This window comes from Vulpes lagopus, chromosome 6, assembly GCF_018345385.1.
Source record: "Vulpes lagopus strain Blue_001 chromosome 6, ASM1834538v1, whole genome shotgun sequence".
Taxonomy (NCBI): domain Eukaryota; kingdom Metazoa; phylum Chordata; class Mammalia; order Carnivora; family Canidae; genus Vulpes; species Vulpes lagopus.
In genome coordinates this window covers 78,181,728-78,758,112 of record NC_054829.1, presented here as the reverse complement: position 1 = coordinate 78,758,112, position 576,385 = coordinate 78,181,728, and the positions used below count along the sequence as shown (strand labels likewise).

At 40.0% G+C, this 576,385-nt stretch overlaps 4 protein-coding genes and 2 pseudogenes across 6 annotated transcripts; 3 read left to right on the top strand and 3 right to left on the bottom strand.

The window, feature by feature from the left end:
• The first annotated feature begins 58,612 nt into the window (after positions 1-58,612).
• LOC121492660 lies at positions 58,613-59,620 on the top strand (annotated as a pseudogene).
• A 22,217-nt stretch (positions 59,621-81,837) lies between these two features.
• ANXA3 (annexin A3) lies at positions 81,838-129,671 on the bottom strand. Of its 2 annotated transcripts, none has more exons than XM_041759750.1 (13): positions 129,567-129,671; positions 127,431-127,482; positions 112,750-112,837; positions 109,615-109,709; positions 106,546-106,659; positions 103,461-103,551; positions 98,145-98,224; positions 95,054-95,110; positions 94,550-94,643; positions 92,645-92,740; positions 91,660-91,718; positions 90,214-90,336; positions 81,838-82,227 (listed from the first exon to the last, which is right to left on the bottom strand). In XM_041759750.1, exons 2-13 carry the CDS (start codon positions 127,443-127,445, stop codon positions 82,168-82,170), a joined length of 972 nt encoding a protein of 323 aa, XP_041615684.1. In that variant the 5' UTR covers positions 127,446-127,482; positions 129,567-129,671; the 3' UTR covers positions 81,838-82,167. The 2 variants fall into 2 exon arrangements, with proteins under 2 accessions (XP_041615684.1, XP_041615685.1); XM_041759751.1 differs by lacking the exon at positions 129,567-129,671 and adding an exon at positions 128,809-128,941.
• A 3,273-nt stretch (positions 129,672-132,944) lies between these two features.
• On the top strand, positions 132,945-133,499 carry LOC121492766 (annotated as a pseudogene).
• Positions 133,500-136,938: 3,439 nt separating this feature from the next.
• LOC121492659 (FXYD domain-containing ion transport regulator 4-like) lies at positions 136,939-137,285 on the bottom strand. The gene has a single exon (XM_041757856.1). It carries the CDS (start codon positions 137,283-137,285, stop codon positions 137,091-137,093), a length of 195 nt encoding a protein of 64 aa, XP_041613790.1. The 3' UTR covers positions 136,939-137,090.
• Positions 137,286-144,187: 6,902 nt separating this feature from the next.
• Positions 144,188-574,055, bottom strand: FRAS1 (Fraser extracellular matrix complex subunit 1). 2 transcript variants are annotated; one of them, XR_005988333.1, is made up of 75 exons: positions 573,924-574,055; positions 567,176-567,207; positions 425,850-425,957; positions 417,609-417,701; positions 409,128-409,287; positions 406,357-406,490; positions 398,837-398,920; positions 397,081-397,182; positions 396,374-396,565; positions 391,670-391,759; positions 389,636-389,671; positions 388,213-388,360; positions 386,649-386,792; positions 385,189-385,323; positions 370,102-370,245; positions 364,403-364,543; positions 362,670-362,810; positions 361,037-361,213; positions 346,534-346,674; positions 343,985-344,128; positions 325,644-325,796; positions 325,258-325,404; positions 319,800-319,946; positions 316,826-316,966; positions 315,634-315,774; positions 313,764-313,901; positions 310,509-310,779; positions 301,059-301,143; positions 297,633-297,959; positions 282,957-283,110; positions 276,521-276,699; positions 272,065-272,181; positions 263,908-264,022; positions 260,700-260,837; positions 258,530-258,562; positions 251,238-251,369; positions 250,011-250,136; positions 247,385-247,632; positions 241,112-241,260; positions 240,770-240,932; positions 239,030-239,165; positions 234,973-235,163; positions 233,824-233,977; positions 232,397-232,660; positions 230,183-230,371; positions 228,688-228,807; positions 228,234-228,413; positions 219,917-220,041; positions 219,502-219,642; positions 217,496-217,723; positions 215,351-215,464; positions 213,513-213,663; positions 212,069-212,228; positions 209,594-209,762; positions 207,150-207,396; positions 205,562-205,906; positions 203,613-203,773; positions 202,914-203,061; positions 196,116-196,321; positions 192,535-192,691; positions 190,187-190,387; positions 188,422-188,609; positions 186,777-187,052; positions 183,996-184,228; positions 181,654-181,814; positions 178,987-179,201; positions 175,944-176,094; positions 174,438-174,545; positions 173,155-173,314; positions 169,028-169,144; positions 154,379-154,545; positions 151,149-151,354; positions 149,906-150,052; positions 145,407-147,979; positions 144,188-144,567 (listed from the first exon to the last, which is right to left on the bottom strand). XR_005988333.1 is itself a non-coding variant. In XM_041758154.1 (74 exons), the coding sequence occupies exons 1-74, from the start codon at positions 573,997-573,999 to the stop codon at positions 147,386-147,388; spliced, it is 12,036 nt and encodes a 4,011-aa protein (XP_041614088.1). In that variant the 5' UTR covers positions 574,000-574,055; the 3' UTR covers positions 144,188-147,385. The 2 variants fall into 2 exon arrangements, 1 of the variants encoding a protein (XP_041614088.1); XM_041758154.1 differs by having other exon boundaries at positions 144,188-147,979.
• On the top strand, positions 529,695-530,534 carry LOC121492893 (TSSK6-activating co-chaperone protein-like). Its single transcript, XM_041758155.1, has one exon. The coding sequence runs from the start codon at positions 530,047-530,049 to the stop codon at positions 530,419-530,421; it is 375 nt and encodes a 124-aa protein (XP_041614089.1). The 5' UTR covers positions 529,695-530,046; the 3' UTR covers positions 530,422-530,534.
• Positions 574,056-576,385: the final 2,330 nt, after the last annotated feature.

The following is a 576,385-nucleotide window of genomic DNA, read 5'->3' as shown; positions in this document are numbered from 1 at the left end:
GGCCACAATCCACGGTTTTATGACATATCATATATGCTTGTGAAATGTGAATTTTTCCCACTCCCCTCCCTCCTGTAACTTGGGGAGTAAAAGAGATTTTTTAAAAAATGGTAGATAGGGTTGGGGTGAGAATGAGGCAAATCGAAGTTGAAAGTTTTATTTTTATTTTTTAAAGATTTTATTTATTCATGAGACACAGAGAAAGGCAGAGACATAGGCAGAGGGAGAAGCAGGCTCCTGCGGGAAGCCTGACAGGCAACTCGATCCTGGGACCCTGGGGTCATGCCCTGAGCCAAAGGCAGAAGCTCAACCACTGAGCCACCCAGGCATCCTGGAGCCAAAAGTTTTAAGTGGCAACACCAGGCCTAAAATGAAGACTTCGGATCCCTGGGTGGCGCAGCGGTTTAGCGCCTGCCTTTGGCCCAGGGCGCGATCCTGGAGACCCGGGATCGAATCCCACGTCGGGCTCCCGGTGCATGGAGCCTGCTTCTCCCTCTGCCTGTGTCTCTGCCTCTCTCTCTCTCTCTCTCTGTGACTATCATAAATAAATAAAAATTAAAAAAAAAATAAAATGAAGACTTCTAGGAGACCTTTCATTACCTTATGATAGAAATCTATACTGGCTTCACTTTTTTAAAGATTGTCCTCTTCTGCATTGCAAAAGGAGAAAAAAAAAACAACCCAGTGTACTGAATATTGAACTCTGCAATATTTATTTCCCCTCATTTTAATTTTAAAAAATTTCAAAGCCACAGCAAAATTGAAATAATAGTACAATGAAACATGTGTAGCCTTTAGCTAGATATAACAATTATTATGATTTTGCCATATTCTCGGTTTTCATTGAACCATATTTGCAACACTCTAATCCCTAAGTATAAGCATGTATCTCAAAGAAACAAAGACATTCTCTGTATAACTATAGTATCATCATATTCAAGAAATGTAACATTCACTTAATATCATCTAACTTGTAGCTCATATTCAAATTTACTCAATTGTCCCACATGTATTCTTTATAGCGGGGTTTTTTTTTTCCTGTTTTGATCCGAAGTCCAATCTTCATGCATTATATTTGATTGTAAAAACCTCTTAAATTCCTTTTAATCTAGACTAAAATAGTCTCCTTGTTTTCCCCCTCCTTTTCTCATCACATTTTTAGTTATCTATGGCATTTTCTTATAGAATCTATCATAATCTGGATTTCACTAATTTTTTTTCTTCACAGTTTGTTGCAGATTCATATTTATTTAGAACTACAATTGTCAAAAAAAAAACTACAATTGTCAAACATGATCTGGGGGGAGAAGACAGATCTCAAACTTCTTGAAATTAAACCTGGAGCTCTAAATCTTTAACCAGACTAAGTGAAATTATCTAGAATCAACGAGGGCAAGTTACTACTTCCCATGGGCCAATTCTGACCTGCCTGATTTTGTAAATAACATTCTTTTGGAATTCAGCCATGCTCATTCATTTATATATTTTCTATGGCTGCTTGGCTGCTTTCCTGCTAAGAAAGCAGAACTGAGTAGGTGTAAGAGAGACTGTACAGCCCACAAAGCCTAAAATGTTTACAATTTGGCCCTTTCCAGAATAAGTTTGCCAATCTCAGATCTAGAACAGGAAATGCAAATATTACTTTCTCTTTTGACTTTTGGTTAAGACATGGTTCAAATACTATCAAATAGATTGGGCAGATCCCCTTGATGATTTTAATACATCAGTTGGGAAGTAGAAAGTACTACATTCATTAAGACCAGTATTAGATTTTTAAAATTTCTCCCCTTTGAAAACTTTTAACAGTCTTACATTGCCCACTTGGATTTAACCCAAATTCTTTAGCATGAAATTCAGGGAAAGGGTCTTTATAACCTGACTCTACACATCATTTTCTATGTCATATTGGTTCCTCTATATCCTAGCTCAGTGGTTCTCAAATGTAAGGGTGTAAAAAAAAAAAACCATAACAACTCAAGGGGCAAGTTTAAAATTCAGATTCTCAAGTTCTACATCCAGAGAGTTGAATTAAGAAAACCTGGGATGAAAGGCAGTAATCTGCAATTTTCACAAGTACTCCAGGTCAAACTGGTACTGGTGGTCTGAAAAACCACATACAGGAAATCACTGGTTTAGGGACAGCAAAATATTTGCATTTGATCCCTCTATGCCTTCTGTGTCCCTTCCTGCAAGTTTGCTTGGTGAGCTCCTTCCTTTTCATTCAAGGGTCCGGGCAAATGTCCCTTGCTGAAACTACTTTAATATTCTTCCTTCCAAACTTCCTCATAGTCCATTCACTCTAGCCTGATCTCATGGAAACATACATGCCTACTATCATTTCTCTCTTTACATTATTTCAGTTTATCACCTGCCAGCCTCATGGAGTGCTTTGAGGACGAGAAGAGACTCTACCATGTTTGCACCCATGGCACAGTGCCTTGCACGTAGTTAACGTGGGGTGAATATTGAAATTAATCCTTGAGTAAATAAAATGGCTACTTGAGATAGATTTTATTTGAAGCCATTGACATAAATTTTATTACATGCTGTGCATGGATAACTTAATTAGATAAGCTCTCTCCTTTATATGTGTTATACAAAATATATTTATTACCTAATCCCTGGAAAGGATTTGGTGTTAAAAGACACTATTAAGAGAGCAAAATGAGAATCCAGACTGTAAGAATTTATTCCCAATTACATGTATTTGACAAAAGACGCCCAAAAAGAATGTGTTAAGAGCTGCTACAATTCAATAGGAAAAAGATAAACCACCTAATTAAAAACAGAAGCAAAAGATTTAAATAGACACTTCACAAGAGAGGATATCCAAATGGCTAACAAGGATATTAAAAAGCACTTGACATTCTTAGTTATCAGGGAAATGCAAATTAAACCCACAATGAGATACTACTACACTAGAATGACACGGAATTGGCAAAGATGTGAAGAAACTACAAGTCTCACACATTGCTCATGGGAGTGTAAATTGGCATAATCATTTTAGAAAGCCATTTGGCAATCTCTATGAACTTGAAATACACATCTACTTTATAATGTAACAATCCCACTCTTAAGTATACACCCAAGAGAAATAAGGGCCTTTGTTCTTTAAAAGACATGAGAAAGAAGATTCAGAGCAGCTTTATTCATAATAACCTCAAACTGGAAACACCCCAGAAGTTCATCAACAGGGGAATGGATAAATAATTGTGGAATAATCCTATAATAGAATACTATATAGCAACAAAAAGATAGATTTTATTGAATTATGAATATACAGAACCCCATGGTGACTTTCCATATTGAGCGAAAGAAGCCAGAAATGAGTACATACGTATGATTTCATATATGCAAAGTTCAAGAACAGATAAAACTAATCTATGATGATGAAAATCAGAAGGAAGGCTACCTTTTGGGAAGGTATGGACTAGCAATGATCAAAAGAAACCCTTTTTAAAAATATTTTGATCAGGTTATGATTTCCTGATGGATATATATGCAAAATTTCATCAAGCTGTACCCTTAACAAGTGTACCCTTGGTGCACTTAATGCACTTATATATATTTAATTTAAAATAAAAAGTTAAGAAAAGGACTTCTACTTCTAGGACAGTCTACATTACATTTCTATTACGAACTGCAAGAGCTACAGATGACACAGCCATAAAATTTTGTTCACTGCTTATATCTTCCACTCCTCTCAGTGGAAGGAGGGCCAGGACCAGTTCCTTATCTGTAAATAGTGATTAAATAGTACTTAAATAGTACTTTCTTCAGTGCATGGGACATAGTAAGCAATAAGAATTAGTTATTATTATGGGATACCTGTGCACTAAAATTTACACAGACTATAAAACATACCTGGCTGGTAGCTGTATTTTCAAACCACTTTTAATCTAATGGCTGCTAGCTTATTTTTTTTTTAAAAAAAAAACCTGATTGTCTCCTACAACCTGATTTAAATATATATAGAGTGTCAATAGGAAAAAAGTAAAGAACAACTATAATCTATTATTCTTTCATTAATAATATTGCAGTTTCAAAATAACAAGTGGAAACCATAAAAAAAAGCAAGCAAACAAAACAAATTTCACCACTGTGTTAAGACTTCATAAAAAACAGGGAAGTGTCCCTCACTGTTCCTCTTCACTCTTCAGAGGTAACCACCACTATCAGATCAAACTTTGTTTGGATTCTATATTCAGGAAAGAAATATTCTGCTCTGTGTATATTGGTCTGAGTATGATGAATAGTAAGCAGTCAGTACAGACAAGGCAAGGACCAATTAATGCCTGTCTCTGATTGAGAAGTTGCCTTGGAATGCATTCTCATCTTGGTAGAGTTCTAAGTTGTTCCTTTGTCCTTTGCCCAAAGCAGCTCCTTCAGCATCAATCCTGCCAGCACCAAGACATTTGGTAAAATAAGTACTAGGCATGCACAACCACAGACTCACAGCTGAGGCTTTGTCTTTTCTCAAATAAACATAATCCCAACAATGAGACACTGTCTGTGGGGAATGGGGGTGGTGGGAGGGGTAGTTAGTCAAATTCTCTTTTCTGACTCCTTACTAGATTTATAAAGCTTTTCGCCCTTACTAACTCTGTATTCCTCTTTTCGTGAACAGCTCCCAAGTGACATTTGATGTTCTCTCTAGCATGACTTTCTGTGGGGGTCCCATGAGCCTCTCAGGGCAATGTGACTTGCCCAAGGCCTTTTTCTGCAGCTGAGGGTGGGATGGGCTGAAGGCCTTCTGGAATCTTCAGGCCTTTTTACCCAGAATCAAGGTCCCAGTTTTTCACTTTGAGAATTATTTCATGCTTCTCTTTGAAAGCTCACAAATATTTTGGAATGTTTTTAGGCTATTTAGATCAGATTTGGGGTGGGTTCAGGACTCACATATCTTTTTAACATTTTTTTTATGTTTTAGATTTTATTTATTTACTCATGAGAGACACAGAGAGGCAGAGACACAGGCAGAGGGAGAAGGCAGGCTCCCTGCAGGGAGCCCAGTGTAGGACTTGATCCTCGGACCCCAGGATCACGCCCTGAGCTGAAGGCAGATGCTCAAACGCTGAGCCACCCAGGCATCCCTATCTTAAATATTAAGATGTGATAAAAGGTTTTACTTTTATTTGCTCTCTTCGCCCCCCGCCCCCATCTTTATTCATTACATCTCTGTTCTAAACACTTGTACTAGCATTCTGCCTTTCCACTTCTTAAATCCCTTTATTGGTTTCATTCATTAATTCATTCAACTCATACTTTGTCAAGGACTAAATTATAGTCAGGCAGTGCCCTAGGTTTAGGGTTATAGCAGTGAATAAGCCCAGGTAACGATAGAATATGGTATGTTGAGATCAGGGTATTTGTTGTAGGTACATTGGTAGGGTAAGGCCTGTCCAAGAAGGTGATAGTCCTTCTGGTGCCTTTACTTTTCTCTCAAGCTTTTCCAGGTGTTGGTGATGGTTTCTGTACCTCTCATTCTACCTCCGCCTTCTTCCCTAGACCTCATGTCAGCACACCCTTTGCTTCAGCCCCTTCCTTGGCCATCCTACCTTACTCTGCTTGCCCTCCCTTTGGACTCCTCCTTCCTGAATGTCTCATGTTTTCTCGCTAATCATTTCCAGGAGTTTCCTTAAGCAGCCATGGTTCTGTCACAAGGAATTTGCATGTGGGTGCTTAACACATACTTTTAAGTGATTTTAATATCATTCATATGCCTTGGAAATTGCTATTTGAGAAATAATTCTAGTATAAACCAGAGGTTTTGAAATTTCTGGTTTGATGAATCACTGGATATAGGGGATAAAAGCTTTAAAAGAAGTACCTTTCCCAGCTCCTTCTGCTCAGCCCTGCAAATGCTGTCCACCTTATAAAAATGTCAGTTCAACAGAGTTTTGCCTTCATCTACATCCATGGAAGTAGCTATTAAAAACCTACTTGATACTGAGTAGCATCCATTGAAATCTAGAGTGGAAATGACTCTTTAAAAAAAAAAACCCACACCTAGTTTTAGTGTGACTCACATTTTGAATGAAGCCCGGACCACCTGTTGTTTATTCTCTACTCTTTGGAACTCTACCTTCATTTTTTGGGTTTCCTCCAAGGGAGAGGGAGAAGGGATTTGCACCTAGCCTTCCATTTAATAAATAAATCAACAATGGAGTGGATCCTGTGAGTTTCATTAAACAATATACAGAGGCTGAATTTCTAACCTCTGTAACAAATGCCAGTGCTGAGCATAATATCTGGACCATGATTGCTTTTGAATGTATGGATGAATAGGAAGAGAAGGGCCATGTCTTGTAAGTAAATATTCCCAAGCTCTTCAGAATAATTTGATTCTGAAAACTGTCCATCATTTGAAAACTGTCTGTGTCAGCTTTTTAGGCACTTTTGTTCTTATAATGAGGAACAGTTTTTATGAGGACAGTAAACACGAAACTACTATCTACACAGACTCAATGGCCTACATGAAAAATACTTTGCACTCTAATTAAGAACAAAGCACCTTATTATATCAGATTGAACTTTGGAATTATGTTTTTGTTTTTGTTTCATCTTGTAATACTGAATAAGGAGTCAGAGGGAAAGGGCCTATTAGGAGAAAAGTAGCTGTTTGAGGATTTAATTAACGGATTTAGTCTCATAGCTCCTTTAGGGGCTGCTCAGGTTAAGCCAGGAAGGATGGCAGCATTGTGGTGGTTAAGAATCTGGTGGTCAGTCTTGCAGGCTCTGTGATTTCATTCTGTCAGTTTTCCAGGGAATGGGCTGTCAGGTTCTCCCTACTTCTCAGCTTCCCTCCTGGTCTGTTCCTTCTGTCTCTCAGCCTCAGGTTTAGCCCCACTCAGACTCTATGACCCATTTAGTGTGGAGGCCAGAGTGTTCCAGGGCTTTGCTACTCAAAATATGATCTGAGCAACAAGGACATCATCTGCCCACTTGTTGGAAATGCATATTCCCAGGCTCCACCCCAAACTTCTGAATCAGTATCTGCCCTTGAGTGAGATCATTTGACTGCATGTAAAAGTTTGATAAGCACTATTCAAGAGGGCTCAAGCCCAGCAATGAATGACATGGTTATCAAACTTGAGTGAGCCTCAGAATCACTGCTAGCATCATTCATACAAAAATGAACATTCCTGGTCTGCACCCCAGAGATTTGAATCAGGGAGTCTGGGATAGGGTTTAGAATCTCTCTTTGCTTGGGCATGTACTTCTCGTCTAGTTCTGAGCTCAGTGAAAGGCTTCTATACAGTCTGGTATCTTTATTCCATTTCTATTCACCAGTGTCCTGTGTCTCAGTCTCTCCACTTTAAACATTCTTTTCAGTGGTGGCTTCAGAATTTCTATGCAGAAATGTCTTAGAACAGCAATCCGGTTTGGAGAAGGAGGTTTGAAACTGTTTTTTGCTGAACACTTTAAATAAAATTGAGGAAACATCAGTTGCCCATATCAAGAAACCAGAGATGAATAATGGAGACTATTGAGGGGTATCATTACTACTTGCTTTATTCCTACCAGTCCCTCCCTCTGGGCCCAGAGACCTTCTCTTGAACTCCAGACCTATAGTTAGAGCCTTCTAACCACAAGCAGCAGAGCCAGTCTCTGCCCAACTTAGGGTAGGCATTTATTAGGGAGATATCAGATGACTCACAGAATAACAACAAGACTAGGGAGCAAGGCTCATAAGTAGGTAGGAGGTGGGCAGATTTGGGGGTTGGAGTAGCAGGAGCTCCTTGATAGTTTTTTTCTGGGAACACTCTTAGAATGAATGAATTCCAACTATTTTCAATCTTTCTGCTATTTTTTGAGGACTTAAATCTCTGGACAGGAATATCTGGCCTGGCTTGGTGAGGGGAGGGCTGCCCACCTTGAGTAAATGTCTTAATAGATTATATCCAAAAGGAAGAATAATTCCCCAGTGGAAATGAGGGTGCTAGAATAGATGCCTAGCAGCCAAAAAAGCAATCAGTGTCTTGTGACCTGATAGCATGCTTCTGTGGCTTCTCAGACTCCATTAGAAGTAAGTTCCATGAGACCAGAATTTTTGTCTGTTTTGGTTTCTGTTGGAACCTATGTGCGTAGAACAGTTCCAGCACATGGCAGATTCTCCATAAGTATTCATTAAGTGATGAATGCCCAGAGAGAGGCTGTGTGTCATGATGGTGAAGACATAGTCCCTGGAGTCAGGCTGCCTAAATTAAAGCTCAACTCTCTTACTTCCTCATTGTGTTAAGCGTGGTGGGTACTTAACTCCTTCGTGCTTATGTGCATAGGCTTTCTCATAGCTAAAGTGACATTGACAATAACACGTTCCACTTCATAAGGTTGTAGTTAGGATGGATTGAGAACAGTACTGTGTACAGTATTGTGTATTTATTTGTTCATAATTCTGTAATTTGGACAGGGCTCAGAAGGAACAACTCATTTCTGCTCCCTGTAGTATCTGCTGGTACTGGACCATCCCTGAGCATCTGGACTCACATATCTGATACCCCAGCAAAGATGGCTCAGATTGTTGGGGCCTAGCAGAAAAAAGTTTGCCTAGGACCATATCTGGGACATTGGTGCTTGCTGTGAACTGGGTTCTCAGTTCCCTTCCATGCAGCCATAGGACTGCTGCTTCTCATATGGTCTCTCCATGGAATCTCTGAGTTGGCCATGTAAGAAGTTTGGCTGACCTGCTTCCATGGGTGCAAAAATGGAAGCTTCTAGATTCTTAAGGCATAAGGTCTTAAGGCTTAGGTTGCTTTCTGTTGGTTTTTCTACCTTCGCACTTTGACATTTGGAGCTGGATAATTCCTTGTAGTGGGGGACTATACTCTACATTGTTGGATGTCTGACACCTTTCTGGACTCTACCCACTAGATGCCAGTAGCACTCCCCTTCCCCTTTTGACAACTGTCTCCAAACATTGTCAAAAGTCCCCTGAGAGGGCAAAGTCTCCCTTGATTAGGGACTATTTGGTTAAAGCAAGTCACGGGTCCAGTCAAGATTTAAGGAGGGAGATTGAAGAGGGCATGAGTACCAGGAAACTTGGTTTATTCAGGGCCATCTGTGTACAGACTCCCATCACTATTATCATCTCTAAACATTGCTCACTTCAGGAATCCCTGTTCCTAAATTCTGCCCATTATGTTGGGCCATATCTCCCTCTTGCTAATGGGCTCCTCATTCTGACTACTTGTCTGATGTCCTCTCTTGTCACCACAGATCCCTGCAATCTCTATATCTGGGCACTGATCTTGGCTTCCTCTCCTGCACCACCACTCCTGTGGCCATGAGTGGCTCCTTCCACTCTTTCTCATCCTTCTGCAGTTAACTGCAGTGCTCATGTTATAGCACATGACCAGACTCTTGGAGGGAAATGGCTCTGAATATGGTATGCACTTTCATACCCATACACAATCACTACACTGTCTTTCCCAAAGGCACTTGCCTTACCACCCCTTCCCCCTCTAACTAACTCCAATTTTTTTCTTCCAGATTCATCTTAGGAGCCACCTCCCCCAGGAAGCTTTATGAAAAGCCCAGTCTCTAGTCCAATTTAGCAGTTTTTGGAGGGTGGAGTACATGTCATAGTCGTCTTCATGTTCCCACAGTGTCTGTTGCATGGAAACTATTTCTTTTATCAATAAATGAGTGATTTAAAAGCTAAAAGAAAGAATTTAAAATTTGAGGAGAGACTGAGAAAGTGTAGAAGTAATCATGTCATGATCTAGGACAGAGCCTTCTGGGCAGAAGGATCTGAAAGTTCATAGCCAGAGGCTTAAGTGGCTATGTGTGTTTGAGGGGAGCAAGGAGGCCTTTGAGGCTGAGGCGGAATGAGGGAGGAAGAGAACAGTAGGAGATGAGGTCAGACAAGTAATGGGACAAGATTGGCTTTGTAGGTCAAGGTAAGTGCTTGGGATTTTATTCTGAATGAGACAAGAAGCCATTGGGGGAAGGTTTGACTTACATTGATCTATGATCTTAGAGGATTATTCTAATTCTTGTGTTGAGGACAGACTGGGCAGGCCAGTTTGGAAACAGTGAGGAAGCACTTGCAGTATCTGGCAAGAGAGGCTGGTGGCCTTTCCTGGTAGACTGAACGTGGGATATGAGAGAAGGAATGGTATCAGGGATGACTTCATGGTTTGAGGCCTAAGCAAGAATAATGGAGAACAATTTTCTGATGGGGGGGATTGCTTAGGGATGGAAATTAAATGTTTAGTTTTGACATGTTAAATATAAGATGCTTACTATATATTTAATTGGTTGCAGAGTAGACCATTGGATATATAAGCATGAAGTGCAGAGGAGGTAGTTGAACTGAATATGTAAATGTGGAAGTTCTTTGCTCTATTGCTTAAGCTAAGATAAACTTCTGTGATTTAAAAAATACCTGGGGGATCCCTGGGTGGCTCAGCAGTATGGCGCCTGCCTTAGACCCAGGGCATGATCCTAGAGTCCCAAGATCAAGTCCCATGTCAGACTCTGCGTGGGGCCTGCTTCTCTCTCTGCCTGTGTCTCTGCCTCTCTCTCTCTCTCTCTCAGTCTGTGTCTCTCATGAATAAATAAATAAAATATTTTTAAAAAATAAAAAATAAAAAAACACCTGAGTGAATACAATGGCTAAAAGCAATAAAATTTTATTTCTCATGATTTAACAGTCGGGGAAAGTTCTAGATCATTGGCAAACTGGGACAAGACCTACGTCTATAGAGAGTTGGGGACAGCCTGATTAAAGTGGTTCAACATGAATGGTGAAAGGGAGGAACTGGAATTGGAGATTGTATAAACCATTCATTTAAGAAGTTTTGTTATGAAGGGGAGCCAAGAATGGAGAGTAGCTTGAGGGAGATGTAGGTTCCAGGCTTTTTGTTGTTATTGCTATTGTTGGTTTTTTTGTTTTGTTTTGTTTTAATATTGTAAGTCTTTTTTTAATTAGGGGAAATGACAACATGTTTGTATGCTGATGGGAATGGTTCAGAGAGGAAAAGATGGATGATGTAGGAAGGAGAGAGATTTCAAGAGCCCCCAGTCCTTGAGTAAGCAGAGGAAATGCCAACAGAAAGAGGCTTTAGGCAGTTATATGAACCATCCGCCATCCATAAAAATCAATAGGCCACAGATGCAGGTGGGGGCGGGGGTCACCTATCTTGGTGTGTCTGGGACTGAAGGGTTTCAGGGATCATGAGAATTTCAGTACCCAAACATGTATAGCCAAGGGCAAACAGCAATACTTGGTCAGTTACCTTAGAGGTAGGAAAATTTGTGGTGTGAGTTTATGGAGATTCTCTTTTGATTATTTGGAGTGTGGCCAAATGAGGAAGGGCAAGTTGATTTGACCCATTACTAAGTACCTACATAGCCTGAGTCCCACCATTATACAATGTAAAGGGTCAATGTGAGATTGTTTCCCGTATTCTTGAGGAGTTTAGGCTAGTGGGAAAAATAAAAAAGAACATGACTATTATAAAGCAAGCCAATGCGGGATGTGTGTAATGGGGCATCTAAGTCATGTTCCATGTATTCTTCAGCAAACTATTATCTGCTAGAATAGATAATACTCAATAATAATAATAATAATAATAATAATAATAATAACAGTTAACATTTCCTGAGGTCTTACTGATTTCCAGTCACTGTGCATCCATTGTTTCATTTCAGCTTCACAACAAATTTTGGGGAGATCCTATTGTTATTATCTCCATTTTACAAGTAAGGAAACAAATGCAGAATGACTAAGCAACTTCTCAGGTCATTCACAGGTGGGCAGAGGCAGGTCTTTAACCCTGGTGACTCCCTGCCCCAACTTTTAAGTGCTACACTGCACTGCCTCTAGGAATTGCTATAATGCATGGTAGTATGTGATGAATAGTACTGACAAGTGCCGTACACATTTAGAAGGAGAGATAACTTTTGTTTAGGGCAATCCAGGAAGACTTTCCTGGAGGAAGTGTTATTAAATGGAACTTGAAGGAGATTAGGATTTCATTACGCAAAGGTGGGGAAAAGACATGTCAAGCAGAGAAACTTCAATGAGAACTCAGTTCTCTTTTTTGTCACCTACTTCCCTCATCGACTCCCAGTCTCTACGATCAGTGGGTTTTCCCTTGTTTCCAAGGAAGTTCTTTATGATTTTAAGAAAGATGCATATATATGTCAGACATACAGAAATTGCACCAGTCGTAAGTATGGTCCTTAAACACACCAGTGTAACAACTTACAATTAAGAAATAGAACTTTGCCAGCATCACAGGATTCTCCCTCATGCTATCTTTTAATCACAATCCCTGAACCCCCACTCCCAAACCGAACTTTGTGATTTTCATGACCGCTAAAATTATAAATTAGTTTTGGCTATTTTTGAGTTTGGTGTGAAGGGAATCCTACATTTTGTTCTTTTGGGTATCTGGCTTCTTTGGCTTCTTTTACTCAGTGTGTTTCATTCATTGATAATGTTGGATATAGTTGTAGGTTTTTTCATTCTCCTTGCTTCATGGTATTTTACTGCATGCATATTCCACAAAATTCCACTACTTATTAAATCTTTCTACTTTTGATGTGTGTTTGAATAACTGTTTTTGGTAATTAAGAATAGTGCTGCCATGAACACTTTTGCACATGCTTTTGAAAATGTGCTCATTTCTTTTGAGCGTAAACTTGCACATGGATTTAAAAGTATGCCAGCTTCCTTCCAGTGTTCCCATGTCCTAGCCCCTGACTGTGTTTCTAGCACCACCTGGCATGTACTGATGAGATTATGGGGTCAAAGTAGCCACTTACCAGTGCTCTTGGTTTGATGCAGAGCTTCTTACCAGATTACATACAAAATGCAGTGAAACCAGGTAACCAGATCTCCAGAGATGTAAATAAAGAATTACATGCAGGCAATAAAATATTGCAACAGAGATCAAGCACAAGCCAATCCTATCTCCTTCTTGAGTGGCTCTGGTCCAAAACTATTAACATGGCTAATTCTCATTCCTTCTGAGCCACTTCAGTTGCAAAGTCCTTGTAGTTAACTGTTTCTAGCTAAGAGCGTTTTGTTTCATCATCATGTTTACTACATGCAACACATGATAGATACTCAATATTTTTTTGTTCAGAGACTTTCTGGTTTAGTCCCTGATGGTATACAGAACCACCTCCTTGTACTTTTTCATAGGATAATTTTTTGTACTGTTCTATTGGGTACCTAGTAGCCACATGAAACTATCGAGCATTTGACATGTGGTTGGTGTGATTGAAGACTGAATATTTTTAATATCTAATATTAATTGATTTAAATGTAAAAAGATACCCCATTTTATTATGAAAACTTCTAAGCATGTTTGGACCAACTTGGCTATGGAAATCGACCCATTTTTCAACTGAGAATTTTATGAAATCTAAGCTCACATCAAGTACTTCCGATAAATATTTTACAACCACATCAAGTTGTGCTATAGTGTAAAATATACAAAAAGACTTTGTATGAAAAAGGAATGTGGAGATCTTGTTAAATTTCTGTATCGACTACATTTCAAAATAATATTTTGAATATACTGAGCTAAATAAAGTGTACTATTAAATTTAACTTCACTTGTTTCTTTTATTCTTTTGTTGTGGCTGTTGGCAAATTTTAAATTACGTATGTGGCTTGCACTCCATTTGTGTGGGGTAGTTGCTTTTCTTTTCTTTTTCAAAGTTTTATTTATTTATTTATTTATTTATTTATTTATTTATTTATTTGAGAGAGAGAGAGAGAGAGAGAGAGAGAGAGAGAGGGAGAGAACACAAGTGGGGTTAGGGGCAGAGGCAGAGGGAGAGGGAGCAGCAGGCTTGATATGGGGCTCGATCCCAGGGCCCTGAGATCATGACCCGAGCCAAAGGCAGATGCTTAACCAACTGAGCCCCCCGAGCGCCCCTGATAGTTGCTTTTCTAAAGATTTCTGAATATAGCTAGTGGTCTTCTGCCTCAGAAAGCTAGGTAAGACTATTTATATAAATGCGGAATATGTTTCAGTAAATGTGGCTGATGGTCGGGAAAGGGAGGCACATGTGATGCAGGAGAATGAACATGAACTGTGGAGTCAGGCTCCTCTGGATTTGTATCTGAGTTCCACCACTTAATAAGTAGGTGACCTTGAGCACAGTATTTAACCTCTCTAAGCGCATAAAGGCCCAGATTTCCTCTTTTATAAATCAGGGTTATAAATGCTATACAGGACACTGTCAGTGCTCTGCCTAGATCCTTTGGGTCCTGTTTATTATTTCTGTGTGTGTACACACACACACACCCCTCCCTCAAATTTGGGATACACCCCCAAATTCCAAAGGCCCCCAGCCCAAATAGAGGCTTCACCTAGAAGTCACATCCTTTCTACCTCTGTGCCATTTCCTTCATCTACGGTTCAGCTCTGGGAACCCAACCTAAGACAGCTACCTGCCTTATATATATTTTTGAAGATTAAATGAGAAGTGCCTGGCACTGGGAAGGTTCTTAACCCTACCCCACGATACATACCAGCCAATACATTGCAGTGATTTTACTACCACATCAGGAAGATGTGAATTGTCAGGGACTTTTTAGACTTTAGGAGTGGATCTGTGTCCACTACATCTGTAGTCTCCCTCTTGAGATCGGTACCCCAACCAGATGTAACAAACATGTAAAAACTCATAGGTTCTTGGGACCTTAGAGAACATCGTATCCACTTATGAACACCAATGTTACATATGTTTCTGTGATTTCTCTCTGAGTACATTGTTAGACATCGTGAGTAATGACATCATTCCTAGGGTATTAATTGTACTCCTTTGGAGGAACAGTAACTATTTCAGTAAAAAAAAGGAGATTCTTTCAGTCAGAAAAGAGCTTGCTGACTCAACACTATTTGAATACATATTGTATTATAGCATTTTACATATTAAATGCAATCTGTTTATACTTTCGTACTTTTAGTTCATTCTTTGACACGTGTTCAATAATACTGATAGTTATCATTTGTCAAAGTTCCTCATATGCTAGATATTATTTTAAAGTATTGGCAGACACTATCTCATTTAATCTACTCCAAAACTCACTTCAACTATCTCCTCAGAGAGGCCTTCCCTGGCTGCTCTGAATTAGCTACCTTCCATTGCTCTATTGTAGCCTTTATCATTACTTGAAATTTGTATTTACTTGGGTTAAGTGTTTACTGTGCCCCCTCTCTACCCACTCCTTCCCTATCCTAGTTAGAATCTGTGTGGCAGATAGTAAGCACTTTTCTGTATCCACAGGTACTAGATTAGTGTCTGGCACATGGCTGGCACTTGATAAATATTTACTGAATGACAGAATGAATGAAAATCTTACTGTAGAGGAGATCTCTGGAGCCCAAAGAGGCTAAAAGGTAAGATTGCAGAGCTGGTAATGGTAGCTCTTATTTGAATCCCTGTCTCTTATGTTAATACTATTGTCACTGATGTTATGAGTGCTATGGAGAAAGGCATATCTGACCCATGAGGAAATTACTCTCTGGTAAGGAGGAAACACGTTCATTACCAGTCAACAATTATTTGCTAACTCTTGCTAGGAACTTGATAGGAACTGTATTAAGCACTAGGAACACAGAAGTAAATATTAAAAATACAATCCAGACCAGCATGGAGCCTTTGGTCTGGAATCTTGAGTAGGCAAGACCCACATTACAAGCAACAACGAGTGAGGTAAGTATTTTGAAAATGAATATACAGGGATGGAAAAGAAAAGCAAGGTAACCCAGCAAAGTGAAGGGGGTCAGGGAAAGCTTCTCCATGGGAGAGGATGTGAGCTGTTCAAGAAACTGAGAGAAGTACAACATGAAGGTCATGGAGAGGTGAGAGCAAGAATGGCAGGAGGTAAATACAGAACAGCCTTGAAAATGACCTTTATAAATAAGGATCATGAGTGATGGGGAGTGGTTTGTCCTAACAGAAGTTGATTCCAATGCTGTTGCGATGGAAGCTAAGGGAAGGGGAAGGTTCTCACTCCAGGAGAAGCTTCGCAAAGTCATTGCAATCACACACTTAGAGGGCTAACAGGATATAGATACACTGAGTCAGGAGAAGAGTATCCAGGCAGTTTCTTGTTTCTTTCTGATTTTACTTTTTGAGAAATACATTCCAATGGTTTTGTCTACATAATGCATAAAATTGTGATATATCTTACTTCCCTTTCTGTTTTCTCACCCATTCAATTCCTGTACTCACATTACCATAGGTAATTATTTTATTAGTTTTTTATATGTCCTTTCAAAATTACTTTATGCAAATACAAGCCACTGTAAATATAAATTCTTATCCCCCACCCTTTTACTGCACTATATAGATACTATCTTCATCATTATATAATTTATAAACAATATATCTTGGAAACCCTTCCATATCAGCACATGGAGATCTTTCTCATTTTTTTATAGCTGCATAGTGTTTATATGGATGTACCATAATTTATTTAACTAGTCTTTTATTGGTGATTTTTAGGGTGTTTTCAATCTTTGGCTACTGAATGGTTTTGTAGATGTGGCATCTTATAACTGTGCAAATACATTGTACATTGTACATTTATAATTTTTAAAGCTATTGTTGAATTGCTGAATATATGAAAATGCCTCTAAATGGTTAAGTTTAACTATAAACACTAATCATTAAGCCAGAAATAAATAAAATGAGTTATCTTTTAAAATGATGCCACTAGTATACTTGCTTATTTCCAATGAAATACTGGATATAAATAAAAATTGGAAATGGAAAATTGCATCATATATTGGATAAGGTACAGATCCAGATTTTTTAAAGCCTGAAGCTTATGTAATTTAAGGGGTCTTCTTTAAGAAAAATCGTGTGACATTAGAAATGGACAGTACAGAACTTTGGAAAGGGCTCAGGTAAGAAAGGTCCATTTTTTTGGTGGCAGATCTGCTCTATAAAGGACATGTGTGCACACACGCAGAAGAGAACAAATTACCCCTCCTTCTCAAGCGGGGAGAAATCATGTTCAAAAAGTGTTGACCACTGTCTTTAGCTACATATCAGTGAAAATAAATCCTCAAGCCTCAGAGATTTTAGCTCCATAATGTAGGTAATATTTCCTGTATTCACATTCTATCTTCCCAAAGGGATTTGTCCCATTTATGTGACATATTTCATCTTAGAAACCCCAAACACCTTATAGGTACTTCTTGTTAATATTAACAATAGTTCCATGGTATGAAATGTCCCATTATAGAGATAATTCTGGGAAGGGTTCAAAGAGCCCCTATCAATTTCATCTATCCCGTTCGATGCATGAAAGTTCTAGCTGGCAAGTGGTTGCCACTGGGAAATGACTTTCTTATACTAAGTTTGAAAGAGATAAGCTGACAAATTGCACTTAATTATCTGAAGTTAATGATCTATTTCTGTAACAAGCAGCAGCTTGTTTGTTTGATCCCAGTTCTGCTGCCATTCCTTAGACTACTGCCATTATGCTACCTCTGAGGAGAGAAGACCCAGCCAGCTGATGAGGAGACAAGCGGTCTTTGAAAGAACAGTAGAAGAGAAAACACGAGCAGAGCAGAGAAGAAAGAAGAGAGGGATCCAGAACCAGGGTTAAGACACAATAGAATTAACTAGACTAATGCCAGTTAAAAACACATGGAAAGCAAATCTGAAAGAACATAGGGCACAGAACAGCAATTCAGAAATATGGGGCACCTGCCAGGCAAGATTAGGGTTTGGTGGAACTGACTACATTTAACAGAGAGAGACTCAGTTGCACCTGATATTTAGAAGATAGGCATTACCAGTTAGGTAAGATTTGGAGACAGCCCATATGCACTTCATAAACACAGTTGAATTCTCAGGTCCATGGTGAACATATTTGGTAACTGCTTGCTAGAAGGCTTTTACTACTACTGTTTCTTTCTTTCTTTTTTCCCTTTGTTTCAAGAGGACTCCTCAAAGGAGAAGAACTTTTTTTTTTTTTAAGATCATTGATGCCTGTGTAAAAGGTAATGCATTTACAACACAAAATCTGACCTGCAAGAAGCATCACCTTTTACCTCTTATTTTTGTTGTTGTTTTTTAAAAAGAATGTGTTTATTTTTATCTTGGTTTCTTTGAAATTCATCCTAATCCCATGGCATCTCACTGGGTGGTGGAAAATGGATTCTTAGTAATTTGGGGGGTTTCATCTCTTGCTGATCATATAGACTCGGGATGCTTATGTAGTGCCCCCAAATTTGGGTGTGGCAGTCACTGTGGTTATGGCAAACCCAACAGGTGTTCCCAGGTGCCTTTTGGTTTGCCACCTTCTTTGATGTGAAGGGTGGACAAGTGGTCAAATGATGGTCCTAGCCGATAAGAGGCAAGAGAACTTCTTTCTGCTGGGGGTTGTAGGAAATGATTTGCTTTTCCTGACAAGATGGATGCAAGGCCCTCATGCTCCCTCTTCCTCTCATTCTCTTGATGTAATAGGGGCATGGGAGCTGGAATTGCAGCAGCTATCTTGCAATCATGAAGGAGACTACACGCTTGGTGACCCCAACACCACTTAGCCACTGAACCAATTCCAGGAGACACTTCTTTCCAGAACTTCTTGTTGTGAGAGGAAAAAGAAACATCCTCTTTGTTTAAGCCACAGTATGTTGCGTTTCTCATTATTTGCAGCTTAAAGCACTTCTAAATGATTCACAGAGAAAACTTTATTCTCCAGTCCATCATGGTTGCTGCTGATATACTTAATGTGTCAATGATTCCTTGAAATACAGTGAGAAGTTGCTCCTGAGCTACTCACTGGACAAAGAAAACGACCAGGGCTTGGACCCTGGTTCCTAGTGTTCAAAAGCCATGTAGCCATCCCCTCTGAGGCCCAGGTAGGAAGCCAGGAGGAGGTCTTTGCTACTTTAAAAACCCATAGACTGCTATCTCTGCTCTGGATGGAAAAGTTATCCCTTTCCTCCTCTTGCCACTTTCAAAAGCACTCCCCTTTCTCTTTCTTCACTCAGGATATCTAGAACAATCTCTTTTGTGAGTTTTTTACAAATAAATGGAGAGCCTTTCCTCAGGAAGCTCCTGCTTTCTAGTCAACTACAAAGCACCTCTGAGACAAGGGAGCCAAAAGTGTGTTCTCTGCTTCAAATGTAGGGGAGAAAACTAAAGAGAGAACCAGTATAAGTTAATATTTTAATAAAAACCTTGCCACACCCACTAGTCTAGCAAAGTAGTTTCAGTGGCAGGAGACACTGAGAATGATGACAGCTGATTAATTAGGGCAACTTTGGAGCCCTGTGCTAACTTGCAGTGGATGAAATAATTTGACTTGTTTCTCATCTGCACTGAAGACTTTGGGATGCTTCTCATTCATAAGCAAGAGAGCTGGTGTACTTTGGATGGGTGGTATGGGAATGGGTGGGGGACGGAGAAAGGAGAGATGTTTAACTAGTCATCCTACGTTTGGCCACTTCCAAGACTTGCTGTTTTGAACTTCAGTATTTATATTTAAGAAGTCAGAGCTTTCATTTGAAAGTGTTTGATTGTTATTTCTGGAATTTTTTTTTTTGGTTGGAAGTTTTATTTATGGTTTAAAGTTTGGTTTTTCAAAAAGTTAATCATTTATATGATTAATTGTAAAATTGATTGTAATAGTGAATGACTAGAAACAATCTACATATCAGCAGGAGTCTGATTAAAACAAATTGCAGTTCAAACATAAAATGGAATGCTATCTAGCTATAAAATTGAATGAGGAGGTGCTCTCTAAAAGGTATGAAAAATCCTGTCTACCTTTCATGTCTCTTACCTGCTCAATTTCCATGTGCTCCATAGGAAATTTCTTAGGAATCTTTTCAGAGTTTCCCTATACACGAGTAAATAGAAGTGTGGATTCTTATTTTTCTTTTTTATGTGAAAAGTAAGATACTTCACATACTGTTCTGGTCCTTGTTTGTTTCATCTAATAATGTATCTTGGTTCTCTTTCCAAAATAGAAGTCTTTCGCACGTCCAAAATCTTCTTTCACATCATGTGGTGGCATTTTAAAGTTTTCTTCATATTGGTCTTATACATTTCTTGTTACATTTATTCCTAGGATTTTGTCTTTTTGTCTTTGTATTTTTGTTATTCTTCAGATTGCTTTTGCACTTGGTTCCATTCTTTCAATTGCTTGTTGTCTATTTATATATATTAATTTTTGTACATTAACTCTTTACCTTTCTACTTTGCTTTTAATTCTTAAACATTTTTTACAAACTCTGATTAAGTTAAGCAAATCCTACTCTTTTGGCAGAGGCTTCTCTTTACAATGCAAAGCTCTATGTTCTGAGGCTATTTGTACCATGATTGCTATATGTCACTGTGTGCTCAGGGCTCCTCACAATAAGATAATCTTCTGACATTCAGAGAGTAATTATTATTCAGGGGCTTTGTGTAAGGGTACTGCCAGAATGCAGTTCAATGAAAACTACAAAATAATTTTACAAAAACTGTTCAGCCGTATACCACAATACAGGTAGTGACTATCTTCACAGATGTTTGGTTTGTTAGTTGAGCAGACAGTTAACCACTGAGCCACCTAGGCGTCCCTGGGATATACAATTTAAATGCAATATAATTACAAAAAATGTTTTCTCTTTCTGTGTTACCTAAAGGCAGTCATAATTGGCCAGGAGGGACAAATGTTATCAGATCTATCACATAATCTCTACTGCAATGGAGGTTTTTTTTTTTTTTTTTTTTTTTGGTAACAAGGAAAGATTATTTATTTATTTATTTATTTATTATCTTTTTTTATTGAAGCTCGATTTGCCAACATATAGCATATCACCCAGTGCTCATCCCGTCAAGTGACCCCCTCAGTGCCCATCACACAGTCACCCCATTCCCCCACCCACCTCCCCTTCCACCACCTCGAGTTCATTTCCCCCATTTCAGTCCCAGAGACTCCCCAGGAGTCTCTCATGTTCTGTCTCCCTCTCTGATATCTCCCACTCATTTTCTTTCCTTTCCCCTTTATTCCCTTTTACTATTATTTATATTCCCCAAATGAATGAGACCATATAATGCTTGTCCTTCTCCAATTGACTTACTTCACTCAGCATAATACCCTCCAGTTCCATCCATATTCAGAAAATGGTGGGTAGTTGTCGTTTCTAATGGCTGAGGAATATTCCATTGTATACATATATCATAGGCAATGGAGCTTTAAGTAGGTGGCTTTTAAATGAGATAACCTTATATAGTTATTTTTTTTTAAGTTTAGGCTCTAAAGGCCAGTCAATAACCCAAATATTTGTGATCAAATATCATTCTCTTTCAATGAAAGGCCCCACAATTTCATAATAGTTTGCAATAACTGCTCCGAAAGCACAGCAAGAATATTTTTCAAAGTCAGCTTTCCATTATTTATGAGGAAATTCTCTCTTTTTAAAAAGAACTTATTTATTCATGAGAGAGAGAGAGAGAGGCAGAGGGAGAAGCAGGCTCCCCACGGAGCAGGAGGCTGATGCAAGACTCCATCCCTGGACCCCGGAACCATGACCGGAGCTGAAGGCAGACCCTTAGCCATCCAGGCACCCCATTTATGAGGAAATTCTAAACTTGGTGGCCCTTACTATGCCAAATTTCTTTTCATTTCCATCTTTCAGTTATTTCAAGTTTCACTGGCAGCTCCATCAGAGCCCATCAGAAGAAGTCATGAGATTTGGAGAACTGCTTGAAGAACCACAGAGTGCTCAAGCTCATCTAATCCAGCCCCCTCATTTCACAGATAAAGAAACCAAAGAAGGGAATGGTTAAATGAGTTGCTAAAGTCATGCAAGGAGCTTCTGAGAGAACCGGGATTGGGAGCCAAGTCTCCTGCTCCCCAGCCCAGCAACCCTTCCACCCCATCATGGGACACATTCTGAAGCATGAGGAGAAAACACACTCCAACAATTCTTATTGACAAAGGTGTCATGACTACTAATGATACTTCAGGCGCATACACCACAGTATTTCTTCAGAATGCTTTTTTCTTTTGGGCAATCTCACTCACTCCCATAGTTGTCATTGCTACCTGTGTAATCGAGGACTTCAGTTACTGTTGCAGTCCTGATCGCTTCTGTGTATACCATTGCCTGTAATGTCCTTCTACCTGCATAACTCAAACAACTCACACTCTTGTCGAAAGTAAGCTTATTTTTATTTCCACCAAATCTGTTATTTCTACATTCCCCCCCTTTTTTACTTGATAATCACCTATCTAAGTCCTCACCATTCTTTACACTTCACGTTCATTATCAATTTCTGTGGTCCCGTTACCTAGATATTTCCTGCATATTTTCTCATCTCTTCATCTCTATTTGCACATGTCTTTGTTACTTCTCACCTGGACTCTTTCCTTTGTCTCTTTCCACTTCAAGCTATTCCCCACGTTATCTTCAAAGTCATTTTTCCAAAAGGTAAATATTCTTTGGCTATACTCTTGCCTAAAACTCTTTTAAAAAAAAATTATTCATAAGATATACAGAGAGAGAGACAGAGACACAGGCAGAGAGAGAAGCAGGCTCCCCACCCGATGCGGGACTCGATCCCGGGACTCTGGGGTCACGCCCTGGGCAGAAGGCAGGTGCTCAACCACTGAGCCACCCAGGCGTCCCTTGCCTAAAACTCTTACTGTCTTTCTCACATGCATTAAGGCCCAGATAGCATGATTATCTAAGATCCTTCACGTGATCTGTCCCCTTCTATCCCACCATAGCTTTTCAATGTCAGGATCCATAAACTCAAAAATACTTGGCTATTCTTTGTTGTCTTTAAACTGTTGCCTGTCCCCATGTCCTTGTACATGCAGCTCCCCTCTGTCTAAAATGCTATCCCCCACATCAAACCACTGCCCCAAAGACATCGCTGCTGCCACCTGCGCCTCTCGATGCCTTACCTGCGGCCACCATCCCTGCTGGTCCTGAATCAGGGCTGTGGAGGATCACTGTTGCCACTACTTCTACTAGCACTACCAGAGTGAACTATTGTCTTCCTAAGTCCTAACTCTAGCTACAGGTGAGGCTAGACATCAGGCTTTTTGTCTTTTATGGTAGGAGAGTGGCTTATGATCCAATTCACAAGCCAATAGAATGGAAACTCTCTCCAATACAAGAGGGGAGTAAGATGCTAATCCACAACAGCTCTTTCCTATCACCACAGTCTCCTAACTGCTCTGCCTCCAGCCTGTTCCCCTCCAACCTCCTATCACTACTGGCACCAGAATTTTTTTTTTTCAAAGGAAAATCTGATATCTGCCACTGCTCTGTTTAAAGCCTCCAGTGATCCCCTCCCCACAATGCCTAGGTAATATAAATGCATTAGAATACCGTACAAACACTTCTAACCGGGTCTTCACCTGCCCCTATAGTCATTCTCCTCTGCATTTCCCAACCTCCTTCTGCCTGGCTGCAATACTAGCTTTCCCAGTGGGTCATGCTGCTTTTTTGCCTCTTTGCCTCCCGTTTTTATGAAAAAGGGAACCATGAAGGCATTAAAAAAAAAAAAACAAAAAAACAGCATACTAGCATCTTTCTTCAAAAAGGCCAGCATTGGGGATTTTCCCGACTGGGATTGAGTAAAGGCAGAGTCCTTCCTGTGTTCAGGCTGGGGCTGTGAGACCAAACAAAGAGAGCCCCAATGGCTTACTGCTATGGATGCAGGCACAGCCAGCCTGTGGTCAGTGGAGAGAACCACTGAGCCTGCCCAGAGCAAGTACCCAAGTGGTAGAGGGCAGGGACCAATGTTAATGAGCAGTAAGTAGGGACACCTGGGTGGCTCAGCAGTTGAACCTCTGCCTTTAACTTAGGGCTAAAGTCCTGGAGTCCTGGGATTAAGTCCCACATTGAGTTCCCTGGGTGGAACCTGCTTCTCCCTCTGCCTGTGTCTCTGTCTCTGTGTGTGTGTGTGTGTGTGTGTGTGTGTGTCTCATGAATAAATAACCTGTAAAAACAAACAAAAAAACAGGGCAGTAAGTAGCCAAAGAAACAAATTCACACCTCTACTCCACTTTTTCTGGCCTGACAAAATCCCAAAATGCTTGTTTTGATCCATGGGAAGGGAGTTCAGAAAGTCACCGAAGTGGAAATAATGGAATATTCTACTTGAATGCCAATGTAATTACAGGTCAATTTATATTTAAATTAGAAGTGGACAATATACATATGGACTGGACATCAGTCATACCCATGACAGTGCACGTGCATGTTTTTCCTCCACTTGAAGAAGTAACCTTCCTTTTTTCGACTGCCAGGAGACTACCACTCAAGCTTTCCAGACTCTGCTGACTATGCAGATAAATAAAGTTTGTGGAAGGAGTCTGAGTAAACTATTAAGATGGATTATTCTGGGCAAGGAGAGTAGGGTAGGAGAGGAACTTTTCATTTTATGCCTTCCTGTACTACTTGAATTTTTCACAATATTAGTGTATTATTTTAATAATTGGATTTTTTCTCTTAAAAAAAGATTTCATTTATTTACTCATGAGAGACACAGAGAGAGAGGCAGAGACATAGGTAGAGGGAGAAGCAGGCTCCCTGCAGGGAACCCTATGCGGAACTCGATCCCAGGACCCCGGGATCATGCCCTGAGCCGAAGGCAGATGTCCAACCGCTGAGCCACTCAGGCATCCCAATAATTGGATTTTTTTTTAAGCCAACTCAAGAATTAGAGAAATGGTAGCGCCTCCTTTTTTGCTACTTTGTTTTGCATTTCTTTTAAAAATGACCTAATGTGTCTTGTAAAGGGAGAACCCAGAAGCCACGTGGGAAATGAAAAATAAAAATACCTTAAGCAGTTTTGTAGAATATTATTATATTAAACATTATTGAGAAGGTGTCAGGGTGGCTCAGTTGGTTCAGCATCTGCCTTCGGCTCCGGTCATGATCTGGGGTCCTAGGATTGAGTCCCACATTGAGCTCCCTGCTCTGTGGGAAGTCTGCTTCTCCTTCTCCCTCTGCCTGCTGCTTCCCCTGCTTGTGCTCTCTCTCTCTCTCTGTGTCAAATAAACAAGTAAAATCTTAAAAAAAATTATTGAGAACTGTTTCCTCAGAATATTGTTGAATAAAGAAAGTCAGAAATTAACAGAAATGTACTTATCAATACATCAAAGTATAGAATCAATCAGTAAATAAAGACTGAGCAATATTCAAATGTACAACAGTCATACTCTCTCATTTGATTTTCATTATAGCCCTTGAAACATAAAGACAGTTATTACCTCTTTCTTGATGAGGAAAGCTCTTAATTCCTGATGGAGCTAGGCTGAGGCTCCTGGTCTACCTACTATGTATAAAGTTTTCTGTTTCCACCATGCTATCTTATCTGCACTCCCAAAGCACAATCCATGCACTTCTTTCTTTAAATATTATTCTAATGACTCTGTTGTCCTATGATTTTCTTCTTTTCTGCTATTTGTACCCTGTTCTTTTCCTTTATAAGATGAAAAATTAAATATACATATACATATTCAAATTGAATGTGCATATGCATGTGGGTTATGTTTATTTTCTCAACCAGGGTATAAGTTCTATGAGACCAAGAACCATGTGTCTACCAACTCTTTTCCCCTATACCCATTTAGGGCCTAGGATATAGTAGGCACACAGCAAACCTTTGTTGGTTGAATGAATGAACATCAGCTACTGCACTAGGTAGGATCCTCTCAGTTGCAGGCTCCTCATTTATTTTATTTTGAAAGAATTTATTTTTAAGTAATCTCTACACCTGACATGGGACTTGAGCTCACAACCCCAAGATCAAGAGTTGCATGCTCTAATGACTGAGCCAGCAGACCCCTCATTTAAACTAGCTTGAACAATAAAGGAGATTAGTGAACCTGAGCGTTAAAACAGTTCAGGAATCAGCTGACTTCAATCACAGCTCTGCTGGGGTTAGATTAAATTTCTTCCTCCCCTTCCCCTTTTCCACCTTCCTATTTTCTTGCTCCTCCTTCTCCTCCTCTCACTCCTCTGTCTCTGGACTGCTTTCCTTCTGAAGTTGGGCCTTCTCTACCTCCTCTGTGTATGGTGAAGATGGCTGCTGGCAGCTCTGGGATCCCTGCCCTAGTTTGGCATCCCAGGGGAAAGAAAGCACATCTCTCTCAACATCCATATCTTAATTTTAGGAAAAGCGAATTTTAGGATTGGCCAGACCTATGTCCTATGTGGGAGTGGGGCACAATGATTGGCCACCCCTCTAAAAGCATGTTTTCCCAGAGCAAGGGTTGCTGTGCAGATGAAAACACCATATGTCCTCCATATACTTTCATTGGGAATTTTATTAAGAAGTGAAGGAATAGGGATCCCTGGGTGGCGCAGCGGTTTGGCGCCTGCCTTTGGCCCAGGGCGCGATCCTGGAGACCCGGGATCGAATCCCACGTCGGGCTCCCGGTGCATAGAGCCTGCTTCTCCCTCTGCCTGTGTCTCTGCCTCTCTCTCTCTCTCTCTCTCTCTCTCTCTCTGTGACTATCATAAATAAATAAAAATTAAAAAAAAAAAAAGAAGTGAAGGAATAACTGCTTTTGATATCAAGCAACTTCCTGCCTCTCAAATATAAACTCTCTGGATGGACCTGAATTATGACTTTTGAACAGTTTGACTTAGATAATAAAATTTTAAGAGATGGACCACACTTTATTTTTTGAGTCCCTAAGTGTTAATAAGTCAAGCATAGCAATAAAGACAATCCCACCCATAACCTTTATATCTATCTGTCCAGCAATGCAGAGGGCTGCAAAATAACTTTTTTAGTTGTTTATTTTGGCTTTCGGCCAAATAGGAACTCTAGAAATTTGTTTGTAGAAAACTTGTGTTTCAATGTCTAAGACAAAATGTGCTGCTGCTCAGTAACGACCACAGGATGCAGATCTCCATTTCATGCACAACATTCCGTAGGCAACACGCTCATTTTCCTACGCATGTGCTTCAATACCAAATGCTCATCATTCATACGACTGCTGAGTACTGATTTTCCTGTAGCCTTGATTCTCAAAAGGAGAAGTGGATTTGCAGTTTTAAGCATTTGTTGATTTGCCCAGGCCCCTGTGTTTGAAAACAGTCTTCTGGGAAAGAAATAATGATCAAAATTTTTTTTAAAAAAATAAGGTTTTTCTCAGTTTCTACTACAAGGTACTTTGCTTTTATCCCCTTTCCATATTGGTATGTGCCAATATGCCATATTGGGTAGTGCCTCATAATGCAACAGATTTATAAATGAATGGGAATGTGACTACTCCTACTCAGATATCCAATAATGTAGGATCAAGGATGTAAATGCCATTTGTAAGACAGAAAGTATTAAACTAGTTCTTTCTTGGTCACATTTTCTTTTTTATTTATAATCTGGATCTTAAGGAGAAGAAATGGTGAAATGTTCTGCTTTTTAAAGTTATAAATATATATAATTAATAAGAAAAACAGTGAAGGAAATGAAAACAACCTCACATCCTGTACTTCCTGACATCCTCTTTTGATTTTGTGAAGTTTCCTGTCATTACTTTTCAGTATATTTATTTTTAAGGAAGTTCCTTTAGCAAGAAGAGAGAGACTAGCACCCTGTTCCTCCTAAAACACACACATGTGTGCCTCAAAGATTTAGAAATTTGTATCACAGTATTATTCCACAATTTAAACACCAAGGCCCATGACACACATCTCTAGGTGGTTTGGAAAGCAGTGGAGAAGACATTAAAAAAAAAGTAGATGTACCATATCCTATATTTCTGTGTTTTTGCACAGTGCAGGAGCTTGAAGATAAAACTTTCATGATTATCATTAGTTATTATTATTAATAGCAAACATTTATTGAACTTTTGCTAGATACCATCATTGTGCTAAGTGTTTTACACACACACACACAGAGAGAGAGAGAGAGAGAGAGAGAGAGAGAGAGAAAGAGAGAGAGCAAATGTCATGTGCCCATGATTCTGAATATCAGAATTTATGCTGTGGGTTAAGGTTGTGTTTTTGGTGATCATGATCCATTAGTGAATCATGAAATTAATTTAATAGGTAGAGATAAACTCAATCCTATAACATCTTTGTGAAGTTAATTGTCTTATCCCCATTTTATAGATGAGAAATGTCAGAATTTAGGAGGTTAAGTAACTCAGCCAAATTCACAGTTAGTAAGAAGTAAAACTGCATTTGGAGCCTTTCTATCACCAAAAGCATCTCTTAATCACTCTGAATGACTATATTACATAATTTAACAATTCTGGATATATCACTTTAGAAATAACTATATAGAGAAGAAAACCTAAATCTTGTAAGGGAGAGCTCAAGGCTTATGCACAAATAACCAACGTGCGGTGTATTGAATACAGGTGTGTGTGTGTACATGAGTTGCGGAAAAAAATTCATAGAAGAGAAGAGAAATATCAAAATTCATGAGCGACTTTAAGGCACAAAGAGTTTCTTATTTCAAAGATTCATAATTTTATATTTACACAGTACTTTACAGTTTATACAGGACTTTCTAGATATCATGTGATCCTCACACATTCTATGGACTTGATATATGCAGCCTTTGTATATTACAGGCTGTAAGAGTGGTTACAGCTGATAACAACTGGTTATCAACAGGAAAGCCAACACATTTGGCCATAATCCAATAGTATAAAAATGGTGCTTACAGATAATCTGCTATCATGAAATCCCCAGCTCTTAAAGAAGTAGCAAAGCCACCAAATTAATGAGCAAGCAGATGTGTCTAATAGGCTCTAAAAAGCTAAATAAAAAAAATGCAATCAATAAGTTGACTCTGGGACACCAATAGCTTTTGAAGGAAACATCTTTACCTTTTAGAAATAACTATGATGGTGTTTGTTAAATACACTTGTCATTTCAAAAAGATCTCCCAAGTCATGAGGACCACATCAGTTGTCAGTATTCATACACCAAGTCTCACTCACTCATTGCTCTTTTTAGAAGAAAGAAAATAGTACATATACTCACACAGAGAGAATCCCTTCCAATTTGTGTTGGCTATCATTTTACTGAAGTTTAAATAAGATCTAAACACCTTCAAAGACTTCCTTACAGAATTATCACAACACCCATCAGGGTTTCTGCTGTGGATTAAGGCAATATTTTTGGTGGTCACAACCCATCTATGAAATCAATGTAGTGAATAGAGACAAATAATTATATAAAACAAACAGATCAGGATAAAAAATATCAGAATGTCTCACAGGTAGTTAATGCAAGTATTATTTGGAGAAATTTTATTTCAGTGTTTTATGCCTATAGTAATTGTTGATACTTAAGGTAGGTTGTAGTCAAAAAAGGATTTAAATAAAATAAATAAGTCACAGGGATGCAGTTTACAGAATAGGGAATATAGCCAATAGTACTATGATAGTTTTGTATGGTGACAGATGATAACTAGACCCATCAAGGTGATCATTTTATAATGTATAAAAGTATTGAATCACTATACTATATAACTGAAACTAATATAATATGGTATGTCAATTACAATTCAATTTTTTTAAAAAGATTTGAAAGCCATTGGGTTAAGGCACTTTCTCCAAAAGGTATTTCACTGAAAATAGAGTTTTGGGGTGGATGTCTCCGAGCACACAGACTTTTTGTCTTATGTGGTGGACAGTGGAAGGGATTGCTGGGAGCAGAAGGGGTGTGGATAGCCAAAGTACATGAAGAACATAGGAGCGAAACTCCACCCAGTCCAGAGTTTATCAAGTGATGGAATCACTCTATGTTGAAAGGGTGCCTTCAGCTGTCAGTAACAGGAGCTTGACTTGAATGGCTTAAGCAACAATGACATTTATTTACTCATCCATTGGCTTGGTGATGTCACAAGGACCATCTACAGCTTTGGCCTCAATTTGTAGATATAGGATGACAGCAAGAGCAACTGGGACTATGTGCTTCCTTATTCCCATCAAAGTTGGAGGAAAAGTCTGTATTCCTGTGGTTCTCTGAATGGCAGGAATAACTTCCCCGAATCCCCCAGGAAACTTCAGTTTACATCTTACCGGCCAAAACGGAACCCCATGCCCCTTCCTGAGTGGTTGACTGACCCAGGACTGGCATTACCCAGACCAATCACATATCTCCCTGGAGCTGGGACTAACCTCCTCTAGGCACATGATAAATGAGAGAAAAACAAAATCTGAGTTTCCTTTGGGAGGAAGGGGAAGATATTTTGCTGAATAGGCAACAAAGTTTGCTACACATAAGAATTTTTTTTTAACTTTGGTAATGTTTCCTAGTAGTTATTGTACATTTGATATTGAACATTTCTGTCATTAAAACAGTTTCATCTTTAGAGGCTTATTATCAGTTTCCTTCTTATAGAAGAATGCTTTGGAGGCATTTAAATAAACCAAAGAAATCAAGCACAGAGGGATTCTATTTGCCATATACTTTACCACCAAGAGAAATCTCAATTTTTACCCAAAAATATTATGCCGTATTCACTCCCATGGGGACAATGCACAATGATTGACCTCTGTTGGGACAAACAGCATGAGAGAGAACCACTAGCCATTGTACAGAGCTTTACTTCTCTCTCTGGTTCCCTCCCCCACTCAGAAGTTATACTTCAGCATTATCCTCATGTGTACTTGCCAACTTTCTGCATCATGACACAAAGACATTGCTGGTTAGGATCATTCTAGCCTGAAGAAAGGCAAACACAAAGCCAGCGAGGCTTAGATGAAATGCACACTGTTTGCTGCATGGCTGCGGTGTTTTAAGGGCTCCCTTTATGAAAGACTAGCATAAGTCAACAGCCCACAGTTGGGCAAATCTGGGCTTTGGTTTCACTGCCACCACCCGCCACTTCCCCACCCAGGAGAATTACAGCTAAGTGGCATTTTTAACTATGTCCCCAGGGGAGTGTTGAGTAAGAAGACAAGCATGCTAGGTCACCAATAAATCATTTCTGGAGGAAAGGACATTTCAGGAAAATTAAACAAAGTGCAGAAAAGCCTTAGCTTGTAATCTGTTGTTGCAGAGTTTGAACGATGGCTTTCCTCCCTGCTTAGACAAACACCAAGCAGGAAGCCCTGAACAGGAGGGGGGAAAAAAAAGGTCTGTCCAAAGCCATAGAAGGGAATGGCTGATGATGACTTGTTGTTACTTCTTTGCTCGTTTAAACAAAACGAAGGTGGCTAGTTCTTTAACTCTTTCCAAGTGGATATCTGATTACTTTCAAAAGTTCTTCTTGGAGACCCGATAAGTCTAGAAATCCAATGGGCCTGGAATATGATTTTTCAAAGCTACTTCAAAGCTCAGCTAACTATCCAAATATTTTAACCGACTTCCCCTTGCGCCCTGCTTCTAGCATGCAGGGACATCACTCTCCTTGGGATACCTACTTGTGGTAGGGCATAGGGGACGGCACTGTGCATCTCTTGTTCACTGGTGTTTGTAAATGCCTTGTGAAGTTTGAAAAGTATACCTTCCTTGTGTGCACTTCGTGGTTTTCTATTTGGTAAACTTGGCTATTGTCTTCCTGCCTTATTTATCTCTACTGCATGATTCTGGCACTCAGGTGTCTATTAATTGCTACTGTAGTATCATCCCACAACACCATCAGCCTGACTTCATTAGCTGAGCTGGCTGCTGGCTGCCTCCATAGCAACTCGCTGAAAATATTATAGGACTTCCCCCACGAGACCATACTGAACAAAAGCACATCACCACTTCTTTCTGTTTAACATTTGTCTGTCTCAAGAGGAACTGGGCAAAATTCAAAAAAATATTTTTCAGCCGGGAAAAGAAATCATCAAGCAAGTCAAATGCTAGGCCTTATTTCTTTAGATGCCTGACTGTCCTCTCTCTCTAATGAATGATTCATGCCATTCACTGTGATTCAGTCACTTAAGTTATCTGAATTTCTAATCTGTGCTTCCTAAAATTGGCATGGCTACCATGAATAAATTCTTATAATAGGTGGGGATTCAGTGCACCAGTTGATACATTTGACTAAATAATTTCTTTTATAGAATGTTCTTAATAGTTTAAAATTTCAGAAGCTCCTTAGGACATTAACCAGGATTTTGAAAAAAAGCCTCAGGTGCCGATTTCCATTCTCTTTTAGAGTCCTTCCAGCTGGGGGATCCCTGGGTGGCTCAGCGGTTAAGCCGCCTGCCTTTGGCCCAGGGTGTGATCCTGGAGTCCCGGGATCGAGTCCCGTGTCGAGCTCCCTGCATGAAACCTGCTTCTCCCTCCTCCTGCATCTCTGCCTCTCTCTCTCTCTCTCTCTCTCTCTATCATAAATAAATCTTAAAAAAAAAAAAAAGAGTCCTTCCAGCTTTAAAATGCTATAAATTTAGGAATATGTGCTACTGTATTCCCAGTAGGAGAATTCTGGTTTATTATTTTTTACGAAGTTTGAAGAAATTAGTGAGACATTGATTATGCAACACAAACCTATGCATCAAGCAAAATAGCATGATTCTGTCATTATGTAATACTACCTTGCACAAAATAGATACTCAACAACTACTTCTTGAGTGTTAGCCACTGTACATTTTACAATTAAGAGTTTGGTAATTATGCAAACAACATGTAGTGAGATTTTCAAAGAGATGGCTCATTTTTGGCTTATATAATTGTAACATGTATAGAAGGGAATTTATTACCTTCTTGCTGGTAGGATGAGACCTATAATTCCTATCATCTTACACAGGATCTCCTTGCTTAAGTATGTGTCTGGCTTTATAGAGGATTATTAGAGTGCTTTTTTTCTTCCATTATACAGAAGTCAGGTATTAAAAGGATAAAAACCATAAAATTCCTTTTCAGGAATTTTCCAAGCCAGACAAACAAAGAGAAAACCAAGAGCTTTGACCTGTTTGACCTTAACCATGTTAGCTAGGTTCAACATCTTCTCTCCTGGGGTCTAGGCCCTTCTGCAGTTGGCTCCAGACTAGGTGATGTACTTTGTTCCACAGCAGGCAAAAGGGCACCTTTGCTTCTTTTGGTTTTATAGGCATTGCCCCATATCCTCTTTAACAACCCTGCAACTTAGCCCATCGGTTTTCTAACTACCTTCTGAAGCCTGTCAGCTGGGTCACGTTTCTGCCCCTGACTGAGCCATTCCAGGCATGTTCAGCCTGGTATCTCCCTGAACACCCATCATCATCATCATCATCATCATCATCATCGCCATCATTGCAATAATATTTCACATTTATTACTATATGCCTTCTAAGCAGTCTGCTTTCTTTTTTAAAATAATTCTTTATTTAAATTTAATTTAGTTAATATACAGTGTATTATTAGTTTCAGGGGTAGAATTTAGTGATTCATCAGTTGCATATAACACCCAGTGCTCATTACATCAAGTGCCCTCCTGAGTGCCCATCACCCAATTACCCCATCCCCTGACCACCTCCCATCCAGTGACCCTCAGTTTGTTTTTTGTTTTTGTTTCTTTTTTGTTTGTTTGGGTTTTTGTTTATTTATTTTAAAATTGTATTTAAATTCAATTAACATATAATGTATTAATGGCTTCATAGGTAGAGGTCAGTGATTCCTCAGTCTTATGTAAGTAACACGCAGTGCTCATCACATCATGTGCCCTCCTTAATGTCCATCACCCAGTTAAGTTACTCCGTCCCCTCACCCTTCTCCCCTTCAGCGACCCTCAGTTTGTTTCCTATGATTAACAGTGTCTTATGGTTCTTCTCCCTCTCTGATTTTGTCTGCTTTCTGTGGGTTATTTCTTTTCAATCTTAAAACCACCCCACAAAGCAAGTACCATTATTCAGTGCTCAGGTTATTAGGAAGTACACAACAAATAGGTGGCAGAGGCAGGTCTTAAACCCAGGCAGTTTCTTAACCTACCTATTCTCTACCTCTTCTCACGCTTTGCCAAAATAAAGAATTAAATATCAGCCACTGGGGTAAGATTCAGGCTTCCTAACCATACGGTGTGGCCACTGATTTGGGGGAAGTATAGATAGGTCCAGCTGCAGAGAATGATTCTGCCCTCCAATAGTCTTCCTTCAATTCTTAGCAAGGGAACTTATTCATTTCCTTTGTATTCAAAATTATCCTTTTACTTTTTATCCATACAATATGCTACAGATAACCCAGATTGCATTCCTTACGAGCTGTTACGTCCTTTGTCATTTGTTTACAATAAGGGCTCTGGCTTTTTTTATTTCCTTAATTTTTATTTTTTTTAATTGATATATAGTTGACATATAATATTATATTCATTTTTGGCCTTAGCTTTAACGTGAAGTCATCCTAGAAAAAGTCAAGAGCCACAGAAATAGAGTTTAAAAATGACAAACATTGCAAGCATTCATTTTATACTCCCACAATCTTTATTTTTCATTTCTGTTGGTTGAAAACAAGAACAGTAAGAGAACTTAGAAAACAGTGTATTTTAAGAAATACAACTACCTATTAGCAAAAGCCAAACACACGCCTACATCCTTACGCCACACAAACTAATAATATTAAAGACTTGGAAAGTGCTTTATTTCTATAGGTATGCTACAAAAGCAGTCACATAGATGAATGAAAGATGCAAAGAACCAATACCTTTCTTTTTTTCCCTTTACTATATAAATCCAAAGGATTAAAAACGCTAAAGTGGGGATTCAATTAAGATTTTTTAAAAATATTTATTTATTTATTTATGAGAAACACACGCAGAGAGGTAGAGACATAGGCAGAGGGAGAAGCAGGCTCCATGCAGGGAGCCTGATGTGGGACTTGATCCTGGGACTCCGGGATCACGCCCTGAGCCAAAGGCAAATGCCCAATGGTTGAGCCACCCAGGCGTTCCTCAATTAAGAATTTAGTGGTGACTTTTAGTAGATGGTATCTTCCAATAGGTATCTCAGTCAGTCTAAAGAGTGATACTACAGTGCAACAGAAGGTCTCTCTGATGAACTATCTTGACTCCCAGAGAAAATCAAGGCAAGGTAATAGTTCTATTTGGGGTTGTCAGGGCACAAGGCAAAATACTTAGGTAAGCAAATGGTCCTCTCACTTGATGAGGATGATAGCAAATACAGCCAAAGTCTTAGCTCGTAGGAAATAAAATATCTAACTCCTGAAATGTGGCTGTGAGTTCTGAGCAACAGAAATGGGAAGGAAGAGTGAGCAAGACCCCATTCTGTAATGTATTTGGCCTGTTAGGAAACCACATGATGGGGCATGTAATAACCTCCATCTCTGCTCTTGACTCGACATTCTCCTTTTTGTAATTTTAAACCACGTTGGGTTGTTGTTTAATGAACAAATTGTCTAATCCTGAAAGATGATCATCCACCCAAACACAAGGCTCTGGATAGCTGGGAGCTGGTCTGTTCTGTACATAGCTATATATTGTGAATATCTAGAGCATAGCAGGTGCTCACTGAATACTTGTTGAATGAATGAACCCAGAGCCCAGTAATTTGAGAGTAGCCTGAGAAACATTTTGGACTTTTTTGCTCTTCATCTAAACAACAGTGACCAAAAATAAGAGAAAAAGAAAAGAAGCAGAAGAGGTTATTTATTGGTCATTTGCCAAGGCAATGGAGTAATTTCATTCGTATTTAGTTTCTATTTGTGGCTTCCTTTGCAGACAAGATGCCATAAGATTACAAAGGAATAATTATGTGTTTTAGTGAATGTATGTGCACCAGTGTGTGTGTATTTGATCATTCATAGTGATGTAGGTATGCCAAATCATGTAAATATAGCCATATCTATGCTTGACTTTAGTTAACTCTTCATCAACCCTCCTGAAATGAAAGACATCCTTAATTCTGCTGATTTAGCAGGAGCTATTTAGAATTATGAGAAGCAAGGTTGAGTCATTAACAAAACAGCCCATCCCTGCTAATAATGTGGCTCAGTGATAATAAGAGAAAGGTAATCTGGGATGGTCGGCCACTCCTCCACTCCAGAAATCTCGTGACATCTAAACTGGGAGTTGGTGGCTGGGCAAACAAAATCAAATTACCTTCCAGCAAAAACCTCAAAATACTTGTTTGAGATGGTTTCAGCTAGAAGACGCAAATCCAGATCAAAATCTGAAGCCACAGAAATACTGAAATAGCAGGAACAGAGACATAGTCATTACAGGAAGTTTAGGAAGGTTCAAAGGAGGTTAAAAAAAGAAAAAGAAAGAAGAGGAAAAACTGCAGCAAGAGAGTCTGGTGGCATTGCCTATCCCTACTGGAAATGATGATATCCCCTGAAGAGGAAGGGGAAGGACTCAGAGGTGCAAAACAAGCAGCCAAGACAGGGACAAAACAGGAAACAGGAGTGCTGATGAAACCCAACTGTAAATCTGGAAGAGAACAAGGCCTCCAAGCCACAGAGCTGTTAAAGACACAGGAAGAGGGCAAAATAAAAGTAGCGAGGGACTTCAAGGGAACCGGAGGTTCCCTTGGTCACAAAACACCTTTACAAACAGATAATGAAGTCTCAATTTTCCTAGCAAAAAGACCTAGGATCAGGCTTAGTCCTATACTAGTCATTCGGGGATGTTCTATTGTATTCCATTTGCATCAGATCAAATATTGCTTGAAACAAATGGGCCTGCAGGGACACCTGGGTGGCTCAGTGGTTGAGTGTCTGCCTTTGGCTCAAGTTGTGATCCCGGGATCCTGGGATCGAGTCCCACATGGGGTTCCTCACAGGAAGCCTGCTTCTCCCCCTGCCTGTGTCTCTGCCTATCTCTGTGTCTCTCATGAATAAGTAAATAGAATCTTTAAGAAAAAGAAGAAAGAAAGAAATGGATCTGCAAATTTAGCGGAGCTTTTTTGTTGTAGGTATACAGAGACATCTCATATCGGTGTCGGTGAATAGTAACTATCACAGTGAGGATACTGCCACAATATGGGTAGTAGTATTATTCATAAATCTTAGAAAATATGCACTGCTACCACCCTCAATTTGTGCTATTTGTGCTATCACCACCTTCAGAGATGAAGTCTTTGACATTGTACAATTGCTAAGGGTCCAGTCCAGAAGAGTCTCAAGACATGAATTTCCCACTCCTGACTCCAGAGCCTATGTTCTAGCTACCATTCCATCTACTCTTCCCTCCCAAGTTACAGACCCTTTCATCAATACTTGATATTCAACTGGACCTGTATCTACTGAATATAACAAACTACTTCTGGCTCATTTCCATTTGTATTTGTTCTATTTACCAGAACTGCTACTACTTTCTTTTGCCAGTCTTTAGAGGGAGAGACAATGAGCAGTAAAATGCCTAGAATTAAGGGGCAAATGAAGGAAGAGAAAAGGAGTCTAAAGATAACAAGGTCTAGAACATTAGAATGCTAAAGCCAGCTAGGAAAATATAGATTATGGAGGTCAATTCTCTCATTAGCGTAACCTACTGACCTCTATCTCAGAATCTCACTGAAAATATCTTAGCAAGTCAGTGACAAAATTTTTTGATCAGACAAGGGATGATCAGTAGTTATGTTTCTTATATTTATTTAATAGTATTGTGGGGCACCTGGGTGGCTCAGTTGGTTGAGTATCTGCCTTTGGCTCAAGTCACAATCTTGGGGTACTGGTATTGAGCCCTGTGTCGTGTTGGGCTCCCTGTTCAGCTCTGCCCACCTCCTCCCACTCTGCTTATGCTCTCTTTCTCTCTTTCTCTCAAATAAATAAAGTAAAATCTTTTTAAAAAATGGTATCACAATATTTGGGGACAATTACTATGTTAGTGACCAAATGCAATTATTATTGTTATTTGTAAAATAACAAGTTTGGTGTGGTTAAGTGATTTGTCCAAGGTCACATAACATACTAGATTTTTCAACTTTCTCCAAACCTTATTTCATCCAGAAATTATACTATTGCCAGCAAGGCCCAAATAGGATTGAATTTAAGTTTATGTTACATAGTGATAGTTGCTTTTAAAGAAATGAAAACTTTGCTTCAGAATCCAGTACTTACATTTCTCGTTTGGCTGCCATCCCGGTATGTGGTATGCAGAGAACACTTCCTCAAGTGATAGGGATGGCTTTGGATGCTCCACTGCTCTTTCATAACCCAGTTGGTTTGCCATGCTCCTTAGGTTAGGAAATGAGCCCCTCAGGCATACTTGCTTAGCTATTTAAGGTCTTAGTAAGGCAAATTATAAATAAACAGAAAGGTCCATGACTATACATATGGATTGGGTCCACACAGAACACCAGGGGGATTTCACTCAGGGTACAATCGTGTTGCTGGGAATTTGAGGACGGATGTAGGAAGAAGATGCACATGCTGTGGCCACAGCAGGAGGACATTCTTCTGTGCTGAAAAAATTTCAGACGTTATTTTGTGTTATGCTGATGTTCAAGTCAATATGCTTTTTAGTAAGTGCTTCTGAGCTAAGGTGGTTAAAGGAATAGGCGCTGGCAGCTTACTTCCACACAGGGTGCATACCCAGTCTAGGCTTCTAAGATTTTCTCTGATTTGGATTAATGGGGCTCAAATATAATCATGTGATAAAACACCTGAAAATTATGTTGCTTTTTTTTAAAGATTTTTTCATGAGAGACACACAGAGAGAGGCAGAGACACAGGCAGAGGGAGAAGCAGGCTCCCTGCAGGGAGGCCGATACAGGACTCGATCCCAGGACCCCGAGATCATGCCCTGAGCCAAGGGCAGCTGCTCAACCACTGACCCACCCAGGGGTCCCTCATATTACCTTTTAACATGAAATACAAATACTTAATTTATGTAAGAAAAACAAATGTATAATTTTGTATTGAATCAGATATATTGTGTCCTGTTACAAGAGAAAGATAATATTATTAAAACCAAAGGAATAGGAAACATTTATGGAGGAAAGATAAAACTGAGGAAATTGTATCCATTCACTTATCTTTTTTCTTAATATTTTGCATGGAATGGACTGTTGGTTGCCAGTCTCACACCCATTTTCCCATCCTCTTTAACCCAGCTTTTAGCTGGGGACAGTCTCTCTGCAAGAAACTACATTTCCCTGCCTCCCTTGTGGCAAAGTCTGGCCAGATGACTATTTTCTATCAAAGGTATGAAAGCACAATTCCTAGCTGGAAAGTCCAGAAAGGTTGCTTAAAGGGATTCAGCTCAGCTGAAAGGGATTCTTTCTGTTTCTCCGTTTTCTTTTTGGCCTGCAATGCAGATGTGATAACTAAAGTTTTAACAGCCCTGAGATGGCCTAAATAATAAAAGCCTCACGTTAGGATGATGGAGAAAAAAAACTATGACAGCCTGCAAGTCCATAGCTAGACTGCCTTTCTCCTTTAGGCTTGCTTTAGGCACTGACAGTGCATATTTCTTTTTATATGCAACAAAACCCAATCCTAACTGATATATTAGCAATAAAAAATCCCACCCTGAGTTCTAATCTTAAAGTTTAGAGCTTAAACACCTAAAACTACTGAGTATAATAAAAAGTATAGTTTGAACCTCAGCTTTGGTTGTTATCTGTGTGCTTTCTTTGAAAAACCATATAGATAATTATTTAAACCAACTTCTATTTTTAGTTTTGGAAGTGTTGCTTTGGCAAAAAAAACAAAAAACAAAACAAAACAAAAAAACAAAAGAAAAATGGCACCAGATCTCAATAATTTCTAGATCTCTCTCACTAATATCCCACAGTGGTATAAAGTTTCATTTTAGTCAAATTATCTATTTTCTATGTAGTCATGCGATGCTTTAAGTTTGTAAAGTATACCCACGTAATTAACTCATATGATTCTCATAATAGATCCATGAAGTAAGCAAGACAAACATAATTAGATCCATTTTTACCACCAATTCTCTTCTTCATACATCCCTTTGAGGTAGACGAGACTATCATTATGCCTAATACACATAAAACAATACCATGAAATGCTTTCATCGTCTGACCCAATGCCTTGACAAGAAGTTGGCATTTAATAAGTACTTGCTGGATGCCTGGATGGGTGATCAGGTGAGTATGTGTAAAAGGACAATGAGGCTCAGAGAGGTTGCAGGAGGTGTCAGTGTCACAACACTGGAATGAAAATTAGGATTTCCTCACGCATATTCTAATTTATTTCCCATTACAGTGTGTTGCCTCTCCCTAGACATTCATCCTCCAATTTGCTGAGCTGTCCATTTGTGTGCACTGTCAGTGAAAGGCAGCGTTCAGATGGTCACCAATGGTGGACTTAAGCTGACGCCCCAGCACAACATTGCACATACCACAAAAGAGTTTGCTTTCACTGGCAGCTTTCCCAATCTTCACATATTAACGCTGTGCCAACAGCCATTGTCCTTGACAAGTGACTGTGCTGGCAACATAGGATTCCCTCAAACAAAGTCCTTCACATGGATAGCCAGCAAGGAGTTCCATTTCTAACTTTGCCTGACACCCTCACACAACTGGAGTATTTGTTTCACTTGGGAAAATGTTCCAGGAGGCTTTGTATAATGGCGGTTGTTATGGTTTAACTTAAGGGCTTAAAGATTTGAACTAGGAAGCACAGGAGCCATAGTGGACTTGAACATTTAGAACATTTTCTTTCTTCCTAAAGAGCTGAGCAATGCACAAGAGCCAGAAAGATCTGAAATCGTCACCCTGTTCATGCTGAGAAATATGTCTAAAGTGAATGGCATTGTTTTGTAGATAATCCAGATGGAAATATTAAGCAATTTCTCCAAAGTCATCAAAGTAGTCAAGATAATAGCTATAGATTCTAAGTCCTCAATTAGTCAGGGAGCTAGTAAGAAGAAATGCTCAGCCTGCCACTTACTACCTGTGTGACTCTGGTGAAATCATTCTCTCTGAACATCAACTTTAATGTATTTATCATGGGAGTGATACTCTTTGACTCTCAGTGCTGGTGAAGGCTTAAATGAGATACTGTAAAGTGTCTAGCAATTTGGAAACCACTCAGTTCTATTGTTTTCATTCCTTCCTGCTTTTGATACTGGGTCCATTTCAGAAACTTCTGCCACATTCTGTGACCAAGCAGAAATGCCGAGAAAGCCAATATAATCTTTGTTAAAACTTTCTGGTTTGCTTTAGTACACAGTTTAGAAACTCTCCTAATATATAGTGTGCAAAAATACCCAAGACTATCTAGGAGACACCTGGCCTAGTTTGCTTGGTCTGTAGTCCTTCTGATTCTTTTATGTACTTTTGGCCCAGATTCTATAATAGGAATCAGAATGTCCAGGGGAGACACATTGGTGCCTGCCATTTTCCATTTTCTCACACTTCTGACCCAGAAAACCTTACCTATGCTTCTTTGTAGTTTACTTTTACTTTTATTCAGCAAATAGTTTTTAAGCAGCAGCTATGCACTAGTCACTAATAGAGGTGCTGAGAAGGTAGAAATGAACAAAACAGACAAAAGTTTTCTCTGTTTGTGGGGGAAGACAGACAACAAACCAAGTAAACATGGTCTATTGGTGATGGAGAAAAATAAGGTAGGAAAGGAGATAGGGAATGTTGGGGCTGGAGTTGGAAATTAAAACATTATCATCAGGAAAGGTCATGTAGGAAGATGAACCAGTAAAGACCTGAAGGAGGGAGGGAGTGAGCCATGCAGAAATCTGGGAGGCATATAGGAGGCTTGGGAAGTATGTTGATCCTGAGGAAGGAAAAGTGCCTGACGTGTTCCGAGAACAGCAAGAGGGCCAGTGTGGCTGTGGCAGAGGGAACAAAGGAGAAAATTGTAGGATATAAAGTAAGATGAGTGAGGAGGCAGGAGGGGGCAGATCGTGTCCAGGCGTTATAAAGACTTTGTCTTTTATGCTAAGTGAAAAAGAAGCCTTTGCTGGTGTTGAATGGGTAGGTCACATGATATGACTTATGTTTTAATAGGACTATTCTGACTACTGTATTGAGAAATAGGCTGAACGGCAGTGAGACCAGTAAGGAGATTATTGCAGTAATCCAGTGAGAAAGGATGCAAATATTTGCCCATGGATTGGATGTGGGGTGTGAGAGACAGAGAAAAAGAACTCCAAGGGTTTTTGGCATGAGAAAGTAAAAGATGGTGTTGTCATTAACTTATGTGTAGAAGACTACAGGAAAAACAGGTTCAGGAAAGATCAGCAGTTTGGTATTAGATATACTATGTTTGAGATGATTATTAGACATCCAAATAGAGCTGTCATGTAGGCAGTTGGATTTGTAGTCAGAACATAGAGGAGAAATTTGAGCTAGAGATATTAATTTGGGTGTTGACAACCTATACATGGTATTTAAAGAAGAGAAGACAGATATGGATGTGTAGGAACAGGCAGGTGGTAAGATCAGTAAATAGAGACTTTAATCCCATGGCTCAGAGAACCCATTCTTTCAAATCATTTGGATGTAAGGTGCCTAGGAAGAAGAAGGAAACAGTGAGTTCAGTAGTTTTAAGATCCTTCAAGTGAAGAAGGTGATCAGCTGTGGGAGAACACTGGCTATACTGGGGTCTTCAGTAGGACATGAGGAAGTTCAAGGAACTGCAGGTAAAATGTACAAAATAAGACTACTGAGAATGAGCATGGAACCCCTGACTCACCCACAGAGTGATTCAGAGAGATTTGCTGGATATGCAGACTTCATAATATATTACTCATACAGCATGGTTCATCTGCTTGTAACTAAAAGCAAAAATTAGAGAGGTGCCTGGGTGGCTCAGTTGGTTGAGCATCCAACTTTTGGTTTTGACTCAGGTCGTGATCTCATGGGTCGTGAGATAGAGCCCCACATGGGACTCCATACTCAGTGGGGAGTCTGAAGACTCTTTCCCTCTGCCTCTCCCCCCACTCACATGCACTTTCTCTCTCTCTAAAATAAATAAATTATCTTAAAAAATTAAAGCCCACTCTTTGACCCAGTAATCCTACTTCTTGACTTGAATTCTAAGGAAATATGTTTTGATTATAGTAAAATATTTCTATGTACAGATATTTATCATAATGTTATTTATAGAAATAAAAATACCTGGAAGTAATATAAGTGTCCCAAGAAGTAGGATGTTTAAATAAATTGTCATATATACCTAGAGAATAAAACATTATACGGCCATTAAAAACAATGTTTATAATAATACTGAATAACATGGGAAATGACTATATACAATGTTACATAAAAATTAACATAAAATCATGTGATCCTAATTTTATACATTCATGTGTGCAGAGAACACAGAATGAAAATAAACACACTCTGGGACGCCTGGGTGGCTCAGCGGTTGAGCATCTGCCTTCGGCTCCGGGTGTGATCCTGGGTCTGGGGATCGAGTCCCACATCAGACCCCCCACAGGGAGCCTGCTATTTCCCTCTGCCTGTGTCTCTGCCTCTCTCTCTGTGTCTCTCATGAATAAATAAATAAAATCTTAAAAAAAAATAAATACACTTAATATTTGTCAGTGGTGGACTTGCAGTTGCCAAATATTGCTGATTTTCGAAATATACTATTTTTATAATTATATTCTTAAATTTTTAAAATTTTAATCAAAGATTAAAACAAATTCCTGAGTTGGCCCCAGTCCTCTGTGGGTTTGTCTGTCATTTCAGTTACAGACTCCATAAAGCCTCCCAAATATTTGGTACCCTATTCCCAGAACAAGTGGTCAAACATGAGTCATCAGACAAAAGGCCCCAGGACGTTGAATACTAGCTGAGCTGGTCAAAATTTGTGACACGGGAGTGATGGATCCAAGTGTGATCTCCTCTGGAGCGCTGGTACCCTTCATCAGACTGGGATTTCACCCCTGGAGCTGGCAGTGGGCCCTACTGTTTCTGGGACACCTAAAAATCATCATTTGTGCCAGATTGTTTGTTCACTTGTACTCGGAATTCTTTGTAGCAGAGTCATTTCCTGTTGAGATCTCTTCAACTTTTCCTCTTTGACCCAGGGCTGACTAAAAATTATCTCTGCTTTACAGGGGGTGAAAGATTCTTCACAAAAATAAGCCATTTAAGGATACGTTAGTCTGTCATGGAAGAAAGGCAAAATAATTGAGACGTACATGAGTCGCTCTGACCTGGGAATGAACAAGAGTAATCACAGGTGGGGCTGCTACCCTAAATCAATGAGTGTGTAGCGTTTTTTGGTTTGGTAAATCCACCCAGGTTTTTCCCTAGGAGTCTGGCTTTAATATTTTTCTGCCTCTTTAAGATTGGGAAACCACCCAGGCCTCCCAGCTCTTGGCAAGCAACAGATTGACTTCATGTTGTTACTCAGCACTTTGTTTCTTATTGAAATGCCAGGCTCTGCACAACCGGTTTGTAAAGTCTGAAGATCCTCTGGGTGTGCCCAGAAACATAGCAGCCTCAGGAACAGAGAACTAAAAAGGACAGAGTGAGAACAGGAAAAAAAAAAAAGGCTTTACAGCTCTGAGCAGCTTGAATCAAGCCCATGTCAACAGCCTAGACTCTTGTTAAATCCTTAGAGCCTCTTGTCTCTCTTCTGTTGGTTGCAAGCTCACCTGCTCTTGGGAGAGCAGCCACTGCTACCTTCTCCAGGCCAGTTTAGTCTGTTCTTCTGCGTTTCTTAGGACACCTCTGTTTACTTATTTTTTTGGTCTTACTTACTAGTCTTTCTTGTATCATACTTATTTTGGCATGCCTTAGCCGTGTATATTTCCTTCCTGGATTATAAGCTCCTGGACCATTAGAGTGACCCAGTTAGTTTCCCTCCCTCTTCCTTAGCATAATGCCTTGCACTTGATTAAACAAAGATCTGAGAATGCTGAGTCATGCACAACGACCTTCCTTGGGTGGACCTCAGTTACTCCTGGGTTTGTCATAGCTTCAGCAAAGGCAGTAATCTCCTAGGGTTGCCATGGCCTATAGGAATCTCCACGTAGGTGTACCCGATCATGAAAGAGTTTCCAAACGCATTGTGGGGTTTAAAAAAATGTCTAAAGTAGTATATTTATTGTGATCCTTTTCCTGGGTAAAAAAAAAAAACAAAACAAAAAATAACTTCTGTGTAAAATGTGTGTACATACACCTGGAAAAAATGTTTAGAAAAATAATTTGGGTAATTATGTCTCCCATAGCTAGTGTCCATAACAAGAATTGGATATAGCGCAATTTCCAAATTGTGAAACATTGTTTATATGAGCCATTCTTGGTAATAATTAGAACTAATCAGAACTAGCATCATCAGAATAGAGAAAAAGCTCCTACTTACCGTGGCTATTACAGATGGTGCTACAAATAAGTGCACAGCAGAAGTGGTAGGACATCAGAGGGTTCTGACTATGTGGGGTAAAGGGCAAGGAAGGAAGAGTCTGTGTTTGTTATTATAGTTCTTGATGCACCACTTCTTTTTAAAGCTGGCAATAACCAAATACACTTGTGGCTATAAAAACTCATTTATTATTGAAATTACTATAGAAAAAAAACCTGTTCTGTGAGTCTACAGCTTTCTGCTCTCATTAAAATATGTCTTAAATCTTGGTTTTGAGTTTAAATGTGATTTATTTTTGATAGGAGGTCCATTCATAAAGGACAAAACCTAAAGGTACCTAGTAGTATATCTGTAAGGAAAAATTTCTCTTCCACTCCTCCTCCCCAGCCAACCCTCTCCAGTCTCGCTGGTGTTACTTACCGTTTATGGTTTTTGATAATTTGAGATTTCTTAGAAAATACACCTATTTTGCCAATGGTGAATAACTATATGCTACATTATAAAATATAAAATGAGTGTACATGGGATTATAGGAAGTATTTATGTCTTTATAGCTTTCAGTATAAAGTTTTTCCCATTAAGTGAAAAATTTAAAGATAATTTCCAAAACCACTTTGTCAAACTGACAGACTTCCTGTCTGTATTGTCATTGTTTCTAAATAACACCATTTCTCTGCCCCAGGCCTTAGGCATGGTTAACAGTATAGCTAATACCTTGTGGACAGAAAAACCCAAAACATATCTAAGTCACATTCTGAAGCAAAACCTCTCAAATCTCCAATGGGACTTCGGCGTATTACTTGATGCATACTAATTAAATCAAAATAACTAATTAATATCTAATATGTTTGATCCACTGAAGATGTTTAAAGTAAAAGCAACAAAAACAATAATAAATTCTTAAGAGACATTGACCTTGCTGGGATGGGTAGGAAAAGGTCATATTTATTTTTTAAATGAGATTTTTTAAAAATCTTGATAACCGAAGGTAGGATACAAGGTAATGAACACATTTAAGTTATATAAATATGAATTTTAAGCTACTTTTACTCTGCCTGGAGTTAAGTGTTCTTCCAGGCCTGTTCCAGGGATGAGAATTTGGGCAACAGACCATTCATCCATAAATATAACTTATCTTCCTTGGAGCAGTCTATCTTAGACCCAGAAACTGTCAGCTCTGGTCTTGCTGTTATGCTGTCTATACATTCAACCCCCAGTTTTACTTATTGTGCTTTCTCTTCTATATTCTCTCCTCCTTCCCTTGTTCTTAATCTATCTTCCTTTTTTTTTTTTTTCCTTGTAGGAGGCTAACGTAAACCTAGGGTGGTAGAGTTGAGTGGGCACTGACCTAGGACCTAGGGAGCCAGGATTCTTGTCTAGTTCTCTTCTAAACTAGGTACCTTATACATGTCACTTTAATACTCTGCTCCTTCATTCCTCCATTCAACAAATATTTGTTGAGCTCCCATCATATGCTAGAGACTCTTCTAGGTCCTAGGAGGTGAACACAAAATAAGGTGCACTTTGGGACTATGCACCTGGCCCCCCTGCCTGTCCCTGAGGAAGTCGGATTTCAGGACAGCAGAGGAAGCAGTGAGTGGGCACAAGCCTGTGGCACTCCCCACGGAGGCAGCATGCTAAATGTGGGCACCGTGAAGACAGAGGAGCCCCAGAGCAGAAGGCAGGGTGTGCAGAAGTGAAATAATGCTGTTGGATGGTGTCAGGGAGTAAAGGTGGCAGCGGTGATTTGGCTCTATGTCCTGGATCATACAAGCAGTTGTGAGAGCTTCCAGGGTCAGAACACAAAACCAGTGTATACACGTGGGGTGGAGTATCAGGTGAAGCATGTAGCATGCTTTGTTATTATAAACTGCTGACTGTCAAAGTGTCACAAGAACGTAGGCTCGCTTTGGGCGTTGGGTAAGAGAGAGTAAGTTTGGAAGTCAAGGAGAGTCCAGTGAATCCGGAACATATCATTTTATAAAATTTACCCCTTAGTTCTATGGGGTAGGGGGCTCTTTCTCTCCTTAGGACCTGGCATTCCTTATGCTATGACACTTACTGGATGAATGTATGAATGAAATAGTTTATGGAATTTGGAAGTATTATAGGCAGCATATCCTTGGCAGACAATTGAGAGAGATTTGTAATGAGGAACTGAGCAGTTTACCTCATAAAATAATGACATCTAAAACATTGTGACATGTAGGGTGTTCTTAACAGTTTTACTCATCCAGAGGGTTCACTTTGAGCTGAAATGGTGTAAAACGTTGGAGGGGTGGAGGGCAGCCCTGTTCCAGCCTGTCTCCAGGACACAAGGAGGTGGCTCTCCCACAAGAGTGAAGGCCTGGGAATGCAGGTCAGTAGCTGATGAAAATGGGCACTGGGTGGGGGCAGAAAGAGGGTGAGGCTTGGAATCCATGATTAGAAGATAGAGTTTCATTTTCACATTTTGTGCTTTACTTTTGGCTAAGCCAACGATTTTCTGAGGCTCCACTTCCTTTTTTGTAAAACAAGGATAAGCTGTGCCACCTTTTACCTCTGTTCTAAATTTCTTCCTTTTAGAAAATTTTCTTGTGTTGGGGCACCTGAGTGGCTCAGTTGTTTGAGTATCCAACTCTTGGTTTTGGTTCAGCTCATGAACTCCCAATGGTGACATCAAGCCCTGTGTTGGGCTCTGTGAGTCTGCTTGGGATTCTCTCTCTCTCTTTTTCTCCCTCTGCTCCTCCCCCCGCTCATGTCCCCCCCCCCCTCAAAATACAAGTAAATAAATCTTTTTTTTTTTAAAAAAGAAAATTTTCTTGTATTAGAAATTTCCTTGGATAGATACACTGTCCTTTTAAAGCATAAATACACCCTGTAGGGCCAAGTCTTTCCATCACAGGAAGCACAAAGTATCTTGTCACTCGAACTTCAAATAGATTTGATGCAAGGCCTTACTGGAGACAGGGAGGCCTCTTAATTGGGCTGCTCTGGATTGAGAGTAAACATTCAGGAAATGACTAGTGGACAGCATACAAGTATCTGTGCAGATAACAATACAAGGAATCTGTTCACGGCTTTCTCAGGCATGATCAGAAGAGACAGCAAGTCACCTCATGGTGGTTGCAGTCCAGCCTCTAGCAGAGAACAAAGTTAGGGGTTTCTCCTGGCAAAGGAAGAGCTGGGGGGGGCGGGGGAAGATTCCAGATTGGAAGAAAGCCAGACAGATGTGACTTTAAATCCTGGCTGTGCTTTTCTTGATAACCCTTGTTTCTTTTCATCTGTAAAATAGTAATTATATTTAACTAAAAGTATTGTTAGGAGGATTAAAATAAAAGATATATGTCAATTCCTGGCATAATGTAAATACTCAGTAGATGATAGAAAATGTTATTTATTTTGAAGAGTCTCCTTTGAAGATCAGTAAACTAATGGCTGAAAGTGGAGAAGCCCGGAGACAAGTCAGAGAGGAGGAGCTGGGCTGGGGTCTGAGGTAATAATGAGATTTTTTTGCCAGGAGGCTGTGTTGCATCAGCAAGTAATGCAGATTTTAATAGGTCATCTTAAAGACTGGACACCCGACTGGCCGAAATGTGCAGTTTGGCTGGGATCTGGATGGGACAGGTAATCTTGCAGGTAAGCCTAGAAGTCTGACTTGTAGGCCCTTCTGTATACACAGGACAAAAAAGGGGAGAAGGGAAGCAAGATTTTCTGGGTCTTAATGACAAAGTCCAGACATAACTAATTCATACCAGAAACACAGTCAGAAAATCGAGTTTTTAAGATAAATTGAGTGAATGATAAATGGTATCTGAGAAATGTAGTTCTTTGACCCCAAACTCTTTAGCCTCTACCATTAGACTCCAGTGAGGTTTAGATTCTGATATTGCCTCACAAAGTGGGTGACGTATACTCTTGTTTTCCCAAGACAGAAATAACTTTCTTTAGGATAAAACTAACACATAGTCCTTGCAAAATAAATACATAAATAATATTGGAAAGCATAAAGCATAAAGAAAGTATAAAGTCTATGCTTTTATATTAATATATATGCTGATATATCCTTCTGTATAGGTGAAACAAACACCGGGACACCCCTGGAGCAGGACCCACACTCACTGGGACCAGACCAGACCCCAGTAACTTTACTACAAGATGACGGGGGCACTGAGTCCCAAAGCAAGGAAAGACATGACTTAGAGTGGGAATCCCTTTGTCTCCCCTCATGCCAGAGCAGTTCAGCCCCCATCACTGGGACCTACCCTCCCAACTGAGTCCCAACCACCTGAAGATGGGTTATATTCTTCTGGCTAGCCCACCTCTATTAAAAGTCAAAAATTATTTTAATTTTTATTTGATTACCAGTGAAGTAACACTTCTTGTGAATTAGTCATCTCCACTAGTGTGAATTGCTTACTTTACTCTTATCCTTCAAAATATTATTTAACTAATAGGCTACTTGCTTTTTTCCTTACAGATTTATAAAAGGGTTTTATGTAACAAGATATTAAGTCTTTGTCATCTATTCCACTCTTCCTCTGGTTTGTCATCTGTCTTTTCACTGTACGCTATTCTTTCTCACAGGAATTTTATGGTTTTGCTTTTATCTCCATTTCAGTCAGTATTTCCACTCTCTAAATGCCCTACAGAATCAGATAGGAGAGCCTAAAGATTCAAAATCATGATGCTGGAAATAAAAGGTTGGACAAGGATACAAGGCTCTAAATATAACCATCAGGTGAATGGAACACACAATAGGGGCTGAGGATCTTGTAGCTTCGTAAATTCAGGGAAGTCCTAAGACCACACACTGTAGGTTTAGATGAGCTGTTTGAATCCTGGTTCTGTCAGTTACTAACGGGAAGGAATTGGGAAATTTGCTTAACTGTATCTCCATCTCCTCACCTGTAAAGTTTGGGATTTTTGTGTAGGGTGTAGGAATATTGTCAAGTTTCTGGCTTCTGTAAGCTCTCAATAACTGTTAACTGTTCTTGAAACCTGAGGGTTTTTAGGCCCTGGCCTATTGAAGAAGTAGGACTAGAACTCATCCCAGGAAGGGCATGAAGGAGATGAGACTAGAAGGGGGAGAAAATTTGAAGCCAGCGGCCCTGAGGATCCACACAAGATTGAGATCCACATGGCTGCGAGCTCTGATGGATATTGCAGGAGTTACGTGGACGAGTGGCCCTGAAGGTGGCCATGGGGTATGTGTAAAAGAGAGGGAAAACAACAACCAGGGAAAGAAAACAAAGGAAAGATTGAGCTGGAAAAGAGAAGAAAGAACTCAGCAGAGTTTCCTGTAGGATGGGCAATTTCAAGCAAAAAAGAAGAAACTGGATGAAAATGTCTCAGCCACCGCGTGAAAGGAAAGCAAATTCAAGCTGCAGTCAAAAACAAACAAAAGCTGCCAACAATTGGTAGTGACATCAAAATGAAGGCAAAACTCGCCCCAGCACCCCTGCCCCAGAATGGCTAAAATGGGAATGACTGGTAGTAACAAGTATTGGAACCAAAGGACTTGCTGCTGGTAGGGGTATGAATGTGGACAGATCCTTTGGATGACTGTTTGACAGGGTCTGCTCCAGCTGAACATACTCACTACCTGGCACCCAGCAGCTCCGCTAGGAGGTGGTCACCAAACAGAAACATGTATATTCGGTTCACCAACAGACATGCACGTTACTAGCAGCACTAATCATAAAAATCCCCAGCTGGGAACTACCCAAATGCCCATCCACTGAGGATGGATAGACACACTGTGTCTGTCCTCCCGGTGGGAGACCGCACAGCTATGTGGATGCAGGAGTCACGGCAACATGAATGACTCTCACCAAACTGAACAAAAGCAATGGACACTAAAGAGTGCTCATGTGTGATTCCATGGGATTCCATTTATACGCGGTTCAAAAACAGGAAACACTAATTTTGCTGTTAGATGTTGTCTTGGTTGGTTCTGGCTGCTATAACAGAACGCCACTGACTGGGTGGATGAAACAACAAACATTTATTTCTTATGGTTCTGGAGGCTGGGGAGTTCAAGATTAGGGCACCGGCAGATGCAGTGTCCAGTGAGAACCTGCTTCCTGGTTTATAGACAGTGTCTTTTGGCTGTGTCCTCACATGGCAGAGGCAGCAAGGGAGCTCCCTGGGTTCTTCTTCATAAGGGCATTAATTCCAATCAATTTTAAAGGCCAACATCCAAATACCATTCCCGTGGGGACTAGATTTTTAACATATGAATTTGAGGACATTCAATCTATAGCAGAAGCCAAAATATGGTTATTTTTGGGGGGTTATTCTGTTGACTAAAAGGGGCATGAAGCTAAGAGAGAGTTTGCTCTTTGGATGTGTTGGCATTGTTCAGGCTCTTAATTTGGGTGATGACTACTTGTGGATATTCAACTTGTAAAAATTTATCAAAGTGCACACTTACTGCATTTTATGTATTTAATTCTTCAATAAAAATTTAAAAATATTTGCCTATATTAGACAATAAAAATTACTGGACACCCTTTGTTTACTTATAGAAGGCGTAGCTGCTTGTAGTCAGCTTTATGTTAGTATAGACACAGATTTTGATTCTCATTTTCCATATTTATAAAATGTGTATGATAGTACCTATTTCACACTAAATAATATAGGCAGACAAGCTTTGAAAGTGATGCAATTGCATACAAATTGCTAGTGGGGGGGGGACTGCCTTGTCTCCACTGCTGATGTTTTCTTGCTATTAGCACAACAGCCCCTCTTTCCCCTACCAACTGCTCACTCCTGCCAAGAGGGTGAAACTGATTTGTAAGTTTGGCAAGTATAGCACAGAGCCCTCTTCAGTCTTTCCCTCTTGGAAAATCCCCCTGTCTAGTACAAAAGGTTATTGAACCTTAGGGAGGTTGAGTGCATTGTCCAAATTTAGACAGATAATGAGTCATAGAATTTGCACTCAGGTCTCTGACTACAAAGATCATGCTTTTAACCATTTCATTATATTGGCTGCCTACTAAGTAATATATTAACATAAAATAAATTCTGATTTGTATGGTACTGCTAAGAATACATTAGGGATTCAGGGAAGGGACTCTTCTATAATGGTCTAAGAACCAGGAGGCAGGTTCTTATCAGGCACTGAATCTGCGGTTCGGGATGACTACACAGAAGACTTTAGGGGCAAATTCCAGGGTGCCTGGGTGGCTCAGTTGGTTAAGCATCTGCCTTTGGCCCAGGCCATGATCCTAGGGTCCTAGGATTGAGCCCTGCATCAGGCTCCCTGCTCAGCAGGGAGTCTGCTTCTCCCTCTTCTGCTGCCCTTGCTTGTGCTCTCTGTCAAACAAATAAAATCTTTTTTTGTTTTGTTTTGTTTTGTTTTGAAAAAGACTCCAGGGGTGAACTCCTGCTAAATTCTCTCTGTGTAAACTCCAGGGGCTGATACAGCTGACTTAGCACTGACCTCTTTCCAGGCACTAGAAGAGGTGTCTGTTGCTTGCCAAGCAGAGAGCAGACTTTAACCTCAATGCCACTTGGTGAAGCCCCAGCATCTACCTGGTTTCTCCCTTGATTTAAAGGTACCTGCATTTTTTCAGGTACCTTTGTTGGTGTTTGATATTGAATTCTGGGATTTATCTCATAAGCCATTCTAAGGGATGAGATGGGACAGAAAGCCTATTATCAAGCACCTGACACCTGAGAATATGTAAAGGCTATGTTAATAGCATTTCACAAAGGAAGATTATTTTTATTAAGGTATAATTTATGTTCAATAAACATTGATCTTAAATGTTCAGTTGGATAGTTTTTGACAACTTTACACTGCATTTTATGTATTTAATTGTAACCACTACCCAAAACAAGAGAGAGAACACTTTTGTCACCCCAGAAACATACTGTATGATTCTGTGTGTGTGTGTGTGTGTGTGTGTGTCTGGGCCTGGCTTTGTTCACTCAACATAATATTTTTGAGATTCATCTGTGTTGTTGCATTTATCAAGAGATTTCTTTTTATTGTCAAGTAGTAATCCATTGTATGGACGTACCACAACCTGCTTATCCATTCTCCTGTTGGTGGACATTTAGGCTATGTCTAGCTTTCTGCTTTTATGAGTAAGGCTGCTATGAAGATTCTTTGAAAGTCTGTGTTAGCATATGTTTTCATTGCCCTTTGGTAAAAACCGAGGAACAGAACACTTAGCTGACAGGGTAGAGGTAGGTTTATCGTTGTAAGAAACAGCCAAACAATTCTCCGAAGGGTTGAGCCATTTTGTATTCATACCACCAATATTGCCAAGCATCTCAAAGGAAAATTTTGTGCCAAGCCAAAAGATGATGACATCTTAGTAAAGAACATCACAGTGCCTAGGGTGGGAAAGATTCTGTGGGAATAATTTGGAGGGAGGAAAAAACAGCCAACAGAGGGGAGTGGATTGGCACTCACCAAATAGTATTCACCAGGAAGCCAGCCCGAGGGGACCACGTGGGCAGCAGGCTCCACCAGGCTCCACAGCTACCAATCAAGGCTGTGTTCTCAGCTGATGACATTCATGCCACATGCCAAGCCCTCTGCCTATGATCCAAGCAATCTGGGCAACTTATTGTTTTTCCTCAAGTTGTACCTCATTGAAATTCTTTTTGGAGTATCCCTTTCAGTCACAAGTTCTCTTTCTTGTCCGGAAGCCAAGACCGTGAAGCTTAGTATAGCAGAGCTTTTTGAATTTGTGCTGTGAGCTTCACCTCTAGCTGGAGTATCAAAGCTGGCTCACCTGCCCCCGCTCCTGATCGGCTTTCCCTTGGCTTCCATGAGGTTGAGAGCAAGTGATTGTTCATGTTTTGGCTTCCTCCCCCCATGTGACTTTTAGCAAGGTTTCCATTTGTTTTTTTATGCTATGATATTTAAGGGAGGGCAAAGCCTTGGCTCTGTTTTAAAATATTTCCATTTTAAGACAAAACTTCATTCTCTCCAAGTCTTTCTTTTAGGTTATCACGACAGAGATAAAAAATAGTGTGGCCTCGCCCCCAAAGGAATCAATCTTAACTTTCTTCAGGATCATCCACGCCTAATCATATATTCTGTGATATGAGTAAAAATTCATACTAAAGTAGCTGACCGGTGGTCCTCATTGTTTAGCCAAATTCTAGATGAGCGGGTGAGGACCTGGCACAACCAGGTTTCAACATCTATTACCCTTATTTTGTTCCTCTAGTTGGCACTCATTGCAAGTGCTCAAAACACAAGCCCTCATTTTTTTCCTTCACCCTTCCCTTACAATGAAGGATTTGTCCCTCCTTTCAAAGGCAAATTCATCCACATGTGTTTTGCATCCCACTCCATCCTGCCTTCTCAGAGGATGTGTTCAATTGGTTATTACCTGCAGCCAAAATGATTGTTCTTCTAAATTCAGGTTTCTCCTTCCACAGTATAGAGTTGATGCCAAGAAGTAGTTGCCCAGCCAGAGACCATGTTTCCCAACCTCCCTTGCCCTTTAGTTGAGGCCACACCATGAGTTTTTGTCAATATAGTGTGATCAGAAGTGATGTGGATTACTTCTTGGCCCCGCAGCTTAAAAAATTGGAGTGGTTCTTCCCCCTCTGTTCAATTGATAAGAGGGGCACAGCAAACATGGAACCCATATACTAAAGATGAGGGGACACAAGGCGGCTGGAGCTGGAGCAATTATATATTGCTGGATCCTTTTGTCACAGTGGTTATCAATTTTTTTTTAATTTTTTATGATAGTCACACACAGAGAGAGAGAGGGAGAGGCAGAGACACAGGCAGAGGGAGAAGCAGGCTCCATGCACCGGGAGCCCGACGTGGGATTCGATCCCGGATCTCCAGGATCGCGCCCTGGGCCAAAGGCAGGCGCCAAACCGCTGCGCCACCCAGGGATCCCGCACAGTGGTTATCATTAATCATTACCCCCAACTAGCATCTTATTTTTTTTTTTACATCTTCCACATTTCTCGCTAATGGAATCTATCTGCATTCAGACATAACCAAGCATCTCCCATCTGACAGACAACACCCCCCTCACCTTGCTAAACACCTTCCTTTGACTCCATGTTCCTGCTCAGTTTTCTCTTTACTTCCTTTCACAGACAATTGCATCAAGATAGCTGCCTATGCAAAGTCTTCATTGCTTGCTTCCTATTCATTCTTTAGCCCAACCTATAAGGCTTCTTTGCCATCCTCCATTAAAACTGCTCTTGCTGAAGTCCTTAATAACTGCTGTGTTTCTAAATCCAGCAGACACTTTAATGGTTCTTACTGTAATTCTCAGGATTTAACCTAGTTGATCACTTCTGCCTTCACTACATACTATCTTCTCCTAGTTCCTTAAAACTAATCCCTTATGGTAAAGACTCACAGGCTTTTTAAATTTATCATATCCAAGGCTGATCTCCAACCCCTGGCCCTCCCTTTTCATCTCAATAAATGGTACTTCCATCCACTCAGTGGCTCATGCCAGAAACCTGAGAGTAATTCTGGGCACATCCTTCTTTCTCACCACCCATAGCCAATCAATCATCATATCCTGCCAATTTTACCCCCTTATTTTTCTCAAATATAGATAACCTTCTTTATCTCCACTCTTCCCCCACAACCTCTTCCATTCTCCATATATATGATTACAAACATAAATCAGATAATGCTACTTTCCTCTTCAAATCCTTCAGAAATTCCCACTGCACTTAAGATAAATTCCCCAATCCTTAATATAGCATACAAATCCTCACATGATATAGCCCCTGCAATGTCTTTAGCCTTATCTAGCACTCGCTTCCCTTTGCTTATTGTATTCCAGCTTTTCTCCCAAATCTTTGGAATCAGCAATTCTTTGCTACCTCAGACCCGCTAACTACAAGAACAAAAGTTAACTCAAATGTAATCAAAAAAGAAATACAGTAGCTCATGCAAGTGAGAAGCCTAAAAAGCAGCCGACTTCAGACATGGCATATTCCAAGAACTCAAATTATGCCTTTAGTGCTCTGTTGCTTCATTTTTAAGCTCTGCTTATCTTCGATTCCATCTTAACATGGACTGTCATAATGGAGGCAAGATTAGCCACTGTCAGAGATGTCTATTTGTGCAGTGAAAAATCAATCTTACCCAAAGAGAGGTCTGGCCTTTCCCCTTGGCTTCTGGGGGGTAACCTCTAAGCCCTTGGTATGTCACGTTTGATAAGAGTTTCTGTTTGCCTGGGGGCCATAGGCCAACCAGAGCATAACATTATGAATTGGGGTAGGGGGGTTGAGCAAAATCAGCAATGTGATTTCAGGTGGAGACTTTGAGTCATGTGCCATTAGTTGGCCTCTGGAGACTGAGATTAGCCCAGAATTTAATCAATCATGCCCCAATAAAAACTCTGGACACCATGTGCGTATTGTTACACATAGATGTCAAGAGAGTAATGCTATCCTAACTCTACAGGGAGAGGGCAACTGGAAGCTCCAGGTTTGCTACCCTCCTAGCCAATGTGTCTTGTCCTTTGGCTGATTTTAATATGCACCCTTTCCCTGTAATAAACTGTAATCATGAATATAGCAGCTTTGAATGAGTTCTTTGAATCCTTATAGTGAATTATCAGAAGTGAGGGTAGTCTGGGGAGCTACCAAATTTGCAGTTGGTGTCAGAAGTGAGGGTAGTCTTGTAGACTATGCTCCCTCTGGCTATACAGTGGGTTCTCACATTATCACACATTCTTAGCTTAATAACCACAGCTAAATGGTTCTGGTTTTTTGATATTTTATAAGAAAAGTTCCAGGGAACATCTTAGCTAGCTAGCTTGAAGTGAACCAATCACCATTGCCTGGGAAGGAGAGTGCTGTGATCCGTCTCAGTTGGATATTTAGTAGAATCTATCTAAACAACAGGAAATGAGTTCCCCATAGGAGAGGTTTGGATTACCAAAAGAAAGGATAGGGATGCTGGGTGAACAGAAATAATGCATTTAATATGGGACTTTTATACCAGCATTTCCCTCAGTAACACTCCCGATTCTTATTCACCCCCACCCTGCTTTCTAATGACTAATCTACTCATCATTTGGGTTTCAGATTAAATGTCACTTCAACAGAGAAGCCTCCTTCTTTCATTCCTCTCTAACAGAATGTTTTATAGCTCTTATCAGTTTTTGATTATATATCCATTTGTGTGATTGTCTTAAACTATTAAGCTAGTTTAATATCTTAATGCTACCTTAACTCTAAGCTGTATTAAGAACCACATCTATAATGTTCATTGCCTAGTAGGTACTCAAAAATATCTGTGTGAGGAACGAATAAAAAATGAAATCTGTTAATGGATTGCCTACATCTCAGATCTTATGCTAACTCTTCAAATGTTCCTTTTTAGTAAGATGTCAGTAAATGAATATCTGCTTAAACTTTGGATTCAGTTGTTGGAACTGATAAAAGAAACTTGCCTCAATTTTGCAGTAAGGAATTCAAGAACTGCACAACCTTTAGAAGTAAAAATTATTGGGTGAATTAGACTCATTATCATCTACAAAAACAAAATAGGTTATATTTGTATGGATATAGGTCTCTTGATAAACTAATAAAACCATGTGCTTCATTGTACATAGTGTTTTTATCTGATTTTAGCCATACAACAACCCATTGAGATAAGTAATGCAGGCAGATGTTTCTTTCATCTAACAGATGAAAAAGAAGAAGAAGAAGAAGAAGAAGAAGAAGAAGAAGAAGAAGAAGAAGAAGAAGCCTGAGAACCAGAAAGGTAAGGTGAATAGATGAATTACTCATGATCACATGGGAAACTTAGTAGTCAAACAAAATGATTACTCAGCAATCCTGAAGCCTAGTCCTATACTCTTTCTACCAACTCAATGTTGCTCATCCTCTCAGTCTTACTGGAAGTACATGCTGCTGTCCCCTACAGTCACAAGTCATACCATATTCAATGTAGTAGGTCTGAATATGAATAAACTTCAGATTTTTACCTAGTTTGTGGGCACTTGTGATTATTGGGGCTTTTAGCATTCTTCATAACACTCCCTAAATTTTAGTTATGGACTTTACTCCCATTCTCAATCCCAGTGGTTCTAATCATTTCCCATCTCCAATCCAGAGGTACCTGGTCAACAAGAGCTTAATATTCTCTAGGCTGTAAGTGTGAATAAAAGGATGACATATGGCCTACAACAGCTTTAAAGAGCCAATGAAATCTTTGCTAAGACTTTGGACTAGGGGCAGGTACTCTTTCTCAATGGGCTTGAATCTGAGATAATACAAAGCTGGAACTTCTGCCTCATTTGCTTCCATATGGAACTTGAGGCTGAAGCCAATCATTGGAAGGCAGAGCTGAGAAATGAAGAAAAACCATTACCTAACAATACTTTTGAGCCTTGAATTAGTGTCTAAAGCCCACCTGACCGCTGGATTGTTAGCTACATAATCCAATAAATACCTTCTCTTGAGGAAGTCAGTCTGCATAGAATTTTCTGTCTTTACCATTCAGAAAGATCTTAACTAAAATGTCCTGTAATAATGAGGAGATCCAGGGTCCCAGCAGCAGAGCAACCCACAGGCCCAGGATGGGGATGCCTTGCTGTGGGGTGGGAACCGGCATCACTGCCAAGAAGCTTGCTGAGGCCAAGTATAAGGAGCAAGGAACTGTCTTGGCTGAGGACCAGCTAGCCCAGATGTCGAAGCAGCTGGACATGTTCAAGACCAGTCTGGAGGAGTTTGCCAGCAAGCACAAGCAGGCAATCCAGAAGAAGCTTGAGTTCTGGGTGCAGTTCCAGGGAATATCTTGTGTGACATGTGTGCCACCACTGGCATGGATCCTCTGCCTTCTGGAAAAGGATTTTGGTCTGAGATGATAGGTGTGGGAGCTGAGAGTCCAGGTTATTGAAGCGTGTGAGGCTCTGAAGCATAGGATGGAGGTCTGATACCTCTAGGTGAACTACAGCAACATGTGTTTAAGGGAAGGGGCCGGGGGCCTGAGTGGTTAAGTGGGTTAAGCGTCTGCCTTCGGCTCAGGTCATGATCCCGGGGTCCTGGACCCGAGTCCGGCGTTGGGCTCCCTGCTCAACAGAGAGCCTGCGTCTCCCTCTCCCTCTGCTGTTCCCGCTGCTTGTGCTCTCGCTCCCTCTCTCTGTCAAAAAATAAATAAAAACTTTAAATTTAAAAAAAAAAAAAAAAGGAAAGGGCAAATTTGTACAGGATGTCAGCCAAGACGACCTCATCAGGGCGATCAAGCTCAGTCACGAGGCACTGGCTTTGGCGTCGTCCCGGGGGCGCACCTCGTTCATGCTGCTCCTGCTGAGCTCAACCCCAGCCCCCGTGGGCCGCGGCGGAGGAGCGTGGCCGCGTGGCTGTCACTGATCTCCACCGGGCCTCGGGTGGGGGGCGCAGCGCGCAGGCTGCTCCGGGACACCTGCTGCAGGGAGGCTGGCCCAGCTGGACCCCAGGGCCCCGGGGGCCACCCCGGCGGCCCGCGCTTCCCTGACCGCGTTCTCGGAGCGGCAGCTGGGGAGGCCAGAGGAGCCGGCCCGACCCCGGGAGCAGAGGGGCGCGGCAGCAGGCCGGGAAGACCATGAAACCTCAACAGCTTTGTCTTGCGCTTTTTAAAGAAAGAAAATAATACAACATCCTGTCGTAACGAATTTTCATTCAATCGCATTCGCGTACTCTTCCTTGACAGGGAGAGGAAAAAGTGGATTCACAGCTATTTCCTGCAGAACTGCATTGCCTATAACAGATCTGGCTACAAAAGACTCCCAAGCAAGGCCCCCCACAACGAAAACAAACAAGATGTAACTTCACTAGGATTTTGTTGCAGATTCTTCATCTCAAGAGCTTTATTTGGTGACGAGAGGGCGCTTGCTCTCACCACCCCGTGGTCAGACTCAATCCCTTTCACGACCAGCTGGTAGGCCTTCCAGAACATCCCCCAATGTGGTTTGAGGCTCCAGACGGCCGGAACACAGCTGAAATTCCCTCTAGCTGTCTATGTCTACACCTTCCTCCTTTCTGCCAAATGTCACTGCAAAGCTGTTCCAAGAAAAACTTGCTACAAGTCTTTCTAATCTTAGAATAGAATCTCCAGGTATCATCTATTTGCAAAAAATATACCTGTCCAAAAGTAAAGCGTAATTAATGACTCACTTTTCTGATTGCCAGCCTCACAGAAACAAGAACAAGGGGAAATACTATAGGAATTATTTTAAGGTCAGAAGAATCTAGTATATATAGAACCATTTAGTTGGCAATAATAATTTCAGCAAAGATGTTTTTAGATTTTCTTTTAAAAATTCTAAGTGTCTGCTATCTCCCAGGACAAGACGAATTTAGCTGTGCCGTGGTTAGTGACTCTAGACACTATTTATTTGCCAAAATGATGAATGTTTCAGTCTTCAAGGGAGCTAACACTGCCTAATTGGATGTCATACTGCCAACAGATGATAGGAACATAATGAATGGAAATGATTTGTAAACTTTTTTGTAACAAGGAGTTTTTGGACTTTAAATAACACATTGTGAGATTGGACTAGTTCTTCTCAAGAGATCATATCTTTAAAAGGGTATAGGGCTGAAGAATAGATGTAAGCCAATCCCTTTTATATGTGCATAATTCATGATATTAATCCTTAAACCATATATGACCAAAAATATAGAGCCATATTATTTTCTAAGCTCAACAAAAAAATAAAAGAGAGGGTTGCCCATGTTATTTTTTTTTCCACACGATTCCTAGAATATACATGAAAATAGTCATGCTGAAAGAGTAGAAGTCACGATGGTAGGCACTTTGACCCTGTGCAGCTCTCAGCAAGTCCATTGTCTTTGGGTCTCTCTTCATGTATAAAATGGAGAATTGCGTAACTACCAAGAAACTACCTATAAATTTGGATTGCTAAAACAGAGCACTTTTTGACTGTAATTCCTCTCAGTTTCAGTTCTGATCTAAATACAAAATGTGTATCTCAAAGAACTTTGAAGATGATCACGATAGCTCAAATGAAGAAAAGGAGGGCCTTAATGTTAATATTCTTCATTCATTCATTCACTCACTCATTCACTCGCCTGCAAGTACTTTTGGGCACTTAATTAGCATTGGGCCCTAGAAGAGGTGCTAAAGTTCCAGTCATCATAGAGCTTGTTTTCTGAAGGTGAAGATGCATCATAATCAAATGAATATATAAAATGAAGTATGTCAGAAAGTGGTAAGTGCTGTATAGGAAAGTAGAGCAGAGAGGGAGTGCTCAAGATTGCCCTTTTTATATTTGGTCCATTTGAAGAGAGACCTAAAGAAGGTGAGACAGTAAGCCAGGTTATTTCCTACCTAGGAATAGCAGGTGCAAAGGCCCTGAGGTGGGAATGTTTGACATATTGTAGGAGCAGCAGGAATCCTGGGTTGCTGGAGCCCAGTGAGCAAAAAGAAGAGTGGTAGAAAATGGGATCTGGGCAGCCCCGGTGGCACAGCAGTTTAGCGCCGCCTGCAGCCTGGGGTGTGTGTGATCCTGGAGACCCTGGATCGAGTCCCACGTCAGGCTTCCTGCATGGAGCCTGCTTCTCCCTCTACCTGTGTCTCTGCCTCTCTCTCTCTGTGTGTGTGTGTGTGTGTGTCTATGAATAAATAAACAAAATCTTAAAAAAAAGAAAAGAAAAAATGGGATCCAAGGAAAGGAAAAATAACAAAAGAAGCTGAAGTTTTCTGTTTACTTGAATATGAATGGGCCTCATCCCCTTATTACTAACATTGAGTAGGGGAAGACCTACTGGTGCCTAATAGTAACATCTGCTCAGATTTGGGTGGGATCAGAACCTGAGACTTGCCTTCAGTACTGGCCAGAAAAAAGTTGTTCCTTGGTGTGCAGAACAGCATTTTTCTTTCATTTCCAGCAAAGTTGTTGTTGTTTTCAGCAAAGTTTGACTTTATACTCACTTACTTTATATCAGGGACTTTGCTTGTCCTCCCTTTGCTCTAGTAGGAAGCCCTGTTGTGCTCCTGCTAACTCAAGTGTGGTGGATGTGGCAGGACAGGCACTCAATGTCCATTCCCACCTCCCTCATATTTGTCTGCTGATACCACAGCTAGAAATCTAAAAACCACTTGTACTAGACTCCTCATCGGGGAGCTAGAATTTGGGATATGAAATTATTTCCACTGATTGGACACCCTCACACCAGTTAGGAAGGTCAAGGGGAGGCTTTCCATTTCTTTCCCCATCTCTACAACCCAACATACTATTTTTGCAGTACATTGTGTTTCTGGGCACCAGCTTCACCAGTGTCAGAAGGCAGCTACAGAGGTGGCAGCAGCAATGACCTTCAAGGCTACATCAGGACTTTCATTATCCCTGGCACTCTTGCCTCGATGTGGCACATCCTCCATTAAGAAAATAATAAAAACTGTCTTCTAGGACTTCCTGGGATAAATATGAATGTCTTATCATATATTGAAACATTTAATTCACCTTAAAAGTTCTTTTTTTCCCTGGTTTTGAAAAAAATTCAACTATTTTTGTGGACTCTTAAGTCTTGCAGGCCCTAAACACTGTGTACCGTACCTAAGGGGCATTTGGCCTCCTGGATTGCAGCTGAAGCAATGTGTTCACAAGGCCCCCATTTCTAGAGGTGGCGTCTTCCCAACTGTGGCTCCCTGGAAGGCCTGTTTGCTGCGTCGTTCTAGGAATCACTTCTCGGTAACGCAGCTATTCTTAAGGTTTTGTAAGCACCCGATTCCCTATGTTATACCCAAACTTTATTGAAATAATTCAGAATCATTTTTGTTTTCCATAATTAAACTTAATTGCTAGAACCCAGGTTTAGACCATTATTCTCATGAATCCTTCAAGTCTGCTCTTTATTCTCACTTTACCAAATCAGAATCTCATCCTCAGCCCCGTGTTCTCCCTCATTCATTTACCATTTGGCCTTTCATGGTAATCTTTGGGATCTGCACCCCGTTGTGGGGAAAGTCCCTAAGCTTCTGTATTCGTCAGCATTCTGGAGAGAAAAAGAACCAATGCGATGTACATGCGTGTGTGTGTGTGTGTGTGTGTGTGTGTGTGTGTGTGAAGATTGAGATCTAGATTTATAGATACAGATCAGTGTGCATATATAGTCTATCTATTCAGAGAAAGGAAGAGAGAGATATTGATGGATATTGATTAAGGAATTGGCTCACACCCTTGTGGAAGCAGGCCAGGCCACAACCTGCAGGGTGGCCCGGCAGCCTGCAGACCCGGGGAGGGGCTGATGCTGTGGGTCAAGTCTGTGGGCAGAACTCGCCCGGCTTCAGGGGAGGGTCATCTTCTGTTAAGGCTTTCAGCCTGCTGGATGTGGGTCACCCACATTCTGCAGGGCGATCTGCTTTCCTGAAGGTTTGCCAATGTCGACGTTCATCTCCTCTAAGAAATGCACTCACAGAAACACATGGAATAACGTTTGCCCAAATACCCAAGTGCCGTGACCTAGCCACGGCGCCACCGACAATGGGCCGTTACGGTCCCCATGAACATCAATCCATTTTTTTCCTCTTTCCTCCTTCTCCTGGCCTGAAGCAGGCTCTCCTCTGAAATCACTGTCCTCCCAGGTCTTCTAGCATGCAGGCCTCACCTCCTCCCACTCCCTCGGACCAGAGGGTGAGCTGGAGCACCAGCTTCCTGTCCTCTCTCCACTGTGATTTCTTACCCTCTCACTCCCCTCCTCTGTTCTCATCTGCTATTCACACGAAGCCTGCGCCCTTCTCAGCACTGTAACTTTCAGGACCTGTCCACACGTCCTCAGACTCAGCTGACTGTGTCCCTTCACTTCTGCCCTGTTCCTGGCCATCATCTTCAGTGACTTCAAAATCCATGTAAACCTTTCAGGTTCCTTGAACCCCTACATGCTTCCTGGACTCCAGACCTCCATCTCTGGCCCATCTGAGTCAGCAGAACTGCACTCAGGGCTTGAGAGGTCTGGTTCTGAGACTATTATCCCTTTCGCAGGCATAGCCTGTCACCTCCTGCCCCTGCCCTCCTAGCAAGTCTATCTCCAGCTTCCCTGGCCTCTGTCCTGCTTCACACAATCTACTCTCCTTCATCCATTGATTCTATTTGCCTTCACTGCTTTCTGTCTTGCTCGCTAGAAGAACTGACTGCTTGTGTGCCCCCATACCCTAGACTTGACCTTCAGAGACCCCATAGAAATCAATGTAAAGTAGTGGTATGTCATAGTAGTAACTTGAAGATGGTAATTAATTGGGCTTCTCTTGCTTTTCTTATTGCCTATGCCTGGTCCTCCGTCTCACTCATTTTCTTGTCTTTGTGTTTCCGGGTTATGCTGTGTTTTTGGAGGAAAACAAGTCTGGATATATAGCTTACTTCCTGCCCAGCGCTCTCAAGCCTTAGCTGTACCATGACTCGTACCTTTCCCTTAGCACTCTTGGTAACTCCCTAGCACAACAGCACAGAGACTTGTCATTCTGGATTATTTCTACCCACATCAGCCTCCATTTCCTTCCCTCAACTTCTCCACTCAGCAACCTCACAAAGTTACACGCACAGTTATACCTCCTACTGTGAATGATTTGATTATTTTAGGGTAGCTTCCCCAGAAACAGACACTGAGATAAGGATCCAGGGGTCCCCGGAGGCACTGGAAGATGAACTCAGATGTGAAACAGAGAAGGAAAGGAAGTCATTAGAGAATGTGTTATGGGCAGGCTATTACTGGGGGCCACTGGGGCTCAGTCTCACTGGAGGTCTCTGAGAGGCAGTGTAAATCATACCTCAGAGCTGGCCCATCTGAGAGGAGAGAGCACGCAGTTATTTATCCACTACCTCCCATCTCTCATTAGTTGGGGGCTTTCCCAGGGGCATTCAGCCACAGGGGCTTCCATTCATTCTGCCTTAGATGTGAGCCAAGGCAAACTCCTATAGCTGGATAAAGGCTGAATGCAGAGTGCCAAGGCACTTGTCATAGGCAACAGCATGAGTGGAATGCTGTCAAGGGGATATAGGTGAGGCACCAAAAACATTCTATATTTCTTATCCACCTAGCTTTATATCCACCTAGCTTTATAACATGTACCTATAACATGTACCTAGCTTTATATCCACCTAGCTTTATAACATGTACCTATCCCTGGTTCTAATTTCCCATTCTTCCATTCAGTGTACTAGATTCTCTCAGAGACACTATTTTGCTTATCCTCTTGACCAGGCCAATTGTCATCGTCTCAATTTTACATAAAGAGAAACTGAGAAGTTAAGATTAAATAACTTTGGGGGTGCCTGGCTGACTCAGTCAGTAGAACATGACGCTCTTGAACTCATGGTCATGAATTCAAGCACCACCATGCGGGGGGTAAAATTTACTTAGAAAAGAAAAAAGAGAGAAGAGAAAAGAAGAAAGAGAAGAAGAGAAGAGAAAGAAAGAGAGAAGAGAAGAGAAGAGAAGAGAAGAGAAAGAAGAGAAGAGAAGAAAGAGAAGAGAAGAGAAGAGAAGAGAAGAGAAGAGAAGAGTAGAGAAGAGAAGAGAAGAGAAGAGAAGAGAAGAGAAAGAGAAGAGAAGAGAAAGAAGAGAAGAGAAGAGAAGAGAAGAGAAGAGAAGAGAAGAGAAGAGAAGAGAAGAGAAGGAAGTTGAGTAACTTCACAAAATTACCCAGCTAGTAAGTTGTGGAACTGTGATTTAAAGACTCTAACATTCATACATTTACTAGTACAGCAGAAATCCAAGGGCAGAATCTTGGGAGAGTATCCATCATTAGAAGCAAGAAGAGATGGTTCAGAGCAGAAGTAGTGTTCAGAGTTATTTTGGAGATGTGGGGAACCCTCTTCATCTAAGACTGCCTTCCATCACTGTTCACTGCCTCCATTTCTATTCATGCAACTTTCTAAAGACTCCCAGGCCAGAATTTACTATTTTCATCCAGAGACCCTTATACAATTTCTAAGAACAAAAATCAGATACAATTCAATTTCCAGAATAAGTAATGCCTGATAAAAATATAGTAAGTACTCACTTTTATTCAACAATTATATATCAATCATTTAATAGATGCCATGCACTGCCCCAGATGCTAAGAATACTATGATGGGCCATAATGATTCATCAACAGAAGGTATGAATCAATCAAAGATATGGTCTATTTTTGAATATGAAACACACCACAAACTGACTTTAATTATATAGAAGCACCAGCTAATTGGGGCCATTTAATGTGTGTAATTAAGATGAGTCTAGTACTCAATAATTTTTTCCTTAGTTTGGATCAGCCTAGATGTATTTTCAACATTTAACAATGATATAATGCTGATATGAAAAGGGCATACTCTTTATGGGATTGCTGAGGGGATTAAATTGAAATAATAACTGCCAAATCCTAAGCATTTTATGTAATTTATCAGACTTGCCTATATTCATAGGCTGTGACTTCCACAAAAAACACAATGATTTATTTTATTTTTTAAAATTTTCTTCCAGCTTTATTGAGATATAATTGACATATAACATTGAATAAGTTGAAGGTGTACAGTACAACTATTTGATATGTATGGATATTGCAAAATGATTACCACAGTAAATTTAGTTAACCTCCATTATCATACATGGTTACACATTTTTTCCCTGTGATGCAATCTCTTAAAATTGACTCTCTTACCAACTTCCAAATATTTTTCATCATAGTCACCATGTTGTACATTATCGCATCCCTAGAACTTATTTATCTTGTAGGATACTGATTTGTTTTCATTTACTCATATGCATTTGGCTTTTCAAATAATGCTTAGCTCACAATATGTCTTCCGTTTAACGTTATGGGCTCAATGAATGATATAGATATTATTCCAATTTTACAGATGAAATAAACACTTGGAAAGATTGAATGATTTTCCCAATTTCTCAAAGCTAGTTGTTAGAAGAGTTAGGATAAATGAAGCCTTTCTAACTCCCCTGTGCCTAAGGGCCTCTACAGAACAAGCAACACAGTGCTGAGTACACAGTAGGTCATCAAGATGTGTCATTCGTACACCACTGCCTTATTAAAGATGTCCTGGCTGTTGGCTTTAAGGTACAAAGGGTGACAGCTGCTTCTCCTTCAGAGCTCTGCATGACCTTCTTGTTCTTTATTGGGCTTCCCCTCCTGACGCCTGCTCACTCCAGAAACTGTGGATTCCCCATGGCTCAGACCTGGGACCTGCTGACCCTCTGGATGTTTGCCTACATGTCTGCAATCACTTCAACTCAAACTGTGCTGGCCAGTGACATGACCTTTAGAGGAAGCTGCCAAGTCCTCCTTGCTGAATGGGATCGGTACTGCCATACCTGCGCTGTGGGGAATGAGACTGAACAGTCGTGTACTTCTCTCTCGGAAAGTATAGAAAACCCAAAGCTGGGAATACACTATTTCCTACGTGTGTGCCCTGCCTTAGCACATTCTAGAGTTTTTAAGCTCTATGCTAGATGACTTTCTATTATTGACCTGTAAACCTCGGAGGGGCTTATTTTGATTTCGGTATTCATGACTATTAAATGTATGTTGGAGTTGCTTGGGACATGAACTCAGAGGGTTCATGGGAAAGAAAGTTTCTAGACATTTTCCCCTTGGAAAATAGGCCTCTATAGTAAAGAGCTTTGCAACTGGTGCTACTCTTGCATCAGAGCACCACAGTGAAAGAGTCAAGAGCACAAATTTGGAAGCCATGTATATCTCAGTTTGTACTGTGGCTCCAGAACAATCTAGTTGTGTGATCTAGGGTGGCATTGAATCTTTCTGAGCCTCAGTTTCCTAACTAGTAGATGGAGGTAACGTTACCTGCCTCATGGAGTTGTTGTAAGGACAAAATGAAATAATAGGTACACATGGCTCATGGTGAGTACAAAGAAAATAGTGTCAATTACTACTGGGACAGGGGTTACCTGAAAAGGTTGGTGCAATCAACACCTACTGGATCTTCAGGTCTGGTTTTTGCTTTGTTTTGTTTTGTTTTGTTTTGAGGTTTTATTTATTGAGAGAGAGAGAAAGAACACAAGCAGTGAGAGAGGGGCAGAGGGGAGAGGAAGAGTGAGAAGCAGACTCTCCACTGATCAGGGAGCCCAGTGTGGGACTCAATCCCAGACTCCAGGATCATAACCTCAGATGAAGGCAGAAGCCACCCAGGCGCCCCCTCAGGTCTGTTTGTGGGAAGAGAACATGAAGTCTTAAAGCCAAAGTCTAAGGGAAGCTGAATTCTCTCTCCCTCTCTGTGAGGGAATCAAGAAGGTGGTATCATTTGTTAAGCTGTGTAAGCTCCCCGTGGTTCTTGTCAGAATACACAGTCCTTTGTCAGTTTCCCTACAATTATTGATAGTAAAGCCTTTGAAACAAAAAAGATCTTATGCATGTACTTGTTATAGCAAAAGAGAATGGGAAATCAGGAAAAGGTATAAATAGTATCTACTCACTACTGTATTTCAAATGTTATATTAGGTGATTTTTGTTAGGTCACTTTTGTTACCTCATTTAATTCTTTATATCTTCCACCACAAATCTAATCATTCCCTCCTTGGGCCGTTTTGACATCATTAGATAAATTATTACTCCCATCGTTTTAAAACTTAATATATAATAGAACATAACTTTTTATTAGTTTCAGGTATACAACATAATGATTGACACATGTGTATGTTGCAAAATGATCACCGCCATACATCTAGTTAATATCCGTTACTACACATAATTACATATTTTTCCTTGTGGTAAGAATTTTAAGAACTACTCTGTTAGCAACTTTCAAATATATGATACACTATTATTCACTAGTCACTATATTGTACATTATATTCTCAGGCCTTGTTTATCTTATAACTGGAAGTTTGTACCTTTTGATCACCCTCTCCCATTTCATCCATCCCCCAACCCTTACTGCTGATGAATACTAATCTGTTTGTTTTTTGTATCTGAGTTTGGGGTTTTTTAGATTCCATGTATAAGTGGGAATCTTGTCTTTCTCTAGCTGACTTATTTTACTACTCCTGTCTCATAAGCAGAAAGAAATTGTGGATCAGTGTAGCTAAGTAATCTACCCGAAGTCACACAGCAAGTAGGCAGTATTTCATTTTTTTTTATTTTTTTATTCATTTATGATAGTCACAGAGAGAGAGAGAGAGGCAGAGACACAGGCAGAGGGAGAAGCAGGCTCCGTGCACTGGGAGCCCGACGTGGGATTCGATCCCGGGTCTCCAGGATCGCGCCCTGGGCCAAAGGCAGGCGCCAAACCGCTGCGCCACCCAGGGATCCCAAGTAGGCAGTATTTCAACCCAGAAATACTTCGGAGCTAGTCTTTCTTTATACCTTAGGAAGGGGAAGGTCAGGGAAACTGCCTATCCTAAAGAAAGAAGACAGGATCATAACAATGAGGAGGTTAAGAGCAACCCAGGAGAAGCAGACAACTGCAGTGTCCTCAAAGACAGAACCAGAGAAAGATCTGTCGAGTTTCCCCACAGGTCTTTCTCTGGGTATATTCTAAATTCTGGGAATCTTTGGACCTCCCAAGAAGTTTCTGGCTGCACCTGGTCCAGCCAAACCACATATCCAAAATCCAGAAGAAAGAGTAAGGAGAAAATCAAGAGCGGATAGCTTGTTGCCTGGTGGCCAGGGATGATCTCCATATTGAAATAATTACAAATAGACTAAACAATGCAAATACTTCTCTTTGTTATGTCGACATTGTTGAAGTTAGCCAGAAAGTAAAGCAGAAGGCTTAGGGAGAGACATGAAGTAAAGAGAGGAATGAAGCTGCTTTTCTCCCTGTTACCAAGTCTTCTCTTCAGAAACGTCTGGGTAGATTGGAGACATTCAGTGTAGCCTTCCATGATGGAAGGCTAATGTGTGTGCTGGTACACAAGAGAACTGGAATAACTGTTAGAGGCCCTGGGTTGATTGGCCTTGCCTAAAGCACATTCTAGAACTTCATTACAGTACTGAGATCAGAGGGGAGGCACAGAAAGAGCCAGAAAAGTAGGACATTCCCCGCTATTCCTTACCACTCACTTCCTAAGAAAGACTCAGCTTTGAGTATACATAAGATGGGTCTTACATTGGATCTAATCCATGATAGGGAGCTCTACATGGTTCTCATATTGCCTGTCAGTATCCGGAAAGTACAAAATATATTGACATCTATCCTGTGGGATCCATCACAGAAAAAGACTTAACTGCCTACAGATATCTTCAAAAGGATTCTATGATAACATTTGAAATCAGAGAGAGAGAGAAAAGGAGAGATAGGTTAAAGTTTCTATCAGATATTTCAGAAACAGGAAAAGAAGTGAGAATTAAGGATGGACTCTCTGATATTCAGTGCCCAGAGATGATGTCTTTACTGAGACTTAATGGCCCACTTATTCCATGCATTATTTCTGCATGTTTTTCCAATATAATCAAATAATACACAATCACACCAGGTCTTGGGAGCTTGTTCTTATCTCTGTGCTGATCATCACATCTTCAAAGTCCTTACTAATTATGTCCTGTATTTTTTATTTTTTAGATTTTACTTATTTATTCATGAGAGTCAGAGAGAGAGAGAGAGGAGAGAGAGAGAGAGGCAGAGACACAGGCAGAAGGACAAGCAGGTTCTATGCAGGAGCCCAACGTGAGACTTGATCCCGGGACTCCGGGATCACGCCCTGAGCCAAAGGCAGACGCTCAACCGCTGAGCCACCCAGGCGTCCCCAATTATGTCCTTTAATGCCTAGTTCCAAGTTTCTGTCCCCCGGTAATTCTTCCCGACAGAACTCATCATTCCTTCATTTCAGTTTGAGGCAACTTTTAATAACCTGTCTTATACTCCATATAAACATGTTTTAAAATTATTAGACAAATAAACTGTTTAAAACTGACAAAACACAACTAAGAAAAAACAAGAAAGTGAGTTCCCTGTAATTTTACCACTCAGGGATAAACAGTTCATGTTGTCTTGTATGTTGGCTTCCAGTCTTTGTTTTCTTTCTCGCTGCTTTATCAACATGCTTTTTTCCCACTTAACAAAATATATGAGTGTCTTTTTTATATGTCTGTCTCTATATCTCTATATATCTACATATACATTTTAAGGGTGAGGAGTGGTCCATAGCATTTTTTAATAGCATTGTTACAAAGCATATGTGTGTTAATAATAAATTAATAATAAATCGCTAGCATGTACATGATGCTTACTATATGCTGGGCCAGTCTAGGTACTTACATACATTGATCCACTTAATCTGTGCAACTCTAGGGTACTGGCTTAAATACTGCTATTATTCATATTTCACAGATGAGGAAACTGGGGCATAAAGGGTTTAAAGAATCTGTCCATGATCAGCTAGTAAGTTTAGAGCTAGAATCTGAACCTGAGCTAGATTGGCTTCAGACTCAAAACCATTGCCCTGAAGGACATTAGTATTCTTCATCGAGCGCCCAGTAATAAGCATTTTCTTCAAATATCTTTTCTTTAACTCTAAAAGTTATAAACAACAGGTGTGAATCTTCTTTGAGGCCAAACAGCTGTGAAGCAGAGCAGTCAAGTCAGCCTGATACTCAAGCCCATCTATCACCACCACCACCACCACCATCATCACCAACATCAGCACCACCATAATGATGCCTTTGCTAACTAGCCAGGCATCTGTCTTTACTTTCCCTTCCTCATTCCCCTGATTATCAACTCTTTGAGTCAAGAAACATGTAGCTTTATTTATCCTTATACTCCATCACTTAGCACAGTTCCCAGACCATGGTTATCACATAATAAATACTTGAAGGAATAAAGGACTGTAGGAGTTGGCTTGACAACAACCAAAGAAGATATTTTATATGAGGAGATCAATTCATACATGTTTAAATAGAATTTTCAGTGCATGACCTGGGTTTTTCTTTGCAGACTTGGGTCTTGAACACAAAATAAAACAAAAACTCTAAATCTTCCACATTGGAAATCTCCAAACTCCATGTGAGAAATTTGACCAGGAGCACCAAGAGAGGCCAATTCTGCTCCAGCTTGCTGCAGTTCTCTGAAGGGAGATGTGAATTAGGCTCTTCCTCACTTCCAATCTGGATCCTTTGGCCTCCCCACTTCTTATCTCATGGTGGCATGATCCTTTGGGAGCTGCTTTGATTGCAATGTCATTTTTCAAAGGACTCTTTTGCCTTACAGTTGATCTTATACCAATTGTTACTTCGGGGTGAGCTAAGAGCTCTGCAAGTCACCCTAGGCCATTATTTATTGCCACGTCCGGTTCTACAAAGCTTGTGCTAAAAGAGGACTTATGTAGGTTTTGATGGCCCATTTTCTCTAACGCATGTGTTTTAGAGTGTATACAGCTGAATGCACTGCTGTTTTGGTTTCTTGGGTTTGGGGGTGTGGGATTTCTTTTTGCAGTTTACCGTGAGAGCTGTTCAATCACTCCTCACTTGTAACCCTCCTCCTCACTTGAGATTCTCCTCTCTCCCACTTTTGATTTTGTTAAATCCACGGAAACAGGCCAACTCTGGTCTCAGAGCAGGGCTGACCTTCTGGTAGATAAAACTGGCATAAAGCTGAGTTTGTTGGGGATCCCTGGGTGGCGCAGCGGTTTGGCGCCTGCCTTTGGCCCAGGGCGCGATCCTGGAGACCCGGGATCGAATCCCACGTCAGGCTCCCGGTGCATGGAGCCTGCTTCTCCCTCTGCCTGTGTCTCTGCCTCTCTCTCTCTCTCTGTGTGTGACTATCATAAATAAATAAAAATTAAAAAAAAAAGCTGAGTTTGTTGAAACTGGAAGAAATATAGTACTAGTAAAACAGTTTATATGCAAAGCAACTAATACTTGCTTTGCTTTAATCATCCCACAAGAGATGTACAGAGTGGGTGGGAAATAATCTAAGTTTGTCAGTTTGCCAAGATAGAGCTGAAAAGAAATCTGGGGTACTTTCCGTGGTTCATAAAACACAAGGTTATAGGGGCAAGAAATCGCCAAGAGGTCTGCTTTATCTTCTTTTCTAATTACAAACTAGAAGAGTTAGCTTTACAACACCCTTAAATCCCCCAAGTAGATCGACTATAAGCAATTGTTGGTCTTCCAAACCGAACCAGAGAATAACAGCTAACATTTACTGGGCTTGTAAGAGAGAGCAGGCCCTGTGCTAAGTGCTTTACCTAAATAGACTTGCTGAAACAGACACCTATCTGAATCTGAATAAGTGCTATTGCCATCCTGGCTCTATAGGTAAGGAAACTAAGGCACAAAAATGTTAAATAAGTGGCTCACCCATGTATCACACAGTTATCAACTGGGGGACAGGAAATAAGCCTAAGGAGGCTGTCTTCAGATCCTATATATCTAACCACTGAAGTGCACATATTTAACAAGACAACATTGATTTCAGGGAGCATTTTCCTCAAAAGCATCCAAGGCCAGTCTTAGAGTTACTCTCACTGTGCAGGACTGAAAAAGTATCGTTGCTTTATTCTGCAAGTGCTTGTTGAACACGTCCTCTCTGCCATTTGCTGGGCAAGTCCAGACCAGCACAATTAGTACTAACTACTTGATTAAGTTAAATTCTTTGCATGCTCCCCCTCACTCAACCCTCATAACAACTCTGTAAGGTAGATGCTGTCATTATTAAGCACCGAACTGAGCTGTAAAGGATTTAAGTATTTATCAAATATTTACCACTATAAACACTGCTTTAGCAGAGTATAGAGCAAGCACTTGGATCCCATTGGATCTGACTCTGAAACCACTGCTTCAAAGACAAATTGTGGAAATTAGGTTGTCAGTAGGGCACAAAATTAGGGAAATGGAAAAAGGAGAAGATACACGCAATAAAAGTCTGAATTACACTATTTTCACCTTTTTTTTCAGTATGCACTTATCAATAGGCTAGAGAACCTCCTATGCACTATCTTCATTTGTCATTTTGTAGCTCCTAAGGAACAGACCAAATATCCCATCACTAATAGAACGAAGTGTACCAGTCTCCTGCCTCCCGTAGTTCACCACTCACAGCGTGCAGGACGCGCTCCAGATTGCTAATTTTCTCCTCTTCATAATCCTTGGGGACTAAATTTAGCTTGTACTGAGATGACTTGAATGTACTCACTAGGCGGGTGATCCATGGAAGAGTCAATCTACATTTCAAGTCAGAGCAGAAAGATACCTAGGAATAAACCTAACCAAAGAGGTAAAAGATCTATACCCTAAAAACTATAGAACACTTCTGAAAGAAATTGAGGAAGACACAAAGAGATGGAAAAATATTCCATGCTCATGGATTGGCAGAATTAATATTGTGAAAATGTCAATGTTACCCAGGGCAATTTATACGTTTAATGCAATCCCTATCAAAATACCATGGACTTTCTTCAGAGAGTTAGAACAAATTATTTTAAGATTTGTGTGGAATCAGAAAAGACCCCGAATAGCCAGGGGAATTTTAAAAAAGAAAACCATAGCTGGGGGCATCACAATGCCAGATTTCAGGTTGTACTACAAAGCTGTGGTCATCAAGACAGTGTGGTACTGGCACAAAAACAGACACATAGATCAATGGAACAGAATAGAGAACCCAGAAGTGGACCCTGAAATGTACGGTCATCTAATATTTGATAAAGGAGGAAAGACTATCCATTGGAAGAAAGACAGTCTCTTCAATAAATGGTGCTGGGAAAATTGGACATCCACATGCAGAAGAATGAAACTGGACCACTCTCTTTCACCATACACAAAGATAAACTCAAAATGGATGAGAGATCTAAATGTGAGACAAGATTCCATCAAAATCCTAGAGGAGAACACAGGCAACACCCTTTTTGAACTTGGCCACAGTAACTTCTTGCAAGATACATCCACAAAGGCAAAAGAAACAAAAGCAAAAATGAACTATTGGGACTTCATCAAGATAAGAAGCTTTTGCACAGCAAAGGATACAGTCAACAAAACTAAAAGACAACCTACAGAATGGGAGAAGATATTTGCAAATGACATATCAGATAAAGGGCTAGTTTCCAAAATCTATAAAGAACTTATTAAACTCAACACCAAAGAAACAAACAATCCAATCATGAAATGGGCAAAAGACATGAAGAGAAATCTCACAGAGGAAGACATGGACATGGCCAACAAGCACATGAGAAAATGCTCTGCATCACTTGCCATCAGGGAAATACAAATCAAAACCACAATGAGATACCACCTCACACCAGTGAGAATGGGGAAAATTAACAAGGCAGGAAACAACAAATGTTGGAGAGGATGCAGAGAAAAGGGAACCCTCCTGCACTGTTGGTGGGAATGTGAACTGGTGCAGCCACTCTGGAAAACTGTGTGGAGGTTCCTCAAAGAGTTAAAAATAGACCTGCCCTACGACCCAGCAATTGCACTGTTGGGGATTTACCCCAAAGATTCAGATGCAATGAAACGTCGGGACATCTGCACCCCGATGTTTCTATCAGCAATGGCCACAATAGCCAAACTGTGGAAGGAGCCTCAGTGTCCATCGAAAGATGAATGGATAAAGAAGATGTGGTTTATGTATACAATGGAATATTCCTCAGCAATTAGAAACGACAAATACCCACCATTTGCTTCAACGTGGATGGAACTGGAGGGTATTATGCTGAGTGAAATAAGTCAATCGGAGAAGGACAAACAGTGTATGTTCTCATTCATTTGGGGAATATGAATAATAGTGAAAGGGAATATAAAGGAAGGGAAAAGAAATGTTGGGAAATATCAGGAAGGGAGACAGAACATAAAGACTCCTAACTCGGGGAAACGAACTAGGGGTGGTGGAAGGGGAGGAGGGCGGGTGTTGGAGGGGAATGGGTGACGGGCACTGAGGTGGACACTTGATGGGATGAGCACTGGGTGTTTTTCTGTATGTTGGTAAATTGAACACCAATAAAAATTAATTAAAAAAAAAAAAAGAATCAAGTCAGAGCAGATGGTCTTGGGAATTGCGAGAAACAAGAGGATTAAATTAAATGATCCATATGTTCCATTAAGAATTTTATAGTAACAATAAGATGCTCAGACCATAACAAATATTTTATAGGTAATATAATGAAGATATTTCCAAACTGTTGAGATTTGGCCCAGTTATTCTGAAACAATTAAAGTAGGTTTTGCTTTTGGGACCCGGAGCCATGGGGTCCACTTTGAACTCGACCTGCCACCTTGTGGAAATTGAAGGCAATAAAAAAACATGGCCTTTGAATAATACACTGTAATGATAAAATGATCTAGGGCTTTATTGAGGGCTTAACACAAGCTATGTACTATGCTGAACACATTTTAAATGCTTTCTCATTTATGTATCAAAATTACAAGGGTAGGGGCTATTACTATTCTCATTTTAAATGTGAGGAATATGTGATTTAGCAAAGTCAAGTAATTTCTCTAAAGTCACAGATCTGGGCAGCAAGACCCCAGGGGCCATGCACTTGCCCCTGGCACTGGCCTGTGCCTTAGACTGCCCTTCTCATTCTCATATAATATTAAAATATTTAAGTAAGCATTGTCATTCTTTGGCAGGATCACTAACAACAACCCTTCATCTTAAAAGGGCCGTGTTCCATCAGAATCATCAGAAATATGCATTTAGCAGCTACCAGCTGGTCCAATGCAATGTGAGGTGAGAAGAATGGGAGGAGAGGGATGGAGGAGAGCTTTCCTTGGAGTGTCTCATTATCTGTGTTCCTTTCTCTTTGCAGCATTCTGTCAAGGGATCATCACTCGCTCCAAGTTCTCACCTTCCTCCTACTCAAACACACACAGATACCAAAAGGCCTGGATCCTAAACATTGGCTTCCCTGCTATATAGCCTTGGGCTAGCAACCTAACCTTTCTGGGCCTCATTTTCCTCATCTGTAAAGTGGGAATGATACAGATATGTATAACCACGCTTTGCTGCACAAAGCACTTAAGACAGACAAGATAACTCTGAAAATAAATGAAATCTAAAATATTTAGCATAGTACTCAGCACAATGTAAGTCCTTAATTCATATATACAAAAAATTGATTATTCTAATATCAATTCCATAATTCCTCATCACATTTGAATAGTATTCAATACTTTAGAAGATAGCTGTAATCATTATTTCCTGTGCTCCTTAAAACAACCTGGTGCAACTGGTAGAAAAGGTCTACTACCACATGTTTACACATCAGTGACATGAAAATTTATCATGTACTCACTGTGAATAGGGAACTGGGCTAGGCATTTAGGGATACATAACACACACATAGGCATCCACAATAGTTCAGTGGGTGTCCTTTTTCTGACAGAGTACACAGTCAATTCTTCGGAAAGGAAAGTTATGAAATAATAGAAAATATATACCAGTCTCTAGCTCTGATTCCTGACACAGAGTTTTTTTTAAAAGATCCATATATTTATTCATGAGAGAGGAAGGCAGAGACACAGACAGAGACAGAAGCAGGCTCCCTCAGACTAGGACCTGGATTCCAGATCCCAGGATCATGCCTAGAGCCCAAGGCAGACATCCAACCGCTGAGCCACCCAGGTGTCCTCTGGCACCAAGCTCTTAAAACTCCTGTTATTTCCTAAGTGATAAGAGCCCTAGGAGCACCTTTAATATTTGATCTTTGCTAATGAGGAGGAAACTCTGGGTGGGTTCTGGGTGGCCCCTGGATGAGGGCTGGTCAGTCATCAGAGAGACCAAACCATGATTAGAATCTTAAAATTGTCATCCTTGCCTCCCATTCTCTTGAGAAGGGAGAGAGGCTAAAAACTGAGTTAATGATGATCATTCCCACATGATGAATAAATATTCCAATAGTATGGAGTTCAGAGAGCTTTCAGGTTGGCGAACACATGAAGACACTGGGAGAAAGACTTCCAGGAGATGACATAGAAGTTCCACACCCCTGCCCACATACCTTGCCCTAAGCATTTCTTCTATCTTGAAGTTCATCTGCATATTTTATTAAATGCTTTTATAATAAACTGGTAAATATAAATAAATGTTTCTTGAGAACTGGGAGCTAGTCTAGCATACCTCTGGAACCTCCGATCTATAGCCAGTCAGTTGGAAGCACAGGTGATAACCTGGACTTGTAATGGCATCTGAAGTTGGGGAGGGGGTGCATCTTGTGAGATTGAGCCCTTAGCTGTGGGACCTAATGCTAAATCCAGGTAGATGGTATCAGAATGAGTTGAATTGTAGGACATTCAGCTGGTTTTGGAGCATTGTTTATTAAAAGCTACTTGCTCCCCCAACATTAGAAATGGGTGATCAGCACCCATTAAAGAGAAAAATCCAGTTTCTTCCTAGTTTTGTGTTTTTCCTGCTACATTCTGCCTTTTAGTGACTGGAGACGAAGGCTACTTCTGTGGCCATAGTGAGGCACCATAACTTCAAAGAAGCACAAGGGGTAGAGAGCCAGATAAAATTAGGCTTCTCCTACTTCCATGAGGGCAACTTTCTGGACTCCTAGCAGTTGTATTTATGACTTACACAGTGGAATGATACATAGCTGTCAAAATAAATAAAATACGTGACATGCAATGATATGGATATCACTTAGCAAAATAATATTAAATGAAAAAGTAAGACTCAGAGATTACATAAGCACAAGACTTAGTAAAGAAAAAAATTAAATGAAAAACTATATAAAAAGAAAGCAAGGTGACAATCAATATGGAATTCAGAATGGTCAGGTAGGGAGATTCAGAGAGGATGGGAGGGGAAGGTCGCGTGGTTGGTAGCAGTTATTGTTAAAGTCTTAGGGTTCACATTGGAGAGTGGATGCCAAAGTGCTTATTGCATTATAGAAATCAATAGAGAGAAGAATGAATGGGCAGGAAGGACAAAGGAAACAGAGAAGGAAGGAAGAAAGGAACAAGGTTGGAAGGAAGGAAGGAGGAAAAATGTATACGGGAGAGCTCTAGTGAAGAAAACCATTTTTCCAGAGGAAAAGAGAAGAGTTAATATCAAAATCCAAAGACAGTAGAGAGGGTGGCCCCGGTGGCCCAGAGGTTTGGCGCCACCTGCAGCCCTGGGTGCAATCCTGGAGACCCGGGTCGGCCCCCCTGCATGGAGCCTGCTTCTCCCTCTGCCTGTGTCTCTGCCCCCCACCCCACCCCCGCCGCCGTGTGTGTGTGTGTGTGTGTGTGTGTGTGTGTGTGTGTGTGTGTGTGTGTGTCTGCCATGAATAAATAAATAAAATCTTTAAAAAAAACCAGACAGTAGAGATTACTTCTCCATAACTTTGGAGAATGTGGCCAAGATTAAAATCTAGTAATGCCATTTCAGGAGTTTAGCTTGATGCTAGGTAAAGGAGAGCCTATAGGCATTCAAACTCCTTGCTTCTCTGGAAGTCCCAATACCCTGGCCAACTTCACAAAGTATTTCTCCCCATGGTGATGAGTAGCTTGGAAAAAGTACTGTGTATAAGGGTAAAATTTCTGAACTTTTCTCCAAGGCTGCCTTATAGTGTAATGTATTAGTTTCCTTTCCCCCAGCCTGGGAAGCTGAGGCTCAGGTATACCTACGAATGTTTACCCCAAATTCACTTATGTAGCTCAGGTGCACAGAGGAAAAACTTCATTTATCCCATAAAGATTTATTATGTGCCAAGCACGTGCTAAGAATTAGGACACTGCAGTGAATGTAACAGACAAAACTTCCTTCCAACAGCTGACATTGCAGGTTTGAAAAGAACAGTGACCTTGGGACAGCAGGATAAATTTTAAAGCCAAATAGTGGAGTTGGCTGCTTGGTTGGGTTCAAGTCCTGGCTCTTCCAATGGGCAAGTTAATTAATTTCTCTCAGGTTCCATTCCTGTATCTGTGGATTAGTGTCTGCACTGTAAAGTTCTTTCAGGATTAATGATTTAATATATACTATACTGTTTAACATAGTGCCTGATAGACAGTAAGCACTCAATAAGCATAGGCAAGGATTTATTGCTTGGTGAGACACTCATTCACTACATCACTTCAGCCAAAATCATAAGGCAAATGACACCTGACTACCTTGATTACCATATTCTATCAGTTTTATTTCTTAAGTATGTGCATGGATTTTTGTTCTCCCTGGCCATTATCTTACCTCAGGCTGACACTTCTAGACTTGATTATAGAACCAACTTGCCAAGGGGGCTCCTGCCTCCAGCTTTCTTCTCCCAGACATTCTTCCCCCTTGAGCAAAAATTTGACATCATTTCCCTTAATGAAATCCTCCTGGAATGCTCCTTCCATTCACTAGTCTCCCTTGCTTATAAACTCTTAAGCATGAGACTTTTGTAATCTGGCCTCTGGTCACCATACCCCTGCCTTGTTCTCTGAGACCCCACCACATTAACCGTTGGGTAGAGCGGTGCACAGTGTGCTAGTTTATAACGCTGTGACTTTGCTAGTGTTCTTAGCTATCTGCAGAGCTTCTATTCTTCTTTTTACTGGTGCAGTTTGTGACCTCTGATAGGATGAATTACGGATCCGGCCTCCATAGCACTTTTCTCTTACACGATATCATTTCTCTCAATGTACATGGTACACACAGTGTTGTGATTATATGCACATCTCTCTCTCCCTAAACAGGTTTTAAGCTCTTTGGCAAAAGCAGATGGGTCTCAGTCCCCTTGGTGTATCCAATACATACTTAGCATGGAGTTTGGCATGTGGTAGATGATCCACATGTTCCTGTTGAAAATGTCTGCAATGCTGTCATGAGCATTTTGATGTTGTTTGGCAGTAATAATAACATGATAATTGAACACTTACCTTGTCCAACCACAGGGCTAAGTGCTTTGAAGGCATTATCTTATTTAATCTTTTAAAAACCCTAAAAGAGGGACCCCTGGGTGGCGCAGCGGTTTAGCGCCTGCCTTTGGCTCAGGGCGCGATCCTGGAGACCCGGGATCGAATCCCATGTCAGGCTTCCGGTGCATGGAGCCTGCTTCTCCCTCTGCCTCTGTTTCTGCCCCTCTCTCTGTGTGACTATCGTAAATAAATAAAAATTAAAAAAAAAAAAAAACCCTAAAAGAAAGGTAGGTGCTATAATTATCACCATTTAATACACGAGAAAACTTCAGTTGAGCAGGGTTTGGTAGTTCCCAGGGTCACAGAACCAGGAAATGGTAAGGCAGGAAGTCAAAACCAGATGTGTTGGACTCTAAATCCTGGTGCTTTCCTTCCTGTATGCATTTTGGAAACACTAGAACAAGAAACAATTTGTTGGTCCTTCTGAAAGGCCTCAGAATGTTTGCCAAAGGAATCATTAATTAAAAGCTCTGGGCTCCTACATCTCTGTTTCTATGGCTCACACATTTATCATTTCTATGCAAGTCCAGACTAATAACTCCAAATGCACAGTATTACCTTATATATTTCATATTAGTTAAGATATTTCATCTTAAGTTGCTGGCAAAAAGAACATGAGGAATTTTTTTTAATGCATAGTTTTACAAACTTATTTTAGAGGAAAAGCATCTTTAGAGAATTGGTTCTACATACCCATTCTGGGAAAATAGAATTTAGCATGAAATGACCACAATTCATGTTTGCCATTCTGACAGGAAGTGGTTAGATTTATAGTTCAGCAGATGAATTCTAAGGGCTGAATAACTTCTCCTGCACTGCCACTCCTATAGCTTGATCACAGCTAGAAAGAGCAGGCCAGGATTACACAGCTTCATTCTATTTCTTTCTTAAAGATAAATGTAATTAATAAGGTAATAGATAAATTAAGGCAGCAATACCTTTTATTAAAAAATGCATTTTAAAATACCATTAATTGTTGGCGATCATGTACAAAACAATGTTGGCATATGTTAAAAACAAAGACAAATTTCCTTTCATAAAAGCAAAACTTTTATTGACTCTGATTACAAATTTAATGTGTTAGAATTCTACAAAGATTCTCACTTCCTAAGCAGAAAAATAATTTGTATCATATTAGCAGATCCTTAATACATTTAAAAATTTCATTTATGAGTTACTACATGATGCTGAGATGCTCTACTATAATCACTTTTTGTTGTTATTATGGAATGATGAAAATGTCCATTAGGAAAACAGTTTGCTGTTTACACTTGCTTTTACTTTAAACTCTGAGAAAGGAGTAAGCAGACTGTTGGAAAGGCCCGTCGTGGAGCAGTGACCTTCGGAGATTATGTTCTTGACTCAGTCATCTCCCCCACAGATCTTTAAGAGCGTGAGTTCATAGTCTCCAGAAGTATCTGACTATAAGGAAAAGGAGAGAAGGACAGACATAGCATAAATAATGAAAGAACCGTAAATGAATGAAATCCCACAGCTCTAGGTGATTCTCTGGGGGGAGACTCATGACCTGGACCATTTAGTAAAATGCACCTGTAATTCCATTATTCATTCATACCTGAGTGTAATTATTCCAGCCTAGCATCTTCTTTACAATACATAATGTTTAAATTCTTCCTGATTCATTGCAATTAAATTTCAATTTAGGTTAAAAAAAAATAAGATTGCAGGATGCCTGGTGGCTCAGCCGTTGAGTGTCTGCCTTTGGTTCAGTGCATGATCCTGGAGTTTCAGGATTGAGTCCCACATCGGGCTCCCTGCATGGAGCCTGCTTCTCCCTCTACCTATGTCTCTGCCTCTCTCTCTGTGTCGCTCATGAATAAATAAGTAAAATCTTAAAAAAAATAAAAATAAAAAAAGATAATAAATAAGATTGCATCAATTGTGTGACATTATATAATACTACTTTTCTTTTTTTTTTAAGATTTTATTTATTTATTCATGAGAATACACAGAGAGGAGAGAGAGAAGCAGAGGCACAGGCAGAAGGAGAAGCAGGCTCCATGCAGGGAGCCTGATGTGGGACTCGATCCTGGGTCTCCAGGATCACACCCTGGGCTGAAGGCGGCACTAAACTGCTGAGCCACCGGGGCTGCCCTAATATTACTTTTCTAATAAAACTTTAAAAATGACAATTTTAATAATACTATATTAATATTCATCATATGCTTGCTCTTCTAAGGGTTAACTACTTTAATCTTTTTTTTAAAATTTTTTTATTTTTATTTTTTAATTATGATAGTCACAGAGAGAGAGAGAGAGAGAGAGAGGCAGAGACACAGGCAGAGGGAGAAGCAGGCTCCATGCACCGGGAGCCCGACGTGGGATTCGATCTTGGGTCTCCAGGATCGCGCCCTGGGCCAAAGGCAGGCGCCAAACCGCTGCGCCACCCAGGGATCCCTTAACTACTTTAATCTTATAATCCTTTTAACTCTATGCAGTAGGTGCCCTAAGTATGTCCATTTAATGAAAAATGAGAAAAACAGAGGTTAGGAAACTCTAAATCACAAAGAGAATAAGCAACAGAAGTAGGATTCAAGCCAGATAGCCTGGTGCCTTAACACCATACTATACTGCCTGATTTAAGAAACTGAAACAAACTACACTCCCAAAGAGTATACTTTCCAGTTCCTTTCCTCTAAGCTGCCAAAATACATCTTGGTTCAGAACAGATATCACGTGAGTTTGAGGCCTAATGTACAAAGATGCCTGTTTGCCATGCAAAACAGGTAAAACTTTTGCATAGCATTGGTGGTTAAACTTGGCTTTTAATCTAGACTGCCTAAAATCCTCACATTGTTCTTATTCTCTTCAAAGCAACTCAAACAGTGAGCACTTCTGATCGCTTAAGTTTCACATCAGGATAAATATGAGAGTTAGTAGTAATGCAAAGGAAGGCATAAAGAAGGATCATTTAGAGAAGAGATTATGCATTGCTTTCATAATGAGACACCACAGGCATTACTATACATTCTCCTGTTTTATACAGATTGCAGCTCTTTTTCTATTGGTTTTTCTAAGTCTTGCTCTACCATATGTAATAATCTCTGAAACTGCTGATAAGCCAACAATGCTCTACTTGTGTATTAAAACAGCTCCCGTTAGCCATCTCTGACCAAGCTGTAAACAATTTTTAGCAGTTCTATCAGTTAGGCAAGAAAATACATCCAAGTAGCTTAACAGAGCTATATGTAACTTCTGATCCACTATTGATGCTAAACAAACGTCCATCCCTTCTCCTACCTCTATACATCTTTTTTTTTTTTTTTTTCAAAATCAGCAAAAATAAAATTTAATTGTGCGCCGCAGGTGTGGGCAGTCCGTCCTTCCTTGGGAAGGCCCACCAGCCGTCTTGAGGGAAAGCACCCCTGTTCTTCCTGCAGACGGGCGCCTCAAGGACCCGGATGGCTGGCCCCTGGGGTGGGCCACCTCAGCCCGCGGTAGGGGGTTGGATCCGAAGAGGCAAGGTGCACAATGGAGGCCCCCGGCACTTTCCGTAGGCCCTTGGCTCCCTCCTCGCCGCTGCGGGCTCCAACCCTAGGCCAACCCTAATTAAGATTAGGCCATATTAATTGCTCTCAAGAAACTAATTGTCTCTATTGGTGTGTTTTTAACAGTGCCACCAACAATTCTCTCTTCTCCCGACTTTGATCCCATCTTTTCATCCTCTACATTTAATCCATCCTGCTGATTGTTTCTTTGCAGTGTTTTTTAACTTATTCTCTCCATTCTGACCATGGCAAATCTACTCTAGGCTCACATCTCTTGTCACTAGTTTCCTTGGCTCTAGATTCATCAACTGTATTCTCCAAGGTGTTAATTCTTATTGCTTTGTAAATCAAGTCCAATGGCCACCATGTCCACCAAGCCCTTACTTTTTCTGTAAGTAGTCCTGGCTTTTCCTTTTTCCTCTCTGGCATCCTTACATTTGTCTTCTGCAGGCTCACCCTCACCTATCCAGCCATTAATTGTGAGTAATGCTTAAATCTCAATTCTAAGCTTTCTTCTCTTCTTAATTTATATTTTCTCCTTAGAGGATATCATTCATGTCCAACTTTCAGTAACATAATTGACTCTGAAAATATATCTCATACCACTAGCTACTGACCTGACAATTCTACTTACATATTTCAAAGACATTTCTAACTCAACGAGTGCAAAACCAAACTCATGAACTTTCTCTCCCATTCCCCAAAAAGAAAAACAAGACACAAAAACAAAAACCTAAAGCCTAACCTTCTTGTAGGTCTTAGCACCACTATCTGATCCCAAGTTAAAAACCTGGGAGTCATCCTTGACACCTTTTTTTTTCTTGTTCCTTACACCAAGATATCACATCAAGTCCCCGAAGTTTTAATTTCTAAATATCTTTTGACTTTTTGTTCTTTGCTCTCTTTGCATTAGTACTTTGCATTACTCAGTCATAGCAGCTCCAGTATGACTAATAAAATAACTCAGTACCCCTAAATCTCTCCTTTCTTATGTCCAATTCATTCCCCATGGTCACAGGGATCTTTTCAAAATGTACTTCTGATCACGACACTATGCACTTAAAATTGAAAACTCTTCAATATTCTTGGGCTAAAGACAAGATCCTTAAATATTGCCAAAATGGTTTTGGGTGATCTGGTCCCCCCAGCCTTATTTTTCATCATGTCTCCTTACTATGAGGTCTTTCCACTTGTAATTCCATTTCCTTTTGTTAGAATGCTCTACTGACTCTCCGACCTGACAAACTTTGTCCACTCTTTTTCAGATCTGAATAATTTTCTCATAGAAGCTTTTCCTATAGGTTGTCCTCCTATCATATGGTCTTATAGCACAGTGTCTCTTTCCTTTATGTTTAACATAGTTGTAATTTTACATTTATTTGTAATTCCATAAGGACAGGAAACTTTTTTTTTTTTACTTTGCTTGTAATGATAACCCTCAGTAAGGCACACAATATGCATTCAGTAAATATTTTTAATTGAATGGATGAAATACAAATTCTGTGGTCTCAAAACTCTTTTTTAACTGAATTCATCTTGCCACTCAGATTTTATTTTTCAGTATTCCCCAGGGTGGACCCCCAAATCGATCTAGTGCCTTACTACTTCTTTCTGTCCTACTCCTTACCATATACACATTCCTAAAGCATTCACCTGATCCCTGTTGAGCACCATAGCACTTGCCCCACAGGAGGCACTCAACACAAGCTTATTAAACCTGAAAGGTAGGCTTAAGACTCATTTCCCCAGGAAACATTCCCTATCTAATCCCAAACTTCTTTACTTTCAGTTCCTTCATTACTATCCTCTGGATTGCATAAGCTAGTATTTAATTGTATGTTGTTTCATATTATCTTCTTCTAATTGTTTTTTTTTATGCTCATCTCATCTCTACATGGACTATGAATTGAGGATGGCTATTATGTTTTCCATTAAAAGACCCTGGAGGGATCCCTGGGTGGCGCAGCGGTTTGGCGCCTGCCTTTGGCCCAGGGCGCGATCCTGGAGACCCGGGATCAAATCCCACATCAGGCTCCCGGTGCATGGAGCCTGCTTCTCCCTCCGCCTGTGTCTCTGCCTCTCTCTCTCTCTCTGTGACTATCATAAAAAAAAATAATAATAAAAAAATAAAAGACCCTGGAATTGTGTTATTTATTAAATAGCTACTTAATTTGTTGCTCAATGAAATCTACCAAGAAAATGAAATTTTGTATTAATATCTTACTATTAAGTAATAAGACAGACACAGTTGTTTTTCACCTACTTTCTTTCTCTCCTCTTACCACCCACACCCAACTGTTATCACCCGAGAAAGGTGTTAATGAACAGAGAGAAATGTCTAAACTACAGGCAAAAGAGGAAGACAAAATGAAAGGTCAGGTAATATATGAAATGGTACTCTAGCTGCTGAATTATGGAAATTTAAGCATCAAAAAGATCCTATTTGGGACCCTAGGTGGCTCAGGGCATGGTCCTGGAGTCCTGGGATCGAGTTCCATACCTAGCTCCTTGTGGGGAGCCTGCTTCTCCCTCTGCCTGTGTCTCTGCCTCTCTCTCTGTCTCTCATGAATAAATAAATAAAATATTTCTTTTTATAAAAAGATCCTGTTCATCAGTATTGAAAATGTAACGAGATTACTTGATATATTTTAATAATGTACCTTTATTGTTTGTTGCTTCTTGCAATGTGATTTATGCTTTTGTTGTTCAAAAATTTGTTCCTTGCTTCTGGGTCACAAAGGTAATTCTTGTATTTTCTTGGACTAACTTTATAATTTTATCTTTTATATATTGTTTTTTAGTTCATCTCCAGTTTACTGGTGATATGGTGTTAAGTAGGATCCAGTCTGTTTTTGCTATAGAGTCAACCAGGTTTCCCAATATATTTTTACTAAATAATCTGTCCCTCCCTTACTGATTTATGGTGCCCGTTCTAGCCTATATGTTTCCACAAACAAATGGATTTGTCTCTGAGGTCTCCATTTTGTTCCATCGATTCATTTGTCTGTTCTTAATCCAAAACTACATCTAAAACAATTAATAATCACTTTGTACCATGTCAGTCTCTAGTAGGACTATCCCTTTCCCTATCTTTACTCTTTGTATTTAAGGTTGATTAGTCATGAATCTTCATTCTTTCATATAAATGTTAGAGTAAGTCAATCCAGGTCCTCAAACAAATCCAGCTGGAATGTTGATTGAAATTGCATTTGATTTATAGCTTACTTTGAGAAATAACTGACATCTTTATAATAACCTATCACATCACTCAAGTGAACTCTCTCTCCATTTATTGACATATGTTATGGTGTTCATAACAGTATTAAAGTTTTCTCCACCATTATGTAGTCTTGGTCAAGTGAATTCCTGAATAGTTTATGGTTTTTCATTTCTATTATGAATGGTATCTTAATTTTGTTGATATAGTATAAGAAATGCTGTTAATTTTGATAGGTTGATCTTTATCTGGCAACACTGCTGAATTTTTATTACTGATGATAATTTATAATTCCTGCTGATTTTTCTAGAAAGATGATTGTATTTACTGAAAATAATGAAAGCTTCAACTCTTCCATTTCATCTTTACACATTTTTTTCTTCCTATCCAGTACTCTCTAGGCCCCCTAGTCCTCTCTAAGACAGTACTAAGGTATATTAGTATAGTATTTATTAGTATGTAGGAAGTATTATTGTTCTGATCCCTATCTTAAAGGAACTATATCTAAAGTTTCTCCACTGAGTTTAAGTATGTACTTGCTATAATATGTTGGTATGTAAGCTTTATCAATTTAAGGAGGTTTGCTTCTATTTTTAATTTGGTTAAATGTTTTTTTCTTATAATAAATAGGTATTGCTCCCTTTCCAAAAACTTTTCCTACAAAGACTGAAATAATTATAAAATTATCTTTTATATGTATGGAATGTGGGCAATCACATTAATTTTCTGATGCTGAGTCATCCTTTTACTCCTGGGTTAAACCTCACTGGATTTTGATGTATTATTTTTTAATAAACTGATACATTCAGTCAATTGGCTCTTTGCTATCTATATTCATAAGTGAAATGAATTTGTCATTTTCTTTGTCCTCTGTCTTTGGAATCAAGATTATGCTAAATTCGGGGCACATGGGTGGCTCAGTCAGTTGAATATCTGCCTTCAGCTCAGGTCACAATCCAGGGATCTTGGGATCAAGACCCATGTTGGGCTCCCTGCTCCGTGATAGCCTGCTTCTCCCTCTCCCTCTGCCCCCCCTCCTGCTTGTGCGCTCTCTCTTTCTCTCTGTCAAATAAATAAAGTAAATACAATCTTAAAAGAGATTATACTAAATTCATAAAATGAACTAGGCAGCTCTCATTTTTCCTGCCTTCTGGTACAACTTGCATACGATAGGAATATCTGTTCCTTCAAAGTTTGGTGAAGCTCACCTGTGAGTCTAGCAAATCCTGGGGTTTTTAGGAAGGTAGTCTTTGACCTCCTTTTTAATTTGTTTCATACTTATTGATCTAGCTGAAGCTCTTTTTTTCCCTGATCCAACCTTAACATTTCATTTTTAAAAAATGTACATTAGGTGATAGAGATGAGGAAGCCTCATGCAATTTTATTTTTTTTTCCTCACACAATTTTAAATTACAAACTGAATTCTTCAGCAATGAATTTTCTTTCCTATCAAGGCACCACATAGCTGAGATGTATCCTAATATAATAAGCCTCAATTAGCCAGCCACCGAGGGAGGGAGAACTAATGGTTAATTTGATTTTCTAGTTTGCTGAGGGTGAATTGAAGACCTTCTTTGTGATTCAACCTTGTTACTGGCAATCTTTATAAAATATAAGAGTCTACTTTTCTGCCTTAGATATAGTACAATATGGTTAATGTTATTAAATTTTCCTGTGTTGATTGAAACTATTTTAATGTGTCAGAATTGATTTAAACTGCATTGAGTATGAGTGGATGAAATCTGCGCTAAGCCTCAGGCACAGTCTGAGAGCTGCCTTTTTTGAGTAAGTTCTCGATTTCAATTTAAGCATGTATCTCCTCCTGCAAAGATTTAGCGTAAAAACAAAAGTTCCAGTTGAAAGAAAAAAAGGATTTGTTTTGATGAATGAATCTAGTTGATTAATTGATGTGCAAAGGGAAGTCCATTGGTAATATTTACCAAGATTACACGTGTCCTTTACATCTGCCTCAGCAATCCTGCAAACTTACCAGAATTTATCCCTTAGATACACTTGTGCCTTACGGAAATGGGTATGCATATCACAGCCCTGCTTACAATAGCAAGAAACTGGAAACATTTATTGATATGGTGGGTGCAAATATATAAATAATGGAGTGATATGCAGCTGTTAAAAGAATGAGAAAGTTCCTATTAACTGAAATGAGATGAGCTCCAAAGTACAGAACCATGTTATCTATATTTTGAGTAAAACAAGAGGAAATTTAACTCTGAAACTAATGTGACATTGCCTGAAACTAATGTGACACTGTATGTCAACTAGACTTCAGGTAAAAGTAGGAAATTTAAAACATGTATTTTGTTTTCCTTCTATTGTCACAAATAAAAACTGAAATAAATAAAAAGACTAAAAAAAAACTGTAATATAAAAAACAGGTAGATGACTTACATACACAATTCACAAAAGAAGAACAATTAGTGGCCACTAAACCAAAAAAAAATGTTGAGTATCTATTATGTGCCTGGGATTTTAGAGTTAAAAATAATCACTATCTTTAGGAGACATTTTGTTACCACTATTTTAAACTCAGAAAACACATTTATACATTGACAGGGAGAAAGAAAACTCAGTCACGTATCTCTATGTTTTAAGGATTATACAGAAAAGTGGACGAATAGAGAAAGGCAAAATGTATTTCACTATTTTTAAGATAAAACTTACTTTAATTGCTGAATATAGGGAATAGCCATAATGCTTCTTAAACTCTGCTCGAATGTCCAAAAGGTCAATTTCTGATCTGGAAACCATTATTCGGTTCAAAGTAAACTCATCAGTTCCAGCACCCTGTTAAGAAATACAGGTGTCCACAGTACAAATCTCACTGGTCACAAAACAACATATAGATCTGTATTTATAGGAAACAGATAATGGTGCACAAAATATTTAACCACAGTGACTCTTCTTCACTCATTTGTCATCAAACTTCATCATTCATATAGTCAAGAAATATTTATTGAGTGCTTACTCTGTGCCATCACCATGCCAAATGCTGAAAACAGAAATGAGATATCCCTGCTAGGCTTCCAATTTTGTAAAGAATATGCCACATAATCCAACATACAGGAAATCTTGGGTACTATTGGGGTGTGTGTTAGGAGGGCCTAAAATAGATCAAGGATTGGGAAAGGTCTGCCTCAGCCTGAAGTAATCAACCAGATGAAGGAATCTACTACCTGCCAGACACACTTCCATGCACTGTGTATATGGTAGTGAAGGGCACAGATTTATCTCTATTTGCATGGAATTGACATTTTAATGGATAGAGATGGACAGTAAAGAAAGTTAACACATTATTAATAAGAAATATGAAATGGGATGTGACCAAAAGAAAGCCAATCAACCTGTTTAGTCAGGAAAGATCTTTCTCAGAAGAGATGAGCCACAGGTAGACCTGGAGGAGATACGTTCCAGGCAGAGAGGGCAACAAACACAAAGACAATGATGTGGGAAGACACTTGGCATGGTCAAGGACAGAAAGAAGGCCAAGGTGGCTGAGGCACAAAGGATAAGGATTAGCAGGAATAGTAGAACTTCAGAGAGTCGGGCAAGGCTAGCTCCTGTCAGGGCTCCCCACTGAAGTGAGTGAACACAGGACAGAAAGCAGCCTTGGTGGGTAGTGAGGTGAGGGACATGAAGCGTTCACTTTGGATGTCACTTTGAAGGCACATGTGGACCTCTATAGGAAATGTCCAGTCAAGAGACTGAAGAAAGCATTTTCTCATGTGCCAGGCTCTGGGCAAGGGCCTGAAAGCCAGAAAATCCCCTGTACTAACAGACCTCACCATCTAGCAGCAGTAACAGACATGAAAGTGCAGGATTTCTATAGAACAAAAGGCTACCAACTCCATTTGTTTTTTTTTTTTAAGAAAAGCAACTGGAGAGGCCACCAGACCTAATGAGTCAGGCTTGAGGTTTGGTGTTCTAGAACAAGTTTTACTGACTACTCTCTTTACTATCTCTAGAATGATTAGGATACTATCAACCTACGAGACAAACAAGTACTCCGAGGAGGAGGAAAAGGACATGAAATTCCATCAATATTATGCAACTTCTTTTCATATTCTCCTTGAGGGGGACTAGGAATGGATATGAAATTTCCAGACCTACCTTTAAAGCTTGATGCAGTCTTGCAGCCAAAAAGGCAGGCATGTTTCTGGCACAATGAACTGTTATAAAAAGCAAAGTAATGTTCAATTTCACTTAATAGAAATTGAGTTAATCTACGGTAGTATGTTTTTTAAAAAGATTCTTTGAGTAACCATCCCACTCCACCGCCCTCATCACTACTGGCTTTTATTTAGAATGGAGAGGTGAATGCTTCACCTGAATTTCAAAGGCTTATCACATCATTTTTGCACAGACCTTTAGCACATTATCTTAGCTCATTAGCTCATTATTAACTCATTATCTTTAGTCATGGGGAAAATATAATTACCTGCCAAAGAAGCTCCCACAGCAGCTCACTCATCTCCAGAACCCAGACACACCAACACCTACACTTACATCGATAACTCCCTAGGGTGTACCATTGCTCCATTTCTAGCGTCTTCTACTGCTGATAAATAGCTTGGGCCCAAAGACCTATCCGCTTATATAACGGTGTTTGTGCCTGCTTGTTAACCCATATGTCTCCTGGACCAGCTTGGGTCTGTGACTGGTTTTCTGTGCACTACACCCACTTAGCTTGGCCAAGAGGGAGGAGACCTATGGTTCTGACCTGGGCTTAGCTTTGGGAGCTACTGATATCTTCCAAAACTAACCAAATATGGTAAATTACTAAATTTAGTAAATTATGAGATTATTCAGTTTTCAACAAGCCTTAATAAAAATGCCAACAGAAATGTAATATTTTCATCTCTCAAGGAGTTTACACACCAAGCATGGTGATAAACCAATACAAAGTTAAAAGGCAAAGTAAAACCTAAAAAGATAACTTCTTCATGCATTCATTTAACATATTTGTTGAACATATTTTGTGCACTGTGGGAGCATAAAGATGGGTCAGTCAAGATTCTTATAGGAAGGACTAAACCTTCACATTGGTTGAAAATAAGTGCAAAGTAACTCGGTTTATAAGCACTTGAGGGCTTACCTATTGCCAGCAGTAGGTCTTCAAAATGCCCAGACAATTCTCCTTTGATGCTGTCCTCAATGTCCTTCTGGCTAATATTTCTGTATTCATCAAATGCTACAAAGCAGCACCACAAAAATATTTAAAGCATCCCTTCTGACCACAATTGAATATATTCCAGTTTTTTATTTGATATGCAAGTTGTTAAGTGTCAAACTCAAAAACTCCTTTTCAAACCATCAAAATTTGAGCATGGAAGTTTTGTTTCTTTTTTAAAAAATCATCTACAATAAAACCAAAATTCCATAGGCCATTTTCTTCAATGATTTCTTTCTCTCTTCTCTCCTCCCACTTCCCAGGCTGACAGAATTTAAAATAGCCTGAAAAGTTAAATGAAAAATAACTTATCTAATAAGGTGGGCTACTTTTTAAAAAAATATTTGATTTATTTATTCATGAGAGACACAGAGAGAGAGAGAGGCAGAGACACAGGCAGAGAGAGAAGCAGGCTCCATGCAGGGAGCCTGACGTGGGACTCGATCCCAGGTCTCCAGGATCATACCTTGGGTTGAATGCGGCGCTAAACCGCTGAGCTGCCTGGGCTGCCCAGGTGGGCTGCTTTTAAATTATAGCAGCGCACCTGGTGTGCTGCTATAATAATAGTGTGGTTGTTAGTCAAATATGCTTTATCTGCTGAAGAAATCTTAATTATGAAGATTTCTTTCTGCAGAGTAAATCATTTCCTAAAGCAGCATGGCCTACTCACACTCACCAGAAGGCATTTCAATGTCTTGATCAGTTTTTGCCAAAAAGCAAAACCTATATGTCACTAAGTACACAGACATACTTTGAAAGCCAAGTAAATTTTTCCTGAGAAAATTTTGAAAAAGACCTTGGAGAGAAATCTAGGATTGTTTGGTTTTTATTTTCAAATAAAGATGCTAATAAAGCAACTAAAATATACTATTACCATTATTTTATAAAATACGTGAAACTTTAAATTTTTTTTTATTATTATTTATTTACGATAGTCATACAGAGAGAGAGAGAGAGAGGCAGAGACACAGGCAGAGGGAGAAGCAAGCTCCATGCACCAGGAGCCCGACGTGGGATTCGATCCCGGGTCTCCAGGATCGTGCCCTGGGCCAAAGGCAGGCGCCAAACCGCTGCGCCACCCAGGGATCCCAATACGTGAAACTTTAATGCCAAAATTAAGGAAGGGCAATCTCAGAGCTAAAATGTCATAGTAATATCCTTATGTTTCCTCATTTTTCCATGAACTCAGCATAAGCCTAGTCATGCACTATGGTAGCTCTCTCAACCAGTACTTGGAAGCCAAGTCAGCTGTTCATAGCAAGCAGAGTTCTGGGCTTCTGGGTGCTGTTGTTTCCAGAAAGGTTCAGGGAGATACATGAGTGTCAGGAGGTGGGTGCTTGGCAGTTCCGTGTAATAGTTGGTCTGCCCAAAAGAACTATGCCACCTTTCCCCATTTATCATCACATCAGAAAGAGCTGAATGTTAATCCTTGTAAACACATTAACAGATACCTGTTTTTTCTGGAAAGCGACTAACTAGGGAAGAGGTGGATTGGAAGCATTGCCTTCAGGCTCCTCTGTATCACTGGAAATTATTCCTCTCTGCTTTTACCCCAGAGGGCTCCCCCATTTCTTCTCCCTGTTGTCCCTCTTCCATCTGTCACCTGTCACTCACTAGGTAATGCATTCAGCCTTCAGGAAAGACAAGAGGAGGGTCACTTCTGCCTTGAGTTGGAACACAGCTCCCCATGTATTCTCCTGAATTGTTTATACATACAAACGGAAGAGCCTTTGCAATTTTTAACTTCATTTTCCAGAATTTTGTATATTAAACCCCCAAACATTTGCAAATACAACATGAAGTAAAAAGGATTGTAATGTGAGCGCATACTCAGTTTCAGGTGAGGATAGCTCCTTAAACACAGGATCTCAGTAAACTTATCTTCATCTGTGCCCCATCTGTTCTCCCCAGCATTATAGAGAATCTATCAGACAAGAAGGAAGACTTAGAATGTTATTATGGACACAATCTCTCCCTCCCTCCTATTCTCTCAGTAGGAGGGTGTCGGACCAAGAAGAATGGGAAGTTTACTTGGTGGTAGAGGTTAGCGAGATAATCTCTCACCCAAGGCCTTCACTATTAGCAGACTAGGAATCTGAGAGTCAGGGAGGTGGAGCCAGAAGAAACACCACTGGGGGAGACAGAAAACTAGGGGTGGGTGATGCCCAGCCTTCAGGCTGCACCTCCAGAGGAGACATGGGAGGACAGCCTCTGTTGGTAGTGGAAGGGGAGGTGCATCCACGTAAAGCAAATGGTGGGTATTTGCCTCACCAATGAAAAGGCAGTCAAACGGGAGAATGGTTACAGGGTTGTTTTCTTTGCTCTATTACTGACCTGGGCATCCTTTTTGGCCAGATGCTCATCCACTTTCAGACTTTCATCTCTTCTGCCCTAAACAGGGAAGATGAAGACAAAGGCAATCCCTTTTATTTTATTTTAGTTATTTATTAATTTCTTTTGTTAGGCAATCCCTTTTAAAGACAGAAGTTTCTAACGCTCAGTATTTCAATCAGCAGGACATTTTAGACATTTTTCTCCAGTGGAGGCCAAGAAGCACAGAGGAATCAGGCACTCAGGGCTCCTGTTCTGGCTCTGAGTACACTAGCCATGAAGTTTGTAACAAATCACATGAATCTCTTCCTCTGAAAACTCAAAGACCTTAAGGGGATGAACAGACAAGCCACAGACTGGGAAAAAATATTTACAAACACACATCGGATGCAGGACTTATATCCAAAATATATTAGGAGCTCTTAACACTTACTTAAGCAATGAAAACCTAATTATAAAACAATCAAGAGATCTGCACAGGCATCAGATATACAGTTGGCAAGAAAGCACATGAAAAGATGCTCAATATTATATGTCATTACGGAACTGAAAATTAAATAAACAAACAAGAAAATACCACTACATACATACTTTAGACTGGTTAAAATCCAAAACCCTGACAATACCAAATGCCAGGAAGAATTTGGAACAACTGGAACTGTCACTCCTTTCGAGCAGGAATGCAAATTGATAAAGCCACTTTGGAAGACAGTTTGACTACTTCTTACAAAACCAACCATTCTTTAACTATAATCCAGCAACTGTGCTCCTTGATATTCACCCAAGTGAGCTGAAAACTTAAGTCCACACAAAAACTCGTACATGAATGTTAGCAGTTTTTACTCCTAATTGCTAAAGCTTGGAAAAGACCAAGATGCCTTCAACGGGTGAAACACACCATCGTATATCCATGCAATGGAATAGTATTCGGTGATAAAAAGAAAAAGAGCTATCAAGCCATGAAATACACTTAGCATATTAATAAATGTAAGAAGCCAATCTGAAGAGGCACCCTGCTCTGTGATTCCCACCATATGACATTCTGGAAAAGGTAAAAAAAAATAGAGATGGTAAAAAGATCAGTGATTGCCAGGGGTTTTAAAGAAAGAAAAGAATGAAGAGTTGGAAGCCAGGAATTTTAGGGCAGTAAAACTACTCTCTGTGATACTGTAACAGAGGATACATGACATTATTCATTTGTCCAAACCCATGAGTGAAACTTAAATGTACCTATGGACTCTAGTTAACAATAGTGTATCAGTTTTTGTTCACCAATGATAATATGCAATAATGTACTTTCTGCCCAACTTTTCTGGAAATCTAAAAATAAAAGATTTTTATGCTCTTAAAAATAAAGTTTATTAAAAAACAGAGCCCTCAAAGGTTGCCACCAACTCTAATGTGGAGGCCTCAGGAACAAAGTGTGCATCTGTGCTTGTGCACAGACCCTCAGCACATCATAGAAAGATGAGAGATAGGAAAAGGGGAATTGCCTGAATTTTTTTTGGAAATTTTTGGTGAACGAAATGTTTGGCTCTAATAAGTTTTAAATGCATTTATTCCCATTTTCAACATTAGATCCTTGTATGCCTGTCTGGTTTCCACAAGATTTCTTTTCCTTTTCAGAGCTGCCGCCATTCTGCTGTTAGATTGCCTTTTTCTTTCTGTATATATTTTTTATTGGAGTTCAATTTGCCAACATATAGCATAACACCCAGCGTTCATCCCGTCAAGTGCCCCCTTCAGTAAACATCACCCAGTCACCCCATCCCCCCACCCACCTCCCCTTCTACTACCTCTTGTTCGTTTCCCAGAGTTAGGAGTCTCTCATGTTCTGTCTCCCTCACTGATATTTCTCACTCATTTTTTCTCCTTTCCCCTTTATTCCCTTTCACTATTATTTATATTCCCCAAATGAATGAAAACATACACTGTTTGTCCTCCGATTGACTTACTTCACTCAGCATAATACCCTCCAGTTCCATCCACGTAAAGCAAATGGTGGGTATTTGTCATTTCTAATGGTAGACTGCCTCTTTGTTCTGTTCCATTGTGCACCCTGCTCCAGTAAGAAAAATGCCGACTCACTACTACTACTACTAATAATCACGTTTTATGTGCGAAGTACTGTTTGCACCCACACCCTCAATCTACACAAAACCCCCTGAGGTTGGTACTCTTATTTTAATTTTACAGATGTGAAAACAAAGGTTTTAAGGCTTAAAGTCGTTTGTTCAAACAAAGCTAGTAGGTAGCAGAGGAGGCTGAGAGTTCAGGTCCATTGGATTCTAACCACCTGCCCTGAAGCCCTACTCTCTGCTGCCTCCTATGGGTGTTGTGTGCTTGTGTGCACATGCAAATGGGTGTACACTTATGCACATAAACCTCTGAGAGTGTTTGCTTGCAGCAATGCCTCATAAATCTGAGTTTCTAGGCTCAATCTCTAAGGTTTTTACTATTTAAAATAATGAAAACCATATTATGATAAATTTTCTTGTGGCATAATGACTCACGTTGACAAGTACTATTTCTAGCTTCAGGCCGCGGCCATTGTTGGGATTTTCTCACACATTAAGAGTTGTGTAAATCAGCTGAAAGAAGACAGTGAAATATGGCTTAAATTACTGCCTCTCTTATACACATCTGTGGTTATACCTCAACCTTGACCTTATCACTTTTATTATAAAGTCATGAACCCCCTGAGAAGGGAGAGCTAGATGTGGCCTCATTTGGTCATATACTGACAATCGGTTTAGCAATTCTTCCAAAGGCAGCAAAGATAAAGTTGCAACAAGTCATTTTTTGTTTATTTTTATTTTTGCAGCTCTTGTTTGTTTTTTTTAGTCCAGAGACTGATACACTCATTTCTGAAGATATAATTTTTCTATATCAAGTTTCCTACCTAATATAAATGCTGACAAAAGAAATATATATTCTTTGGAGTCCATAAATGAAAATGTAAAATGAACAAATTATTTCACAAGGAAAATTGCAATCTCATTGTCTCTGTTTGGTTATTTTTAAACTCCTTAAAATTTTTTTATCAAGCACACAGCTTATCAGGCAGCTAGGTAATAAAAAAATTAAAACTTACATCTGCCAAAGTCAAAAGAGCTTTCCGGAAATCACCAGATGTTTCAGAACTAATATCATCTCCAAGACTCTTCTTATATACTGAAACCAAATAAGAATAAATTAAGCCTTGACAAACTGGAAAACATTATTACAAAACAGAGAAAAGCTTAAATGTCAACATTGGCAAAGAATGAGTACCTGATAAAATAAATCTTGCTTCTGTTTTTACCTTCCTGGTGCTTTTCTGATATGGATACATTCTTCTCATAACTTTTACTGTCGTGTGTGTTGTGGTAGATGCAGAAGAACAGAAAGAACTGCCATTTTGAATGAAATCATGGTCCACTTTATCTGACAATGGCACTAAAGTACGTGTCATGGAAAAGCCAGGTGGGCAAGCTGCTAGTTTGCCTTCTCATTACTATGTCCTTCCACAGTAACAGAACACTGTCCTTGAGCAAGACATAATGCCCACAACTTAAGACTGCATTCTCAGCTTTCCTCTTAGCTAGGTACAGCTCCACAATTATGTTCTTGGCAACGAGATGAAGGCAAACACACATGACATTGCTGGGAACTCTCCATAAGGGACAGCCATGTCCCTCCTCCATCCTACTGCCTGGTTGGTAGACTGACTCTTAGAGCTCAGGCAACCACCTTGGATTTGAAGAGAAGCACTATGTCTTAGCAGCAGCATGGAAGGAAGCAAGAAGGGGCATGGAGTCTGAAAGTGTTGAGGAGCTACTATGCCAGACCTAGAATTGCCTGTCTCTGACTTCTTCTACATCTGGGAGAAATACATTTTTATCTTATCTGAGCCACTGTTTGTTTTATGGAACCTAAATTTAATTGTGATGTATACAGCCAGATAGTATTATGTGATACCTCTCAAAAAATGAGAAAGGTACCCTAAAAATACTATTTCCCATAACAAATGCCAATTGTGTGTTCACACATTTTAGTACTAACTAGTTGTAGCCTCTCTTGCATAGACTGTATTGTGCAATGTCCATTGATTTTAAATCTCTTTTTGCTCCATCCATGAGGTAGTGATTCACTGACAGCCACTATATGCCTAGATGTAGCTGACACCAGGCAGCTCTTTGAACTCTGCCTGCAACATTCTCAAGAACTCTAATGGTCAGGGGCACCTGGGTGGTTCAGTCGATTGAGCTTCTGTCTTAGGCTCGGGTCATGATCCCAGAATCCTGGGAATGAGCCCTGAATCAGGCTCCCTACTCAGTAGGGAGTCTGCTTCTCCCTCTCCCTTGACCTCTCTCCCCTTCTCATGCTCTTTCTCTCTCAAATAAATAAATAAAATCTTAAAAAAAAACTATGTCATATAAATGTCCTTTTAAATCAACATAAGACAATTGTAGAAGGTATGAGATTATTTAATAGCAAGAATTGTGTTGAAATAGAAACCCTTCCAGCATGATTTTAGTCTTTTTTTTTTACAAAATCTGTAATTTTTTGAAGCCACTCAAATAAGCATAATCCATTTTTTATACAAATTATTTAAGTACTAACAACACTTAATAGGCATCATTTTATCTAACAGTTGTGATATTTTATCTATCCATTCTAATTAGAAAAATTTTTTTAAATACTAGAGACAGTTTAGAAATCAGCTATTTAGACTCTATAGTGTCATTGTACTAGACAAGCTACACAAGACACCTGGTCCTTTTATAAAAGCCAAGATGGTAGCCAATTTTGATGGCTTTTGTATGCATGGGCCACCATTTCACATTATATGACACCACCACCCTTGCTGTAGCTGACTCCCACTGCGCTGGCATCTGACTATAGGTAGCCAGCAGCCTAAGAGGTGACCTAGTAGGAGAATGTCACCCAAAGTAATATCTATTAGATGATGTCTTCCCGAGCTCATTGAATCTTCTCTTAGGGAGTGAACCATACAGAAAAGAGACAAAGACAGTATAGTAACAAAGAAGTAGAAAGAATCCAAGGAATAAGGCACAAAACAGAAGCCAAGAATAACCATAAACCATGGGGGCAAATAAAAGGCTAAGTAGACAAATACCTTGTAGGAGAAGTTACTTGGTGCTGTCAAGAACAGTAGAAGCAGAAAGGGAAAAGAAGGAGTCACTGTAACAGAAACATCAGCATTGGGGCGCCTGGATGGCTCAGTGGTTGAGTATCTGCCTTTAGCTCGGGTCCTGATCCTGGAGTCACGGGATCAAGTCCCCCAGGAGCCTGCTCCTCCCTCTGCCTCTCTCTGTGTCTCTCATGAATAAATAAAAGAAAGAAAGAAAGAAAGAAAGAAAGAAAGAAAGAAAGAAAGAAAGAAAGAAAAGAAAAGAAAAGAAAGAAAAGAAAAGAGAAGAGAAGAAAAGAAAGAAAAGAAAAGAAAAGAAAAGAAAAGAAAAGAAAAGAAAAGAAAAGAAAAGAAAAGAAAAGAAAAGAAAAATCAGCATAGTGAGCAATGGATGCCTGGTGCTGAGGGAGCGAAAGGACAACTGAATCCCTAGGGTAGTGCTGTGTCCTGAATTTCTGTAAAGCTTGGCTACACATGGCTGGGACTATTTCCTTCTTTTGCTTCTTAATTATCATTAATCCCTATTAATCAAAGTAACCTAGGTGCCAGTCCATTCCTATAGCCTTAGAGAGCTTACTTCACACAGATATCAAGGCTGCTGATAACTGAACTATTATCACAGGTCATATTTGCAAAACGACAGTGCTAAATGCTAGAACTTTCACTTGGCTCTTAAGATGACAATCTCAATCTTGAGGCTATTAATTCAATGCATACTTGAATTTATCCTCTACTATTCTGGGCACTGGAGCTACTGCAGCAGTGAACAAAGCCAGACAAAATTCCTGGCTTCATGGAGCTTACGTCTTAGGGTTGTTTGTATGTAGATGCTGGATCCCAGAAAGCCACCAAGGGGTGGGTCAACTCATGGAGCAGTAACTCTTCTAAGAAACACTAGGAAGTAACAAGGCATCTTGGGATACAGCCACTGGTTCTGATGATTTTTTTACGTGTAAATCTGATTGAACTGAGAAAACCAAATATTTTAAAAACCTACAATGTGCCCATCTGTGGCTATTATTAAGCAATTATCTCATCTACTCCAAAATCAGCCTGTATGCTTTATGGAGCTGGGATTAGGACACTGTAAATTATAATTCTCTTCTGTACCCCTCTCCCCTGCCCCAACTCCCTGCCTGGGGTCCACCACTTGGGGTAGAGGGCGATGGAAGGCAGGAGGAGAGAAGAGCAGGCTAGTTGTTTGCTATTCACAGCAGGTAAAGCGGTGAAGGCCTTTTATCCTGACAGCAGCGGTAGGTTCCGCTCCCAGAATGAGCCAATTAGCACTGGCAAAGAGGGCCCGCTCTAGCCAGATGCAGCCCTTTCGCACAGATCTGAACTCCTCAGAGCCCCTGAGGCAACAACACTGGCAGGGTGGTGCCCCTCCTATGAGCTTCTAGTTTCTGAAAACCCCATCTCCTCTGTTGTCCCAGCCCTGGGATTTGTTGAGACCTCCTGCTATCCCTGTGTTCCCTTTTCGCTTTTCAGTTCTCCAAAGGGTGTGTAAACAATTCTCTATATTATATTCTATTAAAATGCCTAGTGCTCTTTCTGGTTTTATGGTTCCCTGATGAGCACATGAATAAAATAGTCATTTACCTATCATTGAGGCAAGTGAAGGTATTTACCTTCCAATGAGAATTTCTCAGTCACCTACTGAACACCCATCCAGGAGGCAGTATATCCCTTTTCTCGACCTCTCCTACTGCAGGACTTCCCTGATACACAAACAGAAACTGTGGCTCCCTTGGGGTGCTTGGGGAATATTAGATAGAGGACGCTGTTGTATAATGCAGAATTCAGGCTGCTCTTTGTCCCGGTTCCTGGCAGGGAACTTCTAAATCCCTGGAATTTCCCAAATAATAGGAGTGTCTTTGTTATTTGTGGCAGGCCCCATGAACCACACCTGAGTTCATGCTAACAGGATGATTCAGGGTAGGGGTTGGTCCCAGAAAGATCAACATGTGTAATTAGAAGCCTTGGGGCCTTGAGCCACGTGATGTCAGCCTAACCTGTAGGGAACAGAGGGGCCTGGAGATGGAGTACAGTCACGTGGCCGGTGATTCAGCCATGCCTATGTAATGAAACCTCAAAAAAAACTGGATACCAAGGATCAAATGAGTTTCCCTGGTTGGTAATTATAGATCGATGTGCTGGGAGGGAGATGTCTCTTGAGAACACAGCAGCTTTGCATTTGGGACCCTCTGAGACTTCTCCAATGCAGGTCTTCATTTGACTGTTCCTGATTGCTATTCTTTAGAGTAAAACAATAATTGTAAGTACGGGTGGCCCTTGAGCAACCGGTGTGAGCTGCACAGTCCACCTAAATGTGGATTTTTAAATTTTTCTCTTCCTTTTGATTTTCTAAAAAACATTTTATCTCTCACTTCATTTTAAGAACACAGTGTATAATACATATAAGATACAAAGTGTGTGTTAGTCAACTGTTTATGTTACCAATAAAGCTTCCAGTCAACAGCAGGCTATTAGTAGTTAAGTTATTGAGGAGTCAAAAGTCATATGTGGATTTTGAACTATGCAGGGGGTCAGCACCCCTAACCCTTGTGTTGTTCAGGGGTCAACCGTACAGGGCTTTCTTGAATTCTGTGAGTTATGCTAGCAAGCTCTTGAACCCTAAGGAGTGGTGAGAACACCTGACCTTGCTATTTGGTCAGAAGGGTACATGGCCTGGGGACCCTGAGCTTGTGGCAGGTGTCTGAAGTGAGACTAGTTCTCCGGGGACTGTGCTGTAACTTGTGGAGTCATGCTAACCCTGGGCAGTCTGTGTCAGTGCTCCAGGGACTTTCTCATTTTCACACAGCTAACAAGCAGACTATTAGGACTTTAGCTAATTATCCTGAATCCACAGGCTTCACACATTCTCTGAATGGCTCGTCTCATTTTCCACATGAAAAATCAAGAGGCTAATCTAAGTGGTTTTTAACATATAGCAATATATAATGACTTGAATCTCTTAACATGGATGAAAATAGTTGATTGAATTAAGCAGTGATTGCCAAGAGCAAAATCCACTATAGTGGTAATGTTATAAGTGCAGAGTGTCAATGCTACTGTTAGGCAGCAGTTTCTAGCTTGGGTTATGTTCAACTTTTCTTGGAAAATCCATAGACCTTAGCCCATTTAAAAATGTATCTTTTATGTCTTGCCTTCCCAAAATGCCTTGTGAAAAAGAGCTTGGTGGATTTCTGGGAAAAGCAACACCAGCTCATCAGTGTGTGCACAGGGGTAAAAGTAAGCAGAAAAGAAAGCCACCTGTGTAGTAGGCTTGGGCAATCTCCTTCATCTGTCTGCTTGTTCTGGTGGTTAAGACTTCAATCAGTGCCTGTTCACTGGTTCCAACTCCCTAAAAAGGAAAAGGAGGTCTATTTTTAGAATACTTAAAAGGCTTAATTTCAGGCATTTCAGCCTTAATATCTTGTTTTATACAGATGAAGTTTTAGTAAATCAGCATAAGGTTGTATATTGCACTCAAGTAGTTTTCTCATTTTTTCATGTTTTCATATGCAAATAACACAAATCATCTAAGCTGACATAGAAATTTTCGAGATTTCCTACTTTAGTGCGAAAATCAATTCAATACTTGTGGGAAGAAATAGTGTAAAAGGAAAAGCCCATGTCATTCGAGAGCAGATGCAAGCATTCAAACATGCCATTATATTTAGAAAGGGCTCTGCATTTTTTTGAATGAGTCCATCGTTCCTCCAATGCACTAAGTTGGTCAGCAGGTAACATCTTCATACAAGGAGATTTTTAAAGCCTTAATAATGTATGTTATGGGCCTAGTTGGTTTGGGGACTAGTTACCTCAAGCCTTGGTTTATACTGAGATCACTGAATCACACTGCAACTTCAAGCCTTTTACAGTAGGACTTGATCAAAGAAAGTCAATGCAGCTTATGAACTGAGGCTGAATTCTGTCCCTCTGTGGCAGAGGTTCCTAGCTGCCCTCAACATCTCTCCTTTTTAATTAATTAATTAATTAATTTAAAAACAGACTATTTTTTAGGTTAGTTTTAGGTTCACAGCAAAATTGAATGGACCTCATCTCTTACTTTCCTTGTTTAGTAATAGAACCCTCAATTTTTAACTAGCACATAGCTACCCAAATAGATACTGTATTACTCAGCTTCCCTTAGAACTATGTTTATTCATATAACTAGGTGATAACCAATAGAATATATGTAAAGTACCACATACAATTTCTGAGAGTCCTCAAAGAGAGAAAATGAACTCTTCTTTGTCTCTTACTGTCTTTTTAGCTGACTGGGATGAAGATACAATGCCCAGATCTTGAGTTGCCATCTTTAGCCAACAAGTGCAATCTACAGGTTGAAGATGGTAAAACCTCAAGACTGAAGGAATCTGAGTCTCTGATAATGATAGTGCTATGACACCCAGTTCTGGACTGCTTCACTATGGATTTCTTTTGCATAAGAGAGAAATTTTTCTAATCCTTGTTGGTGAATCTAATCCTATGATTACATCTGCTAAACTGTCCCCCAATGGCAGCCATAGAAATGTGCTGCTCAGATTTCATTTTAAGAGAATCTGCTGCAAATAAGGTAGTTGGTCCATAGACTCCAATTGCCATAGCTTTGGATCTGCCCCACAGTTTGCCAAGAAGTCATGCTCCCTCCAAGTTGCTCTCAGCAAGTTACCGAACATGGAAGAAGTACCAGAGCTGGGTCATTTCTGCCCAACTTGGGACTTCTCCAAAGGGCAATCTTTGCTCAGAAGCTCCCCATTGGCCTGCCACAACTTTCTCAGAGCTCTATATGGAAGCTCTTCCTATCTGAGCCTACTTCCTTCCCTCCCTCTCTCCTTTTATGTGTGTCAGAGACCTGTATTGCCATCTGAAGCTTCACCCAACCTATTCTGCTCTGTCTCCTCTTTATCCTTCATAAGATTTCCCCCAGGTAGTCTCTTGTGTATTTCATTCCATCTTGCTAACTGCTTCTTGGGGGCCCATATCTCTTCCAAGGAAGAGAAAGTCCTATCTCTGATAAGGAGTTAGAATACAGCTTATTCCTTGGACCTAGACTCCTTCCTCCCTCTTGTTCTTATCAACACATTTGTTGAGTATCTACTTCATTGCAGGTTTTCCTCTTGGAACAGAAGATACAGACCAAGACTGATGAGGTTCCCAACTGTGATAGAGATTTGCCTTTTAATTGAATGGACAAAAAAATAAAAAAACAAATAAGTGGGGGGGGGGGACAAGCTAACTTTAGATGGTAATAGGTGCAATTAAGAAAATAAAACGGAGTGAATTGATAGAAAATATATGGAGGGAAAACATTCCAGATAGAAAGAACATCATATATAAAGACCTCAAGGTAGGAATAGACTTAGACTGTTCAAGCAGCAGAGAGAAGGCCAGTGTAGCTATAGAATTGAATTGAGGAGAGAGGGAGGAGAGGGTGTGGTGGGCAGTTTAATGGAACTTTATCAACTTGGCTAGGCTTCAATCCTCAGTTATGCAATCAAATACAATCTAGGTGCCGCTATGAAGGTATTTTGTAGATGTAACTAAAATCCATTATTGTCTTTAAGCAAGGGAAATTATATTAGACATTTTAGGTGGGCCCAATTTAGTTAGTTAAAAGGCCTTAAGAGCAGAGCTCAGGCTTCTCTGAAGAAAAAATTCTACTTGTGGGCAGCAGCTCCAGCTTTGCTAAGAGTTCCAGCCTGCCCTTCCTGACAACCTGCCCAACAGATTTTAGATGTGCATAGTAAGATCCATAATTAGGTAACAAATTTCTTGCAATAAATCTTGGTGAATGGATTCCAGCTGGGCAAAAATAGAGGCAAGGGACCAATTAGGAAGGCACTGATATTGTCCAGTCAAGAGATGGTCATGGTTGAACTAGAAAGGTAGTAATGGATTTTGAGAGACACACATACATTTCTGATAGATAGACTTGCAGACCTATTTGGGAGAAGAGGAAATAAACTTGCAGATAGATTTGGGGAGCTTTGAAGAGTGAGGGAAAGAAGGGATCAAAGGTAATCCTAGGTTTCTGACCTAAGCAATGGGGTGGATGATGGTGCCATTTACTCTCCGTGACAACAAAGTAATAAATTTGACTCTTTGAGTCCAAAACCAAGGAAATGAAATTAGGATAAAGATGATATCCTTTCAGCCCAGGAACACTTGGGCTCAAGGTTCCACAATCGTCCCCCATTTCAGGATTGTTCTAACACTTGGGTAGCACAGCATCAGAATGACATCCAAGTCTATCCTATTTACACCCATATCTCAAGTGTGCGCTGGAAGTAAATCATTATTCTTGACATAGTCGAATCTTAGGCAGAAATGGTTCATATTGGGCTCATACCTTCATGGATTTCTTCAGCTGTTTTGCATCAAACACAGCTGGAGGAGTCACAAGGGCCACCATAAGTTGCTTAAAGTGGCCAGAGAGATCACCCTTCAAATCATCTTTCAGTTCCTAAAATAAAAAACCCCAAAGAGGAAAGCATGAAGTACTTTTCCTTTTTCTTTCTTTAAAGTCACATCATAAAAGATAAACAAATGTATCAATTCAGACAAAAACATGCCAATTCACAAGAAATAGAGAAATGGTGAAATATTTCTAAGCATATCACTGCATTTTGTGATTGCTTCCAAAATGTTCTGTTTTATAGGTTTTTGGAAGGAAAGCCAGGGGAGGAGGTTACATAAGTGCCACAGATAGGAACTGTGTATCGAAATGCAATTCCCAGGCCCCAGATGCTCTCAATACTTGAGTTGGGGTGGAGGAAGAAGAAGAGGAAGAGGAGCCCTATAAATCACACCCAGCTTCATGAGTAGATGCTTCTCAATGACTGCCAAAGAGCCCTGGAGAGAAAAGGGAAGGAAGTACAGTGCCTGGTCACCTGCCTCTGCTAAGCGAGTGGGACCAGGAGTCATCAAAGCAGTTTTCTGGCAACAACAGCAGGGAAAACCGTAAATATAATGGGGCTGGCATTGCTTTTTATTGTCCTTTGTCCCTGTTTCACACATTATATATGTACAGTCCGTTTCCTCTGCTTGAAGGCAGGCAACATGGTTATTTTCAATATTCAAAGGAGCATTATTGAATTATTATTTTTCTTGCTCTTGATTATTTTCAGCTCTGAGACAGAGGCTGGCAGCCTCCCAGATTGCTATGACAATGTGCTACATCCCAACATCTACTATGCCATTGGGGGGCTTGGCGGGGTGCGGCAGGCAAAACAAATTAGATAGAGCCAAGTGTCAATAGTTCTGCTTTCATTACCAGAGGGAGTTTCCTCTCTAAATGCTAAACTCTACTGCCATCTTCCTCAATCCAGGACTTTCCAGCTGAATCTGACTTCACACATTCTCGTTCCATCCCACTGTGAGAAATGGTGTCACCGTTCACCTCATCCTTCTTCCGTATTTGGAAATCCTGAAAGGCCAACGTATCATTCGTGTCCTCTAGACACGAGTGTTGTGTGTTGTCAGGAAGCTTGGCAATTAATTTAATTTGACAGATGTGTATTGGGCATCTGCTCTGAGCTAAGCATTTAAAGGTGAGTGATGATGGGGGGACACAGGGCTAGCTGAGGACAAAGCACACTGACAAGTCCTTGAAACAAGGAGAGTGACATTCCTCTACAGACTCAACTGCCTCGATGTTCATACTTCGTTAAGGGCAGAAGGCAATCTTAGCCAGACCCCCAGGACCTGTAAGTCTACTTTAACATATAAAAATTCCTTTAGAAATTTCCCCTTAACTCTAAACGTCCAAGACATGTGTTGACAATCATCCTCCAAGCACATGGCCCACCGGTACACATCTGAAGGGTCTCATGACTCAGGTTTTATTAGATGGTAATAAGTAACCTTTCCCCAACAATGCTGGTCCCCTCAAGGCCCTGGAAACCGTGCTTCCAGAATTCCTTAGAGAGTAAGCTATCCCCAAACCCCTCCCACTCCCAGGTATATAATCAGCCACCCCTCACAGGCCCTGGGCAGCGGCACTTCCTGCCCACGGGTCCTGTCCCCAGGCTTTAATAAAACCACCATTTTGCACCAAAGACGTCTCAAGAATTCTTTCTTGGTCGTCAGCTCCAGACCTCACTCCACCAAACCTCACCTATATTCCAAAACTTTATCAAGTGAGACACAGTCTTTACTCCTAGGATATTATGCCCTAATAGAAAAACCTAAAACACTCTCTCGGTTCTTACCTGGTCTCAACAGCCTGACTGCTTTCTGTTACCACTCTTTCCCCTCCACAGTTTGTGAGCCACAGAAATTAAAATAATCTTTCAAAAATGTAAATTATTTTCTAGTACTCCCTTGCTTACAGACTTCCAATGATTCCCTATCATTCTTGGAATAAAACCTAAACTCTGTACGAAGACCCCATGGCCCAGCATATTCTAACCCTCTCCAACCCCATCTCTTCCATCTACTCCCCTTAGTCTCTGTACTTCTGCCATATTAGAAGTCTGTCTGTTTTTTACATATTCTCAGCTTGTTTTTGCCTCAGGGTTTTTGCATGTGCTGTGCCTTCTGTCTGAAATGCTCTTCCCCAGATCCAGAGTGATACTCGACTCCTGACACAGAAGAGTTTATTACTGAACAAATATACCATGTGGAAAAACCACAAACGTTCTTGCACAGTTCTTGTATAGTTTCTGCTACTTAGTAAATTTTCATTTGCTGAATAAATTAAATCTACAACTACAAAGGTATTTTAAAGTCAGAAGAGAGGGGATCCCTGGGTGGCGCAGCGGTTTGGCGCCTGCCTTTGGCCCAGGGCGCGATCCTGGAGACCCGGGATCGAATCCCATGTCGGGCTCCCGGTGCATAGAGCCTGCTTCTCCCTCTGCCTGTGCCTCTGCCTCTCTCTCTCTGTGTTTGACTATCATAAATAAATAAAAATTAAAAAAAGAAAAAGAAAAGAAACTTAAAAAAAAAAAGTAAGAAGAGAAATCAAAGATGATCTAAGACAGGGTCTATCAGATAATTGGCCAGATAATTCTTTTGCTGTGTGGTCCATCTTGTGCATCACAGGATCTTTAGCAGTATCCCTAACCTCCACCCACTGATTCCAAAAACATCCCCCCCCCCCCACTTGATAATCAAAGATATTGCCAAATATCCCTTGGGGAGCAGAATCATTCCAGTTTAAAGCCACTGGTCTAGGACAACCCTCCTTATTCAACAGGTGAAAAAATTAAGGCCTAGGCAGATCAAATAACATGAGCAAGCCCATTCAGCCTGTTAAGGGCCAAACCAGGACTCAAACTCCAGGCTATTGACTGGATACACAAGGTACTTTCTGTTATACTCGGCCTGAAACAAAAGATCCATGGGTGTAATCACACAGGAGCATCCCTGATCCATAGTGATTAGCTCTTTACTGGCTGTTATGTTAATCAAATTGTACCTTCCCATATGCTGCTTGATATTCCCGAACAATCAGCTGGCGCTGTGCATTCGTCCTTTCAGTCAGAATGCTGATGAGCGTTTTCTCTTCGGTTCCTAAATGAAACGAAAGTAATTTTACTCACCATCAACCCAAAGATGCTTAATATCTGTTGTGAACAAAAGAAAACATGATGAATCGTTTGAAACCAATGCATAGAGGAAGGGAAAAATTCGGGTTGAATTCATTCTCATTCTCTTTCCTCTGTCACTCGTCTCTCATTCTATGTTCCCTTATCAATGACATCACTACAGATACAGCCATCTAACCAAAAATCCTGGCTGTCATCCTGTACTCCTTTCTTTTCTTCCCTCCCTACATTGTAGCAATCATCTGCATTTCTTGAATCTGTCCTCGTCTCTGCCCCTGTGTACACATCATATTTCACCTAGAAACTTCAATAGCCTCCTGATTTGGCCACCTTACAATTCATATCATACATTACTGCCTCACTAATTCTTTAAAATGTGCCTGATCATGTCAATCCCTTGGCTGAAATCCTAATGGCTCTCTATAACCTTCAGGATGAAGCTCAAGCCCCTTAGCTCATACACCTGCTCATCAGGGTCTAGCTCCTGCCTGAAGTCTCTGTTCTAATTTTCTACCCGTTCTCTGCATCTGTATGCCCTTTGCCCCTAGACTTCAAAAGTAACTACTACTACTGGCAGCTGCATGAAGTTTGCATGCTAGGAGGTTTTTCACCTCTTAGTTTTATACATGCTCAAGACCAAAAATTAAAACAAGCTGCCTCATGGTTCAGAGACTGGATCTGACACATCCCTAATGCAAATACCATTATGACACCTGGCTCTGGACTGAGAACACATCAGTAATGGTCCTCATAAGCATCTCAAATCAGGTCTGCAACCCAAAATGCAAAAGTTTGTGAAGAAACATAGTATTAATAAAAGAAATGGAATGTAAGACTATTATTTCATTCAATTTGACATTAGCCTCATGGAACAGTCTACTCAACATTGAGCATAAGTAGGGAAGGCATAGAGATAAATGAAAAAATAACTGCCATTTAAAGACAGAAAAAATATAAACCCAAACAGACAGAAATAAGATAATATTATACTGATATAAAACCCCTAAGAGGTTTCATGGAATTGACAAACTGACCCTAAAATTCAGAGTGGAGGGCAAAGGGCCAAGAAAAGCTTTCCTCTTGCTAGACACTAATTATAAAATTAGAATAGTAATTATGACAATGTGGTATTGAGACAGGATAGGCAAACAGACCAATGGAGCATAACAGAGCAGAAACATAGAGAAACTTTCAAGATGAAAGCAGCATTACAGGGATCCCTGGGTGGCGCAACGGTTTGGCGCCTGCCTTTGGCCCAGGGCGTGATCCTGGAGACCCGGGATCGAATCCCACATCGGGCTCCCGGTGCATGGAGCCTGCTTCTTCCTCAGCCTGTGTCTCTGCCTCTCTCTCTCTCTCTCTCTCTCTGTGACTATCATAAATAAATTAAAAAAAAAAAAAAAAAGAAAGCAGCATTACAAATCAGTGTGCAAAAGATGTGTTATTTGATAAATTGTGCTGGGACAATCAACTGGCCACATGAGAGAAAATAAAATTAGATACCTTTAAATAACTTACACAAGCATTAATTCCAGGTAGACTGAAAATCTCAAAGCGAAAAATAAGATTGTAAAACTTTGGGGAGAAAATACAGGAGAATATCTTTATGAGCTCATTACAAAAAAAATACATAGGAAAAATACTGGCAAATCTGATTTCACTGAAATTTAAAATTTCTATGCAATATAAGTCATATAACCAATGTTAAAAGAAAAACACAGACTGGGAGAAGTTATTTTCATGGATTGTAATTTTTTTTTAAGTTTGTACCCAGAATTTGCAAAACAATCTTGCCAATCATGAAGAAGACAATCCAAGACATGAAGACATAATTCATTGAAGGAGCAAATGAACAAGAAAGGAGGAGACTGCCATATCAGTCATGGTGGATAGGGAGGAGAGAGGAAGCAAACACACATACAGGATGAGATACAACTGAAGACCTACTCAATTGGGAATCAGAATAGTGTGACCTTAGCAAGTACTGGTGAGAATAGGGAGCAAGGGTAAGTCTCATGTACTGTCAGGAGGAATGCTCACTTGCATATTCATTTCAGACAGCAGTTTGGCAAAATTTCTAGTTAATTTGAAGGTGAACACCTTCAACCTAGAAATTCCATTTGTTATATTCTAAAGAAATGCTAGCAAACAACAAGACACAAGCAGAAATGTTCAATGCAGCATTTTTATATTATAATAGAAAAAATTGTAGGCAATTTACATGTTCCACCAATATCCCATCTTATAATAATTCAATAGACTACTATGAAAGTAAAGTTAATGAAATATAGCTAAACAGAGCAACATGGATAAATTTCAAAAACAAAACGTTAAGGGATAAAAAGAAGTTGCAGAAGAATGTACTTACAACACACAGTATCATTCCAGTTTATACTGTTAGAGACCGTGCAAAACAATATGTACGTACACATGTAGTTAAGGAACTAAAAGCTTCATGGGAATAAACTCTACTTTAGGATGGTGTTTTATCCCTAGGAAATGGGGTGGGAAAGAGGTCCAGGAAGAATCAGCAGGAATGTTATCTATAATAATTTATTATGATGATCACTCCTGTTGGTACCAGTGATGGTGATATACTATTTCATAGGAAGTAAACGTGGCAAATATTAAGATTTAATAAAACTCGGTGCCTTATGCATTTTTCCTCCTTATTTCACAATTTTTATTTACTTATTTTTAGAGGGGGTCAAGGAGGGGCAGAGGGTGAGGAAGAGAGAATCTTAAGCAGGTTCCACATCCAGTGTGGAGCCTGACACAGGGCTTGATCTCAAGACCCCAAGCTCATGACCTGAGCTGAAATCAAGACTCAGATGCTTAATCCAATGAGCCACCCAGGCACCCCACTACTTCACAGTTTTTAAAAGTCCCTTATAATTTCTCTAGTCAAGTAAGCCAACTTGGGCAAACTGAACCAATGCACTTTTAAATTCTAACTTTCCTGATTTGCTTCAACATGAAGAGAGGAATTGCGAAGCAGTACTCACCAATTCCTCTGATTGCTTTGCGAATGGCTTCAGCATCCACTGATGGGCTGAAGCCCGGGTAATCGTGTATTGTCCCTCGGTGTCCACCCTGGAAGAAAATATTTGAAAGTGCCACTAGTTCGAATTTGCACATGCATGCTAGAAGCATAACCCATAATTTGCGACATTTTCTTTCCCTTAAGGAGTCAAGGTTCAAGAGACTCTCCTGTTCCCAGACATGCAGGCAATATGACATTTGCCACATACACAAAGAGGCCTCTCCTCCCCCCTCTTGTGTAACAAATTAGAAATAGAAAACATTTATTCTCTAAAGCAATAAATTGTGTTAATCCCAGTGACTCTGAAGAATATTTACTTTAAAGCGGCATCTGCATGAAAGCAATTAGAAAGTGAGAATTTCCTGTATCATTGTTTTCAAGTGATAACTCAAAGCTCTTCACTGCACCTCACACAGAAGCAACTGCGGTTTACAGACTTCAGGTTATTTTTTTTTTCTTTTAGGATGTTTTAATTAATGCTGACCATTGTCCTTAGGGAACCCTACACCAAAGGATCCACAATGAAAACCCCATTAGGACTGCCTGTTCTTGAGCTTTGTTTAACAGGTGTGCAGTTGCAGCTGATAAATTCCCTTTTGAAAGCTCCATTTGCATAGATCTTCAGGAACAGTATGGAAATGAAAAGTGCCATGATACTAATTTTAAACACACAAATTAGAAACATGTCAGTAAGCTGGGAAAACCATCTTATGAAGAATAAAATATCTTAAAACTAGTTAGGAAACTATAGAACAACCACAAAGGTGCTGAGACAAATACAAGTGAACATGAATTTATATGGAATTTCCTACTCTTGGAATAAGAACATGTTTCTACAGTAATATTGTTTTCTTTCTAAACTGATTTTCCTACCCTGCTACTGAACAATATTGGCTCTGCTGTCTTGTGCTTATATGGCTTCATTTAGGCTCTCTTGAAGTGCTTAATATTTTCATGACAGGACATTATCTTGTCACATTAAAGTGAATGGAAAACAAATGTTCTGGCACAGTAAAAAATGATAATCTGCTGATTCAATAGATTAAGTTGAACAATTTGCTCCAATACAACCAAAATAGCTTGAATTCTATAAGAATGATTTAACAGTTCAAAAACTAGTTGTAAATGTGTCTGATCTAAAGGCACCTGTAAGAAATCAGTCACTTTCCACATAATCTTCAGAGAATCCTCTTTCTCTGAGGCTTAATAAATATTTTACGGATTCACAGAGTCAATTGGCTTCATTTCAGTTCCATCCATCTCGGAACTTTTGTGTTGATTTATTTGTCCACCTTATGTGTCTGGCGTTTTAAAAGAACCACCACAGTATTAAAGCATTTAAGTACTTCATGCCTAGAACCACGCAAGACACTTCATATGGGTTAGTGTAACCTGCACAACAGCCCCGATGAGTAGAGCAACCCATTTCACATGTAAAACACCAAGGTTCAGGAAGATTGGAGAATTTGCTCAAGCCCACATAAGCTAGGTAGGCAGTAAAATCTGTATTTGAATGCAATCATGACCATTCCAGCCCACTCCTAGTCTTCCTTGAATTGTAGTGTCTGTACCCAGGGGAATTCTTTAAAATGCATATGAATCAAATCCTGCATTAGACATATTGAACACGTTCTTCAGAAATAAGGTGTTAAGGTGGTCTCTATCTGTTTAAGAAGTTCCCTGGTGATTTTGTGCTACCCAGGTATTTACATGGTTGCTGCTAAATCCAAGAAGACAAAATTGCAGTCAGATTCCAACTGCTCATGAAAAGGATTTCCATTCTAGCCATGACCTTCATTGCCCTCTACTACCTACACATCAAAATATGCTAAATTCCTACGCGCAAAATTAGAGAAGGTTGAAATTCCCAGTGTGTTATGTAATTTGCCACCTAGTAAGAATTAAATGGGCAGGAACTGTTTGTTTAATTAAAAGAAAAAAGCCACACATACACACACATACACACACCCCAGTTTGAAAAACGGCTTGGAAATTCTGAAGCAGAATCTTGATGAAAATTTTAAGACTGTTTCAGTCATTTAAATAAACAGTATTATTCATTTGATAGACTTGGTTACCCAGAATATTCAAAAATATCTACATGAACTATGAAAAAAAATCTTATAGTAAAGAAATGAATAGAATCTTTTATTTATTTATTTTTAAAGATTTTATTTATTTATTCATGAGAGACACACAGAGAAAGAGAGAGGCAGAGGGAGAAGCAGGCTCCATGCAGGGAGCCCAACGTGGGACTCAATCCCAGGTCTCCAGGATCACACCTTAGGCCAAAGGCAGGCGCTAAACTGCTGAGCCACCCGGGGCTGCCCATGAATAGAAGCTTTTAAACTAGCACACGCCAGGCTCTGAACAAAGGGCTTTATAGACAACCTATTTCAGTCTTACAATGACATTAACAAAGTAGATTTTATTATTCTCATTTAAAATGGAAAAAACTTGATTTCAGAGAAATTATTTGCTTAATATGGCTCTGCTACTAAGGATGGCCTGAGAATGCGAACCCACCTGCTTGTGTCTAAAATGCCCTGTGCTCTCTATCATATCACAATGCTTCACAGGATTCCACATTAGTGGTTCTTGAAGTATAGATACTGGGTCAGCCATGTCAGCATTACCTGGGAACTTGTCAGACATGCAAATTCTCAGGTCCCATCCAAGTCTTAATGAAACGACAGCTCTGGGGCCAAGACTCAGGATCTGTGTTTTAACAAGTCCTCCAGAGGATTCTAATGCATGCTCAAGTTTGAGAACTGCTGCTCTATTCCATTCTCAGCTGCCCAGAAAACCAAAGCAAAATGAGTAAATAAGTCATAGATTCTTTTATGGGAGGTGGAAGAAGAATTTGATGATGAGCTCATTGTTTCAGGAATGCTGGCATTTTTACAGACAAAACTATTTGCGCGGCCTGCTTCATTGCAGGCTTCCTTCTTTAACACTTAAATTACTAATCAATGCTTGACCTCCTCTTTTTGCACTAACCCTAACACCCTAACAAAGTGTCATGCTAGTGTAGGACACAAATACTTAGCAAAGTTTTATTTTTCCAAAAAAAATTACGTTTGATCGGATGTCCATCTGCATCCCTTAAACACTTGGTTGCTTTCCTTTTCTCAAACGTGACGTGACCTTCAGATGCCCCCAAAGGGACAATGATCCTGAAACCAGTTGGAAAATAAATTAAAGCAAGGAATGTCTAAATTAAAGGGGGAGGGGACTAACAGAAGCTCTTGACATTAATAATTGTTGTTATTTGCAGTGCCTGGGCGCCTCAGTCAGTTGAGTGTCTGACTATTGGTTTTAGCTCAGGGTCCCAAGCTGAGCCCTGCATCAGGCTTCCTTCTCAGCGAGAAGTCTGCTTGGGATTCCTTCCCTCTTCCTTTCCCTCCCCCTCTGCTCCTCCCTCTACCCTCTCTCTGAATAAATAAGTAAAATCTTTTTTAAAAAATTGTTGCTTCTTACTGTATGCCAAGTCCTGTGCTAAGCACATTTCCTGCATTGAGCTTATTCAATCCTCACAGTACACTTGTAAGGCAGATGTAATACACTCTACTTACAGACCATGATGCAACTGATGCTTAAGTAATTTGCCCAAGTTCACACAGCCAGCAAATGGTCATTCTCCTCAGCCTCTGCTCCTGATTACTAAGCTGGGCTGCATCTCATTTGAACCATCTTCATGTCAATAGAGTTCTGTCTGACCTTCTAAAACTATCCTTTGGAGATCACTCAGAGCACCTGATGCCTTGAAGCCATTGGTGTGACCCAGTGGGGGCCTGCTGAGCTGTCTGCTGCCACCCCCTGAAGAGAGATCTATCTGTCCTTGGCCATATGAAGGCTGGTTGCACTCATTTTTTCATGCAAAGTATATGGGGCTTGCAAGAAGTTAAAACACTTATATTCAGAAGAATGAATGAAAGAGAAAAACACAAGGTGCCAACCTTGTTGAAAAGAAATGTATTTAAAGCCAAATGCTTTACAGCAAGAACATCTGCTGCTGTAGGTACATCTTGAGGGTGAGGTAAAGCTAAATCAGTCATCACTTCATAAAGTCCTGTAAAGGCCCTATCCAAAAATTAAGCTTTCAAATCAATACTTCATATAAAGCTCCAGGACTTAGGAACTCTTAAAGAGCTGGGGAAAAATGATCACTCTCTGCTCAATGTCTAAATAGTCTGTTGGGTCGTGAAGGTTTATGATAGAAGGAAAAATGGAGTAGACTACAAAAAAAAAAGAATATATATATATATATATATATATATATACATATATATATATACACACACACACATATTTATTAACTTGGAAGTTGTGAGACTTCTCACTCAATTTTTCAGGTAAGAGGTGGTTTTCCAAAGCAAAGAAAGCATTTTGTAAAAAAAGGCCCTGCTATAGAATATGGCCAAGGGAGGCAAGTGTTAGGGGCTGAATTGTGACCCTCCAAAAAGATATATGGCAGGCATAGCCCACAATACTGTACAATGTGACCTTATTTGGATATAAGTTTATTGAAATGTAATTAGTTAGGCTGAGGAGTGACACAGGCCCCTACTCCAACACGACTGGTATCCTTAGAAGACAACCATGTGAAGACAGAGACACCCAGGAGTGGATGTGACCATAAAGGCAGAGATCAGGGCTGTGTAGCTGCAAGCCAAGGAACTCTGAAGATTGCCAGCAAATCACCAGAAGCTGGAGGAGGTGAGGAAGGACTTCCTCACAGGTTTCAGAGGAAGCATGGCCCTCCCAACACCTCGCTTTCAGACTGCCAGCCTCCAAGTGTGAGAGAATACATTTCTCTCGTTTGAAAACACCGTTTGTGAAACACTGTTATGGCAGCCCCAGGAAACAACAGGTAAGATGCCAGAGGCAAGGACTGCTCACCACTCTGGTCCTCCAGGGCGAACACGGGGGACCTCAGCTTCTCCCACAGGCTGGTGTGAATAGCTCACTGCAAACAGAAGGCTCCCCATCACCGCTGCAGGCATGCTTTCCACCCAGGGGCAGCGAAGAGAAGCAGGGGGTGAGAAAAGCAGGGATTGGCAGCCTCAGGTGCCTGATGGAAGCGAGAGAAGCTAGTGACATCATGGCCTCATGTGAAGCACTTCCAAGAGGTCCAGAGGAAATGTGTGCATTTCCTCTTGTTTCACTCAAATGAGGAAAGATCCATGCTCCCCTTCTGTTCTTTTTAAAATACAATTATTTCATCAGGGGAGCCTCAGAGCAAGAGCACTGGAATATGGTATCAGAGGAGGGTATTGGGCTGGACTAAGAGACCACTGTGATTCCGAAATTTGGGACAATAGGGACACACAAGCTATTTGGGTTGTGTTTTCCATGAAAGAGATTACAATCAGAAGAAACCCTGACCTCTTAGAAGCATGTGTCACTCACGGTCAACCCAGCCAGACTTGTGCCTTCTCAGTTTGGCTCCTGGGCCCCTACCTGGGGTTTCTTCTTGCCACCCCAGCTTGAATTTATTCTTTGTCAGCCCATCCCCTTTGCCTGACCTCAGAATAGATACTTCTAAAATGGAAAATCTCCTTGCTTTCCCTCTAATCCTGCTGGGGGTTATTTCTGCCTTCCCTTGGGCTATATGCAAACAACTCTCACATTTGTAAATCCAGCCCAGACTTCTATTTTGACTGGTGGTCTTATGCAGCAAACATCTACTTGATGCATCTGCTTTTATGCCTCACATATCCATTATTTCCTTCCAAGCTGACTTCCTCCCCCATGTAACAATTACATGGTATTTACCTATGTTTTACCCATATCCGCGTATTTAATCCTCAAAGACCACCCTACGAGGTCGGTACTATCAGGACCCCCACTTGGAGGAGGGAGAAGACACAGAAAGGTCAGAGGCTTGTCCAAGGTCACCTGGGCTCGTGACCTTGAAGATTTGAACATGGGCAGTCCCTTCAAACAACTGGGGATAAGTCTCTGAGCTTATCCTCAATTTGCCCTTCTGCCTCTAAAGGGCACCACCAACCTCCACAAACTGGGCATCTCCTCGGATGCATCTCTCTTTCCCTGCACATTCAATCCATCAGCAACCTCAGAAAGATATTCCATGCACTTGTCCCCATCTTCTTTTCCCTACTGCCACCCAAGTCATCATCACCATTCTCCTGGACATGACATCTTCAGTAGTCTCCCTACTTCCTTACCCACCCCACCACCTCTCACACCATAGCCGAGGGGTCTGTGGCATTGGTCCCCACGGTGCTGGCCCTGCGTGGCTGGGCCCAGGCTCCCTCTTTGCCCTAACCCAGAGCTACTCTCCCCTTTGGCACACTTCAGTTTTCTGAGAGCCCCGCTGAGGCATATTGCATTCTTCCTCATCTTAATGGCTTTGTTCATGCTGTTCTCTCTATCTGGAATGTTCCTGCCCTTCACTCCACTGCTTAAAGGCTATCTTCTCTGACAAGCCAGCCCTGGCCCCTGGACCCAAATGGGTCCTCTCCTCTTGGTCTCCATCCCAGCCATCCTTCCCCCTTAGGGAGCTCAGCACTCTCTGTTTCTATCTCTGTCTCCACCTCCTCTAATATTAAATTCCAGGGGGCAGAGACCTTTTATTTTACTCACTATGATATATCCAGATCCAGCCCAGTACTTAGTCTTCAGATAGTGGCTTAATAAATAACTGCAGAATGTGAATGAGTTTGCTGGAAGAAAATGGAAGGAAAACGATGACGTCCCAAGGTGTGGGATTTTTCCAAGGCCTACATAAGACAATTGGCTGTTTGATGAAATCGCTCCCTTCAGACATCAGTAGTCCAGAAAACAAAGTGACCACTGAATTCTGGAAGATGTGAAAGATGTTAGAAATATTTTGGTGGCCACATTCAGCACCACAGGCTACCCCAGTCTTTCAAAGTTGGTTCCAGAAGCCCAGATGGACGACTGGTAAACCTGAGATATTTTCAGTGATTTCGTTAGGTCTTTCTTCCTGTCTCTCCAAGTGTTTAGGGGTTCTCTGGCAAAGGCAGCAAACCTAACTATCTGGGTTGAGTCTGAAACACTGGGCCCCCAGAAAGTCTTTATCGATACAAACTTCTTTCTCAGAATAATTTTCATTATTTGTTTGAAGCAGATTATAAACAATTTATATTCATCTTGTTTTGAGTTATTTAGCACCAGTATCTGAGGATTACATATTCCCTCAATAATCCAAGTCAGGTTTAACTTAGCTAAGAGTTCTTGACCAAACTCTCTTCTTGGCCAAGAGCCACGAAGAGTTGAAGACTAGGGCGGCTATAGCGGCCACATCCTTAGTTAGATGAAGTACATATCTAACTTCATCTTCTAGAAGAGATACCTCTGTCGAAGGGATCTGCTCTCTAACTATGGAAGATATAGGGAACCTGGCTCACTGAACTGGGGAGTCTGGCATCGTCCATATCTTCTGAAATGGGTACCTGGCTAGAAAATGGTGCTGGTTTGGCAGGATGTTGGGATTACCATGGTGACACCCACTCTCCTCCCACATCACTTCTATGGGAATGGAATTCCACCCACGAGGGATCAAGAAGAGGGACATTTACTGTTTGCAATATTACAGAAAGAACATTTTTTGCATCTGTGGCCAAAGCCATTAATGCCCACGTAACATGATGGCAATAGGCCTTATTTTATGAGTTTCGTGTAAGTGTGTGTTTGGGAAGTGACAATCCTAACAGTAAGTTGCCACAAATCTAAGAATTCTTCCTAATGTAAAGTAAACCTACATAATGGAAACTCCTTGAAGAGTTTATACAAAGGCTATTGGAACTATTAAGATTCTTTGTGGCCCTAGAGGATTCCCCCCAAAATGTAATACCTATCTGAATCTCCTTGTCCCCCTCCTATCACCCTTTGGGAGTTTTCTTACTGCTCTTCAAATATACCTTGCCTCAGGCTACACCTGCTGTTCCCTCGCCTGTATGCTCTTCCCCAAGATACTCCCCCAGCTCACTCCCTCACTCCATGTTGACCTCTGCTCACATATCTCAGCAGAAAACCATATTCCCTGTCACTGTCATTATCTACCTTTGCTTTTCTCCAGAGTACTTAAAACTGACTTTATATCTTATATGTTTATTTCTTTGTTTATTAGCCATATTCCCTAACAAAATCAGAGGCATATAAGCTCCATGTTTTTAAAATTTCTCTTTCTTGGGAAGCCTGGGTGGTTCAACAGTTGAGCACCTGCCTTCAGCCCAGGGCGTGATCCCAGAGTCCCAGGATAGAGTCCCGCATCAGGCTTCCTATGGAGAGCATGCTTCTCTGCCTCTCTCTCTCTTTCTCTGTATCTCATGAATAAATAAATTAAATCTTTTTTAAAAATAATAAGAAAATAAAATTTCTCTTTCTCTGTATTTCCAGAGCCTAAAACAGTGTTTGGCACACAGTAGATCTTAATAAATATTTGTTGAATGAGTAAGTGAATAAAAAATGCTTCCTTGGGCAGCCCCAGTGGCATGGCGGTTTAGCGCTGCCTTTGGCCTGGGGTGTGATCCTGGAGACCTGGGATCGAGTCCCACATTGAGCTCCCTGCATGGAGCCTGCTTCTCCCTCTGCCTGTGTCTCTGCCTCTCTCTCTCTCTCTCTCTGTCTCTCACGAATAAAAAAAAAAATAAATGCTTTCTAATTCTGAGTCTTGCTTCCTTTGATAATTCTCAAATGCCACTACCAGACTTTTCAGAGCTCCATGACACATTTCAAAAACCTGATTAATGCATTCTTCTTTTGTAAATGCTGTTCAGATGGGGCTGTCACTACTTCTATTTAGACATGGCTCCAGAACCTAGGTGAAGTATTTAATCAAACACGAAAGGTTAAAAATGAAAGGAGCAAAGATCTGATGATGCAGGCAGGGGCAGACTTGAGAATTTTCTGTCCTTTTAACTACTCTCTTCTATTTTGTGTGAGACCTCTATGTCTGTATTAATCGTACTGCTCAGTGCTAAAATACTTGCATCTTCCAACTGCTCTGCATCCACCAAAACATAGGCATTCAAGAGAATCAAATTATATCTCCTCCCCTTCACATTCCTTGTTCTCAGTCTAAAACTTTTTCCCTTTGCCTCTGATTTACCAGGCTTTTTCAATAGCTACTCATTAGATTTGGCAAGTTATATTTTTTATTATCATTAAATGTGAAGGAGGGGCCCTATACTTTCATGAGTGAGTTGGGGCCAGGGAGTGGCAAAGGATAGCTCTTTAACAGCCCATTCAGTCCTAGGAAGTCTCTCTCTTCTGGATCAGATTGGACAGTTTCTTTCTAGACTCTGTCATGAAACAAAGCTCTACTGTTTTGATTTGAAATCCAGGTTTTACCTGTTTTTCATTAACTACCTGCAGAGGGCCATTTTTGCAGCTACCAATATTTATCTAAATAAGCTTTGGGGAACATGGTTTATTTATTTTTTTTTTTAATTTTTTTATTTATTTATGATAGTCACAGAGAGAGAGAGAGAGAGAGGCGCAGAGACACAGGCAGAGGGAGAAGCAGGCTCCATGCACCGGGAGCCTGATGTGGGATTCGATCCCGGGTCTCCAGGATCGCGCCCCGGGCCAAAGGCAGGCGCCAAACCGCTGCGCCACCCAGGGATCCCGGGGAACATGGTTTAAAACACATACTGGACTGGAAGTTGCAATCATGTTGAAGAGCACCTAATGAGGCCTGATGCCCATTCTCCTTGGGATGTGAAAAGTCTAGCTCAATAAAAATAGTTATAGAGCCAAATGTTCCAGCCCTGAGATGTGGTAGGCAGGGAGACCAGAGGAGAAAGTCAACACAACCACATGCATGTAACACAGGTGTCCTTCCCACACATGTTTTAGATTTGCATGGTTAGGAAAAGCAAACACATCAGGAAAGAAAGGTGTGATGGGATGTTTCCATCAAAACAAGACATTTGAACTTGACAGGATTCTAACCAACTTCTTGTACCCAAGACCAGTAGCATCATATGCCCAGGACTGATGCCATCCATAGAAGAGAAATGGAAAGGCATGACCTTCCCAAATTCTCTCTCACATTAGCACATTGCACCTTTCCTGGGAGTTCTGCTGATGTCATTATTTCACATTACACAGCAGAAATGGGACCATTGTGTCCTCGTGGGTCAAAGTGCACCAATCTTGTTCCCAGGAAAGAAAGGAAAGATCAGGTGGGGAAGGAAAGTTGTGCTCTCTTTCTCATCAAGAGCACATTTTCAGGGATTAGTCTTTCCTATTAGTAAGTTTCCACCCTAACTAAGTCTTCCCCAACTTTTCCACTATCAGCATCCCTTTAGGGCAGCCTTGGTGGCTTAGGATTTTAGCACTGCCTCAGCCCAGCATGGAATCCTGGGGACCAGGGATTGAGTCCCACATTGGGCTCCCTGCATGGAGCCTGCTTCTCCCTCTGCTTCTTCCTGTGCCTCTGTCTCTCTCTCTGTCTCTCATAAATAAATAAATAAAATCTTAAAAAAAAAAAAAGAATCCCTTTAATTATTTCTTCTTCATAGACCCCAAGTTTTGAGGGATTCTATCTGCTAATCTGTATTTATCACAAAACATTTACCCAATGTTACTTATTATTAAAGATAGTAAGTTCCAAAAAAAAAAAAAAAAGATAGTAAGTTCCAAGCAGAGGTTCTGATCAGCACAAGGTAACCAGTGCCTGAGTGTTAATATATCTTAGTAAAAAAAAATAAAGGACTATGATATTTTAAAATTCTGTGCAGCTTCAGTGTGAGTTATACATGTATGGTACAATAAAGAATATTTCTAGTCTTTGCCCTGGCTTCCTGGAACAGAGCCTCTAAACTATCGGTATTTTCTGATAGGAGTGTCTTTATTATGCTAACAAGGGACTCATGGCAGACCTCTAGATAGGTGTAGGATGGAGATGTTTGGTAGTTTGGGAGATGAAGGATACTGGAGATTAAGTTCAGTCCTGTGGCCAGTGATTTAATCAATCGCACAGATGTAATGAAATCCCAGTAAAAACTCTGGATTGAGGTTTGGAGGGATCCCTAGCTGGTGGACACATGATGTGCAGGGAGGGTGATGTGATCCATCCTGACTCCAGAGGGACAGGGCCTTTCCAGACCTTGTTCTATGTGTAGGTAGACTTTATTAAAAAAAAAAAAAAAAAGTAATCGTAAATACTGCGCTTTCAATGAATTCTGATTTGTTCTAGACAATTACTGGACACGAGAGGATCATGAAAATCCTCAAATGTATGGGTCAGAAGAGCAAGTGGCTCTGAGATTTGCAGCTGATGTCTGAAGTAAGGGCCAAACTCTTAAACCTGTGGAGTTTAACTCCACATGGTTAGTGTCTGAATTGTACTGCAGCATACCCACCTGAAGTGGGAACAGAGTATTCGGTCTTTATATATAAGTATCCAAACCCATAGAATGTACCACACCAAGAGTGAACTGTAGTGTAAAGTGTGGGCCCTTGAGATTATGATGAGTTAGTGTAGGTTCATCAGTTGCAAGAAATGTACCCCTCTGGAGGGGGATGCTGATAATGAGGAACCCTATGCGTGTGTCTAAGCATGGAGTTTATAGGAAATCTCCATACCCTTGCTAAAGGGTAAAGGGAACCTAAAACTGCTCTAAAAGATACTGCAAATAGGAATGGTCAGAAAGAATCTATTTGGGGAAAATCCATCTGTTTTCAGATGGCTCAGAGACAGCCTCCAATGGGGAGAAAGATGTTGATCTATAATAAAATCGGGCCCAGGAGTTAGGCAGAAACTCCTTTACTAAAACAGTTGCAGGGATATTAATTAGTATGGGATATGCTTTTAAATAACATATGGAAATCATAATGATTAAAACTCAGCATTCACTGAGAGCTCACTATGTGCCAGGCACTGTTAATGCATTTTACACGATCTGGGTTAATTGTTACAAGCACTAAATGATGTTGGTACTATAGTTATACCCACTTACAGGTGAAATAACAAGGGACAGCAAGAGACTAGGTAACTTGCTCCAGGTCATATCCAAGAGCCTGCCTTTTAACCAATTAGAGAGTTAAGAAAAGGAGACCTGAGATTGTGGCTGGACTGTCTTCCTTCTTCCAGGAGAGCCCAATGCAGCAGGTAACCTGCTGCTTTAAGTGTTTACCCTTTTTTTTTTTTTTTTTTTTTTAATTTTTTTATTTATTTATTATAGTCACAGAGAGAGAGAGAGGCAGAGACACAGGCAGAGGGAGAAGCAGGCTCCATGCACCGGGAGCCCGACGTGGGATTCGATCCCGGGTCTCCAGGATCGCGCCCCGGGCCAAAGGCAGGCGCCAAACTGCTGCGCCACCCAGGGATCCCAGTGTTTACCCTTTTGATGAACTCTTTTAAGACAAAGTTTGTAGGCATCACATTTGTGTAAAGTTACATTTTTGTAAAATGTCTTTTATCCCTTGGCTCCAGAGTGGCTCTCCATTCCCTCTCCTGATTTATAAAATAAAGTTTGGAGTGGGGAAGGGAAATATATAACAAGTTAAGATGTTATAACAGTTCATAATGATTACGGTGATTATGAGTTTGGAAAAATTTTAGTAGGGGGGCACGTGGGTGGTTCAGCGGTTGAGCGTCTGCCTTCAGCTCAGGTCATGATCCCAGGATGCTGGGAACAAGTCCTGAATCAGGCTCCCTGCGGAGAGCCTGCTTCTCCCTCTGCCTGTGTCTCTGCTTCTCTCTCCGTGTCTCTCATGGATAAATAAATAAAATCTTTAAAAAAAAAAAGAAAAATTTTAGTAGGATAATAAAAATACTTAATGAGGATTCAAACAAATGGTAAAAGGAAGTTAGGAAATGACCAAGGAGCAAAGAGCCTGGAACATTTGCTTGAGAAAGCCAGTACCATGGAAGGCACATATAGGGAAGACATTGCTATGCCACCTTAATAAAAAGTCACGCTCCAGCTGCGCTGGTGGGAGGGGCCCACCTGCAACGGAGGTTGTCAGAACCACTCCAGCTTCCAGATCCGATCCGGAGGAGTAAGCCGACACACAGCACCGAGCCCAGGAAGCCGAAGCCTCACAACCCAAACTCAACAACCGCTACAACAACCAGCTGGTTCGCCACAAGATCGTGGGCGTGGAGCCCAGGGCCGATGGCGAGGGTCTAATTGTGCTAAGTGGAGATCCGGCCAGTGAAAACTTGCCACCTCCCACCTGCAGAGCGCCACCAGCAGGCACGCCCGGCCACTCTCAGCGGCATCAGGTACCCAGTCCTGGAGACCGAGGACCGCCCAGATGTGCACAGGACTGCCCTTCGCAGGGCCAGCGTGGCCGCGCCACATCCAGGGCTCCTAAGCACCTGCCTGCCACTTCCAAGGCAATAGAGATAGCAACCCCTACACCTGTCATGTTCCTAAGACGTCCTAATTTGTAGGTTTCCCGAGTGCCTGCCATGGACCTAAGGGCAACCTACAGAGAGCACAAAGCGATAAGATATCAGGGTTTCTCATCAGCGGTTAAGTAAGAGAACAACATGCCTGACCAGAGATATATGCAACATTTCCAAACAAAGGAAATAGCTGTGCAACACAGATTGTTGACTCATCTGCAACAATGAGAGGGCTGCAACACCTAGCATACACAGACCTAGGAAACCAGCTATTCTTTATCTTCACCCGCAAAGTACTACAACAGCAACCAAAGGCTTCTCTCTTATATCACTCCAATAAACTCACCATCCACTGGGAACAACAAACTGATCTATGGTTTTGGTGAAAAGCACGGACTTACTTGATTGCTTATTTTTGTTTAGGTGTGTATGTGCTTTTGTGTATAAGAGGGGAAAAGAGAACAGAATATTTACAGAAATCTCAGGGTGCTTTTTAAATTATGGTAACAACAACAAAAACATGTGCATAAAAGGAAGTTGACCACATTAACCATTTTTAAGCCTAAGTTCAGCAGTGGTGAGAAAATTCACATTATTGTGAAACAGATCTCCAGAACTTTTTCATTGTGCAGGACTGAAATTCTTTACTCATTAAGCAAACAAATCCCTTTCAGTCTCTGGCAACCACAACCCTGTTCTTAGTCTCTAAGAATTTGACTTCTTTAGATGCCTCATATAATGGAATCATAGTATTTTGTCTTTTTATTACTGGTTTATATGCAGTTAAGTAGATCAATATTTTTCTTTTAGGCTTTTGGTTATGTCATGATTGTAACTGTCTTTCCTACTCCACGATACTTTTTAACATTCACCCATATTTCATCTCTTTCATTTCAGTATTTTATCCATCTGGAATGCATTTTAATGTATGAAGGGGGAAGGAAGACAGATTTATTTTTACCCAAATGGCTAGAAATTTCCCTAACATTATTTATTGAATAAGCCATCTTTTCCTAATATGAAATTAAATATTATCATATAAACTCCCAAATCCCCTACTGAATTTACTGTTATTAACCTCTGCTTCAGTGTCATCACAAATTATTTTAAACATGTACCTCTATAATACCTGTTTATATTTTATTATTTTTAGACATCCCCTAGCTTTTTTGGCATGTTATATTTTCAAATCAACCTTTTATCAACTTTCAAAAATGTTTTTAAGTTTTGACTTTCTGTATTTTGAGTTGACTAAATTACTGTATTATGAAGGCTTGAGTTTTACTTACCCAGATGGAAGCCATGATATCCCACCTTTGCTTGAGTTAAGATCACACTAACCTATTAAAAGAAGAAGATTACTAAACAGAATAGATATGGGATTCAGAATACAATAATCTCAGGATAGCCCTAATCTTTAGATTCTCCAGAAAACAGAAGTCAACATTCAAAGAGAAACCATCTCAGTAAGACAATGTGTCTCTAACATCTAACTAAGCAAACATTTACTGAGCACCTACTATATACAAGGGGCTGTGCTGGACATGGGAAGGGGTCAAGGCAAAACAGAAAAAAATCTGTGTGCTTAAGGGGTTTACATACATGTTTCCTGGAAAGCAAATTCTTGACTCGTTTGAAAATCCAACAGAACTATGTTGATTACTGAGTTCTTTTAACCAGGATAGATACCATCGTGGGGAACAACAGAAACAGAAATGGTCTCCCCTGATCCCATCCCCAAAGAAATTTTAGCTGGCTTCAATTCGATTCCGTGTGTTTGATTGTGTTTTCTTCATTTACATTTTACAAGGCTCGAAGCCTACGCCTGTTACAAACAGACATGCCTGCTCCTGGCAGGCCACAGCGGTAAAAAGGGCAATTTTTTGGTGGAGCCCTATTGGGAACCCAGGCGCTTTCCATATGTAGACATTATCCAAACATGCCGGCATATCTCCAGGGTTGATATATCTCTTTTTTTTTTAATAAATTAATGTTTTATTGGTGTTCAATTTACCAACATACAGAATAACACCCAGTGCTCATCCCGTCAAGTGCCCCCCTCAGTGCCCGTCACCCACTCACCCCCACCCCCCACCCTCCTCCCCTTCCACCACCCCTAGTTCGTTTCCCAGTTAGGAGTCTTTATGTTCTGTCTCCCTTTCTGATATTTCCCCCACATTTCTTCTCCCTTTCCGGGGTTGATTTAGAAGTGCAAGTTGCTCCCACCAATCCTGGGAACAAAATATTCTAAAAATTCAATGACAGCCCCCAGAACAAAGTTCTGTAGGAAATTACACTAGTTGTCCCTGTTAATGTTTAGCCTGATTTTCTCAGGTCCCAGGGCAGTGGGCTTTCTGGTTACCAGGTCTAACACCATATCCCTCTAGATACATAGTGGACAAAAGGTATCACTACTTCTGATTTTGCCTCTTAAAGCCCAATTTCTTTGAGCTTTGGTTTCCGCATCAGTAAAAAGGGTAGAGAGGGGACTGCTCCTGGCATAGATTGAAATCACATGTGTAATAATATCAGCTAGCATTTTGAGTTCTTCTATGTGCCAGGTAACATAAAAAGCACTGGAAAGCTAATTCCACAAGAGTTTGTGTCATATTCGTTCATTGGGGCATAAAAGGCACCAAAAAAATACTTATTGAATGAATGACTTACTGTAAGCTCACGGCGGGCTGGGGAGCTACGTGCCACTGAGAACATCTCCACTTTGCATACAAAGACGCTGGGCACAGCGAGGGTGGCAACGGGGTTCCAACAACCACCCGGCAGGTGAGGGTCCCCCGACTGGGTCTGGACACTCACAGGCCGCAGGTGTGCAATCAACCCCCTGCGTCTGCCTGAGCGCGTGCCCGTCCCACGCTGCCGCGGCTGAGGCCCAGACGTGTCCTGTCCGCGGCAGCCGACGGCCCCTGGGGACCCGGAGCTGCCCCCGCTCCGCCCCCGCCCCCGCCCCCGCCCGCCGCTCCGCCCGCGTCGGGGCCCAGGCCCGCGCCCGCTCAGGGGGGTCTTCGCGGGCTTCTCCGCCCCACGCTCTGCCCGCAGCCTCCCGCCTCCGAACAGGACGAGCGAACTGAAATCAGCGGTCGACGGGACGCGGAGAAAAGGCGCACCGGGGCGGGGCGGGGCGGGGCGGGTCCCAGGCGCCGGCTGGGGCTCGCTCGGGGCTCGCTCGGGGCTCGGGGCTCGGGGCTCGGGGCTCGGCAGCGGCCCCGCCCGGCCCGCGGGGACCCCGAGGCCGGTTCCGACCCCGCGCTCCGGCCGCTGACGACCCTCCCGGGCCCCGCCCTTCCGCTGCCCTGCGCCGGGGGCTCCGCGCCGGGGGCCCCGCCCTGCAGCCCCGCGGGCGTGGAGGGGAGCGCCCCCACCCCCACCCCACCCCCCCCCACCCCCACCGGCGGGGCCGCCGCACGTACCTGAGGCGCCGCAGTCCGCGGGGCGCTCGGCGGCCGCACCCCAGCCCCCGACCCCCGCCTCCGCCTCCGCCTCCGCCTCCGCCTCCGCCTCCGCCGGGCCGCCCGCGCCCGAGTCCCGCCCCGCCCCCCGCGGAGAGGCCGCCCCCGCCCCTCCACCCGCCTCCACCCGTCCCGCCCCGCCCCCCGCGGAGAGGCCGCCGCGCCCCTCCCCCCGCCTCGCCCCTCCCCCCGCCTCCACCCGTCCCGCCCGCGCCCGAGCCCCGCCCCGCCCCCCGCGGAGAGGCCGCCGCGCCCTTCCCCCCGCCGCGCCCCTCCCCCCCGCCTCCACCGTCCCGCCCCGCCCCCCGCGGAGAGGCCGCCCCGCCCCTCCCCCCGCCCCGCCCCTCCCCCCGCCTCCACCGTCCCGCCCGAGCCCCGCCCCTCCCCCCGCCCCGCCCCTCCCCCGCCTCCACCCGTCCCGCCCCGCGCCCCGCCCCGCCCCCCGCCCCGCCCCCCGCCTCCACCGTCCCGCCCCGCCCCCCGCGTGCCCCCGTCCGCCTCCTGAACCCGATTCCCTCGGTCTCGCTCCTTCACTCGCGCCAGGCCCCTCGCATCGACCGCGGCGCTCCCGTTGGTCCAAGGCTCCGTAGCTTCCAGGGCGGCCCGGCCCGCGCCAGCCCGAGCTCCGCCGAGCGCTTACTCCGTGTCGGGCGCAGGTCCGGATCCTCGGCGAGGGCACGCACGGGTGCAGGGTGCGGATCGTGCGACAGCCCCGGGAGGCACCTACGGTTCCCGGGTGTCCCAGACAGCACCGCGGACGCGGAGCCCCCACGAGAGCCTTCGGGAGCCGGAACGTCATGAACTGAAGAAACAATCGCCTTTGAGTCCTACGGGGAAACTTTTGGGCGTTCCAGACCCTCCCCCCACCCCCACCCCACCCCCACCCCCACCCCCATAACCTCTCTTACGCTTTTCTGACATTTCAGACGCATCTTGCCAACAGATGCAAAAATAAATCAAAATGCAGCACAGGCGCTCCGAGATCTAGTTCGAAGCCTTGGCGACTCGAGGCGGAGATGCTCAGAGCGCCCTGGGGCCAGGAGCACGGGCGCAGGCCCTCTGCGCCGCGCCTGCCCCGGCCCCTGCCCCTGCCCCTGCCCCTGCCCTGCCCTGCTCCTGCTCCCTCTATAACGGCTACTGCTAAAGCAATGCTCACGATTATCTTCGGGTTTGCCATATTTCCTTTCTTCTTTTGGTTAGCAAAAACATGTGCTGATAATCTCGGTATCTGGTGACGGCGAAGAGGCCGACCAGGCACTTTGGAAAGCCAGGGGATACCTGCACCGGCGTTGCCCACATTTTATAAACGAGGAAATGCAGACAGGGAGATTAAGTAACTTCAGCAAAGTCATACAGGGAGGAAATGAGAGAACTAGATTTCTGAACCCAGGTAGTTTTGTCCTTCCTCTGCTAAGCTTATTGGCTGTCTAGTACGAGGATTTGAACCACAGAGGTGGGGAGATAATAAGGGGAAAGGGCATTCTAGGCATCTGGAATAACAAATCAAATGCAGGAGGCTGAAAACTAAAGCCCTGGTTGTGTTGAGGGAATTGTGCGTCGTTGTGTGTTGGAGGAAGTAGTAGAGAACAGTAGAAGCTACCATTTATTGGGTATCAGGCATTGGGCTTAGTGCCCTATTGCATCCCCTCTTTTATCCTCAAGGGAACTCTAGGGGATGCAATTTTTATCCAAATTTGCAGCAGAGGGAACAAGCTTAGAAAAGTCAAGTGATTTACCCAAAGCCACTTGAGTAAAAAGTGTCATGACTGGGATTCAGCACTGGCCTCAGCCTTTGTGTACCTTTCCTCTGGGCAGGGCTGGATCTTGAATGACATACTTTAGGTATTTGGGCATATTTTAGCAGGAATAAGGAAGTACTGACAGTGTTTGAGGGAGACTGGCACAGAGATCTAATTCATCCTCTAAAAACATAGTTCTGCAGGTTCCATAAACAATGAATCCGAAGAGAGAAGTGAAATTAAAATCCTATAGGGAGGGGCACCTGGGTGGCTCAGTGGTTGAGCATCTATCTGCCTTTGGCTCAGGTCATGATCCCGGGATCCAGCGATCAAGTCCCACATCAGGCTTACCCTCACTGCAGGGAGCCTGCTTCTCCCTCTGCTTATGTCTCTGCTTCTCTCTCTGTATCTCATGAATAAATAAATAAAGTCTTTAAAAAATATATAAAATAAAATCCTATAGGGAGACTCTAGAGTCTCTGCCACTTGGGCTTCAAAAGTGAGGTGGAATTGGGACAACTGTGGGGTTTGGGTTGTTGCAAGTTGGATTTCACAGTCCAACAGCAGGCTCACCTGCTGCTGCACGTCGGCAGCCAGGTATTGTGGCCCAAATGGCAACCACTGCAGCTACCGGTGCTTTGCTTTTCACATTAGTGAAATGCAGTTAAAGGTGTAGTAGTCCACCAACAAACGTCTGAGGGCAAAAGCAAAGGATGGAGGTCAGGGTAGAATAGGTGCCCTTTTCCAGAGAGAAGCAGCTGCCACTCTAGGGTGGAGTAAATTCTAGGATTTGTTCAAGAGGCCGAGTTAAACAACAACCAAGAGGGCTGGCTGTAATCATCAAGACAGTATGATTCTGGCACAGAAAACAGACACATAGATCAATGGAACAGAACAGAGAACCCAGAATTGGACCCTCAACTCTATGGCCCACTCATCTTCAACAAAGCAGGAAAGACTATCCACTAGAAAATCGACAGTCTCTTCAACAAATGGTGCTGGGAAAATTGGACAGCCACATGTGGCAGAATAAAACTGGACCATTTCCTCACACCATAAACAACAATAGACTCAAAATGGATGAAAGATCTAAATGTGAGACAAGAATCCATCAAAATCCTAGAGAACACAGGTAGCAACGTCTTTGACCTCAGCCATAGCAACTTCTTGCTAGACACATCTATGAAGGCAAGGGAAACAAAAGCAAACATGAACTCTTGGGACTTCATCAAGATAAAAAGCTTCGGCACAGCAAAGGATACAGTCAACAAAACTAACAGACAACCTACGGAATGGGAGAAGATATTTGCAAATAACATATCAGAAAAAGGGCTAGTCTCCAAGATCTATAAAGAACTTATTAAATTCAACAGCAAAGAAACAAACCATCCAATCATGAAATGGGCAAAAGACATGAAGAGAAATCTCACAGAGGAAGACATAGACATGGCCAACACGCACATGAGAAAATGCTCCGCATCACTTGCCATCAGGGAAATACAAATCAAAACCACAATGAGATACCACCTCACACCAGTGAGAATGGGGAAAATTAACAAGGCAGGAAATGACAGATGTTGGTGACGATGTGGAGAAAGGGGACCCTCTTGCACTGTTGGTGGGAATGTGAACCGGTGCAACCACTCTGGAAAATATTACAAACTTTTAGATGCTGTGCTGCTCTGATTAGCCATGCTGCATGGGAGCCCACCCCACGGCAGCTCCCACACAGACCCTCCAGCCAGCCAGGCACCTCAGATGAGAGCTGCGCCTAGACCAGCACCAGCAGCTCACCCGCAGACAGGGGCTCCACCATCTGCTGTTGGCTCACCTGGTACTGCACCCCAGCAGCCAGGTCTGGTGGTCCAAATGGCAACCACTGCAGCCGACTTGACTGTGGGCTCTGCTGTCAGGCACATGATAGGTCCTGCCATCACCGGGGCTTCGGTGGAAGAAGGGACGCTGAGCCTTCAAGGCCTGACATCACTTACCAGGAGCCTCAGGGAACCCAGCCAGCATGCCAGCAGCGGCAGTTTGGCCCATGCCACTCTGAGATGAAACAGTTCCTGGAGTGTGCCCAGAACCAGGGTGACCTTAAGCTTTGTGAAGGTTTCAGCGACATGCTCAGTGCAGATTTGCAAATGGATTAGCCTAATCAAGAAACTCAAATTGAAGATATGGAAAATCATCTCTCATGACCAAGTTAATTTATCATAATAATTAATGGTGAAGATATAAAGTGTAAAACCACCAGTTAAACCTCTCTTTCATCATTAAATACAGATTTCTTCAGAATTGGAATGAAAAAGAGTGTTCTTAGTATAGAAGTTCATAATGGTTTGAATTTGGGGCTGGGCAGATGTTTGTGTGCCTCTTTAAGTCACCTTTTGTGATGTTATCATTTGTGAATTAATTAGAATAAAGTGATTCCCCCCCCCCAAAAAAGAAAGAAAAAAAAAAAAACCAGTATGGAAGTTCTTCAAAGAGTTAAAAACAGGGCTACATTACAACCCAGCAATTGCACTACTGGGTATTTACCCCAGAGATACAAATGTAGTGATTTGAAGGGGTACCTGCGCCCCAATGTTTATAGCAGCAACAGCCAAATTGTGGAAGGAGCCAAAATGCCCTTCAACAGATGAATAAAGAAGATGGGATATATATATATATATATATATACATACATATATATATATATGTATATATATATATATGCACAATGGAATATTATTCAGCCATCAAAATTTTGCCATTTGCAATGATGTGGATGAAACTATAGGATTTTTTTTGGAACTGTAGGATATTATGCTTAATGAAATTAGTCAATCAGAGAAAGACAATTATCATATGATTTCACTTATACGTGGAATTTAAGAAACAAAGCAGAGGATCATAGGGGAAGAGAGGAAAAAATAAAACAAGATGAAATCAGAGAGGGAGACAAACCATAAGAGACTGTTAATCTTAGGAAACAAACTGAGGGTTGCTGGAGGGGAGGGGGTGGGGGATGGAGTAACTAACTGGGTGATGGACATTAAACAGAGCACGTGATATAATGAGCCCTGGGCGATATATAAGACTGATGAACCACTGACCTCTACCTATGAAACCAATAATACATTATACGTTAATTAATTGCATTTAAATAAAATAAAAAAAAGGGGGGGGGCTGGGAACGACCTGACACAGAACGCCAAGAAGAGCACTTAGTCCGTTCGGTCTACTCTAACAGGCTATCACAGACTGAGTGGCTTTTTTGTTGTTGTTGTTCATGGTAGAGAGAGAGAGAGAGAGAGAGGCAGAGACACAGGCAGAGGGAGAAGCAGGCTCCATGCTGGGAGCCCGATGTGGGACTCGATCCCGGTACTCCAGGATTACGCCCTGGGCCAAAGGCAGGCACTAAACCACTGAGCCACCCAGGGATCCCCTAAGTGGCTTATTAAGTGACAAGACACATTTCTCACAGTCCTGGGGGCTGGGAAGTCCAAGGTGGAGGCTCCAGCAGGTTTCATGTCTGGTAAGGGCCCTCTTCCTGGTTTGAAGACAGCTGTCTTCTTGCTGTGCCTTCCATGGCCTAAAGGGCAAGAGAGCTCTTTGGGGCCTTTTTTATAAGGGCGCAAATCCCATTCATGACAGCTCTGCCCTCATGATCTAATCACCCCAAAGGCCCCACCTCCAAATGCCATTGCTTTGTTAGGGTAGGGTTGCAATGTATTAATTTGGGGGAGATACATTCAGACCATAGCTAGCTGCTTACAACAACTCCCACAATCTCTTCGTAAAAAGTTACTATATAAAATTTTTAATCATGAGATATTTTAAAGATACCAACAAGAATAAATGATAGAATAATATTGACTACCTGTGTACTCATCACCCAGCTTTATCAAAGCTTAAAATTATGTTGTTTTCGTTTAGAATGTTTTTGAGATATTTTAAAAGGTAAATAGATACAACCGATGTTCCTTTTGTGCTCTTTCTGATCTATTTGCTTCCCTCTTTCTCCAGAGATAACCCAACGATAAACTCAGTTACTATTTTTGTGCATGTGGTTATACTTGTGTCATAAATATTAAATTACACCCTTCAGTAGATTTTTAAACTTTAATGAATTATATCGTGATATATAGTCTTCCACTAGCTCTTTTAGTTCAATGCTAGCTACTCTAATAGCTACAGTCATTTTAACTGCTGCATTGTATTTCATTTTATGACTACATCATGGTTCATCCATCCTTCTTCTGATGGTGGACATTACATTGTTTCAGTATTTTTCTACTATGAATAGTTTTGCAGTGAACATTATTGTACATAGTTTCCTGTTCACAGGCATATGAGTTGGTGACATTATCACTTGAAAATAAAATAAGGAAAGAAAAAAGAGAAAACACTTGAATGCTTGGTACAGGAAGCGGGTGGTTACTAGGAGAAGGTATGAAAAGCTTCCAGATTAGGATACTTCAAAGACCAGGTTTTTTTAAAGATTTTATTTATTTATTCATGAGAGACACAGAGAGAGGGGCAGAGACAGGCAGATGGAGAAGCAGGCTCCATGCAAGGAGCCCAATGTGGGACTCGATCCCAGGACCCTGGGATCACACCCTGAGCTGAAGTTCAACCACTGAGCCACCGAGGTGTCCCAAAGATTAGTTTTCAAGTGGGACAATATTGTGAAAAATTTGAGAGGATGGACGGATGTATCAGCTACTGCCACCATAATGCTATATAACAAGGCATCCTGAAATTCAAGGGCCTGAAGTCAACTACTCTCTCAGATCTGCAGAATCTGGGGGCTGGGGTAGCTCTGTTCATGTGCTCATTCTAAGTTCAAGCTAAAAGGGCAACACTACCTGGTGGAAGCTCTTCTGGTGATGTCAGAGTACAAGAGGGCACACACAACTATACAAGTACTTCTCAAGCCCTTGCTTGCACCATGACTTCTAACATCTAACATCTAACAAATAGGATGGCCAGTCCTTTTTGAGTGGGATGGGTGGGTGGGCAGAGGATAATTCTGAAGAGTACCTTAACCCATCTTAGCCATATACTGAGTGGTGTTGAGGAGGGGTTGCGAGCTTCCAACATGGCCAAACTTTGTCAAATGGAACAAGGACAACTACAGAAGCTCGTACATCCAATATTCAGGTCTGGGGACAGGTAGGAGTTTTGAAGCTCTCAACATCCCAGGAGAGTGTTAGCCATGGATATATGACTTTCCTAAGAAAAAGAGCTCAACCAATAAACCATCAAATATTATTTTGGTCTTTGAAACAACAAAATATTCAACAATTTAGTTAATTTTTTTAAGCACCAGCTGTATACCAGGTACTGTTCCAAATGTGTTGTGCACATCATCTTATTTAACTAACACCCCAAACAAATGAGGTAGGTCCTATCATGTATTATTTCTAAGAGTTGCAGAAACTGTACAGTGTAAGATCCTGGGCCAAGGTCACATAGCCAGTAAATCATGTACTTAAAATTCAAACTCAGTCGACCTGCTCCAAAGCTTATCTTAATCAGTACAATAACAAATCTACACATAACGCCAAAAGGCTGACTCCCTTTTTTTCCTTTTTTTTTTTTTTGGGGGGGGGGGGAGATGAGACAGTTTAATAGAGAAATAAGCTTTGGACAGCCTCCTGATCAGAAGGGAGCCTTTCTTGGAGTGAAAGGCCATTATGGAGGCTAAGGGCGCCAAGTAGGGAGGGAACAGCATGGGAGATGGTACCAGGAGTGCCTGTGCTCAGCAGGTACTGGCAGAGCCTGGAGTGATGAGTGGAGTGGCTTTCTCAGGTAAGGGGCTGTGCTTCTGATTGTATTTGCATTTGCATTTTCCACTCAGGGCTATCAAGATTCCAGCGATGCACAGGAGCCCTCCAAAAATCATCCCGCCCAGCTGCAGGCTTTCCCAGTCATAGTAGAAGGGACTGTCTCCCATGGGAATGAGGGGGAGGAGGAAGGACTAGCAGTTAATCTAAGTGAAACTATTCTTTTATGTTCAAAAGCTCCACAGTTACAGTCACATTCTCTAATAAGAGAAACTTCCATTATTCACAATCCCTTGTTAGCTCAGTAGACAAGGGAAGAAATATGGGTCCCTCCCATTTCTGGAAGGAAATTATTCAACAAAAGTGACCCATGTGCAAAATGTTGGTTGACATGCAGCAGTAGGAGAGGGGCAGATGGTTTGGGTATTCTGACTTCTGTGGCTCAAAATTCTGTACCAAATTATGATGGACATGTATGGTAGGCAAAATAATGGCCGAAACAATCCCCAGAAACTTTCATATGTTATGTTACATGGCAAGGAAGAACTGGCTGCAGACGGAATTAAGGTTGCTATCAGCTGACCTTAATATAAATATAAAGAGATTATCCTGGAATATCTACATGGGCCAAGTATAATCACAAGGGTCCTTATATGGGAGAAAGGGGAGCAGACGCTGAGCAGAAACCTCTAGAAACTGGGTAAGACAAGGAAATGAATTCTCTCTTGAAGCCTCTAGATGGCATGCAGCCTGCTGACATTGTGATGTTAGCCTACTGAGACCCAATTTGGACTTCTGACCTCTAGAACTGTAAGATAACAAACTTTTGTCCTTTTGAACCACTAAATTTGTGGTAATCTGTTACAGAGGCAGTAGAAAATAAACACAGCACTCCTGTGGGCATGACCTCCACCTGGGTGCTTCTACCCTCCAAGCAGTGCAGTTTGAGCTTTCTATCAGAGCCAAACAGAAATTGAATAAATCTAGTTATAGCTAAGAAAATTTAAAAGAGAAAAAGAATAGTTCAACTTCCTCAGTTAATAAAACTTTAAGATGCTTGCATGGTTGGGGTTTTTTTAATTCTAAAAAGATATACATCTCGACGGGATGAGCACTGGGTGTTTTTCTGTATGTTGGTAAATTGAACACCAATAAAAATTAATTAAAAAATAAATAAATAAAAAGATATACATCAGTCTTGGCTCTGAAACACCCCGCAAACCCCTCCCCTGCCCCCACCCCCGGTCTCATCCCCTCTACTCACTGCTGCCCCCTTCAGGTAAGCACTTTCTTCCTTTAGCTTCTTGTCTAGCCTTTTCATGTTTTTTTTGTTTTGTTTTGTTTTTAAGTAAAATCAAGCAAAACAAATACACAAAAGCAGTACATTTTTACAGTTTTGGACCTTGTTTTCTCAACTTTTTGCTTTTTGACCAAAACAGAGGTGTGGATTTATTTTAGTTAAAATTCATTTGTAAATATTTGTTGACTGCACACTACCTGTAATACATAGCACTGTGGTAAATGCTATGGAAGATTAAAGGGAAATAACGAGACAGAGCTCAGGTATCAATGAATTTATAATCTAACTGAGGTCAAGACCAGCTCCTGGGAAGCTAAAGTCAGTAATTCATTTATGTTTTATGATTTGTTATATATAATGCTAAACTCTGGGGAAAGGACTTGTGGATGTAGAAGAAAAGGACACTAAAAGTTTGGGACAGTCCAGGAAGTATGCAATGCAATCGGAAGGATTTTAACATTATCGTTTGAAAGAATTCTTTCTTTCTCATTTGAAATTAGTGTGCCCCGTTTTTCTTAATCACAGACTAAGGTTACCTTACTGCCATTACTCTGAGAAAAGTTGTGAAAATATTCACTTTAAGAAAAGGATTAGAACTAATAAGTTGTCATTTAGATGCTTGTAAGCTTTTGGTTTGCTTTATCTACAGTAACTTGAATGGTCAGAGTGCATTTTTTTCTAGTCTTCCAGTGGATAATACATGATGCCCCTTTACCAATACAGAGGCTGCTGGGGTTCAGAAGGTTCTAGAGCAGTGGTTCTCTGGGCTGGGATATGGGAACCTGTTAGAAGTTCAAATTCTGTCAGACTTATCCCAGACCTCCTGTTTTAATAAGCCTTCCAGGTGACTCTGATGCAGCCTAGAGCTTGAGGACCACTGCTTTAAGATGATATCCTTACTTAAATGGAAGAGGAGCTGCATTGGGAAAAAGCAGAGAAACAGCCTTGCTTAAAAAGCCAGTGCATGGGAGCCCGCCAGATTCATAAGGCTAAAGTAATGATGGGCTTTCTTCCAAGAGAGAAGGTGTGACAATGTTCTGCCTTCCATTCTGCATTGTAACTCTTGACTCCCGTTTAGAGTTTGCCACAATAAACTATTAAGTACTGTCTCATCCTGGAAAATTCTGGAATTAGCATAGTGGCAGGAGGTGGATAGTTATTGAGAACCTATTATTTCCGCCACACATTAATGAATGCCTTTGCAGACATGGTGTTATTTCATGCTTATTAACCAGTTTAGATTTAGTGTGATTAGCTTTGTTTTGCAAATTTTTTTTTTTTAATTTTATTTATTCATGAGAGACAGAGCGAGAGAGGCAGAGACACAGGCAGAGGGAGAAGCAGGCTCCATGCAGGGAGCCTGACGTGGGCCTCGATTCCGATCCCGAGTCTCCAGGGTCATGCCCTGGGTCGAAGGCGGTGCTAAACTGCTGAGCCACCCGCACTGCCCTGTTTTGCAAATTTAGAGACAGGCTTGGAGGGCTTGGGTAACTTGCACAGCTTGTGTGCCACACAACCAGGAAGTCATAGGGCTGGATTTACATCCAGAAGGAAATGAGCTACAGGTGGTGTTAATGTAGGATTTATTTTAATTATTTCAGGTTCATGGTTTAACATCTGGTTTCAGGATGGCAACTTTGAAGATTTTATTTATTTTACAGAGAGAGCAAGCAGGGGGAGCTGCAGAGGGAGAGGGAGAAGCAGGTTCTCCTTTGAGCAGGTAGTCCAATGTGAGGCTTGATCCTGGGACCCTAGGATCATGACCCAAGTCGAAGGCAGTTGGTTAACCAGCTGAGCCACCCAGACACCCCAGACAAAGTATACTCTAACCATTTTTAAAATTATTCTTATTTTAACAACTGCCCAGTTACCATCTTTTGGACTAGAGTCATGCTATGGCATCATTAGAAAGCTAATATTTTTTTTCTCAAAGGATGAATTTTCCCAGAAGGAAATGTTGGATGATAGTAATGATAAAAGTTAGGATCTCAGAAACCAGGTTTGTAAGAAAAAGAACTCAGAAAAGATGATTTGATGAAATTTTCACCATTTTAAATACATAGAACTACTTTCTAGTTTTTCTAAAACTTCTTCTAGAAGCTAATTTTTCCTATATCACCTTTTCCCTCTCTAAATAGAATAATTTGCAAGACAAATATAAGATTTTGGACCAAAATTATTGAGGTATATTTAAAATATATGCTAGAATGGAGGTAAAAACTAATAAAGGCAGATTTAATTGACCAAGTAGTTGTAGATATTAAATATATTTGCTCTTACAGTGGTGAGGCTGGCTTGACATGCAAAAGCAAATTGCTAAATTTTTAGGAATTTTGCAAGCAAATCCAGCCATTATTAAACATTGTACTAAATAAGCACAATTGAATAAATTATGTTAAAAACAAAGGCACCCAAACTTCCTAAATATTTTACATTTTACTGTTCTTGATCTTTTTGAAGCTATTTATGTCTAGTATATCTGTGTAGTAGAAATTCTGTATGAAGTTGAGATCCTGTGCATCTCTCCCCAACTCCACGTTCAGGGAAATTGTGGTGGTAGGTTGACTGGCCATGGTGGGGCGTATACAACAGAAAACCAGCAAATGCTACAAATCAGGCCTCTCCTGACTCCAAACGCTGGTCTGAACTTCTATCCGCATGCTGCTGCTGATAGCAATGGGCAAACTTAAAATGAAGACATGATTTGAGTTCAAGTGTTTGTTTGTCTTTGAATTATATCTGAAAACTATGGCCAATGGCACCGAATTTAAGGACCATTTATTTTTTATTTATTTTTTTAAATTTTTTTTTATTATTTATTTATGATAGTTATACAGAGAGAGAGAGAGAGAGGCAGAGACACAGGCAGAGGGAGAAGCAGGCTCCATGCACCGGGAGCCCGACGTGGGATTCGATCCCGGGTCTCCAGGATCGCGCCCTGGGCCAAAGGCAGGCGCCAAACCGCTGCGCCACCCAGGGATCCCTAAGGACCATTTAATAAGAGTTCTGGCAGAACAGAAATAGCATACTCAGAGGGTTTGGAGAATTTTAAAAAGGGACTATTTACAGGGGCGCCTGAGTGGTTTGGCTCATGTCTGATCCCAGGGTCCTGGGATAGAGCCCCACATCGGGCTCCCTGCTAAGCGGGGAGTCTGCTTCTGCCTCTCCCTCTGCTCGCTCAACCTCGTTCATGCACGCTCTCTCATAATTTTTTTTAAAGGACAGAGTGTAGGCAGCATTAAGTTAAAGGAATCCAGACTGATGATGAAGGCCCTAGGACTAGAAAGAGGATGAAATCATTACTGCTTTTACACTTACAGGGCAAGGGAAGGATGCTGTTACCAGAACTTTTTGTGACTTGGACTGTGGAAGAGAGGCTGTGGCTCAGGAGGGAACCAACCAGAACCGCACATAGCAAGGCAGTGGGGAGTAGGGGGGGCAGGGATAGACACAGTGTAACTTCTCTCCCATCAGTTTGGTCAATTTTGACCAGAAGCCGAGGGGCAAGGGAGTGTTGGAGAAGCATTTCTGGCAAGTTGGTTTCCTGGAGCACAAACAAGGCAGAGAATCCCTGTGGAGACAGAATAAGCAGCAAAGGGACTTTTGTTGAGTCACTAGTATTGAGCATTGGTTCATTTTGTTTTTTTGGGTTTTTTTGTTTGTTTGAGCATTAGTTCATTTTGGACACATTCCTTAGTGAGGGATATTTAAGGGAGACATCTTGAAATGGTATTTTAAAATATACATATTTAATTTATTTATTCATAAGAGACACACAGAGAGAGGCAGACACACAGGCAGAGGAAGAGGGCAAGTTCCCTGCGGGGAGCCCAATACGGGACTCAATCCCCAGACCCCGGATCAGGCCCTGAGCCGAAGGCAGATGCTCAACTGCTGAGCCATCCAGACATCCCTTGAAACTGGTTTTTAACTATTAATCCCAGAGAGTGGGATTCTAGTAAACTTTTATAACTAACTAGTCTTGGAACTTGGTGGCCTTAAAGGAGCCAGGGAGAAAACTGATAGCTGTTCGTTTTAGAGAAAGTTGTAGGATGGGTCTATTTTATTGTACTAATCAAGGGACCACACTTTTCTTTTTTGTTTTTTAAAAGATTTGAGAGAGAAAGCCAGAGAGAAAGAGAGAGAGCGAGCGAGCACGTGCAGGAAGGAAGGGCAGAAGTAGAACCAGACTCCACGCTGACGAGTGAGCCAGACGCAGAACTCGATCCCAGGACCCCAGGATCATGACCCGAGCCAAAAGCAGACACTTAACCGAATGAGCCACCCAGGCACCCAAGTGACCACATTTTTCATGACAAGCATTAAATCCAAGTTATAGGAACTTTGGACCATTTTTAAAAATACCAATTTGTACTTGTGAAGAAGGCCTTTTGGTAAAGACTGGAAATCCTACTTTTCATATGGCACTTTCAAAGAAAATTATCCAGGACAATGACCTGCAACTATCTCACAGGGTTGTCATGAGGACTGAATGAGGTAGAAAGTGCTACAGAGTCACTGCTCCTGAGTGCCAGATGTGCCTGACGTATCACTTGAGCGTCCTGGGCTACTTGCTACTCTCAGGACACCAATCTAAAGGGCTCCTAGTTAGAGTTCTCTCGGGCTCTTTGGGGCTAGATATTACACAATTGTGGCGTTTTAGTATTAGGCTGAGAGATCTAAAACAACTGATACTAAACTATTTTTTAACCAACAAAACCAACAATTATATGAGGCTGAACCTGCTGAGTTATTCTCAGCATCTCAGTATCTCCCTCTCCTGTTCCCACGTTTCTTCAAAACCTTCATCTGTGAGGTATTGCAAGCTCTAAATGAGAACTCATTTTTTTGCCACTTACCCCCAAGTTTTCTAAGTTTTATGCCTGTGAAATTGCAGGTCTCAGGGAGCATTTTCATAGTCAATCTTAATGATTCAGAAATTGCTTCCTGATAGACCTTCTCTATGGGCCAGAGAGAAATGTGCACCAGGGCTTAGAGCTCTGCTGTTAGGCAAGGGACAATCACAGGAAACCTTCAGGAAGTGAAGTTTATACAAAGTCTCAGTAGTACCTAAGGAAATCCTAGGCAGGGTAGTGGCCTCCTTTCCGCAGATTTTATGAAAACATGCTTTCTCAGGTCTTGCTGAGTTTGCAAATGTGCCATGAAAAGGTGCCAACAGATCTCTGCTGCTCACTGTCTTTGGCAATATTTTTGTTTTTTCATATAAAGTAGCTCCCCTGAGGGGACAGAGACACAAATGCACAGACTCCCAGAATGCCAAGACGGCTCAGTTGCTTTCTGACTCTGCCATTGCCTCTTCACATGCCAATCAACTTATCTGAGCCTTGGTCATCTCTCCAGGGTGAGTTAGGGAGACAAACATTGACAAACGTTCATGGTGCATAAAAGGACCTAGCCATTTTCACACTACATCAAGGGTTCTAAGAGGGTTTGATGGTAATAAATACAGCATAAGTAATCATCTTATTGTATTGTGCGTGGAGATTTGTATTATTCCTCTTCATACTAGGGTTTCAACCGACTGCAGAAGCTGAGCTAGGATGATCTGGGGTTGTATAATTTCTTCTTCATCTGGCTTTTAGCATGGTCAGTGTGTGTCTCAGAGTCAATCCCTCAGGCAAGTTTTCACCAAAGAACTTAGCCTCAATTTTTGGAATGCTTTTGCCATCTCAAAGGTGAAGTCTTACGTTAATGAGATGAGTCATCTAAAAAGAGTATGGAAAAAAATGCAACCAGACCGTCATTTATTAATACAAATTTATATAGTGGCATATACTATTGGAGAATTCAGAAATTCATAACACACAAATTAGTATTAGAAATACAAAGATCATTTGAGTCAAGAAATCAGGTTGACAGCACCACAAATGTTTCACTCTGTCTGAGCATGTGTGTTGTATCCAAGAACAACAAACACCTACAGGACACTGAGACTGAATGTCCTAAGACTGTGCAAACACATTCTGACACGACTTCCACACCCAGCAGCAGGTATCTGCAGGTGGCCTCCTGGAGGCCTGGGGACCTTGAAAGCAAGGCAGACAAAAGGTATAATCTTCTCTCTTTCAACCTTTCACAGCCAGTGTGGGAGACCAAGTAGCAACCCCTGAGGGCTTTCTGTTCCTTCTCACCTAAGGGCATGATATAGAAAATTAGTAAAACACACACAAGCCATTAGTGAGCAAGCTAAGAGAAACTGAAAGGAGGGCTGTAACTGAAATATAATCCCGTATGGGTCACCAAGTTATTGGATTTCTACTCTGAAATAGAAAACATCAACAAACTGAAAACCTGTATCAAAGGAGTACATCCCAACTTCACGTCTCTTAGCACTTTCTATTTTATGTGTGCCTCCGCTAGAGATTACCCGCATTGGAAAACACGTCTGCAGTGAGGGGAAGTGCTGGAACCGAAGGGGCGGGGAGTACTTCCAGGCTTTCCTTTCACTCAGAGCTCACAGTCTCAGAGTCCTCCCAGGATGCTGTCCTTGTCACTCAACACCATGTACGTGGAGGCTGCTAAGAGCACTTGGAGGCCTCTTGGTCTCTGTGTCCTCCTCCTTTAGCCTCACTCTGCTCATGTCTGTACTCTTCCCATGCACGTGTCCTAATCAGGACTGGAGGGATGTCCAAGAATATCTGAGCAAACGAAATAGTGCTGCTCTATCGTCTAAGCCTTCTGGCAAGTAGGAACAGTTACACAGAACAGGCCAGATCAAAAGTTGCTCCACAAAGATGGGCTTCCATTCCTTTCTTGCAGAATTAGCATGAACCTTCTAGGTCGTTCTGGAGGAGACTTCACACTGGGCTGATGAGTTTCCCAGCTACGAGACACCAATTCTGGATGTTCCTGAGGCTCACACAGAAGCTCTGCCCCACACCGCCCAAGCTGACCTTAAGGAGCAAGTGACCAGTCAGAGGAGTTTCAGGTTCTGGGCTCACCCCTTTCTTTTTCTGAAAACCTCACTCACCTCAGAATGAGAAGCCAGACTTTCCTCTAAATGTCCTGCGCTGGAGCGGAGTCACAGTTTCAACTTCCTCTAATACATTCTGATGATTTTTCTGTTCATCCATCCTAAGACTGCTGCTAGACTCCCCCTACATCCAGCAGTGCTTCTTTGTTGCAATGAGGTTACTTCAGAATCCAAGCAGAAGAGGCAGTCTGGGGTGTTTTTTTTCCCTACCTGCCCTTGTGATCTTGCCACCGTCTTTCACCTCCCCTTTCACCCATGACACCATTCATCTATTTACTTAAATATTTCTGGAGTGCTCGTTCTGTGCAAGGCACTGCTAAAGAACCAAAGGCGCACCCCCAAGGCCTTTTCTTGAGAGCTTGGAGTCTGGTAGAGATGTCAAAGACCTCTCGTGGCTCATTCCTTCTAGCTTTGAGAACCAAAGCGCAGTGTGGAATGTTCTCCAAGAGCTTGGGTCATGCTGACACAAGTATTACACAATGTGAACGTTCTGCTATTTGCTCAGTGGTTATGGTGTGCCATGCGTCAGGAAGAGAACATGTCTTTTATTCCTCAGTAATGAAATTGTGCCTTTATTTCAAAGCAACAGAACACGCATGCTTGTGTTCTTGCCGTTTTGGTAAAAACAAAAAAGAAACACAAAGGCAAGCTGTGTGTGCATTTCATATACAATTCTGAAGCTGCTATTTGAACACTAAATCATTTTAAAGCCATGTGTTTACAGCCTCGTCATATGCTGATGTGGTAAAATAAATGCCTGAGCTACCTGAAAAGAACCCCCGAAAGGAGAAATCCCTGAAAACCTGTCCTGGGACCGGTGCCTTTAAACACTGTGAGCATCGGTACTTTATCTATTGTGAGTACTAGTTGGCATTTATTAACTCAGATTTCACTCTGAGTGGGGCTTTCTCCTAATTGGCTTTATTCAAATGAATCACTTATTTTTCTGAAATCCTAGCAAAATAAAAAACTCACAGCTAGCAAAGTACACAGGTTTGTCTTATTAGACTGGGCAAAGCCTGGGATAGCAGGAAACTGTGCTGGTTTTTTTTTTTTTTTTTTTTTTTTTTGTGCTGGGTTTTTAAGCACCCACAGCAACGTGGAATAAAATGGCCAGCTGCCCTGATCTTGTTCTGCATCATTCTTTGTCAGGGAGGATGTCCTGATGCTTCCCAGGTGTAGTGTAAACCAGTTGGGCATGAGAACATTCTCCTAGGCCTAGGGGGCAGTGCGTCACTAATATTCCAGGTGCTGGTCAGGCCCCTCCTCTCTCTGGGTTTCAGTCTGCCCTTCTGTAAAAGGGGGTTCTGCTGTGCTAGACATCTAGCAGGGGAGGTGTGTGCTTTTTCTTGCAAGTTGTAGGACAATGCTCTCATCCAGAGCACTTTGAAACCCCCAGGTGAAAAGGCTCTGGAAATGCAAAGGACAGTTGGAGGCCATGGAATGCAAGCTGTGAAGCAGATACAATAAGCAAATATATAGGTTGTGCAGAGTAGCAGAATTTTGAAAGGATTTGGAGTGTCAGCAATCTGAATTCTGTAGTCAGGAGGCCCAGGAAAAGCCCCAGTCGAAGAAAGCTGGAGGTGGGGGAGGAAACCAATGGCCCTGAACCACCCCCAACCCCAGCCCAGGAGATCTGCTGCTGTACATCCCTATGTCTGCTGAACTCCAACAGCTAGTTGGAAAGTCTAACCCCTGTCCAGTACTGAAATACATGCTTTCTAAGACCAGCCTTATAGAAGGAGCAGTCTGCAGCTGCTGGCACTACTGAAAGAACTCTGCTCCAGAACTCTGGGTCTCAGTGGTTCTTTGTTTAATGAGGTAGCTCAGTTGTGAGCTGATGCATGTGATGTGTGCCTTCTGTCACTCAAAGCTATAGTTTTCCCTTTTTAAACTGTAAGGTTATAAAAATACCAGTATTTTCCCCTTGTTTTATAAAAATGCTTTAAGAAAAAAATACATATGGGTCTCCTCCATTAAACTTCTGTTCCATCTTGCAAATTGTTGTGAACTCTGACCTCCAAATTCAATTTTTTTACATTAGTACCTTTAAGCCCATAAGCCCCCCCAGTTGCACTTAGTATGTTGACATTCTGCACGGTGCAGTAGTGTCTGTTGAAGTTCTTCTCCACCTTGTCCGTGCTCCTCTTGGGCACATCCACCTTGGTGTTCAGAGGGTATTCCTCCAAAATGTCCTCCGTGGGTGGTTTCTTCCTCTGCTTCTGGCATTTCCTGGTGATGAAACAAGCCACCAAAAACACCAGAAGCAGGAGCATGATAGCAGCTAGGGCACTGCCGATAGATGCCCCAGTTTGGGATAGAGAAGCAGCCACAACTGGCTCTTGCATCTCAAGATTCAGGGATTTCATGTTGGTGCCATTCTTGACTTGGTCTCCTTCATTGTCATAGATGAGGGAATCATCAAGGGTCAGCCAGCCACTGGGGTCCACCAGGTCCCTTCGGTTGCGCCTCAGAGACGCTGTGAGAGAACGTTGGACCCGGGGCCCTGAGATGGTGTCAGGGCCAATGATGTAGATCACCTGAAGATACCATTGGTGTCCTGCTTCCACCTGCCGGGGGAGGGAGACAGAGACACAAACCAGACATGTCATTGTTGCCCACAGACCACTTCTTAAGAAAGGAAATGGAAAGACAATTGCCTTCACAAACCTTGATAAATGGTTTCAACGAAAGCATTAGCAGTTACTGGTGTCTACTTGTCAAGAGTTGAACCAAATATTATAGGTTCTACTTTATTTCCAAATTAGGGTCATCTCGAGCCAGATATTCACATTCTTTTCTGTTTCCCTATCTGTGTATGGAATAGCCCTAAGAATTTATCTTTCATGGGCTCTTTAGCTAAGTAAATACTTATGATTGTCAGTCTTTATTGATTGCAGTGAAGTAACCAAATTAATAACTATATTTATTCTTAGTGACCTTCAACTGTTTGTTACACTAACTTAACATTTTTTTTAAGGTTTTATTTATTTATTCACAAGAGACACACAGAGAGAGGCAGAGACACAGGCAGAGGGAGAAGCAGGCTTCCCTCAAGGAGCCCGATACAGGACTTGATCCCAGACCCTGAAATCAAACCCTAAGCCGAAGGCAGATGTTCAACCGCTGAGCTACCCAGGTGTCCCTAACTTACTATTTATTGATAAGCTTCAGTTAAACTAGAGTCATTCAACACGTATCCACAAAATACCTACTCTGTGCATAATATGCAGATACATGACAAAAATTTCCTAAATCCGAACACTTCCTGGATCAGCCCCTGACCAATTAAATTATCAAGTATTTTACTGCCATTTCATGTGCCCCCAACTGAAACCTTCCATGGTTTTGAACTAACTTCTAAGGAATAGTGATGGTTCTGAAATCCAAAGTCATGGACTACTACTTGAAGACAGAGAAAAGTGGAATTTGATTTAGGAAGTTCATGTTTATTTTTTATTTATTTATTTTAAAAAAGATTTTATTTATTCATGAGAGACACACATACACACACACACACACACACACACACACACAGAGAGAGAGAGAGAGAGAGAGAGAGAGAGACAGGCAGAGACACCTGGGCTGCCCAGGAAGTTCATTTTTAATCCTGGATTTAGAGTATTTCTGTTCATCAAATACCAGTAATTCTTGTCATTCTAAATCGCTGTACTGTATTTATGATTTTGTGAAATGTTTTCTACATGGCTGTGAAAATCAGCTGGTATAGCAGAGAGCCAAAAAGGTAGGCAACATAAAAGAGTTTAGGAAAAACTAGAGTACCATATGATCCCTGATACACACAATGACAAATGACTGGAAGCAAATGAATTTTATTCTTGCTGTGATCTATTGGGATATATGGTGAAAATTTTGGGTAAACGAGGGTGCTTGGTGGTATATAGTCAGTTAAGCATCTGACTCTTGGTTTCATTTTACATCAGGATCTCAGAATTGTGAGACTGAGCTCCATGTCTGGCTCCACACTCAGCGGGGAGTCTGATGAGTCTGATTAAGATTCTCTCTCTTTGGGCAGCCCAGGTAGCTCAGCAGTTTAGTGCGGTCTTCAGTCCAGGGAGTGATTCTGGAGACCTGGGATCAAATCCCACATGGGCTCCTTGCATGGAGCCTGCTTCTCCCTCTGCCTGTGTCTCTGCCACTCTCCCTCTCTCTCTCTCTCTCTCTCTCTCTCTCTGTGTTTCTCATGAGTAAATAAATAAAATCTTAAAAAAAAAAATTCTCTCTCTTCCTCTCCCTTTGTCCCTCCCCACTGCTTGGGCTCTCTCTCTCTCTCTCTCTCTCTCTCTCAAATAAATAAATAAAATCTTTAAAAAATGGGGGGGGGGGTGAATGATAAGCTTAACACCAATGAAAAAAGACCCACCAGCAAGAATGCTATAAAAAGAGACTAAGAGTCCAGAGATAATTTCATCTTTTTTACTATAACTTTTAAAGTGGCTTTGGTCCTATGCTTCTCCTCTTCTCACCATACTCACCTTATAGAGTGCATCTACTTTCAGAGTAAATCCGTCTACACCTGGCATGCTACTGACCACATGGAAATCAGGCAACTCGGAAGCAAAGTGGGCCTCAAAGGGCACATCATGGAAGTACTTATCAGTTACTTCGGGCTGGCTGCGGTCCTAGAATTTCAGAAAAATGAAATGCAAGGTTTAGAAAGATGGAACCACTGCCCTGGCAGGTGGCAGTCACTGGGAAGAGAAAAGTACCTTGGGTTGGTTCAGGAGAGTACATGCTACAGAAGCCCTTCCCTTAAGTCAACCTCTGGGCACCCACTGCTCTCTTCAAGGAAAGACATTTGGTGGCTTCTGTGATCCAAAAGCTCAAAGAGTGGCATAATTCTTAAGCCATTTGGTCTCATGACCCCTTACACACTTAAAAATCAAGGACTCCAAAAGTCTTTTGTTTATATGGTTTCTATCTATCTATCAACATCTACAATATTTACTCTATTAGTACTAAAACTGAAAAATTAGGACACATATTCACTAATTCATTTTAAAGTGGCGATGAAAAACCCATTGCCTATTAACATAAGTAACTTTTTTTTTAGAGAAGATACCTGTATCTATCCACTCCTCCTCAAAGAGAGCTGGCATTGTTTTATATTTTTGCAAATCTCTGGAAAAGAACTAGATTCTCTTAACTTCTTTATTGAATCAGTTGTGTTATGTTAGTTTGGCTGAAGTATATGAATAAAATCTGGCCTCACACAGATATGTAGTTGAAAAAGGAAAAAGAAAAAGAAAAAGGGAAAAATGTTTTCATAGCTTTTTCAGATAATTGTGGATATTCTCTTCTGATACTAAATAAAACTCAGTAAGCGGTATTTTTGAAAGATTAGTTACAATGTGAAATTTGAAACCATATCTCATGAGGGAATTAGTATGAAAAAAAGCAAGATCTCATTATATTATTATGAAAGTAGTTTCGACATCAAAGAGATTCAGGGATATATTCAGGGGTCGCTGGTCCATACTCTGAGAAACACTGACCTCGACTTTCCTTTTCCTGAGATGTTAATGATAGCTTGTCTTGTTACTCACCATAACCATCACACTTGGTAGTATGTACTAACATTTAGCTGATCAGAGAGAAACAACAACAGCAATATGTAGAGAGAGAATATCATCAAGAGTAGGGTTCCGTCTGCTTTAGGCAGAATCCATAGCTAAGGAAATCAACTTAAGTGTCAGGTGTTTAACACTAACAGCATACCAGCAGCAGAAATCTGTGTTTCAGGTGTTTGTTTGGCTGAATGCATCCATACTGTGGCCCTTCATTGTAGATTGTCCCCGTGGGGTCAAAGAAAGGCACATAACCGTCCTTGCCGGTACAAAGATAGACTTTCTCCAGCTGGAGTTTGTAAGCAGTATTCAAGTTTTGCTCTGGATTCCAAAGTACTCGGCCATAAAGGATTTGACCTGGAAAGATTGAGAGGCATTAATTAGGTCAGACTTTAAGATTGAAAAGAAAGAAATGTCAAAGGTAGAAAAGATTTTACACATTCCCTTAGGGTCAAAACTACCTCTCTATGAAGAGCTCTATGACTCCACGTGCCCTTAAAATACTCCTTCATTCATTTATAGCTTCTTTTAGTCAATACACATTAATTAAGCATTTAAGGTGTGGCAGGGATCCTGTTGTACATAGGGGATACAGCTGAGAGGGCAGAAATAAAACGTAACCGATTGCTAATATTAATCAAACTCTTATTATTTGTTAGGTACTGTACTAAATTCTTTCCATATAAGAACTCGTGTAGTGATCACAGTTTTATAGATGAGGAAGTTGAAACACTGGTTAAATGACTCGTTGAAGGTCACAAAGCTAGTAAGTGGTGGTGGTGGAATTCAAAGTCAAGGGACTTGGGCTCTAAAACCCACCCTTATCACAGACTGTACTGTTATAAACTGCAATACAGGAAGGTACATAATGTCACGTGAGCATAGAGCTGAGCACAGAGATCTGCCTGTGGAAAGATTTAAAGAGAAGATCATGTTTGAGCAGTATCCTAAAACATGAGTAGGTATTTGAGGATTTGAGGTAGGAGACTGGGGAGAGAGTTCTAGGCAAAAGAAAGTCCATGTATGAAATACTGAATGCTGGAAGGGCATGAGTGTAGCTGCTGTCTCCTTAGTGCCTGCTATGGCACTTTCTTTACTTATAATATCTTGTTTATTCTTCCCAAGAGCCCAAGAGATAGGTTCAATTATTATCTTCATTTTAAGTAACGAGTCCACGGTTTCATATCTGTGACATGGGAGGATGAGAATTTGAGCACAAATCTTTCTGACTCCAAATGCTCATCCAGAGCATTTGCTATGTGGCACTGAATAGATCAGTGTGACTAAGAGAGGAGGATGTTGAGAGGCTCTGGCAGGAGAGACTCCTGGGAAGATAGGCTAAGCGTGCTGGGGAGCCTGGACTTCAGTGTGTAAGAAATGGGGAACACTGGAAGGTGTGTAATATCAACACATCGGGGCTTCAGAAACATGGAGAATTAAGGAAAGACAAAGAGACTGGAGTCACAGAGATTGGGAAGGGGGCTATGCTAACACTCTGTGAGAGACAGATATCTAAAATATAGCTGTGAAACAAGGGATGAAGTCAAGAAATGTCTGGGAGTCAGATTCCACTGATCTTAATGACAGACAGGAGGCACAGGAGAAGTGGAAGATAATCCTGACGTTTTTGCCTGTGGCACCTGGAGTTTGATGACGCAATGTGGCAGCAGATGTGGTAAGACGGAGATAAAGTCCTATTCTAGACTTCTAGGTGTCTGAAAGACATCCATTTTGAAGCAGTGTGGTAGTTCCAGATCCACATGTGGAAATGTAGAAATGAAGTTCAGAGAGATCAGGGATAAGAGCAACTGTTAAGGAATGTCTGTGTAGTAGTAGTAGAATAGGAAGCTGAGACAGGGGCACCTGGGTGGCTCAGTGATTGAGCATCTCCATTTGGCTTAGCTCGTGATCCTGGGATCTTGGGATCCTGGGATTGGGTCCCACATCAGGCTCCCTGCAGGGAGCCTCCTTCTCCCTCTGCCTGTGTCTCTGCCTCTCTCTCGGTATCTCTCATGAATAAATAAATAAAATCTTAAAAAAAAAGGAAGTTCAGAGCAAAGGGATGGGCCAAGCCACAGGGATGACCAGAGGTAGCACCAGAACAGGATCAGAAGGAACCAAGCATGGAACCTGGAGATAACAACATGGATGCAGCAGGGGACAAAGACCCAGGGTAGGAGAGTGAGAAGTGGCCAGAGAAGCAAAACGGTGTCAGGTGAGGCTGGTGCAAAGGAAACCCCACAGGAAGTTAAGTGTCAAATCCACAAATTTGGTGCCATTGACAAAAGAGAGTTCTGAGCTGTGCAAGGTAGGACAAACTCAGCCTATAACAGAGGGACAGAGAAGAAGGGCCATAGAGACAGTGTGTGCTCACCATTCGCTCCTTGAAGAAGTTTCCAAGAGAAAAGAAAAGGAGAAAACACTGAAGATTGATGGGGAGTTAAGGTTGAGGGATGCTTTGTTTTCTGTTATAGTCAGGACTTGAGTGTGTTTTTAGGATGCGAAAAAAAATTAAGATATGATGATATACGAAGGTTAAAAGGAAGAAAAAGGCAAAAGGGACCACTGAGAGATGAAAGGCAGATTACTGGCTAATTCATTTATTCAGTCAATAAATATTTATCACGCACTTAGGCACCGGTAATCTAGTGTGCAAATTTGATATCTGATCACAATCTCTACTCTCATGGAACTCATAGTCTAGCAGTAGAAATAGGCAACAAGTAAATAAATATGTAATATATATTATATAACATTAAAAATTCTGAGAAGTACTATAAAAAATGAATAATGTTCTGTGAAAGTGAAAAATATGGAGACCTAGGTTCAATTGTCTGGTGTGGTCAGGGGAAGCCTCTTTGAGGCAGTTAACAATTAAGTAGAGAATGAAGGAGAAGAAAGGGCTATTCCTTTGAAACATCGAGGAAACCATGTTTGGGGTGAGGAGGGGGCAGAGGAACTAGATTTCTAGTAGAGAAAGCGTGATGGACGACATGTAGACATTTGGCAACCTCGAGGTTGGTAGGTAGTGGAGGTCATGGTGCAATCTCTCTGAGTAACCGAGAGATAAAGCACCTCACCCAAAGTCAGAAGTGTGTTAGAATCTGGCTGGAAATCCTAGTCTTCTTACCACTCAGACCAGTGTTTTTCCACAGTACCACACTGCCAATCATTATAGTACCAAATGTGTGATCTTATTTTGATACAACATGAAGGAAGGATCCTTGACTAAACCTTGGCTGTCCTAGAACCAAGCCCAGGGGAATCTTCACTGGTGAGTAGCCTGAAAGCCAACGAGCAAAGATGCTAATCCAGAGACCTGTCCTAAAGCATCTCAAGCCCAGCCGGAGTCTCTTTCTGCAAGCAAAGGAAACAACTTACCTTTTGAGAAGGCCCCTTTGTAATCCATTTCTGCCAGTGACATATCAGATGTATTGGGATCCATCAGGAATACCTTCTCATTATTGCAGAGCTGAAATTCAGTATTGAGAGAATATACAACTGGTACAGGGCGGTTGGTCTGCTGGAACGCAATGGGGATCAGGAATCTAAATGCAGGAGAAACAAGAGCTCCTTGAGAGCAAAGTCAGCTTTGTAAACTTCAAGCTGTCTTCCCTTCCCACCCTACTAAGGATTGTGAACAGCACTTTGTTGCAGGTGCTAAATAATCACTGAATAAAGAGATGTGTGTAGGAGAGGAATTTTACTAATTTGGATCATTATGAGGTTAACTTGCTCTTTTGAGCAGAAATAATCTAATTCATCTTTAGATCTCTTTTGTGCTCTTTGCTTTTTCTAGCCATTTCATTCTGATGGCCCCCAAGACTGCTCTTTAATTGCTGAAGGGCTCACTGCCATGGTGCCCTGCCTAGACTTCTCCTTCCCAGATTTGCAGGCTCCCAGATCCAAACTTATTTATCCTATGTCCCAGTATTCAAGACATTGCTAAACAATACTCTTTTGCCTCACTCCTTTTTCAGCCTCACTGGCCTTCTTTCTAGGTCTTTTGAATCTGCTCTTTTCTTCCCAGACTCTGGCACATAAGAGCTCCTCCAGCTATGCTGGCCTTTTGTAAGTATCTTAACATGTTCTCTACTCCATGTTTCTACTGCGTTGGGACTCACTCTTCAACAAATATTCACTGTGCTTTTATTATGTGATAGGTATTAGTCTAGTAATGGGAATTCATCTGTGAACAAAGTAGAAACACATATGACCTCAGGGATATTATGTTCCAATAGGGAGTTGGTTAATATATAAGTTAAAAAATATATAGTACACTATAAGGAAACAAGTGATGAAGAGAAATATAAGGCAGAGAATTAGCAGGAATTAGCAGGAAGAGGCTCAACTTGGAAATTTTAAATATGGTGGTCACTGAAGGCCTCAGTGAGAGGAAAACTAGGAAGTTGGAGCCACCCTTACTTGAGATGGGAAAAATGCAAGAAGACTAGGTTTGGTGGAGGAAGATGAGGGATTCAGCAACAGGCATGCTCAACTTGGGAGGCCCATAGGAGAGCCAGGTGGAGAGAGGTGTGTCAATCTGATGCACAAGTCTAGATGTGAGAGGTTCAGCCCTGGGCTGAAGGTGCTCTTTTGTATTAAAATCTTGAGAACGAATGATGAATGAGAACACCATGTGAAAATAGAGATAGAAGAGACAGTTCCAGCATGGCACTCAGGGTGCTGTAAATTCAAAGGCAATGGAAAAGAAAAGGAACCTTCAGAGCAGAGTGAGGAAAAACCAGTGGGTAGAAGAAAAGCCTACAGAGCATAACACTGCAGCTGAGTAAAGAAAGTGTTTCAAGGAGGAGACTGAACAACTGTTAATTGTTGCAAAAATAAAGATGAGACTCAACCCCTGGTTCCAGTAAGACACAGTCATTGGTGACCTTGACAAGATCAAGCTGGGTTAAGGGATGAGAGCAGAAGTCTCACTGCAATGGAGGCTCAAGGGTCAATGGAAGGTGCTAAACTAGAAATTGTGAATCTAGGCAACTCTTGAGGGACTACTAAAAGTACAAGGAAGGAGAAAATGAGTGTGGAGGGGAAAGTGGAGTAAAGAAAGGTTATTTTTTTTTAAGAGGGAAGAAGTTACATGTTTTTTATGTGGATGGGGGTGATTCACAGAGAGAGAGAGAGAGGAGAATGGCTTATAAATTGCTCCATATAAAGTGGATGAAAGGATTTGGGTTCAAGGGCACAAGTAGAGTGGCTGGCTGGCTTGGAATAGGAGCTAGGACTATCTATTCCTTCATACTGACAGCTATGGTCATGCAGGTGCAGAGAGTGGATAGATAAGGTGGTAGGAACCTGGGTGAGTTCTCTTCTGATTTATTCCGTTTCCTCAGTGAAATAGGACACAAGATAATCACCTGAGGGTGAGGACAGGGGAGATACAGCAATTTGAATGGGAAGGAATAAAATAGTTGAGAAGTGCAAGAGAGTGAAGCCATTGGTTAGGGAACTGTTTTGTTTACTGCTGGGGAGCCATGAGGGTCAATTTGAAGTTAGTAATCATGAATTTAAAGTTTCCTGACCTTGACTTTGCTGGACATTCTGCAGGAACATTCCTCCTCTGTCTCTCCCTTTCTTTGCCTTAACTCTTATTTATCCTCCAGATCTCCACTTAAACACCACAGTGTCAAAAAACCAAACAAAACAAAACAAAACAAAAAAACACCACAGTGTCTAGGATGTTCACCCTCTTTCTCTGCCCTTCCAGGTTTGGTCAGATCCCTTATCATTTGTTCTCCTCTATTAAAAGAATTTAATTAACTAACTAATTAATTAATTAAAGGAGAGGGACCAAGGGGGAGAGAGAGTCTTAAGCAGGCTGCACTCTGAGCACGGAATCTAATGTGGGGCTTGATGTCACAGTCCTGAGATCATGACCTAAGCTGAAATAAACAGTGGGATGCTTAACCCACTGAGCCACCCAGGTGCCCCTTATCATTTGTTCTTATCACACTGTGCACTTTTCTTTCAAAGTACTCATCATGATTTGCTATTTTATTTTCATTTTTTAAAAAGATTTTATTTATTTATTCATGAGAGAGAAAGGGGGGCAGAGACATAGGCAGAGGGAGAAGCAGGCTCCCTGCAAGAAGCCGGATATGGGACTTGATCCCGGCCAAAGGCATACGCTCAACTGCTGTGCCACCTAGGTGTCTTTGCTATTTTATTTAAATAAAGTGACATTAAGGGATCCCTGGGTGGCGCAGTGGTTTGGAGCTTGCCTTTGGCCCAGGGCGCGATCCTGGAGACCGGGGATCGAATCCCACATCGGGCTCCCGGTGCATGGAGCCTGTTTCTCCCTCTGCCTATGTCTCTGCCTCTCTCTCTGTCTCTCTGTGACTATCATAAATAAATAAAAATTAAAAAAAAAATAAAGTGACATTAAATGTAAATTGGGTCGAAGTCTGCTTCACCCATTATGGGGTCCACAGAGTCACAGCCCATATGTATTTGCTCACTGCTGTATCTTCATTGCTAGCCAAGCTTCTGATACATACATTTGTTAAAGAATAATGGGAATGTGTGAGTGACAATTTCAATGCTTTACCCAAGAGAGTCCATCTGACCATTCCTTGCTTTTAACTGAAAGTACTCCATGGGGTAGATTTCAGAGGGTTGGGGTATTGGAAGAACGTGGCACGTAGGCACAAGCTAGGGCTAACCCTGCTTCAGCGACTTCAATGTCCCCATCAGTTCCTTTGTGAGCTCATTTAGTTGACTTGGGGAAACAGGTTTTTCTTGTTGATAAGTAGTATTTCCAGATTCCACAAAGTGCCTAACACTAAGATACTCAATAAATATTTACTGATTAAATAGAATAATGGACCAGAGATGATGATGATGATTTATAAGGTTAGAAGGTCTGATAGACCTGACAAAAACAATTCTTTTATATTAAGTCTGAATTCCCTGTGTCTTATTTTTTTGTGTTGCAGTTCTATTGCATCCGTATGAGGCCCTACAGATCATCAAAAGCAAGGTTAGGCCCCACAGAAGGTCACTCTGGGAATCACAGGGATTCCACAAGTAACAATCTCCCTGATGTACAGCAAAGGTTTCCAACACGGAAGCCTTGGTATGCTGACTCTACAACACTCTTCCCTCTGCAGCTTCCCACACACACAGCACCAGGGGTGGATATGGGTTGGTGTCTTCTTTGCTCTTTTTGGCCGTTTTCAAATCTGTCTCCTCTTAAAAAAAAGGTCTGGCACCAACCCCAGAGAAACTCTTCTTACAGGTGTAAGCATACGCTCAGAGACACATACAGTATTCTTCATAATAGAATGTGGAATTATATGCCAAGCAGAATGGTCAAATAAATTGTGGAATGTTCCCACTGTGAATACCTTAAGGCAGTGAAGCACAAACCATGGCTACATGAATCAACACAAATGTTGATACACTTATGAATCAGGAAGTGATTCAGTGAGCAAAAGAGAAAAGTTGCAGAGAGAATTGGTGCAGGATGACATTTTTATATTGCTCAAAAACATGCAAAACCATGCAGAAGTAAATATGAGGTAAACCATAAACCAAAACAAGGGATAATAAGTACAAATATCAGTCTTACAGTTACCCTGGGGGAGAGGTGGGAGACAGTGACTGGAGGGGCACGGAGGGTATGTAAAAGGTACTGGTGATGTTCTAGTTCTTTTTTTTTCCTTTGACTCCAACTTTCACTGGTTTTAAAATGTAAATAATAGTGCCAATTTTGTGGGGGGACCACTGCAGTGAGAAGTAAATGTGGGTTTTTAAAAAAGATTTTATTTATTTATTTGAGAGACAGAGAGAGAGAGCAAGTGCGAGAGAGAACATGGTGGAGGGAAGGGCAGAGGGAGAAGCAGTCTCCCCGCTGAGAAGGGAGCCAGATGCAGGACTCGGATGAAGGACTCGATCCTGGGACTCCACGATTATGATCTGAGCTGAAGGCAGATGCTTAATTGATTGAGCCACCCAGCTGCCCCTGGAGAAGTGAATGTGAAAAGCTTAGTACAGAGTCTACCACATCTGTACTCCATACATGATCATTAATATCACCGGTAGTTAGTATTACTCATTTTATCATCAGTAGCCCAGCCTAAGAGATACTCACTCATGCAGTTGCAATTCCTAATAGATAATGTTCCATTACTTGAGGTTTTACATATGCATTATATATGGTCTTCTATCTAAAATAATATTCAAAAAATTGAATACGTGAATACAAATCCCCCAGCATATTTCCCCTGATAATCTGCCCTCAGTTCCTCCTTATGGCAGCCAACTACCATTTTTCTGGTCACTTTCCCTCCCTCACTTAGCTGACTGCCATGGTACCATCAGTCTTGGTGATTTCAACATCTGCATGGATGAATCATCCAATACCCTTCAGCTCTCAATTCCTTGATATCTTCACCTCCAAAGACTTGTCCTCTCCCCGACTGTGGCCACCCACACTTTATACAGTCCTACTACGTACCACTTCCTAAAATCTCATTTCCCAGCACCTCACTCTCTCCACCCCCTAACCTCCCAGCTCACCCATTCTGTTATTTCCACTCATTAATTCCCTAATCCCACAGGACCTCCCCAGCCTTTTACCAGCAACTGGAACACTGAGGAACTCATGGTGGGAATGTACACACATTGTTACATATTACAAACACTTTGGAAAACAGTTTGGCAGTTTCTTAAAAAGTTAAGCATATATCCACCATATGAGCCAGACACTCTATTCCTAAGTACACAAGAAAACAGAATGTGTATGTCCATGTAAAGGCTTGTGTGTGTGTGTGTGTGTGTGTGTGTGTGCATACATAGCAGCTTTATTTATCACAGCCATACACTGGAAACAACCCAAATGTCTATCAATTGATGAGCTGATAAAGAAACTGTAGTATATCTGTACCATGGGCTACAATTCATCAATAACAAGGACAAACTACTGATATGCACAATAGGAGTGAATGAAAATAATCTTGCTGAGTGAAAGGAGTTACAGAAGAAGAACGCATACTGTATGATGCCATTTATTTTTTATTTTTATTTATTTTTAATAAATTTTTTATTGGTGTTCAATTTAACAACAGGGATCCCCAACATACAGAATAACACCCAGTGCTCATCCTGTCAGGTGCCCCCCTCAGTGCCCCTCACCCATTCACCCCCACCCCCCGCCCTCCTCCCCTTCGACCACCCCTAGTTCATTTCCCAGAGTTAGGAGTCTTTATGTTCTGTCTCCCTTTCTGATATTTCCCACACATTTCTTCTCCCTTCCCTTCTATTCCCTTTCACTATTATTTATATTCCCCAAATGAATGAGAACATACACTGTTTGTCCTTCTCTGATTGACTTACTTCACTCAGCATAATACCCTCCAGTTCCATCCATGTTGAAGCAAATGGTGGGTATTTGTTGTTTCTAATTGCTGAGTAATATTCCATTGTATACAGAGACCACATCTTTATCCATTCATCTTTCGATGGACACCGAGGCTCCTTCCACAGTTTGGCTATTGTGGACATTGCTGCTAGAAACATCGGGGTGTAGGTGTCCCGACGTTTCATTGCATCTGAATCTTTGGGGTAAATCCCCAACAGTGCAATTGCTGGGTCGTAGGGCAGGTCTATTTTTAACTCTTTGAGGAACCTCCACACAGTTTTCCAGAGTGGCTGCACCAGTTCACATTCCCACCAACAGTGTAAGAGGGTTCCCCTTTCTCCGCATCCTCTCCAACATTTGTGGTTTCCTTCCTTGATAATTTTCCCTATTCTCACTGGTGTGAGGTGGTATCTCATTGTGGATTTGATTTGTATTTCCCTGATGGCAAGTGATGCGGAGCATTTTCTCATGTGCGTGTTGGCCATGTCTGTGTCTTCCTCTGTGAGATTTCTCTTCATGTCTTTTGCCCATTTCATGATTGGATTGTTTGTTTCTTTGCTGTTGAGTTTAAAAAATTCTTTATAGATCTTGGAAACTAGCCCTTTATCTGATAGGTCATTTGCAAATATCTTCTCCCATTCTGCAGGTTGTCTTTTAGTTTTGTTGACTGTATCCTTTGCTGTGCAAAAGCTTCTTAAATTGGTGAAGTCCCAATAGTTCATTTTTGCTTTTGTTTCTTTTGCCTTCGTGGAAGTATCTTGCAAGAAGTTACTGTGGCTGAGTTCAAAAAGGGTGTTGCCTGTGTTCTCCTCTAGGATTTTGATGGAATCTTGTCTCACATTTAGATCTTTCATCCATTTTGAGTTTATCTTTGTGTATGGTGAAAGAGGGTGCTCTAGTTTCATTCTTCTGCATGTGGATGTCCAATTTTCCCAGCACCATTTATTGAAGAGACTGTCTTTCTTCCAGTGGATAGTCTTTCCTCCTTTACCCAATATTAGTTGACCATAAAGTTCAGGGTCCACTTCTGGGTTCTCTATTCTGTTCCATTGATCTATGTGTCTATTTTTGTGCCAGTACCACACTGTCTTGATGATCACAGCTTTGTAGTCCAACCTGAAATCTGGCATCGTGATGCCCCCAGATATGGTTTTCTTTTTTAAAATTCCCTGGCTATTCGGGGTCTTTTCTGATTCCACACAAATCTTAAAATAATTTGTTCTAACTCTCTGAAGAGAGTCCATGGTATTTTGATAGGGATTGCATTAAACGTGTAAATTGCCCTGGGTAACATTGACATTTTCACAATATTCTGCCAATCTATGAGCATGGAATATTTTTCCATTTCTTTGTGTCTTCCTCAATTTCTTTCAGAAGTGTTCTACAGTTTTTAGGGTATAGAACCTTTACCTCTTTGGTTAGGTTTATTCCTAGGTATCTTATGCTTTTGGGTGCAATTGTAAATGGGATTGACTCCTTAATTTCTCTTTCTTCAGTCTCATTGTTAGTGTATAGAAATGCCACTGATTTCTGGGCATTGATTTTGTATCCTGGCACACTGCCAAATTGCTGTATGAGTTCTAGCAATCTTGGGGTGGAGGCTTTTGGGTTTTCTATGTAGAGTATCATGTCATCGGCGAAGAGGGAGAGTTTGACTCCTTCTTTGCCAATTTGAATGCCTTTAAAGTCCTTTTGTTGTCTGATTGCTGAGGCGAGGACTTCCAGTACTATGTTGAATAGCAGTGGTGAGGGTGGACATCCCTGTCTTGTTCCTGATCTTAGGGGAAAGGCTCCCAGTGCTTCCCCATTGAGAATGATATTTGCTGTGGGCTTTTCATAGATGGCTTTTAAGATGTTGAGGAATGTTCCCTCTATTCCTACACTCTGAAGAGTTTTGATCAGGAATGGATGCTGTATTTTGTCAAATGCTTTCTCTGCATCTAATGAGAGGATCATATGGTTCTTGGTTTTTCTCTTGCTGATATGATGAATCACATTGATGGTTTTACAAGTGTTGAACCAGCCTTGTGTCCCGGGGATAAATCCTACTTGGTCATGGTGAATAATTTTCTTAATGTATTGTTGGATCCTACTGGCTAGTATCTTGTTGAGAATTTTTACATCCGTGTTCATCAGAGATATTAGTCTATAATTCTCCTTTTTGGTGGGGTGTTTGTCTGGTTTTGGAATTAAGGTGATGCTGGCCTCATAGAACGAGTTTGGAAGTACTCCATCTCTTTCTATCTTTCCGAACAGCTTTAGTAGAATAGGTATGGTTTCTTCTTTAAACATTTGATAGAATTCCCCTGGGAAGCCATCCGGCCCTGGACTTTTGTGTCTTGGGAGATTTTTGATGACTGCTTCAATTTCCTCTCTGGTTATTGGCCTGTTCAGGTTTTCTGTTTCATCCTGTTCCAGTTTTGGTAGTTTGTGGCTTTCCAGGAATGCGTCCATTTCTTCTAGATTGCGTAATTTATTGGCGTATAGTTGTTCATAATATGTTTTTAAAATCGTTTGTATTTCCTTGGTATTGGTGGTGATCTCTCCTTTCTCATTCATGATTTTATTAATTTGAGTCTTTTCTCTCTTCTTTTTAATAAGGCTGGCTAATGGTTTATCTATCTTATTAATTCTTTCAAAGAACCAACTCCTGGTTCTGTTGATCTGTTCCACAGTTCTTCTGGTCTCTATTTCGTTGAGTTCTGCTCAAATCTTAATTAACTCTCTTCTTCTGCTGGGTGTAGGATCTATCTGCTGTTTTTTCTCTAGCTCCTTTACATGTAAGTTTAGCTTTTGTATTTGAGTTCTTTCCAGTTTTTGAATGGATGCTTGTATTGCGATGTATTTCCCCCTTAGGACTGCTTTTGGTGCATCCCAAAGATTTTGAACGGTTGTATCTTCATTCTCATTAGTTTCCATGAATCTTTTTAATTCTTCCTTAATTTCCTGGTTGACCGTTTCATCTTTTAGCAGGATGGTCCTTAACCTCCACGTGTTTGAGGTCCTTCCAAACTTCTTGTTGTGATTTAGTTCTAATTTCAAGGCATTACGGTCTGAGAATATGCAGGGGACGATCCCAATCTTTTGGTATTGGTTCAGACCCGATTTGTGACCCAGTATGTGGTCTATTCTGGAGAAAGTTCCATGTGCACTTGAGAAGAATGTGTATTCAGTTGCATTTGGATGTAAAATTCTGTAGATATCTGTGAAATCCATCTGGTCCAGTGTATCATTTAAAGCTCTCGTTTCTTTGGAGATGTTGTGCTTAGAAGACCTATCAAGTGTAGAAAGCGCTAGATTGAAGTCACCAAGTATAAGTGTAGTATTATCTAAGTATTTCTTCTGTTTGGTTATTAATTGATTTATATATTTGGCAGCTCCCACATTCGGGGCATATATATTGAGGATTGTTAAGTCCTCTTGTTGGATAGATCCTTTAAGTATGATTTAGTGTCTCTCTTCATCTCTTACTACAGTCTTTGATATAAACTTTAATTTATCTGATATAAGGATGGCAACCCCTGCTTTCCTTTGAGGACCATTTGAATGGTAAATGGTTCTCCAACCTTTTATTTTCAGGCTGTAGGTGTCCTTCTGTCTAAAATGAGTCTCTTGTAGACAGCAAATAGATGGGTTCTGCTTTTTTATCCAGTCTGAAACCCTGCGCCTTTTGATGGGGTCATTAAGCTCATTCACGTTCAGAGTTACTACTGAAAGATATGAGTTTAGTGTCATCATGGTATCTATTCAGTCCTTGTTTTTGTGGATTGTTCCACTGAACTTCTTCTTAAAGGGGAATTTTAAGAGTCCCCCTTAAAATTTCTTGCAGAGCTGGTTTGGAGGTCACATATTCTTTCAGTTCCTGCCTGTCTTGGAAGCTCTTTATCTCTCCTTCCATTCTGAATGAGAGCCTTGCTGGATAAAATATTCTTTTTTGCATGTTCTTCTCATTTAGGACCCTGAATTTATCCTGCCAGCCCTTTCTGGCCTGCCAGGTCTCCGTGGAGAGGTCTGCTGTTACCCTAATACTCCTCCCCATAAAAGTCAGGGATTTCTTGTCTCTTGCTGCTTTAAGGATCTTCTCTTTATCTTTGGAATTTGCAAACTATTAAATGTCAGGTGTTGAATGGTTTTTATTGATTTTAGGGGGGATCTCTCTATTTCCTGGATCTGAATGCCTGTTTCCCTTCCCAGATTAGGAAAGTTTTCAGCTAGGATTTGTTCAAATACATATTTTGGCCCCCTGTCCCTATCGGCGCCCTCGGGAACCCCAATTAAATGTAGGTTTTTCTTCCTCAGGCTGTCGTTTATTTCCCTTAATCTATCCTCATGGTCTTTTAATTGTCTCTTTTTTCCTCAGTTTCCCTCTTTGCCATCAACTTGGCTTCTATGTCACTCACTTGTTCTTCCACCTCGTTAACCCTCGTCGTTAGGACTTCTAGTTTGGATTGCATCTCATTCAATTGATTTTTAATTTCTGCCTGATTGGATCTAAATTCTGCAGTCATGAAGTCTCTTCAGTCCTTTATGCTTTTTCCTAGAGCCACCAGTAGCTTTCTAATAGTGCTTCTGAATTGGCTTTCTGACATTGAATTGTAATCCAGATTTTGTAACTCTGTGGGAGAGAGGACTGTTTCTGATTCTTTTGAGGTGAGGTTTTCCTTCTAGTCATTTTGCTCAGTGCAGAGTGGCCAAAAACAAGTTGTATTGGGAAAAGGAGAAAAAGAGAGGAGAGAAAGAAGGAAAGAAATGAGAGAAAGAAAAAAGAAAAAAGGAAGAAAAAAAAGAAAAAAGAAAAAGAGAAAGAAAAAGAGAGAAAGAAAAAAAAAGGGTGGGGGAAGCAAACAGAAATCAAAAAGCAAAAAAAGAAAAAAAAAAAAAAACCACGGGGGAGTATCTTCTGATTCTGTATACTTTAAGTCCCTTGACTTCCCCTGGAACTTGTCCGTCCAGCTGGTCTTCTGGGCGAGGGGCTGTTGTGCTGATTTTCAGGTGTTAGCACTTGGGGGAGCTGCTCTGCCCCCTGCCTGGTGCAGGGCTCAGTGGGGGTTGTTCACCCTGTGAGGCCCCAGGAGGAACAACCGCAGTGGCGGGGCCAGCTCTGCAGCCCTAGAGTCAGCTCCCGCAGTAACTCCGGGGTTCTCACTCTGCAGGGCCTGGGGGCTCCGGGGCGGGGCTGCTGATCTGCTCCAGCTCGGGGCAGGAGCGTCCTTGCTGTCCTGGGCCCTCCCTGCCTCTGCCTGTCCCGGGGGGAGGCCGGATCCTGGGCTGTGTCCCGGCGCCCTGTGCTCTGGGGCCTGCGCTGTTGGATTCGCGCTCCCGCCCCGCAGCCCCCTCCGCCGAGCCGCCGCCCGAGCCCCTCCGAGCTGCTCCAGGTCCCGCCGAGCGCTGCAGCCCTTAGGGAGCTCGGCGCACTCTCCTGGGGCGCAGGTGCCTGTTAGGGTCCCAGGGAGCCCGAGGGCATTCCCGCCCTCCTGGGTCCTGCTCTAACTCCCTGCGGGCCCCTTTCTGCCTGGGAAGGTTGGTGCAGCTCCTGCTCCTCCGGGACGGGGCTCTCCTGTCCTGGGGACACTCGCCCCGGCCTCAGCCCGGCTCCTCGTGGGGCCCCTCCCCCTTGGAGGCCTTTTGTGTCTTTATTTCTTTTTCCCCCGTCTTCCTACCTTGATAGAAGCGCGAACTCTTCTCACTGTAGCATTCCAGCTGTTCTCTCTTTATTTATTTATTTTTTTTATAAAGGTTTGCATTTTTTTTATTTATTTATGATAGTCACACAGAGAGAGAGAGAGAGGCAGAGACACAGGCAGAGGGAGAAGCAGGCTCCATGCACCGGGAGCCCGACATGGGATTCGATCCCGGGTCTCCGGGATCGCGCCCTGGGCCAAAGGCAGGCGCCAAACCGCTGCGCCACCCAGGGATCCCTGTTCTCTCTTTAAATCTCAGGCCGAATTCGTAGATTTTCAGATGATTTGAAGGTTATCTAGGTAATTTGGTGGGGACAGGTGACTTGGGGACCCTACTCTTCCGCCGTCTTGCCCCTCCTTGAGGATTGTATGATGCTATTTATATAAATTTCTAGAAATTGCAAACTAATCTATAGTGACAGAAGGCATATTTGGTGGATCCTGGAGAAAGGGGTTGGTTAGGGTGGGATAGGATGGAGGGATTACCAAGGGGCAGAGGAAACTTTTGGAGGAAATGGATATAGTCACTATGTTAGTTGTGACAGTTTCATGGGTGTATACGCACATCAAAATTTATCAGATTGTACATACCTTAAATACGTACAGTTTATCTTATTGTCAATAATATGGCAATTTAAAAACAACTCGGCAGGCTCTCAGCACAGCCTGATCTGCTGTCTGCAACCATCTGGTACACCCCCCTTTCCTCCTCTCTGAGATGACTCCCTCACTTCCTCCTCTCTTCTTAAACCTCAGTGTTCTTTACTTCCCATTAGTGCTTAGCTTCTCATTTTATGGAGAAAATAGATTTAGTCAGGTTCTGCTTTGTCATCCCTGTCCTCTCAATCTCCCAATTCTCCCCTCACCTATATCCATACACCTGTGCATGCCTTCTTCTTTTGCTGGATGAACGCTCTAAGCTTCTAGTGAAGGCTGGCCCTTCCCCTCCTGTCTTGAATCTATCCCCACTGTACCCAATGGCTCAGCTCTGCAGACTTCCCCTGGTTCTGCTGCAACGTTAAATTTCACCTACTAGACCAAGAGGGTTACTCCCACCAGCACACACATATCCTGAAATATTTTCCAGTCTAAAATCCAAACAGATAAGACTTCCTTTAACTTTGTATCTCTTTCTAGCTACTGTCCCTTTCCTCTGACATCCTTTATAATAAAACACCTTAGGCATAGTTTATCCCTGTTGTCTCTACTTTATATCCTCTGTGTCTCATGGTCTGATCAGATTTTAACCCCTTAGTCCCTGAGCCTGCTCTTTGTCAAGATCATCAATTGCTAAATCCTATGGCCCATTCTCAGTTTCTTAATTTGAACATGAAATTCCAAATTCTCTTCCCTTTATGATAATGTTAGATTCTGTCCTCAGCATCCTCTCTTAAAAATGTTTTCTCTTCACTTTGCCCAGTTCCTAGATAGATGGTGCTACACTGTACACTGTCTGAGAGTAGAGGTTACTTTTATTTATTTATTTATTTTTTTTTAGTAGAGGTTACTTTTAATCCTCTGCTATAATCTCCATGCTAGACCAGAGCCAAGCACATGATAAGAGGTGAATTAATACTGCTTCAATAAGTGAACATATGGCACAACACAGACAATCTCAGGTCTGAGGTGGGTACAGGATGATATACAGTTGACTCTTGTTATTCTGGGTAAGTATGCTCTATAAAGTCACAGTGAACACCAAGTTAGTGAATACTGAATCACTGCTCCTAGGGGAAATACAGGATAAAGTTCCCACAGGCTCTAGTCATAACATTTTCATTGACTGACTAATACCTAGCCCTGTTTTATGCATGTTTCTGTTTAAAACATCTTATTTAGGGATCCCTGGGTGGTGCAGAGGTTTGGCGCCACCCTTTGGCCCAGGGCGCGATCCTGGAGACCAGGGATCGAATCCCACGTCGGGCTCCCGGTGCATGGAGCCTGTTTCTCCCTCTGCCTATGTCTCTGCCTCTCTCTCTCTCTGTGTGACTATCATAAATAAATGAAAAATTAAAAAAAATATTTAAAACATCTTATTTAGGGGAACCTGAGTGGCTCAGTCGGTTAGGGATCTGCTTTTGGTTCAGGTCATGATCTTGGAGTTCTGGATCAAGCCCCAGGTCAGGCTCCTTGCTGTGCAGGGAGTCTGCCTATCCCTCTCTATCTGCTTCTTCCCCAGCTTATGCTCTCTCTCTCTGTCTCTCAACTAAATAAACAAAATATTTAAAACAACAACAACAACAACAACAAAAAACACCTTACTTAGAAGGCATGTGGTGTAATGAGCACTGGGTCTGATATAAGTCTGAGGAATCACTGCCCTCTACCTCTGAAACCAATAATACATTATGTTAATTAATTGGATTTAAATAAAATATAAAAAATAAAATGATAAAATACCTTATTTAATATATTGTTAATTCATAGAACTCATGGCAACAGCACCCAAAACCTATGCCCAAGAAAGTCTATCTGACCTAAGGTACCCACCTCATGGGCTTCCTGTTCTTAGAAGCATTAGGCAGCCCCCTTGGCGCTATGCTTGGCAGCCATTATAAACTGCAAAATCACCAATGAAAAAGACATAAAAATAAAAAAACCATGGCACTACCCAGGCCATGAAAAGGATACTTGTTTATAGTATGAACGCTGGAATAAGAAGGCAGAGTGTTGCCTTGCTCGGCCTGAGCCAGGAATGCGTGTGTCAGATGACTCAACACTTGGCCACTCTGCCTGTTTGCAAATGACCACGAAGGCATCAAGAGAACTGATTTTGCAGCTACAAATAAATTACAGCGAGTAGGCGAATTTAGAAATAATGAGGGCTCAGAACTGGTGCCCACAAGAAATGACATAGATGCCACCCTCCCAAATGGCAGACTTTCCTTTCCTAGGGGTGAGTGGGAGGGAAGGGTCATCCCAGCCCCACCTTCCATGTACATCCTTGGTTCCCAGATGGTCTTTCCCTACCTTTCTGGGGCATGTGCAGTGCAGGCCAGAGGCTTCTCTCCGGGGTCAGCCCATGGCTGCGTGGGCTGCACGGTGCACGGGATCAGGTAGATGGTGTACTCCCCCGAATAGTCCTTCCTGGGAACATGCAGAGCAGACTGCGGTTACACGGGGCACTTGACAGATTATTTACTGACCCAGAAACATACTGACTTCATTAAACAGTTTTTAGATGGTATTTATGCTCAGCATCTATGAACTTTACGAGTCTGCAAAAACACAATTTTCAGGAATTCCTCACTGACTACTTCAACTGTCAGGGTGTCCAGAGGTGTTAAATAGAGCTACTTGCCTCTATCCCATTCCAGTCCTTTTCATGAGAAAAGCTGAGAAAGGCATATGATTTATAAAGACCTCAAAGGCTCTATGAAGATAAAACAAACCTGGCCCCTTGATGAAACTTGTTTGACGATTTCTGTTTAGTGTTTCTTGCTGATAGATACCCTGTTTAACACATTCTCAACTGCAAAATATTTTATTAAGATATGGACATGTCAAAAAAAAAAAAAAAGATATGGACATGTCAGCGGCTACTCTTATAGAAGTGGTGGCAAATGCCTCAGGGTTAAAGGACACCCCATTCCAGAGAGTGCCTGCACCCCCATTTCCTTAGTATTCAGTTTCTGGGATCCTCTTCCAAACTCTACAGGCTCAGCCCTTCACAGAGTTAAAGAACAATCTCTCTTCTCATAGGAGACTAAGCACTGTAGATTCTCTATTTGTGGTAGATCACAGAATTCTGTAGGTTATGACACCAAGAGCATGGAGCCTTTGTACTCTCACCTACATCATTTCCCACACTTTTCATGGAATAGCAGCCCCAGCCCTGGCAGGCTGCCTGGAAGATAGCCAGACAGCCAGAGACTTCAGGAAGATTCTTCAAGAGTCTTGGGAGGCTGCCATCCACTCAATGAGTACATGGTTATGAATCTTAATTATAACTGTTGTGGGCAATCTGTGACAGTTCTCACATTTGCTGTGTTTGTTTTTTGACCATTTCTTTTGTATTTATCTATGTATTCATAAAGCGATAGCAAGGATTTGGTTAAACAAATAAACAAATAAGAATTTTATGACACATCCTGGGGTCATTTTAGTGGAATGGCACAAGTTAGAAACTGTGAGATAGTCTAAATCTGGCTTTGCTCCATTGCTGCCACAAGTGAATGATTTTTGACAAACCATGCAAACTTTCATGGCTTAGTTTCTAAGCCCCTTCCTGTGTGAGTCGCTATGTCTGCAGTTTTCCTACATGATCCCTATCTTCCTCCAAACCTTGGACCAGCAGGAAATGAGACCTTATACCTCATATTTGAATTACACTAAAATTGACATGTATAATGTGAATGGTAACCCGTAATTAATAGAAATACTTAGGCAGAATTGTCCATGCCTAACCCTTTCAAACAGGCCAGATCATGTCACTCCTCTGCTCAAACCCCACTGTGGCTCTAGGGTAATGCACCAGGGTAGAAGTCAAAGTCCAAGCACAACAAGGCCCACATGGTGGCCCTATCCCGTCCCCTTACTTCTCTGACCTCACTGTCTATCATCCTCTTCCTTGCTCACTTCACCTCGGTCACACCAGCCTCCTGTCTATTCCTCAAGATGCGAGAAATGCTGCCAACTCAGAAATTCGGCCAGGAATTCCTCCGATCATCTGCATAGCAAACTCCCTCACCTTCTTCAAGTATTTGCTGAAATGTGCATTCTTGATGAGGCCTACTTTGAACATCCTAATTAAAATCACAACGTCCTTCTACTCCTGATTCCCCTTACAGTCTGCTCTAAATCCTTTATTTTTCCATAGCACTCCCCACCTTCTAAAACGTTCTGCTAGACTTGTTTATTATGCCCACCGTTTTGTGTCTTCTTACTTTGCTATAGATGCTGTGTGGATCTTTATTTTATTCACTGATGTAGTTAAGTACCCAGAACCTTTCCTAATACCAGTAAATGCTCAATAAATATTTGTTGAACAAATGAATGCAGGACAAAGTATACATGGCCTTTCAAGCTGACAGTCCTACTTTTCTCATCCCTAAATATGATTGAGGTCCATTTCCTCACTATCCCTGCAAATATGTCAAATAAAACCTTACATGCAGGTTTTTAATTATATAGGTCTTCTCTCTGAAAACTAGATATTTCTCATGTTGCAACAGGGAGCATGAGCTGCCCCACCTCCTCCAGGAAGCCTTCCTTGTACAGTTCCCCAACCCTCCGTGAACAGCTATGGTCTCAGTGTTCTGTATCTCTCACAGTGCACAGAACACAACATGTTGGATGTTGTTCACACTTTGCCGTTTATCTATATATTTTTATCTTCTTACCTGAAATGTAAGCTCCTAAAGGATGTTTATTCAACACCTACCATGTGCTAAAACTTGCAGCTCTGAGAATTCAAGATCAATCAGGCATGCCTTTACCCTTGGGGAGGTCACAAGCTAGTGGAAAATGGGACTCTACTTAGACCATTTAATATAACAAGCTGTGTTACAGTGGAAGCTGGAACAAAGTGGAAAAAGGAAGAGCTTCTAGCACCATTGCATGGGGAGTCAGGGAAGGTATCACAGAGGGGTCAGTATCTGAGTATTTGAGCTGTGGCTCAGAGGCGTTCCAGGTCTTCAAGAGGGAAAGAGCAGGAAGGGCAGAGGAAACTGCAAGGGCATGGAGGTGCAGATGGTCTGGTACGTTCATGGGCTGGTAAGACATTTAATGTAGTTCAGAAGGTTGGGTTTGAGATCAGGCTAGAGGGGAGGGTATGGGCTTTGAATAAAGAATTTTGACTTCATACAGGAGGCAGTGGGGAGTTAGCAGAGGATTTAAAGAGGACAGTTTCTGTGTCCATACATTAGGACAAAGTACATGTATAATCTCATGAGCTTCTAGGAAGCACAGCCTTTGACGATTATTACATATTGATTTCAAAGGAATCATTATTAAGAAAAATACCTGATATAAAACCAAAATCCACAATTAAAGAAATCTTTTTGAAAATAATTCTTAAGATAATCTGCTACTTCTTAACTATAAAGCTGGAACAAGAAACTCATGCTAAATATCAATTTTAATCTCATGATCTATAAAATGAGAATAATAATATTTATGACAGGAACACCTGTTCCTGTCAGGCATTCTCAGGATGGCTCAGCAGTTGAGCATCTATCTTTGGCTCAGGGTGTGATCCTGGGGTCCAGGGATCAAGACTCACATTGGGCTTCCTGCAGAGAGTCTGCCTGTGTCTCTGCCTCTCTATCTCTCATGAGTAAATAAGTAAAATCTTAAAAAAAAAAAACAAAAAGTATTTATGACAGACTCTTGGTTGCCCTATGGTGATAGTTTTAATTTTGTTTCTCCTATTCTTCCCTGTTACAAATGAGATATTTTACCATATTTAACCAATTCCTATTTTACCTCTATTTTGGGTGTGGGAAGGAAATAAATCTTATTATTTATTTTGCAGAAGATTGGACCATAAGGAGAGATATCTGGACCTAATAACCAGAGATCGTGGATTTTGAACTGGTTGTAGTGATTGGATTGAAATGTTTTTATTATACTAAGGGTCTTTTTTTTTTTTAATGATTGATTGATTGGTTGATTGATTTATGAGAGAGCATAAGGGAGTGGGGGCAGTGAGAGAAAGAGAGAATCTCAAGCAGACTCCCTCTGAGTGTGGAGCCTGACAGAGGGCTCAATCTCACCACCCTGAGATCATGACCTGAGCCAAAACCAAGGTGCTGAGCCACCCAAATGCCTCACTAAGGTTTTAATTAGACATATTTCCCAGCTTCCCTTGCAGGTAGATGCATCATATGACTAAATTCTAGCCAATAGGATGTGAGTAGAAGGGATATGCAGCCTTCTTGGTCTTATCCTTGTGATAAGGATAGCTACCTCCTGGTTTACACAGCACAAGCTGATCTGACTTTCTTTCTTTCTCTATTTGTCAGAGGGTTATTTCTATTCCCCACCCCCCCTTAAAATAGAAATACAACCTTTGAGAAAAAAGCCATATTTCCCAAGCTCTTGAAAGAGACTGAGACCATTTCAGATCCCCCCGAACACCCCTATCCTGTATTCACCTGTTATAAGAGCTCGTGGCTCTCCAGAGTTGATATGGAGAATCAAAAGTCTGAGCACTCCATAGTAGCTGCAGGTCAAATTCAATTCCTCCTAAGTGATCAGGAGTCAGTATGAATGATTTCACATCAGGGAGGGTGTGGTGCTCCATCACAAACTGTCCTATTTCAAGGGGAAATACACACACTTATTTGTGAGTTTTATTGTACTTGAGATGAATCCCCTACTAAAGCCTTAGCACCGAATTAATATTCTTCTACCAAACAACTAAGGTTATATCTATTCCCTCAGCCCTTAGAATATATTCCACCCTGGCTGACAGCATGGCATCTCACCTTAGTCTATCAGCCTACTCAGGATGGTCATTATGGTCATGTATATTTATAAACAACATGAATGTTCATTGTGAAAATGGTATGAGCGTATTCATAATAATAGGGATCCTTATGTGACAATGAATGTCAAATGCACTTAGCTTTGAATTAAAAAAACATGTTTCTTAGAAGCAGAAAGGTCTTGGTGTTTTATAGACAGGAATATCAGTTTCAGATTTAAAAAAGTGTTGTAAATAAATAAAAATAGAGAGAGTTTTAGACTGAGAGACTAAGAAAATGTAACAGCCAGAATGTAATATGTGAATATTGATTGGACCAACTTTCCTTTTATATAAACAGATATTAAATAAATGTAAAACAGTATAAAAACAATTGGAAAAGACATTTGTAGGGACAATAGAGGGACTATGAATAGTGACTAGATCTTATTGGATCAATCTTAAATATCTTGGATGTAGTGATACTATTGTGATGTGTAAGAGAATGCCTTTGTTCTCAGGAGATGCCTACTGAAGTATTTAGGGTAACTTGACATGAAGTCTGCAACTTGTTTTCTTTTTGTTAAGATTTTTATTTGAGAGAGAGAGAGAGAGAGCACATGAGCATGAGTGGGGTGGGGGAAGCAGAGGGAGAGGAGGGAGCAGAGGAAGAGGGAGAAGCAGGCCCCCTGCTGGGCAGGGAGCCTGATGTAGGGCTCCATCCCAGGCTCCTGGGATCATGACCCGAGCTGAAGGCAGATGCTCAACTGACTGAGACACCCAGGCGCCCTTGCAACTTGTTTTCAATGTGTTACAAAAAAATGGGTATGCATGTGTATATAGATACAAACATATACAGCAAAATGTTAACAAATGTCGACTTTATTTTTCATTGTTCTATTCTTTTGCCTTTTGTCTATGTTTGTGATGTTTTTAAACAAAACATTAGGGAAAAAACTGCATTGATATTACCTCTGAATTTGGCATGGGTCTTGAATTCAATGACGAGACGGCCGTCCTCTCTAATGTAGATTCTTATTATCTGAAGCCTTGCAGAAAGCACACTGTCTGTCTGGATTCCTGGGCAGGCAATCATACACAAACATCCAAGTCAGAGCAAGGAGAAGGTCTTCCACATAGTAACAACCTACATATGATGCCCCAGTGATACCTCGAAGTAGAGCCGCAGAGTAATTTGAATACAAGACAAATGTATACATTCATATGAACACAGAATCTATTTAGACCCATTTGCCAATTAAATCTGTACAACAGTTCATTCTCCTTGTTTTTGTTGTTACAGTTCCATTCTCATTGACATAGTTTATTCATACCTGAAAATGCCACTTAGCCCAGAGTCAGGGCCCTAACCTGCAGCCAAAAAAAAAAAAAAGTCCTTAAACTTCTTACTATCAACCTTATAGCAGGATGTGATTATAGTGCATCTGCTTCAGACACTATTTGCTTTTCCTCATGAGGACACCTTTCATGACGACTCAACAGAACCATAAGCAACATCCTAGTGGTTACATTTAATATTCAAACCAATGGAGGATTCAAGATCAGCTTGTAGAGAGCCAGCCATATATGGCAGGACATGAGTAAACCACAGCTTTAATGAGGGTGGTTACAATCATGATGCCCAATGAGTTCAGCATGACCCCGAAGTAAAGGGTAACCTAAGGAGGGGTGCAAATAATATTTAACAAGAACTTCAAAGCTCAAGAAATTATCCAATCCAGAGTATGAAGACTTCCTGAAATTGTTTTCCTATGAGTAATACAAAACACATGATTTGAGCTTAAAGCGCTCAACAGAAGAAAGGACTGTACTTTCTATTACTAGAGTTGAGGTCATATCTAAAAAAAAACCTTTTGTAGCTATTTAGTATCTCTGCCTCAGGTCAAAATAAATCACCTCCAGGGAGGCAAGGAGGAAGAATGGGAGCAAAAGAAGTAAGGGAAGATGAGTCTGGGGCATCACATGGTAGCAGTGGGAAAGGGTGGTTTACAGGAGACATGGGGAAGGTGTGAGCTCCTAGCTGAGAGGCTGTCACCAATACATAGATCTGTGGCTCCTGAAAAGAACCACATTCATATATGCTGATTGAACTAGAAGGCCTCCAGGGATGAAAAACTCACTCCAGATAGCTAGAGACCCAGAGTAGAGGACGGAGAGTGACAGATGGGTTCCTATTAGGGGTTCAAAGATAGCCTTTCAGAGTATCACCATGCTCATTTGCTCCTATTTTAAAATGGTATGATTTGTGGTATTTAAGGAGCAAAAGAGTCTTCAAATCAGGTGTATGGAATTGGAAAATATATCAAGAGCAACCTGGTTCACTTTATTCATTTGGCCTAGAGTGTATATAGAACAATGGCATGAAGAAGGAGCTCCTGCTAAAAGTCACCACTTATTACTTTGTTTTAATCTTGCTTAGACATAAGGCAGGAATAGTGAAGATGCCAGTGGGTATACCTGTTCTCCAGAGAACAGTATCATAGAAGAAGGAAAATTCCATTTCGGTGTGGTGCTCCAAAGAGGCCCAGCCCCTGGGGGCCGTCACGTAGATGTAGGACACATAGAGAGGCACATGTATGGTCAGGAATGACTGAGCAGAATCTCTCACCTGCCAAGCAAATGGTGTGCACACAGAGAGTTATTTCTTCCCTGGGATGAGAAGGTATATGGTTATGACATCTCGTTCAACTTTTACTCTCTCATTTGGTCACTTATTCATTCAATAATTATTAACCAAGTGCCCACGACTGTGCTAGGTGCCTAAGCATCAGACAGAGCTTCCTCCTCAGCAGTGGGAAGAACTAAAATCGCTGCCTTTATGGAACCTCCAATCTAGGAAGGAGATGCATCCATTTAAAAAATAAAGGGAGGGGAAGTGTCCAGGATTTTTCTTTATATAGGGTGATGTGGGAAGGCTTCTCTGAGGAGGTGACTTCTGAAGACTGAGAAGGAGCTTTGCCTCCACTATTCAATTGCTGAAGACTTGGCTAAGATTGTAAAGTAACACAGTTATTCCCAAAGGGTCAGTCAATAGTCCCTCACTGAGCATATTTTACAGTGACCTGTAGGAGAGTCTGAATCAACCCTAATTGGGAAGATGCCCAACTGGGATGTTTTAATGAGGAGTTATATTTCCTGCAACAGGAACTGAGGTCATGGGATTTGGATATCATATCTAGGAAACTTATCAGCACACAGTTTACAGCTGCATATGCTTGGATAATTTCCCATCCATACAATGCCTCACTAAAATAATTTTGAAAAGGCAGTACATCCTACTTCCAAGAGACTATTTCTTCTAAGGGGATTCCTGTTACTGCTATTAACTTGGCTCAAAAATTTTTATTTTACTATGCAATGAACAAAAACTGGATAGAAAGATAAAATATAAGTAGAAGTTTTCATGGGGAAGCTAATTGTATGAATGGGGGATTTGGGTTATTCATTTTATTTTTTCCTCTGTAAACATATTATTTCTTTTATAACAAAAAAGCTTAGTTTGAGAATATTTTATTTTTGTCATTGGTAAAATACTATAATAGTACTATGGAACTTATTTTTTTTTTTTTTTTAAAACACAATGTAAAGTGTTTCCATGGGTAATTTAGGAAAAGAGCCAACTGTTTAATCAATAGTTGGGACATCAAATTTTATTTTTCTAAAATATTTTTTTCATATTCAATGTTATCAGGGATTCAAAATTGGATTCCAAGCTTTTCGAAAGACTGCTAATTCCATATTCATCAAACAAAAAAATCTTTTGAAATGCCTTATTTTGATTTCTTTAGAAAATTTTATCTGGACCTCACACCATATTCTGCCATTTTAATATATAGGTTTTGTTAAAAACACATGGCTCAATCTCAAAATTGTTGCTATTAGAACCTCAATAATTCTTTAGTTGATTGGAGAAATTAATTTTCCCTCCTGTTTTTGTTTTATAACCTTTATCCCTCATGATACTACTTACTAATCCTTATAAACAAAAACAAAAGCTTGACAAATATCTATCACATACCTATACTGCACGAAGTAGCTTCCCATGTTGAGATGATTGGTTACAAGTTCAGAAGAGATTCAGAGAAGTTATGATAGGGAAAGATAAGAACTAGGGCTTGGCTGTAAGTTCTATATTCTTTCTACCATATGCCAGCTGTTTCAACTATTTTTAAAGAAACAGACTGCAATGAAGTACTTCTGTGTATATATTCTGTGTTGGTTTAAGAAGTGGAGCATATATAATGAAAAATCTTAGTCTTTGAGACTTTTAGGCATATTCTGAACAAAAATATCCAAAAATGTAATTAGAGTAAAAAAGCATGGAGAACACAGAATACTAATTTTTTAGAGGCCAGCAGAGGAACCAATCACTTCATTTTGCATTTTCCAGAGTAAATGTAGGTCATGCAACTGCAGAAACACAGAAAGCAAACCTAAGAATGCCTTAATTTTCCATTCAGTAGAGGGCAGCAGTGCATATGACATGAGAGCTAATCAAAATGAGAGCACATTACAAAGAACACTAATTTTAATCAGACTCGTTCCCAAAATGATTACTGTAAGTGCTTCCAGAAGTCCCTCTTTCAGTGTGGTTAAACCTGATTTGAGATGAAGAAGGGACGTAATTTTTAGTTCGTTGAGGTAACTGCATATAATTGGGTAGAATCTGCTTTACATTTAATTTTCCCATGAGGACACATTAGCTTAGTCCCTTTGATCTAACTGCCCTCCTAGGACCATGGCTTCTTATTAAAATTTTACTTTATCACTAATGTTTAATAACTATTAAGAAAGTGTTGGGGCACTTAGGTGGCTCAGTCGATAAGCATCTGCCGTGGGCTCAGGTCATGATCTCAGGATCCTGGGATGAAGGTCAGCATCAGGTTCCCTGCTCAGTGGGGAGTCTGCTTCTTCCTTTCCCTCTGCCCCTTCCCCTCACTTCTATTCTTGCTCTCAAATTAATAAATAAATAGTGTCTATTTTTTTTGCAAGGGTTTTAGTTTGGCACAGGTTTGGACTAGGTATGAAATCAAGTTGTTTTAAACAATTCTCTCTTCAAAATACTTAAAAATAAAGTGCTGTACTTGTCTTCAGAAAGGGTGCACCTTATTTTGACTTATTTCCCCAAACATCTACTTTGTAATACATCTACTTTGTAATAACCTTACCATCAAATGTAAATCCTTTTGGCTTTCCAAAATATACCTACAGAGAAAAGACATATAACTAGAGAAGTAAATATTAGATTCTTATATAAATGGCAGTGCCCAACAGTAAATTTTTTTCCACATTAATTTTCACATTTTCCACATTAAATTTTCCAATTCACTGATTTAGAGGACTTTGGGGGGCTCTTTCTCTAGCCACCATGCTGCTAAGGGACGTGGCTATCCTAGTTCTTGGGAGCCACTGGATGCAACAGAAGTGTTTCAGGAACAAACAAGGTTTTATACAGCACTCAGGTGCTCGAAGGCTTCAGATAAACCCCTGGTGCACACACCTGGAAGTCGGCAGTCACAGAACCCCCACAGACATCAATCAGCTCAGTCATGTCGTAGTAGGCATCAAAGGTCCAGACGCAGCTCTTCAGGTTCAGGTGTTTGTAGAGCTGGATGGTCTTGGGCTCCCGGACGCTAGGGTCAAATTGGAAGGGGCGGTCGTAGCCAGGCCCCAGGGCTGTGCTATCGTACACTTTGTTGTTCAGGAACCCTGCCTCTGTGCGGGAGGGAAGAACAAGGAATAGGGACTTACTTCACTCAGCAACATTATATGGTTTCATTCATTTGGGGAATATAAAAAATAGTGAAAGGGATTATAGGGGAAAGGAGAGAAAATGAGTGAGAAATATCAGTGAGGGAGACAGAACATGAGAGACTCCTAACTCTGGGAAACGAACAAAGGGTAGCAGAAGGGGAGGCGGGTGGGGGAATGGGGTGACTGGGTGACGGGCACTGAGGAGGGCACTTAATGGGATGAGCACTGGGTGTTATAGTTGATGTTGGCAAATTGAATCCAATAAAAAAATACACACACACACACACACACACACACACACACACACAAAAACCCCAAGGAAGAGAGACTTGGTCTGTGGACACGTCCCTCACTGGCTGCCCAGAAGATGAGTGGGGAAAAGTGATGTGTCCTTGTGAGACTGAGATAGTCTACCCTCCACCTGAGATTCTACTAAGAGACCAACTAGGGCTCCCAAAACACACTGGGCGAGAAGCTAAGGGGAGCTAGATTTGTGCCCACGGCCTAGTGTGACTGTGTTCACAGACTCCTCTAAGAGGCTGCAGGAACCTTAGAAGAAAAGGTGAGCAAAGGATACTATAAGTGGAGTCCCACGTGTCTTTAAATGAAAACATACTGAGGCTTGGCAATCAATCCTCGAAGAAACACATTTACTCTCTAGATAATTTGTTGATGAATTATTTTTTAAGACTGATTTTTTTTTTTAAAAGTAGCTTTTATGTAAAGCCAACAAACCAATATCTGACTACCTTCTCTGCTTCCATAGTTTCTGAACTATTGGAAAAAAAAAGTCTTACTTTCGTGTTAATGATAGCTCACTAATGATGCCTGACTAAACCTATCCACATTATTGGATCAAATGCTGCCAAGCAACTGAACTGTTCTAAATTAAGGAAGGCCTTTATGCAGCAGAGAGCTAAATACAGATACAATTTTAGAATATCAGATTAAAAATTTTTATAATACTAAAAGCAACTATAGTATTCTGAAAGAGTTGATGCATTTCTTAGACTGTTTGGCACCAGCACATGGTCCTCTGCCCTCAAAAGGACTAAGAACTCAATGAACATGTATTCAATTAAATTGTGTTTAGGTAGGAAGAGGTACAAACTTTCAGCCTATAAACATAGTATGTTTCTTCCAGTGGCGGATGTGGGCCACTTAAACTTTCATGTGTAGCTCAGTGACTTGCAAATAATTTACATTCAACTAATCTCTACTCTATAAAGAGCATCACTACCTAAAGTGATGCTTACTGAATACGAGAGAGCATATGAATGCTTTACTATCTTCCCAAACACTAGTAAATGATTTGTTGGTTGTCAAGGGAGGGAACACACATTTAATGCACACTTGCTAAGGTAAATGGAAATGGACAGGATTTTTTGCAGAGTAAAACGTCTGCTGTGGTTAACATAGGGATGCACTTCCTCAGCTGTCAGCAACTACAGGCCGGCATCAGTGGCACACTGGCTCCTTGGGCCACCCTTACTGGGGCCCTAGCACCTAGTGACTGACTGAGATGTGACAGAAAAGCCTGTCTGATGAGGCTGGAAGTAGGGTGAGTTGGATGGCTAGGCTCTCTCCAGAGCTCCCTGAAGAGTGGGTGGAGGCTTTGGTGGGGCTACATGGTAGTCTGACTCATCCCTCTGCCTGATTCTGCTTCTTTTCCTCCCCTTTGACAGATGCTGATCCCAATAAACATCTTGCACCCCATCCTCCTTCTCAGCTCCTGCTCCAGATAACCCACCCTACAACATGTGACAGCTGTGCATTAGCTTTCTGAAGATGCTGCAATAAGGGGATTTTAGGGATGCCTGGGTAGCTCAGTGGTTGAGCATCATCTGCCTTTGGCTCAGGGTGTGGTCCTGGAGACCCAGGATCTAGTCTCACATCGGGCTCCCTGCAGAGAGACTGCTTCTCCCTCTGCCTGTGTCTTTGCCTATGTCTCTCATGAATAAATAAATACATCCTTTAAAAAAAAATAAGGGGATTTTAGAGCACAGATCCAAACATGCTCACTATTGGGGAGGGAAAGAACCAGCATTTACCATAGCAGGTGCTTTAAAAATGTCAACAAATTAAATCCTCACCCTGACAGGTATCACTTGTTATCCTCACATCATAGATAAGAAAACAGTGGTTTGGGGAGGTCCAGCTGTCTCTGTTCAGTTGTACAGGTAGTGGATTAAGGATTTGAACCTAGGTCACTTTGATTCCAACATCCTTGTTTTTCCCTATTTTCACGTCACTGTCTAAGCTGCCTATGTCTGGTTGTCTGCTAGGAAGGAACTCCACTCATCATGCAGCTTTTGAAGACCAGGAGACATGACAGCAGAGTTCACTCAGCTGTGTCCCTAGGACCACTGTGCCAGGCTGGAATGGGAAAGCTAGCATGGAAGTTGTCCCTCACCCGAGATGCCTCTCAGGTCGCGGGTCGTGACGAGATTGGAGCAGACGTGCTGGTGTCTGTAGATGGACTCGGACAAAAGGAAATGCAAGTTGTGCAGTGGCATGGTGGAGATGAGGGGCAGCATTCCGTCCTGGTGTGGGATCTGCACAGAGATGTGGATTCTAAGGCAGAAATGGGCAGAGGTAGTGCTTAGGTACCTGCTAGAAAGAGTTAGTAGGGTACATTTCTTTCTCATAACTGATTCTGCCTTCACAAGTGAATTTACCTTTTTTTTTTTTTTTTGTCCTGAAGCTTCCCATGAAGGAACACAAGGTATGACGTACTCCTAGGGTTGTCCCCTCTGCCCCCCTCCCCCAAGAGATCCTCCAGCTCAGAACAGATAGCAATAAAAAAATCACAGTTGTTTCTTCTATACAAGAAAATATAACATCACAACCACAAATTACTTGAAAGCTTTCTTTTGCTTTAAATAGAAGCTTTGTTTCCTTGTGAGCTAGGGCCCAGTGACTCAGAGAGGCACCATTCCCCTAACCCATCACAGTGAGGGCCTGGGGAGACTGGGTAGGGCTGAAACCCAAATTTTTCAAGTATTTGTGCCAAACAACATCACTGAGCTCTTTCAACTCTAAGGAAGTAAGGTTGATACTTCCTACTCAGGAAAGCATCTTAGGAATAAGCATATCCCATTCCTCCTGCTGTATCTTCCTAACCAAAAGAGCTTTCTCCTTTCTCTCCCTTTAAGCTCCAGCCATGTGGGCAGCCCTTACCGGCTGGCCTGGCCGCATTTGCAGGGTGTTCTCGCTTCATCTGCATTTCTCAGAGCTTAGATGCCTTTACACCAAGACATCTGTAACTTATTCATATTGGCTGCTGTTTCTTATATGCTCGCAGACTCTGTTTATCTTGCCTCCCCACAATGAAGACAAGGATTATTTCCTTCACTTCTTTTGTTTTTCCAGAGGATATAGTATAAAATTTCTAAATAAAATACGAGCTTAAGTTAATAAATATTGGTTAAGACTGCGATACAACAGAACTCTAATCTGCATTATTTTCATTGTGCAAGTTTAAATTTTTAGCATGTTGATTGAGGGTGTCTTTTTGAGTTTTTACAGCTTGTCTCTTGGAACAAAAGCCCAATAGGCATTTTTAAGAGGAATCAGAACCTTGGAATATGAATAGTATGTTTCTTTTGCTAGGAAAGGGTCAGTAGTGGCCTGAACACTTCTGTTCCTGCTTTTTAAACAAACGTATGTCTTACTATGTTAGAAAAAAGAAAGGATTTGCATAGTCTTGCCTCTGTATTTAAATGTTTTTTTCTCCATGCAAATGAACCCCTTTCTCTGAACTCAGTTGCTCATAAAGACACATGCACAAATACCACAAGGTTTAATGACTATATATAATATACATGAATTCTTTCTTGCTAGGCAAACATGAAAGTATCTTCCATCAAAATCATGGTAACACAGGAAAAAATAAAAGCACATCTGTCCAGTGACTTTTGGTTTATACAGTACTATTACTCTGTTAATTAGATATTTAGTAAGTGTCTGTAAGGTGCCAAGAAGTACTGTCCCAGGCAGCGGGGTGCAAACATTTTTTTTTTTAAATCATGATCCCTGTCCTCACCATCTACTATGGGGATAGAAAGAGAATGAATGATGATAATGCTCTGAACGAGGCACACGTGAGTGCCAGGAGAGCTGGAAGGAGGAGCTTCCAAATTAAATTGGGAAAGATGATGGTGAAGTTCCTAGAAGGGATGTCATGAGCTAGGTATAGTAAGAAAACAGGATTTAGCTACAGGGTGTGGATGGGGGCTGGGAGAAGTGCAGTCAAGAGTGTCGGCATATGGGATCCCTGGGTGGCTCAGCAGTTTAGCACCTGCCTTCAACCCAGGGCGTGATCCGGGAGACCAGGGATCAAATCCCACATTGGGCTCCCTGCATGAAGCCTGCTTCTTTCTCCCTCTGCCTGTGTCTTTGCTTCTCTTTCTCTCTGTGTCTCTCATGAATAAATAAATAAAATCTTAAAAAAAAAAAAAAGAGTGTTGGCATGGAAGAGGTAATGCAGCATAAAAGACTTAGAAGCCCTGGGGATTTGATTTCAGTTTGATTCTCTGTGGTAGACTGGCAGGTGAAAATGCCCAGCTGAGGGACATGAGGTGAAGAAGACAGGCAAGGGCCCAGATTTTAGGGGGCCTTTGAAGGAGTTAAATTTTTCCTGAAGCATTTATCACTGTTATTCTTATTTTGCAGAAGCATCACTCATTATTCCGTCTCATCCAGAAAACCCACAAAGGAGAGCCCTCTCTGTGTGGAAGGCACCACCTGCCTGACCTGTTTGGATGTTCCTTGTGCTTGACGTCCAGGTACTTCAAGGTTGCGATGAAGGACTGAGCCTGGAAGCCTCTGGCTGTCCCAGCTACTACAGGCGTGTGGCAGATAGCACTGTCTGTTCCAATGGTAACAATGTTGCTCCTTAAGGGAGTCCCCACGTGGCCCACCTTGTCTACGGCCTTTGCCACACAACGCACATGGAACCTCCGGCTAAAGTAAATGCTATCCAGGACCTATGGGGGGAAAAATAAAGTACTTAAGACATGTGTATACTCCTTAAACAGTTCCTTAGACTGTATCTTCTGGATGATATGACACAGCCAGTTTCTGGTACAGGGTTATCTGTGCAGACCACCCAGCATCTGTCTCTCTACCCATCTATCCACTCTTCTGTTTATTCACTCACCACAAAACTATTGGCTTTCTCCCAGGAGCCAGGCACTAGGACAGAGTATTTACAGCCTCAGGCAGTATGTCAGACAAGGAACAAGTAGACAGATGTGAAGCAAGAGCCCAGAGATGACTGGTTACCAGTGATAGTATTGTTCTCTTCCTATATTAGGTTCAGCATAAGAACCACTCAACTGGTTTCCAGCCCTTCCATTAAGACTAGTTGGCCTCCAAGTCACTTTGGTTGAGGGTACAGTGTCAGGATATAGAAGAGATATGGTCCTTTCCCAGGAGTTCTGATTTTTCTTTCTTTCCTACCACTAGTCCCTCCCCCAGCCCCCACCTAGGGACCACACACACTGTAGAGGTTACAATAACATGGAGAGTTGAAGTTGAGAACTTGGCCTCTGACACCTACTGGCCTTTGAAGGTCTTTCGACAGAATCTTTTGTGTTCTCAGACATAGAGAAGCCGTAAGAATGCTTAATTCAATCTATGCAGAGGCAGCGTGGGTCACCACAACTCTTTAAGTAACATGTGCATACACATAGGGAAGTATATAACAAGAAAAATTAATTAGCAGTTCTGTGTGCCATAGACCTCCCACAAAGCGATTGTACAAACTTATAAATTCTACCCATGAAAGCAATTTTCATTGAAGTCCATTAAAAATTAAAGAGGATTTTTCCATTAAAATTTTTTTAATTAGCTGCCAACGTTTTATTTATTTATTTACACACGGACTTAGTTCAGAAGGGATTTGAGGCATCTTATAAAAAGGCACACAATACAATGATATTAAATAGATAATTAAAGAAACAAAGACAGAGCAAAGGAAACTGGGATAAAAGTATTAGTCACCAAGTCATTGCAAGAAGAAAAACTGAAACATAATGTAAAATCATAAACGTGGTACCTGTTAAAAAATGTATATTTAGGCCAAATCAGACCGAAAATTGCCTTCATGGGTTTTTGAAGAGAGAATTAGATACTTAGGAAACAATAAGCTGTTAAGTCTCGACATTTAAGTTTTTAAATTTTATCAGATAGTTTACATTTGAACTAGGTTATATTGCAAAAGAATGGATCTTTTGACCTTTCCAAATAAGCTGTGCAAAAAACAATGAATATGAGTGACTTTGCCAAACCCAGAGGCCCCTCCCCACCCTCCCACCCCCTGCCCGCCTATCCATCTGTACCTGCTCTCCACTATTATCCCTCTATGGGAAGCACTTATTAAAGTGAGAACAAACTGAGAGTTGACTAGGAGAAAATTGAGAAATCCAGTCTGAAAGAAATCTCTGTTCTCCAAAATTATTATGTGCACTAATTTCAATAAAAAACTGTTGAGGGCTTGCTATGTGCCAGCTACGGTGAGGAGTATCTCCACTGCTTTCAGTTCTCTCTGTGGAGAATGACGTCAACTGGTGTGATGAGCAGTCACCACAGTGCACTGTTTCTTAAGGTTGGGAAAACCCTCACTATTCATTGCTCTCTGATGGTGGCAGAAATATTGGTTTGGTGTCTTGACTATCTGAGGACAGCAATGGCATAGTGAACTTCTTTTCATGTCCTCCTACAATTCTGTATAATGTTGACCACTCAAGAAACATTTTATCCTTTGTTTAATAACTGTGCCATCCTGACTACCATCAATATGCTGAGCATGTTAGGCTATACAAATGTGGGAGAACACTTGGTCCACATCCTTAAGGAGTTTATATCCTACTACTTACTAGATGATTGAAGAGATGTGAAAAAAGTAATCATTGGGATCCCTGGGTGGCGCAGCGGTTTGGCGCCTGCCTTTGGCCCAGGGCGCGATCCTGGAGACCCGGGATCGAATCCCACATCGGGCTCCCGGTGCATGGAGCCTGCTTCTCCCTCTGCCTGTATCTCTGCCTCTCTCTCTCTCTCTGTGACTATCATAAAAAAGAAAAAAATAAAAACTCTTTAAAAAAAAAAAAAAAAAAGTAATCATTAATTGTACCTACATGGAATCTTTGACTTACTTTGCCGCTTACAGATGACTTTTATATCTGATTTTTCAATGACCTTGACAAGTGGCTATGTGGAAGAGGTATTATTTTGCAGAGCAGGAAACAGAGACTCAGGGGAGTTAAGTAACCTCTTAATATCACAAGTTAAAAGTAGGGAGAATCAAGATTAGTAAACAGGTTGTCTGATTACTAGCTTGGATCTTTTTCTACGACACCATATTACCTTTTCTTATAAATAAGCATAAAAACCTGTGTATATATTATATGTATCTGCTTATTTGTTTTATTCTAAATGCCACACAAGGGCCTTAAGGAATTTGATGGAGTTGGAGTGACAAAGAGAAATACCAGTTTTCTCCCCATGCAACCAGGCCCAGAACCCTAGACCTACCATGTGGTTGACACTGGTGAATGGTGTGTTGTCAGTGATGGTCTCAAAGGGAGACCGGGCTCCACTGCCATCAGTGGGGGTGGCTACTTCCCAGCTGAACTGCACAGATGTTTGGTTGATGCCAGCCTCGCTGCAACGCTCCTTCATGATGGCATACTTGGGGAAATGAGAGTCACAGGGCGTAACACAAACCAGTGGATAGCCTGGGGAGGGGGATTTCTTGACTCCTTCCTTGGTAACTTCTTCTACATGGTCATAGTCAGCAAGTGTAACAACCTGCAAAGGAGCAACAAAGCTTCAGCCTGGACTGGGTGCTGGGAGGCTCAGAGAACTAAGGCTCCCCTTTTGAGATATCTACAAGATCCCTTAACTGCTAGGGATTCTTTAATATATAACAAAAGAAAAAAAAGGAAAGAAAGAAAGAAAGAAAGAAAGAAAGAAAGAAAGAAAGAAAGAAAGAAAGAAAGAAAGGAAGGAAGGAAGAAAGAAAATGAAAGAAAGAAAGAGAAGAAAGAGAAGAAAGGAAGGAAGGAAGGAAGGAAGGAAGGAAAGAAAGAAAGAAAGAAAGAAAGAAAGAAAGAAAGAAAGAAGAAAGAAAAAAATACAACAGAGGTTTTCATAGTGCTTTGCCATGCATACCTAAAAGATACTACAGATCTTTAGTGGTGGTGAAGATCCTCCATCTGCCTGAGCTAAAAGCTTTAGTATCGTGTTAATCTTATTCCTAAACCATCATGTTAATCACTTATATGAAATATATTTTATTTTTATGCCTACTGTAACCAAAGCTATATCATGAACAGTTACTAGTTTGAAGCTGCATTAAGAAAAAATAAAATAAATGAAGTTGCATTAAATTATTAATAGTATGCAGTAGTGTACATGGCAAAACAAAAGTAAATAAAGATAGTGTATTTCTTTCATGGTCAGATAAGAGACAAATTTTGGAATGATCCTTCTACTATATGAGACTAGCCAGGGGAGGTTAGAAGACTTATTCTGACTGCTTCATTTTTATGAGTTAAATTTCCCTTGGTAACCTCTAGACATTTTCTTCCTAATTGTAAAGTCAGTGCATTCATTCTCCACATCCTCAGCTTGGGAAACTGGGTACTACACTTCTGCAAATACTTAACTCTATGCATGTGGCAAGTATGGAGGGTAATAGATATGGGATATCATTACTTTTTTTCCCCTTCTCCTAGATCCCACCAAAGAAGTGAGAAGATCAATTGTATTGTACTTCCTATGTTTATCAGACTAAGGTATGAACGTGATTTGGTCTTACTCTTATGCTAGGACAGGGTTTCTCATCCTAAGCACTACTGACATGTGTGCCAAATAATTCTTTGTTGTTGAGGCTGTCCTGTGCATCGTAGGATATTTACCAGCTCCCCTGCTTTCCACCCACTAGAAGCACCTAGTGTGACAGTTGTGACAACCAAAAATGTCACTAGACATTGCCAAATATCCCCTGGAGGTGGTGGCACAGGGAGGGGATTTGGGAAGGAAGGGACAAGGTGGCTCCTGTGTTAACCAGTGTTAGAAGAATGAAGAAGTACAGCATCAGAACTACTTATCTCAAGTTATCATCTATTAGTCACTAGGACATAAAAGCAGTGAACCTATTGGGTCAAGTACTCACGATGGGCGGTGCTGGCAATATGAGACTCCCTGCTGCCTCCTGGTCTAGAATCGTCACGGTGGCAGTGGTCACATCACCAAGAACTGCTTCCACTGGGTCATCTGGGCCAAGGACCAGGGAGAAGGATTCATGCCATTCCCGGTCTTCATTGGATAGGATCTCGACTTTAAAGAAGATATGATCCACACCTTCACCAAGGACAGAACAGAAAGACAGCAAAAGTTCTCATTAGGTGACCTACCTAAGACAGTGGAGGTTGGCACTGCTGACATTTTGTTAAAATCTGCCCTTTTCTTGTAGAGGTTTTCTATAAATACAGTGGCTGCTAATCACTTTAGTCCTATCTCAAGTGAGAAACCTATTTTATAGACCAAATTCCATCTGTGATAGAGGCTCAGTTTTGCAGATTCACTATTCAACACCATATGAGGATTAATGGCTCCTGTCTGACACTAGCTGGTAGTAATAAAAATCTATGATCCAAAATACACTCCACCCTGGTTATGAGTTTTTTTGCTTAATTTTTCTTTCTCCTTTACACTTAGGCATGAGCTCCTGTGTGGCTGTACTTGCACACATAGACACCCATCAAAGCTGTCCTGAGAACTGTATCTCAAAGGTTTCCTACCATACTGTCCCCACAAAGACCATAGCATAAAGGTTTGGCAGGCTGGGATGAAGAGGGTTAGAGCCTTAGGAACTGCTTTCCTTTTCTGTAAAATGATTCTCTGAAGGTGCAAATATCCCTGGTGGTATCCCCTTCTTCCTCTCCTACAAACACCCAGGCTGGGTTACTTCCACAACCTGTCTTTTCTCCAGATCCTTATGCAGAAAAGGAAAGGAAAAAGTAAAGACACGTGGAAGAAGAATCATTGTGTAGAGGCTGAGGAAGGGCATCTACCTTTCTGGCAAACACTAAACACATGTACATGGGATGGAGCCAAAAGCCCTTTTAAAATTCCAGTGTAATGAAAGACATCAGAGACCCCTCCCCCCTCATTCCTGAGGGAGTCACTTCCTCCCCCTACTTGCCAAGATGTCTCTGAAAAGGCTTCCTACCACTGTTGCCTACTTCTGGCTATATCACAAATGGTTCCAGGATCTACACCAGTCTTTTCCCCTTATATTGCTCCAGGAAGTTCTGTGAAAAAGATCTAGCATATAATTCAATTCCTTCTCTGTCTTATTTCTCCCATCAAATTAATACATAGGGGATAGTTCAATACTTAGTTGCGACCTGAATCCCATCTCTCTCTCTTGTCCTTTGACTCATCTCCATGGTTCTCTCTAAACCTTTTTTGGAAATCTAGCAGGGTATCCTGTCTCCTAGCAGACGTTAAACGACTGGAGCACAGAGATTGTACCTCCTGGGTTTTAGTAATTCCTGAAGGGCCCAGCACACAGTGTTCGTCCTATGTTTTACTGAATGACGGCAGTCATGTTTATTCTTTTAAAATCAAATGCATCTATTACTCAACCAAATCATAGGCTAACAACAACCAAAAAATTCTTTTAAATGAGTCCAGATGCCAAGGGTGAAGTTCTGAAGTAAGGGATCTACTTTTGTTCTTTCTCAATGCCAATTTTTACCAATTAAAAATTGTAAAGATTCCTGTAATAGCAAATGTGTGCCTAATAAGTACTTGATGCTTAATAAGTACTACTGTTTTCCTCTTTTATTTTTCTGCTCATTCCTTTCTTCAAATACAGGATATTTGCCTCTCTATTAAGTAAAATCCACAGATGAGAGTTGGCATTCGATTACCGGGGCTGAACTTCAAGACTCTACTCTTTGGGTAATAATCCACTCCGGACTGGGCAGACCCATCCCGAGTGCTGCAGCGAATCTTGGATGTCCTGTTCTGATCCCCTCTGCGGACCACTTTGATATTCAGGAGGGCTACAGCATCTGGCCCCGAGGGTTCCCGGACTTGGTATGCAGCTTCTTCAAACTCTATGGTAGGGGCTAAGGAAACAGGATTAGGAAAACAAGAGCAAATTAGGAAAGTACAAAGGATTCCCACTCCCCTGAAAACACCTTATCAAGACAAGAGGGACTTTTCCACATTAGTAAATGATACAAAGGTAAAATGGCTTGCGATCACAAAAATCAGTTTTTACCCTTCAGCAGAGCTTTGGAAAAGGAATTTATGATTCTCCAGGAGTTGTTTTTCATAGGCCTATTATTAAAAATCATAGTGGGGGATTATTTTTAAGCATTTTGAAATGCATAAGGTCCAAGTTTCCATCTGGGCATGACAGCTCACAAAATGTTTTTAAATTCACACGCTTTATCAAGGGACTGACTCAGAGTTAGCCCTTGATAAATACTTATCGACTGATTGCGTGAATAGACTCTTTTTCACTTATGAGATATAAATTTCTAAGCTTTGTAATTTATCTCATTTATACACTACCTAAACTTTCCAAGTCCATCTCCCGTCTCTGATCTTCTGGGTCCTTCTTTTCAGAGCCCTTAAATGTTCCTAACTTAAATGTTCCAAGCCCTTAAATGTTCCTAACTTCTCACAGCTTATTTAGTTAAGAATGAGTAGTTTTAATGAAGAACACAAGACTTCCTAACACAATCTGGTTTGAGGTACTATTCTCATTGCTACAAAGTGATTAATATGTTGGTTTTTACAAAAATTTCAAATTGTGCCTTCTTTTCCATTATATTCTCAGGGGGAAGGGTGAGTGGTAGTGGTGGAGTGAGATAAAAAAGGGAAAACTGAGAGTAATTACAAGTTTTAGATTATTTCTAACATACTATAATATTTTGCAGTAATTTCTAGAGTCTCTTCATTTTCCTCTTTCCCTCTGACAAAATCAATTCTTCCTAATTGTAGAAGATAAGATTCATTGGAGGTTTTGTAGTCTAATGAACGTTCTTTGAGGGGATCCCTGGGTGGATTAGTGGTTTGGTGCCTGCCTTTGGCCCGGGGCATGATCCTGGAGTCCCGGGATCAAGTCCCACATCGGGCTCCCTGCAAGGAGCCTGCATCTCCCTCTGCCCGTGTCTCTGCCTCTTCCTCTCTCTCTCGGTGTCTCTCATTAACAAAATAAATAAAATCTTAAAAAAAAAAAAAAAAGAATGTTCTTTGAAACTTAGGAGAGTCCCTTATTACCTCTCTGAGCCTCAATCATAGGGTTTCTGTGTGAGCAAGAGACATTCATTCACTTCAGGATCTGAACCTGAGTCCTTAGGCAAAGGACTAATTTAGCTTCAAGTCTGGCTCTTCTTATTTTACCCAGTGTCCAAGTTGCTCTTGATTTTATATCAGAAACTCTGGAGTCTCACTAACTCTCATGTAGATTCTAGAATCTGATAAAATAAGGGTTACAACCAGTTTTGCTGCTTACAGCTATGTAACTATGAGCATAAATTACATAAATTTGCTGAGGCCCAATTTCTTCACCTATAAAATGGGGATTATAACACCTACCTCAAGGGGTTACTGTCAGGATTACATGAAATAAGATAATGTAATATGCTTAGCGTGGTTCTTGGTATACGGTAAACTTTCAATAAAAACAGCTATTACTATCTGTAATACTATTATCCATTCAAAATATCTATTTGAATAAAAAAATTATGTGCCAATTTGAAACAGATTTGGTTTTATTTTCCCCAGTGCCTGGGTCATTCTTTGCTGACTCGCAACTAAAGAATTTAAGATTTTTTTGGTTAATAGGCCAAATCAATTAGAAGAAAACTGAGAAACTAGACTTTTCTGGGAAGGTGGCAGTGTTTAAATTAGTTCATTGGATTCAACTCATTCTGATCATATTTCTAATCTTGCTCCTGAACTGCAGTGACTTACACAGGTTTTATTCTTAGCATCTCTGTCCTGGCTTATAACCATACCCATTCCTTTTCTCTTGGCAATGTGATAGAGAATAATGAGATTAAGCACACCTATAAACTTATTGGAATTCTATAGAAGATGATCACTGGCTGCCAACAGTTTATATAAATACTCTGAGATTGTTATCGGTAGACACTTTTACAGTACTTTCATTTTTACAAAACACCTATAATTACATTATTAGTAAAACATCAGTTCATATTCTATCAACCAAAGAGTAACGAAAGATAGTATCTTCTGTTACCATCTTCATCATTGGATATGGTGATGGTGGCCATGTTATTTTTCCCAATTCTGGCTCCACTCCAGTGGTTTCCAAGAGGATGGCCAAGGTAGACCCTGAATTGTTCCTCAGGCTCAAACATGGAGTCATCATGGATAGAAACAGTACAGTTCTTCATCTAGAGCCAATGTTATAAGATAGATTAACATTTGCAGTGAAAAATCAGTAATTTTCTTGCTTTTCCTAGAAAATGATTTTTCTTTTTTGCAGCATCAGAGAGGCAGCACAAATTCAAAAGGATCCAAACGATTTCATTTGCAAAATAGAATATTTAAATCTAACAGTTCATGCCTGACTGGGGCATACCCATATGCAGAGTCCTGTATTAGAACATTCCAAACTGAATGATTCATCATGGGTTATGCAAAACAAAATTAATAAAGTAACCCACTCCAATGCACCTGTAGGAAATTTGTGCACTTTACCTAATCAAACCAATGTGTACATACACATTATGAAAGGTAAATTTCTGGGCAGCCCAGATGGCTCAGCGGTTTAGCGCCGCCTTTAGCCCAGGGCCTGATCCTGGAGACCTGGGATCGAGTCCCAGGTCAGGCTCCTTGCATGGAGCCTGCTTCTCCCGCTGCCTGTGTCTCTGCCTCTCTCTCTCTCTCTCTCTCTCTCTCTCTCTCTCTCTCTGTCTCTGTCTCTCATGAATAAATAAATAAAATCTTAAAAAAAAAAAGGCAAATTTCTGATGTTGGGGGTCTAACATATGGATTAGGATTCCTGGAAAGAGCTAACCAATGGTCCTTTCCCTCAGTAAAAACTGAAGAGTTTTAGAAGAAGTTCAGAAAGGCTTCTTGTTAGGCTTAAGACATCTTTCAATGCTGCACCTTTCAAATGTTCTGTCAAATGGTGTCTCATCTGAAAACTGCTGAGTCCTGAAAGTCTGAGAACATAATCTAAATCCCTGTTTGATGGAAAGAAATCAAGTGTTTCCCATACTGAGTATTCTTTACTGAGCACTCTATTCTTAAGAAAACATAAGGCCAAAACATTTTAGATAATGCAGTAACCTCAACAGTAGAGTCATGTGATGTGAAGTAGGATTATTTTTAGTTGAACCATTTTAAATCTACTCTGCTATTCTGTGGGTATAGAGAAGTTCTACTCTCATACTTCTGAAATCACACTAAATGGAAGGAGAACATCCTGTGAACATTTATAGGTAGCTTGCTAACCTGATTTTAAGCCCCTAAAGAATGTCTCTTTTTTTTCTTGATAGAAAGCATGAATTTAGTAGTGACTCTTCAGGATATCCTTTTAAAAAGGACATTCTAATGAATGACAAGTTTCAAAGACAAATTGCTGAGCATGCCAGAGAAAATGAAGATTCCAAAGTGCACTTCTGAAGAATGATAGGTTGTCATGTGGGTAACATATAGATGAATAGACTGTATTTTCTTTATAATTTTATTAAATTATAAACTGTCTCCTGGATAGGCAGAGAATCCTCTTTTGAACTTAAAACAAATATAGACATGTAGACTTGAAGCTGAAGATCATATCTGTAGTATTTGTGTATGTTTTTAAACACATGTTTTGACCTGCCACCAGTAAAATTCCCGTAATATATAACTAAGACAGGGCTTCTATGAGTCATGAATGTATAAAAGACCAAGGAAGCTATCACTTTTTTTTTGGTAGTAAAGATGAACAGGGAAGAATTTGCAGTAACTTTGGATGTGTAAGATATTCTAATGCTAAACTTCAAAAGGACTAATCATAGAGCAAACACCTGATATGTTTGACTATACCAGAATTGAAAACTATTCAACTAAGAACACCATGATCAAAAGTAATAGATAAGTGACAGGAAAAATATTTACAATGTCTAAAATGTCTACAACTGGCAAGAAATTAATACTTAGAATATACAAAAGATTGCAAATCAGTAGGAAAAGGCAACAATACAATAATAAGAAACAAAGGATAAAAACAATTAATTTACATAAGAAGAGACCCAATAAGCTAACAGGCATATATACTGGTAGTAACTGGAGAAATGCAAATTTCAAAATGATATAACTTTATATATAGTAGATTAGCAATAATTCAAAAGATGAGTAATGCTAAGTGTTGGAGAGGATATAGGATTATAACAACCTTCATGCCACTGCTAATGACTTTCTGGAAAGTATTCTGACACTATTTTTTCAAAGTAAGTACATACATGGCCTTTGGCCCAGCAATTTTGCTGCTGAGTGTATATCCAAAGAAATTCCCACTCAGGTTTGTAACTGGCTATGTATGGGGTTGTGCACTGCAGCATTATCTGTGGTGGCAGAGTGTTAGGAGATGACTGGGCACTATTTCTGGAGTTCCTCACTATCTATTGCTAAGAGTGGGTGGTTAAAATGTACTAAATACACATCACAAAATATTATGCACTATCTCAGCAATAGATTAGATGTACACATAAATGTGGACAGATATTAAAATATATTTCTGAGTAAACAGTAAAAGTTTGAAGAAGCTGTAACACAGTAGTTTTATAAGTTAAAATTTGCATACAAAACAACCAGCATTTTTATTTTTTATTTTATTTTTTTATAATAAATTTATTTTTTATTGGTGTTCAATTTGCCAACATACAGAATAACACCCAGTGCTCATCCCGTCAAGTGCCCACCTTAGTACCCGCCACCCAGTCACCCCCACGCCCCGCCCACCTCCCCTTCCACCACCCCTAGTTCGTTTCCCAGAGTTAGGAGTCTTCCATGTTCTACAACCAGCATTTTTAAAGAATAAATATAAATTAAGGGATACACATTAAACACGACAGATTGATGAGTTCTGAGAGGGGGAATGGAATGTGGCTAGAGATTAGGCATCAAATAAAACAAATAAAGTAAGAGAAAGGCCTTGAAATGACCAATGGGGATTGGGTATCTTGAATCAAGAGGGTGCAAGTGACTCAATTATCTGAAACTGAAATCCAAAAATGGGGAAATGTGATTCCTATTCCATATACATACACTTTTGACATACATTGAGGTTGCAGGCTTTGAGTCTAATGCAGCTATACTTACTGACTGGAGTTTCTCAGGAGTTCCTATGCCCATATACACCACTGTTCATGTGTATTGCTAAGAGAACATTCTATTGGCTTGAATCTGCTCAACTGTCTACCTATTTGGTACTATCCTATTGGTTCTATACTAGAACATATGCTGCCCTGAGACAGGGGCCCAGGTATTGGAGAATTGTCTTGTCCTCCTCTAGGTAACATTGGTGGAGTGTGTTCATCTCGAATGCAATTGCAAATTAAGAGAAGCCTCATTCATTTGATTCTGTTAAATTCCAGAAATGTTACATATCCTCTAAATTGCCAGCTAAACCAATGATATATTTATTTGGTTGTAAACAGGATACAAAGAAGAAAGCCATATAAGACTGATGATAATATTACAAATAATATCAATTAGTAAAAGAATTCCTAGGATGTTCAGAATTTGTCTAAATTACTTCATTATGGACAAGTAAAGGTATCAAGGAAAAACACAATCTGATCTTTCAGCCATCATGAATCCACTTACTTTCTCCCCTTTCAGAAATGTAATCCTCGAAAAGTCCTCATTTCTTCTCTCCTCAAAGTCCTCCATGACATGAGCTGAATGGCCCTGGGTATAGCATCTCACTGATGACTCATAGCTCAGATCTCCACTCCGAATGATGGGCACTTGCAGGACACCCTCCTTCTCCTTCACTAGGAGCAAATCCTTGGCAAACTGCATGCTGGGCACTAGGGGAGCATAAGGAAAGATGCAGGCATCATTAGTGGGAGACAGAGAAAAGGTGGCCATAGTTCTCAGAAGCCCTCAGTAGCCACTTGGTAGGAAAGGTCTACTAAGGGCCACCAGAGGCTGGCAAATCAGAGATGGTAAGCAGATTTCAAGACATGGTTGGTCCCAAGACAAGGGAACTGCTTCCACTGTTGAGTGTACTTCTAATTAAACAGAATAAATCAAATTTGCACCTGTTTTCTCCTACCTTCAGGGTGTAGTCCCCCATTTCAAATGCAGACAAGTAATGCAAGTAAAGAAATGGGCCAGGTGTAAGGAAAATTTTTATTAAGACTTGAGTATGCAAAAAAGTTCAAATTCCGTCTAAGGCTACAAAAAGGAAAAAAGCAGTGTAAGCCTGAAAATAAATGGCCACTCACATTGGTCCTGGGCCAGACAGACAGTAGGGAAGAATGGGGACATTGGTAAAGAGGAAAGTGCAGGCCTATTTTCAGATGAAATCAGAAGTCTGGATTTTTATGTCTTATCTGCTAAATTTCAAAAAAATAATCAGTTAAAATGGTAAAAAGAAATTCCATATAGGCCAGACCATTTGTGCCAAATAAAAGATACCCACATGTTGAATTTGGCCAGTGGGCTCCCAGTCTGTGTCTACTGTTATAAAATCACCTTTTCTTTTATAGCTCAAATGATCTCATTTGACTTTAAGAAGGGACTATAGCCACATTGTGTTAAAAAACATGGGCTTTTCAGTCAACAGTTCTCAATATGAAGAATCATTTTTTTTCTTACTTCCTACAATGCCTACATAATGCTCTACATTAAGACATGTCATCTTTTGAGACCAACATCTTGTTGATTGCTGGTTCTTTTTTTTTTTTTTTAAGATTTATTTATTTATTGGAGAGAGAGAGAGAGAGCTTGTGGAGGGAGGGAGAGAAAGTTAAGTGGACTCTGTGCTGAGCATAGAGCCTGATGTGAGGCTTGATCCCATGACCCCTGAGATCGGGATCTGAGTTGAAACCAAGAGTTAAAGGTTCAACTGCCTGAACCACTCAGGCACCCTACTGGTTCTTGATTTCTTAATGAACAATATGAAGAAGTAATCCCTCCAGTCAGTCACATGTCAAAGTATCCTATGGCAGAAGCTGACCCTAAAGCTGTAGTCCCCTATTTCTTCACTGTGTCTTGCATATGCCCTGCCAAACCTGAAAGGAAGGAACCAAAAGGCAAGGACCCAAGCATTCTGCAAGTCTATGTAAAAAGTTTTTTGACTCCAACCTACCCACTGCTCAGAACCACTGGTGTTAGCAAAAACAAAGCAAACTCATTATCTAAACTAAATCTAAGAGTTATCACTTATTACCAAAGAAAAACCCAAAAGATACTTCTTAAAAGAACATCACACCTAAAGGAAAATTAACAACTTTGGCATTAAGCCCCGAACATTTATCATTTAGGGTTCTGTCATCTAGGAAAATGGTCTGTACTGTCAAAAGGTGTGTGGCAATGACATGACCTAGCATAGAAGGACAAGAAGGAAACTTGTTGGCAGGTAAAAACAACAAGCAAGGAAGCTTTTCTGCTCATGAAAGATTATCTAAAGCTTTGGATTGATTTTTCTTCCTGGCCTGAGAGGCACCATGTCAGATGATAGTTATAAGTGAAAGGGGTAAGTTTGAGTTTTGTCGTGTATTAATCAACCCAAAGTTCTTCTTGAGCTGTAAAAGACTCCTTTTCTTCCTCTTTAACTAGATATTAAGCCTCATTCCTTTCCCTATCTGGAAAAAGAGGGAGAAAGAGAGAAATAGAAGTAAGGGCAGTGGGTAAACATGTCTCATGATTGCATGCCATGCAGGGAATGGTCCTTGCTTTGTGGAGCGACTAGTCTAGTGGAAGACTGAGGCAAGAGACAATGGAAAAACCATAAGGTGGGTTCAGTGTTAGATCTGTACATGGGGGTTTATGGCATACAAAGGAAGGCCCAGTCCAAGTCAGGCAGTATGTAAAGGGCTTCCATATATGTCATTTCATGTTCTCTTCTCAGTACCCTGATTATAATCCCCTCAGGAAGTAGGAGCACTTTTCTCAGTTCTGCATGACTATAGAACACCTTCTCCTTCCACACCGATGGGATGTGTGCCCATGAAATAGGGATGACTTGTGGAGGTTCACAGGTTTGCCCTGGGTATCATACACTTATTGTTACACTCTCAGCACATTCATCATGCACAGCCCAATTTGTAGTTATTTCCTTACTTGTGCTAGTCCTTTGTCCTGAAATAGATGCTGGGACTCTCTTCTCCACTCCATTGTAACCCACACAGTGCTAGGTGCCAGTTTTAGGCATGGAAAATGTTATCCACTAATATTCTCAGTAACTGATAAAGTAAGTGCAAATGCCACCCTCTGATTTTCACGGGCCTCTTTATGGGCCATAGTTAGGTTGGAGATTTAGGAGAAATCCTGTGCCCAGTTCTCCAAGAGTTAGAGTAGGTAGAATATAGTGCACATCCAGGTGTATGATGAGATCATGGCTACAAGGCTTTTCCTGTCTTGCTCAGCATTCCTCAAGTCCATACCAAAGTCTAACTCCAGGTACAGAGCAGCAGAAGAAAGTACAAATAGGAAAGTGTTTTGAGATTAACTACTTAGATGATTTAAGGGCCTGAGATCACTCTGTGGAAAGACAAAATACCTAAGGTCACTTGGAGGACTGAAAGTTGACTTTATAAGGAACTGAGTGACATTGAGCAACTAAAACTGCAATGTGAAGAGTAAGCACGCTAGGGTATAAAACCAGAAGGCTGGATGTGGATAGAACAGACCTAGGTTTTAAGTCTGGTCCCACCACTTCCTCTCTGTATGACTTTGGTCAAATTATTAACCTGTTTCACTAGTAGAAGAGCTTGTAAAGATTAGAGAGAAGGTAAGATCTTTCCACTTTACAATGTACACAAGGAAAAAACTCAACAAGAATTAGCAAGAACTAAGAAGAAGGATGACCGATAGACACAACCACTGAACACTACAATGGGTTACTGAAATCGGTTTGGGGATTTCTTTCTCTGGGATGAATTCCTGACTGAATACAGTTTGTTGTAACCTTCCTGAAACATGAGATATATCTAACATATTCATTTTCTAAGTTTGCAACCCTAACGTTCATCAATAAAACGTAGAAAAAAATCCAAATGGAATCTTTTCTGTTCATATGGGGCAATGAGTTTTGTTGCACATAACTGGAGTTCCACGGGCAAGTGTGATAAACTACTGATGTGTCAGGAAGAAAAGAAATTAACATGTAATAAAATCTACTATGTGCCATGGTAGATATGTTCACAAACCTTATCTAATTTAATCCTTACAATAACCTTGTACAGTAGGTACTTTAATTACCTACAGATTAAAAAAATGAGGCTCAGTAACCTTATGTTCCTAGTCTAAGGCCAGAAGGTAGGAAGTGGTGGGCTGGTATTTTATTTTAGGACTTCTGATTTTGCATTCCCTTTCCATCCCATTAGAAGGAAATTAACTACTTTTCATGGAAAAGAACTAGAAACCTTCTCAAGAATAAGAATAACTGAATTTCTTTCCTTCTTCTTTTTAGTGAATAAGGAAAAAAACACATCTCACAGATTCTACTGCTGCACCAAATAGGACTGTTTAGTGTGGTGCAAAAAATATGGACAAGCCAAAGTCTTAGAACACATGCTGGTCCTTCTCTGTATGAGATTTTGAGTGTACTCTCCTGATTCTAGTCTCCTTATCTACAGAAATACTAACAAATATACATGAGATTATCGGCAAATGAGATAATGTCTAGCATAACACTGTAAACTGAGGTAATGTATAATATAAAATAGTTTGTTATAATCTTGTTCACAGTTTAAAAGTTTCCATTTTATGGATTATAAACCAAAATCTAAAAATTAGAACTAAAACTTCCTCAAGAAAATTCAGGAAAAAAATCTTTGTAACTTTGGGTCAAAGAAAGATTTCTTAGAAACAACATAAAAAGTACAATCCATAATCAAATTATTGATAAATAGGACTATTTTAAAGTGAAAAACGATTGCCCTTTGAAAGACCTTGTTAAAAGAACAAAAACCAAGCAACAGGTTGGGAGAAAATATTTGCAAAACACAAATGTCTGTCCAGATTTTATAACAATGCAATAATAGAGGGAAAAATAACCCAATTAAAAATGAGGTAAATATTTGAATAATACTTTGCTAAAGAAGATATATAGATGGTAAGTAAGCACTTGGAAAGATCTCAGTGTCATTAGTCATTAGGGAAATTACTTTCAAACCATGGGACATCACTATACATCTACTAGAATAACTAAAGAAATCCCACTAGGATAACTAAAGAAATCCCACCAAAAGCGGACAGCCCCAAATGTTGGTGAGGATATGGAGCACCCAGAATTCTTATATACTGCTGGTGGTAATGCAAAATAGTTACAACCACTTTGGCAAACAGGCTGGCAGTTTCTTATAATGTTAAACACTTACCATACATTCCGGCAACCCGACTCCTAAGTGTTTACCCCAGAAAAATAAAAACCTATATTCACACAAAAACTATATGCAAATATTGATAGTCATTGCAGTCATAACTGCCAAAACCTGGAAACAACTCAAATGTCATTCAACAGCTGAATGGATGAACAAATTGTAGTACATCTATATAAAGGGAAACTACTCTGCAGTGAGGGAAATGAACTACTCATATATGTAACAACATGGATGGTTCTCAGGCACAATATTCTAATGAAAGAAGCTGGACCCAAGTTGCTATATTACAGGATTCCAATTATATGACATTCTGGAAGCAACAAAACTATATAGACATAAAACCAGCAGTGGTTGCCAGGGCTTGAGTCAGGCAAGAAATTGACTGCAAAGGGGCACAAGAGAATTCTGTAGGGTATTGAAACTGTTCCACATTTTGATTGTGGTGGTGGGTACGCCACTGCATGCATCTGTCAAAACTCAGAATTGTGGACTAAGAGGGTGAATTTTAATTTGTATATGTTAGATCTCAATAAACCTAGGTCTAAAATAAGATCTTATTTAGGACATTTGCATTACATATGCATTATATATATATATATATATATATATATATATATATATACACACACACACACACACACACATATATATATATATATATATATACATATACACACACACACATATTTTTTTTCCTTTTGAAGGGTACATATAACAATAAACTGTTTAAAATGGTTGTCTAAGAGAGCAACCAGAGTTAGGAGACAGGGGTAGAAGGTAGACTTAATTTTCATAGTATATTTTTTTTTTGTCATTTAAAAAATTATTTATTTATTCATGAGAGACACAGAGAAAGAGGCAGAGACACAGGCAGAGGAGAAGCAGGCTCCCCATGGGAAGCCCAATGTGGGACTCGATCCAGGACCCAAGGATCATGACCTGAGCCAAAGGCAGATGCTCAACCGCTGAGCCACCCACATGCCCCTTTTTCTGTAACTTAAAAAAAATCTAAATAAATAAATAATTTAAAAATAAATGAAAGCATTAAGGATCACCCTGCTTGGCTGCCTATTTCTTTTCTGGTGACTTTTCAGTCACTGAAAGAGTCTGGTCATGGGTGCTATTGTCAACCACTGGCAACGTTAATGAGGGTCCTCTTGCTTTAGGTGAAAAGTTTGACCTGATCTTACGAACTCCAGAATCTGACAATTCTAAATTTCATCAACTCTTCCCAAGAAGCAACTGTTCTTTCCTTGCCATCTTCCTATTAGTTAGGTTAAATCTTCAGTGGCGACTGCTAATTTGTTCATATACTTGCTGTCTATTCTTCCCTGTACATCATCTACAGGACTGCCAGTGTCAGTTTCCTCCCTCAGAAATCATACTACTCCTCTGCTTAGAAGCAGCTGTTGGTCCTCTGCTTACAGATCCCTTAGGCCAGCTACAACATAAGAAGACCTTTTAGAACTGGACTCCAAGCTGTCTTTACATTTCATTTCCTTCTATTCATCTCCTGCCAGGCTTAAAACAAAAGTATCTCATTGTTTTCCAAATATGTGTCTTTCAAAATTTTATAGCGCATATGTACTATATCTCTCCATTTGACAAAACTTTATTTCACTATCCATTAGACAAACTCATATCATACTCTAAAACCCGGTTTAAATATCACATCCTTTGTGAAATCTATGGTTCTTCCACATATAGTTGCTGTTCAGTCACCTCTGCTTCCCTACTACTGGATTTATAGCACTATTAGGTCATTTATCATAATATATTCTAATTTTTCTGTTTAAAGGTCTGATCTCCCCAACTAGACATTGAGATTCTTGAGGACAGGGCCCAAGGCTTATATATCTTTTTGTGCCTAGCACAGTAGCAGAAACATGAATTTTTATCTCTCTCCCATATTTCTAGGGGAAAGTAGGTACATACATGTGCTCACACCTTCATACACACATAATTTCTTGAGTGAAAATGTGAATGAGTTCTAATGTCATATATTTGGAAGGAAAGGAAGAAACAAAAATATAGTCTGAGCCACGAGCTGACATCTATAATATCTTACCATCCTGGAATGTGTCATTAATTGCAATCACAGCCTGGAAGGGTTTGGTCAGTTCGGCCCCTTGTGCTGAGCTGAGAAAAACCACAAATGTCTCTAGCCCTTCAATTACTGGATACTGAGTGTCATCCAAAATAGTCAAGGTGCAATACTAGAAAAAAAAAATCATGACTTTGATTAGGCTTATTATGGTGATCACTTCGCAATATATACAAATACTGAATCATTTTATGTTGTGCACCTGAAACTAATATGCTATACGTTGATTAATCTTTATCTAAAAAATAATATAAGAAGAAGAAAAATCAAAGTAAACCTTACAGACACACAACAGCCATTTGCCTTTAGCAGAGTACAAAGGTGGTAACTTGCTTTCTGCAGTGGTCTTACAGTAAGTTTTTTAGTCCATAAAATGATAATCTCTTACAAAACCTTTAGGGGTTCTGTCTCTAGATATTTACATTAAACAAGTACAGTTCATATACTAAATCTGTGGTGATGGATATTAGATGCTGACAATGTCACTTGGAGAGTTTGTAGAAGCTTTCTCTGGGTTTATTCTTTTGTTTGCATGTTTGTGTTTGTGAAGAAAGGGAAGACAGTAATAAGGCAAGGGTTTTTTAGAGTCCTCCATAGAGTTTGGAGAGCAGAATAGAGCCCATATTAACAGGCCCAGCTGGCCTTTGACTGCTCTATGCTCACCTGCTCAGTGACACCTGGCCCAAACTCCACCTTCCTAGAGCTGGGAACATAGTCAACTCCTGGAGTGGCAGAAGCTGGGTCTGAAGGTCGTGTTGCACACCATACAGATGTGAAGGTAGAAAGGTCAGTCCCATGGCGGATAACTGGAATCTTCACTGTACCTAAATGGATATCCACAGAGATGTCAATGGTTAGTCTTGGGCCAGCAGTCAGTGGGTTTTCAGAATAATGTTCTTCCTCACAGCAGCAGCAGCTTTACCCTGTGAGCTTGTCTAATACAATTTCAGTGATGCTCCTGTGTTCCCTCTGAGGAAGGCTGTGAGGTGCCACTCCCCACCCCCCACTTTTACTAACAATATGATGAAGAGCAGACCTGGAGGAGGGCCTCATGGAGCTAGTACTGGAGAGACAGCCCTTAGGAGAAAGTGGTTTTGTGGTTTTATGAAAGACACGGTTCATAGGAGAAAAACAAACTGGAGAGGGCCCATCAAAAAACATCTCAAGCCTATTTCAGGAGAAGAAACTCGAGACGAGAGCCTCAGGGATGATATAGGAAATAGTCAATTAAGAACGAACCAGCTAAGGAACTCTATGGGGCCTGAAGCTGCATGTTCCTAATTAAATGTTCCTAACTGGGTTGATTTCCCTATTTTATCTGAGTGGTGCACACATCATTATTTAAACCATGTGTGTTATTGCTTATCTTAGGAATGAAGCTCATCTTCTGGTCCACGGTGACATCATACTTTGTAGTGTCCTAATGATGTACCTGTAGATTTTTAGCTATTTTCCCAATCAAGGTCAAAGAAAAGCAAAAGAAAATCCCATCAATCATATTTTTTCAGCCAATAAGCTGCAAGATGACAAGTAGTCATGGCTGAGCATTTGGTGTATAAGAAGGAAACATGGTATAGGAAAGGTCTAGGTTCTAATCTCAGCTCTGCCATATTAGCTACTGATCTCTGAGGCTTTATTTCATCTCTCTGAGCCTCCCTTTGCTCTTCTATATAATGTTTTCTTTTCTATAGAAGACTAAATGAGAATGTATGGAATGCAGATGGCATGGTGCTGGGCATTGAGTAAGTGCTCAAAAATACTTGTTCCCATTATCTCTCAGACTATCACCTTCAAAGAGGTGAATGACCTTGACCAGGTGGCTCAGATCACTGGATGCTCAGCGCAGCTGCTGCCCCTTCTGGCAGTATGTCTGCTAGTAGCACTCAGAAGACTTTGAGACCTTTGTGGAGCCAAAAGAAGAAAGGAGCCTGGGTGGAATAAATCTGTCCACTGACTGCTTTGGGGCATGATATGAATGAAAAAGTTTCATTTGTTAGGACACTAAACTTTGGAATTTATTTGTTCTGGCAGCTAACAGTATGCTAAAGTAAGTTTACCCCCATCCTCAAAACAGATCATATTTCTCACCTTCAGAAGCTAAAATGCTTAGCACCATGTCCTTCCTCTGGACCACAGAGATCATTCAATGAAGCTCTAAGCCAGATCCCTCCCTGCCATCAGTAACCAGGGCAAGAAAAGTGGATGGAATTCCCTATTCTTCATTACCTTCCATTTTTGGTCTTAATGCTTGGTATTATATGTCTCAGACTGACAATGGAGTCACTGAGGCATTCCTCAGAATGCCACTGCATTCTCAGATGTCTTCAGGACATTCTTAAATTTAAGAGGAAACTGTTTAAGAAAGGGATCAGGATGTGGGCAATAGAATCCCAGGGATTCTCTATTACCTGCATCTTTTTTTTAAGGTTTTATTTATTTATTCATGAGAGGCAGAAAGAGAGAGAGAGGCAGGCAGAGACACAGGCAGAGGGAGAAGCAGGCTCCATGCAGGGAGCCCAATGTGGGACTTGATCCCGGGACTCCAGGATCATGCCCTGGGCCAAACAAAGGCAGGCGCTAAACCGCTGAGCCACCCAGGGATCCCCTATTACCTGCATCTTCACTGACAGTGAAAGCCGTGTTGCCTAGGGACACAGTGGAGGCATCATTGGGACCACTAATGAGCACCTTGGCTGATGCCACCCTTCCGATGCGGGCATTGTCAGAAGCATCTGCCAGGGCAATCTCAAACTCTTCTTCCTCTTCATACTCGCTGTCATCAATAAGCATGACATCACAGGTGGACATGGTGACACCAGGCCCAAATATCACACGACTGTCAGCAGACATCCCTCTAGATTTAAAATCAGAGCCAGATTCTAGAGCATAGAGGCTACTTCCCATAGCTGACTTAGGGACTGTGTAGCAAATTGCAGATACAATGCTGCTTGAATCTCCTGAAATACAAACGGTAAGAAAATCAAAGCATTTGAATGAGCACTTCTCAAATTTTAAAATCTCTGATAATTTGGTAAGCTTGGTTCCCTCTGACCCGTTCCATCACTACTTCTGTTCAAACTCTGACATGAAGCCTTCCTGCATTTGCAGCTTCTTAAGCCTGTGGTATAAACCACTTGAGGATTTAATATACTCCAGATACTTCACCAAACAACTTAAAATGGATTTCCTATTCTGTGAATTTTGTGCTCTGTTAATTCACAAGACTCATTGCTCAACATCTAAGACCACAGCGGGTATAAAGATAAGAGACATATTTGGTACTTTAAGTAGCAAAGTAATTGAGTCCCAAAGGTAGTACTCTGAGCACAGTTCACTGCCTTTCTGAATAAACTTCTGCACTTTAATTTCCAGGGAGAAATCAGCTTGTTTAAAAAAAGAAAAACAAAACAAAATAAAACCTGCATCTCTGTACAAATGACTTTACTTATTAGTGTTGCCATGTCCTCAGAAGATAGCCTGTTCTGGGCCTGGCTCGCTGGCCCAGAGCAATCAATGGGGCTTGCCTGTTTTCCAAGTGGCATCACCAAGGGTTTACCCTAACTACAGTGTATGTTACACTAACAGTCAGCAGATTCAATAAAAAACCTGACATCATCACTTATAGTCATGTTCAGGCTTTGAATGAGGATTTAATTTCCATGACTTTAAAAGTCTCAACATTTGCACAATCACAAATGCATACGATCTTTATTTTGTTTTCAATCCCTCAAGCATTGCCCTTTATTTAGCATACATGGTTTATTTCTCATCTGAGCTCTATACATGACAGTCACGTAGGGAAATCTTTAAAATATATTTTCTATCTTCCAAAACTAAGATGAGAAGCCAGTTCTTACAAACTTCCCTCCTTGACCAGGGCTACTAAGTATTTTATAGATTGGGTGATTGATTAGGAATTCTAAGTTCATGAATAATTTGCAAGGCAAAATATGACCAGTCTTCTGGTCACATTAAAGAATAAATGGGAGTGCTAACAACTTGAACTAAGAGAAGCTTTCCAATAGTGCTCACTACAGGTAGGATCATTATTAGAGTTGTTCTGGGAAGTTAAATGAGCTAATACATATAACGCACTTACACAAAGAAGTTAATATGGTACATGAGGACTTGGCACATAAAAAGAGCTAAAAAAAAGCTAGCTATTGTTATAGTTCCTTGTCACCTTTGGCACCAACAGACCTTTTCTTTCAATAGGTGCAAATAAGAAACCAGCGCTCTCGTTGACCCGGTAGGTCTTCTTATCAAATTCTAATGTGGGCTCGTCCTCGGTGTCATTGATAATGACCTTCGCCTGGGTGAATTCCCCTAATAGGGCATATGCCGGCATGCTGAGCTCCACGGTGAAACTCTCAACGTTTTCAAACACATCATCATCATTGATGACGATGGTGCAGGATTTGGTGTCCTCTCGCTCATCAAACTGCACCTGTCACAAAGGAAAAAACAAAGAGTTCTACTGTACCTCATTCCCCTGCTCATTCCCCTAGAACATCATGGGAAAATAGGAACCAAATCTAGTGGGTAGAGCACTGAATGAAACAGCTGGTTCTTCTACCCCAACTTCTTGTTCATCACCTGGAACACTTGGCTACCTCTCCCTAGCCTTCATCTACACACTGGAGCTCATTTACCGCATCAGGACATGGAGGGCAAAGACATCTTTCTACTATTTGGTGACTGTAGAAAAACATGTAGGTAACTATTCATATCTTGTTTTATTAATTCACTTGGGATAGCAAGAGTCATTTGGTTATTCAGGTCCCCTTATATTTGTGGCAAATTTACCTGGAAAGATCTTTGAACTTGGAATGTAATGTTCTGACTTTAAGCTGGGTTAGTGTATGAATCTTTACAAATGTCAGATTCCTCATCAGCTAAATATCAGTTCTTATCAGCTAAATAACAATTTCACATGCTTATCTTGCATATTTACTGGGAAGATTATATGACACGATATATTTTAAAGCACTGAACAAATGTGAGATGTTATCCTTATTACCATTACCATATTGCTAACACAATAAAAATTGATATAGAATCTTCAGTTTCCTGAATAATGGAGTTTGAATCCAGAGAAAGTCATAATATGAACAAGGCAGACTGAATTTTGACTTTGTATTTAACTAAATCCTTTGCCATTAAGATAGGCTAGATCTATAATGTAAATGAATTTAGCCTGGTACAAAAAAGAGAAATCATTTTATATTCACACAATTGTGAACTTACAGGGATTTATTCTGGTTTTACTTTGTCTTAAAAAAAAGGATAAAGATAAAACCTTGAAAAGGAACCAGGGTTATGGACTTATCCAAAACTAAAAGAGTAGAAAATAGGCCTGGACTACACTTTGTGTAAATTGAGATAGCTAAAATGTGTAAAATAGTCATAAACCTCAAGGGACACACAAATCTGAAAAACACATTATTTCCATCAGCAAAAAATTACTATTCCATATCTAATCAACTAATCAAATTAAAATTTACTAAACTCCACATTTCAAAACACTCCCAACTGAATGAAACATCTCTAGATCTCTGTTTAGTTCTAGAACCCACTACCTTTCATCTTTCCTTGACAAACACAAGTATGTACTCTTTATTATGATTTTGCTGAAAGATTCCTTGGCGTATCTGTTTTCTTCTAATTCCTCATTTAAATTTGACCTCAGTCCAGCTGAAATAACTCAAAGAGAGAGTCCGCTCCTCTTTACAGAGATTTATGATGTCATAAAAACAGTGAATTTACTTTGCAAAAACATTGAAGAAATACCTAGGAAGCACCAGGTATCATGCCAAACATAAAAGATGACAAATACGGGGTATCCTACCATAAAGGAGTTTACTGTTTAAGTCCTCTTCCTTTCTTTTTGTGTTTGCTGTCTGCTCTGTCTCATCCCCCCTGGCACTAGTTACCACCACTGTGGTAGAGACCTGCACATGTAGCGCCACCCTAACTGCTTTCTGCACTTCCTGCCAACCAACACAGCTGTCCTCTCAGTCTCAGGCTCGTCATACTTGGCTTGTCCAAAGCACAGTCAAGGTCACCCCATCTCCAAACCTGCTCCTCTGACCATGTCCCCTCCCAGCAAAGGGCATCACCATCCCTTTCCCGCTTCTGCCCACTCTCTAATCTGCTGTGAAATTCTATCAGTCCTTAGTCATCTTCAGTCTACCCACTTGTTTCCAACCTGGCTTCATAACTGAAACTCAAGCTCCCATCATCTCTTACCCATCTCTTCCAAGAGCTTCCCAACCATCCCCCACACCCTCCTCTGCCCTCCCCTTCAGTTAGAGAAGGGCAAGGACTGAGAAAGGGCTTGGATCCCAACAGCCCTGTGTAGAACAGGATGCCCTGGAGACCTTTTTTAGCCATGAAGCAAAATGTAAAGACTGAGAAGCTAGATAATCCAGACTTCAGCAGTTAAAACTTCCACAGAGAGTAGGACTGGGAAGAACTCAGCCCTGCGGGAAGGGAACACAGGAAAATCACTCGAGGAAGGGTGCCAATGGAAAAGGAGGTGTGGTGAAAATTAGGGGGAAGGTGCCACACTTGCCAACACCACAATGCAGCCCTGGCTGGTACCCGCTGGTGATCGGTATTCAGAGGCCCCCTTGCACACCTACCTGGCCAGCATACTCCACGTAGTCCTGCTGTCCAGGTTGGGAGCTGACCCTGGAGCTGGAGCTGGCAGTGCCTTCCTCAGTGCGACACAGGACGATGGCATACTGGTTCAGGTTCCCACTCCTCTGCACTGTGACGCTAACAGACCCCGCTTTCTCACTGACATTATAGCTAGAAACACACAAAAAGGCAGTCTCTGAAATTCTGAGTTGGAGCTGTGAGGAATCCATTTGTTTAATGCCTGTCTCTTCTGGTTGGCTACTGGTGTTGTCATATAGTTCAGAGAATAGGCAGTTTGGTCTCTTTAAGAAGCCAGGTTATAAATTGAGGAAACGTGTTCACCTGGGACAGTCACAGCACCAAGAGACCAAGGAGGCTGTGGATGCAGAATGGTATCTGCCCCTTTATCAGAGCAAGGTGGAAGTCATTCAGAAGATGGGCAGCATCAAGGAACTATGTACTTTGTACATCAAAACACAGAGAAATGACAATCTCTCCCTAGTGTGGTAGAATAACTAGAATAGTGAGTTCCTAGGAAAGAAAGCTGCTTGCAAGGCAATTAATGACTTAGGTCAGGTGGGAACAGACTTGACCAGATCTCCAGGAAGTGTGCAAAGGAGTCAGGGTGATGGCAGAAATAAGAAAATGAGAATTGGGCCTAGGTAACAAAACTGTTTAGACAAATGGAGTTTTGTGACATTGTGCTATAGACTTAATATGTCCCCTCAAACTCCTATGTTGAAATCCTAACCCCAATATGTTGATATTTGGGAGGTGACATGAGGGTGGAGCCCTCATGGATGGGTTTGGTACCCTTATAAAAGTGGTCCCACAGAGTTCCTTGGTCCTTCCACCATGTGAGGACACAGGGAAAAGACAACTACCTATGGACCAGGAAGAGGCTCCTCACTAAACACCGAATCTGTCAGCACCTTTTCCTAGGACTTCCCAGCCTCTAAACTGGGAGAAATAAATTTCTATTGTTTGTAAGCCATCTAGTCTACAGTATTGTTATAACAGCACAAACAGACGAAAACACAGGGGTAACTTAGCTTGCTGCTATGAATTTGTATTGCTTTGGCAAAGTAGAAGGCAAACTCTCCATGTGCTATTAATTCATAAGTATCTAAGTTTAGAAAAGACATGAGTGAGTAGGGTCTGAGCTGGGGATGAGTTTTTCATCACAGGGCTTATGTCTTGTTGCTGTGAGGGTTGCCAGCAAAGTACTTCTAACAGGTTAGTTTTCATTGCCAGCTTTGGGACACTCTACTATTCAGCCCATTAAATGCTTGAGGGTTGTCCAGAAAAAGTGATCAGTTTTAGTCCACTTATTTAATTTTTTCAAAAAAAGATTTTATTTATTTATTCATGAGAGACACAGAGAGAGAGACAGAGACACAGGAAGAGGGAGAAGCAGGCTTCCCGCCAGAAGCCTGATGTGGGACTCGATCCCTGACCCTGGGATCATGCCCTGAGCTGAAGGCAGATGCTCAACCACTGAGCAACCCAGATGTCCCCATTTATTTAATTTTTAAGGAGATATAAACAAGAGGGAAATAACAGCAAAGCTTACATATATAAAAGCTGATTATAATATCTTACTAAGTTCTCCAAGTCTATGTGACTAAGAGTGGAACGGCCCAGCACATGAAATCAAGTTTTTATGTTATCTCCCACCATCATTCCAATTTTCATCATAACCATCATGAAATTGCTTTCTTAGAATAGTAAGTCTCTGAAACGTAGACTTCAAGAATGATTTCCCCCACATAATCATAATCTTAGTTGTAATCTGACCTATAAATCAACCTTGTGCTTGCCTACCTTTACCAAAGCTGGTGCCTGTTTGCCTCTCAACCCCTCAGAAGACTACAAAAGCACCCTAAAGCATGTCTATATTAAGCTATGAAATTTTCCAAAAGGACATCAAATCCTATGAACATCAAAGGAATGAGGGGAGAATACAAGCCTGAGAACAGAGAGAATGTAGAGGGTAAGGCAAAGATGTTGTTATTATGCACCAGTGATTATTTTCAGCCAGTATCGGATGCATATTTTGTTTCTTATCAGTTCTCCTGGATTATCTTCTAAAACTTGAAGGCAGAAGCAAAAATACTTGTAGGCGATGCAATAAAGCACAACAGTTAAGATCACCGGTTTTCAATACCAGTTTTACTGCTTTTTTAGCTATGTGACTTTGGGTAGATTAGTTCACCTCTTTCTGTCTCCATTGCTTTGTTCTTGTGGGGAGAACAATAGCACTCATCTCACAATTGCAAGTATTAAACAAGATGATGCATGTCAAGTGCCCAGTACACACAGTATTAAAAAATACTTGGTGACATTATCATTTCTATTATTGTTATCCCCACCACCATCACCATCAGATGACTAGAGTGGACCCCCAGGTACTTCAATCTGATCTCCTCTGCTTGCCCGATTCCCTTCTCAAGAATGAACACCAATGACCCTTGTACCTGGTATATTTAAAGCTGATGAGGGACCACTGAACATGGAAGACATTGTCGTTGACCACATTGGGTTTACTGTCTTTCACCAGAAACTGAAAACTATCCATCATCTCATGGATCTTCTCCTCGTGTAACACATAACGAATCAATCCCAAGTTCACATCCTCTGTGAGAAAAAGCACATTGTGAATTAACCCAGGGATGTAGGCAGCCTCGGAGATTCCATGCCAACATACCTAGTTTATTCTTCTAATGGGCTGTAGACAGAACGTAATTTCCCAAGAACAAAAAAAAAGGGATAGTAGTCTTAAAAATAAATGTGTCTGCCAGATTTTAAAATAAAATCCTATAGCTCTGTGTGGCAAAAGAGCTGTCTATATGTCCGGGAAGTACCTTAATGCTGTTGTAAAATGAGAATCCCAGGGTCTTAGAGAGATTTAATGAATCTCTCTGGAATATTAAAGTCAAATCTGAGTGCTGACAAAGAGTCTTTGACTCCATCCTCTCTGTATACATGCTCACACTCACCCCGACTTCCTTGTAAATAAGGTTCTTTGGAAGGTATATGCTACTAAGAAAAGCTGGGGTTGAATTCAAACAACCACACAAGACATAAAATGTTCTCTTCTAGGAGAGAACATTAAGATTGAAAACAGGGAGAAAAGGGAAATACACTGTATGAATTACAAGGGACAGTTTTTGCAATGACTGTTCAAGGTAAGGGCCATCCTCAAAAGAAGTCTAGAAGAGTCTGACATGCTTATAAGACTACTAAAATACAAAATGGTCTGCTTTATGTGATTCAAAATAGGAAAATATTTCTATTGAGCAACATACCCTTGTTGATTTTACTTTCTTTGTTAAATACTTAAAAACAATCTATAACCCTTAGAGAAAAAATAAGCCATATAGGATCACAGATATTTCATAAAGTATGGTTGTTGGTTTTGTTTTTAAGGAAAACCAAGTATGTTGTATACCTGAAACTAATGTAATATTGTATACCAACTTTGCTTCAATTAGAAAAAGAAGAAAACCAATCAATATCATGTGATCCTTCCACTAAATCTCACCAAAACATAAAGCAACCTGGGAGCTGAGCAAGCATGGTAAAGACAAAGTGTTTGTTTCCTTCCTTCCTTCCCTCCTTCCTTCTTTCTTTTCCTTTTCTCTTTTCTTTTCTTTCTTTCTTTCCTTTTTTCTTTCTTCTTTCTTTCTCTTTCTTTCTTTCTTTCTTTTTTTTTTTTTTTTACCATAATTCAGAGTAATGGGAAGTGGAAACTGGGAGAAGTAAAATTCCAAAGTTGGACGGTTAGACACTAAACGATCTATTTTGTTTGCAATTAAGTGACTGGGGGGTAAGTAGCTAGAAGTGGTTGTGAGAAAGATCAGACAATTTCGAGAAAGTTAGAACAGACTTCTCCCATCTCTCGGTGCCCTGAGTCCCCACCCTGTGTGAAAGTAGCAGCAGCTTTGCCAGGCTGCAGCTTGCTCTCCACATAGCCATGCTTGGGGCCCTCTGTTATCTCATAGACAAGATGCAGGTCTTCTGTGTCTGGGTCCATGGTCAGCAGTTCCTTCTTGGTGATCAAGTTGGTTGTCTGGAATAGAAACCCATTAAATTTAATTTCTGAGGTGGGAATAAAGCCAGAACAAGACCCTCTGACTCAGAATTTAATTCTGTTCAACAATGATTTAGTGAGTGCATTGACTGCATGGAAAACTCTGTTAGGATTAAAGAGGCTATGAGGATTGCAACCATCCCAGCCTCCATCCCTGAGGTGTTCACATTTTACTGGGAAACAAAGGCTCGTGTGCAAGGTAATTGTGGCAAGAGCCATAAGGGGAGATATAAAAAGAGTACTGTCCATATATGGGAGTGGGAGAGATTAATTCTACCTGCATTGGAGGAGGAATTTCAGGTGGTGGGATTTGAGTCTGGAACATTGAAACAGTGATAAGATGCAGGGAAGACCGCCACTTTATACCCTACTGGAGTCAATCACAATTCTTGAAATTGTGTAAGATAAATATGTCATACCCCAATATTGCCCAAATATACTGGCTAAATTTTAATTCACTCATTCATTAATTCAACAAACATTTAGTAAGAGCAAAGGTTTGAGAGAAAAAAGGGGGTGGTCAACAGTATTAAATATTAGTAGACCTAGTAAAATAAGGATATGTAAGTAACTTTTGGATTTAGCAAAATAAAAGTCATTGTTGATTTGGATAAGAGTCATTGCAGTAGGAGAAAAGTAGGAAGTAGAAAACCAATTGGAAAATATCAAGAAGAGAGTGGGATGGTTCTGGATATGGGGACAGGAGTATCAAATAGGGGATAGCAGGAATATGTACTAATTTTAAAAATCACAGCCTGTTCTATAGAAAATCATAGCATAGCAGCTACATATACAGCCAACTGATCAGCTCCATGGAGATGAGAAAATCCATATCTTAGAGGGAATACCACACACAAAAGAAAAATCAGTTCCTGAACTGATTAGAGAAGAAGCATGTGTGTTTGGGTGAGGATGAGAATTTAATGCTTGATATGTTATGAGGTAAGAATCTGGCATATCTTAAAATTATCAAATTGGGATTTAGCAAGAGAAAGGAATTTCTAAAATAGAAGTCCTCTGAGGATACTTACCTACAAAATACTCACTTCCTTCCCATCTATGGCATATTCCAGATACTTCCCCAAAATCCATCCTCCCCTTCTTCTAGTTAACAAACTTTTACCTGAGCCAGCTAGAGACTCTATTCCCAGTCTCTCATGCAACAGATGGAGCCATATAGCCAATTTCTTGCCAAATATAAGCACAAATGATGTGTTTAATTTCTGTATCATATCACTTGCTTAAAATGAAGTTCCTTACCCTCTATTTCTCTGTTTTCCTCTTCCCATGGGCTAGAATATCGATGAGGAGCTGAGGAGTTTTGGCTCAGCAACAACCCAGTGCATCAGAAGAAGACAGAAGGAATCTGCATCTCTGAATGGTCACAGAGAGTCCTGGACTGCCCACATACTGCCACCCCATATGTGACAGAAAAACTAAACTTCTATCTTCTTTGAGTTTCTGTACGTTGGGGGTCATTTTGTAAGAAAATCTTAAACTATACACAATCTTAACCAAACTCACAGAGCTTGCCAATCTTAGGACAATCAGCTCCCTTCAGGAGAGGTAAACATGAGTCAAACTGTACTTCTATTCCCCAAGTGGTCACAGATAAGGACATAGCCGATGTTGGTTCATGTGAATGTGGCAGATGGAAAGGCCTTACCTTGCCATCCATGTACTCCAGCCACTGAAGCCCCAGGTTGGTAACGATTCTAGGAGTGCCATCATCTACCGGGAGGATATCTATTTGGAAATGCTGAGGTGCTGCTGTCATAACCTGGCAGGGAAGCCCAAAGAGAAAAGTCATCATTCCCAGACATCTGAACTAGGCCAGGTGCACGACCTACAAAGCTGGAACCCCTGAAACCTGTTGGCACTTCAGAATGGACAACTGTGCCCATTCCCATTGCTTATCACCCCTGGCATGAGGCACAGAGAATGCTTTGATTGATAACGTGGGGACCATATGAGAAGAAGAGCATGAAACAAGTGGCATTTTTCTGCAATTTCATCTGCTATGGAAGTTGACTTTCCCACACCCATGCATTCCTTAGTTGGGTTCAATATTGCCCTGAGGTCAAACAGGAAACAGTATTTTCCTTTCAATAACTCTTGTTAAAATTGTCATAAGAAGTGGACTACACTTATCATTAACATGTTACTGTCAAAGTCTCCAGGTGGGATTCTGGCAGGTGTGGGAAGATTCATGGCGGGATATTTTCGCCCCTTTTTCTGAGAAAGAACAGTCCTTATGGGGGAAAGGGGCACAGGACATCAAGAAAGAATAAAAGCATTTGGGGGAATAGTGAAAAGAAGCTGGTCTATGATTTCATTCTCACGCAGATGCATGTCCACATACGCACTCTGCATAGAAGGTGGGTCCAATCCAGAACCTGTCTCTGGGAGGATAAGGCACGCCAGCACGCAGGGCAGTAAGATGCCAGCTTTTCAATCTTCTGCAATCCTTCTAAATAATTCTCATTTCAAAAATAAATACAGTTCCTCTTGAAACCTACTATGACCTTTTATGTTTATCAGAGAGATAGCCCTCTTGCTGATTCATCCTGAATCTCTTTGCTCTTCTGAAAGTCAAATGAAGTGGGGGAGCAGCTATAGTTTGGAAGAGGAAAAGCAATGATCTGCTAGGTGGTAATGCAGCGCAGACACCAAATTGGCAGGAAACCTCAAGAGCCATCTCACTGACACCTGGGCCAAGGGAGAATGATCTTCGCACAGATTGTCTCTAAAGGATGCGGGTGGATCTTTCTTCCAGGAAAAGAATCATTCCCGTTCATCATCAGAGTAAGAAAGGATGCCACAGGACTGAGGAGCTGCCCCTTCTGTCCTCCTGAAATACAGTAGGGTGTGATCACGTTGCTCAGTAACACTGCTTCTGATGCGTGAGATGTAGGCGTGTCCTCCAGCCTACCTTTCACCACAGCTGCCATTATTCCCAGGGGAGGGTTATGTTCCTGCTGGAGCCCTGGCTGAAGAATGAACGACTGAGGAAAAGTGGCAGGGAGGGGAGTGGAGAGGACATCTGAGAGTTTCTTCCAGACACCTGAACATTAGAACGGAACAATTCTCTCTAGGGTAGTAAAGCTTAACAACTGCAGGACCTCAAGAGAACAACACCTTTACCTCTCTCATATACTGGTCTTAAAGCGATGACTGTGATGATGATATTATAGCCACAGTTTATTTGATATTTCCTATGTTCTCCGTGTAAGGTACTGGGCCAACTGCTTTATGTACATCATAAGGGCAGATATCCCCATTTTACAAACATTTCGGCTAGTAAGTGTCAGAGCCAGAATTTAAATCAGTGTTTTTTAGAGGCAAAAGCCATACTCTTAACCGAGCTATTCCTTATGAGATTGAGAAACTCTGGGTGGTTAAGGGGACATATAAAAGGGAAAGACAATCTAGAATTGTATGAGATCAGGTATTAGAATCAGATGGAAGAAAGATAAAAGGAGTCAGTGGTGGACAGAAAGGAAAAGAAAAATAATGACAGTAATAGTAACAATCACTATCATCACCCTTTATTGTGCTTGCTATTTGCCAACAATGTTACCCACTTTACGGGGATTACCTCCTTTGATCCTTAGACTAACTGAAGCTGGTAATTATTACTGTACCCACTTTACAGATGAAAAGCTGAGGCTTAGAGAAGTTAAGTAATTAGCCCAAGGCCAATCAGTGACAGAATAAGAACAATGCTATTCTTGGCTGGAAAATGCCATGTTCTGCCTTTGGACAAGCTCTGGTACACTTTGCCTCCCTCTCCACTGTCTTTACCCCTTACCTCTTTTCCTCCTTCCTCAATGATAAAGAAGGGATTTGTCCTGTCAGCCACGGTGAAGGTAAACCGGTCTCTGAGAGAGTTGCTGCCATCATGGCTGTAGCTGACCCGGTTCTGGTAAATGTCTTCCATGGTGAAGGTGGAAATGTGCCGGAAATGCTGCCCACTGCTGGTTCGCTCGATGGTACCATGGCGTGGGGGCTGCACTATGGTGAATGTGACAGACTTGGCCTGTTGAGGAGGTAAAACAGAAACGAGATTTGTTTTGCTTTTTCAGTAGATTATTTATTTGAAAGTAGGGGAGGGGCAGAGGGAGAGAATCTTCAAGCAGACTGCCTGCTGAGCGCAGAGCCCCACACTGGGCTCTATCCCATGACTCATGAGTTCGTGACCTGAGCCGAAACCAAGAATCAGAGGTTTTACCAACTTAGCACCAGATGACCCAAATCATATTTGTGAGTGATGGCCAACAGGTGGCCAAGGGTAGCCAAACCTAAAGATGTTTATAAAATAAGGATTGCATTTTCTTTATAGATACCAAAAATAAAACTAAGGAGAGAAACTATATTGGTTACTACAATTGAACTTATGTTCTGGTGCCTTTGGTGTCAGATTAAGATATTTAAATTTGTCTCTTAAGGGTCATAGGGGAAAACTTGAATTTTTAACCTCTACCAGGATGAGAGGAGCTAAACCTTTTAAAACTATTCATTTCTTTCCCAACGCTTCCCCGCAACTTTCCCAAAATTCTCATATAGAGATTACAAATGCCTCAGACCAGAAGCTAATTTCCCATTTCTAATTGTGGCTTCTAGGTGACACATAGAAGGAAAAATAAAATGCAGAAAACCCTATTCAAGACCTTCCAGTGATTTTCCACCAACTTAGAATAAAATGCAAAGGCCTGACTTGGGCCAACAAGGCCCTCTATGAACTGGTCCCAGGGTTCCTCTCTGGCTGTATTCTTTCTTCCTGTTTGCTCACTGGGTTCCAGCCTCTTCACTTCTTTGTTGTAACTCGAAGGTTCCAAGCACATTTTACCATAGGGCCTTTGCACTTCTGGTTCTTTTGCTCAAAGAGTGACTTTTATGGATAAATGCATAGCTTGTTCTTCCACTTCATGATATATCTGCTCAAATATCAGCTCCTCAGTGAAGACTTCCCTGACCACTCCATCTAAAATAACATACCCTTCAATCTCTATCTCCTTTATCTTGCTTTATTTTTTTAAATTCATAGCACTTATCATATCTAACATGATATTATACATCCTTTCTTCATTGTCTGTCCCCCTAACCAAAGGCTGAAAACTCCCTAAGCCTAGGACTTTGTTTTGTTTACAGCCTTGTCTTTAGCATCTAGAGCAGAGGGGGGCACTTATTAGGTAATCAATATTTTTGAGGATAAATGAAAGTAGAAATGCTGGCACAGGGAAGGGTATACATAGAACTAATTAACAAATCCTACGGTACCCTTTAATGAGAGCTAAATCATGCCCGAATGTTAGGTACTTTAATCTGAAAGCATCATGAGGATAAGAGTTTAGTCTCTACATGCCCTGTTTTACTGAATAAAGCCGAGTTCTTTGAGGATGCTCAAATTGCGATATTTAATTGTCATTCAGAGAAGTCTGAATGAAGGTGGTAAATGATAGGAAAAATGAATAGGTGCCCCAAATCCTTGTTCACCATAATAAGGAAGAGTAAAAAATTGGCTAAAATATCATCTATTTAATTTTCTATGAATTAGGATTAAAAAAATCAGCATTACAGTTACATGTAATCAGGGTAGAGAGAGGATATATTTAGGAGTTCAGAAAGGGTTTAAAAAGAATTTTATCTCAAATATATCAGTTTCTCTTTTCCAGAAGGCCACAGTATCTTCTGATTTTTAGTCCTTCAAGGATGCTTGCATTAAACTTACAACTCTGCCCTACCCTCAGGACACATAGTCACAAAGCAACAGATCAGCCTCTCATTCAGCCCGAGAACCCAGGGGAATGCTCTTACCTCTGTGTCTGCATCCACCGCCTTGAGCTCAAACTCTGTGATGGTCTTCCTCACACCCTCCTGTACCCGCATCCCCAAGCTCTGCACGACAGGCAGTGAATCATCCACAGGGCGAATGGTGATATGGAAAGTCTGAGTCACCTAAATGGCAGAAAGTGCAGGTGGGACACCAGTCCCCAGCACCCACCCAAGTAGATGCTACTTTTCCTTTCACCCATTCCTGGCATGACTGACTGACCAGGAATCCAAAGTGGTTTCCCTCTGGAAATAGCCCCAGGGGCTGTCAGAAGCCACCACTATCCTTGGTTAAGAGCAGGGCAAAATGAAGCTTGCATAACTGCTTTGCACACTCCATTCAAAGAAGACTGTATTGAATCAGTACCTGTTCACTGAGGGAATGGAGGGCCTTGCCTACCTCACTGATTCCATCTGAGAGTGTAAAGCTGAAGGCATCTGAATGTTTCTCAGTTTCACTGGAATGGATATACTGAATGTTTTGTGAAATCAGGTCAGCTTGAGTAAAGGAACGAATCTGGATACCTAGCAAAAGGGGAAGAGAGAACCAGAAAAAGGATGTCAAAATGCTAGCCATACTTCTAATGCTAAAGAAATGCCATACTGTCACCAGAGTCCTTTGTTTAATTAACTCTTACAGCATTTATGCCCTTCTCTTTGAGACCTTGTGTTAGAGTCGTTTGTGTATTTTTTTTTCCTACAACAGCATATGTTCTGTGAGAGCACATGTTAACTTAATTATCTGGCTTCTGCTTTGTGCCAAGCCAAAAGCAAGTGCTCAATAAATGTTCCTCTCCTATCTCTGAGGGTTTATGGATACAGGTCAAATCTGTGAAAGGTAGGGTCATAGCCTTGGTCTCCAAACTCCTCTCTCTTAAGTTTTATACTCCTCCATAGCCTCATAGTCCTTCCTGAAAACCTGCCTTATTTTTAAATATTGTGTGATGGTTTCGCTTTTGAACACTGGAGTCATAGGGCTTGGCTACACATAAGCTTTTTTTCTGTGATTGGTGAGCCTGGCATCCATGATTTCATTGGTATTCTTCAAGGTTCCTTTCCAACTCTCTGGTCCACGATTTTCTGGCTTCTCATATACCACTTTAGCCAGGCTGGCAGTGACAAAACTTACTGCATGACTTTGGGGTTGTGGCATCATTCTATCTCAACTCTTAAATGACCTAAAAAACCAGTATCCTTTAGTAACATGATATAAATGAAACACATTAATTTTTTTCAGACTTGTTTTAAAACTAAAAAAAAAAAAAAAACCCTAAAGTTATTTTAGATAGTCAACACATCCCACAAATAACATCTTATGTTTTAAACGTCTTACAATATTTAGTAGAACAGCCCAGATTTCTTGCTTCTATCTTAGAAGCTCATCCTCTGATGCCAGCCAAGACTGAAACAAAACCCTATCTTTTAGTCCCTCAGCACAAATACCCTCTTTCTGATTCTCAGTGTTGGGCTATTAATCCATCACATCTAGTCCTTCGGTTTGGTCCTGAAATTCAATTGCTGCTTCCTGGGATTTATTATCATTGTTAATCCTGGCAAAACCAGTTTGGCTTTTCAGTAAAAAACAAAAACAAGAAAAACAAAACAAAAAAACAAAGAGATTCTACTTTGACTTTTACATTTAACGGTGACATCCATATTACTGTTCTCTTTTTTTTAAAATAAATTAACCTACATGGTTTACATTTCCAACTCTCTTTAGCATTTGGGATTTGTTACCTAGATACAACAGCCTCCTGGCTACTGGGGCATTATTATTATTATTTTTTTTTGATGAGGCATTTTAGATTTCTGTGCTTGGTACATCAGCTATTGACAGGCAAAAAATGTAGCCTCCTGTCTTATCGCTTTGTCTTGTGGCTCTAGACAGAAATCCATACCATTCTTTAAAAATTTAATAACTTCAGAGCAACTGCACTGACAAATTTAACCATCTCTCTCTCTGCTGTGAATCCATCCTCACAGCTCATGGGGAAATACTTGTCCGGATACTCACAATCAACTGGTCACCTAATTCACTGGTCCCTTTATATGAGTCTTTAGTCTGAGAGTAATTAAGAAAGGTGATAGATTTTTCCTTCTTGGAAAAAAAGGTTTGGAATAGATTTTTTTTAACATTTCTTATTGAGAGGAAATTGACGTATAATAAATTGCACATATTTAAAGTATACAATTTTATAGGCTTTGGCACACCCATGAAATTATCACTTTAACCAAAATACTAAACATGTCCATCACTCTAAAAGTTTCCTGACACTCTATAATCCTTCCATTCTTCCCTTTTTTTTGTCCCCTACCCTATCCCAAAGAAACAAATCAATTAGTTTTTGTAACTATAGACTACCTGGATTTTTTTCTATTTTTTTTTCATAATTAGAATCATAGAATATAGACTATTTTATGCATGGTTTCTTTCACTTAGCATAATTATTTGGGACTCATCCATATTACAGATGTATCAATAATTTATTATTTTTTACTGCTGAGTAGTATTCTATTGCATGGATATATCATAGTTTCTCCATTCACCTGTTAATGGACATTTAGGTTATTTCTAGTTTTCTGCTATTGCAAATAATGCTGCTATGATCATTTGTACACAAGTCTTGGTATAGGCATAAATTTTTATTCTTCTTGGGTAAATCTCTTAGAGTGGAATGTTGGGAATATATGTTAGGTACCTGCTTAATTTTTTAGGATACTGCCAAACCAAGTGGATTTTTAATATATTTTATATGTTTATATTTTATATTTCCACTAGCAGCATATGAGAGCTCTAGGCTTGATCTTAAAAGCCACTCCAATCTAGCAAACATTGAACACCTACCATGTGCAGAACACTGTTTCAGGCTTGCTTATATATATTAAGTTTTATCCTTTAACAATTCTGGGAGGTGAAGGTTGGCATATTACTTCCATTTTTCTAGATTATGACACGAGTAAAATTAGAAAAGCAGTGTGACCCACCCAAGGTCTCAGACAGCCAATAAGATGGCAATAGTGGGGCTGGAACTCAAGGTTGTCTAACTTCAAAGTTTATGCTTGCTAGGAATACTTTTTGTACAACTCATCAATCTTTTCAGGGTAGGCAAGGAGCCTCTTGAATTTTACCATTATGCTTTAATTTTTTTTCAATATAAAAGTAATACATGTCCATTAAAGAAAATGTGAAAAACTATAGAAAAGTAGTAAGGAATCACAAAAGCCATTCATGGATCTACTCCTGAAATATCATCATTATATTTTTAATGTAATCATTTCTTCTAAAATACTTTTTTGGCTATAATATTTTTCCCATCAGAAATACTGATTTTGATGGGGTATTTAATATTACTTAAGTGATGTCCTCCTCACTTAGTGCCAGAGGGTAACAAGGTGCAGCTAGAACATAAGCTTCAAGAGGACAGGATTTTTGTTGTTTCTTCTCTACTGCACACCTAAAATAGTGCCTGGCACATAACAGATACTCAAAACATGCTTGGTGGGCAGCCCTGGTGGCTCAGCGGTTTAGCGCTGCCTTCAGCCCAGGGCCTGATCCTGGAGACCGGGGATTGGGTCCCCGCGTCGGGCTCCCTGCATGGAGCCTGCTTCTTCCTCTGCCTGCGTCTCTGTCTCTCTGTGGCTCTCATGAATAAATAATAAAATAAAATCTTTAACAACAACAACAACAACAACAACAAAACCACGGTTGGTGAATGAATTCAGTTCATCCACTATAATCACTACCTAAGAGGTCGTACTGAGTGCAGATTTTCCATCTCTATACACTTTAAAAAATTCTAGCTTTGCTAATTGGGTATTGGAAGGCTTAAGCTACTCACCATCAAGGTGGTGTTTCTAACAATATATTGTCCTTACTGACTGTCATAGCAGGTAGTTACTGTTTGAAATATCTTGAAGGAGTTTAATCCCATCAAAGGTGTTTTCAGTTACCAACCTGCAGGCTCAACTACATATCTGGCAGCATTACAGAGACCCACATTAACCCTGTCAGTTTTTCCAATTCCCCTGGAAGGCCAGCACATTAGATAAAGTTCAGTCTGGGTGAGGGAAGTGTGCAGGAATAAAGCATCTTTGAAGAAACTGCCTTCCTAACAGGATGTTGGGTGATTGCCTTGGCCTTCCTGCTTTCTGCAGAGCCGTAGATGGCACCATGCCTGCTGCCAGGCTGTGGGGGACTCTCAGCTTTTCCTCAAAGCCTCCTGATAGGGAATGAATTGTGCTCTGCTGCCACCCCATCCCTCGTCCCCAATTCATATGCTGAAGTATTAACCCTCAGTACCTCACAGTGTGACCTCACTTGGAAACAGGATCACTGCATATGAAAGTAGTTAAGATGTAGTCATTAGAGTAGGCCCTAATCCAATCTAATTAATGTCCTTATCAAAGGGGAAAGTTTGTCACAGATACACACATACATGGAGCACACCGTGCTATGACAGCCATCTCTATAAAGTCAAGGAGAGAGGCCAGGGACAGATTCTCCCTCACAGCCCTCAGAGGGAATCTCAACCCTGCTGACACCATGATCTTGGACTTCCAGCCCCAGATCTGTGAGAAAATCCATTTCCTTGGATAAGTTGCTCAGTCTCATATATCCCTGCTCTTGGGAGAACCCAAAGTAAAGCAGTGGGAGCATCCTATTTGGCTGGTGTCACAATCCTGAGAAAGGCAGACAGAAAGGAAACCAAGGAATACCTCTGCTAAAGCATCATCTCTGGGAAGTCTTTCCTGACTCACTCCCACACCTCTCTCAGGTAGACCTCACCGTGTTGTGCAGTGGTGACTCCCACCATCCTGTCATGTTGCTATCTCAGCTAAGGAAACACATTTGCACATGTTTGTTTACATGTGCCCCACTTCCAAAACAAATCTTCTGGAGCAGCTACTCAGGGAATGTTTGGTGAAGGTGAGAACCACTTCTGTGCTAGAGATTGCTATACTTCTTCCTGACTTAAAAAAACACAACCTCTGACTGGTAGCTAATTGGATGCCCAAGGAGGGTCTACAATTCTCAGCCACTTCACAGCTTTTTCTGACTACTCTCTTGCCACTGGGATGTGATCAAAATTGCTATGTGTTCTTCCAGTAATACTCCTACGATAGAAGTGGATGTAGGCTTCCCTGGCCTTTGTCCCTTATTGCTGGCTGGGGAATGACAGCAATTACAGAAGTCACCTTGGACCATAGATGGGAGCCTCATGCTGAGGATCACTGAGCTACTTTCGGCCATCTGGGGCCACCTGCCTCTGGATTTTTCTGTGAGAAAATGAACTTCTTGTTTAAGGCGCTGCAATTTGGGATCTCTTTGTTTCAGAAGCTTAGCTTCTATCTTAATAATATAACTCCTTACTCTGATTTCACAAGAAAAAAAGGGTCTTCAGGGCCCTGACATGAGGATGTGACCCCTTAACCATGAAAAGGGCACACCCAGGGCCCAGGCTCTCCTGCTACTTTCCCTACAGGCCGCAGGCTCCCAACTGTCTTCTGCACAGTTTGCATAGGCATATGGCTCCTTGTACCTCCTCAGGGGAAGAAAATAGATCTTCAAACCTTTTCTGTGTATCTAAAAACAACAATCAGTTACGATCCACTGACCAAGACAGACAATAAGAGAATGAATCCACTTCAGAGTTAACCAGGCAGAGGGTATGTGCAAGCGCTAGTGGAAACTGATCATTCAAGAGGCAAAATCAGTCCCATAATAGCTCTGTGCCTGCACAAGACACTGGCCTAGAAGTTTGCTTTGCTCTTTTTGGAGAGCACAGACCAGCCCACCCTGGCTCCTGGTAGCCCCATCCTCACTGAAGCAAAGGGATGACGTGTGGGTGCTTCTCTCTCAGCTGTGCCAGCTGCCTTAAGAGAGAAATGCAAGATATCAACCTGCATTTCCCCTGAAGGGACATTTTTCACATCTAAAAAGAATCAAGTTCATGAAAATATTCTCATTTAGGGCAGACAGGGAAGGCGAGAATTCTGGCAAAATGCAACAGAAAGGACACACAGAATAGAGTTGGAGGTAGAGCAGGGGCAGGGCATCCTTGCTCCATTAGCAGTGGGGGGGGCCCCAACAGTAAAGGGGAGAGGACTGGATCCTCAGATCTGGGTCATTGAGAGTTGCTAGAAACAGGTGGACCGAGAAAAACTGGTGCAGGTGTGAGTTAAGCGGGTAAGAGAAGTTAAGCCTAGTGGAGAAGGCAGGCGAAGGTAGTATCCCAGGGAAAGGGAGCCCTCCCTCTATTTTTGGAGGATGCCTTCCCAAGATAAGGGAGAAACGTGATCACCTATGAGTCTCTCTCCCTAAGCAGCACCGGCTCTGTCTTGGCAGCCAGAATTTAAGCCCAGTGAAGGCTGACACTGTAACAACAGAAAAGGAGTAACTGAAGCAGCCTCACACTGAACTCTAAACACAGCCCACGATCAAAGAAGAATGAAGGCTGGGATTTACCAGCAGCTAGGCAACTGACCGTGCTGTGCATGAGGCTCCACACTCTGAAAGTTCTGATAGCCTGGATGCAACTGTCCAACACAGCAGCCAAGAGTCTGCCCTTTCATCTTTGGAGAGACACAATGAGCAACCTAACCGAACTCTGGCAGAAGCAATTAGCTCATGAATTAGTTATCGAGTATCTCATGCAGCCAAGGTCTTAGGAGTGCTGATCTGCGTTCTTCCCCAGGAACATCAAGACAAAAGGGCAGGTCATTTGCTCCATTTGCATTAGGGATTTTGGTCAATCTCTCCATCTTTCCCCACATGCTTGCACCAAACACTCACAAGACTTTCCCAGGGATGCCTGGGTGGCTCAGTGGTTTAGTGCCTGCCTTTGGCCCAGGGCGTGATCCTGGAGTCCCGGGATCGAGTCCTGCGTCGGGATCCTGGCATGGAGCCTGCTTCTCCCTCTGCCTGTGTCTCTGCGCGTCTCTCTCTCTCTCTTTCTCTCTCTCTCTCTCTTATGAATACATAAATAAAAATCTTAAAAAAAAAAGACTTCCCCCTCTCTTCCATCACCATCACCTAGTCCGCCTCCCCCTCTGCCAGACTACCCTCCACCTCTCCAAGCTCACCTCCCCATAGATCTTCCCTCTTATTCACCCTGCCACAGACATACAGTCTTGCTGCCCCTGGAATGGAATGTTCCAGGCTGATCCCACCTCAGGATGTTTACACTCACTCATCCCTCTGTCTGGAATGCCCTTTCCTTATAACGTCAGTTGGCTCCCTCATTCTCCTCAGACCCATTGCTAAATGCCATCTTAAATTAGGGAGTTCTTCCCTTACCCCCTTGGTCCCTGCACCCTGGAATGCTCTTATTTCTCCCCTAAAAGACTCATAACCAATGACATATATTTGCTTCCTATGTGCTTATGGTCTGACTCCCTATATTAGAGAGTGAGCAGAATCAGGGTAAGCATGTTCCCTCTTTTGTTAACCCCCTGGTTGAATGAATGAAGGATCTGCAACTTGAAATCCAGAGGCTTTCAGTGACAGTCTGAATCTCCTAAATCTGCAAACCATCGCTCCCTCTGTGATGTACAAAACAAAGACAACTCTACCTTCAGACTGTTAATTCAGCAAATATCTTCAGTGCCTCAATCCATTCAGCTGCCAAGTTCTATAGGTTCTCCCCCTGAAATTCATTCCTCCCTCCCTCCGCCTCACTCTTCCACCAATTATTGTTTATGGAATACAGTTTACTAGATGCCAGGTATGATCTCTTACATGGTTCTCATCTTCCTCTTCCCACTTCACTCCTTGGATGAAGCCTCACTACCTATTACTGGGGCAAATGTGAGACTTCCGACCCATGGTCACTGCCTCCTCTCTCTTTCTTTCAATCCATGTGGTGGACACTAGATGCATGTCACTTTCCTTCCCTGCTCAGAATTCTGCAGTGCCTATCCATCACCTATTGAATTACATAGGGATTATGTATCTTGGCTTTGAAGACCCTCCATAAAATCTCAATCTACCCATGAGCCATATCAGCCCCTATTTTCAGAATATATGCTATAGCTCAACTGACCCACTCATTATTCTTTGAATATGCACACATGCTGAAAAAAATGTCCATCTCTGAAAAAAAAAAAAAAACCACCATTACTGTCTGCCCAAACTCTGCCTTCTAAGGGCACATTTAAATGCCACCTCTGTGAACCTTCCTGCCCACTGCAGCTTCTCCCATTTTTGAACTTTTATGACACCTGGTTTATACAGTTCTTAAAAAACCTGCCATATTCTTCTCTAATATATGATTATATGCAGAAGTTCCTTATCTCATCCAATAGAGCACACTAGGGGTGAGAATGGGATCTCCTTCATCTTTTCCCCGCCCCCCCACCAACAGCAGCTAAACTAAAATTTTGCCCAATACATATGCTCACTTGCGATTCCCTGAATTACATTTTTAAACACAGCACATCATACTGTGCCAGGTGGTCAGACTTTAGAAGAACGTGGTAGAGTGTTGGCCCTAAAGGAATTGACAATCCAATTATGGAAAAGCATTTTATGCTTACATAAAATTGTAATTGTTTAGTTTTCAGCAAGGAATTATTGAGCATCTACTGTTTGCCAAACACAAGGCAGTATATAATGGTCAAGGTAAGCAATGCAAAAAATAAATACTAATCAAGGCAGATTCCCAACACTTTCTAAATTCCAACTTTTGGTTTGATGAAGCGGGGGATGATAGGCTTACCTGGTGATGCTGCATGTTCCAGGTGGCCCAGCTCAGGCTGTCTAGTGATTCTATAGATTAATTCTGTAGGCTTGCTCTCCTGGTCAGTGGCAGAGAGCTCCAGAGTGGTGATTTTCTCCACTGAATTCTCATCCAAGATTAACCCTTTGTTGGTGGTGATGATTGGTGGGGAGGTGTCTTCTGAAAATATCAGAAATGTGATTTGAGAGAGGATCCTTTCTGCCTCCCTTCTTCAATTCTGGGCCTGGTGCCCAGGAGTAAAACCAGAATAATCCTTAGTCCTGTCATTCAGAGAGTGTACCAAGGAGCTAGAGCTTCACACAACAGAGGGGATAGGATTCCAGATTCCCATGTAGCTGAGTAAAGGAAAGACTCCAGCCTCAAGGTAAGCACAGGGTACACTATATAACTTCAGCCCTACTGTAATATTTTTAGAAACCCAATGACCCCTTACCTAAAACACTGATGGAAAATGACTGGCCAATCAGTGTGTTGCCTTCTCCATCGACCACATCAAATTTAAAAGCAAAGCTCCCACCAGATTCTCCTTTCCTGTGGCTGTATTCTACTTGGCCTGTAAAAAAAGGACAAGAAGATCAAGATTCACTACTAGTGCTTTCTGGCCTTATTTCTGAAGTGGCAGATGGGAATCTGATTGGTATTCACATCAATGAATCAATTAACACCTTCCTCACTTTGACATTGCTTTAAACATTTTTAATCTAGAGTTTTCAATTCCTCCCTTTCTCCTGCCCACTACTGACTTCCTCATAATCAAAAACACTCTCATGGTAAAATCATCCCAAATAGCACTGCATATGGTTGAGGCTCAGCTTTTGTGAAAGACTCTATGGAAGTCTTAGGAGTAACCACATGGAAAATGTGCAGCAATGGCACCCACATTATTGGCTATATACCCATGTCATAGGGCCAGGGGGACATGGAGCTGTGGTCCCATATTCTCCCAGAGCTCATCATTCCCATTTCTCAGCATAGCTTTCAGTCATTTTTGAGAGAACACTGAATATAACCAAGCAGCAAATTAAACAACTCTTCACAGAAGTCAAAAGGATCCAAAGGGAGAAGTGTAAAATCAACATCACTTCCAGGTACCTCGCAATGTAAATATAGCCAGACATCTGGGAAGAGGTACTTGGTCTCATCTTTACAAGAGACACTGAGGCAAGGAATAATTAATGAATTACTATCCCTTTGTCTATTCCACCCCCTTTGGAAAAGCACAGACAGGTTCAGGAGAATCTAGCTGCTACCCAGTTTGAGTGTTAGTGCATGGAAAAGACCCTTATTTCTGCTCCTCGGGGGCTTATTTCCACCCTAAATGGAATTGCACATCATCTCGTGACCTTGGGTTACTTTTTCTCCCCCATTATGTAACTTTTTTTCCCTTTCTTACCCCTGAAAGAACTGTAACTACGTAGCATTTAACATTTATGCTTTTACATTACATCAGCATTTCCTGGAGGAGGGATGAGCTATGTAATCTCCCCCAGGCAGCTCCGATTTATGCCCTTCCATTTTGCTTAGTTCATTAACTCGTGCTCTTTGGGGAGCTAAAAAGAGATATAAATTGTTCACCTCAGGCAGGCATAATTTTCACCTTAATCCATCCCAATTCATTTCTTTTTCCTTTTCTCTCTCACACACACTTTTTAGCATCATAGCAAGTCAAAATGATTTTTTTCCCTCTGTAATGGCCCCAAATTTCATCAATGCTATGCCAAAGCATGAACACTTTTTGGCCAAGAAGGATAGTTTTTAAACAAAAAAAAAAATGAGGAGACAAGAAAGAATAAATGAAACTATAACTCAGCTCTTTTTCAAAACAAAGAGTGCAGTTTACTGCCATAAGCTATGAGGCATTTAACTCCCATTTACTACTGTGGGTGGACTTTATAGAAGTCTGGGCATGCAGAAGAGAGCTAGCTGACCTTGGCTAACGTCAGCCTGGGTAAAACTCCGGACGGGGCCTTTAACGGAGATTTGCTCCAGGTTGTCATGCTTTACCATCTGCAGGCGCCCTGCTCCAGGATCTTCCCTCATGATGTACATCACCTGGTGGTCATCTGAATCAGTGTCTGTCACTCTCAAATGCTGTTCTGTGATGCGTGCTACAGACCCTGGAAGAGAGTGGGGGGGAGTAGGTCATTGCCCATCATTGTCTCTGAATAGGATGTCAAGTGATTTTAAGAGACTAGAGACTAAGTGATCACACATTACACATTGCCTGGGTTTCAGGGAATACTGGGTGCTTGTCCTTCTCGGTTTCCAGCTGCATAAATTTTAATTTCCCTAAATGAAACCATCCCAACTTTTCAATTTGTTAATCCTCTCTTGAATTTCTATCTGAGCCCTTTTCTCTGCTGATCCATTTTCACTTTCCCTATGCACACTCTACTCCTGTGGCCATTAGTTACCCCTCCCTAGATCTATGTAATAATTCCTAGATCTTTGGTGAGACCTGCTTAGACCTAACTTATTTACTGTCTTAAGGTTAACTAAGTCATAAGCAACAGCTCTACATAAACTTACAAATATATCTTGTTGTCTTCTCAAACCAAATAGTTAAAATCAGTGTTTATAGGATTACAAAACAGGGAGCTCTGAGTGCTGGACCCTGTAAGTTTATGCAGGTGTTGGGGATGGAGGCAAGCCACTGGCAACCAGCAAACACCTCTTCTCGGAGCCTTGCCCCTTGCTTTCCCATCCAGCTATTTTCTCACATTAAAAAATAGTACGTTCTGATAAAATGGATGCTAGTCATTCATGTGTAGTACATTCTGGTGTTCGGCTGGGCCTGGGCATACTGTGTGTTCTTGTTGGGTGATGCCAACAATGCAAGGCCTAATTATGCTTTCCCCAGGCCATTCTCAGCTAGGAGCACTGAGGGATAAGGTGATATCCTCCTCCGGAACAAAGACCAGTCTTGCTTACTGTTATTGTAACAGGGGAGTTTCCCAAACTCAGTGTTCCTCTTCTGTAATGCATCCCATTGCAAGGGAAGGCATCCATCAGGGCCTTCTGTGCCACCCCCACCAGACTTGGAGTGCAGAGGGAAACAATGCAAACTTACTGATGGCAATGCTGCCAGTTGTGCTGTAACAGAGTATTTTTGTTTCCGACCAAGGAGTCTCATGTCTTCTATCATAGGCTAATTTACTGGCTTGTAAATATGGTAAAGTTAAATCTCAGATTTAATTATTGGGACTTTTGGGAATCTCCAAATTTTCAAATACCATTATGGTATATATTTTTCATTACAAAATACATGTGACAGTAAGAGTAGATAAATAAATAGGACCAAGTGGGATGCAGATGTTTTGCTGGGCAAAAGGCCCACTCCCCAATTAAGTAATTCCCTACTGCAAATTGACTTTAAGATTGACACTTGTTGCAGGTCCTTCAGTGATGCTTACACGTAGGCAAACTTGCAAATGTTATACCCTAGGATACTGTATCTAGTGAATCATAATTATTTTTATAATCTCTTTTAGTGTATGATAGCTTCCCAATTGTCCCCCATGCCTCCTTCCCACTTTTTTCTTGTTTTTTAAAATAAATATCTTAAAAATTCTGTTGGATTTCTTTTGTTGTTATGGTTTTGTGTTTTTTGTTTTTCTATGGGGTTGGCTGGGCAATGACAACGTTCTAAGAATCCTGATCCTATGAGTAGCTGGATAAATTAAGGTTTTGAGGACCCTGGAAGTACTACACACTCTTCTCAAATTCACAGACATGGGCATCTGGTCCAAAGAATTTAAGAGATTTATATTAGTCACTCACAGTTCTTAGTGTCCTTAAAATAATAGCTCTTGGGGCACCTGGGAGGCTCAGTGGTTAAGTGTTTGCCTTTGGCTCAGGTTGTGATCCAGGGTCCTGGAATAGAGTCTTACATCGGGCTCCCCACAAGGAGCCTGCTTCTTCTCCCTCTGCCCATGTTTCTGCCTCTCTCTCTGGGTCTCTCATGAATAAATAAATAAAATCTTTGAAAACAAAAACAAAAACAACACAATAGCTCTCCCCACCTCCAGTCTAAGTTCTGAATGCCTATTTCAATATCCTCCCACAGAGCTAACATGTACACTGACCAAGAGGAAATAAGGACAGAGGGACCACAGCCACTCTCTTCTATTCCTGTGTGATACCTGCTGAGAGCCGTAGGCCTTGGTTTATAGCCAAGTGGGGGGTGCCACTTGTAGGCAGCTCTATGTATATCTCCATCCTCCCTGTGTCCATGTGGAGGCCATCCGTGAGGGAGAACCGGAACTCATCCACTGCCACTCCAGGACCACCAGGCATGTACCCGACCAGCCCAGCCAGGATGTCCTGGTAGGTGAAGGAGGAGCCCTGAGTCAAAACCCTCCCATTCTCCAGAGGCTCAGAAGCAGTTTGCCTCCAGAGCAGATGGCCTGAGGGAGAAAGTAAAGAAAAACAAAGAAACAATAGTAGAATAAATATGGCACCAAAACATTGCCTGATTTTTGTCAATTAGCATGAGCCTGGGTTAAATGTACACCACCTCGGAGGCTCTTGGTGACACACACATAAATGATCAACAACTCAGAATTTTCTATGGAAGCACACGGTGCTGCCCTGTAGGCTCATTCACAAATAAAGAAGATAAAATCTAACCTTTCCTATTCAAAAATCTCTTAAGGAGACATAATGAATGTGGTGATATAGTGGCTTAGAAATCAAATCTCCCACCTTGAATTCAACCTCACTGCATTATCTAAAGCTTATTTTCCCCTACTGCAAAGTGAAAATAGCACTCTTCTCTTGCTGCCTTTCTTCTAGGGCATCTAGGATGGGGGAAGGGATTGTGTTTTAAATTCCCCTTTAAATTCAGAAAGACACTAGACATCTTTGTGTTGAGGCATATTTTTCTGTTTTCAAGGGTTGTATCATGATGGGACAGGTAAAGTGTTTCATTAAAGAAAGTGAAAGTGAAGGAAGGGAAAATAAAATGCAATGACCAACAATTTTCCATTAACCTTCATCAACAGTAACAACTTCATCTTTAAAAGACCAAGGATGTTATGACACACTAAGATACTACCTGGGAGATGAAAGTTCCAGAGGAATGGTACTTAGAAATAGATAAAAGATTCCCAAGGTGGTTTTTACCTCTGGTTTAATCAGGAAAAGTGCTTTTTGCAAAAGGATCAAGCTCATAAAGATATCTAGCACACCTCTAACCTGAAGTGAACACCTTGTGCAATTAATAACAAGGCTTCCATGTTGTTCCTTGCATGAGATGGCCCAGGATTATCAAGCAATGAAGCTTACTCTGAGAACAGGACTCTAAACCTATTCTGCCTTAGTTACAGAGGAAAACAAGAAAACAGCTGAAATTCAATTTCAGCGACACCAATTACCTCAGATTCAGGCTTTAAGAGCAACTGGTGACCCCAAAGAATATTGGCTAGCTGTAAATTTGGTTCTACCTTGATGCAAAGAATGGACTACATTCAAGCAAAGTATAGGAATAATCAACAGAAATCTATGTGTTTATTCCAAAAACCCATCCAGCACCTCAATTAAGAAGCATGCCATAGCAGTTGTGTCCTACCGTGGTCAGGTTTTTTCGTCAATACAAAAACCAGCTCATTATCTGGAGTGTCCAGGTCTTGCAGGCTCAAAGAAGAATTGCTTATCACCACTCCTGAGCTTAGCTGTACACCGAGGGGCTGCAAGGTCATCCTGGGAGGCTCATCGTTCTTCCTCTGATTAAAGTTAAAATGTCAGGTCTCACACAGATGTGGGTTTAAGAAGAAAGAAAATGCACCTTATGCAGCAAAAGTAACATTATCACACCAACTTTCACTATCAAAATTGTACTTAATGGGTCACCATCTTTAATTCCCCAGCAAAATACTTCACTTGAAAGTAGAGCAAGTCACAGAAGCAAAATGTCCCCTTGAAAAGAAACTGATGTTCTACAGAAATCTTCAAGATATTTTCCACAGGTTACAATGATCATGTTTTTCAATAAAAAATATGGATATGTGGTTAGAGAAGTATGAGTATATTTTGGGGATAAAAGAGCATATTATTTGATATCACAACTGTCTTAGAAAACCCCAAGAATATCACAGTACTATAGAGGAGGACACAATATTTAAATGTATGGGTTTCTAAAGCTGTCTCCCTGACCCTGTGTCAGCACCCCATACCCTCTCTGAAGGGTGCTGAGGGTATTTTCCCAGGGCAGAAGGTATTCCATTCTGAGTTTTATCTTTTATCTCTCTCTCTCCCTGCATTGGTGGAGCAAGCTCTCTAGTTGCTCAAATGAGAATAAATACAGCATCAAGGAACATATTTTTTTGATGTTACAATTTAACAAATAAATGTATTAAAATGTAAGAAAAGGCAAGTATGCATGTAGAACTACATACAATAATTTCAGGGAAAAATAGGCATTTGTTAGTTTCCATCTAAATATGAGACTAACAGAGTTTCTCTGTCTGACCCACACAAACTGTTTTCCTACAGAATGAACACATTATACCCTGAAGTGGATATTCAGATTTCCACATCAGATCATCCCAAATGCCAGCCTTAATTCTACAAGTTTCCTAATTGTCCACATTATATTTTTAAATTGATCTCTAAAACTGAAGGTCAAATGCAATCGTCTTTGTTTTTGAGTTCATATAAAGTGATCTAATGGCGGGATATTGTTGTCAAAAGCCCACTTTTCCAACCTCAAAGTCTTTACCTCAATGGTGATATTGATGCTGTGGATTTCTGAGCGACTATTTCCATCACTTACATAAAAACTAAAAATGTCATGGGTGGGCTCAATGCTTTCATGAACACTCTGAAAGTAGTAAATGTAGTTTTCCAGGACATCTTGAATAGAGAATGATGCCTCTAGGTCACTTGTAGTTCCAGGGCCAAAATGATCACCTGCATCAACATCAAGAGAGAACTTTTACCTTCATCCATCAATTCCTTCTTACTAGGCTGAACTAGAAAACATGACAGCATTATCAGCAAAAGATAAAAGCACATGAGAGGGTAAAAATGGAGAATGGAAAGAACACAAGGCTAGAAATGGACGACTTGTGGTTAAATCTGTTTACTGTTTAAATCAGTTAAAACTGTTTCTCATCTACACTTGGTAATACCTGCCCTGCTGTTTCCATAGGGAATCAAATGAGATAATATACATGAAAGCACTCAGAATGTTATTTTATATAGCAAGAATAAAAAAAAAGAATCAGTGGTTGTTTTGTTAGAAATCTGTGATAAAGTAAGTCCTCACAAATGCAAGTATTCTCTACCTGAAGCTTTGGTCAATTTCAAAGCCACTCTGCCTAGCACATCCTGCAAGAGGAAGCCTCCTTCTCTATGTAAAAAAAGATTAACCATATACCTTTTTATCTAAGAAATATCTCATTAAGTATGTTTTCATTTGACCTCGGTTCCTTAAGGAAACCTCCCCATGGGTCAGTGCTCAGCACCTGGGATGGTACACCAGCGCTACTGTGATGCTTCAGGACCATTCGCAGCTCAGGTGCCATTCAAGTACTGAGATGTACCATTCAGGTACCATTCAAAGCTCCAGAGATAGAGCTAGTCTGGTTAACTCACCTTTTCATCCCAACCCAACCAAGCACTGGAGAAGGCCAAGGAGAAGAGTAAACATTGTCTAAAGGATGGATGGCTTATCTCTTCCTTGGTCTGAGTCTCTGATTGATTGATTTTAAATGGTTACCACATTTTCTTCTAAAGAAAGGAGAAAAAGCAACCCCTGTGTCTTCAAACATCCCCTGGATACATATCAACAAAGAAAAATGTATATAGGGTATGTGAAAGCAACAAGGCTTTCTCTTTTTCTCTTCCATGGCCCGTTGCAAAGATTAGGTCATAAATCAAAAGGCTATTGACTTCCTGAATTGTAGACAGTGTCATTTTTTATTAACCTTCCAACAGAAAGACTAGGACTGAGAAGTTTTTATTTATAATTTGAAGTAAGAATACAGGACAATTGTTTTTTCTTCAATAATGTGAATTTTTTAAATAAATTAATTTTTTATTGGTGTTCAATTTACCAACATACAGAATAACACCCAGTGCTCATCCCATCAAGTGCCCCCCCTCAGTGCCCATCACCCATTCACCCCCATCCCCCACCCCCTCCCCTTGCACCACCCGTAGTTCGTTTCCCCGAGTTAGGAGTCTTTTTCTTCTCCCTTCTCTTATATTCCCTTTCACTGTTATTTATATTCCCCAAATGAATGAGAACATACACTGTTTGTGCTTCTCCGATTGACTTACTTCATTCAGCATAATACCCTCATCCACATTGAAGCAAATGGTGGGTATTTGTCGTTTCTAATGGCTGAGTAATAACATGAATTTTCTTAGATTTTACCCATCAGATTTGGTTCCTCTTGATACCAGAAGCATGGAGGAATCTAAGTGACATGTGATCTGACAATCTCTAGCACACACAGTTCGGTGTTTCCAGAAGGAAGTGCTATAATTCCTTCAAATTTTTATTTTCCCTTTACATTGCTTACTATAAATATGAGAAATGTGGCTTTTTTATTTGGGTCAGAAAGAGCCCAAGTAAACTAAATGATGCCTAAAAATATACTGAAATAGAGAAATGACTTATTTTCTGTCATTGGGAAACAAGGCATTCAACAAGTCAATCTGTCACTGAAGCTTTAAGCACCAGCCTTCCAGGTTTTAAAATTGCACCTTCTATTTTTTCATGTAAATCATTCTCATTAATGTGCTTCCTTGCCTTCTTAAGCAGAATATACTGTGGGCAAATTAAATAGTTCTTGAAGCATGCAGGCTATCATTATGAACATCTATTACTGTGTAGGGCTGGAACACGGTGATACATGCCCTCAAGGTAATCAAGGTGGGTCTGTTCTGTTTGTGCTAGTACTAAATGAATGTAGAGTCCATGCTGTTAGATTTTATACCTAACAATATAATTATTCTGTTTCTTCCGGTTTTGCTGGTAAGATGTTAAAGCTGCTTCTTGTAATGTTTTTAGAAAGGCGTCATGCTGATCTGCTGGATTCTGAATCTAGCTAGTTTCATATACACGAAACAGACTTGGTGCTGAACACCCATGGAACAGAGGCTGGAGTTCTTAAATTGTCTTGGGATAATTACTTGCACCTCCCTGCCCCTAGTCCCCTGAACATCTCTTCTTTACTTCCAGGCTCAGACTAATATACAGCAGTGGTGGTTCTCCAAATGTGGTCCTCGGGCCAGCAGTGGTGGCACCGCCTATGAGCTGGGGGTGGGGGTGGGGGAATGCAAATGCACAGGCCTCACCTAGCCTCTGTATACAGGAACTCTGGAGTTGCTGCTCAAGGAATTGTTTTCCCAAGCCCTCCAGGTGAGTCTTACACATTAAAGTTTGAGCATCACTTTTAGAGAGCTAGAGCTTCCAGAAATTTGACTTCTAGACCAGGGAAATACTCCTCTGCATGCATTCCAGGTTAACATCAAATCACATCAGGAAGGCTTAAAAAGAAACCATCTGAAGAGAAGTGTAGGGTGGGGGCCAGCTACCCTTTCATGACTTCCCACTTTTGCCCATGCTCTTCTCTCTGCCCACAGTGAGACTCTCACTAACCCTTCAAACTGCAACACAAATGTCCCATCCTCAGCCTTTCCTGCCTTCTCAGGCAAAATTGTTTTGCCCTATGTAATTTTTTCAGGGTTTGCCCCTTCCCTGTCCTAGCATTTCTTATTTATCATGATTTATTAGTCTTCCAACCTGTCTCCCATTCTGGGCAGGAGCTGTGTTTCACTCATCTTGACATCCTTTGTCTCTAGCGCAAACATTTGTTGAGATAAATCTGATTCAGCAATAAAGAAATCTGAGTGCACTCAATGAAAGGCAAGATGAGGGAAAGGACTCGAGAGTTTCTGGAGGAAAACATGGCCCCTGCTAAATGAATTTCTGGTGACCAGGCTCAGATCCCAGGCACCAAGCTGGCCACAAACACCTTCAGTCAAGAGCCTCTCTGCGGGAGCTGCTAGCTGCACACCAATTAGAGCCCAGCGCTGGCACTCAGGGATTTCACTGAGGAGGCAGCATCACAGTAACCTGCCAAGAGCTGTCTCAACTGCCAGTCACCATGGTCTCAGGGGGCCAGTGGACAGGACAGGCCTTCTCATCTCTCCTTCCCTGTGATAACCAGCAAGGGAAGTGGGGGTCCAGGCAGATGGTGCAGGGGGAGGGATGTGGAGAGGGTCACAGACAGGAAGGCAAGCATTTCAATTCATGTCATATCCATCGAAGGAGCTGAGCCATTAGCTGTGGCTCAGCTCAACTGCAGCTGACTCACCATGAAAGGACAGGCATTTTTATTTCCTTGACACTCGTTTCTGAGTGCAATCCATAAGCCCTGCCTTCCCCATTGCTGGCACTCCCCATCCCCTACCCTGCTTTATTTTTTCTCATAGCACTGATTTATCTCCTAATACCTTACACAATCTTCTCGTTTATTAGGCTTCTTATCTGTCTACCATCACCAGGATCTAAGGCAACGTGAAGGCTGGGGTTTCTATTTGTTCTGTTGACTGATATATCCCCAGTGCCTAAAAAAATGCGTGGGACACAGACAATGTTCTGTAGATTTTTGAGTGAATGAAACCTTCCTTCTCATTTCTTTGAAATGGAATAATTTCTCTTTAGTCCTCCGCATCAAAGTTTCCCTGGAGGTAGTTTCTTCCCCCGACCCTCCCCTCTTGCCAGGTCTGGAACAATTCTATAGCAAAGCTACTGCTGGTACCTGTTCCCATGTTCTCAATGCAGCCATATTTGGGCAGAGCGCTTAGCTTAATGATGGCATCTCCCTGGAGGTTGTCCTGATCATCAGCAGCAAAGAAATGGTGAAATGAGAGTGGGGCTCTCCCTCCCTCGTCAACCTAAGAAAGAAAAGATTGTACAGTCCTTGGGCGGTTTTGCACAGAACTGCAGTAAAAGAAGTGAATTAAAAAGTGCTGCCTGGGGTGACCTTCCAGCACCAATTCTACTCCTCTGAGGAGACAGATCCTCTACAGAGGAGATGAAGGATGTGCATGCTGCTGCTCTGAGAGGCAATCTTTCAGTGCCTCTCAAAGCTACATTCAGACACTAAGACTTCTGTGTCTCCCTTCAAAGTTGTGCTTCCTTCAATGATGGATCTGGTTATAAAGTAGCTCTGGCCCATTCTAATCACCCACCTCAGCACAGATGCTGTAGATGGTTGCCTTTATTCACTATCAACATTCAAAAGCCTGCAGCTCTAGGACGATCCATCCAAGTCCTCCCTAGGATACGGTGAGGGTGACTGTCCTATAGATGCTCCCACCCGGATGAAAGTCCCACTTCTCCTCTTATAGTATATATTGATAGGTGTGCAGGAAGAAAGGGATCACCATACCTGAAAGCTAGTGCTTATTTTAATATTGAAGGAGGGAAATAAATCAGTCTAAGTAAAAGCAGTTGCTTGAGCTAACTTTTTCCTTTAGGGCTCTGCTGTGTATTGCTAACTCTGCAACCTGATCCCAGTGGTTTTTGCTGGCCTGGGGACATGACCAAGCCATTTCACTCTGAACAATTCTTGGCCAAATGGAGGAAGGTCAACAAGGTACAAAGTGGAAGGTCACTCTGACTCTGGGAATGGAGAAGGTCTAAATGGGTTCCCCAAGGTATGGAATACCAAAACCATTTGGAAACAACTCAGTTTTATGGATTTTCAGTTGCTTGACAAACCCAGAAAATCTCCTAAGTGTTTAGCATTGCGTATGTATGTAGAACAGGACAAGGAAATTGAATTAACTTGTAAGGAATCCCTATCATGTGTTGGTACATACTGGGGGCTTTTAAATGGTATTTTGTTAATATCAGAGCAATCCTTTGGGTAACAGGAGTAGTTATATTTTAAAGATGAGGAAATTGAGGCTAAGAAAGATTGTATCATTGGTCCAGGGTCACTCAGCTAGTAAGTAACAGAACCAGCACTTGAACTCAGGTCTGGTAACCTTATAATCAGGATATATCATATGCCCCCCACCCTCCCCACCCCCAAGGTACTGTAAATAACATTTAAATGGTAAGTATTGACTTAAGAAGTGATTTGGGGACATTGTCCATATCCCCATATTTTAGTTCTTGCAAACATTAGATTTTTAACTCCTAAAAGATATATTCCATTTATAATTTAACTCCCACTACTATACACACCTAGTGTAGTATAAAAATACTATACACATCTAGCATTTATGTCTAGCATATAAATATTTTTGACTAAATAATGTAAATATATTTATTTGACCTTCTGCATATATTTTTTCTCATACTTTTTGAAAAATTCATGATTGAAAACCATGCATATCTTAGACCCTATTGCCTAGAAACTTTAGAGGAAGAACCTGGCAGTCGATTTGGGTAGAAATCCTATATTTCTGTAGAAATATTTACTGTAGAAATCAGTACAGACTCCAGCTCTCCATAGTACTCGCTGTTCATTGATCTGAGGATTCTTTACCGTGATAAGGTCAGCAAAAGCAATGACTGGAGGTGGATTCTCAACAGGAGTGATCATGATGGTAAACGTCTGATTGTCTAGATGGTTGTGGTCCGTATCGGAGACAGAGAAATGGAAGCCATCAGTAACCAGATTACCATCAGTCTCATACACAGCTGAGTACCTACACAGGTGAGGACAAGAATCAAATGAATGAGCTACATGACAAGCCAGATAAAATGGCTGCATCTTTGTTTAGAAATGGGGCAGTATATTCTTTCAAGGGAGCTACTGGTTAGTTGCTTAAATATTTTAATATAATTTGTTTAAAATTCTGTCAAGTAATATAAAGCGGTTATATACCTAATTTTCTGGTTGTTGATGTCTTCCATTGTGAAATTGGAAACCTCTGAGAGTTCTTCTACCTCCGGTCCTGACATTCTTAAGAGAGCACCATACATGGGCAGAGAACTTAACTGAATCCAGATCTCTGGGTCGGGGGAAGAATCATCCTAATCAGGCAAATATGAGGTAAGACATTATACACATTTTAGGAATAGTTAAAGATCACGGTTGCTTCCTTCTCAGCCAGCTGAAAAAGTCTCTTTCCCTTTTTAATAAAGCAACACCATTTCAAAGTGCATGAAAATCCCATTCTTTATTCTTCATAAACTATCTCTTAAATTGGGCACCTGGGTGGCTCAGTGGTTGAGCATCTGCCTTTGGCTCACATCGTGATCCTGGGGTCCTGGGATCAAGTCCCACATTGGGCTCCCTGCATGGAGCCTACTTCTCCCTCTGGCTATGTCTCTGCCTCTCTCTGTGTGTCTCTCATAAATAAATAAATAATCTTTAGAAAATATCTCTTTAATAATGTCTTCCTTCAAGAGTATCTCAATGTCTTCCTTCAAGAGTATCTCAATAGTGAGGAAATTTACTTTAGGTATGGAGCATAAAACAAAGAGATACCCTATTGTTATCATCAGAGCCACACAGGGTTTCATTTTCTTTTTTTTGGGGGGGGGTTTCATTTTCATTCCTTCTAGCGAAGGACAAAACATGGTCAGAGATATAAGTCATCTTCCTACAAACACAGTTGTAGGCTTCTTTTTGAGTTTCAAAGGATGGTTTGCTTTGTAGAAACAAATAAGTTTCCATTACAACATATAATACAATGATAAAGAAAATTCTGTGAAACAGAAAGAAGGAAAGTGATTTAGCTTTAAGTAATACTCAACATGTTAAAATTTTTAGTTTAACAGAAGAACTTAGGAAATCTTACAGATTTCATTCCATCAGGATGGAACCTGCAGATGCTCAACCCCGAAGACAACAATCTTAACAAAGACAATTTCTTTTCCTTCCACATTGCTTATTAAAAAATAAATTGACTTTCTGTGCTTCTACATGGACAATACTTGTATGTCTTAATGAATCATTTCCTCTTTCTTTAAAGATGTTGTGGAAATATCTAGGAGGCCAGCAACATCTTCTTGAGAGTTTCTCCAAGTCATTCATCTTTTAGAGCAGTTGGCTGTAAACAGAGGGGCACTTTGCACTTTACCAGAGCAACAACAAAAATAAATATTGCATGGCCAAGTGTACTTTGAAATGAAAATTTTCATAGCTATGTTGTACAGCTGGTTTAAGCATGGATCGGGAATGTGCTCAGGATACCTGGTGATCTGGGGTGGAGGGTACTAGTCAGATCTTGTTTCTTACCCTTAGGAGCATTTTTAAATAGACAAGTCAGAGCCTTAATGCAAGGTCACAGAATTTTCCCTATTTCCTCATATCACCTGACACTAGTAAGGAAGGAAACTCAAATTCATCAAAGCTGCAAAATCTCTGAAAGTTTCCCCTAAATGTGTACTTTAAAAGTTTCTCTATTTTCCACATGGGTTATCAAATACAATATGCAGACTTGCAAAAGACTACTTCCTAACATTATTGTGAGTACCTTCTGAGACAGAATTTTTAAAAGACAGCTAAGAGTTCTAAGGTATTATCTTTTGAGATGGTGATAAGCTACAAGGACAGAGCTCCTGGCTCTTGATTAGAATGAATAGCTTCAAAATTCTACATTGGCAAATTTGGCAAAGAAATGCTTATCTCATGTCAGGTACATTTATTTTAATGTTTCAAGTCTCAAATGACTGCTGGGTTTGAAAAAGCATGGAATCAGCAAGGTTTTTTCTTCTGAAAATGCTCTCATAACTTAAGAAAATAATTAGTAATTAATTATTTTTATAATTAAGGAAAATTACTACTTTGGCATATCTAAGATATTGTGGATGCAAAAAAACTTATAAGAAGGTAGACTTTGTTCTCAAGTAATTCTCCTACTTTCTTACTCCTTTTGTATCAATTCATTATTCATTTTTTTTATTACTTATACATCTACTGATGCACCATTCAACACAAGGACTACAACACTGATAATTAATATTTATGTGTGTGTCCCTCCTTTGTCCTGTCCTTGGGCCTATCATTACCTTGGATCTTGTTTCTCATTTCCTTGAATTTCTTGATATTATTTGATATATTGCTACAAAGTGTTTTTAGTTGTTTATTTTTGCTTTTTTAAAAGCTTATGAAAAGAGAGTTGGACTTTACTCTTGTGGGACTTACTTTCCTTTATACTCAATAGTAGACTGCTAAGATCCATCAATATCATTGTACACAGCAACAGTTCATCTGTTTCGAATGTTTTCTAATATTCCATAGAGTAAGTCGATCACAGGTTATATTATCCCATTGATGGGCATTTGTCTTGTTTCAATATTTTTATTATTATAACTACAATTGCTATGAATTTTCTTGGGCATATCCTTTAGTGTACGTATGAAAGTTTCTTTTGGATAGGACTCTAGGAGTGGAATGGTTAGGGTATATGATCACTCATCCTCACAAGACAATGCCAAATTCTTTCCTAAAGTGGTTTATTCCTGTTGATTTTTGGTATTTTCAGACTTTATTTTCTGTCATTTGAATTGGTATGATATGGCATGTAGTCTTTTTTACTTGCCTTGATGTCTAAAGAAGTAATTATCTCTTTTTACATTTATTGGTTCCTCTGGGTTCCTCTTCTGAAATTCCTACTGTCTCTTGTTCATTCTTTTACTAGGTTATCTTTCTCTTTTTGATCTGCAGACTTTTAAAAATATCTTCTTATTTTTGGTTACATGTATTGTAAAGATCTGTTTCCAATCTGTAACTAGTCGGTTTTCTGTATTTCTGATGTTTAGGGAATATAAATTTAATTTTAATAAAGTTAAGTTTATCAATCTTTTCTTTATAGTTAGTACCTTTTATTTCTGGTTTAAAAAAATTCTTCCCTTTACCCATATCTAAAAATATTCATCTACATCATACAAAGAGTTACAAAATTTTAGTGCTTGATTTGCCTGAAGTTTTAATCTCTGTACAGTGTGAGGGAGCACTACAAGTTCTTTTTTTATCCATATGAATAATCATTTTGCATAGATCTATATTTTAAATATTTCCTACTGTTTCCACTGATCTGGCTCACTATATCTGTTTTATAATATAGTCCCATGTGTCAATCTGCTTCTGGACTCTGTAATATATTCCTGTGCTATACTGCTTTAAATAGTGCAGGTTTATAATAAATCCTGATATTTGATAGGGCAAGCCCCTGCCCTCATATCATTCTTTTTTTTTTTTTAATAACTTTTTTTTTTTTAATTTTTATTTATTTATGATAGTCACAGAGAGATAGAGAGAGGCAGAGACACAGGCAGAGGGAGAAGCAGGCTCCATGCACCGGGAGCCTGACGTGGGATTCGATCCCGGGTCTCCAGGATCGTGCCCTGGGCCAAAGGCAGGCGCCAAACCGCTGCGCCACCCAGGGATCCCCATATCATTCTTTTTTAGAATGTTGGCCCTTCATTCTTTTTTTGAAAAAAATTATTTATTTATTTATTTATTCATGAGAGACACAGAGAGAAGCAGAATCATAGGCAGAGGGAGAGGCAGGCTTGCCACAGGGAGGCCGATGTAGGACTTGATCCCAGGATCCAGGGATCATGACTTGAGCCAAAGGCTCAACCACTGAGCCACCCAGGTGCCCCAGCCCTTCATTTTTTATTGTAGAATCAGCTTAACAAGATCCATAATAAGTACACTGGGCTTTTGACTGAAACTCAATTTAATGGAAAGATCAGTTTGCAGGAATGTTGATATTTTTTTGACACTAAATCTTCCTATTCATGCATATGGCATGTCTCATCATTTACTGGATGTTTTAAAAAAATATTTGTCAATTAAGTGTTACAACTTTCCCTGTAGAAGTACAGTCTAGTTTTTGTTAGATTTAGTCCAACAGACATGATTTTTATAATGCGATTATAAGTGGTATCATCTTTTTAGTTACACTTATTAGGTATGTTTTGCTTATGTTTAGCAATGTTACTGATTTGTTGATCTATCTGACCCCTTGGTAAATTCTCCTTTTATTTCTAATACTTTGTCAAGAGGTTCTTTTGGCTTTTCTTTAGTTGGGCACTGTAACAATTTTCCCTAGAAATTACACATCTTTGTTACATTTATTCCTAGATACCTGTTATGTGATGTTGACAGAGATGGTATTATATTTTGAACTATTGTATTTTTGGCTAGTGCACAGAAATGCTGTTAGCTTTTAAAAATTAATCTTATGTAATCCTCCCCACATTACAGATGAGAAAACTGAGCCCTAGAGAGTTAAGTACTCTGCCAGGGGTTACTATGCTAATAAGTGGTGGGCCTGCCTTACGATGCATCCATTCTAACTACAAAACATTCCTCCACTACTTGTTTACCTGCAGTGCAAAGCAAACTGTACAGGAAACCACCATTCAGAAGCAAATCACAGAATCCTATTTTTGCCTTTTGTCTCTCTTGACATCATGTCACCCTCTTGGAGTTAATGATACTCTAATTAAAAACAGGCTCACCTGTTCCTATCCTTTGATATTCTGTTCCATTTATGATCAGCATTTCATAAAGCTTTTCCAACCTTTCAGGGTGTTCACTAACTAGGCATATCTGGAAAAATTATCCCCATGACACTAAGCACAGAATTCTTCTTCAACCCTCAGAGAAAGTTAGTATATAACTTAGCTAAGTCTTTAAAATATGCTAAGCTTTCAGAGGCTAGAATAGTCCTTTTGGAGTCTTTCTTCTCTGGTGGATAAATTCACATTCATCAATTTCTGAAAATACCTGTTCAGTTGCCAATGGGCTTGTGTTTTGATATGCAGCTTATAATATGCACTTAATGGGCAGGAACTGCTCCTAGAGAGCTATTTTGGCCTGTCAAATATTTTTCAGGCCTTGGTGATCTATTGATTAAATCTGTATTCATACATTTTTATGAATTCATGAGTTTCATAAGATTCAAAAGACCATAACCTATGGTAAAAATCACCTGTCAATTAAAAAAAAAAACAAAAAACAAAATCAAAACTGTTCTGAAACCATACTAGACCCATGAGAAGAATCAGGGTGGAATGCAGTTTCCCATAATTTAGGAAAAGATAATTTGAGGGGAAAATGTGTGCTAAAACAGTTGATGCAATTGTTCCCTGGCCAATGCCTTATGTTACAAGCTACTATCCAGGACGAGATTTTATAGCCAGACTCTTTAGCCCAGAAAAGGATTACTTAAAACCATATATATCAAAAAAAAAAAAAAAAAAAAAAAAAAAAAAAAAAAAAAGAAAGAAAGAAAGAAAGAAAAGAAAAGAAAAAAGAACAGAATAGAAAAGAAAAGAAAAAGGCCAGGTCATTGGTTGGAATTTTAACATTGGTAGGGAAAAATTCAATACTGAGAATCATTACCATTCAGATAATCATCCTTATTTTCAAGGTATTTGTCAAAACTATTCATTATGCTTACATAGAGAATTCACATATGCTTATGACACACATAACTGAAAAATAAAATTATCCTCATTATCCTTAGCTCCAGAGGTAAGAATCAAAGAAAGAAGAGTGTAATTAAGCAGGGTCACTTAGCAAGTTAGAGCCACATGGGAAAAAAACCTGAGTCCCCTACATCTACTCTTGGTCCCCTAAATACATTGCCTCTCTTGGGACATAGGATGGAGGGTGAGTCAGTAATATTGCCTAGGACATCTAGCAGAGAGGCACTGCCAAAGGAGTATGCCAGCATTCTGTCTAGAGCTGGCCCTGAGACAAAAAGCTGGTGTAAGAGGGCTTACTCTCAGTGGGCCATGAAATATTATTACTTATTAGTCATTAGTCACTTAAGTCCTCTAGAATGCTCTCTCTGGCAAATTCCCACTTGGAATATTACAGATGGAGCTTTAAAAATGGGGAATTGAGCTTTTCTGGCACTGGCACTCTTCCCTATTGACTATCACCCATCCCTACACAAGCTCATTGTGTTTTCATCAAAGTTTTGCTCATTCACTTGTCTGCTCCTAACACACTGGGAGCAGCCAGAAAAAAAACAATGTAACTCCTCAGAGTAGAGCTATTGGGAAGTTAAGAAGAAACTTCCTAATATGGCTATATACCTGATGCCCTGAAACTTCAGCCTTGACGTTTCTCTCTAGCCAAGCTCAGTGAGAGGATGCAGTGAACAAGAAAACACAGGTAAGAACTTACAACATAAGCAAGATGTGACCTGGTGATTACGGCTGTGCTTTTACTAGCAACAGTAATGCTCAGCGAGGCACCAGCTGCCAGCTGAGGCCCTTGGTCCTCTGACAGTGACACCTCTACTTTCACCTCCACGGTTGCTGCTGCCATGCCATCTGTGACTGTGATCTCCATGCTGTCTTCCTGGGCAGAGGAGCCATCATGTAGATACTGCAGAACATTTTTCTCAATATCTTCATATGTGAAAGCGTCACCTTTCGAGAATAAAACAAATCGCAAAACCAATGACTTCTGGGAATAACGCTTTTCATGTATATAACACCTTTGTTCTCAGGATTTCAAAGTACATATAGGATCATAAACTCTGGGAGCTGTAAGTTAATTAGTCCAATTGCCTATCCAATATAGGATTCCCTTTATACCACTCTTGAAAGGAGTTATTTAGCCTGTCCTTTAATGCATCTCAAGGTGCGAGATTCACTGTTTTACAAGGTAGCTAATTCCACTGAAGGGAGTTCTAATTTTGTTTAAGTTCTTAATCATACTGAGCTCAAATCAGCTTCTGTAAGAACCAGTCATCATTCTTAGTTCTAGGGAATAAAGGCTAAGCCTCTATGCTTTATGACAACCTAATCTTGAGTCTAATCTTGATACTGACATTTTTTAGAAAAAGTTAAGAAAATGAATCCTGGGACACCTGGGTGGCTCAGCAGTTGATTGTCTGCCTTTGGCTCAGGGCGTGATCCTGGGGTACTGGGATTGAGTCCCACATCGGGCTCCCTGCATGGAGCCTGCATCTCCCTCTGCCTATGTCTCTGCCCTTCTATGTATATCATGAATAAATAAATAAAATCTTTTTTAAAAAAAGAAAAGAAATCCTGCTTGATGAATCTGTAGAGGTCTTTGTTTTAGTTGGGAGTATGTTTCCCTAAATTCAAAAATATCTAAAAACTTAAAAACATACTTGAAGTTAGAAATCCAAACAATGTAGGTCTAGAGTACTAATTTGATAGATTTTATAGGTGCATGAAAAAAAGTTTCCAGGTCATAGAAGTTCAGGAAAAATAGGTTTAAACAAACTTCAAAACTAGAAATCTTTGACCTGCAGAATTTATTTGAATTTTAGAATTGTCGATATAGAAATATTGAAGCATTTCAGAATTGTTTGGTCAAGGAATCCTTTTTATAAGAAATGCCTCACAGTACCATGGGTCCAAGGATTCCAGAGAGTACAATTGAAGAATTGGTCATGTTGGATGTAATATTCAACTCTATTTCCTGGCAGATTCTTGGCTCTAATAATTGGTGTTATGAATGAGACTAAGGAATTTATTCATTTTCTGTATTTGTTTTCTAAGCCTTCTCTTTTGACATTGTGTCGTACATTGTGATGTACTGGTGCTAGTGGTATTGTGCTTTAAAAAAGAGTAATAAAACTAATACTTTATAAACATCTTTAGATCTTATTAGTCATGCAAATATAGGTTAAATATAATGTTAAGGAAACTGGGCTCTGACTGTTTTTTTTTTTTTTTAATTTTTTTTTTTCTGACTGTTAATGCTTCTAAAGTAATCCCCTTAGGATGTTAGAAATTTATTCTGATGACATTTCTTGTGTCGAGTAAATATTTTAAAATCTACCTTTGTGACTCCCAAATTCTATCTAACTTCAAGGTCAAAGACTTGCCCCCCTCTTTCTGCAGGGATATTTAAAAGAATACATGATTACATGCCTATTAGGAATTATACAAAGGTTTTGAGAAAGTACAGATTGTTGAAATAAGCATATAGTATCTTAAAGTGACTAATTTGAAAGAGATATTATTCACTTTGATATATATGGGCTATTTAAAAATTAGATTTAGCTATGTTCCTTTTGCTTTTCTACATACTTCTAAAAATCAACATTATTTTATAATTGGAGAAAATTCTAAGAAATATTATTTTGGAAAGTTGGTCACGTTATCTACCACAGTGTTACATCACAAAGATACTACTTAAAAAAATGTGTTTCTTTTTTTATGGATGAAGATACATGTACTTTACACTATCAGAGTTTCAGTGCAAAAAATACTGTGAAGATTAACATATGAAACTAAGGAAGACAAATTTATCTCCATGAACTAACCACAGGAGAGTGGCACCTAACATTTCATATGAGTTTGTTCTAAATGTATTTACTCTAGATAAATCAATCAATTTCACCTACAACCTGAGGAAACAGCCTCATAGTTTTAGTTTGTAAGTGGTGGCAGAGAGAAGTCACAAATATTACAGCCAATGGACTAAATGGACTGAAAGTTCAAAGGTTTTCCCTTGTCTTCTCATAGTCTCCCACACAGTTGCTTTACTTCTTGTTTGAGGCACATAACACTGACTGTAGAGCAAGAAATCCTCAGGGCACCTGGGTAGCTCAGTGGTTGAGCATCTGCCTTTGGCTCAAGTAGTGATCCCACGGTCCTGGAATGGACTCCTGCACTGGCCTCCCTGCGGGAAGCCTGCTTCTCCCTCTGCCTGCCTCTGCCTCTCTCTCTGTGTCTCTCATGAATAAATAAATAATAAAATAATAAAATATTAAAAGAAAGAAAGAAAGAAATCCTCCACGCAGGCCAGTGACAGAGTGAGCAGCTACCTGTGGCCATGGGAACTTGGAACTCAGTTGTGTACTTAAGGAGCACGCCATGCTTCGGAGGTTTCCGGAGCTCAAAGAAGAGTTCTTCAGGTGCTATCTCAGGATCTCTTACCACCAGCTGAAGTCCTGCAGTCAGGAGACAAATCATAGTGACAGGATGTGTACATTAAACACTGTATGCCCTGCCTACATGAAAGCTACAGGACAGGCTGGAAGCTATGTTTTGGGCAATCTGATAGTTATAAGAAGGCGCTGTTTAATCCCAATCAAGCACAAAGGGTGAAAACTGATAATACAGTCACTTGCTATATTATAAGTAGTTAACTTACTTCCAGAAGTTAACTTATAAGTATGTAGTTCTGAATTATGAATACCTTTTATCTTCCATACAAATGAAGACACAGAAGCCAACATATAGGTCAGTCCTGACCTCCTGGGATAGGTTTCTTTCCAGAAAATGCTCCCAGAATCTGTTTTTGCTTTTCATTATTTATTCCCTTCTTTTTCTGAATCTCCAGAAGAGCCAACTTGTTTTAATGATGGCTGCTACAGCCATCACAAGAGTGAGAAAGAATAGGGTGGAAGTGACAGTTGTCTTTGTATATATGGCTTGTTTAGAAAACTGGATGATAATTAATCTCAGGACAATACTCAGGGGTAGAACCTGGATAAGGATTTGTAGAGTACAACCAATAAAAACTACAATGTCTACCATTTGCTTTTAAAACATACTTGGTGAAAGAATAAAGAAACTCCTAAAGAGTAAGTAAACTAAGAGGTAACTAAAATCACGTACAGAATAACTGGGCCAACGCCTCACAACTTCTGAAGGTTATTGTGATCTGTCATATCTCGTGTTACTCTTTACCTTCTAAACAGCAAACAAGGGCAGTCACTGAAACTCCTCCCCTCCCTTTCCTCCCTGCTCTCCTGGGTTAACTTTACATTTTAATGACGGCAACAAATCAAACTGCCGGAGGCTGGAAAATACATTCTGTGTTGTATTCCATCACTGAACATTGGCCTCGGAAGGGTTTATTTCCTTCTCTCTGTGCTGCTTCTATTTGCATGGAAATGGGCAGAGGGAAGAACACAGGTAAGAATGCACATACCTTCTGGAAGAAGAAGTCACTTTTTTTTGGCAACCATCAAGAGGTTGAAACAGCGACTGATGCTGAAATATGGTTCCATTTCCAAAGGCATGTTTCTTTCAGGCTTAGTTCTTACCTAGAGAAGCGCTGCCTCCTGGGCTGACCTCAAGCCGTGGAGCTGTGACCCGGAATGCCGGCAGGTGCTGATCAGTGGGAAGCAAATGAATGGTGAGGACCATCTCCGGACTTGTGTGAGCTCCATCGGAAACTAGAAAGGATAAACACACGCATGCACATCAACTTGTAGTCTGGTCACCATCAGGCTGCTTCCATAAATATACAGCCAGAAGCTTTTATATATATTACCTTAATACTTCGAAGAGATGTTTACAAATGGAAAAAGTAGGCAAGCACGGAAGATCCTGTGAGCTATTCTAACAAAGCTTTTTCCACTGGGTGACAAAAAGGCTAAAGGACTATAATAACTAAACCATTCTACGAAGCAAGTTTCAGAAGAGGGTGATACTGATAAATGATAGTGTAAAGGAAAGTAATACAAAATCTGTATTCTTAGATGATTCTGGGAAAGTATTTATGGAATTATTTTTTTGTTCATTCTCCTAGTGTTTCAGAAAAATATTTTAAGAGATCTTGTTTAGAAATGACATGTGTATGTCTCATTAGAAAATAACTTTTTAAAAAGGACAGAAAATACTTGTATAAGTATCTCTGATGGCATTTGTTTGGAAGTAAGCAGATTCATTTGTTTTTTACCTGATCATCATACACATTGCAATAAATGGAAGATATCTTTGTGTCTAGAACAACGTCTTCAAGATTTTACTGTCCTGGATTATCTGACATCCAAGTGAACACTGACAACTTGAGGGAAGTGAAGGCAGAACTGTTCTCACACTTGACTCTTTTTTCCGCCTTACTATATCTACACCTATACCTCTCTACTCTAAAAGCCAGATTTGGAAGAATATCTGTACCACCAGTTCACTGATGTGCTTATCTGTAGTGGCTACCAAGAAAACTGTACTTTTGATTATTTGAAACGTGTAATATGCTTGCATACGGTTTGGTTTACTTTGCTTTCTTCCGGACTTAGTAGCAAGTCAGCAGGAATCTGACATCTATTTAAGCAAAGCAAAGCATTGCTCAGTGACTATTAGTAACGATCCCTTTTAAGTTTTAGATTTTTTTTCCTTGAGAAACAGATCTAAAAGATATGGCTAGATTTTATATGGTACACTCCATGTCCTAGAGCAGTGCAGAAGCAGTCCTATTGAAGGAGAGCAAAAATTACCTCTGTGAATGAAGATTTTATGGCTCTGGTCATTCAACTAAATGTCAGGATTACTGCCCCTACTTCTTTGTTTATGCTCAGTCTCCTCTCTGGATCCTCAAAGATAGAGACGGACAATTCCTAACTTTTGGGGGCTTGGGGACAAATATATGAACTTTTCCATAAATATCAGCAGATTCCAATTCTCTAGGACCCTTGGGATCTAGTTAAGAACACTTATGTTAAATAAAAATCACAATTGTAAGATATAATTTTACTTTTTAAAATGTTTTACATTGATTTCATTTTTAAGTTGGGTAGGACCTCCGGGAGCCTTCAACATCCTTACTTTTACAGGAGAGGGAAGGAAAGGCCCTGAAACTTAAGAGCTTTGATAATAGCACAGAGCTGTCAGGGTGACCAAAGTGTATCTTTGCCTCTGTGAGTAAATGGAAGAAAGCTATTTTCTGGTACATATTTTATAACTAGAAAATATATCAATGGGGTGTAAGGTTTTGTAAGGAAGCATAAGAACTTACAGTCAAAATGTTAGCAATTACACATCTACCTGTCCCTGTAAGCAAGGTTTCTGATTTCTCTGAGAAACAGTCTGACTGCCTCTCTGGGTCAGATGCCTCCAGTGGGCACCATTTGCCTCATGTATTTTCCTTGCTCAGGATGGCTTTGCAGAGCATCTGTGCTTATTTTGAAGCAGCCAGGTCAGGAATATCAGCTTTCCTTATCATCCTAGCTGATTAACCAAATGAGCTGTTCTTTCTCATTCTATGGGCTAATGTCAGGGCTTGGGCTTGTTTCCACCTTAGTTCATTATGTGCCCAATTTAAAATTTTCTCTCACAAAACCCTGCTTCCTTCCTACCAGTTTCCAAAAGTTTTTCTCCTTAAAAAAAGGGAACATCTTATACCCTTCATAACCAATTAACTAAAAATGGATCATGGACCTAAATATAAAATGCAAAACTACAAAACTCCTATAAGACAATACAGGAGAAAACTTAAATGACCTTGGGAATGGTGATGCCTCTTTAGATACAACACAAAAGACACAATCTGTGAAAGAAATCACTGATAAACTGGATTTCATTAAAATTAAAAACTTCTAAAAAAAAAATTAAAAACTTCTGCTCTGTGAAAGACAATGTCAAGAGTATGAAGGACAAGCCACGAACTGGAAGAAAGTATCTGCAAAAGACCCATTTGACAAAGGACTATTATTCAAAATATACAAGAACTCATAAAACTCAATAATAAAAACAACCCAATTAAAAAAATGGGCCAAAGATCTTAACAGATATCTCACCAAAGAAGATATACAGATGACAAATAAACACATGAGACAATGCTCCTCATCACATGTCAGCAGAGACATGGAAATTAAAACAATAATAAGATGCCAGTATGCACCAATTAAAATTGCCAAAATCTAGAACACTGACAACACCAAATGCTGGTGAGGATGTGGAACAAAAGGAACTCTCATATATTGCTGATGGAAATGCAAAATGGTACACTCCTTTTGGAAGACAGCTTGGCTTTTGTTTAAACATATGATATGATATAGCAATTGCACTCTTTGGTACATACCCAAGGAGTTGAAAACTTAGGTCCACACAAAACCTGTACATAGATGTTTACAACAGCTTTATTTACAATTGCTAATGCTTGGAAGCAACCAAGATGTCCTTTTGTAAATGAATGGATAAAATAAACTGTAGTACCTCTAAACAATTGAATGCTATTCAGCATTAAAAATAAATGAGCTACTAAGCCATGAAAAGACACAGAGGAATCTTTAATGCACATTGCTAAGTGAAATAAGCCAATCTGAAAAAATTCCATACTATATGACTCTCACCATATGACATTCTGGAAAAGTCAAAACCATTGAAGACAATATAAAGAATAGCCCTTGCCAAAGGTGGGAAGTGGGGATGGGAGATGAACAGGGAGGACAAAGAGGATTCTTATGGCAGAAAGACTACTCTATATGAAATTGTAATGATGGATAAATGTCATTATCCAATGGCCAAAACCGTAGAATGTACAAAACCAAGAATGAACCTTAGAGTAAACTATGGACTTCGGTGGATTATGACATGTCAGTGTAGGTTCATCCTTAGTAAAAAAAAAAGTACGATTCTGGTGAGGGCTATTGACAATGGGAGAAGCTATGCTATGCATGTATGCATGTGTGGGGGGGCAGGGTGAATAGGGGATATCTCTGTACCTTACTCTCAATTTTTTTGTAAACCTGAAATTGCTCTAAAAATATTAAATCTTTAAAACAAGTTTTTTAAGAAAATCACTCAAAAAAAAAAAAAGAAAGAAAGAAAGAAAAAGAAAAACCTCAGGCAGAAATAAGATAAACTAATTGGAGGTCTGCCCAACGTCTATTTCCTCTACACTTTATAATAGGTTCAAGGATCATTTAACTTAAAGTCCTGGAGAACTTAATAGTTAACCCCTTCATGTACTCAAGCTTTCAGGTAAAAGTTGAGGCTTGGAAAACAAACAAGCACACTATTATACTTGTTTTTCATGACCAACACACATACAAACCAGACTAAATTAAGTATCCCACGTTCAGTGTCAGAAACTTGTATTTAAATCTTGGTTCTACTCTTTACCAGGACTGTAAATCTGGGCAGATTACTTACTCAAATGAACCTTAATTTCTCCAGCTTTAAAATACTAAAAATAATACCTGTCCTTACAGTCTTGATACAAGGATTAAATAAGACAACTTGTATTGCAAATTGTTTTGTAAAACATAAAATACTATAAAATCTGTTGTATATCCTTACTGATTGCATGAATTATCTAGAAGTCTATCACTGGAAATGAGCTGATACTAGGTTCACATCAACAATAACACAACACTCGAAAAAGAAATAATAAGGCATCCAAATTGAAAAGGAAGAAGTAAAATTGTCACTATTTGCAAATTACATGATATTATACACAGAAAACCTTAGATGTCATCAAAAAGTATTAGTACTAATAAATAAATTTAGTAAAGTTGCAGGATACAAAATCAATATCCAAAGATCTGTTGCATTTTTATATCCTAATAATAAGCTATTAGAGATGTTAAGAAAATCCCATTTACAAGTGCATAAAAAAATGAAATACCTAGGAACAAATTTAACCAAAGAGGTGAAAGATCTGTGCTCTGAATCTCTGAATTAAGAGATACTGATAAAAAAAACTGAAGAAGACACAAATAAAGATATCCATGCTCATGGATTAGAAGAATTAATATTGTCAAAATGTCCATAATACCCAAAGCAATCTACAATCCCATCAAATTTCCAATTGCATTTTTCACAGAAATAGTACAAATAATTCTAATTTTGTATGAAACTATAAAAGACCCAGAAAAGATAAGGCCATCTTGAGAAAGAAGAACAAAGCTGGAGGCATCATGCTCTCTCATTCCAAACTGTATTACAAAACTACAGTAATCAAAATAGCATAATATTAGCCTAAAACAGATCAATAGAGATCGATAGAATAGAGAGCCCAGAAATAAACCTTTATATATATATGGTCAATTAATTTATAACAAAGGAGGTAAGAATATACAACCTCTTCAATACATGGTCTCTTCAATACATGTATCTTCAATACATGAGAAAACCGGACAGCCACATGCAAATGAAGGAAACTGTACTGTTACCTTATACTACACACAAAAAACAACTCAAACTGGATTAAATCCTTGCATGGAAGACCTGAAACCATAAAACTCCTAGAAGAAAACAAAGGTGGAAGCTCCTCGATATCAACCTTGGGGATGATTTTTTGGATTTGAAACCAAAAGCAAAGGCAACAAAAGCAAACATAAACAAATGGGACTACAGCACACCAAAAAGCTTTTGCACAGCAAAGAAAACCATCAACCAAATGAAAAGACAAATACCAAAAGGGAGAAAAATTTGCAAATTATATATCTGATAATATGCAAAGTATGTAAAGAACTCATACAACTCGACAGCAAAACACCCAAACAAATCCAATTTAAAAATGGGCAGAAGATCTGAACATTTTTCTAAAGACATACAGATCGCCAATAGGTACATGAAAATATGCTTAACATCACTAATCATCAGGGAAATGCAAACCAAAACCACAATGAGATATCACGTCACATCTGTTAGAATGACTATATCAAAAGGACAAGAAATAACAAGTGTTGGCTAGAATATGGAGAAAAGAGAATGTTTGTATATTTTTTGTGGGTATATAAACCAATATAGCCACTTAAAAAATAGTATTAGGTTCCACAAAAAAAATTTTTTTTACAGATTTTATTTATTTGAGAGAGAGAGAGAGAGGGATAGCAAGAGCAGGGTTAGGTGTAGAGGGAAAGGGAGAGAGAGAAGCAGATTCCCCGATGACCAGGGAGCTTGATGTGGAGCTCTACCCCAGGACCCTGAGATCATGACCTAAGCTGAAGGCAGATGCTTAATTGATTTGAGCCACCCAAGTGCCCCAATTCCACAAAAAATTAAAAACAGAAGAACTACATGATCCAGCAATTCTATTTCTGGGTTATCCAAAGAAAATGAAAACACTAACTTGAAAAGATACATGTACTCCCATGGTTATTGCAGCATTATTGACAACAGTCATAACATGGAACCAGCCTATGTGTCCACTGACAGATGAATGGATAAAGAAGAGGTAGCATATATATGCAATTAAATATTAGCCATAAAAAAGTAAATCTTGCCATCTGCAATGACACAGATGGGACTTGAGGGCCTTATTCTAAATGAATAAGTCAGACAGAGAAAGGCAAATACCATATAATCTCATTGATTTTGGGGTTCTAAAATAAATGAGCAAGGAAACAAATAAAAAACAAAAAATCCAAGCTGAGAGCTATAGAGAACAGATTGGTGATTGTCAGAGGTCGGGGTGGGGTTCTGAAATGGGTGAAGGGAACCAAAGGTATACATTTCTTTTCTTTTCTTTTTTTTTTTCAAAGGTATACATTTCTAGTTATACTTAAGTCATAGGGACTTAAGTATAGAATGGCAACTATAGTTAATAATACAGTATTGCATATTTGAAAGTTATAGATACAATAAAAGTTATAAGAAAAAATAATTTGTAACTATATATGGTGACTAATGTTGTGATCATTTTGCAATACACACAAATACTAAATCATTATGCTATATACCTGAAACTAATATGACAATTTGTTATGTCATATGTTAATTTAATCTCAATTTAAAAAAAAAAAACGACATGACAATGAAATTTACTGTTGTTTCAAGTGTGATTTTCAAACCTCAAAGAAGGAAAGATCAGGGAGTTTGAGGGAGATGACTTTCTCTCCAACCAATGTTTATCCTACATGAAACATAATAGGACACATGGGTGATTCCAATGGAATAGTCCATCTCAAATAAAAAACAGTTTAAGGATGCCGTTTACAGCCAAACATCCTCGTACCAGACCTCAACAAGATAGCTTGTCCCTGTGTTGTTCCACAGAGATGCCCGATGTGCTTCTTTCTGCTCCCTGGCACTCAGCTTCTACTGCACTATGAACCAAAGCAGGGATACTTGGGTCTTCCACACACAGGTTTCATTTCCCACCAGTAGCAAGGTACTCAATGAAAGGTTCAGTTCAAGACTACATACAACCACGATCCATTAGCTGAGTATCACATATGAACGACTGTGCCAATAATTGTTCTGGGAGCTTTACATAGTTACAATTATTAGTTATTATCACCACTGATGAATGAGACATTCAGGCATAGAGAAGTTAAGAGACTTTATCAAAGCAGGCTGACCCCCAGGCAGTCTGGGTCCAGAGGCTAAGATCTTAACCACTACTACTTCTTTTTAATAGATATTGGCAGCACTTGAAATGGGGCTTAAACAACACTAATCTTTGGAATACTTGGTGGATTATTTTTTTCTATGAATACAAAGTTAAGCTATTACTACTTAACTAGTCATGTGACTATTTCAGAAAAACTTGCATAACTTTTAAGCAGTTCTTAGAAAACAGTACAAGTAATGATGAAGGGAACAAAAAGGACTAATAAGGAAAGGAAAATTATATTTTCTAATAACATTTTATTAAAATCTTCACCTGTGAAGTGAAATTTCACCAATTCTGGGAGGCCTGAAAGAAAAGAGAAAAAGCACTATATAAATAAGCATTTTGGGATCAGAAATAGATGGAAAAGGTACAAACTATGAGGCAGAGGTCAGAAAAGTAAAGAATGTTTTCATCTAAATTATGGTTTAAGGAAAGATCACCAGGTTCTTTGTTAATGTTATGTTGAATTTAATGGTGTCAGCACTAATTTTAAGTACAAAAAGAACCACAGGGTAGAATAATTTTATATCCCAGTGGTTAGAGTGATTTATAATACATTCATTCAGATCCCATTAGATCAGTACATAAAATCCTACAAATCGGTGAATGTGGGTGATGTCATATATAACTGATAAGGCTTTCTGGTGGGTCAATTCTATTGAAGAATTGAGTGATGTCTGGGACACTGATTTACACACTGTAACGATGTGAAAGATTTATCTCATAGCATTTATCCCACAGATTATACAGGATAGGACTCTGCTCTCTCCATAAAGGCTCTAGGAACTTAGGTGAGTATAATAGATATGGAAATAACTTCAACCATGGCTGACATGTTTTCTTTCCCTCTAATCCCAGGATATCCTGAGTTTCTTTGTAAAATAGGTCTTTTTTAAAATAGGGGTTAGAGAACCATGAGCATTTTCATGGGCTCTTAGTTACCCAGTTACCAAACACCAGGGATACTCCTTAGAGAACAGGCCTATATACTCACTTAGACATTTTTAAAGAAGAGTTAATTATTTTCTGGATAATTGCACTTATATAAATAATTGAAAATATTACTTTAAATGTTTTCTATAATTTAAAATGTAACTCTCAAATCATTTAACCCATGTTCAACTTACCATAAGAAATCACCAGCTGTTCTGTATGAATAAAACTACTACATAAAAATAATATTCCATATTAATCATGTTTTATGGTACATACCTCTTAAAGATCATAAGGAAACAGGCCTCAAAATTTTTAGAATCATTCTAAGGCATAGAGGTGTTTAGGGGTAGGGACTCAAAACTCCTACATTACAGTCAGCAGCTTTGATTACTGGGTCAAAGAGAGAGATAAGGGGTAGCAAAGGTGAACTATCACGGGTTAGCGGAAGGGCACAAAATGGCTTGAATTAGAACTTTTGTTCAGTCTTGTTTTCCTTTAAAAAAGGTGGCTTCTGTCAAATCCTGGCCCAAAAGGTTGCCTGCATTCTTCGTTCCTACATGGGACTTTCTCACTAGAGGTAGTGTTGGGATGCTTATTGCTAGATTCCCCTCACCCACAGCCCAACCACTCTGGCCTCCTCCTCAAATCCACTCATATCACTGCAGTCAAAGAGCTTTTCTTATGAAAGGGCATCTCCCCAGATCTTAAAACCTCCACTGGGTTCCTATTATTCTTGAAATAAAGATCCAAGTCCCTACAGGTTTACAGGGCCTCTGAGGCCTAACCTCTATCTCTTCCTCCAGTCTCATCCCTGTTCTGCTCAACCTTCTACATTCCAAAGACATTTTTTTAATCCCCAGAATGCCATGTGCTCTCCCTCCCCAAGGCTTCTGCACATGGAATGTGTGCCCTTCCTTGGGAAACGTTCTCCCAAGTATCCCAACAGGCACATTTAGGCTGATTAGCATCTATCCATCCCTCCACTGTCAATACCCCCTGGGATGGCCTCCACTGAGCCCTCAGTCTAGGGCAGTCTTATTACTTCTAATTCCACCACTGAACATTTTTCTTCCTCTCCAGAGTTCTTCTCTTAGTCTGCAATTAAACACTCATTGCTGGGATTATTTCTCAAACTCTCTCTCCATATGTAGGTCCAAAAGTCCCCAAGAACAGGATTCATGCCTCTTTTTATTCACCACTATAATGTCTAAGACCTCACTGAGTGATGGCCACATAGGAGACATAAAATAAAATAATTATTTAATTAATAAAATAATTTATTGAAAGCATGCCGGCATGCCTGAATGTGTGAATAAATGAAAAAAAAATGATGAACTGAGCCCAAACTACATATTAATCTACAAGTCTCACCTCAAGTACTTTTGAACAGCTATAAAGCAATATTACTAAACTATCCAGAAGGACAATAGGAAGAATTAGGAAGACCCTGCCATGAAGATCCCAGGAGAGCAGTCCGGGTGCCCCAAAATAAAGAAGGCATTACCAGCGAAGGAGAAGGCCATGATCTCCTGGAGGTGAGGAGCTGCAGGGGGAGGACGGTACATGATTTTGCCCTGGTTAATATCTTCCTGTGTGAAATACCGGATGGGAGAGTGGGGCTGGTCCCTGTGTTCGATGATTCCTGGGGAGGAAAAGACTCAGCATAAGCATCAACAGTAATTCTGATGGTTGACTGAATGACCAGTGCTATAAACTGCCTTTCCCACCAGTGGGAGTCTTTTATCCTTCAAGAACAATTGCTCTCTGGTGTCTCTTACCATCCCATTCTCCAGTCATTCATGAAAAAGGCAAATCTGAAACCCAAACTGACTTTTATAGCATCTTTAAAAAAAATGTTTAATTGAATTATAGCTGACATACAATATATTAGTTTCAGGTGTACAACTTAGTGATATGACAATTGTACACATCATGAAATGCTCCCATTAAGTATAGTTACCATCTGTCACCATACAAACTTATCACAGTATTATTAGCTATATTCCTTATGTTGTTTTTTTCATCCCTGTGACTTATTTATTTTATAACTGAAAGTTTATACTTCTTAATCCCCTTCACTTATTTTGCCCATCCTCCTACCTACCTCCCCTCTGGCAACTACCAGTTAATTCTTTGTATTTAGAGTCTGTTTTTGTGTGTTTGTTCATTTGTTTTATTTTTTAGATTCACATATAAATGAAAGCTATGGTATTTGTCTTTCTCCATCCGACTTCTTTCACTTGGTATGATACCCTCTAGGTCCAATTCATGTTGTCTTGAATGGCAAGATTTCATTCTTTTATGGTTGAGTAACATCCCAGTGTATATATACACAACATCTTCTTTATTCATTCATCTACTGATGAACACTGAAGCTGCTTCCCTATCTTGGCTATTGTAAATAATGCTGCAATAATTACAAGGGTAAATAAGTCTTTTCAAATTAGTGTTTTTGTTTTCTTTGGGTAAATACCAGTTTCTGGATCATACAGTAGTTCTATTTTTTATTTTTTTGAGAAACTTCTATACTGTTTTTCACAGTGACTGCACCAATGCATATTCCTACCAACAGTGCACAAAGGTTTTCTTTTGCAACACTTGTTGATACTGGCCTTTCTGACTGGTGAGTGGTAGTATCCCATTCTGATTTTGATTTGCATTTCCCTGATGATTAGGGATGCTGAGCCTCTTTTCATGTGTGAAACCCAAATAGATTCTTGCCTAGAAGTCACTGACTATAAACAATAGTAAGGCACAAACTACTACCCCTACTAGGTAATTCTCCATATGTCACAGACACTGTACCATAATTATGAACTTCTCTCAATTGAGTTTAAGTTCAAAGGTCAAAGTTGCCAAGAAAATGATATAGACTGGTTTCCTGGAAAAGCTATAATGAGAGTTTTCTCAACTTACCCCTTTTCCTTCAGAAACTCCTCAGTCTGTGACAATCTTAGGCAACAGTAACATGGATCATGATTATTCTAAGAATTGGATTTGCAATTTTAACTCTCCTTGTGATAAATGCTTTAGAGGCTGCAAATTTATCATTTCTAAATTTTGTAGTTACAAAAATAATGCTCTGGGTGGGGGGATAGGGTAACTGGATGATGGGCATTAAGGAGGGCACATGAGTGAGATAAGCATTGGCTGCTATACTATATGTTGGCAAACTGAATTTAAATTAAAAAAATAATGCTCTGATCATCTTTCATGGCCTATCAATTCTTTCAAAGAAGGACACATGTGAGAGTTGGTTTTGAACTAATTCAAGTGCGGAAGGGCTGAGAGATCTATGGCCATTCTCCAGAAGATAGCCCAGGCTGCTGGATACCCTGGCCATATAAGAAGAATGGCTCTTGCTATAACTTAGCAGAGTTAGATAAAGGGAAGGTGACTTTTAGGTGTTTCATTTCTTTAGGCTTTATCAAAAGAGTGATATAATTTAATTTTTAGACATTTATTTCTCCTAGGGGATTTGATAAAGTGAAAGGCTCACATCCAGGGCAGTGGTTGGTCTTGGGAGAGCAGCTTCAGATTTGCGAGAACTGTCTTAATAGAAGCTAATCGCCTTTACATGATGGACAGCCACACCTCTGTTAGGAGCAGGCTTTTTAGTTAAGCCCAAAGTTAAGAGACCTAAATGATGAAGATTGATGGCAGGGACCCACCTCTTGGCTGACTGTAGTTTCACATTTTCATTTTTCCTCCATGCAGAAGGAGTGACTTATCCAAATGGGAAAGGAAAGAAGTATATGTGGCTCAGCCTGTTGCGCACTCTCTGGCAGAGCTCCTTGTCCAGAGCACGTGCTCATCTTGTGGAGGCCGAGAAAAATTAAGGCCATCCCACCTAAAGTTTAGCATTAGCACAAGTACAGCCATTTTAGGTCCCTGTGAAAAAGAGCTGAACTTTACGGGAAAAACTGCAGAATGTCCTCGGCAGGTAATCTCATATCAGAAAGACAACAGAGCTCAGAATTGCCCTCAGCAGAGAATCCTATATCAGAAAGACAACAGAGCCCACATCCGTGGTAGAAAGTCCCATCTTAGAATGAGAACAGAGCCCAAGCCAAGGGCAGGAAGCCCCTATTAGAATAAGAACAGAGCTCAATGCCCTTGAAAGCCCCATATCAGAATGTAAACAGAACTTGAGAAATTGCTCCACCCCTTCTGGAGATCCCCTAGACCAGCCCTTAAAACTAAGCTGAAACCCAGCTCGGGGTCCAAGTCCCTGCTCCGCTGTGTCGGGTGTACTTGGACCCCAAGCTCGAGCTTGTAAATAAACCCTTGTGTATTTGCATCGGTGTCAGCTCCTTGGTGGTTTCTCGGATTCGCAATCTTGGGCACAAAAATCTGGTCTGTTCATGTGGCATAACTTCACTGGGGCAGGGTCTGTCCCTACAGACAGTGCTTGTGTCTGTCCAGTTCTGCCTGTGCATGGGAGGGGCAGCTCAATCCAGCAACTCAGGTTATATGCATGCCATGTTCTCTAGCACAGCTCTGTCATACCAAAGCTGACACATTCAGTGCCATCTGTCTGACCAAAGTGTCTCAACTGGTCCTAAGTTCAGAACAGGGGAACAAAGGGTATGAATAAGTTACTCCTTAAATCCTTGACAAGTACCTGCAGACAAAACTCCAGAGCTTGGAAGATAGGTCTACAATTAGAAGACAACAGCATTACTCAAGAGATCATTTTCTGCACATCTTACCTTGATTTGGATGCAGAGGTAATGTGATATTGTATATTATCTTTCTGCTTGGCCTCTCAGAGTTTACAAAGGAGAGGGAATGAGGCTGAATCACAGTGAGGCCATCTTCCCGAGCCTAAACAACATTTAAGGAGGAAGAAGAAGAACAAATAGTGTGATGAAAACAAAAGCCAGACCAGAGCCAAAAATAAGCCTTATTAAAAAGACAAAAAGAAAAAAACAGCCCTCACTTTGGGCTTTTAAATTAGTCACACACAGCAAAATTTTCTCTGAAAGCTCAGGAGAGGGATCTGGTCTCTAGCGCTGCAGATTTGTCTTAGCCTTAAGAACTTTACAGGGTTACAGAATCTTCCAGTTTTCTTGTCTTCTCCCCTCCCCTGCCCTCTGCCCCCAGGTTTGTGTTGGTGCATACTGTGGGAGTCCGAATATGATCACTTTTCCTAGGTGTATCTCACGGTGGTACACATTTGAAAATGAGCCACCACGGCTGGCTATCCCCCCAGTTCTTTCACAGCTAGGTCACTACATCTCTACTCCTTGGATTTAATACGTTAAGGTTGGATTTGGTAAGAAGCCCTCTCTAACTGTACCCCCCCCCCCCACCGCCTCCTGCTTTGCTAATGGAAACTGCGATTTTTCAAAGGGCTGAAGATGAACTCACCTCAAATATCAAAAGAGGCTCATTATTTGAATTCAAAGGTTTAAGAATTATTTATTAAATCACATAAAAATAGTTTTGTCTCCATTGCACTACTCAAAAGAACTAGATACTGCTTTTCCTTTCTAGCACTCAGTATCCAATGAAAGTGTCAAGGAAAATTAATTAAAAGGCCAATGTGTACATATTTTTTACTGTTCATTCACTTATATATAGCCATAACCCACCCATAATGACAACACTCAAAAAAAAAAAAAAAAAAAAGAGAGAGAGAGAGAGAGAGATTTCAAACCTCATGACCAGACATCATAACAGTGAGTTGGGGACAGCAGCAAAACACAGAGTGGAGATGAGAAAAGGGAATAGTAGAAACACGGGCCCCTTGTCTGGGTCACATATGCTGTTAGCAAGACAGAACAAAAATATCTGGTTCACTGCAGGCTCTTCCTAACTGACCCCTGCAGGGTTAGAGTTTGACATGCTCTCCTGCTCTTTGAAACTCTGCTCCTTTCAGAAGGAATTTCCCCATTTAGGAAAGGATTAAGTAGGCCTCAGTAATTCTCATGGAGGAGGGCTATGGTGTTCTTCCTTTTAACCATGAAAAGATTGAAGGTTGCAGTTGCTTTGTAAATGTCCTGAAGGCACACTTGTCCTGGGGAGAGGCAGCATTTGCAGGTTAGGACAACCCCTCTATAGTAAAGAGTCATATTTCAGGCCACTGCTCAGCTCTGGAATGTAATGAGTAAGGAAAATAAGAATTACAAATAGCAGCTGGTCTCTCACCCTAAAATAAAACAAGTAAGGACAACAAATTAAAAATATATGCCCTGTATAAGATGTTTAGAGCCTATGCATGTGTGCACACACCTATAAGTAAATACATGTGTGAGCACAGCTATATGGAGAGAAAAGTATAGACTCACTACATACTGATACCTTTTAATCTCAAAACCATCAAAATATCTGAAAATTCTCAGGGTATCATGAGATATTTTTGAAAATCTATATGTCTCTAAAATAATAAAGTAATAAGAAGAGGAAATGGACATAGGAGCTTGGATAAAGGGAAATTCATGCTAGGCAAGATAATATATTTTATTATGGAATTTATTGACATTATTTCTCTATTAATAGATATAGACACGAGGTAAAAAAAGGACTTGATTCCCTGAAGAAAGGAATACTGATCCTGACATATATCAAAGTATAATCAATTTTAATATTGGCTATTTGGAATGTTCAATATTTATCAATTAAATATACTAAGAAATGAAAGATTAAATTTCATAGAAATCATTACAGAAGACACTTTTTTATTAAAATATCTATCAACAAAAGAAGATTACAGAATAATGTTTCTCATAATACCCATTTTACCTCTGAATATATCTGGACTCCAATTGCTTCTCCCCACTGCCACTACCACCACTCTGCTGGGAGCCACAATCTTACCTGGATCACCAGGAAAACCTTCCAATTGTTTTCCTGCCCCACCTATAGTCTATCTCAGCACAATACCCAGCCAGATAGGGAGGTTAGACTTATACTGCTCAATACCCAGTAATGGCCCTGCTGAGTGGTGCCCCACCCCAGGCACCTGGTGCCTGACCAGATTCCTCCCAGTGCTGCTGTTAACCCCATACCACCTAGGCCTCTGGCTCCCCACCCCCAGATCAGCCATTTCCTAGCCCTGGAAATACACCACATGTGAGAAGTCCCAGCCTGCTGGTAGGGGACAGGAGGGAGTGAGGAGATGGGAGCCTTACAAGAACTGAGGCACCTGTAGGTCCTGCTCATCCCCCAGGTTCCCAGGGCAGAACTGGAACTGGGGCCCAGGCAGAGCCACCGAGGCTGGGCCTGGGTTTCTCAGCCATTTGGCTTTGTTTCCCTGTCCCTCTGTTTGCTTGTCTGTCAGTCTATTCCTGGGAAGCTCATCACTATGGGCCCTGGTACCTTCCCGGTCTGTCCCATACCGTTAACCATAAACTGATCTCTTACTAAAAAAAAAAAAAAAAAAATTACACAGAAAAAAATGAAGTTCCTATGATGGCCCATGAGGACTTAGAAGATCTGCTCCAACTTCTCCCTCTCCCCTCTCCCAGCAGATACACTTGGCAATTTGAGTTTGCTCTCACTTTCACTGATTCTGCTCCAGTCATTCTGGATTCCTTGCTATTCCTTGAACATCTAAGCACACTCCCAACTGGATGTTTCTAAACACGTGGTTCCCTGGGCCTGGAATGGTTTTCTCTCACTTCTTTTCTACATGGCTCTCTCCCTTAATTCCTATAAGTCTTTCTTTAAACATCATTGTTTTAATAAAGCTCAGCTCATTTTAAACTGCAATCTGGGTCTCTCCTCTTCCCACCACATTTCTGACCTCCTTGACCTTGACCTACTTTTTGTTTTACCATAATACTTTTCACTAACATGCAATATATGAGTTATTTATTACTTATTGTCTCTTCTATCCTGCCCAGCCAAGAGAATGGAAACTCCATGAGAATATGGATTTTTGTTTGTCCAAGCACCCAGCACATGGCACATGAAAATGCTCAACAAAAATTTGTTGAGTGAATGAAAAATATCATTATAAAAAGATTAAGAAGTAAAGTAACTAAAATACTTTTATAACAACTTAATTAAAAAAATATTTCCCATTGTCTTTCAATGTCATCTAAAGAGGGGCAAACACTTCAACATGTAAGCCTTAGCAACATGTGTGTGTATAGCTTAAATCTTTTGAATTCCACAATCAAGATTTACAAACAACATTTTTTTTTTTACAAACATTATCATTTAAGCCTCTATTAAAAAAAAAGACTACTTTCATATGTCGACTGTCATATTACCAAAAGAGCAAAGTCCATGCCTGGCCTCAGAAATTAAACACCCACAAAAAATAAGAAGAGGAAATTAGTAAAGTGGGGGTTCTATACAAGAAATCATCTTCTTACATAGTTTAGCCAGGACAACAAAATTAGTTCACTTGCATATTCATGTAGCAAATATTTAGTAAGAACCTACTTTGGGCAAGGTACCACACAAAGAGCTATGGGAGATGCAAGATGAATCAGATGCAGACTTTGTCATTAAGGATTTTCAGTTTTAGTAAGGGAAGTTCATAAATAACTCTGATATAGAAACTGCTAAGTATTGTGAAAGGCTCAGATAAAGCACAGTAGGAATTCCAAGGATGAAGAAACATTTCCAGAAATTGCAGATAATAATTTTATTAGTGTTTGAAAGGCCTCAAACACAAAAAACCATGGAGAATAAGCTCGCAGCCATAAAAAAATACAGCATGCCCAGACTTGAGTCTATATGACAAAAGAGATAAGGTGTTCCAACCAAATCCCTGCTAAGCCCAATAAGAGAGGTTTTAAGAAAACTCTGTTACAGCAATCACTTTGGAAACAAATGGAACTAGGAAGGCTTATGCTAGGCCTTTCTCTCCAGTGGTGACCTTGGGCAATCCAACTCTGAGTACCACAACCATTTGAAAAAGGAAGTAGTAAATATACTGTCTTTCACATTAAGAGAAAATATAACTTATTTCCTCTTTAAGAGAGGAATTGGAAATATGATATTCAAAGTATGTGTATGTGTGTATATAGCCATATGATCAATTTATTTAAATTTGAAGGTGATACATTTTAGGGAGTTATTAGCTGTGTGAAAGTACATCTGAAATGATTCATCTAGTCAACAAATATTTACTGAGCAACTACTTTTATATAAGGCACTGTGCTAGATGTTGAGGAAGATACCAAGATTAATTAGTTAAAGATTTTATACTTAAGGATCTTCTAAGTCAAACGGTGGATGATTACTTGGAAAACTGAGTTGATATAAATCTATTAACATATTTGCCAAATCTCACATTATGTTATGCTATCTATTAGTAAATATGCATGTTTACAGATTTCCTTACCCAAATTTGATATTTATCCTAAATGTATACATCTCACATGTTTATATATAGGTACATATCTTATTATACATATATGTATACATCTTATATATGTTTGCATGCACATAATTCTTATGGAACACTGCAAACAAAATCATAAAATACCATTTAAAGAATCAGATTTGATGAAAAAGAGCAGTATAGAAAGGCCACAGAACAAATTTCCATTTAGGCAGGCATATGTTGCTTTTTACTCTGTGCAATCTTCCTGGGGAATCTCAGGCCTGAGGATTAAACCACTACTTGCCATTAATTATTCTCAGAGGTTTATCTCCCACAGAGAATATTTACTGACCGTCTGCCAGCCTTTAATAGGCACATCTTTTATAAGTGCAGTCCACTGAACTCATCATGTCTTCCATTTCTCCCCCTCCCTCGAATGTCCTCATACATCCCTGATCTCAATGAATGGCACCTTTACTTATTTAGAAACTGGGCTGTTTTACCCTCTTCCTATATCCAATTGACCACTATGTTTCTAAATATCTTTCAATCTCTCCCTATTTTTTTTTTTTTTTACCATCTTAACCACTTTTAAGTGCACAGTAGTGTTAACTATATACACATTGTTGTGGAACAGATGTCTAGAATGTTTTCATCTTACAAAACTGACTATATTATGGAACAAAAGGAACTCCCCATTTTCCCTCTCCCTACTTCTACCTCCACCCCTGCAGGAGCAACTACTATTCCACTTTCAGTTTCTAAAAGTTTTACTACTTTAGATAGCTTACATAAATGGAATCATGCAGTATTTGTCCTTTTGTGACTGGCTTATTTCACTTTTAGGGTAATGTCTTTAAGGTTCATACATACTGTAGCATGACAGGATTTCCTTCTTTAAGATTGAATAATATTCCATTGTTGTATATAACATACTTTCTTTCTTTATTGCCTGAAGGGCATTTAGGATGCTTCTGCCTCTTAGACACTATGCATAATGCTGCAATATACATGGGTGTGGCAGTTTCTTTTTGAGATTTTACTACCTCTTAATCCTTATTGCCACTGTATGGGGTTCATGCTACCAATCCTTCTTGTTCTAGATGACTGTAACAGCCTATTTCTCGGCTCCTTGTTCTCTGTCTGGAACCCATATGCAGTGTTCTTTACACTACAGCCAGAATGATCTTCCTAAATTGAAAATCTGATCATGTCCCCTCTCTGCTATGAATCTTTCAACATCCTACCTGCCCCAACAGCCTTTCAGGACAAAATAGAAACTCTTCATCTTATCTGTAAGGTCCTCTATGATCTGACTCTCATTTCTTGTTTCTTTTTCACCTAGGGATTTATGCTCTGGCCAACTGAACTCTGTAATTCCTCAAACATGTCACATTCTCCTGTGTCTCTAACTTTTTTTCACCTGCTGCTCTTTTGCCTGGAATGAATTTCCCCCTATTTGTAGGCCAGATAAATGGGGTTTCAAGTGTAGTTAGTGGACCAGAAGCAACAGTATCATATGGGAACTTGTTAGAAATGCAAATTCTCAGCCCTAGACCAGACCTACTAAATTAGACAATTCTGGAGCGGGCTTCGGCAATCTGTGATCTAACAAACCCTACAGGTGATCCTAATGTAGGCTGAAAGTTGAGACCATGCTCATAATTTACACTTCAACTAGCTCAGTTGACCTCCAAGAGGAAGCCTTCCATGACCTTTCCCATGCCCTATTGGACTAGGTATCTTCCTATTTGCTTCCATATTGGGACTCTGCTTGTGTATCATATCATGGCATTTATCACTGTACTGTCATTGCTTACGTATTTGCTTGTTTTAGACTCTATGTTCCTTGAGAACAGAGACTATGTTTTCTAGTCATTGAATTTCCAATGTGTTTCATAGCAGTAGGGATAGATTAGGGGCTCAGATGTATTGATTTGAATGACTGAATGACTGGAGAAGTGGAGTCCTATCCTTAAACACATATATGAATACACCATGTATGTATTTAGCATATATATTCATAATGTATTTATCAAATATGGGTAAAACCTGTGCTTGGAGGAATCCAAGCCACTGAATAGAAAATGTTTTTGTCACAGATGACAGGTATATCCTCTAGTAATGGCCCTAATTAATGTCAAAAGAAATATAAACTGTATATTTTAAGGAATAAAAGAGTGGGCTAATCACATTTTACAGTAAATTCACCTTTGTGATATCCTAAATTATACAGGACAGATCTAATTTACAAACATGCAGCCTGAGACCCTAAAGGTTAAATAACTTAAGGAGTCCCTGGAGGTCCACAACAACATAGTAGGAAGGGCACCATCTTCATTGGCTCCTGGCCCATTCTTTTCCTCTAAACTCAAAATAACACTGCATTAGCATTTGGCAAGAAGTGTGTATGCACATTTTTCTTTACAGTTTAGAGAAAATTCTGATCCGAGTTCCTCCAGTCAGAATGATGAATTATAGACTTTATAATGCTGCTGAATTATGATTTCTTTAAATTATGGTTTATGGCAGAAATGCCGATACCAGCTATTCATTAAAAACTTTGTTTCCCCCTTTATGTCTCTGTCATGCCCCAGACCCATAATTTCTAAAACTATAGCTGCTCTCTTTGTTGTGGCTCACAGCTGATACACTACTTTGGAGTGTAATTATGTGGGTGCTAACAAAAATGTGAATCTTAATGATCAATTTACAAGGTCTTATATCCTTGTGGCTCTGTCTAGAACAGGGGTTCTGACTTACATACCCCTTAGATATAGGGAACAGTGGGGTTGCTAATTGTCTGAACTAAGCATCATGTACTAATTTAGCTGTCACCTTGCTTCAAACCTTTCCATGTACCCACACTCCTTCCTCCACAGCACACAAGACCTGTGATCTAGCTTATGAACCTCCACCTCCTGACTACTCCTCCTCTGCCTCCTTAAGTCCTCCAGTCTTACTGAACTGTTTGCAATTGTCCCAACCATCACATTGTCTTTCACTTCTGTGTCTTTGTAGGCACTGTTCTTACATCTGGTGGTACCCTTCACCTTAATCCCTCCCTTCCTTCCAACCTGCCCCTCAAATTTTCACTTGGATGATTAGTACTTATGTCTTTGGATACAGCAAAGCATTACCTTCTCCAGGAGACTTTTGTAATAGAAAAACAAAAACAAAATTTTCTCATTGGGCTTCTAAGACATAGAGTAACAGTTTTTCCAGCTAGGTGGAGCCATAACTGACTGAACAATTATGCCAAAATGGTATTGATTAAATAGAAATGAGCTTGAAACCTCTTCCATCTATGCAAAGAGAGGCCCCGTGAACCATCTGGGATGCTATAAAAAGGACAGAAGCAATGGATGGGAGGTTGTGGTGGATTCCATGTAACCTTCCTTTCACTCTGGAATTTTAAGTTTCCTTTTCAAGTTAATGAGAAATATGTTCTCAAGGCTGGTTATTGTTGGCCCCCGAGTCTGCATCCTGAGCCAGGCATTCTCCAGATATAAAAGCAGGATATTCCATCAAGCCCCATCAGCAAGTCTCCTGCAAGCAGGAGGAGCCCTCCCACCCAACTCACAGTCATATGGAGAGATGCTCCCAGAGAGAGTTTAGGTGCTTCAGGTGTCTGTGGTAAGATCGCGATGTTGAACATGTGGTTCTCCAGATGTGTATGGGCATCTGAGGCACTGGACACCTGAAAAGAAATATCATACTGGTGAGTCTCTCATCCTTTGGGCACAGCATGTTTGTGCATGTTTCTTTATCCCCCTTTAAACCATCTGTCTTTGAATTCTCTGTGCTTTTGCATTATAATTTCCATTCTGCTCTTCATATTTTAATGCTAGTGTTTTATTGATTATAAAAAATATGTAATCATCTTAGGCAGTTCTAAAAATTCAGGGAAATACAAAAGAAATAAAAAATCTAGAATTTCACTAAGTAGACATAGTAGTTATTAACATATTGATGCATTCTAGTTTAGTCTATTTTCTATGCAAATGTGAAACTTTATATACAAGTATGAGTTTTACATTTCTAACAATTCTATGATGTTTTCTTATATCACTAAACATTCTTGAAAACATAATTTTTGATAGCTATATGTCTCATTATGAGCATATGTAACACGTTATATGTGTGACTTTTATTCTACTTCTTTAAACTTTACCCAGCACAGATACCTACACCTAGATTATAAGCGACAAATCTCAGCCTCATCACTGTAAAGTGAGATTAATATCATTTACAACTAGAAGAGTGGTCACCAAAATCAACCTTTTCTTGTTTCAGTAATGCTGAAAAATGATGCTTTGCCTATGTAGCTAGCTCCTCCCCTCCCTCAGTGCTTCTGAGTTGCTCCCCTTAAACCCCTCCTCCCTGTTATCTGCTCCACCTTAGGCTGGCTACAAGAGTTGCTATGCACAGTTGCAATAATTCCATGTGAGGGGGAAGGGTTCTGTCAATTCTGAGAAAAAGGCAGGAATAGCAGTCATTACTCTATGTCTTCTTAAGATATGCTCAACAGAAAAACTGTCTTCTCTCTTGATCACATCAGAGAACTGTAGATCAAGTTGTGGAATATCTACATGTTTTCAAGAAGATATCTTATTGTGTGTCATTATGAATAATTTGATAACAAGAGTTATAATTTACTGAACATCTCTTATGAGCTCAGCATGTACTACCTACTTTTCAAAAGTCATCTTACTGCTTACAAAGTAGATGTTATCTCCTATTTTAAAGACAAGAAGACCAAAAGTCAAAAAAGTTAAGCAAGGTATCAAAGTCATAAAGTCAATAAGAGTTGGTATTTAAACAGGCCAGCAGTTTCATGATGTTCCTACTGATGAAGATGGCCCAATTTGGAAGCTTTAGAAACTTAGGAAAGGGGAAAATATGCTCTATATTTTGAAGAAAAAGAATGGAACACTGTGTAGGTAGTGAAATGTGGACATATTACTAAGCAAGGGAATTACTTCTAGCTTCCTTAGTAAAGATACTGCTGTGAAATATGCTATTCTTTTCATACCACATTCCTAAGGCTATCTCAACATGATCCGAATATACCAAAACCAGAGTTCCTTCCCATGCCCCAAATGATGCAAATATGCATGTTTTCTTCTCACTATGCCATGCTCTATTTTTTTTAATGCCACTTGCAATACATAAGTCCCAAATTTTATGTGCAAAGTAACAGATGGGATGCATTGATGACTCACGACAGCACATCAATATTAAAATGGAATTAAATCCATGCAACTCATTGTATTACATTTTCTGCTTTAAAGAAAGAAAAGAGAAGAGAAGAGAGAAAAATCATTAGAACAACATCTTTCTTAGTTTAAAATTCTTTAGGGACACTAACATGATGAATGAGAGAAGTTGCAACCATTTATTTTAGCACAGAGCTACAGTGTCTTGTTGTCATTTCAAATCAAAATATGAAGTAAGCCTATAAAACAATGAGACTTTAAAAACACACCAAAACTTTTACATCCAGGAGAACATAATCTCAGAGAGTTGTTTCACATTTGCAATAAAGATGCTGTCAGTGTTCAAAATGTACTTCTTGGAATGCCTTCAGAGAGAGTTCACAAATCATGTAAGAAAACTGAGCTTATTACTTCATAATTGCTCCCTGTTTTAACCAAAAATAATTACTACTCTTTTTCTTACCAGACATGACTGGTAAGACTGGTTGACTTTTAGCTCTTTGATTATTTTTTTTAAATCAACTTCCACAGGTGATATAGTGTCACTACTGAGGATATTCTAAAGAAAATCCCATAGATTTTGAAGAAGATTTCAGGTAGGAGTTCTAAACACACCTTGAGTAAAATGTATGAAGACTCTCCAGAGGGAACCACTTTCTAAGTAATAATGTTCAATAATGTTAAAAATTCTAGAGTTTTTTAAAAAAAATCAATAACTTTTGCTTTTTTATAATTATCCATTTAGTAACCAACTTGCAAAAGCAATCAAATATCATTTTAAGCAAGTACTGAGCCTTGCTTTCCAAGGAAGTGCTTGATATTGAGAATGTTCTTCATCCTGACATCTATAAATGCAAAAGCAGATCTGAGGATTCTAGGTGTCTTCTTATGATTGAGGTCTTTGCCTCCATTCTGACTCATTCTTTAAGGACTGTGTAATCCCTAGGTGCTAAAAATGAAAATGTTAATTTGGCAAAGGGCATATGAAGGCTTACCCAGTCATTGGACATTCAGTATGCTCAGTATAAACTCATTTTAATGCTTTCCAAGTTTAGTTCAATCTGCTCCCTGGAAAAGTAAATCTTTTACACAATATAAATTAGTCAGGCAATGAAGATGTGCACACCAGGCATCAGAAACAGAATGCATGGTATGGATGGTAATTTTAACATGGTGAACTATCATGGCAGTTTATTCCCAGGTGGATTCCTGGACGAAAGAAAAGTCTCAGATTCAGAGACTCTGTGACCCTGCTTTGGCTGATCACTACCACCAATGCTTCTTTATAGTTTCTCTGACATCTTTCCAAATTCTTTCCTGTATGTATGTTTCAATCTGTTTCTCATTCAAAGTTCCTCATTCCTTTGTACTTCTATTCAATTCTTTATTTCCATATTGCCCTTGACAGAGGTTTGTCTAATTTTATTGGTTTTTCCAAAGATTCAGATTTTGTACTCATTATCAATTCTCACATTTTATACTGAATCAATTCATCTGCTTATCTCTATCAATTCCTTCCTTTTGCTTTCCTTAGGTTTTCCTTGTGGTTCTGTAGCTTCAGTTAGTCCATTTATTTTCATGTTTTTCTGCTCAACGATAAGAGCTTGAGGCCACCAATTTTCTTCTGAGTATTCTTTCATCCATGGCATTTAAGTTTTGATAAGTTATTTCTTCCTCATCAACATTTCTTAATAGTTTGCCATTTTGATTTCCTTTTAGAACTAGTAATTATTTAGGAGACTATTTTAAAAATTCTAAATGGCTTGAGCTTTGTGTTTACCGTTTTATTATTAATTTCTAATTATATTTGCTAAGTGCCAGAGAACGTGCCCAGTATAATTTCTTGTTCTTCAATTTATTCACAGCCTCCGTATGGTCCGTTTGTCTTCATTTGTCAGGCTATCATAACAAAAATACATTAATTGAGTAGCTCATAAACAACAACAACAATAAATTATTTCTTGCAGTTCTGGAGACTAGAAGTCTGGATCAGGGTGCCAGCATGGTCAGGTTCTGGTGAGGGCTCTTTTCAGGGCCGCAGACCACTGACTTCTGCATCCCCATGGCAGGGAGCAGGGAAGGGGAGCAAGCTCTCTCGGGACTCCTGTGCTTCATGAGAGCACAGCCCTTATGACCTCTTCTAATTCTAATCACCTACCAAGGGTCTTATGTCCTTATACCATTACATAGGAAGGGGGTAGGATTTCAACATATGCATCTGAGAGGGACACAGACATTCAGTCTACAGCACTGGTATTTAAGCAATCTTTATAAATGGTAGTAACAAACTTGTACATAGTGACAGGTAGTATTCTACATGTTCCATCAGTATTAACTCATTAAATCCTCATAGTAGTTTTACTTTACAGATGAGAAAAATGAAGCCCAAGCATTTCGCCAAAGTAATTTTCCCAAAGTTGTGCATGACAAAACTGAAATATGAACCCACTGGGTTTGGTTGCTAAGTCTGTGATCTTATCATGAGATGGTAAATGGTCCAAAAACATCTGAAAAAAGAAATCTTGTTTTCCTCCATTTGGCATCTTAATATTTTAAAACCTTTTTTTTTCTAAACACTTTACCATCCATTATCTATTATAAGCTCTGAGCTATGGAAATGACTCTGCTTGTAGAGATACTGTAAGACTGAATCAGCAGATTAAAAAAATCTCTCAATACTATTAATTGCATTTGTTCTTCCCCCAAATGTGATTTCCAGGCAACATAGAAAATGACATGAATTGTTGAAAATAACAGTAGGATGGTTTTCCTCAGAACACCCAGACATCAGAAAAGATGTCAGTCAGAAGCAGAGGGTACCTGAAAGCTGAAGGAGTCACTCTGGGCTGGGACTCCTGAGTGCCTGTACCACACAATGCCTTCATTGATGTCTTGCTGGGTAAAGGTGCTGGTAGGAGTTGCTGTCCTCCCATCAGGCAGGTGCTGCCCTTCTCCTGCGGGGCTGTCTGCAGGCATATCAACCAGAAGGACCACCTCTCCTAGGAAAGCCACAGAGTTAGTAAGGATCTCTGGGAAATGTAAAAGTAAGTCAGAGCTCTCAACTCCTTTTTTTTTTTAACAGAAATTATGAACTTCTTTATTTTTAATCTACGGTGAAGGAAAGTATGTTAACACAGAATTCAACAGACATCATCAAATTCACCTTCAGATACAGAATTCCCAGTCTGTCAGCTAAAAAACACTAAAAGTAATTCAAGGGCAGTTCACATATGAAGTTACTGACTACATCTATTAAATCACATTAAAATCATGAATACAGGGATGCCTGGGTAGCTCAGTGATTGAGCGTCTGCCTTTGGTTCAGGGTGTGATCCCGAGGTCCTGGAATCGAGTCCCATATCGGACTCCTTGCATGGAGCCTGCTTCTCCCTCTGCCTATGTTTCTGCCTCTCTCTCTGTGTCTCTCATGAATAAATTTCTTAAAAAAAATCATGAATACAGCAAACAAATACTCAAATATGGGGCACTAGGTAGATTCGTTTCTACTTACAACTTTCTATGTAGCAGAAAATGCTTTCTAACCAGGAAGTTTTTGGTAAACACAATGGGAAATTTGAAAAAACCCAGAGAGAGTTATTCTTGGGAGAATTCTATACAATGAGAATAATGATAGCTGGCCCTAAGATGCATATGGGAGGCCTGTGTGAAGCACATTATGTGATGGCTCAAACTCAGGTCCATGTCCAGCTGCGTGACAGTATGTAGGCTTTCTAAGCCTCTATTCCTATTGGTAAAATGAGAACAGTACATACTTCATGGGTACTTAAAAAGAATGTTGGTCATCCTTATCAATATGTTATTTGATCCTTCTGAAGATGTCTATCTACGTTTAAAGAAAGTTCTTCAGGCTCAGAGAAGTTCATTAACTTCTTCAAGTTCACAAATGGTATTTGAAGGAGTTGTGATTTGAATCCGAATCTCATATTCTGGGTCGTGAAACTGTTTCCAGTCACAATTATTCTGTGTTCATAGTCCAGTATCTCCCCCCCTAATTAACTGATTTTATTTTCTCCCCTGTCATTCCCTAGACTTTATTAGAATTGAAGCAAGGAAACCTAAATCTAAATGACAGCACCACCAATCTGTTTCCATCACTTGTTTTCACCTGAAGCCACTATCTTCTTAAAGTGAGATTGCAAAGAGGTGTTATAGAAACAATTAAAATTTCACTATGATAATATCCTCTCACATGTAGACCAAACAGGAGAATGGATGAGATGCTAAAAACAGAAGCCATGTTCTCATGAAAATGCATCTAATAATAAATCTGAAAAAAGCTCCCCCCCCCAAAAAAATGAAAAAAGCCTCCCTACCACTCAGATGGTAAAAGGAATAGAAGAGGAAGGGAGTGGGAGGCGAGGGAGAGGTTCTCTAGCATGATACCCAGATCTTAGTACACTAAGTACACAGGACATATTGGACAATTGAAAACACACTTTGATTACACTAGAGCAATTTTCTTACATGAAGAAAATACCCCTTCTAATATTTATATGCACCAAATTTATATTCAAAATGAGAATACCCTGGATGGCAATGAAATATTGAAGTAAGGAAAAAATATCAATAGTCTTCTTTATAAAATCATGTATAGCATCAACTCACTCTAGTTTCTTTTTGGTTTTGTTTCTCATTTATACCTAAGTCACAAATCCCATTAGCCATCTCTCCTGGCTCTACCTCTGTGCATAACAAACATGCTTTTCCAGGATGTAGATTGTTTAGGAATGTGAGTACACCTGCAAAATATTCTGAAAGTAGATTCCTAACAATGAAAATGTGGAGAGTAGCAAAATACAAATTATTCAAATGCTAATTTCCTAGGTATTTTTCTTTATAATAGAAAACTAAGCAGAATTTTTCTAACAAGGCCAATGAAATAAACCTGTTTTTCAGATTTAAAAAAAACTGCCATATTATGCAGATTAACAAGAACTATAGGATATTGACTAATTCTATCAATTTCAATTCAGTTAACAGTGACTGAATACCTGTTAGACCTTTCAGGGATGAGGATTCAAAGGTAAGCAAGATGCAGTTCCTATTCCTGAGATCAGCCCCCCACCCCCAGCTCAGATCAGCTGGCCATGTGGACTTAGAACACAAAACCTATGTGATCAGAATAGGGGAGACTAAGAAAGACCTGTTAAAGAGGCTTAACTTTATTTTATAAACATGGCAATAATAATATTTATGTAGGCAGTTTGATCAATTGTGAGACTACTGCAAAATCCAGATGACTGATGGGGGCCTGAGCTAAAGCAACAGAAGTTAAGATTGGAAAGAAAGAAACAGACATGAGAGTCACAAGTAAGGAGAAGCAACAACTGGACCTTGTGGTTCTGATGGGTGAGAAATGGGGAGGGATCTAAGAATCACCTATTGACAGGAAGGGTATCAATGTCACTGATGGACAAGCAGGATGGAGGGAAATTCAGCACAGGGTCGGCTGTGCCTTTGTGACAAGCCCATGATGCAACAGGGAGAAATGTCAGGACTTTGTGGGGTTCACCCCAGCAAGGTGAGAGCTTTTGTGCAGTACTTCACCTCCGCTTTTATTATGACAAATACAAGGAGCTGAACCTTTAAATATATGGAAATCCAGGTTTAAAAAACAATGTAGGTTAAGAAACTAAATAATATCTACTTGGGATTTCCTTAATACTGAAGTCTATATAGTTTAATCAAGACTTCAGAAGGGAAAATTTGGTAAATATGAAGAATTAGAATCTCCCTGGACTCTCCATGAGATTGGGATTGGGAAAATTTGTACTAAAGCTTCCTTACCTTATGCTAAATAATTTAGGGCTGGCAATGTACTGGATTAAGTCAGATTTTCCCTCAAATGACACTTAAGTTACTTCATTAAAACCATCTCATTAAATTTACTTTCAAATTTATGAAGTAGCTAAAAGTGTAAGTTTTAATCAACTGTTCTAAACTTTTATTTGAGAACAGTGATGAGTCTGCAAGTGGTGGAACATGGATCCTTTATGCATTTACTACACAAGCAATTTACATTTGGTTCAGCTCATGGTCAGGTCTTCACGAAAAATCTAAAGCCCAAATGGAACATTCTAAAATGATGAGGGAGGACATAATAACTGGGGTGGCAAGTCGGGAGGGGCTTCACAAATTGATACCACTACAACAGATGCAGCAGATTGGTGTTAAGTGGGCTTCCAGTTCCCACCACCTTTTTCACTCTTGAGTGATTCTAAAGGGTAATGTGATTTGATTAATACTAATAGGAGGCTGTGAACACACAGAAAGAGGATTATGTTCATAGGAAGAAGTTAATTAAGAGAGTCATAGTAGGAAAAGGTCACAGGCAAGCCTACATGGCATTTATCAAGCTCAAATGGCTTAAAAATGATTTAATTCAGCATTGTTCTGTTTAATACTTACACAGAATATTGGAATATTGGGCTATCTCTAGGAAATTAAATTTTTTTGGCTTTTAATGATCAAGATAAAGGTAAGCAATTTAATACACTAAATGATTCCAAGATTTTTAGAGCTGAAAAGGACTTAACATTATCGAGCTTAAAATCAGTGGATAAAATAAGGCAAAGTTGAATAAGGTCTGTGGCTAATTAATAGCATTGTATCCACGTTAGCTTCCTGGTTTTGAAAATTATTCTATTGTTCTGTAAGATGTTACCATTGAGGGAAGCTAGATTAAGGGTATTCAAGGGCTCTTGTTACTATTTTTGCAACTTTTCAGTAAGTCTAAAATTATTTTTAAAAGGTTTAATTTACCTACCCTAACCTTTCAAAGAAACCTAAGACTCAAAGGGATCCACTTACCTTCCTCAAAGTTGTACAACTATAATAAAAGACACCCCAACTAGACCAACTATTTTATAATCATATTAATTTTGATTAGATTATGCTTTTCAATATCTTTGTTGGCATTGGAATTACTTTTTTTTTTCCAGTTTTTTTTTTTTTTTTGAGAGAGAGAGAGAGAGAGAGAGAGAGCGGGAGGGGGGCATTATGGGAGGGGAAGATGTAGATGGAGAAAGAATCTTAAGCAGCACCCCCACACTCTTGGGGCAGAGCTCAGTGTGGGGCTCCATCTCAGGACCCTGAGATCAAGACCTGAGCTGAAATCAAGAATCAGATACTAAATGGGCTGAGCTGCCCAGGCACCCCACTGGAATTACTTTTAAACTGCACAAAAGTTAATTTAACTTTTTCTCCTCACTGCAGAAAATACATAATTTTTAAAATTTGGTAACCCAGAGGAAAAGCAGATTATTATTCCTCTGCTACTTAACATGCCAAGAAATTTTTTACTTGTAATGAATATAGTTTTCATTTTCAGGTGAGCTAGTAGTTCTTTAAAAAATTTACCTGCCAAAAAAAAAAAATTTACCTGCCTGGGTGCTTGCATGGCTCAGTTGGTTAAGCATCTGCCTTTGGCTCAGGTCATGATCCCAGGGTCCTGGGACTTAGTACCACATCAGGTTCCTCGCTCAGCAAGGAGTCTGCTTATTCCTCTACCCTTTGCTGCTGCTTGTGCTCTCTCTCTCTCTGTCATGTTCACTCTTCTCGTTCTCTCAAATAAATAAATAAAAACTTAAAAAAAAATCTACCTATTTTATTGTATGGTACTTGGTTATTGCCTTACCAGTTTCAATTCCTTCTTTTGTGTCTTTAAATTCATTTAATATGCTTGTTTCATAGTTTTAATGATTACTCATTTGTTTGAAATCCTTGGAATTTTATTTTATTTTTTAAAGATTTTATTTGTTTATTCACGAGAGACAGAGAGAGAAAGGAAGAGACATAGGCAGAGGGAGAATCGGCTCCATGCAGGAAGCCTGATGCGGGACTTGATCCCAGGACGCTGGGATCATGACCTGAGCCAAAGGCAGATGCTTAACCACTGAGCCACCTAGACTTCCTGAAATCTTTGGAATTTAAATCATTTTGTTCATTTTTTTTATGATACTATGGATTGTTTCCTCATCTGTTCCGTAATTTTGAATTGTAAGCTAATCTTCAGTGGTTTAGGCTGTGAGAATCTTGTGATCTGCTGTTAAGGGTAGACATACAACAATAGTTTTTACCAGTTTCTGCAAGGGACCCAAGAAGTATCATTAGCCTGAGATTAACATTCATATGAATGTCTCAGCTTTGAGTTTTTCAGAAAATGAGCACAGTGTAACTTAACCCTGGATCTGCAAGAGAAACAGGGGAGACTTTTTGCTTCACTCTGAGCCCTGGGAAACACAGGTAGATTTCTTTGCCATCTCTCTGAGAGGATGTGCTTCTTGTTTTCTATTCTGTCCCTCTAATTGAAAGTCTTTCCAAAGTCCCAGTTTTATACAGGATCTTAACTTTCTATCTCAGCATGACATTACATCTCAAGCCTCTGGGTTACTGGGACACATACAACCCCTTTGAGGGAAGCTATTACATCTGCTCATGCCCAGAGAAGTAAATCTCTCTGTTTACTACCTGTAGATTTCTTTCTATTCTTGGAAGGTCAGCCATGAGTTCCCTATAATTCTCATTATCTTTTATCTGGCATTTCTTGATGATGATAATGAAGGAAAAATTTCAAGTTCTCATACTCTACTTCCTGCTGGAAGTGGAAGTAATAATAATGGAGATCTTTAAAAATATTTTTGTGTAAAACTTTCTTTAAAAGTCTCCATAAGAAATCCGGTGATGTTCTAGAAGGGACATAATGTGGAGCTTGAGAGACTGAGCTTCAAAACTAAACTGATATTATTAGGTGTATATGCTAAAATGAACTATATTTTAGCAAGTTACTTTTTTTGTAAAATGAACTTATTTTAAAACTTAAATTTTGGATTTTGGGATGCCTGGATGGCTCAGTGGTTGAGTGTCTGCCTTCAGCTCAGGGCATGATCCTGGTCAGAGGATGGAGTCCAGCACTGGGCTCCCTGTGAGGAGCCTGCTTCTCTCTCTTCCTATGTCTCTGCCTATCTCTCATGAATAAATAAATAAAAATCTTTAAAAAAAATTTTTTGGATTTCATATATACTAAGGGGTCTACATTACTTAGCATACCATCTGATACAAACTATTTGTACAGTATGACAGTTATTTTGACTATTCTGTGTTTAAAGGAGATGTGTGAGGTGTTAGAAAGTCCATTTCATTGTAATCACAAGCTTACTGCATGGCATCATAGAAAAGCAAGTCCAAGACTGCTGTATACATTCATGAGATCATGACAAAGGGAAAAAAAAGTTACCGAATTGTGGGTGGTCCTGGGTAATTTTGTAGATGATTTCTGAGGCACTGACACCTGGAGCTTCAGCTTGTAAGATTCTATTTGTAATCTGCAGCATCCCGCCTTCTGGAACCCACACCATTGAATTAGCCCCAAGCTGAAGACTCCTGTCATTCTAGAATAAGGAAAGAGTACAGAATTAAGTCCAAGGAAAATAATAATAATAATAATAAGTAAATATATATATACATATATATCTCAGTACTTAAAAACATAACTCATCATAAGGTGGGGCAAGATGGCATAAGAGTAGGGTCCCCCGTCACTTGACCCCACCAACTTACCTAGATAACTTTCAAATCATTCTGAAAACCTACGAATTCGGCTTGAGATTTATTTACTTTTTTTTTTTTTAAGATTTCATTTATTTATTCATGAGAGACACAGATAGAGAGGGGCAGAGACACAGGCAGAGGGAGAAGCAGGCCATATGCAGGGAGCCCGATGTGGGACTCGATCCCAGGTGTCCAGGATCAGGCCCTGAGCTGAAGGTGGCGCTGAACCGCTGAGCCACCCAGGCTGCCCTGGCCTGAGATTTAAAGACAGAACAGCTGGAATGATATAGTGAGAAGAGTTCAGGCTTCTAACAAAGTAGGAAGAGGTTAAAAAATAAACAAATAAAAAAGCAAGCATCCAAGGGAGAGGGGCTCCCGTGAGGAGCTGGGCTAAGGGGGGCAGCGAGAGGCCCCAGGACAGTAAAGCCCAGTCCCGGAGAAGCAGGAACTTTACGAATCTTCCCGGACAGAACACGCTCCCAGGTAACTGGAGCAGGATCCCAGGAGGGGCAGTGATGCCCTCAGGCTCTCAAGGGCACTAACAGAGGAACTGTGCCCCGGGGGGGGGGGGAGCACACCACACCCCACGGCGAGCTCCCTAAAGGGCTGGAGCACGCTCCTGGTGGGCAGCTCGGGCGGCGGCTCTGTGCGGTGGGGGCTGTGCGGCCCCAGGAGCGCGATTCCAGCAGCGCAGGCCCTGGAGCACAAGGTGCCAGGGGACATAGCCCAAGATCCGGTGCTCCCCCTGGGACAGGTGGAGGCTGGGAGGACACAGTAGACCAGGGACACTCCGGCCACTGGGCGCCCACAAGCTGTGCAGATCAGCGCCCCCCGGCCCGGGAGCAACCAGGCCCCTGCGGACTGGGAGACTGCGGTAGTTACTGCGGGAGCTGACTCTAGGGCTGGAGAGCTGGCCGCTGCCACTGTTGTTATTCTTCCTGGTGTCATCTTGTACCTAGGATGGAGCGGAGCCACCAAGGAGCAGAGGCCTCACAGGATAAACAGCTCCCACTGAACAATGCACAGGGCAGGGGTTGGGGCAGCTCCCACAGGTGCACACACCTGAGAATCAGCACAGCAGGCTTCCCCCAGAAGACCAGCTGGAAGGACAGGGTTAGAGCAAGTTCTTTTTTTTTTTTTTTTTTTAGAGCAAGTTCTTGATGGAGCAGCAATGGATAGTTCCAGGGGAAGTCGAAGGACTTACAGTATATAGAATCAGAGGATATCCCTCCTTGTTTTTTGTTTTGTTTGCTCTCCCCGCCCTTTTTCTCTTTTTTCCATTACAACTTGTTTTTAACCACCCTGCACTGAGAAAATGAATAGAAGGACGAACTCACCACAAAAGAATCAGAAACAGTACCTCTCCCACAGAGTTACAGAATTTGGATTACAATTCAATGTCATAAAGCCAATTCAGAAGCACAATTATAAAGTTACTGGTGGCTCTGGAAAAAAAAATAAAGGATTCAAGAGACTTCATGACTGCAGAATTTAGATCTAATCAGGCCGAAATTAAAAATCAATTAAATGAGATGATATCCAAACTGGAGGTCAGGGTTAACAAGGTAGAAGAACGAGTGAGTGACATAGAAGACAAGTTGATGGCAAGAGAGGAAGCTGAGGAAAAAAGAGAAAAACCATTAAAGGATCATGAGGAAAGGTTAAGGGAAATAAATGACAGCGTCAGAAGGAAAAATCTATGTTTAATTGGGGTTCCAGAGGACGTCGAAAGGGACAGAGGTCCAGAAAGTGTATGTGAACAAATCATAGCTGAGAACTTCCCTAACTTGGGAAGGGAAACAGGCATTCAGATCCAGGAGATAGAGATATCACCCCCCTAAAATCAATAAAAACCGTTCAACACCCTGACATTTAATAGTGAAACTTGCAAATTCCAAAGATAAAGAGAAGATCCTTAAAGCAGCAAGAGACAAGAGATCCCTCACCTTTATGGGGAGAAGTATTAGGGTAACAGCAGACCTCTCCACAGAGACCTGGCAGGCCAGAAAGGGCTGGCAGGATATATTCAGGGTCCTAAATGAGAAGAACCTGCAGCCAAGAATACTTTATCCAGCAAGGCTCTCATTCAGAATAGAAGGAGAGATAAAGAGCTTCCAAGATAGGCAGAAACTGAAAGAATATGTGACAACCAATCAGCTCTGCAAGAAATATTAAGGGGGATGCTGTAAAAGAAAGAGGAAGCTCAAATAAATAATCCACAAAAACAGGGACTGAATAGGTATCATGATGACACTAAATTCATATCTTTCAATAGTTACTCTGAACGTGAATGGGCTTAATCATCCCATCAAAAGGCACAGGGTTTCAGACTGGATAAAAAAAGCAAGACCCATCTATTCACTGTCTATAAGAGACGCAGTTTAGACATAAGGACACCTACAGCCTGAAAATAAAAGGTTGGAGAACCATTTACCATTCAAATGGTCCTTAAAAGAAAGCAGGGGTAGCCATCCTCATATCAGATAAATTAAAGTTTATATCAAAGACTGTAGTAAGAGATGAAGAGGGACACTAAATCATACTTAAAGGATCTATCCAACAAGAGGACCTAACAATCATGAATATATTTATGCCCTGAATGCGGAAGCTGCCAAGTACATCAATCAATAACCAAAGTTAAGCCATACGTAGATAATAATACACTTATACTTGGAGACTTGAACATGGCACTTTCTACAATTGATAGATCTTCTAAGGACAACAACTCCAAAGAAACAAGAGCTTTAAATGAATCACTGGACCAGATGGATTTCCCAGATATTTACAGAACTTTACATCCAAATGCAACTGAATACACATTCTTCTCAAGTGCACATGGAACTTTCTCCAGAATAGATCACATACTGGGTCACAAATCAGGTCTTAACCAATACCAAAAGATTGGGATTGTCCCCTGCATATCTTCAGACCATAATGCTGTGAAACTAGAACTAAACCACAAGAAGTTTGGAAGTATTTCAAACAGGTGGAGGTTAAAGACCATCCTGCTAAAAGATGAAAGGATCAACCAGGAAATTAGAGAAGAATTAAAAAGATTCATGGAAACTAATGAGAATGAGGATACAACCATTCAAAATATTTGGGATACAGCAAAAGCAGTCCTGAGGGGGAATACATCGCAATACAAGCATCCATCCAAAAACTAGAAAGAACTCAAATACAAAAGCTAACCTTGCACCTAAAGGAGCTAGAGAAGGAACAGCATATAAATCCTTCCACCAGCAGAAGAAGAGAGTTAATAAAGATTAGAGCAGAACTCAATGAAATAGAGACCAGAAGAACTGTGGAACAGAAAAACAAAACCAGGAGTTGGTTCTTTGAAAGAATTAATAAGATAGATAAACCATTAGCCAGCCTTATTAAAAAGAAGAGAGAGAGACTCAAATTAATAAAATCATGAATGAGAAAGGAGAGATCACCACCAATACCAAGGAAATACAAATGATTTTAAAAACTTATTATGAGCAGCTTTACGCCAATAAATTAGGCAATCTAGAAAAAATGGATGCATTTCTGGAAAACTACAAACTACCAAAACTGGAACAGGAAGAAATAGAAAACCTGAACAGGGCAATAACCAGGGAGGAAATTGAAGCAGTCATCAAACACCTCACAAGACACAAAAGTCCAGGGCCAGATGGCTTCCCAGGGGAATTCTATCAAATGTTTAAAGAAGAAATCATACCTATTCTACTAAAGCTGTTCGGAAAGATAGAAAGAGATGGAGTACTTCCAAACTCGTTCTATGAGGCCAGCATCACCTTAATTCCAAAACCAGACAAACACCCCACCAAAAAGGAGAATTATAGACTAATATCTCTGATGAACACGGATGTAAAAATTCTCAACAAGATACTAGCCAATAGGATCCAACAGTAAATTAAGAAGATTATACACCGTGACCAAGTGGGATTTAACCCCAGGATGCAAGGCTGGTTCAACACTTGTAAAACAATCAACGTGATAGATCATATCAACAAGACAAGAAACAAGAACCATATGATCCTCTCAATAGATGCAGAGAAAGCATTTGACAAAATGGATACAGCATCCATTCCTGATCAAAACTCTTCAGAGTGTAGGGATAGAGGAAACATTCCTCAACATCTTAAAAGCCATCTATAAAGAGCCCACAACAAATATCATTCTCAATGGGGAAACACTGGGAGCCTTTCCCCTAAGATCAGGAACACAACAGGGATTCCACTCTCACCACTGCTATTCAACATAGTACTAGAAGTCCTAGCCTCAGCAATCAGACAACAAAAAGAAATAAAAGGCATTCAAATTGGCAAAGAAGAAGTCAAACTCTCCCTCTTCGTAGATGACAGGATGCTGTATATTGAAAACCCAAAAGTCTCTACCCCAAGATTGCAAGAACTCATACAGCAATTCAGCAATGTGGCAGGATACAAAATCAGTGCCCAAAAATCAATGGCATTTCTATACACTCAATGAGACTGAAGAAAGAGAAATTAAGGAGTCAATCCCATTTACAATTGCACCCAAAAGCATAAGATACTTAGGTATAAACCTAACCACAGAGGTAAAGGATCTATACCCTAAAAACTACAGAACAGTTCTGAAAGAAATTGAGGAAGACACAGAGAGATGGAAAAATATCCCATGCTCATGGATTGAAGAATTAATATTGTGAAAATGTCAATGTTACCCAGGGCAATTTACACATTTAATGCAATCTGTATCAAAATACCATGGACTTTCTTCAGAGAGTTGGAACAAAGCATCTTAAGATTTGTGTGGCATCAGAAAAGACCCAGAATAGCCAGGGGAATATTAAAAAAGAAAACCATAGCTGGGGGCATCACAATGCCAGATTTCAGGTTGTACTACAAAGCTGTGGTCATCAAGACAGTGTGGTACTGGCACAAAAACAGACAGATCAATGGAATAGAATAGAGAATCCAGAAGTGGACCCTCAACTTTATGTCAACTAATATTTGACAAAGCAGGAAAGACTATCCACTGGAAAAAAGACAGTCTCTTTAATAAATGGTGCTGGGAAAATTGGACAGCCACATGCAGAAGAATGAAACTGGATCATTCTCTTACACCGTACACAAAGATAAACTCAAAATGAATGAAAGATCTAAATGTGAGACAAGACTCCATCAAAATCCTAGAGGACAACACAGGCAACACCTTTTTTGAACTTGGCCACAGCAACTTCTTGCAAGATAAATCCATGAAGGCAAGAGAAACAAAAGCAAAAATGAATTATTGGGACTTCATCAAGATAAGAAGCTTCTGCACAGCAAAAGAAACAGTCAACAAAACTCAAAGACAACCTACAAAATGGGAAAAGATATTTGCAAATAACCTACCAGATAAAGGACTAGTATCCAAGATCTATAAAGAACTTATGAAACTCAACAGCAAAGAAACAAACAATCCAATCATGAAGTGGGCGAAAGACATGAAGAGAAATCTCACAGAGGAAGACATAGACATGGCCAACAAGCACATGAGAAAATGCTCCGCATCACTGGCCATCAGGGAAATACAAATCAAAACCACAATGAGATACCACCTCACACCAGTGAGAATGGGGAAAATTAACAAGGCAGGAAACAACAAATATTGGAGAGGATGCGGAGAAAGGGGAACCCTCTTTCACTGTTGGTGGGAATGTGAACTGGTACAGCCACTCTGGGAAACAGTTCCTCAAAGAGTTAAAAATAGATTTGCCCTACAACCCAGCAATTGCACTGCTGGGGATTTACCCCAAAGATACAGATGCAGTGAAACGCCAGGTCACCTGCACCCCAATGTTTATAGCAGCAATGTCCAAAATAGCCCAACTGTGGAAGGAGTCTAGTTGTCCACTGACAGATGAATGGATAAAGAAGATGTGGTTTATGTATACAATGGAATATTACTCAGCCATTAGAAATGACAAATATCCACCATTTGCTTCAACGTGGAGGGCCCTGGAGGGTATTATGCTGAGTGAAATAAGTCAATCAGAAAAGGACAAACATTATATGGTCTCATTCATTTGGGGAATATAAAAATTAGTGAAAGGGAATAAAGGGAAAGGAGAAGAAATGAGTGAAAATATCAGCGAGGGTGACAAAACATGAGAGACACCTAACTCTGGGAAACGAACAAGGGGTAGTGGAAGGGGAGGTGGGCGGGGGGTTGGGGTGACTGGGTGATGGGCACTGAGGGGGGCACTTGGCGGGATGAGTATTGGGTGTTATGCTATATGCTGGCAAATTGAACTCCAATAAAAAAAAAAGTCATCAGGTACTATTACTGCCAGCCATCATCTAATAAAGAGATATTCATAACTTTGGAGTCACATTATGAACTATGTATGTATACTATATGTAGATACTTGCATATGTATGTATATATGTAATGTCCTACTTTTTCTTTATCATAAGCAAATAACTTATTTCATTCAGGAAGACAAGTCTCTCCATTTCTGTCTTTCATTTGTTCATCTAACTGTGCTTCCATTCTTCCCATCCACCCTCATTCAAGCACTAAACATTAAGCACCTATATTATTGGCCAGCTCTTCTGCCAGAGGCCTGAGATATTTAAGAATGCCTAAACAAGACATGGGTTTCAGAATTTACAGTCTAGTGATCCCCTCACAGACAAATAATCAGGATGCATCACAAATGATGCTCTATGAGAAGCTTCAGCAGGGTGCTATAGGAGAATAAATGAAAAACGTTTCCTCTTTGAAGAAGGAATATTCAGAAAGGCTCTCCTACGGAAATAAAATTCAGTTCTTGAATGACAAAAATATGGGGCCTTCGAAGAGAGAAGTGGTAAAATGGATTCTGTGTAGGGGTCCTGCCGAGGTAAAGACATGAGATTACACTATGTGCTTCATAAAATATCCAGGTGTCTGGGCAAGAAGAGTTTATGGAGTCAGGAGAGGATGGGAATAAAAAGTTTGAATAAATAAATAATTTATTTATTCATGAGAGACACACAGAGAGAGGCAGAGAAATAGGCAGAAGGAGAAGCAGGCTCCCCACAGAGCAGGGATCCCCATGCGAGACTCGATCCCAGGCCCCCAGAATCATGCCCTGAGACAAAGACAGACACTCAACCACTGAGCCACCCAGGCACCCCTGTAAACCTGGTATTTTAAGAGAGGGCATTTCAAAGAGGATGTTTTTAAAAGTTATTGTTATTAGTTTCAAATATGCCAATAAAGATAGCAGAGTAAAACACCACTCCCAGGAGGCGAATATCCAGAGCAGAAGACAACAAATATGCTTTTGCAGTCACTTGACACGAGAGCATTTGCCCCCTACAAGAGGCGACCATAGTTAGTCACCAGGGAATTGACTGAGCAATTGCCAGGGAACTGAGTCAAATGGTGCCCAGGAGAACAGCAGCAAAGGCATCTTCTATTGTGATCTGTGCTCAGGGACAAACTCCCAAGAATTTTCTCCCTTCACAATTGATACAGCGTATTAGTTACAAAGACATCAAAATGTGCCAAGAATTCCACTCCTCCCCCAGAACTCTGGGCAGGGGGGTGGGGGGCCCTCTTTACTCCAGTAGTGTTTCATATAACATAATACACTTAGACCCAGGTGTCTTAATTGCTAAAAATATCTCTAATAGCAGCAGCTTCCTCAAGTTTGATCACGGTTACAGAAATCAGGCATACAAGAACAACATTCTGGGATTGGTGGAGCAATGTGGTTTTTCATATTCCAAGCAGTTAAGTACTGTGACCTCAATGCATGTGCCCCAGTGTCTCTCCCACTACACATCTAACTTGGCTATACTTTATCAATACAATTTTCTAATTCCTACGAGAGTATAAATCTTTAGGAGACAGTACTACTTGCAAGTCAGGGTTCAAATACCAATAACATTTGGAAGCTTATTACAAGTTCAGAATATCAGGCTCCACCCCAGATTCTGAATTAGAATGTGCATTTTATTTTTTTCACCAACTTTACTGAAGTATATTTGACAGATAAAAGTTGTACATAGTGAAATTATACAACATGACATTTTGATATATATGTTGTGAAATGATTACAATTATCAATTGTCAATCAAGCTAATTAAGAAGTCTCACCTCACATAATTACACTTTTGTATGTGTATATGGTAAAAACACTTAAGATCAACCCACTTAGCGGATTTCAGGCATATGATGTAGTATTAAGTATAGCTACCATGCTATACGTTGTATCTCCAGAACTTATTCATCCCTTGTAACTGAGCCTCTATACCCTTTGACTAACACCTCCCCATTTCTCCAACGCCTGCCCCTGGCAACCACCATTCTTACTCTGCCTTTATGAGTTGGACTTTTTGATATTCCAAATATAAATGAGATCATGCAGAATTTGTCTTATTGTGTCTGGTTTATTTTATTCAGCATAATGTTCTTCAAGCTCACCCATGTTGTCAGAAATGGCAGGATTTCCTTCTTTAAGGCTGAGTAAATATTTTATATATATAGACCACATTTTCTTTATCCAATTTTTTAAAAGATTTATTTATTTATTTTAGAGATAGAAAAAAATGAGTAAGGGGAGGGGCAGAGGGAGAAAGAATCCTGAAGCAGACTCCCTACTGAGCGTGGAGCCTGATGCAGGCTCCCTACTGACCCTGAGATCATGACCTGAACTGAAATCAAGAGTTGGCCACTCACCTGACTCGGCCACCCCAGTACGCCTTTCATTATCCATTTATCCATCAAGAGACATTATGCTGTTTTTGTACCTTGGCTGTGAATGTGAATAATGCTGCAATAAACATGTGAGTACATGGATCTCCTCGAGATACAGATTTCATTTCCTTTGGATATATACCCAGAAGTGAGACTGCTGGATCATATGATAAGTGTTTTTAATTTTCTGAGGAACCTCCTTATTGTTCCATAATGGCTACACCAATTAAATTCCCACCAAGACAAGAGTGTACACTGATTCCTTTTTCCCAATATGCTCACCAACTGTTGTTATCTTTTGTCTTTTTGATAATTGCCATCCTAACAGTTATGAGGTGGTATCCCATTGTGGTTTTGATTTACATTTCCCTGATGATGAGTGATGTTGAGCACTTTTTCATATGTACCTATTGGCTACTGTATGTCTTCTTTTGAGAAAGGTCTGTGCAGCTCCTTAAGCCACATTTTAATTGGATGATGATGATTATTATTTTACTATTGAGTTGTGTGAGTTCTTTCTATATTTTAGAAATTAATCCCTTATCAAATATATGGTTTCAAATATTTTCTCCCATTCAGTAGGCTGACTTTTCATTTTGTTGACCATTACTTTGCTGTGCAGCTTTGTAATTTTATGTATTTCCACTTGTATTTAAACAAGATCCCCAGGTGATATGGAGTCATGCTAAAGCAGGAGAAGCACAGACCAGGATAGAAATAGTGATGGGTCTAGAGTGGTTCTCCTGAAACCCCACAGACAGGTCTTTTAGAATATTTACATTTATAACCAGATAATTTACATGACTCTGTTTATGAGTTATTTGTTTACAATAATTAAGAAGAAACAGACAACTGTCTAAGTGAAAGAAGTATAATTCCTCCCACTGATTCTGATGAAGATAGTTTTTATCAGTTGCTTTCTTCTGGAAGAAATTCCAGGGAAGAGTCAAGAAGAGATGAATACACCATCTTTTCTACAGTTAAAGTGTCCAGAAAAGCCAAACAAATTTTAACCTCATTTCCCTAGTGATTCTGACCTTTTTCAATTTTTTTATCTCCTTCTAGTTTTTTTTTCTTCTGCACAATAGTGTATATATCCCTGTAAGCTCAAGAAACTAGCCATAACATGAGTTAAATAATCTCCTGTCTTTTGATGTTTTATATGTCCTTCAGGATACCACATTAGAAAGCAATGAAACCCCAAAAAGGGATTATGGGGGCATAATCAAAAGAGTGCTTTAAATTAAACAGTTCTTCTAATTCATTTCATAGAACAATGGGCATATGGAAATGTTGGCAATAAAGTTTAGCCATTATATATTGTGTTACAAATAAAAATATTAATGTTGTAAACCAGAAGTAAGGGCCTAAGCTTCTATCACTAGGAGGAAAAATCTCACAAAAAAAAGAATACTTCCTCCCCTAAAATAAATGTTGGGACATAAATGATGATCTCAAACGATAATGTACCCCAACCACAGGCCAAACTATTCAAGCTAAAAAACTATAAAACGTAATCAAATAGAAAATAACTATAATTGGATATAATAGCAATCCTAACATTTTATTTATTCTGTAAAAAAAAAAAAAAAAAAAAAGCCTTAATTTGCAAATGCTCATTTATACCATAGCTTTAAAATGCAATCTTATAGGACACTGTGGATTTTAGGGAAGGATCATGTGGGTGCAAAAAAGGTGAAACTTAGGTGCTATTTACCAGGATACAGGATGGAAAGATATTGGACTGTTTTTGTATTTGTCAGTGTGTGTGTGCGCTCCTCAGAAGCTCTCTTTCCTCAGGTCAAGAATATAGAACCTTCTTTCCATGTAGATTTCAACTACTTTATGAACAAACAAATAAAATTTTGTAATCAACAGCCATTTTGAACATATACTCTGAGCATTACATCTTATAAGATGTCAAATTGAACAAGCTAAACAAGTCCATAAAAGGTAAAACCCTGACATATAGTAAGGATTTATTTATGAGATAGACTCTTATTCAAAAAATTAACATTTTCGTGCCATATTTATAATTGTCGCAAGCACCCTTATTACCAAGCGACATCCCTGCCAGACAACCACTGGGAGGACAAGTTTTAAGAAACCTGAGGGAAAGCACAACAGGGCTTTTAGCTGTACATGGGCGTTACCAAGTTCAAGCAGCTAGAGAGGACTCTTAGCAACAGAATTTTCCATCCAGTTCATAGCATGATACTTGGGCACTTTTAACATCAAAGCATTGTCCAGTGGCAGAAAGTAACTATTCAAACAATGACAAGCAAGGTCACAAAGATCATCAGATTTATTACCAAAGTGGAAAAAGAGGCATGATTTCTAGAGATGTCTTAATCAATAAAAAAGAGGATAATCTCTTGAAAGCCCCACAATGGACAGAAACCCACCAATAAGCATGACTTTGCATTGCCCACATTTTAGCCCTGATTAGACACTGAATTGTTTTAAAATCATATCTCTAGCAGGCTCAGGGTTGGTAATCGACCCAATTAATGAAAGCCTGTTCAGCAGAGCATTCTTTATTACCTTTTAATCTTTTTAAAATTTCTTTTGCCTCCTCCCCCCAACAGAGCATGTTTCAACATCAGTCCTGAATCTATTTTCTCCTCAGCAACTCAGTATAAGCCTGGAGGGCAGCAGTCAGATTTCGTCATTGCCAGGCCAAGGATGAAAGTTTGTAGGATGTGATGGAGAACTTAAGAAACAAGGGTGGAGCTGACAGCTCCTACCCTTAGGCCCAGATAGGCCACCCCAACATCGGCAGAGGCGGCCTGAAGGCTTCTCATCTGACACAAGGGATGGATTCAAAGGTAGGAACATGGGAACCACCCTCACTCAGGCCGTTCCATCCCTCCACCTATCTCTCCATACAACAAAAATGTACTAAGTTCCTATGATATGCCTTGCTTAAGATAGGAAGACTAAAATAGTTGCTGCTCAAAGTTTTCTCTATCTCCCCCTCTCTTTCCATCTGTGTTACCAGGTTAAGTTTTCTACTGAACAACATTGGGGTTATTTTGAACATCCATTCCCCAGGAATTAGACCTCAATCCCTTAGCAACTCCATTTAAACCATGAGCTAGACATCAGCCAGTAATTGGCTGACTCCAAATTTAATACACTGGCAGCCTCAGGGTAAGGACTTGGATGCCCATCTTCAGAAATGCCTATCAGAATGAAATATATCACATCTGACTATACATCTACTGGAAGCCATTAACAGCTGAGGCAATTTTTCTTCTTGGGCTCCAGTAGACTTATGATTATAAACAGTTTCACTTGTAACAAAATGGGGTGAGTCCAGAGGGAAGATTCCAGAACGCTTAGGGCCCAGACTACTTGGATAGGACTTTGAGAAAATGACTAACTTGCTGTCTCCATTCTGTCCATTAGGGGGGTTAGAGTATATATGACCAAAACACTGAAATATGGGAGAGAATGAAAAAAGCCATGTGGGTTAAGTGTGATGAGACAGAACACATTTGAGTAGAAATCACAGCTCCAACATGAAAAACCTTTATAAGAAATAAATATTTTTAGACTTTAAAAAATGTTTTTAAACCTTTTCTTCAGTTTCCTTTTTGGAAAATTACAGATAATAATTGTACAAACATCCTAGGATGATCATGAACATCAAATGAAATAATTTATGTCAAGCATTAATGCCCAAAAAGGGTTAAAAACAAAACAAACCCAAACACCTCTCATCCATAGAATTTCCTTTAAAAGAAATTAAGCCTCTCTTATAACCTTCTCATTAAGATATTGCAAAGATCAGTAGGATAGGTATGAAGAAAAAGTACTTTGAATTCCTGAAGGTAAATATAGCATGCATATATAAAATATCAGTGTTACAGTGTCAAATTTATTAGTACATCCTGACGGATGCTGGCACTCTGGTCATTGGTTTCATTATCACAGTTCATTGGCTTGGAAGCCATTAGTTCACCTGATGGACAGGTAAACACAACACTCTAGGAGAGAGAGTGAGGGCAGGAAGAAGGAGGAGGGGCAGGCACTCGAAATACCAACATGAACCCCAAGTTATAAGCACTACAGGATTCTCAAGTTCTAAGCATATGCCTTATTTCTAAATTAAACTTTCATTTTTTCCTTGTTTTGTTTTGGTAGTCAAAGTAGTTAAAATCCGAGAAATACCCTTCAACCTTGGGCCATAGCATGTAAGATGATAGCGCCATACACTGAACTGAGCTCCAAATGTGGAGACTGAAATCAGGAATTAGACCTGGAAAAGGTCTAAGATAGGGAAAGGCAGCTGCTAGCGTTGCACTGAAATCCTATCTTTGGAAGGAAACCAAGCAGGAAGAAAAGAAACTTTCTGTGTCTGTCTAGACTTCATCACTTCAGAACTAAACCTCATCTCCCAGGGCAATTGCAAGAGGGTGATAATTAGGATTAGCTACAAGGTGGCTATCTGCCAACTCTATCTCATAATCAGTCTTCACTTACTCCCATCTATCTCATGCCACCATCACTGTTTTCATCAGCTGCAAATCATGAGACAACAGCCTGAGAAAGTAGCCAGCAGACTATGTCATATTCAGCTGTTTAACTTCACAAGGATCCATCACAGATTTTGAGTAATCATCTGTGAGAAAGTGACAAGTCACTTCTAAACTGTCCTCAGCAAATCAATCTCTCTAGCTACTCATTAATGACAGGTCAATGGCTACTGATATTTGGAATGAAAAAGTCAATAAAAATGAGAAGCCCAATCTATCCACTATGGGAAAGAGCCATTCTTGCTATAATGGAGAAAAGAGCTCTAGTGAAATATCACCAAGTAATAAATGGTTTTGAAAATGTTTTTCAATAGGTCTCTTGGATCTCGCATGTGGTTAGCCCAGTATTTCCCAAAATGTTATAGCCATCCTATTAATAGTCTCCAAGAACATTTTATGTACATGGATATTATTAAAAATGGTTATGTATTAATTTTAATATTTTAGAAGAAAGTAAATTGTACATTAAGCCCATGATTTCATATTTTTCACTTATTAGGATGAGGCCACAATAAAAAAGTAAGTTGATACAAAGAAAAATATTAAGTACTAGAAGAGGTGTTCATGGACATGACAAAAACATATGGAGATGGCACAGGAATGACTCATGCTAACAAGCCTTCCCATGATTACTAAAAGAGAGAGTTCCCTCACCTACTTCAGTTGGGCTAACAGAATGCCTGAACTCATCCTTTTTGATTCATTATAACCTATGAGCTTCACATTGCATGAGCTGTTGTAGAAGGGCAGGCAAAAACAGGGGTGAACTTGATTCTTGTGATCATGCTCAGGCAGGAGACAGAAGGGTCAGTGGGCAATGAGGCATTTTTATGGCAGCAAGTCAACATAAAGGTGCAAAAGTTTCCCATGTATAGAGAACATGAGGATAGGTCCTTCAGATCAAGGGTGCTCCTAACAAAATATATACTGCTCCCTGAGATTGAGTAATGTGTTCTATTTATCTCTGAACATCCTAAGTGTCTTCATAATAGATGCTTAATAAATGTTTGAATAATTACCTATCCATATCTTAACTTTATGAATATTGTAAAATAATATTATCAACAAAAATTCATACCTAGGTGCAAGGAAACTGCAGTTCTAGGAATGACACCTACCTTGGGCACAGTTTTCACGTGGAACAAGATATTTTGAAAAGAATGTCCATCATTGGCCTGCAGGACAGCAACATCAGATATGCTATCTGAGCCATCATGAGCGTAGTGGAGAAGGCCCCTGGAGAGTTCATCCAGCCGGAATTGATAGATTGGGGTTGCAGGGGACGGAAGTATTTGGAGCAATTGGCCATGAAGTGGAGGATCAAGCACTTCAACCACCACATCCTGTGGGTTGTCATCATCTCGGATGTCAAGCAGCTGGGTAGTAATGGTTCCTCTCTCCCCTCTGCTAATATGAAGGGCCTCATTTCTCAGCACATAGGGGGCCTGAGCAGTTGAAGGGAAGGAGGAAGAAATGTCATTTAGCAGGAAAAGAGAAGATAATCCAGGGGACTAGATACAGTTGTGTACAGTTTAATTGATAATTCTATGCTTTTGAAGGAACTCTCAGTGCTCCAGCAAAGTGCCAAACTGTTGCATAGTCAAAGTATTTGTCAGAGATATGGTCAGTCATAGCAATCGGAGCCAGTGAGATTACTTCACACTTCTGGTTCTGGAGGCTTCTCAAGCCATGTCAAAGCCATCATATTCACCAGAAGCAATTGAGATGAACTGCTTGTTTCCAAATCTCATAAGTCTCTGCTATCTTGATTTATACCATATCCCTGCATTGTAACTGAAATCAGCCCAGAGTCAGGGATCCCAACCAACTGTCTGCATTCAAGAGAAAATAGTAAGAGGCATAGAATTTTTGCACTGGTGTTTGGAGTTGATCACTTCAGTCCAGGCTACACTAAAGTATGTTGATCTGGAGTAAGATACTCCTGATTCATGCAATCAATATCTGGTCCCAGTCAATAATTTTCTTTAAGCCATCTCATCCATATCTTGAAGGGCTCACTCCAACTCAGGTTTGTTTTTATTTTGAAGATTTTATTTGTTTATTCATGAGAGACACACAAAGAGGGGCAGAGACATAGGCAGAGGGAGAAGCTGGCTTCCTCAGGGAGCCTGATGAGGGACATGATGCCAGAACCCGGGGATCACAACCTGAGCCAAAGGTAGATGCTCAACCACTGAGCCACCCAGGCACCCTCCAACTCAGGTTTTAAAGCCTGATAAGATCAGGGTCTGTTAAGATAACCATCTGGTTAGCTCACATGGCAAATTTTCATGTTTTTCTTAGGATTACCGAGTTTCTATTTACCAACTTGAGTAAGCAAGTAAAATATTCTTTCATAAAGATAAAAGTTAATGAAACACACAGAAAAAAATATTTTAAAAAAATGAGACCAGAAGCCAAAGAAAACGCTATCTTAATTTTTTATATTAAGGTTGAACTATCTAGGATTTTTCTCAGCACACAGCCTTCTTTAATCCAAATGGTTTTCTTTTACAACTAGCCCTCCTGGCCTCTTAGAAATTTCAATATCTATTAAAGTAGTGTCTAATATATCATTGTAGTGGTTGCATAGTAGAAAGCTAGATGACAGCTACTCCTCAGAATTCCCAAGTGAGAATGCTGAAGTTGTGATTCTATATACATGGGAATGAATGGCCCCTTGGATTCTGAAAGAGGAAAGGTCAAAAGGTGATGTCAACATCCATAAATGGAAAAGATCAAATTAACTTGCATGAGAAAATCTTGGGGAGGTCAAGGCCATATTGAAATATCACAGGAATGTAAAGGAACAAAAATAAGTCAAAATTAACTTCTAAAATAACTTTTCAAAAGTTACAATGAAAGAATTTTTCATATAACAAAATTTAAAAATGCTGCTACTATCTACTTACTTGCTTTGGGTAAGACAAGCAAATAAAACTCAGGGAACCATAGGAACTCACTGTCTCAGATGAGAAAGTCACTTGCCAATACCCACCTTAAGTTTCCAATTCACCTAATTAGAGTAACTGAATTAAAACACAAAGAACAAAACAAAACTTCTGAGTTTAAATACTGAGAAACTTCTAAACCAGACAGTCCAGTCCTGAGACCTGATGTGGCCCTCTGGCCCATATTTATAGAGGTCACATGTTTTAGTTTTTGGTTGGTGGTTTGGGTGTTTTTTTTTTTTTTGGTTTCATTTAAAACAAAATTCATATTCTTAGCCCAACAGTGAGGTCAAAGTAACTTCAGATCAATTTCTAATCATTCCTCAACTTCAGTCACCCCTGAAGTAAGAATGCCATCAAGAAGAGCAGAGCTGGCCTATGAACACCATTTGGGAGTCACATCTATATGGGGTTATGTCTATATCATCCTCAAGTCCATGGTCTTTCCATTTTTGAACCAAAACTTTGTTTTAATCAGTTTTATTTATTTTTAAAAGATTTTATTTATTTATTCATGAGAGACTCAGAGAGAGGCAGAAACATAGAGGGAGAAGCAGGCTCCCTGAAGGGAGCCTGATGCAGGACTTGATCCCAGGACCCCGAGATCATGACCTGAGCCAAAGGCAGATGCTCAAACACTGAGCTACCCAGGTGTCCCATTTTTAAATAAGTTTTAAAACAATAATCTCATGTCATTCCTTGAATCATGACTAAAACTCCACTGAGGTCTGGATATTTAGGTCACTTTGGTTCCCTATGCTGATATGCCACTCTCTTGCTGTTCACAACTTAAGGCCATATCTATCTTCCTACTCTCTTCACACATTTCAGCTGCTCAATCCTTCGAGCTCAGTTACTCAGACCATCTAGCACTACATGTATTCTGGACACTCTTAACAGAGATGAGTGATAGGAACACAAGAGCCATCACACTCAGTTTTATAGCATCTACCATGATTTCCTCAGACTTATGTTTGGCTGAGGACCACACTGACACCTCATTTAAGTAGATCCTTAATAAGATGCTCAACTTACCATAAAGTGACTAAAGTGTCATCCAGCTACACTAGAGATGGGCAAAAGTAGTTGAACATAATTTCATATCCCTGAGAGACAAATATTTAGGCAAAACAAACTCACCTAAGATTAGGAAAGTCTTAACAACTGGAACAGTTTCAAATTATTCTGAAGGGCTGATATCAGATTCAGCATAGCAAAGTAAGGTACCATAAACTGGTAGTCAAGAACACGGACTCTGCAGCCAGATCTTCTGAGCACAAATCTTAGCTCTTATTTATTAGCTATATCACCATAGACAAGTTACTTAACACCCCCGTGGCTTTAGTTTCCTCCTCTGTAAACTGGGGATAATACCATGTCCTAGGGCTATCATGGGGTTTAAAGGAAAAATGCAAAGAATAGTATAGGCATATTAGCAATTAGTTGTTGTTGCTACCCACAAGTACTAAAAGATATTCCAGTGGTATTTCATGGATAAACTGAGACAAGATTCATCTAGTTCATTTTTGCTATAACTACTAGAAACCTTGATTGATGCATATGAAATTATTAATTGGGTGGCACAGTTATTACCTGTGTTGAAAATGCTTCTACGTTGATCAGCTGTGGCTTAGAGTAGAACTGCTGGTCACTAATTTTCAGGGAAAAGTAACCTTTCCTAAAAGAAGTCCCAAAGAAAGGAATGAAAAAATGCAGTCATTAAGTCTCTAGAAAAACAAAGAATAAAAATACTTTCAGGTTATGTGCATGTAAGAATTTGGACCAAACCACTATAGTGATATAACATTCATGCTGTAAATAAAAACCAGATGAAGATGAACGTAGCCACATACGGGTAAAACTACTGCATATTCTCCAATCTTGATATAACATAGCAATTACATAAATGTTTTGGTTTTGATTTTTCTTAAATGACTATATAAATGGTTGAAAAATCAGTTTTTGGCCCAAGACAGGTTAGTAATATAGTGAAAGCTAATGGTTAAATTGGACAATGGAAAGGAACCTATCATAGTCTCTGCTTAGCCCTCAGTGATTCCCTCTTCCTGCAAACCCAAGCTATTCCAACTCACTCCAACCTATTCCTGAATCATGTGAGTCGGCCCCCATAAATAATTCTGCAATGTTTATATTACATGACTCTATCTACCTGCCCCCCATTCTAGACACACACATCCACATTTAACATAGACTGAACTAGAGAAAGATGGTGGATTATTCCCTGGAATTTGCAGCTGGCCTGAGAGTCCCCATTTGACTCTACAGGAGCCAAAGTCTACAATGATGAGATAGGTAGAACGCCTAGCTGTAGGAAAGAGGTAAATGTGGCCTTTGAAAAAAGAGACACAGAGACAAAAGGGATAATTAGTCCTGCTTCCCATTGCTGGTTCTAGCTTCTAGGCTTCTCTGGAAACCCAGTTGTCCTTGATCTGTTAAAGATCTGAGCTATAACTGCAATGTTAGAACAAGACTTTTACTATTACTTATAATCCCTGTATGAGTTATATTCCTTATATATCACATATGATGATTCCCCTTCGATTGACTTATTTCACTCAGCATAATACCCTCCAGTTCCATCCATGTTGAAGCAAATGGTGACTATTCGTCCTTCTGATGACTGAGTAATATTCCATTGTATATATAGACCACATCTTCTTTATCCATTCATCTCTCAATGGACACCGAGGCTCCTCCCACAGTTTGGCTATTGTGGACATTACTGCTATCAACATTGGGGTGCAGGTGTCCTGGCGTTTCACTACTTCTGTATCTTTGGGGTAAATCCCCAGTAAGGCAATTGCTGGGTCATAGGGTAGCTCTATTTTTAACTTCTTGAGGAACCCCCACAGTTTTCCAGAGTGGATGGACCACCTTGCATTTCTACCAAGAGTACAGGAGGGTTCGCCCTTCTCCGCATCTTCTCCAATATTTGCTGTTTCTTGTCTTATTAATTTTAGTCACTCTCACTGGGGTAGGTGGTTTCTCATTGTGGTTTTGATTTCTATTACCCTGATGGCAAGTGATGCAGAGCATTTTTCTCATGTGTTTTTTGGCCACTTGTATGTCTTCTTTGGTGAAATTTCTGTTCATCTCTTATGCCCATTTCAGGATTATCTTATCTGTTTCTTGGGTATTGGGTTTAAAAAGTTCTTTATAGGTCTTGGATACTAGCCCTTTATCTCCTATGTCATTTGCAAATATCTTCTCCCATTCTGTAGGTTGTCTTTGAGTTTTGTTGACTGTTTCCTTTGCTGTGCAGAAGCTTTTTATCCTGATTAAGTCCCAATAGTTCACTTTTGCTTTTGTTTCCTTTGTCTTCATAGATGGATCTTGCAAGAAGTTGCTTTGGCCAAGTTCAAAAAGGTAGTTGCATATGTTCTCCTCTAGGAGTTTGATGGATTCTTGTCTCACATTTAGATATTTCATCCATTTTGAGCTTATCTTTGTGTATGGTGTAAGAGAATGGTCCAATTTCATTCTTCTGCATGTGGCTGTCCAATTTTCCCAGCACCATTTATTGAAGAGACTCCCCTTTTTCCAGTGGATATTCTTTCCTGCTTTGTTGAATATTAATTGACCACAGAATTCAGGGTCCAATTCTGGGTTCTATATTCTATTTCACTGATCTAAGTGCCTGTTTCTGTGACAGTACCACACGGTCTTGATGATCACAGCTTTGTAGTACAGATTGAAATCCGGCATTGTGATGCCCCAGGCATTGGTTTTCTTTTTCAATATCCCCCTGGCTACTCGGGGTCTTTTATGATTCCATACAAATTTTAAGATTATTTGTTCCAACTCTCTGAAGAAAGTCCATGGTATTTTGATAAGGATTGCACTGAACGTGTACACTGCCTAGGGTAGCACAGACATTTTCACAATATTAATTCTTCCAATCCATGAGCGTGGAGTGTTTCTTCCATCTCTTTGTGTCTTCCTCAATTACTTTCAGAAGTTTTCCATAGTTTTTAGAGTATAGATCCTTTACCTCTTTGGTTAGGTTTATTCCTAGGTATCTTATGCTTTTGGGTGCAGTTGTAAATGGGATTGACTCCTTAATTTCTCTTTCTTCAGTCTCATTGTTAGTGTATAGAAATGCCATTGATTTTTGGGCATTGATTTTGTATCCTGCCACATTGCTGAATTGCTGTAGGAGTTCTAGCAATCTTGGGGTGGAGTCTTTTGGGTTTTCAATATACAGCATCCTGTCATCTGCGAAGAGGGAGAGTTTGACTTCTTCTTTGCCAATTTGAATGCCTTTTATTTTTCTTTTAAAATTTAAATTTTAAATTTTTAAAATTTTTAAAAATTTATTATTATTTTTTTATTTCTTTTTAAAGAAATAAAATTTATTATTATTTTTTTATTTCTTTTTCATTGTCTGATTGCTGAGGCTAGGATTTCTAGTACTATGGTGAATAACAGTGGTTGAGAGTGGACGTCCCTGTTTTGTTCCTGATCTTAGGGGATAAGGCTCTCAGTGTTTCCCCATTGAGAATGATATTCGCTGTGGGCCTTTGATAGATGGCTTTTATGATATTGAGGAATGTTCCCTCTATCCCTACACTCTGAAGAGTTTTGATCAAGAATGGATGTCGTCTTTTGTCAAATGCTTTCTCTGCATCTATTGAGAGGATCACATGGTTCTTGTTTTTTGTCTTGTTGATATGATTTATCACGTTGATTGTTTTACAAGTGTTGAGCCAGCCTTGCATCCCAGGGATAAATCCTACTTGGTCACAGTGAATAATCTTCTTAATGTACTGTTGGATCCTATTGGCTAGTATCTTGTTGAGAATTTTTGCATCTGTGTTCATCAGGGATATTGGTCTATAATTCTTCTTTTTGGTGGGGTCTTTGACTGGTTTTGGAATTAAGGTGATGCTGGCCTCATAAAACAAGTTTGGAAGTATTCCGTCCCTTTCTATCATTTGAAACAGCTTTAGTAGAATAGGTATGGTTTCTTCTTTAAACATTTGATAGAATTCCCCTGGGAAGCCATCTGGCCCTGGACTTTTGTGTCTTTTGAGGTGTTTGATGACTACTTCAATTTCCTTGCTGGTTATTGCCCTGTTCAGGTTTTCTATTTCTTCCTGTTTTGGTAATTTTGTGGTTTTCCAGAAATGCATCCATTTCTTCTAGCTTGCCTAATTTGTTGGCATATAGCTGCTCATAATATATTTTTAAAATCATTTGTATTTCCTTGGTATTGGTTGTGATCTCTCCTCTCTTTCATGATTTTATTAATTTGAGTCTTTTTTCTTTTTATAAGGATGGCTAGGAGTTTATCTAATTAACTCTTTCAAAGAACTAACTCCAGGTTTTGTTCATCAGTTCTATAATTCTAGTGTCTGTTTCACGGAGTTCTGCTCAAATATTCATTATCTCTCTTCTGCTTGGTGTAGGCTTTACTTGCTCTTCTTTCTCCAATTCCTTTAGGTGCAAGGTTAGCTTGTATATTTGAGTTTTTTCTAATTTTTTGAGGGAGGCTTATATTATGATGTACTTCCCTCTTAGGACTGCTTTTGCTGTGTCCCAAATATTTTGAATGGTTATATCTTCAGTTTCATAGCTTCCATGAATCTTTTTAATTCTTCTCTAATCTCATGGTTGACCCATTCATCTTTTAGTAGGATGCTCTTTAACCTCCACGTGTTTGAGTTTCTTCCAAATTTCTTCTTGTGATTGAGTTGTAGTTTCAAAGCATTGTGGTCTGATAATATGCAGGGGTTGATCCAATCTTTTGGTATTTGTTGAGACCTGATTTGTGACCCAATATGTGGTCTATTCTGGAGGAAGTTCCATGTGCACTTGAGAAGAATGTGTATTCAGTTGTGTTCAGACAGAAAGTTCTATATATATATATATATATATATATATATATATATGAAATCTATTTGTTCCAGTGTCTCATTCAAGGCCCTTGCTTCTTTGGTGATGTTCTGCTTAGAAGATCTGTCATTTGCAGAAAACGCCGTGTTGAAGTCTTCTATTATTAGTGTATTATTATCTAAGTATCTCTTTACTTTGGTTATTAATTGATTGATATACTTGGCAGCTCCCACATTAGGAGCATAAATATTCATAATTGTTAGGTCTTCTTTTTGGGTAGACCCTTTAAGTATGATATAGTGTCCCTCTTCATCTCTTACTACAGTCTTTGGTATAAACTCTAATTTATCTGATTTGAGGATCGGTACTCAGCTTTCTTTTGAGGACCATTTGAATGGTAAATGGTTCTCCAACCTTTCATTTTCAGGTTGGAGGTGTCCTTACATCTAAAATGAGTCTCTTGGGATCCCTGGGTGGCGCAGCGGTTTGGCGCCTGCCTTTGGCCCAGGGCGCGATCCTGGAGACCCGGGATCGAATCCCACGTCGGGCTCCCGGTGCATGGAGCCTGCTTCTCCCTCTGCCTGTGTCTCTGCCTCTCTCTCTCTCTCTCTCTATCATGAATAAATAAATAAAATCTTTAAAAAAAAAAAAAATGAGTCTCTTGTAGATAGCATATAGATGGGTCTTGCTTTTTTATCCAGTCTGATATCCTGTGTCTTTTGATGAGATCATTTAGCCCATTCATGTTCAGAGTAACTATTGAAAGATATGAATTTAGTGTCATCAGTCCCTGTTTTTGTGGATTGTTTCTTTGGGCTCCTTCTTTCTTTTACAGGGTCCCGCTCAATGTTTCTTGCAGAGCCAGTTAACATATTCTTTCAGTTTCTATTCTGGAAGCTCTTTATCTTTCCTTCTATTCTGAATGACAGCCTTGCTGGATAAAATATTCTTGGATGCATGTTCTTCTCATTTAGTATCCTGAATATATCCTGCCAGCGCTCTCTGGCCAGCCAGGTCTCTGTGGAGAGGTCTGCTGTTAATATAATTCTCCCCATATAAGTTAAGAATTTTCTCTTTACTTTTGAAATTTGCAAGTTTCACCATTAAATGTTAAGGTGTTGAATGGTTCTTACTGATTTTTTGGGGGTGGTGTCCTCTTTATCTCTTGGATCTGAATGCCTGTTTCCTTCCCCAGATTAGGGAAGTCCTCAGTTATGATTTGCTCAAATATACTCTGTGGTCCTCTCTCTCTCTCAGCCTCTTCTGGAACCCCAATTAGACATATATTCTTCCTTCTCAAGCTATCATTTATTTCCCTCAGCCTTTCTTCATGGGCTCTTTTCTTTTTTCCTCAGCTTCCTTCCTGACCATCAACTTGTCTTTTATGTCATTCACTCTCTCTTCCATCTCATTAGCCCTAGCAGTTAGAACATCCAGTTTGGATTGCATCTCATTTAATCTACTTTTAATTTTGGCCTGATTAGATCTCAATTCTGCAGTAATGAAGTCTCTAGAGCCATTTATGCTTTTTTCCAGAGCCACCAGTAGCTTTATAATTGTATTTCTGAATTGAATTTCTGACATCGTATTGAAATTCAAATTCTCTAACTCTTTGGCAGAGAGTATTATTTCCGTTTCTTTCTTTTGTGGTGAATTCTTCCTTCTGGTGATTTTGTCCAGTCCAGAGTGGCTATATCAGTGGGCTGAGTCAAAAATATCAACCACGACCTAATTAAAATACACCCTAGATGATTCTGAAGAGGTCGGAGACCAGAAAATAAAAGATAAAGAAGAACAGAACAACAAAAAAAGGACCACTAAAGTGAAAAACAAATTTAAAACAAAGTAGCAAAAATAAAAAGCCAAAAATGAAGAAGAGGAAAAAAGAAAAAGAAAAAAAAGAAGTAAAAGAAAAAGGAAAAAAGGGGGGGTGGGGATGGTGGTGGTGAGGAAGTGGTAGTGGAGAGAGAATGTAGTCTACCTGAGGTGTCCCAGAGGGTGATCCTCTTGGTTCTGAGTGTATTTTGTTCTGTACGGTAGAAGGTGCTCAATCCCAAATTTATATAAACCAGCAATACTTATCGAAAGCCCCAACATTGAGCACAAAAACAAATAATTTAAAAGAGGGCAGAATGGGAATGAAGAGAGAATATAAGCTCACAGAATGAACCAACACGATGTTCCATTTGGTTCTAGGTGTATGTTGGTCGTGTTTTAGAAAGTACTAACTTCCACCATTGTAAAACAAAAAAAGGGAGAAAAAACAAAAACCTGTGTATCTATCTACCAAAATTAAATTGAATACGTTGAAGGGAATGCAGAAGTGAAAAATATATCTTAGACATGTAATTGTAGAAATATGAAAGTCAAAAAGGAAAAAACTTAAAAATGAAGAGCTGATAAAATACTGTAGTTAAGGTGGGAAAAGAGAAAAAATACTGGAAATTTTTAGTCTCATATAAAGATGAGTCATAATGGAAAAAGGAAAAAAAAAAGGTCCCTCTATTTCTATATACTATTTTCCCTCAGTCCTGGAGCTTTCCAGCACTGCTTGGTCAATAAACTTGCTCTTCCCTTGTTCTTTCAGCTGATCTTCTGGAGAAGGGGCCTGCTGTGCTGATTCTCAGGTGTGTGTGCCTGGGCGGAGATGCCCCACCCCTTGTCAGGTGCCGGGCTTAGTGGGAGCTGTTGATCCCATGAGGCCTCTGTTCCCTGGCAGCCCTACCCCACCCAAGGTGAAACAAGAAGGAAAACCAACAATGGCAGTAGCCAGATCTCCACTCTGGAGCTGAGCTTCCTGCGAGTAACTAACAGCAGTCTCCCGGTCCACACTGGCCCAGATGCTCCCGGGGCAGGGTAGGTGCACTGATCTGCACAGTTAGGAGGATGCGCCCAGCAGCAGGAGAGTCCTCACTGTCCTGTGCCTTCCCTGCTTCCACCTGTTCCGGGAGAATGCAGGATCACTGGCTTTGTCCGCTTGGCTGCCCTGGGATCCAGGGTCCTGTGCCACTGGACCTGTACTCCCGGGGGGCCACCTCTCCCGAAGAGAACGGGGCACAGCCACCTCCATCCAGAGCTGACCTGCCTAAGCGACTGGCTTCTCCCAAATGCCCTGGATGGCTGCTCCACTCCAGGACTTTACCCATATTGGATCCCGGTTTGTGGTGCACTTTTCCCGCAGTGTCCCTCCTCTTATAGTGACTCCGGGAATCTTGAGGCTTCACTGTCCCTCCTGAGATTCTGCCCAATTTCTCTGCTAAGCACTTTTCCACCAGGGAAAAACTCTGGTGCGGATTTTCCCGTTTCTCTACGGCTGGGCTTTTCTGCCCTGGAGGCTTTCACCACTCAGCCCAGCTACTTGTAGTTCCCCTTCCCCACTTTATTCTTATTTTATTCTCTGTAGCATTCCAGCTATTCTTTTTTTAAATCTCAGGTCAAATTCATAGATCTTCAGAATGTTTACCTAGTTATCTAGGTAAGTTTGTGGGGCCAGGTGAGTTGAGGACCCCTACTCTTCCAACATCTTACCCTCCAGAATTTTCTATTTTCATGAATCATCACCAATCTTATTTTACTATTCTTTTTTTGTTTAAATTTCTAGATAAAGATTTTTTTGTTTACATTTCTATATAAAGAAATTCCGATTCTAAAATGGGTACCCCAAGATAAAAGGGAGTACTGAAAGAATTCCCTGCAAAAGAGTCACCATTCTTTGTCCTGTTTAGGGATACAAAGCTGACTGGAAGAGAACAGGTGATGAGAGATTAAAGAGGTAAAATAGACAAGAGGAATAGCTTTGGTTGTCTTAGAGCCTTTACAAACTTTATCTACTGTTCACAAGATTCCAAGGTAAAGGACTACAGGTATTGAGGCCTGTGGGGTGTGTGTGTGTGTGTGTGTGTGTGTGTGTGTGTGTGTGTGCATGCCTGTGATGCAAACAATTAAGAACTACACTTGAAGCAAAATGAATGCAGGATTTGGAGCATAAATCTGAAGCTTGAATCTATGGTATCAGATGCCAGAGTTTTAAGCTCCACCTCTGTAGCAACATGTCTCTATGACAAGATCTTTTGCCCCTTGCGGATGGAAGCATGCCCATTATTCTTAGTATTACTAAGGAGGCAGAAATATAGTAGCTAAAGGCATGGGTTGTGGAGTCAGGGAGCGAGGGATTGGAGACTAGGCTTTGCTTATACTCTGAAGGCTGTTTCCCTATCTATACCCCAGGAACATAAATATACATAGTTCACATGAAGTGTTTAATACAATGCCTGGGTCGCAGTCAGCACTCAGTAAATATCAGTTGTTCTTATTCCTATAGGATGATGTTTTGAGGTTCTGGCTCTCAACTGCAATAGGGAAAGTGCCATCTCTTTTCTCCTCACCTATCTCCTAGCCCAAACCTTAAAAAAAAAAATTCTCTAGTGGTGATGGTAGAAAATATTCACTGTAAATATTTCAACCCATTGCTAACACTAGAATCTACCCTGAATTATCTGCACCAATGAAGCAGAGCTGGGTAAAGGATAATCCACAAGGCTAATCTTTGGGGTACATTCTCTGATTTCAGTTTAGCAGATTTAGTCTGCTAATTATATGACTCTATTTGCTTGGGTTAGTGTTAACATTCAATTGCATTCCTGAAGCATATGTCAGCTGGGGTGAGGAAGACAGCCAAGAGTGTGCTAGGCATCAGAGGAAAACTGGAGCAGGCTTAAAAATCAACCACAATTAATCCTATAAAGTGGATAATAAAAAGTTGTGACTCTTAGCCTCCTTCCAACTCTGGAATTCTAGGAACCCTATAACACTTGGAAAAGTATGTGCTCCGTCTTATAGCCACTGCTCACTCCCAGTATATCACCCTGATGTGGAAGAAGCAGCTGTAGCAATCTACATAGATAAGCAGTTTTGTTTTTTTGCTGGGCCGAAAATACTGAGTAATTGTACGAGGAACTTTCCTGTCACATCAGAGAATTACCCATAATTACGTGATAAAATGAAAATGCCTCTAACAGAAGCATACTCTCGGAGCAATTACAGTGAAATGATGACAGGCAACTGAAAGTGGTGGCATTTGTGGAGTATTGATCTTCTCCAGAAGAGAAGGGATAGCTATTAAGAAGATGGGAAGGGGTGCAGAGCACTGAAAGGAGGCAGGAAGAGAACAACAGAACACTGACTCACCTGGGTTTTTCTTTGCTGTGCACAAAACGTACTTTTTTCTCATTCACATCCTTCCAGCTAAAATGGCCAGCCTTGTCAAGCTGAACTTCTCTTCCATTCCTCGAGAGCACTAGCTGACCATTGGTGGGAGTGCTCACAACATGGAACTGGAGGCCTTCCATCCTGCCATCCTGGTCTTGGACATTCAGAAGGAGAAAATCCAGTGGCTTCATTGAACCAATTGCAAGGGTGAGAGAACCATTCACATGAAGACTAGGAGTATATATTTTGCCTAGAAAACATACGAGTCCAAAGATCAGATTCGGTTCATTCACTAATAAGGGTATTTTTTTTAAATAAATAGACTCATAATGTTTGTTCAGAAATGAGACTCTAGGCTATTGTGCACCATAAGCCTCCTTCTAATCCAGTGATTCTCACCCTGAGTGCATATGAAAATAACAGATTCTCAAGGTTAAAATGTAAATTTCTATAAGAAAATATAGTATAAAATCTTTAAAAAATTTTTTTTTAAATTTTTTCATGAGAGACAGAGAGAGAGAGAGAGAGAGAGAGAGAGAGGCAGAGGCACAGGCAGAGAGAGAAGCAGGCTCCATGCAGGGAGCCCAATGTGGGACTCAATCCCCGGTCTCCAGGATCATGCTCTGGGCCGAAGGTGGCACTAAACCACTGAGCCAACCAGGGCTGCCCTGTGTAAAATCTAGGAGATCTTAAATTAGGCAATGCTTTCTTAGATATGACACAAAAGGCATGCATGACAAAAGAAAAAAATCGATAAATTGGACCAAGGCACTTCAAAGGACACTGGTAAGAAAGTGAAAAGGACAATCCATAGAGTGGGAGAAAATAGTTGCAAATTATATATCTGAAAAGAGACTTGTATCCAAAATATATTTAAAAAAATCTTACAATTCAATAAAAGACAAGTAACCTAATTCAAAGATAGGCAGAGTTTGAATAGGCATTTTTCCAAAGAAGATATACAAAGGCCAATAAGTACATGAAAAGGTGCTCAATGTCACTCCAAACCATAATGTAATACCACCTCACAGTCACTATGAAGGGCAATAAAACTTATTCCTGAGGATGTGGAGGAATTAGAAATCTTACACATTGCTGGTGGAATGTACAATGGTGCAGTTTGGCAGTTCCTCAAACAATTAAACATAGAGCTACCCTATGATCCAATAATTCTACTCATAGGCATATACCCAAGAGAACTAAACACATATGTCCACATAAAAACGTGTACGTAAATGTTCATAGCAGTTATATATAATAGCCTAAAAGTGAAAACAACCCAAATGTCCATTAATTGGGGAATGAATAAACAAAATACGGTATATTCATACAATGGAATATTATTCAACTGTAAAAAGAAATGATGTAGTTAGTGATAAGTGTTCCAATGTAGAGGAACCTTGAAAATATTATCGCCAAGTGAAAAAAGCCAGACATAAAAGGCCACATATTGTATGATTCCATTTATGTGAAATGTCTAGAAGAGCTAAACCCACAGAAACAGAACATTGATCAATGACTGCCACAGACTGGGGCAAGCATAGAAACTGTTAATGGTTACTGAATTTCTTTTTGGAAGAATAGAATGTCCTGGAATTAGAGAGTGGTGATGATTGCTTAACCCTGTGAATATGCTAAAAACCACAGAATTGTATATGTTAAAGAGTGAATTCTATGGCATGTGAATTATATCTCAATAATAATAATAAAGAATCATATAGGACCCTCTAAAAACAGTACTGACACTTAAACTCCACCATCAGAGATTCTGACTTAGATGTTCTGGAGTGGGAACCTTACTGATTTTACAAGCTCCTCAGGCAACCCTAATGGACTTCCAAGTTGGGAATCACAGTCCTAACCTAATACTTTGATCACATCTGACCATCAGACCCATTAAGGGCAAGAAAAAAAGCAAGGGTCTGATATCATTTGCTCGAACAGTATCATTATCAGTGACTTATATTCAGAATTCATATGAAGTGTACCCACATTGTTTTAAAATTTTACCATCTTTGTCCATAGGAAACATCTGATGGATGAATATCTGATCATGATGTGAAATTCATCCTATCTCCTGCAAGCTGTTTTGCCTAGATTTCATTGCTAGTGTTTCCTTCTACAAGTAGGTCAGTCAGGACAGTTTGGGAATGCCAAATTTCAAGGGGACTACTTTCACTCTAAGATACTCTAATGAAAATGAAATTCATTTTCACAAGTTGACTTGTAATATGTCCCAAGAGGAGTAGGCTGATTCTCATGTACTTGGGGTTTCCAGAAGGATCCCAATAAAATAAGCCAAATATATCTTTTTCCCATGGGAAGTCTTAATATCTTTAGAGGTCAGGAATTTAAAGACAGAAAATGTGATGGACTGTGGGTGTTAAAATATGCCTCACATTATTAAGAAGGACACTTAAAAGCTGAGGAATGTTCAACTATAGCATAACTCTCAAGGTTCATTCATCTATAAAACTTGGGGATTCAAAATTAAGAGTGAATTTAAATTTGCTTCGCTTTTGTTGTTTAAGGTGATATATTCATTAATGTGTTGGAGAAGGCTAGCTCCATTCCCTTAATACACCACCTTACTCTTAATGGGAGAGTGACTTGAAATCTATTTGCTTTATTTTTTATTTTTATTTTTATTTTTTGAAATCTATTTGCTTTAAATGTGTGGCCTTAATGGGGCAGGCTTCTCACACTACTCATTACTTATTTGCAATTTATCTCCAGTATGTCCACAAAATATGCACCATTGACACCTGGCATAATTAGCTCTACAAGTTTATATATATATATATATATATATATATATATATATATATATATATATGTAAATTATATATGTATATAACTATATACATATATAATGTAAATTATATATAATAAATTATATACATGTATAAATATATATTTATATGTAATAAATATATATTTATATAACAAATTATATCTATATGTATATATGTAATTTTCTACAACATATCTGTAGTTCAGAAACATAACTTCTGATAGTTGTTATTTTTAAAGGACAGATTGTTTCTTTTACCCAAAGATCTTAGAAGCTGAGTTTCTCCAATGTCCATATCCTATAAATAATCCCTTATTCGTTAACATTCTCAGAATGAGACTGAATTTTACATCACATGAGCTAATTGTATCTATAAACTCAGTCTCTGCATGGAGAAATTACAGGTTCCTACACCAGAACATCTGACAAGAAGCACTTACCAGTACATGTTTCATTAGAATGGGCAGAGAAGCCAGGAATGCAGTTGGAAATACAAAGGCCACTCTTCAAAAAGAACCCATGGTCACAGAGATGACATTGGTCCTGGTGGCTGCACTGCAAGCATGCTCGGGGGCAGGCTGTCAAAGAAAGGACACGGTAAGTGAGGCACACCAAAGGCATAGTCACCAGTGAGGTCCACCAATGACAGAGAAATAAAGAGTGACATGACAGCACAAGCAACATAGGACCCCCAACTACAGCAAAAGGAATTCCTCTAGAATTTCACAGGGAGCAGATCTATCCTCAGAAGGAAAGTGAATACAGCAGAGCATCTTTGTTTTATGCACTGTGATGTGAAAATGTTGCACATGAATGGATTATTTAAAAAGTTAAACATAATGACTTGTAAGAGAGGTGGTTTAAAATGATTAAGAGTACAGGCCCTTTCTCGGTACCATTCCTCCTCTACCACTTACCAGCTGTCCGCTTTGGGCAAGTTCCTTTAATGATCTATGGTGTGATTTTCTCTTATTAAAAATGGAGATAGTAACAGCACCTAATGCAAATAACTGTTGGGAGGATGTGTTATGATGTGGAGAGACTAGAACACTGCCTGGCATATAAAAGGCCTCAGCTACACTACTAATACCACTGCTACTCTATTATTATTATTATTATTATTATTATTATTATTATTATTATTATTATTATTATTTTTAAATGCATGAGGAGAGTAAGCTCATTAAAGGACCATAGGAGGGATGCCTGGATGGCTCAGCGGTTGAGCGTCTGCCTTTGGCTCAGGGCATGATCCTGGAGTCTGGGGATCGAGTCCCACATCGGGCTCCCTGCATGGAGCCTGCTTCTCCCTCTGCTTATGTCTCTGCCTTCTCTCTCTGTGTGTCTCTCATGAATAAATAAATAAAATCTTTAAAAAATAAAATATAAAAAAAGGACCATAGGTTTATTTCTTTGGGTCAAGTTAATAATAATCTTTTATAAATTGAGTGTTTACTGCCTAATTTTTCTGCTTCCTTAATCAAGATGTTATTATAGAGAATATTATAGAGAAGTGGTATATACTATAAAGGCCCTGAATTGGAATCAGAAAACTTGGGTTGAATATCTGATTTTATGTTGCCTTGATTAATATTCTCAAGCCACTGTCTTTCTTTTTTTTTTTTTTCACTTGTGAAACAGGATTCATAATGTCTGCTGTGTTTTTACCACCAAGTCATTGTGAATATTAAATGAGATAATGCAGATGGAGGAATTTTGTGAAATGTAAAATGCCATGCAGGGGTCATGGCTTTATTTAAGTGTCAGGTTTTCTTCAAAGTGGGGCATATGATATTAAGTTTTAATGGAAATGATGAGAACCAATTGAGGAAACTCTTGTGGATATCCCAACAAAGGAGACTAAAACTTTGGGTTGAACTTTAATAATAAAAGTTCAATGCATCTCACCAAATTGTCCTCAGAAATCCTGCTCTTCAAGGATATTAGGCCAATAATAGGGTCATCAGTAATTGAGTTTACACACTGAAAATTCTATGCCCATATCAATAAGAGTATCTACTCTTAGTTCAACATAAGCCTCACATTCCATAAAATACTGGCCTCATTTCCACAAAGACCTAAGGGACAACACTGATTTATGCAAGAGAATTATTGGCCTGCACTTTATATTCTATTTAACCAGCACTTGGCAGATGTGCATGGGAAGCCATCAATTTCTTAGGCCTAGCTCCCTGTGTTTCCATTCTACTTTTCATCTAGATTCTCCTTTGTTACCTGAGAATCAACACACTTGATTTACTTGTGGCCCTTATTTTTCTTCCAGAGGACTCAGAACAGTCTCCGAGTTACCTGTGCATTGGCGATTTACATGGTCTGCAAAGTACCCCTTCCCACATTCCTGGACACACTGGCCTTCCAACAGGAGAAATGGCCCTTCACAGCGAGCGCACTCATGGGGATCTTGGCACCGGAGACAGTGGTTGCCACAGCCTAATGGACAAAAATCAAATCAACAGAACAGTATAGCTTTCCAAGGGAAGGGGTTCCTGGCCCTTATGAGGAGTCAGGAGCCAGGCTTCTGGTTGCGACTACTCTACTTACCAACAGGGTGATTTAGGATCAGAGATTCAACTTCTCTGAGCCTTGATGCTCTCTCCTATAAAATGAGAGTGGACACATACTGTCCCTCCCAGCTTGCTGGACAAAGATCAAGGTAAATAGAAAATACTAGGCAAACCTAGAAGCTACAGTTACTAGCCATTATCATTATTATTAATTAGTCCATGGTTCTCTTGCTTCACTCAAGTGTCCATCTTTCCTGGCTCACCCAGTCAGTTATTAAAGTCTCCCCAACATGTTCCCAGGAGTGCCATCTGGGCACTTGCAGGGCATTTTGAGGTCCGAAGATTTTGTGATGTTAAATCAAGGCTAAAGGGAGTGGGACTTCTTAGAAGGATGGTGGTAAGACATCTGGTATATGCAGGGCTTCGGGAGACAGATGGTGGAATAATACGGTCCATCATGTATAATACCTCCCCATCCAGAGGACAGGACTGTTCAATGCTCCAGGAGATCCAAAAGTCATCAAAACATACCTGTTTGTGAGGCCATATACCCCCAAGATTACCCCACTGACCTCAAGTTTTAGAAAATATCATTTTTGGGCATGGGAGGAGCAGAGAGGGGGCATTTTTACTACAACGAAGAAAAGCTCTTAGGAAAGAAACCAGAAATTGGATAAAAAGCGAGAAAGAAGGGCAGCCCCGGTGGCCCAATGGTTTAGCACTGCCTTCAGCCTGGGGTGTGATCCTGGAGACCCAGGATCGAGTCCCATGTCAGGCTCACTGCATGGAGCCTGCTTCTCCCTCTGCCTGTGTCTCTGCCCACCCCCTCTCCCTGTGTCTGTCATGAAAAAATAAATAAAATCTTAACAACAAAATAAGCCAGAAAGGAAATTTGCCAGAGACTCCTTGTCAGAACAGTAAAAATTGGAGAAGGCTGAAGTGTGGATGAGAACAGAGCAGGGACTATAGACGCTTACTTTTGCAGAGACCCAAGTCCCTGTAGAAGGATGGTGAGCACTGCTCCACACAGGCTCCGTCCTGGAGAAGGTAGCCATCCATGCACTGCAGGCAGTCTGTCCTCAGGGGTCCGCTGCACGCATTGCAACTCCAATCACACTCTAGAAAGGAAGTCCATGTTAGATCACCTTCATCTGTCCACCCTCAGTCCCAGCAACTAAATTATGAGGACACCATCTGCAGTGACAAGGGGTAAAGTGAGGACAACATGAGATGTCAGATAAATGAGCTCTAACGAGGTTTCTGCTTGTAGGAGCCTGAACTCCTCTCTGAGGTTTAGTGTTTCCTAATTATGTTAGACATGGGCATGTACAAGGATCACTCCATGCCTGTGCAGAGCCTGCTTGTCAGCAGGGCTGCTGAGGAGCCAGATTAACTTAATATTATTCCATGTGCCTCAGAGTTCTTTATTCCTGTGCCATGGTGTCTTCATGCAAAGCCTGCTCTATTATAGGGAGGGGCCAATTTGCCTCCACAAACCTAATCTGGACCTCGTCCAAATGCTCCGTAGGTAAGGGGATGTCAGAGACTCAACGAGGAATGCATCTGCTGCCTCCACCATCACCGGCTGCTTGATTCTCTACTTCTCAAAAATCAGGTGCTGACCCACCCAACAGAAAGAACCAATGATGTTAGAATTAAATGGCACATGAAGCAACTGTCCAGGAAGAAAGGGCTTACAGAAATAACAGAAAATCTCCTTAAAGCAGTAGAATGGACTCATTTACATGTTATGTAATGTTATCAATAAGCACCTTTCAGCACAGTGCTGAAAGGTGGGTAGAAAGTGAGCAGACCCTGGCTTCAAGAGGCTTATGTGCCCATGGGTTCCAGCCTTGGATGTGCACCCATATAAGCCAGGAGGATTATTAGGTATACAGATTATTAGGATCAACATAAGAACTATTAATGTTGTCTTGAGGACTGGGGCACAAGGAAACATGCATATCAGGGCCACTACTGTTGTTTCTGTGCTTATGATTATTATAGTGATTGTTACTGTTGCTGTGGTTGCTGAAGGCCCAGGAAATTCCTGCAGCCAGGACATTCGTGTTTGAGACCCAAAGTTCCAGCTAGTAAACTAAGTCCTTCATGTATGTAAGGTGGGACAATACCACATGGTTAAGTGCTTGTGTTTTGAAGACAGCCAAGTCTCTACTGAAGCTATGGCTGAGCCACTATTTATCTATATCTCTTATATACCTTCCTTAAATTATCTGAGCATCAGTTTCCTTATCTGTAAGACAGATAAGAACAGTATCTATTTCATAAGGCTATTGTATAGATTAAACGAAGTGATGAATGTAAAGAAGTTAGCACAGTGCCTGGCACCTAGTAACAGATTAACAAATATTTTGCTGCCCAACTGTTTTTCTCAGAGAACATTCTGCACCCTCATTCCACCATCCATACCAGCTGAGAATAAGGAAACTTCTCATTAGTCACCTTTCTCTTTCTTGATGCAGTTATTTCTAAGTCCCAAAGAAGCAGGTAAATGTGCAAGACAGTACACAGGCTTCCAAGAAGATTTATAAAGTTAATCTCACTCATTTATTTGGTTGAATCAGTCCTGAGGGAGAATGACTAAAGTAGAGCCTTGAAAACTGCCAGCATAGTTGTGAAATCATTTACAACATGGAGGATTTGTGATAATCTTGTTTTTCACCGCAAATCGACAACCACTGTTTGGAAGGGGAAAAACTATAAAAGCTTCTGTGGTCTTGAGCACAGAGGCCACCTAAGTTGACAACAAGTAGGATCTCTTGGAATGGAGAATATGCAATTTTGCAAAGCCTTAAAACATCCCAAACTCACTTGACAGATGTTTGGCCTTCATATCTGAGCCCCAGCTTTTTGGGCAGAACTGGAGAGATGAGAGACAAGTGGAATAGAGGGATGGAGGAAGAAAATGGAAGAAAAGCAAGGAAAATTCTGTTCTCCTTGCTGAGCACTGCCATTTAACGAGCATAAGCCCCAAGAATTCCAACCACTAGAAAACAAGGTACTAGTTTTCTGACATTGCCTCCTTACAAACTCCTCAAGCACAGGACTGTGTCTTTACTCACCTAAGTCTGTTAAACAGAGATGAACAATCAGATACAACCCCTATCTTTTTTTAAAGATTTTATTTATTCATTTGAGAGAGAAAGAAAGCACACAAGCAAGGGGAGGGACAAAGGGAGAGGGAAAAGCAGACTCCCTGCTGAGTTGGGACTATGATACAGGGCTTGGTCCCAAGACCCTGAGATCATGACCTGAGCCAAAGGCAGATGTTTAACCAAGACACCCAAGCACCCCAATCTCTGTTTTCATTAAGCTTAGGTTCTAGCAATCTAGAGTTTTATATGCAAGTGCCTCTAGGTCCTAGGAAGGTAATGTAAATCTCTCAATAGGCCTGGTGTGATAAAAGCGGGAATGGTGGGGACTGTAGTGATCTGAACACACAACAGGGACAACCACTACTCATCTCCAACTGACTGCTGCATTGTGGAAATGCAAATCCAATATTGCCAGATCATCTGACTTTTTCAAAAGAAACAGAAAATATCAATTTTTGTATATGAAGTCTTCTACATTTTAAAATGCATTAATTAAAAATTTTAAAACACTGTAACATTAGAGGGGCCAAAAAAACCTCTAAGTCTTGGACCACATACAACCTGAATTTCTGGTTTGCCACATCTGGTCTAGCTACTAAAACCTTGCACAATATCTAGCACATAGTGGGTGCTCAAAAATATTTTCTTAATAAAGTACATACAAAAAAAGGAAATAAATTGCATACATGCATTCATAATACATGATGACTTCTTGCTATCATCAGAGAAAGTTGAAACATATGACAGTATTTTCCCAATGTGCAGGATTGGACACCTACAGTACAGGGAGATCACTGAGGAAAAGAATCATTGCACAGTTCTGGAAGAGCTTTACCTTTGCAGATCTTGGTGGAGAAGTCAAGAAAGTACTGTGGGGCACAGCTCTCATACTGACATTCCCCAAAGAGCAAGACCTTGTTTGGATCTCGGCAAGAGGTACAGCTGGCCTGTGAATCACAGCTTCTACAATCAGCATCACATGCTGAGGAGATAGGAAAAGAAAATGACCAGATAATTATAATTGCAAATACTGAAGTACTGATCAAACCTTGACAGATGCTACAAAGGAGCAAAGCCCTGCTCCAACCTATGCTCTAATTGTGACTCATAACCCTCCCCTGTGATAAACAGAAACAGAAAACGTTATTCTTATTTTCCAGAGAAGATAAATTAGAAATCCAAGAATGGAAATCCCACATCTAAGTTGCCCTGTGATTCAGCAACAGAATTTATACTTACTCCAAGATCTCTGGAATGACAGTCCAGAGATGTATTTGAACTTTACTTCTTAAGGAATCCCCCTATTGTTCATGTGGAGTCACATTTTTGAGTGATGCCAAGATTAAAATTAGACAACTACTTTATTGTGAAGCTCAGGAAATCCCATGTTTTAAGCCGCAAAAAACTTTAAGGAGGCCTGGCTTTCTGATTCACCCAGTTATAATTCTCAGTAGCCGCTTAATTCAGGCACTCACGGATGATTTCCAAATCTGGTCATGCTTCCATCTTTCCTATCTTAACAACTGGCATTTCTGCATCTGCTCAGTTGTCTATGCTAGAAATTTTCGGGGCTATCTTGACAACCCCCCTTACTCTCATTCCTAACCCAATCACTCATTGGATCCCATTTATTCAAATTTTCCTACCTAATTCCCAGAACTTTATGCTTCTCTCTACATCCATACATGCCAATATATCCAAGCCGTCATCATCTCCTACTAGACTACTGTCATAGCCTGCTAATTGACCCCTTTGCCTTCGATTTTCCATGTATCCACAAGAATGAATTTCTTAATTCATACTGCTCAGGTTTCAGAGGATACTTTCATCTATAAACTCATATCTTTCTTTAACCCTAGAAAATTTCCAGCCACCATTTCTGTAAATATTACTCCTCCATCACTCCCTCCATTCTTTCCACCCAGAAGCATTAATACACATATTTGAATCCTCTCAATATAATCTCCAAGTCTCTTGTCTTTAACTCTTATTCTTCAGTGACTTCTTTAAGGTCTCCCCTGACTCTCCAGTCTAGAGTAAGTCTCCCTGTCACTGCTCTTATAGCACCCCAGACATTTCATTCATGCCATACATAATAATTTTCATTAAAATGATTATTTAACTTCTGTATCCTTTAAACTATTAAGCGTCATGAAAGCAAAGGCCAGGTTTGTTTCATTCCTTATAATAGTATCCAGCACCTGACTAGTTATCTTTCATATTGTGGATGTTTAACAAACATTTGCACATAATAAAAGAAGCCAGATATTGTAGTTATATATTCAAGTACTAGCATCTCTGCCTCATTCTGAAATTTTCTCTAAGTACATATCAGAGGAAAAATCCAGAGAATGATCTAGAGTTTTAGAGTTTTAGATCTAGAGGATATCAAAATGTGTGGCACAGTGCAAGAAAATTACCACCTGGTTAAAAAAAAAAAAAAAAAAGGAAATCCTCTCATTTCACCAATAAGAAATGTCATTAATATGAAATATTCATTAGATATGTAGATTGGTAATTAAAGATCTTAGAAGAATTCTAGACTGGATTTTCAAACAGATGGTTTGAGAATAATTAGAAAAGAATATTTTAATTTTTGGAAACTTATATGAAATTAAACTTCCATCTTTTTGGCTAGAATTTTTACATATGCTATATCTTAATTTTAGCAAAGGGTTTGACAAAAATCTCAAAAATAAACCTGCAAATACAAAAATGAAGTGGTGTCTAGTGGTCGTAGGTGGATTTGAAAATGGTTGAAATGCATACTCAAAAAGTTATCAGTAAACCTTTGTAATTAGTAAAAGAAATGCCCTCAGTAGAATATTATGATGAAGTCTTAACTTTTTACTTGATGGACATTTTTATTAATAACTTTAATTAAAGCAAAGAAATCATGCTAATAATATCTACATATGCCACATACACCTAGTAAGATACACACATAGTCTAATTTCGCCAGCTAGAACAACTCACACTCAAATTTTGGCTAGTTGAACAATAAGCTAAAAGTAATACAATGAAATAAGCAAAACTCTAAAGTCCTGCATTTATTTCCTATAACTAATTGCATAAAGGATACAGGAGACCTATTCAGACGGTAGTTCCTATAAAAAATGATGCAAGAATTTTAGATGATTAAAAGCTTATTAAAGGTGTGATATGGTTACTAAAGAAACAAACACAATCTTAAGCTGAAGAGCCTTCATATAACCTAAATGTGAGCTGGACCTCTCTGTTTGATGTACAGCTGCAAATGAAGCCCAAATGCCAATTCCTTAGCTTAGAGTGACAGGACAATGCCCTGCCAGATAACTGAGATAACTGTCTCAGTTTAGACAGGAAGATAACTGTCGTTTACTTCCTCAAGTGTCTGAATACCTTATTCTTGAATCCTTCTATGCAATCTTTCATTGCATCTTAGAACCTCAAAGTATAATTCAACCTCTCTACTGGCTTCCAAAACAAATGGGTTCATGCCAAGCATTCTGAAATGTTAGAAGACTATATGGAGATTTGGAGGGATGCAGCAGTGTCACACCGAGGAGCAAGGAGCTTCCACCATGTCTATCTGAATCCTTCTTCCTCTTTCATTGAACCCCTCACCTCTCACCAAAACAATCCACAAACGACCTTGTCTTAGTCAAAGCAGTTCTGCACATACCAATGCCCTTGGGTTCTCAGCTTCCATCTCCAAAGGAATGTGGGTAAGGAGCATTTTCTCTGTCTTAGAATATTCAGACCACACATGATAGTAATCAGGTTGGTGTGATTACATCTGGAGTCCCAGGTGCAGTTCTCTGAGGTCCCGGACCCCAAAAAGTACCAAGAGGTCAGTGAAGATGGTGGTAAGTAGATCAGAAGCCAGTAAGGGAAGCAGAGATGAACTATCATTCATTAAGTGGTACGGGACCTGACAGCTTATGAAGTCCACCTTCCCTCTTAAATAGGCCTGTTTTCTACTGCAGCTCAGAGAGGGTCATTCATTTCTGCTCAAACACTCTGTTGGCTCTAGTTTTGCCTGGAGAAGCAAAGTGCAAGTGGGAAATGATAGTTAATTTCAAACTATGGAAGGCAATCAGGTGAATGAGGAAAGAGACTTACTCTATATTGCTCCAGAGGGGAGTTCTAGGACCTATGAGCAAGAACTAAACATCTAAACAACTACCACCTCCTCCAATGGACTTGGCTTCCTTCCTCATCTGTAGAAGCCTCTGAGGGAGAGTGAGAAAGAATCTCTGCATAGGGTACAAGGTCAGATCTGGCCATCCTGGAGTTCTCCTCCTCACCTCTAAAGCACCATGGATTCAAGTTCTGAGAACTTCATTTATCATCTCTTTTTTAAAGTTCCTGCTTCAACTGATTATTCTTGAATTTTAGAACGAGTATATAACTTCTAAACGTTTCTGTAACCAGAATCCAGACAGTTCTCCAGCTCTCACTTTCTTCTATAATATAGTTATTAATGCCTCCCCTTAATACTGGTTATATTTCCTTGAAAGCCCTTTACTGTACCATTTCTAAAATTGTCAGGCCTGTAATTGTCTATAATGATGAGCATTAGAAAGGAACATTGTTGATTTTTTTTTTTTTTTCACATACTAGAAACTCAAGTATCCCAACTTAAGGGCATGCTTTATTCATCTCTGAAAGAATGAAACTTAAGTTTTAGCAAAGGACTAAGTCTAGGAGATTCTTAATTTAACTGAAATAGCCTATGAAATCCTATTTACAAGATAGCATAACAAATGCATTTGTGTGGAGATCTCCTTGCACCAAGGCAAAAGCTTCTCAGAAAGAAGTATTTCAATGCAACATTTTTTTGTCAACTATACATCATACAAAAGATTCTACTTTTTCTTTTGAACTTTTATTTCTGTGATTCCACTGCTATGAAGAGCCTATTTATCACTAAGTCACTATTTCTCCACCAATACACTCTTGCTCTTGAACAGAACACGCAAGTATTTCATTCATGTCTCTTATGTTAGAGAATCTACAGATACTGGTAGACAGTCGATATATACTAAACAAAGTTTTTGTTATAAAAGCAAAGAAATTTTTCATGGGTCCAAAAAGGTTTTTGTTTCCTTTTTTTATCCCTGGTATCTCAATGGATGATGCAAAATGATGAATTCCACATAAATTCATTTCAAATGCAAATCTTTGCAAGCATCTCAGTAAACTAATAGTAGTATCTATCTTTCTATCTATAAAAAATAAATATCTTTAACTGCTTGATTTGCCTATCATTCTGGATCATGATGATGACAACAACAATAACTAATCTATACTGATACTTATTCTGTGCTAGGGTCCATGCTAAGTGCAAGAGCATTAGATGTAGGTACCATTATAATTACCCTTTGACAGAAAAAAAAAAAAAATACAAGGCCTCGCAGTTAATTCACTTGCTCAAGGTCACAAAGCTAGTAAGTGGCAGGTAGGATTTGAACTTCAGTCACACAGAGTCCAGAGCCCACCTTCCTAACCAGTCTACAATTCCTTCAATATGGTACTTCCTAGGACATAAAATTGAAATACCAGCACTGTATTTGTTAGCTGTCATTTTCAAAAGGAAAAAAGTACAACAAATTTTTTTGCAAATCACACTTCAGTGATTGAAATAAAGCCACCTCAGCACATCTCAAAAAACGTTCCTTCATCTGTGAAGGATTTTCTAATTTCTTTTCTACTCAGATTTGCACTTTCCTTAATTTATCCTAGCTCTTTATTTGTGCCTGACACAAGTAATTAATCATATTTTGACTTATTTGAGAAATAAGACATCTATGCAAGTAACTCTCCTGCAAGACAAAACAATGATTATTTGTACAGAAACCGAATGCTTTGTAGCATGTCAAGCCTTGCACACTGTTAATATTCAACAAATACATACAGAAATCAAATTAAATCCAGACAAGTGCTTAGGTCGCTGGTTGTGTACCAGAATGAGCTCCACTCCCTGCTCAGGATCTTGGAATTGAATTGCTAAGGATACAATAGGCCAATTTTTATCTTTTCAAGTGAGATAACCTGAGAACAGAGAAGCTAAATGACTGGCCTAAGATCATGCAGCTGGGACTTGCAGAGGAGATCCCTAGCTTAGCCTTCCCATTTAGACTGATGTGTGAGTTACGACCTGCTAATGGCATCCATATGCCTTTGTTGATTAACTTTATTTTATAAAGATAAAGGCTATCAAGTGAGATTATAGAAGCAAGAACTCTGTGTTTCCTTCAATGACTCCAGAAGAGCAGGAAAGGAGAGAAAGTTCATTTTTAAAAACCTACGCTGACAAGTATGGCTGTCATCGAGATAGTGCCCTGGGAAGCAGGCAGTGGTGCAGGTGCCCAGGTGGGACAGGACAAAGTTGGCATCACAGGAGGTGCAGGAGAAGGGTCCTGTGCTCTGGCACGTTCTGCAGGAGGGGTGACATTCTGCAGAGGGAAAAGAGACACAGAGAGAACCTATGTAGCCAAACTCCTTTCCAAAGCAGCCCAAGAAGCATTAGTAAAAGCCCGCCCTGAGACCATTAGCTGATCTGGTTTATTGTTCCATGGCGAGCTTCCTGCCTCCTCTCTCCCTCTCTCTCTGGAAGTTCAAATCTTCTCTCACTACTGCCCCCAAAGAGAAGCTCACAAGGCACGGCCAGGTCCTGCGACCAGCACTTACTCACTTTGACAAGCTCCTCTTTCAGCGTAGTATCCGGAAGGGCAATCAGGAACACAGTGGTCACCGAGCAGCAGGTACCGAGCGTTCTGGCAGCGGAGGCAGGTGCTGCCGGGATCGCGGAGATGAGCGGTGCAGTGCCGGCACAGACGATGGCAGTCTGCAAGGGGCGGGGGGCACACAGAAGGCACAGGCAGCATGAGTGTGCCAGGTCTCAGCACCATACCAAAGGGCAGAAGGGATTGCAACTACTCTTGTGGCAGCGCAGAAGGCAGGAGAGTAGCCCGAAGGCAGGACACCTCAGGAAACAGGTGTACGGATGTGGGACCTGTATAAGCGGGGCGTTTGAGGTTTTTAGCAAATGGCCAGGCCAGGCACGGCTTTTCATCTCTTTTCAATGGAACGACCTTCAAGTACTAGGGCAGCACCAGATAGACTCTTGCTAGCATAGAATTGTCAGACTAACAGCAATGGTACTGCCAATCCTACCAACATTTCCCCCAAGAGTTCGGGGAACTGGAGCCCAGCATGCCCCTATTCACAGTGCTCCTAAGGGGGATGCAGTGCCCTCCACAAGCTGCCTTGCCAGGACTTTGGCCTTCCAGAGTCAGCATACCAGCCTCAGGTGTCTATACGGAGTGGGCTGAGTTGGTGGAAAATGTTCGTCTTCAAATAGAGGTAAAGTTACAAAGAAGAGTTGTCAGCTGAGAAGTCATTTTCATGACCCAATACACAACTCACAGAAGCTCTATTGTATGAGTTGTGATTCAAGCTCTAAGACATCTGGTACTCCGTCTGGTCTCTCGTTCTCACCCATATAATAGTCATTCTTTCATTCAGGAACCTGACTGTGTGCACCCCCCATTATGGTGAAAACATCCTCTGCCTCATTTTAAGTGGTAATTGCCCTTCAAGTCTTGTTTATCATCCTCTACCCCAAAGATGGAAGAAAATCCACAAATCCTGAATTACCCACCAAAATGGAAAAGGAATAAAGGCCTAGGAAATGGAAAGTTAGAGCTCTAACCACAGGCCTTTCCGTCTTTCCCTGGAGGATTCAAAGCATTCTTTGCACTTGCTAATGCACCACTCAGGGACCAGAGATGTCTTGTTTGGTTCAGAGTCTTACAGAAAGAGATTGTGATCTTGAGCAATATTTAGGTTAAAAAATCCTTGTCAATAAAACAGAACAGCCTGTTCTCTGAAATCTGTTAAAATAGGTCTTTATACCTTCAGTGATAGTTTTTAATTGCTGACCACCTGAGACATGTTCCCTGCAGAAGTGGATCTCAGACCCACACCCGTGCCACTCATCCCCATGAGAAGCCATCTGGGGATCAGCACAGCAACTCCAGAAATTGAGCCAAAAGTATCCTCCCCAAAATGAAGAGGGCACATAAATGAACAGCCCCTGCCCCTTCTCTGAACTTTGGGAGTTTCACATTATGGGCAGCGTTTTGCTCGTATTAGGAGCAATTCTTGATCTCCTAAGAGGCAAATCAATCCTCATTATAGACCTTCAGGAAATAATAAAGGAAAACGATGACTGTACTGAGGGCTACTTCCCCCGACTTAGTGTAAGGTTTCCACACAGTGTTCTCTTTTTTCTGTGCCCTCCTCACAGTGCCAGGAGCAAAAGGGGGGATTCAAAAAGCTCCAAAAGTTTCTGGTTCAAATTGTGGTAATCATGTTTTATGATTACCTGAATAAGTGGGCACCTGCTAGGGGTGGAAACCTGAAAAACATTACTGATTTAAGGCTCCATTATTTGAAAAGTCGCAGCCTCTTCCTCTTTCAAGCCAGCACTTACAGAGAATTCTGGGCTCAGGCATGCATCAACAAGATCTGCAGGTGTTCAGTGGTATAAAAACTAGTTGCATCTAACTGCAGCTTTCTCTAGTGTGCAATTAGAGGAATGAAAAAGAATAATCACCAAGGGGATGCTCTGAAGAGAAAGTAAGATCTCTGGAGTACTTTGTAGGTACAATAATATTTATGAATCTATCTGATCTTGGGGATCTCTAGAAGCTGCTGAAATGAGTGTAATGTGCATTCATTACTTCTAAAGGAAGCTAGAGCTAGGCTATGGATGCCCCTTCCCACTCTCATGGCAGCTGCTTGTAAACCCTCACTCCTCATCTCCAGTCACCACCCTCCACCCCCTCCCAGGTTATTCTATCTTCTCCATTCAGCGCCTCAAGCACAAGCACCTTCAAGTCCTTCCTTCCTGTCAGCATCAAAACATCTTTCTTTACCCATTTTTATTTCATTTCTTCTCCTCTCACAGGATGAAATGGCTAATCCCTCCACCCACATTCCTGATCCAGTTTTCAACATTATTAGAACATTATTTCAGCATTATTGCATCTTTTATCCCATCTTTTTTTTTCACTTCCCTTGACTTCAACCAGAGCATTACAGGGCTCTGCATTACCAACGCCTCCAAAGCTTTTCTCTCTTGCCTTACCTTCACCACTGAGCTTCCCTGCCTCCCTAACTCCACAGCTTGCTGGGATCTTCTTTCAACTTCCAGGAGTCTGCTGTGGTATTGCCTTGAGAAGGTCTCTGACCAAATCTAATGGCTTCCTCTAATTCCTTTTTTTTTTTTTTTTCTAAGTCCTAACCTACTGGAGATCTCTGCAATACATGACACACTCCTGTTTGCCTTCCTCCTTGATGCGCCTGTCTTCTTTTAGTAAGTTTTACCCTGGTGCACTTCATGGCCAGGTCCTTGTCCTCCGCCACTGACTGCCTGATACATGTAGAGATTCCTTACAACCCTCGCCTTCTGCCATCCTCCTAATCGAGTCTCTTTCTCTAAAGAGACTAGACAGAGCTCTTTGCATCGTATTTTGGTATACAGCTACTAGAAGCCAATGGAAAGAACTTTAGCAGTCTTAGAGACTCCAAAATTACTCAAGGCCTTTGCTTCTCTTCATGCCTCCATACCTCCTTCAAGCCTTAAGAAGGCATCACATCAATTGCCAGACACAACTATCACACTGCATGATGGAGTACCTGGAAGCACGGAAAATCAATAAAAGACACCTGAAGATATAAAACAATCAACTGCAGGTTGCCCGAAGCATCACATTAATGCAAGAAAGTTTAAAGTTTTACCTTACAAACAAGACTATAACTACCCAAGTCTGGATGTTGGACTCCCTCTTTTTATTCATGACCTGTATTAATTCCTTATTCATTCACCCATGGTTTAAAAAGTCTTACTGAACACCCAACCCTATGAGCAGATTCATTCCAAAACAACAAGCTAAGTGATCCCATGTTAATGCATTCATGCAACCTCTCTTCCCAACTCTCTCATTTACAAGCCCCAATGGAAGACCACTTAAATATGCTCTGAAATCCTGCTCTTAAGACAATCTGAAGGTTGACTGACTTTTCTTAAACCAATCAGAAAAGAAAAATAAATTCCTAAAACCTAGGTAACACCTCTGTCTTGAGAGCTTGAAGTCAAAAATCTCTTCATAGGAGAGAATTCTTTGGGAGAGCTCAAAATGAGTAATGATGTTCAGGGAAAGAAGCCAGAAATCAGAGCTAAAAAGGGCTTAAGGATTGCTACCTGTGTTCTAACTTATAATCAGAAAAGTATGGTTCCTTAGAGCAGACTACAGAACCCAGGTGGGACAGGCTACAAGTGGCCAGTCTCACTGGGTACCACCTGTAAGCAAGCTTCAGGCTCAAGTCTGGGGGCCACTGAAATCTTCTGCCCAGAAGAGGGGTTGAGTGTGGCCCAGATAAGAACCTTGAGATTTTGTATTTCTGAATACAAAGTGAGCCATGGAAGAAAATATGAAAAACATTTTTACAAAGTATAAATAAACATAAAAACCATCCTAAGTAGCCTTTCCAGAGTAACTGACCACTAACATTGATATTTTTCTCTTAGTTCTTTTTCTATATAATTTTACATACATAACTTTTTACATAGATGAGATATTAAATGTCATATAATATTTTTTTGACTCAATACCATCAGCATTTCCATACATCATTAGGAACTCTTTGTAAACATCCCTTTAGGAACTATATAATATCCCAGCCTTGAATAAATAAACAAGAAATTTACCATTTTTCATATACAGTTGACCCTTGAAAAATCAAGGGTTGGGGCGCTAACCCCCTGCACAGTCAGAAATCTATGCATAACTTTCGGCTTCCCCCAAAGTTAAGTACAATTAGCCTACTATTGACTGGAAGCCTATTGATAACCTAGTCAATTAACAAATATTCTATAAGTGATATGTATTATATACTGTATTTTTACAATAAAGTAAGTTAGAGAATATGTTAAGAAAACCATAGGAAGAGAAAATATATTTATAGTACTGTACTATATTTATTTTTTTAAAAATCTACAATTTAAGTGGACCCAAACAGTTCAAACCTGTGCTGTTCTAGAGTGAACTGTATTTAAACATTTACTGTCAATTTGTTCACTTTTATAATTAAGGCCATGGTAAGACCTCTGTGCATTTTAGATTAGTTCCCAAAAGACACTGTCAAGAATGCAATTCGTAGGGGATCCTTGGGTGGCTCAGCAGTTTAGCACCTGCCTTTGGCCCAATGCGTGATCCTGGAGTCCTGGGATCAAGTCCTACATCAGGCTCCCTGTATGGAGCCTGTTTCTCCCTCTGCCTGTGTCTCTGCCTCTCTCTCTCTCTCTCTCTCTCTCTCTCTGCATCTCTCATGAATAGATTTAAAAAAATAATGCAATTTGTATTTTTTTGTAAAGATTTTATTTATTTTAGGGGAGTGCAGGAGTTGAGGGAGAGGGAAAGAGAAACCCATGCAGACTTTGTACTGAGCATGGAGCCCAACATGGGCTCAATCTCATGAGCCTGAGATGATGACCTGAGTTGAAAGCAAGAGTCAGACGCTTGACTGACTGCACCACCAACACAGCCCAATTCATATTATTATTATAGCTCATATTTATTGAGCTCAGAATATATATCAAACACTATACTAATCATTATAAATGCATAATCTCATGCACAGTTTGCAAAGATGAAGTAGCTGATGTTATCATCCCCTATTAAAGATGAAGAAATGGAGACTCAGCAGTTAAGTCATTTGCTCACACATGTCACATCCATACTGATTCCAGAGCATATACTTTTAGCCACTACAGGCATGAAAAAAAAAAGTAAAATTCTTAATAGGTATTACAGATTCCATTCCAGGAAGTTTGTATCAGTTTACATTTCCAAGAGTCACTCATGAGACTGTTTCCTCATAACTCTGCCTGCACCAAGGAACTGAAAAGTAAACAATCTTAATTTGGTTGGTGAAAACTGCAATTACATTGTTGTTTACATTTATATTTCTTTTACTATAAGTGAGGCTGAGCATTAAAAAAAACTTTCAAACAACAAAAATGTTCATATGTCTACTATAGTCAGATAGCTTTCAGTATGGTCAGAAAAATAACCCTGGATATATAATTATAATTGAGTATGAAATATGTGTTACCAAACAATAATTTGAGATATCAACCAATGAGTTTTTTCTCATGCACTGTAAATAACTGTCCCCATTGAACCAGGAAGCATGAGCCACCATGTGCTCCCAGAGAAAGTTACCAGAATGAGATCTAAAAGATACCAAATTTATACGGCTGAGGGAACAGATGAAAGATGGAAGAAAAAACTACTTGAATGTGCCTTGGAGCTAAGAGACCCAAACTCTCCACCACCACTACAACCCCTACACTCCCCATTCCTGTACCCCAGCCCAGAAAAACCCTTCAATCTGGAGAGGAAGAAGAGGCAGAGAGACCATTCACTTTACCCTTGCCCTCCCTTCCCAAGGAACAGGTTGGAGGCAGCCAAGTGGAATATTCAACAATCCAACAGTAAAGTGGACTTGTGCTTCTTGCTTTAAAAAAGGTTTTCTCCAAATTGAGACCTGTGTCACAGGCCAATAGAGAATGTGGAGAATAATAAGATGCAGGACTGCCACAAGAGCATTACGAACATTTTGTAAAATGCGAAGGGGTAAGTACCAAGGCACCGTGTAAGTCTGTCCCAGGGGTCCCCACTCAGTCCAGGAGACAGGGAGGGCCTTCTGGAGAAGGTGGAGCCATGAACCCTGAATGGGGATTAGCTGCAAGAAAAGCTGGGCAAGGTGGAGAAAGGATTTGGAAAGGGTCCCAACAAGGGGGAAAGCTTAGGCAAAGAGCCAGCAGCCCAATTTCACAGGATACAAAACAGGATGCCTTCAAGTAACTGAGAAAAGTTCAAGATGGTGGGATCTTGAAGAACATACAAAAGAGCCACTCAGGACCTGGCTGAACCAATTTTAGAATACCCTAAAAGGAAGCACGTGTTGTATCCTAAAGGCAATTGGGAATGGGCTTGTATATGTATGTGTTCTTCATCAGTCTATTTACAGAGGTCTCTATGTTTTTATTACAGATTTAAATGAGAAACTGTGGTATTGAAGGTAACTAGTGATGAGAGAAGACATGAGAACCATAGCAAAGAACCAACAATCCAAGAAAACTCTGACATACAGCAGCTCTAAAGAACCTTGCTGGGGAGGGGTCAGGGATCCCTACTATTTCCCCTCCTTCCCTCCATTATGCCTAGAAGACCATCTCTGTTAATAATATCCTGATGCTGAACTGTTCTTATGAGGCTTGTGCTAGACTAGACATATGAAGTATATTATAACATAAGTATATAAAAGCTATCAAGACCAGGAAATGAAGATCTTAGGTTTCCCTTGAGAAGGAAGGCCAACATACCAGTAATTTGTCTTTCAGGCATGACCTGGGAAGACCTTTCACATATTTCAAAATACCTTTAAAAATTAATACAATGTAGGATTTGGCCAAATCAGGAGTAGCTAGTAGGTAGCCCCCACCCATTTGTTGAATGAAAGGAAAAAAAAAAAGGCTATTGGAGTCAAAATACCAGGAAATTGTAGGGAATTTGGAAGCTCCTCATGTGGATTGCACCTCCTGGTTTACATAATCCACTTCAAACCAAGAGAAAGGGCACCACTTGGCTATGTGTGTGACAATTTACTACTGTCTTGTCGGTAGAATTTGAGATAATGACAAGAGAAATATCCCCATGGCCAAATGTATTTTTTAATTATACACTCTAAACATAATTAAGAGGTGGTATGAACCCCATCTTCAGGCACTGCAGGGGATGACTGTGTGTCCCGGGGGGAATGTTCTGACACCAGTCACTTCATGCGTAGTGAAATCCATAAGAGTATTTTCTAAAAATTAAGCTGATTTGGAGGCAACTCTTGCATTTTTCCTGGTAGGTGGCAACTGCCTGACAAATCCTAATTCCAATATTTGCTGGACCCATGCTGTAGGAGCACAACTGTCAGAAATCGTGCCCTTAATATGGCAGCAGTATTCACAGAGAGGCCAACCAAGCACAGAGGAATTCCCCTTTATATAATCCTCCTCACCTCACCTTCCATGCCCATCCCCCCTTCAGGTGACATTTGGAACAATTTCACATGATACACAAGAGGAATTTTATACTGTTACTGCTTAATTTGAACCAGGGCTGCAGTTACTATAATAGGGGAATTGAGTTTCCAACCCACCAATCTAACAGCAGAGGCTGGATTAACAAGAATTAACATCCCATCCTAAAAGCCCCATCTGTAAGGTAAGGCATTTGCATCTGACCTTACTGTCTGTAATCAAACAAGGAGGCTAACCTCAAATATGTCTAAATGGTGAGTGTGTATCCATTAATTGCTTAAAAATAGCGCCTATTCTGGAGGCCTTCTCTCTGAGTCCTAGCATTGCTACTAAGTAAATCCTTATTTGTCACCATTTCAATTACAGTGAAGAGTCTTTAAATATAAGACTCATTAAGGGTAACAAGGAAAGAAGAGAGACTCAGGATATGTTTTTGCATGGTCTGTTTTCAGATTACTGGTATATAATAAGCATGTGGTAGAGGGAAGGGCAGATGGAATTCAAGTTGTTTGTACTTGTGCCCACTTGCTAACGAACCCAGTGAATTGGCACTTTAAACAAACAAATTAATGAACACATTACAAGGGAGACTGGAAATGGAGTATTAGCTTGGGCTGAAATAAATACATTTCTCGTTTTTAAGCCAGCAGGGGATTCCATTTGTTTTCTAAATATTCACAGCATGCAGACATGCTAAAAATTTAAATATAATATTTTGACTCAGCAGCTGTAAGACCTCTAATATGTCACCCTGCAGCTGTAAGGAAATTACATGTGGTCATCACTGTGTGATGCTTTCTTCAAATCACAGAGGCTCTGCTTCGAGGATCAGTGAGGATTACCAACAATAATGATGGATGGGAGCACACGGCAGTGAAAGGACTTATTTCATGTCTTTCGAGCAAAGTCAAAAAAGCTTGAAGATATTAAAGTAAATGTGTATTGTGGAAGCAATGGTTTTGGATGTTGGTTTTATGAGGCAGCGACTCCTTAGCAGATAAATAATGACCTATAAAGACAAATTTAGACACACAGTGAGTTTTTAATAATGTCCTGTCAGTCGATTAGGTTCTTAATGCAACCACATTAAATGAGTTTGGAAGCAGTTAAAATAATCAGCACTTGTGCCTGTTCCTCATCAGGCAAAAAAGAAATGATTTCATACCGGAGTTCAAGGCTCTTAAACTGCATATAGAATTTGAATTCTGATGCCACTTTTACAGTTGACGAGGTACTGCCTGTGAGATAGGACAGAAGAAACCCAGAAAATAACATACAGAGGGAGAAGAGAAAGAAGTGCCCTGTCTTTCCCCTATGATTGCTTTGTCTTAGCCCACCAGGGAGCTCTTACAAACCACGTGTTCTTTCTGCAGCAGCGAGAGCTAGTGCCAGATGTACAAGCAAAACCTCTCTGCTCAGTTGGTGCCAGTTCTTGCTGCCAACCAGGGGTCATGAGCACCACTCCTCTGTGTATATCAATGCCTCCTACCTTGCCTTCCAGCAGTTTACGTTCTACTGTTGGTTTTACCTCCAAAACAGGAAAACATTTCACTTCAATGAACATATAGGGAATGTCAGTTGGGTGTGAGACGCTATGAAGTTTCCACAGGAGACAGCTTTGAGTCAGACTCAGCATCTTCCCTCGAGATGTTCACAACAGGGTCTACAGGAGGAAAGCCACACCTAAAATGTAACAGGTGTCTTCAGAGGACCAGAGAATATTTTATCCAAAGAAAATAAGAAGGAAAAAACAAACAAACAAAGAGAATAAGAAGGACTTGAACTTTGTGAGATGTGGCAGTGATCAGATTGTGGAATAGGGCAGGGAAGGCACAGGGTTAACTCAACTGTTTTCAATTATGCCAACTGAAAAATCAGCAGTGAGCAGGTGAATAAGAAATTCAGAAGATGGAAGGAAAGGACTTGGTGGGTTAAGGGGAATGAAGATGGGGTTTTTGAGTATGGTGTTCCTACGGATTAGATGTCTAGGAAGTAGACAGGTAGAGAGTCTGGAGATGACAATCCCATAGGTACTCCACATGGACTCCAAGGAGAAAACAGAAATAAGGACTGGTCTGAGGCTGTAAGAGGTGTCACCGTCCCAATGAAAGGGGCTGGGTGGGGTCAGGGAAGAAGGAGGATGAAATCAGTAACAGAAGAGGAAATAACTGACTGGCAAAACCAGCCCCTGAAGGTGATGTGCCCTCAAGCTCAGGTCACAGACTGAGGAGCCAGGGTGTGGGGACTCCTTTCCCAAAGTAAGGAATGAAGAAAAAGAGGTATTTAAGAGAAGAAGCAGAGCCACTTGAGGAGAAAAGGTGAGGAAGGTTTTTTGTTCTTTCTCAGATTATGCTATTCTTTCAAATGAGGAAGAAAGCAGAGATGTAAACTGATCTGAGTGAGATTTGAGTCAAGGGGAGGTATGGACAGCATGTAAGGAAAGGCACAGTGGACCAGATGACGAAGCCTGAAGAGAGCTGTAAATAATATGACTGCCAAGCAGCAGAGAAGGTCTTACTGGACCTAAATCAGGAGATGGAAGCCAGTGACACATGCTCAGCCATGTGCCCTCTGAAGAGACACTGCTTCCGTGCCTGGCTCTACTACTTGTTAGCTATGAAACAATGAGTAAGTTGGTTAATATCTCTCATCTCAGTTCTCCTGGGCTATAAGAGATACTACTAATCATCCAAGGCTAGTAGCCAGGATTAAATGAGATAATATATGTGAGGAGCTGGCACACAGTAAATGCTCAATAAGTATTGGCCATTATTAATTATCTGCAGTAGGCCCAGTTGGAACAGACACTGGTACTGGTCATCATGCCTATGTCTAAGTCACTATTTTTGCCTAGAGGATGTAAACCACAGACATTTACAATTTACATGCATGTAAGAAATGTAAGTAAGTACAGCCATAGCAATCTTGCCATCTTTAGTACTGAGAGAATGACCCATGGGTCTAAATTCAGTTGTGAACTTAATTTAAGCAGGACTTGTGGTTCTTATGAAGACAACAGCAATCCTGACTGCACTGGAAGCCCTGCCACGTTGAAAACTTGGAAGTAAGGTCTTTCTGTAAGGTAATATATCCTTCAGTAAAAGCCACATGAATATATAAGTTCTTTTCAGTTTAGGAAGGCACAATTTAAGCAGAGGTCATGTCCTTTTTTTCTGGAAGGTAAAGAAACACCATGGAATATTCAATCAACCTTTGTTAGACAATGTAGTCTCTTAAATAAAACACAAATTGGGAGAACAAGGAAGAGACAATCACTGAAAGTTCTGTAGAGAGATTGGATATACAATTCACAGTTCAAGCAATAGGAGATAGGGTGACAAGATGAGGAATAAGAAAGTACATTGCCAAAAAAGAAGATAAGGAAAATAAAGTAGCAAGTGTTTAAAGAAAAAAAAAAAAAAAGACACTAGAAAATTGAAAAAATATAGATAGAAGAATTGGACCAGACGGAATGAGGTGGGAGGTGAACAAAAAAGAGATAAGCCATAAATGGATCACACTAACAAGAAAGATCCTTAATTACCATGCAAAGCATTAGAAGGGGAGTTTAGTCATCATTAGGATGTCAAATTCGAGTCACTCATTTACTCAGCATTTTTTGATTACCATCTATGTGCTAGTCAGTCAGTGCACTGAGAATTCCCACATATTAAGAATTCCCATCTCTAGAAGGACAAACATATGGTCTCATTCATTTGGGGAATATAAAAAATAGTGAAGGGGAATAAAGGGGAAAGGAGAAAAAATGAGTGGGAAATATCAGAGAGGGAGACAGAACATGAGAGACTCCTAACTCTGGGAAACGAACAAGGGGTGGTGGAAAGGGAGGTGGGCGGAAGGTGGGGGTGACTGGGTGACGGGCACTGAGGGGGGCACTTGATGGGATGAGCATTGGGTGTTATGCTATATGTTGGCAAATTGAACTCTAATAATAAAAAAAACAAGACCAAAAAAAATAAAAAAGAATTCCCATCTCTACAGGAAAGGATCTTGGGATGATCACATGAAAAGATAAATGAGAAAATGTTTTGAAAAGTATAAAACTCCACAAGCACACCAGTATTCTTACTAACAATAACATGAGAAACAGACCCAGTCCCAGCTGAAACCTTGGATCTCCTACTCAACTTCTGGTGAGCTGAGTAGAAATCCATGGTGATCCTCTTTTGGAGGATCACTGTTAATATTAAATGGCAAAATAAAAAAATGAAATCTTGCCATTTGCAACCATGTGGATGGAATTAGACGGTATTATGCTAAGTAAAATAACTCAATCAAGACAGACAATTACCACATGATTTCACTCACATGTGGAATTTAAGAAACAAAACAGAGGATCATAGGGGAAGGGAGGTAAAAATAAAAGATGAAATCACAAACCATAAGAGACTCTTAATGATAGGAAACAAACTGAGGGTTGCTGGATGGGAGGTGGGGGATGGGCATTAAGGAGGGTAGGGGATGAGATGAGCACTGAATGTTATATGTTGATAAATCATGTAACTGATAAATCACTAAACCTTTGAAACCAATGATATACTATATATTGATAAATTGAATTTAAGTTAAAAAAATAAGTGGCAAAATGCATTCAAAGCAATTAGCACAGCACCTGTCACATACTAAACCCGCTGAACAGTCACCTATTATTAGATCCCACAAAAAGATCACTCACAGGGAATATGGTCTAGTCAATGCCAAATACTAGGTAATTGGTAGAAACAATCAGCACACTAGGAATTACAATGTGGGAGATGCCAAGAAGAAGCTGGTCCTAGAAGGGAAGGGATCTAAGCCAGGCCATGGGGAATGGATGAGCAGGATTTTGATGATCAAAATAAGGTAGTAACTGCTACACGTCTATAGGAGTGTATACCTCTTACCTTCCTTTCAGCTTGCAGCCGCAGGAGCAGCTACAGCAAGATGTAGAGCAGTGCCAATGCACCTGCCCCACATGCAGAAGCTGCTGTAAAACAAGAACTGGCTCTCACCTCTGGCTTCAAGTCACTGTGTGTGGAGGCAGAGAGCTGGTACGCTAGCTGACATGAGGCTCCTTTCCAGCTCCGTAATACGTTCAACTTGAACTGGGGTTTTCATAGCTTGATGTTGCAGTTGCATCAGCTTATTCCAAAATGAACATTTGTTGCTCTTTTAATTTGGGCATTTCAACTTCTCCACCATTTTTTAGGGCCCCATCTTTCAGAAATTATGACAATAAATGGGGAAAATCATGGAAAGGACTTAAAGTTTTCCTCTTATGATTTGGAAGAAAAATGTTAACAGGTTTTCTAATTAGTCAACAAATGGCTTCCACTCAGGTTCAGAGAACAAACACTTCTCAGACCCAACACTGGAAGATAAGTACTGATTACTCTTCAGTGCTCTCAACAAGCAAGAGAGTAGCAAACCTGAGCCTCCTTAGTGACCCTTTGCTTGCCCAGAGGATGGAAGGAAGAAGGAAGGAATAAAAAAGGAAGGGATGAATGGAAGGAAATCCATAATCTGAGTATTGGTTATTTTATTTTACCTTTAGGGAGTGCCAATAAATTGTCAAATATATTAAAATCATTGCAGGGCTTCCCGAAGATTGTTCTGCAAACCACTGGTTAGCTCTGAGAGGCTATAACAAATAAAGGGAAAGGGTCTACAATGAAATGTTTGAGCAACGATACTCAGCCTCCTTCATCTTAGAGATTCACAATGCCCATCTGTTTGCTTAAGGTTCTAAGAAATTCTGCAGTAAAGAAAGGTGCTTAACTTCATTTAACCAAGAGTTTCCCAAATGTTTTTAGCCAGAATCTTTTTCACATCCGATACCTATTAACCATTGCTTAAAAATTGAGTCCAATGGAATACAATATGAAAATGCTCAGAATAATATTGTTTCACTAACACTTGTTTTCTTTTGCTTACATTCTGGTGTAGATCTATAAACAAATGCAGCATTTAAAAAATTACTGCATAAACAAACAAAATTTAACCCTTTAGAATTCTATAACCCTAATGAATCAGCTGTTTACAATTTTCCAGTCTTCCCTTCTTATTATTCTCAGTATTATCATCTCTTTTTCTACATAACTCAAAAGTACAACCGTCCCATTAGGTATTCCACAAAACCCAACACATTTTTTAATGCCATCTGCATTTGGATATTTCCCCTCATGTCTTCTTTTTAATTTTCACCCTCTTCTATGAACAGGGGAGAGGTTTTGGCTGAGAAAGACAAAGGAGAAAGCACTTCAGGCTTTGGAACTTGAGGAGAATGTTGTTTAGGCGTGGGCAAAATATAAACAACAAAAATCTATAAAGAAAAAGCTTTGCCTTCCATAGCACTTAACCATGCCAGATACTATTCAACCATTCTTGCCTCTCACCTCAGTCCATTTATCTTTGTTGAAAACCTTCGGCCTTGGCCTAAATCTCCCAAAGCCTATTTGCTTTGATAGACTCAGAGGAAAAAACCCCACACATATAATATCTCCATATGTGATAACACATTGAGGTTTTTGGACCAGTTCCCAGGATGTGTTTACTCTTGTCTGTGTGATAGATTAGATGTAATTTTCTTTCTTAAACAGCTAAGTGCAATTAAGAGGTCTCTGATTAGGTATAGCTCAGCTAGAGAGTAAATCCTGTGAGTAAATCCTACCACCCCATAAAGCTTACCAGTGATAGAGGATACAGGGGCTAGAATTTCCCAAGGCTGAGGAACATGTATTCCACTGATGACACCGCATATGGCAAAACATGTTCTGCTTTGTCTATCATCATAGCACTCCTCCTAACACCTTCCTGAGTTTAGATAAAAGTCATTGAAATGTTCCAAGAGGTCAACTATGACCTAACTAAAGCAACACTTGAGTTAAAAAATGTTCCAGGAATTTAGGTTCAGGGTAAAATGAAAATAGCAGCTAGGTTTCTAGTGGCTACAGGAAGAAACCTGTGTTCATTTAAACCCTCAACCCCCTCTTGGGGTCCATGATGTACCCATAGATGTCCAGTGACCACCCCAAATTCAATTTGTCCAGTCCAAGCACATAATCTTCCTATTCTGGCCCTTAGTAAATAGTACTCCCACTCCTCAAATTTATTTGCCTAGAAATCTTTTTTTTTTTTTTAATTTGCCTAGAAATCTTGATATCATCCCCCAAACTCCCTTTCCCTTAGTCCCCAGGATGAGACATTGCCAACTTCTGTTGCTTCTATTAGGCTGAACCATATCAAATTGCCACTATTTGATCATACACGCACACAAAACAGTGATCTCACACAGGTTGACCTAACAAAGAATTAATTCTTAGTGAAGCCATTCCTCCTTCCCTTCAGCAATTTTCTCATGAAAGGCTTCATCTCTCACCTGAATTCTTACAACTATTTCTTCAGGTCCCTCTGCCCCAGTCTTGTCCTCTTCTACACAATCTTCTATGGATCTTTCTCTTCACGGAAATGCAACCACGACACTTCCCTCCATAAAAACCTCCAGAGATCCCCATAGCCTTGATGACAAAGTATATTCTCCTTAAAACAGAATGTGCAAGGTGGCCTTCATGACCTGGCTCTGTTTCCTTCTGCTTCAGGTACTACCACTCCTATACTCAGAGCTGCCATTCTGTTTAATTCTTTGTTGATGCCCAAACAGATAATACTCTTTGGCCCATTATTTGGAATGCTCTCCCCTCCAAATCTTCAAACCCTTCTACTTTTTACTTATCGTTCAAAATCATCTCAGTAATGATATGCTCCAAAAAAGCCTTCATTACCCACCCTGCTGCACACACCCAGTGAGGGTTAGGGTCCTGTCCCATAGGTTCATCTCTTATCCACAGCACTGTATTCAATACATATGTTCTTCTTTCACTACATGGTATTTTTCCTAAATACAAGCACTGTATCTTATTCATGTGGGCATCGGCAGAGCCCAGCACAATACCTGGCATGGAGTGTGTGTATTTAATAAATGTTTGATGAAGCTGTAAATGAATGAATTCATTACAATGCTACAGAGAGAAGTGGGAAGAGTGTGGAGGGGGCATATATTTATCGGAAAAGTAAACTTTGGGGTCAGTGCAGTTCTTTGCCCAAACCAACAACTGAAATTATTGGTCAAATTTTCCTATAACAAATACTTATACACCTATAAGTCGCTATTAAAAAGGATTTCCAAGCACCAGACAATGGTAACCTTACTTCAAACCTTTACTTAATATACCTAATTCCCAGTACAGCCAAGGTTTGTCCCTTTCAGCCTATTTTAGAAGGAACTCTTCTAGGGCTGAGGATTTCCAAAGTCATTTAGCCTAGTCCCATGATTCTTTATTCTAAGAGTCCCCTATTAGCCTTAAAAAATTAATGCAACTCCTAATCACCTAATTTACTATCAAAGAGGGCTCTGGACATTGGAAGAACAGCATTCATTAAAAATTAAACTTTCCCAATCTCCTTATATAAACATTTACTTATAAAGTATGCCCCAGCATAAAATTTTTAGGGTGCACATACAGAATAGGTTGGAAATAGAAAAGCCACATGAAGGTTGACCCTTCTAACTCCTCTCTCTGACTATAATCTCTCCTTGCTCTGGTCCGTCTTCCACAGCTTGCAGATTTCCTGCCCATACCACACACTAGGTGAAGTCACAGCCCTCTCCCAAACTCTCATAGCTCCATTGCCCACAAGATTCAGTTTTCAAACTTTCTAGTTTTTTCACCTAGAACTTTGGGCTCTCTATACCCTGGTTCCAACTTAAATTTTCCAACCATTACATCTAATATGTCTTATCACAACCTATGCTCTTCAGCCAGGTTGGACCACTCACTGGCCATGAATGGCCCACATATTCCACCGTCTGGCCTGTCTCCTGGGGAGCCACACACAGAAAGCCTATCTATCCACCCTCTAACTAAATCCTAGTTACTCTTCAGGCAGAATCTTAGGTTTCACCTTCTCCACAATGCCTTTCATATCTTTTACTTCTCCCTTCTCTGGACTCCTACAACCCATACTGCCTGTAGGTGCTATCATCCATAAGTTGCTTTGTACTGTTTATTAACTGCAGTTGTGTTTGGGTTCATCTCCTTACATAGCGTGAAAGATCTCTGTGTCTCCTCAGATTACAATTCAGTACCTTGAGGGTTCCATGTAAATACCTGCAAATATATTTAAAACACTTAGATATCAGGGTAGCTGCTCCTTCATATCATAATGTAAGAAGCAGTTGCTGAACTCATGCTTACAAACTATAATAAAAGTCAGGCCCTACTATCCCGAGATTCCTCTTCAAGGATAGGCACTAATGCCTCCCATTTGCCCACTTCCCAAGTCAGTCCTGACTACAAGTGGCAGTACCAGCAAGAGGTTCATACACTAATGAGGTATCTCATTAGTCTCAAGCCTGGCCTCTCCTGTGCTTCTACTTTTCATTGCCCCTAAAATGTCTGCAGTCTTTACAATTGGGTTTTACCCTGAATCCTAGACTTTTTTGGCTACAGCCCTGCTCCTGACAATCCAGCCTTCCTAGGGTATAGTCCTTTGACCCCAATGTCTAGTCATTAACTAAGGTCATATTCAAAAAGAAATGGATCACCCAGGACCATGGCACTACCAGCCACATTTGGAGGACTATCACTGAATTGCTGTGTCTCCACCCACCAAAGTGGACAACTGAGTCCCAGACTGAATGTGCTTGATTCGTACTATGATCTAGACAACTGACCACACCTTGTCCCTGCCCAAAGATAAGCCCCTACAGACAGATCAACTTCTCCAGCATGCAACTGACCAGATCCTAGCCTTTTCACCTTTCCCACTGGCATCTCAGAATGCCTCCCAGTCAAGGCCTTCAGAGCTGTGGCAAAAGCTACTGCAGGTAAATCTCTTCAGGTTTCTCCTACAATATGGGGACACCTGGATGGCTCAGCAGTAGGGTGTCTGCCTTCAGCTCGGGACATGATCCTGGGGTCCTGGATCGAGTCCCACATCAGGCTCCTTGCAGGGAGCCTGCTTCTCCCTCTGCCTGTATCTCTCTCTGCCTGTATCTCTCTCTGCCTTTCTCTCTCTCTGAGTTTCTCATGAATAACTAAATAAAATCTTTTTAAAAAAAGTTTCTCCTACAATATGGAGAAATGGGTCAAGAATTATGTAATAACCCACTAGTCTGTAAATTCTTCTCTCTAGACTATAAGTTCTTTGAAGGCAAGGTCATTGTTTCATTCACTTTTTTTTTCTTTCTTTATTTTTTATACTCTAAGCATCTGGCCATGAACAGACACTCAAAGCTATTTGTATGAAGGGATGGATGAACACAAACCCTATATGGCTTTTACATTATTATCCAAATTCCAGGCTACTTTCTTAATATACACCTCTTTGAAATCTCAGTTCTAAAATGAGGAGGAAAAATCCCATCTCCTGAGATACAGTTAGTCTCTAAATTTTTGTGCCTAGGGCCAATGGCAAAGGTTCTCCACAGCAAGAGGCAAAAGATAATATAGACAAGAGGGAAAGAGTCTTCAGAGTGATTGAAGCAACGTTGTTGCTATCTGAAGCTGAAGTATACCACATGCATATAAGGTACTATTATTGTTACTTCAGTCTTCATTAATATGAGGTTCTAAATTTTCTCAGGAATTTCAAGAGTGTGATTAGAAGATTCCATTTGAATCTATAAATATTTACTAAATATCTTATAGGAAGCAGTAAACTTCCCAGACATGAGACAAATGCCTCCCAAAAAAGAGCTCTCAATCTGATGACAAAGGACAAATACAAGAGAGCCTTCTTAAAGCTGGCATGAAGAACCCCACCCTTTGGCTAGTGATTTCTAAAACTATGAAGGAGATCCTACTCACCAGCACAGTACCCCACCAGGTTGAGGAACTGCTCTTCTTTACAGCTGCTCCTGCAGCTTCCACCAGCAAGAGTGACATGAGGGTGACAAGAGATACAGTCAGATTCCGATGGGCCGTGGCACTGTCTGCAGGTGGGGTGGCATTCTAGGGAGAGAAACAAGAAACAGGACTGGAATTAGCACCTCAGCATGTGAATATATGAAGTGTTAACGTTCTCCACAAATTACATTAAGAGTAGACCTCAAACACTCATCATCTTTTGAAGATTCCTGAGCAAGCCTGACCTACCCTTAGGCCCAACCAAAAGATGACATTTCTGGTGTCAGTGACAATACCATCCATGAACAGTACCTGTAATCTAGAACCATAAAAATTAGAGTGATTGGCTACACATTCCAGAGGGCCCAGCATGACCTTCCCAATGTATATAAGGAAAATCAAGGTCACAAAGCAGGGGCAGCCCGGGTGGCTCAGCGGTTTAGCGCCACCTTCAGCCCAGGGCGTGATCCTGGAGACCTGGGATTGAGTCCCACGTCGGGCTTCCTGCATGGAGCCTGCTTCTCCCTCTGCCTGTGTCTCTGCCTCTCCCTCTCTGTGTGCCTCTCATGAATAAATAAATAAAACCTTAAAAAAAAAAAAAGAAATTCTGGGCAGGAAAAGGGGAACCATACATAGCAAGGCACATCAATACTTCTCACTAGAATCAGATGCCAGCCAATCTCTCCCATCAGGCCACAATTTGGATGCCTTGTGTTAGCAGCAACACTTAATTAAAATACAAAGAACAGAAAGTCCTCTTCCTGGAGGTTATCAGGAGCCAGGTTTGAAGTCAAAGCTAGGTTTTCCCCCCAGACAAAGCACCAATTTACTAACAGGTACTGCCCTGAAAACAACAAGTCAGTCCCAGGAGGTGCAGGCAATGAAGATCAGGACTAGAGGAGTAAAACAAGGGTGCAGCCACATTTGCACTGCCAAGGCAGGCAGCAGGAGCAAGTGCATGGAAGGAGATCTCAGAATTTCTCTGCCAAGGATGAGGTCTAAGCCTGTCTGATTCCAAGAGGAGAGGAGGGGAGGGGAGGGGCCTGAGCTGGGCAGAGCTTGCTGGAACTGATGACAAAGAACTCCCTTCTGGCACAGAGCTGGTGGAAAGCAAAGGCACAGATTTCAAGTACAGTCAACCGCTTTCGACTTCTTCTGGCATAAGGCCAAGAAAAGATAAGGTGTTATGTAAAACACACACACACACAAATAAATAAATAAAGCGAGCAAGCAAGCAAACAAGAAAATACACTTCTGATTAGAAGGCTAGTATCAGCTATAACCCCTCCTCCATTCCTGAGGCCCAAATGGGGAAAATGCTGGCCCAAAGGATACTCGAGTTCTCAGGGTGATTTCCACCTCCCAGTTCTTCCTCCCTGTCAGATTTCCAGTGGCCTGGTGCCCTGCCAACTCAGGGCACCATCCATCTGCTGGTGGCAGGCTCGCAGAGGTGGAGACAGAGGAGAGTGAGAACTGCTCACTCTTGACTCCCGGCAATTTCACACACGAGACAACCAACTTGGCTAGGGTCAGGGCACACCAGGGCAGATAACAGTCTGCAAGGACAAACCTGATGACAAAGAAACCAGAAACAGTCCTACTGATCCTGAGAGAGAATCTAAAGTAAAGCAACAAATCAAGGGCCCAGAGAGATTAAAAAGGTACTTGGAAAAAGAAAATTCTAGAAGAAATATAATACTGATCTTCAGTCATCTAGATTTGTATTTACATTAGATTTCCTCTTTGGAGTTTGAGGCTTAGATGGACCTAACAAGTATTAATTTATTTATAAAATATTTTGTGCACTTATGACATGTTTCCTGACTCCAGAAACACGTGCCATACAATTTTATAACAATTGGATTCTTCCTCTAAGTGAGCCTCAACAGTCTATTTTTAGAAATAAAATAGCTATCATGACAGAATGTGTTTTGTCTTATCTTTTCCTATAGATACAAAAAAGCACAGTGCTACAATAAGGTGCTTAAATTTTTAGTATTTTGTCAATCCCAATAAAATTCTAAACTAATCTCAACTAGTAATTTCTAGAATCTCTGTCGCTGAACTATAGAAAGGTGTTGTTAAAAACACATTGGACCAACACATCAAAGAAGAAAATAAATATCACCCTCTCTTTTTTGCTCTCTTAGGCTGTAGCAAGGGGAAGTGGGGCTGAGAACTATAGAGTTATTGCCACATGCCTAGTCCTACACAGATGCATTAGAACCTGCCTTTAGTAGCTTGTCTCCCTGATGAACACCATGAAATCCATCCCTCCCTGTATGCAAAAGGTAAAGCTGACTCCAATTTTTCACTTCATCCATACTTCGCTATTAGAAGAACAGAACTTCACTTGTTCCTCTCACTCTATACCTAACAAATTAAAGACAAGGATTTATAGTCCAACCCTAGTCCCCTGGTATGACAACATTTTAAATTACAGAGCCTGGCTGCATTACAAAGACAAAACAATGGCATAGGGAACATGCCCCAGCATGTTACATACTCACCTGTGCAACTGCCTTCCTGGTTAAAGTATCTATCTGGGCACTGGGAAAGACACTGTCCATCCAACAGCACTTGGGAAGGCCAGCAGGCTGTGCAGTTATGTGGGCTCTTCCCTGCACACCTGAAACAGGATTGGTGGCAAGCTGGAAGATGAAAGATAAAGCAGAGGGGACAATCAGGAAAGCCACCGTATGACAAATGTAGTAACTCTGTCTCTCCTGTTAACATTTCTGGGTTGGAATAAGTTCTGCACATCCACTTAGTTTTTCCAAGGACAGGGCACACATCTCACATACTTCTTTCAAAGGCCATATCTTGCAAAGCAAGCATCTGTGGGACCCAGATTAAGTAAGGCACAAATGCCAGGAAACAGAAGTAACCATTTGCAGAGTCATACATTTCTTTCTTCCCAAGTTCCATTCTCAGAGAATGTCAAATAAAGACCAGGAAGCCATAAAACAGGGCTCCTTCCATCAGGACAGCTCCTCCTTCATCATTAGACAAAGGGCTGTTTATCAGGCTGCTCAAATTACAGAGAACAGTGACAGAAGATTTACTTACAAAGCTTTAGATGGTGCCTACTCTCTAATAGAGACTGGACATACACAGGTGAGAAGAATCGTCCAACACTGTGAGCTGCTCAAACTAGCTGCATCAACAGACACACAAGTAACTGGAATACAATTAATGGGAGACAAAGTATAATAGAGGCAGTAAGAGCATCACATTGCAGTTCTATGTGGCCTTGACTAATTTATGTAATTTCTCAAGACTCCTACTTTCTCATGTATAAAATGAGAATATAAACTGTACATCATGCATGGGGTACTGTGGACCCTAATTGGGTTTGATACATGTAAAGTGTAAAATTCTTAGGACAGTGCTAAGTACATTAACAAGGGCTTAATAAATCTTAGCTGTAATTATTACCATTAAGTACCATGATACAAGTACCCACAGGTGTAAAAAGGAATGTGGAAGCAAAGAGAAAGAAGACATCTCTGCTTGTCTACATCAGACCTTTAAGAATAAAGGAGATCACTGAGGGGGGCACTTGGTGGGATGAGCACTGGGTGTTATGCTATACGTTGGCAAACTGAACTCCAGTAAAAAAAAATTTTTTTTTTAAAGAATAAAGGGAATATTTGTATCAATTCCCAAGGGTGGACAGTGTATTAATCATGCCTTTTTATTTTCTGTATTTCTGAAACTTTGACATCTGGGGTCCTGCAAATCCTGAAGAGACTGCCCTCCCAGGGCTAGGAATTCCTAGAGATAGTAAATGACTAGCCTGGAAGAGTATTTTTCATATGCTAATTAGCCAGTCCCTTGTCCACACACCCATCACCTCCTCTATAACTCACACCACTAACTGTAGACAGTCCCTATGCCAAAGCCCACTGAAGTTACTCAAACTAGCCAACCCTAAACTGCTTACCAGGCCTCACTTGTTCCTTTCCACAGAAAGCACAATAAAGGCTCTTGCTTACATTTTCCCCTCATTCCCTCTGCCTTTTGACCAACTCTAATGCTTCCTGGTGTGGCCCCTGAAGAGCCTGCAATGCCTCCTTCTCTTGGGAACTATGAGTAACACATGCTTCTTTTTTTTTTTTTTTTTTTTTTAACACATGCTTCTCAATGGCAACTGTCTCCTAATCTCTTGGTCTCATCATATCTGAATAATAATAAAACCTCCATTATGAAACAATTAGTCATTCACCTACAATCATTCATTATTGAGTCTCAAACAGTTCTAGGTGTTGGGGATACAATGTGAATAAGACAAATACCTGATTCTTAACCCATGTGGATGATCCCACATTTCAGGCCACCTTCTGTCCATCCAGTGGACAAGATCCACAATGGCAGGGACCATACTGAGTCTCCTCCTTTGCCTTTTCTATCCCTTCTATCAAATACTCAGAGACCAGCAGCTTCGAAGAACCAAATGTGATTTTACACCAGTGAAGGTTTCCATTTCTGCCAACCTCCAATAGAAATGCAACATACAGTTTTTGATGTTCCGCTAAGATAAGCTGGGATGTCCTGGTCCAGTGGTACTGATAGTTAAATATTAAACTACTGATACATGGGTGATATACACTGCTGTCATAAGCCTTCTAGTGCTCCTTGAAGCCTCAGCCTTATTACTCTAGCATCCTATCTCATCCATAAACCAGCACCTAAAGGTTTAAACCTCCACCAGGAGGCTTCCAGTACCCTTGTTCCTGAGCTAAAGCCAGTACCCATTTGGATTGGGCAGTAACTTGCCTTACTGGTTGATAAATATTTTTATTCTTATTTCTGGATACACTGCAGAGCTTTATGTCTATTTAACAGTATTTATTACTATATGAAAAACAGAGCTAGAGCTCCAATTTTTTTTTAAAGATTTATTTATTTATTTATTCACAGAGAGTGAAAGAGAGGCAGAGACACGGGCTCTCTGCAGGGAGAGGCTCCATGCAGGGAGCCTGACGTGGGACTCTATCCAGGGTCTCGAGGATCACACCCCGGGCTGCAGGCGGCACTAAACCGCTGCGCCACCTGGGCTGCCCTAGAGCTCCAATTTTTAAAATGATTTCTTTTTTATATTGCCTTGTAAACAATTCTTACTAGCACAAGTCTCAGTAAGAAAATTTGCCCCCAAACATTTTCAAAACCACTGAGAAAATATTTCCTTTTCAAAAACCAAAAAACAAATAAGGTAAGCAAATATAAAGGGAGGGTACATATTTGCCCATTCTGTAAGACACATTTAACACAAACAAATAAAACAGCATGTAAAAGAAAATCAAGTAGTAATATTTCAAAAACCAGCTAAATTACACTGTCAACACAAAGCTTTCCAAGGTGATTTGGGGAAGCAACATACTTAACACATGTTTAGATATACCTATGATAATACCAATATGTTTATATTAGACTTTACAAGATTGCTAAAATCCCTAGCTCTTCCTATTATACCTCCCTAATAAAAAGGAAATCAAAGCCTATCATTGTGGAATTGAAAACTAGGAAAAGATGAATTAATGTCTCACAAGCACACAACATACTTTATTTCATTGTATTTGGTCACAAAGTCAATGTGATAACCTTGCTCAATGTGAATAAAGATCATTATTGAATTATATAAAACAAGGAAGCAAAGAGGACAAGCAAGTTGAAAGACTGATGGGCTAAGAATTCTACAAGAAAGTCCCTTTGTCACCCACTATATCTTAGATGCCATGGCAAACTTCAGAACTGCTGTCATTAGAAATGTTTAATGACCAAATGGATAATGAGCCTATTAGTTGCTAAGTGGCACAGAGGGAAAATGATATACTGGGTGACCACATTGTCAAAGTATTTTTTTCCTTTACAATGCTCTATTTCTGTAAGTATAGGCATTTGCATCTTTAAAACAATCTCATGAAATTTCAATTCGGTGCCGGTTTGAGAAATGCCTACACTATTTCAGTGACTTTAATGAGGCTCTATCATTCTATGGAAGCTGCTTTCATAGCAGGAGCTCTGGTTTGAAGTCTAAGATCCTTCAAGGAAGACTAACTCCATTACAGGGCATATACGGAGAAGATTTCAAAGAAGTTCTGTGAATAATTTCCCCATGTAATACTACATTTTAGGAGAATGGTTTTCCAGTGGATGGCTAAGTATATTTCTGAAAAAGCGTAACAGAGCAGCTTAAGCATTAAAAAGTGTTGGCATTAAAAGTGTTCTTAGATGACTGTAAAGTCTAATCAACCTGACTCCAATAAAAATTTTACCTAAAACAATTAAAACATCAATTTTTGTTCTGTTCTATTCTACTCTTATTCTATTCTATCCTGTCCCCTATTTAAATTTCAGACAACAGCGTGCCCAGGTGCCTCAGTCAGTTAGGCATTTGCCTTCCACTCGGGTCATGATACCAGGGTTCCGGGACTGAGTCCCACATAGAGCTCCATGCTCAGTAGGAAGTCTTCTTCTCCCTCTGAACCGCCCCCCCACTCATTCTCTCAGTCTCTCATAAATAAATAAAATCTTAAGAAAAATAATTTCAGACAACAAACACTACTACTTTTTTCAATGATATAAAAAGTGGTCCAGCATCTCTACTTTCATATCATATAAAATTTTCTGACTTTTCAAATCAAAAACAATTTTTGAAGTAGACTTCTCTTGAATTATGATGTAAATATCAAAAATCCTCTAGGAGGGAAGCCCGGGTGGCTCAGCGGTTTAGCGCCGCCTTCTGCCCAGGGCCTAATCCTGGGGACCCAGGATGGAGTCCCATGTCAGGCTCCCTGCATGGAGCCTGCTTCTCCCTCTGCTTGTGTCTCTGCCTCTCTTTCTCTCTGGGTCTCTCACGAATAAATAAATAAAATCTTAAAAAAAAAATCCTCTAGTTAATACAGTAGGAGTACTGTGATAAGGGATGAAAATTGAAATGAGTTAAGTCAAATACAATCAATCTCCCCCTTTCCCTCACCCTCCTTTTCCTCTTCTCTTTCTCTTGCTTTTTTTCTTTTTAATAAGCTGAACATTTACGAGTAAGAATCACATCTTTTCCATATCTGTGATTCCTGTAGTACCTAACAGAGTCATATCATAAGTTCTCAGTCAATGAATTTCTGCCAATTCAATGGGTGAATCTGTAGGTAGGTGGGCCAGTGGGTGGATAGGTGGATGGAACACTGGCAACACATTCCTCTACTCCTCCAATTTCTTTGATCATTTTCTTTCAGCCTCTCTCGGTTGATGTCAGGAATATTGGAGCTTCCCAAAACTGCACCCTTTGCCCTTTCTCTTCTCACTCTTGGCAAACTTATCCATAGCTTTAACTCAGCCATGCTGGTGAGTCCGAAATTTATGTGTACAGCTATGGCCTTTACTCTGAACTCCAACCACACAAATCTAACTGCCTAGGGGATATCTCTCTTTGGTGTTTCATTGGTATCTCATCCTCCTCATTTCCCAAATACTACTCATTATCCACTTCCAAGTTCAGCCCATATTTACTTAATGCAAATTATGGCATCATATTCCTCCTGTCCCAAATTGCATTTATTGTCTACCTCTAGCCCCACATCCTACCCACTGCCTCATCTTTTTTGTGTATTCCCTGCCTCACTTGGTCGTCACACGATTTACCAAGACACTCACGCTGAAAATCTTGGACGTTTACTTTCCTATCACCACAACCCATCCAAGACATGGTGATTTTTACTTCCTAACTCTCTGTCAAATCAATCCCAACTTAACCATCCTCATGACCCCTTAGACCTTAAATATCACTCATGATGTAGATTAGTGCAGCAGCTGCCCAACCAGCTCTACTTTTTCTCCCCATTTACCTGCTGCACAGGTAAGGGACTGATTTTTATAAGATGCAAATTGACCACATTATTCCTCTACTTAAAAACTTCTAATAGTTCTCCAATACCAATACTGTCAACTCTAAACTCCTTAGTGTAGCACATAAAGCACTTCATGACATGGTTCACCCGCATGTCTCCAGAATCATTCCCATAATTTACCACTTTGGGCTTTATACTGCAGGAATACCAAATGCATTGGACTTCTCCAAATACAGCATGCCTTTGAACCTGCTGTTTCCTTGACTTGAAGTGCCCTCTCCCATCTTCTGCCCTGGTGAATTGCAATTAACCTTTCAATAGACTGATGATGTAGTTTTCTCTGCGGATCTTTTCTCATACTCTCTCGCCCCAGACAGAATCAGTCTCCTCTGTTCTCTCTGGGGGATAGAAGATGAAAAAGATTAAGACCATGCTTTAAGGAAAGCATGATCAAAAAAAAAAAAAAAAAAAAAGGAAAGCATGATCAAGTATGGGAGGTTGACATGTGAACCAGGAATTAAAAGAACATGAGCAACTTGCACCTTGTGCCTACTGTTATTACGGTGTTGGGGAGCAAGAATTTCCTGACACCTCAAGGTCCTTCTAGCTGGCCTCAGAATCAAACTGACATGAGACAGATTAACAAGAGAAAATCAGATTTAATAGTATATGTATGGTGAATCCATATATGTCATTCTAAACTAAGGAGGAGGGGTTAGGGGCCTGAGACTTCAAAGGAAAGGCATGCAATCCTCAGGAGGATGAAAGAGAATGTTAGGTAAACAAATGTTTGCTGGGCCATTCAGAAACAATCGGACATACAGAAGACTTTGATCAAACAGACCTTGTAGACCCCTCCCTGTCTACCATACCCAAATTATATCATGAGAGCTATGCTGATAGCTCTCTTCCTTCTCCATATAAATTCTTTTTAGGCAGTGGTGGGGAAGGTAAAGAGCTTTTCCTGAATCTTCTGGGTTTTGAGTGCTTTTTAACTCAAAATAATCTTTATGCCAAAGCGGCCATCTTGGAACAGTGGGCCCTCGGCCCTTACAACAGCATATTGGTAGTCACACGATTCCTGGTTCTTACTAGCACAAGTCTTATTCCTGGTTCAGATGTCAACCTCCCATACTTGATCATGCTTTCCTTAGGGTATTGTCTTTATCTTTCTCATCTTTCTCTCCCAAAGCTGAGCACAGTCATTTTGTAAAAACAAGAAGGGAAAAGTGAAGAATATTGAACACTACCAAAGAGCATGCATTTGCAAAGCTTATGTCAGCACTCTGGGGACTACATTAAAGAGTGTTGCTTAATATAGATGCCATGTATTTTATTCAATTAATGCAAGGGGATCCCAATTTCATAAATGCTCTTAAGCTAAGCAGGCAGACTCCTGCCCATTTATTTCTTTAATTAAAACTCTGCCTTGCAGCCTTTGGTGAATCTTAGCAACAGCTAAATAGACCAAAATACCCACGATATACTTTTTCTTCTGATTCACCGAAAGCTAATTAACTGACCAAAATAATTGGTGAACTTCCTATTTAGAGAGAGGAAAAAATGGTGTTCCAGCCCAAGACGGTGATATGGGAGGCCCCTGAGCTTACTTCCTACCACAGATACAACAAATCTACAACTACACATAGAACACTTCCCTCTGCAAGAAATTCAGAAAGTAGTTAACAGGTTGAGGGACTCCTACACATGGGGCAAATGAGAACAAAACCTATATGGAAACAGGTAAGGAAGGCTGGGACACTCTTGCCATGCCCACCCCCACCCCCAGGGCCATAAACAGGAAGAAACTCCCAGCTTCTCCCTGAGGAATGAAGGGTTTAGAGTCAACATGAGATGCCCCAACTTTTAAGAGTCCATGGAGGGATGGGTCCCTAGCTCTGAAAGCCAAAGGGGCTTGCATCCACAAAACCTGTAGACTATAGAAAGTAAAGAAACACTTCATTCATTCATTCATTCATTCATTCATTCATTCATTTATGAGAGATAGTGAGAGAGAGCAGGAGCAGGGAGAAGAGGAAGAAACAGGCTCCCCTTGAACAGGGAGCCCCATGTAGGGCTCAATCCCAGGGTCCCGGGATCATGACCAGAGCCAAAGGCAGACACTTAACTGATGAAACCACTCAGGCACCCCTAAAGAAACATTTCTTAATGGACTCACAAGGACAGGTGGTGGTTATTCCCACTGTCCCCCAGACAACGGCAGTCAGAAATGCCCATTCTCCTTCTCTTTCCCTGAAAGAGACCTATTTGTATATCTTAAAAACTGCCAACTAAGGGTGAGGTTTCTAATTTAACACACACATAGAGGCCCACAGCCTACGATCCTCTTTGGAGACCTGGGCAGTGGACACCATATCCGTGCTCTACCTCTGCCCTGCTCCCAGTCACTAGTGTCTTCCTGCAAAGATCTGATGCACATGTCTGGCACACCCTTGGCAGCCTGGCTCTGGTAAGTCAGTGAGGTTTGAGTTCACTGGTTCAGTGGGACTGTATTAAACAAAGAAACAGTTCTTAACCGGCTGGCTGTCACTCCCAGGCTCAGTGCAGAGGGAGCACACAGAAATACCATCTCCCAGTGTTCTCTTGGAAGAGGTATATTTGCATGTTGTAAAAGCTGTTACTTGAGGCTCCAGTTTCAATCAGCCAGCATCTTCCATGATGGCTGAGGTCCTTCCCTTCGGGACACTGACAAGTCTCAGCACACCCTCCACTACTGGGGGCCACTAAGAACAAAGAAGGTGGCACAATCACAAAGGGTTCGAAAAACACTCAACCGCTAGAGCTGGTTGAACAATAAATGTTCATAGAAAAAACTGCTAGTTGCCAGGCAGGAAATGGATAAAAGTAGTCAAACTATGTAAACTCCCATATATAAGTCTGGGGATGTAATAATGGACAGCATGGTGACTATGGTTAACAATATTGTATATTTGAAAGTTACTAAGTGATCATTTCACAATATATACATATATTGAATCATTATGTCGTATACCTTAAACACAATGTTATATGTCAATTCTATCTCAGCAAAACTAGAAGAAAAAAAAATTTTTTTAATTGATACCAAACCTGTATTGACTATGTGTAGTTTTGCCCCCTGCAGCAAAACCCAGCCTAGAGAGGCAATACTGTCTTTAAGACTGAAAAAGAAGGCCTGGAAAAATTCAGTTGCTAAAATTTCCCTGATGTTTACCTGACTAAAGCTCCATGATTATTATAAGTATAATGAGTAGGATGTCCCTGCAGGAAGGGGAGCCACTGTGATGTTTATTACCTCTGCGTTCTTTAAAGCAGTGTATCTACTGAATATACAATGTCAAAAGACATGTTAAGTAAAATTCATTATTGCAGCATAAAGTTCACTTTTAAAAATTTATAATTCCCTCAAAATTAGATCATCTTGAACTCTCTTGCTGAACTGTGTGGGAATGGAAAGAATCCACCATTCATTTGCCACAGAATCGGGGCAATTACCTGGCTAATATAATCATCCTGACCATGTTCAGATCCGGTCCTGGTCACCATTGCCAAGTTGTTGACATGGTGCATTACTAATTGAGATGGCCTGGCCTGAAATTCAATTGTAAAGCTCTAGTGTGAAATGAAGTACAAGAGATCCAGGCTTGGAAAGAAGGAAATATTTCCTGAGCAACTATGTCCTGTATTAAAGCTAGGATCCTCGGTTGCTAAATCATTCGTTAGTTGGTTCTTTTTAAGCCTTACATTCTTCATCTGCAAAATGAAAGTAAATGTAAACTTATAGAATTTTTTAAAAAGATTTTATTTATTTATTTGAGAGAGAGAGAGAGAGAAAGAGAGAGCACATTTGAGCGGGGTGGGCAGAGGGGGAAAGAGAGAAGCAGACTCCTTGGGGAGCAGGGAGGCCCAATGCAGGACTCAATCCCAGGACGCAGAGATCATGACCTGAGCTAAAGGCAGATGCTTAACTAACTAAGCCACCCAGGTGCCTCAAACTTACAGAATTTCTAACAAAATTCTTGGTTATAAGAAAGTTATAAACTATTAAGTGATACATATATATACACACAGATGTGTGTATAAACAACTGTAAAAATCTATGCCAAAAGATTAAAAGGGGTTATCTCAAGATTGAAGGGTTATAGGTAGGATTTACAGATAAAGGATACCTAGTTAAATTTGAATTTCAGATAAACATTGAATAGCATTTTAGAATACCTCAGGCAATATTTGGGATATATTTACACTAAAAAATTCCTTTTTTAATCTGTTAAATATTTTTATTTCTTAATCCTGCATTTTTATTCACTAAATCTGGGTAATCTAGTAGTAGATGTTTTTGTTTTCTTATTTTTCTTACCTATGTTTTTTAAAGTCTCTGTAATATGTACTATGCATGCAAAGAGAAGAAATAAAAATTGAGATTTTTTAAAATTGTTTTAGTTAGAAGCATAACAATGATAAAATAATATATACTTGCCCTTTTTAATGAGAGGCTTTGCTTACTCACATATGGTCCTTCGGACCAGGAGCATCAGCCTTACCTGGAAGCATGCTATATATGCAGAAACTCAGACCTCATCCTACATCTACTAAATCTGAATCCACATTTTAACAAGATTCCCAAGAGATGCCTATGAAAAGCTCTGTTCTACAGAGACCTCAACTAAAATTTAAGGCTACAAAGTAGTTGAATCCTTTAAAAGAAAAAAACAACACTTCAAAAGCAGTGTAAAGAGAATCTGAAATGATTGAGTGACCTGACCTGATCCTAGGAACATTCTCAGGAAAGAAAAGAGGCCTCCCAGTGACAAGAGCTCCAGGTCCTTTGTCTTGTCTATCCACCTTGGGCTGCCAGGTATAGCCTCATGGGCTGCACAGTCACTAAATGACTCCAGGAGCCACCCCTCATAGGAATTACCATGAGAATGGTACCCTGGAATTATATAAGATAGCAGCCCCCTACCCAGCTCTACCCTGGAGACTTCAGATAGATTCATAAACTTAGGGAGGCCTGGAAAACTAGTGGAGGGGGAGATGAATAAAAAAGTAAGGGATCAAAAAAAAAAAAAAAAAAAAGTAAGGCAAAGAATGCCTGAGTGGCTCAGTGGTTGAGCATCTGCCCTTGGCTCAGGGCATGATCCCAGGATCCCAGGATGGAGTCCCACATCGGGCTCCTTACATGCAGCCTGCTTCTCCCTCTGCCTGTGTTTCTGCCTCTCTCTGTGTCTCTCATGAATGAATGGATAAAATGTTAAAAAAAAAAAAAAAAAAAAAAAGTAAGGGATACCTTTTTGATGTTTGGAGGTTTTGAAGGGATTGAATTTTTATTATTTGTTCAAAGGAGTTGATGGGTATTTCCTGTTTTGTTTTTGTTGTTGTTGTTGTAGTTTTTTTAAATAAACTAGACTCTATCAATGCTAACACATCAGTTAAATAGGTGAGGTGAACTCTGGATCACATTACTAAAATTCTTTTAGTTAACACTAAATGTTAATATTGGATAAACATGCACAGTTTTGGTTGACTACTGAAAATGCCTCCACATAGTCTTTCATAATTAGTAACAGACTGTCTTTTGTACCAGCACTTCTAGGCACATTTTGCAAACATAGAGGCCATGTAGCGGGGGGAAAGCGTAACGTCAGAGCTCTGTCTTCTGAAGTACCCACTCTCACTTTTGAGAATGAGCCAAAAATCACAGGACAAACACATGCCCATGCCCATGCCCACCCAACCCCTCACCAGAGCAACTTCTGTTTTGGAGTCTGCCTTAGCCCACCTTTTTTTCTTCCTCATTATCCTGCGGTGGGCTGCAGAACACAGATCACTAGCCACATACATACCATGGGTTTTGTTGCTGCTGTTGTTTTTCATTTATTATCTGTTTCCCTCACTAGAATATAAATTCCACGAGGGTAGGAATTTTGTCTGACTCATTCAGGAGTGTACCCCCAGCCCCTAGAAAATGCCCAGCACTGATGGAACACTCAATAGACACTTGTAGGAGGAATGAATAAAAACAGGCTGCCCTCCAGCTACTAATAAACAATGTCCTCTTTGGTCCCTGTTTGTTAATTTTATATTTTTTCCTTCCTTCAATCATAGACGTGGATGTTAGTCAAATAGCTTGAGTATTTTTGTTTCATCTTCCACTAGATAATTCTTGGGATTGTCATGTGGCTCTGAGTTGAAACTTTAATGATAACTTCTGACACCACTTTAGACTCTAAGTAAATTGCTTCTTCCTATAATGCATCTGTTTCTTGCTTTCATTAGCTACAGTAATATTCTAATCGCTCTGTACTGCAGTCTCACAGAGTGGAAGAGGGAGAGTTCTAGGAAACAGTTGTTTTTCTCTTCTTTATAGAAAAGCACTTGAGATCAAATGTGCTTTAAAATAAACCCTCAATGGTACAGCCACAAAAAAAAAAAAAAAAAAAAAAAAAAACAACCTTCAACCTTTTTAAATGTTCTGCAAGGAAGCAAGGGTATTTCTAGGAACATGTGAGAAGGAGAGCCCAATGCAGTCTCATAGGGCTCCCAAGCCTGATTACATAGACAACACTTCGGCAGAATCGAAAATGGAACAGATTGTGGGAAAGGAGAAAGGTTTCTAGAGATATGAGATGAGTGACAGGAAACACATCCATCAACACACTTAATACTCAGATAGGCTTGGAAACAATTGGTGGTTGCACTCAGTTTCCCAACAGAATCTTGGGCAACTCAATTAACCTTTTCTGCCACATTCTCATCACTTTTGAATTGAGTATAGCAATCTACATATCAGAGACTGCACAAGGATTTATTTATTTCTTTTAAAGATTTTATTTATTTATTCATGAGAGACACAGAAAGAGAGAGAGAGAGGCAGAGACATGGACAGAGGGAGAAGCAGGCTCCATGCAAGGAGCCTGATGTGGGACTCGATCCTGGATCCCAGGATCACACCCTGAGCCAAAGGCACTTGCTCAACCACAGAGCCACACAGGCGACCTTGCACAAGGATTTAGTAATAAATGTGAGTAGATAGCTATATAGTGTGATACCTAATAATATTATGTGAACTAGCATAAAATCATGAGACCACAAGGGACTCCAGAGGTCAATCTAGACCTTTCATATGGGACCACAATTAAACCATTCCACAAGAATTAGACTCTAATCCCCTTTAAAAGGTGTCTCTTATGAAAAGGCATTTCCAGAAAACTCCCCTTTGTTGAGGATGCTTCCTTAAATTTAAGATGTTCCAATCCTATGGTATTAGTATGTTGTGCTTTTGCCTCATCAGTGACCATAACACAATAACAACATGGTTTAGAGCATGGACACAGAAGTCAGGCTGACTTAGATTCCACTGGACTCTACTCTGTGCTGGATACATGACTTTGAACAAGCTATAGCCTTAATTTCCTGAAGCCTCCACTTCTCCTCTAAAACAGCTGTCCCACTCACCCCATAAGGTTGGTACCAGAGTTAAGTGAAAAACAAGTGAGATGCTTCTCCTAGTGACTGGCTCATGATGTGTACCAAATCAACAGTAATATTATTTTCTGGCTGAATAACTCTGTTCACTCTAATTTTTATTTGTAACTTAATTTTACAAGTGTTAATCATTTTTGTTTCTCTTTTCTGATCCATCCTTGAATTCCCTATTTTTCATTTTTAATATAGTGTTCAAAATGCCTGGAAGAGGCTAATTATGCTGAGTAGCCTGCGAAGATTTCTTCTTGATTTCTCCCAGGATCAGAGGGAAAGGCTGTGTGGTATGTGCCTTGGGAAGGCACTGGGACTCTTAGCGACAAAGATTCCTGTATTTCAGAATTAGTTGTGGAAACAGAGCCATGAGAGTTTAAGGGACCACAGAGAGTAAAGGCAATGCATATGTGGGTGGAAACCACCAGTGTATCTGGAAGAGTAAAGACTCTTCTTCTAATTTCTAGGCACTGTGTAACTTCCCTGGAGCATGGTACAAATCAGGGAGCAGGGGATTACCTCTATAATGTTCCCGAACACTTGAGTATTTGGACTGAGATTTCTAACAATTGAGTATGGGGCTTCACCATTTACCAAGAACTTTCACACTCCTAACCTCCTTTGATCCTGGCAAAAAGTCTATATGAAAGATAATTATCCCTATTTTAATGCTGTGAATGCAAAGGCTCAGAAAGCTTAAGTGTCTGGCCTGGGATCTCTGTATTCCCAATCTGCATACTTCCTACTATGCCATATGACTCACTGTGTCAAAATCTTTTAACTTAATCTTGATATCTGTCATTTCCATGTGAGAGTATATTCCAATGTAAAATTGGATACTGCAGGATATAAAATTGAATCTGCAGCATGCTTACAGTTACATCGTAAAAATAAAACCTCAAAGCTATGCATAGGAAAAGATTTGGATATATTACAGCAAAATGGTAAAGGCAAATACCAAAGTAGTAGAATGTGATAGATGGTGGGCAGATTATCTTCCTACTTTTTCTACAAAGTTTCCTTTAATGAACATATGTTACATTCATAATGAAATATGTAAGTATTTCATTTTTTAAAGTAGCTTGAGAGTCAAAAAAATTCAACCAACAGCAAGGCAACTTCTTATAGGAACAGAGAGGGGCTTCCCTTACCTCCCTCCAAATTATATATATCTCCCCTTTATCTCCTCAGTCAATCGTAGATGACCCGCTATTGATTCAAATTATTCAGGATGGTATCAATTCTCTGTAGATGATATGCAAAGGCAATCCCAAGAATCAACTTCTAAATTTTGACGGAAGTCCAGATTTTACCCTGAAGGGACCAATTCATATTCATTCAGGGTAGCAAATTAGAAGAAATAATAAATGGAATTCTACAATGAGCTCTGGGTCTTTCTTAGCTACTCATACTGTGTCTGAAATACTTCCTGTCAGGAACTTCTTAGAATGTAACTTTGGGGACAGTGGAGTAAGTGGAACCAGCTCTCTAAGATTATCTATTATTCACCAAGGGAAGGAGAATATCAGTAGGGGCCACTGCTTGGCATGTCCATCTTTTGCGCCATCTGCAAGCATCCTGGAACAATTCTTACATGAAAACAAAGGCTTTGTTCTTGCCTCACAGGATCTCTCAAGAGCAAAGCCCAGAAGGTACCTTAAATCCTCAAATCCTGCTTGCTCACCTTCACACAGCCCGGTGTTCTCCAAGTAAAACTGGGCTCTACACTGGGGTAGACACTCGCCAGAGGTGATGTTCGCCCCAGAGAGATGTTCAACTTGCAGTCCTTCATCAGGCTTCCTACACTGGGCACAGTGAGAGGGCTCTGGACCCACACAAGTGAGGCAAGAAGAATGACAGGCTGCCAATAAGAACAAAATGCAGAAAACAATCCAAGGGTCATATTACATGTTACAACCAAGCACCCTAAGAAATCAGGGTGCTGGGGGTTCCTAATTAAATCTAAACCACTTAGAAGAGTTTGCCAAATACATCTGATCAGAAAATTGCTTTCTAGTGTTCTATACATAGTACAGGGTGATAATATTTGTGAGAGGAACAGTGAGGGTGATACTAACTAGTCACACATCTCTCAGGTTTTATAAAGGCTGTCAAGCTAGAGCATGAAAAAAACCAGCAAACCGGACAATACTGGCTTGGTTCTCCAGATACCCATTTACTGAATGGTGTTTTAATATCATGGCCACAGTTTTTATTGAAGACTTTAAGAAGCATCCACACAAAGGCCATCACTATGTTTTTTGCAAAGATAGTCATTGCACTATTGTCCACTATGTCATCCATCACCCACCATATAGGCATCCAGGCAACAAAGTCATCCTAGAATTCATGTGAGGAAAGGCTGCTTTTCTAGACAAGGAAGAGCCCCACTTTGGAGGAACAACAAGAATTTGACAATCCGTCACAGTTTCTTGTTTTCCTTGGCTACTGGTTGAAATCAGAGCCAGAGTACTAGAAGTATCTCATGCCCACATTTTGATATAATTAACTCTTTACAAGAGCTCTTTGATATAACTAACTTTGATATAATTAACTCTAAGAGAGTGCAAGAGAGTGCTTTAAAAGATTTTCTCAATTTTCTTTTTCAGAATATTTATTTCAGCTGCCCTGTTATATATACATACATATATGTATTTAAATAAAAATATAAAAATATATGTATATATTTGAAATATATAACAATTTATGCATATATAATATATATAAAGATATATACATTCTTATAATTATTCTCAAACTCTTTTCCAAGGTGCCCTACATATAAATACATATAAATTAATTTCACCTAATTATATTGTTTGCTCCCAAATGTTCTAGTTTCAAAAGAAAATGATCCTGCCCTCCCAATGAGCCCAAAGCCCTTTTGGCAAACAGCTATTTAAGAGTTTCCATTTCCTTCAGCCCAGAGGCATTGCTACTAACTTCATTTGCTTGGCTATAACATTAACAAAAAAAGTTCTTCAGGGAAATACAAAATAAAGACTAAGAGAAATATTAGCAATGCTAGGAGAACAGGGAAAAAGAGGAAGTAAGAGTTTGGTTTTGTCTTAATATACGGTAAAGAAAATGGCAATCCTCTCAAAGATGGCCAGAAAAATCGTTAATTTTGGGGTGTCATCACAAATATCTCAATGTGATTTTTTTCACATTATCCCCTGGCAATGAAAAAGAAAAGAACATAATGCATGCATAGCCATATAAGATACACTATAGGGAAAAGTGCACTGAAAAGGAACTCAAAACATTGTCCTTGTGACAGAAACGTCTCTTAAGAATGATAGTGACACCAACAGTACCTTTGCAGACCCCATGGTCAGGGTAGAAGCCCTCTCCACAGCTGGAAAGGCAGCGGCCTTGGCGCAAAGCCTGGGGCTGGATGCAGGCTGTGCAGTGTGAGCCCGTGGGTCCAGAGCAGCTGGCACATGAATTATGACAAACTGAGGGAGAGAGTGAGAGGGACACCATGGAACCCAAATGATTAGAGACCCTACTCTCGGCTGGGCTCCTTATGTGCCAGGAAGCCCCTCCTATATCACTCTCAATCCCATTCAGCTGTCACACCAAATCAAGGGGAAAGATGTTTTAGGAGGTCGTATTACACCCATAACTGCCCACAGTGACCCTTTACCCATCTTTTATCCATGTTCTATTATTAACTACCCTTTATTTAGTGTTTCTATTTCTCCACTATTAAGTGGTGTATACACTTTGCTGCATTTAATCTTCATAGTAATGATGAGGTTTTGCAGATGACAAAACTGAAGTCTTAGGAAATTTTTTAAAATTCACCCAAGATCACAGAGCTAATCAGTAGCAAAACTGAGAGTTAGCCCTCAGTCTTTCTGAACCTAAAACGCCCTACCTGAATAGGGAAGAGTGAAAAGTTTATGCATCTGAGTGCTGGAAGCACCAGAATTTTGGCTGGCTTGTCCACTAATTTATCTATCTCCTTAGCCAAGTCAGGGTCTCACCAGGCCTAGGTTCCTTGGCATATGCACTGTGAGGCTGGACTGAATGATCATTTAAGATACTTCTAGGTCTGACATTGTAGGATTTTAAGTAAGAATTACATTAAACAATCTTTACATATGACAGTGTCAGACCAGCATCTCTGCTGCTTTAGTCCTGGGTGATAACAGTGGGACATCTCTGATTCTGATTTACAGATGGTACCATGGCCTGTCCGAGGGGACAGGGTTGAGATACTAGAAGACTACAGAGAACAATGAGCAAGAGCTGGGAGAGGGGAGTGTGGAAATGGAATGAGACCCTTGAGGGCAGGATGTTGTGGAATTGGGTGAGTAAAGAGGTTGGCAGACAAGAGAGAGATTGATAAGGCTGTGGGACAGATCTAAGTATTCTGCCACTAACCCACACTATAGGTGTAAGTGAGAATACGCATGTTTCTTTTGGAGGAGACGGGTAACTAGGTATCCCAGGCAGCAGTAAGGTCCCCTAGTTGTCTGTAAGGAAAGACACAAGTGTATATAAGAAGAAATTTATAAACTCTCAAATAAGAATGTTTCATAGTTAAAGTCGTATACATCTGAAAGAAACTATATAAATAGCACATAAGACCAAATTTTCAATAGATACAGACTTTGGCTTTACAAGCTCAAACATGATTTATTTTTTATTTTATTTTTGTGATATGTTGTTGCCCATATATGCCACCTAAGAAATGATTCTGTTATATCTACCACCTAAGTTAGTTATGGTTTATGAGTACACAAGGACTATATGAGGATCTTAAAGATGTTCTTTGGTCTGAAAAGGATCAACTGATCTCTAATGATGATTGATGTATGCGTATCAATTAATCACTTAATCACTTAAGTCCCATAGCATCCACCCACTCCCACACCAAATACACGCAGATTCCATAATGAAAAAGCCATTCCTTTTCATTTGTCATTTTCCCATCATATATACAAATTCCCAAGTGAGTAGCAGATAGTGCCAAGTGTTGTCAAGAGTGTTAAACCCTTTTTGATGATGACGATGATGACAATGATTACCCATGTCTTACCTTTGCATCTGCCAGTGGCCTCAGCATAGTAACCACCAGGGCATTCAGCAATGCATTTCCCATCATGCAATACTGTCTTCTCAGCACAGGTAAGACACCTGGGACTATTGGGCCCACAACTCTTACAGGATTGGTCACAAGCTAAGGGGGAGGAAATCCACCAGAGAAAGTCAGTAATGAGCAAAGGGAGGAGAGAAGTCTGTTCTTTACAAAGTTCACAGTTGGTATCAACATGATAATCACATTCTCTGGCTGCTCAGCTGAGTTCTGTTTCCTTGATTCCAACATTTCAAAGTACTCTGTGCTTTGTTTTCACAGTGAAGGAAAAACAGATAATTATTCATTGAGCCAAACATAACTAATACTCTGAGGCACACCTACCGGTGTATCCAATTTAATATGTGATTTAAAGTCAAAATAGGCTTGGAGGTAGAGACACCAGTCCAATAAAGCTGAAAATATTCTCAAACTCATTAATAATCATAAAATGCAAATAAAACAGGATGTCCCAGTATATCTATTAACCAGAAAAAAAATCTGAAGCTTGATAATTCCAAATGGCGGAAGGATGTGGAGATGAGACAAGAGTCACACTTCAGAGTATAGATGCTGGTGAACTACCTGGCATTACTTAGTCAAATAAAGAACATGGACAGTTAAGAAACTGACAGTTCTGCTCCCAGATTACCCATCTCAGGGAAACTTCCACACAGGTTCACGAAAGGGTGTGTTTGAAGCTCTAGGGACATCATGGGGATGGAAGGAAGTGGGGAGTCTGTCATGAGCAGTAGATGGGTGAGCTATGGAGGATGCAGCCCAAGAAGTACTAGGCAGCAGTGAGAAGTAAAAGGCTAGATGACATAGCAACACAGGGGACTCTTAAAACAATGCTGAGTGAAAAAATAATAATAATACGAACTCTATAATGCAATTTTTAAAAGATTTTATTTATTTATTCACAACAGACAGAGAGAGAAAGAGAGAGAGAGAGGGGCAGAGACACAGGCAGAGGGAGAAGCAGGCTCCATACAGGAAGCCCGACATGGGACTCAATCCGGGGTCTCCAGGATCACACCCTGGACTGAAGGCAGCACTAAACCACTAAGTCACCTGGGCTGCCCAACACAATATTATTTAAGAAAAAAAAAAAAAAGATGTATACACTCAAAAGAATACTCATTTTATATGAGCCCATAAAAACAAAAAGATTTAAAAAATTAAAACAGGGGTGCCTGGGTCGTTTAGTCGATTGAATGTCTGACTCTTGGCTTTAGCTCAGGTCAGCATCTCAGGGTGGTTAGATCGAGCCTGGTGTCAGGCTCCACACTCAGCACACGGTCTGCTTAAGATTGTCTCCTCCCCCTCACAGATGAGGGCATATATGGGTGAAGCAGTTATTTAAAAGGAGGGATTCAAAGCCGCCCACACTATAGAGATCTGAGTGAGATAAGGATCCGGCCAGCGCCTTTCTGCTCCACAATGTGACATTCCCAGGATGCAGAAGAATAGCTCATCGACACAGTCTCTTCAAGAATGAGACACAGAGGAGCTCGAGGGAGCAAAGGGGTTATCCGACCACAAAGCCTCAAAACCAAGCAGGTCTTTAGGATGTTCTCATTGCTTTTTAAGAAAGGGGAGTCAGGGTGCTGGGGGTTAGCCATCCCAGGAAATAAAAGCAAAACTGTCTCTTCGTTTGAGGAAACTTTCTTTTGTGTCCTGCAATCTAGCTGTGTATCCAGGGTGAGAGGCAAACCAATGATCTGAACCAACCATTTGGGAAAACCCAGTGGGGACATTATACCTGGTAGGACCTGGAGGTGGGGCTGGTTGGTTCTTTATCCTCAAGGACACTGTTGTTTTGCTTTGATTTGTTTTTGTTTGGGGGGATTTTGTCTGTTTGTTTTTGGTCTGGGAATCCAAAATAGAAAACCTGATCTTTTAAGGCTCTGAAGGAGAATCCGCTGCCTCATCCAGCATGCCCCCATCAGCAGTGGCCCAGCAACAAGTAGGAGAGTCTTTGGCCAATATTTAGACATGGGCAGCCTTCTTCAGGATTATCACCAAGGCCCCCGTGACTTTGAATCCCCTACTCTCCAGAATCCAGGGGCTAAGACAGAGACTGCGGAAATACCAAGACCAGTGGTTCTACAACTGGTCACATATGCTATTGGCCATGACCGGTTTGTGGGGAAAGGGCTCTGAAGGGACTCTTGCGGTGCACACGGAAGGCACCAACCTCTCAGGCTTTAGAAGAACTGCAGTAGTTCACACAAGCCCAATCCTGAAGACCCATGTTTCCATCTGGAGACCTTCGGGAAGAAGGCCTTGGGTTCCTCTGTGTTCATGCCACCTCCCTGTGGCTGGGACAAGGTCACGGCCTCAGGCTCCCTCTGGGACCTGTCGGGGGCGGGGGCCGGGGGGTTGGCAAGCACCTTTACCATTACACGGATTGAGGAGACACTGGACTTTTTACCCATTTTCTTGAATCTTCAATATTAATGTTGTGTTTACATTGATGAGAACAAGAGTCCACGCCTACTCTCGGCGAGGCTGTTTGTACTAAGTTGCAATGTGACCAGCGAATGCTGCATTCAATAAACAAAAGTATGGACTGTTAAAAAAAATAAATAAATAAAAATAAAAGGAGGGATTGCATGCATGCATGCCCTCTCTCTAAATAAATTAATTAAATATTTATAAAAAATTAAAGCGTTCCCTTGGCAAGGAAGGAAAATGAGTATAAAATTAAGGAAAAAGAAAAGAAAAGAGAGGAGGAAGGGAGACAGAATGCTAACATAAACCTCTAAACTTAATTTATTATTTTAGCTAGAGTTAGAAAAGCCCTTCATAATAGCACAAATACTTAAAAGACTAAAGAATGAGGAGGTTTTTCTCCTTTGAATTTCCACAACCTTTATATCTAACATTTATAAAACTCAAAGCATGAACCACCAATGAACTTGGTTGCTGTAAATTTTTTCAGCCAGGGCATACCACTGTGTAAGACAGGTTGTGCTGGATTTTTCTCAGCACTTGACTTTGAGATTTCTATAGATATGGGCTGCTCAGTTATAAATTATTAAACCAATACCAGCTGGTCTTTATCTTGAATAGCACTAAATTGAACTGGAAATAAGTCAGCATTATCAGCATCAGACATTTTAATTAACATTCTGATACCAATCAGGGACTTGGTTCACTGAAGTTTTAGAAAATATTTATACGAACACTTCTGAAGGAATCTGATACAAACTTAGAGAACTCTTAAGAATTTTATAAAAAGTGTAAACTGCAGTGTTTATCAAAAGCCTGTGGGTCAATGTCAATGGTATCACAAAGTCCTGCATCATGCTAAGCGCACAGCAGGTGGTCATTAATTACTTGTTGATCAACTGATTCCCTGGCTGACTGTCAGCAATGGCCCATCCTCCTATCCGGAAGATTTTTTTTTTTCTGATGCTTTGTTTCAAAATGTATATAGATAGTATTTCAGATGTATACTCTCTCCCTAAGCACCTGTGCAGTAGTCTTCTTTTTTAATTCATCCAGTCAGCAAGGAGCTCTGGCTTTCTTCATCCAACCTCTCAGCCCAAGTAGATTTCCACCCCTCACCGCCTCAAGGCTCACACTAATCCCTCATTTTTTAAAATCCCTCCTTTTAAATAACCACTTCCCGAGCAAAAGTTGCTTTCTCAATCCAGATACACCATCTCAGTAGCAGATCAGGGTCACCAGCCCTCATCAGTGATAGTAGCCACCTTCCTTGCGTACTTACAGGCTACATGCCTTTAGATTAGTGCAAACTTGACATCTGCTGACCTTTAGAGAACACATTTGGCTTAATTGAGTAGGAAAGTGATGCTGGCAGAAAAAGATTAAAATACAGCAGCCTGGCCTTTCTTTCCTTATTCTCTCCTGCATCCACACAAAAGCCACCTGTGACTTGTTCACATCAAGTGAAATTTTTCACACCAGTGAGCTGATGGATCTCTGCATAGCTTTAAGCAAGCAGCTGCCAGGGACTATCTCTCTTCTCCAAGACAAGTGGATTTGTCAAGTCCCAAAGATCATCTCATTTTTGCTGTTGCCCTGCTCAGTAAACAAAACAAAGATAATAACTCAAGAAAGTTCTATGGGCTGCACATTTTTATTGATTTAGTGGATTTCATTATATATAAAAAAAAGTCATCACAGCCTTTCTATAGGTATGACCATCACAGTAAACTCAATTCAAACCCATTCACTCTCAGGTGCCTACCTGTGGCTGAGCCAAAGGGCACTAGCTGATCCAAAGGCTCACAGGAAGATAGGGAGAAAGGGGCAGAAGAGGATCAAGGTAGAGGAGAAGGAGAAGGGAGGGAGAAGTAGCAGAGGTGCATAGAGAGGTATCTCATTATAGCCAGTAGAACAGTTAGGAGGCAGGTAAGATCTAAAGCCAGAAGATGAAGGCTTGAATCCCAACTCTGCCCCTTATTAGCTATGTGACCTTAAGCAAGCTTCTTAACCTTTGTCTCATCTGAAAAATGAGGATGATAATAGTAATTACCTCCTGCAACTGTTGTGAGGAATAGACACCAAACACAGCACTTATACAGTGCCAGGTACTGTGCTAAATGCCTGCCTGTATCAACTCAGGCCTCCCAACAGCTTTCTGAGCTGGGCGTGTGTTCAAGTCCCGCTGCTACTGGGACAAATCACCATGAACTCAGTGGCTTAAAACAACACAAATTTATTATGTTAGAGGTCAGAAATCCTAAAGTCAAGGCATCAGCAGGGCTGCATTCCTTCTGGAAGCCCTAAGGGCAAATCTATTTCCTTGTCTCTTCCCCAATTCTAGAGGCTGCCTACATGCTCACTGCCCCTTCTTGGCATCACCCTGACTCCTGCTTCTGTCTCAAATCGCCTTTTCAGACTCCCACCCTCCCTTCTAGAAGGACCCTGTGGTTACACTGGCCCACCCAGATAATCCAAGATAGTCACCCCCAACTCAGGATCCTTAACTTAATTACTCCTACAGAGTCCCTTCTGCCGTCTAAGGAAGTGTATTCACAAATTCTGGCTATTAGCATGTAGACAGCTTGCAGGGGCCATTATTCTGTCTACCACAGTGGCTACTATTACTCCTGTCCTACAAAAGGGAAACTAAAACATGACAGATTATGTAACTTGCCCAAGTTACTTTCCTGCCTCAGTGGGTTAATGCTTATAAAGCACTTGGAAGGAAGCACTACACTGGGTTAACTCTTGCCACCATGCCATGGACATTAAAGATAGAATACACGGTAACAGCCTCAGCTTTAAGTCAGTGACACCAACACAAAGGTAGGTCAGCCACTGGCTGGTCTAGGAGCATCTTTGTCTCCATGCATATTCGGAAGACAGTCTGGCATGGATGTAGAGTTTGGAACTTAGAAGAAGGAAGCACAGCTCTCCTTACAGCTGTGAGTCTGGAGCAAGCAGCCTGAGTGTCACAGGATGAGGCTAGAATGAACACCCTAACCTAAAAAGCTCTTGTGAAGTGGGGGTGTGAAAGGCGATCCTACCAGTTGGAAAAAAGTGTTTTATAAACTACTGAAACACTATCAATGTTAGGAGTCATTTGCATATTTGTTGAGTAAAAGAAATGTTATATGATTTGAATAAAACCAGGGATGCTGGAAGAAAAAAAGATGCTATGGTATACAAAGCCAGGCACTTACCACTGCAGATCCCCTGCTTGTTGTAGAACCCGACTCCACAGCTGCTCTCGCAGCTGCCCTCCCTCAGCACTTGGAGGGGGTCTCTGCAGCCCATGCAGTGCTTTGCTGTCGGACCCCAGCAGGCAGTACAGGACTCATGGCAGACTGCAGGCAAACAGCAAAATCAGTGAATAATCTACAGTGGAAAGGACTGGTTGCAATTTTTCTTCCAAAAGTTTTAGAATCCATAAGGAGGCTATTGGAGCCTTCATTCCTAAATCTCTATGCACATATATATACCGCAGGAGAACACCCCCTCCCTAAAATTAATATTTCTGTTGGGCAGAAGTACAACTTCAGTCAATTACTGCAAGGAGACTTGCAACAAGAAATCAGAGGCTTTGAGTAATGGGAATCACAGGAAAGGGAACTATAATTTTCTAGACAAAGATGCCCTATCTAATGAAATCAGATGGCTTTCTATCACCTTGCCAATGAAGTATTGACTGGATTGCTGCTCCTATGTCCAACATCATGAAGAATCAGGATGCCATGTACTCTCATCTTGATTAGACCTTGAAAGACCTGGTACTGCTTGATTTCTACTGCTCTCTCCCCACTTTCCATCCCTGTCTTCTCTCTCTGTCTATCCCACCCCTTTCCCCTGCCCTTCTGTCCTCCCTCAGTACTCTTCTAGTCCTCCCCTCCCCCAGTCTCTGGTTCCCCCGACACTAGCTTCTGCTCTCCACATGTACCTTGAGGTACCTTTTTCTTACAGCTTAACTTCCTAGCCATACATTGTTCCTAAACCACAGCTGTTCTCAAAATGTCCTCCTCTTCCAGCATTTGATTTTACTATTCATGCTTGCTTTTCACCTTGACATGTCTGTAAAAAGAGGCCTATTCTGAGTCAATGAGTATATTAAAATTTGGTTAACTATCTGATGGCTAACCCCAACCTATACTTCTGTTAACACATCCTAATTTTCAAAATATTTGCTTCACAGAAGAGCACAGCCTGTTTATTTATTTTTTTTAAATTTTTATTTCTTTATAATAGTCACACAGAGAGAGAGAGGCAGAGACACAGGCAGAGGGAGAAGCAGGCTCCATGCACCAGGATCGCGCCCTGGGCCAAAGGCAGGCGCTAAACCGCTGCGCCACCCAGGTTTCCCAGCACAGCCTGTTTTGCAAAGCTATTCATTTTGACCAAAACTGGTAGGGAAAACGCCTCCACTGATTGGAAGAGACTTGGGAATTGTATACCTAAGTAATTTAATTAGGTATCCTTACAGAATCAGAAAAGGGTACCTGCATTATGAATCTCAAGATCTAATCCTCTCCTTGCAGCTTGAAACCACACAGGAAAGCCTTAATTTCAAACAACTCTTCTCCCCCAACAAATTCAGAGATAATTACAAATTCTGTTAAATGCCATGAGGCACCTGGGTGACTCAGTCAGTTACATGTCTGACTCTCGATATCAGCTCAGATCATGATCTGAGATCTCAGGGTTGTGAGATCGAACCTCATGTCAGGTGTGGCACTGGGCGTGGAGCCTGCTTAAGATTCCCTCTCTCCCTCTCCTTCTCCCCCTCTTCCCCCTTAAGAAATGTTAAGAAGGGCTCTTCGATAAAGAGAGTGGTGGGGGTGAAAGGAACCAACTTTAGGTGGATCTAAAGGATGAGAAGTTGTAAGCCCTGGGAGAGCCAGAAAAGAGCACCAATGAAGTCCTTAGAAGGAAAGGAGCTCAGGGGTTCAAGGAACTGAAGGCAACCCCTGTAGTTGAAGCTCGTGGACACAGATGGACCAGCAAGGCACAGAGGGGCATAGTGAGGAATGATGGGGCGCAGTAGCCTGATTCATGGCTGGAGGGACAGGCAGGGGCCCAATCAAACTTGACCTTTAAGATCAAGGAAAGAAATTAAGATTTTATCCTAAGTCTAATATGAAATTTCAAAAGGGGTTAAGCAAGATCAACACAAGTCTTCATTTTAAAAGCTCTCTCTGGCTGCTGTGTAGAGAGGTTTTAAGGACTTACATGTAGGCAGAGAGGCCAGCACAGAGTCTACTGCTCTGGTCCAGGCAAGAGATGACAACAGCAGGTGAAAAACAGAAATGGAGGAAAGTTTACTTGTTTACAATTTGGTTCCCTTGCTAAACTGTAAGCTTCATATGGGCAGAATCCATTTCCACTTAGTTAACTAACTGCTTAGTACTCTACATTTGGTATTTCATTAATATTTAACACCTTATTTATATTTCATGTGTTACATGAGACACTGCTAATATTAGGATAAGCTAATATATCATAATTTAAAATGTGGATTAAAGATCCCAGTAACAAATTCTACCCTGAACATACATGAAATCTGTCATTTACTCACTCAGCTACTCTTCACTTACTGCTATAGTCATCATCTAAAGCGTCTACCCCTGGGGACGCCTGGGTGACTCAGTGGTTGAGCGTCTGCCTTTGGCTCAGGGCGTGATCCTGGGGTCGCAGGATCAAGTTCCACATCGGGCTCCCTGCATGGAGCCTGTTTCTCCCTCTGCCTGTGTCTCTGCCTCTCTCTCTCTGTGTCTCCAATGCAAATTAATAATATTAATAATAATTAACAAATAAATTAAATTTTTAAAAAAGTGTCTATCCATGTTTGTGCCTCTGTCTTACTGACTCAGGAGTTAATTCAAAGCCATTATATATTAAAAAAAAAAAGTCATTACCTAAACAAACAAAACAAACAAAAAAACAAATTTCATTCCTAAGAAGGTATGCCAGGCGAATCCATCCAATGTTCAACAGAAACACCTACACATACAAGGTGCTGTGATTAGCCTGCGGGGCCTTCCCAGCTAACCACAGATCAGAAGCCTACTGGAGAGAACATTTAAACCACCCATCACTTGAGCTTATTGGTATCATTGCACAAACTACACTGGTGAGCAAGTGCCTGAGAGGATCATGGGAAATAAGACAGCAAGGGCCAGATCACAAATGTCATGGATGGCCAAGTAGGGCCTTGGACTTCATCTCTAAGAGATTTAGTAAATTTTGCTTCTTAGAGAGTTTTCTCTGCAGTGGGGAGAGGATAATACTCTGGCTTCATCTCTGGGAAGCCTGCAAGAAACTGTGCTCCAGGAACTGAAAGGTCTGACACAGGAGAGAGTCTCCAGCAACCCCCTACCTTCTGACCAATCTGATCTGTGCCATAGTACTTAAATATTTTTTTACCATTATTCCTAGTGTTGCCAATCAGAACAGGGCTAAAGGATGAGCAGGATACAGGCTACAGGCTTAGGGACAGCACTCAGGCTTGCCACAAACTGAGCTGCTCCTAACATTTCAGCCCTGCCTCTGCTACCTCCCTCAAGCAGGCCAGGTCTATGGAGCAGGCTACCCTAAGCATGCCATGTGTCTGTTCGTGAGCTCTGGTTGCCCTATGCAGGATTCACCCAGTTGGCAATGTCTCTAGCTCCTTCCATAGCCCTTGTAATCCTGGTTACACTCAAGAGGCTCAAGTCGTCACTACTTTTGGGAAGCTTTGCTAAATTTGTCCAAACAGTCACTCCTTCCTCTGTGTTCTACAGAAAGTTGTACATACCCTCTTAGACTATTTCTCCTACTGTCCTAATCAATTTGGTTACAGATCAATCCCTTTCAATGGAATATAATATCCTCCAAAACTGGGGCCATGTTTGAATCATCTCAAACCCCCAGTGTCCAGATTGATAATTGCTACAAAGTCAGTATTCATTAAATGTTTGTTAAATGAACACACAGCAGATTTTTTTTTACTGGTTATGAGGGAGTCATTACATCAGTTTCCTTCTACATGGCAACAACTAACCAGGAGGTCATAGTCTGAACATATGATAAATTAGGGGAGATAAACTTGAGGCTGTAAATTTACCTAATAAATGCTGGTGTCCAAATCGACTTATGACAAATACTTATGCTACATTTATATAGAGTACCAAATGGGAGGCCAGGCCTTCTCTGTTTCAATAGTAAACAAAAGGCATGTTCTTTTTTTTTTTTTATAAAGTTTTTTTTTTTTTTTTTTTTTTTTTTTTTTTTTTTTTTTTTTTATGATAGTCACAGAGAGAGAAAGAGAGAAGCAGAGACATAGGCAGAGGGAGAAGCTGGCTCCATGCACCGGGAGCCCGACGTGGGATTCGATCCCAGGTCTCCAGGATTGTGCCCTGGGCCAAAGGCAGGCGCTAAACCGCTGCGCCACTCAGGGATCCCCCAAAAGCCATGTTCGATGGTCAGGCAAGACAGCAGACGGGATCTTTATTTCTTCAGTATGGGACTATGCTGAGCTGTTGTTTCTTTTTCTTTTTCTTTTTCTTTTCTTTTTTTATTTTTAACTATCATTTCTTATAATGACATACTCCTACTGTGTTTTGCAATTGATTTCTAATTTCTAACACTGAACATATGCTACTAAAGATAACCTCTCCTTCCAGGCTTATTTTACATGTGGCTTTTATTATACCTGGGTTATTATGAAAAATAGAAGGTCACTCCCTGGCTTTTCATCATAATTTCTCTCAGCAATCATTTCAGATCACCCAGGGTTTGAATTGCATATTGTGAAAATGTGGCAATAAATTTTAAAAGAGGGCTAATGAGAGAAAAACATCTTCATATCTTACATGCAGTAGATAATTTATTTAGGAAAGCCCTGACTTTTCTAAAACATAGCAAGACATGTGTTGGCTTGCTGAGCAATTCATTTCAAAATGAAAAGGAATGAGTTACTTTTCTTTTGGCAACTCTATTTTGAAACCCTACTTTAAAAATAAGAAACTTCTTTTTGTTACTTGATAATTTTGAAACAAGATTGCTGTAAAAAACAACAACAACAACAACAACAACAAAACCTTAACCTGTGCTTCTCTAAGCATAAAATACAATCCCTTTCCAGGATAGTGTTAAAGGCACTTCCTATGGGCCAGTTCTCATTTTTCAGGAAGCCTTCTCAGACCCTAGGCAGTGGATCCAGATACAATAGCCTCACCCTGCAGTTCAAAATGCCCCGCAGGAAGAAGGAGCCTTAGTTCTTTACCTTTTCCAAGGCCTTTTGGAATCGGTTTCCCTATCATTCCCAGGAAATTGGCACACTTGATCAGCAGGCCTTTTTAGGTTCATCAGTGAGGCTGCAGTTCAGCTTTCCAAACAGCCAAGGGGGTTTTCACTGGCAACTACACAGAAGCAGCCCAAACTGCAGGTACAAGCAGCTACATCATCCACAAGTCAAATTCCTTCATTGTGGTCCATATTTATTTTGTAGCGATCGCTAGCTTCCATTCTCATCACATAAATGACCAGGAAGTTCCAAGTTGCCAAGTTCTAAAGTATTATCAGGAGACAATGGGTACATTTCCAATAAGAAGCTCTTGTTGGATGAAAAAAATGTTCTATCTTACACTCAATTTCACTGTTCCTTGCTTTCTTAATCTGCAAAGTGGGAATAACATTTCTTGCATGTAACTCATGAAGGTATGGGGAGATGACATATTTGAGAAAGCAGAGAATGTCGTACATGATCCAATGAGTGGCATACCCTGAGAGATCAAGTACATCTTGTCTCAACTGGTGTCAAAGGCAATGTAACTATAAAGAGAGCAGATTAAAGTACAGCAGAAAACAGAAGAGGAAAGGACGGGAAAGACTATGGGAAAGGTAGGTTCACTTAGAAAGGACCAAAGGAGAGTCCTTGTTGATTATTCCAGCAGTTACAAGAAGGGACTCCAGACTTTCTCAGGGGTGCTCATACTTTAAAGGCCTTCTCTTATGATCTCTACAACACATCAACAAAAGTCCTGTGGAAAGCCACTGAAAATAGCTTGGTAACTGTCTTCAGAGAAGACCAGATGCTGGCCAGATGACTCTCCTTTCCTCCAACACAGCCCCACAGGAGGCCAAGGCTACTTGTCTAAGAAGCACAAATGCCAGACAAGTTTAAGAGGAAAGGAAGTTCATGGGAGTAATCATACTTTTGATCCTTTTACTCTAAACTTCTGTCCTCTCCAGGCTGGGTTTCTTTCTTCAACCTGCCTCCCTGTGCCAACAGAAAACTTGACATCCTGAAATGGGTCTCCATACATTCTGAAAACCCATTTGTACTTGAGTGAGTTCATAACGGAAAAAAAAGCAAACACATTTAAAAAAACTCTTTAGCTTCATAAACAGCTAGAGATATGTAAAATAAGCAGGAGAGCAACAGCTGCATGCAATTGGTTATCTGTACATACAGTGACCTGTATGCATCTTAGAAACAGTGCTTTGGGAGAAAAAAAGGAGAATGAATGATTCACCAAGATAACAAATAAACCAGACCACTGGACAATGGTTGATAATGGGGTGGGTCATGCATGTGTGAGGGCAGGGAGCAAACGGGAAATCTCTGTGCCATCCTTTTTACTTTGCTATGAACCTAAACCTGCTCTTTAAAAAATAAAGTGTTTAGAATAAAAAAAGGATAAGAATGAAATACCTACCTACTAATATTTATGAATATTTAAAATTGAGCACACACACACACAACACATATTAAATTGCATTAGAATAGTTACTTAAGTGGGAAGCTGGGGTGGAAGAGAAATGGTAATAGGTCATGGGAACAAAAGGAATAGACAGGCAGAATGACAGGCATAGATAGATAAGCAAGAGAAATAACTGGCCCAGGCTAATCATGAGAATGAGCTGATAAGTAAGATGAAGTCAAACTTCCTCATGTGAATCCCAAAAATCAATAAAAGAAAAAAATTAAACAAGATTCCATTTTACATCAACCAACTTGACAAACCAGAAGAATCATAACACCTAGTGCTGATGAGGGTGGTAGGAAGCAGGCATTCATTTGTGTCTAGTAGGAGTACAAGTTACAACTTTTTCAAAGGACTGTGACAGGGGCACCTGGGTGGCTCAGTGGTTGAGCATCTGCCTTTGGCTCAAGGTGTGATCCCGGGGTCCCAAGATTGAGTCCTGCATCAGGCTCCCTGCATGGAGCCTGTTTCTCCCTCTGCCTGTGTCTCTGCCTCTCTCTCTGTGTCTCTCAAGAATAAATAAATAAATCTTTTAAAAAAAAGGACTGCCACATATTAAGGTGCCAGAGGCTTCAAATAGTACATATATACCCTTGGACCTGGCAATCACAGGTCTAAGAATGTATTCTAATCAAATATGTTTACCACAACTTCTACTAAAAATGTTTGCATCACAGTTATTTATGATAATGGAAGAATTAGGAATAAATGTCAAACCACAGAGGACTGGCTGAATGAATTCTTGCATAGCCCCAGATGGAAAGTTATAAAACAGCTTTAAAAAGATTTTGTAGAAGGATAATAAATAACATGGGAAAGCAGGCAACAAAACTATATATATAGAGTGTGATTTTTACCTTTGAAAAATAAATGTGTGTGTGCACATAACACACACACATACACTTTCATAAATTGGATAGACATTCACCAAAAAACTGACAGTAGTAATTTGGGAGAGTTTAAGTCAGGGATTTTTGCTGATTTTTTATTATTCCTTGAATTTGACTGACTTTGTCAAATTATTTTTTGTAATAAACATGAATTCATTTCATACTTAGGGAAAAATCAATTACTCAAGGGGGAGGGGGGAAAAAAGCCTGTAGCCCTCTTCCTTAAGACACATGCTAGGTAAATACCTAATTAATATATTAACCACATTTGTGATACAGCTGAATGATTTACTCATCTTTGGTAATATATTTGAATTTTTAGCAGGGTCTTTGTAGAGCTTGAACCAAAGGGATGACTTCCTAGCTGGCGGAGGCTTTGGCAGGGCCACGTGGAGAGAGATTTTTACAAGCAGGCCAGCTTTTCACTGGTACGTAAGTCAGAGGATGATGGCAGACATTCAGCTCACGAGGAATGTTCTTAAAGTTATCCTTTCTCTCTCCTGCCCCTCTGCCTATACTTCTAAATCTACAACACAAGTACATTGCAAGAGATTTCAAATGCAGTGACCATCTCAGTCCAGCTTGATGAGCCAAACAGAACTCTCAGATTCCACTCATCCACTGTGACCATTGGCAACCCACAGCTGGTAGGACTCCTGGTTTGTTTTTTTTTTTTTTTTTCTCAGCCGCTATTTCTTAAATGGCTATTGATTTCTCCACTGATACCTTTAGTCTATTTGTCTACAGAAATTGAAAAGCCAGAGGGACCACTAACCAAAACCAAGTTTTTGATGAGGAAAGTTCTCAGACTTCCTGGTAGCACTAACATAGCCTGCTCAGATCTCAACAGTGATAACATGGAGGTGCTGTGTGCTCTGTGGACAGCCTAGAAAGGGAGGGGAAGATTGTGTAGGGAGAGCGTCAGGGTGGAGAATAGGAAAAAGAGACAAGGAATGTATGCCATACAGTCTACCTAAAATACTGAGAACCCTACGAACTGGAGAGAAAGCCAGAAGACTTGTCACTAGTTTGTAATCCATAGCTAAAATACTTGGGGGTTCAGATTTGTCGGGAAGAATGGGATCCATCTAGAAGATAACCTCCCTTGCATTTGTGGCAGGCTTTCTCTGCTGGTATGTGACACTTTTGTCTGTCATTTATCTTTTGACATACACAGCAAGGGTCTATAAGCAACACAGGCAAATGCCAAATATAGCTAGTCCCCTGCCACAGCAAAGGTCCCAGGCACAACACTGCCAGCTGCTTTTACTTTCTCTCCATTTAACTTTTACATGAACATCCAAAGAGGGAGAGGACTTGGAATATCATTGTCACCTGTTTCCTTGAGTCTAGTTCACTCAAGAAATGTACACATTCTGGGAGGGCAATCCTGTTGTCCAGCCTTCTGACTGGCCTAAAACATTCCATGGGTACTACTCGAGTTCCAATAATATTTGGTTTTTTTGTTTTGTTTTGTTTTTCATTCTTTTAAAAAGAGTAACCCTTCCAGCACTGATAAGGCACTCTACTATCTTGAAGAGGAAGGAGACAAAGGGAAGAAATGAGAAGCAGGAAAAATAGAGATTCTGGAATCTTCCTGAGGCTACACCTAGCCAGAATTGCTGACAAGAAGTAAATAATAGAAGCTAAATGGAAGTTATGTCACCAGTAAGCCAAAGTCTAGGCATGCCTGTATATTCCTGTCCTCTCTCCTCCATGCAATGGTTTATTACACTTTTCTCAGTCAAAAATTATTCCAGAGGACGTTATAAGTGCTTAGCACTATGGGGAATTCAGAAGTATGAAACCTGTCCCTGTCTCAATAATCACTCACTTCCTATAATACACCTTTTAAAACTGCCTTTGTAGCACTGATAATAATGATTTCAGAGTAGTATGTATCTGAAATTATCTATATACTTTTATACTGACACTCCTCTCCCACTGAGAAAGTAAGTTCTTTAACCCCCAGGGGACAGTTTTCTATCCATTCACTCTGTATCCTAGGTCCTAGTACATGAAAGAGATTCAACAAATATTTCCTACATGAACAGAATGGAAGAGACAAGAATATCACTTGAAGCAATAAGTCCCCTTTACAAGACCCTCAGCAACTAAGTGAGAGACCATAATTGCTATAGTAGACCAAAGAAGACATGAAGAATGCATATAATTTTAGGGGCAGAACAGAATGAGTGAAGACAGAGAGGTGGAGTGTGTTAGGCCCCCAACTGAATATGTAATCTGGCAATGAAATAGGGACTGTGCTAGGCCCCCAACTGAATATGTAATCTGGCAATGAAATAGGGACTGACTCTCCAATCCTGGATGATGTTGGAGGGGGCCATGGAGGATGCCAGCTTCACAATGACCATCCCAACAGAACAAGGAGGTGTTGTCACAGATTCCAGAACAATGGTTTCATAAATGCCTTTGCCATGAGCTCTGCTCTGGGCAGAATCAGGTTGAACTAAGCCACATGCTGAAACATAATGCTAAGTTAAGTCTTAAGTTAAGTCTTCACTGCCTTGGACTCAGCTCCAAGGGTCAGCATTTCATTTCTAAAAATGGTTGGGTGGCTTCGGTCAAACAAAATTCCAATAAATAATTAACTTCAGAAGTTCCTCTGTTCAAACTATAGCTTTTAAATCTTAGCTAGGTCAGCATCCTATATGTAAATTTTATAGGCTTAGCTCTCCTAAGTTTTCCCTCTAATTATACCATAATATTGGCTAAGAAACAAAATTCCAGACTCTCAACACTTAATCTGAGCATTTAAAAAAATAAAAAAGGATTTTAACTTGTGATGAATACAGGTAACTGTTCCCTATATTTATTTCTTCATAACATATAAAAGTAGATTTTACTTGAAATGAGAAGCAAATGGCACAAAATTCTTTGTTTCTTAATGCGAACAATTTTCATTCCCATAAATTGAAAAATAAAAGGATGGATTCGATGACAATAGTTGCCTTTTGTTGTCCATGTCCATGTTATGCCAGGCATAACATATTTACATTTTTCAAACATTTTTTCTAATGTTCATCATAATGGTTTAAAGTAGATGACATTGTCCCCATTTTACAGCTGAGGAAATTGAGGCTCAGAGCAGTTAAATTATCTGTGTGAAACCAGACAGCGGTAAGTGGCAGAGGTAAGAATCGAAATGATCCTCCCTTGGTTCTTTAAGTTTCAGAATCTAAGGCCACACATCAATGAATATAGAATAAACTGCACGAATTTGTATGTTTATGTGATTTCTTTTTTACATCTCTGTAATCAGCAGCTAACCCTGCCTTGATTCCAAGCTCACTATAGGAAACTATGATAGACACTTATTTCACTTCATATCCTCAGGACCTCAAGCAGTGATCAAAGGAGAATGAATGTAGGAGGGAGAGAAATGGAATGGGGAAGGAGGACAATGAAAAGCAGAAATACAAGTCTCCCAACCCATAAGGAGGGCTTACTAAATGCCAGGCACCATCCTAAATGACGTATGTGAATATTTATTCATTTAATCCTTACAACCATGCTTATATGGCAGATACTACTGTTACTGCTTTACCCACAGGCAATTGAGGTGTGGAGTTAAAAAAAAAAATACGGTTTGTAGTACATGACAGAGCCAAGACTGGAATTCAGGTGGTTTGGCTCCCAAGCCTACAGTATTAAGCACCATATTCACACTCCCTCCCATCTCTGGGTCTGCAGAATGAAAGTAGCACTTGCCACAGGGTATACACAGCTCCATCCTCAGGCCTTTGTGAGTACTGGAAGTTTGGACTGGCCAAAGTAAACACTGACACACATATAAAAATAGGCTAAACTCTGTTCTTTCTTTATTCAAAGTTATAGTCTAATGAGCTACTTATTTTAAACTAATCTTGCATGATGTGTGTTAGCTTGGTTGTTTCTAACTCTTTTTCTTATGAACTCCCATGCCTAGGATTTATGTGTGCAATAGTTCCGTGGTCCCTCCAGAGTGAAACAGGGGTTGACTGAAAAGAGGCGCAAGACACATAAGGAAAGGGACGCCTGGATGGTTCAGTTAGTTTAAGCATCTGCCTTTGGCTCAGGTCATGATCTCAGGGTCCTGGGACTGAGCCCCACATCAGGCTCTCTGCTCAGCAGGGAATCTGCTTCTCCCCCTCCCTCTGTGCTTGCTCACTTGCCCTTGCTCTCACTCTTCTTTCCAAATAAATAAAATCTTTAAAAAAAAAAAAAAAAAAAAGCAGACAGGTAAGGAAGAATGTTTTCGGGGCATGGTGAGCTAAGTCTGGATCCAAACTTAGATTTCATAACAAGGTTTCTAGGAAGAGGCGATGGGCCTACCACTCTGATAAGAGAGAATACAATAAATCCAGGACAAGTGGTACCCATGTAGAAAAGGTGCAAGGTCATGTGGTAGATGGGAGGAAGCAAGGAGCATCTATATCTGAGTCAAGCCTGACCAACAGGCTGGTGCAACTAAGAGATTGGCTGTTGATTCCTGGAAATAGATCACAACAGACAAGACAGAAGGAACCAAAGTAGAAGCCCAATCCAGCATCCCTGATGGCCACAAGGTCAAGAAGAATGGGACAGGGTGGGCAACAGGGATGTTTTGACCAGATCCAGCTGGTGGTAAAGAAAGCTTAGGGGTTAAGGCCAAGGCCTGAGTGCCAGGTCTAAAAGATGAATTCTAGTCACTAAGAGGGTGATTACTCTTTGGCCCTACCTGCTGTAGAGAAGAGGCAACTTATAAATTGTCTGTCTCTGACTTAGATTGGTATAAAGATTGGGTGGTAGTGAGCCTTCAGGTGAGGTGATCAAAGCATCAAACTCCGAAACTGGGGAAGGCAGAGGAAACAAAGCAGTGACTGGTATGGGGGTGCATAATGTATCTATATTTATGAGACTATTTAGTTTAATCAAGCACAAGAATGTAATAACATTAATATACGTACATATACAAACACATTAATCTGTATCTGTGTATATGTGTATGTATACCACAAAACTCAAGGGAAAAGGGAAAATGATAAGGAACCCCGAGGATGAGATTCTCTAGCAGGACTCCATGTCTTCAGCCCTCTGGTTTACCTGCTCCTACTCTTTTGTCGAAGAGCCATGTGTTTCTGTGCCACTTGTCTCTGCCCCATATTTTTCTCTCAACCCTATATTCAACACAGTGAGCATGAATATTAATCAGGTAATTTCTGGTAGTTAGTTTCCTCAGCACAGTGTTCACTTTCTTTTGGTTTTGATGGGTCAATAAAATGCCAAATTATGCTGGTCATAATATAAATGACCCTGCCAAGAGGAATCAATCCAGAAAAACCTGTTGTTACCATCAAATGGCAGGCTGCTTTTTGAAAAGTTTAGCACATGCTAGAAGAGCACTGGTTGACTGGCTGACTTCCAAGGTCAATGGTGAAAAGCCACCAAAAATAGCACAAGCATAATTGTTGCAAAAAATTTCCAATAATGAGAAAGCTTATTTGGAAAGCTTATTTGGGCTGTCTCAGCATTGAAACAGTATATGGAAATTGATCACAAGTTTAGCTTTAATTTTTAAGATCAGTCTCTCTCTCTTCTCGCTCTTTTTCTTCTCATTTTATGCATAAAAATGCAACCAGGCTTAACTAAAGCAAATTGGTTTAATTCCCTGGAGGGAGCATGAACAAATTTTCCCAGCAACTTTCTACCAGAGGCACTTGTGTATGGGTATGTGGATGGAATGTGGAAGCAATCAGCTACGTAAACCAATAATCAAATGGAACATTCAAAGTGCCCTATAACAGCATGAACATCACCGACAAAACACTGGACACAGAAGAGAAGGAAAATGGTCCCCGAAAAGAAAGTAAAAAAAAGAAAAAAGTAAACATGTAGGTGGGATGTGGGGCAGGGAGTAGAGGTATTATAGAAGGAAGAATAATATCAAGGGGAAATTAATTCCCTTTTAAAGGCAAATCTGTCACAGGAGCACTAGCAGGAGGTCTCTTTGATGGGATAGAAGGAAGGAGTAGAGACTACATTCAGTAACTTCATCAAATTGAAATTTTAGCAGTTTACCTAAATTGCCCAACCATTACACACTTACAATGGCATCTGGATGTTTGAGCCTGTTCTAAAATAACAGGTAAACAGAACATGATAAGTAAGAAACATTAGGGGTTCTTTCCTCATTTATGGCTGAGATTCCTATAAAAACACTGGTCCTGCAAGGATCCCAAAAGGGTAGTATGTTCCCTGGTTCATCAAACACTTGTTCAACAAATGCTGAACACTTTTTGTAGCCCTTGACATTGGGGATACAAAAGTTATTTTGACAGATTGCAAAGAGCACCCAAGCCAGACTCAGAAGCTAGCATGTCTTTTATTCTATATTGTGACTGGCTCCAGGGTAGGTCCTGCCATCCTCATAACTGTATGACATAAACAATACTATTGTTTCCCTTTAAGATGGTTTCCATAAGCCCAGGGATGTTGCTTCTGTCCACAACTTGGACTGGAGGAGGCCAGCAGACTTTCCACGTAGGACCTTCCATGCCACAGAGCTCATTCAGCCTGCATAGCCAGTGAATACCATGTACTGACTCTCTTTACTATATTTTCTCCAAACGATCTTCCTAAAAAATCTAACCAAGGGCATAGGAGGGAAGAGCTGACCCTCAGACTAGCCCACCTCCAATTCTCATCATATCTCTGCACCTTCTCCTGCTCAGCTGCAGAGCTGAGTGACCACAGTTCCTTGTATGACATCCAGGACCCTGCCTCTGGCCTGACTGCCTTTTCAGGTTTGCCTGCCACTGCACACTCTGCCTTAGGTTCTGAGCATATCTGATTCTCCGTCTCCTCCTGCAGACAAACGTAGGACTCAGCCCTTTGTCTTTGCTTTCACTGTTACCCCATCTCAGCCCTTTGTCTTTGCTTTCACTGTTACCCCATCTCCCATTCCTGCATTTATTTATTTATTTTTCCTATTCCTGCATTTAAAAAATTATTTATACATTTACTTTTTTACTTATACTCATGATTATAATCACTATTGAAAAAAATGGTTCATTTAAATTACATGAAGACCACTCAGACCTCCAGAGACATGATACATATTACATACATATCCAGAGACATATGATAATATTAAGAACTTCAACTAGTTCTTAATTTAGACACATAAAGCTACTATAGCATACAGATACTAAGGTAAGAGTAAATGTAAATGTCACCATCTGTTTTGCTTGTCCAAGTTTCTTATCATGATGTCACTTTCTCATTTCTGTTTCTCCCTCTATCTTCAGGTAGAAATCAAGTTTTGAAAAAATATAGATATTATTTCACCCTTCATTTTCATTTAAGCACTATGTATTTACACGATGAAGGAATCTAATTTACAACACAATGATAACCCTGAACTGAATTAAGAATTGTTCCAGTGTCCCTAGGCATGTGCAGAAGGACTTAAAGAAATCTTACCACACACACACACACACACACGTCACTAAAGCACTAGTGAGATTATAAAAACACATGTCATCTCTCTCATCCACTGTTCATCAGGAGAATCCCTCAGAGTTTCTTTCTCATACTTGAAAACACACTCTGAGCTCCTGGTGGCCCTGGATCTCTTGGGGGCAGGGCTGGCTTCCTTGGTGGCCCAGCCAGTGATTACCTGCACAGGAGTAGCGATCTTGGTAGAAGCCATCCCCACAGGTAGACACACACTGGCCGTGCCGCATCAGCAGAGGAGGCTGGCAGGATGAGCACTCCAGCCCACTGGTACACGTGAAGCACTGAGGCTGGCAGGCTGGCTCCAGGCAAGGGTGGGAAAAAGAAAAAAAGGGCAGCTCTCATTAGCTCAGAGACATCACCTCAGTGCCCATTCTTATGTAGCCCAATTCTGAGGCTCTGGAGATACAGAGAACAACTTTACCAGCCTTCATTATATAGCATATATTTCATGCCAGACTCCACATGAAGGGCTCTATATGTATGAATGCATTTAATCTTCACAACAACCCTTTGGGTAGATATTATTAACCCCAATTTTTCACATGAGGAACAAGCTCCCAGAGGTGAAGTAACTTGTCAGAGGTCCCATGAACCTGGCATCTGAAGCCAGAAGTTTAGCTCTTGACTCTACTCTTCTTATCCAATAGCCCCCCAGTGTCTTTTTCTTTCAATCATTTTCCTAAGAATATCTCTTGTCTTTTTTCATTCCACAACCCACGGCAGAGGTATAAATAACTTTTAAAAAGGCTAAAGATCAGGCATCAGAAGAGAAAGTAGGGAGAAGTAAATAATTACAAAAATAATAAAAGCAGTTAATCTTTATTGAAGCTTGACAATATCCTAGAAACCACTCTAGACACTTCATGTATATTAACACACTTAATCCTCATAAGAACCCTCTAAGGAAGGTACTAGAAATTTCACTCCATTCTACAGGTAAGAATACTGAGGGACAAGGAGGTTAAATATTCACAGCTGTGGTATAAACCAACACACTCTTCAATGGAAAATTAGCAGCCTGAGTCAGAGATAAGGGAAAAAGTAGTGATGATCTGGCCTCAAACAAACCAAATTCTGCCAGATAAGATCTCCTTCTCAGATGCACAAGAACTCTAAAAATTGAAGTGAACCCATTCTGGATCCCCCAATAACCCACAGGAGAAAAGCTCTACTACCAATGTGATGTTATCACAGTATTACCAGTGTGATGTTGAGCAAGGCAGTCGATTTCTCTGGCCCACAAGTTCCCCAATTACAAAAAGAGAAAGTTCTAATTAGGGATCTCAAATGTACATGTCAATTCTAAAGTTCTATCTTGGATTAACTGAGTGTTGTAATAAATGACACCAAGAATCCCAGCAATATTACTATCTTTGAAAGTCTTCAAAAAATTAAAAATCCAATCACAACCTCCACATCATCTAGCTTTCAGTAAACATCAAAACACCTGTGAAATGTTAGAAGAAAGAGACCTGCAGGTAGACGAGCCAAGTAATGTATGGATGATGTTAATACCTTCTAATGGTTTTTGGAAGTTGTGCATTTCCTGCATACATGGACCCCCCTCCTTGACAATAGTGAGCCTCAGTCCACCTCTGGACTGTCTGCCCAGAGCCATACCTAAACAGAGAGCACCAGCTTGGTAAAATCCCAGACTACAGCTGTGCACGCACTGTCCATTCTGCAGCAGCTTTGTGGGGTCCTGGCAGAGGTCACAGTGCTCTGGAGATTGAGAGCAGGTCAAGCAGTCTGGGTGGCAATGAACTACAATCAAGGACAAAGAAGAGGAGAATTTAGTAAAGGCCATAGGATTCCTGTTACTTTCTTCCAGAAAAGAATCTACAGAGTATATGGAACTGTATAGAATATGAAGAACAGAAAACTCTGAGACTTAGGTATGAAAAAGGCCGCCAAACAGCAAAAGTGATTTCAATGCAAGCTTTCAAAGAACATCTCCTGTCTGAAATATTATTACTGTCTCTGGTAGCTACAAATGGAAAACACTAAAAACATGACTGGATGGCCCTATTAATACTTCTGCCTGCTGGAATGACTCTACAAAAAGGAATTACCAGCTTTGTAATATATGATTTAAATGAATTCAATAATTTATGATTTCTTAGACATTCTTCTTAAGCTTTGGCATGCATAGAAAGTTAAGACAAAATACAATTTCAACAAAGTTACTGGCTCAAAAAAAGCTTTCTTCTTTTTCTCCAAATTTCATTCCCAGCATTTGGGATTATCACTGAATTCAGTGGCAACTGTCAGCAAAGGACTTCTTAAAGGTTTTGAAGTTTTTAAGGACCTGATTTTCAAGGTATAGTACATTATAATATGCTAAGTATTTGTTTTGGAAAGCACAGAGAGCCACTTTGGTGAAGGTAACATAATTAAAACATAAAGTTGCTTTGCTTTTCCCATGATAAACTCTTCACATAAACACTGTGATCAGCCAAAATAAGTTGAGTGCAACAAAGCAGCTGCCAATATGAAAAATTGTGACCCACAGATTAAAACAATTAATTATGAAATATGAATGGAAGAAAATGCCACTTTTCCAAGAGAGACTAAGCTTATATAGGCAAATTACTGCATAGCCAGAGCAATGCCAGTACTTGCCAACAATTATTAACTGGAACTAACTCAACCCCAGGTGATTTGAAAGCAGAGTTGCAGAACAAGTAGATAAAACTTTCTTTTGGAAGAAATCAATGAGTCTTTTAACTTCAAAAACCGATTTGAGAACTCCAAAAGAAACCATCTGTTTAATAGCTCACCTTATAAAAAATGGACACCTGTAACAAACTTTCAGCAATTATTCTTATATCTTCAATAATGGACCAGTCCTAATACATGTATTTGCCTTTACAAGTTTTCAAACTTTATGTTATTTGATATCCATAACAATTTTTCAAGGTAGATAAGGTATATTTTATCAATGAGGCAATTAAGATTTAGAGAGGGTCAATGACTTGCCCAAGATCACATACCCATAATCTGCTGAGTTTGGCAAATATATAGGCAAAGATTAAGTAACACATTTGTTAGAAAAATTAGCAAGAAAAAAACAAACAAACCTAGTAGGTTTGTAGTAGAAAAAGAAAGAAAGAAAGAAAAAGCTCTCTCAGAATTTTTTGGCAGTAAAAATATCTCAGTAGAAATAAATCAGACATGGACCCACCTGATGTGCAATCTGGACAGCATTGTCCCTTCACCACCTGGGCTAGTGTGGCCACTGGACACGGTGGACAAGAGGGCTCATAGCAAGTTACCTGAGAGCCCCGGCACTCACACACCTTGCAAGGGCCATCCTCCCACTTCTCCCCCTCCTACATGAAACAGTAAAGAATGATGTTATCAGAATTGCAAAAATTCAGAAGACAGTTTGCAGGTGGAGAACTTAGAATTTCCATAAGGGACAAAATGAAGGTCCTGCTCAGTATCATACAAACCTAACTCTAAAATAGGACAGTAGTCAAAGAGTTCTAAATTAAAAATGATACTATTTCTCCTTCTTTTTATATAATTTTTATTTTAATGTATAACCCAGGCAGAAAGAAAAACTAGGAAAGCATTCTGGGGCTCCCAGAATAAGCAAGAAGCATATAACACTTGTTTCTCAGCCTATCTCACCAAAAAAAAACACCAGAGGGGATTACTATGTGCCTAGTGATTAGAAGGTACATTACATACAATCTTTACAATAACAGTGGGAAGCTGGTTAAAGCCCTGAATTTCCTCATAGTTACTCCAGTAAGAGTAACAGTAGAATTATTATATTCTTAAAATGAAAGCTCTTGTATGACATCTTTTAGTGGGCTATAGATGTGCCATGGGCTTTCTCAGGCTAAAATATTATTTTCAGCCAAGCAAATTATGGTAATAAACATTAGTACTTTGATGGAGAATTCAAAGTGAACTATAAAGAGCAATTCCTTTTTGCTCACTATCCCACTCACCCTGGAGATAAGAAAGAGATGAAGGTTCCTATCAGAATGTTTTGGGGTGATGAGGAGGTAAAATGGGAGGATATTAGATCATATTATAATATAAATACTTGATAAAATGTTTACCAAGCCAACTGATGTTGAATATTCCAAAGAATCAATGTGGCTATAGTTAGTAAAAATTAATGACAATGTTAGAAAAATCAAGAATATTATCTGAGAAGGCAGAAGGGCTTTTCTTCCATTTCAAGGCAGACTGGATTCCCAGGCCCCTGATTCTATAGGCTCCAAAATTATGAGCTTGCTTGTATGAACAAAAGCGCTTGCATTTTCCCTTAGAAAGGAACCATATAGAGTGGTCCTGCAAAAAATCTTGAAGGAATGAACACTCAGCTTTGTTTTGGGAAACTAACACTCCCAAACCCCAAAAGCTCCCAATGCTTTGAGGAATATGAAATTGTACTGGTGGTTAAACTGAATTTTCTAGGCCAGAAAAAAATCAGAAGAAGAAAAATATCACAAAAAAAAAAAGGGGAAAGATACATGTGGGAGCCCGTACTTAGAGAAGTATTAGTTATCAACTCTGGGGAAAACATTGGGTAAAGAAAGGGGCAAAAGTTCAATGAGTCAAATCTAGAGTTAAAAATCTATACTTACTGGAATACGTTTAACTTCACTTGCATTTGAGGACATCTAGGAACAAAAAAAAAAAAATGCATTTATTATACCACTAAAAGGTGGTTTATTTATGCCATTAGGCTGATCTATTTATTTTTTCATTTAATACTTATCCATTTTATCCAAATAACATGCAACTTCATTCACTTCTTATGAATAGAAAAAAATCTATATATGTCAAAAAAACAAGAAAAGTATATGATATAGGGTGAAGACAACATGCCTCGGAATAGATTTTTTAAATTCTTATTCTTACTTTGTGCTTAAGCCATTGGCTTCAATTTGCTTCAACATGAAGAACTTCATAGGCAAGAGGTGCCTGGCAAACTCTTCAGTCTTATATGGTACCACAGCATTATGGAGGTTTAGACTCATTTAAAACAACTTGCTTTTTTTTTTTTTTAATTCCACCTGGGTTAATTTACCTCAAAAACAGGTAGGAAAATTGATAGTATGATTGAGAAATTAGAAATTCAATTATTTATAGGCAGCCTTTAATCTCCTAAATTCTTAGGAAATAAAAATGACTAAGCTGTAAATCACTTAGGAAACAATGTCAATAGCATAATAATAACAATGGTGCCATTTTTTTTAGCTTCTTTTTTTATTTCTAAATATGCCAGGCACTGTTCTAAGTGCTTTACAGATATTATTATCTCAATAGCCTCATAAAGTAAATACAATTGTTATAACCTTTGTCACAGATGAGGATTAAGTAACTTGTCCAAGGTTATACTCAGTATGTGGCAAAGTAGATATTTGAATTTAGGAGCCCGTACTGGTAATCCTACACAGTACTCTCTCCCCAGCATATATAGGTTTGACAGAGGCAATTTTCCCAAATCACGAAGAAATAGCACATAGGAATCAAAGGACTTAATCCCAATTCTTATCATCCTATTCTGCTTGGTCAATGAAGCAGTTGTCTTTGTGGTCAACTGGCCTATTTTTTAAAACACAATTTATCCACATTTCAAAACCCCATGTGGAAAATATGGGTTATATAAATAGAGCAAATTTGAAGAAATTAAGATAAATGTTTTTTCCATTGGGTATATAATTTTTTAAAGTATAGATTGGGGAATAAAACCTTCACAAATGAAATTTTACCCCACATCCAATCCCTCAACAACCTTTCAATTCTACCTGAGGCAGTGATGGTGTTTTGGTCTAGGGAGGAGGTGATACAGAGTGATCAGGATCAATTCTACTTGCAACATAATCCTGATCACTCTGTATCACCTCCTCCCGAGACCAAAACAACATCACTGCCTCTGGGCTATTGCTATAAACCTTTCAACCAGACCAGCTACTTCCAGTCCTGCCCCCTCTCATCTCCTGCCTGCAGAGCAGCCGAAGTGAACCTTTCACAGGTAAGCCAGATCAGAGCACTGGGGCTCAAAGCTCTCCCAGCCCCTGTGTGTGCCAAGGCAAAAACACAACACATGTACCACAGTGTCCAGGCTACCTGGTGGACCTCCTCGCCAAATCCTTTTCCCCTCATTCACTTGGTTCCAGCCATGTTCATTTTGTTTCTCAAACACACCAAGCACACCTCTACTTCAGTCTTTCTCATTTGCCAGCCCCTCTTCCTAATACATTTTCTCTCCACGGATATCCATGTGGCTTGCTCCCTCACTTCCTTTGGGTTTTGCTAAAATTTCTCTGCACAAGAGACTTCCCTAGCCACCTTATGTAAAAAAGCACCTCTGTCCCTCAGTCCCTCAGCTCCTCCCTAGCTGCTCTATTCCCCAGGCAGTACTTGTCACCACCTGGTGTGGGCAGGCTTATGTTTGTCCTCTGTGTCCCCACACTAGAGCGGAAGCTCACAAGACCAGGGACTCTGTCTGCTACTTGCTTCTGTGTCTCTAGTACCCGGCACATAGTAGGTACGCAATCACACTTGCTGAACACGTGAATGGTTAAAAGATATGGGAAGGTAATGGCCCCTCATTAAACTAGTTTTGAACTATTTGATTTTTAACAGTCTCTGGTTATTAGCCTGCTACTCACAAATTCTGTATTTTCTTCATAAACACAGTACCCATTCTTTGAAATGCATTCAGGGCAGCATTTTCCATCTAAGTGAATTAATTCTTCACCCTGTAGAAGTAAGGATTGCAGAGGCACATTATCAAATTACCATCTCTAGGTAGCACTACTAAAATTGCAAAAACAGCTGGATTCCCTGACTGGAATGAAAAACCTTAGCCCACCCTTTGCTTTGGCCCACTGCTTATTCCGTCTCTCCCTGTCAGCTTCCCATGGACAATCCAGGCCATACAGCTCATCCCCCAAGTGGTTTTTCATTCCAGCTCTTGTGATACTTGTGCACAGATCCCTCCATCGATTCCAACTCATGACCAGAAGCTCACACAAATAAGAATGGCCAATATTGTTAATTGTTGTAATCTTGGAAAGGTAAAAGTTTCAGAAAAGGATCAGGCTATCTTAAGTATACAAGATTTGAACTTGTGATTTGGTTTCATTAACAGTGTTCAAATCAAACCAACAGTTTTCCTTGAATACAAAATCAGATACATCCCTTAATGCATAGATATAGTTTCAGGCATAAATTAAACAGCAGAAAACCAATTTTTATTCAATATTCTGAAACTGTTATCCAACTCACATAATCACTATTTTTTAAATTAATTATGAAGAAGGAAAAAGGTCACACTTAGATGGTAGATGCTTAACTTTCAAAGTCTTATTTTAACTTCCCGATATTAATAATTTCATTTTTATTTCTATTATAAAATAACAAATGCTTACTATAAAAATTAAATAATTATAAATTCTGAAGCCTACTTTCCAAGAAATCTGCTGTGGAAGATACAATCTCTGTTTACAAGTTTTCATATGCACATACTAACATCTAATATCTATAGGATAACGAGTGTTCCTTAAACACTTTCCACTTTCTAAAGCACTTTCCATTTCTAAAGAATGGTTATGTTTCTTTAAATCAAGACATTATCCAATTTTAGGTCTACATTATGTTTAAATTGCAGAAACCATGTTAGGTAAAAATTGAATAATGTAAAATTGTGCAACAGAATAATCACAGTGATATTTTATGTTTAAAAACACTTGCACTAAAAATATATAAAATAAAAGCATCAGTTGTCTTGGATTGTAGCATGATGGGTGGATTTTTAAAGTCTCTTCTTCTTTTCTTGCGAATCAATTTTCTAAAATGAGTATGTATTATTTTAACGGAGGGAAATATAAACTTTTAAAAGAAATACAAAATTACATGATTGTAATGTTTTTATTGTAACTTTTTACAATGTCTAAAAACTGATTTCAAGAAGACAGAAGATGTGTATATATCACTGCCCATCAAAATGTCACGCCAATCAGAGGCCAGTGGAAAGCAGTGGATGCTATAGAGAGAGGGTGTATTTACATATAAATTGTTTTGCAGAAACATGACAAATCAGCTGGTAATACAGACCTAACCCAGAGACAGTGAAATCTGCTTTCAAAGCATATAAAGGGGTTTATATGCATGTAATCTAAGTTGCTTAAAACAATGTTTTAAAATGAGACAGAGTCCGTGAATTTCCATTAAAAGCAAAATGTGTGGATGCTCCTTGAATGCCCGCTATAGTACATAGAGACAAAACTGAAAATGGAGGCTGCATCATCCCAGGAAGGCAAGGAGGGTGGCTGCTCTGAGGCTTCAAACACTACTATAAATAAACAGCACGCCTTGCTGCAGGGGAACAAGGATTCAGTTTTGGTGAGGTAGGAAGTTGTAAATAGATATGCTATTTATAGAAGAAGCCTGGATGCTCCAAACTGCATCAGTTCACTGTGGTGGGGAACCTGTTCCAATTAGCATTTGATTTTTGCTTTGAGAAAAACTGTTTTGCCGAACAAAACTAATTCTTTTCTTTCTAAGAGGATTCTGCTGCCATAGGCCAGATGCAATTGCTAACCCCTCCCCACTGAATCACACTAACATCCCATCATCATAGCAAAGATGGTGTGATTCCACTAGCTTGACCATTGGAAAAGGAAACACTCTTATGAAGGAATCTTCCTCCACTGGAGAAGGGAAAGGCACTTCACACTTCTGGTGTGCCCACCCTCTTCCATGCATTTTACTAAAAGCTTCAGTCCTACCCCCCTCATCAGCACCATTCTATGCCTCATACATGAATGCAAGGTCCTTTAAAAAAAAAAAAGTAATTTGACTTCTCATCTGAATTCATGTTCAAAGTTAACATAAAATACAGAAAAAAATGAAAATCTTCATACTGTGCTATTTCACTATTGATGGATTTATGTTTCAATATCTAGGAAGTTCGTTAGACACATCAAAAACAAAGGCCGTGCCATTTTCTCCTTTTTTAACAAAGAAAAAATTATGTGCTGATTTCCATGCTACTCAGAACATTGTGGTTGATAACCAATGGGACCATTATTATAATGGTGAACCTGCACAGTTCTGTCTTTTCTAGAAGTTTATTTTTCTGCATCTTTGTGGATATACATATATTTAGACTTAATCTACCCTTGGGATGCCTGGGTGGCTCAGTGGTTGAATGTCTGCCTTTGGCTCAGGTCGTGATCCCAGGATCCTGGGATCAAGTCCCGCATCAGGCTCCCCACAGGGAGCCTGCTTCTCCCTCTCCCTATGTCTCTGCCACTTTCTGTGTCTCTCATGAATAAATAAATAAACTTCAACAACAACAACAACAATAACAACTCAATCTACCCTTGGTATCCAGGATTAGGAATCAAATGGCCTTGATATCCTAGGAAAGGGAGAAAGTGGGGTAGAACTGAATAAAAATATCAACAGCACACTTGTATGGCTCCCCTTGGCAGATGGTCATTTTCTCCAGATACTCCTAATGCATTTCATTCCTATTTCCATCACTGTTGATGCCACTGCATATTGCGATTTCTGTTGATGTATCTGACTTCCCCTCAAAGCCTGGGAACTCTTGAGATTAGGATGTGTCTTATTCATCTTTTTATCTCCAAGCTAAGCAGAAGTTAGGAATTTTGTACTCCAGGCGTTCACTGAGCTATTTACAGAAGTATGGCACAGAAAGAAGGTGGCTAAGGGATATTTTTGGTAAGAGTCAATTTTGGTTAAAATTTCACTTCGGCAGTGTTTAATGACTTCAACAACACTTGGAAACACAGATGTTACCTGGAAGACATTAGGTTAGTTAACTAAAGATGTGGAGGAATGGGCTAAAGACATTAGAACTCCTCAGTTCATAACAGAGGCTGGGGTGGGAGTGGGAAGCAGGCAGGGATGTGGGGTGATTGGACGGGAACCCGGCCCCCGCCACTTCCCTCAGCAGTTGCCCCCAACTTTTCCTAAAAGCAGAGAAGACCGCACACAGAGCCACAGGCAGGCGTCAGAGAGGACAGCAGGCACTTGGAAATGCATTAGCATTGGGGACCACGGGTCAAATCATTTTCTGTGAGTGAGACTCTTTGCTCAGACCTAACTGAAAGTAGGTGGCCAAGGGATCCACCCTGCCAGAATCACCTCTCCCACATTTTCCATAAACCCTAGGCTATTATTTGGCAAACTAAACCTTAGAAGATAAACCAGCATCCTCCCGGCAGTCTGGCAAGGCCAGGAAGCCCAGCCTCAGCCTGAGAAAGGGAAAAGAAAAAAGGGCCCTGACTGGGGTTTTTCTCATCTTTGTCCAACACTTCTGACTCCCCAGACATAAAGAAGGAAAAGAAATGAAAAGACATGTGAAGGAAATAAATCTGCAAAAAGCAAGACCCTCTTTACCTAAATACGTGTCAGCTCTGTCAAGACTCAGAAGTAGGAAGCAAAATGAAAAATCACCCTGTCTTTGACACCCATGTTTGAAAGGCTGTTCCTCCTCAGGCTTGGTGCTAAGAGAGCTGAGATGTGGGGGTGAAGAACTAGAAAGAAAAATGCCTTCACAGACATTTACTGCTTCAGATTTTGAGTTTCCCTCATCTACTCAAGTTCATAACCCTGCGGGAAATTGGTGGAGCGGATGGGAGTGGTGAGGGAGAAGGAGACAACTTTCAAAGCAATTTGTTTTGCAATGGGTCAAAATTGAGTTCAAAGAGGAAAAAAAAAAAAGCAATTTCCCTACAATATACATCTATAGTCCAAACAGAGGCTGCTTTGTTAGAAGCTTCTAGAAATTCTGCAGAAAGCAGAAGTCAACAGAGGTCAACCGAGTTAATTATTTAAGAGGCTCCCCTCCCCTCTCTTTAAAACAAAAACATTTTATTTTTTTCCCTGATTCACAGAAGCAACCTGCAGGTGCTGGCTCTCCTTCCTGCTAAATGCTGCCAGTAGGGCCTGCAACAGAGCTGGGCCATGGGAGCACCTGTGGACCTCTGTTTCACAACCACAGCAAGCTGGGCAGGCCGTCAGCCATGACGTCCAGCTGCGCTGACTGATAGGCTAATGTCCCATAGCATGTCCTTCCCTTTCATGTCTCTGGCGCAGGGTTTCCAATCGGACCAGATGCATGGAGAACTAAAAGCTCCAGGGAGCTGTTCCAAGTCAATCTGAACAAACAGTGACATTTATTTTAAACCACAGAATCTTTGTGCTAGAAGGCTCTGTGAAATGTGAGTGGTCAACCTGGTTGTAGCCTCTGCTGCCAAAAAGTAAGGAATAGGTGAGGGACCACCTTTCCCATTGAAGAGAACTGTTACAGTCCAAGTGGAAATGCTTTCGCTTCTTACCGGGGCACACTCCACTTTGGCACACTCCCCAGTCTGGCAGGTCACTTGGCCACGGTCACACATGCAGAACTCACAGGCTGAACCCTTCCACATTTCATCCCGGTACCGCACAATCCCATTGTGTGAGCAGCTTCCTGCAGGAGATACACACTCCTCACAGCATTCCCCATGACGATGAGCCCTTCTCTGATCCTGAAGAAACAAAGATGGCATGTAAAGGGAAGTTCTCAGGAGAGTTTGAAAACATCTGAGCCAATGAGGCAGAAGGACATAAAATGCCAACACTGTATGCTGCTCCTTTCCCTGCCTGCCCAAATTAACCCAGCTGAGGCAAGTCCCCTGTACCTTAGCCCTTCTTCCTAGAAAGCAGATCTTTCATACCTTTTTCTAATATTTCCTTTTTTAAAAAAATATTTTATTTATTTGACAGAGTGAGCATGAGAGCACAACCAGGTGGAGCAGCAGAGGGAGATGGAGAATCAGGCTCCCTGCTAAGCAGGGAGTCTGATGTGGAGCTCGATCCTAGGACCTTGGAATCATGACCTGAGCTGAAAGGAGATGCTTAAACTAAGCCACCCAGGTGCCCCTAATATTTCTGAATGTCATAAAACTTTTGATTCCCTCAAAAGACACAATGGACTTAGAAATGCATTTCTTAAATGACCCAGAATAAAGCTTTGAAAACCAAGCCATGCTGTCTCAAGTACCTTTTCACATCTTAGTGGGGGGCAGGCCTGTCTGTGGCACCTGACCTCACCCTGGTCACATATACACGTGGTACAGGCATTTTCATTCCACTGCTCACCATGCTGAATAAAGAAAGGACAAAGTGGAAAATCAAGTGTCACATACATCAAATAGAAACACAGGCACATAAGACACACAATTTTTTATTACAGTTTTTAACTGAGCCACATTGAATGTACTCCTGAGAAATGATAACAGTTAGGCAGTAACAGCAACTAAGAAAAAGTCAATAAATGTCCAAAGGGAGCTTTGCATTCGTTTTTATTCAACTGTATTCATTCCACAGATGTGTTAAGGGTCTGCTCTCTGCCAGGCACAAAGGGTCCCTGGAACATCATGATTAATAAGAAGACCCTGTTTCCTGCCTAATCAGTGCTCATTCTTGAGCTCTTTAGCTCTTCTTCTTTGGCAGGAGACCCAGCTCCTACAGCCACGTTCCCAGCTCCTCTTGCAGATAGGCAACGGCATTGTCCCAATCCTAACTGAGGAGACCTCAGGGGAAGTTTGCTAGAACAGTCTTTCTTTGGAGGTCAAAGAAAAGACTCTTCTCCCCGATAAAAGAAGAAAAGCCAACCCTTTTCCCCACCATCCTTTAGTAATGGTTGTGTGTGGATGAGCTAGTCTTGAGGTAGCCACCTTGGGGACATGAGGGAACAAGATGCAAAGCAAATGCCAACATGCTGCAAATGGCAAGATGGAAAGATGGGAAAAAGATCCTTAGATCCTTGAAGACATCATTAAGACCTGAGTTGATCAACCCTGTAACCACCCTACCTCTGGACTTCTTGTTATATGAGATTAAAAAATGTTTTCATTTTAACCACTTGTAGAGGAGTATTTCTGTTACTTGCAACCAAAAATATCACAATAGATATAAAGGCTATCTCTTCCAGTAGAAATTAATCTGGCACACATTGTATTGGACAACACAGATCTAGTACATACAAAAGTCCTTTCCCAATTAGTTATGTTCATTCGTGACATTCATTCCTTATTACCCAATTCCAGATTCTCTACTGAGAGTCATAATTCCAATTCCTATTTAGTCTTCTTTAGAGTGGCTGGCAAGCAAGGGAAGTAGTTGGGTGTATTTTTTGTATGTTCTTTGCTTTTGAATATTGTGACCTTAGTTTTGCCTCAGCTGGGTGTAGTCCTGAGACAGAACATTCATTCATTCATTCAATTTGTTGAACACATTTTTCATTTGGCACCTATTATGTGTTAGGCACAGTTATCTAGACTGTTCCAATAGTACTTTCAAGTATGCAGGTTCCACCACCATTAACTTCTCCCCTCCCTTCACTCAGTCCCCTGTCACCCCCATGCCTCCCCCCACAGTGTAAGGCAGAGGGAAGCTGTCTCTGGATATGAACCAAGCAGAGAGACATTCCCAGGGCCTCCAGCCTAAGTGTAAACTGAATAGTAACCAGGATAGTCCTTTTTTTTTCCTTCGAGACGTGTAAACAGTAAGTTCAACAAGGTTCGTGAACCAGGTGCGGCCTGCCAGCACATTCCTTTATATTTCTAATCCCCTTCAATTTAATTTTTTCATAAAGCCTCACCACAAAGAGAAGAAAAAAAGCTGTTTATATACTGAGTTACTAATCTTGGCAAAGACTCAGACAAGAGGGTGGGGAAATATGGTGGTTGGAAGGACAGAGGGCATATGTGTGAGACATCTGTCAAAACATCTACAGGGGGTACATCATAGGTTACCTCATACACTTGGCCAGATGCAGAGCAGGATTGGGAAGAGCACTGTGGGCAACATTTTCCAGGAACTCGGACTATAGCTTCATCCTTACGTCCAAAAAAGGAACAATCCATTAAAAGGAGACATTAATAAAACCCACAACAGTAGGAAAATTTCATTCATAGCCAATTCAATCATGTTCTTCAAGCATCCATAAATAGCAATTTCCTCTCATTTAGCATTTATTAGTCATCCAGTGCTTTGATAAGAATTAGCACTTACAAAGTAAGTGTGCCTCTTAAGAGGTCTGCACACTCAAGTCCTATCCTTTTCTAAGAGCAAACAAAAGCACAAATAATAACAATAAAAGGGATGCCTGGGTGGCTCAGTGGTTAAAACGTCTGCCTGCAGTTCAGGGCATGATCCTGGAGTCCCGGCATAGAGTCCCACATCAGGCTCCCTGCAGGGAGCCTGCTTCTCCCTCTGCCTGTGTCTCTGCATCTCTCTCTCTCTCTCTCTCTGTCTCTCAAGGATAAATAAACAAAATATATTTTTAAAAATAACAGTAAAAATAGTACTTAGTGTTTGCCAGCCACTGTTTTATTTATTTATTTATTTATTTATTTATTTATTTATTTATTTATTTTAAAGATTTCTTTCTTTATCATAGACACAGAGAGAGACAGAGAGAGAGAGGCAGAGACACAGGAGGAGGGAGAAGCAGGCTCCATGCCGGGAGCCTGATGTGGGACTCGATCCCGGGACTCCAGGATCACGCCCTGGGCCAAAGGCAGCCGCTAAACCGCTGAGCCACCCAGGGATCCTTGCCAGCCACTATTTTAACGCTTTATATGACCCTATGAAGTACATGTTCTTATCCCTGCTTTACACACAAGAAAAGTAAAGACCAGAGAGGTTTTGTGACTTGTACAAGGTCACATAGCTGACCTGACAATGACAAATGGTTGGAAGGAGACTGTAGGGCACCAGCCATACCAGTACTTAAGAACACTTAAACTCTTGTTGAGTTACTGCTAAACTCGGAATGAAGGTATTCCTCTCTTGATAACCTACTTCACTATTCTTGTGCATCTTTATGTGAATGCACATTTACACATATGCATTAGGGGGTTCCTTAACATGAAAAAAAATCGTATTCCTAGGTATTTGGGAATATGGACAAAGTGGGTGACAGAGACTAAATGCCCAAAGAACCCCCATGCCCTCTCTCTACTTCTCCCCTCTACCACTCCCACTCCCAGAATATCAGACCCTTTGTCTCTGCTACCCTGTAAATAACTTTCACAGCAACTGTCCCCTCATTAATGCCAAAGAGTCAGCTTCTCACTTTGACTTATCACTATACCCTTTTGAATGGGAAGAGGGTAGACAAATTAAAGGCAGAGCAAGGAGGATTATAATAAGTTTTAAGGACTAAGAAGTGGTTTATTTTACATAGAAGACACCTCCTGAACAATTACCTTCACTTTCTCTTACAAGAAGCAGAAAATGAGATTTTATTATTGTGGTTGCCTCGGAACTCATTCTGAAAAGAAAAAGGTGGCCAAAGTACTTGGGTCAGGGAGGTGGTCAAGGAGATTCAAGTTTTCTTGGACAGTTCTAGTTATACCTCAATAGTTCTTTAGCCTAACTATATATGATCAGTTAGATTAATGCATTACTATCTAATAGGGATTTATTTCAAACAACTGAATCATTGGGATTAAATTGACAATTAGTTTCTTGTTTTAGATTATTTTACTTCTTTATTCTTCTATGTGAAAAATATTATAGCCCCTGATATTTAATAGAGTATGTGAAAATTGGACACGTAATGAAATCCTTAAGCATTTCTCAACCTTAGAGCTCTTCGCTTAATGAAATTTCAGTGAGAAAGTAAAATAAAGGTACATTTGATGTACTATTCAGTAATTGTATTGTAGTAAGCAAAAGGACTTACACAATGCTTGGTAAACAGGGAACAGATGTCATGATCACAAATCTTTTTTTTTTTTTTAATTTTTTTTTTTTTTAATTTTTATTTATTTATGATAGTCACAGAGAGAGAGAGAGAGGCAGAGACATAGGCAGAGGGAGAAGCAGGCTCCATGCACCGGGAGCCTGATGTGGGACTCGATCCCGGGTCTCCAGGATCGCGCCCTGGGCCAAAGACAAGCGCCAAACCGCTGCGCCACCCAGGGATCCCGATCACAAATCTTAAATCAGCAGAGTTAGTACCAGTCTATCTTAACCAACACAGACTAGACCCAAGTATGGTAGCAGAGTCAACTTGAGAGCATGGGGGGAGCATTACTTGTAGCAAGTAATTCCTTGGTACAAGGAAAACCAAGCTTTCTAATTCCTACTGGCAATACCTAATTATATATTTTACTGATGGGAACAGAATCTTTATTCACCAATCCAAGAAGGGCAGGAAGGAAAAGCTTTTTTTTTTTTTGAAGATTTTATTTATTTATCCATGAGAGACACGGAGAGAGAGTCAGAGACACAGGCAGAGGGAGAAGCAGGCTCCATGCAGGGAGCCTGATGTGGGACTCAATCCCGGGACTCCAGGATCACGCCCTGGGCTGAAGGCAGCCGCTCAACCGCTGAGCCACCCAGGTGTCCCAGGAAAGGCATTTAAAGAGAAAATATCCCAGGATTTAGGAGAACTACCTAAACGGCAAGACCTCACCGGGCTGGTGCTTCATAAGCAAGACTAGAGATATAAATAAGAAGATGAACAGCAAAGCGGGTCAGAAAAATGGGAAAGACTATTTAACAGTCCATTTTGTTGCTGTCATATATTTGAACCATATCATTCTGGGCTATGTAGATTTTGCCCTTCCAAACGTATAGTCTACACAGGGGCCAGTCAACTATGGACCATGCGCCAAATCCAGCCTACCACCTGTTTCCATAAACTTTTACTGCAATGCAGCCACATCCACTCATTTACGTATTATCTGTGGCTGTTTTTGTGCTATAATGGCAGAGTTGAGTAGTTCTTTCAACTGAACAGCACACAAAGCTGAAAATATTCACTATCTTGCTCTGTACAGAAAAAGTTTGCCAACTCCAGGTCTAACATGGCACCCTTAGTAAACTCAGGAATTTAAAAATATATATATGATTAATGTTATTACAATTTAGGGTAGAACTACCATTAAGGATATACTTAATTATGGTTTTTCATGTTCCTTAAATAAAAATACTTATGATAAAAATTTAATGGTGTATTATAGCTAACAGCTCTTGACAGAATATGCTCCCACTATGATACCTCTACAGGTATAGAAAGAGATTAAAATTTCACCACCAAAAAGTAACACAGCCAACCTCTACCACTGCTAAGAAGTCCCATTGAACATAAGATATTCTACGACCTTTCTTTGCTGTGTAAACCTAAATAGATATAAAAACCATCATTCTGCCTAATTCTCTGCCTTTCTATATCTAACACAACCCAGATTCATCCCTCTGGTGTGTGGTCACTATCTTTTGAGGTGGTCAGAGTACCAGCCCTCACCTTCCTCAATATCTTTCTTTCTACACCTAATCAGAGCCCATAATTTAAAAATGGAAAAAAGAGTGGGAAGTATGTATGTTGGAGGAGGTAGAGGGAGTAATAAAAAGTTGGGGGATAGGATGGTGCCTCAAGTGATAAAGCACATGGTCACCTAGAGAGAAGGAGAGAGTCTTTGCAGTGGTACAAACTGGAGATTAGTTTTTGTTTCATGTGCTCAGAACGTAAGATGGTTGGGCTATGGAGGTAAGGAAAAGATCCAATCTCAGTACAATAGAGCTACACTAACTGAAAATCCACCAGCCCCTCGGACAAAGAGATATGCACATTTCTTAGCATTTGGCTACAGATCCAAAAAGGGGAGTTAGCCAACGGTAGGAGATTTACCCTCTCAGCTTTCAAACAGTGGGTATGGACAGATTTCTCTTGATCAAGGATGAGTAAACAGAAGGAAAGGAACTTGGGAAAAACCCTGAAGAGCTAGCAAAACTAAAAATGTTCTAAAGATTCAGAGAAAGGCAAATTTCTAAGAGCTACATACTATAGTAACTAAAAGAAAATATTCAAAAGCTATTTTGCAACTTCAGTAAGATGCACGAAGATGCAGTCTTTATTAAACAGAAGCAAGAAGCAATAAAAAAGAATAAGTATTAGGATAAAAAACCTAGATGAACGAAAGAGAAGAAAAATAAGGAAGATTTAAAAGAAAATCAAAGTGAAATAGTCAAAATCAATACTAGAAGTTGTAAATACAAACTCAAGAAGCTCTCTCCATATGAAGAGGAAAGAAACAAAATGATGAGAGAGAACATGATTGATAATGAGGGGGAAAGAGAGGGGAGTAATCTAAGAATCATAAGTATTGCTGGAGAAATGAGAAAAATTGGAATGAATATGATTAAATTAAAGCCATAACTGAAGAAAGCATTTTAAAACCTGGAATATAGACTGAAAGGGCTTGACCATATTCTAGGTAATAAGGGTAAAAAGACACCTCACCTAGAAATGTCCTGAAAAATGTTTCATTTTTAAAGATAAGGAAACATCCTGCAAGAATCCAACAAAGGAAACTAGATGAACACAATGGAATAGAAAAGAGACCTCAGAGTTCTCCATGGCACTAAATTTCAGGGTTCAGTGGAAAGGAGCCCACAGAGTTGGGATGTGAGGAAATGATAATTGCCCCCAATTTTTGAGCCCCAAATTTTGAGATACATAAACAAGAAGAAAATAATTCTCAAACACTTAGTGGCTCAGAAGACATCCAATCTTTTATCTTTCTTGAAAGAACACCCAAAGATGAAATTCAACCTACTCAGATTCATCAACATGGGGAATGAGAAAAATTACAGTAAAAAAATTGGTGGTAACATCATCAGGAACAACACTTATCGATAATGAGCCTACAAAAATGTGGATGGGCTAGGGCTCTGTTCAAGGCATCTGGACAAAAGTTGAAAGCAAACAATTTCAGTATGAATTTAAATCCTTCCTTAAGGGAAAAACACCCATTTGAACATAAGAAATTACTCCTTTTGTCAGAAATTATCACCAACTTCTAAAATGTGATTATAACTATGAAAAAAAAACCAAATATATCCACATTTGCCTACAAAAAATTTGGAATAAATTACCAAGAAAAGCTGGTGTTTTTGAATGGATGATCATTTTCTGCTTTTCTGCCTTTCCAAACTTTCCTTAATAAGTACAGATTCCTTTTACAATTTAAAAGAAAAAGAAAAACACTTACCTTAAAAATCAGTTTTTTTTCTATAGCTCAAGTCCTGGAAATACATTTCTTCTGGTGAACTTTTGTGTTGTGTTTTTAATATTTAATGAGTTGATGCATACAAAATACTTGCAGTCGTGTTCAATGCTATTAGTAACTATTGTTTTTGTGATTATTACTATACATAAATGCTATGTAACTCATCATTTTGGAAGGTTATCTAGCTAATAGTTAAAAAATATGTCAGGTGTGGTCTGTTGAAGTGATGCAGAACTGCCTAGGTGAGAAGTACTGACTGATACTTCCTAACTGTGGTACCTTATGGAAGTTACTTAAGCTCTATGTACCTCAGTTTTATGTACTGGCAAGAGGAAATGATAATAATAGCTCTTAATAGGATTGTTATGAGAATTACAAAGCTCTGAAAATTAATGATTGCCGCATAATAAGTGCAAAAAATGTGGTGATGGTGATGACAGAGATGATAGATGGTAGACAGTGGTGATGGTATTTCCATCAAAAGTCTAAACTTTTTAACACCCCTTTTTAATACCCATTGATACCATCAGAACATCCAATATTTAATAATGATATTAATTCAAGAAAGATATTTCTAAATAATCTAAGAGTTTATTTTTTTAACATGTCATAGTAAAAATATAAACTTAATGATGCAAGAGTGATTAAAATCAATCTATTTTCAAGACCTTAGAATGTTTGCACATCAACTAGCTCTGAAGTATGGTACCAAATTTCATCTTTTAAATTAATTATGTATATCAATGCAAACTATATGTGAGTAAATGTTTGAAGCTAGAGTTTATATTTAGTGTTTTTATTTTTTAAATTTGTTTTAAAGATTTATTTGAGAGAGAAAGAGCATGTGTGCATGTGTGGGGTGGGGTTGGGGATGGTCAGAGGGAGAGAATCCTCAAGCAGACTCACTGCTGAGCACAGAGCCTGACACAGAGCTGGATCCAAGGACCCTGAGATCATGACCTAAGCCAAAATCAAGAGTCCCACACTCAACTGACTGAGCCACCCAGGTGCCCCACTATATAATGTTTTTAAAAATGGGAACTAGTACTTTCAATTACTTCAGTATCTATCCCCCTAACATGAAGTCCATTAAGGTTACAAAGATTTAAAGCAGAAGACACACAAAGTGGTCCTCCTTGCCTCCTGCTTTCCTTATTGCAATTGTGGCAAACTGTTTAATTACACTTCATACACAAGGGGATTGAATCCTAGAAAGTGCTAAATCAAAATTCCGCAACCTTATAGTGTCCCCTGAATGTGAGATACTATACAACTCTACAGAGAAGCTCATTTGTAATCTTAGCACTGGGAGAAGACTTCGTGATGAACTAGGAGATGTGACATGAGTGCAGTAGTTGCAGTAGTGTAGGTAATACAATCTAACTTTTCAATTAGATACATTTTCCCTTTATTTGGCATTTAGCATTTCTGTCTAATTGCCTTTTGTCTGCCTTTAAAAATATTGCCCAATTGTCACAATATGCCATGTTATTGATTTTGTTTTATTTGACACAAAGTACTGTTCTGTATCAACTGAATGCTGGCTTCCAGCTTTTCCTTAAGATCAAAAATGAGCTATTTTTCGACTGGAGGCAAACTCCTTTCATGGTTATCTGTCAACTGCCACAGAACAGCCATAGAAACCTCTGGAAGAGTAAAAACTATAAAGTATCATGTATACCACATTTATTTGCCATTGATTTTCTCTTCTGAATTTATGGGAAGAGTCTAATGTTTTGAAATTCTGATGAACTTTAAATGAGGAACAAAATCCACTATTTTTTAAAGCTCTCCAAGAGAAAATCTGAATAATGTGAATCATTATTTTATAATTAAAAAATGTACATCTGGATAATCATGTTCAAAGACACACTTATGTCTTAAAAAGCAAGATTATACCTATGCATTGAGAAACAATACCTGATCATATTACTGACTTTTCCAGATGTTTAGCTTGAGATTTTTGCAACATCTGCAACTGGAGCTGGTGGCTTCTTTGCATGTACATCCAAGGCTCACTTTCATTACATAACAATTAGCTTAAATGGCTGGTATTAGACCTATCTGTAGCTTCCAAGGGTAAATGTCTCAGGGGTGATCTCCAAAAGTATAAGGAAAACAAAACAGCCTTTGCTTCTTGTTCCTAGTACTTTCAAAAGACTGCCTGACAACCCCAGAAGAGGCTCCAAGTTCCCAAACAATGAAGTTAATAGTCTATGAAGGATCCATTTGCAGGCTGTCTTCCTTACCTCATTACAAAACAGAGGTTGACAATGAGCTATAAAGCACTGGGTGACCCCATTTCTACACACACATTTGGCACACCGACTCAATGGCCAGTCTTCCCCATCCTGGAATACACGGCCTTCATAGGAACAAGATTCTGAAAGGTAAGAAAAATAAAGATTACTGGGGTGACTGCACTTGCTGATCTCAGGGCTGACTCCAGGTATGTGTGCGCAGTCACATAGGAGGACCCTGTGGCTGGGGGCTCATATTTGGGGCTTAACACTCTGTAGTCACTATATGGAGGTTTTGGGGGTTTTTGTTTGTTTGTTTTGTTTCATTTTGTTTTTAGAGCGGAGAGAGAATCCCAAGTAGGCCTCATGCCCAACATGGAGCCTGATGCAGGGCTCCATCTCACAACCCTAGGATCATGAGTGAGCTGAAATCAAGAGTCAGATGCTTAACCAACTGAGGAATCCAGGCGCCCCCACTGTATGGAGTTCTTAATAACTTTCTGAGTTTTATATGTGAAGTCTCGTGAGACAACATAATATGTGCTGGGGAGCCTCAGCTCATGCATGGTCCCTCATTCCACTGCCTCCTTGCCTTCTTGAGATGGGTTTCTTGAGATGGGTTTTTTGCTCCCAAACCCATACCCAGTTGATGTGGAGAACAAAGGCAAAAGAAACGTAGGGGGGAAAAAATGAAATTTCTTTTGCAGCCCATTGACAAGTACTTAAGACAGGCAGGGAAACTTTGCTTCAGGAACTCAACTGCCTCAATGTTAATACTTTGCTAGAGGCAAAAGGTAGTCTTAGCTTGACATTAGCCCAACCCCCAGGATCCTATAAGTCTTCTTTAACATATAAAAATCCCTTTGGAAACTTCCTTTATCTTTACCTGGTATGCATCTGGATGGTCTCAGGATTAAAGTAGTACTAGACAGTAGTAAATGACCTATCTCTAACAGCAGCTAGCACTTCAAGATCCTGGAAACCTTACTTCCAAAATTCCCTACAGATTTACACTATCCCTAACCCCCTCCCAACTTGAAAGTATATAATCAGTCATTCCTTACAACCTCATTGCAGCTTTCTGCCCATGGTCCTCTCCTGCGCTTTAATAAAACCACCTTTTTTGCACTGAAGATATCTCAAGAATTCTCTCTTGACCACTTGCTGCCAGACCCCAAAATTTCACATCACAGTGAACACTGCCACCCTCTACCCACATCAGGGACCTGGATGCAAGTACCAGGAGAATGCATGTACCCTAAGCAACAAGTAGCAGGATGGGGTATGGGGTGCCTGTGGGGTCTCCATCCACCCGGTGAGTAGCCCCATGCCTGAAGCAGTATGACATTAAATAGCAAATTAAAAACGTGACAGTTGAAAAAAACCACAAAAGAATAGAAGTGGTTTCCTCCTACGCACTGCCTTTTAAACAAGGGGCCATGCATTCTCATTTTGCACCTAGCAAATTATAAAGTTGGCCCTGGCTGATCCTCCATTCTCTCCAGGCAAAATGTTTCCAGTATGTCTTTTTCTTGGAGGCCAAGGAAGAAGCCTCTTAAAGTGCAAGAAAGGATCCCACAATCTCAGCCAACCTACTGCCACCCCCAAACTCTGTTGTTCAAGTATTTTTACTTGCAGGATTATTTGGCTCAGAGCAGCTGTCAGTCCTCTTCTGGAGAAATGCGTAAAGCAAGCATTGTACTTCCATTGTTTTCCTACGCATACTTTTCAATCTCTGTAACCTTTCTCCAGAGTAAAGGAATGCCAGGAATGGAATAACTGGGGATCAGAATGAGGCTGGGGTGCCTGGATGGCTCAATTGGTTGAACATCCAACTCTTGATTTTGCCTCAGGTCCTGATCTCAGGATAGTGAGACCAAGTCCTGTGTTCGGCTGCACTGGGTGTAAAGCCTGCTGGAATTCTCTCTCATTATCACCCTCTGCCCACTTCCTCTCCTCCCTCAAAATAATAAAAATAATTTTAAAATAAAATTAATTAAAACCATAAAAAGGAAATGCAAAATAGAGCATAGCTTCCAGGTATTATTAAATAAAAGAATAATTTTAATCATTAAGTGCCAAGAGAGGATATAATGCAGCAATGACAATAATCTGTATTTATCGCAAAGTATCTACTACTACTGAGTTATAAAAATAGAGGGGGACATATATCCCTAAAATGTAATAAAAGAAGTACTTGCACCAAGCACAGATTCCAAAGAAAGGGCCTGGAGGTGTGTCCTTGGCTTGCTGAATGAGGCCTCCAATTGTAGGCAGACATAATCTCCACAGTGAGCATAGAGACAAATGAAAGATCTGTTTCCTGCTCTGTGTGTCTTGGAGAAAGAAATTATGTCATCTCAAAGACCAACCAGCAGAATTAGTGCTAGTGATGCTACATGGAGAAGTGATTTGTTCATTCTGTCTCTGCCAAGATACAAGAACTATCTAAGCCTTATGGAATCACATCATCAAAGAATCTTGTTCCTCCTCCCTTTGCTTCTCAGGAGCAGGGAAAGCAAAGGGATGCATCTGGCCAGCACAAAATAAATAAATCAGAGACTTGCAGAATCCCAAATTTGGAATGGAGCTTCAAGATCTGTTTCAACCTCACTCTCTGCAACAGTGCTTCTGCCAAGTGCAAGGCTCCAACTTGGTCCAATAAGGAATGGGGCTAGGGATATTTGAGCCACAGTGAGCAAGAAAGAGAAAAGTTGGGATGTCAGCAGGTAAACCTCAGAGGCAAAGAGCGTCTCAGCCTTCTACAAGTTGATACTCACTCCCAGGGCCCACACACACTGGGCAGCAGCTTCCTTCAGGGATGGATTCCAGCTCCTGTGGTCCACACGATAGCGGTGGGCATGGCTGGGGGGTGCATCGGACTTCCCCGTGAGTACAAGAGCACACACTGCACGGGGGGTAGGCCCACTCTGTCCCATGCTGGGTGTTGGGGAGAAAAGAAAAAGGAGGCTATTGTCAGAATATAGTTTTCATTTGACCAAACAGAAACAAACCTCTAACACAAATCAAGGGATAGTGCTCAGGAGAGATGGAGATGAGATGGAGATGGAGATGGAGATGGAGATGGAGATGGAGATGGAGATGGAGATGGAGATGGAGATGGAGATGAGATGAGATGAGATGAGATGAGATGAGATGGAGGAGAGATGGAAGGCAGCTCTAGGCTTACAAGACTAGGATTTACAACGTCCTGAGTTGTAAAACTTAAATTAAAAAACTGAATTTTCTTTTCTTTTCTTTTTAGTATTCCTAAGATTTATTTTTGAAAATTTCAGAAAAACACAGAAAGAAAATAAAAAGCATGCCAACTCCAATCACTTAAAAAATTCTATAAAGCCTACAGTAATAGGGACACCTAGGTGGCTCAGCAGTTGAGCATCTGCCTTTGGTTCAGGGTGTGATCCTGGGGTCCTGGGATTGAGTCCTGCATTGGATTCCCTGCATGGAGCCTGCTTCTCCCTCTGCCTGTGTCTCTGCCTCTAATGAATAAATAAATAAATAATCTTTTTTAAAAAAAAAGCCTACGGTAATATATACACACACATGTATCCTGAATTCTTTATAACGGTCCTTTTGTTTTCAATAGCTCTCACTTCGATCCTCTTCCTTCCTTTTTCCCTCCTCCCCCCCTTTCTTTCTGCCTTACTTTTTACACTGATTAGTTCCCATATTCCTCTTTTCTTCTCCTTCCTTCTCCGGCCCCCATCTTACTCTCTCCTGTTCCAATGATCTCCTGGTCCTGGGGGAAAGTATGATAGCCAACCAGTTCTCCCACAAACCACAGAGCGAACTCAGAGCCCATTTATACACACAGAATGTCGCTAATCTGCTTTAGGCTGGGTACGACCTTCCCAAAGCTAGCACTGTATCAGTGATTTAACAGATCCTTGTTTTGAGTTATATGACTTACTATCAAAAATATTTAAATGAGCAAGAGGGGGATGAACCCTGAATGTAAAGAGCTAAAGATATGTTGACTGCTGAGGGAAGTTGCTGTCAAAATATGTTATGTGGGGATCCCTGGGTGGCGCAGCGGTTTAGTGCCTGCCTTTGGCCCAGGGTGTGATCCTGGAGACCCGGGATCGAATCCCACATCGGGCTCCCGCTGCATGGAGCCTGCTTCTCCCTCTGCCTATGTCTCTGCCTCTCTCTCTGTGACTATCATAAATAAATAAAAAATTTTTTAAAAAAATCCCTAGGTTGATTTAAAACAAAAAAACAAACAAAAAAAATATGTTATGTTCTCAAAGGCAGAATGGAATAATAGTGGCCTTTTGCAAGACATAGTGGGGGGAATAATAAGCCTAATGAATGAAATTTTCCTCTTTTGACATTTTCTTAAGTATACTGGAAACTGCTATCCTTTGCCTATATTAAATGTAGCATATGATGATAACTGATCCAGCCCAAATCATATATAGATTTCTATTAAAAATATCACACATTCCAGGTGCCCAATCACCTAAATATAATCTGAGGATTACAACTGTGTCGACTGAGAAGCACAGAAAATCAATGTCTTCTTGCTTCTCCTCAAGCCAGAGTCCAGAATGGCTATTCATCTCTCTCAAACACAAAAGAACTATCTTACCTAAACAAGTCAGTACCCCATTATTCTGCTAATTACAACCAAGTTGCAAGGATGCCAAGTCTGACATTCTGGAATTAATAATAACCTGTACTATTATTATAATAATGGTAGTAATAGGTAAGTCACAACCATCCAATTATTTGGGAACTGAGTCCTCACCTCTTTATCACAAAGATTACTTTCTTCTAGGTGGACTACTGAAGCACAAGAGAAAAATAATGCCAAGTATGCATGGAGCCAGATGAACTGAGGGTCTCCTTGGAGGTTCCCAGCTCAGCTCTCCCTGCTTTGGGAACTGTGAGTGACTTTCTAAATCTCAGATTCCTGGCCTGAAAAATTAAAATGGTATGACAACATTCCCTTCACTGGGTTATTATAAGGATAAATGAGGTAGTTTGTTAAAAAGCGAGCAAGGGGGGAGGGTGGCAGGTAGAGGATGCTCAATCCTCTCTCTTCTTTCCACTGCATTGAGTTTACGGCCTTCAAGCCTATATGCCATCTGTGACTATAGGAATGGACATAATATCAAGGCCAAGTCTTCTACCACCAATTTTAACTTCTGCTATAACTAACTATAAAATTTCAAATTTAGTACAGCATATAAATGGGCAAGCCCCCAACATGGTAATAAACTATTGACTGATATAAGAGAGGAAGTAATTGACCTTTATACTTTGAAAAGCCTAAGCATAAAAGCAAAGAAAGAAACTGTAAGAGAAAATGTGATAGGTTCTAAGTTGAAATTATAAAAGTCTGTGAAAAATACATTATAAAGTTAAAAGACAAATGACAAACTAATAAAAATTACAAATTATATTAATCAGAACTAAGCTCTATGATGTAAAAGCATTTACAAGCAATAAGTAAAAAAAATCCAACAGAAAAATAACAATAAGCTTATAGAATATTAACATTATTAATTTCAAAGAAAGATTAATTAAAATAAAATTGAATAACACTTCTTCATATCAGATATGGGGAAGTTTTCAAAATTCCTAGTCATGTTGATGAAGCTACAGTGGAGTGGGATTTTCTCCTTCATAAAGCTTTCCCTCTCTACAGCACCTGGGATACTCAGCTATGTGGGGCCTAACCAAGGAAACCATACTTCAAAAAGAGGCTACAGGGGATCCCTGGGTGGCGCAGCGGTTTGGCGCCTGCCTTTGGCCCAGGGCGCGATCCTGGAGACCCGGGATCGAATCCCACGTCGGGCTCCCGGTGCATGGAGCCTGCTTCTCCCTCTGCCTGTGTCTCTGCCTCTCTCTCTCTCTCTGTGACTATCATAAATAAATAAAAAAATTAAAAAAAAAAAAAGAGGCTACAATACCCGTGATACTCCCACTGGATTTCTCATTAGACAGAGACAACTTAAAATTGAATTTTAATGACTACAGATGTCACAGCTTCAATACTCAAAATCTTTAAATGCTTTGACCTACTAATTCCAATTTAAGAAGTTATCTGAAGAAAATGATCAATGATACATGCAAAAAGTTTAAATACAAGGAACTCCATTACACTGTTCTTTATTGCAAAGTTGGAAATATTCTCATGAAAGTTAGAAACTACCCAAATGCCTAATAATAGGAAATCATGTTGTCCAAGGGTGTACCAGGGAATAATTCACAACATGTTATATTAAAAAGATATAAACTGCACACACAGTGTAAATACATAGAGCTCTACACATCTATTCATCTCTACTACTACTGCCTCTCCAAAAAACTGAGAAAACAGCAGTGATTTTCATAGTTTGGGAATTACCAGTGATTTTTTTTCTGCTGGTACACTTTTTTAGTTTTTGAATTTTCACCATAAACATATTTTAACTTTTGGCATCAAAAGGCAAATTACTGCTTAAAATATCAAATAAGGGATGCCTGGGCAGCTCAGCGGTTGAGCGTCTGCCTTTGGCTAAGGGCCTGATCTCCGGGTCCCAGGACTGAGTCCTGCATCGGGCTTCCTTTATGGAGCCTGCCTCTCCCTCTGCCTGTGTGTGTGTGTGTGTGTGTGTGTGTGTGTGTGTCTCATGAATAAATAAAATCTTTAAAAAAAAATAAAGTATCAAATGAATCATTCGATGTCTTAAAGTAAAATGCGAATGCTGCATATGAAACAGCTTAAAGTGAACTTTCTTATTCTATTAAAAGTTAGGAGGTTGCTTCTAAGCATCTTGACATTTCACTTCATTAAAACAAGAGCTTGGGGCAGCCCAGGTGGCTCAGGAGTTTAGCGCTGCCCTCAGCCCAGGGGGTGATCCTGGAGACCTGGGATCAACGGAGTCCTACATCAGGCTCCCTGCATGAAGCCTGCTTCTCCCTCTGCCTGTGTCCCTGAGTCACTCTCTCTCTCTCTCTCTCTCTCTCTGTCTCCCATGAATAAATAAATAAAATCTTTAAAAAAAAAAATTGCAATCACACCACTTTCAGACAGAGGTCACAAAAGTGAATTACAATAACAACCTGTCAATCACCAAAATTTTTTCATCTGTAAAAATGAGAGGGCTGTGTTAATTTCTTCAGTACCTTCAAGCACTCTAATGATGTGAATCTATTATGTAACTCAAGAGACACAAAATGAGGCAGGACTTCACAATAAGCTTCACAATAAGCTTGAAAATTATGGGAATAATGACAAACATTTGGTAGGGGGTTTCCAATGCTTGATGTCAAAGCCACAGAGGGTCAGATGTTGATCCAAAATGCACAGAGTGATGGAGACAAATTGTCCCACTGCTCTCTTGGGAAAAAGTCACATAAGTCCCTAGTGATGCTGCTGTCAGCAGAGGGAGACTAGAAATCAAGGGGTTTGGCACATGTTGACATATATAATTTTAGTGTAATAGCAATAATTATATATAATATATATATAATTTCCTAGTGTTCTCTATACTCATTTACAAAAGCCTTATTGTTTATAAACACTGTAGCAGCAAAGAGAGCTTTGTAAAGTCAAGGAATAATAAATAAACACAGTAATGCTCCCAGATCTGGTTTTAGCTGTGTCATCCTAACTTCATTAATACCTTTTGAAAATACGAAATTTTGACTTGGGACAAAAGTGCATTCTGCAGACAACACTTTCAATATGTTCTTCTGCATAGCCAACTAATAAGTCAGCCTGGCTGTTGACATAAATCCAAAGGAAAGATAAGGTCATAAAGTATTTGCCTGGCTTGTTGATGGAACAATAAAATAATTTTTCTTTGTATAATTTGTTCCTGTTACGAAGTTATAGATTCAGAATACTAACTATCTGGGAACGTTGAGTGCATATTATAATTACATCCTCTACTTTGAAGAGAACAAGGCTGTGGAATTCAATATTCATTTCTACCTTCACACACACAAATTAGTGTTCCTTTTAGCTTCCCAGACAGGCAAAGCGAGCAGCCCTCTCCCTCTGTGCTCCTTCATTCAATTGAATGTGGGCACTAGGGCATTACCGCTTGCCACTTTCTTTTTCAGGGACGCACTATCTTCTCAGACCTGACATTATCTGGTGAAGGGATTAAATTAGTAAAGAAAGAAAGGGGACTGATGGTCCTTTTCCCTCCCTTTCACAAGCTAATTTGTGGGGCAAAGAACAAGGAAAGCATTCCAACACTCTCTAGGAAAACATATTTCAGGTTTGTCTCCCTGAATGTTTGGCAAGGCTGGGCAGAGATCCAAACACTAATTTGAAGGGACAGCTTTGGGGAGGTCATGGATGAAATAGTCCCCCAAGTGCTGGCTGTTATAAACCCATGTAAGACTCTCAAATAACCTGGAGGCAGCCAAAAGGCTCAAGTGTTTTCCTAAATTCCAGGGAAGATGTCGGGACTTGTCTTGACTCGTTAGAATACCAGTTGTATAAGATGCTGTCTATCCTGCAAGCAAAGGCAGTCCTCTGGTGAGGCTATACCAATTCATTAAAGGGTGGCCTTCTGGAGCTGCCCCGTGTTGGACACATCCTTTACTTTCCTTTGCTTCGACCCTATTCCTTGGACACAGTATCACTTCAACTAATTCCCCTCCTCCTTGCCACACTCACTCTATGCTAAAGCCTCTTAAAGCCCTCTCTTAGGGGAAAGCTTTCACCTTGGATCATGGTTCTAAAGTTCTTAGAACACTGGGCTATTTTGTAGCTAGAGGGAGAGAGTCTCCATGACCACCTCTTACATCCCCTTGGGATATAAGCCAGAGGCTAAAGACAAGATTACTGCTGTTCAGTGAGAGAGGAAAGTGCTCTGGATGGTTTCACAAGCAAGCCAAAAAGGGCAAACACACACACACAAACACAAACAAACAACAAACCCTTCAAGAGTCAGGAGGAAAAAAACTTGTGATACAAGAGACAAGGTGAGATTCATAGCAAACCCAGAAAAGTATTTAAACCATGCAAGAAAACAAATAATATTAAGAAGGCTCTGGAAAGAATCTTGGGGAAATGAAGAAAGTAAGAGAGGAAGGAAGGGCAGAAAGAGAAGAAATGCGATCATTTTGACTTTATTAAGATCAAAATTAGAAGATTTTTTTTGTCTTGACTTAAAAAAAATCATTCTTCTATTTCAATTTGAAATAGACCGCTAGAGAATTTTTCCTTCAAAATACAGTTGCTGAAATTCAGCCTTTCTCTCACTTACATCAAGTACCAGAAATATAACATTTTTGAGGAGTACATTTTGAAAGTTGCATATGGGAAAAGGACACATGGATATGTTCTTACCCAGTTTAGAGCTTTCCATGTGATGTATTACAGCAGAATGGGGAGGGGGGAGGAGGAGAGGCAGGAAGAAGGAGCGCTTTCCAAACTCTTCCAGAAAAAGCTGGAGGCCAAGCAGATTTCATTTCTTAATTAATCCATCAGCAGACCTCCAGTCCTAGAACCACCCAGCTACAGAAGTAGTTGGTCAATGACCAACATGCCGTTGGAACACAGACATAGATAAGTTGGAGAAAGGATTTGCTCGTTGTGTGAATCCTCCAGTCATCAATATTTACTGAGCACCTACTCTGGGAAAAGTTCAATGCTAAATGCCTGATTAGGTGGGTGGCAAGATCACTACAAAGATGCAGAAAATACTGTCGATGTTCTCAAGCATTTTAGGCCAAGATAAGACAATAGCATGTGTGCACAAATATAACACAAGAGAACAAATGATGAATGTCATTAGAGATTTAGTGAATTTTGATTTTCTGTGTCCCTAGAATTGCCATTTACTTAAGATATCTGATTGTCCCTTGACCTTATTTTGGATCCTGTATATGCCTTCATCTGAGAGATTCAGTGTGTGTTTGACTTTATACCACATACCTATTCAAATCCTTATCACCTGGCATTATTTCTGTCACCACTGTGCTCTACAACACTTTTCATTTCACAGGCAATCCTCTTCAGTGGCATGTGAAGGCTTATACCACTCTTCATAACACAGACTGAATTGAACAGCTAAGGGTGATACTTGCATGGTATAAAGACATTCCCACCATAGATCCTGTTTGGGTGTCTTTCAGCAACTTCCTGGTAATTACCAGACAATGACTCAAAGAAGATGATCCTGTCCCATGGGGAAAGTGCACTAGGCTCACTGAGTTTTAGGTACACACACTGAATAGCAGCCTAGAGTGGGTATATCAAATCCTGCTAACCCAAATGGGCAGAGGCACTAACCTGGGGAGAGTTTTGCATCAGGTAGAAGATAAAGGTTAAAGCAAAGTGCCTCTTTGCACCACATCCAACTTAACCTACTGCCTGGGGGTAATCTTGAGGTGTAAGCAAAGATGAACTGTATCCATTCCATTTCCAAGTTCCTATTATAAACCTTGCAATGGTACTTTTTAATCAGGACTTAGTGTCTATAAATGAATCCTAAAGGATCTGGAATAAGAAAGTATAATAAAAGAAATTAAGGATTGATTTCTAATACTGTGGTTCTAAATGGGGTAGATGAGCATTTTGCCCCTTAGGGGCAAATCTGGCCATGTCTGCAGACATTTCTGGTTGTCAGGACTTAGGGTGCTACCAGGATCTAGTGGGTAGAGGTCAGGGCTACTGCTGAATATCCTACAATGCATAGGGCAGTCCCCAAAACAAAGCCTATAATGTCATTAGTGCTAAAGTAGGGAAACTCTACCTAATGGAAAGAGCACTGAATCAGGAGTAAGGGTTCTAGGCTAGGTGATGCCACTTATTAGTAATATGACATTGGACGAGTACCTCATGATCAATACAGGAGTAATAGTATCTGCTCTATTCACTCAGGGTTGTCTGTAACTATTGAATGAAAAAAATGTGTGTGGTACACAAGACAAAGTGGCTTATTATTATTCAGCATCATGCCTTCTTCAACCTCAATATTCTCAAACTACTCTTTATACAGACACAAATTCAATCTACAAATATTTACATAGGACCTATGGAATAAGTAGAACTGTTTTAAATTTATTCAAGTAACCCAAATGCCCATGGAAATCAAATGCCCATCAAATCAAGCTTTAGGTCCTCTGCAGCCCAGACATAAAAAAAACCAAAAAAAAACAAAACAAAACCAAAAGCAAAACCAAAACAAAACAAAAACACCTCTCTTGCCAACACAGGTTTAGCAGTCAGCTTTCCTTCTTCAATGATCTACAGGCATAGAGTCAACAATAGGTCAGAAAACACTTACCGCATAGATTTTCTTTTCATGATGGCAAGATCCAGGAGTCTGCAATACACACTCAGGGCAGCACTGGTTGGCAGCTATTTGAAGCACTTCTCCCTGAGATTTAAAAACAGTTCAGCATAAAACGGCGGCAACAAACACACTCAGAGTGGCTCACCGGACCCCAAGTCATCTCAGATTCACTAAATTTCATGAGTTTCCATGGGTGACAACAGACAGGATAAACCAAATAAACTGACAAAAAAGGATTCTGTCAAGATGAGCTTCTCTCAAAGTTAAAACAAAGCCCCTTGAGAAAGTAATTTCCCTGAAAATTGTCTACACCTCGTCACTAGTAATGAAGTGGGGCAATTTATTCACTAGAAATGCTCCATCCTTAACACAAGGAAAGAAATTAGGGTAAGAGGAGGTCTGTATCTCCCCGAAGGGGTTGTTCCCCTCTGCTGAGAACACTTGGGGTCAGGGAGTGGGGGAATGGGGTGGCCACAGAGCTGGCAGGTCTTTCAGGTATCCTATGGAGGCCTGATGCAGTCAGCAGGGAGGGGAGGCTGAAGCTCCGATGTTTGCTTTTACTGGACAGAGTAGCAAGGCACACAGGGCAGGAACTGAAGGACAAAGCTAGGGGAGGAACAGCATTGGTGTGGAGGCATCATGTGTAGTGTGGGGAGCCAGGTAGAATTCCTGAGCTCCAATAAAGATCTACATTGTTTTCCAGGCCTCCTATAATTCCAATAGTGTTTTCTATTAAGATGTGATACTATCAAGGGAATGGGCTACCACATGATATCCTAGGATTTATAGGGAAGTTGTCATGTTAACTAACCATCCATTTGCCACTGCGAAGAATCCATCTATCCAAGGGTCATTAAAACTGTGGAGCAAAGATCATGTTTGTCTTTGGGGCCCAATGATCCTCTGACTCATCTTGCTTCTCCACTTAGATATCTTAGTGTTTCCACAAGTCTTAAACATGTGACAGGATGGGTAATGAGTGATTTTGACCAAAAATGGTAAAAGAGCCTGCAACAGCCAGGGAATCATGGCTTGTCCACAGAATAAAAGTCTACAAAGAATTTATCCAGTAGAATGAAAAAAAAAGTGTGCGTGTGTGTGTGTGTGTGTGAGTGTGAGTGTGAGTATTAATGTTTCATTGGTATTTGGGGCTGCTTCCATTAAAATAAAAAACTGTACCTACAAGAGAATTCTAATTTTATATAACTACATCCTTAAGAATGGGTGAGAAATAGGACTAAGATTTTACCACTGTTCATCCAGTAAACAGATAAATACAATTTTATCTAGCAATACTGAGCACCAAATTCTTTCTATTTGCTTGATAAAAGATAAAACATACAATATGAGGTTTTATAAAATTGTTCATACTATGTGACATTAATGACTTTTCAGAAAAATGCCCTCTGAACCCAAGAGGAAACTATACTTCTGATTTTCACTAGGTCAGTAAAATATAGAAACCACATTAGCCTCATTTGCATTAAGAATTTCACACAGAAAATAAGACAATCCAAGTGCTGTTTATATTCTAACACGGAAGCAGGGACCAAGGGAGAAAGGCAGGTAGAATGGAAGATTTCAAGGAATATTTTGCACCTCCAAACTAGTTTTTTTTCTATAAAAACTGATTTTCATATTTGGTCCTCAAAAATCATTTCATAAATATAATATTCTCTATTTGTGAGTGCAGTGGGGACTTAAGTCCCCAACTTAAGTCTAACTATTGCTGTGATAGAACATAAAAGAGGTGATTGGGACTAAAGGAAGAGCAAAGCACTGTGCATGTGGGAGCTTAGAGAAGGAGAGATGGAGTTCTGCTTTCTAACCATGTGACCTGGCATAGCCTTGTGAGCTGTAACACATAAGCTTAGACTGCACATTGGGGAACAGTAGAAAGTAACCATGTGGGCAAGAGGTAACAAGGAAGATTGTTAGGCTTGCTGGGCAACACCGCTTGCCCAGGATCTAGAAAAACCAACCAAAAGTAATTATGATGATTATTTGATAATTATAGCTAACACTTAACTGGGTACTTAGAATCACCAGGTACTCTTCTAAGCGTGTATGTGTATATACATATACATACTTGTGTGTATGTATAACTGTATATGTGTGTACATATATACATATATATGATTATGTGTGCATATATGTATGACACCTATGCAACTAATAATAGTATTTACCTAATTAAGTTGTAAGAATTATAGTATGTGTAATTAGGCAAATACTATTATTAGCTGCATTGAGGTTTGCAGCTGAACCCCCACCATGTACACAGTGTTCCTTTGTTGTTGTTGTTTTTTTCCCCCCCACAGTGTTCCTTTGTATGGCATTGTCTTCTACACATATCACATGTCTTCTCCAGAAATCCAGAGAGGATTGGTCCTATAGGACTGGGTTAAATAATCAAGGTTCTAAATACCTCTGGTCTGTTTTTCTCAATCCGTCTATCTCTTCTCTCCCTCTCTGTTCCTATTTAGCTATTTCTAGATTGACATAGGAAATGGATATAGAATCTATTATATATGGACAGGATGGATGGATAGATAGATAGATAGATAGATCTGTTAGAATTGCCATTGACAATAGGTTATTTCCGGTCAATCCACAAATAAAACAAATTGTAAAAGGGCTTTTAAACATTGTTAAAAGATGAGAGTAACAAAAGTTATTAATAATAATTAAAAGGTGCAATGGTGATTCATTAACCTGTGCCATAAACTAATGTAAGTATACCACAGCAGTTTTGAATAACAATACATGCTGCTAAGAAACACAAAGGAAAACTTAAAGCAACACAGTAGAGTAGAAGTTACATTGGGTAATGAACCAGGGACTACGGTTTTGTCGTGGCTGTGCCACTTACTAGCTCTGTGTCTCTGAGCAAGTGACTAAACCCCGAATAGTCTGTTTCTTTGTCTATAAAATGAGAAAGTCTGACTCAATGAATTTCAAAGGCTTCTTGAGTTCTATCATTCTATGATCTATTTCATTAGTTAAAATAAAGACCCAAGTACTCTGTGATTCCCTCAACATGACCTTGGAGTTGGAAGTTTCTTATGGTTGGATCATCTGATACAACCCTCTCATTTTACCCATAAGAAACCTTCTTAGAGTTCATAGTCTTCAATTATGTCATTCTTATTACTATCATTCACCAATTTTCTGATCACTCCTTTGTACTCACTAAAGACTTGGCTCAGTTTCTTTTTACACTACATCTAGACATAATTCTAGACAACTTCAATGTCCATGAAAGTGACATCCTATCCTTGTACATTCTTAACCACCTCAATTCATACAAATGATTCCATTTCAATTCATTCCTCCACTTCACTTGAGCTCCCCATGGTCATGGTCAACTTTGGAACCTACCTACACTCCAAATTATTCTATAGCAGAAAACTTCAACTCTCTGAATATGAACCTTCTGGGCTTTAGCTCTTTCCCACCTTCACTCTCCCTCCTATCATGTCCTTCGGAGAGCTCCTTGAACACTTTTTCCCTTGTAGTCATTCAGCCCCTAGCTGGCCTCATTTTCCTAATTATGTTGGCCTCAATGTCCAACACTTCCTGTATATCTACTTTTTCTCTCCATTAATATGGCAAAATCCCAATACCTGACCTATTCCACAATTTGTCTTATCTTCCCTTATACTTGGCTAATAAACATTGCTTAGAAAATCACTCCATTATGCAGCTTGGTACCCCCACAGTTTCATGATCTCCTGCTCCCATAGGCCCTTAACATCACCCACAAATGCTCTATCTCCACCTTTAGGCAGTCCCTTTAACCCCTCAGTGACAGCTCCTAAATTTGCTTTCAGTTCCCAACTGAACCTCTAAGGCTTCACAAAGTAAGATTAAAATATCATTAGATATGAACTATTTCAGTGCCCCATCTCTTTTCTTACTTACAAATTTAACTATATCTGTATCTATCCATGACTCTTTCTTTTCACTTTTAGAGAATGAGGCTATCCTCCCCATCTCAAGCTCTGGATCCCATACACTCTATTCCCTAAAACCTACTCCTTCTAATTCATTCATTCTGTCTCTATCCTCCTTACTCCACCTCCCACATCTTCAGCTTCTCTCTCACTTCTAGGTCATCTTTCTTTTCCTCCTAGCATGACCATGTATCTTTCATGCTGATATCAAAAACAAAGCTCTCTCCCTTCTCTTGTTCGGTCACTCTGCAAGTATTGATTAAGTGTCATACACTGTGCTGTTTGACAGGCTTCAATAGTGAGAAGACAGAGGAGAAAGCAGACAAACAGGCATTTGCAGTCTGGCCAGGGGCTATAGTAAGAGGAAGCACAAAGCACCATGGCAGCACATAGGAGGCTTCAAAGGTTGGGGATGGGAGGTTCAAAGAAACTTAATAGATGTACTGATGTTTGCCTAATGCCCCCATTTCTCTTCTATTCTCAGCAAAGCTCCCTAAAAGAGTAGCCTTTACTTGGTTTCCTTTCTCCACTTTCCATTCACTCTTCAAATCTCTACAATATAGCTTCCTCTTGCACCACTCTACTGACATCAACATCAGCTTTGGCCTGTGATCAACACTGTTGATACAAACTCCTTCTGGAAACTCTCTACTGTCCTGGTCACCATAATACCTCTCTCTTATCTCTGTGACTATGTCTCTTCAATCTTCCTAAGTTCCCTCTCTTATGTTCACCTCCTTGTAAATGACTGTGTTCCCCAAATTGCATCTTTGATCTTATACTCTTTCTAAAGGTTTATGCTACTGACTATATGCTAACAATACCCACATGATATTTCCAACCTTGTCTTCTCTAAGCTTTAGACTCATATATTGGCTGCCCTTTTGACATGCCCACCTGGCTCCTCCACAGATACTTTAAACTCAACATTCACAATGAAAGCATCATTTTCCTTCCAGATAGAATACTTTTCCTCATTATTCTATATTTCCAAGATCAGTTGGTGGCTCAGCTAACCAACGAGTCATCAAACCATAAATCTGGGAGTCATCTCTCCTTTTCCTTTCCCTCACCCTCCTAAATTCATATATTTCTGCTGGTTTATCCCCTAAGTGTTCTTGAGCCAGTCCCTTCCTCTTGAGCCCTATACTACTGGTGCTCTGATTAAGTGCTCCTCCTGTCATATGGATTATTCTGACAACCTCTGAATTGATTCCCACATTTCTAATATCATGCATGCATTAACCTAGAAAAACCAAAGAGATCTTTCTTTTTATTTATTTATTTATTTATTCATTCATTCATTCATTCATTCATGATAGACACAGAGAGACAGAGAGAGGCAGAGACACAGGTAGAGGGAGAAGCAGGCTCCGTGCCAGGAGCCCGACACGGGACTCAATCCCAGGACTCCAGGATCGCGCCCTGGGCCAAAGGCAGGCGCCAAACTGCTGAGCCACCCAGGGATCCCCAGAGATCTTTCTAAAATAAAAGCTGGCCATTCCACTCATATGTCTAAAATCCTCATTACTATTCTATTACTATTTATTATCTCCAAAATAAAAGCCCAAGTTCCATAGTACAGCATAGTACAAGGCTTTCCATAACTTTGAACTTACCAACTCTCTAGCCTCTTCTCTCATTCATTCATTCAATTGGTTAAAAAATATTTATTGAGTGCCTACCATGTGTCAGGTGCTATTGTAGGGGCTGAGGATATACAGTCAATTAAGGAGACAGTAAACAAGAAATATCAGTAAAATATATAGTATATCTGATATTAGTGCCAGGAAGAGAAATAAAGCATGGAGGAAGGACAGGAAATATGTAGTAGGGTAGGGATTTACAATTTTAAATAAAGTGGCGTTCAGGCAAGACTTTAAAGAAGTTAAGGATCAAGTCACGTATATATCTGTATCTGAAGAAAAAACCATTTCAGAGGGAAAGGCAGGGTGCAAAGACCCTAATGGCAGAAGTGTGCCTGGCATCTCTAGGGAACACCAAGTAGGCTTGGTGTCTGAAGCAGAGTGAACAAGGGAAAGAACAGCATATTAATTACAGGGGTATAATAGCACTTTAACAAGACATTATAAGTGGTTACTCTGAGTGAGAAGCCATTGGAAGCCACTAGAGGGGTTTAAGAGAGAACCAAAATGATCTGACTTAAATTTTAATAGTATCACCCTGACTGCTATATCAAGATGACAATGAAAAAGGCAAGCACGGAAACAGTAAAACAAGCTAAGAGGCTACAATGAGAATACATACAAAAAAAATGATAATAGGTGGGACTAGAGTTAAAAGCAGGGAAATTGCATTTGGTACCTATGGTTTTATGAAGGAAGAGCTGGGTGTTTGCTAATGCACTGGATGTGAGATGTGGAAGAGTTGAGGGTCAAGGATGATGCTAAGTGTTCTGGCCTAAGCAACTGGAAAAAAGGAGTTGCCATTTACAGAGATGAGAAAAATTAAAAAAACAGATGAGGAAGGGACAACATCATGTTTCGTATAGAGCAAGGGTCAGAAACTCACTTTCTGTAAAGGGCCAGATAATAAATATTTTAGCCTTTGGGAGCCACATTTGGTATACATCACAGCTACACAACTTTGTCTTTATAGCATAAAAGCAGCCACAGACAACACACAAATGAGTATGCCTGTGTTTCAATAAAACTTTATTTACGAACACTTAATTTGATATAGTTTTTATTTTTTTTTTATTTTTTTTTTAATTTTTATTTATTTATGATAGTCACACAGAGAGAGAGAGGCAGAGACACAGGCAGAGGGAGAAGCAGGCTCCATGCACCGGGAGCCTGACGTGGGATTCGATCCCGGGTCTCCGGGATCACGCCCCGGGCCAAAGGCAGGCACCAAACCGCTGCGCCACCCAGGGATCCCAATTTGATATAATTTTTATATGAAATATTGTTCTTTTTCTAACCTTTTAAAAATGTAAAAACTATTCTTTGTTCATAGGTCATACAAAAACAAGTGGCAGGCCAGATTTAGTCTGCTGACCCTTGGTATAGAACACATACCATTTTCAGCAATACAATCATCAATATCTTTCTAACATTTAATGCAAGGATTCTTATTCTTACATGATACTACAGTTATTCATGTGAAGAGGAAAAGGGTATGTCTTCATGGCCCTTATGTGAGCAGCTCAGATTGTGACATGAATTACTCAACAAGCTAAGTAGAGAGCTTTTAGGAGTATGTGCTCCACAAAATAGAAAACCCCACAATATACAACAAAATATTATTAAATTTACCAATGCTGGATGTATACTCAGCTTCTCAGAAATATACCCATGAAGAAATTGAGGGACCTACTGAAAGGTATACAGAACCTTCTTCACTCCAATGTTAGAAATAAACAGAAACTAAAAAAAAAAAAAAAAAGAAGAAAGAAATAAACAGAAACTTACTAGCACCAGATGGCATAACGTCTCAAGATTAATTATTATGGAGGGAGGGATAAAACTCAAAAAATAAACCGTGCTTGTAAAATTGACAGAATATTTTTAAAGAAAATAATTTAGTCTTCTCCAGAAAGTTTCAAATGTTCAAATTTGAAACTTAAGCTGTTTTTTTTTTTAAGATTCACTTTAAAAAGAAAAAAGCACCTGGAAAAAAATATTCTAACAGAGTTAGTTGTATAGTCAGAAAAAAAACTGAAAATCTTTAACAAAGTGGAAAGGAAGAAATATCCCTCATGTATTTGTTCAACCAGGAGATTCATGGAGTCAAACCCTCTCCCCGATGTTCCTAGGGGGCTCAATGGCATCACAAATACAGTCGGTGGCAGGACAAATAATGTTTATAGAAAAGCTATCTTCAAGAAGTCAATGCTGACTTTCAATCCATTCAGTGGCTTGTAAATGTTATGGTGCTTATCAGTAGCTTTAGCGTCTGTCAGCCCCAGGAAAACCTCTGGGCAGCAGCTTATTGACTGCATAATTGTGGTTAAGTTGCTTAAAATCTCCAGGCTTCATTGCTTCATCTGTAAAGTGGAGAGAAAGATACCTACCCTACATGATATTAAGTGGGATAACATCTACAAACCTTTAACTGAGTGCCCAGTTCAGAATAAATTCTCAATAAACAGAAACATCCTTAAATGCGATATGTTAAAATTCTCTCCTGCATTTCATAAGGCTTCCAATCAGAGATTGGGATAAATGGCAGAACCAAATGACTGAAGAGATGCAAAAACCCGAAACTTCTCTGACTTTACCAGTATATGCAGGATATAATTAGGATGCCATACCTTCTCAAAGACACACTGAGGGTTTCTGCAAACAGCAGGTTTGCAGATAACGATGTTGCCATGGCAACGGCAGTTCTGGCATGAATCAGGCTTCCAAGTTGTGGCATCCTGCAAGGAAGCATAAGCTCTGAGTTAAAAACTGATCAGTCAAGGTACGAATACAGAGAAGCAGCACCGACAACAGCCCCAGAGCCTTAACAATTAAAAGGCAAAGGAAAGTCACAGGCACACACAGCGCTTACTGGGCACTGATTAGACCCCAAGAGGCAGTAAAAGCTGTATAATCCATTTCATCACAGTCAGCCCACGTAGCCAAAAACAAGGGCATGCAGCAGAGAGCTGTCGATACCCAGAGTAAAAACCATCGATCAGCCTGAAACCTCAGGAGGACAGGCTGCTCCCGGACTTGAAGTTTCTCTTTGCTGTTAACCAAAAGAAACCACTGGAGCATGTTTAAAGGAAAATGACACTTGGACCAGCATTCTAAAAGCAGCATTTGCCACTAATTAATATCAGCACTTTCGATTTCACTTTCTAGCTCTTATTAGTGACCATTATATTCCCAGCTGTATGCTAAACATATTGGGGTACAAATGAAGCAGGCGTATGAGCACAATCCATCAGACTCTCACACATTATTATGGATCATGAACATGAGGGCCTTGGACTTGAACTGGGATGAGCTGAGACTTCCCCACAAAAAGGCAGAAACCAAGTGTGACAGTTAATGTTACCTGTCAACTTGCCTGGGCTATGGTGCCTGGCTGTTTGGTCAAACACAGGCCTATGTGTTGCTGTGAAGATAGTCTCTAGGTGTGATTAACATTTACAGTCAGTTGATTAAAGTAAAGGAGATTATCCTGTATAACATGATGAGCCTCATCCCATCAGTTGAAGGTCTTTAGAGCAAAATTGAAGTTTCTTAGAGAGGAAGGAATTCAGCCTCAAGACTGTAACATGGAATTTCTGCCTGAGTTTCCAGGCCACCAGCCTGCCCTGCAAATTTCAAAATTTCACACTCATACTGCAACTTTTAACTCTTGTTTAAATTTCCAGCCTGCTGGCCTGCCCTACAGATTTTGGACTTGCCAGTCCCCACAAGTGCATGAGCCAATTCCTTAAAATAAATCTCTTTAAATACACATATCTATAAAGTTACACATATGTCTCCTTTTGGTTCTGTTTCTCTGAAAGACCATGTCTGACATACCAACACTAGTACAGAATTACAGGGATGTGACAACATTTCCAAGCACAAATGAGGTCATCCTTTCAGACTGAGAAATGTTAAATGTATAACCTCTGTGTTTCTTAAAAACACAAAATGTATCTAAAGTGAGATTACATGCCCACTGGTTAATTCACAAAAACTCTGAGCCAGAGCAAATGAGTACTAGAATCTGATGCGAAATATCTCTGAATTTCTTTTTTTTTTTATATATATATTATAACACATTCTCTGAAATTGGCAATAGTGTGCCGACTACAGTCTCCTCCTAAGCGAAAGAGCAATGACAGGTAGGTGAAGAAAAACACATTTCATTCTCAACCAGGAGGTAATATATGTTCCCCACTGATTTCAAGAACATAGTATCAGTTTCAGGATACAGATTAAATAAAAATGACAACTTCATGAAGCCAGTGGCTACCACTTAATATCTTATGCTGACTCTTAGAGCAGGAAGCACTGATACAGGAGACATTTGTGGTACTGGAGGAGGCTGGCCTAGTTTGTTTTCCTGACTTCTGCCATCATTCTAGAGAGCTGGGCCCAGCAGAGAGGGAAGTAACTGAACAAGCACATGTGTGACACCTCTATGGATCTGGCACTACAATTATGACTATTCCTATTTTACAGATGAGGAAACAAGTGATGGGAGATTGAGCAACTTGCTCAAGTTCACAGAGCTTTAAGAGACCTGAGTACTCAGGCTCTGGAGCCGGGCTGCCTGGGCTTGAATCCTGGTGTCCTCATTCAGAATGGTAAGTCTGTTATCAAATTAAGGTTATCTGTGCCCTGGGTTTCTCACCTGTAAAGTAAGGATGATAAAGTACTTAATTCCTAGGACTGTGGAAAGGATCAAGTGAGATGATGTGTTTAAAGAAATCTGAATAGCACTGGGAACTTACTAAGGGCCCATTCAGTATAATTTATTTTTAATCCAAATGCTTTCTAAGATGGCATGATCATTTTAGCAAATATCTCCTAAACATTTCCTTTTCTCAGAGTGAAAACAGTTCTCAAAGTACCTGACTTTCTCACCTTCCTATGCCAGCCTACACATGTAAAACAGAGTGAAATTATTATGATGAAATTATTACTATATTATTATTTCACTATAATAATTTCACTCGGACCTTAGCACTCATTGAAAGGATTCAGGACTTGCAGTAGAAGGGAATAATGAATCCACAGGTTGCATTCTCAACACTACTCTTGGGAAAATGGAAGTCTCTGTCTCACTGAGCTGGCATAACCAGGAATCCATGTCTTCCTTTCATTTGGGACACAGGATGGCCATACCAGCTCCACAGACTGTCTTCAGTTTGCCACGGCTCTAAGGGGCAGTCACACACACACCCCTCCAGATGTGGCATTCTTAGATCAGGAGCCAACTTCTCTGCACCTCAATTCTTGTCTCAGTGATTCCAAACTCCAAAACAGTCCATTATGCTTGTCAGCAGCTCAAGTCTACTGACTGAGTAGACTTGGCTTGTTGAACTCTAAACAGGATCTTCTAAAAACATGGAATCATCTTTTACTTTCACTCATAGAAGCACAATTTTTCTTTATGCTATTCAAAGTTAAGTTTATCTGGGCCCAAAAGGCCTTCCTGACTCTGTTTTGTATATTTGTCTTCCCACCAGACTATGACTCTAAAAAAGAAGGTCTCATTTTATTTCTCTCTATGTATCCCCTTCCCTGAGCATGGTTCCTGAGGGCTAGCTGAATTAATTTAATGAACAACCCTGAGAACTTGCTAACCCTCAAGAAAATATCTATCCAGGCAAATTGAGATATTCTAGTTAGGATACAAGATCTGGATAAAAACAATGTTTAAGTGATAGCACTACAAAATCCCCAATATGTTGAAGGTTATTACTTCACTGGAATCAAACTATGTTTGAAAACATTTTTCTTCACCTGGTCATCAGACTTGTCAAAAACTTCCTTATATTGATGTCCTCATAGAATAAGTAATTTATGGCTAATTTTAAATAAAATGAGCCCTTTACCAAGGCCTGGATAGGATAGATGGCCATATATTTTTCAGGTCTAAAACTTTATGAATCAATTTCTATGCTTCCATAAAATTGCTTCATGAAGGTGGGGATACTAGAGTTCCTCAATAGCTGAAACTTTGGATAAAGCCATAAAGTCCAAAGAAATAACATTGTAAAGTAAATTTTACAGATCTTCCATGTTACTATTGCAATTCTGTTGCTTTATAATCCTCTCTTCCAATCTAACACTCTGCAAAAAGGAGGTCTTAAAATACTTTCTCCTTAGAATATAGATTAAAGGATTAGATTATGACAAAGCAATCAAAATATAATCTTTTAATACAGCTTTTAATATTTTAGTAATATGTGAATCAAATGCTCTTGCAGATAATATAGTGCCTCCATCTCCAAATATCTTAAAGTAATAGCCAAGTAATTCAAGGAAAAAAACCTTATTTCACTTGGTTAAGTATTTATTGAACATTTGATTAGTGCTAAAAATAAACAATGAATATATCCCGCACTCAAATTTCTGGGGGAAAACTATTTACAGTATTCTGTAAGAGCAGTATATCAACTGCCAACATAAATTTTCTTCAATTTGTGTGGTATAATAACCCTACTTCAATTATTGATTAATTCATCTCATCTTAAATTCCCTTGGTTTCTAATGTCAAAAATGAGAAAAAAGAAATAAAGCTCACCCATCTGTGCTTTCAAGTTACAAAATAATATGTAGAATATAATGCCATTTTTATCATCAAAATGTATTTATGTGCAAGGAAACAAAGTACAGAATTATATAAACTAGTAAGTGAAGGATGGTCATTCCTGAGTATGGATTGTAGGTGATTTTTGTTTTTTTTTCCTTTATCCTTATTCAGTTTCTATATTTTTCAATAATAAAAGTGTATCTTACATAATTTCTTATAGCATATTAATATTTTCTTAAAAAGCTTGGCCAGTATAATAGGCATGCATATTTATTCATTTATTCCATGAAACATATTTCTTTAAATGAAGTGTTTTCACAAAAATCTCAGCTTCTCAAAGCCATCTAGGTAACTCAGTGCTTAGATACAGAGTTGATGAGAACCTCCCAGATAGGGAGATGCAGGCCAGGACCTCTAGCTTCCTTAGCGTGGGGATAGTTATGGGAAACTTGGGCATTGGGTCCCTGTGCTCTCGTATCCTGGAAGACAACACAACAGTCTTCTTTTTTGAGTTTGTTTTCCTAATTCCGATAGATCTTCTTGGCATCAAGAATTGATTCTTCTTTTCTTATGTCCAGCCTTGGTAGATTCAAAGCTTCCTAGAGTCAAATGGGAGGACGCAACTGAAGATTGTGTGGTAAGGGTCCAAGTTTGGGGCTGACAAATGAGAGCTGCTGGAACCACCTTCGAGGAAGTGGGTACTAAAAAGTCTCTCCAAAGGACAAACATTATATGGTCTCATTCATTTGGGGAATATAAAAAATAGTGAAAGGGAATAAAGGGGAAAGGAGAAAAAAATGAGTGGGAAATATCAGAAAGGGAGACAGAACATAAGAGACTCCTAACTCTGGGAAACAAACTAGGGGTGGTAGAAAGGGAGGTGGGTGGGGGGTGGGGGTGACTGGGTGACGGGCACTGAGGGGGGCACTTGATGGGATGAACACTGGGTGTTATTCTGTATGTTGGCAAATTGAACACCAATAAAAAATAAATTTATATATAAAATAAATAAATAAATAAATAAATAGTCTCTCCAAGCACCTTGTGGGGAACATGGCTTGTAACTTAAAGCAAGCCAGGCTCCAATGTGGGGTTCCAGAATGCAGATGGGCTTCAGGATAGGGCTGTCATAGTTTGATGGCACTTGGTCATGCTTCTCTCCTGTTTAAAAAGTTCAAGTGGCAACTTATTTCTCTCTCTGACCTCATTTTCTACCCTTTGTTACAAACCTTTTTTTTTTTTTTTAACCAGACTCTGGCAACACTGGTTTTCTTTGCTGTTCCTGGAACTACCAAGTATGTTCTTAACTCAGGGCCTTAAAACATGCCATTCCCTCTATTTGGGGTGCTCTTCCCCCAAACATCACCATGGCTGGCTTATTCTTTCATTTCATTCAAGTGGCTGTTCAAACACCACCTCTTGAGAGAGTATTTTGCATCTATCTATTCCTTTATTTGGGTTTCTTCCTAGAAGTCACCACTTAACATTATACAGTTGTTTATGAATGGTCTCTGTTTTCCTCATTAGAACATTGCCCTAAGAGAGCAAGAATTTTGTTTTGTACACTGCTGTGTCCCTAATGTCTAGAACAGTATTCACACATAGTAGGCGAAACTTACGTGACCTTTTAAAGTAACTTTTAAAATATAAGGTACAAGAACAAAACAAAACAAAACAATGTGTCCCTTTTCCTGTTGACCATAGGTAAACAGAATCTGGGCTTTGGAGCTAAACTGACATGGGGGAAGTGGAGTTAAAATCAAACTACCTACCAAATATATAACAGTGAGCTATTTTTCTAAACTTCTTGAGTTATTCCTAAACCTTCTTGCGCTAAGATTTTTAAAAATTAACTGTGTTCCCTACTTGTCCTTCAAAGAAAAATGGGACACAATATTCAATTGGGTCTCATATCTTCATTTCTGGATGTTTATTTTTCTGACAAGTCTGGTTTTCAGAAAAGATAATCTATAAAAAAGGGTTCTTTGACCCAGCTCCAGTGCAGGCATGGTAATGTTCTTGTTTGTCAAGGAACCATAAAGAAGCAAATCAATAACTTTCACAAGGTTATTTTAGAGTTCAATTCTTTTCCCCAAGTGCCCTTCCACAGACAGCTTAGATAAACAATACCTTTTTCATTCAGTCACATTTTAAATTCATGTAAAGCTCCTTATCCAGTCCCAAATAAAAAGGAGCCCAAATAAAAGGAGCAGAGGATATTTATTGTTAAGAAAAGATAGGAGTCCTTATATTTAAATTCTCTCCTTTCAGGAGGAGCAAACACAAGTTAATGCCAAATAAGAGGGAAAAAATGGCAGATCACTTCCTGTTTGAGACCCAGTTCAAAAGCTTGCTCCATATAAGCCCTCTTCACAGTTTCCTGTATTCCACACCAAAGACCTAAGTAGTTTCCCATTTCAGCATTGTGGAGTGACTAGCTTGTACCTGATCTTCTCCTCCTGCTGTCTTGAAATGATAAACCCCAAGGCATCAGCTATAAGAATACAACTTGGATACAGAAACAACAGCATGAATCACAGATGAAAAGATAGCTGCTACATATAATCAAAAATGTATTTGTTCAGCTGGCTGACAAGAGACACTGAAAGCATGGCAAGTTAACATCCAGTTCTTGTACATATGTCTATAGTAACAGGCGAGGGCAGGGGAAGGAAAGGGAACAAGCTCCTGCCACGTGCCAGTACTTCTGAGGGACCCCATACACATGCCAGCCCACTGCTCCTCCCAGCATCTTGTGAACAAAGCCTTATGTTGTAAGAGCATTTATTCTATAAATGAAGAAATAAGGTGTGGAAAGACTGAAGGAATCATCCAGAGCACATCTAGTAATGAATGGATCTGGATTCAAACCCATCCTTTTCTTCCATGCCACAGTATTGTCATGTATCAATAACAATGAATGTCTTCTATTATACAGCAGTCTTACCAGTTCATATCATGGTTACTTCCATTCTCTCACTTTACAGGGCAAGAGGAGGCACGTGAGGGCAGTACTGCAAATTTCAGAGGAAAGGACTGTGAGGTTTTTGTTTTGTTTTGTTTTGTTCTTAGGACTATAAGGTTAAGTGACTTACCTGCCTAAAATGTTCCCCATGCCTCCTAAGCACACTCCTAACCACCTTCATTTTTTTGATGGAGGCAGAGGTAGAGGGAAAGAGAATCTTAAGCATGCTCCACACTCAGCATGGAGCCTGGCAGAGGGTTCTATCTCACAACCCTGAGATCATGACCCAAGCCAAAATCAAGGGTTGGACACTTAATTGACTGAGCCACCCAGCTGCCCTACATACTCTTTTAATCTAACTTCCACATATCCTCCAGGTCTCAGTTGAAATACCACTTCCTCAGGGAGAACCTCTCTGCCTCCCTAAGTCAATATTTTCCTGCCTCCAAAGCTTCCCCCACTTCCACAATGCCAGACTTATTCCTCTGAGTTCTGTTTTTCACAAAAAAAAAAAAAAAAAAAAAAAAAAAAAGAAAGGAAAAAAATGGCACCTTTTAAATTACAGATTCCTTGGCACATTCAGATCTTTTATATTTCTTCCTAAAATATTTTGAAATAGATATCATCACCCCTCCATTACAGATGAGGAAACCAAGTTCACAGAAGCTACGTAATATTACCAAAGATTATAAATGATAGTACCTATATTTGAACCAGTATCCATTTGATTCTGAATTTTTAGTTTTTCCAACCACACCTACTTCTATACCTATAGCCTTGGTCTATGAACACAAGGTCATACACCACACTAACTCAAGTAGCAATACCAATATGGACTGGGTAAACTTGAATTCAAATGCCAATTCAATTGCTCCCTAGCTGTAGGATCTTGAACAAAGTGACAGTAAAGATGAAATAAATTAATACACTTATTAGCACTGTGACAGGTACGTAGGAAGCACTCAATAAATGTTAGTTACAAGTTTGGTCACTTGCCACAACCTTGACCAGTTGATGGTGGTACTTTCTGTGACAGAGGGAGTAGTTGTAGCATTTACAGATTTAGAAAATCCCTCCTGGAATCTCCAGTTTCCAAGATAAGGGGGAGTTAACTTTCCCACAGCTTAAATGTTTACAAAATATTCCACTAGATAGTGCTGTGGAAACTACACTCCTAGAAGAGTATACAAAAAACAAACAAACAAAAAAGAATCTCTTCACAATATAGAATAAAATTAAATGCCCAGTGAATGTGCTTCATATTCTAAATTCTCAAGCAATGGAAACACAGGCTTAGCTCTGTAGCTCTTCTATTTTTCACACCCAGCCTTCCATTCATACTAATACAATCCTGTTATAGTGAAAGGACAACCTAAGAGCACCCCAATGACAAAATAATCCTCATAAATTTCTAGAAATGCTACCCACAGGAAAGAAAAAGTTCTATAATGAATATAAAGTCTGCCTCATATTTCCACTTTAAATAAGTCAGATACTAGGGGGACTAGTACAGTTTAAGTTTGTAACTGCATTATTTCCTCTAAAAATTCTGCTCTCAAAGACTTCATGTTCCTAAGGCAAATGACAAAAAAAAAAAAACAAAACAAATAAACATTCAAATGTTTGCACATGAAATTAAATTATTGCTATACCATTATCTCATATTAATATTATTTATTTTCTTGTCTTCCTCCCCAATTGATCATTATCAATCTTTCATAATTAGTTATTTGCCTCCCTCCCTTCCCAACAACAGTAGAGACTATATTTCTTTATATATAAGTACCTTTGTGTTCCCACAGTGACTAAAATGTAGCAGGCACTTATAATGTTTTTGACGGATGGATGGATGGATGGATGTTCCCAAATTTAGATAATCACTAGGTATTTTGTGATGCAACTGCTGAAAAGTCAAATATATAGAACATAGCATCTCACATTCTGTCTAATAAAAGTCTTGTACCTTCAATGGCCATTATCAATAGGCACTATCTGAGACCTTACCTTCTAGACTTATGTCTCAGTCAAGACCTTTGCTCTGAAAGGGCCCCTCTATTTCTGTCTGAATGCCAAGCTCACCTGCCCAATGATATCATGTTTCAGCATGCAACACTGTACAAATCATTTGAAGTTCTGCTGCATGTCCTCAATCCCCAACTTTTTTCCTGTAGCCAAGCTCTTGGCAGTTGCCCTAGTTAAACTGATCAACCAGTAAAATGGTGGAGAGCTTTCTGACACTCACATTCAACAGGCAAAGCCACATCCTGAAATGTCTGTTTTCAGGCCTGTTCAAGGTCCTAAGTCAAAGACTTCATTACAGGCAATGCAATCTCACTATTTAACATAAAGCAGGCTCCTAAACAGGGGCTATGCCACCTTAAGAAGCATTTGAGAATTTGTTTTGAAGACTGAAGGTTGGGGCACTACTGGCTTTATTTAATGGACAGGGATCATAAATTCTAGCTTTCATGTCATGCAAGACAAAAAACTGTCCCACTTCCACAACATTTCAATGTTCTATGAAACATTCATGTCAGTGAAAAAAATGTTTATGATTATCTGTTTATTTATCCTAACTCTGTTTTACATATAAACACAAAGAATTTATTGACTGGTAATAATACATACTGAATTATCCAGAAATTTAACTGTCATGTAACTCAAAAAGAGATTGTACTTTTTTTGTTTAGAACTTTATGAAAATAACAGAGGATAAAAAATATATTGGAAATTTAAAAATACTATGAATATTTAATCAGTATTTTTAAAAAATACTATGAATATTTTAACCAGTATCTCCAACTACAATTAATTTGAAATTCTAAAACAGAAAAATACAAACAAATGAGATTAACTCTGTTTAACTGCACACTGGACATAGCACAAAAGAATATTATTAAGTAAAAAGACAGCTCAATAGAAAATATTCAAAGTGAAGGACAAAAACCAAAATGTTTAGAAAACAGAAAAGAGCATGGGAGACACATGAAATATGTTGCAATGTTTAACATATGGGCACTTGAGGAAGACATGACAGAAAATAGGCAAAAATACGTTTTTGACAAAAGAAAAGCCAAGAGCTTTCCAAAACAGAAGAAACACATTAAGCCATAGATTCAAGAAGTAATAAGACTAACAAACAGAATAAAGAAAAGAATACCTAACCACATCAGAGTAAGACTATGGAAAACTAACAGTAAAGAATAAAATCTCTTTCTCCTTTCTCTATCCCTCCCCACCCCCCAACCCCTAGCAACCACCTTCTACTCTCTGCTTATATGAGATTCCATCCATAAGTGATATCATGTTGCATTTGTCTTTCTCAGTCTGGCTTATTTCACTTAGCATGATGCCCTGCAAGTTCATCTATGTTGTCACAAATGACAGGATTTCCTTCTTTTTAAAGACTGAATAATATTCTAGTGTGTGTGTGTGTGTGTGTGTGTACCACATTTTCATTATCTATTCATCTACTGACAGTCACTTAAGTTGTTTTCATACAAAAAAATCTTAAAATCTATAGAAGGGTGGAGAATTATCTTCAAAGAATAATAAATCTGATAGCCAACTTCATCACAAAAAAAAATGATGGAAGTCAGAAAACAAATCTTTAAAATGATAAATGAAAAATCATCACCAAGTTAGAATTCTATACCCAGCAAAAATAGCCTTAAAAAATTAAAGGGAAATGAAGATATTTTAAATTAATAAAACTTATAAGAATTTGTCACCTGCAGACATGAAAATAGAAAAAAGTAAGAGTTTAAGCAAAAAGAAAATGGTTGTAGATGGAAACACAGCAATGAAGGAAGGAATTGAGAGTTATAGAAAGGGCAAATGTATGGATAAGTCTAAAAATTGTACAAAACAAAAATAATAACATTTTGTGTAATTTAAAATATATGTAGATAAAAACTGCATAACAATGACATATAAGACAGCAGAGGGGGTAAATAAAAAAGTGTTTCAAGATCCTTGTACTAGTTGGAAACAGATAAATAATACATGTTGTAATTCCTAGGGTTATCACTAAGAGAAATAATAAAAGCATGCATAACTAACAAGCTAAAAGATGGGGACATGAATTTTGGATTGATCCTAAAGAGGAAAAGAAAGAAAAAAGAAACATAGAACAGGAGAACAAACCGACAACAAATAAGATAGTAAATATAAACTTTCAAATATCAGTAATTACACTGAATGAAAATGTTAAAAGATAAATATTGTCGGACTGGACAGTGTAGTGGATCCAACAACATTGAGAGTCATTATTATAAAGAATCAATTAGTCTCAAAGATAAAACCCCAATTTTGTATATATGTACATATAGGCTGCCTCTTTCAAAATAGAATTTCAGAGACTAAATCCTTCAACAATTCAAGTCACCAAGAATTTATAGAAGATCTAATTTATAGAAGATCTATCATTGTGCTAAGCATGCACTCCAAACCAGATACACTAAAATATAACCCCATCCCTTACATATGCACTTGAACTTGATACACAGTTGAAAAAGCAAGACTTTTTTTAAAACAATTAGAGAACAAAGGAAAAGAATAATTGGAGAGAGAACCAAGTACAGAAAAAGAGCACTAGACTAGGAGTTATAATCTGTCTTCAGCAAGCTGGGCACACAAGACATTTACCAAAACCTCAGATTCTTCATCCATTAAATTCAGAGGTTAGAGCACAGTGTCCATAATCTGAAGATGAATTCTGAGTCATACATCTGGGAGTTGGAATCTAACTCCCTGCTTGAATAGTTACAGAACTTTAAACAAGATAACTGACTGTCCTGACAGCCTTGGTTTACTTATACTTAAAAAGAATAAAGATAATAAAATATATTTATGAGAGAAAATTAGGAGGATAAATCAGAAACACATTTTCAATTCCTCAGTATAGTACCCAGCACTTACAGGCTAGAGCAGAGGCTCCCAGTTCTCCATCCTTGGGCCTTTCTTATACTCCAGAGAAATCTCGGTATGACCTCTGTTTCTCAGAAGAATCATCACTGTACACCTCTTTGCACAAGTTATAAGCAGTTCATCATCTGCTGGATTTTTTTTTCTCATGTGTGCTTTACACATTACATAATCATGTTCTTCGATACACTACTCGTAATGTGCACACAAGTTAGGAAGCTTACTTTCCAAAATAAGATACCATAAAGATAATGCATTTTAAAAAAACCTAACACACAACTTTCCAAACCCCATTTTATAACATCCATTTTAAAATGTCAATACACAAAAAAAAAAAAAAAAAAAAAAAAAAAAAAAAGTCAATACACAAGTTGTATGTCCATATAATACTCAGAGCTACTCTTTACTAAGCAACTATTACATACCTATATTACATATATGTGTCTTATATATATATACCTATATGTGCATATTACAGGTGTATATACATGTATATGTATACCTATGAGATACATATTACATACGAATATGTTTATATAAGTATTTACATGTAACATTAAATCCTTGCAAAAATCCTATTAATTACGTAATTATTGCTTCTGTTTTACAAAACAAAAAGAAACCAAAACTTAAAAAAATTATTTGGTGACTTATCATGTGACTGGAAAATCCAGAATATGAAGCCAAGACCACTTGGTTACAAAAACCATGCTCTTTCAACTAAAAAATTATAGTTCTGGAGAGAACAGCTCTTGATAGGTCTGTGCATAACTGATCGTGATGGACCTAATTGACTCTGGCTGCTGTTGCTACCTCCACCGCACCTCACTATAGCTGGCAAGGATTTCTTCGTGGGAGGGAATTAGACCAATAAGGGTATCCAGCCCCGCTTCAGCAACCTTATTCTTGTTATCTTACTGATCCCAAGCTTCTAAGAAAACAAAAACAGCTCCTCCTCTGGAAATGTTTGAGGAAGCTTTCTATAAAGCCACATGGTGTAATAAAGTAATGATACAGTAACAGAACTGTACTAAACAACATTGCTCAAATCAACCCTCTTAATCTTGGCAAATGAGAAGAGTACAATATTTATATAGCTGCTGCTATTTCCATTTCCTGGGGTAATAGTGGAAATACTCTTCTAAAGTTCTAAGTCAGAGATGGTAAACAAGTTCTCTCATATATGCCAGCTCTGCAAACAAACAAACAAAACAAAGAAACAAAAAAAGCCACTTGACACACTGTGTTGAGGAGGATTCTGAAGCTCTGTCCAGGGCAGGTTAAGTGAGAACAATTACTATTGTATGCCATGGGCTCAGGATTAAGTTGGGAGGAGTATAAATTACCCGTGCCATATGATCCACATGCTAATGCCCACATAATCTACCCTAAAATATTGCTCACCACTCTCACTCAGCTCATGAATTAAAGTGGAAAAAAAAAAAAGAAAAGAAGGGAAAAGAAAGCCAGCTTGGTTATGCCAAAACCACTGAGATGATTAACTTTAATGATGGAACTAATCAACTACATTTTACTTTCCTTCTTTTTCCATTAAGCCATTCAACTCTTTCCCCGACATGTAAACCTTCCTTCATTCATAACTAGTTTAAAATGTGCTTCTGTTCTGCATCAGCTACTGTTCCCAAGAACGCCCTGGCACAGGCCACGACTGGCATATGAGGTTAGCATCTTCACCTCTGGGAACATGGATTCCACCCCCATCCCAAACCAAGAGGAAATTAACTGCCAGTTCTGATGAGAATGCCATATTGACTAAGTACTTAGTGCAAGCAATCCACTCCCACAGTCAGCAAAATACACAGTGGTTATATTCTCTAGCAACAGAAGAATGCTTGATTAGATTTGATTTGCTTCAAGCCTCACTGTTTGCCAGGAAGCCACTGAAGAGAAGCAGGTATCAGGTGTCTCTGAGGAAGACCCTCCCAGGGTTCACTATTAAATCCAGAGTCAGAACCCAGAGCAATTACACTTCTGGTACAATTACCAGGATCACCCATTCCCTGCCAAGTGAGGAGACTTGGCAGCTGAATAATACAGCTTTCATTTTATATTTCCACTCCAATTAGCTGACAGTACTAGTCAATTTGCTGAATCAAACAAAATGCAAGAGAAGTTGAAAGGCCTCTATGTGGTTTACAGAGCTGTGCCCTTGAGAACAATGAAGCGATGAAAGGGACTGAAAAGAGAATTAGGGGACCCACCGCAACAAAAGGACAAGTTGCAAAAAACCCACAGGTGGTAGGTATGGTTCAAATGGTGCACCAGAGATATTTAAGCTTAACACCCATCCCACCTACTGTTTGTTTGACTAATGGCAAGGGAATTAAATCACTGCCCCTGTAAATTCTTGCTTGGACTCATTAACATTGCACGGTATACATACATGCAAAAGCACACGTTCTCTGGAGAATTGGCCTCTCCAGTCTTGCCCTACTGTCAACATTTACCGAGAAGTTACTGAACTGAATGCAAAGTTCCACTAGTGTTTAGGGGCTGTGAAAGGAATAGGAGACGATGGGTTTTGGACTGGGGAGTGGGGGAGTCACAACCTCACCAAAGAGATGAGAGGCACACAAGAAACAAAGAGATGAGAGTGAACAGCAGGGGTGATGAGGAGGGTGCTACAGTAGCTTTGAATCGCAGAATCATTAGATTTGCCGACCAGGGCCAGAATCCTAGATGAATTCCACAGAGGGGTTCTGATAGATTCCACTGGAGTTCTCCAAGCTCTGGCTGGAAAACTGTATTAACTCTTCCAAAGCTGAGCAAGATCAGCCGGTGCCTCAGGCCCAGTAATAATCCAGCTGAAGCCGGCGAAGCTCTGCAGGTCTGCTCTGCTCTCCTATAGCCTTCCAGAGAGTACAGGAGGCTACTTGCAGCCCTTGTAAAATGGCCTAGAGAGTTATGTCTGGTCACACTATGGACAAGCCTAAAATTTCCTGCCCCCTTAGGAGAATGATTCCTTTAAAGACAGAACAGCCATTATAATTTGTTTCCTGGGCTTCAACCAAAATATACGATTTCAGCCTTTATCCATTTTGGGCCTTGTGACTGATATTTAATATGCCTGAAGAGGTTTTGTGATCTTGACCTAAAGCTGAATGTCAAATGTGGGAAAGAGGAAGCATTCATTTGCAAATCACTATTTGCCACCCTCTTCTTGGTGGCAAATCCTGGGTCTCACAAGGTTCTGTCGAAATGCATGCCCATGAAGCTCATGTGCCATGCACACTGGGTGGCTTGCCCTGGACACTAACACTGAGAGGACGGTTAAGCCAGGCTAATGCAAAGAGTTAATGGAGATAAGGACAACTCTTACAAAATCATTAAATAGTATGCTATTCAGCTGATAGGCATAAGTAAAGATAGGACACATGCAAGTTTTTAAGGTTTCTAATACATATGCAAAAATACTCTCACAGGTCACTTTACTTCAAATATCAATTAATCAGCCCAGAAATTATTTACTACCACATTAATTCTGTGTACATACAGGGATTTGTTGCAGAGAAGGAAAAAAATCTTAAGACACTACCAGAGACCACTAAACAAATTTGGTATTTTTAATCTTTATAATAAATTCTATATTCCCCTTTCTTTTAGTTTAAAAAAGATAGCTGATCACCTTTACTTTTTAAAATAAACATGTGCTAATTACTTTAAAAAAAAAAAAAAAAAAGGAAAACGGGATGCCTGGGTGGCTCAGCGATTGAGTGTATGCCTTTAGCTCAGAGCATGATTCCAGTGTCCTGGGGTCAAGTCCAACATCCCCTCTGGGGAGCCTGCTTCTCTCTCTGCCAATGTTTTTGCCTCTCTCTGTGTCTCTCATGAATAAATAACTAACATCTTTAAAAAATAAAGAAAAAGAAAAAGAAAAAGAAAACATGCTACTAGTATTCCTGAAATTTCTGAAAGTTGGCATACTTGACAAGTTTAGATGATCTCCTAAATAAAATGACTAGAAAAAAGAGGAAGCAGGTAAACTCAATGGATGCATTAACCCCATACCTCCAGATTAGATGATTTACTGTCCAAACAGGCTCTGATTCCTTATTGCTTTGACTCTTCCCTTAATTCAATTAGACCATACTGAACATGAGAAATGTGCTAAAAGTTTTCTCCATTTGGTTCCTGAAAAAAATACTTGTCCAAAATACAGGAAAATCACCACTACAGTTAAGGACAGGATCATAGCTACATATGTAGTAAATAATATATTTTTTTAGAAGAGCCTAGACTTACCTCAACTTAGAATTTAGGGTCCATTACATATCTTGTCCTACTTCTCAATTCATTTTTTTCAGTGTAGCAGAAAATAGGCATAGACAATATGTAAATGGATCAGCAGGTTGTGTTCAAGTAAAATTTTACTTATGTTCAATCAGCATTGACATATCATTTTCAGGAGATATTTTTCTTCTGATTTTTTAATCATTTAAAAATATAAAACCCATTTTTAGCTTGCCAACCATAGACTGGATTTGTCCTGCAAACTATAGCTGGGCAAAACTGATCAACTGCACTGAGAGAGAGAGACAGAGAGACAGAGAGAATTGATCAACAAAATAGATTGTGTTCGTATCATTCCAGAGGGATAAGTGAGGGATAGTATTCAAGGTTCTATACCAAATAGCACCTTCTGGTCAATTTGGAGTTGATAACAGGAGAGGAATCAATCTTCAAAGAGTTAATCACCTACTCCAACCCATATCACTCCTGTCCCTTGACTCTTGGGCCTGCTGATAAAATTCTAGCCACTGTTCCTGTCCTTGAGCTGTACTAGAAGATATGGGATGAGCAAGACTGTCATCCCAGCTGTCAGTAAGAATGATGGGCCATCATTACCTGATTCTAGACTGAAAAGAAAAGTATTAGTGCTTGGATACCTGCCTATCACAAAGCAAAGCAACTCATTTTCTGCAGGGAAAACAAAAAGAACTAACTTCTGCCAATGGAAAGATCCCTTCATGAAATTTATTATCTATGGAGTGGCAGCAAAAATAGGCCCAACAAAATGTTAAGTTCCAAATTTGTAGCAGCAAGGCAATTACTTATCCTGACATCTCAAGTAAACTCTGGAGAAAGCTCAACTTTCTCTACAAATGTTTATTATTGTTCCTCAAGGATGAAACAGATATCTCACACAAATCTATTTTAAATCCAACATGTTATTTAGGTGCTTAATCAATTTGATCTGGCAGGTGGCTCTTTTAAAAGATTTTTAAAAATACATCTTTGTTTAAGGATAAGGGTGGCACATGGGTTGCTCTGAGTTTGGAGGCATTCAGGACCATCATTTATTTCCAGATCTCTAGGAAGAGTGATGTGATTGATTCTGAGGATTTTAAGAGCAAGGTCAAAATGATGATGGGTCCAAAGAGCCCACAGGGTAATTCTTTTAGATCTGCCCTTAGACCAGATCTGAGAATTAAGTCATAACCTGAGTTTCAACCAGGTATCATAAGGCAAACAATATGCATTTGACTCTCAGTCCCACATAAACCCCCTGACATCACTCCTACAACCCCCTCCCGCAACCCCACCCCCCCAACAGCTTAGTGCTACAGCATTCAGATCATGAACTGTGCTCTACTAGGAAAAATTGTAGTCTACTCTTCTCCAGAATAGCTTGAACAAATCACAGAGAATGTAACATATTTCCAGATACTCAAGACTCACCACACTCTATGAACAAAAAGAGAGTTTTAGAGAAGCATAATGTGCTATATTTTAAACACAGATCCTTCTAAGGTTGTTTCCTGAGTCTCTCTGTGTGTATGCTCCAAAACAAAGCTTAGGAGTCAAAAAGATATGACCATGGTGGATGGAATTATCATATTTCATTCGGTGAAATATTAAATACAGAAATTTATGTTTTTGATGTGCATGTGTTAAGAAAGATCTTTTAAGTTCATAAAGGAGAGAGGATAGAAACTTACAAAAGCTACTGTCCAGTGAACTAATGCCTGGACTCTGACACAATACCAAGTGAGATTACTCATCAAAATGGCAGTGATAATAGCATCGGATTTCACCGACCTTGAGGAATTGCCTTCATATGTAACAAAATAAACACAGAGACAAGCAGGAGAAACATAGGAGGTGAGGAAGGCAATTTCTTATCTTGATACTGAATCTTTAATTCCCTGGCTCCAGTGTCACCTCCGCTCCAGGCCACCTTCATCTCTTGCCTGGGCTGTGGCTCCCGTGGACCTGACAGTGCACTCCTCTTCCAGACACACCCTTCAACAATTTCCCCACAGCAACCAGACTGAGCTGCTTCTTTTTTTTTTTAAAGATTTTATTTATTCACGAGAGACAGAGAGACAGAGAGAGAGGCAGAGACAAAGGCAGAGGGAGAAGCAGGCTCCCTGTGCTGAGCCTAATGTGGGACTCTATCCCAGGACCCCAGGATCATGCCCGGAGCCAAAGGCAGACGCTCAACCACTGAGCTACTCAGGTGCCCCAGACAGAGCTTCTTAAAATACAAATTAGATCATATCTTTCTCAAACTCAAACACGTCCATGGATTTTCAATGCTCTTAACCAAAGTCCAAACTCTTTACTACCGACTGCCAACCACTGCTCTGGGGGCTTCACTCCTTTCTGCTTCCCTCTCCATATTAGTCAGATCAGCTCCTTGGAAATGCTTTCCTCTGGCCGGGCATTTCCTTGGCTTGGCACGCATCCCCCTTCTCCTGACCAGGCTCCTTCACACTCTGAAGGTGTCATCTTCTCATCTATGTCCTCCTGACTGCCCTCCCCAATAGGCCTCTATTCTTCTCTACCATGGCTTCCTGTTTCCTTTCACAGCATGAGAACAACTGGAAATCATTCTGTTGTCTATTTCACTCCCGGAAGGTAAGGCCCTGAAAGCCTAAACCATGCCTGCATTGTTTACTGCTGAACCACCAGTACCCAGAACTGTGATTATTTGTGGAATGAGAGAATAAATTATGTTCCTCCCATTCCTCCTTCCTTCCTTTTCTCTTTCCTATCATAATGAAGGTCTCCAAGAAATATACCACTCACCAAAGAATATATTCTTAGCTCATTCATTAAATAATCCCTTCATACATACATTCACTCTCAAATTTACTCATTTATAATAAATATATTTTGAGCTTCTACTGTGTTCAAATCACAGGAAGAAAGGCAGGAAAGAGGTACTGGATATGTTAGTGTGTTCTGACTAAAATCTAGAACAATAGCTAATTAATCTATATTGAGTAATTTCAATAGGAACATGGGCCAGATGTTTGAAAGAGAAGTATTCTAGGACATATCTAGACAGGCCTGAAGTCCCAGCCTTTTTTTTTTTTTTTTTTTTTTTGATTGATTGATTGATTTGAGAGAGGGGGTAGAGAGCATGAGCAGTGGGGAGGAGCAGAGGGAGGGAGAAGCAGACTCCTCGCTGAGCAGGCTATGGATGTGGGGCTCAATCATGAACTGAGCTAAAGGCAGATACTTAACCAACTGAGCTACCCAGGGTGCCCTGGGGTCCTAACCATTCTACAGGGAAAAATAACTTGCTTCTCTTTAGTTTAATTTTACTTCATTCATTCATTTATTCATTCGCTTACTTAACAAATATCTACACTGTGTCCCAAGCACTGTACCAACTGGTGGGCATACCCATGGCAAATGGCACAGCAGGTCAAGGAAAAAAAGTGCCCAGGATTTGAAAGATATAATGATATGGCATTATGGGCCCTGCAATAACCTCAGGGAAGGATAGTGGTGGACACCAAAAATATAAGGAAGCAACATATTCCAGAACAAGAAAAGAACTTTTCACCTAAAGGACATCTTATGGGGTCCCTGGGTGGCTCAACGGTTTAGCGCCTGCCTTCAGCCCAGGACATGATCCTGGAATCCCAGATCGAGTCCCGCATCAGGCTCCCTGCATGGAGCCTGCTTCTCCCTCTGCCTGTGTCTCTGCCTCTCTCTCTCTCTCTCTCTCTCTCTCTCTGTCTCTCTGTCTCTCATGAATAAATAAAATATTTTTTTTAAAAAAGAATATCTTATACAAATCCATGTTTATAGCAGCATTATTCACAAGAGCAAAAGTGTGGAAACAGCCCAAGTAACCATCAACCAATGGATGGATAAATAAAATGTTGTATATACATACAATGGAATAGTATTCAGTCTTGAAAAGCAAGGCAACTCTAGTATATGCTACAACATGGATGAGCCTTGAAGACACTATGCTAAGTGAAATAGGCCAGTCACAAGAGACAAAGATGGGAATTTCATTTATATGAGGTCCCCAGAGTAGTCAAATTCATAGAGACAGAAAGTAGAATGGTGGCTGCCAGGGCTTAGGGATAATAGGGAATAGGGAACTGTTTAGTATAGAGTTTCAGTTTTCCAAGATGAAAAGAGTTTTGTGAATTGGGTGCACAACAATGTGAATATATTCAATACCACTAAGCTATATACAATTAAAAATGGTTAAGATGGTAAATTTTATATTATGTACATTTACTGTTATTTAAAAAATCATTTTATAGACCACAGTGAAGTTAAACAGAATAGCTGAGACAGTCATCAGGTGTGCTTTAAATTTCAGTTCTTCCTGCATCAGAAAGGCAAGCTTACACACTGGCTAGTGATTAACTGCTTTAGAGAAAGATGGCACCTTTAAATGATCATTAATTTCAAGGAACACAGACTTCATACCCAGATCATAACGTCTAGGAGGGTAGCCTTTTGTGCAAAGAAAGCAATCTCTTTGTCCCCTAATTCTGTGACAAGGGCCCCTCAGTTCATTCGAGGCTGTCGAGAAATGACTGGCTTGTAACGCTGTGTGAGGACAAATTAAAATAAATGGCAAGCAAAAGCCAAGTAAGGGCTGCACAACCACTTGCACACAGCACACACTATTTCTCTGGTTATGAATGAGTAAATTAATTGGTCTTGGCACAAGCAACTTATTGGTTTGAGGAAAACTCGTGCTGTAAAATCAAAAACACTCTCCACATGCAGCCCTCAAGGAAGTCGGAGAGGTATCCATGAAGGGTGCTGCTTTTATCAAGATATCTATGGGATGTTCAGACACAATAAAGACTTTGCTTTCAAATTCCCCAGCAAAAAATAAAAAATGGGAAAGGTAGATGAAACAAGATTGCTAAAATATTAGTAATTCTTGAAACTAAATAAAGGTTGGATATTATTCTCTCTAATTTTGTGTTTACTTGAAATTTTCTGTAATAAAATTTATTTTAAAAATGTGCATGTGGCAGAACAATTTATGATAGGCTGTGGATGACTTCAAGACAGACACAGAATTTAGATTATTCCTAACCCATCAAGATCCTATAAAATTAAGCAGGAAAATTTATTGCTGATAGAAAGTTACGGTGTTTTTGCCCAAATGAGTCACAGAATACAAGTGCACAGGCTAGGAGAGGGAGCAAGAAATAAGAAAGGATACTTCTAGCCTTTGCCTTGTTCAGCTATAGCGACCAAATGCGCTAGGGGAGTCATGGCAGTGAAGTCAGCTTTCCCCACCAAATCCCAAAAGCCCACTACTTTCCTGAAGATGCAGAGACCTTATTGTCTCACACTCCAGCTTTGTTCTAAATCCAGTGTAAGAATTAATAATGAAACCAGCACCTATTAAAGTTGTCCATGTACATGTGATTCCCAACAACACATGTGTTTCCAAATGTAAAAAGCACTCACTTTGTGGTTAAATTTCAACCTTAGGAGGTCAGAATCAATGAAAACTGAACAAAAGCAATAGAAGGAGATTTCCCTAAAAAAAAAAAAAAAAAAAAAAAAGAAGGAGATTTCCCTCTGGTCAAGAAGAGTGCTCAGTAAGTGTTTGCTGAGTTAGTGAATTAAATAAATAATTATTTAAAGCCATCTGGGGCGACTGCCTACTACCTTTGTCCTCTCTATGGTTATTCTATATTTGATACAGAAGCCAGTTATAGTTTCACCCTTTAAAAGTTCATATTCTTCCAGCAATCAACTACATCTGTTATACACTTTCATAATATTTATCCTGATTATAAAAGCTTTCCATGCTTAGTCAGGAAAACCTCAGAAATATGACATGAATAAAACACCCAAAATAACCCCTTTCCATTATTTTGGTTTCCTTCACTCATACCTTATAAAGACAAACAAAAGAAATGAATGTCCTAAGGGGAGATTCTGGGGGGGAAAAAAAAAAAAAACAGAAAGAAAGAAAGAAAATATAAACTTTCAGTTATAAGATGAGTAAGTTCTGGGATCTAATGCACAGCATGGTAGCTATAGTTGGATTGTATACTTAAAATTTGCTAAAGGAGTAGATTTTAGCATTCCTGCTATACACATACACAAAATTGGTAACTCTGTGAAGTGATGGATGTGTTTAACTTGATAGTGATAATCATTTCACAATATACATGTTTATCAAATCACCACACTGTACACTTTAAATATATATAATTTTGTCAATTATATCTTGGGGTATAAGGCTGGGAGAAAAAAAAAGAAATAATGTCCCAGCCTCTTTTGCATCTAAGTGTGTTCATCTGGCTGTTTTAGGCAATGGCAAGTCAGTGGAAAGATGTGTGTAACTTAGGGGCCATGTCCAAGTGGTAAGAATTCCAAGTGAACAGAAGAAAGAGAGATACGTGTCCCACTGGGATGTGTATGTGGGGGTAAGCCTTTATAACACAGATCAACAAGATGGAAGAAGTCTGGGTCCCACTCTAGTCCTGGTAGGCCACTCAGATCTCCACCTTCGGGTTGAAAGTGCTTATTTCTCCAGCTGCCAGAAGTGCTGGCTAGAAACTGGTCTTAGCTGAGGGGAGCCACCCTATAATATTCCCCCACTATAGGTAGCCTGCATGTAGTGACTGATCTAAAAGGAGATGCAACCACAGGTCTCCTTGCCTGGATGCATTATGAACTCTGAAGAGCCATCCCAATTCTAGAGCTCCCCTTGAGACCAGCTGAGGTCTCAACAGATAACTCTCTACTGCATCACAGTGCAACCTCTTTCTGCTCCATGTTACTTTCCTTACTCTCATAGGTTTTCCCCAAGAGTACTCCCCAGTAGAACACCTGCACACTGATTTCCATTTCATTTCTCAGAGAAACTAACTTTAGCCAATAAGCCACTGTTATTTGTTGTGTTAAGCAAATTTTATCTATATTTTAACTAATTCAAGTACATATTGTGTGCTGAGCTCAGGGCTGGAAATTCTAACTTTTAAGACACCACATTTTTTACCTCATGAGCATGGAGCATGTGTAGCAAAAGGCATGCAAATAAGGAAGAAATAAGCATGGAAAGCAAAGAAGTAAGAAATATGACAGAGATTTGATCATCCCCGGTCTTATAAATACCTCCAGGCTTGCCCCACACCACTGTCAAGGAAGAAAAAGCCAGTCTTGTTCCCAAGTCTCAACTTCCTTCCATGCTCATTCCCTGGGTTCGCTTAGGACAGACCTCTAATTCCTTCCTTCAGAAAATCTGTTTGGACATCCTTACTTGATTTGCCAGCCTTGCCCTTCCTCAAGCTCCTTTAACTTGAGCTCTTTCTTGATTTTGAGAGATAGCCCACAGCTCCAGATAAGCTACAACATGGATGAATCCTGAAGATATTGTGCTAAGTCAAATAATCCAGACACAAAAGGGCAAATACAGTATGATTCCACTTACATGAATGATCTAGAAAAGACAAATTCATAGAAATAGTAGATCAAGGGTGACCAGGGGCTGGGGGTGAGAGGTGATTGCTTAATGGTGCAGAGGTTCTGTTTGGGGTAATGAAGCAGTTTTGGGAATAAGTAATGAGGATAGTTGCACATTGTGGATGTAATTAATGCCATTGATCATCCACTTAAAAATGACTCAAATGACAACTTCTATACTATATATATATATTTTTACCACAATAAAAAAAATCATTTCCAAAAAATAAAAGTATTAATGTCAAAGCTTTACTTCAGTCCAAACCCAAGAAACAATCTGAAGAGTAACAACTGCCCGAGCCCCTGGGACCCTAGCGCTGAGTGATCTGAGAGAAGTAGGAGTGAAGGTGGAAGGGAAGGCTGCTAAGACAAACATGTGCCATGTGCCACTCCACTGCACTGTCTCCATAGATCCTGTGTGATCCGAATGATTGTGTAAGTGTCATGACAGCTAAGTTTTAGTCATAGACTAATGATCATTTAAGTATGAAGGCAGTGTTTTAGTCACTTTTTTAAATGTCAGAATCAGCCTCCTGCCTCCCTGTTTTTTTTCAATGATGCCATATAAACTTTTCCAAGTGACTTCTTTCTTAAAATTTATTGAGGAATGGCATTTATATAGTAAGCTGCACACAGTGCACTAACCTTCACTGTAAGGCTCAATGACAATTTTACATATGTAAACAGCCATGTAACCACCACATGGGTGGTCTAGGCAGAGAACCCCAAAAGTTTCCTTCATGCCCTTTCCCACCACTTCCTGAAGTCTACTCTGACTTCTACATATATCAATTCATTGTGTCAGGTAATAGCTTTAGTGAGATGAAACTTCTCACGATAATGCAAGCACCTAAACATCCACAGCTGCCTCCTTCTTTGCCAACAAGTCCCACTGTACCCTACAGAGGGGCCATAATGCCCACCACCACATGTACATTGGGAAGAGAATGCTTCCATTACAGTGAGAGGAAATTGTTGCAAGTATTTGAAGCTGTGGTCCTCAGAGCATGGGGACGTGGGATGCCCAAGGGACTCTCCACTTTGCATGGCAAGGAAGAAGGCAGCTTATTGCTTTTCCTGGGGCATTGCCACCTAACAGACCCTATGATTTTATAACCTAACAACCACTGGCTTCTACTGGGAGCTCTGACTCCTACAATCTCCTTGATCTGCCATAACTGTGTGTGCAATTCCCTTCTCTCTTTCTCAGATGCTACCACACAAGATAAACCTATCTCCTATAATTGCATCATTCTTTTCATTGGCAAGGACAGGACAATGGCATATGAACCATCCCTATGGCCTCAATGTCTCTGGGCATACAAGTGTCCCTGAGATATGAAGAGCTTGAGGTGGAAGAAGGCAAAGCAAAAAGCTGAGAGAGTCCACAGAAGTCAGGAAAGCCCCAAAGTATAATTTGTTTCTTACTAATCAGAATACCCACTTCCAAGTTGAGTGTCTATGTATTGTGAGCCAGGCACTATATTTGTTGCTGAGGCGCCAAGGTGACCTAGATCCAGGTCTGAAGGAATTCAGTGTGAGAATAAACAGTAAGTTTTTAAACTTACTGGGCAATCTTATATACAAAACTTATCAGACTGGGCAATTTATATACAAGGTGATGAGTGCTATGACAGATATATGCATGACTTGGAATAGGAACCAGCGACCAGGACTCTCAGCAAGGTTGGGGAGCAGAGGCTCTGGGAAATGGTGATATCTGGACTGCATCTTAAAAGCAGTTAAATGTGGGGGCTAGGGACAGAGAAGGAGGCAGAATAATCAGTTCCAGGAAGAGGGAAGTGTGGGAACATAGAGAGAGGCAGAGAGTGGCATGGACATGGGGTCTACTACCAGCACATAAAGCAAGAGATGAAGTGGGCGAGCTCAGCAGAGGCCAGGGAAAGGACATAAAGAGGTCAGGTAAGTCTGCTATGAGAACCCCAAACAGGACTCAGAGAAGCACTGGGAACTATAGCACAGGGAATGAAAGGATGTGGAGTCAATGAGCTATTCCAGAAAACACAGGCCCTTTGGTCAGCTTCATTGGAAGGCAGGCCGGCAGTAAAGAACGTAAATGAAATTAGCCCCCAAGGATTTACGCAGAATCAAATTCTTCTCTTAATTAAGAGCAGTTATTTTCAAAGGTCAGCTCCAATGAGTCCTGCTGCTATGATCCCTGCAGTAACAAATATCCAGAGGGATCCTGAGGTTAAGAGTCTATCTTCAGACCCACAGAATTGTGCAAACCTTAGATAAAGTAATCCAGAGGGTGGCCACAGAGGTGAACCTCTCTCAAGACTTCTCCAACCCCTCCAGTCAATCAACCCTTCTGTGATGATGTTTCCCTTTGTGTATGTAAAATCTACTAGATTAAAGTTTATGCTAATTTCTTGGGAAACTCCCTAATCTTCTAGCTGAAACCATGAAACATTATCGACTTGCCCACAATACATTTTCAAAACCATTATCTCCTCTTAGAATCTGTTTATTTCTGCAAAGGGATTGAGTCTACCTATTTAATGTTGAGTCTCACTGGCTTCAGTTTCAGAAGGCAGCATCTTTTGGCCTGCATTTCTGAAGATACCTCCAATCTGGGACACTAAACCCCAGTCTCCATGTGGTACAGAGGAAGGAATGAGGAACTAGCCTATAGGTATTATCTAATGGACCTCAGGCAAAACATCTATCTTCTCTGGCTCTATTTTTTTTTTTTTTTAACTTTTGAATAAAAACTCACAAGACCACAATGATTTCTCAAGTGCCTTCCCATTCTGACATTGCTTTCTGAAATAATTTTCTACTAAGGTGAAAATTACTGATGACAGATAGTTACCCAAATCACAGGGTCTAGGGAAGGAGGCGTGGGGATGAAGGCACTAACACATAAAGGGCAAAGAAGAGCCACTCACAGGTGAGAGGTGGAAGAGAGGCAGGAGAAAAGGGCCTGAGACTCTGGTCCTGGCAGAAAACAGATGGCTCACTCCAACAATATCACTGAGGACAAGGTAAGACAGAGACTACTGACAATGCTGTAGGCAAAGGATGGGGAATCCCAGGCAACTGCAAGAAGCCAAGGAACCATTACCACCACCAGGCCTGAAGGGACATGGGGGAGAAACCAGAAAAGCTGTGATTTTCAGAAGCAGAGGAACTCAACCAACCACAGACAACTCACAGGGTGGGAGGTGGAGGAATAAGTATTCCACCTCACCCTCCTCCCATTTCCTATCAGTGCCTCCCATGGCTTACAACTAACTGAAAGCCAAAGGGGTAAGGGCCCATCAATGTAAGCCACCTCCAGGATTACAGAACAGAGGAAACAGTAGTTCTAGAAGGGCAAATGGAAAATATCCAATCAACATACTTTGCCTACTACACAGTAAGTACCCCTATTTAGGCAGGTGTATTATGATCATCAGGAGACCACTGCCAGCCTTCTGCAGGAGTGATCAGTGCTGTGATAAGGTAGGGAACAAGTTGGATCAGAACCAGGAATACTGGAGCAAGAATGGACTTGTTCCCTATAGTTTCAAAGAAAGAGTAAATAGGGAAAAGAGGGTAAATGAGGACTGGAAACTCTTAGAAGGCTGAGGGTAATTCCAAGAGGTTGCCTGAAGACTAAAATCCAGACAGACAAGCCATGAACCACCTGGGAAGTACCACCTCAGGTACTACATAAGATCAATTCTAGTAAGAGGTTATTGCTTGTTTCAACATGTGTTTGTGGGACTGTGGGCCCCTAATCTCACCATGAGATGTCTTCCCAAGAGCCCAAGGAGCTTTTTCCTCAGGGACTCTGATACTTAGCAGTTCTGAGGGTATAAATACTCTGTACATATACCCTGTGTACAGTGGAGAAAATTCATAATAGAGCAAAATCTCATTCATTCATGAGTGACTGCATTTGAATTTGAGGCATCTCAGACTAGGTTAAGGAATTTTAGCTACTGAACAGAACAAAGTCTGTGAAGTGTTTTAGGGGCAATGATGTACATGTGAACAATAGGCATTCAAATTACAATCCATTTTTCTCTGTTTAGCAGAACCTAAACTAGGCAATGCTTTTCCTTAAAAGGACATTTCTGCATTGTATGAAGCTGAGAAAGTCATGGAAGAATAGCCACACTTTTAAACCTTGTTCATCTGGAAGATTTGTTATAATGAGCATGTATTGCTTTGTATTAAATTATAAATGTAGAAAAGCTTAATGTAAATAAATAAGCAATGATTCATTTAAAAAATACAGTCCTACAAATTAAAATTTTCATCAACAAAGACATATCTAAGAACCTGAATTGGGAAGGCTTGACACTGCATTTGCCCCATGCATTCATATACCCCGCATATGCCCATAGAATGGGGAGGAAATAGCCAGTTGGGGAAAATTATAACAGCCTGGTCCCTCAATCTGGAGCCTTGAGACCTAATTCTTTTCAAACTCCTCACACTGACTTTACTAATTACTTCAGCTCACTGAACTAGTTTCTTGAGAAGTAAAGTAAAATAACAATATTTATATCTCATAGACTATTGCCAGGATTATAGAAGCTACCGGAAGCAAGTGTCTACTATTACTAAATCTTCCTCCCCCCTCTATTAAAAACATAAGAAACTTAAGGCTAGTATTGCTACATATTTTTGAAATATGTAGAGGTATTAAGGTTATATTTCTCCTACTTACATGAAAAAATAATATACTTTAAAAGCTTCCCTATCTCTGGGTCTAAACACTTCCTACAAAGCTTTACTTATCTGAGACAGTCTAAAAGGTAAACAAAGTCTTTAAATAGGCAGTATTATAATCATTTTGGCGATTTCGTTTCTGCTGCATTCTTGTTGTCCCTGGATTAGTTTCCAAAAGAGCACAACAAAAGAAAAAGGTCTCAATCGAGGTAATTTCTGGCATTCCATTTCATTTCCAGACTTTGCACTTGAGAGCAAGGATTGGATTTCAAGGCTTAATGGATGGGTTTGGAGAAAATTCCTTTCATTTCTTAATGAAAGGCTTAAAACATCAGAGTATAGATTGCAGTTATTTAGTAATAACTATACGTTTGAGTTAATTTTTTAAAATAACTTTATTCCAACTGGTGCCTGTTTCTTTATACCCCCTTCCAATCCTTGACAAAGTCAGAGCTGTTCCTAGACTCATAGTTGTTGGGCAGCAATGCCAAAGTCACAAATGGCAGCAAGTGACACACTGGCACCATTTTCACAAAGGAGGCGGGACATTCCCAGGGGCCAGAAAGAGGGGCAGCCAATTCCTTGCTTCATCTTCTACCCTCGTTAGACTGGATATCAGGAGACCTAGACTCCAGTCCTAGTTAACTCATCTGTAAAATAGTTAGACTAACCTTTCCCTAGACCCCCTTGAATGCCATGATTTTATGAATCTTCCCAGATACTCCTCTTAAAAATGCTTAAATAAATTTGTTTAGTTATGGAAATGTTTGCACAAGAAGTGTATTTCCATAAATTTTATGTGAACTTACTTTTCTAAAAAGAAATGATATAATAACAGCATCAGAAAAATGCTCTTTGAATAGTATAGTAATTCCCTATGGCTGCTGTTAAAAAAAAAAAAAATCACCACAATTTGGTAGCTTATAATGCCACAAATTTATTCTTTCACAGTTCTGGAGGTCAGAAATGTGGAATCAGTTTCATGAGCTGAAGTCCAGCTGTTGGCAGGGCTAGTTATTTCTTCAGGCTCTGAGGGGAGAATCTATGTCCTTGCCTTGTTCATTTTCTAGTCACCACCTGCCTTCCTTGGCTCTTGGCCACTTCCTCCACCTTCAAAGCACATTGCTCCAGTCACTGCTTTCAGCACCACCTCCTCTCCTCTATCATACCTCCCCATGCCTCCCTCAGGAAAGACCCTAGTGATTCCATGATTGGGCCCACCAGGAGATTCCAAGGTACTCTTATCTCCCATCTCAAAATCCCTAACTCAATTGCATTTGCAAAGTCCCTTTTGCCATTTAAGGATTATATGGCACAGTAGCAGTTTAGGATGTGAACCTGGGATGTTATAACTCAACCTATCACAGCTAGATATTTGTGATCATCATTTTTTAAAACATTAAACTGTCCCCTGATGTAATGCATTTGGAATTTTGTGTACAGTGGACCAAAGGCCAACGGCCGAACCTGCCCTTTTTCTTTTCCTTCCCTGGGCTCCATCTCAAGCAGAGGTGAGGCAGGGAGTGACTTGGAGAAAAAGGAGTCTACAAGTTCAACTAAAGTTTCACTGTGCATGTGGAGGCCTCCTCAGTGGGGTCTCCCTAACACATATGCTCTACCGAAAACTGGTACCTGTCACTGATCCTCAAATATAGAAAAGGATGAAACATTTGATGAAGAAGACATAGCTCAAAACATATCAATCTGTGTTCACTCTGAAACTCTAAATCAGGTAGAACTTTTCTTTCTGACTTTTAGAGAAAACACAATCCAAATAGGTAGTCAACTCAAAGGGCCTTCTCCTTCCTGAACTCTGTGGACTCTAGGTGGAAATAAATTTTTAAAAATCAGTGCTAAAAGCCGGGACAAGGTTTATAAAATGGCATGATAATGATCCCAGAAATCAGTCTAGATACTCATAGTGGTTCTTTAAAGGGGATAGCTTTTAATGTACTTTATCCCTTTAGTAAGCAATTACCTTAATTGACAAACGCTATTTCTGTATGAATGGAAATTACCCATATTTACTTCAGAAAAAAAAAATCATTTAGGCAAAATGAAAGCCTCTCCCTGATAGTTTCACAACATGGCTGCATAGTACTTCACTGTATACGCTAAGTTTAGGTAATCCATACTCAGTGGATTCTCATTATTCATGGTACTTACGTTCTATAGAGCCTGCACAAACACTGAAGAGCAAATGTTGAATCATTGTTCCTAGGGAAAACACCGAGTAGGGTTCCTGCAAGCCTCTGGTAAAAATTTTTCATCAGCCAATCAATACATAATCTTATTTGTTTCTGTTTAAAGACACTTTATTTAATATATATTGTTAATTCATTATCATTGACTCACTAGCCAACAGTACTATAATTCCTGCTCGATGAAGCTTATCTAACACCCATATTTTCTCCCTTAGGTACATCCTTCCTGCTTAGGAGCACTAGACAGCCCTTCAGAGCTATGCTTCAAGGCCATTTTAAACAGCAAAATCTGGTTCTTGAAAATGAATTGAATGGTGTTTGAACCTCATTGATAATTATGTCTTTAAAGGGGATAGCTTTTAATCACCACCATAAACACAAAAATCCAGAAAACAGGGCACTAAATAGACCACAAAAATTATATTTGTGTATAGTATGAGAAGTGAAACAGGAAGGCAGATTTTCTCTTTGTCTGACCTTAGCTATGAACATGCTTGTCAAGTGACTCAAATTCTTCACCTCTCTGCTCATGTCCATGAATAACTGTGAAAGTTCCTTTAGTATTGATTTGGGAGTTACAAATAAATTTTAGCAAGGAGGTAAATTCCCAAATATGGAATCCATGAATGATGAGAATAGACTGTACTATATTTTGTAGGAAACACCTCCAAATTCTTTATCCCTTAGTCACCTCTAAGTCACTCACCAATCCAATGTGAGCTTTCCTGATGTCCAGCAACACTGACCCTATTTTACCACATATTATTGCCTATCAGTCATGTGGTAAAATTCCTAGCTGCCACAGAGGAAGCACTCAATTAATGTTTGTTAAATAAAACAAACCAGTCTGGCTAACTCTAAAGGAAGATTTAGTCATTCCTCCCCCAAAATCAGTGTTATAAAACAGTTCTATGTTATTTCCAATACACAAAGTACCAAACACCATCATTAATTTAAAAGAATGGTAGCCTAGAATGAAGAAATAAAATATATCTGACGGAGGATATGACATCTGCCTCCAATTCCTCAATTTATTCAGGATCTACCCTGGGTACAGTCTTACCCTGTAACAGTCACTTACTCAACTAAGAAAGCCCCTGTCATTACTCACGGGATAGTCAAAGGAGAAGAAAGTGTGACATTAAAGTGAGGAGAAGCCAGAGCAAAGCAAAAGTAGTCAAATCACTAGTTCCCAGCCACAAGGACAATAAAAGCAGCACTGTCCAAGCAGTGACCACCCCTGTTTGGCGCAATATTTCTCCAATTGTGCGTCTGAAGAGAGCCTGCTTGATAAAATATGCAGATTTCATGTTCTATACCTGACCAAAGTAAACAAAATCTCTAAGGGCAGATCCAGAAAGCTGAAGTCTGAACAAGCTCCCTGCTGATGCTTATGTAAACCTATGTTTAGGAGTCACTGCTCATTTAGAGAGAGGCTGGGGAGGTCTTGGTTGTTGAGAAATCTTGATTTATAAGCCCAATCTATTTAACCAAGGAACACTGAGCTGAGCTTCTGTTCTCTCATCTGTAAATATGAGGATAATACAATTTTTTACAGAGTTGTTCTACCATGACATTATAGACATTTTGGGCTGGAAAAGTGTTTTTAGTGAGGGTTGTCCTGTGTGTGGTAGGATGTTTGGCGGCATCCTTGGCTTCTACCCACCAGATGCCAATAGCAACCCCCCAGTAGTGATAATCAAAATTGTTTCCAGACATTGACACGTATCCCCTAGGGTGGGAATGGCAAAGTCATTACTGCTTGAAATCCACTGGTTTAAAGTACTGTTGGACCTAATAAATGTGACAGGGCCTGACATACGAAAGGCTATTGATAAATGTTTACTTTCTTTCTTCTCTCTCACTCACAGTGAATCTTCTGAGAAGAGAGGCTCTGAAAGTTTTTAAGAAGATCCTCAATGTTCTTTGTTATTTCTGATACCTCCTTTGTTTCTCATTAGAGACGTTCTAAATCCTGGCTTTGTAGTCAACTAAAATGAGTGGGCAATTAGACTACAAAGTTAACTTGATTCTGTTCTTAATATCACAGATTTTCAGAAGCAACTGGTTAAGTCTTACCTTTAGAATTCTTGCACATCACATGGAGAGAGACATGTAGGGAGGTTAGAGTTCGGAACCCTTACAACACTGAGAATTTTGATAACGGGTTTTTCATAGGCCAGTTCCACAGCTCTCTAGTAAAAGCACTCAAAGATTGCAGTGCATAGCCCTGCCCTTGGACTTTTCATCTAAAGCAAGATTTTCCATTCGTGAAACAGAGGTTGGACTAAAGTCTCAAGTTCCTCTAAAATCCCATATACTTTTAAAAATTCTATGATTCCAATTAACTACTAATAGTTTGTTGCTCTACCTAGCTGCTAATTTGTACATAATTTCATACTTTTAGTATCAATAGTTAATCAGATAACTATAATACTTTAACATTTACTCAATAAACATTTCATTAAAGTAACGGATCTTGAGTGTCTACTTTGTGAAAAGCTCCAGTCTTCCCACCAACACCAAAAAAAGATAATACATGGTTTCTGACCTGGAGAAGAGGCAGATGCATAGACCAAAAGCTAAATACAAACCAAAATGAAATATGTGCTCTGTGTAAATGCAGTAAGAATAAATCTGAATTCAGAAAAAGATAAACAAAAGTTCAGTTACTAGAAATGCATTATGTTTGAAAGAAAGGAATAGTTGAATACAAAGCAGTTAGGGAAGAAGGAAAAAGATTTTCACTTGGCCTTCCAGACTCAGCAACAAACAAGACAAAGGTGAATTCAAGGCATGCTGGAAACTGCAAGTTACAATATTCCCATCACTGTCTCCACAAGAGGAGACATCTCCCTTTGAAGTAGCCATTCTGAGTGATGAAAGATAAGATACACTGAATAATCAGAAATGGCAATTTGCTAGAAGAGGTTTCATCAAACTGATGCCTCAATGACCTCTTTGGCCGCTGCTTGTCTTTAAAAAAAAAAGGTAATTCAAGGGCTATGACAAACTTGGATATATCACTTTCTTGAATAGATTGACCACATTAGTATTGTGGCAATCTCTTGATCTGCCTCAAAATAATACAGGGAAAAAAATTGAAAGATAGCCTCCAAGTATGTGTTAAAAGTTACTCTCTGTTTTGCTTTCAACTCCCAACATATTCTTTCTCCTTTAAAACCTGTCTTGCTTTCATAATGATCAGCAGTGCTGTTTGGGGAGAAATATGTCAGCAATACCATGATGGGGTGTGGACTTATCTGTCAGGAGCTCCATATCTGTGTGTATGAAAATATAAGGCACAGATTCATGTCTGCCAGAAGCTTATAGTGAATTATTTGCGGTTGAACACACACTGTGTCCAAGAAAAGAGCTGTGCTCATTACGGTTAATTTGACATCTATTTAGAGTAATAACAGACATAGCAAAAACAAGGTTCTGACAAGGGCTAGGAACCTACTGATGATAGTTCTGTCTCATCTCAAGTCAAATTCCCATTACATCAGCCTTAAGATAAGACCTGCTTCAATTTCTTCACATTGAATGGACAGGCAGCTAGTGGGGAGGGAGGTGGGGGGTGGTTCTTACTACCTATGTTTCTATAAAGGAGGTATATTTAACAAATGCAGTGCTATAGACTTAATGTTTGTGTCTCCCCAAAATTCACATGTTGAAACCTAACCTCCCCCAATACGGGAGGGGACCTCTGGGAGGTAGTTAGATTATAAGGTTGAAGTCCTCATGAATAGGATTAATGCTTTATAAAAGAGACCCCAGAAAGCTCCCTCACCACTTCTGCCATGTGAGGACATGGAGAAAAGACGTCTATCAATGAACAAGAAGAGGGACCTCACCAGATGCTGAATCTGCTGACACCTGGGTCTTGTGGACTTCTCAGTATTCAGAACAGTGAAAAATAAATTTCTGTTGTTTATAAGCCCCCCAGTTATGGTATTCTGTTATAGTAACCCAAAAAGACTATCATCTACAGGAGTTCTGTTTGGGTATCCTCTACCCTAAAATTCCAAGTCACAAAGGTAAGTACATGTTGAAGGCAGTGGGACTCTTTCCTCACTGTTTTGTGGTTGTCGTTCTTACATCATCATCAGAGATAATGTAAACTGTGCATCCACCATGTGTCAGGCACATTTCTAAACATTTTGCATGTATTAATTCATTAAAATAGTTTCTGTTGGAACTTCACAGGCCTACATACACATGGCATATCTCCGATCCCAATGAACTCTCTCTTTTCTTTCTTTCTTTCTTTTCTAAGTTGAAGCATAGTTGACACACAATGTTACTTTATTTTCAGGTGTACAACTCTTTCTTTTCCTAATCAAATCACTGTTATTATAATTCCCTAGGAGGTTGAAGTCTGGATACCATGCCAGTGCACAGGTCTTCTCATGGATCTTTTTATAAGGGAATATGAGTTAAAGCCAAAAAGATAAGTTTACATTTTACCAATATTTCAAAATACTGATTGGTTTTATTTTATTTTGACCATCTTAACAATTCATTCAGTCATTAGTTTGGAAAAACTGCTTTTGTGCTCTATAGACAAATGCCCTACAGTACTATCCTCCCCAAAGAATTCACTTCTTTCTCATAGGAACAGATCAAAATCAGAAAGCCAAATAACTACACATCACCTGAAGGTACATCAAGCTAAGGGGCAGTAGACAAAGATGATCATCTCTGGAGAGATAATTACTCCCAAGAGCAAGGTTGTTCTTTAGCTAGGAAATTCACATGAGCTACTGCTCTTAAAAACTAAAATCCTCAAACTAAGAGAACTCATTTGTCACTTGCTACTGATTCCCCACTGCTAAACTAGATTACTCTGAATGATAGTCTCAAGAGGACTTTGGAGATTCAACTAGAAAACCAATCAATCAACAAATAATGTTACCACTGAGTGACAGAAGGTGGGGTACATAAAAATTTTCAAAAATTGTCCTTGTCCTCAAGAAAATTTCAATATAGCTGAAAGAAGTTAAGATAATTCAATATTGCTAAGATATTTTAGCAGCAAGCTATTTACCTCAGAGAATGGCAAAAGCATCCCAAATGAATGCTGGCTTATCAATTTCCCACACTTTCTTTAATTTTCTTCTTTGTTTGGGTTCTTCCAAAAGAGGACCTGAGACAAAGTCAGAGAGTCATGGAAAAGGTATTCATTTGGAAAAGGGCCTGAAAATCGTGAGTGAGTGAGTGAGTGAGAGGGAAGAGTGAGACAAGGACAGAGGAAAGGTCAATATGAGTGTGTGTTATAAAGATCACAGTCAACTGAGGCTGTATGCCAGTGGGACCTCTAAGAAGCAAAGACAATGCCTTCCAGGAAGTTCATCTGAAAGGCAGAAGTCTTGTGTTATTGTGTGAAAGTTGTCAGGAGACATTAACCCCCACACTTGTAGGCTGCAGATATGCCTGGGGTCAAGTTGACCTCAATGGTCTGAGAAGGTAGAAAGTAAAATGAAGTCAGAAGGTTAAGGTGGACACCATTAGTGTGAGTCTGAGCTTCTATGGAACTACCACCCAATCAACCTGCAGTGGAAGTAACTGAAATCAGAGGTGGGCATCAACAGCACCTGCTACCCAATCCTGCTTTAAAAATGTATGAATTCTCTGCTCATCTACCACTCTTCACTCTCAACTCTTTCCCTGTTTCAATCCTTCCTTGTCCAACCTTCTCTATGTATCTGAAATAAGCTACATTTTCTGCTCAACAAACTGCCTGACTTCTGAGCTTTTCCACTTTGAAATTCTTTCTCATGCCATATGCTATTTTAAATATTTATTCAATTAATAAAATACTGATGTGATAGGCTCCCTGGGAGAAATAAAGATGATGGCAACGACAATAATGATGGTAAGGAGGAGAAGGACAATGATAAAAATAACTAATTATTAAGATATTATTATATGAGGGACGCCTGGGTGGCTCAGCGGTTAAGCATCTGCCTTCGGCTCAGGGCGGGATTCGGGAGTTCTGAAATCAAGTCCCACATCGGGCTCCCTGCATGGAGCCTGCTTCTCCCTCTGCCTATGTCTCTCTCTCTATTTCTGTGTCTCTCATGAATAAATAAATAAAATCCTTTAAAAATAAAAGATCTTATTATATGAAAGCCCTTGAATACAAATATTAAATGGAGGACTCAGGATTTGAACCCAGGCAATCTGACTTCAAAGGCCCAGACTAACTTTGCAGGAAAGGCAGCATAGAAGGAGAGAGAGTTCAGGAATAAGTATGGTTATCAAGATAAAAACAGTGAGTCGCCTGTAGAAGCAAAAGGGGAACTTTTGCAAACTTTCAATGTCCTTCGCCTAAAGTATTCAGTACATACTATCCCTGGAATCTCACCCCCATTTCTGCTCCACTTTGTCCCAATCACCCCCACTCCACTCTTTGTTCATCATACCCTCCTTATTACAAATGCTCATTTTTTAAACTTCAGTTCAAAAGGTCTATAAAGAATAACACTTGTGGATTTCCAAGATTTTCATTTAAATTCTACAGAGGGAAAAAAATCTCATTCAAGCCCTGAGAATTGGAGTTTCCAAAGTCCCTCATATAATAAAGAGATCATTATTCCAAATTCTTCATATAACTTTTTCTTCTTCTCTACTGCTTCTGAGGAACAGAGAATATCTAAAATGTTGAAATGAAAGCAATATGCAACCACTGCCAGTAATACTATAAAATATATGCTCACAGATACCATTAAGTTAGAGTTAGAGAACCCAATTTAGGAACCAATCCTCTAAATTTAGCTCAGATTTTTAACTTCAAACACCAAGATAATGGATGAAAATTAAAAGTATAATAAGAGTACATACTGATTATTCTAAAGTATATAATTAATCTTTCTACAGACTTCTAACAAGGTTTTACATACTGAAGACTAAAAACAAATCATGGGTTCAGAAAACTTTCATTATTTATTCAATAAATTTACTGAGTTTATACAATGTTTTAAAATAGATGTTTTACTGCCCCGTATACTAGAGATACTATGATCAATAAGACATGATTGTTATAAATCATATAAAAGGAACTGGCCTTGAGATGTTAAAAAAAATAAATAAAAGTAAATGAGACTTTTCCTAGATGAAAATAATGCATAGATTCCCCAGGACCCGGCGGTAGGAACTATTTGCTTTCAACATTTCTAAATGTTACTTTAACATATTTTAACATTTTTATAAATTTTCTAATTCACCAGATAACACTAACTCCCCTGAGTAATAAAATGCCAAACTAACAGATCTCAGAAGCTAGGTGATAAGACAGACACTGAGTAGATAAGAAATAATGAGGGAGACTAATTTAGTGCATTTGGGAAGATTCAACCCAAATTATATGTGGAAGATGACACATGTTAAGACCTACAAAAGCAACCTGACAGTCACTGCACACTGTTCCTCGTGTTAGTCAGCTTGGACTGCATAACAAAATGCCACAGACTGAGAGGCTTTAACAGAAATTTATTTCTCAGAGTTCTGAAGTCTGGGAAGTTCAAGATTAAAGTGTCAGCTGACTTGACTTGACTTCTGGCAAGAGCTCCCTTCCCGGCTTACAGATGGCTGTGGCTGTGTGTTTCTACTTCCTCTCTTCAGTGTGTGCATGCATGTGCAGAAAGCTCTCTAGTCTTTCTTCTTCTTCTTAGAAGGGCTCTGATCCCATCAGATCAGGGCTACTCTTAACACCTCATTCAATCTTAATTACTTCCATAAAGGCTCCTTCTCCAAAAACAGTCAGCTTGGAGGACACTGCTTAGTCCACAACACCTCCCGAAGCTGTCAACCTAGTACACTGCTACAGACCAAAAACACAAGAATAATGAACACTGACTCAACCATTAAAATAATATTTGTTAGACAAATATTCTTCGCCAGGCACCACTTTGTGCCCTGGGAAGGAAGGGGGGATGGAAGGATGGAAGGATGAAAGAAGGATGGGAGGATGGAGAAAAGTGGGGAGGAAGGGGTTAAGGACCCTGCCTTCACAAAAGCTCGCTCCAGTAGATTACAAGAAACAATAAATAAACAACTAAGTAAAAAAATAACCAACAAGTGAGGGTGGGAAGGTAGTTGAGAGAGGTGATCTATTCGGACAGCATGGACAATAATGGCCCCTCTGAAGAAATGATTTTACATTCAGACCTGAAGGGGAGGGAACCAGTGAGGTTTCTATAGAGTGTCCCAAGGACAGAGCATAGACAGGGCAAATGCTTGGACTAGTGGCAGCAAGCAGGGACCATGTGAGGAAAAGCTGTAGTGAGCCACAGGCAAACAGTATGAAGTACAGTCTGAGATGCAGACCAGGGCAGAGTTTGCATTTAGACTAACTTTGACAGATGAGCACCAAGGGCACTAAACAGGGAAGAGGTCTGATCTGGCCACACTGCAGTCAGATGAGCTTTTCTATGGCCAGGAAAGGAGGTAGTTGGACAACAGCAGAAATAGCAGAACCAAGTTAGAAGGCTAGTGTATCCACTTAGGGAAAAGATGATGGATTTCTGGAATAGGATTGAGGTAATGAAGTTAGAGAAAAGAACTTAAGATCTATTTCAGGGAGTCTTTAGGAAGACTATTTTAGGGAAACTTTTGGCTTACGCTAAAAATTATGAGATGGGGGAAGTGGAAGAAATAGGTTGGGAAGAGGGCGCAGAATTTGTGAATTTGTGAAGTAGGATGAGCCATTAGACACACAAATGGAGAGGTAAGAAAGAGATCTGCCATCTGTACCAGCCATGGAGGTATTACAACTCAGTCTTCAGAAAGTGGTGACCCTAGTATCTTCTGTAGGCTTTTTTATAGCAAGTAGCATGGTAATGTTAATCGGAGCAAGGTACATCTTAGGTATCCCATAAATGATACCAATTCATGGATGCCAAAGATGCAAGCTCTTTGCTTAATGGGAGAATCTAGCTATTGTCTTTTAATGTGATGACACTATTCACAGACTCTGATTTTATTTATAAGTCACTTGCTGCATGACCCTCCAAGTAGACCTGTGGCTTGAAATAATAGTCCCCTGGGCTCTCTCCCAAGAAATGCTTAGGCAGAAGGTGGGACACCTGCAAACTGTGGGGACAAAATTTGATTAATTCCTTCTCCAAAGAGCAAATGTCAGCTAGCTCAGTTTTCTGCCTATAACTACTCCTCACCTTTGTAAATGAGGTCTATGAATCATCATCCTTCCCAAAGGCAAAGTAAGGGTAGGTGATGTCATCCCTTGCTGACCAGGTGATCAGGAAAGCAAGACGAAGGGCTACCTCCCATCTCATCACTCCATATATGCCCCTTCTAAAACACCACATTCAGTTAATGGATTCATTTCTCTAGTAGAGGAACACAGTGAAGACATACAAGTAGTTTTGCAGCTCCATTTGGATCTCCAACACCAAGAAGGGAAGCTGAACTTAGAATGTGCCTTTCCAGCTCTCTATTCCAATTTCTGTTTATAGGCTGACCATAGTTGCTCTTTAAGTGCACCAGTATTTTCATTTGTGCATTCATCCATTCAAAAATATTTAAGTGCTTTGGAAGACACTAAAATAAAAAGATCAGATTTTAGGCTCAAAGATTTGGAGAGAAGTTCAGTTACATATATTATTGTAGTACAAGTTGGCATAAAATATACAGATAAAAATTCTGCACCCCTGGGAGACAGCCACCAAACTAAGATCTTCTTGTTATTTATATGTTTAGTTGTCACTGGAAAAACAATTAATCAGAACACAGTTTTGATATAGGGAAATCACCAAAGAATAGGATGACGACGCAGTTTGTGTAATTTGTGTCACTTTGCATATTGCTGCTCTGGTCTGCTGATAAGCTTGGGATAGGAAAAAAATAAGTTTATCTTTAAAAACTACACCTCTGTAAAGAGGGCAAGAGCCCAAGTGGATCCTGACGTGGCAAATACTAATGAGCCTCATGTGATTCAAACCTAGTACACTGGCTCCAAATTAATTTAGACTTCCACATAGTTCACAAGTGACAAGTTTTATGATAGAGTACTTCAGCAAAAATGCTATTGAATATATGTGAAGCCTTCAACAGATGGCATTTATAATAGATATCCCTGATAACTGATCACCATTTAGTATTCTCTGGCCCAGGCTTATATAAAGGTTTCATGATTCTAGGAGGGGGAGGGAAAAAAAGCATAAGCAAGATCTTAATTTCCCAAGCAGTCTGTCAAACAGCTGTTTCTCACCACTCTATAAAACAAGCCATTCATCAAAGCTGCTCTTTTATGAAAGATTAAATTAAATATATCTTTGAATCTTCTGCAAGTTGACCCATAGGTTACTAATTTCCTGACCTATTTATTTTGAAAACCCCAAGTTTCCAAAGTATCACCTTTTCCAATAGGCAGCTATAGAAAGTTCAACTTTGGGGTTAAGACCCTTCTGAAGCAACTAGGATCAGCAGGTGTACAGGACAGGGTCAGCAAAGAGGACAACCTCAAAAGGAAATGGCAAAAATATTTTTGATTAGAAAAAATCCAATTAAACCTCGACTTGAAATGTGGGTCATAGGATAGACAAGGGAATTCACGAATAAAGACATGGAAACATTAAAAGAGGTAAGAGTCCTATTCAAGGGTTGATGATTTTCAAGAAGTGGGCAAATTGCACTTATTTAGTAGCCTTTGGTTCAAAGATTTTGTTGCCCTGATCTGCTTCAAGTATAGACATTTTTAAATGCTAAGCAAATTATTGCATATTCTAAAATTAGAACTGCATGACAATCAACTACTAGGTAATGCAAGGCACCAGGTCATAACTTGTTGGAGCACATTTTCTAACAATCAAAAAAAAGCATGTAACTTTATAATAAAGGAAAGAAAAAGAAGAAAGAAGAAAGAAGAAGACGACGACGGAGGAGGAGGAGAAGAAGAACTGCACACTTACATACAAGTCTCCAAAATTAATAATACCCTGAGGTTAAAAAACAGAGTTTTGGGAGTCAGGTATACATGAACAGTATGCTATGAGGTAATAAACAAAGACATCTGAGATGGAAAACAAACAAACAAAAACAGAGACATGGGGATACAAATACCATCTGCAAGTTTGTTCACAAAAGCTAGCAACCAAGTTGCAACCTATAAACCTTGGCACATACACATTCCATCAGATTCTGTAAGGCAATAATCTTGATAAATCAAGTTTACTTTAACAAAGCTCCAGCCAATAAAGCAGCTGTATACTATAAACTACTTTGATCAGTTGACTGTGTTTCACTTTTACTTGCACTCTGCTAAATGACACTTTTTTTTTTTTTTTTTATAATGACACTTATTGACACAGAACCTACCTCAGGCCTACACAAGATATGCCAAGAGCTCTACAAATAATTGTTACTCAACTGATGTGCAGGGTTAACACACAGTACTGGTCTGGCTAACACACTTGGAAAAATGATAATTCTTTTAGAAGCAACATGGTAAGACAGTCCTGGGAATGAATGCTCAGGCACCACTGACAAGCTATATAATCCAAAAGAAATTCCTTGACCTCTGTTTGCTGAAAATGAAGATGCGATGGCTTTTGACATGAATTTGGTGAGCCTGAACTACAAGAATGCAAGGGAAGGCAAAGCCATTTGTAGCACACACAGACCTTTTCCCAATTGCATAATCAAACACTAATCTGGGTGCTATTGTCAGGGGATTGTGCAGATGTATTTCAAGTTCCGAATAAATTGACTTTAAGCTAGGGACATCATCCTCAGTGGGCCTGGCCTAATCATTCCCTTAAAAGAGTCTGGGTTCTTCCTGGCCAATTAGACTCTAAATACCAGCTAGACCTATAACCACTCTCCCTGAGTTCTCAGGATTTTTCCCTTCCTGACTTCCTGTGGATAACAGCTTCAGCCTAACCCCAAGGGTTCCAGACTGCCCATGATCTTCCCCTCCTGACTGCCTATCCTATGGACACAGACTTGTTTAGCCAGCCTCACAATCATTTAAGCCAATTCATCGGAATAAATGTCTTTTTTTTTTTTTTAATTTTTATTTATTTATGATAGTCACAGAGAGAGAGGGAGAGGCAGAGACACAGGTGGAGGGAGAAGCAGGCTCCATGCACCGGGAGCCTGATGTGGGATTCGATCCCGGGTCTCCAGGATCGCGCCCTGGGCCAAAGGCAGGCGCCAAACCGCTGCGCCACCCAGGGATCCCCGGAATAAATGTCTTAATATTATCTCCCACTGGTTCTGTTTCTCCAGTCACCCCTGACTGACAAAGGGGATAACTATCTGTACTTCACAGGTTTGCTATGAGAATTAAATGTGATAGTTTAAAGTGCCTAGAGAAATTCTTCTCAAACTCTACTGTGAGCACAAATTACCTGGGATGTAGATTGTGATTTAGCAGGTCTGTGGTACAGCCCAAGAACCTGCATTTCTAACAACCTCTCAGTTGGTGTTACCATCACTAGTCACATAGTTTGACAGTAAGAGACGTCCTAGATCATAATACACACAAAATAAACACTAGTTTGCTTTCCCCACACTCTCTCTTTGCTCTTCCAATTTCCAGGTTCTGTTGGTTTGTTTTTACCCTTTCTTTAAAAAGATTGTATTTATTTATTTGAGAGAGAGACCAAATAAGAGAGCACAAGTCGTGGAAAGGGAGAAACAGTCTCCCTGCTGTGCAGGGAGCCTGATGTAGGGCTCAATCACAGGACCCTGGGATCATGACCTGAGCCAAAGGCAGTCAGTCACTCAACTGACTAAGCCATCCAGGCATGCCTATTTTTACCCTTTTAAAAAAGATTTTATTTATTTAGAGAGAGAGCAGGTGCTAATGTGGGGGAGGGCAGCAGGAGAGAGAGAATCTCAAGCAGACTCCATGATGAGCATGGAGCCTGACACAGGGATCCATCTCACAACCCTGAGATCATGACCTGAGCTGAAAGCAAGAGTCAGACACTCAACTGACTGAACCACCCAGGTGCCCCTGTTTTTACTTTTTAATTGATTAATGCATTTGAAAAATGTAATGCACCGACCACTTTCTAGACCTCTGGATGGGTATAATATAAAAAGCCCCATGAAGAGGGGGGAAAAAAAAAAAGATACCAAGTGATAATGCTCTCCCATAGCCCATGCCCAGAACTAAAGACTACTCACAGAAGCCTGCTCTGTTCTGACCTAAATGGTAGAAAATTTACTCTAACAGAAAAATTACAGAGATCATTTAACAGTAGATTAAGGTAAGGTTACTATTTACAGGGTCCAAAATAGAATGTAGGCAAATACCAGTCAAATACCAACAGAGAAACAATGCAATGTGTTCTCTGGAATCAGCAAGCACATTCCTGACCAGTATTGCTGGAAGATGGACCTTTCATCTGAATGTGGAATGATTTTAGCGGGAAGCCAAAACAACTCCTGTGCAGAGACCATCGGGTCCCACTCTCCCTCATCTTGCTGACTGTTAATATTCTATGATAACAGCTTTGTTCTCGTGGTTTAAGGCTTTGCTCCCATGGGGGAAAAGTATCCCCAGGGGGAAAACAAGAGATGTGAAGCTCCTGTGTCCACACCACTTCGTTCACTCTACCACTCTCATCAGCCCATGAATGGCACACCACTCTCTCCTGGTTTCCCTCCTATCTCCAGCTGCTCTTTCGAAGTCTCCTTTTCCAGCTCCTCTTCTGAGCAACTCTCCCAGTCTGAGTCCCTGTGTTTCTCACTTCTCATCTATTTCCAAGCTTCTAATTGCTCATGGCAGGTCCCAAGTCATCTCCACACTAAGCACCAGGCTCATATGCTTTCTGGGAATTTTAATTCAGATGTCTGTAAGTATCTCAGGTTCAAGGTGACCCAAATCAAATTTATCGTCCATCTCTCTAAACCTCCTCTCCTCCTGCATTCTTTTTTTGCTGAATAGCATCATCATCTACCCAGAGGGAAAGAGCTGAGACCAGGGAGGGGGTCTACCCTTCTAATTTGCCAGATTACCTCCTACTCATCCTCCCAGATCCAATGTTGCCTCTGTCAGGAACTGTTTAACTTACCTGAGTCTGAGTCAAGCCCTACTCCTGTGTGCTCCCAATACACAGTCCCCTGTGGCACTTACTGTAGTACCATGACTAGAAAACAACAATGACTTGGTGGCCTTGTCATACATTCTCACAGCACCCTGACCTTTTACTTTATAGCCATTCTTAAGAATATAATTCTACAGTCATTTGTATAGTTATTAAATGTATGTCTCCCCTACTAAACTGAAGATTTCATAATATTAAGAAATATCTTGTTCAACACATGCACCAAAGATCTCAGTGCCTGAGACACTATGCTCAACTAGCTATTGAATGAATTTCCCTATGTATCTCCTCCACTAGGCCGAGGACCCCTTAAGAATAGGAACTTTTATTTCTATATCCCCAAGTGCTTAGCACATAGTAAGCACTTGATAAATATTGGGTGGTCAAATAAGTTAATATAAATACAGTAGTATCACCAGTAATTAAAAGAGTGAGCTTCATATACAAGAGTGTTTGTTAATCAAATCTTTTCAGCCACATCTATCCACAGACCTGCCAACTGCACATCATCCTGGCACTAGCCACCGTGCCTCCCTGGGGTAGCTATGTTTACAGGACTGCCAAAAATGACAATTCTACCCATTTGTCTCACAAGTGGCTGCTAGTTAGGCATCTCCAATGCCTAGAGACAAAGAAAAGGTGTCTCTTAATAGCAACAGGCTTTATTCCACCCCTACATGAAAGTAAATTCCTTAAAATAAGCTACTTGGATAAAAGGAAGATCTGGACTCTCTCCTTATTTACTGTCTTTGGATTTCTGTACACACAACACGTTCAAAGTTTATAGAGATGTCACTTGAAATACAGTTTCTAGAGCAGGGCAAGAATAGCTTTTCAAAGCTCCACATTATAGGCAGTTTTATGCAACTAAGATTTTTAATGAAACACTTCCCGCTCATTCAGGGAAATTCCACTTTCTGTCATCCAAAGCCTGGGGAGATTGCGAGCAATGTTTCAGAATAACACACCTCACTACCTGCTGGCACTTGATATTAAAAAGAAGAAGCCACCACAGGTGCTTTTTCTATGGAGGGCCAGATGTCAAGAGAAGGCCCCCAAGGCTGAAAGAATGAGAAGAATGCAAATAACCCAAGGCAGCCTGAACTGATGATACACTTTCAGACAGTGTGAACAACTGTATTTTTCCACCTCTGTCCTGTGTCCTGATTCTAAGTTACATTCTCAAGAAGTTTTCCCTTGCTATGTTCACAACTGGAAAACCAGAACAAGAATTTATAAAAGAACACCTCACCATATTTCTACACACTTTTCAGAGAAATGCTTGGCCTCGTTTGGTAGATGGGAAAAGCAAGCTACAGGAAAGTGTCTTGAAGATCAAATCCTGAGCACTTCCCATGGAAATATGCAATCAGTGCTGTGAGCTCTACTCTCCTCAGACATTCATGTACCAGCAGTCATTAAGGGATGGGAACTTTTAGTGAGCACCTACTGTATACCATACCCTATGAAGGTACTCCACATAGAGTATCTTATTTAAGCCCCCAAATAATTCCCCCCAAATTCATGTGGACCTGGAACCTTGAAGTGTGACCTCATCTGGAAATAGGGCCGTGGCAGATGTAATTAGTGTTACATTAAGATGAGGTCATACTGAATGACGCTGAATCCTAAGTCCAACAACTGGTGTCCTTATAAGAAGAGGTGAGGACACAAAAACACACAGGGGGAAGACAACCATGGGAAGATGGAGTCAGGGATTAAAGTTATGCTGCCACAAACCAAGAATACCTGGTGCCTGGAAGTTGGAAGAGGCAAGGAAGACTCCCTTAGAACTTTCGGAGGGAGTATGGTCCTGCCAATACCTTGATTTCAGACTTCTGGCCTCCAAAAACGTGAGAGAATGCATTTCTATTGTCTTAAGCCACCCAGTCGTGGAAATTTGTTATAGCAGCCCTAGAAAAAAATATAAATCTTTGGTATCATTATTGCCATTTTACTGGTGCAGAAATGGAGGATCAAGGACCTTGGGTCACTTTCATACAGGAAGTAACAAAGCATGCTCCATCCAATACCCATTTATGTGGGGGAAAAGGTTAAAAAGTTAGGAAGGTACCCCAAAGGAAGAAGGTGTAAAGGATAGAGAGAATGCTGAATTCCTTAACCTTTAGTGAAAGCGGACCAGGAGTTAGAGGTGCTTGAATCATGATCTCAAGTACAGTCATCCTGGAGAGCCCCTCCCGAAGCACACAACGCACAGTGGTGATTTAAGACTCAAAAGTTCCCAACTGTCCTCACCTATGAATGGCTGTTTTTGCTTTGACTCAAAGAACAACTTTAAGAATGAAATTAAATAAGTACAACAAGTGAATGCTAAGTATAAGCCAGTATCCCCAATCATTTGGTGGCTCTTGTCTCTGGTGGCTCATGATCTGCCATGGCCATGGTCAACTTTTAAGATTTTACTATGGGTTACTGACAGTGTTTATTTCTTCCTTTTACAAATTTTAAAATATTTCAAATACACTGAAAAGTATGTAGAATAATATAAACAACCAGGTACCACAACTTAGCTTCAACAATTTTTAACATTTAGACAACATTAATTTTTTCCTTATTTTTAATTTTAAACCAAGTCTCTCTTGATGAGTATACAAAAATGTCATATGACTCTTTATCTTCCCTTTACTTTGAGGTTCTAACCTAGTCCCACTATGGAGGTGTGTAACCTCTGACTAACAATTGTTAGAACAGGCATAACGAATTTTGGTTTCAGCAAAGCATGATAAAGGTCCTCCATGATTTGGTGGGGGTAGATAAGATGACCAGAGATAAAAGCAGGTGAATGACAATGCCTAATAATGTGAGTTAACCAAATGGTCTCAATCTTGGAGAGGGCTCTTTACTGACCTACTGAAAGGGCTTTCCCTTTTTCCTATGGTATTTAACATTTTACCCAAAACTTAGATGAAGGCTTAAAAGTATGTGAGTTAAATTTCTATTCAACACATTTCATCCTGTCTTGTATTTGGTGTTTATATTCCTCATCCCCACTACACTGGAAGCTTAGTAGGTGTACCCTCCTAGAACCTGGACCAAGTGTCTTGCATATAGCTGGAGGGTTCAATATATGTCTGTTGAATTAAACTGTATCATATGAGAACAGTCTGCAGAAACTGAATGCACAAACTAGAAATTAGGTGTCAGGGAGAAATGACGGTTGTCTTCCTGTATTTCAAGGATGATGAGATTTAAGCCACGTAGCTCTGCAGGGAAAAATTAAAATTAGTGAAAGGAACAGTGAGGTGATTTCTGACCAGTGTAAGGAAGCTCTTTCTAATAATTATGTCCGATGGCAAAGAGAATGGGCTGAGTTTCAGATCCTCCCACTAATGGTTATAGAAGGTCCTTTAGAAAGGACTCCCAATCTAACTAGAAGAAAAAATTGGATATTCTCCTCCAAGACCAAGATTTTATGATGTTCTCTAGGCTTGCTAGTTTTCAGTCCTTTATCTTAAGTTACTGATTTTCATAAATGTTGATACATAAAAGTAATGATGTCTCAAATATTATAGGAAGGTACCTCCAAAAGCAAAAATTACATGTTTCTGAACTGGAGTACAACCAAACTACAGTTGTTACCCTTAACTCGGTTGGAGTCAACATAAATATTTCCCTGATGGCCAGTGCAGAGTTTGACATACAATCCACTAATATTTCAGTGGCTAAAGTCTTAATCTCATTGATTTGCAAAATGACGCCCACGAAGAGACAGAAACTTAGCATCTCTCAGGGGTTTAATTCTGTCCCATGATTAAGAGCCTGAGCACAGGAGTCTTCCATTTAACCCTGTTCTCAGCCAAGAGAGGTAGTCTGGATGAATCACATCAGCAGGCTCCTGTGTCCCCTGCCTTCCTGTAGAATTTGGCCAAAAGTGAAGCCCAGCAGATTAGAGGAAGGGTAGAAAATGAGGTTATTTATTTCCTTGCCTTCCTCCCAGCTGTGCACCAAGGTCTGGCCACATTCCTCATCTGAAGACCACAGCTCTCAAAGGACAACTCTCTCCACAGGCTAGCCCTGTCTCAGGTTCCAGTCATAGTTCCCTCCCCTGGCCCTTTCAGACAGATCCTGGCTCTCTACTATAACTAGACCTAGGGGACTGCACCATCCTTGTGGTTTCCTTACAAAATGCTCTTTCACTTTTGAGAAAAAGTCCTTTAATCTCTCCCCAAATTACCTAGTTTAGGTACACAGTCTGTTTCCTGCTGAAACCCTGACACAGCAGACACCAGTCAAGACCAACACACTGCAGGGTCCCATGGCAGAGTAAGCATGTCCCTCCCTACCAGGGAGCACAAGGGAGAGGTGCTGCCATCCGAACACTACCCAAGAGTCTGCTGGCATCTCTCCAGGGTACCATGAAGGGGACAGCAGTGGCACCCAGCAGTAGCACTGGAGATTATGGTTAATCCATGAGAAGATATGGTTTTATTTTAAATAATGAACTGAGAGGCGAAACTTAGTCTTTTTTTTTTTAATTCAGAGGAAAATAATCTTCATTCCATCTGATGAGATTTAAAGAAGAAGCCCTGTGGCTTCAAAAGTAAGATGGCATTCTTTTTTGATTGATATCAGAAATGCCTCCATTTTTCAAGCTTTCAGTTTGCACTGCTGAAGGTTTATGCCAGGGACCTGCATTCCTAGTTTGATATGTCCAATTTCCAATCTGCTATTTCTTCTTAGTCCCTATTTGGCCTAAAATTCCTTTGTTGATGGATGTCTAAGATTGGTGTGGTCTCTAGAAAGCCAATTTTACAATATTAAAATGCTCAAAGAAACCAAAGAAAGAAAAAGTTGTGTGTTTGGGGAGAGGATGTAGCAAAGAGCTAATTTCTCTCTCTCACTCTTTCTCTCATTAGCTCTCTGTTGAAACAGCAGAACAGGTTAAGAGTGCAGACAGCCTCAAGTTCAGTCCTAGTTCTAGCACTTACTACCCAGCCAATAACCTTGGAGACACTACTTAGCCACTTCAGACTCAGGTTTTTTTTGTTTGTTTGTTTGTAAACAGAAATGATGATTCCTACCTTGAGAAGTTGTTGTGAAGATTAAATGAGATAGAAAGTTTAGCAGAGAACCTGGCAGTTCATTCAAACATTAGTGTTTAATGAAGATTAAGTATTATCATAGGCTTAAAGGCTTAGTTTTCCCCTGTAGGGTTCTATGAGCTTGAATTGTGGAAATGTACTTGAATAGTAAATTTGTCCATGTGAGGGATGTCTGAAAAGAGAGAACAAAATGGTATAATACCAAGGAAGGCAAAACAGGGAACAGCAAGAATCCAAGGGCTGAGCAATGTACAGGAAAATGCTCACCACCAAGGGTACAAACACTAGAGACAGACTGTATATAAAGCACCACACCCAGTGGCAGGCACACAGAAGCTTAATTAATTAATGGGAGCCAGGAGTACTAACACCGTCCAACGGGAGATCCTACCTTTCCCCACAAAAACAGTCCGTAGGCAACAGGATAAGGGGCCAGGAGCCAGCCAAAGCATCAGACTGGGACCGGTGGAGAGAAGCTGCCTGCATTTGCAGGAAGTAGGAAAGGCTGATTTCACCCTACATCATCTTTCTGCATAGAACCAAGCCTGCTGAGATCCGATAATGAAAATCCTCAGAGCACATTACTGAATACAGTAATGCCTTTTTGCTTTAATAATACTTAAGCCTGTGCATAAATGTAATGCACTATTTGTGTGCAGCTAAAAGAAAATTCAGTGATTTACATTTAGGGTAATGTTTTTGTTCTCCAAATGAAAACATCCATTCGGACAATTCCTACATAGGTATTTCCACTTTACGTAAATGGCTCAAGACTGTGTTCTCTTGCCTGAGACTTCTGACCTAATTCAGCTTCAATTTACGGGATTTAAGAGAGCCTAGTTAAAGATTTATAATCCTGTCATTTTATCTCCAAGACAAATTATATTCCAAGCTACTTTAATGCCTGAAGACGACCAGGACTAGTCAGCCAAATACTTAGCTTATCTTAATTGTGAGACAACTGGTAAGCTCAGCATTTTTGAGACAGCTGAGTGAATACACCTCCTTTATCTTTTCCCTCCCTTCTGTCTTAGTTACATTCAAGACAGATAGCCACTCCTGGTTACAGGAAAACAAAGGCCCTTGTGGGGTGAGGTGAGATGGGCATGGGGCCTATGCTTACAGCCCTCATTGGCAGGAAGCGTTACTATCCATCAAATTGTCTTCTCATTACCTTCTCTTTTAAACACATAATCCTCTTGTATATTCAAATGGTAGTCGAATCTTTGTAAGCAGGTCTCACAATCATACCAAATATGTTAAAGATGCATTGAGATAAGTATGTTTGCTAAGCCCTAAATTAACAATAAGGTATTTTATGTGACCTAAGTGGACCATGATTTCTTGTAGTTGAGAACATGAGCCAACACATTTCCAAGTGGAAGGAGTGAACACAGCAAAATTCAATTTACGGAGAGCTCCTAGGACACACGAAGCTCATTTAGAGAAGCTAAGCATCAGAGATTGGTACTAAAAATAAAAGAAGCTGCAATTCTACGTCACGATGCAGTTGTGTGCTCCACTGAAACATGGGAAACACAGCAGACGCTGAGGGACATCGCAATCAAGAGTTAGTCACGTAGCACACAGTTATGCCACCTGTACAATGAAGCTGACTGTACATAGTAACCAATGATAATAAGTAGTAAGAATTATTAAGCACATTGACAAAAACAGTGTAATGAAAATAAAAATGTTTTTATTACTTCAACCAGCCTGTCATTTTTATACACCATGGCTCTCCAAAGCAATATCTTAAGTAAGGATCACTTTCTCCTTACCTTCCAATAAGAAATGAAAATGATCTTTAAAAGTCTAGTAATAACCCCCATTAGAATCTGTTGGTTCACTAATAAGTACACAGTCCCAACTTTCTGCACTTTATGTAAAGATGTGGGTTGAATAAGAATGAGTAGTAATGAAGTACACAACTACAGTAAAAATAGTCTAATAAAGGTATAATTTCAAGAGCTATGTTACTTTTTAGTTTCAATTTTAAGATGCCTCCCATGTTCAAAAGACAGGAAAGCTCTTCAGGATGGAAATGTGGGAGCTCTCCAGTGATTACAAAAAAATGGCAGATGTCAAAGCAAGGAGAGTAAAAGAGAAGAAGGAGTCCTAGGAATAAAGAGAGCCTGGACCTCATTTCCCTGCAACCCCTGTGAGGTGACAGGACTCCTCTAGAGAGAAACAGCTTCAAGCTCATGGTGCCCTAGGCAGAGGGGACCATGGATAGTCCTAGTACTAATGCCCATGCTTCAAGGGTAAAGCAGAAACAGCAGAAGACTCCTAAACCCAACAAGCTTGGTGGGGAGGGGGCAGCAAGAAGGAGGAGAGATATCTCCTGGCAACTGGTTTGGACTCAAGACAGAGATGAACAATCTCTTCGAAGACTAAGAGAGAACTAGGACTGTGTCAGACCTCAGATAGAGACAAAACCTTAGGACAACAAAGGAACACATCAGAAGGACTTAGGGTATTGTTGTTCTACCCACTTGACAGAACAGAGACGCATCAGAAGTTGATGAGAGTTACAGAACATAAAGTCAGTGTCTTCCACTCAATCTGTGGACGAGATGTGTACTTGTCTTCTAAAAAAACATTTCACAATGCACTTCTCTTTACTGGGTGTCATGGATAAAAGAACTGCCACCAACACAGAGATCAAAAGGCATTTTTTTTGTCAAATGGTCACCTCTAAACTGAATCCCAAATGATTACTCTCTGAGGAAAAGTGCAATTTTAAAATACAAAGGAGCCCCAAAGGGCTTTTCTTTATTTTTTTCATTGAAGTATAATTAACATATAATATCCTATCAATTTTAGGTTTACATCACAATGATTCATTATTTTTATATACTTTGAAGTGATCCCCACAGTAAGTCTAGTTCCCATCTGTCACCATGCAGTTACTGCAATACCAAAGAGCTTTTCAATCAAAACTTTCACAAAAGTATCGCAATAGACTAATGTTCTTCAGACTAATAAAAGTAATGGAAACAGACATTTTAAAAGTGACGTTAAATATAACAACTTTTCAAAAAAATATGTAACTTTTCTTTAATGATTCTATTCAATTAAAACACAAATACAAGTAGGACTCTTACTATCAATGCTCTTAGCCAGGAGAGATAAAAACTATAAATAGTAGGGCAAGTCCAAGTGGGCCAAGACAGGGGAAGACAGTGAGGTGTGAAATACAATGGGAGAGGTAGAGAAGAGAGGGAGGAGGGGAGAGGGAACACTACAATACCTAAGTGAGGAGGCAGTAAGTCAAGGCCCACCTTCAGTGCTAGAGGAGGCAGCACTGATGATGTCCCTTGAAGGGTGAGTATGGTTTTAACAGGAAAGAAGAAAAGAAAAGAAACTACTCTTGATTCAGGATATAATAGGAGAGAAGGAACGGCCACAGGAAAGCACTGATAATTTGCAGGGTTAAGTATAGACACAACTAGAAAGATGGAGTGGGCCAAATTACAGAGGTATATGAGGGCCAGGATGAGGATCCTATGTTACATCTGGCAGAACACAGTCACAGGAATATGCTGGGGAGGGCAGCCTGGATGGCTCGGTGGTTTAGGACCTGCCTTCAGCCCAGGGCATGATCCTGGAGACCCGGGATTGAGTCCCATGTCAGGCTCCCTGCATGGAGCTGCTTCTCCCTCTGCCTGTGTCTCTGCCTCTCTTTCTCTCTGCGTCTCTCATTAATGAATGAATTAATTTTTTTTAAAAAAGGAATATGCTGGGGGGAGGGAGCAGGAAGGAAGTTAGACTTGGGGAAAGGCTATGGTGATGTGTTGGTAAGAGCCACCAGTGGCAGCCAGGAGGTAGTAGTTTCACAGCTGCATGCTTATTTATTTTTTTTTCTAGCCAGAAGGTGACATCGATATTCTAGGCAAAAAGGTTTAGGCATGTTGAACAAGGTGGTGGCCTCAGGCATGTAAATGGTGGTAAGAGAAATTACAAAGGGAGTCCCTGTGGAATCTGGAAAAGCACTGAGTGTGGCAAAAAGGTTGGAGGTGGGGAGGAAGCAAGAATAACTGCAATTCCAAAATATTTTGTTGGTTGAAAAAAGAGCAGGTGCAGAATTCTAAGCATAGTATATTACATTTACATAAAGAAAAATCATTAAATCATACATATTTTGCATGAGTTGTACAGACACATGCAAAGCAAAGAGGAGCACCTAGGTGGCTCAGTTAGTTAAGTGTCCAACTCTTGATTTTAGCTCAAGTCATGATCACAGGGTTGATCATGACCTGAGCCAAGCCCCCATGTCGAGCTCTGTGCTGGGTGTGGAAATTGCTTAAGATTCCCTCTCCCTCCCTCTCTCTCTACTCATCCGTCCTCCCCCCACCTCTCTCCTTTTCTTAAAATACAAAACACACTGGGTGTTATACTATATGTTGGCAAATTAAATTTAAATTTAAAAAAAACCACAAAACTAAAAAACAATAAAATTAAAACAAAAACAAAAAACTTAAAGAGGCAGTAGAGACTAGTAACTAGGGGGAGCCAGAATGCCCATTTTGGGTAATTACTAGCTCTGTGGCCTTGGGCAAATGACTTAATTTCCCTGGGGGGGATGAGGCAGGAGAGCTTAAAGAAGGCAGAGAAGATGTGAAATTACAGTTGTGTAGAGATTTTTTTTTTATTAATAAAATATAGTTTATCAACAGTGAGTATCCAGATGAAGTTCAATTTCATGTTTTTCAAGGTGCCACATCAGAGTGGAAAGGAGGCCACGCAGGTTCAAGCTGATGGAAGGCAAGTAAAGGCCCACAGGAAGATTCCTGGTCATTAAAGTGGTAGCTGGTTTACTCTGAATTTGAATGTGACTAAGACTGGTAGACCGGAAAGTCAAGGCAGATGTTAAAACTGAAAAGAATCAAGAGGAGAGTGGACTGGGGTACAGGAAGCCAAAAGGAGAACAAATTGGCAGCTCAACATGACAGAGGGAGGGAGGCGACCCGGGAGAAAAATTCCAAAGCTGAGTGATTTCAACTGACGATGCAGTGTAGCCATGGGGGAAGCCACAGTGGGGTGAAATGTCACTGAGGTGTGTATATAAAAATGGTTAGGTCAGTGTCAGAGTTGATCACTATGACTGTTCTTATCTCTCTGAACATCATTCACCTCTATTACAATAGACAGCAACAGAGAAGGCTAAACGAAAACCAACCTTATAACATTTCCCAAAGGTTTAATCTTTGGTGAAATCCCCAGAGTGAGTCTTTTCTTTCCTTTTCTGGTTCGTTTATTCAACAAATAACTACTGCGCACAGGAGTGTACTATCTGTGGGGAATGCAGATCAAATCTATGGCTTCAGCACATAACTGGTTTACAGTCTATCAGAGAGTATGAGAAATAATTAGCAATTTTACAAGAGCTAATTAACAAGACAACAGGTGATGTTACAAGGCAATATGAAATGAAGTGACAAATGATATGTGCTTACAGAGGAGAAATATCACTGTTGGTTGTTGGCTCTATCCTTCCACCTAGCCATTTAACAAAGATTTATGCCAGGCTTATACTAGCCATCTAATGGTGAACAGACACAGACCTAGCCCTCAGCCAAGGGGGAAGCAAAGGACAATAAGCAAATATACCAAGAAATGGAGAAATATACATTGTGACTAAGTGCTACAAAGGAAAAGTGCAGGACGCTCTAAAGACAGAACATACTACACAATTGGGGGATCTTGGTAGCTCAAGATGGCAATACAAAACACCTTTGGAAAGCACGTGGCAACATTTTATGGTGTTCTATTAATCAATCACATAGTACATCCAAGACTTTATGAACTCTATATATTAATTCTAACCCTCAAAATGAGTTTTATTTAAATTAACATTATCATTTCATTAGCATTTTATGAACAAGTAAACTGAAGCTTGCGGAAGTTAATTAACTTTTCCAAGGTCACGGCTAGTAAATGGTAGTGCCAGAGATCTGTGCAACTCCTTAATTGCATGCTGTTTCCATGATGCCATGCTGACTTTCAACTCAGATGGTATCTGAAGCTTCTCTCATTTGTGAAAATAAATCTCTGGAAAAAAACTTTTTAATATTAATATAGTAATTACTATTACACTAAAAATAGTCCTCTCCATAGCAATAGGCATGATCTTTTCAGGAAAGAACATTCCTTGCACCTCTGTTGATAGTTTGCCAGTATCTCATCCAAGTTGAAAACTTGACAACAGCTAATAATAATGACGATGAAATGTAATAACCAGAATTAAATGAGTACCTACTATACACTAGACATTGTGCTTGCTGATGTCTAGTCATAGCCTTTTTAAATTCTTTTAACAATCCTGTGAGGCAAACACTACTGTCTCCATCTGAGAGACTAAGCAACCTGACCAAGGTGTTAATAGGTAAATGGCAGAGTGCAGACTCAAATTCCAATATGGTACACTAACAATGTCATCCTCTGCATCAGCCTATGAATTCCACGAGCCATAATTAGCTTTGTTGTGGAGAGAAAGAGCAGAGGTAAAACAATTTGCCAAAGATAATGTCGCTAGTGAAAAATAGACCCAGTCTGGGAAATTGAAATTCCCAGCTCCCCATTTACTTCCTGACCTCAATAACATTGTTTGGGCAAAGAAGATGAATGCATGATTATTGAAAAAAATTACTTAATTCATTCCTGAATGGCTCAAGTCAATTGTACTCAAAGAATAAAAGGGCAGCCTGTAGTTCACAACTCCCTTGCTAGGCCTGTTGGATTTTCAAAACCTTTCTTGTAGTACATGCAACAGACCCAACCTGGATCATGATTTACATCTAAATTTCCCAGTGAAGAGCTGCCAACTTTAGTAAATTGACACTGCCTGGTCCCTTCTTTAATTCTGTCTTGCCAGACATCTTAAACACAAAGCACCCTCACAAATTCTAATGAAGCCAGAGTTAACCAGACTCAATGACCCCAGGGAGAAAGCATCTCCAAGAATCTTTTAGCACTTGCCTAGCCTCTTTATCAATTCAGCACACAGAGATGGGATGCTCAGGAAACCCTTCTAGCCACCATCCTGGACAAGAGAAAATGATCATCAGTAAATGAAAAAAGTAAGAGAGCAGTCACAATATCTTAACGGAAACTAAAATTATTCCCAGAAGTATAAGTCTTAGACAAAAAATCTAACACTTGGACAAAATGAAAGACCATTGTGGACCATAATAAAAATGTCACATTGAATATTTTGACATTGTCTACTTACGGAAAAGACAATCTGAGGTTTCAGATTAGGCTTATATTTGTCAAATCATCTTACAGGGGCAAAAAAGCAAAAATGCTATTTAAAAACCATTTTTGCTCTCTCTGGTAAATCCAGCCTTCTTCAAGGAGTAGCTGAGGGAAAGGAACATTCAGACATTGCCATGTGTCTAAGTGAGCACTGCAGGGAAAATGCAGAGGACAAGGAGAAGACATGTATGGTATGCTTTGGATGGGAGTTGGAGTGATGAACTCTACACTGTGTATTATTCTATATTTGCTAATCAAGAAGCCACTTATCAAGCACTTAGTGTGGGCAAAATCAGTATACCATATTCTAAATAAGTTGGAGATCCATAAAAAGTCAGCTTGGGAAGATAACACATGCAAGTAGTCATCACTAATTTTTTGAACTGGTATAACCTTTTACTGACTACATAAGAAAACAGAAACTCACAAAAATTAGAAGAATTGCCTCAAAGAATCTTGATACATCTAAAACATAAAACACATAAAAAATATATGCAGCAAAAACACAAGCACCAAGTACACCATTACAACCTGAGTTTATGAGTACTGAAAGACTATTTTAAAAGTATCAGTCAAATGTCCCCCCAAATCAGTGAATGTTCCTGTATTACAATGACTGTCCACTGTATCAACTTGCTTATCCAACTACGGCATGGTGATGCAACAGCATAAGTTCAAAACCTAGCCAAGTCATTTCTTACCATATGAACTTGGGTAAATTACTTAAGCAGGGACACCTGGATGGCTCAGCGGTTGTGCATCTGCCTTTAGCCCAGGGCATGATCCCGGGATCCCCGAGATTGAGTCCCACATCAGGCTCCTTGCAGGGAGCCTGTTTCTTCCTCTCTCTCTCTCTCTCTCTGTCTCTCATGAATAAATAAATAAAATCTTTTAAAAATAAATAAATAAATTACATAAATAAATGCCAGTTAATGCTACCTATAATCATAATGATCATTATTATTAACAATAGTAATCATTATGAGTATTGTTATAAATCTCTAGAGCAGGGCTGGCCACCCACCGTGGATTGTCTGCCTTACTCTTAAATATTACAGAAAAAAAACCCTTTCTATCTTATTTGAGTCACTAAATAGTGGGGTCTCTGTGGTACATTTATTTGTAATAAACCTATATCACAAAATAGGTTTATTACATTGTATAATAATGATTTGTTTACATATACATTTACTCTAGGGGACTATGCACTCCCTGAAGTGGAATAGTCTTATTCAGCTCTGGCTTCAGCAATGAGCTCAGCTCTTTGTAGATGGAGAATGTCAATAAGTGTTTATGGAACTCAATTTTCTCTCAAGATTAATGTCTGTTGAGAGAGAAGAAAAGCTAGAAAACTATTCTTTAGCTACCACAATTTTACAAGTAAATATATTACTTATTGTATTAGTTGGAACAGACTGTATTGATTAAACAAATAGACCCACCATGTATTGCATGAAACAGAACAGAATTTCATGTCTTGTTCAGTTAAGAGCCCAGGGTAAATAGTCCTTTTAAAAGAGGGATTCTGCTCCAGGCAATCGTTTAGGAACACAGGTTGGCAGGAATTCTTAAAAGCTGATCGATCTATGGCTTCCAAAGTCACCCTGGATGTGACCAACCAAGACAGGCAGAAAAGTATGGAGAAACACTTGGTGGAGATATTATGGGACAAGCCAAGAAGTGGTGCATGTTTTTCTACTCACACGGGGCAGAACTTAAATGATACACCTATCTTCAAAAGGAGGTGCAGGAAGGAGAAATGGGTTTTAATGTACACCTAGCAACTTCTGCCAATGGTTGAAATTAATGCCATTTGCTTTATTCAAAGGAACCACAATCTAAAAATAGTGAGTACTGAGAAAATTAAACATTCTTAAAATAGTTTTTATTTACTAAAAGTCTATAGTCAAGATATCACTTTTTCCTTAAACTAGCAGGAATGAGTTTGGAGATTAATTATTCATCAGCCAACTGTTGGTTTCCCTTGCTTAATTAAAGTACCTTTTGCTCTCTTCGTGTGTATAAATATAAGGGGTGATCAAAAGGAAGACAGATTATTCTGGATCTAACCACTGACACCTCATCTTTTGAGGCTTAGTAGACAATTCTAGCCCACATTTGCCTCTTCCTTTTCTGTGTCCTATAGCTGTTAAAAATCTCCATCCAAAAGAAAAATAGATAATCTTGAAATGTTTTCTGTTTTAATATATGAGCCTTATTTGCTTAACCACATTGCCAGATCCTCAAGGGTATCTTTTACATTACATTTCTCTGGAAAAGAAAATGGTTTTATAAAATACAAAGTGCCTTCAATATAGTCAAGTGTTATTTTTTCTTTTGCATTTCAGTGCCTATGCACAGTAGTAGGATTTAAATAACCAATTAGATCACTCACAGGTTTAACAAAAAAAAAAGTTAGAGCTCAAAGGGGCCTGTAAGTCAATTAACTGCAAAACAGGCTATCATTTTTTTACTCCTCACTGTTTCTTCAATGAGACTTTAGAGTCTATTTCCCCGTCTCTTGAATGTGAGTTGGCCTTGAGATTTGCTTCAGCCAACAGAAGGTAGTGGAATTAACAGGCTTCAAGAGGCCTTGTTTTGTATCTGGTCACACTCTCGGGACATGCTTTGGCAGAGAGAATAAGCCCAGGCTAGCCTGCTGGATGATGAGAAATGTGTGACACTCTCATCTTGCTGCTCAGCCAACAGCCAGCCATGGGTGAGAGGCCATTCCTGAGGAGCCAGACCCTAGCCGACAGACTAGCCAACAGAAGCATGAGCAAGACCAGTCAAATCAAGTAAGCCTGGCCCATGTTAGCAGGACTACCCAGATGACCCATGTATACTTTCTGGGTAATAATAAATGCTTATTGTCTTATGACACTGATATTTTGGGGTGGGCTGTTACACAACAATAACTATCTAATACAGACCCCTAATTGTTATCTATCAGAGCCCTTCATTTTGCAGAAGCCTCAAGGAGAAAAGTAATAAAGGTCGACACTAATAAAGCTAGGATTACAACTCAGGTCTTCTAATTTAGCAATTTGATATAATTTCTATGAAATCATTTTGCTTCATTTCCAAGATCTTTGGAGTTTCTCAAGTCAACATAAACATCAGGGTGCAAGAGAAGCTGGACACTAAAGAATGTCACCTGTACGACTGTCGCACATTTTCAAAAGATGAGATGGGTTTTAGTGAATGCCTAGCATAAGATGAGATAGTTTAAAACACATTATAAACATTAAAATACTATATAAAGGAAAGATGTTCTACTCTATGCTAGGGACATTGATGAAAGTACTTTATAAACGTGTGTTTTGTCAAAAGAAAGGTCACCAGGTCAGCTTTATCATACCTTTAGCTCTGAAAGCTCTGATGTTTACCTAGACATTAGCCATTCTTCCAAAAAAGGCATGGGGGAGGGTCAGGATTCCAGCATGATTAATGCTTATCAATTTTTAGAGCACCAAGAGAATTACCCTAGAATTTGTCTTTTAAATTTATATCCTGATTTAAAGGACTGAATGTGAGGACAGAAACTTTGACTTTTTTATTGGTATATTCCCATGGCCTACCACTGGACCCGAATGAATGAATAACTAAATGAATCCTAAACAGAAGTTTAGGAATAAATTCAAGAAGACAAGAGCTTTGAGTAAACACTTTAAGACTGACTTTAGGCTGCTGCTAAGGCAGGAAAATAAGATGTTACTTTTGAAAAAACCTACATGAAAAAAAAGAGGACAAAAAAGATAAGAAAAATACTGTGAGAGATCCCTGGGTGGCTCAGTGGTTTAGCGCCTGCCTTCTGCCCAGGGCGTGATCCTGGAGCTCGGGGTTGAGTCCCACATTAGGTTTCTTTTTTTTCTTTTTTTTTGAGATGTTTTATTTATTTATTCATAGACACACACACACACACACACACACACACAGAGAGAGAGAGAGAGAAAGGGAGAAAGAGAGAGGCAGAGACACAGGCAGAGGGAGAAGCAGGCACCATGCAGAGAGCCTGACGTGGGACTTGATCCAGGGTCTCCAGAATCACGCTCTAGGCTGCAGGCGGCACTAAACCGCTGCGCCACCCGTGCTGCCCCCACATTGGGCTTCTTGCTTCTCCATCTGCCTGTGTCTCTGCCTCTCTCTCTCAGTGTCTCTCATGAATAAATAAATAAAATCTTTAAAAAAAAATACTATAAACCCTTCTCTCTTTTTTAAAAGATTTTATTTATTTATTTATTTGAGAGAGAGAGTGAGACAGGGAGAGCACAAATGAGGAGAGGGAGAAGCAGACTGAGGGACTGAGCCAGGAGCCCACTGTGGAGCTTCATTCCAGGATCCTGGGATCATGACCTGAGCTGAAGGCAGACTCTACTGACAAAGCCACCCAGGTGCCCCTGTAAACTTTTCTAAAAGGAAAAGATATTAACTAAGGTGTGCCCATATTTAAACACAAATTAAAATACTTGATTTGCTTAATAAAAATTGAGATTTTTAAATAGCCTTTGGATTCCTTCTGTAGAAAAGTTGTTATATAGAAATAACTTACCATTTATAATAAGGCATTATTTCTGGTAAAATTTATTTCATTCTAGAACAATTTAAGTACTAAATTTATAACAGCATTTTAATAAAATCAAACCTTTCTAAATCTCTTCTTATATCTTAACATTTCATGAAATTTAAAAAGAATAATTTTATTAATTGATCATAACTGCAGTTGCTATTCCTTATGCTATCTTCTTTAACCTATACTGATTCAAATTTTTTACTACTCTAAAGTATTATGACCTAGAATTACAAACATGACTCTAAAAACATTCCTCATTCCTTTTGGAGCACTTGGGTGGCTCAGTGATCCCAAGGTCCTGGGATGGAGTCCTGCATCAGGCTCCCTGCCAGAAGCCTGCTTCTCCCTCAGCCTATGTCTCTGCCTCTCTGTCTTTCATGAATGAATGAATGAATGAATGAATGAGTAAATAAATAAATAAATAAATTCCTTTTACTGTGTTGCGAGCATCACATACTGCTCCACCTCTCCAATGGAAAATGCCGAATGTGCCATACAAAAGTGTTCCTGACTACTCATCCTTGGACTCCATTTCTGCCTAAAAACAAGCTATTTGCTCTGCAGCATTGTATCACAGAGGATTGATTTTACATAGGTCCTTAGGAACTCTGACTTGAATTGGCCCTCTTCCTTTCTGTGCCCAGTTCATGAGCCTATATCTGTCTCCAGCTTCTTGGAACTCAACTTTTATTCTAGTCAGATGGCCAGTGCAATCCCATGGGATGGACGCCATGGAAGGCTGGACAAGCAGAGCAAAAACCTCTTCCTACTGCCATCTTTGTCAGATGTGACCATGCACAATTCCTTACATATACCTAGTGAATGGAGGAAAATGAATTAGAACTCTTCACAAGGCCCAGGCTGGAGTGGAAGGAGTGGGGTGAGGGGTGGTAGGGGTGAGGAGGTGGGACTTCTCTTCCAACAGTCCAAGTAAGTATTAATTTTGTCAATATTGGAACTAAGGAGGAAGTCATATATCTCACTGTGACTTGGGATGAATTTTTCCAAAGAAGCAATAAGAAGTCATGGCACTATAGAGCAACCCAAGCAGGGATGTTACAAAGATTTGTGGGTTAGAATGGAAACCTCATTTTATCATAATTCAAAATATTGTTCCCTTGGCAGGGGCAGGAAACAAAGGAGGAGTGTTCACATTTTAAGTGCCAAACAACCTTCAGAAAGTGCCCACAGCTTAAAAAAAAAATGTAAATGAAGATCTCTGCTAATAAAACAATTATAAATATTACCCACTTTTGGAATAATTAGGGAACACAATTAACTGGTGCCTGAAATATGTGAAATCTTTTATCCTACAATTTAATTAAAATAGATTTTTTGCAAATAATGAAGAATATTATATAGATTTTTTTAACAATAAGGAGAAAATTCTCAAAGAGAAATGTGAAAATGTACATCTATATAAATAAGGATCTATGCATATAGATTAACTCATTAAAAAGATAAATAAAAAACAGAATGGAAAAATGTGAATAAAATACTTTTTGTAAGAGTTAGGTAATGTTCCAAGAGTCTCCATTAAAAGACTGGTGTCTTTACTATCTTTTCTATCATCTGAGGTTCAAGTGTGCTTTTCTAAAGGCAAGCAGTAAGTGAAATGGTGACATTTGTGTGTTTTCTGCCTGTTTGCTTCTTGCTTAATACCACCTCAAGAACTGGGAACTCTTCACCCACACGCTCAGCCCTCGAAAAGTTTAGAGAGGAGAAGAACTCGTCCCACAATTTGTTTTTTCTAGCAGTCAGCTATAAAAACAACTGGAATATGTCTCAGAACTCTCCCTTTCTAGACAATTCCATTTAACTGTTTTTCCCAATACATGATGGTTTATGCCGACACAGAAAGGAACTAACACCATGTCTAACAGTACACTAACAGTTCCCTCTTCAGGAAGAGTCAACCAGCTTCTGAAAGCTCTTCTGCCCAACAGCCTTGGGAGAAATAACCTGGGTTTCCGAAGTCAGCAGATAAAAGCAAAGCATTGACCTAACAGGCAGTGACAGAAATGGAATAAATGAAACAACAATGAGAATGGCAGCCAGACAAAATTTACAATCTTCTTTGTAGATCTTTGTAGATCTTCTACACTAAAACCCTACAGCTGAGATATATTTGTGTTTTTGCAATCATTTAAGAGGACAGTTCCCTCAAATGTAACCCATTATACTCAATCTTCATTTACAACAGTGAAATACTACTTTCTGTTTCCTCTGAAAGGACAGTGGGTGCTCTGAAACGTAGGACTCAAGAAAACAGCAATTTTGAACACAAGAAATAGTTCTTTTGGCACCATTTCTATCTCTTCCCACTTAAAACCAAATTTTTCTGGGAGAATGAACAAGATGGGAGGACATAATCATAAGTTTCCATTGATGCTGAGCATCATCCCAAGTTAGTGTTATATCCCATGTATGCAGATTTAAAAAGCATTTTTCTTATGGGTTCAAGGCGTAAGAGTAAAATCTACTTTTCCTCCTTCTGGCAATAAGTCAAAGTCAAGAAAATAACATTAAATCTACAAGACAAGTGACACATGAAGCACAAAGTTCATTTCCATAATCAACAAATTTGTATTTTGTATATCCTTTGGCCACAACTTGATACTTATCCTTTTCTGTATTCACCTACCAAGGCTTAGAAAAATGCATGGAATTAGGAATTGGAAAATGGATGACTAAATCCATCCTCATCAAATTCATTTATAGAAGACAAAATCTTTTCTGCATCTTTCTACCAGTAGCCTCAGTTGTCTCTACAGAATTTCTACTCTCTTTTACCATACAAGGTAGACAGCAAAGAAAAGCCTCCTTCTTTTACAGGTGAAGATCTATGGCACTAGATAAAATTTTAAAAGTTAGATTTAGTACAGGGTTTTCTTTTTCTTTTTTTTTTAGGGTTTTCTAAGGTACAGAGGTACAGTACTGATGGATGATGCAGACATACCAAACATACTCCCAATACTGCAGAAGACTTTTTTGAGCCAAAAAACAAACAAAAAACATAAAAACTTGTAATAAAGTAGATAACACTGACGACTCTATCTAGAAGTAATGATAATAGGTAATATTTACTGAGTTCTTATTCTGACCCAATGGAACTATTCTAATTAAAAGAAATAGGCCCTACTTTTTTGTTTTACATTACAATAACACAAAATATATAGGCATTTAAGATTATTAATATTACTAGGATTATAACAAACTTTTTAAACTTCATCATTTTGTCTACCTTTGACTTAGTGATCAGTTAGAAACAGCATACTCCGAAGCCTACATAAACAGAAGCAGCAGCCAGGACCTAAGAAAAAGCATTGTGGGGGCAACAGCATGTGAGTGCACATGCCCCACATAATGAGCAAGGGAGAGATCATCACATCCTAAACACTCCCAGATGATGGTTGTCATTGGAATATGGGCCCAAAGTTCTGAAACCTTCCAACTGCTCAAGTTAGAAAGTCAGATTTTCCTATGAAATCTGATATTTTGTCAATAGACTCAAAAATTTTTAAACACCATGAGAGACAAATAAAACATGTCTGTAGGTTATGTTTGACATATCTGACCTATAATCCTTTAGTTTATGACCCATGGCACTATTGTATTCTTACTAAGGCAAACATTTAAACATACTTTTTTGTGTTCAGTGGAGATACACATTATCAGGCTTTCTTCATCTATTCTTGCCTTCTTCCTTATTAAAAATTTACCCATGGGTAAATTAAAACTTATAATATCACAAATCACAAGCACCATAAATAAATGGTAATCACCACACTGATTAATAGTAATACATACCTACTCGGAGTTGTAGAGTAGATATGATGGGGATTATGCACAATCCCTAGAGCATCCTTTTTCTCCCATGGAAGGAAAGCTCTTTAAACCATTATGAATGAGAGTAATAATATAGGAATAATCATGAATTGATTCTTAATTATTTTTAAAAGTAAATCATATCAAAAATTTAGAAAATTAATTACTACTGCAAACTTAAAAAGCCATGATCCACACAGTCCCGAGCAATGTCACAATTAAAACAGATTGCCCAAATAAGAATTTCCACTTTCTCTTGAATCACAATCACTTAAAGGAGTTCTAGAATAGAGTCCATAGCAACATGAAAGTTCTGTCTTACAGCATTATCTCAAACAACATGCAACTCACAGGAGCACTCACTGTCCCACTCCTAAAAAATTTAATTATCCACACCATCACATCTTTTCTACCTGCCTTTTTAGTTAATCACTCTCTGAACTGTTAAGGCCCACCTTTTATATTCCTGTGACATCAATCCCCTCAATGAAGCTCCAAAGGAGGCAGTTGGTTTGTATTCCAACTTGATGATTTTTCTCTCAAAAAAATTATCCACTGAGTTTTGTGCTCTCTTTTGCTCTCACAAAGTCTGTGAATACCTATCTACTGATAAGTTTTACCCCATCAGTAGTATCAACTATGTGTGACACCCTTCACTGCTGACCAAATGTTACATTATGTGATTGAAAAGCACTGTTCCATATGTCAAAAAGCCCCTGCTACTGCCTGGTTTAAGGACTATAGTTAAACTATCCCAGACAACATCTACTGATTTCTTTTTTTTTTTTTTTAAGATTTTATTTATTTATTCATGATAGACACACACACACACACAGACGCAGAGACACAGGCAGAGGGAGAAGCAGGCTCCCATGCAGGGAGCCCGATGCAGGACTCAATCCCGGGACTCCAGCATCACACCCTGGGCCGAAGGCTGGCGCTAAACCGCTGAGCCACCCAGGGATCCCCACATCTACTGATTTCAATCATTGTGTCTACACTTCATCATTACTGAATGCACAAAGCCAAAACACAGTAATCATAATTTAACACCATATCAACATAACAGCCATTCTCCAATAAGAGATTTCTAAGCATGAAACAGCAATGGTATAGCCAAGTGAACAAGAGAGTCCAACAACCAGCTTACTTTGGAAAAAGAAATCATGTGAGGTACAGGAAAGTAAACAAAAACTTAGTTTTGCTACTAAGAACTGAGATCAAAAGAATCCAAATATCATTCTCCTCAGCATACTATTAATTGCAGCAAGCCTAAAAATGTAATATGTGATATATTTTCAAGGTGATATAGAAATGTTTTGCTTATTGATTACAATGTACACAAAAGAATTTAATTCACTGAATGTTGCTTGAAGCACCACAGCTTCTGATGTCTCTTTTTACTTATCAGAGCCTAATGAGAAACTTCCATTGGGCAATCAAAGTAGAAAGAGTAGCTGGAAAGGCCAAGAAAGAAAGAGCTGCTAGGATTCAGAGGTTAGAAAAGGAAGTGTATAGGCATCCTGATCCTGTGGTTGCAGCAGAGGAGAGACGGCACTAGACGGAGATGAACACTACATTGCTGAAAACTGGCAATGAGCCATCCTCACCATCCTTCTGGTGTGGAAGCAGTGGGAGACGTTCGCCACAGTGGTATCCTGATATCCACAGTTGAAAGCAACTAAGCTAAATCCACAGTTGTCTCAGGCACAAATGATTGTTAGATATTTTTCACTAATGGTGTAATATTTAGAATCAGTCAATTCAATTCAATCATCAGAAAGGCCTCCTTGAAACAGAGGTCATTTTGCAGATTTCCAAAGCCACCTAGGGACAATGTCTTGTTTGGGTAATGGAAAAACAACTACTTCTTTAGAGAATCTTACATAGAAGCTGAATTCAAGTAAAATAAAATAAATAAATAAATAAATTGGCTCCCACTAAGTGGGTGGGCATCACTGTTTCTTCTTGTCAGGAAAGCTGGCTCTGGCTACCAAAGAGGCATGCATAAAATTAAGCAGATGGAAATAAATTAGGTCAGCTGGTTAGTTCCATTACCAGTCTAGCTGAGGACCCAAAAAAGAAAAGATGGTGTAAGATGGTGTTTTAAGCCACTGCTATAGATCCTGCCAAAGAGATAGACAGAAATATCAAAAAAAAAAAAAAAAAAAAGAAAGAAAAAAAAGAAAAGAAAAGAAAAGAAAAGAAAAGAAAAGAAAAGAAAAGAAAAGAAAAGTGAGGGCTTTGGATTCAAAGAACACACAAGTTCAGATCTGGACATAAAAGCTTTGGAAAAAAAAAAAAAAAAAGCTTTGTAAATATTTTACACCCACTAAGCTCACATAAGTGAACCTGAGAAATTGTTCATGAGCCTCTATCATTTTTCAATTTAGTCCTAACCTACAAACAGATAGTCTTCCATGTCCATCCTTTGAATGCTGTCAGTGGACAACTATTTGGAATCAAGCTTTGACTAAGATTCCAAAAACCCAGAAAGAGCCAAAGGCAAAGGAACCGTGAACTCTATTTTAGAACTGGTCAGCCAGCAACAGCATAATGAGCACAAAGGGAGAGATCATCACATGAAAGAATTACGTTGTTTGCTGGGTTTTGTGTATTTTTTTTAAACTCTAGCTTTTTGGCAACTCTCCTAGATCACAGCTTTGGGAAAGAAATGTATCTCCCTGATGAAAAATGAGCTAACAGAGATCCCATTGATGGTCCGCTCACCAGCTCTGTACAAATCCATGGGTTTCGCTCTACATGAGAAACTCAACCAAATTGATTTCCTGAACAGAGAAAAAAGAGAGGAGGAAGTTGGGAAAAGTAAGCCAGGTATGTTTGCTCAGATGTAAAAGATACCACGGGACAAGCAGAATAACATTTCATCCTGACCACAGGAAGAGTCGTGTTTAAAATGCAGAATTGAGCATTCTTCTTTGCTACTTGCTCTTCACAGTGGGTTATAAATAAACTGCTAGAATGCCATGTGTTTCTATATTGGAAAAAGCAAGTGACTGTATCATCAGTTAACTTGAAGAAAAGGTCATGACGGAAATAATAGTTTTGAAAAATAACTTTGCTTTCTAACTATAACCTTTCCCTCCATTAGATTTTGTTTTCTTTCCTTCCCATTTCAGCATGATTTACTCCATTTACTTTATTCTTGGCAGTGTGCTCAGAGTAATATTAAATCAGTTTAATTTTTTCATTTTTCAGTTTGTTCTCAAAATAATAACAATCTTTTTATTTCATTAAACACATGCCAAAAAGTTTTTTTGTTCAGAGTATATCAATCTAGTTTTAATAATAAAGCATTTCACATGTAGGTTCTTAACCAATGGCATGGTTCTGCTCCAGCCAACTAATGTGCACCAAGAAGATGCTGGAAGTCAAGGTCCTGTTCTAGGTGCTGAGGATACAAGATGAATGAGCTATGGCCTCAAGGATTTTACAGGTTAATGAAGCTACGTGAATCAATGTTTTATTATCTGTGTGAAGAAAATTGAGAAATGATGTGAATAATCAAAAACAATACAGTGCCTCATCCAAAAATAATGGAAATCATTAAAGGACACTTTGTCACACAGGATCACTCATGCTACTCCATTACCTTTGTGTGTGTATGTGTGAGTATTCCCTGAGTCAGGAAGATGGTAGAGGGAAGCACATCAGACCACAGAGTGGAGAAAACTCAAGAAAAGGGAATTAACTGCTGCTAGATATTCAAGGACAGGGTATACTGAATCTCCCAAATAAAGTACACATTCTTAGTATTTGGAACAGTGATAAAACTCTCAGGATAATTCTGCTTTGTTTGTTTTCAGTTACCCATCTGCTAAGATTTCCAATTTACTTATTTGTGCATTTTTCCCCTCCAGGGATTAAAAATGGATTTTCTTAGTTTTTTGTGTTTTTTTAAATAACAATGAGCACAACTTAAAGTGGTTATGAGAATAATTACATACATGCAATTAAAATGAGCCTAAAAAGAAATCTGATACCTTCTGATCTACCCAATGTCAACTGAATTTCTTTAGAACCTATGTTAGGTGCAGAGCAAGTGCTAAAGGCCAGGCCCTAAAATAGGTGAATGTTGCTAGCTTTTAAAGCTGAGTGACATATATATGTGAGTTCCTTATAATGTTGTCTCTCCTTTTAAGAATGTATAAAAAATCCCACCATCAAAAAAAACAAAACAAAACAAAACAAAAAACATTTAAGTGGGTTTTAAGCAAATAGATTACTTATTGAGCAAGTCTCTTAATTCCACTAAGCCTGAATTTTTGTTCAAAGTATATCAATCTTTATACAGAGACAATACCATTTCCTCTAAAATGTACACCATTAGTTCTAAGAGGACGAAGAGATTAAGAGAAATTGTGGGTGACATTATTGTTCCTGTGTTTCTATGAAGCACAATTCAAGATATCAACCTCAACAGTGAGTGGGCCCATCTCTGAATATAAAGGTCACGCCATATGTAAGCTGCACACATATTCATACAGCCTCTTGGCCTAATGAAATAGAGATAAGGAAAAAAAAACATAAATAAGAAATGACCATGAAGAAAGAAAATAGGGAATAATATGCAATCCAAATTTGTTAGAATAGATAAATTTACACTGAACAAAAGACTCTGAAGAATTTGCAGAGATTTCTTAAGCAAAGAAATCCGATCTAGTTGAGCAACAAGATCATAAAGTAACACTAGAGCCACAAATTGGTTGAACATTGCTGAAAAAATGCTATAATCGATATTATGAGGAAAACTGGTTTACAAAACTTGAAAAGGGAAAAATTATGAAATATAAAGCAGATTCAAGGAACACTGAGTAATCCATCAAATTACTTCATGTTCTATTCTCAAGATCATTAAAGGCAGAAGATTCTCTAAAGAACACACTGTGAAAGTCCCCTGCATTACTTTATTCCTCCTTTCTGTTATTTTAGAAATTAATACCACCTCCTCATATCAGATGAGGAGGACAACCTAAAGAAATACACAGACAGTCCTTAGCAGTAGTCAAATGCTAAATATTCTAAATACAATTCTCAGTTCTGTTGAGCAGTGAAAGGAAAGAGCCATCTATTTTCCATTTCACGAAGTGCTTTAACAATGCTGAATCCATCTAAAAGAATTTAAGGGATTAGACAGAAGGCAACGTAGTTTGGCTTGCTAACAAACTGAAATCTCATCAGTTTTAAAGAGTGAGCAAAATTCACTTATGGAACCCCACTATATTCTGGGCACCCTTCTGGATCTCAGAGATTCAAAGAGGTGTATGCAGATATGAACCCTACCCTCATAGCACTCTTAGTCCAATAGATACTGTCACTGATGGGACATTTCTAGAACACAAAGGGTGGAGAGGGAGGCATAGTTAAAATTAAGGCTGGAAGGCTAGCAGAATGTCTTATACATCATGGACAAAACCCTGTAGAGATATTACCAGTCTTCAGGTTAGAAAGATCACTGTAGCATCATTGTGGAAGAACCCAGAAAGTGGGCGTCAGTGAGGCAAGAACACCAATAAAATAGAGACAGCTGTTAACCTGTAGCAGCAATCCAGGTAAGCAATAAAGAAGGTTTAAGCAGGATCCCTGGGTGGCACAGCAGTTTGGCGCCTGCCTTTGGCCCAGGGCACGATCCTGGAGACCCGGGATCGAATCCCACGTCGGGCTCCCGGTGCATGGAGCCTGCTTCTCCCTCTGCCTGTGTCTCTGCCTCTCTCTCTCTCTGTGACTATCATAAATAAATTTTTAAAAATTAAAAAAAAAAAAGAAGGTTTAAGCTTATGCTCGGTCACTGGGAATAGAAAGAAAAGAGAGTTCTGTGTTATTCTTAGTAAAGTAAATAGGACCAGTAAGCCAACAGAACATGTCTACAAGTAATGAGACCAATTTCCCTGGTCATATCATATAAATTCATTAGCACTGAGAATCACATTTAGATTCAACCAAAGGAGTAATTATTTATTCCCAATAGTTCTTGGGCACACACTAAGACCTCAACAAATATCTGAGGAACAAATCAATGAATTCTCCAAAACTGAATCAGTTATGATTTGTGAGTTATTAGCTCTGGGCCACTCTCAATCAATCAGCAAATAATTAGGCTTATATACAAAGAACTATGTGACATGGGGGACGCACAAGAAAAGTGCAAGGGAAGGGTCTTTTCTTGTATTCGAAAGGCTTGCCTCTAATTGAAGAAAACATAGGAGTATACAAATTGGAACAGCAATGAGGTTTGAATTGAACCAGGTACTCAATTTCAAATTAGCAAGTCCTTTACTCTCCCTGAGAGCCTGGAAATAAGCAACCCAGGGCCCTAAACAAAGACATGCAGGTGAGAAACTCAACCCAACCATGTGTTCAGATATCTTAAGCCACGCAGTCTCCTTCCTGCACCTCAGTCTTTCCTGTGAACAAGAGGAAGGGGGAAGTGCCTTGAGCAGTACAGCAGTACCACAAAACCAGGCAAAAGGATAGCACTACTCCAAGCACACATGACTCCACCAGAAAAGATACCAATTCAAATTTAAACAGATTTCAACCTTTCTTAACGGCAACACCAACATTCATTCTTCTAAAATATAACATAATAGTACAATAAATTATAGTGTGACATGATACAGAATAAATAGAACAATGCAAATACTGATTTAGCTTCTGTACTATCACTTAGAATCAGTCCTGCTCAGAACCCAGTTGACCAACTATGATTCTTTCCAACTACAGACTAAGATATTATAGCAAAAGAAAGCAAAGGCACTACCTTAAAAATTAATATATCTTCCCAACAAAGATTAAGAATTCTTGAAAGTTCGCATCAGCTATTAGGCCCTACCACTCTGCTAGCTATAACAGAAAAATAAGAAATGTGAAGGTTTTAGAAATCCCTTGCTCTAGGGAGCCAAGGAAACTATCTATCAGCAACTCTTCAGGTCTCTCTTGATGCTCTCTATTGAACAGAGTTGCAACTGAATGCTTTTTCTTTTTAGTCTGTATTACACCTAGAGGAATGTATATGTTTATTTTTTGTCTTATTCTTCCATATGTAGGTAGGTAATAGCACATTGTGGAAAAACTGTGTATTTATCTTTTATTTTATACTCAGGACAAGCCCATGATACTCATATTCCATTAGCCCTATCTTGAGTACACAGAAAATTAAATTCCCTACCAAAATAACAAGTTTCACTATCCTGAAGCACATTATCTTTCTCGAATAACATCTGTTGCAGAAGGTGGAGCTGATAATTTTTCACCAAATTTTTAAATGACTTAGCTAAAAGAGCGAAAATGAAGGTCCTCTGAGTAAGAACTTTCTGTTCCCTTCAACAGAACTTTCTGTTCTGTTCTGTTCTCTGTATCCCAATGATGTAGAACACTGACTGGCACATAGTACATGCTCAGCACATACTTTTAAATGATGTATGCTATTTCAATACGGGGAAATGGGAGCTTTCCATTTCCATTTCACACTTCAAGGTATGAGAGAAGTGTTAAAAAAAAAAAAAGGTTCCACAAAAGTTGGCTCCAGCTTTAATCAACATACATTTTATCTTTGAAATCCCAAATAATTATAGTATGATTCAATGTTTGTGAGCATTGTGTTTCTTTAGTTAGAAAAAACTGATTAATCATAAACCAACTACTTCATTTGTGATGGTGAAAAATTTCAGAGCACTACACACTTCAAATGGTTTGAAGCACACCTTTCTCCTATGGACTCAGTGGCATCCCCTAGAAAGCCCTGAGAAACCAAACTCAGTAAATACTACAAGACTAGCCCTGGTCTCTGGATTAAGGCAATATAAGATACAAAAGGAAATAAAATTGCTCTAAGTAGTGGGTGTCCCCAAGATAAGCAATGTTTAAAGGACTTCAGGAAGAAATCCAATGGTCATATGCAAACTTCCTTTCTGCATTCACAGCATAAATCATTTCTCCAGTGGGCTCAGTTCAGGGTCCTAGTTAATCATTTGACTGCAGTAAACACTGAAAGCAATCAATTTCACAGGCTTTGGAATTTGTTTAAAGACTTGCTGCCCTTACAAACTAGTTCTTCCAGTCTGGATACTTCTAAATTTTCCTTTAGTAGCTAAAAGTTAACTGAAATGATGTATCTGATCTTCAACCAACTGGCTACCCTTTGGTCCATTCAAAACAGGCTCTTTTTAAAAAATAAATAAATAAATAAATAAATAAATAAATAAATAAATAAAATAAAAATTAAAAAAAAAACAGGCTCTTTTAAAAAGTACAAAGAGAAGATGTTTCTTCTTCAAAATTATACACAAAGTATAAACCCTTCATGGTGTCTAAATACTATTAAAAGACAAAGAAAGATAAAATCATAATATCTTGGATGAAATTAAATGATGCTTATCTAGTCTACTTGTTTTTCTGTGTTCTGTAAGATGCCAGGCTGTGGGAATTGATGGAGGGAATTGATGGAGGGTATGCAACTCATACCCTGCAGCTCCACTTTCTTTCTTCCTTTTATTTACTGGGAATTGTAAAAGAGATTTCATTTGGAAAATAGGTTCCCCTTCTAAAAGGAGTTTGAAAACTATTTATCTTGTCCAAAGTTTAGTACTCTTGCTTGAAGGCAGGTGAAGACTGACATTTCAATTTCCTGTGGGAATCTGTGGGCTTTTCCCAAGATGGGCTTTATAAGCTCCAAGACTTTCCTCCTATCTGAGAAAACACACAAAGCTACTGGAATAGGCTTCTGAGCTAACTCGATTTGAAATGGAGTGAGCAACATTACTGACCTTGAAAATTCTGACAGCACAGTACCTTAATCTCCTGCTTTGTGTCCAATCTAAGGAATTGCCACTGACATACCCAGCTTCCCATTCATTTTTCCAGGACCCACTGTCCCTTGGTGCCACCACTGCAGGTCTGGTTTTGGGAAACACCACTTTTGGGAAATACACCAATTCTCATACACCAAGAAGTGAAAAGGGAAGAGCAGATGCTGATGGTTAATGATGCTCCCAAGCTGACATGTGTTGGCTTTCTTGGGACTGGAAAATTGAGCCTCCTCAAACCTTAAGTATGAGATTGATGAATGCTTGTCTTGGGGTATGTTTTCTGAGGAAAAGAAGAAATAGAATGAGAAAAACAATAAATAATGGAACCTCCTAAACATGGAAAATGACCTAGTCATTTAAAAGAATGAGTTCACCACATGTGGTGATACAAAAAGATCTCCAAAATGTACTAAGTGAAAAGGGAAGAAAGAGAACTATATGTGTACTATACTCCCATTCAGGAACATATACATATACATATATGTTCACATGGAAAATGTCTAAAAGAAGATACAAGAATGTACAGATGGTGTTTCCTGTGAAGGCTAAGACTGGAGGGGTGTACAAGGCAAGGCATATAATAACCTTTTTATTCTATTTGAATTTTTTACTATAAGTGTGTATTGGACTCATATTCTTTTTAATGGATGCAAAGGATATAGCAGATAACTCCTCAGGAACAAAATTTAAGGAGAAGAAAGGAAAGAGTAACACAAACCCGAAACCAGATATGAAAGCCAACTGCATATCTGCTGCTAAGGATGCTCAGGCCCTTAGATCAATTAACCAAAACACGGCACTTATTGTGAGCTTTCCCTCCACTGGCATTGCCCCAACTCCACCATTTTCAGGATCAGGCTGTTCCCAATCACTGCCTCCTCTCCTCAGAGGACTGAGGCAGAAGCCAAAAGACAAAAGGACAACAGAATTCCAAACCTGGAGCTTTTTCAGCCTGCAAAGGGAAAGCAATATTGCAAGGCTTTCCCCAAAGAAAGAGTGTGAATTACATTCTTTGAGAGTTTTTAAAAGAAGACTATTTCTCCAGCCCACATTTAAAGCTAAGAAGATATTATTCACAGAAGAGCCAGGGTCATTCTGCTGCCAACCATGAAAATACTTCATTATCAAAATACTTCATTATCATTTGATGAAACACAAGTCACATGGATTTTGTTGGTGCATGTGTTCTTAACAGGTATTGTGTATTCATGACCACTATAATTTGCCACAATAAACACTAGTGAGAAAAGAAGGATGGATCTTGTTAAAAATGACATCAAAAGAAGTGGAGTATCAGGTCAAGTTACTGAGCATCAGTAACTGCCATTCACAAATAAGCAGTAACAATCACCAGTATTCTTAACACAGGACAACTTGGTGCTTCAGATATATTTTGAGATAAATAATTAAGAACACAAATACATAATTAATAGCTATGTATCATATGAAAACTAGAGTGTTAATTTAGACACTCAAGAATGCTTACAACATCTCAATTCACTGATGAATTTAATTTTTAAAAAATTTTCTTACATAATTTCAGCAAACTTGTTTTAGAACCCTTTGGGATTCCATCTTTTCTAAGCTGAGACTCACTAGAAAACATTTAAAGAGCTCTGATAAAATATCACATTGAGTTATTTTATTACACAGCTGAAACTGAAGCAGAGAACTGGCTGTTTTTTTAAGACTTCACTAGTTAATAGCTCTGTAGTCTTGGACAAGTAATAGCCTCTCTCAAGCTTAATTTCTTTATCAATAAAATTAAAAGTTTTAATCAGGTGGTCTCTAGGGTACTTTGTAGCTTCAAAAATCTATGATTCTAAAAAAAAAAAAATCTATGATTCTATGAGTCTCCATTAGCAGACTATTCACCAGTGAAAAAGGGAGTCATTTCTTTACACTTCTGAAGGAAACAAAAAAATCCCAAATAAATTTGTTTCTAGACACTGTTCACATGTTTTATAGAAAAGAAGGTCTTGGGATTTAGAGTGAAGTAATGACACTTTCTTATTATGCAGCACAAGTAGCAGCTTTTAATTTTTAATTATTTCAAAGGTCACCTCCAGATTGGACTAGTTCCACAGAACATGTCCAGAAACTTCTCACAATGAACAATTAGATTTAAGTTTTCAGGAAAGCACCACAACAATCAGGTTACCAAATAGTATGGCAGGCAAATGCTCTGCATTCCTTGGACATAGTTACACCATCCAATCTAGTGCCTCAGGATCCCTAACATCTTAAAAATAAAACTCAAACAAAACATTCGTATAGGGTCAAGAGGCTCACATTATCCTGTTTAACACAATCCTCACAATCTAACACAATGGCAAAGCTAGAATGAGAGCCAAGTCTAACTAATTTAAAATCTATGTGATTTGCCTTTATAGAATAAGCCTCCCTGCCAGGAACTCAAACAACTGTTCATTCACCATACATGTAAACTAATTCATTTCTTTCTTTAATATGGGGACCAGATTTTTACAAGGCTATAAACTTACAGGCTCATAAAAATCCTACCTTGTTTATCTTTTCATCCAAAGAACCCCAAACAATACCACATAATAGCAGTCACTTAATCTGTGCTGAAAAACTTAATTCATGAGGAAAACAGGCCTGTACCACCACCTTAAATCACAATCTACTACAAAACAGTTACCCTGGAGCACCTGGGTGGCTCAGACAGTTGAGGGTCTGCCTTCTGCTCCAGTCATGATCTCAATCTCGGGGTCCTAGGATTGAGCCCTGCATCGGGTTCTCTAGTTGGCAGGAGTCTTCTCCCTCTCCCTCTGTGCTCTCTCTCCCCTTCTCTCAAATAAAAAACAGTTATCTTGCTCTGGGAAATAAAAGAAAGGAGTAAGAGAGTGACTAAATAAACGAAATATTTTGTGAAACCCAAATTTTAGTTGGTGTTTGAACAGAAACTTATTTGAAGGACAGAATAAACCATCATGGAAATGGAAATACTTTCATTTTCCTCTCCATTTATTTTTTTTTAAAGATTTTATTTATTCATTCATTCATAGAGATGCAGAGAGAGAGAGAGAGAGGCAGAGACACAGGCAGAGGGAGAAGCAGGCACCATGCAGAGAGCCCGACATGGGACTCGATCCAGGGTCTCCAGGATCACACCCTGGGCTGCAGGCAGCGCCAAACCGCTGCGCCACGGGGGCTGCCCTTCCTCTCCATTTATTTCAAAAGAAATCTAGTCCCCCATTTGATTAAGCAGATGATGAAATTAATTCTTGTTAAAAGGTGAAAAATGACTTTGGAAATTCATTTTGTAATAAATATTTGTTGTATTGAACCAGTTCACCAGTCTTTTTGGCAAATGTATCCTATTCTCTAGATGAAGACTCACCTATGACCACACATCCCCAGAGATCCTAGGAACAAAACACAAGCCCTGAGGCAGTCCTGGTTTTATTCTCTATGAGAAATCTGTGGTACAAGGATCAGTAGCACTTCCTCAATATAACCACACCCTCTTCTTTCTCCCTCCTCCTCCTTCCTTTCCTTCTTTTAACTACTTTAGAAAGGTGACCTGCAGAAATAAAAATCTGTTGTGCTAAGTCTTTGGTGAAACACAATAGATAAAACTGTTCATCTCTACTTTTTCCTAAAGTTCCACTAAAATAAAAGAGATAAAAGTATACAAATGCTTATCAAAGAGAAGAGGAGGCAATAATACCAGATGATAGAGATCACAATTTTCAAAGATAGAAAGCAGGGAAATAGTGACCAGCATTTCAGGTTTCTCAGCTTCAACTGTCTTTAAGCAGTGGTCAACACTGCAAAAACTCTGGAAAGGCTGACAATGCGAGCTAACAGATAGATACTTCTGATCACCCTCTCTCCCACCAACCCTGCTAGAAGACTGAAGATTTACCCTGTGGAGAGGCTGAACCAGAAATGCTCTATATCTGGGACCACCAAGCACAGTCCAGTGAAACATCTTACTGAACAGGGCGAGATAAGTGACAGTCTGTACACTCAGTGGGGAGACCACAGCCCCCACCCCCATTTGTCTCCCAGAAATGCTGGCTTCCAGACTCCCTGTGTAGAAAGATCTAAAACCAAATGACAGAGAAGGAGAGAAGAAAAGGAAGGGGAGTAGAAAAGAGGGGAAGCTGGGGGAGAGGAAAGAACATGGCTGTGTATTCTGAAGGAGGGACCAGAGAAAACAGAGGGGAGAAGGAAGTCATCAATGCAATAATTTAACAATATTTTCCAGGATTGAAGGTCATGAGATCTTGTATTGAAAGCATATACTATATGCTCAGTACAATGGATAAAAATATATGTATACAAGTACAGTACAACATCACAAAATTTCAGATCACCAGAGATACAGAAAAGATCCTAAAACATTCCAGAGGACAGGCAAAAACAAACAACAAATGACTGGGAATCATGATGGCTGATGTCTTTCCAATAACAATGGATGATAGAACACAATGAAACAACACCTTAGAAATTCCGAGGGAAATCACTTACAACCTAGAATTCTACAGCTGACTTTATTAATTGATAGTAAAGGTAGGATCAAGAAGTTTCAGATATACAAGGTTTAAAAAAATTGTTCTCCAGGCAGCCCAGGTGGCTCAGCAGTTTAGCGCCTGCTTTCAGCCCAGGACGTGATCCTGGAGACCCAGGATCGAGTCCCACGTCGGGCTCCCTGAATGGAGTCTGCTTCTCACTCAGCCTGTGTCTCTGCCTCTGTGTGTCTTTCGTGAATAAATAAATAAAATCTTAAAAAAATAAAAAATAAAAAAATTGATCTTCTTGCACCTTTTCTCAGAAGGCAGCTAGAAAACGTGGCTCCACATTAAGTTGTAAACCAAAATCCATGAGCAATATTTACATGGCTATAATAAAGTCAGCACTATAAACTAATCTGACAAAAAAAAAAACTATTATATTTTTATACTGGAATCATAAATCTTAAAATATTTCTAGATGAAACAATATGATGTCTGGAATTACTTCAAACTATTCACCACAGAGGACATAGAAAAAAAAAAGTTTGATCACAACTTAATAATTATTGAAGCTACGTGATGGGCACATTGGGGTTCACTTCAATATTTTCACTACTTTCTGTGTTCGATTTTCTATAATAAAAAAGTTTCAAAAATAATACTGGGAAGATGGGAAGGGGAAGGAGGAAGATGTTATACAATGTGAAGAAAAAGAAGACAGATGCCTAGAGAATGTATATAAGAGAATTAAATTATAATCTTCTATGGAAATCAATTGATATTATCTATAATGTTAAAAATCAAGAAATAGCAGTATAAGCATTTATTTCGCAACACTGAAGAAAATGTCTAAAGAAACAGCTAAAAAGGGGATCCCTGGGTAGCTCAGCGGTTTAGCGCCTGCCTTTGGCCCAGGGCGCAATCCTGGAGTCCAGGGATCAAGTCCCACGTCGGGCTCTGGCGTGGAGCCTACTTCTCCCTCCTCCTGTGTCTCTGCCTCTCTCTCTCTCTCTATGTCTATCATAAATAAATAAATAAATCTTAAAAAAAAAAAATAGAAACAGCTAAAAGATTTAACTGCTTCTGGAATGTGGGAGAAATTGTTTAGGGGACTACTATTTTTCACTATAAGTCTTATTTTACTATTTGAATTTTAAGATTATGCACATGATTACTTTGATAAAAAACAGCAATTAAAAAATTGTAGTACTATAGAAGTTTGGGTTCTAGGTGCACTGTAAGAAATCTCTTTTAATGTAGTTCTTATAAGTTTTTCCAATAAGAAATACATAAAAAGCCTATAAACTTCAAAGTACTTTATAATTGTATGCTAACCAACTGGAATTTAATAAAATTTGTTTAAAATAAAAATAAAAAGCAAAAAATAAAAATAAAAATAAATAAAAAGCACTTCAAAATTGTTGAGCTCCAAAAGGCCTGTTGACTTCCAAAACAGCCCTGCATGCAGCCATGATATGACTTCAGGGCTTCTAATAACTCCATGAGGTTCCGTAAGCCTCTTTTCACCCCACAGCACTCACCTCAGGTGAGTGACATTGTGGGATCTATGTAAACATAGATAAAATAAATAAATAAAATTAATAATAATATTAACAATTGAAGTAAAAGTACAGAACTAAGAACAACCATGCTTTCATCTCTCTTGCCTTTTATATGGCTCCTGGCCTCTGAAGGGCTCTTAGAAATTAACTGCAAATCACTAAGCAAGAACGCCCTTAACTCCAATCACTGCCCCTTCCCTGAGCTCTCTCCCCAAAGTATGGCATTTTCCTAGTTCTCTGGTTTCCATGCCCTCTACTGTCATTCTTTGGGAAACTCTGATTCAGCACTTTCAGGATAAGATAATTATGTGAAGTTTATATGAAAAGATTATGCCTAACGTTAGAGACACTATTGGACATGGATATTCTCACACACTGTTGATGTTGATGAGATTAGAACTTGGCACAATCTCTCTGGAAGGCAACTGAACAATAAATACTGGAAGCCTTAAGAGTGAATTTTATTTTTCCTCTCAGCAATTTCACTAACAAGTATTTATCCAAAGGAAATAATCAGTAATTTGCACAAAGTTTTAGTTACAAAAATGTTTATCTACAGCACTGTTCAAACAGCAGAAATATTGCAAACAACCTAAATATCTAAATACAAGTAACTGGCACACTTGAGTAAATTAGGTCATGTTGATTATTAAAGTTATTCAGCAAAAAAAATATTTAATTACATGGGAAAATAGTCATTACACATATACTAAGTAAAAAAAATTATAGAACAATACACACTGACTCCATTTCGTAAATATATGAGAATCTATGAGGAAGATGTGAGCTTCAAAGAATATACATCAAAAGCAATTATTTTCTGGGATTTAATATTTTCCAGTAAATCTTATTTTTGCATATTTATACTTTGTTCAATGAACATATATCACATTTTAATGAAAAAAGTAATTTCCTTCTGAAGCTGACTGATTAAAGATATATAAAGGGTATAAAAATACTAGTATTTTAAAAAATTATATGTATGTTAATTTTTTTAAATAAGAAGGAGAAGGAGGGAAAATATTATGGTTAAGCAGCAATGTTAATTTTGGAATACATTTTTTGGCCAAAATAATAATTCTTCAAAGTCAGAGAATACAATCTCATCAGAAGTTTATCAATTTTTCTTGTCTCTCCAAAACACTAGGTCATGACACTGTTGGTTCTCTTTAGCATATACTTGTTGTTTTTTTTTTAAGATTTTTTTTCATTTATTCATGAGAAACTCAGAAAGAGAGACAGGGGCAGAGACACAAGCAGAGGGAGAAGCAGGCTCCTTGCAGGGAGCCCGATGTGGGACTCAATTCTGGGTCTCCAGGATCACGCCCGGGCCCAAGGCGGCACTAAACCACTGAGCCACCCTGGCTGCCCCATATACTTGTTTTCATTTCATTAATATCTTTTCCTAGAATTGTTATTTTCTTCTTTCTACTTTTTTCAGATTTATTATTCTTTTCTCCAACTTCTTGAGATTCTTCAGCCTCTTTTAAAATTATTTATTTTTAAAGAGTTTTTAAAAATCTCTAATTTGAAAAAAAAATTAAGAGAGAAAAAGAGAGAGCAAAAGTGGGGGAAGGGGAAAAGAGAGAGGGAAAACAGGGAACCTGATGCACGGCTCAATCTCAGGACCCTGGGATCAATACCTGAGCCAAAGGTAGATACTTGACCAACTGAGCCACCCAGGTGCCCCTAACATTTTATTTTTATATGTGCCTTTTTAAGTGATCTCTACACCCAATATGGGGCTCGAACTTACAACCCTGAGATCAAGAGCTGCACATTCCACTGACTGAGCCAGCTAGGTGCCCCTTATTTTTATGTATATCTTTCGGGTTATAAATTTCTATTTAATGTTTTAATTGTATAATATTTCTTTCATTCTGGTCAAAATGGTTTCTGATTTCTTCTTTGACCTATTATTTTGAAAAATATTGATTTTTTTTCCTAAAATATTTGGGAATTTACTAAGTATCTTTTGTTATTAATTTCTAATTGATTTCTCAGTGTTCCAAGATGTACTCTCTAATTTTAATTTTTTGAAAATTAAGACTTTGCTTTATACCTGGCATATGTTCATTTTTGGCAAATGTACAATATGCATTGGAAAGAAATATGTATTTCACAATTATGTATATTGTTCTACATACTATATATTAATTAGGACAGGTTGATTAATTTGTTCAAATATTCTACATTTCTAATTTTCTGTCCACTTATCTATCAATTACTAAAAAAGATACGTTAAAATCTCCCGCTGAAATTGTGAGTGCATCTATTTCTTCTTGCAGTTCTGTCAATACTTGTTTTACATATTTTGAAGCCATGGTTTTAGGTATATACACATTTAAAAGAAATACATTTTCCTGGTGGATTGATCCTTTATCATCGAAATGCCATTCTTAGTAATTCTTCTTGCATTAAGATATCATAAGCTAGGGGCACCTGGGTGGCTCAGCTGATTGTCTGACTCTTGATTTCAACTCAGGTCATTATCTTAGGTTCCTGAGATCTAGCCTCAGTGAGGCTCTGCACTCAGCAGGGAGTCAGCTTCTCTCCTCCCTCTGCCCCTTCTCTCTTGCTCTCGCTCTTGCTCTCACTCTCTAAATAAAATAAATTTAAAAAGAGAGATGATTTTTTTAAAAAAGATATTGTAAGCTATACTGGCTTTCTTTTGTTTAGTCTTTGAATGGTATTTCTTTTTCCAAACTCTCATTTTCAATGTTTCTGAATCTTTACATTTAAGACGTGTTTCTTATAAGCAACTTATAGTTAGGTTTTATTTGCTTGTTTTTCCAGTCTGATCATTTTTATCTTTCAATGGAAAGCTTTAATATTTTATATTTAATGGAATTACAGATATATTTATGTTTAACTTTTCTATCTTATTTTTTGCTTTGTATCTGTTCCTTTTTCTCTTTTTGCCTTATTTTGGATTTATCAAGAATTTTTATTATTCTGTTTCCTCCTTTATTTGCTTGTTAGTGATGTATTCCTTACCTATTCCTTTAGGTGATACTCTAGGGATACAACATGCATTCATGACTTACTAAAGTCTACCCTAATTAGTATTTTTTACTACTCTTTAGATCATACAGGGACTTTAAGACACCTTTTCTCCATTTAGCCCCTCAAAAACCAAGTAATTTGTTGTATATTTTAATTTTATATATATTTTTAATTAGTATTTTATTATCTTGGAGTAGTCAATAACCATACAAATTTAGATTTACTTACATATTTACTAACCTTTTTGTTGCACTTCATTCCTTCCTGCATCTCTGAGTGTCCCTGTGAGTTTCCTACTGCCTAAGAACACCCTTTAGGACTTCATTTTTTTTTTAAGATTTATTTTTATTTATTTATAATAGATAGAGAAAGAGAGAGGCAGAGACACAGGCAGAGGGAGAAGCAGGCTTCATGCCGGGAGCCCGACGCGGGACTCGATCCCGGGACTCCAGGATCGTGCCCTGGGCCAAAGGCAGGCGCGAAACCGCTGAGCCACCCAGGGATCCCCTAGGACTTCATTTAATGTAGATCTGCTGATAATAAATTCTCTCAGTTTTTGTTTGTCTGCAAATGTGTTTTTTCACCTTAATGTTTGGAAAACATTTTTGCTAGGTATAGAATTCTATAATGACAATTGTTTTCCTTCACAACTTGAAAGATATCTTTCCATTGTTTCCTGGTTTTTGTTGTTTCTATTGAAAAATCATCTTAGTAACTTGTTTCTCCTTTCAAAGTAATAGGTCCTTACTCTCTGGCTGGTTTTATGATCTTTTTTCTCTTTTCTTGGTTCTCATTATTTATATTAGCACTTCTTCTTGTCCTTTACCCAGTGTAGGTTTCAAGGTGATTACTTGTTGTCTCTCACTAGTTACTCTTTAAATGTTGCCTTCCCATTCTATCTCTCTTCTCTTTATGGTACACCAGTTACATTAATAGTGAACATTTTCACCAGACCTTATTTGTCTCTTACAAATTTCTGTATTCTGTATTTCTGTTTTCTGTATTTTCCTTTCTTTTTGTTCTCTGTGCTGAAGACTGAATAATTTCTACTGCTTTATCATTCAATTCACTACTTCACTTCAACTGTGTCAAATCTACTGTTAAAGCCATTCACTAGGCTCTTAATTTCACTTGAATTTTTTAAATTATATACTTTTTGGGTTTTATCTTGGTTTCTAGTTATCTACTACAATTCTCAACATTAACTTTTATTAATTTTTAAATTATTTATTTAAATAATTTCTTCATATTTAAATAATTTCTTCATTTCTTTGAGTCTCAGTTTCCAAATTTATAAAATGATAGTGTTGAGCTAGAAGACCTTTAAAATCATCTCCACTTAAATCTTTCAATGACCTAAACTATCAGCAAGGAAAAAATAGGATATTTGAACTTTTTTTTCTTTTAAGAGAGGATATGGCTTTTGGAAAGATCACAAGCCAGAGCCACAGATAAAATGTTAGATGATGGGCTGGGAGATTCTTTTTGTTTTTCTGGAAGAAATTCTACCCTCATGGAAGTTGCTATTTGACTTACTACCTCCAGAGTATACAAACTATCCTTTTTACCCTTCTTTTAGCTGAGCATGGTTCAGGCCTGAATTGAAGTGGGTTATTGGGGGAAAAACACTTATTTGGGATTTCATTTTAAAAATTTGTTAAATAGAATTCTCTTTTAGCAAAGGTGTATTTTGTTTTTTTTGTTTTTTTTTTTTAATTTTTTATTTTATTTATGATAGTCACACAGAGAGAGAGAGAGAGAGGCAGAGACACAGGCAGAGGGAGAAGCAGGCTCCATGCACCGGGAGCCCGATGTGGGATTCGATCCCGGATCTCCAGGATCGTGCCCTGGGCCAAAGGCAGGCGCCAAACCGCTGCGCCACCCAGGGATCCCGCAAAGGTGTATTTTGTTATCGCAAACCAACTCTCTCACTAAAAATAACTAGAAAATATGGACAAAGTATGAAAAACCTTCTATTTAAAGGCATAAGAGGACTGTTAAGGTAGTAAGACATTCTAGGACCAAGATCTAGAAGAGGAAGGCTCCAAAAGCAGTGGCTGAGAGTCTAAGAGGCCTGGCACAGCTTTTAATACAATCATGAGGCTGATTCCCTATGTGGGAATTGTGATGGTAAATACCCCAGACTTTCATTTGAGAACTTGAAGGGTTGGAGCCTAGGAATAAGAATGAGTAGGAAATAACAGAAAGCCCTAGTTGGATTTAAATGATTTGGAATTGGGGCACCTGGGTGGCTCAGTGGTTGAGTCATTTGTTCAGAAACACACAGTGGTATATGACAAGGAATTATTACATAATAGTTGTGATCTTTTTATCACGGCTGAAAAACCAAATCTGATTATGAAAACAGACAAGAGCATACAGTTAAAAAAATTGCATAACCCTTTGGGTATGGTCTTCTACACACACATCCTGGATGAATGTCTTGGCTTATCTGTAATACTGCTGATCCCTGGGTTACTTTTCCCTTATCTTCTGACCATATCCTCACCAGATACTGGCACATAGCCTTCCAGAAACAAAACAACTCAGTTCTTGGCCTTGGAGCTAAACTGCTCTCTATGACCATCCTTACTTTTCACAGCTAAGCTCCACATTTGCACAAAATAAAAATACAGATCAGAGTAGTGTTTATTAGAGGCGATGATCACTATTGCTACTCAAAATGAGAGCAGCTACAGGGCTAAGTGACAAGCTGTTTGACACCAGAGTTCCCAATAAAATGGGAAGTGAGGCTCTCCATAGGCAGAAGACTGGAGGCAGAACCTCTCCTGAGCCTGAGACCAACTATAGAAGGAAGGTAAATATCAGATTGGGGAGTCCAGGATTGGAAGCTCCCACCTTAGATTAAACCAGTGTTCAATAAGTGCACATGGCCACTAATAATAACCAGACCCATTACTGCCAAAAAGTACTATTTATCAGCCTTCCCTATGTGGCACTACAATAAGCATTTACACAATTAACTATACAATTCTTAAAACAACCTGTGAGCTTCATATTATTATCATCATTTCACAGATGAGAGTCTGGAAGCAGAAAGCCTTAGTAATGTGCCCAAGATGATATGGAAATCAGATTAGAACCCAATTCAACCTAACTCCATAGCACATGCAATTAACCACTACTCACACTGCCATACACACACCTCAAATCTAGATGTTAAAGTTCATCCTTCCTTCAGAGAGTGAGTGAAAAGACATCTGCCGGTGCCAAAATGATGCACACAAGATGTGGAATACTTTTCATTAGGGCTTTATCCAGCCTCTCCAGACAGTACTTACAGTTTCCCTTAGTCAGTCATCTCCAGTTCTAAGAGAAGATAAGGCAGTCACTCATAAATGAATAATCTTGGGGCACCGGGGTAGCTCAATTGGTTAAGTGTCTGACTCTTTTTTTTTTTTTAAGATTTTATTTATTTATTCATGAGAGACACACAGAGAGAGGCAGAGACATAGACAGATGGAGAAGCAGGCTCCCTATAGGGAGCCCAAGCAGGACCCAATCCTAGGACCAGGGATCACGACCTGAACCAAAGCCAGACGCTCAACCACTGAGGCACCCAGGTGCCCCAATGTCTGACTCTTGATCTGGCTCAGGTCATGATCTCAGGGTTATGAGATCAAGCCCTGTGTCAGGCTCCATGCTCAGTGTGGAGTCTGCTTGAGATTCATTCTCTCCATCTCTCCCTCTCTTAAATAAATAAATTTTTAGAAAAAAAATAAATGAATAATGTTAACAGACAGGAATGCCATCTCTGGAGTAAAAGCAGATTTAACATAATTGACATATGAAGCACAAAACGTATTTTAAAAATCTATAATCTTAAAAAAAAAAAAATCTGTAATCTTCAAGAAAAGCTACAGAAGGGCAGCCCAGGTGGCTCAGCAGTTTAGCGCCACCTTCAGCCCAGGACCTGATCCTGGAGACCGGGGACTGAGTCCTACATTGGGCTCCCCGCATGGAGCCTGCTTCTCCCCCTGCCTGTGTCTCTGCCTCTCTCTTTCTCTCTGTATCTCTCATGAATAAATAAAACCTTAAAAAAAGAAAAAAGAAAAAAAGAAAAGCTACACAATGAAATAGTCACTCTTCCATTCTTCATGGTTGAGAAAGGAAAATAAATATATTTTATTTTATTTTAAAATTTATTTTATTTATATATATTTATATGCAGGTATGTGTGTGTATTTATACACACAATATGTGTACTGTGTGTATAAATACACAGATACACACAAATAATTAAAGGAGTTATTTTACTTAGCATTTAGTAAGAATTACTGGTCCAAATAATTCTCTAGAACCAACAAGACCTATAAAGGGCCTTTGGACATTTTACTGTGGCCACATTGAGGGGAGCATTAGACTCTATTATAGGCTTCACATCTTTTCTTTAGCTGAGAAAAAAAAAATGAACCAAAGGACTATAAAAGCCATTTACATAATAGTCCAGCCCAGGAAGCTCATTGCCAAGTGGATGGCATGAGAGAGGCTTCTTAGGATTTTGAGAAATGACATTAAGTCTAGTTCCTTAGAGCTTTTCTTGCTAGGAAAGGAAATTTTCTTCCAGATGGTGCAGTGCCAGTGGACTCAAGCCTTGTGTGTACCAGTGCCCAATCCTCCTGTGAAGGCATTCTACTGCATATTAGCTTCTTATGAGGTATCATTCACCTCCAGTATTCCAGCACCTACCACTGTTCAGATACACAGTAAATATGCAAAAAAATCAGTTCTCAAATGAATAAACAAATGGGGTGAGAAGATGCTACAAATTGAATGCTCGTGTCCCTTCGAAAATTTGTATGTTGAAACTTGGTCCCCAGTGTGATGGCATTTGGAGATGGGGGGTCTTTGGGGGTAATAAGGTCATGAGGGTACAGCCCTCAAGAATGGGATTAATGCCCTTATGAAAGAGGCCCCAGAGAGCAACCTGGTTCCTTCTACCATACCGAGGTTACAGTGAATGAGAGGATGTTGATCTATGAAATAGGAAGCAGGTCTCACCAGACACCAAATCTGCTGGGGCCTTGATTTTGGACTTGCCAGCCTCAGAACTCTGAGAAATAAACTTCTGTTGTTTATAAGTCACACATTCTGTTATTGCTGCCCCAATGGTTTGAGAGAGAAGCCCACATTTGGAAGAGCTAATTAGTGGCATCATCCTCCTTGCCCTCCCCTTTCAACAAAACAGAAAGTCCTGTGGGGATTCTCACCATGGCACACAGACAGAGGCAGGACATCAGTATGGTACATCAAGACTTGGGTCCCCCTGAACTACTATTCCAGCTTAAATATTTGCTTGCCATTTGCATGCATTAGCTGTGTCGCCTTCAATAAGTCATATGTCTTTGAGATTCTTCCTCATCTAAAAACTGAAGAAATTAGACTGGGTGGCAGTTAAAGATCCTTCCAGCTCTAAATGCTATAATCCTACCTCCCATAAGATGAGTCCCAGCCCAATGTCTCTCGGATTCCTCCAGTTCTTAGTTAAAAAAACATATATTCATTGATCTTCATTATTCATGGATTCCATATTTGTGAATTCACCAACTGGCTAAAATTTATTTGTAACCTCCAAGTCAATACTTAAACACCTTCATGGTCATTCAAGAATATGCACAGACTGGCAAAAAATTTGAGCCACCTGAAATGCACATTCCCAACTGAGGTCAAAGTTGACTATCTACCTTCTTGTTTTAGCTTGCATACTAGAAAAAAAAGTGTCCTTTTTTTTTGCAGTCTTTTTAGTGTTGTGGTTTTTTCAAATTTTTATGCCTTTTGTTGTTGTTGTTGGTGATGATTTTGCTATTTAAAACAGATTCCAAGTGTAATGCTAAAGTGCTGTTTAGTGTCCCTAAACTCAGGAAGGTTTGATGTGCTTTACGGAGAAAATACATATGTTGCATAAGCCTTGTTAAGGCATGAGTTATAGTGCTATTGGCCAGGAGTTCAATGTTAATGAATAAACAATATATATAAAATAAGGTATCTTTTTTTTTCAAGTTTTAATGTATTTATTCATGAGAGACACACAGAGAGAGGCAGAGACACAGGCAGAGGGAAAAGCAGGCTCCCTGAGGGGAGCCCGATGCGGAACTCGATCCCAGGACCCCAGGATCATGACCTGAACTCAACCACTAAGCTGCCAGGTGTCCCTAAATAAGGTATCTTTAAATAGAAACACACATAAACCAAGGTCATGTATTGGTCAGCTGATAAAAATGTGGTAATCAACTTAAATTTAAATTTTAAAAATGTTATGATCAGAGGCTCACAGGAACCCTACCTTATATTTCCTCTAGGAGCAATGGTTCAATATTTGCTAATTCAGTGTTCATGGTGACTTTATAGAATATAACTATTGCAAATAATGAGAATTGACTATATATTCCTCAAGCTGGATTCCATATACAGTTGTGTAGAAATATAAATGGCATACTTCAGAGATGTACTATACACAACCTGTCCAACCATACAGACATGCCCTTGAGATATGATCCATTTAAAAATGGACACTATTGAGAAAAAAATGGAAACTTCTATCCTTAACATACCCAAAACAAAAAAACTCTTCTAGAACCTTTAGTCTGTGCTCATGATGAAATTATTGCACACGACCTGGGCTCCTGACAAGGGTATGCCCATCTGGGAATGTGGTGCTTCCTGGAACGCCTTTCCTGTTCATCTTACACAGGTATTCAGAATTTTGCAAGAAATAGCCCAAATGTTTCTAAGCTTCTTTCTCAGATCAGTTTGTAACTGTCATTAATAATTACAGATGGTGCCCTCATGAGAAAGTTCTTCACAAATCCACTGCAGAAACACAGAGCAGTAACAATAAATAATTCATGCATGCACCTGAAACTCCTACTAAGAAGATACAGAGAGATTTTTTTTTGAAATAAGAGGGAACACAAGAGAAGGAAAAAGGGAAAATGAAAAAAGAACAGAAAGAAATGGAAAGAGACAAAAATGGAAGAGAAAATTTGAGTATAATAGCAAGAGTTTTAGAAATAAAGACCACTTGAGAAAGGCATCAGCAAAGTCAATCAAAATTTGTTTCCATTTGCAAGTGAAGGGAGGAACTTTTGGTTTTTGTTTTTCTTTTGGAATATGGTTTACTACTATATGTCTCAAATATATGGTCAGCTCAATCACATCATTTATGGTATAACAATTTTATACAACTAAATCTGTCAGCATGCAAGCAACTGTCCTTTCAAGCTATCAAAATTAGTATTTAAAAAAGGGAGCATTTTCCTTAAACTCTGAACTTAGGCATGAGGGCTCAAATCCACTTAACTAAATGGCTTCTAGTAAGTGGTTTAACTTTCCAACCTCAGAATTTTTTTTGTTTATAAAGTATGGATAAAAAAAATAATAAAATAAAGTATGGATAATAGTACCACCTACCACAGAAAACTGTTTTGAAAATTAAATAAAGTAACACATATAGGGCACCTATTTCCATACCTAGGACATGAAAACTGTCATTTATTAATATGCCATTATAATTGATAAATCACATACAGATCTAAGTCACATGGGGGGTTGAAACTGGTAGGTAAGAGCCCAGCATTGAACCAAGCTCCGAGAAACACGTTTGGAGTTTTCTGTCATGAAGGAGTAATTCTGGCAGGAGAAAAAGGAGAGAAGCAACTTTTTTTGAGTCCTCGGGCTTTCCACTTTTCTTCTCTCATTGCCAAGTAATGGATCAATGACTTCCAAAAGACGAAAACTAATCCTACAAGTAAAAACAATGTGATTACAGGCCCAGGACTTGGAAGCCACAGCAATATCCTGTCGACATGAGAAGGAAGGATGTGACAGGAAAATAAACTGGGTAACAGATGAAACAAAAAATCTCTAGGGCCAAAGTCTCTACCATGAGCACCTAAGAGGAGGAGAAATAAAGAATTCTCAGGCCCAAAGAAAGGATGCTACTCCTTTGTATGCATCCAGTAGCTCTTAAGAACTCAGAATACGTATCACGACACATGCCTACAATAAAGGTAAAAATAGTCGTGTTAGATATGTTCTAAAGGAACTTGTCAAAGAGCCCTCACTGCATGATCACCTATAATGGAAGCCTGACTTTGAAATAACTATTTCTGAGGAAAGAAATCATAAAATATGCCATTAAAAAAGAAAGAAAAAAATCTGAATAGTGGCATCAGCATGTCAGAGAACACCATGCCCTCCCAGTGGTATAGTTCAGGAATTCTCCAAGTCACATATTGAAAATGCATATGCAAGATGAACAAGAAAATAAAAGAAAAAAAGAAAAGAAGCCAACACAAAGCTAAAGACATATTCTGTTTCTGTTGTCATCCCTAATCAACTAAGTCATGTAATTTTTCTTTCTCCATTAGAATATAATGGAATCATAGGCTTTGAAAAGCTCTTTGGGTCACCTAATCCAAACTTCTAATCAGACTATGAATCCTCAGTCTATACTGATGGGTTCAATAAAGGTGAGGGAGTTGAGATGGATAGAACAGTTATCTACAACCCACAAAAATGGGGGTGAGAATTCCCTGTTCCACATCTATTCGTAATCCCCCTATCTCAGGTCCTACCAGGATCTCGGTCATCTGACACCTCTTCTGCTCTCAGTCTATCAGCCTGTATCTGTCACTGGCCTCTCTCCAACCCCACTGTGGACCCCATGGAATGTTACTTCAGTGAAATTTCTGCCCATCTTCTTATCTTCTTCATCCATGTATCTTGTCGCATAGCTCTACACAGGCCACCAACTCTGGATCAAAACCAAAATCTGAGGTCTCAGGGCTGCTGCACACAATTAGACAAACGTTGAATACTCCTACGAGGGCCTCCACTTCATGTCTGTGATTTCACATCACAGCTGGACCCTTGACCAGGTTACTTATCCTTTAGTTTGTCCTTGGTTTGCTCCTTCTAAGTCCAACCCAAAAGCTGAAACGGGCTGCCTATTCAAAGGTAGGAAAGAAGAGAAAGCTTTGAGCGCTGGGTCCTGCTCTGGATTTCTTACCTGGAAATCCATTTGTAAAACTGCTGAGCTATGGAAAGACAAGAGCCATAGTTAGGAGTTAGAGCTGAAGTTAAAGAGGCAGAGCAATTGATTATGTGTCTGGCCAGAGGGATTTAGGTTGACTTACAAATGGAGGAGGGGCTGGGAAGTCAGGAGCTAGAGAGAACGAGGTGAGGTATCAGGCCAGCAGACAGCTCCAAATCTAAAGGGGTATAAATACGCAACCATCTGGCAGAACTATTCCTTCTCTGCAGGCCCCAAGCATCTGCCCTGGAATAGCCAAACCAAATCAGAAACTCTCCCATCCCATTCAGTGGCTCTGCCCAATTTCAACCATTCTCTCTACAAACCCTTCACCATCACATCCAAACCACCCCAAGCACATCAAACCATTCTCCCATCCTACACACACACAAATTTACTGCCTGAACCTACTGCCATTTGCTCTTTTCAGCTTCTCAGTGAAAGAGACATTGCTTCTTCTATCACAGGCAACTCTGTCTTCATCTCTTCTCTTCCTGTCCCCTCTGTCTCCTGAATTACCTAAATTATTCTAAAATCATTCTTCTCTCCAGCATCTCCAGACACTCCTATTCCTCTAGTTGTCTCCTTGCCTTAGTACAAAAAGGAGATTACAATTCTGCAGTATTTGAACTGAGATGGTTATTCATGCTTCCAATTCACAAAGCTTAGCCATCCACCTACTAAGAGTTCTGCATGACTGCAGGAAAATCTCTGAATACCAAATTCAAAACAGAGGCCATACATTGCTTATATTGCCAGAGATACTTTGTTTTGTTTTGTTTTAATAAAGGGCACCAAACAAAGACCTGATTTCCTGTAAACACTAAATGAATTCTCAAATGAAATGGGAAAGAGGTTGTTTTCCCAACCACACCTAAAGTAAGAGTCAATAGTCACTGGCTGCCTTGCCTGACTCCCTACAACCTCTTCAGGAGGGCCGTGGTCTGCAGAAGGACACCTAATGGTAGCAGATCTGGTGAAAAATCACCAAGAAACACAAGCCAGCACTGACAGGGCACCAACTTTACACAGTAAAGTCCCAAACCTATACAGTAAGAGAAAACAAAGGGATTTTACAGGCTAGGTTTGAGACCACAATGAAATAATACAGAGCTTTAAGAACCTGTTTAGTAGGTTCACTTAATAAAACAAACTATCCCCATGGAGACGGTCCCAGGTACCTATTTATCAGCAACTACTTAAATCCATGCTGAAGTTATTATACAGTTCTTGACTTAAAACTCTAGTTAAGGATGGCAAAATAATTTGAGATCTCTCCATTCTTGTAGGACACATTCCTGAATAAGTAATCAATAGTTAACTTTTTTCCTTTCCAATCAAATCTCTGCTACTAGTCACTATCCGGCACTATGCTCAACTGCTCCAAAGTTCCTTGCATCACAGATTTCAGCCCTGGGAAGAGGCTCAGAGGTGGCATGCCTTTCTAAGGCTAACATACCATCTTCTCTGCATAATACAAACTGCAGTTTCAGGAATGTTGAACAGTTTGGGCTTCTGCTGATGCTGCTCTTATTATGAAGACTTAGCACAGACATTTTTAACACAATAGTCATTCCTCTCACCAGGCTACATAATTCCTCTAGCATCATAAAGACATAAACATGTTCCTTGCCTTGTATCAAAAGAAAGAGATAACAACTCTATGGTGTGGGTGGGAATGGGGGGGGGGGAGATGGGGGAGGAATAAAGAAAAATAGTCTGGATGGGGTAAGGAATCTTCAAGGAAAGCTGAGCTGAGATAAAAAGCCAAGGAGCTGTGCCTGGCTTGATCAAAGAGATCTAGTTGAGAAGTTTTCTATGAATTTAAACCTCCATATCAAATCCTATGTGATTATATATCAATATCAGAATTTTAATGCTGGAAAGAATTAATCCTCCGGAAAAAACATTTTCAACCAAGGCACAATGAAAGCATGTGAGAATGCAGCAAATCGTCAAAAATTTGCATATCTCAAGAAAAAAAAAACATCATTTTTAGTTCATGTGTTAATAATACCTGGAAGAAATCAGAAAATAGTAGAATCAATAACTTGGCTTATTTAGCACTACAGCTGAAACAGCTAGCAAAAATAATGGCTATTAACACTAAAACCTCTAGCATGCTCTCTCCTGAAGCTACAAGCTGTCTGAGGTTGGGGCCATGTCTTTCCCCATATCCTCAGGGACTTAACCACTAGAAGACACTCAATAATTGTCTATGAATGACTAAATATTATTAAATTGAATAGGCTTTGGGGGTTGGTTACAACTTTGACAACTTCAACTTCTTAAGACAGAAGGATGAGAAACAAAGCTAAGATTTGAATCAAAATGATTCTGGAGGCAATGAAGCCCAAAAGTGTGTAAGTACTGATCCGGCTGGACTAGATTAGTCCCATTATTGCTAACAAAGAGTATACGGCACTGACTTTGTAATCAGTGCTATTGAAGTTATTAGACACACAAAAATTCTGTCAATAGTTCCTTTATTCCTATAATCTACCCTATACATATACATGAAGCTTAATATAATAATTTCAGTTTAAAATTTATTGAGCATCTTGAACGTGCCAAACACTATGCTAGATACTGGATACATAATGGAGGAAAAAATTGGTTACTGTCAATAAGGAACTTAAAAGTCTAGAAGGGATGACAGAAATGCAAACAAAAACAAAGAACAAAACAAAAAGATGACACTATATGTAGGAACAGAAGTATGTACAAGGAAGAGAACTAAAGCAAGGAGTGAGTAATGTTATCTTCAGGAAACAGGGGAACCACCTGGCCAGAGCTTTGATTCAGAGAGATACGGGAATTGCCAGTCACATAGGGTGTGGAAGAACAAACCAGGAATCCGGTAAAGACCATCATGGGCAGACCACCAATGTAAGAAGCAGCTTCATGTTCTGGGGAATTAATAGGTAGGTGCCAAACCGGAAAATGAGAGATAAAAAAGAATGGAGTGGGACGAATTGAGAATTGGGGAGAAACAAAATTAGGACAGGGCCTTTGCAATCAAGCTAAGGAATTTGAACCTCATCCTAACATCAGTGAGGGCCCACTGCGGGTTTCAGGTGGGTAGAGGTGAGGAGATCAATTTTATAAAGGTTACACTGGCTTGAAAATATCCATGATTACACAGACATCTCAGAGTAAGTTTGTTCAAAACTTATTTCATCATTCTTCCTCTATAGCTGCTCCTCCCCCTGTGCTCACTCTCTTGGTGGATCATATCACTATTCACCCAGTTGGCCTGAGACCAGAAATCTGGAAGTCATCCTTGATTCCTCATCAATTACCAAGTCTTACGACCTTATTTCCTAAATATCTCTCAAATCCCTACCCCTCTCTACCCCAGGGCTACCATCTTGGTCAAAGCCATTGTCATTCACTCTTGTCCCATTCAATCTGTTCTCCAGCCATAGCCATAACACTGATATCTTTATTAGACTGCAAATCTGATCACATCTTTCTCTAGATCAAAAACCTACAATAATTCCTACTGCTTCAAGATAAATTCTAAATCTTTAAAAGAGCCTGAAGAGCCAACCCTTCAATAGTGCACCCAGGATTATTTCTTTAACCTCATATCTCATCACTTCCCTCCTCACACTCCACATTCAGGCCATTCTGAAATCCTTTTAGTTCCTCAAATATTCTCTCTCTTTCTTTCTCTCTCTCTCTCTCTCTCTCTCTCTCTCTCAAAGGTTTCACGTACATTTTCCCCCAGCCTGAAACATTAGCCCATCCCTTACCCATTCTCTTTAATAATTGTTCAATCAATCCCATCAAGACTCTTGGTTCTATGAATACAGCATTTCATCTGTCCGTTTCATGGTATCCCAGTACCTAGGACACTGCTGACCACACATTAGGAGCTCAATAAATGTTTTCTGAATTAATGAATGAACAAATATTTGGGGTTCATTCTAAGTGACTTTTAATTAGCCTCAGGCTATAATTTCAAGGTTCCATTAATTTGCTTGTAATCGGAACAAAAACTTTCACTAATACAAAATAAATATATCCTAGAGGTCCCCACACATGCCCAGGGAAGTTGGTGAATGGTATACTATGTCAATAATGCTTTTCCATTTTACCCTCTTATCTATTCATTTTTTTCATGATCTATGACTAGACATGTGATATGATTAATAATGTGAGTTAATACTGAAACTGTACAATGTGCTAGATTCAAAAATAAGGATAGGATATAATGCAAAGGATATAATGCGATTTCAGGAAGGTAAGGCAGACTGGTCTGGCACAGTACAGATAAAAACAAGAATTCTCAGTACAAAGTATCAAAGATTTCCTATATCATACACCTGCTGTGCAGCTGATACAGTACTTGCCCTTTAGAGATCTAAACTCTAGAGTCTAATATAGACAATGCATGACCAGGCCACATCAACATCTTTAATTTTGGGCATCCCAAGGCTCATCATCCAAGAGCTATTCATATTCCAGCTGCCATGGGTAGCTATTCTAAATGAAATCCACCACATGTACTATGATACAAAAAGAAACAGCTAAGTGTACTGTGCTGCTTTAAACAAGCACAACATAGCTATTTCACTACAAAACATAGACGGCCCAATATGAAACAGAGCTCAAGTATAACCAAAGAAGTCTTTGTTTAGACAATAAGTCTGAAGAGGGACAGAGAGTCTGATAAAATACCCCTTGCCTACTATCCAGCAAGGGAATAAATCTCCCAGGCTGGGCTAGCTAATTCCTGCACTGTATTAAGTGCTTTCACATGGTGTGCCAAGAGGCACATAAGGCAGAGCATGCTTGATTACATTACTTGTTGACTAGGGCCCTGCAGCCTCATCAAAGGAAAGATGCAGGCCAGCATTGTGCCAAAGCCCCTCACCCTAACCAGTGTTTCCACTCTTACAGAGGCCCCCAGAATGCTCCCAAGATGTGAGGGGGCTTGCTTTAGGAAATTTAAACTCCAGCAAGGATTAGGCATCTACAGTCATTACAGCACTGGACCAAAATGTTCAAAGGAATTTATTTTACTTTAGTCTACCCTATTTGAGCAGGAATCCTAACCAGGACTCATCCTATCCTTATAATTATATGAAAATGTCTAAATGTGGCTATTAATCCAAGGAGAAAGGTCATACAACAAGGCTGTACCACTGGATCACTCACTCAGGTTCCAGAGAAGGCAAATTTGGTTGTGAAATTGGCTGAGAAGTTTCTGAACTTTCACTGCCTTCCCAAAGAAACCTGATGGCCCAGAAAAGTAAAATACCAAAGCATCCAAGGGTTGTACTATATAAGGATCCCTGGCTGTCTTCCTCAATGTCTTCCTTGATGTGTGTTGGGATTAAGAAGCCACACTTCAGGGGTGCCTGGTTGGTTCATTGGTTAAGTGGCTGACTTCAGCTCAGATCACAATCTCATGGTCCTGGAATCAAGCCCCTTCTGGGATTGGGCACCCTGCTCAGCAGGGAATCTGCTTTTCCCTCTCCCTCTGCCCCTCCCCCACTCATGTGCATGCATGATATGGGCTCTCTCTTTAATAAATAAATAAAATCTAAAAAAAAAAAAGACTTATTTCAATTCCCAACAAAGTAAGAAAGGTCATCAACCCAACATCAGAATCACTATCACTCCAGTCATCTCACCTATATCGTATCTCCAGATTTGGTCCAAACCTAGGTTCTCACTCCAAACTTGTAGTAAGATTTTAATTCAGTTGAGACTACATTAGAGAAAGCCTAGGAACTGGGCCTAAGTATTCTAAGATTCAAAGACTTACAGGGCATGAATTACTCTGAAAGTTACTTCAGGTCAGCAACCCATAAGAGTATACTCAATTTAGCACCGAAGTAATCCTGACCTTAATCTTAAGGTCAGACAGGGTACAAATGGCCTCCTCTTGAACAAGATTGGCCAAGACTGAAGCTCTGCACATATGGCCCTCTTGCTAGGGCTGGCCCCAGCCCCCAAAACAAATCAGAGCTAATGGTGATCTTTCTCCCTTACACCATCTTGCCAGGGAAGTGATGAAAATGAGAAAAACATGAAAGATATTTTGATAATCTCAAAATAAACCCTAGAGAATATATAGTACTTCCTGGGCTACTCTAAAATTAAATCTTAGAGATAAATCCATATATGGAACAGTCTCCTACACTGACATAGGCACAGATGATTCTTGTCCTGATCTGACATTCCAGAAGAGAGAGTTATTTTGTTGTTTGAAATCATATAAATAAGGTTTCTTATTGTTTTATTGTTTATTATTATTTAGAAGGAAAAGTATGTGCTCAAATTTGGCATATATATATTAGTCATAAGAAATCAACATACATTTTAAAGAAACCAAATGTGATGTCAACTCCAAAACAACCAGAATACAAGAAACACATCTATATACTTTGTTCAAATATATTCTAGATAGTAAATAGTTAAGAGTCTGAGATATATCCATTTATAACTCAAGAAAAAAAAATTCTCCCCTTTGGTCTGATTAAGGCATAAGGACAAGGAATGAACAGAAAAAATATATATTTTACAATTCTGTTTTGCTTCAGTAGACAAATCAGAGAAAACAGATGAGAGATGCTCTTCCTCTCTCCTCAATGTAGTAATATCAACTGCTTCTGAAGAACATAATCTGAACTACCCAATTACAACAGTCAAGAGGTTTTGCTGATATCCATTACCTGATAGTGACACTCTTGAAATCAGAGTTTCCCATATAATAATCCATGCAGTCAAATCACCTGGGAAACTTGCTTAAAATTCAGGACCCCACCTTTGTCTCACTGAATCAGCATCCTCAGAACTGAGTTAGTTATCTGCGTTTTTAACAAATACCATAACTGATAATAGGTTTAGGAACTACTATTCTAAAAAGTCTAACCTGAACTTGCTGACATACTTTTGAGGAACTATTAGAAATATAATAAAAGTATTAAAAGAAATAAATATTGAGTATAGCCAGTTTGTGGTTTTGTTTTTGGCCATTTCATAACTGCATTAACTAAGAAGCAAGTACTGATATACAGAATCTATTTGGTAAGGACAATTACATTATGACTACTCTTGTAGTACTTCCCCAAGCCATTTCTGGAGAACAAAATATTAATGATTTGAATCTTAATTATCAGGATAACATGTTAATGTTTTCAAAGCCCATTCACAAGCCAGAGGCCCCCAAAAAGAGCTATCAGAAAATTATCACACCTAATGGAAAAGTTCAGACATGACTAAAGTATAAAATATAGTAAAATAAATTATAGATCCATGACCTCCAGATTGATGAATCCCAGAGGTTTTTAATTTTTTTTAAGATTTTATTTATTTATTCATGAGAGACACAGAGAGAGAGAGAGGCAGAGACACAGGCAGAGGGAGAAGCAGGCTCCATGCAGGGAGCCCGATGTGGGACTCAATCCCAGGTCTCCAGGATCACACCCTGGGCTGAAGGCAGAGGCTCAACCACTGAGCCACCCAGGCATCCCTACCAGAGGTTTTTATATTTGTAAATACATACACAAAGTGACAGTGTGATTCCTTTAAAGCAATAATAAAAATTACCTTCCTAATATGTACCTGTTGACTGATTAGTCATTAGTTATATTCATTCAGTTAGTTTTCTACATAACTTTCTACCATTATTATATAATGATATTATTACAGGGTTTTTTTAAATTTTATTTATTTATTCATGAGAGACACAGAGAGAGAGAGAGAGAGAGAGAGAGGCAGAGACACACAGGCAGAGGGAGAAGCAGGCTCCATGCGGGGAGCCCAATGTGGGACTCGATCCCAGGACTCCAGGATCAGGCCCTGGGCTGAAGGTGGCGCTAAACCACTGAGCCACCCGGGCGGCCCCTTATTACAGTTTTTAATCAAGAATTGAAAATACAGGACACCTGGGTGGCTCAGTAGTTGAGCATCTGCCTTTGACTCAGGGCATGATCCCGGAATCGAGTCCCACACTGGGCTTCCTGCATGGAGCCTGCTTCTCCCTCTGCCTGTGTGTCTCTGCCTCTCTCTCTCTCTCTCTCTCTCTCTGTCTCTCATGAATAAATAAATAAAATCCTTAAAAAAAAATTGAAAATATGGTAACCACATGCAATTAGGCCTTTTCCCTTCCTACTTTGAGGAATACTTTGAATTCAACTACAGTTTAGGTTCATTAATTGAAAAACAGAAAGCAGTACAATATACTTACTAAAATGAAGGAGATTATCAAATTCTCAACATAATGAAAAATCACAATGTTAAACATTCCAAAAATTGTATTTTATTGTGTTTTTATAATACTGTGTTTTAAAAACATACATTCAGAATTTTACTGTGTTTTTATAATACTGTGTTTTAAAAACACACATTCTTGAAATCTTTTCTGATTTGGAGTCCTTTCCTATCGATTTAGAGCAATTCCATCTAGGGATATGTGGCACTAGGACTGTCTCTGCCCCCCACCCCACATTACTCTCTTACTTTTCCAGCATATCTAGTTTCTATCTCTATTAACTATTCGTAAGTTTTATATTATTGCAAAAGAGAATCTCATCTTACCTCACAACTTATGTACTAATTTCATCCATTATCACAGTTCCTATTTTATCCTATTTCCAACAGTAGCATTTTTCCCTCTGTGATGTTAAGACCGATATACGTGAAAACGATGATGAGTGGCATATATCCTCCCCCCCACCATCTCACGTCAAATGGAAGAAAAAATGAATTCGTATGGATCTTTATAAGTACCAAGGAGCCCCCTCCCCATTGCTTTTCCACATTTCCCCCCCATGCCCTCTGAGAGGAGCAGCAGGAGCTTGGGTTACTAGCCTTTTGTCTATGTAGAGAGAGGGAACAGAAAAGCACAACTAGGGTGCTTTGAATAATAAAACCCCCAGAATTGCATGATGCCTGTCAACTACCCCAAATCTCTCCCCTTTTCCAAAATAAGGATTATGAGTGAATGTCATATAATCATACACAAACACAACGTGTCAGGTAAAGCCAACAGTTCAGAGCAGCTGCGGAAGGAACTATTCCCATTAAACATTTACCTTTCTGAGGATTATGTCAAGCCAGGCCTGAATTCTGGCTTCAGGACAAGATAAAGATTCTTTCAGACTGGTGGGAGCTATCCACATAGAACCACCTAATGCCAAGAGGAGAAGCTGGGGAACAGTAGGTTCTCTAAAAAATTTAGATCTAAAGTAAAGAAAAACTAGAAAGGAAATCAACCCACTGCTGAGAAAACAAATAAATCCAATCTATTTAAATCACAACAACCAATGGAAGAAGGCAATGCAAAGCAAGGTTAGTCTGAACACCTTGAGAGTCAGGATAGTTCAACTGTATTACAAAATGCAATATAAAACACTCTAAAATCTTAGTAGAAAAATGTTGCAGGACATGAAATATAAAATAAAGGTATGAGTCCAAGACAAGCCTTGCTTTTTTTAAAAAAACATATTATCAAGTACGTATTAAGTATTTGGCTTCTCCCCTTTGAGATAAAAGGTTCTCTGATATGACTGTAAATTCCTGGAAGGCAAGCATTGGGCCTTCCATCAGTATACCACCAGTACTTAGCATGGTAGAGATTCCAGCTGCACAGTGAATTTCTGCTGAATGACTGGATGGATCAACAAATTTATAACCTTTTCTAAAAGGCTGTACAATAGAATGAATTAATAAACAAGCAAGAAAAAATGCATATGATAAATCATTTAATCATGCATCAAGAACAGACCCATTTATTAAATGAATAAAAACAATGATTGGCTTCTTATACAGGTAGGATCGATTCTCTGTATACATACCCAAGAGTTCAAGGGAAGAAAAATCTGGTGGGCAGCACCAGATATCCCTTGTCCCTATATGTCTGCCAAGACTGTGTTTCTAGACTTCTCACTATTTCTAGCCCTTGATTGATTTACACTAAGTATTCTTAAAATCATTTTGCACATTATGGAGCAAAACACTGAAATTATAGTAGCCAAAAAAACTGTGGCAAATGTGGTGCTAGCTTAGTTCATGTGCAGCTAGCATCAGGCTCTCAAAGGGGCTGGTGTTCAGATTTATTTCTAAATATCCCATTTTTGGGGCAGCCCTGGTGGCTCAGCGGTTTAGCGCCGCCTACAGCTCAGGGTGTGATCCTGGAGACCCAGGATGGAGTCCCACATCAGGCTCCCTGCATGGAGCCTGCTTCTCCCTCTGCCTGTGTCTCTGCCTCTCTCTCTCCTCTCTGTGTATTCTCATGAATAAATAAATAAAATATCAAAAAAATTAAATAAATAAATAAATATCCCATATTTTGCCTTGTGTTTAAGGGACAACCACTTCTGGAAGAGACTGTAGTAAAATGTTGAATAAAAACACTGTCATGGTATCATAGCAATACAGGAGGTTCTAGCTAAGAGGACTTAGGTAAATGAGCTTTGAGCACAGGGGAGGCTACTTTCTACAGGTGGCTGTTTCATTCTAGTGGATTCTGTTACACGCTGGGTCTGGCCCTTCAGGCACAGAGCTTAGCTCCTCCCCAGTATTACTGATCTGTGAAGCTAAGGTAAAGAAGTATAATATACAACTCTTAATAAATGTACATCCCTCGTTGGGTCCATGTCTCTTATTCTGTCCTCCAACACTGTCCTACTATAACCCATATCCTGGGGGAAAAACATAGGAGTAATAGTTGTAATCTATAAATGAAGACCTAGAAAGTCATCTACCAAACTTGTCCTCTCAGAAAGCAAGAGAAAACTGAAAAACTTGCAGTTTGTGAGTCTCCAGGTATATTAAAATATTAGGGAAAAAATTACCAAGAATGCCAGTTTCATTTAACAATTAAAATTGTTTCATGAATGTCTTCTTCCAACACCATCCCTGTAGCCAATAGTCAATGGCTTTAAAAATCTAAATACTGGTTTTGAGGCTTCAGTAGCTTTTCTCAGAGCTCCCATTAAGCCACTTCCACAGGCCCTATCCCAAAGTACTTTTATTTGCCTTTCTGGATCTTAAAAGGAGGCAGAGAAGGCCTTTTATTAGGAAGCAGAGAGGCGCTTCCTCTGCCTCTTTGTGTGCTTCAAAATGGATCAAAATGGGTGGATCTAGGATATTCCAAATGTAGAAGATGAAGCTTCCCCCTCCCCCCCCCCCCCACACACATATCATTTCTAAGTGTTTGGTTATTCTACAAACAGGATACAAATATACGTGTTTTCATTTGGTTTAAAGAATATGAAAGTTACTCAATGTTCAACTTCTGTTTCTACTCTAGATGAAGCTATTTTATATTTTACTCTTTTGTCCCCCTTTCCCTCAGATTCTACACAGTGTTGAGTGCACTCATTATATGGCAATAAATTTAGATGTGTCTGACTGAGAGAAATCAACAATAATGTGGCAACTTCAATCTCAAGGTAATAAAATCTTTATAGCAGCCTTCACTGCTTTATATATTTGGTTTACACAACCTTCTCTTTAAGACTTTTTTTTTTATTTTTCCTTTTTTCCAGCCTTTTCTCCAACTTTCAACTTTTATTTTCACCACCCTATTTAGCTAGAAGTTAAAATACCCTCATGAGGGGGTACCCAGTGCCATCTTAACTTGGAGAATTAAGGGGAATTTGTAGAGCCGTTCAATAAAGTTCATACTCAATGTGATAATTATCACAGCCAACGTGTACAGAATAAATCTAATTAGCATATGGATACTTAGAGTTCATTCATTTAATATGACGTGACATTTTGATAACTAAAGAATTGAGCCATTAGCACTCTGGTTACAACCTATCTGACAGATTCTGGGCATGAACTTCACTAATTGAGTTTTCAAGGACTTAGGTGAGGATTACTGCTGGAGATGCATTCTGTTTCTCCCACAGAAATGTTCCTGGGAGTCCTTTAGAAATGGTTTCTTTCCCAGAGGTCTTTAAGAAAGCACATTCGAGAGTCTGAATAAGTGGACCCGGGCAGGAGGCTTTCGAGTAACAGCGCAGACACCACACCCTCTTGGTGTCCAGATGGAGCAGCATGCTAGCCCCCCGAATGGAAAAGCCAAAGAGGAAAGTAATGCTGTGCCTCTGTGTCGAGCCAAACCCTCTCCTAGCTTTATTAATCTTCAAGCAAGCTCCCCACCGGCCACTTTCCTGAACATCCAGAGAACAAAGCTGCCCTCAGGAGTTGAACACAAGCCCAAGGAATGCCTGGGACTCGTGGAATGCATGTATGCCAACCGCCAGCTTCAGACCCAGCTTGCCCAACAACACACGGCTATTGTGGAAAATTTACAAGCATCCATGACACAACTGGCTCCTGGGAGGGGAAGCAAGAAGTCTTCCCTTCCAGTCTTATCCCGCAATCTGCTGTTAAATCACCTGTCCCAGTTCAGTAAATGAATTGTGGAACAAAAAAAAAGAGTTTGAATAAGTAAGAAAACTGCCACTTCCCAGCCCGCGACTTCCCTGCTCTCTCCCTCCCCAGCAGGCCTGCGAACCTCGCCCCAGAGCACGTCCCATTAAGTGGGACAAAAACTGTTTCAGTTTTCATCTTTCTTTTTTTTTCTTTTAGAAATCACCATCTCTGACCTTGATCAAAGAAGGTAAGTTAGCCTTTCGGCAGGAACCGCCATCTTTCAGTAATTCGCCAAAATGACCAACACAAGGGAAAGAGGAGAGGTACCCGCTAGATGTTCTCTAGGCCTTTTAGAAAACATGGAGTTGTTCCTTTGGCCACATACATGCGAATTATAAGAAAGGTGATATTGTGCACATCAGGGAAATGGGCACTGTTCAAAAAGGAATGCCCCACAAATGTTACCATGGTAAAATTGGAAGGGTCTACAATGTTACTCAGCATGCTGTTGGCATTGTTGTAAACAAACAAGTTAAGGGCAAGATTCTTGCCAAGAGAATTAATGTCCGCATGGGCATATTAAACACTCAAAGAGCTGAGATGGCTTTCTGAAGCGTGTGAAGGAAAATGATCAGAAAAAGAAGGAAGCCAAAGAGAAAGAAAGGTACTTGGGTCCAACTGAAGCGCCAGCCTGCCCCACCCAGAGAAGCACACTTTGTGAGAAGCAATGAAAAGGAGCCTGAACTGCTGGAACCCATTCCCTATGAATTCATGGCATGATAAATGTAAAGAAAAGACCTCAGGATTGAAAAGAAACAAGAAAGAAAAGAAAGAAAGGAAGGAAAGGAAGGAAAGGAAAGGGAAGGAAAGGAAAGGAAAGGAAAGAAAGGAAGAAAGAAAGAAAGAAAGAAAGAAAGAAAGAAAGAAAGAAAGAAAGAAAGAAAGGGATCCCTGGGTGGCATAGCGGTTTGGCGCCTGCCTTTGGCCCAGGGCGCGATCCTGGAGACCCGGGATTGAATCGCACATTGGGGTCCCGGTGCATGGAGCCTGCTTCTCCCTCTGCCTGTGTCTCTGCCTTTCTCTCTCTCTCTCTGTATGACTATCATAAATAAATAAAAATTAAAAAAAAAAGGAAGGAAGGAAGGAAGGAAGGAAAAGAAGAGAAGAGAAGAGAAGAGAAAAGAAAAGAAAAGAAAGAAAAGAAAAGAAAAGAAAAGAAAAAAGAAAAGAAAAAGAAAGAAAGAAAGAAAGAAAAGAAAAGAAAAGAAAAGAAAAGAAAAGAAAGAAAAGAAAAGAAAAGAAAAGAAAAGAAAAGAAAAGAAAAGAAAAGAAAAAAGAAAAGAAAAAGAAGAAGGTAAGTTAGTTAGAACATCTCGGAAGTGTACCATTAAAAAATAGTATTGATATAAATCTGCAACTTTAGGCCTTGATCAAGCCACTGCAGTCTAATTTGGAGTATTATAAGGGTTTTTTATTTGATATTTTGTGAGAGGCAATGAATAACTGTTGAATGAATGAAGCTGAGCATTGGACTCTAGCCGAATGAAAAACTGGACTCCTGAATCCTGCGTGGCACCCTGCCTCTGTGTACACTTGCTTTTGCTCTTGCTATGGAACCCTCACTTAGTGTTTCTCATGTCTTGTCAGAATATCAGGACAGCAATCCTTCTTTCCTACACTCTGCTGTCTTATTCTTTTCTCTATAGCAAATAGGAAAACACATTACAGACTAAAAGCACTATACAAATACAAGGACATTACTACAATCTAGGCCGTAATATTGTCCAAGAATGTTAGAACCAGAAATCCTCAGTTCTTTAAGAATTTCCTCTAGAGAAAAAAATTCTTATTTTCTACCACAGGTCACCATAAAAAAAATGTCATTAACACTTTGGATGAAAAACATGTTAAAAATTATACACTCACGTAAAAATTACAGAGGGAAAAGGGGATTGAACATAGTTTTAGGTTCTTATAGACATGAAGACAGGAATGCCAAGTATTTGTATTTTCTACTCTATAACTTCTATCATCAAAACAATCCCAAAACCACTATGCTGTCTTACACCTGTATATGAAAAAATAGATAAAAAACACGAACTGAATGCTGAAGTAAAAGCAAGCACAGGGAGCTCTAATCCTAAACTTGCCTCCAGTTCACAGCCAGAACCAAAACAAGTTCTTCTACAAATGTTTCTCAGCTTCTCCTTTTGTAAAGAAATAAAATCACACTTGTTGGGTCAGCTACCAGATCTGTGGAGTAAAGATTCTACATAAATCAAGTCTTATAACAAACTGTGTAAAAAAAAAAAAAAAAAAAAGAAAAGTTAACTGTCTTCAAAAAACTAAAGGACATTTATCCCTATGAAATGGCCTCCAGTGGCCAAGCAAAGCACTTCAGCAACTCTGACATCCCCCACCCTCCCCGACTCTCTCCCAAACAAGGATTTATTGTTAACTTCTTTTCCTTCTCCACAGTCTTATATTAGACTAGCACTAGCCTAAATTGGAAAGATGGTGGGACTTTGAGACCAACATTTCTTTACTACATTTCCCAATCTGCACCTTCACAACACACGTGATCCTTAGGACATTCTCCTGTCCTCAACGTCCTCAATTGTACAATAGGAATAATAATATCCACACCTTGAAGATAGTTGTGAGTATTAAATGAGACAAGATACATAAACACCAGGAGCCAGGATCAGCTACATAGTTGGTGGGGTCTGGGGCAAAATGAAAACACAGGGCATGTTGTTCAAAAACTAGTAAGAATTCCAAGTTGGCAAAGCAAAGCATAAAACCAAGAGCATGGGGCCTTGTGAATGCACGACCTGTACAAAGTGCATGGGTCACACACTTGTGAAGCTGTTCCTGCTCCACAGCATTAAGAGTATTCAATAAATGATGCATATCATTGAGGCAAAAGTGCTTACTTTGATATGGGTTTTCAACTTTTCAGAGTGTTTTCACAAGGAGATGGTTTTCCCAGTGGGAAAAAACCCTTAGAGAATGGAAATATCAAACTCCAGGGGAGCTACTGACTGTGCCTTAGCCTAAATTTCCTTATATTTGGAAGAGGTTGGCTCAGAGAAGTAGGTTTTAAACTATACTTTGAAACTAGGCTCTGGGATCCCTGGGTGGCTCAGCGGTTTAGCGCCTGCCTTTGGCCCAGGGCACAATCCTGGAGTCCCGGGATTGAGTCCCACGTCGGGCTCCTGGCATGGAGCCTGCTTCTCCCTCCTCCTGTGTCTCTGCCTCTCTCTCTCTCTCTCTCTCTCTCTCTCTCTCTCTCTCTATCATAAATAAATAAATATATCTTAAAAAAAAAAAAAAAGGAAACTAGGCTCTGGGGAAGCCCCGGTGGCACAGCGGTTTAGCGCTGCCTGCAGCCCGGGGTGTGATCCTGGTGACCCGGGATAGAGTGCCACATCGGGCTCCCTGCATGGAGCCTGCTTCTCCCTCTGTCTGTGTCTCTGCCTCTCTCTCTCTCTGTGTCTCTATGAATAAATAAATAAAATATTAAAAAAATAGAAAAGAAAAGAAACTAGGCTCTGAAGAATCCTTGGAGTGCCCTCAAAGACAGAAAGAGCAGGCAAAGGGGGTGCATGCCAAGTAAGTCACTTTTACTTGAAAAGAGTGACTATGACTTTTTTACCTTCATTTGAAAAAATGAGTTACATGAAAATAAATGAAAACTACTGGATTCATTGACTTGGCAGTCTTTCCAAGTCTTAAATTCTACACTCTGTTTCTTGGTATATCTTCACAACAATCTTGAAAGTAGGATAGATATAATCTCCTTTATCTGCTAAAGAACATACAGAGATCAACACTTTACCAAGGGATCTGTCACTAACCAAACCCTAGCCTCCCTATCCCAATACCAGTTTTTTTCCTCAGCTGCCTGTCTCCCCTCTAGCCTCTGGGAAATAGTAACTTCTAAGGATATTTCTTTTCTGGTTCTTCAAGAAACTTCTGAGATGACTACAGTGTTAATGTGACCACAGGAAAACAGTGCTGCAAAATCAGATGAATTAGAGGTCAATTCAATGTGGTAATAAGGCACATATTTCTCTCTCTCTCTCTCTCTCTCTCATACACACACACACACACACACACACACACACACACACAAGCTAAGCTAAACTAAGCTAAGCTAAGCTATTTCTCCTATTTCTACCCAAATTTATACCTGACATCTCTCCCCCAAACCTGGAATCTCTCCTCCATCAACCCTCAGTTTGTTCTCTATCTTTAAAAATTTCTTGTTTAGGGCCACCTGGTTGGCTCAGTGGTTGAGTGTCTGCCTTTGGCTCAGGTCATGATCCCAAGGTTCTGGGATTGAGTCACGCATTGGGCTTCTCCCTCTGTCTATATCTCTGCCTCTCTCTCTGTGTCTCTCATAAAAAAAAAAATCTTAAAAAAAAATCCTTTAAAAATTAAATAAAAATTTCTTGTTTACTTCCTTATCTTTCTTCTTTTTTCCTCCCTCCCATATGTTCATATGTTTTGTTTCTGAAATTCCGCCTATGACTGAAATCATATATATTTGTCCTTCTCTGACTTATTTTACTTAGCATAATACTCTCTAACTCCATCTCTGTCATTGCAAATGGCAAGATTTTGTTCTTTGTGATGGCTAATATTCCATTGTATCTATATGTGTCTACGTATACGTATACACACACACACGCACACACCTTCTTTATCATCAGTTGATAGACATTTGTGCTCTTTCCATAGTTTGGCTATTGTCCCTCAAAAAGATAGAATTAGAACTATCCTATATATGATCCAGCAATTGCACTACTAGGTATTTAACCAAAGGATAGAAAAATACAGATACAAACGGGTACATACATGGCACCCCGATGTTTTACAATAGCATTATCACCAAGAGCCAAACCTATTCCTTTATTCCTAACTTTATCGGGAACATAAGGAGCAAGGATTGTTCAGAAACAATCCAGAACCATCCAAACCCAACACAATAAAGAAGAGGGTTATAGTGGGAACTCAGTGGCAAAAAGAAGACAACAGGAAAGGAGAGAGATGGAGCAAAATGTAAAGGAGAATGAACCAAACTCTTCTTCTATTTTTCCATTTTTAGCCTAAAGCCAGCTCTTACCCTCCCAGACCACATGGCCCTTGTATCAGCTGGCTAGGCCTGCCATCACAGAGTACATGGCTCAAACAACAGAAATTCATTTTCTCACAATTCTAGAAGTTAGAAGTCAGAGATCAAGGTGTTGGCAGGGTTGATTTCTTCTTGAGGTTTCTTTCCTTGCATCTTCACATGGTCTTCCCATTGTGTGTCTATACCCTAACCTCCTCTTTTTTAAGGACATCAGTCATTTTGAATTAGGGTCCACCCACACGACTTCATTTTACCTTATTTACCCTTTAAGGGCCCCACTTCCAAAGACTGGGAGTTAGAAATTCAAGATATGAATTTAGGAAAGACACAATTCTGCTCATAACAGTCCTCTATTCTCAAGATTAAAACCAAAACAATAAAATAATGAGACTTCACCATGCATAAAATAGATCCAACCAGCTTTTATGAACTAACTATTTGTGGGGGAAAATATGCTCCAATTTCCAAATAAACAATTTAAAAATGTTTCCATCAATGCAGTATACCATCTGCCAATAGTCTTCTTTTTCTGACAATGAGGTTTTTACTGTTTGAATGAAACTTAACCGAATAGGATCTAGCTACTAAAGGACAGAATTTCCTTTCTCGGAAAAGTTTTTAAATTTTTGCATTGAAAATAAAGACCTTTCTGGTCAATTACACAGATTTTTTCAATTTTTTTCATTTATAGATATTACATTGCTTTATGATAATGATTTTAGAAATGTTTCCTGGTGAAGGGGCTGGTCACAGAAAGAGCATTGTTTCTGCTGAGGATTAACTTCATTCTTCCTGGCTTCATAGGTTAAGTTGGCACATGTTTAACTAAAAACAAAACAAAGCTAAATTCCTAAATCTGGAACATAACTTCAATAAAAATTGTTTCATATGACAATTGGAAAATTCTTGCAGGTCATCAGAGATGGACACAAGTAGACAATGGCAGCAGTGGACAGCAAGTGCTACCCTCAATCAAACTGAGAAATTTCAAGTTTATTATCTACAAATCTCCCTGTAGTTCCCTTATAATACTGTTATTTAAAAAAAATAGTGTTCTCAATTATAAGTAGGTTGTTAAATCACTCTATGGAAATTCATACATTCTTTTTAGTACCTAATGCCTTAGTTACTAATGCTTTATTTTTTTTTAAAGATTTTATTTATTTATTTATGAAAGACAGAGAGAGAGAGAGAGAGGCAGAGACACAGGCAAAGGGAGAAGAAGCAGGCTCCATGCAAGGAGCCTGATGTGGGACTCGAACCCAGGAATCTGGGATCACACCCTGAGCCAAAGGCAGGTACTCAACCACCAAGCCACCCAGGCATCTCATAATAATGCTTTAAAAGCAGAAATGTAGCAATTAAACTTTCCCAGGCACTTGAAGGTTTATAAATGTTATAGAGGCAAAGCATACTGACCTTGGTGTCAAGCAGATCCAGGACTAAGTCTTGGCTCTTCTACTTTCAGTGAAGCCTTGAAAGTTCTGTTCTTTCATAAAAAGGGAACTGTGACTATAACCACCTCCTAGGTCTTTGGGAAAGATTAAACACGATGACACAGGTAAAGCAACACATGGCCAGAGCAGTGGTACACAGTAAATTACAAACACAATTATTATGGTATTTGTATTCCACAGGCTCCATAACAACCCTGTGAAGTAGGTACTATCATGTTCACTTTCAAAATGAAGAAACTAAGATGTAGAAAATTTGTCACTAGCCTAAAGTCGAACAATAAAGAACATCCTCTAACTCCAAATCCTGGAATCTACATTAAACCAAGATGAGTAGCAAGTGTTGATGAGATGTTTTTAGATAAAGTAGCATTTACCATCTTTGTCTCTCCCCACCTCCCATTTTCACTAACCACTCACATCTATGGTTGCTTCCAACATGGATATGTAAATAAATTGTTCATGGCTTATATGAACTATAGACTATAAGCAGTATATACTAATAATGAATATACACACCTCTTGGATATGTGTAGGCCTTAAAGAACTAGCAACTGTGTTTCCACTGTGAAAATGAATCATTGTAGATAGAAAAAAAATTGTACAAATAAAAAGAAACATTACCTAAAAATGTTGTTCAATGTATTCTTCCAAAAATATTTCAGGAAGATTTCAAGAACTATATTTGGCAACAATTGAAGTTTTTAATTTGAAAATATGAAGAAAATTTAAAATAGCAACTTTGGGTTCCCTGGGTGGCTCAGAGGTTTAGCGCCGCCTTCGGCCCAGGGCCTGATCCTGGAAACCCAGGATTGAGTCCCATGTCGGGCTCCTTTGCGGGGAGCCTGCTTCTCCCTCTGCCTGTGTCTCTGCCTCTCTCTCTCTCTCTGTGTCTCTCATGAATAAATAAATAAAATATATTTAAAAAAATAAAAATAAAATAAAATAAAATGGCAACTTTATTACTTGATCTGAAGCCCTTAATTTAATATCAATTGGTAAATAGGAAACCTACATTAAGATACCATTTAAGTAATAAATAGTATCTTCAAAAAGGATTCGTGAATATACTAAATTATATTCTCAATTCGGTTTCTCTTGAGTCCATACACTGACTCCAAGCAGGCTACAAATTAAGGATTTATTAAGGACTTATTCTGTACCATACATTAAACTAAATATATTAACTCACTGGATTCCCCACAAATGCTCTATGTGCTAAGTAGCATTATTATCCCATTATACAGATGAGGAAATCAAGGTATAGGAATTCTGTAACTTGCCCAAGGTCTAACAGCTATTAAATATAAAAGCCAGGATCTCTGGGGCACCTGGGTGGCTCAGTCGGTTAAGCATTTGTCTTCAGCTCAGGTCATGATCCTGGGGTTCTGGGATTGAGCCCTGTATCAGGCTCCCTGCTCCACAGGGAGCCTGCTTCTCCCTCTCCCTTCGTGCACTCTCAAATAAATAAATAAAATATTTTTAAAAATAAAATAAAAATAAAAACCAGGATCTCAACTTGGTCATCTGGCTTCAGAGTTAATACTCCAACGAGTACTTTATATTGAATCAAGTAATCATTTGATAGTATAGAAAGAAGTTCTGTTAAAACACTTGAAAACAAATTATATTAGTACACCATGCAACTACTATGTGATAATTAGCTATTCATTGTTTCTTAAAGTTAACTCTCAACTCTACAAAACTTCCACCAAAAAATGAGTCTATCATTTAGCACACAGTATAACACTCCATGTTATTAAGATGCTATTATAGATAAAAGTCAGAAAAGTTCCAACTTTAGAACTTTGTAAGCTAAAGATTCAAAATATATTTAATAAATGTTGCATGTGACTTTAATTCATCCAAAATCTATTAAATTTCATGAAAAAGCTATGCTACCTCAAACAACTAAAATATTTAAAATAGAGCATTTGCCATCATTTTCACTTCTTAAACAATTATCCCAAATCCACCAACAATACCTTTTATCTTAGCTGTTGTGTGACCCAAAGTTCTCTGGAAATATATAGATAATATAAAGATGGAGCACTACATGCTTTCCTAATTTCACTTTTATGTGCAGCCTGGGTGGCTCAGTGGTTTAGCACCACCTTCGGCCCAGGGCCTGATCCTGAAGACCCAGGATCGAGTCCCAAGTCGGGCTCCCTGCATGGAGCTGCTTCTCCCTCTGCCTGTGTCTCTGCCCCTCTGTGTGTGTGTTTATCTCTCATTAATAAATAAATAAAATCTTTAAAAATAATAATAATTTCACTTTTATAGTTGCCAAAAACTATTTGGCCAAATAATTTCACGTATTCCTCTCACACTGATGTTAAATTTCTAACTGCATGGTGACTTCCAGGTAGCCTGTCGTGACATACCAGACTGGTCATCTAGACTCAGGGTGGGAGATAAGACAGGGGAAGGAGCTCCATAAACAGATGAGTTGTGATCCAGAGCTCATTCTCATTAAATGCAACGTAATACAGTATCTATTAAAACATGCTTCGGAAATTGCTGCTAGTAGTAACCTTAACAGGAATAACTGAAAATATATGCTTTGCAAACAGAATTTCTCTAAATAGAACCCTCTTAAATTGGTCCTTGAGGTGTCAGAGGATTTTTTAATTTTGTCTTCATAACTGTGTTCTTTCACAATTCACTGGCTTCGGGCCTTCAGATGCTAATTTCTTTTTCTACTAGAAAAGTTAATAGGCACCTCCACTTACAGCAGATGGTTCCTTATAAAAATAAAAATAAAAATGAAAAGTTGGAGAGCATCTGGCCAGATATATCAGATTTGGTAGTTCAGATTTTAAATACCTGTTATTCTTATTCAGATAAAAATAATTTTAATCCTGGTAACTTAATCTTCTGCTCTTCTGAAATCTTAATAAGGTTTTTATGATAGTAGATATTAAATATAACCAGTTGTCATAGTGGTATGAGTACTGTTTTTCTTTTTCAGTAAAAGCAGCATGGCTTAGTTCTAACAGCTGCAAAAATAGAAATTCACTTCAATTTATACTTAGCACTTTGTATCTTAGCTTCCAGAAACCTTGGTTAACTCCCTTCCATTTCTGCAATGTTTATTTTTTTCATGGCTCCTGAATAGGCATTTGAGTTTTAGGCTGGTACTCATGGTATTTTTCCATTTTGGAATAACTTTATCATATCTTGGATGCTTCTCAATACATATCTTATTATTCCGACTTGAGAATGGCTCCCCTTTTTTGGCTGCTCCTGAATCCAGACAGAAATGTGACTGCAGGTTTGGGTTCAGAATATTCCAAAAGTGAACCACTATCGCCAAACAAAAGGTGACTCTGAATGAAAATTACACATACTTCATTGTGGTCTTCTGCGGCCACCCAGCTACAGTAAAAGCAAAGGTTAAAGTTGGATGAGTTTTTCTCTTTCTCAAAATAAAACCACTTGTAATAAACTACCCTGTTGTGATTCGCAGCTTCTACTCTGTGCATACAGACCCCCTGGGCGGTATATAAAAGGTTTTATGTGAATCTGCAGGAATTAGTCTGAAGTCTTCTGATACCTTTTAACCCATGATCTATGCATGCATCTAAGAGTGACATAAAAGTCACGCTTTATTTTGAGGAATAACACTCTTCTTATGGAGCATCTCTACTGCAAGGTCCTGGAAATCCACCTCCCCCCCAGGTCCACGGAAAACCTCAAAGAACAGCATGGACTACCATTGATGACGTACCTACTACATGCCAGTCCTCACAGTAATCCATCCTACAGAACAAGGACATGAGGTTTGTGCAGGTTAAATAACATGTGTAAAATTATTTTGTAAGAAAGCAGAAAGATGAGATTAGAACACAGGTCTTTCTCAAAGCCCCTTTTTCTACCACTATACACTCTTCTTGACACCAAAACACTGAAAGGATGAGAAGAACCGCAAGCTCCAGAAGTACCAACCAGGGAAGTTCTTACCCCTGAGCCACCCATGCTTCAGGATCCTAAAATTGAAGCCTTTAAAACTTTTAAAAATATATCTGTTTGAAAATCAGCAACAATCAAAGCCACTGAAAAAGTTCAGCATTACTCAATAGTAAAATATATTTTGGCCCATTCACTCCATCCAGAGCAACCTCAGCCTGTAGATACTGAGGTGGCACCAGAAAGTTTAAAGCAGAGTAATAACATAAACACTTACCTACCAACTAGATTTCTCTTGATACAGCATAAGAACGATTTGTACAAGACCAGAGGAGGAGGGATGTGTTAGAAGCCACAGCAGAAATCAAGCTACAAGTTGATGGTAGCATGAACCAAGATAGCAACAGCACAAACAGCAGGAAGAGGAGATTCAGAAATATGTGAAAAGTTAAATAACCAAGCATTCGTGACAGATAAGGGATAAGTAGTAGGAATGAGAAAAGTAAGTCTAAATTAATTTAAATGTATGCCACTGTTTCCAAGAGCAATGAAAACAGCCCCACCTAAATGCAAATTTAAAGCCCAGATGGCCAAAAGCCCTCCCTACAAAAATAATCTTTAACTGCTAAAATTTCTCCTAAAACCCAAATTCAATTATTTTTAACAATGTAGTTATTTCAAGTTTTACTGTGAATTAGGCTCCTGCTGAATATTAATATCCATGATTTATAAACTACAAATTTATCCTTTATGCTGCACATAATTATAATCTTACCATTTCCAGAATTATGCTCCTCTTGGAAGTTTTACATTTGAAAATTATGCTCAGTTAATGCACAAAAGGGTAAGAGAGGCCATTCTACGCAATGACAGCCTTTATATCAACTAGAGGGAAAAATGCCTTTCTTCAGTTGTCGACTTCTAAAAAAAATTCCCCATGGCATTTGTTCTTCTAATGACAATGAGAAAATCATTTCTTGCAACACACAGCTGTACTTTAGGTATAGCATGTATTTATAGCTTCAATGATCCTGAGCATAGATGAGTTAATGGTTGGAGGCCCACGGGAACAGCAGTAGCTGAACTCCAAGATAAAGAAAGTCACAGAGTTTAGAAAGGCCTCTTTGGCCCTCAAAGCCCAATTTTGCACTTAACCAGATCTGAATATCTATCATGGTGATTTATAAGTCAAGTTCTGAAAAAAGGGGGGAAATTTTCTCAATAGAAAAATAGCTTCAGGGAAGCCCGGATGGCTCAGCGGTTTAGCACTGCCTTTGGCCCAGGGCGTGACTTTGGAGACCCAGGATCGAGTCCCACATCAGGCTCCCTCCATGGAACCTGCTTCTCCCTCTGCCTGTGTCTCTGCCTCTCTCTCTGTGTCTCTCATGAATAAATAAATAAAAATCTTAAAAAAAAAAAAAAGAAAAGAAAAGAAAAATAGCTTCAAAATTGGTATAATTCTGAAACCACACCTTAATACTTTCGTGGTTGGATAACCAACTGGCTCTCAAATTCCAAAGGTGTTCAAACCTTTCTAGATTAGCATATAGTTCAGTATTAGAAACTGTTTGCTACATTTAAAATTTTCTCTACACTAAGTGAATTAACTTCCTTCTAATTTGGAATTTAAGGCTTATGCCTTTTCCAGGGTCATGAATGCACTACGTTTTGGCTACAGTATTATGTTGTTCTTTTACAACATTAATTCTACCCAGCCTATGCACACTCACAATTCCTTGAATAGCAAGGAAGCACAGCTTTAGGCTCAGATGGTTCTAAGTTGCAGGAAACATTTCCCAGAATCTTGAAACAGATTTCCCCCTACCTGTCACTGTCCCAGAACCGTATTCTCTACCAAACACGGGCCAGGCGAGCAAAAGGGAATCACAGAAATGCCTAGATCATGGGCTTTCAAACTGAGGGCATTTGACCCCTGGGGCCAAATGAAGTATCCTCAAGAGTTTAATTTAGTTTAATTTAATTAATTTAAGGTAATTTCCAGATCTCCATATCCATGTTTCCTTTCCTCAGAATAGGCTAAGCCTTTCACTATTTTCCTTCTCACACTATATAAAAGAAAGACATACCTCACTCTGAATTTTTATAGAGTGTAATGCTCCAGTATGTTAAAATCTTGGGATCATCAAACACAGGGGCATTTTGAAATATCAATGTTAGAGTTGAGGAAACAAAGTACTCTAATAACTCACACTAATCCTTCTGCAAATCAGGCAGTTACTAATCCTTTGCTTTTAACAGAACCGAAGAGGGACCAATCAAATTGTCAGCTTATCATTAAAAATAATTTTTAATGATAGATCATAATTGATTGTGGCCGTTAAAGAGACTATAACAAATTCTTTCCTTACCTAGATACTTATGTTAACAAGATTTCACAGAGTTTAAATCTAGACAAGTGAAAACAGGAATAGAATTGATATTGAACTGTTTCTCATCAAGCAATAAATAATATGCATCCTGCATGAACTAACTGAAGGGGAAAAAAGCCCCATCCATCTCATTAAGAGGTGCATTTCCAATGAAACTGTACTTTCTAACGTTTAACAAATATTCATCAAAATCTGTAATGTGTTTATGTTGTTTTGTTCAACTGTGATAACTTAATCCAAAAGAAATTACTTAACACTTAAGAGCCTTATGTTCATAGGAAACATTACAAATATTTTAAATTTAAATTTATATACATATTTTGTCACACAGAAGTATAATAGGGTGATCAATAAAAGACTTTGAAGCATAAAAATAATTTACACGAGGATAAATTCTGTAGGAAAATTGGATCAGAAACGAAAGTTTAAAAAGAAAAAGAAACAATGTACATTTCCTATAAAGGAAGACTTTGTGTATATTTTATGGAGGATGGTAGTGGGAATCAAATTGCTACAATAATCAGATTCTGTTGGATATACTGACATTTTAGAATAGAGCTATAATAACTTTCCTTAGAATGCTAGTTTTCCACATGCAAAAAACGCATACATTACAATTCACACATCTATGATTTAAAAAAAAAGCTTTAGATATAAATTGTAAATGTGTAAGGAGATACATGGTTTTCAAAACTAGTGGGGGAATATGAGGAAAAATTAGAAGTAAAAGAGCACTGACTCAGGCCAAAGAAAATTCATCACTGGTCTGAGGAAGGGACCCAGCTCTTCTAAAGGATATAATCAAAAGAAAGGAAAACGCCTAAAAAAAAGGATTCTTTGAAAAAGAAGAGAAGGGGAATGGGAAATGAAGCCTCTATAGGTAGCTAGAGTTTCTTTCTGTCCACTTATCCCAGCACCACCTACCTGCAATGTCCAGAGGCAGCTGACAAGGCCTGGAGTTCTTTGCTACTTACCTCCTAACTCTGGGACACCCATCTATCTCTCACTGACAAGATCAGTGAGTGAGGGATCCTGCCACTGGAGAGCTAGGAGAGCTAATGCTAAGCTTCTTGCCAATGTATCTCCCAGGTTTCTAAGAGGGTCTGAATTCCAAGTAATATGGTTCTTCCAGTTTCACCCCTCAGCCATCTCTTTTCAAGGTTCAAAACTGCTCTAACAGGCTGGATGGGGTAAGTTTATGTGTTGCCCCAAGCTATATGTTCAATCACTGTCTTCTTTGGCCATTAGTTTTGCTATAAAGTCTACACCAGTGCTGTCCAATATGTAGCTACCAGTCACATACGCTATTTAAATCTAATTAAAAATAAATAGAATTTATAATCCATTTCTTCTTCCACCACTAGCCACATTTCAAGTATTCATGTTTAACTTGGGTGGGAAGTAGCTACCAGCACAGTTACAGAGTATTTTCATTGTTGCAAAGAGTTCTGTTAGAGGATTTCACCTTGCCAAACACTGTCCTCATTTGTGGACATACTCCTCTAAGGAACCCTACCGTCTCTCTTTACAGCCTAGCTTTTTTTTTTTTTTTCCAGCCTAGCCTTTTTAACCTGTAGTCCCATCCCATCCCATTCTCCATAGTCTTTAAGACATGACATCGGATGTCTGAATTCCAATTGTTATCAGGGTCAAAGCTCTTTCCCATAGGTATCCAGGACTCATTTAAATCAGAGAATGTAGCTAAACACCAACTTAATATACCAAGCTTGCAGTGTCAGTTAGGGAGGTTTTGTTTTTCCAGCAGAGGGAAGGAAGACAAATTTTAGGGAAGCTAATCCCAACTCCATCTGCCTGCATATCCTGGCAAGACATCCTAGGACAGATTTACAAGGTAATGTAACCATTTAAAAGGAAAACAAAAGCATTGCCTTGCCACACAAATGGAAGATTAGAAGTGAACTGAAAATAAATATTCCATAACTATAAAAGAATTTGAGGTGGTAAAGTATTTGTGAGCTCAAAATGAATGCATCCCAATATGCAGCTCATGGAATGCTTACATATCTGTTTGTACAACAGATTTATGCAGTTTAAACCACGTGTTCGTGGCAAAAGCAGAACTGAGCATAGAAAATATTTCACACACTGTTTCTCAAAGCGGATACATCACTAGCTATTCACTGGTACAAACTCGGGACAATAGAATGTATTTCATTAAGATAAAAACTATTCCACTTAGAAAAGATTTGATTTTTATTGACATCCTCCCTTGACAGAAAAAAATTATTTTAAATATATATAATTAAAAGGAAACAAGACTCAAATCTTTACTAAAAATCTACTCTTTCTCCTAAATGCCTGAGCCTGCCATCTTCTTCTCTAAGCAACACTGCTGAACACTCCAATTACACCTCCCACGGTGGTAATACCAACAGGATTGCTTTCTCTTGCCCCAGGGAGATAAATCAATCAGGCATATACAGTGTGGTATCTGTTTTGGCTCTTCACAGACCTTTGTCGTTAGTTCCTCTTTCTTAGCTGTGTTCCAAACAGACGAGTTTGCCAAAGAGCTAGCTGGGTTACCAATGGTGAGATGTCATTCTATTTGTGTGGTATAGATTATATAGAGTATCACATTTATTAATGCTTAGGCTCACTCAGGGATCCAGAAGATGGCAGTTTTCAAAATAGAACCAATGGCAGAGTAGTTTTGACAGTTCCACACACACACACACACACAAAAAATGAAATCATCAAACACAATAAGATGATTGTAAATACTGAAAATGAAAGCTCTTAGTTCTAGCTCCTAGTTTACTTCCATGTTTTGTTACACCATCAGCTTGGGGTAAAAATTGAGATGTTAGTACAAAGGGATGCAGAGGAGAAAGGGGCATAAACAAAAAGCAAACAAACAAAGAAATATAGAATTTGGAGAATGAATCAAAAAGCAGAGATTGAGAACAACCGCTACACTAACACTCAAGGTACAAAATCCTTACAATGAGATAAAACAATCACAACAGTACAAAGAAAAAAGAAAAGAAAAACATTAACTGTTTTCTAAAAACAGTTGTAGCTATTAAAAGTCAGGCTATCGTCTGGCCCCAAAGTTTTCTCAAAAAGATCTTTTTTAACCTACATTTATGTTTCTTCGTTTTCTCTCTTACACAGCTCCAGAGTTTCCATACAATTCTCTTACATAAATACTCAAATATCTCACACTCACACTGACAAAAAATTACATGAGACCTTCCACCCAGGACATTCTCAAGACCCTGTTCTTTCCTGCCCACTCCTCAGCTCTGCTCCTTTGCATAAACTACCAAAACTCATCCAGTTTCTCTTTGCTTTGAATCAGTGGCATTTACAATCCTTGAGTCATAAAGGACTCTCTTCAATCCACCTTTAGAAATATCAGCACCAGCATGAAATGCAATTTATTGTGCATCTAAACACTGAGCTGCTAACCTTTTATCTTTGATTAAAGACAAAGAGGTTGAGGATTGATTTCCTGTCCTTGAAAACAGTCTTTGAGGGTCTCAATGAATAGAAGCAAGTAAGAGAACGCTTCCTTACACTGGGAAAGGAAAGCTTAATTTACAACCTCTATAGGGCGTTAAATTAAGGATAGGAAAATGATCAAACTTCTTACCTTACTTCCAGTATTCCAAAACTCCTATTTTTCTACATTTTTAGAAGTCAAGGGGCAGGGGGGTGGGGAGGTGGGGAGGAGACATTTATAATTCCAAAAAGGCTAGAAATTATAAGTCTTTCAGATAATAGTCTAAAGCTCCCAAACACCTGAGCGTGCTACAATTTAACTTACTCTGCTCTCATTCCTCATGGTAGGACAATGATTTTGGAATGGACACTATACACCAAATCACTGACTCATTTCAGAGGACTGGAGAAATGTTTGGCCCCATACAATCTGAGTCCCATCTTTCTAGTCAATAAATTTTCAGTCTCCATTACAAACTGTTTTCTCCTTCTACTAGTCATTCATCAAAGGAAAATAAATGAAAGAACTAAGTACCAAGAAATGTTCCAAACAAGCATTTCAAGAAAACAATAAAACATCCCACTTTGAAATGCTTTAACATCTAACCTATCACCCATTTACTTCACTGCCCACACCCAAATTACCAAAAAGGACATCAGTGCAGCCCCAATTCATCAAATATGTCCATGCTTTTGCTGAGTATTATTTTCAAACAAGTAAAGGTTTATTATAGAGTGAAATGGGTCCAACTAACTTTCTTCCTCAACTTCAGATAGAAGCAAGTAAAGATGGATGTTAATTTAGGGTTGCCACAATGTGGGTAGTCAAGAGATAGGAGACGTGGTTCCAATGATGCATTCTCCAGCCTAGTTGATTAGGCCAACCAAAGCAGATGGTAGCTCTCACTTAAGGCTTAGTAAATGAGCCACACTGTCTCCAAATGTCTACTTATCCTTAGAGAACATCTGCTCCCATCTCTTTGGCCAGCATACTTTCACTGTTGGAAATGGCCTCTCTCCTTGGTAGTATGGTAAATCATAAGGTTTGTCTCTCCCCATGAGGATATGATTACAGCTGGGGGTAAGATCCTTGATGCAAGCCAGATCAATCAGAATTTTCCCAAGAACTTTGACTAGAAACTTATCCCCAGAAAAGGGGCTCCCTGTGAATGCAAACTATTTGAACTGTGTAAACCAATGTTGCCACCACAAAGAGGCTGCCTGAGAATGATGCCAACCCAGAGGAATGCACAGCCAAGAGAAATGTCATATGATCACATGGATGCAGCTGCATCAGAAGCTAAACCCTTGGACTTCCAGGTCAAGGGAGCAATAAATTATAAGCTTTGCTTATGCTAATTTGAGCTGAGTTCCTATTGCTCACAGTAAGAGTCCTAAATAATGTGATTTTCATACACCTTCTCCTGCTTTTCTTCTATCTTTGAAGAAGATCCTTGTCTATGTTGTCCTTGCCAATTAAGGTTTGATCCCACTCCAGTCATCTTGTCCCTTCTTGATTTTCTGCGTCCACTGTCCCTTCATTCTCCTAACTTCTATCCACTCTCTCCTTTGGTTCCATATCCGTAACAAGTTTTCACCTGCCTTTTGATATAAAATGGGTTTCTCCCACTTATTAGACTCTATTAACAGAAAGGTTTGTTTTAAAAGAGAGTTTTAATCACAAGGTTTGATCACTCTGCCTTTCACTTAACATTACCTCATAAATGAGTCTACATGACTAAATGCTCTTCACATCTATTATTTTAATAGCTATAGAATGTTTCATGTCAACTCCATCTATACTGATTTACTCAACTACTCCTCTACTATAGACATTTAGATAACTTAATTTATAGTATAAATAATCCTGGAAAGGTCACTTTTTTATGTATAATTTATCTTTCTTCTAAATTAATTCCTTAGGGCAAATTCCCAGAAGCTTCATCAGAACTGGATTTAATCAATTTTTTTTTCTAATAGGCATAAGGTGATATCTCATTATTGGTTTAGTTTTCACCTTGCTCTTAACAATGATTCTTCTTAATATATTTGTCTGCTACTTGTATTTTCTCTTACGTGAACTCTCTATTCTTAATTCCTGGAGTTTGTAGTATTATTAAATATTTGTATGAATTCTTTATAAGTACTAAATAATTCTTTATGACACTAATTCTTTGAAAATATGATGTATTCTATTGGGCTTTTTTTTAGTTTTATGTTGTTAGATATTTTTAAAATTTTATTAAAATTTGTCAATACTGCCTTCTATGTCATCACCTTTTAAAAATCAGTAATTCAAAAATCAAATTAGTTTTAATCTTACATCAGAATTCCCTACTAATACCAGCTAATAGGATGGAAATTGGTAAGACTTCCCCAAAGGGCAATTTGGTAATGGACATTAAGTGTGTACACAAATATGTTTTTTAAAGATGTGTATCGTGTGGCTCAATAATTGTATTTCTAAGAAATTCACCTCAGAAAATAATTGAAATTTACCCTGAGGAAATAATTTATCCTCAGGAAATAATTGAAAAATGTGCTGGAATGGTCATCATAATGTTGCTTACAATACCAAAACACTGGACTATGAATTCCAATCAATAGGGATCACCAAAATAACTTAGTTTATCCACAATGGATTTATCATGTAGATCAATTATGTACTGAGATAGAAAAGCATTCACTATTATACTAAGAAAACAATGACCAAACAATATGCATATTTTTGTTGATCATACACATACTTAATAGAAGTTCTGTAATAAATTCATCTAATATTTACTAGTAGTTATCCTTGTTTGTGGAATTATTTGGATTAATGGAGACTTTCCCTTTTTTTAATGTTTCATCATTTTGTTTGTTTGTTTGTTTTAAAGGCTTTAAAGAGGTGCCTTGGGTGGCTCAGTCAGTTAAGCGTCTGACGTTGGCTCAGTTCGTGATCTCAGGGTTCTGGGATAGAGCCTCACATTGGGCTCCCCGCTCAGTGGGGGGTCTGCTTCTTCCTCTCCCTCTGCTTGCTGCCCTCCCTGCTTGTTCTCTCTCTCTCTGTCAGAAAAATAAAAACATTTTTTAAAAAGTTTCTAATATTGCAACAGCTCTTTCCCACATGCTTTGCATATAATAGGTTAATAGAAGGCACTGAAATTTTGGGATTTTTTTAATGATAGTTATGGGCTCGTTAACACTAAATCCTATAAAAGTAAATCTAATATTACTATAAAATATTTCCTTGGCCAGGGGAGCCTGGCTGGCTCAGTGAGTTAAGCATCTGACTCTTAATTTTGGCTCAGTTCATGATCTGAGTCCTGAGATCAAGCCCCTTGATGACTCAGTGGACAGTCTGCTTAAGATTCTCTCTCTTGGCGAAGAGGGAGAGTTTGACTTCTTCTTTGCCAATTTGAATGCCTTTAATGTCTTTTTGTTGTCTGATTGCTGAGGCGAGGACTTCCAGAACTATGTTGAACAGCAGTGGTGAGAGTGGACATCCCTGTCTTGTTCCTGATCTTAGGGGAAAGGCTCCCAGTGCTTCCCCATTGAGAATGATATTTGCTGTGGGCTTTTCGTAAATGGCTTTTAAGATGTCGAGGAAAGTTCCCTCTAACCCAACACTCTGAAGGGTTTTGATCAGGAATGGATGCTGTATTTTGTCAAATGCTTTCTCTGCATCCAATGAGAGGATCATATGGTTCTTGGTTTTTCTCTTGCTGATATGATGAATCACATTGATGGTTTTACGAGTGTTGAACCAGCCTTGTGTCCCGGAGATAAATCCTACTTGGTCATGGTGAATAATTTTCTTAATGTGTTGTTGGATCCTATTGGCTAGTATCTTGTTGAGAATTTTTGCATCCATGTTCATCAGGGATATTGGTCTGTAATTCTCCTTTTTGGTGGGGTCTTTGTCTGGTTTCGGAATTAAGGTGATGCTGGCCTCATAGAACGAACTTGGAAGTACTCCATCTCTTTCTATCTTTCCAAACAGCAAAACCCAAAAGATTCCACCCCAAGATTGCTAGAACTCATACAGCAATTTGGTAGCGTGGCAGGATACAAAATCAATGCCCAGAAATCAATGGCATTTCTATACACTAACAATGAGACTGAAGAAAGAGAAATTAAGGAGTCAATCCCATTTACAATTGCACCCAAAAGCATAAGATACCTAGGAATAAACCTAACCAAAGAGGTGAAGGATCTATACCCTAAAAACTATAGAACACTTCTGAAAGAAATTGAGGAAGACACAAAGAGATGGAAAAATATTCCATGCTCATGGATTGGCAGAATTAATATTGTGAAAATGTCAGTGTTACCCAGGGCAATTTACACGTTTAATGCAATCCCTATCAAAATACCATGGACTTTCTTCAGAGAGTTAGAACAAATTATTTTAAGATTTGTGTGGAATCAGAAAAGACCCCGAATAGCCAGGGGAATTTTAAAAAAGAAAACCATAGCTGGGGGCATCACAATGCCAGATTTCAGGTTGTACTACAAAGCTGTAGTCATCAAGACAGTGTGGTACTGGCACAAAAACAGACACATAGATCAATGGAACAGAATAGAGAACCCAGAAGTGGACCCTGAAATGTATGGTCATCTAATATTCGATAAAGGAGGAAAGACTATCCATTGGAAGAAAGACAGTCTCTTCAATAAATGGTGCTGGGAAAATTGGACATCCACATGCAGAAGAATGAAACTGGACCACTCTCTTTCACCATACACAAAGATAAACTCAAAATGGATGAGAGATCTAAATGTGAGACAAGAATCCATCAAAATCCTAGAGGAGAACACAGGCAACACCCTTTTTTAACTCGGCCACAGTAACTTCTTGCAACATACATCCACAAAGGCAAAAGAAACAAAAGCAAAAATGAACTATTGGGACTTCATCAAGATAAGAAGCTTTTGCACAGCAAAGGATACAGTCAACAAAACTAAAAGACAACCTACAGAATGGGAGAAGATATTTGCAAACGACATATCAGATAAAGGGCTAGTTTCCAAAATCTATAAAGAACTTATTAAACTCAACACCAAAGAAACAAACAATCCAATCATGAAATGGGCAAAAGACATGAAGAGAAATCTCACAGAGGAAGACATGGACATGGCCAACATGCACATGAGAAAATGCTCCGCATCACTTGCCATCAGGGAAATACAAATCAAAACCACAATGAGATACCACCTCACACCAGTGAGAATGGGGAAAATTAACAAGGCAGGAAACAACAAATGTTGGAGAGGATGCGGAGAAAAGGGAACCCTCTTACACTGTTGGTGGGACTGTGAACTGGTGCAGCCACTCTGGAAAACTGTGTGGAGGTTCCTCAAAGAGTTAAAAATAGACCTGCCCTACGACCCAGCAATTGCACTGTTGGGGATTTACCCCAAAGATTCAGATGCAATGAAACGTCGGGACACCTGCACCCCGATGTTTCTAGTTTGGCCACAATAGCCAAACTGTGGAAGGAGCCTCGGTGTCCATCGAAAGATGAATGGATAAAGAAGATGTGGTTTATGTATACAATGGAATATTACTCAGCCATTAGAAACGACAAATACCCACCATTTGCTTCAACGTGGATGGAACTGGAGGGTATTATGCTGAGTGAAGTAAGTCAATCGGAGAAGGACAAACAGTGTATCTTCTCATTCATTTGGGGAATATGAATAATAGTGAAAGGGAATATAAAGGAAGGGAAAAGAAATGTTGGGAAATATCAGGAAGGGAGACAGAACATAAAGACTCCTAACTCGGGGAAATGAACTAGGGGTGGTGGAAGGGGAGGAGGGCGGGTGTTGGAGGGGAATGGGTGACGGGCACTGAGGTGGACACTTGACGGGATGAGCACTGGGTGTTCTTCTGTATGTTGGTAAATTGAACACCAATAAAAATTAATTTAAAAAAAAAAAAAAAGATTCTCTCTCTCGGGATGCCTGGATGGCTCAGCAGTTGAGCACCTGCCTTCAGCCCAGAGCGTGATCCTGGAGTCCCAGGATCGAGTCCCACATCAGGCTCCCTGCATGGGGCCTGCTTATCTCTGCCTGTGTCTCTGCCTCTCTCTTGCTGTGTCTCTCATGAATTAATAAATAAAATCTTTAGAAAAAAAAAATTCTCTCCCTCTCCCTTTGCCCCACCGCCGCATGAGTGCATGCTTTCTCTCTCTTTCTCAAATAAATAAATCTTTAAAAAATATATTTCTTGGCCTTTTGTGATCTGAAACTTTTTTTAAGATATACCTGTTAAAATTATTTCTGGACACTTTAGCACAAAGTAGAAAGCATCAAAATATCTCTTTACATCTGTTTAACAGATGATGAGTACAATTATTTTTTCCTCTGTAATGCTAAAGTACGAGTGTCTTTCATTAACTTTAAAGGAACTACATGTACAAGGGGAACCAATTTACCCTTCTTTTGGGTAAAACATTTGTATGATTCTGTAAAGAAACTTCCACAGGGCAGAACTACTCAGTCCAGGAAGGGAGTATATAAATAAGGATAATTATTTATGTATTTGTTCATTCACTCATTCATTCATTGAATACCTGACAATGTCCTCTACACAGATATAAAAATGACTATACTACAATACAATCTATGTCCTTAGTGGGAGCAGGTGTGCAAATAATCAAGTACAGTCCACTGACATAAGGCGGTGGAGGTACAAATATCAGGTGCAGTGGGAATGTAACTGGAAAGCCTCTCACAGGATATTGTCCGTGGCTTCTTCTTTCCTTTGATATTTTATGTTTGTATGGTTTATTTTATTTTAGAACAAATTTATAATACTTTTAATATAATAATACTTTCCATATAATTAATCATATTAATATAATGGTGTTATGGCCATTTTTCCCTTAGAAAAAAATCAAAAAAGAAAGCTATCACTCTCAAAAGTTGGAATGATATTCTGGGGTATGTACTGTGGTTTTCAAAAAACACTTCAAAAAAAAAAAAACTATTGATGGGGTTTTTTTTAATGGTTTTCTTCCTAACTCAATAATTTATTTCTAGTACCTTCCCCCCAAAAATAGAATTCTTAGTTTTAAAGATACTATCTCCCTTGCTGAGTAAGTATCCTTAACCTTAATAAGTTTGTATAAAACCATATCACAGGAATACACATGCCTTGATGCTCACAGTATTTCTTTTATTACGCTATATATTTATCTCCTGTTATTACTGAGGTTTTTCCTCCAAGTCATCAGTGAAACAGAGTAAGAAATATAAAAAGACTTTTTTTCTTCAACACCTTCACCCATTCTACTAAAGTGGTAACCAAAGCAACCATTAACATGAGTTTGTCTCCTTTTATATGCGCTTGAATTATCTTATTTCCATAAAAGCTTCCTCTCTTCTCCTCCTAAATCCTCAAACTATTAAGAATCTTTTCTGGCAGTTCATGTTTTTCAAGAGGTCCTTCTATTCCTTAAAGTATCTTCCCATACTTGATCTTTCTTCTAAAAAACACATTTTTAAAAAAATCTTTTTATTTTTATTATTCAAGTATAGCTGATACACAATATCATATTTAAAAACACATTTTAAATGTAAAATTGATAAATCTGATAAAATTCTAAAAGCAAACAAAAAAGATAATAAGCTTCTGTTGTCCAGCATGAGAGAAAAACTATAGTCTTCCAAATCTGGGGTAGGATATATCAAATAACCAGGTTTCCATTTAAAAAAAAATTTAATCCAAAAAAAAAAATTTAATTCAATAAAATACTTTATCCTAATACTATCCAGAACATAATCTTTACAAATTATGAAGAAGAAATGAGAAATGCCAATTAGGTTAAAGGGGAAGGGAAACAATTATACCACCACCTCAGGGGGCATCATTATGAACACTGATACTAAAGGAGTGGATCAATGCCTATTAATAGGGAGTTCCACTTGACATAATGCCAGATGAAGCCATTTCTGCTGAACTAATGATGAACCTAACAGTACTGCCTCACTGTTCGAATATGTCTGCAGACTGATCTTTCCTTTTCGGCAATGATGATCAGTTACATGGAACCCCTCAAGCCCTCTCCAAAGCTCTACAGCAACAATATGAGGACCCTGGTGAAAATGAGAAGAGGGAGGAACACAGGAGAGGAAAGCACTTGGAGAGGAAAGCACTTCCAACAACACACTGATCAGATTGTAGTAAGAGTTAGAATTTAAGGGCAAATGATTTCCATTTCAAAGCGTCCCCAACTGCCTACAGAATGTAATCCAAATGCCTTATTCCAGGGCCCTACTTGATCTGGAGTTTAAAAGGCCTTCCTCTGGGGACACCTGGGTGGCTCAGTGGTTGAGCATCTGCCTTCAGCTCAGGACTTAATCTCTGGGTCCTGGGATCGAGTCCTGCTTCTGGCTCCCCACAGAGAGCCTCCTTCTCCGTTTGCCAGTGTGTCTGCCTCTATTTTCTCTTTTTCATCCTACACTTCTCACATGTCAGTCAAACGGACTACCTTTGCCACTCATGTTTTTCCTCATACTGATCCTCTATCTTAAGAGCTTTTCCCTCATGTCTTCCTGTTCTAAACTGACCCACATTTTAAGGCCCAGATCAAAAGTGGTTTACACCAGGAATAACAATATTCTCTCAACAGCTAACACATACTTATTACTTACTATGTCCCAGGTACTTTCACATATTATCCCATTTAACTTTGCAGCAGCTCTATTTACATACACAAAACTATTACCCCCATTTTACTGATGAGGTGAGTAGCTCGTCCAGGGTCAAACAGCAGTGAAGAGCTCAGACTGAAACTCAGAACTCTGAATCTAGAACCCATCCCCTTACCATGTGGCTGTGCCCCTTTACTAACTACTTAACCCAAAGTGCTATGACCTGAGTTCACTATTTGATGGCAGGGTGTGGGAAAGAATGATTTGGGCAACAGTAATGAAAATCCTATTTATTCTGGTTTAAACAATTAGAGAATTTCTAGACTCATATAACAATCCCCCAGGAAAGTCAGTTCCTGTGCTGGTTACATTGGCAGATCCACAACCCAACTCCTCAAGAAACCAAACTCTGGGCAGACCGGGTGGCTCAGCGGTTTAGCGCCACCTTCAGCCCAGGGCGTGATCCTAGAGACCTGGGATCGAGTTCTGCATCGGGCTCTCTGCATAGAACCTGCTTCTCCCTCTGCCTGAGCTTCTGCCTCTCTCTCTCTCTCTCTCTCTCTCTCTCTGCCTGAGCCTCTGCCTCTCTCTCTCTCTCTCTGTGTCTCTCATGAATAAATAAATAAAATATTTTTTTAAAAAAAAAGAAAGAAACCAAACTCTTTCCGCCTTTCTCTGCCATCCACCTGCGTGTGTTGGCTGAGCAGCCTAATAGTTGCAGTGGCTCCAGAGACTGCATACTCACCAGCCAATGTTCAAAGACTAAGTTTTAAAGTCTCCCATTAATAGAGAGGTCTTTCTCCTGAGGGTTCCTTCCTGTGTAGGGGTATCAACATACAACTCTAGTGCTTTCTTATGCTTGGGAAGGTGGTATGATTTATCTAACTGGTAAGTTTAAAAGAGTACAGGCTTAACTCAGTTTTGTCTCTCTTCCTCTTCTAGACAGCAAAACTTTCATCCAAAAACTTAAGTTTTCCTCTGCTTCTCCCAACAGGAATTCTTACTGAGCAGCCTTCCTATATGGGAAAACTGCTTCAGTAAAGTTCTGAATGCATAAGTCTACTGGAATCTGGGGGTTCAGAATCAGTGAGCCCATTTAAGAAAAAAATCAAAGATATATCTGCCACCCTAGCTTCACTGATTAAAAAATAAAAAGGTGATGTTTTCAGGTCTAAATTTATTCTTTATTTCTCAACTAGTTCAGAACTGGGGAGGAGAGAAGTGCTACCTATGAGGTTCTTTCAAGCACCAAAAACTTAGCAGACTTCCATGCATATTGGCCACAATTAGGCCATAAACTCACTCCTAAACCAATGCTGGCAGGGGAATATATACTTCCTAAGTTGCTTACAGTTGTAAGGATTTACACAAGTCTTGTGGGGAAGGGGTGGGGACTGGGGGAAAAAAAGGATTGCCAATAGAGAAGAGGAGAAAAAGAGCTAGTGAGCAGGCAACCTAGAGTCTGCTACTACAGGCCCTAGGGACATAACTCAGGTCTTGTACACATGGAAGTTGATCAATATCTGGAATCCAGTTGGATCACTCCTATTATATATACTGATGACAAATATGAGAGAAAGAAATTTCTTCTCTTCCTTAATTGCAGGTTAGGATTCCTTCTATTTCTGTTCTTTCATCTCTTAGACCAAGTTCCCTCTGGATTACAGGGAAACTCGGCATAGTAAGATCACCAAAGAATAACTATCTATTTCTATTAATAATTCTCTCTTGTTCACTATTACAAAACCATTTCAGGAATGTGAGGTATAAAGAACTACAAAATCTGCTCTCCAATGCAGACAACTTTTTCCCCTAACTGCTCCCCCACCATTCAATTTCCCTTTGGAAGAAAGGAATGACATAAATTTAATAAATAACCAATCTTGGGAGCTGTCAGGAAAGAACTCACAGGTCATGGCCCAAACTCAAGGGTCTCCTGGGTATAACAATAAACATTCTTACTGTGAAAGCTTTTCCCTTTCCTCCTTCCTTTCATTTAGTTTATAAACTCTGGGAGCCTAAGAAATCATTGCTAAAAAAGAACTTAGCTGGCATACCAGAGGCAGTGCACTTATTTTACATAATTTTTAACAAAATTATCTTGTACCATTTTTATATCTAAGTGTCCTTTCCCCTCACAGAAGCAAAATGCCATCCATACAAAATTTTTATTTTTTATATGAAATTTTTATTTTTTTTTTTAAGATTTTATTTATTTATTCATGAGAGACACAGAGAGAGACAGAGACACAGGCAGAGGAAGAAGCAGGCTCCAACGCAGGGAGCCCAATGCGGGACTTGATCCCAGGACCCCAGGATCACGCCCTGGGCCGAAGACAAGGGCTAAACCGCTAAGTCACCCAGGGATCCCATACAAAATTTTTAAAGCCAATTTTTCTTTAGACATTTGCCATTCAAATACCAAAAAACATAAGCTGGCTTAACTCATAATTGTCATTTGATATTTATATACATTCTTTTCCCTTAGTAAGCAGACGGCTCTAAAAAGTAAGCAAATTATGACAAGATAATACCATAAGGTATCATGAGTGATACTTCTTTCCTAGAGGATATGTATATATGCATACATAAACGTACTGTGTATAAAATAAACACGTATATGTATATATTTTGTACGTATAAAAAGACAAATGGAGAAAGAAAAACAAAATGAGGTATTAGGTCATCAGGCAATTTAGAACAGAAATGGGCAGCCCCAGTGGCCCAGCAGCTTAGTGCCGCCTTCAGCCCAGGGTGTGATCCTAGAGACCCGGATCAAGTCCCACGTCAGGCTCCCTCCGTGGAGCCTGCTCCTCCCTCTGCCTGTGTCTCTGCCTCTTTCTCTCTGTGCCTCTCATGAATAAATAAATAAAATCTTTAAATAAAAAATTTAGAACAGAAATGGTAAAAACTTAAAAAATAAAAGGTGGGGTGAGTGTATGATCCAACCAGAAAATTGAGATATATAATCACATATAGCATAGTTTGAACAAATTAATATGGCTGCTAAATTCAGCTGTGTCTTCTAAATTCAAAACAAAGCATAGGAAATGTGTTGGTTAATTTAAAACATCTGTTCCTACCACAAGAATATGAATAAGGCTGAAAATGCATATGGATTATTCACCAATAAAAGTACAAAGCCTCTCATATTATTCCTCTCACACAATATTTTAAGAAGAAATCAATTTCCAAATAGGAAACTAGCACATCTGATTACAAGGGACAGTTTATAAAAACCCAGCAAGGCAAAAGAATCATCCGAAGCACCTAGAGCCCAATGCTCACCACCTGGGACCAAAAGGTACACAATCCCTCCCTATCCTAAAGAAATGCACAGTAAGAAAGCCTTCACTGGACACTGGAGTCAGGTTTCCTCACCCTAAGAACTTCTTTAAGCAGAAATGCATAACTCTCACCTTCAATCCATCTAAGCAAGACCCCAAATTGGCAGTCATCTAGACCCAGCCAACACTCTCATTTCTGATGCTGACTGTCTGGTCTTGAATACCTTCAGTTAAAGGAAATTTATCGCAGCGCCCAGCACAGTGATGATGTGCTACCGGTTTTCTGCAAAAAAAAAATTAAGCTTTTATCCCATAATAAGTAAATTTTAACAAGAGTAGCTTTCCCGCTTAAAAACATATTGCTCAAAAAAAAAAAAACATATTGCTCACCCCAAAGATTCAGATGCAATGAAACGCCAAGACACCTGCACCCCGATGTTTCTAGCAGCAATGTCCACAATACCCAAACTGTGGAAGGAGCCTCGGTGTCCATCGAAAGATGAATGGATAAAGAAGATGTGGTCTCTGTATACAATGGAGTATTCCTCAGCCATTAGAAACGACAAATACCCACCATTTGCTTCAACGTGGATGGAACTGGAGGGTATTAAGCTGAGTGAAGTAAGTCAATCGGAGAAGGACAAACAGTGTATGTTCTCATTCATTTGGGGAATATAGATAATAGTGAAAGGGAATATAAGGGAAGGGAGAAGAAATGTGTGGGAGATATCAGGAAGGGAGACAGAACATAAAGACTCCTAACTCTGGGAAACAAACTAGGGGTGGTGGAAGGGGAGGAGGGCGGGGGGTGGGGGTGAATGGGTGACGGGCACTGAGGGGGGCACTTGACGGGATGAGCACTGGGTGTTTTTCTGTATGTTGGTAAATTGAACACCAATAAAAAATAAATGTATTATAAAAAAAAACCATATTGCTCAGTATTTTAAAATAAATGAAGATGGGGATCCCTGGGTGGCTCAGCGGTTTGGCACCTGCCTTAGTCCCAGGATCGAGTCCTGCATCAGGCTCCCGGCATGGAGCCTGCTTCTCCCTCCTCCTGTGTCTCTGCCCCCCCCCTCCATATATATATATATCTTTAAAAAAATAATAATAAATGAAGATGGACCAGAGGCACTTAAAAATGCTGAATTCTTGTTAAGCTATAACAAAAAACAACAATATCCTACAATACCCAGTAGTACTCTTAAGGGAAATTAAGGAATGGCTGCTTTTATTACTTCCCCTCTGAGTATATCCACAGGATGCCAAGTATTCCCCCTGACTGCTACAAAGTTCAGAGTGTCTAATAGTAGCCACTGGCTGAGATTCACTAAAAGTTTAGGGGGACTCTGAGCACTCAATAGGGTAAGCTTCGAAATTTTCATTTTTCTTCACCATAAAATCTCTTAAGCATGTTGATAAATAACCAGCACAAATGCAAGTCTGAGACATTTTCATTTCTATGGGACCATCTCTCATGTTATAGTTTCAAATAAAAGAAAGTAATGCTATATAGCACACTCATCTTTTAAAAGGGTGACTAGCACTAAAGAGCTCGAATTGTCTTCCTTTATCTTTCTTACTTCTTAGCCTTAATAAACAAGGCCTACGTATTAGACCCAAAGTTCTCAATGTTTCTCTGCCATTGTATAAACAGTGGATAACACTCCAAGTAGATCAGACTTTGACAAAACACCAAAAATATTTTGTAAAAATTTTACTGGATACAAATTAAAAACCTCAATGAGATATTATCCCATTATCTCGTATCTGTTAAGATAGTTATTATTCAAAAAGACAAAAGATTACAGGTGTTGACAAGTACATGGGAAAAAGGGAATCCTTAGGGTGCCTGGGAGGCTCAGTGGTTGAATGATTGCCTTTGACTCAGGGAGCGATGCTGGAGTCCCAGGATCGAGTCCCACATCGGGCTTCCTGCATGGAGCCTGCTTCTCCCTCTGCCTGTGTCTCTGTCTCTCTCTCTCTCTCTGTCTCTCATAAATAAATAAATATGAATAAATAAATAAATAAATAAAATATTTTAAAAAAAGAAAAAGGAAATCCTTGTACACCGTTGGTGAGAATACAAATTGGTACAACCATTACAGAAAACAGAATGGAGCTTCCTGAAAAAAATTTAAAATAGAGCTACCTGATGGTCCAGCAATGCTACTTCTGGATATATAGCCAAGGAAATGAAATCAGGATCTTGAAGAGATATCTTCACCTCTATGTTTATTTCAGCATTATTCATAACGGCCAACATATAGAAACAACCTAAATATCCATCAACTGGTAAATGGGTAAAGAAAAGGTGGTATATGTATCCAGTAAAATATTGTTTAGCTTTAAATTAGTAGGAAATCCTGCTATTTGCAACGCCATGGGTGGACCTGGAGAACGTTATGCTAAGTGAAGTTAAGTCAGATGCAGAAAGACAAATATTGCACAATCTCCCTTATATGAGGAATCTAAAATGGTCATACTCACAGAGTAGAGGGGGAAATGGTGGTGCCCAGGGGCTGGGGCAATTAGCAAGTTAAGCAAGATTAACAAATTCTGCAGATCTAATGCACAACAATGTGACAACAGTGAGTAATACTGTATGATATACTTGAAATTTGCTTAGAGGATGGAGATATATATATATATCAGTTTCAAGTTTTTATTTAAATTCCAATTATTTAACATATTGTGTAGTACTGGTTTCAGGTGTAGAATTTAGTGATTGATCAGTTGTATATAACACCCAGTGCTCATGCCAGGAGGTAGATAATAAGTGTTCTCACCACCACCAAGAAAGTAAAAAAAAAAAATGGTAACTAAGTGAGGTGACAGATAAGTTAATTAACATGATTGTGGTGATTTTTTCACAATATATATATGTCTGTATCTATCGATCGATCTATCTATCGATCTATCTATATCATTAAGTAGTACATCTAAAACACATACAATTTTCATGGGCCAATTATACCTCAACAAAGCTGAAAACAGATTTTTAATGGAATATGTAAAGACAGATTGCAGGCAAGGGCTCAGCTGTATCTCTGCTCCTTTCATTCCAGAAAGCATATCAAGCAAAATGGGGAGAGTAGTGATCTCAATAAGATGGCTTAAAACTGCTCAAATTACATAAACAAAGAACAACCTCAGATATGGTAACAAATTTCTTGTGACCCTCTCCACAACTAACAACACTACAGGGAGGCTTCACCTGGGGTGAGAACCACACGTGGGACTATAATTCAAGCTTAAGTGCTACAGATGTTAAGAACTGTAAAGCTCTAAAGCTGCATGGTAGAGTAGAGTAGCCACAAGCCATATGAGGCGATCTATATTTTTTTAATTAATTTACCTTAAGAAAAATTTAAAACTTAGTCCCCTGGGGTCACCAGCCACATTTCAAGCACTCCATAACCACACGTGGTTCATGGCTGCCATATTGGACAGCGTATCCATGGAACATAGCCATCCACAAGGAAACTTGTATTGAATAGCACTGAGCTAAGGAATCTTGGAGAGGATCAAACGTTCTCATTTTATAAATTTAGAAACAGAGCCCATTTCATTCAAGTGACTCACTCAATGCTACATAGCTAGTAATTACAGAGCCAGGACCCAAAACAAGACACCCTGGCCTCTATCACTCAGTCATTTCCACTCCGACATTTTTTGCCACCTAGATACTGTATGCACCAGTTTCTTACCAACCACAGTTCTGGGTTCTTTCACAAGCATGCGTTCGGTTAATTCTCACATCAACCCTGGGAGGACTACAATCCTCATTATGTAGAGGATGAAACTGAGTCTCAGCTGTAAAAAATATCATACTTGGGGCCACACAGCAGGTATGTGGCAGTAGTAGGTTTCAAACTCCGAAGCCTAGATCTTTCTATTGTGTCATACCAAATAGCTGTGAAGTAAACACTCTACATTTTTAATTATCCCTGAATTTTTTTTCTTTCGAATGTGTCAAAATTTAGTGTCACATAATTTACTTTGTCAAGCATTTGTGAGCAAAAGTATTCCAAGCAGGAAAATTTCAACACTTAACGCTTTTGATCAAGGGAAGAAGAACAGCTTTGTGCCACTCTTCCAATCACAAATGCTTTTGGCAACAAATATAGCAGCTAACCTTCACTGAGTGTTGTAAGTCACAAGCACAGAGCTAAGTGCTTCATGGTGATCTCCTTTAACTTTTACAATAAGGCTGTGAAGTAAATAGTTAATCTCCATTTTACAGATGTAAAAACTGAGGTCAAAAAACTGAGGTCAAGAGTACAACTCTCCATCCCTAGGGAAAACCTGATATAGCAGAATTGTTTACCTGTGGTGATGCCAAAAGAAAGTTAAATTCTTTTTACTCAATATAGCTGGAAAAGAACAGAAGTAAAAATATTGAAATAAAAATTTTATTTTTCTGCTCACACTCAATGCCCCTGTCACAGTTAAACATAAGACCAGGTGGCTTCCTCCTGATAGATTCCTGATTTAACACGGCAGTCATGTTCTTTCTTTCACAAGGGCTGACTTTAGGGAAAGTTCTGTGGGTCCAGGGGTATTGTGCGGTAAGAAACACACCCCAAAATAGTATAGTGTTTCTCAAGGTATAGGACCTTCCTGTGTGTGTATGTGTGTGTATGTGTGTGTGTTTATTTAAGATGGAATGACCATGACCCCCTCCAAACGTTTCTTGCATCATGTGGTGGATCTAGTACACACTACTGTAGGAGAGATTCAGTTAAATGGGTAGGGGTTACCCAGGGACAGCTGGCTTTTGTGGAGGTCAGGATGGAGACTGGCAGAGACAACTGCAGCAGAGAGGGGATGGGCATATAGAACTAAAGGTGAACTAAGCCAGTTGTGTTCAGAGACAACAGGCAGACTGGCTTGGCTGAGAGAAACAAGCTGCTCAGTGAAACAGCTCTAGAGTCAGAACCAGGTTTGAATGCTCTAGCAGTGACCACCTATATAATTTCTGGACAAGTGACTTAGACTTCTTGAGCCTCAGTTTCCTTATCTGTAAAGACAACACCTATTTCCTGGGATTGTTGACAGTATGAAATACATAGGTGCTTAGTAACTGTTCCCTTCCTCTTGTCCTTCTTTGTTGGTAAAGAGAAATTTTGTTGTAGCAGAAAAGCACATGCCTGGCACTGCACCTGAGTATCCTCGCCACGTTATCGGCTTTACTGTATGTAAACCCCTCAGGAGAGGCTTTTATCCCCATTCCACACAGGCAGTGACAGAGATTCAAGAAGATGTACGTAACTTGCTCTAGGTCACAGAGCTGGTTTGTAGTGGAGGAGGAAGAATCAAAACGAAGTCTGTCAAGTGAACAAGCATCATGGATCCTCCACTATATCTGACAGCTTCCCAGGCAACAAGGGATAAGACTGGAGAGGTGTCAGTGGGAGAAATCCTCACAAGGCAGGATGAGAGTTAGCAATCTGCAACCAGTACCGAGATCTGTGATCTCATTTGCTAGATACATTTTGTGGAATTCTTCTGGGTAAAGCTGTTGCTTTGCTGTTTTCATCCAGACCCACTCTCCTTTTCTGGTTACTCACCAGAGAAATGGATTAAGTTCAAGAACTTCATAACCCTTGCCCTAGTTTTCTCACCTATAATATGGAGAATTCGAACTACATGATCTCTGAAGTCACTCCTAGCTCTAAAATGTGTGCGAGTAGTACAGGGTTTAATACAGGGACATCACACCACCATCCTCAGAGCCAGCTCCCAGCTGTGAAACCTCTTAACCATAGAATCCCTCTCACCTAAAGAGCTCTTTAGTCAGAAAATCCCAGAACAGTATATAAATGTTCTTAAGCTCTTTATTTTAATTCAAAATACAAAAATGCACATTCATTCAATTTCACTGATGTAGGGGCAATGCCTTTCTCCAAGACCAGATCAGGTGGAGAGAGAACAGCAATTAATTATGCAGACAATTAACTATGCCCACAATACATCATCTACTATTTCCAGTTTGAAGTCCCTTAAAATGGAAAAAAAACTTAAAATGGTTGCAAATAAATCTGAATGCAGAATCTCTCTGGAATTTTGTGTTTTTCCCCAATCTTTTATAGTTGTTTCTCCTATACTTAATTTGACAGCAAATTTTTAGTGACTCACCTCTACGGGGTCTTTTTAAAGTATTCGCCATAGTTTCCTTAGAAACAAGAACATGATTTCTTTTCACATTCACATTCCAGCAGTTTAATTAAACTATAAGTCAGATTTTGTCACTCCTCTACTGCAGCTCCTCCAGTGGCTCTCCACCTTACCGAGAGGACAAGCTAAAGCCTATACAAGGCTCTGGCCCACCTCTCTGACCTCATCCTGCCCCTGGTCATGCACTCCAGCCGCTCTGACCACCACACACTTCTTCAAATGGCTAAGCAAGCCTGCTTCAGACTTGACCACTGCTCTCCCCTTCTCTGGAATTCTATTTCCCTGGATATCCAGGGAGACTAGCTCTTTATAATGGCTGTCTGCAGGTCGCTGCTCAAATGTCCCTTTCTCAAGGAGGCCGTCCCTATCACCCTATTTGTGGTAGCCACCCTCATCTTCTATTCAGTATCTTCCATCTCCCTACTCCCCTATTGTTTTCCTCTGTTGCACTTATCTGACTTCTATATATATATATATATTACGCATTAGAACTCAAGCTTCACAAAAGCGAGGATTTTGTGTATTTGTTCACTGATGCATGGCGTGGAGAATTCCACACTTGGCCACAGTTGCTACTGCATAAACATTTGTTAAATAAGAACCGTTATCATTGTAATAGACGTATTGTCTTTCTAACTGAATTACATACCTACAATAATAAATACATCAGGCTTGGGGAGGTTTCAGAACACACAGAACTGAATCTTGGTAAGCAAAGAAGCCAAATGGTGGGAAACAGGAGTGTGCTGGTGCACCACAGCACAGCCTACTAGACCTTAGCAGCCATAGTCCTGGAAGGAGCCAGAGCATGGAATCAAAGATAGCACGATCACCTGTTAGGTTCAAATTGACAAGACAGTCTCTCCTTGAACTTGATGGCACTGCCCTCTCCAAGTAATTGATGCTTTCATATTCGGAAGCACAATAACACAGAGCAACATCAAATATAGAAGATAGGCTAGCCCCTTTCCTTCAGATCCAGGGGGAACAACAGAAGGAAGACAGGTAGGCTTATTCTGTTCAATCTCTTAATGGTCAATTTACCTTTAGCAAATCTCTTAAAATCTGTCACATCTTTGGTTCTTCATTAAAGAGAGGGAGAAAGGAGAGTATAAAATAATACTTGATCTGCTTATTTCACTAGTCTATTGTATCAAATAGATCAATAGCTATGAAAAAATATTTTTAAATTATGAAGCACTGTATACAGTAAGCAATTCTCTTTGTATTAACATGGATAGCTGACTTGTCTATAATATCTACTACTGTTCCCCCAAACCGGTGATGTATTTTAAAGCCCTTCAATTTTTAGATGATTCAGAAAATGTATTAAAGAAGAAACACAAGGAAAAGTAGGCTCTGAAGGGCACAGAATGAGAAAGAAAAAGGAACTGGCTTTCTCCTGATTCTTTAATAGAAAAATATGAAGGGGAAAAAACATAAATCTTCAGAGCAGTAACTATATTACATAAAGTTCAGAATCAAGAATATTACTGTGAACATCTACCATTATCCAGACTGTTGGATATTTCAGATATTCCTCATCTATTTCAACACCACGAGGATAATCCAAGATGACTTACTAATATCGCACACGTCAATAGCAAGTTGTGATATAAAGGAGCAAACCCTCTCCAACCATTTCAGTCCTGTTTTTAATATAGCATTTATTAAACCAAAATAAACAAGTGGTGAAGAATGACTTGTCACACCATTTATTAGAGTTGATGGAGTGTAGACAGTCTTCAATAAGGCTTTAACACACTGTTATGCACCACAGTACATTATTAATGAAAAGAAATGCATAAGACTTGCATCAGCTTTTCCCCCAAGTCATCATGACATTAAATTCAAAATCAATTCTACCCTACAAGGCAAAAGTTCAGAGATAGTTAATTTGCTTGTTATTTGGAATCCTCCACATTGTACTCAATTTAATAAGTGTACCTCTTTTTGGAGAGGGGGTTCAAAGGAAGAAGCAAATGCAATGAGAAAATGAACAAAGTGTGCCCTAGTTCATATCTGGCAAGAGAATGGGATCTAATTTTCTCTCTGATTGAAAGAACGCAAAGGAAAACCATGGAATGCAAATTGTGTTGGGTGTTTGAACTTCTTTTCCAATACCTAAGTATTCAAATGGAACTAATTCACTCTGGAAAAGGTATAAAGTAATTGAACATGATTGTGCCAAGACGAGGGATAATCCTCAAACTGTGAAGGAAAAATAAACATATTTTACAACAATAGGGTCACTCACTCACTCTGCAACCTCAATCAAGCATTTTACATTTGAAAGAATTAAACCAAATAGATGAAGAATGACCTACCGCCAACAAGGAACCCTGGTAGACACAAGCACCTGTAGGGAAAAACAAAACAAGAATTAAAAGGAATACAAGATAGCCAGCAGACTTGGGCTAAAACTCCATCTACATGCATCAGAGTAAGCAAATTGAGCTTTTTCCAAAATCTTAAAAGTGTGAGCATTCTGCCCCCGGGGAAATAACCCTGTACAACACAACAACACTTCTTGGATACACATGAGGGAAAGCATCATTAAAACTTATTTATTTTAAATAAATAAATTTAAATTTATGAATTTTAAAATAAATGTATTTATAATGGCATGTTATGTATACAGTGCATATTTTTCTACATGATAAATCAGCAACACCTCCCTAATCAAATCCCAATTTATTTATCCAGGCTTCTCTGCCACTCTTTGCCTACACAAATTCTCCAGTCCAACCCAAGAGGCCAACTTAGGATCTGGTGGTAACACTCCCGTATCTCCATGCCTTCGCTCATTCTGGTTTTCTGCAGGAGACACACTGGGTCTATTCAAGTTCCTTAAATTTGATCCCATCTCCTTCATGAGGTTTGCCACCCCACAGGATTATGCTCTCTCCTCTTTGCCCTCATAGCACTCAGTGCCTGCATCATCTGTTTGTGAATTCATTCTTGTGTTCTTGTAGAACCACTCGCATCTACCCTGCTACAGTGTATATACATACTCTTGGGAGAAGAGCTGCTTCTACTTTGGCTTCCCTAACTCTTCACATAGTAGGCATCCACTTAGGTATCTGAGTGATTAACTATTTCACACAGTATGTTCCTCTTTAGGAATATCACATTTTACAGAGAGCAGTGCAGGCTGTAGTTATTTTTTAAATTATTTTTTAATTATTTTTTTAAAGATGTTTTTATTTATTTATGACAGACACAGAAAGAGAGAGAGGCAGAGACACAGGCAGAGGGAGAAGCAAGCTCCATGTAGGGAGCCTGACGTGGGACTCGATCCCGGGTCTCCAGAACCACACCCCAGGCAGCGCTAGACTGCTAGGCCACCAGGGCTGCCTGACTGTAGTTATTTTTTTTTTTTTTTTCTGACTGTAGTTATTGAAAAGAACTTGTCTACCGAGCTCTTGAACTCCAACACTCTTTTCACCCTCTTTTCACTCAATTTTTCTTTCTAATGGGCTGGTTGTGAACTGATACATCTTTATATTTTCCATTCATTAAGCACCAAATAAAAAACAACAGATGATTTGCTTCAAAATGGAAAAGAAGGTTAAATGTGAATGGGACACCTATATTTTCTGAATAACTAGCATACCATAAAATAAATCTTTCCAAGTGTTATATTTGAAAACAATGTAAAATCGCAATTCTAATTCTCAACCAATCTTTGAACAGCACAAAGATTTTTTTTTAACGTAGAAACATGTGGGTAGTGTGCTAACATCTACTCTCTCAGAAACTGAACCTACAAAACAGACTGGAATAGCATACACACACCAAGGCAGAAGCACATCTTGACAATAGACTGCACTCGGTGTCCAAAGAGGGAAGGACACATTTTACTATAGTGCTTGGCCTTCAACAGATCATTCGTGAAGTCTCAAAAATATTAACGTTTCAGGAAGGCGCCAGTCTGCCTTATCCACCAAAAATGGAATTACGAACAATCTTCAGAGATGAGATAGCTATTTACATTTGGGGTCTGAATCAAAGATCTCTATGCCCAAATTTATTGGAATGACTTTTGTGCCCTTGACATTTAGACAAGAATAGCCTGAGATAAAACCTAGGGAGAAAATTCTTCTTAACTCACTTATGTCTCTTCAAGAAATAAAGACTTAGTATTTCAGTCTATGGTATGTCATAAGAGAGATATGTATGCATATATATAAATATATACATATAAAATCATACAGGATATATGTGTACATACATAAAATAATCATATAAAGCTCAAATAAATATATATCAACAGAATTCAATTTCTAAAATACTCAAATGGACCTATTTCATTACTTCTGATTTCTACAAAATAAACATAAAGATCATGACTGAGGTACAATTTAGCACAATTTAAACTTTAGAATAAACAAAATTTAACCTTTAGAATAAGACCATCTTCAAATCATTTTACTACCCTCTTACATAGCATTGCCTCCCAAAAGCCAGATCCAAAAGGAATGGAGTATCCTAAGAAATATCCAACTACTGGGCAGCCCAGGTGGCTCAGCAGTTTAGTGCCGCCTTCAGCCCAGGGACAGATCCTGGAGACCCGGGATCAAGTCCCACGTCAGACTCCCTGCATGGAGCCCGCTTCTCCCTCTACCTGTATCTCTCTCTCTCTCTCTCTCTCTCTCTCTCTCTCCCCCTGTATCTCATGAATAAATAAAATCTTTAAAAAAAAGAAAGAAATATCCAACTACTCACATCAAAGCCTATTTCTGGAAAGTTAGATAGATGTTATAAACCCACCAGAACATAAATAAATCAGCATTGAATGTGGCACCACATACACACTTGGTTAAGCCAAGCATCTGCTAGAGACTCAAGTCAAGGGATCCCTGGGTGGTGCAGCAGTTTAGCGCCTGTCTTTGGCCCAGGGCATGATCCTGGAGACCCGGGATTGAATCCCACGTCGGGCTCCCAGTGCATGGAGCCTGCTTCTCCCTCTGCCTGTGTCTCTGCCTCTCTCTCTCTCTCTCTCTCTCTCTCTCTCTCTCTCTGTGTGTGTGACTATCATAAATAAATAAAAATTTTAAAAAGAAATTTAAAAAAAAGAAAATTTAGAGACTCAAGTCAAAACGGAATATAGTACTCATATCCAGAAACTATTCACTATAGTACCATACCTGGTAAACTGAGTAAATAAGAGAAATTAAATCCAAGAGCTGCAAAACATCAGACCCATTAGTTCAAAGACAAAGCAGTCTATATGGCCATAAGATATGAAGAGATTTGGAGAGCATGGTACCACAAAAATATGACTCATTAGGAACAAGTAGCCACAAGTTAGCATTTAAATGTTCAAGCTTTATGTTGTGCTATAATTCAACATATGGATTGTACACTATGGAATAGTTAAAATAGAATTGTTTTCTGAACTGACAGCACAGCTCATATCCTGATTATTGTAAACCAACATTCAGATCAATTAATAGAGTAATTAAAATGAAAATGGGCCAACTGTTTTTTGAACTATTGTAAGATTTGGCACACAACTCCAACTTTGCTATGTGGTATTCTCCTCCCTTCTCTTGAGCCATGCGGTAGAGGGTATTTATGACTACCTGTGTCTGAGTGAAGCTGAGTGATAATTGCCACTTAAGTCCATAACAGTGAATACAGATGGCTACACCCTCACTAAACAATGTATATGCAGGATCTAATCCCTAGAGGAGAACAGAAATGGAAACCTCTTTATTTTCACTAGCAGGTAGTTATAAAAGCCAAAAGATGTAAAAGTACAATTATTCAATATTGGGAAACCCACCAAGGACCAATGTTCACACATCCTTACTTCTACTTTACTGATATTAACAATTACTGGGTATGCAAACTTCTTCAGGGCAGGTAGTATGATTTTTTTACATTTGTATTCCCCCTACCAGACATAACCATACACATAAGCTCTCAATAAAGATGTATGGAGTGAAAGAATGAAGAGATAGGCTATTTTCCCTAGCCAATGTCTTCTCTTTATTGACACTGAGTTTTGAAGTTTAAATCTGACACAGAAGGAACTCTCCAGCCAAGAGTGGAACCAAATATGCTGATCCACCCATAAGTAAAACACATTGTCTATCAAATGATCTTTTCCAATGTATTCTGTTAATGGCACTCATTTATAGGAAAAGTCTGGAAGATTGTGGGATTGACTAAGCCACATGGGGAGTTACAGGACACAGACTCAAACTCACTTCTCTCAACCTCCACTTCAATAATCCTCCCCTATCTCCAAGCCACCACGTTCTATCAAGTGGATTTTCCATGGGTTAACAAAATTCAAAACATGCTTCTCCAGAGACTGTCATGGCAAAGCTTGTCTGATTCAGAAAGCAGTCATCTTTGCTAGAAGTTTCTCTGTGACTTCTTGATTTCATTAAGTTCTCAAATCATAGTGAGTTGCCAGCTTGGCAATATAAAACAGTATAAAATAACATTACCAGTGATTTGCTTGTAAAACTTCATTTTTCTTTTAATAACTACAGTAAAATTCAGAACCAGAAAGCTGCAACTGACCACAAATAAGGCAGCAAATGTTGATCTTTTTTTCCCATGCTGGATAATTAGCAAAAATATTTTTTTAAAATTTCATTTATTTATTCATAAGAGACACACACAGAGAGAGAGGCAGAGACACAGGCAGAGGAAGAAGCAGGCTCCATGCAGGGAGCCTGATATGGGACTCAATCCCGGGTCTCCAGGACCACGACCTGGGCCAAAGGCAGGTGCTAAACCGCTGAGCCACCCAGGCTGCCCAGCAAAAGCTATCACCTAGCCAGGCAACTTCTGCATTTGGTAAATGACAGAACCACAGGCCAGAGAAGTTAAGTGGTTCATTCAGGGTCATACAGAAGTTTCTCATAGAGGCCAGTGTTAGCTTAATTCAAGACTGTAATTAGGCAATACTCATTCATCTGACCAATACTTTTTAGCACCTCGCGGGTACTAGGAGGTGATGTGGAGATGTAAGAGTAATTAGGAGCCATCAGAAGCCCTCAGTGAGCACGCAGGTACATGAAGAATGCTGAAACTGCACCTTTATCAATGTGATTGTAGAACTATTAACTGGTATACTTAGAAGTATGTGTGAGATGCTCTGAGCACTAAGAAAACACAAACTGCCACAGCTTGGTCAGCAAAAGTAACAAAGTGTACGTCACGCCGTGAGAAGCACACATGAAAACGCTTCTTTTCCATTTTTAAAAATCATTGCTAAAACTAATAATAAAAACTTGAGGAAATCTGTAAGATCCTTAAGCTTTCCATCCTTGACTTCGATGCTCATATTTTTAAGAGAAAAAGAATACCCTGACAGAACCAAACCACAGGTCTCATCAGATGACAGCTGATTTTTTGGCTGTGGGCCTGATATCATGTAATTAATTTAATTAAAAGAGATAATGTATGTAAAGTGCTTGGCATAGTAAAAGCCAAATAGCTTGTGCTCAATAAATGTCCACATTCATTCATTATTAGATAAGGACCATTATGACTTGGATGGAAACTCTCAGACATTTATCAACCCAATCTGTGAAATGATTGTAGAATGCCCTGAAGGTGGGGTGAAACAGTAAGAAGCAAAGTTTCCAAAGAATCTTTGAAGGAATAGCACCCCTGGCATCCTGCCCTCCTCCTCCCCATCAAAAGACTTTGGACGTTCTTAAACTTTGCCCGTCGTACCAACTAGTCTTCCTAAGAGCGAACCCTGCTAATAATCATGGCTTTTGTCATTTCAAGGGATTTGGCTCAGAAAAACTGCATCATTCCAACTGCCCGCCGGTGAGCTATCCGGGAGGGACAGCACGCGTCCCCGCGCGGCCACCACCGAATGAAAACATGGTTTTTCTAAGTCTCAAATTCAGATTGGGGTGGCCTGGGTTAACTCTCCTACCTGATTCATCATTATAATCAAGCACTGTAAGTTTTATTTTTTTAAGTATGCACACGCACGCACGCACACAACACAGACCTATTTCTACAGGGTATCACCCATCTGAGGAAGGCTGCACAGGCCCCGGACGTGCTTTTCCTGGGGCAAGTACTTGACAGACTGCAGACTTCCCCGGGAGGGGGGCAGGCAGGCGGCGCCTGCACCCACGGAAGGTCCCGGTACGGTGCGTGGACCTCCGAGGCCTCCACTGTCCGGGGAGACTGCTAGCAAGGAAGAGGCAGCTGCGCTGAGGGCTGGAGGTCGATCCAAGGGAGGGCTTTGTCCCCTGCCTGCCGTCCCGCCGCCTCACCGCTGCAGCAGGGCCCGGGCGCCCCGCCCGCCCGCCCCGCCGCTCGGAGCCGCCGGGCAGGTGAGCTCCCGCCCGCAGCCCGAGGAACAGCGGACGGAGCAGGGAGCGGAGCCGAGAGCGCGGACGCTGGGCCCGGCCTGCCCCCCCCCGCCCCCCGGGGGGAACTCGGCTAAAGGACTTTCCCGGCTCCTCGGCGCCCGCAGCCGGCCCCATCCTCGACCCCGACGCTGTTCCCTCGTGGATTCCAGCTATGCCGGAGCCCAGGGCTGGCGCGATCCCCGCGACGGCCCCGCCGCCCCCGCTCGCGGCTGCAGCCCAGGTTGGGGCCCCGGAGGGGGGCGAGGTGGAGGGTGGAGCCGACCCCGGTCAGCCACGGCCCCCGAGGAGGCGGCAGCCTCGCGCCTCTCCGTGCCGGAGACCTTCCTCTCGGGGCGCCCGAACCGCCTCGGCCCAGGAGGCGGCCCAGCCCCTGGTTCCGGAGTCTTCCCTGCGCTGCACGGGGGCTCCCTGGGGCCGGGGCGGCCGGGCCTCCCGCTCGGAGGGGCCGGGGTGCTCCCGCCCCGGACGGCGGCCGTCGGCTCCGCGCCCGCCGCACGTGGTCGCTGCCCGCCGGGGCGAGGAGGGCCCCGGACCTCGGGGACGCCGAGGGGGCGGACACAGCTTGGGACCTGGGGCCCGGAGGCACAGCCTTCGGGGGGCACCTCAGGAAGCCCCGGGCCCGCGCCCGGCCGCCCACCGACCCCCAGAACTTCCTCCCGACCACGACACCGGATCTCTCGCGCGCAGACCACGACGAGGAGGGGCCGCTCACCTTCGGGGTGCTGGGGCGCCGCTGCCCACTGCGCCAGCGCCAGGGCCACCGCGAGCCACGCTCGGAAGGCGCCCATCGCGCCGCGACACCGGCGCCGGGGAGCTGCGGGGGCGCCGGGGAGCTGCGGGGGCTCCGGGGAGCGGCGGAGGCACCGGGGGCGCCGGGGAGCTGCGGGGGCGCCGGGGAGCGGCGGGGGCGCCGGGGAGCGGCGGGGGCACCGGGGGCTCCGGGGAGCTGCGGGGGCTCCGGGGAGCGGCGGGGGCGCCGGGGAGCGCCGGGGAGCGGCGGGGGCTCCGGGGAGCGGCGGAGGCACCGGGGGCTCCGGGGAGCGGCGGGGGCGCCGGGGAGCGGCGGGGGCTCCGGGGAGCGGCGGGGGCGCCGGGGAGCGCCGGGGAGCGGCGGGGGCTCCGGGGAGCGGCGGAGGCACCGGGGGCTCCGGGGAGCGGCGGGGGCGCCGGGGAGCGGCGGGGGCTCCGGGCCGGCGGGCCCCGGCTCACCCGCGCGGGCGACAGCGCGCTCAGCCCCGCGCGAAGCGGGACGCCGAGGCGGCCGAGCCGGGGGACGAGCCGGAGCGCGCTCCTCCGCGGCGCACTCGCCCGAAAGTCCCCGCCGCCGGCCGCGCCGACCCTCGGCTCCAGCCCCCGGCGGGGCGGGGCGGGGCGGGGCGGGGCCCGCGCGGGCCGCTCTGGAGCCGCCTGGCAAAGTTCGCCGGACACGCTCCGCCGGCGCCGCGGCGGCACCGCGGGTCGCCAGGAGCCCAGAGGGGCCGCCACCCCTCGGCGGGCCACCGGCTCCGCCGACCTCAGGCCCCCGCGCCCCGCAGCCACTGCCCGACAGCTTCCGCCGGCGGCGCCGGGGCGGGCGCAGGGGGGCGCTGCGGCTCCACCGGCCCGGGGCTGGTCCGCAGGCTTGAGGTGTGGCTGCGCGAGCGCGGGAGGAGCCTGTCACACGCACGGAGGAAAGAGCTTGGGAGGCTGGAAACGCACAAAATAGCGCCCCCCGGACCACACAGGCGCACGCCCGCCTTCCTCTGCCTCTCTCGCCTCCTTCCCCTCCTCGGCTCGGTCTGAAAGGAGACCCCGGGCCTCGGAGCCTCGGCAGATTCCAGGGAGTCACGTGGGGAAGGGGGACGAAGGGGGGCAGCGAGGGGGAGGCCGAGAGCAACCTGAGCCCGTGTTGGTGCAGCTGGAGTACGTGCCGCCTGGGTCGGGGGCGGGGCGAGAAGTGCTCACCCCAGGGAGGGGGAGGGGGAGGGGGAGGGGGAGGGGGCGGGGGAGCTGGGAGGGGGAGCTGGGAGGGGTGCGACGCTGAGGTCCTCGCTCGCTCAGGCGCCGCTGAGAGCACAAACGAGGTCCTCGCCTCTCGCTGCAGGAGGGATCCCAGGGGGCTCCCCCCGCGGTCAGAGGCCCTGGCGCGATTTTGCCCCACCCGCCGCCACTCCTGCTGGACTAAGTGCGTGGGGCACACCTGGCCCGTCCTGCTCGCTCTGGGACCCTCCTGTCGTCCCACCGTGGGCTGAACCTGCAGCCTGGGGGATGTGGCTCCTCCGTGCCAGGCGGGGCCCCCCTCCGCGAGCGCACCGACCTCTCCTCGGGTCTAAGACGCCGTGGGTGGGACGCTGTGCGGTCCTTGCGCGGGGCTCCAGCTGCGCCCCCAAATGCCGGGCCCTGGGAAGTAAATGTCTTGGCGAGGCAGCCTGGGGCACGCACTTGAAGGGTGAAGGCCTCGATTCTGGTCAGGACCGAGTGACGACAGCAACTTGTATATGATCAAATAAAAAGAGCTGGTCCAGGGTTCATCATTTTAAGAGATGAGAGTGGTTGCAGCAGAGACCTGCTGGCTGGGCTCTGACTGAGCCGGAGACCGCCTGGTTCCCTTAGAGGGCCGGGGTGAGGGAGCACGTGGAAGCGGAGCCTGTCCTAGCAGCAAACGCTGAGCTGTGAAGCGGCAGGGGTCCCACTTGTCTGCAATCTTTACAACCACCCTCAAAGTAGGGGAACGCTCTAATGCTCTCATGCGCTACTGAGAACAAATCGCTTTTCAGTATAACTCAGTAAGCTGTAACTGGCAGACGCCTGTACGGATTACTTATTTAGCCAGAAGAAAATGGGATCCCCTAACAACCTAACCTGGCACTGATTTTTGAGTAAAGGACCCAGGATTTGTGCAACTCACCCTCAGTCTCTCTGGGATCGTGATGGCCTCAGGAACAGTCTTTATCACCTCTGTATCTGAAACACATAGTAGATGCTCATTAAATGTTTGTTGAAAGAATGTACTGAGTAAAATAGTAAGTGCCTGAAATCAGTGGCCACGTCAAGGGCAGTCGGGTGTCTTAACTTCCCCTCCCCATAAAAAGAACCCCTCTCCTTTTTTTATTTAGAAAGTTGACATTTTCTCAGTCCCATATAAAGTGCTATGAAAACTCAGCTTCCAACACACTCTGGCAACCAGGTTACCAC

Bases quoted from the DNA above. Each gene is read 5' to 3' on its own strand.
- ANXA3 (XM_041759750.1), bottom strand. The intron at 91,719-92,644 runs GTAAGCCCTCAA...TTTTTATAACAG, and splicing joins AGACCTACTGCTGGCAATAG to TTCATTGTGCCAGAAACATG. The intron at 90,337-91,659 runs GTAGGTCTGGAA...ATTTCTTAACAG, and splicing joins GACTGCATCAAGCTTTAAAG to GGTGCTGGAACTGATGAGTT.
- LOC121492659 (XM_041757856.1), bottom strand. From the start codon at position 137,285: ATGGGAGACAGTCCCTTCTACTATGACTGGGAAAGCCTGCAGCTGGGC.
- LOC121492893 (XM_041758155.1), top strand. From the start codon at position 530,047: ATGGAGCAGCATGCTAGCCCCCCGAATGGAAAAGCCAAAGAGGAAAGT.
- FRAS1 (XM_041758154.1), bottom strand. From the start codon at position 573,999: ATGGGCGCCTTCCGAGCGTGGCTCGCGGTGGCCCTGGCGCTGGCGCAG. The intron at 344,129-346,533 runs GTGAGTATGTAA...TTCTCTCCCTAG, and splicing joins CCAGGAAGGCAGTTGCACAG to AATGCCACCCCACCTGCAGA. The intron at 187,053-188,421 runs GTGAGTACTTGA...GCTCCTTTGCAG, and splicing joins TATTGCCAGCACCGCCCATC to GTTGTTACACTTGCTGACTA.